Source organism: Typopeltis vanoorti, chromosome 2 (assembly GCF_054136105.1).
Source record: "Typopeltis vanoorti isolate ZY-2024b chromosome 2, IOZ_Tvanoo_1.0, whole genome shotgun sequence".
Taxonomy (NCBI): domain Eukaryota; kingdom Metazoa; phylum Arthropoda; class Arachnida; order Uropygi; family Thelyphonidae; genus Typopeltis; species Typopeltis vanoorti.
In genome coordinates, this window is record NC_143550.1 from 124,626,551 (window position 1) to 125,045,660 (window position 419,110).

General features: G+C 35.7%; 2 protein-coding genes across 3 annotated transcripts; both read left to right on the forward strand.

Annotated features, from left to right (window-relative positions):
- The first annotated feature begins 20,462 nt into the window (after positions 1 to 20,462).
- On the forward strand, positions 20,463 to 58,844 carry LOC150109412 (uncharacterized). Its single transcript, XM_090408003.1, has 2 exons — positions 20,463 to 22,299; positions 57,872 to 58,844. Exons 1-2 carry the CDS (start codon positions 20,788 to 20,790, stop codon positions 58,739 to 58,741), a joined length of 2,382 nt encoding a protein of 793 aa, XP_090264129.1. The 5' UTR covers positions 20,463 to 20,787; the 3' UTR covers positions 58,742 to 58,844.
- Positions 58,845 to 95,744: 36,900 nt separating this feature from the next.
- Gart (trifunctional purine biosynthetic protein adenosine-3 Gart) lies at positions 95,745 to 366,602 on the forward strand. Of its 2 annotated transcripts, none has more exons than XM_090408017.1 (21): positions 95,745 to 95,879; positions 120,169 to 120,315; positions 142,954 to 143,049; positions 151,164 to 151,338; positions 168,130 to 168,241; positions 185,859 to 185,927; positions 201,966 to 202,091; positions 202,191 to 202,278; positions 208,640 to 208,725; positions 224,420 to 224,588; positions 229,584 to 229,800; positions 249,527 to 249,743; positions 278,061 to 278,259; positions 290,896 to 291,144; positions 307,726 to 307,929; positions 308,115 to 308,270; positions 319,135 to 319,227; positions 330,030 to 330,166; positions 331,230 to 331,347; positions 344,878 to 345,017; positions 365,946 to 366,602. In XM_090408017.1, the coding sequence occupies exons 2-21, from the start codon at positions 120,171 to 120,173 to the stop codon at positions 366,129 to 366,131; spliced, it is 2,982 nt and encodes a 993-aa protein (XP_090264143.1). In that variant the 5' UTR covers positions 95,745 to 95,879; positions 120,169 to 120,170; the 3' UTR covers positions 366,132 to 366,602. The 2 variants fall into 2 exon arrangements, with proteins under 2 accessions (XP_090264143.1, XP_090264152.1); XM_090408026.1 differs by lacking the exon at positions 95,745 to 95,879 and adding an exon at positions 112,899 to 112,914.
- Positions 366,603 to 419,110: the final 52,508 nt, after the last annotated feature.

The window sequence follows — 419,110 nt, forward strand, 5'->3', positions numbered from 1 at the left end:
GAATAAAGCTGAGTGGATTATTTTCTGGGAGTCTGTATATTGTGTTTATTGTGTATTTGATACTATTGTGGCAATTTGTGATTTCCAAAATTAGTTTTTCCGCATGTTCGAAATGAGTTTGTTTTTCAGTCACATTGTATTTTCTTTGATAAATGCCACAATGCCACCTCCTCTTTTCTTTGGTCTACATAAGTTGTAGGTTTGGTAATAATTTATTTTGTATGCATAAATTTCTGTGTCGTTTATTGCAACTTCGGTCAGTATTAGCACATCTATGTTTATCATGGTAAAATTGAGCTGTGTTATCAATGTAAGCCAGTGTTTTTTTATACTTCTTATGTTTGTGTGTGAAAGGCCTGTGTAGCTCAGTGGAAGTGGTGCTTGCATCCCCTGCACTTGGCCGCTTCAAGTTAGACCTAGGTTCTAGTCTAGTCGCTGACTGGAGGAACTTTTTCTAAGCCCATCTTCGACCGGTTTTCGAGTTAGTCGATCTCTGGCACAGGCAATCAGGTTTTTCCTCACGGATACTCGGGTTTTTCGTCCCGTAAACTCAAGAAAATCGACCCTAGTACCCACATTATTTCAGACAGTGATATATCTTGTTATGGTTAGGTACCAAGAGATGGCAGCACTTGTTTCCTAGCCTCGTCATCGGTGGCTGCTAGAATTAGTGATAGACATGGGCCAGCTATCTCTGATTGGCTACCGGTGGAGATTGAACTGCCCACTCAGTCTCCAAAAGCTAGATAGGGTATAAAGGCCTCGCCTACTCCATATTAGTGAATAAAAGGCGTTAGTTGATTTTTTTTATGTTTGTGTGTACGATAGTGAAGTTGGTATTGGTGGAAATGTTGTCTGACGATTTCTTCAAAAAGTCAAAAACCTTGAAGTTTATGTTGTCTGACTGGATATGTTCGCCTATGTTTGAGATCTCCATTATATAGTTTTTAAGTGATTTCTAATCTTGTTCTTAAGGATGTGAAAAGTTAGTGTTTTATATTGGTAGACAGTGTAAGTTGGATTCACTTGTAATTATGTATACTCAAGTGTTTTCATTCTTTCTCATAAATATCTGTGAATTAATAAAATAATAATAATCATAATCATACGCATCAAGGATTTAGGCCTAGCATGGCCTGTTCCAGCCTTAGAAGTCATCGTTGAATCGTTTAAGAGGACGTCCTGGTTTTCTCTTTCCTAATGGCTTGTACTTTAAGGCTTGTTTTGGTAATCTTTCTGTTTTCATTCTTTGAACATGTTCCATCCATTTATGTTTATATTTTTTATTTTTTTTAATATTTTTATTTTTTAATAATAATAATAATAATAATAATAATAATAATAATAATAATAATAATAATAATAATAATAATTATTATTATTATTATTATTATTATTATTATTATTATTATTATTATTATTAAGAACAACATTTTTTGTAAATGCATAATATGCAATCATAATTTTAATAATAAAAATCATTGAATTAAAAAAACAAAAATTATTATTATTATTATTATTATTATTATTATTATTATTATTATCATTATCATTATTATTTGTATGAAATTCATTGTTAAAAAAAACTAGAACAATATGTTTTGTAAATGCATAATATGCAATCATAATTTTAATAATAAAAATCATTGAATTAAAAAAACAAAAACAAAGACCATTTCAGGAATAGACAAAATAAGACTCACAGATCTTATAACAAACTTTGAACAAAGAAATCGAATTTGAGACTCGTGACCATAATATTCGACACTGGCATTATTCCACAACTACAAACTGCAATACTTATGCCAATTTATAGACATGGCAAAAGAAACAATACTCAGAACTACAGACCCTACAGTAATTTCAAAAATTCTAGAAAAAATAACACACGCCAAACTACAGAACTATTTACAGTAGTACAATATCATCTCACAAAACCAATACGGCTTTCAGAAAACAAAAAAGCATCATCACTTTATTAAAAGATATCGCCGACTCAGTAAACAAAGTTCTCGACAAAAACAAGTACACCGTCCTTATACGGCTTGACTTAACCAAAGCATTTAATACACTTGAACATGACATACTACTCACCAAACTATACTCAATAAGTATCAGAGGAACACTGCATACATGGTTCAAGAACTACCTCTCAAACAGAACACAAGTAACAAAAATATACATTAATCAATATATACATTAACGATATTCATAAAATGGTCATATATTTCAGAAGGCAGATGACACTGCGCTACTAGCAATCCACACAGACATCAACACGGCTCCCTGCAAAGTACAACAAGACCTAAATGAAATTACAACATACTTCTACCAAAATGCAATTCTAATCAACAGCACCAAAACACGGCTATTGATAATACACAACCAAAGAATAATGCGCCCCGCACCATTATCGATACACTGTCACACATACCGCTGCATTAACAACAAAAATACCAGCCAATGTTCCGAAATCAAACCTGTAACACATGCAAAATGCCTTGGTCTCTACATAGATTGCCACCTTAAATGGACAAAACATATAGAATACCTACATATCAAACTCTGGATCATTGCGGCAAAACTATTCTAAGTAAAGGACATTATTCCATTCAACATAATAAAACTCCTATATCACGGTATCCTTACTCAGATACTGTATAACAGTCTATGCAAACACATCAAACAGCCACCTAACAAAATTAGAAACATTACTCAGGAGAATTGTATCAACAGTGATTTGGACACCTTACACGCAACAACCAATATCCGACCAGCACTTGGTGACACACAGAATCCTGGGCATCAAAAACCTGAAACACTACATAACATTAACAAGGAATTATTTCACCAACACCTATCGAAACAACAGAGACACATATCATATAACACGATCCACGACAACTCTCTACATCCCTACACACTCCAATAACTCATACGGTTCTTTTGTGAGATCACATCTGATACCCACACAACTCAACGACCTACCAAGAAATTTAAAACTCATAGAAAACTGCAGAACATTAAAACACGAATTCTGGAAAATATACCAACAAAGTTAATATACCATTAACACTAATATACACATCACAAATCACCAGCATCCAATGCCTACATCCCATGCATAAACAGTAACAACAACATAAATAGTGAATGCTAAATCCCACTCTCTTCATAAAAGCTAACTCAAGCTTCGAAGTAGGGGGGATTAATACGCCTCACTCATCTACACGTAATCCTTATAACCAAAGAATGCAGATTATGTAACAAAACAGTCAGTAAAATATATAACAATAAAGAAGATGCTGATTATTATGTGCTAATATCATTAATATATTATTATTACTATGTAACATGAAAAAATAATGCAATAAATTATTCTTATTATTAAAAAATTATGAAAATAATGAGTTTATATTGTATGTTTGTGAGAATTAGGAAATATAATAATTTAATTGCATATGTGTAAATACTGTTGTATAATCACATTTTCTCAAACTTTGAAGGGAAAAAAATAGTAAACTACAACATGTAATATTGTGTAAATTGTGTAACTCTGAACTATATAATTGTAAATTATTACTGTGATTGTTATTTTAAGAAATAGTTGAAAAAACTATGTTATCATCATTATTCTTGAAATCTCGTTATATGTAGCACTTAGTACTGAACCTTGTAAAATAATTATTCTGAATGTTACTCAAGATGATCGTTGTATATATGTAAATATTTGAGAGATCAATTATTATTATTATTATTATTATTTTATTGTCACCGGCTCTTCTGTCTTATCAATAATAGATATTTCACACACGCTAGTACTGTATTTGTTGTCGATGAACAACTTCTTATAATATACAAAAGTATTCATTTTTATTCAGGAAAAGATATATTTTACTACGTTTGTTGGTTTCGAAGACTAAAATAAAAATGTCCCTATACCGTTAAAGAAACTTTCCAATGTCAACAGATATACTGCATAAGCAAGAAAAGCAATCAGCTTTGTTTATCACTAAGCACTGTAAACAGACAGTGTTATTAGAGACAACTGCAACGACACATTTAATGGAAAAGTATTCCGCTCTGCAGACTATGCTCCATGCATGCAAAAAGAACAGATTTATTGTAGCAGTAAATATAGCAGCAAACTAAACGCATTTGTCCTAGCATTCGCTTTCAAATTTTCAGTTCAGAAAATATGTGTAACAGCTGTATATAATTCAGTCATCAGACATAGAAAGCGCTCAATTTATGAGAGGTGTTCCTACATGCCATGCAACATTTTGAACCACATCAGATATAGCGCTAATGATATTATTTTGAATGGTAGAAGTTCCTTGAAATATAGTCGAATCCCTATAAATGACTGTGTAAAGTAGGATCATAATCACGAAGCACATTTAAAAATTCTGTGATTTCCTCGAATAGTGGAATCTTCAAACTCATCACGACCTCTCAAGGGAAGCTTTTGCTTAACCAAATAGCACACATCATCAATTAATCGTTTTAGAAAAGTCTTTATTTTTCTTCACCTGTTCATTATGATGAGAAACTTCAATTTTTCTTTGTTTGTCAATGAGAGTGTCAATTCTTTGTTTTCCAAATATGTTAAGATTTAAAAATGACTGAACATGTGATTCGGAGCGCTCATATTTTTGCACTGCTGCTGTTAATTAATAAAGATTGGAATATTCATGCTTATTCCAAATGCCTTTCTCTCTGAACAATAATAAGCAAGGTCAACAAAAATGTCTTCACTACTTTACATCCAATAAACTATCCTACTGCACTGTATTGTGAAATAGAGAAGTGTCTCATGTACTCAGTTTTTGCATCTTTGTGCTTATTCAGTAAATTGGGAAGAGGAGGATGAGGATACTTCCTTCGACTGCAATCATAAAATCCCGTAAATTTCTGGGGATTGTATGACTGTAGTCGAAGGAAAATTGGAAAATTGTGTAAACTTGTCTACCATGTCAATTCACACGTCACGCACGCAAAAGAAATGAAACTCGGAAAACAAAAACAGCAATACATGACAAATCAGAACGTTCAGTTGGATTGATTGACACAATAACTAATCAACAGCTACTGATTTATAGGTGCTATTGTCTCAGCACTCACCCTGCCCCTCCTTCTGGTTCAGTTTAAAACCACTGAAACACTAAGAATTTGACCCGTTGTGCCATCTGTGCATCTAATCAAAGCGCTCAAAGGTGTATGTACTTTGATTTCACACCTAGGTTATTGTCGTGGATGTGATGTAATACTCACACTTCGGAAAGTGTTTTCTTCATGTGTATAGAAGCAATACGCTACTATACCAGGGAGATGATTATGAAGCAAGGTTGTTTCCCGCTAATTTCCTTGCCGTACGTATCTATGACTGTAACCGTGTGTGTGTGTTCATGAGCAGGGCCGGCAGAAGCGGGCATGCGGGCACTCCTACGAAGGGGGCGCCGCCGCCGGGGCACGGTTCATAAGTTCATTTTTAAGAAACAACATTTTATCATAAAAACAAAAAAATCTTAGAATGACCATATTAAAATAAATAATGCCGGATACACCTAATAAAAATTTAAAAAAATTGTATATTGTCGCCTCTTTGATCAACCGACTGTTTACAATTTTGGAGCGAGAACAGGCTAAATGCTTGCCTGCAGAATGTTGTGTCTACTGCAGTCTTATCGAATTTTCGTACAAAACATTTGTTGCTAGTTAACCGGTCATGTGGTATGCATCTCAGTAGGCTACCGACAGTAGCGCAGTGCGGCTATCATTTCGTCTCTGTGTCGTGTTGTGTAATAATCTTTTGTGGGTATAAAATAGAAATGGAATAAAAAATTTAAAAAAAAAAGTTATCCGGTGCACAAAATCGTAAGCGTCGTGCTGCGAAAGAAGCATATATTAAGAAACAAACTGGGGCTCTTAATAAATTTGTTAAAATATTAAAATATTCTGATGCAGATTGTAACCAACTCGATACATCAGAAATCAGAGTTGAAGAACCATGCACATCATCCAGTTTACATGAAAGTACTATTGCAACTATTGAACAAGATAACAAGATGCACGATTTAAGTGAAAAACAGTTAGGAGAAGATTTAGTTGTAGTTGACCACGAAACTAACACATTGTTAGTCTTTGTAAATTTAGAAGAACCAAGTGAATGGAGAAATATTGATGAAAAATTACTAGTTGTTTTAATTGAAATGGTGCCTGTTCAAAAGAAAATATAATATATCCCATAGATACAGTATATATGGTTGTAAATTTGGCGACACGTATTGTAATAGAAAAATGGAAAATGGGGAGCTCCTGCCAAGAACATGGCTCATTTATTCCGAAACTTTAAGTTCTGTTTTTTGCTTTTATTGCAAACTTTTCGCACCTACTGAATCAAGTAGTCTTATAGAAGGTTATAACGTTATTGGAAGAAATGTAAGTACAATTTTGCATAGACATGAGACTAGTTAACTCACATGAAAATTTCTTAAAATGGAAGGAACTTGATAAAAATTTAAAAACAAAACTACCATTGATTGCCAGACTCAAAGCATGCATGAGATGGAAAAGAAACATTGGAAAAGTGTTTTAGAATGCTTGATTGAAATTATAAAATTCCTTGGTAGCCAAAATTTAGCTTTTCGCTGATCATCTGATAAATTATATGAAAGGAATGACGGCTTTTTTAAAAATTAGTCGAACTGTTTGCGAATTTTGATCCCGTTATGGAAAATCATGTTGAGAGGACCCTACAACCAAACAACAGAGTACACTATTTGAATAAAAACATTCAAAATGAAATATTGGAAACTTTAGGTAACGCAGTCGGGGATACAATTTTATTATCAATTCGAATATCTAAATATTATTCCATAATTTTAGACTTCACCCCTGATGCAAGTAAAAGAGAACAAATGACAATTATTATTCGCTTTGTTTCCTGTGACAATGGAATTGTCAAGATCAGGGAAAACGTTTTAAGTTTTGCAGATATATCAGATTCCACAGGACGTGGTTTATGTGCAACAATAATGGAACAACTGGAAAAATGGAACATTCCCATTGAAGGCATGCGAGGTCAAGGGTATCACAATGGGGCAAATATGAAAGGGGAAAAAATGGGCTCCAAAATTTGCTTTTGAACAAAAATCCTCGAGCTTTTTACGTACCATGTGCTGCGCATACTCTAAATTTGATCATTAACGATGCAGCCAAAGTGAATGCAGATACAATTAGTTTCTTTGCAATTCTTCAAGAAATATACAATTTCTTTTCATTCTCTTACAAACGTTGGGCAATCCTTTTAAAGTTCGTAAAAAATTTAACATTAAAACAGATCAGAAACGCGATGGAAAAGTAAAATTAATGCAATCCGCCCTCTATAATATCAGTTAGGAGAAATTTACGATGCATTTTTTGAAATTTTAAATAATGAAAATTTTAATAAAGAATCTCAGCATGAAGCACAACATTATGTGCTAAAATGAAGGACTACAAATTTATTTGCTCTCTTATAACTTGGCATGATTTACTTAACAGAATAAACCCTGTGAGTAAAATGCTTCAAGACAAAAATATGAACATTGCACTTGCTGTAGAATCTATCAAAAACTTAAAAATATTCTTACAAGAGTATCGATCAGATACAAATTTTAAAGAAGTTCTAAAAATGGCAAAAGAACTGAGTGAAGAGGTGGATGGAGAACAAGAATTTAAAAACTGGTACGGAAGTTCGACGATGAAAGAAGACATGACAATTTGACTACGAGCGTCATGACGAAACGACACAATCGCCAGAAGATAAATTTAGAGTGAATGTGTTTCATACACTTCTAGACGTTGCAATGTGTTCGTTAATAGAACGTTTTGAACAACTAAAAACATATTATGATAATTTCAATTTCTTGTATAGATTACTGCAAATTAATAACGAAGATTTACGAAGCAATTGTGACGATTTAGAGATTCTCTTGAAGGACGGAGACAATAAAGACGTAAATGCAATAGAACAGTGGTTCTCAAACTTCGGATATCCGCGGACCTCTTCTTAAATTTTCATTATTACCAAGTACCCCCTAATTAATTAATTAAAAATAAATTAATAATTAAAAATAAATAAATTAATAATTAAAAATAAATAAATTAATTAATTAAAACGAATAAATTAATTTAAAATATTAAAAAATTAAATATCTATTTTATTTGAATTTATATGTTCATGTAAACAAAAAAGATGATTTATTTTTAATAGAACAAACTTTATAACGATACTATAAAGTTTTACTTGAAATAATTTATCATCAATGAGAGGAGTGAAATTGCTTATGGTGAGATAAAATTTCAGCAAAATTTGGCTCTATAGTTGTTAATTTCAATATCAGATGCGGTTCAACATCTATAATGCGATTCCTCTTCTTCGTCTTATATCTACAAGGGCCGAAAATCCAACTTCACACAGACATGAACTTGGAAATAGAAAAATGAACCTTGAGCTTTATCTGTTAATTCAGGAAATTCGTTCTGTATTTGTAGCCAAAATGATGATAACGTATTCTCGCTGTATTTATTTTTTAGGAAACCATCAGAAGCCACTTCTAAAAGTTGTTCTTCTTCTATTAACGATAGACCCTTTGGCATAAAGTTGAAAGGGTATCTCATCCACTCAATATTAATGTCGAATTCATAGAAATACTTTTCTAGATTCATTTGTAAACTTTTTAAATGCTGCATGATAGTAATTTTCACATCATCATCAATTTGTTCATTTGAACTTGCAAGCAATTCATGAAGCAATGGAAACGCGTCAAATTCTTCATTACCAACCCTCTTGTGCCATAACTTCATTTTCGCCAACGTGGCGTTCACTTTATCTTGGACATGAAATATAGAAATTTCCTTGCCTTGTAAAGATAAATTAAGACTATTTAATACAGTAAATATATCTTCCAGGTATACTAATTTACTGAGCCATTTCCAGTTATGTAAATGCTTTTTCAATTCAAACTTTTCATCAAGAAAAACTTGTAGTTCATTCCGAAGTTCAAATAAACGAGTAATGACTTTTCCACGAGAAAACCAACGAACATCGGTATGGAAAATAAGTTGTGTATATGTGCTTTCCATTTCTTTGCAAAGTTGAGAGAAAAGTCTGGCATTTAGAGGATGGCCTTTAATATAATTTATGATTTTTACAGCTTCATGAAGAACTTTTCTTAGGTCTGTAGACATCATACGTGTAGCCAAAGCCTCCCTATGTATGCAGCAGTGTGTCGACTTTGCATTTGGTGCAACAGCTTGAATCCTTGAAACAAGCCCTTTTTTAGATCCGACCATGGATTTCGTTCCGTCCGTACTTATTCCAACACAACTTTTCCAATCAAGCTTGTTTTGATGCATAAAGGTATTTATACTGTTGAATATTTCTTCTCCTGTTGTGTGTTCTGGCAAGGGTTGGCAATATAAAAGATCGTCATGAATTTTTTCATTTTTTTCGTACCTAACGAACACTGGAAGATTTACAAAATTTGTAATGTCGGTGGATTCATATACCTGCAACGCATAATAGCGACTCTTACGTATATCGGATAACAATGTCTGTTTTATATTTCAGCCATTTCAGTGATTCTTCGATGATCAAAAAGATCAAAAGATCTTTTTGCATTATCTCCGATCATAATTTCCGCTATTATTTTTGCTGCAGGCTTGACCAAAGTTTCACCAATTGTTTCCGCTGCACCAATTTTTGCTATTAATAGCTTCACACGATATATGAAGCTTCTAAAGCCGTCATATTTCCACCTCCTGACACGATCGACATCACGTTTTGAGATTCTTTTAAATTTTTAGTTTATTTTGAAACATTCGACATTTGAAAACATTTGTCCTTGCATTCATTATGTTTCGATTCAAAATGGTGATTTAAATTACATGGTTTCATGCTTTCATTTTTTTCAGTTTCACTGCAAATTACACATAATGAAATAGGTTCCTCTTCATTTCCCGTCCATGAAAATCCACATTTGAAGTATGTTATATCGTACTTACGAAGTTTTCTCATCTTCTTTTCAGTTGGTTCTTTAGAGATGTCAGACGACACACACTTGTCAATTTCACATGATCCAGATACAATAGCAACATTTTCTTGTTGCTGACGGCCACTTGACAGCAACAAGAAATTTACGCATTTTAAAAATCCAGTCCTTAACCAGTGATCCATACTTAAGAATTTGAAAGCTAAAAAAAATTACCGCATTTAACGAACAGTCCTTCAACAAATGGCTAATGAAAGCAGAACTCGAACCAGACAGCAATGGTAGGCCAGTAGAGATAAAGCAGCTATGAAGACGTTCATATGATTGGTGCGGTATTAACAAAAGATCGCGCTACTAATTGACAAAGGCAAACCGACGGTTCAGTTGAAATGCTAATTCTCTTCAACCGAATTCCTTATATAATATCTGAAACACATTCACTATATATTTCTTAGTTTTAACACGTTCACTCAAACAAAACCATATGTTGCCGGTGACCATATGGTTTTGATTGTCTACTATACAGCATGTTATGTGCGAGGGGTCATTTGATTCATTAGTTAGTGCCATTGTCTCTCATTGCACTGTTTGTTGAGAAACATATTACACAGCCAGCAGATGTCTCTGTACCTTATTCAGTGATACAATAGGAACGTTTTACGATCTCAAACTTAAATTTTATTCTTGCGTTAATGATGCATAGCCGAAAATTTCCACGGACGCCCTGAAGACCTTTCGCGAACCCCCGGGGTTTCGCGAACCACACTTTGAGAAACACTGCAATAGAACTATATGACGAGTTATGTACTTTCTGGGATATTTTTCGGAAGGATAATTTAAATATTCGAAACGATTTTGATATTCTTAATTTTATTGTGCGCAATAATTTATCTTTCCTTAACTTTTCAATTGCTTTAAGAATACTATTAACCTTACCTGTTAGTGTAACGAGCGGTGAACGTTCATTTTCCAAGTTGAATGGATTAAAACCTACTAAAGAACAAGTATGTCCCAAAAAAAGCTTGTTAGTTTGGCGTTAATAGCTATTTAAAATGATAAAGCGCCTCCGTAGCGCAATTGGAAGAACGACGGTACATTGCGCCTTTCGATTGGAATAGGCCTAAGTTCGATTCTCGTCGCGACGGGAGGAATCTTTATCTGGACAATTTCAATCGAAGGTGAGTTAGCCGATCTCATACGGAGGTAGCAGGGTTTTTTAATCCGGAAACTCGGGTTTTTCATCCCGCATACAGACAAATCGGCCCTTCAGAACACACGCAATTTACAGACAACAAATACCAGTTGTGGTAGTGTTGGAGGTGGGCGGTAGATGGCGTTGATGGATATGATTCGTAGTAGAGCTTCGGTGTTGTAGTTGAGACAGTTGTAGGTGTCCTCCCGCGATGAGTTTTCGGACTCCTTGGAGGTGTCACGAATAATAATAATAATAATATGTGCGGAATTAGACGGCAAGACCCTTATTTCTAATTTTGTAAATATGAAATCAAACACCCTTTAAATTTAAATCAAAATTTTAATTTTAATTTAAAAAATTTCAAGTATATTTATGTAATTTATTTCATTTTCTGTTATTCTGTAAAGATGTTATTTTTTGAATACTTATATTAAATGTTCTAATTATTTCTGAATTATTTTCTTATTTTCTCATCTTTCTTGAGTTTCTCTTATTTTCCTAAAAGATAATTCCACTTATAAAAATTATTAAAAATTTTTTACAAGTTACTAAGAATTTAGTAACTTGTAAAATGCAAGAATTTTTTAAACTTTTGTTCAAATAAATTTTAACTTTAATTAAAATTCATTTTAATTTTGTTAGCGATTCGGGTCGGTGAGAAGGCTACAGTCCCTGTATCAACGATTAAAGTGAAGTGCCTATATCAAAATTTGCTTTACCTTTTGAGAATTTTTTGAATATTCGAGTTTTTAACGATAATCCTGCCTAATCAACACCCCCAGTTCGTTACATTTAGCGAACCAACGGTAAATGTGGCTGTTCTGGCAAAATTTATTTAAGAAATTTCAAATAATTTAAATTTTTATTATCGTAAAAGAATCACACACGCCCGGATCGTTTCAGGGGCGCTTAGATAGAAATTGCACGCGGGCGACAAAAACCCTAGCGCCGATTCTGTTCATGAGACCGGTCTGCCTGTTTTGAAGTGTGAAAAACTCTAGTTACCAGGAGACCAAAGTACCGACTGAGCTACGGATGCTCTCTCTCTCTCTCTCTCTCCCGAGTTGTTCAATAACTTTGATTCCCCCCAAAAAAACTTCACTACTAATAGCTTGCTATTGACCGGAAACCTTACCGATAATATAAACAGTCGATTAACACATATTTCGTATGATGTGTATATTCTTATACTATAATCGTACAATAAAGAAAGCAAGTGAACAAAATATTATTAAAGAAAATCATAAGAAAGTAAAAATATATTTATAGTACTGTACTGTATTTCACGATTCCGTAGGTTTCCATCGTTCTGTTTACAAGTTGAATCGCATCTTTCTCAGTACCTAAATCAATATTATCTTATATGATACAAAACACTGTAAATGTTATACGTATTATAAAAGTTCGCCCACCGTTTGTAGATCTCTCCTTGGCATTTTGCCAAGAATAGTCGATTCATGCTGAAGGGGAGAAAGAAATGAAGGACGTACGAATTGGTCGCCAACATGCGAAATCACGTGCTTTCTTGTCTGTTGCTGTACTACCTTGATTTTTGTTGTCGCTTTATTGCATTATTCTTTTATTATTAATTTGTATGATGGATCCAGTACAGTCAACAAGTTCTGTTGTTGTTTAACAACAGAACTTGTTGACTGTAGTTTCAGTAGCTCTTGCAAAAAAATTTGAATAATGTGCTGACATTCTGCGAAAAAGAATCGTCTCCTTGTTCCCCTTTCTCAAGTCATAAAAAGTGTAAGTGCAATTGTGGGCGTATCGGGGTCGACTGTTAAAAGAATTCTTAGGGAATCAAAAGGTGAAGGCAAGCCAAAATTTAAATCTCCTAAAAATAGCGCCAGAGTAAAGAAAACCATCGAAACCGTAGCTTTGAATGATTTTGATATAGACGTTATAAGAAGGTCTATTCAAGAACTGTTCACTATTCAGAGATAGCTGGCTACCGGTGGAGACTGAACTGTCCACTCAGTTTCCAAAAGCTATATAGGTTATAAAGGCCTCTCCTACTCCCTTAAGGCAATAAAAGATTAGCTGATTTATTTTTTTTTTATCTACATATATTTTATTGAATCATGACGTACCTGACTTTTTCTTGAATCTTTTCAATATTTCTAAGCTATGCTATCCATCTGCGAGTTTTATCAAATTTACGAAATCTCTAAAAAAATTTCGAATATATTTATTCGAGTGCGTATCAGTGGAACAGCGCAGTTCAAACCGGCGTTCTTCATGGGTTAACTGTATATTATATATTAATTTCTTTTTTTCTAAGTTGGTACATCTGTCATAAGCATCCATGTGAAATTGCAAGTCATTCTATCAAGTAGTATCAAGTAGTTTGTTTCATACAGCTGTCTGTTGTCTGTATCCTTTGAAATTGATACATGTGAATATATTTCATGCACAAAACTTTGTGTTTGCTTACTTGAGAAAAGGATAAAAATTAAGTATAAAATTTCTTGGTATCTTTAACACACACACACACACACACACACATATATACGCAGGTGGTCTAAAAACTTCTCCGTCTCGACCATAGATAGCAACACTATCGGCAAGATTTTTTTTTTCTAAATTGATACATCTGTCGTAAGCATCCATGTGAAATTGAAGTTTGTTTAATACAGCTCTTTTTACCCTTGAAATAGATAAAATTGGGTATCGTGCAATTATAAAAAAAAAAAAAAATCTTTGTAAAAGAAGATTTAACTCAAAAAGAAATTCATTTGAAGTTCATAAAAGTTAATCGGCATTCTCCTCCTCGTTTTCGCCAATTAAGAAATGGCCTGCCGTCTTTAAATATGGCCGTACAAGCCTTGAAGATGATCCAAGTAAAGGACGTCCAAAAAGTGTAACAACACCAGAAATAATTGATCAAGTGCATGATATGCTATTGAATGACCGACGAGTCAAAGTGCATGAAATTGCTGAGATTATAGGCATTTCCAAAAAACGCGTAAGATATATTTTGTATGAAGAATTGGAAATAAAAAAGCTTTGCGCAAGATGGGTGCTCGTCTTGCTCACAGCAGATCAAAAAACGTACTCGCATGAAAATCTCTGAACAGTGTTTGGAGAAATTTAACAAGAAAGCTGATTTTGTGCGTCAATTTATTACTATGGACTAGAATCCGAACAGCAGTCAAAACAGTAGACAGAAGCTGGTTGTTCAAGGCCAAAGAAGACAAAGTCTGTTCCATCATCAGGAAAGGTCATGGCATTGGTGTTTTGGGATGCTAAAGGCATTTTGTTTATTAATTATCTTGAAAAGAGTAAAACAATAACTGAGAATTATTATTCCGATCTTTTAAACAGACTAATTCGTGAGAAAAGACACGGTTTGCAGAAGAAAAAAATCATCTTTCATCAGGACAATGCACCTCCCCACAAAAGTGTTTTGGCAATGGGAAAATTAAGGAATCCACTAAAAAATATTTGAACATCCACCCTATTCCCAAGATTTGGCTCCCTCTGACTTCTATCTCTTCCCAAAACTAAGACACTGCCTCGCTGGTCAGCGGTGTTCTTCTAATCAAGAGGTGATTGCAGCTGTAAAGGGATATATATACAGGGTGTTCGGGATAAATTTGACATATTTATAATTAATTATATTTTTCCGTAAGTTACATGTATTAACACACACTTCTCTTCATTTAAAAGTTTGGACCCTTCTTCATTCATATACAAGATGTCAGAAAGGATGGATAGCTGGAACCCACCTGAATCATGGAAGAGAATAACTTGTATCATGATGATTCGTGCCCGCCATCAAAATAAGGATATTACGACTGCTGCCCAATGCTCCCTGAATACAGTAAAAACAATCAGGCATGAACTAGAGACTTGCAATGGTGACTACGAGGATGTAGCAAGAAGAAAGATCCCTAGCAGACGATCTGATTGCGTTCGTACAGCAGAATTCCTCGCAAATCTGCAGGAACAGGTGTTGAAGAACCCTGGCATTGGAATTCGGGCTTTGTTCGTGGAGTTGCTAACTGTAGTCAAGCCCTGGATAACAAGGGTAGCCAATGGTAGGCCGTATGTATGGCAGCAGGATTCGGCCCCTTGCCACACCTCTGGGAAAAGTCAAAAATGGTTGTCTGAAAATTTCTACGACTTCACCAGTCCAAATGTTTGGCCTCCAAACTCCCCAGACCTTAACCCCATGGATTATTTTGTATGGGGTGCAGTTGAAAAAGACACCAATCGCACTTCCAGTAATACAAAAGCCCAGTTAATGGATAAAATTAAAACAGTTTTTGCGGCCCTTCCCAGGGAGACTGTAGCATCAGCTTGTTCGAGGTTCCGAAGCAGAATTGAAGCTGTGATCGATGCTAATGGTGGTTATTTTGAGTAAATCTTGTTGATAGTATTGTAATTAACTCTGCCTGTAATGTTTTTTTGTCAATTCATTAAATTTAATAGATACAAAGAAGATTTTCTTTTTCCTTACGAAACTGTCAAATTTATCCCGAACACCCTGTATATATATGTATATATATATATAAATATAAATATATATATAGGGAGTATGTTGTGATGTGTGATGAGATGCAATGTTGCACGCCTACTAGTTCGGCAAATTAACAAATTGGGCTATCCCAGATGAATAATCAGTGGTACCATAGAGAGATGGTAGTGCATGAAGTCAACTTCAAGTGCTACTCGGTAGACGGCGCTGTGGACGCAAACGTGACGGAAGGGGAAACAAAGAATAACATGCAAAAACTGCCATTCCTTGTCCGTCACGTAAAATTCGGAGTTCCGGGCACGAAAGCAAGACAAATCCGCACAAAAACATTCAGAACTAAGGCTCACAACATGGATTTCCATGGTAAGACCAAAACAGGCAAGCGTCCATGTTATTGAAATTACTCAAACCACAACACAGTGTCGTGTTCAGCGGTGCACTGGGAATCAGCCACACGCACACTCTTCCATCTACTCAGTACAGAACGTGATTCGTAGCTCCAAAATACAGTTTTCCAAGCTTCCATCCAACTATGCAGGCTCTTTGTGCCACTGAACACGACACTGAATTGTGGTGGTTCGAGTAATATGGAGCTTGCTTGTTGTGGTTCTACTATGGAAGTCCATGTTGTGAGCCTTAGTTCTGAATGTTTTTGAGCGGGTTTGTGTTACATTCGATGCCCGGAACTCCCTATTTTATGTGTCGGACAAGGAATCGTAGTTTTTACATATTATTCTTTGTTGCCTCTTCTGTCACGTTCAGTGACGAAAGGGGCAACCTGTATTCTCTATACTTTGTAAGAAGCATAGCGTTTGTTTATTTCAGCAATACAATGCACGTTGTAATTTTGCTGCTGCTGCTGCTGTAACTACGTGGTTTGTAGTCTTGAAAGTCACTTGACAATCCTACACAGATCCCCTGATCTCAACTTATCATAGATCTGTGGGATGAACTAGAGTGTCGGTGAGGGACGATTGTCCCACAAAGTCCAGGACTTTATTACATGCTTACAGGAAGAATCGTCCAAAATTCTAATTGATCACTATCGTACGCTTTTGAAAGTATTCGTCGTAGAATTGCTGGCGAAATAAATTTTATTAAGTTGTGCGCCATGGCTCTTTGTTCATCACGCTATTGTTCACGTTGATTTCTTTCCAAGAAGTGTATATATTATTACATGACACCTCATACTTCAATATCTAAGACGTGTTCTTCAATACGTTGTTCAATTGATATTGAATATCGTAGGAGTGAAGCCTCAGCTTTTTGGTGACGTGACCACCTTCAGCTGACCCAAAAACTTTTCGCAAATGAGACGTCAAGTGTTATGGGATAACGCGAAACATTGCACCGTTGTTGTTATGGCACAACAGAGTGAAAAATCTGGGCGTCTTTGGAAATGGCATTAGATATTAAACATCTAAATATTAATTCAAGTATCAATATTAACTCAAGCATCAATATAAATGACTTTATGCGCATGTTATGCAGACGGTGTTTTGTGGAGTTTGTGGATGTGTGGAGTGCGTTTGATGTGCGAAAGGATTTGTAAAAGATGGATGGCTTACATTTGAATGGATTTGGTGTGCGAAGACTGGAAAAAATGTTGCTGATAGAAGCGAGAGTGGATGTGCAAAATCAGGGAAACTAGACCTATTAAGGTGGGGAAGGAAGTGCATATGCAGACATCAGTGAGGCAGTTGAGTGTAAAAATGTTTATAATGTGCCGCACCTAGTACGAAGGACAAGAAATCAAAATGGAATAGTCAGTATAACGCATCAAGATAGGGGGTGGGACAAATGGACCTCTGCATTTCATGTATACTAATGCTAGGAGTATTAGGAATAAGAAGGAAGAATTTTTGGCCTTGGTTGGCTCTCCCTGGCCACAGGTTATTGACATTCGTGAAACATGGCTGACAGAAGATGATATTGTTAGTGGGATAGAAGGGGGGACAGAGAGAATAAAATGGGGGAGTGTTATTGATGATAGCTGATGAACTGCAACCAAGGAGAATAGAAATTGTATTGCATGATACTGAAAGGAACTTATTTGAGACTATTTGGTGTGAGATTGAGACTAACGGAACAAAATGTGCAGTTGGGTGCTGCTATAGACTAGGTGATCGAATAGATGGTGGAGATAGTATACATAGGCAAATTGATGAAATGAGTGGAAGGAGGGTAATTATTATGTGGATTTCAACTATAGTAACATTGATTGGAAGGAAGAGAGGACACATGTGAGGAAGGAACTGGATTTTATTCAGTTCCTTCAGGGATAACTCTCTGAGACAGCATCTAATGGAAAATATTAGAGGTTCCAGGGTGCTTGACCTAGTAATAGCATCTGAGAATTTGACTGTAGAATATAACCATGTTCCCACCTATTGGTGAGAGTTATCATAGGGTCTTGACCTGGGTGGTGGCTAAATGTCTGAAATTTTTGGTTAAGACAGGGTACATATGGAATTACTGTGCTAGCAAGTATGAGAAGCTTAGGAGATTGTTTGGTTCAGTGCCATGACATGTAAAACTGCAAGGGTTGAATGTTGATAGGGCATGGGAAGTGGTCAAGGAGCATTTGCAGGAGGTTATGGCAGACCTTATACCTAGAGTCCGAGTAGTAAATCAAGTAGTGGTTAAATGGATGAATAACACCATTAAACTTGAGTTGCAAAAAAAAGAAACAACTGTGGAAGGAATTTAAGGAGAAAGGCGACCTGCAAGCAGATGAACGATATAAAACACAGGCCAGAAGGGTAAGGAGTGTTGTGAGAACGGCGAAAACGGATTATGAAAGGAAATTAGCCATGCATGCTAAAGAGAATCCCAAACAGTTCTTTCAATTAAAAGAGGTAAACCGTGAGTAGACAATTCGATAAAAAATAAATAACGGAAAAAACTCACGTAGAAAGGTTATTTAATAGTATAATTTTCGCCTATGTATCACAGGCATCTTCAGTACATTAAGCTCAAAATTAAAAATTTTGAGAATTTGACAATTCTCAAAAATTTTTGGAATTGTCAGTTAGTGTTTAATTTTGCGCTTAATATACTGAAGATGCATGTGATACACAGGCGAAAAGTATACTATTAAATAATCTTTCTACGTGAGTTTTTTCCGTTATTTATTTTGTATCGATAGTTTTTTCAATATGCTGGTAGTAAAAGAAAAACTACTATGACAGAGAATGAGTTCACGGCAAAGTATGATAGATACTGTGCGAATGTCGAATAGTTGTGATGGACATGATGTTTAGGGCCTCCTTTGATGAATCTAAGGACTCCTTGGAGTCGCCCTTAAAAAAAAAAAAATAATAATAATAATAATCAATTTGTCAGAATTCATCCCATCCATCATTAGCCAAACTCGTGCAAGTGAAGGCATAAACACAATTTACTAAGCAATGTAACATACAATTAGAAGTATTTTATGTTATCTTAGAGCCTGTGTAGCTCTAATGTGAATTTGCACTTTACAACGCTTGGCCGCATGAAGAAAGACCTGGGTTCAAATCTAGTCGCGACTATAGAAACATTTTCTAAGCCTTTTCTCGACCGCTTCCTGAGTTAATTGTTCTCTGGCACGGGCAAGTGGTTTTTTTCGTTTTGTAAATTCAAACAAATCGGCAGTCGAATCCACACTATTTTCAGACATTAAAAATATTGTGTTAGGGTTAGGTACCACGAGATGGGGGAACTTGTTAGCCGTCTTCTTCAATCCATACCGATTATTAGGGATAGTCTTGGGAAGGGCTGCGCCAACCCGAGGGTGCAAGGGGTCACTGCACCCGTGCGGCAACATTGATAGGGTGGCATTTTATGTAGCTAATATCTAATTTGGATTATACAATGCAGTATGAGGGGCTGCTGATAAAAGTTTGTAACCAGGCGGCATATACCCTTGGCGGTCCCCTCTGGTCTTGGGCAAGCTATCTCTGATTGGCTACCAGTGGAGATTGAACTGCCTACTCAGTCTCAAAAGTTAGATTGTTCTCTTAGGTTTCTTCCGTGTCTTGCCCTGATGAGGGATTTAAGATTTCGGAGGATTTTGCCTGAGAAAACATTTTGAGTCTCCTGGGAAAGTGTTTTCCGGTGTGGTTCGTGAGGGGCCATTTTGGTGGGTACTTTTTCTGGAATATGAGCGGTTCTGCTCAGTGGTAGGGTGAGTCTGTCATTGGGTGGAACCAACGCCGAGTTGGACGATCTCTCGGTCACTAGTAGTGAGTGGTTCGGTGGATCGCCCAATTTTTAGAGAGACCTTTACTTAAACAGTGTCTCCAAAAGTTAGGGCTAAAACTGGCTCGCCTACTCTCCTTAAAAAAAAAAAAAAAATCTGCTATCGCCTTTTTGTTCCTGTATAGGGAGTAGGCGAATCCGTTTTAGCCCTATCCTATACTGGACAAAAAGGAGTTAGCTGATTTTTGATTTTTTTATAATCTTATTTCGCTGTTCTGCGTTATAATTACATATTCGTGAAGCGTCAAAGTCTGTATGCTTCTGTGTATCGTATTTGGGTTTGATATTATGTTATTTTTTTCACAATAGCTTGCATTTATAGTTTTGTTTTCGCTCATAATATTAAGCAAATCGTTTTCTCTTTAAATTGAATGAAAATTATTTTTTCTTTAAAACGAGTAAATTAAATGGTTCAATATGGCCGAGATTATTTGTACGTGTTAAATGCGATACTTGGTGAAAAGTGGGAGTTAGTGCTCTTTTCTTATATTTATAGTTTAAAAAAAAAAATTAATGTTAAAATTATAATTTATGATTCTAAATATGTTTTTTGTGTAAGTGGGAACCATCAACACTATAATTTGGATTCGTCAGAGCTTTCACTAATGAATAATGATAATAATCTGGGATTTGTTTTCTCAGTGCTACATCGCTGCCTATAGTGGAGATTTGAACGAGATGCGGGAAAGATGGCTGAAAGAAAATAATAGTGTTGTTTGTGTTAAAAATAGATGTAGTTTTATAAATGCTACGTATTTGATATGTGTTTGTTTATGCTCTTTGAGTAAGTTACGAAATACTGCACCTTAAAGTCAAAATGGTTTATCATGTCCCAGCCTAAACATAGTAAAGTATTATTTGTTCATTCGGATGCTAAGCCTATCAGATTTTGTATGCGCCCATGTGATGAAAGAACGAAGTTGAAACCATTGATTGAACATGGAGGAGGCATCTTAACAAGCAAACTTACACCGGATGCTATACGTTTAATACCACCAGGAAGTAAAGTTTTATGCTATGATTCGAATACTGTTTCATCAAAATATATATGGGATTGCATTAAAGAGAATCGATTATTAAAGATGGGAGCTTACAATTTAAAACGTTGTTCTTCTGATGCAGACAGTGACATAACTGATATTGAAAATGAATGTGACAGTTTTATATCTAAAACCTGCTCCAGATCGACCACCCAGAGAAAGGTCTACACTCGTGCAGATGGTAATACCATACTTCGCTATATCATTAAATCACGTAGATATAAAGATATTAGAGGTAATAGTTTGTGGAAGAACATGCAAGACGAAGCTGTTTTACCAGGGCGTTCGTGGCAATCATTGAAAGAGCATTTCTTAAAAAAAGTTCTTGTAAATCTAAATTGCTATTCTGTGACACCAGCCCAAAGAATCCGCATTATGAATAAACGTTATAGTGATGATGGCGATGAGTCTGATACAAATGCAACATTAACTTCAATTACAGGGAGTAAAGTGAAGTACTTGAGAGAAGATGATGTTGCAATAATTAAACATATACTTGAAACAAACAGAATTTCAGAAGTTAAAGGGGTAAGTCTATGGAAGGACATGGAGAGATTAAAAGTTACAGCTCATTCATGGCAGTCAATGAAGGAACGATTTAAGAAAAGGATTTTGCCCAATATTAATAGGTATGGTATTGAAGTGCACTATATTAAAAGACTGTTGAGGCAATTTCCAGGAAGCAAACAACATTTCAGTCCAGTTAGGGAGAAAGATGAACAAGTTTTGGATACAAGTTCTCCAAAAAATATGAATAAAAAAGAAGAATCATTGTGGTTGAAACTCAAAAATACTCAGCGTGATCTCAATGATTACATTACAAGAAATCAGGTTTTAATGAAGGAAAGAAGGCAATTAAGAGAGATCCCTGAAGTTAAACAGAATTGTGGTATGGAAAGAAAAAGGAGGCATATTAAGAAACATTCTGATGATAGCTCATCAGACACATGCAGTGTAAGTAGTGCAGAACAATTTAGAACTGGCAGATCATATTCTAGAATTAGATCTAGAGGTCATACTAAACTTCCCAAACTGAACAGTAATGTTGAGTCTGCATCTAAAACTAAGAAAAGCCATGAACACAAGGCATTTTTGAAGTTAGACGAAGTTATAAATGTTGACAAAATTCATAAAGAAAGTGCAAGAGCAAGACTACTACTAGCATTAAAACAGAATGAATCTATTTTAAAAAAGTATCAGAAAGAAGGTGTTAAACATCACACTGTTAAATCGCCTATTGTGGAAACAGATCTTGATAGTGTTGATTCTAGTATAATTAAAAATCTGGAAAAGAAAAGGGTAAGATATTAGTAGGAATATTTTAAAGGCATTGAAATTATTCAGTGATCAATTGTTGATATTTGAGTTTTAGTTTGGCGGTGTTTTTGTATTTATTCAGATTTCTAAATATTCTCGAGTTTTTAATTTATAAATGAACAGGAAAAATAGTTTAATGACATTTGCTCCTAAAATCCAGTAACTTTAAAGCAATAAAATGTTTTGCACAATTTTTATGAATGCCATGAATAAAATATCAAATCATCTTCTTCTCTCTCTTCCATCATCTATGTGGATGATGATAATGAGGCCGAATGAACGCTTTCCACTTCTGTCTGTCCCGGGAGAGTCTGAACAATTATGTCCAGTTTGGTGTTGCTTGTTGTGATTTGGTTTTCAGGTCCTCTTTTATTTTGTCTATCCATCTAATTCTGGACCGTCCTTTGGATCTTTTACCTTCCATCGTTGTATTCAGGGCTTTAGATGGTAGTTTTTCTCTTCCCATTCTGGTCGCATGGCCAAACCATCACAGTCTTCTTTTTTGGATTTTGTCTATTATTGTTATTTCTTGTTTTAGTCGTTTCCTTATGTCTTCGTTTCTTAGTCAATCCAGCAGAGATACTCCAAGTAATCTTCTTAGCCAACCCATTTCAGTAACTAATAATTTTTTCTCTTCAGCCCTTTTGAGATTCCAGTATTGGGAGGGCCATTGTTTCATAGATTCTTACTTTTGTTACTTGTTTATTGTGTTTTGACTTCCATATTTTATTAAGTCATCCTAAAGCTTGGGATGCTTGACTGATTCGTCTGTTTATATCTTTTGTAATTTCATCATTGTACTCAATAACTCCTGCAAGGTAGGTGAAGTTTTCTACCTGCTCTAGATTCTTACTATCAATTTCAATTTTCAGATTGGTGCTTCTTTTTCCTATTTGCATAATTTTTGTTTTGTCTATGTTGATTTTTAATTCAGATTTTATACACTCCTCCTTTATTTTATCAGAAATTCGCTGTAGATTTTCTATGTTTGCAAGTAATGCAATGTCATCTGCAAATTTTAAATTTGTTACATTTTTTCCATATATTTTGATTCTGGAGTCTTCATTGTTTAAGGCCTTATTGGTTGCTTCTTCCAGTGTAAGATTGAACAGGTCTGGTGACAGATTGCATCCCTGTCTTATTCCGCTCTCTGTGTGGAACCAGTTGGTTAAGGTGTCCTCCATTCGTGCTGCACTTTCAGATTTATCATACAAATTCTTTATTATTCTTATTGTTTTGTTGGGAATTCCAAATTCTTCTGTAGTTTTCCATAGTTCTCTTCTACGGATTGAATCAAATGCCTGATGAAAGTGTATGAAATTTATGTAGCAACTCTTTGGTTGTATTCTAGTGTCTTTTCTATTAGCTGTTAATCAAATGTAAATCCAAGTATAAGGAAACAAAGTTTGTGCCTGAAGTAACTTCAGGACTGGGCAACTCGTATATAGAGTCCAATGACTTCACATCACTTGCCTTAGTATCCCATAATGCAAAGTACATTCCTTATGGACATGTATAATGCTGTGCATTATGGGAAGGGTCACTACCCAGACCAGTAATGCAGAAGTCATATTTCAGTCATGTATGGAAATATGTCTTTTGCATTACTTCAAGGTCTGGTTCCCATTGATGAGACCTCAATAAAGGTCAAAACTGGTCTGGGTAGTGACCCTTTCCGTAATGCATATGTCCATAAGGATATGTGCTTTGCATTATGAGATACTAAGGCAAGTGATGTGAAGTCATTAGCCTCTATATACGAGTTGCCTGGTCCTGAAGTTACTTGGTCAAACTTCATATGCTTACACTTGGATAAATGATTAAACCAAGAATATAATTTCTTGGCATCTTTAATTTATAGTATAACCAAGTGGAAAAACTTCCAATATCTATGTGTTAATCAAATGAATTCATTCTAAATAAATTTGAAATGTGCAGAGTACCAGTTAATGTAGCTTTACATATTTTTTTTTTTAATGTGCTATAATTAATTCATATTATCTAGTCATTAGCTGGGGTATTTGCTAAAAATATATTATCACATATTATTATAACAAAAGTTTAAATAATAGCTTTTATTAATTGGTAATGTGATTCATCACAGAAATTTACAGCCATGAAATCTCCCCCCCCCCCATCCTTAGTTTATTGTCAGGCTTCACTTTTAAGTTAACTTGTCAAGACTTCACTTTGTATAATTGTTAAACTGGTTCATCAGTTTTAATAGCATCAAAATTCACAATCTACCAATTTATACCAAGAAATGTAAATCTGGGATTGCTTTCTGCTGGCTATTAAAAATTGTTATTATTGAATGAGGCATTGTCATTAGCGAATGGACCATGGAGAGGGGGGAAATTCTATTAGGCATTTTCTTATGAATTACAAATAGTGTTGTGTAAAAAAAAAAAAAAAAAAAAAAAAAAAAGTAACTATTAAATTATGCAATATTCTGTTTCAGTTGCAGTGTTTTCTTAAACAGAGAGTTGAAATAAATAAATATCCTGATAATTATTTTCCTAATTTTTCACAAATGTCAAGTAGATTTAGTTCAATAGTTTCAATCTGTGTACCACACTAGATGTGCCAGTTTGGTTTTGTGCAGTCTCCCATTGTCACCTTAGTTGCCAAATGTTATAATGTACCACGAGTAGAGGGGAAAATTTTTTTGTGAAAAAATATAGATGTTACCTCCAGAATATGCAAGATCCAAATGCAGTTCAACAGCTTCAATTCTGCTTCGGAACCTCGAACAAGCTGATGCTACAGTCTCCCTGGGAAGGGCCGCAAAAACTGTTTTAATTTTATCCATTAACTGGGCTTTTGTATTACTGGAAGTGCGATTGGTGTCTTTTTCAACTGCACCCCATACAAAATAATCCATGGGGTTAAGGTCTGGGGAGTTTGGAGGCCAAACATTTGGACTGGTGAAGTCGTAGAAATTTTCAGACAACCATTTTTGACTTTTCCCAGAGGTGTGGCAAGGGGCCGAATCCTGCTGCCATACATACGGCCTACCATTGGCTACCCTTGTTATCCAGGGCTTGACTACAGTTAGCAACTCCACGAACAAAGCCCGAATTCCAATGCCAGGGTTCTTCAACACCTGTTCCTGCAGATTTGCGAGGAATTCTGCTGTACGAACGCAATCAGATCGTCTGCTAAGGATCTTTCTTCTTGCTACATCCTCGTAGTCACCATTGCAAGTCTCTAGTTCATGCCTGATTGTTTTTACTGTATTCAGGGAGCATTGGGCAGCAGTCGTAATATCCTTATTTTGATGGCGGGCACGAATCATCATGATACAAGTTATTCTCTTCCATGATTCAGGTGGGTTCCAGCTATCCATCCTTTCTGACATCTTGTATATGAATGAAGAAGGGTCCAAACTTTTAAATGAAGAGAAGTGTGTGTTAATACATGTAACATACGGAAAAAATATAATTAATTATAAATATGTCAAATTTATCCCGAACACCCTGTATATGTTCCTTGCATACTTAATATTTGAAGCTATGTCTTTCCAAATAAACAGCATCAACAGTAGTGACTGGCTATGGTGAGCAATAAATCTGTGAAAAAGACTTGCATTTGGCACTTTTGCAGTAGGTGAAGTAAAGAAATGATTGTCTTTTAAAATGTTTAGTAAAGAGCAAAGTCTTTAGGATGATTAATACCAAGCTTTCCAAAGATGTTGCTTTTTACCAGACATTTTGTTACTGGAGGGGAATATTTGCTTCAGGCAGCAAAATGCCTAGTTCTTGCTTTTCTAAATGCTAGCATTCTGTTTCAGTGTAACTCAATACATTGTCAACACTTTCAGTGTAATTTATAAATTCACAACTCTCTATATCACTAAAAATGAGCCCTCTTAGGGTTTGTTTTTAGTATCTTGATTGACACCAGCAGCACTATTCAGGCACCACAGAACAAGCTGTTCATATGCTGAATGCCAAGCTTTGGATGATTCTCTTGAATGTCTCCAATGCTTCAGCACGCACGCACACACACACACAAAAAAAAGTGAGGGCCTGCTGTATCCAAAAATTTGATAATTTATCTAGGATAAATAAGCTCTACTTACCTCTGAAATATAATGTAATTAACCAATCATCCTTCCATCTCAAGAAAGAAGTTCTAGTGTTCTCATTCTCTCATAACTATGCCATACTTCCAAAGGAAAGACCCAGTTTGCAAATTATTGCAAAAATAGAACGGAAGTTCCCCTCCCACATACATGCACATTGCCAATAATATCCGGCTAGACATAGTGAACATTTTAAAATCTGTAAAGCTCCAAAAACAAATTTATCTTATGCACAACTCACTGCACTTAAAAAAAAAAAAAAAAAAAAAAAACTGTGCCAAAACCATAATATTATCATCATTAAAGCAGATAAGGGTAATGCTAGTTGTAGTTGATTGCTCTGAATATGATTAAAAAATGTGATCTTACTCAGAGATGGATCCACACACTGCGTAATTGATACTGACCCTACCAAAACAAAAAGCATTCACCAAATTATTGGACAAAGTTTTATCCTGGCCTTCTGAAACTATCCAAAAACTTAAACTATATAATCCTAAATCTCTTGGGATTTCTGGGTTACCAAAAATACACAAACAGAATACATCCCTGAGACCCACAATAGACTGTATTGGTTTCCCTACTTATTAAAGCAAAATACTTAAGGCAATAGCCCTTTCTCATTAAGGTAACACTTTTTCCACCTTAAAAACTGCACTTCAAATCTTGTTTGTCACATATAATTCTCATGGATACTGACATCATTGGCAGCTTTTGATATAGCCTTCCCATTCACTAATGTACCCTAAAAGAAACCACAGAAATCATTCATACCTTCTATCCTTCCCTTCCCCCCCCCTACATATCTGCCTTATTCTTTTTCCTACAAGCAGATTGAAGGCACAGCTATGGGTTGCACACTTGTCAGTCTTTTCGTGGAATATTTTGAAAACAGACCTAAAAACTGTCCCTCTCAAACCCACGATATGGTTATGCTACATTGACCGTGTGTTTTACATTTCATCTTGGATTTCGTGATCTCTTCAGAGAATATTATCGTAAATGAAGTGTCAAATCTTCCAGTTGGTGAAAAGTGACCATAAAGTCACTTGGATGGTGGCCAGCCATATCAGAACTTTTGTGAGAAACAGTTATATGCAGAGCTATAAAGCGGGTGACTATGAAAAACTTGGGAGGCAGCTTGTAACTATATCAGGGAATTGGATAGAAAGGAAATCCTTGGTCCCACACCCCGGAACTATCTGGCAGAAGTAATGACTGAGTTATCCAAAGGTTTAGGAGATAACCTAAGGTATTTGTAAAATGGATGACTGAAGAGATGAAGCAATCTGGAAGAAAAAGGCATTCTGGGGGACAAGATGAGTGGTGATAATCAGTAACACGAGGAGTACAAAGAGCAGTCAAGGAAAGTGACTCACTTGGTAAGGGTGGGAGAATTGCAGTGTGAGCAGCAATTAGTAAATGGGACTAAAAAAAGTCCTAGGAAGTTTTTTTGATATGTGGTCAGTAGAAGGAAGAATGGTTATGGGAGGATGATAAACACTTAGACAGGATTTAATAGAGTTGTTCGATGAGCAGTTCATTACATTTATTTATTTATTTAGCATATGACTCACACATGAAAAGTTACATTAATCCTTAATTTATTACAATCCTTGTGATTATAACATAATGCAGAACTTGCATTGTGGGAATTGGGGAAGAACCACTGATGGTATTGAGTAAACTTGATGTCGACAGGCCATAGGACTTGATGGTGTATCACCGCATGTCTTGAGGAAGTGTTCCAGGGAGTTAACAACAGCTTAAACTTGTTAACATAAGTCTTAACAAGCCTTTTTAATGAGTCTTAGATTGGCCCAAATTCCAAAGGAGTGAAAAGAGAGCAAAATTTTTCTGCTTCATAAATGGGGTGGTAAGACTAAGGCTTCAAATTATAGACTAATCTGCTTCTGTGGAGTTGTGGTCGGGGGTGTTGGAGAAGCTAGTGAGGACAAGGATTCAGAACTTTGACAGCAACAGAATTCTTTTTGATGGATTTGCTAAAGGAAGATCGTGTTTTAGCAGTCTATAACAGGGTGACAAATGCATTGTATAACAGGATGCATGCACAGTAGTATATTTTGATTTTGCAAAGGCCTTTGATAATTGGCACATGACAAGCTTATAAGTAAATTGGAACAGATGGTGTTGGATTGGCGATTGGCTGTTTGATAGGTGTTAGCGGACTGTGTATGGGGGGGGGGCAATATCCCCGATGAGGAAAGTCACATGGTGTGCCCTAGAGGTCTGTTTTGTGAGCATTGTTGTTTAATTTGTATGGACATTGGAAATGGCTTGAATTGTGATATATAGTTTTTGCAGATGATGCAAAGTTTAGGAACCATGATAAGTTGAGCATGTTGTAGCCTTGCAAGAGGACTTGAATAGACTAGGTGAATGGGCAAGTGTGTGTGGGGGGGGGATATCAATTAATGTAACAAAGTGTAAGATTTTAAAATTTGGGGAGCAAACATGAAAAAGATTGGCAGGGTTGAAAGTTATAAATTGAATTAAAGATGCCAAGAAATTATATTCTTGTTTAATCCTTTATCCAAAGTATAGTGGGAAATATCGGACTTGTGCATTACCTCTTTCCTTATCTCTTTTCGGTCTGGCTCCCACTGATGAGACCTCAATAAAAATCGAAACTGGTCTGGGTAGTGGCCCTTCCCATAATGCATAGCAATATACACATCTGAAAGGATATGTGCTTTGCATTATGGTGTACTAAGCAACTAATGTGAAGTCATTAGCCTCTAATATACAAGTAGCTTATTTGTGAAGATAATTCACATGCAAACTTTTGTTTGTTCACAATTAAATAAAGGATCAAACAAGAATAAAATTTCTTGGCATTTTTAAGTCGAGATTGGTGGGGGATATCTTAGAGGAGGTGAAGGAGATGAAAGAAAAGACCTAGAAGTGATGGTGAAATTTCAGGAACAGTTTTACTAAAATTGAGAACTGCACAGCAGATTATGGCAGTCATGTAGAGGACACTGACATGTAAGGATGTTATGATTCCATTGTACAAGGTTTTGATCAAACTGCATGTGGATTATTGTGCACAGCCATGGTCACCTGGTTTTTGAAAAGATGATGAGCTGTTAGAGAGGGGTTCAGAGATGTTGAACTAAGTCGATTTTGGGTTTCTGGAATGTGGAGTATGAGGACAGTTTGAGAGAATGAACCTTGCAGAGTCTAGTGGATAGGAGGAGGAGGGGGCGGGGGGCATGATTGAGACATACAAGTTTGTAAGGGGTAATTACCATGAATGTGGATGAGATTTTTCAGAGTGGTTGGAGATGAGGAGAGTAAATGCAAAAGAGAGATCAGGAGAAGAATAAAAATTATAAAATCTACTTTTAACAGAATGAAGAATATACTGACATTAAGAGAAATAAGAAAAGAAAAAACTAGATTAAGATTAAATGCTTTCTTTGATTAACTTTTTTCTATAGAGCATAAACATGGATCTAGAAAAAGAAATGAAGTTTTAGAGATGATGGGTACTAAATTGGAAATAATAAAGAATATACAAAAAAAAATGTCATATATGGGTCACATTGTGAGGCATGCAAGTCTTCAAAAAATTTATTACAGGAAGAACTGAAGGTAAGCTAAAGAAAGAAACTGACACACATCACTCAAAAATGTAAAAGACTGGCTGGTATACAGTGAATGCTGAAGATAGAAATAGATGGAGATTCATAATAGCCAATCTCCTGGATGGAGATGATACGTAACAAGATGGGACATAATTGTAGTGTTTTGAAAAGATTTTCTCTTGTCACCTTGTCATTTGCTTTTTCTAAATCTACAAAATTTAAAAATCCTGTTATATTCCCATGATTTCTACTATTTATCATAAAGTGAAAATCTGAACTTGACAGGCCTGAACCCTTTCTTCTCCAAGTTTTTTTTTTTAGTATGCTTGCATAAATCTTATCAGAAACACTCAGTGCATAAATTCCTCTGTAGTTTTCACATTCAGTTTTATTTCCCCTCCCCTCCTCTTTTTTTTTTTTTTTTTAAATAGATGGAACTATGAGGGCTCTGATCTAATCATCTGGAACTAGACATTCTGATCAGGCCTTCTGAATTATGTAGTGTGGGTCAATTAAAACTTATACTTCCATATGCATGGGAATCTTTGAAAAACTGCTTTAATGAGAAGATTATGTGAAAGGATTAACATGAGAATACAAGTAAGAGGAGTTATAAAATATATCAAGTGTAGGCTAGAAAAATAACGAGTATTGTGCAAAAAGCTAAATTGGAGTATGAAAAGAAAATGTAAGGATAAGGAAGTCATTTTGTCTCTTTACAAGGCCTTGATAAGACTGCACCTGTACTATTTTGTGCAGATTTGGTTTCTTGTGTTCCAAGGGGATAAAGAAGCTGTTGAAAGGATGGAGAGAAGACTTACAAAGATTATTTTGGCATTATCGTATTCATTTCATGAAGACAGTCGGGTTAACAGGAGAAAGAGGTAATATGATAGAGGTTTACAAACTTTAGAATGAGAGTATCTACTCCAGCCGCCTTTCCCTATTGCAGTTTCTGATGGCCTTTTCTACCTCATACGTACTCCTCTTTTTGCATTCCTCGTCAATATTTTCTACTACTGTTTTGTCACTGCTTGTTTCATTTCTTCCTGATATCCAGAATGTTTTTAATTTTTTTTTTTTTTTTTCATGTCATCTCTTATTGCTTTTTCTGTACTCTTTCCCCAATTTTGACTTTTTTCAATAGCTTCCAGAACATTTTGGTATTTTGTTTATTCTTGCCAAAGTCTTCCTGCATTTTTCTATGTATTTTGATCTGATTTACTTGCAAGGAAATCTCTCTGTCTCTATAGAGAGAGATAAAGTTGTGAGGCTTATATTATGTTTATAAATCACATATATTTTTCTTGCCAATTTGCCTACCTTGCAGGATGAATAATCTGAGTTTTTTCATCTTGCAAAAACAGGCAAACTGCTGAGAAGACCATAACTGCTGCCACTTGTTTATTAGACCGAGCAACTTGCCTTCAGTTGAAAAATCTGTTATGGGTAATTAATTGTTATTTTTAAAAATCTGTTATGGGTAATCAGTTAGGTGTAAGAATTAAATGAAACTTATAGGGAAGAAAAAACAAAAATATATAAAAAAAAATCCAAGAAAACAACAAAACTTCCACATAAATGACCAAGTGACAGGGACTTAATACTGGTATTGACACGTGCACTACCATGACCATGCACAGATATATGAACTTGGTCTGTTATTCATCATTAAATCTCACTTAGCATTCATTCTCTATAACTACTACTTCTCTTGTAATTAACAGGCCCTTTAGTGCCCTTAACCATTCAAGGTAACCTCGGATTTTGTAACCATGCTTCCACAATAAGGTGGCTAGCCTTGTATTGTACCTATAAGTATTATACTTTGTATGTAAATTGTGTGCGTTTTCCAGGTGGTTTGCCTGTATGTTTGATGAAAAACAGTTTCTGGGAAGAAATCCTCTGCTGCCTCCATATATGAGACTATCTAACTCTAATTCAATTGAAAAGCTCTGATAAAGACAGATTCAAGCCCAGATCTTTACATCCGAAGGACATCATTGAAACTGACTGAGCTATGGAGGCGCCTCTATGACTATGCTCACTTACTTTCTACATTTCATCATTTCAAATGCCTGAACAAATCTAACAATATTATTGTGTATCCTTTCTTTTTTATCCAACTCTGCCATGACATTGTTATAAAATATGAGCAAATTGCTAAAACATGACCTTCCTTAAGTAAACCCATGCTTCTCCTTTCAGAGTATAGGCTTGTTTGTCTACCCATTTCTGTATGTGAGTTCTTACAACTTCTCTAAAATCTTCACTACCACACCGATGGGTCGGTAGTTAGATGCATCAGTTTTTGCACCACCTTTGTACAATGGAACCATCATACATTCTGTGTTATCATTCCTGACCTGAGACTCAAGTTATACAAACATGTGAAAGGTGTAGCCAATTTGGTTGAACATTCCTTTAGCAAATGGACTGATATTCTATCTGTCCCTATTGACAAATTCTTATCCAGGTTATTCAACAGCTCTTCAACCTCATTTTCATACACCTCTAATTCTTCATCTAATGTAGCAGTAGCAATCTGCACCATGTTGCATACACCTAGTTGAAATATCTTAGCAAAGTGAGCACTGAGTAATTGAACAGTCTCATTAGCTTCTTACATTCTTGTAGATAAACTTATATGTCGGTTATACATGGCTTTTAATTTTTTTTTTTTTTTTTGAGAAATGACAATGTATACTAGAATATTAACTAAAAACTTTAATCACTACCTTCCTTTATTTTGTCAATGTTATATTTCCATCTTCAGGGATCACAAAACAATGATATGTGCACACAGGCACTAATACTAAGCAAACGAGGCTGAAGAAAGGTAACTGAAGTTGGTCCTAGAGTTCTAAAGGTGCCTCCTAATGGGCTATATTGGGTTGTATTTGGCCATTGGGCTGATGTTCTTAGAATGCATGCTTCGCAACTTTTGGGCAGTCTCAGGCACCCAAATTTGTTGAGGTTTGGTGTTTCAGAGCTGAGGCTCATTCAATGAATAATCTTTCATATTTGTACTTGCTGCAGTGTAATAAAGTGGCCTTCTTCCAGTGTATTCTGTGGTGGGTGTCCAATGCATGGTCAGCAAGTCCTGAGTGGCTGTATTGGTGAAATCAGATGTAGTCCTTGTGTTCGGATATCCTGATATTGGCTGTCCTGCCTCTTTGGCTGTAGTAGGAAATTTCAAACTGCAAGGGACCTGGTATACTCTTGGTTGGTCTTTGGTGGAATGGATAAGAGATGCCAATTTCTTATGTGGTTTGTAACTAGTTGTGAGGTCATATTTTTTGTTAGTTTTTCAGATGTACCCCGGATATGCAATGATGATAGATTTAGAGTAATCTCTGTTATGAAGGGGGCGGGGGGTTGTGGCTAACTGGTTTTAATATTTTTTGGATGGGGGGGGGGCTGTAGCAATTGGCTAAAGTGTTAAGGATGTGGTTAAGTTCAGTAGTTAGTGCACTGTTATCTGAACTAATTAATTTTGCCATGTTATATAGGGTTTTTACAATCCCATATTGAGGGGTAGATGACTGCTGGTGAATGTATCTACCTGTATGTGTAGGTTTTCTGTAAACAGAAAGTCAAGGATCCATTAGACTAGTGTGTAATCAGAGTGCCTTGGAAAGGGAGACTGTTGTTGTTTTCCTCTTCCAAGTTAAACTGGATCCTGGGGTGTTGATTGTTTAAGTAGGTTAAGAAATTGTGGAATGTATCCAGGCCAAAGGGGGGGGGACCCCCTTTTGAGTCATCAGAATTCAAAGAGAACTGGTCCGGAACTCGGGGAGTTGGGCACCGTAGGTGCAGGGGAAACCCCTTTTGAGTCTTCGAAATTCGAGTCATCAAAATTCAAGGAGAACCAGCCTACCTGTCTGGAACGGGGGGGAGAGGGGGGAGCAGATGTGACAACTTGACCCAAGCCGTTAAACATATTCTAACCTATCTGCTCATCTATTAAGGAGTTTAAAAAGTGCCAATTAATAAATCATCTGAATCTCAGTGATGACAAACATATGTTGGCAATCCTGACATAAGCCTACAAAAATCATTAAAGTAAGTTAGAAGGAACTCTAAACTACGAGATTAAGTAGAAAATACTATAGTAGATGTTAAAAAACAATTTACTTTGAAGGCACGAAAACAAACAACGACACATGCTGTCTTCGTGCCACTTCAGAGAGAAATGGGTGATCGCAGGGAGACTGGGGATGTGCCTATGTGTCTCTATGACATATCAGTACATACTTATAGATTACAGTTTCTGTGTTATAGCGTTTGTGACAACCATACCCGTTCTCCCCCACCATTGCATAAAGTGGCTCCAAGACAGAAGTAGTAAACTACAGACCAATTAATATATTGGGAATGGTTGTTGAAGTATTGGAAAAGTTAGTGAAAGGTAAAATACAACAGTGGTGGATAGGGATGCGATACTTTATAGTGGGCTGCTTGGTTTTGTAAAGGGCACGTCCTGTCTTGTCTTATAAGTAACTTATTCACATTTTATAATATGAATTTTATATATAATGTCATTTTATAATATAATATAATGTGAAATATTTTATTATGGTTTACCAAGCACTTGTTACTGTTTACATACTGTTTAGCTTAAAATTGTTGAGAGTTTAGTTGTTGATTGTCAGTGTTTCTGTGATTTCTACATAAGTTATCACAAAAGTAAAAATATCAGGACTTCATTGAAGAAAGGATATATGTGAACTACATAACAGGTGAGCCTTCATTGGTATCGACGATGCCTTTTCGTGGAAAAACATAGGTTTGAATCCTGTCCAAGATGCAAAGAAGAGTTATGACTAAACTCTATATAAGGGCATTTCAACTGAAATTGAGTAACCAGTCTCATACAGAAGTGATGAGGATTTTCCTCCCTGAAACTTTTTTTTTTTTTTTCCTGGAAAACAGGCAAACCAGCCATAAGAATACATACAGTCTATAGGCATAAATTATATGTGTTCAAGACACACGGGCCTCATAGCCTTAATTACTTCAGCCATAAATCTAAAAGCAGCAACCAGGCCAGCCTGTTTTTTTTTTTTTTTTTTTGTGACTTTCATTCACGAAAAGTTTTTTGTAAATCCATAGTACATTTATACTGTGGGCAGGCTAAAGGATTGCTTTTGTCGCATAGTCTGGAAACCCTGATTGAGAGACCAAATATGGAATTTTTTCAATCCACTCCAGCAAGCAGAGTGGTGGTCACACACAAACAGTGAAGTTCATCTCTCACCTGAAGATAATTGCAAACATCCATGTCCATGGTGGGATTCAAACCTGCAATCTGTTTGGCCAACCAGACTATCAAAGGTTGGTTAAAGGTTAGCATATCTACTCTCCAACCAGCTGGCTGTGGGTTTGAATCCCACATGGGCATGGATATTTGTGATTGTTTTAGAAGAATCCAGTGTGAAACAGCCATCTCACTATTGGGGGCCTCTGAAATGACTTGAAAAAGTTCCATGTTTGGTCTCTAGAGCAGAATGTCTAGATTTATATAAAAATAAATACAAAAGAAAAAAAAAACACACATAAAATTAATAAAAATGCAAAGAAATTCTTAGCCTACCCACATCATTGATGTACTGTAGATTTACAAAAACTTTTCTTGGATGGGATTCATACAATAAAAATTAAAAAAAGAAAGTGGCACTGACCATATACTGAGTATATAAAATGAATGAAAATTTAGCAGACAGTTTTGAGGAATATCATGAAAAGAGATTAAATTAGACCGTGATTAGATGCATCAAGAGCTTAAAAGTGCAGGTCAGGAATGTAAAATCACAGTATGAACAGCCTTGCCAAACAGGCAAAGAAAAATTCCATTAATTCTTTTGTGTTTTGTGATTAGAAAAAAAAATAATAATATATATATTATGAGAAGACAAATTTGGTTAATGGAAATGGTAATTGAGTAACCATCGAAGAAATATAATGGAATATTTAATCACAGTTTCATGCAATCAACAATCTTCTAGTTGCTTTAGTAGATGTGAGATAGGAGGAGAGACTCTAAATGAACAAATTAAAGGGATATTAAGTGCTTAGAAAATTTGTTATAAGGAATGGGTTCTGGATGGTACAGGCTACATGTTTAGAGAATATGTTCCAGAGAATTAGTGCCTTTGAATTCTCTGTTTAATGAAACTTGCAAAGCAAAAAAAAAAAAAAAGTCACGGGGGAATGGAAAAAGAGAAAGTAAACTGCGATGGAGATGTAATGTCTTGAATGGTAGTAATTGAGTAACCACTGAAGAAAATATAATGGAATTATTTAATCACAGTTTTATGCACCCAGTTGTTTTAGAGGAGACTAAGGATATGTCTCCTTAGCTTCCTCTAAAACAACTTGCACTTCTAATCTTTGTGACAGCAAAGGTTCATGTTCATGTAGAAGTGCAAGTTGGCATAAGATGAAAAATTGAATTTCTTCTTGATAAGTGTAAGTGAAGTGAGATCTTTCTTATGAGAAGAGAAGATTATGTTTTTTTAGCAATGAAGTCACTGCAGCCTTTAAAGCATTGGGTATAGAAGTTTGAAATGTTTAGCATTGCAAGGTATGTCAAATGAAGAAGAGGAATGAAGTGCATTATCATCATCAAAACTGTGGAAAGGACGGACTTGAAGTTAGTGGTGGAAAAATAAAGAAGGTTATTTTTATATAGAAGGTGTATGCAAAACTACAGAACCCTGGAGTTCTAGTATTAGTGGACAAATCTGGAAATAGCAAATTATCCATCACTATATGTGGTGGATGATTTGCTTTTATCTGTATAATGTTCATGCATGATAATCTGCATGAACATTAGATATAGGAAAATGGGCAACATAATTGCAAAGGATAGATGGCAGATCATAATGTGATCGTTTGGTGAACTTCTATGCCAGATCTTATCAGATGCTCTGGAAATATCATGAACAATCACATAACTTTCTCCTAACATTTTTATGGTTCATGTTCAAAAGTGGGGGTGATATCTACTCTGACCTTAAAGTTGTGGAATCCATTTGATGATCACTAATTAAATGGTGGGCCTCACGTAGAGAAGAAGTTGGCTGTTGATGACGTTTTCTGTTGTTATTAAGGAGGTTTAGGTGAGGATGATAGCTTGATGGCTGACTTATCATTCTTTTTTGGGATGAGTTAAGGTGAAGGCTTGCTTCCTTGTTGGCTAGATGCCAGATGAGTATGAATATTATGAATTGAATATTAATAGGTGAATATAGAAAAGGTCTCAATTCTGGATGAGAGATTTTCAGTACAATTGAAGCGGGGGGGCATTAGGACCAGAAGAATTGTTAGAATGGAATGTTAAAATCTATTTAAAGTTTTTTTTTAAGGGCAGTGAACTATTTTTGCTACAGTTTGAAGTTATTTGCCTTGGTTTTCTGTAAAAAATTTAGAGAAGGAAAATGATGCCAGAAGCTGTAATGAAGACTTGGAATCCTCAATCAACATTTTGAACGTTAGACGGGTTTTCTGCATTTGACTTTTCTGTTTTATTGACTGTTTCATTGCTACTGTTTTGAGCTGCATTTAGACTGAGTATAAATCAAAGTTTTGTTTTAAGCTGCTTGAGATATGCTTTTTTTTCTTCTTAGACTTCTGATATTTAGTATGGTACTGTAGTATTTAGGATGTTCTCTAGACTTTTACCAGTTTACCAACTTTTATTTTTAATCAGGCTATTTTTATTGACAAACTTTGGCAAAACAGTTCAAATTATGGTAATCATTCTATTCAACCTTGATGAAATTTGGTGTTTAGGATTTTCTCTGTCTGTCAAGTCATTTCAATTTTGATTTTACAACTACAATTTTTTAGTGACAAAATTAAGCAAAACAAAACTAGCAACCAAAAATAGTTCTAGATTCAGTTAATGAATTATGTCACTATCCTAGAATGTTATTATCAAACACTTTTTTTATGATTGCCTACAAATCATTTAATACTTGTTTGTGTATTGTCAGGTTCTTTAGACAAGTAACTAAAAGTCCTCTAATTCCACACTAACTGAAGAAGAAGAACCATATCATTTTCATTTACTGATACTTACCTTCAAGCAATATAACAAACAATTCGTACATAGCTTTTTAATATTTTTTATTAATTATCAGTTTTATATCTTTGATTTGATTGGTGCTTAGGTTTTATTAAATTGTCCAGATATATAAATAAATAAATATATTTTTATATTTACAGAGATGTTGACAACAAATACGTTTTTGTAAGCTTTAAAGACAACAGTTTATTTCCTTTCTCTTGCAAAGTTAAGCATAAATAAACCCAAGTCTGCTATTAAAATTATGTTTATAATAGTGCAATTGGAAGACTGGCCTTACATTGCACCTTTCTATTGGAAAAGGTTCCAATCAAATTGGTATGAGTTAGCCAAACTCGTACTGAAGTAGCTAGGGTTATTCTCCAAGAAATTCGGGTTTTTCATCCTGCATACAGACAAATTGGCCTTGAGAACACATGCAATTTACAGAAAATACTGGTCGTGGTGGGCAGTGGATGGAAGTGGCGGTTTGCTGCAGTTGGTGGATTAAGTGGTGGAGACCGAGAGTTATATAGTAGTTGCTCTCCCTCAATGAGTCTTTCAACTCCTTGGGGGTGTCATGTAATAATAATAATAGTAGTGTTTCCATGCCAGTGACTTCCTAAGATATGCTAATGAGGAATTTGTTTATTATACCTTGAAATAGTTTACATTTGTCATTGTACTATCTAAGCATATTTTGTTAAATGAGGATGAAATTGTTTTCTGGACAAATAAGATGTTTTAGCAACATGTAAACTGTTGAAATGTCATGCTGTAAATCTATAAAAATATCTGTTTACAGCATGACATTTCGTGATAATATTGGAATCGTAGTACAAAGACATTATTAACAGTGTTGCAAACCATGTGCAGAATTCAATTTCTAAATATACCAATGAAGTAAAGGACAAATTCTGTTAGTAGTGAGCTTTCTCAAAATTCATAAATCATTCTCTTCGTTTTCAAAAAGCAGTTTATGACATTTTCTTTTACAAAGTTTTTAAACTCTGGGAAAATGTATCAGCTAACTAAATGAAATGTATGGTAATTGTGGAAAATGTGTTAATGCATTCCACACAAAATTTTCTGGAATTAGTTACACATATCTGTTAGCATTTGTCACTATATGAATGAATGCATTAACCTACTTGAATCTGACTAATATCACTAGACCTCTCAGAGGAGCACTGCAGAGGAAATATCACAAAAGAAAAGTTGAAGGAGATGGTCACTGACATAACTTTAGTAGATATTAGGCTACATCTAAGAATATTGAGGAATGTACAATGGAACTAACTCTGCCCTTGACTTGGATGTTAAGCAAATATCCTACAGTGGAAAGAGTGCCAATGAATAATGGAGAGAAGAATTTAAAACTGTGATGTGAAGTCATTAGCCTCTGTATGCAAGTAGCCCAGTCGTGAAGTTACTTCACAGGCAATTTTTTGTTTGCTTACACTTGGATAAAGGATTAAACCAAGAATATAATTTCTTGGCATCTTTAATTTATAGTATAACTAAGTTAAAAAAAACTTTCAATGTCTATCTCTAATCTGGAATATTTTAATAATAAGATGTGACACCTTTTAACTACATATTATTTGTATATGGAAATATTCTACATTACTTCAGAAGGTAATATGATATCTTGATATCACCTCTGGGTCTGGCCCCCACTGATAAGACCTCAATAAAGGGCAAAACCGGTTTTGGTAGTGGCACTTTCCATAACGCACAGCATTATACACGTCTGTAAGGATATGTGTGTTTCATTATGGGGATACTAAGGCAATTGATGTGAAGACATCAGCCTCTATATACAAGTAGCCCAGCTGTGTCCATGAAAAATGTGGATTTTCATCAACATAGTTTCCTTGTGTTCATGAAAATCTACATTTCAAGTAATTCATATCATACTTATGAAGATTTTTCACCTTCTTCCTAGTTGGTTCTCTAGAGATGTCAGAAGACATACCCTTATCAATTTCATTTCATCCAGATGCAATATCGGTGTTTTCTTGTTGCTTACAGCTTTTTGTATTCGCTATATTGCTCTCTTTTGTGAGTTTTATAAATCCAGTCTTTAATCAGTGATCCATACTTAAGAATTTGAAAACTAAACAATTATCGTATTTACTTGAATATAACTCGCACTTTTTTCCCAAAATTAAAGCTAAAAAAAAAAAAATCGTGGTGCGAGATATATGCCGAGATTCTCGGAAACTAAAATTTTCAGAAAAAAACTGAAAATGGTGTGACTTACCAAGAAGCTCCTACTTGCTATTGCTACTTTTGGCATCGAGAACAGTTTCCTTGTGTGCATCATCAAAGTCATCTACTGAAATAGCTTCATCTTCTTTCCCATTATTTCAAGCAAAAATTAATTACAAGACTTGAGATACATAATGAACAATCCTTCACAAATGACTAATGAGAAGTAAAAGCAGAGTGTGAAACAGACAGCAATCATAGGCCAGTAGAGATAGAGCAGCTATGAATAAGTGCATATGATTGGTGCTTTTGTCTTTTGTATTAACAAAAGATTGTGCGAACCAAAGACAAAGGCAAGTTAACAGTTGAGTTGAAATGCTAATTCTCTCCAACCGAATTCCATAATATCTGAAACACATTCGCTATATATATTTCTTAGTTTTATTACGTTCACGATGGGGTGGTGTCAAGCAAAACCATATGTTGCACTGGCAACATATGGTTTTGCTTGAGTCTATATAGAAGTTTCTGTTGGAGGGCAGGTGTGATTTATTAGTTAATACCTTTTTTTATCCCAGTTGTTTCTAATTGCACTGTTTGTCGAGAAATATATTACACAGACTACAAATATCTCTGTATCTTATTCAAAAAAAAAAAATCAGCTAACACCTTTTTATTTTTGTATAGGGAGTAGGCGAGGCCAATTTAGCCCTATCCCACTTTTGGAGACTGAGTGGGCCGTTCAGTCTCCACTGGTAGCCAATCAGATAGCTGGCCCAAGGCGATCACTAATTAAGTAGCACGCAGTGAAGAGAGACGGCTCAACAAGTGCTGCCATCTCGAGTCCCTAACACAATATATTTTAATGTCTGAAAATAATGTGGGTTCTATGGTCGATTTTCTAGAGTTTATGGGACGAAAAACCCGAATTTCCCAGAGAAAAAACACGCTTGCCATTGCCAGAGATTGACTAACTTGGGAACCAGTTGAAAAAAGCTTAGAAAAATTTCCTCTAGTTGCCGACTAGATTTGAAAGCAAGTCTTTGTTTGTGCAGTCAAGCGCTGTGGTGTGCAAATGCCCCATCCACTGATCTACACAGATGATACAATAAAACTACTTGTTTTTATTGTGTCTTCAGTATAGGAGAGAGGGCTTATTGCTTACTGCAGGGAGCGAGTTACTATCGCCAGGACGTGAACGTCATAGTAACTATCAATTTGAGTAGGAGAATTCATACATAATACATAATTTATTGAGAAATATATACATTTAAAATAATTCTTTTTTCTTAATAATGATTCCATGCATTAATGATGCATAGCCAAAAATTGCCAAGTACCACCTGAAGACCTTTAGCATACCCCAGGAAAGGGGGGGGCACCATACTTTGAGAAACATCAGAAGTAAGGTCATTCTAAGTTCAATTCTAGTCATCAACTAGAGGAACTTTTTCTAAGCCTTTCTTTGACTAGTTAAAAAATTGATTGATCTCTAACAGGCAAACAGGTTTTTTTTTTTCTCTTGGTAACTCAAGTTTTTAATCCCATAACTTGAGAAAATCAACTATTGAACTTCCACTGTTCAGTCAATGATATATTGTATTAGGGATCACGAGATAGCAGCAATTGTTTGCTGTACTCTCTTTCCTGGACACCAATTAAAACCATTGATAGTCTTGGGCCAGCTATCTGTGATTGAATAAAGGTGGCATTTGGCTGTTCATTAGTCTCCAAAGGTTAGTTAGGGCCTCACTTACTTGAAATGGGGAATAAAAGATGTTTGCAGATTTTTATTACTTTTAATTAATCACTTTTGGTAATAATTAATTATAATAGTTTGTTTATGCTGTTAACACTATATTGCAGTTGATAATAAGATTACCAGACATTGGGGAGCTGCTCTAATAAGAATTCAGCTCCTAGTCTTGTTTTTATGGGGCACTTTTGTATACAATTGAAAATGTTTCATCTGACAGCAGAATGTGCAGGGAAGTGTTAGAAGTCATATCTGAGAAATGGGGTCAGTGGGACTTGTTATATAAACAGAAATGAGCTAGTGTGTATGTTTGCAAATGCTAGAAGTGTTCGAAACAAGGGGAATGAAATTGTAGTGTTGATAGAGTTCAATCACCCAAAAATCGTTGGTATAAGTACAACATGGTTGAACAAGAATAACATTCTGACAGGAATAGAGAGAGAGAGAGGGGGGGGGAGTAGTGTTTTGTGAAGACAGGCAAAGCAAAAAGGGAGGAGTGTTATTGATGATGGCAGAGGAGTTCGGTCCATCTAGGGTGGAGATGCAAGGAGCAAATACTAACAGTGGTTTTTGAAGTAGTATGGTGTGGAGGAGGATAGAATGAAATGTTTAATAGGGCATTGGTATAGACCTGGTATTGTGGACAATAGTGAGAAGGAAATGTTTAGGCAAATTGGTCTTGCTAGTAAGAAAAGGATGATCATTATGGGCAATTTCAATTATGGTAATATAGACTGGAAAGAAGAGACAGCATCAGGAACCAAAGAGAATGAATTTTTATGGAATAACTACCTTAAGCAGTATGTAACTGAGGCCACATGTGGACACGGGTCTTAGATTTTATTACCAGAAGATGTTGTAAATGAAGTGTCACATCTTCCTCCAGTTGGCGAAAGTGACTATGATGATTACTTGAGTGGTAGCCAGCCATGTCAGGACTTTTGTGAGAAAGGAACTATAGGTCAGGTGATTTTGGCAAACTTAGGAGGTAGCACTGATATCATGCAATGAGGAATTGCATGGGAAGACAATCAGTGCTGCTTGGTCTCTACTCAAGAAGTATATGGCAAAGGCAATGACTGAGTGTATTCCAGAGGTCAGAAGATTAAATAAGGTGAGGGAAAAATGGATGACTGAAGAGCTGAAGCATGCAATCCAGAAGAAAAAGGCATTGTGGGAAAGCCAAGATGAGTGGAGATAATCAGTAAAATGAGAAGTATAAAGAACAAGCAAGGAAGGTGACTCACTTAGTAAGGGTAGCAAAAGTGTGGTATCAGCAGCAGTTAGCAAAATGATGCTAAAAGAAATCCTAGGGAGTTTTTTCGATAAGTGGCCAGTAGAAGGAAGAATGATTATGGGAGGATAATGTTGATCATTGATAACAGGAGAATGATAAACACTGAGGACGATATACTGTTAATGAGTAGTTTGTTAAAGTATTCCATCCTTGTGATTGTAACAGTGCAGAACTTGAGAGCAGTGGGAATGGGGGAGGAACCACTGATGGTGAGTGGGTATCAGGTACATGAGGAATTGAGTAAATTTGATGTCAACATGGCCATTCGACTTGATGGTATATCACCGCATGTCTTGAGGAAATGTCCACGAAGTTAACAAAAGCTTTAACTTACATTTTTAACATGACTTTTAGCTCAGGTTCCAAAGGAGTGGAAGGATGGCAAAATAGTTCCAGTTCATAAAGGGGATGATAAGACTAAGGCTTCGAATCATAGGCCAATTTGCTTCTCTGGAGTTGTGGAGGTGTTGGAGAAGCTAGTGAGGACAAGGAACTGGGTTGGCAGTAGTAAAATTCTCTTTAATGGACAGCATGGGTTTGCTAAAGGATGATTGTGTTTTAGCAATCTGCTTACTTATTATAACAAAGTGATGACTACATTAGACAAGTGGGGGCGGGGAATGCATATACAGTAGTATATTTACATTTTGCAAAGGCTTTCGATAAATTGCCACATGACAAAATAGTAGTTAAATTGGAACAGATGGGATTGGGTAGTAGGTTTATGTTTATGATAGTTGATTTGGATCTCCCGTGATCTCTCCATGAAGATGCCGTAAATAATAACAAAAATCAATAGCTCCCCTCCCTTCACAATACTAATGTACTATAGGCTTATAGGGAGACACATTATAAAAGTTTTTTTTTTTAAACATGACATAGTCATCTGTTACAAAATGTAACGGGGATTGTAACTTTTCCTTAAATGCATTTGCAACCCATTTAATAAATTATTTATTAAAATGAGAACTGGTGCTTTCAAGCTGCTGAAGTAAGAAGAGCCTGTGTAGCTCAATGGAAGTGGTGTTTGCACTCCTCAGCACTAAACTGCCCAAAGATAAGTTCAAGTCTAGTCGCTGACTAGAGGAACTTTTTTCTAAGCCTTTTTTTGACTGGTTCCTGAGTTAGTCGATCTCTGGCACTGGTAAGCGGGTTTTTTGCCCCATAAACTCAAGAAAATCGACCGTAGAACCCACACTATTTCAGACATTAAAAATATTGTGTTAGGGACCATGAGATGGCAGCAGTTGTTGAGCTATCTCTTCATTGAGGGCTGCTTAAATTAGTGATAGCCTTGGGCCAGCTATCTCTGGTTACCAGTGGAGATTGAACTATCCACTAGGTCTCCAAAAGTTAGGACTAAAACAGCCTTGCCTACTTCCTATATGGGAATAAAAGGCATTAACTGATTTTTTTTATATATTATTATTATTATTATTTAATAATTTATAGTATGTTTATTCTCATTTGGTTTTGCTCTGTGTTTGTTCATCTTGCTCTAAGAAATTAATGTGATATACTTTGTTTAAATACCTTCATTTATTACAAACATAAAAAATGTTTGTAATAAATAATAAACATAGCTTGGTATGGGATAGAAGTAAATTGTATACAATATATATAGTAACTGCAATTTTTCACTTATGTCCACACTTCATACCATAATTGTCCCAACATTCATACACCAATTCAAAGAATGAATTCTTGCATTTATTTAATTCACATAAATGTCTTTCTTTTTTAAATTAACAAACTGTTGGTACAGATCTTTAATGGCTAATTAGTCATAACGAACGTTCATTGTAACACTTTACTGAATATGTGTGAAATATGCTGACCAAATCTGTAATCTCAAAGTTTTAGCTTCTTGTCTATGAATCTTATAAATTTATGAAGTAGAAATTATATATATTCTACAAAAAATCTGAATTACCCTTTTAAAATAATATGGTCTTTTTATTGAAAATACTGGAAAAAAAATAATAATAAAAATTGTAAGATAGGAGATGATTTAAAGCTGAAGAAATATATTTACATAGATCAGTCCTAGATTTACCATGACTATGGCCCTTTGGCAGTGTATAAATTGATTAGCTTGACCTGAGCATTGGATTTTCATACCTCATAATGTAAGTGGTTAATTATCTACATCCCTTTCATCCATGTTATTATTTGTCACAAAAAAAAGCACTCACATCATGTCTAGATAAATATAACGTTAAAATTATTTAAATGTTGATTTATGTTGCTATTATAATGATACATTATATAGGCGGTGTTCTAAGAAAGAGTATGTAAAAACATGCTTTGTGACCATTTTCTCTTTCAAAAAATATAAAAAAAAAGCATGTTAAACAACTTTAAATTACACTTTGAGTTTTAAAAAATATGAAACAATTCCAAAAAAAAAAAAAATGAAATATAATTAAAATATGGAGTAAATATATAAAGCTGCAGTTCATTTCCATCGATGTAGTACATTGCTCATGCTCTCTTCATCTCAAAGTGCATTGACCTTACACTTCACCTTGTTAACCTGACAACCATTTACAAAATGATGACTTAAGTAGACTAGTATTTGGCAGCCCAAAGGTTAGTCTGTTTAATCATCTGCAGGATCTTTACATCTTAATTTACTATTGCTCATCCTAGCTTTGCATCATCAACAAATAACTAAATATTTCCCTTTAAATTATTTCCTGCATCATCATTATCATCATCGGTTTCCTGATATGTACCTGCAAGCCGTGTTCAGGCTATTTTTATACATGAGTACTGTGAGCAATTGTCTTGAATTTAACCCTCTGACCGTGCCTTCTGAATTATGCAGTGTAGCCACTGCAAAATTTTTATACCTCCATACTTAAACATTTCTGGGTCAATACTTAAGCATCATCTGCCTAACACATTTCAAGTTTTTGATAGCTTTTTTTTAACTCAATCATTAATATGTACTCCTTTGCATTTCTCATGAAAATGTTCTAGTATGGTTCTGTCACTGCTTGTTTCATATAAAACTTTCAAAGTAATTACTCCAGACATCCAGGATATCCTTACCTTCAGTTTTCATGTCACCTTTATCATCTTTGATTCCTTTTACAGTTCTCTTTCCTCCATTTCTAATATTTTTCAATAGCCTCCAGAACATTTTGCCACCTTCCTGATATTTATTTTCTATATTCTTACCCAAGTCTTCCCATGACTTGTTTAGCTACTTTTACACGTAGTTTAGCTCTTTTACTTTTTTCTCTGTATTCTTTTAGGGTGTCTGTCAACTTATTTACTGGGAGCTTTCAGCATGCTTTCTTCTTTTCCAGGATTATTTCTTTAGCTTCTTGTATCCACCACCACCACCAATGTGTCCTCTTTCTATCTTTGCAGACTTTACTACATACCTTACTAGCCAAATCAATCAACATTTTCTTCAGGGTTTATCACTGAGACTCCCAGTTTTGGTTGTTGTTGTTTTGAAAACTGTTTCATTTTTTGTTTCAATAATGTTTGTATAGTTAAGTCTACAGTTTACCTGCAGAAGCTGCTCAACTTTAATTCTTTTTGAACTTTCTTACATGCTGTTCTTTTCAGTGTGATACTCAGTTTTATCCTACTTAAAACTAAGTGATGGTCACTTCCAATTTTAAATCCTCTATACACTCATGTATCCTGATTCAGTGTGAAGAGATCATTATCGACAATGACATAGTCAATGAGGCTTTTCTTATTTCATGTGTCTTCTTTCCATGTGAACTTGTGCACATTTTTATGTTGGAGCATGGTGTTAGTAATGACTAGTCTGTGTCCCGAGCAGATATTTACCATTATCAATAGTCTTGTGGTGTTCTTCAGATTTTCCGAAAACATTCCTATATGCCTGGTGGTATTAATTTCCTACTCTGGTGTTTAGATCTCCAGCAATTATCACCTTTTTTATTTTCTTTATGTCAGCTTCCTGCTCTATTGACTCGAAAAATTCCTTCACATCTTCCTTAGGAAATCTTCTGTGGGACCAGACCATAGGCACAAATGTTTCATTGTCCATTTCCCCATTTTGTAGTTTTCCTACATAACTACTTGAAACTGCCTTCCAATCAAGAAGTTTATCTTCATGTTTGGTGTTGAATGCTATTGCTACTCCTTCCTTTCCTTGATTGTTATTACTGAATATAACATCCTATACTTATTATTTAGTAAGATTTCACCTGTTTTCGTCGTCTTGTCTCATTAATTCCGATTGTGTCCACATGGTACTTTTCCAGTTTTTCCACAAGTTTGATTTCCTTTGCATTAATACTCCTTATATTGATGGCTCCTATCAATATAAGCTCATATCAATACGTCTTCTGATGTTGTTTTGTTCTTATTCTAGATGTTGAGTTGGAGTTTGTTCCAGTATCTGACTCTTCACTGTTTTCCTGACAAAAACCACAGAAGACCTTGTTTAACTAGACTTGATTATATGCTTTAGAAATATCAAGAGTGCCACTTGATTTTCTCCAAACTTTTCTATATAGCCTGCTTCCAAAGATGGGTGGGGTTGGCTAGTAGATCTGCTGTTGAACAAAAGTGGCAGACTCCATGCTGATTATCACTATGTAATTGATAAATCTCCAAGTAATGAAGTTGATGACTCTTCATTATTTTTGAGAGTATTGAGATCTGAGCAATAGGGCAGTCATTTGATTATTACTTGACACCTCCATGGAATCCAAAGACTCGTTGAGAGAGGGCATCTACTCTACAACTCTCTATCTCTACCCACAATCCACCAATGCCATCTACTACCTACCAATGGTTGATGGTTGACTTATCTCCCTTTTTTGGAACAGCTGGATAAAAGCTTTCTTCCAAGCTCTTGGATAGATGTTGAGTATGACAGTTTGAAGACACGATGCAAGATGGGTGTGAATTCTGAAGTACAGGCTTTTAGTTACAACTGTGGCAACACTTCAGAGCAAGAAAACATTAGTGTCAAAGCTACTGAGTATTTTTTGATGCCTGGTGAAATTGCAGAGGAGGCACTATAGATAATTTGTGGAGTTGTGAGAGGAGATTTGCCTTGGCTTTCTCTGCAACAGTTGGCAAAACAAAGTGGTGTGTGTGTGTGCGTGAGTGAGGGGGCAGTTGAATAAATTTATATGGAATAAGTTTTGGCTAATTTAGTTTTGCCGGCCTGGTTGGCCGAGTGGTTAGCATATCCGCTCTCCAGCCAGAAAGCTGCAGGTTCGAATCCTGCCATGAGCATGGATGTTTGTGATTGTCTGTGGAAATGCTAATGGTTGTGGTGATGGGTGGTAGATGGTGTTGGTGTAGTTACAGTTCACTGTAGTGATCATTGGTGAATTGAGTGATGGAGAGGTAGAGTAGGTGTCTCCCTTGATGAGTCTTTGGACTCCCTGGAGGTGTCTGATAATAATAATAGAAATTGGCTGAAATGCTAAAGCATATATAAGGTTGTTTTTAAGCCAGTTTTATCTTATGGATATGAGAATTTGATAAGAAATAATTAGTTAAGCAATTATTATTACATTTGAACAGATGGCATCAGTAGTAGAATCATATTTAATAAAAAAAAAAAGGGGGCAGATATTAAGAAGGAACTTGATACTGTAACCATTCAAGAATGTACAAGCAGAACTTAACTGAGGTTATATGATCATTAAACAGAATGGAAGAAAGACCTGATATGAATTTCATCAGGCTCATTGATGACAGGATGGCAAGAAAAAAGACCCAGAGTAAGACCAAAAGCTAGTTGAATTGATGCAGTTAGAAATGCTCTTGAAGATCCAAATATAAAATTTGATAATATTGCAGCCTTGACAAAGTTGATTTAGAGCAAAATGGTTGGTTGATAGAAAGCTAGTAATAGTGAAAATTTAATCTTGTAGTACTATCATAAAATTGTGTCCACCCTTTGACAGTATGAGTATATATGGGGAATTTGATTATCATGATGAAAATATAATAGATACTTGCCCTTTGTCAGAGCATTCTCACATTTCTGTTTAAGGAACTAATTTGTAATAATAACGTTTGACATTTTATATTTATTTTAGCGTATGATGATACAATGGCATGAGCCCCTTTTACGGGGAGGTACAGCACCATCTCAATGCCCCCAGTTTTTAATCCAGGCTTGAGACCGACATAGCTGACAAATCTTACATATACCTGACTGTAATCCGTGTGTGTGTTCACTGGACCCGTTTGCCTGTTCTGGGAGAAGAAAAACCTGTTTCTGGGTGAAAAAAAAACCCTACCACCATATGAGACCAGCTAACTCATCAAAAGAGACCAGATAAAGGTTCCTCACATCATGGACAGGAATCGAACCCAGGTCTTTCTGACCAAAGGGCTTTGTCTATACCAACTGAGCTACAGAGGTTCTTAGCATTTTATACAATTGTTTATAATGTAGATTATACAGAATGACTGTGCAATTATAATTACTGTGTCATATCGTGTGCTCGCAATAATTAATTTAATATAATGAATAGTAGTACACTGTGGTTGAGTGGTTTCGTGTTATATCAAATGATGTCCTGGAAAGATACATAGATTCAAATGTCATCTGTGACAGGACTTTTGAGGAAGGCTAAGTTAGCCAGTCTTAAATAGGCTTACCCAGAAACAGTCTACTAGGTAAGCCTATTTAGATATAGTGCCTTAAAATAGTACAGTATAATTTTTTTTTTGTTGTTTGTTTGTTTTTAATTTGTGGTTGAGTGGTTTCATGTTATATCAAATGATGTCCTGGAAAGATACATAGATTCAAATGTCATCTGTGACAGGACACTTTTGAGGAAGGCTAAGTTAGCCAGTCTTAAATAGGCTTACCCAGAAACAGTCTATTAGGTAAGCCTATTTAGATATAGTGCCTTAAAATAGTACAGTATCATTTTTTTGTTGTTGTTGTTGTTGTTTGTTTTAATTTCTTTGGCAAAGTACCCAGTTTTGGCCTGATAAAACCACCTTACATTGGTGTTGTGGTTTAAATGTTAATCTTTTTCTCCCAAATTGTGACTGTTAAATTATGCTATTTATTTGTTGTATAATTTAAATAGTAGAAAGAAACTTAAAATTAATTTTCAGGGACAGCTTTTGGTTTCTCAGCAGATGAGAAGTTCATTTAAATATGAAAGAGTTTTATTTAAAATTCTAGGAATAAAATACAAAATTAATATAAATGTACAAGATTATGATACTCTGCAAATAGTATTGCTCATAAGTATCGAATTTGACCGTGGCATGACAAAAGGAGTGGCAGGCATGTCTTGGCTGCTCTTAAAGTACAGTACAGATAAATTTAGATATTAGCAATTTGCATTTAGATGTGACAAAAAAGTAAAAATAGTAAGGATGTTATATTCATTGCGATAATATCTCCAAGAAATTTGTTTCTCCTTTTACCACTTTCCGAGGAATTACATTGTGTAAAAAAAAATACCCATGGTCCACATCAGTGATGCATTTATTTATTTATCACCAAATAAACATTGTAATTTGAATGGATGGTTGTAAATTTCTTTAGTTGCCTCCACAGCACAATTGGAAGAACAACGGAACATTGCGCCTTTCAATTGGAAAAGATGGGTTCCATTCCTGTCGTTATGAGGGAAATCCTTATAGGGCTTTCTCAATTGAAGGTGAGTTAGCCGATCTCTTATGGAGGTAGCAGGGTTTTTTACTCCCAGAAACTGGTTTTTATCCTGCACACAGACTAATCGGCCTTCAGAACACATGAAATTTACAGACAAAAATTACTGTTCTTGGTGATGATGGGTGGTAGATGGCGTTGATTATTGTAGTATGGTAGTAGGAGAATTAAATAGTAGTGGAGAGGGTGAGATGTATTTAGCGAAGTAGAGTAGAGTGTCCTCCCACGATGAGTCCTTGGACTCCATGGAGATGTCACATAATAAATAATGTCAACACAATTATTACACACATAGAATATGTAAATTTGAGCAATACATGACTAAACAATTTGACAATCTCAACCAAAGACTGCTAACATAGATTCAAGTTTTGGACCCTAATTACTCATAAAATTTATGATCCAGTTATTTTTTTTTAATCATATTTAAAAATTACTGGATGCAGACAATTCTGTTCTGAGTCCTGAGGCTTTTACCTTTGCACATTAAAATTACATCTATCAGAGCTTCCCTCGAAAGTAACTGGTCAAACACAGATAACATATTTCTGTGATGATTGTTCCATTTTGAATAAATAGTCTTAAGTTTTCATCTTTATGAAAATTAGATTTAATTATTTATTAAATTTACATCTGCAATCTCAGATTTTAAGATTTACATTGGTAGTTAGTTTAATCAACACACAATCGTTGAGTTAGGTTTAGCCACAAACCAAAAAACTTGTATTATACACTTTCCTAAACCAAATAGAGATTCATAAACAAGACTTATATAATTACCTTAGCAGTTACATATAACGTACATATACCTACAATACTATATATGCACCTACAGAAAGGACTTTAACACTGGTATGCAAGAAGCAGAAATTAGGCTTATTTGCTTGCACGTATGCTGTTGCAACAATTTTATAAAATATACTAATCAGAAACCAATAAAAGATTTACAGAAACAAAAGTACAATGTTAAACCTAAAACATTGTGACATAAACATACTCCACAAGATTGATTCTCTAAAAACATAATTTGAATCTACCACTTAACTTAAAGTTTAACTGCAGTCTCATCTACACTATATGTGATTATCAAGTTTAGTCTATTCAGAGATTTCTCCTATACCAACAGTTGGATTGATGGATGAAGACATTAATGTTCTTTGAATTGCAATGTAGGATTTTTTTATTATTATTAAAACATAAGCAGACAAAAGTTTGCACATCATGAAGTATTTTTGCGATTAGCTTTTTAGTATATATATCAAACACAGATAAAAACAGAGCATATGGTCTATTTCTTAATATAATATACTACTCTATCAGAAAAAAAAAAAACTTGCTAGAAGATTGATAAGATTCTCCTACTAAGATATGCTATTTAAAAATGCATGCAGGAATAAAATCAAGTATAATCCAAAGGGGGGGGGGGTGCTTAAGGGTCAAAGCTGTATAACTGAGAGGAGACCTCCACATAGCCTTTAAAGGAATGCGGAGAACCGACCAGGGCTTCTGACCTAATGTCCAATCCTCACCTTCTCGTGGTGCACCCTGTTGGGTATCTACTTTGATACTGAACAAACGAGGATGGGCTGGCAATTTGGGATTTAGCCGACCAAATTGTATTCTTATTGGTTAAACCAAAATAAAAAATGATGGTACAACATGACAAAATTTCATGCCCGCTGGGGCGTCGCCCGGTTAAACAAGGCCCCCGTTGTTTTCGCCAGGGAACCAGGGCGAACAGCGAAAAGTCAGCTACTGGAACAAATCTGAAAACAAACCCCAACTCAACATCACCAGAGTTAAAGATTGGTACTATCAACGTAAGAAGCCTGAATGGCAAAAAAATGGAGCTAGCTGAGGAATTAGATAAGTACCAGATCGACATAATAGGGGTGACTGAAATAAAAAAGACCAAAACTGGTGAGATCTTTCTGAGCAATAAATACAAAATGTTATATTCAGGCAATGACAATCAAGGAAAAGAAGGAGTAGCCATAGTATTCAACACAAAATACGAGGCTAATCTTCTTGAATGGCAGTCAGTCTCAAGTAGAGTAATGTGGGCAAATATGAGAATGGGGAACTGGACAATGAGACTTATTTGTGCCTATGGTCCCACAGAAGGTTCTACTAAGGTAGAAGTGGAGGAATTTTTTGAGGCTTTAGAAAAAGCAACTGACACAATGAAAAAGGAAAAGTTGGTCCTTGTTGGGGATCTAAATAGCAGAGTAGGAAATGATTGTGAGACATACAAAAATATTTTGGGAAAATTTGGAGAAAAGAGCAAAGCTAATAATAATGGCAAATATCTGTTGGATTTCTGCTCAGGACATGGACTGGTTATTACTAACACCATGTTCCAACATAAAAATGTGCACAAATTCACATGGAGAGAAGAGGCTAGGAATAAGAAAAGTCTCATTGACTATGTTATTGTTGATAGTGATGTTTTCTCTCTGGTGCAGGACACCAGAGTATACAGAGGATTTGAAATTTGAAGTGATCACTATTTAGTCTTGAGCAGGATAAAATTGAATTTCATATTGAAAAGAATAACATGTAAGAAAGTTTTAAAGCGAATAAAAGTTGAGCAGCTCTCAGATGTGAACTATAGACTAAAATACAGAAATATTATTGAAAAGAAAATGAAAGAGTTTGAGAACAGGAATCAAACCTTGGAGATTCAGTGGCAAACTCTGAAGGAAACATTCATTGATTCTGCCAGAGAGGCATGTGGTGAGGTTGTGTGCAAGGATAAAAAAAATCAGAACTCCCTGGTGGACACAGGAAGTTAAAGAGGCAGTGAAGGAAAAGAAGAAAGCATATCAAAAGTTCCTGGCAAATAAGTCAGCTTTTACTCTTACAGAATACAGAGACAAATGTAAGAAAGCTAAACAGTGTGTAAAACTAGCTAAACAAAAGTCATGGGAGGACTTTGGCAAGAATATTGAAAATAAATATCAAGAAGGTGGCAAAATATTCTGGAGGTTGTTGAAGAAGCTTAGGAATGGAGGAAAGAGTGCTGTAAAAGGAATTAGACATGATAAAGGTGAAATGAAAACAGGAGAAAAAGATATCCTTGAAGTATGGAGTAATTACTTTGAAAAACTGCTAAATGAAACAAGCAGTGATGACAGCACAGTGGTAAAAAACACTGACCAGGCATGCAGTCAAGAATACATATCCATACTTGAAGTAGAAAAAGCCATCAAAGGCTTGAAATGTGGAAAGGCAGCAGGAGTAGATGATATTTGACCAGAAATGCTGAAGTATGGTGGTATAAAAGTCTTACAGTGGCTGCACTGCATAGTTCAGAAAGCCTGGACAGAGGGACGAATTCCCGATGATTGGAGTAGAGCTCTCATAGTACCCATATATAAAAAGGGAAATAAAACTGAATGTGAGAATTACAGAGGTATTTCCCTACTGAGTGTTCCTGGCAAGATCTATGCAAGTATACTTGAGAAACGGTTGAGAAGAATTGTGGAAGAAAAGCTTGGTGAAGAACAAGCTGGATTCAGGCCAAATAGAGGCTGTCAGGATCAGATCTTCACTTTACGACAAATAGTCGAGAAAGCATGGGAATATAACAAAGATCTGTATTTAAGTTTTGTCGATTTGGAAAAGGCATATGACAAGGTGCCAAGAGAGAAGCTATTCAATACGCTGCAGTTATATGGTGTCAATGGGGCATTATATCAAGCAATACTTAGTCTTTATTTGAGTTGTGAGTCAGCAGTTAGAATTGAAGGAAGTACAGGAAGATGGTTTAATGTTAAATCTGGTGTGAGATAAGGATGTACATTATCCCCTCTGTTATTCATTATCTATATGGATCACATTATGAAGGAATGTGGTATTAAACCTGATATCAAAATTGGAGATGTTGATGTCAGCTCTTTGCTTTATGCGGATGATGTTATACTTCTAAATAAATCTGCTACAAGTCTGCAAGATTCTCTGACTAAATTGAATAGCTGTTGTAATAGATATGGTATGAAGGTCAGCAATAAAAAGACAAAGACAATGAAAATAGGCAGAATCATTGAAAATGTCAACTGTGTTGTGAATGGAGAACCTGTGGAACAAGTAAAACATTTCAGCTACTTAGGCACAATTTTTACTGAAGATGGTAAACTAAATATAGAAATAGACAACAGAATCAGCAAAGCTGGTATCGTGGGAAGTCAATTGAATAAATTCATATGAAATAAGAAAAAAATTAGTCGGAACACTAAATTAGCTGTATATAAGAAAGTGTTCAAACCAATTTTAACTTATGGATCTGAGAGCTGGGTCAGAAGTAAAACACTTGACCAAAGACTAGAGACCGCAGATATGAGAGTCCTGAGAAAGATTAGAGGCATGAACAGATGGCATCAATGGCAATATCATATTAAAAATGAGGATATTAGGAAAGAATTTGACATTGTCAGCATCCAGGAATGCGTTAGCTGAGCTAATCTCAGATGGTATGGTCACTTAAATAGAATGGGAGAGGAAAGATTAGCAAAACAAGTGTTCTCTGTCAGGTTGGCAGGAAAACGACCCAGAGGAAGACCAAGATATAGGTGGATTGATACGGTACAAAGAGCCTTAGACGATAGAAATATAAGATCTGATAATGTTGGAGTGTTGACAAGTAACAGACTGATTTGGAGGAAAATTGTAGATAGGAAGTTAGTAATGATGTAATTTTTTCATGTAGTACTGTCATATCCTGTACACCCCTTGAGGGTACATGGCAGGAATTTGATGATGATGATGATTTAAAAATTACATGTCACATAGATTTTACAATAAAATTGTGCAATAAAAAATTTTAAAGATAGAAACGCAAGTTCAGAAAACTAATTGACACTATGCACTTCAAATGCAGTATTGTACCAAAATCTCTACATAGTAAATATTTGTCAATCTTGACATCAGAATGTCATTTTTTTTCTTTTGCTTGAGCACACGATGCAGTTAGTCTGACCATAACATTCTAATATTGATGGAACAAAGTCACTGCTGAAGTATTGAGAAATTTTTTCTGATAAATGGGTTGCAAACTAAATACATGAATATAAATTAAAATTTATTACCAAAATAATAATACTATTGTACCTTATAACTAATGAGATATTTCAATATGTATTAGCATGCATGAGGGGATATACACTGCTTGGAAAGAAGTCATGGACACCATTGTGTGACAAACAAACAGCCATGGCCTTTGTTTGTCACACAATGACTGTGCAAATCACTCACCTTAATAAGATGTAGGACCTTCTTTTGCTGTGATGACTGCAGCAATCCTATGGGGCATGTTTTCCATAATTTTAGGATAGCGACCATTGGGAATTTTGGACCATTCTTCCTGTCTGCATGTAATGAGATCCTGGGTTATTGTGGAGTGGACATCCCTTGAGCTCACCTGATGCTCCTGTTCATCTCACAGATGTTCACTAAGGTTTAGATCAGGGTTGTGTGGAGGCCAGTCAAGTGTGGTGATGTTCGTGTCCACAAAATCATGCATTTACAGCAGCAGCAGCCTTATGACATGTGCATTGCTGAAAGAGAGCAATGGTCAGTTCTGTTAAAACCCCATAAAGTAGGAAGCCTTGCATTGTCCAGAATGTTCAGATACCTCTCAGAGTTCAGTGTTTGTGGCATCACAAACAGAGGTCTGAGGCCAAACCAGAAAAAGCAGGATCATACCATCACACCACCACCATCTCCAATTTTCATAGCTGGGGTTATGTACTCTGGTAAGAGATGTTCACCAGGCATCTGTCATACTCACACCTCTCCATCTGCTCAAGGTAGAGGGTTATAGCATGATTCATTGTTCCATAACACAACTTACCAAGTTTCCATATTCCATTGCACATGCTCTTTGTACCACTGAAGACAATGCTGCATGTTGGTTTGAGTAATGTGAGGCTTGCCTGTTGTGGCCCTACCATGGAAACCCATGTTATGGGCCTCAGTTCTGAATGTTTTTGTACAGATTTGTGTTCCAGTAGATGCACAGAACTTCACATTCAATGTGTTGGCAGATGAATGGCAGTTTTTACATATTATCCTTCCTAGCATCCTACTGTCATGTTCAGTGAGTGTGGTGGGTCATCCACTGTGGGTAGCACTTCCAGTATTGACTCTTTGCACTTTCATCTCAATATGGTATCACTGATTGTTAAGCTGGGATGACCCAATTTCTGAACAGTTTGCCAAACAGATAGGCCTGCAACACGGCATCCTATCACAACACCTCTTTTAAACTCCATCAGTTCCCTTCTCACAGCCACTTCACCCAGATACAGTTGCACTGACTTGGGAGCATCATATTTCTCCAGTTTACACCAGATACAAACATGAGTTGTCACATGGCATGGTGGACCTTAACCATGGGAGTGTCCATTGACTTCTTTCCAAGCAGTGCAATTAATACCATATGTCATGTGGTATACATATAAAATGTGAATAAATATTTAGAAGAGAAAACCTATTTATGATTTTGACAGAATTGCTAATTAGCATACTATTCACAAAGCAAAACCACATTTGCATTCTGACATTTATAAATGTTGTAACTGAGTAGGTAGCTACATGCTGCTGTACGTTTCCTCTTTCTTAAATTAAGCAAAAATTGTGCTTTAACAAAATTGTGCTAAATTGTGCAAAAAAAAAAAAAAATAGTATAGAAAAAAAATTATTGGTGTACACCATTAGAACTTACCCACTTCTTTTAATTCTTAGAACTTTTTTTTTGAATATAAGAGTAATTTGTACCTAATCTGTTACCTCTCATTCTAGCATTCTAGTTTATCTTGAATAAATTCTGAAATATATGTTATCATCTACATATCTTTCCAGGATTGTGGTGAATACAGTAATTCCTCAGTTAGCAGCGGCAATAGTGCCAATAGCTCAGAATGTAGCACATCACTGATGACAGGCAAGAAATTGTTAGAACTTCTTGATTGGCCAGATGATCATGAAGATGACAGCTGCAAAGACTCTGATGCAGAAAATGGTCATGATGCCAAGACATTAGAAAGAACAAAATGTGTAAGAAGTATCACTCAAACTGCTAATAACTTGAAACACATTTGTAACCAAATAAACAGTTTTGAAAAGGAAAAAACTAATAATTTATCAAAACATGCTTGTAGTGAGAAAAATAGTCCCAAAAGTAAATCACATGAACTTTCATTTCTTGAAAATAAAATAGATTCAGCAACTGCTAATTCTCAAAGGCATTGCAATAAAAATAATTTACAGGAAAAGCACACATCAATTCTTACAAATGATATAAAAAGTTCAGTTTCAGAATCATCACATGCACTACATAAAAGAAAGTGTGGTGGCAGAAGTGTATTACAAGACAGTTCATTACATTTGGAAAGTAATTTTGTTTCTTCGGTCATACAGCAGTTGACACATGCTTTAAAGATATTACATAATTTGAGAAAATGTTCTTATGCAATGTCACATTCATCACGCAAAGCTGCACGTATCAAACATTATGAAGACTCAGATGAGCATCTAAATGGCCTTTCTGTGGATATACAGACTTCAGTTTTAAAACTTAGTGTCCCTGTTATTCTTAACAAACAACCAGAAACAGTTACCACGCAAGACACAGCTGATTTATTGAAGTATTTATGCTTTATGGAAAGGAAGGACTCTTCAGAAATTTTTAGAAAATACACACTTAACAGTAACCGAATGGTAAAGCAGTGAAATTAATGTATATTTTAAATGTATTTAAATATATAAGATTTTATTATATTTTGTAATTATGCAAAAACATTTCGAGTGCAATATTTTATGTAAAAGTTGCACATTTACAAATGGGAGAATATTTTCAATTTTTTTTTTTTTGTCTATAATAAAAGCATTATAAAAAGATGCACCTTGTGGTTTTACCTTCCTTAAATAATACTTATAAAATCAGTCATTCTGTAGTATGTTTTTTAGTCATACTTCTTAAATTCATACAAAATTTTATAACCTAATCATTTTTGTCACTCCAATATCCACTCTGCTCTTCCAACTTTTAACTGTTAAATCAGCACTTTTTGCCAGGTATTGCCAGTTTGTCTATTATTTTAACCAACTTTTGTTGGACATTTTCGGATGTCTCTAAATATTCTATTCTTATGTTATTTGCCATTTTTGTGTGAGGGAGAGATAGAGAAGGCTCAAGTTAGGCAACAACACAACAACCATTCTATGGAAGTAATGTTAACTTTCAACTCTTTTTCATGGAATGAATATATCATTAGCTGCCTTGGCAAATAAAAACAGAAAAAAATTTTGGATGAAACGTGATAAAATTCTTTGTTGTTAAATCAATATACAAATAAAAATCACTAGGCGTTACTCTTATGAATAACCACAGCATTCCTAAGCACAGATAAATTCACCCTATTTGTATTAAAAGTAAACTGTAGAATATATGAGAGTGAAAAAAAGTATCCCTGAGGACTGTAAAAGGAGATATCTTTCACATGATAGGAAAGAGTAATACAATAGAAACTACTGTATTTTAGAACATGGGTGTATTGGAATACTTATCTGCACTACTTAGAGATAAATATTAATTCACCATCATATTGCATGTGATGATGATGAACTGATATTTATCTCTAAACTTTATAACTAATACTGGTGCCACAGAGCTCTATGATTTATAATAAATTTAATTTAATCCTTTATCCAAGTGTAAGCAAACAAAGTTTGCGCCTGAAGTATCTTCAGGACTGAGGCAACTTGTAGTAAAGGTTAACTCTAGACCCCCCCCCTCCCTCAAATATATGGACTCCCAAAAATACATAAACAAAATGTGCCATTATGTCTCATAGTGGATGGCACTGATTCCCCCACATAAAAATTAGCCAAAACGCTCACACACTATAATGGCAACACACCATCACACAAAAAAATACTCAGCCCACGTCAAAGCCAGCATAGAAAAATCTTACACTCCAACATACTGACATAATGGTCAGTTTTTAAGTCTCCTCCTTATTCACAAATGTCCCACTCAAGGAAACCTTAGAGCTAATCCAAGCTAAATTTCCTCCCGATGTCTCAGCCCTATTTCGTTTGGCAGGGAAAATTCTACAAATAAATAGAGGGGACAGCCATGGGTTCACCACTCCCCCCACCCTTGGCCAACTTCTTTATGGAGACTTGAAGAGAAAGCCTTAGCCTCTGCCCCACAAAAACTAACCATATGGCTTTGCTATTTGGCCCCATGGCTCTGACACACTCCTCTCCTACTTAAACAACCAACATCCAATCAAGTTCAGCCTTAGAGAAAGAAGAAAACAATAGCTTCCCTTTCCTAGACACTAGTCATCCCCCAGCCTGATAGAAACTTGGTTTTCTCTGTTTATAGAAAACCCACCCATACAGGCAGATATAACCCCCCCCCTTCACAATATGGAGTTATTAAGACACTATACAACAGGGCAAAACTAATCTGTTCAAATGACAATGCCCTAACCACTGAACTAAATCACATCCTCAACACTTTCTCAGCCAATGGCTACCCCCACCGGAAAAAAAATCCAAAAAATATTGAAACCAATAAACCACAACCCCCCCCCCCCTCCCTTCACAACAAGGATTACTCTAAATCCATCACCATCCCCTACATCCAAGGCATCTTGGAAAAATTACTTGACCTCTTGTTACACCATATAGAAAATTGGCATTCCTTATCCACTTCCCCTAGACCTACCTGGTGTATACCAGGTGCCTTGCAGCTGTAAGCTGTCCAACTTTGGAAAAACAGGCAGGACAGGGAATATCAGAATTTCAGAACACAAGGACTACATCAGGTTTCACCAGTGTAGCCACTATGGTCTTGCAAACCATGCCCTGGATACACACCACAGAATACGGTGGAAGAAAGCCACAATAATACGCCGTAACAAGTATAAATTTGAAAGACTTTTTTCATGCAATCAGTCTCAGCCCTAAGAAACATGCCAAACCTCAGCAAATTTGGTTGCATGAGACTGCCCCAAAGGCCAAGAACACCTACATAGCCCACTAGGGGAGGGGGGGGGGCACCATCAGGACTTTTAGGAGAAACGATAGCTTCCTGCTTTGTCCTCATTTACTGTATATGTAGTGCCTGCGTGCACGTGTTTTTATTGTAAGTTCCTTTGAAAATGGCAAAGTGACGCCGAAATATTGGAAATATATATTAAGGATTAATTTAATTATATTCTATTGTACATTGTGAATTCCTTAAGTCAATTAATAACTTGTAGTAGGTATTCTGAACACATGTCCATACCACTGTAACTGTGTTTCTTTTATTATATTATTATTGTTGAGTTTTAATAGCATAATTCTCTTCTGATCTGATTAGTTTTAATTTCAGTCCATGCTGTTTTATTATTATATTCTTCAAACACTTGTTTTCAAAGCCTGCCAATCTTTGTTCTTCTTTCTGTTTGATAACCCTAGTATGCAATAAAGAATTGTGAAGGAATATCATCGAGCTATATACTTTGATATTATATTCTGTGAGAGATGTGTATTTTTACATATATTTGCAAATTTGGTCATAGTAGATCATGCTAGATTTAATGTGTTTGAAACACTTCATAATTTAATTTGTCATCGATGTGCCTGAGTAGTTGAATTTTCTAATCTCTTCAGTTTACTTCCTCCCACTTCTACATTGAGTTTGCCTCCATTTCTATTTTGTATGATGTAAATTTTGTTCATTCTTAGTTATTCCCATGTTTTCTTAGATAGAATTAGTCCTCCAGACAAAGGTTAAACAATTATGCTTAAAGTGGACATCACTGCATGGCACCTTCTCAACTGATATTTCAGAAATTTCAACCACCTCATATTTTGTTGCATTTTTGTACTGTTGGAGAATGATACCATGAGTTATTTTTTTGTTCAAAAATTTCAAACAATTTATTTCTGCTTATTGTATCAGATGCTTGCTTAAAGTCTAAAGCAGCAGTAAAGATTATCGCCTTTTTCCAACATCAATTCAGATAATTGTAAGAGTGTAAATCCCTCCTAAATTCCATTTGCTATTTTCCTAAACGTTCGTAAGTTGCTTTGATTATGTTTTGTATAATTCTTAAAAATTTATATGTATAACTTAAGGTTATTGGTCTATAATTTACACATTCCTGAATACAGCATTTTCTTATGTATTGTTATTCTTAACAGTTTCCAGTCATTAAGAATTTTTCCAGAACACTGTTAGTATTTTTTAAAGCGCCTCCGTAGCGCAATTGGAAGAACAATGGTACATTGCGCCTTTCGATTGGAGTAGTAGGGGAGGTACTAGTGACCAAATGCTTCCGGTGGGCGTGGCTTCATGAGTTAGGAATGTTTGGAATTTCCCTGGGGGCATATGTGTCAATGGCTTCAGTTCTTGTGTTTTGGTTCGCGTATGGAATTATGGGTGATTTTTTTGGTTCGAGTATGGAATTGTAGGTGATGTAGAGATAAGGATTTATGTTGTGATTAGTGGGACACTAAACCAAATGCTTCTGCTGGGTGTGGCTTCATGGGTTTGGAATTTCCCGGTGGGCATATGTGTCAATGGCTTCAGTTCTTGTGTTTTGGTTCGTGTATGGAATTATGGGTGATGGTAGAGATAAGGAATCGTGTTGTGATTGGTGGACATTTTGAACCAGATGAAGATCAAGATAAGATAAGGAATCGTGACGTGAATGTTTGTTGTTATGAGATGTAGATAAGTGACGTCATTTGTTATTTGTAAATAAGTGATGTCATCTGTTAGTTGTAAATAAGTGACGTTGTTTTGAATGGAAAAGAGAGATATATTAGAGAGAAGGAATCGTGTTGTGATTGGTGGACATTTTAAACCAGATCAAGATCAAGATAAGATAAGGAATTGTGACGTGAATGTTTGTTGTTGTCAGATGAATATCAGTGATGTTATTGTTTTGAATGGAAAGGAAGATATATTAGAGAAGGAATCGTGTCGTGATTGGTGGGATACTACTGACCAGATCAAGATAAGATAAGGAATCGTGATGTGAATGGTGGTTGTTATTGATTTTGGAATTTCGCTGGGGCCCTCGTTTGTCGGGGACATCACGTGAATATTTTAATTATATATACTAATGTAACTCAAATACTTTTTTTTTCTTCTATAAATGATTGTACTACTTTTCCAATACATTTTGGGGGTATTTCTTTAATGTTAAAGGGTGGGAATTCTTAGAGTACGTCGTGATGGCCATTGCGATTAGGTTTTCTGAATAATTAATTATACTTGTGTCCCTTAAACATACATACACATTAGACATGAAAAGTCGTTAATGTATCCATTGTTACTTTAATATGTATCCTATGATTATTCTTATGAAAAAAAAACTATTCAGTAATAGAATTACGCTTACCAAAAAACATGCGAACAGTGATTATTGTATTACAATTATCAACAATAAAACATTGTTTTATTGTTGATTACAACAATAAAAAAAAATTAAAAAATGCGTTTTTTAATTTTTTTTCCCAAAAAAGTATCAATTGGAGGTGACATCAACTAAAAGATATCCGCAAACGATGAGCTCACTCATCTCCATTAGGCTGAGCAGACATCTGGAGGAGAGGTGAGGGGAGAGACTAGGGTGATGGGGTTAGGTGGGGGAACATTGCAGGGAAGACATCTGTCACCCTCTGTGATATCACAGAATGAGACATGTTCCCCAGAAATATCCAATCACATAACGACATTGTTGTCATGTTTTGTTTGGCTATGGAATTGTGGGTGATGTTTTTGAGATAAGATATCTTGGAATTTTCCCAGGGTGACACATCCGTCATGGTTTATCCAACAGCATGTAGAAACATGTCCATGAATCATCTGCGCAAAAGTTTCATTATGGAAGGAAGGGTCAGGGAAACAGTACTATAAGGAAAAATAAACGAGTCAAGTGTCTTTGCAGTTACGACAATTCGTTCATCCTGGGAAGTTATCATATTGTGTTGTGGTGATTGGTATCCAGGAAAGTAAAGTAAAATAATGGGTGAGCCACAAAAGTCATTGAAATTTTCTTTCTTCAGGAAGATAGCACGAGACAAAACTCTTCACCTAGCTCTAAAAGGATGGAAACCGATTATTATTTTAGAAGACATGTACATTATGATGTATTTATCCAGGACCACTTGGGAAAAATTACGCAGGAAGTGGTCTGATATCCTCGGCTACTTGCAAAGAAGAGTTGACTACGAAATGGACCTCGGTGAGTGTTATATTCTGAAATGCCAAGGTGGGGAACATACTTGATGATACAGGAGCTGATGGAAGTAAGGTTTTTTCTATTAGTTGTGAAGAAGCTGAGAGGTTTTCACCAAAAATGTACGACATTGATAATCATTTACTATTTTTGGAAACTGAATTACCATCTGTTCGTATAATGGGAAAAATTATCGCTAATCATTTAAATTCAATGGTAAAATTAGACTCAAGATTTTATCCAATTCGATAAAGATTCTTTATTTTGGGACGTTTACGAACATTTTACAAAAACTGTTTGTGTATATTTGCTGACAAAAGAATACACAGAATGTTTAGGGAGGCATGGTGTCATTTCCAGACTGACACAATATTATATGTATGGAAGTGTGGTTACCATGGTATCTGATTTAAAAATTCTTTTGCGTGACCAGCTATTTTGATGTAATGTAACCAAGAAACAGTGAGTAACAAAAAATTTTATTCATTGTACTCTGGAAAATATTAAGAGTCTAAACTAAATATTGTGAAATATTTTTAGGTAATTACATGTTTCAAGTTTTTCTCAGTGAATATACTTGTAAATAGTATTTCAGCAAAATAAAATGTGCATTTGTAAACCTAAATGAACAAAGATGTATGTTTTTGTTGTGTTTTTCCACAGTGAATTTTTACTGAGTTATTCTGATTAGATCTTGATATTTAAATCCACAACTTTATATCTTAATACAATTCTGTTTAATTATTTTAAAAAAATCAACTGTGAAATTAATGCCAGGACAGGAAAAAAAAAGTGTTGAAAACGAATATCCATGTATTGATTATTTTAGAAATTGTCTAATGCTACCTATTGACATTATTTGAGTTATCTGGAAACAAGTCGTTCACATAATCGAAAATCCGAACTGTTAGAATTTGGTTATTTTACAGAGAGAGAGAAAGAGAAGCACCTAATTAAACCAACAAAACGTGACTTTAACTCTTTAAAGTTTGGCATAGAGAAAATGTTTGTACTCTACAGATAACACATACAAATTTTACCTTTCCCTACACAAAGTAAGATAAAAACACACCAACAGTATATCCAACAGCATGTGAAAACATGTTGAGTCATCTGTGCAAAAGGTTCATTTTTGAAGGAACGGTCAGGATAGGGGATGGTAAGTGTAAACAGTACTATAAGAAAATACCATAGAGTCAAGTGACTTTGGACTTAAGGTAATCGTTCATCCACTGCAGCTGCTGATTTGTGTTTGGTAATGTAAAAATAATGGGTGAGCCACAAATTCTTTGAAAGTTTCTTTGTGAAAAGTTCTAATTGTTTAGAATTTTGTAAACGAAAGTTACCATAAAGTATATGATCAGAGCTAATAATCAGTGAAATAATAATAACTATTTATTTGTGGTGCCATATGAAGTAATCGAAGAAGAAGAATGAAGGAAAACGATTATGAAAAAGTGGGTGAAAAATACGAATTTTCAGTTATCATTGGGATAATTGACTGCCAATTTCTTTTGAATAAGAGTTCAAATTTATTTCCTAAAGAAATTTGTATTTCTGATGGAATTAGTGTAAGATATGCAGTGACAATTTCATCTTGTAGTTGGAAAGAATTACCTGAAAGAGTTAAAACAGAATTCTTGGTTAATAAAATATAACCATCAGCTGAAGTGGGAAATTGGTTCACTAGCTTTGGACAAACTAAGAGATTGGATGATAGAATCAACATGCAAATATCATATATTACTTGCCAAAGGAAGAGAAAAATCAAAAACTTTAACGAAGTTAATAGGGAGGCCTGTTCTTGATTTAAATGAAATTGGATGCCCAAAACATGAAAACATAACGTGTACTTTTAAATGCTTTTGGAAACATAATGAAAGATTCTGTGCTTTTAATAATTCTCTGAAGTATACGTATTGGATTCGAAAATATAAATATGCAACCCTTAATTTTACTACAGTAATAAATTCCCAACAATCACCAAATGAAAATTAACTTTCAGATGAGAGTCACATTGTCAAAACCATATGATGGCAATTCCACAAGCATGGAAGAACCTTTGATGTATTTTTCAATTTATTTATTTTCTGTATTGTTAGATTCAGTAAATACAATTTGTAAATAATATTTCGTTCAAATAAAATGTGTAAATTTAAATGAACAAATTGGGTGTTGTAGATGTGTTATACAAATTTAAGGAAGATAACATTTTTTTTCCCTTGTAAAATTTCATGCCACAAAGTAACCAGAGAATTTTTTTTTTGATTCATTGAATTAAAAGTCTTATTTGTTCATGCAAGCCCTCAAATATTTCAAGAAACTCCTGTCAAATCTTGGAAGCAAAAGAAATAATCGGGTATTAAATTAATAGCTAGAATTTTAGTGGTGAAGATTTCACCTGAAAAGTCACAATACTGTTAGAGTTTGGTTATTTTAGAGCCATTAGATATTTAAAACCAACGACACGTTACAAAAACTTAAAAAGATTGCTGTAGAAAAACTGCGGAGTTCAAAACCTTGTTTGTCTCATATCAGTTACTTAAAATTTACTAATGCTAAAGGAAAAATAAATAAATTCCACTTACAGAAATAGGTTAAAAGCACAAGGAATCGAAGGTAAAATTAATAGTTATATTGGTAATTTCCCAACAGAAACCAAGAGTTCGAACCAAAACACGATTTCTCACCTACATATAACAAACAGCGAGCGGATAAGTGAGATATATTTAAGATAAGACTTAATGAGAAATATACAGTGTTGGAAAATAAATTCACATACACTTTATATATATATATTAATTTTGCTCAGTTATTCTGTTAGAATATGACCTTTAAAAGTAAAATACAGAAAATAACCAATCAATTTGAAAAAAAAAATAATAATAATAATTTCACTTGTCAGAATTCCATACTCTAATAGCAATCGGAATTCGAAACCGGAAATAACACTTACCCTAAACAAAACGGCGCCAGACTTTCCTATCAAGCTTGGGCAAGAGTGGGAAAGACTTAATACAAGAGAACCAATCGGATAGTAATGTAAATTAAGCAGTCCACTAGCTTTTCTGGTTATTTACAGAAATATCTTTCAACTCCTATGTTTTGTGGTGTGAATATATGTTAGCCACAGTAACCTATAATGAAACAGTGAACTGCAATTTTCAGACTTGTATTTGTGTTCTGTGAATATATGTTAATAATCAACAATTTAGAATATTCAGAATTAATTTTGCTCAGTTATTCTGTTAGAATATGACCTTTAAATGTAAAACAGAATAACCAAAAAAAAATAATAACTTCACTTGTCAGAATTCCATACTCTAACAGCAATTGGAATTCAAAACTGGAAATAACACTTACCCTAAACAAAACGGTGCATAGACTTTCCCACCAAGCTTGGGCAACTTTAAGATAAGACTTAATGAGAAATATTCAGTGTTGGAAAATAAATTCACATACACTTTATACAGGGTGTTCGGGATAAATTTGACAGTTTCGTAAGGAAAAAGAAAATCTTCTTTGTATCTATTAAATTTAATGAATTGACAAAAAAACATTACAGGCAGAGTTAATTACAATACTATCAACAAGATTTACTCAAAATAACCACCATTAGCATCGATCACAGCTTCAATTCTGCTTCGGAACCTCGAACAAGCTGATGCTACAGTCTCCCTGGGAAGGGCCGCAAAAACTGTTTTAATTTTATCCATTAACTGGGCTTTTGTATTACTGGAAGTGCGATTGGTGTTTTTTTCAACTGCGCCCCATACAAAATAATCCATGGGGTTAAGGTCTGGGGAGTTTGGAGGCCAAACATTTGGACTGGTGAAGTCGTAGAAATTTTCAGACAACCATTTTTGACTTTTCCCAGAGGTGTGGCAAGGGGCCGAATCCTGCTGCCATACATACGGCCTACCATTGGCTACCCTTGTTATCCAGGGCTTGACTACAGTTAGCAACTCCACGAACAAAGCCCGAATTCCAATGCCAGGGTTCTTCAACACCTGTTCCTGCAGATTTGCGAGGAATTCTGCTGTACGAACGCAATCAGATCGTCTGCTAGGGATCTTTCTTCTTGCTACATCCTCGTAGTCACCATTGCAAGTCTCTAGTTCATGCCTGATTGTTTTTACTGTATTCAGGGAGCATTGGGCAGCAGTCGTAATATCCTTATTTTGATGGCGGGCACGAATCATCATGATACAAGTTATTCTCTTCCATGATTCAGGTGGGTTCCAGCTATCCATCCTTTCTGACATCTTGTATATGAATGAAGAAGGGTCCAAACTTTTAAATGAAGAGAAGTGTGTGTTAATACATGTAACTTACGGAAAAATATAATTAATTATAAATATGTCAAATTTATCCCGAACACCCTGTATATTTATTAATTCTGCTCAGTTATTCTGTTAGAATATGACCTTTAAAAGTAAAATACAGAAAATAACCAATCAATTTGAAAAAAAAAATAATAATTTCACTTGTCAGAATTCCATACTCTAACAGCAATCGGAATTCGAAACCGGAAATAACACTTACCCTAAACAAAACGGCGCATACTTTCCCACCAAGATTGGGCAACAGTGGGAAAGAATTAATACAGAGAACCAATCAGATACTAAAGTAAATTAAGTAGTCCACTAGCTTTTCTGGTTATTTACAGAAATATCTTTCAACTCCTATGTTTTGTGTGTTTTGTGGTGGGAATATATGTTAGCCACGGTAACCTATAATGAAAAAGTGAAATGTCTTTTCAGACTTGTTTTTGTGTTCTGTGAATATATGTTAATCAACAATTTGGAATATTCAGAAAACCTGGATAGTACCAAGACGTTCCCATTCTGGAAAGAAATGTAAGTTTTTTTTTAACTTGAACATAACAATTGATAATTGTAATACAATAATCACTGTTCGTATGTTTTTTGGTAAGTGTAATTCTAATACTGAATAGTTTTTTTTTTTTCATAAGAATAATCATAGGATACATATTAAAGTACCAACATGGATACATTAACGACTTTGCATGTCTAATATGTATGTGTGTGTTTAAGGGACACAATTATAATTAATTATTCAGAAAACCTAATCACAATGGCCATCACGACGTACTCTAAGAATTCCCACCCTTTAACATTAAAGAAATACCCCAAAAATGTATTGGAAAAATACAATCATTTATAGAAGAAAAAAAAGTGTATTTGAGTTACATTAGTATATATAATTAAAATATTCACGTGATGTCCCCAACAAACGAGGGCCCCAGCGAAATTCCAAAATCAATAACAACAACCATTCACATCACGATTCCTTATCTTATCTTGATCTGGTCAGTACTATCCCACCAATCACGACACGATTCCTTATCTCTAATATATCTTCCTTTTCATTCAAAATAACGTCACTTATTTACAACTAACAATGACGTCACTGATATTCATCTGACAACAACAAATATTCACGTCACAATTCCTTATCTTATCTTGATCTGGTTTAAAATGTCCACCAATCACGACACGATTCCTTATCTCTAATATATCTCTCTTTTCCATTCAAAACAACGTCACTTATTTACAACTAACAGATGACATCACTTATTTACAAATAACAAATGACGTCACTTATCTACATCTCATAACAACAATCATTCACGTCACGATTCCTTATCTTATCTTGATCTTCATCTGGTTCAAAATGTCCACCAATCACAACACGATTCCTTATCTCTACCATCACCCATAATTCCATACACGAACCAAAACACAAGAACTGAAGCCATTGACACATATGCCCACCGGGAAATTCCAAACCCATGAAGCCACGCCCAGCAGAAGCATTTGGTTTAAAGTGTCCCACTAATCACAACATAAATCCTTATCTCTACCATCACCTACAATTCCATAGCGAACCAAAAAAATCACCCATAATTCCATACGCGAACCAAAACACAAGAACTGAAGCCATTGACACATATGCCCCCAGGGAAATTCCAAACCCATGAAGCCACGCCCACCGGAAGCATTTGGTTTAAAGTGTCCCACCAATCACAACACAAATACTTATCTCTACCACACCCACAATTCCATACGCGAACCAAAAAAATCACCCATAATTCCATACGCGAACTAAAACACAAGAACTGAAGCCATTGACACATATGCCCCCAAGGAAATTCCTGAAATTCCTAACTCATGAAGCCACGCCCACCGGAAACGTTTAGTCACTAGTGCCTCCCCTACTACTGATTGGAATAGGCCTAAGTTCGATTCTCGTCGCGACGGGAGGAATCTTTATCTGGACGATTTCAATCGAAGGTGAGTAAGCCAATCTCATACTGAGGTATCAGGGTTTTTCATCCCGCATACAGACAAATCGGCCCTTAAGAACACACACAATTTACAGACAAAAAGTACTACTTGTGGTGGAGGTGGGCGGTTGATGGAGATGATTCGTAGTAGAGGCTCGGTGTAATAGTTGAGACAGTTGTAGGTGTCCTCCCGCGATGAGTCTTCGGACTCCTTGGAGGTATCAGGAATAATAATAATAATATTTCATATCTACCTGGAGCTTTATCTGTTTTCCTTTTTCTCACTCAAGCATCTGTTTCTATCCTTAATATTTTTGGGTCTCCTCACGTTCATCAAATTTTTTTTCATAATTTTGTTAACTTCTGCAAAAATTTGTTTAAGGTAGTCCATCCAAATTTCATAATTGTTACTTAAATTATTAGCTTTTTATACTTAAGTTCATAATTGTTTTTAACATCACTAGTTAGATTGCCTCTTTTATCTTTCATTTTTAGCGATCTAGTTTTATGCGTCTTTGAAGTTTCTTTTATTATGCTGTATTTTGTTTTATAATAGCTAGCTGCATTTTCACGTATACCTGCTTTTTTTTATTTGTACAATGTACAATTTAATTGTGCCTCTCTACCTTTAGATGTACACTGGTGTACATTTTTTACCTGTATATAAAAATATATTCTGACTACAGCCAAATGTGTACATAAATTTATTGCTAGCTTACTAATAAATTATATCACATAAAACTTGTGTTATAAATTTCATCATCATAACGCTAATTAAGGATATAGACTATATTGGTCTGTTCCGGTCTCATTATCCATCTGTTATAAATTTCGTACAAAATAAATTGCAATACGTTTTTGGAAAAAGTTACAAGTTTCCAAGTGATTCAGCTCCTGAGGCAAACTGGTTCTATCCTTGAGAGCAGGAAAAAGAACTTGTTTGTTTTCTGGAGGGGGGGGGGATTTCGAGCAGCAATGCTTCTCCCTATTATGTTCCAAACGTGTTCTATGGGGTTGAGATCTTAGGAGTGCAGGTTACTCGATTCAATTAATATCCTTGGTCTCCAGAAGTATTTCCACTGCTCATGTACAATGTGGTATGTCACTGTCATCTATAAAGATGAATTATTCGCATACATCATTGAACAGTCGAATGTTATGCTGAAGAAGTTCGTTGCAATAGCGTTCACTATAGTCCCTTTTTTCAGCACTTGTAGGCACCAATTAAGCATAATGCCTCCCCACACCATGACGCCAACACTGCCGTATATATCCCTTTCAAGAACATTCTCAGTGGTGAGCAGTACTAATTTCACACCAGATCAAGTGTCATCTAGGAAAGGAGGAAAGACTAAAACGACGCTCAGCTATAAAGAGCACATTACTTGCAGACATCTCGCCACAGTTGGAATATTTGCATACCTGTGCTTGAATGGAACCGACTTGCAAGCTGACCTGCCATGGTGCGTCGATTACGTTTTGATACTATAACCAAAAATCCTGCTCCGTGTAGAGTGAGCATGGCCTCTTAGCAAATGTCTGGAAGACATTCCATTGTTTGAAACACTGCCTAGAGTGGATAAAACGCTATGTGAGATCTCGCTGGCAATATCGCTAATTTTTTGGCCTTTTTATCTGCGTGAAGTCATCTAGATGTCTTTGAGACATTACAAGACATCCAAGTTTGCAACTTTATTCCTTGATGAAAACAGCTTCCTTCAAAAACAATTTGCTTAGTGCAGCATTTTGCCTTTTATCCTGTTGAGTGTTACCACATGATCCATTGCATGAGATTCGAAAATTTGAATATGTACCTGCTTTCTACTTATCGTCAGTTATACAAATTGCAACAAGCGAATCCGTCTGAACTTCTGGTTGTAATCTTCAGAAATAGTATTCATCCTTAGGTCCAGTATAATTTTATTTTTTCCTTCACAGTTTCCTGCTAAATCAGGTGTGCACTGAATAGAAAGTTTTTCTTTTGATGCAACATCCTATTTCTGTAGTAAGCCAATTCGCAGGGTTTTTTTTTTTTTGGCATCTAGTATAATACAAAGAGAATATTCAGTGTTAATTATATATATGATCAAAAAAAAAAATTAGCTAACGACTTTTATGAAAATTGGAATAGGTAAAACTGCCACTTCCACTGAGTGGGCAGTTTAAGCTCCACCAGGAGCCAATTAGAGATAGCTTTCCCAAGATTCTCACTAATGATAAATGGTAGCCGATGAAGAAACTAGCAAACAAGTTGCTTCTATCTTGTGATCACTAATAGGATATGTTATTGTTTGGAACGGTTCTACAGTCGATTTACTTCACCTTGTGAGACGAAAAATCCGAGTCACTGAGAGAAAAAAATTCACCTGCCTATGCCAAAGATTGAGTAACTCCGGAACCAATTGAAAGACTTAGAAAAAGTTACTCTAGTCGGTGACTACACTTGAACTTGAATATCTTAAATATCAAGTGACGTATCACAAAGGAATGCAAACGCCACTTCCACTGAGCTACACTCAGTATAATACGACGCTAATAAAAATGATAGCAGTTCAAAAATGATACTTAATACAAAATTAACATAAGGTTAGATAATGCAAAGAAAATGCGAAATATGAATGAATTATAAAAAATATAAGCTAGATAACACAGGATAAGCGAAAGTTAATAAAATGGTAAAAAAAAAAAGACTGAAAATAGTTTTTTTTACCTTTATGCCAAAAAAAATTAGGAGCCTGAACAGGTGGCATTAGTGGTAGAATCATATTAAAATTGTCGACATTACATTAGGAAAGAACTTAACATTGTTAGCATTCGAGGGTGAGAGCAGGCTAATCTAAGTTGGTATGGTGACAAACAGAATGGGAGACGAAAGGTTAACAAAAAACTGGTATTTGAGGCCAAAATGGCAGGGATAATACCCAGAGGAAGACCAAGGTAGACTGATTCAGTCAGAAGTGCCCTAGAAGATTGAAATTTTAGGTCCGACAATATTGGTGTGATGACAAGTAAACAGTCTAATTTGGAGGAAAATTGTTGATAGGAGATAAATAATAATGCAAACTTAATCACATACTGCTCTTATAGTAGCATGTACACCCCTTGAGGGGCGTACATATAAATTCTTTATACATATAAAGAAATCGATAATGCCAATAGAAGTTGTGAATTTTTTTATTTCTGAACTAGGATTAAAATCTTCTTCAGTAATGGCTTTTTCTATCAGAAAAAGCCATTACTGAAGAAGATTTTGCTGGCCAATAAGTGATATCTTATGTAGCATATCCCTACATTACATTACATTAGCCAGGCGCTATCAGCTCGGGGGGACTTTTGGCCTCAAGCACCACATGTCGCCACTGGGCATGGTCCTCTGCGACTGTCCGCCACGTTCTGGTCTCCAGCCTATATACACAACCTTAAATACTAGTTTCCAAATTATTTTTCAGTTAAGGATCTGAATCATCTTTAACTTCATTGTTTTCAAAACTCAATCGTGCTATTTCCCATGACAAAAACTATTTGCTTTCACTCTTATCTTCCGTAATGGCTTCTTCTACCCATTCCCGAGTTAGTCGAACGCTGACACGGGAAAGCGGGCTTTTTTTCTTCCGATAACTCGGGTTTTCCGTTTCAGAAAATAAAAAAACTATCCTACAACCTACAATGTTGTAGGGTAGTTTTACACCTACCCTACAACGGGTAGGGTACTTTACAACTACCCTACCCGTTGGTAGGGCAAAAGGCGATAAGATATTTTCTTATGGGTTTAAAAGTTGTTGACACTTGCCTGCCGTACTCTCTTCCTGGATGTGCATTTAAAATTAGTGATAGTCTTATGCTAGCTATCTCTGATTGGCTAAGGTTTGAGTTGGCTTCCCTTCAGACTCCAAAACTTAGATAAGGTTAAATCAGCCTCCTCTGCTCCCTATGTGAATAAAGGCAAAGGCATTAGGAGTTTTTTTTTTTTGAACTGACTCTACCAAAAAATTAGAATGACTAAATAAAGCTGTTTAACTAAAGTCTTTGCAAGCTGTAACATAGAAGATATTTAATAAATATATTTCTCCACCTATAATTTATTTTTATTTTTCTGTCCAAAATGCGAAATGAACGTGTGCATACTAAGCAAAAAATGCGATTTTTTTTCTGTCCAAAAAGTTTCTAGAAGCATTTTATGTTTATATTATATCTTGATTTCTAAATTCATCTGCTGTGCCATTGCTATCATTACTTTAAGCCATTGGTTTCTGCAGATTTTTGTTAGAAACAAAATTTCGTTGCAGATAATACAAAATATATTATTATGTTTTATATATAAAGAGATCAGCAAAGCTTTTATGCTATGGAGCACCCAGGATCAGAATATGTCTTTTGACTGCAACATTGTTTTTTAATTAAAAATTAAAATAATAAATAATTGAGTGGTCTTATTTATTGTACTTCTGGCAATAACGTTTTTTTTTTTTTTTTTTTTTTTTTTTTTTTAATTTGAAGGGGAAGTTGCAGATGGCGATGAATAAGTATGATATTAGTAATGGGTAAAATGTAAAATGAAGCCCCATCGAATTTAAAAATTTAAAACTGAGATATAAATATAGGAGTCTAAAATGTGAAAATAAGAGGATACGACTATTAAAAGATGAGAATAAATCCGGTAAAACATAACATACGGACTTGCGTATTTCTTTATATCAAAGACTAGAAAAGGAGCATCATGAACCAAGTTCAGAAACCAAAGAAAATAAGATTATGATATATTCGTTCAAACATGTATCAAATCATTCAAACTGCCTGAAGGGAGAATTGTGGAAACTGTATTCTTGTTGATCCTGCCAAATAACTTCAAAATATTACATTTGTGAGAGATAAACACTCATTTCCCAAAATTAAATTAAAAAATGAATTGAAAAATCTCTAGCGCCGTTCCATTTAAATAATTCAAGTGTAATTATATGCATTTATTTTTGAAATTAAAATTTTAGAAACTACACGATGTTTCAGAATTACGTGTATGTGCAGAGTGGCCATAATTAAAGTGGGGTGTTCCGAGCCCTGTAGCGAAAAACGTATTGGATCAAATTCAACCAAATTTGTAAATACACTCTGGAACATGCGTTTTAGAATCCAGTGATGTATGCATAATCTCACTGTTTCTACTGATGAGTTGGTGAATATAAGAAAGACCGAAACGGATTCGCGTCATTCTGATAAGACTGAAGTGCTATTGATCTCCCCTTGCCGGAACGAGTGTTGCTGGTCAAGCTTTATAACGCGGTAACGCTAATGCTGCAATTCGAGAATTCTGGCATCTGAAGGATAGGAGAAAAGGTCGAATGACAATAACAAAACTTAGAAAAATGATTTTACGATTCAAAAGTAGCATATCTTTAGCGTGAGGTCAGGAGGAGGAGCAGGGCGCAAACAGATTATTCTTCAACAAATTGATGAAGATGCAACTGCCGTCATGGAACACGGAATGAATTATGTACAAGGGTCTAGCAGCTCTCGACCAATATCAAGGCAACTGGACATGCCATACTCAACTGTATTGAAAATCCTGCATCAAATACTGAAGCTTTTTCCTCTACGCGATCTCCAATAGTCAAGGTTTGCTTCATGGTGATGCGAAAACTCGACTGCAGTTTGCCCTGACGTTCTTATCTCGAATGGAGGTGGATGATGCATCTAATACTATTCGTGGAAGGTCTTGTGGAATGATATTTTTATCTGAACGGTAGTGTTAACTCACACAGTTTCTGCATTTTGGCTGCGAATAACTTGCATATGTTCTATCAAACCCTTTCGCACTCATCAAAATTCACATTGTGGTTGGTTTACATTGTTTATTATCGGTCGTACTTTTTCGAAGAGCTTAGCCCGACAAGACCAGTGACTTGTACCGTCTCTGCTGTTAGGTATCGAAAGATGCCGCAACTGCAGCAGCAGAAATGCCTTCACTCTATCATATTCATGCAGGATGGAGCACTACCTCACCTTGGATTGCCGATAACGGCGAATGCTACGAAAATACTCCACAGATACAGAGTGATTAGTAGTGTATTTCCCACAACATGACCAGATCGTTCGCCTGATGTCAACGTGTGTGAATTTTTGTTGTCGGGCAGAAACGTGTGGCGTATGAAGGACATGTTCTTGATTTAGCAACCTTGAAAGACAGAATCACGCAGCATGTTAGGCAAATCAATGCAGATCTGTTGCGTTCTGCGGTATAAAATATCATTCACAGAATGCTGTTCTTAGAACATCTAAAAGGAGGACACATTGAACTACACAGTAAGTTATACGAACCTGAAAATTGATTTGTTGTGTCTCTTCTAGCCATTACTGTTTAATTAATTCCAGTTACAAAATTCAGTTCTCATGGCAGAATTTTGTACTATTTTAATCTTCTGTAAATAAAACCCTCATATTTCAGAGTGTATTTATACCAAATTTCGTTGAATTTGGTCAATAGATTTTTCACTACAGGGCTGTGAACATCTCCTTAATTATGGCCTACCTATATACATTTTAAAAATTTATATTTCATAGAAAGCACATTTGCTGCACTTGTCAGCCACCGCTGAATATAATTAGTAATAGTCTTGAGCCAGCAGGCTCAATCTGGAAATTAACCTCCCCCCCCCACCTTAGTCTCGAAAGGTTAGGACAAACGGCATTGCCTACTACCTATATGAGGCAGTTATGGCATCAGGGGATTTTTTATTTATATTCTAAAGTTACAAGATAGACGTCTTTTCACAGTAACACATATTTACTTTGCATATTCAAAATACTCATCGTCAGCATGAATACATGAGGTACATCTCTCACCAACTGATCTATGGATTGAAAGACATACGGTAGGAAAATGGTTTTCTGCTTCCTGTTGTATTATCATCTACAGTTCCTCCAGTGTTTGTAGTCTGCTACTGTAAACATGATTTTTCAAGTATCCCTATGCAAAAATATCAGAGGGGTTAGATCGAATGATCTTAGAGGACATACGAAAGATTAGATCGACAAAATTACTTCATTGTGAAACAAAAATTGGCTATCTCTTAGCTTTTAAATGCGGTAATAAAAATTTAAGTTGCATATGTTAAATATGAATTTTAAAATGTGTATACATAATTTTCAAACACTCTCTATTAAGATTGTATCTGTAAATTTGTCAATTAATGCTTCATATATGAGCAAATATTTAACTACTAATATAGCTCATAATTCGGTATATAATTCAGAAGATAAAATAAAATAAAAGCTCGGGAAAAAATATAAAAATAGTCTGATTTTGGGGACTTTCCCTGAAAGTCCAAGAAGGATATTTATTTATATATTTACATGAAGAGTAATCATTTTATTAGGAGCACCTTACTACTTAGGAAAATAGATCGTTCCCGAGGATGTTAAGTCAGGTGGCTGCAGTTTGCTATATAAATCAGGCTGATTAGCATCCAACGGTTCTATTTTTGTGTTTAATGTCAGAATGAGTAAAAGGGGGTTCCTTAAGTGACTTTGAGTTTATGAATGTTGGCTCCAGTATCTAACAAACATCTTCTCCTCTGGCTTTTCATGCACAACAGTGTTTAAATATTACAAGTAGTGGTGTAATAACCATGTTAACAAGGTCATGGCGCACGAGGTCAGAAAAGAATGGCAAGGATTGTGAATCGTAACATGATACTCACAACCAATACATCACAGCTCAGTTCAGTTGTGGTGGTTAGAAATCATCTCAATGTGCGTTGGACAGTTCAACGCACATTGTTACGGATGGCGTACAGGAACGGGCAACCATGCGAGTCTCAGCAGTGTTGTTAGCTAAGAACAGAAAGATGAGGTTTCATTTCACGTCATCATCAACAACAGATAGCTGATAAATGTCGCATGGTATGACGGATCCTGGTTCGTATTGTATCATGCTGATGGCAGCACCAGAATATGACAGCAAAAACATGGAGCCATGTGCTCTTCCTGTCAATTAGAAACAGCTCAGGCTAGTTGCAGGTGGTGTGGGGAAATGTTTTCTTCACACACGTTAGTTCCCGTGATATGCTTGAATTCCTCAGCCCATCTTAACATAGTTGAATCATGTTCCTCCATTTAACCATTGTCAAATGGTTACCTCAAACAAGATAATGGGCCATGCTATAAAACGCATAGCGTGTTGAAGTGGTTGGAGGAACGAGGCAGCGAGTTTTCTTTATTTCATTGGCAAGCTCAGTTCCCAGAACACAGCCAATAGAGCATCTCAGGATATGGTGGAAGGTTGTGAGTGTTTGTACAAATATTGTCCATGCTGAACCAGTGCCACAGAGATTAATGCCTTCTTAAGGCAAAAGGGAGTCCCCACTCGTTATTCGATACTGTTCGAATAACGAGGAGAATACCTAACCCAAGGATTTTAATAGGAAGTTTTTTTTACCTTGGGTTTATTATACATTAAAGATATCAGGAAAGAGCCTATGCAGCTTAGTAGAAGTGGCGTTTGCACTCTGGAACCGCACGAGGAAAAGCCTTCGAATCTAGTCACCGACTAGAGGAACTTTTTCTAAGTCTTTTCTCGACCGGTTCCAGAGTTAGCCGATCTCTAACACGGGCTAGCGGGTTTTTCGTCCCGTAAACTCAAGAAAATTGGCCGTCGAACCCACACAATTTTCAGACATTAAATATACTGTGTTAGGGTTAGGGACCACCAGATGGGGGCACTTACTACCCGCCTTCTTCACTGTGTGCTGATTAATTAGTGATAGCCTTGGGCCAGTTATCTCTGATTGGCTACCAGTGGAGATTGAACTGCCCCACTCAGCCTCCAAAAGTTAGATAGGAACGGGAACAAAAAGGCGTTAGCTGATTTTTTTAGAAATTTTATACTTGGACGTATATTATGCAATGCATAATGGGTAGAGTCACTACCCAGACCGGTTTCGACCTTTACTGAGGTCTCGTCAGTGGGACAGACCCGATAGAGATACCATGGTTGATGCAGAACGCAGGACATATATGGCGCAGAGGGTGACGCTTGATGCTTTTCATATTCTCTATTGTCTGTTTCGGGAGCAGTGATGGGAGAGATTTGTGAGCTATTTTAGCTCGCCCTGAGTGGGCAGAAGTGGTTACTCATCGTTGAGTGTTAGGATGGCTTTCGGTCTTTTATGTTTCCAGTGGTCATTACCGTCATAGTTTCAGGCTTGCTGTATTAGTTGGTTTGGATGCATAGATGTCTTCATAAAGAATTTTTCTGCTAGGGAGCGTAGTAGTGGAGAGATGTAGGGGATATTTATGTCCCGGTGGATCTGAGCGTGCCTGATGAACCACGAGGCGTCCAGTATCATTCGCAGGCACTTGTTCTGTAGTCTTTGTAGCTTGAGGATGTTTGTCTTGGAGGTATGGCTCCAGGCTGGGGAGGCGTATATAACTGTGGGACAGATCACTGTCTTGTACAGTAGAATTTTGTTTCTTGAGCTTATTTTGCTGTGTCGGTTGATCAAGGGGTATAGTGATGTGGCTGTTGAAGCATAATCGCTTATCGAGAATTATTCCGAGGTATTTTGCTTCAGTTTTCCAGGGAATTTTGGAGTTGAACAGGGTGATGTCTCCTTTGGGGGATGCTCGTCTTCTTGTGAAGAATATCGTTTTGCTTTTCTGGTGGTTTAATTGTAGTCGCCAGTTTTTAAACCATTTTTCTAGATTCAGGATGGTATCTTGTAGTTTTTTGGTAACGAGATATGGTTGGCGAGATCTGGCTAGAATAGCTGTGTCATCTGCATAACCAAGGTTGAAGTAGAATGCAGGACACAGGACATATATGGCACAGAGGGTGAAGCTTGACGCTTTTCATATTCCTTGTTGTCTGTTTCGGGAGCAGTGATGGGAGAGATTTGTGAGCTATTTTAGCTCGCCCTGAGTGGGCAGAAGTGGTTATTCGTCGTTGGGTGTTAGGATGGCTTTCGGTCTTTTATGTTTCCTGTAGTCATTACCGTCATAGTTTCCGGCTTGTTGTATCAGTTGGTTTGGATGGATAGATGTCTTCATAAAGAATTTTTCTGCTAGGGAGCGTAGTAGTGGAGAGATGTAGGGGATATTTATATCCCGATGGATCTGGGCGTTCCTGATGAACCACGGGGCGTCCAGAAACATTCGCAGGCATTTGTTCTGTAGTCTTTGTAGCTTGAGGATGTTTGTCTTGGAGGTATGGCTCCAGGCTGGGGAGGTGTATATGACTGTGGGACGGATCACTGTCTTGTACAGTAGTATTTTATTTGTTGAGCTTAGTTTGCTGTGTCTGTTGATCAAGGGATATAGCTGGGCGATAACTTTTGAAGCTTAGGTGCATATGCTCTTGATGTGGCTGTTGAAGCATAATCGTTTGTCGAGAAGTATTCCTAGGTATTTTGCTTCAGTTTTCCAGGGAATTTTAGAGTTGAACAGGGTGATGTCTCCTTTGGGGGATGCTCCTCTTCTTGTGAAGAGTCTCGTTGTACTTTTCTGGGGGTTTAATTGTAGTCGCCAGTCTTTAAACCATTTTTCTAGATTCAGGATGGTGTCTTGTAGTTTTTTGGTGACGAGAAGTTGTTGACGAGATCTGGATAGAATAGCCGTGTCATCAGCATAAAGGGCGATGGTGGATGTGAGAGGATTTTGAGGGATGTCTGCCATATAGATGTTGAACAGGATCGGGGCTAGCAGTGATCCTTGAGGAACTCCAGCGAGGATTTTTCGTTGGGTTGAGACTGTTTCATTGATTTTGATTTGCATCCTCCTGTTGGAGAGGTATGATTTGATCAGGTGTATCATGTTTAGTGGAAGGTTAGCGATGATAAGTTTATAGAGGTGGCCTTGGTGCCAGATCTTATCGAAGGCCTTTGAGATGTCTAGGAAGACAGCTCCAGTGTGTTGATTCCAATTGAATCCTGTGGTGATGTATTCTACCAGTCTATGGATTTGATGGGTGGTGCTGTGATTTGTTCTTCTGGAATGATATTTAATTGGTTGACATGATCTTGGAGTCTGATGAGGATGATTTTCTCAGCTATTTTCCCTAAATTGGATAGCAGGCTGATGGGATGGTAATTTTCAGATAGGTGTAGGTCTTTGCCTGGTTTGTGAATTGGGATGATGTCAACTATTTTCCATGACTGGGGAAAGTAATGCCATTTGAGGATAGAGTTTGTGATGTTTGCCAGATGTGCTATGGCTTTGCGTGGTAGTGCCTTGATGACTTGGTTAGTGATGCCATCCGGACCTGGGGCTTTTTTGATCTTGAGATGGTTGATTATTTCGGTAGGTGAGGTAGGCATTAGTAGGACTTGGATTGACATCGGGACGATTTACTGGGAACCTGACTTTACGATGGATCTTGTATATGTGGCTGATGTTTAGGTTATCATATGCAGGACTGCACTGTTTCTCTAGGTTTCTTGCTATGACTTCGGCTTTGTCAGCATCTGTGTATGCAAGGTGCAGTTCTGCTTGCAGAGGGGGGAGGGATTTGCGCTTGATCCGAGGTGAGCTTGTTGTCCCATTGTTGGTTCCTGTGGTTCTGAAGAGCTTCTCGGACAGATTTGTTTAATCTGTTGAGGGCTGTTTTGTCCTGGGGAGCACGAGTGTTGTGATATCTTTTTCTTTGTCTGTTTTTTTCCTTTATTAAGTCCATGATTTCTTCCGGGAGACGATTTTGTTTGTGGGTAATCGTGGATACTGTGGCTGCTGTTATGGCTTTATTGATTTGATTGGTGAGGTTCTTTATTGCCGTGTCTATTTCTTCCTTGGCTTTTATATGGGGAACCGGACCAATGTGTTCTGGTAGCACTTTCTTGAGTTTCTCCCAGATGATGGAGGTTTGGGGGGGGGAGGTGATTGATCTTTGTTCCCTAAGTGAAGTAGGATTGGGTTGTGGTCTGATGATAATTCGTTCAGTGCTTGAACGCTGTGCTGGTATTTGATGTTGTGTAGAATGGCGATGTCTAGGATATCGGCTGTGTCAGTTGGGCTGTGGTGGGTTGGTTCACTGGGTCCTGTTACGAAGCGTTGTTTAATCCTGTGTAGCTGAAGAGGATACGGCCATTTATATTTGTGGTTCTGATGTTCCAGGAGGGATGTTTGGAGTTTGAGTCCCCAGCGACGATGATGGATTCATTTGTGCCTAGTACAGCATCCAAGTCAGAAATAGCAGGGTCTTAGCAGGGGAGTTGTAGGCGGCATAGATTTTAAGTCTTCCAGTTGAATTTGTGTGGACTTCGACACCGGTGAGTTCTAGGTTGGAGGTTGGGGGGGGGTGAGTATTCCATTGTGCCTGATGCAGTTCCTGATAAATATGGCTGTACCACCACCTCTGTAGTCCAGTCGGACGTTTCTGTATAGTGTGTAGCCTCTCAGTTTTGGATTGTCTGCAGGTCTTAGATGAGTTTCATTAATTAGGATGACGTCAGGGTTGTATCTGTGAGAGAATTCTTGAAGTTCCAGTCTTGTTTTTAGGCCATAGGCGTTCCAAGCGGCGATCTGTAGTGAGTCTGGCATTAATCTAGTTTTATTCATTAACAAGCATTGATAATATGGTTTGAGTTTCTTTTAGAAATCTTTTTTTGTGGAGTTTGGTGAAGGGGTTGACTTACTGAAGTCTTGAAGCATCTTTGCCAATGAGGCTGTGATGACTGTTGTAATCATGTTTGGAAGAATTTGGTCCTGCTGGATATATTTGGATGAGCGGGCTACTTCGGCATATGTCCTGCTTCGACGGTGGCTTTCCAGACTGTTGGTGTTTTCCACTTGTGAGAGCTGGTATTTTGTTGCGTGTCAGGCAACTGGGGAGCAGTCAACTCAGGTGCCTGTGGGTAGGGTTCAGAGATTTGTTTCCTTTTGTTGTCTGTTTTATTCTTAGGGTAGTGACTGCAGCCTCTGTAGTTTGCTGGGTGGGTGCCCCCCGCAGTTCGCGCATTTGGCTGGTGAGGTCCTGGGTTTTGAGCAGGTTGCTGTGGGGTAGTTTTGCCCACATTTGAGGCATTTGCAGAGTTTCTGTGCGTGTCCGTACTTCTGACATCTGTAGCACTGGCCTGACGAGGCTCTTTTTCTTAGTGGTTCTGTTGTGATTTTCAGGCCAAGATCGCTGTTAAGTTGTATATATTCTTGTGTGTGTTAGGTATCTCAACGAGTACCAGGGGCATTGGACTCTTGTCAGCCCATAGCATTCTGCTAACTTTGACAGGTGGGAGATCGTGGAGGCAGAGGTCTTCAGTAATTTCATCTGTGAAGATGTTTTCTGTTACTCCCCTGAGTACAACTTTTAGGTTTTTCTCCGACTTCAGTGAGTAAGTATGATATTTAATATTTGACTCGTCCATGGTTTTTGTGAGGAGTCTGTAATCGCTTACTGTGGTAGGTTGGATTTTAACTCCGTCGTCTACGTTTTTTGCCCAAGAATAGGCAATTTGGTGGTTTTGCATAATAGGCCTAAGGGCCGTCCAACGTTCTTTTTCCCGTAGAACAATTGGGGGAACTTTTTCGTTGTTGGGCGTGGGGCAGTCAATGTTGGGGGCATCTTCTTCCATCCCCTCGTTTATCTGAGTCTCCGCTGTTTTACGTTTTTTCCGTGCATGGGTTTCTGTATCATGTTTTGGAGTGGGAGCAGAGATTATCAGGTTTATCTTCCCCTGATGTTGAGTTGTTCCCTTCTTTGGAGTCGTCTGTCGCTGAATATAGGTTTAGAAACCCTGGCCACTCTACCTCAAATTTGTTCAACAGTTTTTTTAGGAGGTCGAGCGCTAGCTTCTTATCCAACGATTGGATAAAGTCATCGGGACTTAAACTGGTCATGTTTGAAATATTCAAATATATGCTTATATGCTTACCTGAGCTGGATCTCAAGGATTTCCGTATAGCGTATAAACACAAAATATAACACACTAAAGGACTATCGCGAGACCGCAATCACTAATTAACAACACAATCATCAGCTACTTGATTACCTTCGCTTTTCGCTTATATCAAAAATCTGAATCAACACTCCGAATTATTCATAACAACTATTTAAATCACTGATCACATATATAAACACTTGGCAACCGCCATTACGCACCAGCGCCCTCGGATTCCAAGGTTGAAGTGACAATTGACAATTGACATTTATTCTTTAAGGGTGAAGCAAAATGCTTTTCATATTCCCCGCTATCTGTCGTGGTTACAGTGAGGGTAAAATTTACGAGCAGTTTGCTCGCCCTGAATGGGCATGGAGATTATGTATCCCTATAGGAGGCTAATATAGTTTTTGGTCTTCTATATTTGAATATGTCCGTTGGCTCGTATGCTGCAGCTTGTTGAACCAAATCGTTGGGATGTGTGGACGTCTTTAGAAAAAATTTGGAAGCTAAGGATTGTAGATAAGAGAGAATATAGGGAATATTTGTGTCTCTGTGGAGTTGGCTGTTTCTAACATACCACGGGGCTTTCAAAATCATTCTCAAGCACTTGTTCTGCACTCGCTGTATCTTAATAATGTTAGTATTAGAGGTGTGGCTCCAGGCTGGAGAGGCATAGGTGATTATAGGACGAATCGTCATCTGGTATAGCTGCAATTTGATTCTGTTGCTGAGTTTGCTATTTCTGTTAATTAGCGGGTAGATCTGAGCTATGGCTTTAGATGCTTTTGCACATGCAGACTTGATATGTTGGTTGAAAGATAGCTTTTTGTCGAGAATCACACCCAGGTAATTTGTTTCTTTCTGCCAGGGAATTTTAGTATTGAATAGTAACACATTTCCTGCAGGAGACATTGGCCTTTTTGAGAAAAGAACTGCTGAGCTTTTCAGGGGGTTGACTTCCAATCTCCACTTGGAGAACCAACCCTCCAGCTGTAGAAGATTTTCTGGAAGCTTTCTGTTAACGAAGTGGGGTCTGAGAGATCTGGTTAGTATTGCCGTATCGTCCGCATACAGTGCTAAAATAGAAGTCATCGGATTGTGTGGGATGTCTGATGTGTATACAGAAAACAGCAATGGAGCCAGTAGAGATCCCTGCGGCATTCCAGCAAAGATATGGCGCTGGGACGATGTAGAACCGTTAATTTTAACTTGCATTGATCTATTCTGAAGATATGAACGGATTAGATGAACCATTTTTAGTGAGATACCGGCTGAGATAAGTTTGTGCAGGAGTCCAAAATGCCAGATTTTGTCAAATGCTTTAGATAGGTCTAGGAATACAGCTCCTGTGCACTGGCGCCAGTTGTAGCTGGTGGTGATATATTCCACAATTCTGTGGATTTGCTGGGTAGTACTATGGTGTTGTCGAAAACCAAACTGTTCTTTAGGGAGGATGTTTAGGTCATTTACTGAGGTTTGGAGTCGTGAGAGGATGACCTTCTCTGCAACCTTACCCAAATTGGAGATGAGACTGATTGGACGATAATTCTGCGGTAAGTGTGGGTCTTTGCTAGCTTATGTATAGGAATCACATCAGCCATTTTCCAGGTGGAAGGAAAGTAGTGAAGTCTTAAGATTGCATTTATTATACTGGTCAGATGCACTATAGCTTTTCGAGGCAGCAGCTTGATCACCCTGTTTGAGATGCTGTCTGGTCCAGGAGCTTTATTGTTCTTAAGTTTTTTAATAATATCATATAATTCAACAGGTGATACGGGTGCAATATGATCAGCACTGGTATCCGGGAGGTTTAGTGCATGCCTAACCTGTCTGTGGATTTTGTACAGATGATTGAAATCAATGTTGTTATAAGAAAGTTTGCACTGATCCTTAAGATTCTTAAGCATGGCTTCTGCCTTATCTGCATCTGTGTGGACTAGGCCCAGGTTTGAGATTATAGGGGGGAGGGATCTGTTTTTATTTTTGATGTTTCTCAGTAGGCCCCAGATAGAGTGATCAATAGGTGAGATAGAGGCTAACTTTTTATCCCAAACATCGTTTCTATATGTTTTAAGTGCATCTCTTACTGCTCCATTCAATCTGTTAAGCACTGTCTTATCCTGAGGTACGCGAGTGTTATGAAATCTCTTCCTAGCTCTGCTCTTCTCTCTGATCAGGTCCATAATGTCCTCAGGCAAACGATCAGGCTTGGGAACAGGTTTCTGGAAGGTTGCAACCATTATAGCGGACTTAATCTGTTGGGTGAGGCTAGTCACTGCAGATTCCACATCTTCTGGTGTGCATATGTGAGGGACGGGTCCTATTTGATCCCTAAGTGCTTTAGACAATCTCTCCCACGATATGCCTGAATGAGAAGGAGGGGAGGGGCATTCTTGTTCTCCCAATTGCAGTAGAATTGGGTTGTGATCCGACGACAGCTCGTTTAGTGATGTAAGGCTGTACTGTAGTTTAATGTCTTGCAGGATGGCTATATCCAGGATATCAGTAGTGCCAGATGTACTGAGATGAGTTGGTTCGGTAGGCCCGGCCACAACAGCATGGTTAATCCTGTGTAGCTAGAAAGGATGCGACCATTTTTATTGGTAGATTTACTGTTCCAAGCAGGATGCTTTGCATTGAGGTCTCCAGCAATGATGACCGGTCCTTTTACTCCAAGGATGGCATCCAGAGCTGAGGTCAATAATATCTTTAATGGAGGGTTGTATGCAGAAAAAATTTTGAGGTTTCCAATTGAGTTTGTGAGAACATTGATTCCTGTGATTTCGAGGTTAGTGGTAGTAGGGTTGGTTATTGAGTGATGATTGATATAGTTTTTGATAAGAGTGGCTGTACCTCCACGTCTATACCCAAGCCTGTCGTTTCTGTAAATCTGATACCCTCTGATTTTCAGGGTGTCAGCAGGCTTCAGGTGAGTTTCATTAATTAGCAGTATATCTGGGTTGTATCTATTATTGAATTCCTGGATTTCTAACAGTTTGTTTTTTATACTGTTGGCATTCCAACCGATAATCCTAAGAGAGTTTGGGACGATTTTTTTTCTATGCATCAGAGAGTGCAGATAATATGGATTGGGTTTGCTGTAGGAATCTTTTTGTGACACTTAAGGATGGATTTGAGTTGCTAAAATCCTGCAGCATGTTTGCAAGAGAAGAGGTGATAACTGCTGATAGATCTGAATGTGGATTATTCCGGTTCTGGGTTTGTACTATCTGTTTGGAGCGGGCCACATCATCATATGTTCTTACTTGATGTTGAAGATTCGTTTTCTTAAGGGGCTCAGTTAATGATGGGCGAGCACCTGTTGCTATGTATTCACTCTTGGAGAACTGAGTAGCCTGAGCTTCAGGAACTCTCGCACTAGATGACGAGGTAGATTGATGACTTGGGTCATTCCATCTGTTTTTGAGGTGATGTATACACCCTCTATAATTAGCAGGGTGAGTACCCCAAGGTTGAAGTAAAATGCAGAAATCATATATATATATCTCATATACAAGTAGACAGAAGATGCTTGACCTTATTAATAAAAATCTCTGGATGAGTGAAAGATGCAGAAAATTTTTTACCTTTGGTTTATTATATGTTAAAGATACCAAGAAAATTTATACTTGGTTTTAATCTTTTTCCCAAATAAGCAAAACAAATTGTACATGTTTTGGTCATAAAGTATTACAAAATAAAGATTTATTGTTACATAGACCATATTTTTAAGAGCTTAAGTACGTTATAAATGTATGGTCTATGTAACAATAAATCTTTATTTTGTAAGCAAAACAAAGTTATGAGCATGAAATATATTCACGTCTCAGCTACTTGTATATAGAGGCTAATGATTTCATATCACTTGCTTTAGTATGTATCCATTAATGCAAAGCAACCCCCCCCCCCCTTTTGGATGTGTATAATGCAATGCATAATGAGAAGGGTCACTACACAGACCGATTTCGATCTTTATTGCGGTCTTAAAACCCAAAGTAAAAAACTTTCTACATCTTTCTCTCATCCAGAGATTTATTTTTTAATAAGGTCAAGTACCTTCTGTCTATTTGTATATGAGATATATATGACTGCCAGAGCCCGGGTGTGTGCGTTTACATATACGAAGACCTTCGATCCCGTTCTAACAGACGTGCCGTCTCTTAGAACAACTTGAAAAAATACAACGTTTTTTATGTATCAATTATGTGTGGCGATATTTTACCTGTATTTTCAAGTTTTTAGATACTTCAATGTTTATTACTATTCTCTTCCTTTAAGAATACCTGATGAAGGCCGAAACTAGTTGTATTAATCTTATTAAATCTTTATAAGTAACTCGGTTTTTAAGTCATTAAATGTATTTTTAAAAATGTATCACAACAACCGAGTTGAAGCATATATATATATATATATATGTGTGTGTGTGTGTGTGTTAAAAATTATCAAGCAATTTTAAACCTGGTTTTACTCCATCACCCAAGTAAGCAAACAGACAAACAAGTCAAGTTTGCGCCTGCAAGCGATGCAAGTCTAGCTGATCCTATAGGTAGTGCAAGACCAAGGCAAGGTAAAGGTGACATAAGCTCTGATCACTAATCTTAGTTTAAATCACTAATCTTAGTAAAAATACTTTCTATATATATATATATATATATATATATATATATATATATATATATATATCGGGTGATTATAAAATAACGTCAAGTGTTCAGAGCCCTCTAGCGAGTAATGTATTGGACGAAACACACCAATATTCGGTAGACGTACACAGTGGAACATGGGGATTCGATTCAACTGAAAAAAATAGTACCAAAAGTCGCCAATAGGGGAAATTTTGGCCCTGCCAAATTAATTTTAGTAGGTGTGACTAATGAATGACTAAATGGCAAATGAGAGACAGCACACATCAATTTCATGACGTTTATTGTTAATTTCAAATGAGGTTCAATATGACCCATTCTGAGGTTCCAGGAACTGCATACGGTGCACGACATTTTCCACAGTGGCTCGCAACATATCGGAATTGATTTGTCTCACGTGTAACGTTATTCGATCTTTCAAAGTTGGAATATCGGGTACATGTCCTTGATACACAATGCTTTTAAGAAAGCATTATGTATCAAGGACATAATGCTTTCTGAAAAGCATTGTGTATCAAGGACACACACAATGCTTTTAAGAAATCCCCACAGCCAAAAGTCATAAGGATTGAGATCAGGCGATCTCGGTGGCCATGGCGTGGGAAATGCACGACTAATGATTCTTCTGTCAGAGAAATGTTGTCGCAAAATACACTGTACCTGAAGTCCGATGTGGGGTGGTGCACCATCCTGCATGAAGATGGTCAAATCGAGACATCCTCTTTGCTGCAGTTGTGGAACCACAAAGTTCTGTAGCATATTGGCATACCTGTTAGCATTGATGGAACAGGTCACTGGGTCCATTTTGGCGATTTTCATCGTAAAATTATGGACCGATGATAAAAGATGCCGTAAACCGCACCACACTGTGACTGTGGGCGAGTGGCTAGGCACCTGCAGACACACGTGCGGATTAGTTGCAGCCCAAATGCGACAGTTGCGTGTGTTTATATCGCCGTTCAAATAAAAGTGCGCTTCGTCACTCCATAAAATCTGCCACGGCCATGCATCATCCACTTCCATGCGTGCTAAGAATCTCAAACATAAGTCGATTCATGTGGTCGTATCACCAGGGCATAATTCTTGAACATGACTGATTTTATAGGGGTAAAACTTCAACATCTGATGTAGGATTTTCCACACCGTTGTGTATGCGATATTGCCGGAATATTGCTCGTGCACTGCTGGTACGCTGCACATTCGTAACCTCCTGTTCCACAATAGCAGTTGCAACTTGTTCAACTTGTTGGTGATTGATTGGTTTGCGTATGCGATTGATTTGTGTATGCGATATTGCCGGGATATTGCTCGTGCACTGCTAGTACCCTGCACATTCGTAATCTCCTGTTCCACAATAGCAGTTGCAACTTGTTCAACTTGTTGGTGATTGATTGGTTTGCATCCCCTGCCTGCCTGCACTGCTAGAGTACCAGTAGTTTCAAATCGCCGAATCAGTTTTCGTAAGTTTGTTACGCTAATCGGTCCTTTTCGTAAATTTTTCATATGCCGAAAATCACGAAGACAAGCACTTATTGTTCTGCTGATAATAGAGTTTGACTAACAAAGCACGCTCACATAAGGTAAGAGGCATCGTAAAGCAGTTCGTGTACGAATGATAAGAAATCCAGGCTTTCCTTTTATTGCATGATCGCTCACAAGAAATGCGATAATGCAAATTAATGCATTTTACTCGGTAAACAGCGCTAAAATTTCCCCTGTTGGCGATTTTTGGTACTATTTTTTTTTTCTTTCGTTAAATCGAATCCCCAAGTTCCACGGTGTACGTGTACCGAATATTGGTGTGTATCGTCCAATACGTTACTCGCTAGAGGGCTCTGAACACTTGACGATATTTTATAATCACTCGGTATATATATATATATATATATATATATATATATATATATATATATAAGTATACAAGTGAGTAGGTATATTCTCTCTATCTCTACTAATAAGATTTTACAACTGGTCGTCAATTTGTTCTTTAGAAGATTAGCTCGTTATGCCCACTCAGAAATCAAAAGTTAGACAATGATCTACCATGCTCCTTTTAAAGGGAATAAAAGGCGTTAGCTGATTTATTTAGCTAGCCAATCGCACAGTCAAGAAGTATACAAAGTTCTATAATCGATATAAAATACCATGCTTATTTTTTTTAGGAGCACCCGTAAGTTTTGAATGAGATGTGTTGCACCTGTGATTTAGGGATTAAAACTATTATGAGATAGATAATGCATTTTGAAGAACATATACGTCGGTGGTCTGCAAAGTTCTCGGCCTAACGAAGAAAAAAACTAATTTATAATTTCAAAATTATTTTTATTTTTCTACATTCATCCCATAAAGAAAATCGACATTAGCACCCACATTATTTCAGACAGTAATACATCTTGCTAGCGTTAGGTACCAAGAAATGGCAGCACTTGTTTGCTAGCCTCTTTATCGGTGGCTGCTATAACTAGTGATAGACATGGGCCAGCCATCTCTGATTGGCTACCGGTAGAGATTGGACTGCCCTTTGGAGACTCAGTCTCCAAAAGCTAGATAGGGTTAAAAAGTCTCGCCTATTCCCTATAAGGGAATAAAAGGCGTTAGCTGATTTATTTTATTTATTTTTTACATAATCTCCCTTAAGACTAATACATTATTTATTCCAGCGATGCTCTAGCGCCATTATCCAATTCCTGTATTGGTTCTCAGTAAGATCTGCAAATTACCCTTCACAGCTGCAATCACCTCTTGATTCGAAGAAAAACGCTGACGCGATGAAGAATCTTAGTTTTGGGAAGAGACAGAAGTCAGAGGGAGTCAAACGTGGGGAATAGGGTGGATGTTCCAACAATTCATAGTGCAGATCCCTTAATTTTCCCATTGCCAAAACACCTTTGTGATCAGGTGCATGTCCTGATGAAAGATGATTTTTTTTTCATTTGCAAACACGAATTTTTTCATCTAGTCTGGTTAAAAGATCGGAATAATATTCCCCGGTTATTGTTTTACTCTTTTCAAGATAATTAATAAATAAAAGGCCTTTAGAATCCCAAGACACCGATGCCATGAGCTCGGCTTCTTTGGCGCTGAACAACCGGTTTCTATCTACTGTGTTGACTGCTGTTTGGATTCTAGTGTGTACTGGTGAATCCAAGTTTCATCCATAGTAATAAATCGATGCCCCAAATCAGTTTTCTTCTTGTTAGAACGCTTCAAGCACTGCTTAGAGATTTTCATGAGAGTATATTTTTGATCTGCTGTGAACACGCGTGGCACCCATGTTGTGCAAAGCTTTTTGATTTGCAATTCTTCATGCAAAATAAATCCTAAATGTTTTTTTTTTTGTTTTTTTTGTAATGCCTATAGTTCCAACAATTTGGCGCACTTTGACTCCCGGTCATCCAATACCATATCGTGCACTTGATGAATGATTTCTGGTGTTGTTACACTAGTTGGACGTCCTTCACGTGAATCATCTTCAAGGGCTGGTACGGATGCGTTTAAACTCGAGAGTCCATTTCTTAATTGCCAAAAGGAAGGAGAAGAGTGCCCATAAACTTTTGTGAACTTCGAATGAATTTCTTTTTACGTTAAACCTTCTTTTACAAAGAATTTTATAACCGGACGATATTCAATTTTTTCCATTTCAAGGGATACAGATATATATAGAAACTACTTGATAGAACGACTTCAATTTCACATGGATGCTTATGACAGATGTACCAACTTAGAAAAACAAATCTTGCCGATAGTGTTGCCATTTATTGTCGAGGCCGAGAACCTTTTAGACCACCCAAGTATTTCAATAATATTTTTCAAAATGCATTATGTGCAAAAAACATAATTAAAAAAAATAATCTGCTTGTATGTTTTGAAAAATATAAGTATCTATTTCATAATGGTTTTAAATGCTAAATCACAGGTTTAAGCTGGCGCGTTCAAAACTTAGCGGTGTTTCTAAACAAAATAAGCATGCTGTTTCTCTCATAATGTTGAACAATAATACAGCTCCTAGGAGTTAAGTTCACATTATGGGTAAATATCAAGAATAGTGATCGGAGCTTGCTCCACCCTTTGTATGAGTTGCCTCAGCTTGCACTACCTTCAAAGGTTAGTTGCTGCTCTATCCAGGTATTTGCTTACGCTTGGAATCGCAGAACTTTATATAGTTTCTATATTCGGCATGAAACTCTTTGAGTTTCTTATTCGGCTAAGAAACAATATGGGATATAATAAATTTAGTTTAATCATTTATCCAAGTGTGAGCAAACAAAGTTTGCAACTGAAAGTATCTTCAGGACTGCGGTAAGGTGGTACAACACTGAGCAACTTGTTTCAAAGGTGGAGCAAGCTAACATCACTTCTATCTCAGTATCTCCCATAATCCCTTAACTTAAATAAGCATGCTGTGTTATATTGATTTGAAATTAGAGTCGTTTCATGAAAAACTTAAGTAATAATATATCATTCTATAGTAGATTTTTCTGAGTTTCCTGATTAGAAACTGAAGCTAATACGTGAAATAAATATTACTTCAGTATCATAGTTTGGTTAAGACTCTGAGAATCCTGCTCTAGAGAACCAAACATGATTCTTTCTCAAACCACTTCAGGCCTCCAATAAGCAAGTGACTGGCTAACAACAAGATTCGGAACTCTTCTACCATCTAAAGACATTCGCAAACATGGACCTGCTGTGGGATATTATTATTATTATTACATTTCGCACTCAGTCGTTGCAGGTCACTTCCATAATGTTCGAGGACTAATCGCTGAAGCTGCTCAACGCTGCCAATACTAAATCAGGTATAAAAAAAAAAAAAAAAAAAAACAAAGGTTCGACCACAGATGAGAGAATCTTCGACACTTCTGCGCATGGCAGAAGATTAGGAATCCATTCCGATAATAGGGTAATTAATCCGCTTCGTGGAAGGAGTGTTTATTATTACACGGCAGAAATTAGCTGTTCTTTTATGAACATTGTAATTTTTAAAGTGGTAACTAATTTGCTTGTATAATAGTTGGAAAATTTTATGTATAAATCAAGCAGGTGATTTCGCGTGTTGGTGACGAATTCGTACATTGGACCCATTGTTCTTTTCTCCTCTTCAAAATGAATTGACTCTTCTTGGCACTCTGCCAGCTACGGTTCTCTCAACTGTGGGAGACTATACTGTCTTCATTACATCCACTATATAGGTTTATCCGTTAATCGCTTGTGTTCTCTCACCGATTTGCCTCTTCGTTGAACGAAACATCTGAGTTTTTAGGTAGGAAAAACCCTACTGTCTGCTGAAGTGTAGAGTTAGAGGAATGTTTTGAATTCAAGTTTAGCAAATACTGATGAACGTTAAAGAAACTTAAGAGACTTTTCTTTCAGTACTTTCTAGAATAGGCTTTTATTAATTTATTTTTATTCTCCAGGGGCGAATGCTGGCCTTGAAATTCACGCTTGCTCTTGTTATCATTCAGGGAGTGATGATTGAAGTCTGATTAGCGGAATAATGAATTACTGACCTTAAAACTATACATTTAGAAATTTATGTACATTTAATCATACAAATAGAATATCATTTGTAAAATAAATGTTGTATCTTTTTCAATTTAGCTACTCGAATACAAATTCTACCCTACAGTTCTTCTTTATGAACTGGTCAATAACATCATAAAAAGTTGATTGTAACTTAATTTTCCTAAGCAACACGCACACTTGTAAAAACTGGCTGAAGCTCGCTGGCTAGAGCACGTTGACTGCGTATGGCTCGTGTTTAAGCAACAGAGTGTCATGACGTGAAATGGTTATGCGCACGCATGAAATCACGGTGCTGCTGCGAGGACCTGGAAGCTCCTACAACCGAGCAAGCCAAGGTAGCTTTGACTAGACGAGCAAGCATCGGCCTTCGATACACAACGCAAAGTTCAATTATTGCCGCGCAAGCTTAAGACGTCTTCTGTCTAGAACCGGGGTCGGCAACCTTTTGAGTCGGAAGAGTCAAAAATTACAATTTACAAAATTTCAAAGTTTTTAAAGAGCCACAAAATTTTTTAAAGAGCCACAGCCAAAGCACTGGTGAAGACGCCAAATTGTCTTGCGTCGAAAGCGAATTAAAACCTACATAGAAACATCCGACGACGGCGTCATTCGAGAGCTTCCGACGGACTGGCGACAGTGATGATGCGTGTCACGGGGGAGGGGTGCGGTGAAAAGCGAGTACAAGTGGCTGAGAGATAGAATCGGTGCCTAATCCTCGTTAATCGATTCAGAACGATTTTTTAATTTTTTTTTTGATAAAATAAATAATATTTGCGTATGGAACTAAAGAGCCGCAGCTTCACATCCAAAGAGCCGCAGGTTGCCGACCCCTGGTCTAGAACAATAAAAGCCTAAATAGAATGCTTATAAATGCATGCATTTATTAACAAATAAATATTACTTCTTTCTCAATTAATGAGCTTGCGCAGCAAGCATGGAGAATTTGCCCCTGTTATTCCCCCAAGAACTTTTATTCGGTCTGCCAATTTCACTCTAAGAATTTTCATAGTTTGACAGTATAATTAGGTCACTGATACGAACTTTTAAGAATTGAGAATCCAACAGATCCTTTCTAGTTTTCTGATAGAGCAAGAATCATATCATACTTTGTCCTTGACCTAGGTTATCTTTTGCACATGCGTAGTGGCGGGGTGATACGGTGTTAGAGTCGAACCACATGTTGATTTTTCACGTGGTTCATTTTTTTGGAGAGTAATTTTTTAGGTGCGCTATAATAGCTGTGGTTGCATTACTTAATTTTTATCGACTTTCGTTACGGTATGTATTTTTTGGTGATTTCTCCCCCTAATTAGAGATTATGTATGAAGAAAAGAGAAATATATGTTTTTCTTGTGGTTCATTCTTTTAGAAATTAATTTTCTAGGTATATTATACTGTAGTTACATTGCTTTATTTCTTATCAGAAAATGACTATGTATGTATTTTCGGTGTGTCTTTTTCTCCTAAGTCATAATTATATATGAAGAGGAGAGAAATGAAAAACTTGAGAGATTATCTATTTAGATTAATTATTCATCTTCCAGTTTGCAACGGTTTTAGATTTAATTACATTAGTTAATTGATATCAGACGAAGTATTAAAGCGACAACATTGATACTCACGTATGCAAGACGTAATACTAGTTACTGCACACCTGAGCAATTTTTAAGTTACGCCTCTAAAAATTAAACTTATCTGGGTGCCTTTTCTCTAATGCCGATTAAGAATTTTGTGAGGTTCAGTATCATGCTATGAGTTTCAAGTTGGCACATGCGCTGTTCTTTCCACCAACCAGACTTATTTTCATATGTAAATTATCGGTTAAGTAGGGTCCAATGCTGGATCAAGGCTATGGGGCTCTCATTGCTAAAATCGAAGTAAAATACATTTCGAATATTAAGAACCCAATAAATTGATTAAATTTGAGATCTAGTTATAAATAATTCCCAACATAATTTGCAGAACACGTTTCCACTGTTGGTCCTGTATATAGCTTTCCGTGGAACTACCAAATGCGCCAAGGGTCGAAAGTTATTGTTATTATTATTATTATTTTCGGATTTCCAGAGTCCTGGTTACCCTGTAATGCATTAAATCTCTCCTTGTTTTATTGTTTTAAAGTTTCCCCCCTCAGTTGAAAAAAAAAATAAAAGTTTTTTTTATCAGTAAATTTATTAATAAATGTATGCATATTTCTATGTGCGAAAGTTTAATAAAACAGTGTGGAAATTTTGTAAGGTGAGAGTGATTTTTTAATAACTGCCTTGATTCCCTTTTTAGAAACTGTTACTAGAAAACATTTCCAATGCAGAAGAAAACATTCTCAAAACACATCCATGCCACTCATCTGCAGATTCAGTTTTATCAGATGACCAGTATTGCAGATTGAATTTATCTTATCACAGAATAGCAATATCATTATTTCTCTGTATTATAAAAATCAAGAGGATTGAAGAGTGATGCACATGTAGCCACCGCAGATCACAAGTAGTAAAATAATAGTGAACAGAATACTGCTACAGTTAATTGGTGAAGAGGAACCAACTTATTATTATTATTAACATCTGACCTCCATGGAGTATTATTATTATTATTAACATCTGACCTCCATGGAGGCACACTGTGCCTTAAACTGATTCAATGTGTCTGCATTCACAATGCAGTCAGGCAAAGCATTTCACTCGCCAACCACTCTCCATGTAAATAATCTGCTCCTTACTCCTTTGCTCACACCTTCCATATACAGTTTTCTATGATGGTCTGTTGTTCTATCCCCTCCCCTCTCCCAGTCTATGAAAATTCTCTTCTATGTCAATCTGATAGCAATCCTTGGCTAGCTTATATGTCTCAATCATACCCCTCCCCCTCCTCCTCCTATTCACAAGGCTCTGCAATTTCCATTCTCTCAATCTGTCCTCATACTCCACATTCCAAAGACCACTAATCACCTTTGTGAATCTTCTCTGGACCCTTTCTAACATGTCCTGAAAACAATTTGTACACAATAATCCATATGAGGCCTTATACAATCGAATTATAACCTCTTTATTTCTGCATGTCAGGGTCCTCTGCATCATTGCCATTATCCGATGGGATGTCTTCACAAATTGTGCAATGCATTCACAGATTGTCTGCCTCCAAATTGTGGAGGTGGACAAGGACCTGAATTTCAGGTCCTTGTTCACCTCCACCACTCCCAGATCTCTCATTTCCTTTACTGCCTTTAAAGTTTCTCCACCAAGTGTATACTTTGCATCTCATTGTTGCTTACCAAATTTCAAAACCTTACACTTTGCAACATTGAACTGACAGTTCCACTTACCTATCCAATCATGCAATCTATTCAAGTCTTCTTGTAAGGCCATAACATCTGCTTTACTCTGCATTGCTCTCCCCAGTTTTGCATCACCTGCAAACAGTTGTATATCACTAGTTAAAACTCATCCCAGTATCATTAATATGCAAATTGAACAACAGTGTTCCCAAAACTGATCCCTGCAGCACAACACACCACCACTCTTTCGAGATACTGCACTCCCCCATATATAACTTTCTGATACCTATTTGACAGCCAGTCACTGGTCCAACACCTGAAGTTTATTATGGCCTAACAGCCTATCCCCATTTCAATTTATTTAACACCTTGTCATATGGCAATCTATCAAAAGCTTTTGTAAAATCTAAGTATAAAACTGTATATACCTCTCCCTTGTCCAAGGCATTTATAATACATATAGTGAAACATGATCTCCCTTTCATTTTAGAAATTATGGACTTAAAAACCATGTCATAAATAACTATTTTAATTTCCCGACGTTTCAACCTTCATATATTAAGGTCATCATCTGGAGTATATACAAGTACAGGCTGAGTTACATTTCATAAGCTGAAGAAACAATGATTTGATCACCAGTTATTCTACTGGCATGACCTCTAGTGAAAAAAAAAAAAAATATAGATAAAATTACAATTATTTAGAAACTACATCAAAGCTAAATTCTATTTAAGATAACACGAGAGAAACATTCTTTCTTATAGATAGTTTTCTTACAGTAACAATGAAGTCCTATTCTTAACATTACAATTGTTATATTAGATTTAGGATTCTGGATTATCTATAGGCCTGTTTATAGTTAACTCTTAGGGAGAAAGGTTCCGTGGATAGATGTGCCTTCCATATGCTTGGGATTTTTAGATCATCATTATTGTTTAGATTGGGGTGGTTGATAAGAATCTCACAGGCTTACTTAAATTTGCGTTCATACCATGTTTTGGTGTGATGTAAACAACTAGTGCTTTTCCAGTTAATTCTATGTAAAGTGTTCAGGGCATGATATTCCTTTATTTTCTTTTTGTCCAATGGTAGATTACAGGTGCAGTAAATACGGTATACGCACTTGTTGATTGGAGCAGATCTTCGAAGCCTTGTTTTTTAGAGTATTTTTGATACCTAGTTTTTGTGTTGGGTGGTAGTAGGAGTTTATGTGTATATTGTTATTATTGTTCCGGGCAACTCCAAGGAGTCGACAGACTCATCGATGGAGGCCCTAACATCATGTCAAGAACAACTATTCGACATTGACACAGTATCTATCATACCTTGCCTTGAACTCATTCACAGTCATAGCACCCACAACAGACTCTGGAAGCTTATTCCACTCATTCACCACTCTCTGAGTAAAAAACCTAGCTCTAACTCCCTTGTCAACTACGCTCTTGCCCAGCTTCCATGCATGGCCCCTAGTCCTCCCACCACCAGTCATATTTTCAAAAATATCTTCTGGATCAATCTTGTAGAAACCTTTCAGTAATTTGAATGTCTCAATCATATCACCCCTCCTTTGCCTATCGTCCAATCTCTGCAACCCACAAATCTTCAACCTATTCTCATAAGGTTCATTCCACAGACCTTCTATCATCTTGGTCACTCATCTCTGGATCCTCTCCACTTCCTCCCCATCACGAAGAAACCTTGGTGCCCATAACTGGGCACAGTAGTCCAGATGGGGTCTTATCAAGGCTCGATACAGAGGAACAACAACTTGTTTGTCTCTGCATGTTAAAGTATTTTTCAGAAGCCAAGTGATTTGATGAGCTGATTTAGTCACTTTTGCAATGTGTCCCCTAAACTTCAATTCCCTATCCACCAACACTCCCAAATCCCTGGCCTCAGCAATCTCCTGGAGTACGGTTCCACCAATGTGATATACTGCTGCTATTCTTTTCACCCCAAAGTGCATAACCTTACACTTTGCCACATTAAATTGACATCCATTTTTCCTAGCCCAGTCCTCCAAACTATCCAAATCATCCTGTAACATTTTGACATCCTGTGCACTCACAATTGCTCTACCCAACTTTGCATCATCAGCAAACAAGTGAACACTTCCTCTCAAATCCTTTCCTATATCATTGATGAACAAATTGAAAAGCAGTGGTCCAAGAACAGAGCCTTGCGGCACACCACTAGTCACAAGCTGTCTTTTAGACTCCACTCCTGCATAAACCACTCTCTGGTATCTCTCCTTCAACCACCCTCCTATCCATCTCACCAACTCTATATCTATCCCCATCTGCTCCAGTTTACTGATTAGGGTTTCATGTGGTATCCTGTCAAAGGCCTTGGCAAGGTCCAGTAGTATCACTGTAAACCCATTACCCCTATCCAGTTCAGCCGTCACTGTGTTATAGAACGTGAGCAAGTTACTGAGGCATGATCTATCCTTCACAAAACCATGTTGTCCCCCATACAATATCCCATTTTCATCTATCCAATCCTGTATTCTTTTCTTGACTAATTTCTTTAAGACCTTGACAATGATTCCTGATATGCTAATCGGTCGGTAATTTACAACAGCAGTCTTGGAACCACCTTTATGCAGTGGAACTATTTTCCCCTCTTTCCACCCGCTCGGGACTAACCCAGACCCGAGACTCAAATTAAACAAAATGGTCAAGGGTACTGACAATTCTTTAGCTGCTTCTCGTACGACACAAGCTGGTATACCATCCAATCCCACGGATGTATTGATATTGAGGTTATGCAATAGACTACTCACCTCCACTTCATTCACCACAATTCCCGTATAATGTACTGGTTTATTCATTTCTGCAATGTCACTACCTGGATGATATATACTTGCAAAGTGCTCGCAAGTAACTCAACTATATCAACTGATTCAGTTACCTCCCTACCATCGGCATTCTTTAAAATCATTCTGCCATGTACATTTTCCCTTTTACTTGCTGCATATCTAAAAAACTGTTTAGGATTCTCTTTAGCCTGCATGGCCAATGTTCTTTCGTAATCCTTTTTTGCTTTTCTTACCACACTCGTTACCCTTCTGACCTGCGCTTTATACTGTTCATTCATGTGCCTGCCGGTCACCTTTCTCCTTAAATTCCTTCCATAGTTGTTTCTTTTTTTGCAGCTCAAGCTTAATGGTGTTATTCATCCATTTAACTCCTACTTGATTTATTATTCGGACTCTAGGTATACAGTCAGCCATTGCTTCATACAAACACTTCTTAACTGCCTCCCATGCACTATTAACTTCTAGTCCTTGCAGTTGTACATGCCATGGCATTGAACCAATCAAACTCCTAAGCTTGTCATACTTTCCAGCCTGATAATTCCACATGTACCCTGTCTTAATTGGAAATTTCACACCTTTAGCCACCTCCCAAGTTAAGACCCTATGATCACTCTCACCGATTGGTGGCAATGTGGTCATATTTGTTACAGCCAAATCCTCAGATGTAATTACTAGGTCAAGCACTCTCTGACCCCTAGTATTTTCCATTACATGCTGTCGCAGATAGTTATCCCTTAATAACTGCATAAAATCCAGTTCCTTCCTCCCGTGTGTCCTCTCCTCACTCCAATCAATGCGACTATAGTTGAAATCTCCCATAATAATCACCCTCCTTCCACCCATTTCTTCTATTTGCTTGTGCATACTGTCACCACCATCTTTTCCATCACCTGGTCTATAGCAGCACCCAATTGTATATTTAGTTCTGCTAGCCACAATCTCACACCAAATGGCCTCAAATGTGCTCTTTTCTCTATCCTGCAATTCAACTTCTATTCTCCATGGCTGTAGCTCATCAGCTATCATCAGCAATACTCCTCCCCCCATTTTATTCTCCCGGTCATTCCTGAACACACTATACTACCCATCACATTCAATCCCACTAGCTATATCATCTACAGTCAGCCATGATTCACTAATACCAATAACCTGTGGTCTGGAAGTGCCAACCATGGCCAAAAACTCTTCCTTCTTGTTCCTAGCATTAGTGTACATGAATTTAAGACCCCCATTAGCCCCAACCCTACGTTGATGCCTTATATTAACTATCCCACTCTGATTTGTTGTCCTTATTCGCTTGGGCATATTATATTCATTCATACATTCAACTGCCTCCCTAAGGACTATATATCTACCCCCCCCTTAATAAATCTAGTTTCCCTGAATTTGCACATCCACTACATTCAGCAACACTTTCTCAAGTCTCCTTACACCGTAACCATTCAAATGCAAGCCATCCATCTTATATAGATCCTTTCGCCCATCGAACTCACTCCATACATCCACAAATTCCACACCACTCGTCATACATAACCCACGCATAAAGTCATTCGCAATTATGGCTCTCCTTTTAAACATTTCACTGTCATACCGTGGCAAAAGACTAATCATTCTAACTCTCTCACTCTTTTCTTTTGCTACCTCAAACAATTCATTCAGGTCTTCTATCATTTCCATTTTATCTCCTTTCAAATCATTCATACCTGCTGCAACAATCATTTCTTTCACCCTTTCCTTTTGCTCTCTAATAGACTCAGTTACATCCTTTATGGTAGCACCAGGTTGGTACGATTTTGTCAAATCCTCTACTAACACACCTCGTACTAACAAGTCTCCATACAGCACTCTATCCTTCATTTTGTTCATGTTCACACTCATATGCCTATTTTTCCTGTCATATTTTTATTATTGGCTGGTTCATTCAGTCGACTTTTGCTCATACGCTCTAGCTGCTGTTTTGCCCTTTGTATCGCACCATTCAACAACGCGTCTCACTCACTGCATCTATCTCATCTTTTTTATTCTCTGTAAAACCATTAAAACTATCATTCACACTTTCTACATTCACACTCTCACAATTCTCTGGTACAACCTTGCCGTTTCTTGTCATATCCCTATTTTCTTCATTCTGAAGTTTGACAAAAATATCACACTCATGATCCGAAATACACTTCAATTCCTCATTCTCCCTACATTTTCTAAACACATTCACTCCTTTATTATCATCTAACCGCACTCTGCAAAGCATACATTTCGCAGATAGTACACTGAATCATCTCCTTTACATTACCATTCTTGAAAGAAGATGGCGCACCATCATTACTGGCTGCCATTTTCCTTCGTACTGGAGCCATACTAGTAACGTATTTTATCAAATTATAAATTATAAACACCATAAACACACAAACAGACACACTAACAAAGCAAGGCAAACAAAACTACGCAATATTAAAGTAAATTTATCAACGATAACTGAATAACGCTTATCTTACCAGGAGCTTTCACAAACACTACACACTACGAATCCCTCTAGCGGTGACTTCCCGACATAGTTTCAATATAATGGCCATTATGTGTCAGTTTCCGGTAAACAGTGAAGGAAAGACAGCCAGAAGGAAGACTTGTGACAAATGTATCTGGAAATGGAAGTGTTCTGTTTTGCAATCTCAATTGTGAACTATATTTGTTTGTGTTGTTTATTTAATTGGGTAAGGAAAGTGTCTAGTGTCTGGCAGCCATAGGGCCAGATTGCGAAAACATTGTCAACGTATCTAAGCCAGACTTTGGATTTTAAGAAAAATCCAAAACACACAGCACTTCATAAACATTATGAAAGACATTGCATTAGAAAAAGAAGATTTATTAGTCAGTTTTGACGTGTCTGCCCTCTTTATGAATATCCCAATCAATGGCACAATCCTTCTTTTATAGAACAAATTCCCTCCAGATATCACGGTGCTCTTTGCACATGTATTACGGTCTGGTTATTTTGTATGGCAAAATGGTTTCTATCTACAAAAAGAAGGCACAGCCATGGGCTCGCCACTATCCCCCCCTTCCCCCCTATTGCTAACTTTTATATGGAAAAATTTGAACAACATGCTCTAGAGTCCTATCCTTTAAAACCCAAAGTCTGGCTTAGATATGTTGATGATGTTTTCGCGATCTGGCCCCATGGTTACTAGACACTTTCCTTAGCCACCTTAACAAACAACACAAACGCATACAGTTCACAGTTGAGATTGAAAAACAGAACACACTTCCGTTTCTAGATACACTTGTCACATGTCTTCCTTCTGGCTGTCTTTCCTTCGCTGTTTACTGGAAACCGACACATACTGGCCAATATATATACATAAACTACTACTACCACCCAACACAAAAACTAGGTGTCATTAATACTCTAAAAAACAGGGCTTTGAAGATCTGCTCCAATGAACAAGTGCTGAAAGATGAATTTACAGTTATCAGCAATACTTTTCTTAAAAACGGTTTCAGCCAAAACACTATTAACAAAATTCTCTACAAGACCTCAATAAAAAACAAGGATAAACCTGACTACAATAAAACTATAACCATTCCTTACATTAAAGGGACATCAGATAAAATAAACAGAATACTACAGAAATACCACCTCAAAGCCACCTTTAAACCTCCTGCAAAATTAAAAAGCTTACTCAACTCATCTAAAGACCCACTGCCTCCACTGGACCACCCTGGACTATACTGTATTTACTGCACCTGTAATCTAGCATATATATAGGGGAAACAGGATGCATAATTCCTATCAGACAAAAGGAACATAAACGACACATTAAATATAATAACTATGGTGAAGCTGGCCTTTCTGATCGTGGCCTGAACACTTTACATAGAATTGACTGAAAAAGCACCAGTTGTTTACATCATACCAAAACATGGTATGAATGCAAATTTAAGGAAACCTTTGAGATTCTTATCAATCACCCATATCTGAACAATAATGATGGTCAAAAAATCCCAAGCATATGGAAGGCACATATTCTATCCAAGGAACCTTTCTCCCTAAGAGTTAACTATAAACAGAACTGTAGATAATCCAGAATCCTAAATCTAATATAACAGTTGTAATGTTAAAAATAGGACATCATTGTTACTGTAAGAAGACTATCTATAAGAAAGAATGTTTCTCTCATGTTATCTTAAATAGAATTTAGCTTTGATGCAGTTTCTAAATAATTAATTAATTTGTAATTTTATTTGTATTTTTTTATTTTTCAATAGAGGTCATGCTAGTAGAATAACTGGTGATCGAATCATTGTTTCTTTAGCTTACTGCGTGAAATGTAACAGCTTGTCTTTGTATATTTGTATATACTCCAGATGATGACCTTAATATGAAGGTTGAAACGTTAGGAAATTAAAATAGTTATTTATTACACAGTTGTAAAGTCCATAATTTCTAAAATGAATGCTGATCACCGTGCAACACTAAAAGAAAGGATGATCTCCCTTGCTGATAACCACAGAGAATACTGTTGTTATCAACCCATTTCGTATCTTACTACTCACCAACCTCTAGTACATTCACCACAACTCCAGATATACAGATTGGCATATAATTTGTAGCCACAGCCTCTTCACCATCTTTATGCAGTGGAACAATTTTATCTTCTTTTCACTCTCTTGGGACCTGAGCTGTCGTAAGACTATTAAACAGGCATGCCAATTCTCTGGAACATTCCTTTAAGATGTGTGGTGATATGTCATCAAATCCTATTGCCTTATTGGCATCAAGGTTATTCATTTCCTCAGATACCTCCTTCTCACTCACCATTAAGCCACCTTCTCCTGTGTCCTCCACACTTATCAGGGTAGAATCATGTATCTAATGATTCCACCCTGATGAGGATGAAAGACCCTTATAAATCGATTACTGAATACCTCAGCAATGTCTTCTGCAGTGTTACCATTCTACCATTTTCATCCATTAACACCAGTTAGTTGATTGTTCAGAATTATCATTGATGCCACTGAACTCATGAAGCATCAGTGTATATTCATTATTTGGATCTGTTTTCAGGTCTCCATTCATAGGGGGGTGGGTGAAAAACCACCTGTTTAAAGCCTCATTTGCTTATTCGACTAAAGATGGATTGATGCAATGTTTCTATGACAACTGAGTCTTCTAGAACAAAACTATGTCAATAGACAATTTTTCCCCTCCCCAGATGGATGGAACAAGGAATTTTACACTGGGTACTGCAGTTCACCTTACATCTGAAGATACTTAAGTTCCATTCTGATGGTGGAATTTGAACCCAAATTCCACTTTGGGTGAACCCAAACCCATAGCCTGTTGGTTGGAGAGATAAGCTAACTGCTCAGCCAACTAGGCAAACATAAGAAGTTGACAATGGCAGTAATAATCAATAATTTTTGATTATGATTAATTATTGATTAGGCCTCCGCTATTGCTGTATTAAAGGTATTAATATGAATTTATTCTCTGACAATGTTATAAATAGGATATAGCTTTGATATAGTTTTTTCCCCCCTTTTTTTTTTCGATAGAGGTCTGGCCAGTAGAATAACAGTTGAACTATACTGTTTGAAATGTAATATAGTTTGTCGTTGTATATACATGTGTATACTCCAGATGATGACCTTAATATGAAGGTTGAAACGTCGGGAAATTAAAGTGATTATTCTTAACGGTTGCAGTCTTCATAATTTATTGAAATGAATGCTGATCTCCGTGTAACATTAAAGGAAAGGATTCCCATTAGACCAGTAATCTCTGTCAGTGGCATGGACTACAACTCTAAATTATAATATAAATTAAAGATGCCAAGAAATTATATTATTGGTTTCATCCTTTATCCAATTTTAAGCAAAAAAAGTTTGCACATGAAGTAACTTCACAACTGGGCTATTTGTATATAGAGCCTAATGACGCCACATTAGTTGCATTAGGCTCTACAATTCCACTATGACTATAGTGTAAATATTGGACATATTTCTGTGTTCATCCAGTCAGATTTTGGCAGTTCTACCAGTTTAAACAAAAATATTTCAGTCAGCAAGTGACTGAATGATTAGTGGAATCACTCTCCAGTCAACAAGGTGTGGGTTCAAATCCTTCCTTGGACATGAACGTGATTGTCTTTATTTAGGTGGGACATGAATTTCATCTCACATTGTGAGATCACTGCTCTGACTTAAAACAGCTTGGTTAATGGAGCTGCCAATTCCCTAGCACATTCTCTTACTACATGAGTTGATATCCACCCAAGCAAGCACTTCCAATTCATCTATCTGTATTTTCACATTAGTTATTGTTGCATCTGGCACTGCAATATCTCCATCTGGATAGGGCATATTTGCAGAATAATCACACAATAACTCAACTATCTTTTTTTTCCTGTTACTTCTCTATCATTGGTACTTGTTAAAGTTATCCTTCTATAGTTCTTCCTTTTACTTGCCATAGTGAAAGAACTGTAGGATTTTCTTTAGCCTGCTCTGCTTGTCTCCTCTCTTAATTAGTCTTCCTTATCATACTGATCACCCTTCTTACAGCCTTATATTGCTCATGAGCTTGCTGATCACCCTTCTCTTTGTATATCCTCCACAACTTTTTCTTTTCTGCAACTTTTGCTTAATGATTATTGATTCATGTAACTTCTACTTGGTTTATCCTTCTGACTTTGGATATACAGTTAAATACTGCTTCCCTCAAATAACTCTTGGCTATCTCTCATGCATTTCTAACATCTTTATCCATCAGATTCTTCAAATTGGCTCCTCAGTTTGTCATAATCACCTGCTTTATATATATATCTCTTCTTAATTGAAAATTGCACATGACTATGACATACTGATAATTTGTTCTCAGTTTGGCCTCATGGCCTAGACACATCAGATACATTTCTTTTTTACCTCCAATATTCATCAATCCAAGTATCTGTTTTAATATGGAAAAAAGAGTATCAATAGTCTTTCTTGACACTTCAATAACATACCCTTCCATATGGCGGCCTTTCTTTTACAGTATACATAAAGCATACTCACATGGGCAGATATATCTACACACTTTCCTGCAAGTATGGCATTATTAAAACTCTCACTATTAACAGGGCATCAATCTGTTCCAGTGAGGCATCATTCACATCTGAACTGACCATATAACACACCTTCTTGTCTCATGGCTATAATTCCAAACAGAATCAACAAAATACTTACTCCTCTCTCCAGTCCTTGCTGATCTCTACAGACAGGCCATAGTAATGGAGTCACTATTATCTATGTCTGAGGTACATCAGAAGAAGCAGTAAGAACTTAAAAAAAAATCTGTGTGCACTTCCATCAAGCCCACTTAGAACTGGCTGTCCTTATGTTCCTAAGGATCAACTCCTTCCTCTTTCAGTTCCTGGTATATGTTCCTACAATTTCGCTTACTATGGGTAGACTGGAAGATGAGCCAACATTTCCCCTTGCAAGAACATAAATAATACATCGGTAATTGTGATTATAAACAGACAGGCATAGCAGACCATGTCATGGACACCTCACTTACTCATTCACACACGCACGCACGGATGGACGGACTGAGAATAAAATGGAAAGAAACCACTGTGCTTCATTACACCAAGTTCAAATGTGAAAGGCCTTTTTCTTAGAATCTGCAGCTGTCTTTAAAATTCAACCTAATTTAAATAAGTAGAATTATGTTAAACTTTCAAAAGTATCATCATCTTCATCAAATTCCTGATATATATATCCTCAAGGGATATGATATAGGATATGATAGTACTACATGAAAAATTTACATCATTACTAATTTCCTATCTACAATTTTCTGCCAAATCAGCCCGTTACCCATCAAGACTAATATTATCAGATCTTATATTTCTGTCTTCTAAGGCACTTTTTACTGTATCAATTCACCTATATCTTGGTCTTCCTCTGGATCTTTTTTCTGCCAATCAATTTCCTGGCAGAGAACTCTTGTTTTGCTAATCTTTCCTCTCCCATTCAGTTTAAGTGACCATACCACCTGAGATTAGCTCTTCTAATGCATTCCTGGATACTAACAATGTCAGGTCCTTTCCTCCTTTTTAATATGATATTGCCCTTGATGCCATCTGTTCATGTCCCTAATCTTTCTCCAAGCTCTCATATTTGCTGTCTCTAGCCTTTGGTCAAGTGTTTTATTTCTCACCCAGCTCTCAGATCCATAAGTTAAAATTGGTGAACACTTTTGTATACAGCTGATTTAGTGTTTTGACTAATTTCTCTCTTATTCCATATAAATTCATTCAGTTGACTTCCTACACTGACTTTGTTGATTCTGTTGTCTATTTCCATATTTAATTTACCATCTTCATTAAAAATTGTGCCTAAGTAGCTGAAATGTTTCTCCATTCACAATGCAGTTGATATTTTCAATGTTTCTGCCTATTTTTTTTTAATTGTCTTTGTCTTTTTAATGCTGACCTTCATACCATATCTATTACAACAGTTATTCACTTTAGTTAGTCAGGGAATCTTGCAGACTTGTAGTGGATTTATTTAGAAGTATAACATCATCTGCATAAAGTAAAGAGTTGAGATTAACGTCTCCAATTTTGATATCAGGTTAAAGTAAAGAGTTGAGATTAACATCTCCAATTTTGATATCAGGTTTAATTAATACCACTTTCCTTCATAATGCGATCCATATAAATAATGGATAACAGAGGGGATAATGTACATCCTTGTCTCACACCAGATTTAACATTAAACCATCTTCCTGTGCTTCCTTCAATTCTAACTGCCGACTTAAAACTCAAATAAAGACTAAGCATTGCTTGATAAAAACCCCCATTGACACCATACAACTGTAGCATTTTGAATAGTTTTTCTCGTGGCACCTTGTCATATGCCTTTTCCAGATCTACAAAACTTAAATACAGATCTTTATGTTCCCATTTCTCAACTATCTATTTGTCGTAAAGTGAAAATCTGATCTTGACAGCCTCTATTTGGCCTGAACCAGCTTGTTCTTCACCAAGCTTCTCTTCCACAATCCTTCTCAACCGTTTCTCAGGTATACTTGCATAAATTTTACCAGGAACACTCAGTAGAGAAATACCTCTGTAATTCTCACATTCACTTTTATTTCCCTTTTTATATATGGGTACTATGAGCTCTACTCTAATCATCTGGAATTCGTCCCTCTGTCCAGGCCTTCTGAACTATGCAGTGCAGCCACTGTACGACTTTTATACCTCCGTACTTGAGCATTTCTGGTCAAATATCAAATTGCTGTTTCCAAAGTATTGGAAACAGTAATTTTTTAGCATCCATGTTACAAACTAGGCTTCCTACCAGTGTCAATGATGGTGCTCTTTCTACTTAGGGCTTTTCCAGTCTACTAAGCTTCACTTTATTTGTGTTGCATGTGTGTTTGTTACAATTTATATTATAATCATCATTATTATGTGACACCTCCAGGTAGTCCAAATACTCATCAAGGGAGGTGCCTACTCCACAACTCTCCGTCTCTACCACTCAATCCGCTAACTACAACTAACCGCAACTACCTTCATCATCTACACCAACGGCATCTACTGCCAACCATCACCACTAGTATTTTCACAGACAATCACAAACATCCATGCCCACGGTGGGATTTGAACCCACAGCCTTTTGGCTGGAGAGCAGATACTCTAACCACTCGACCAACTAAGCTGGACAAATGCAAAGACATTTGAAAGAATACACATGGAACACTGTTACACAAATTAGAACAAATGGAAATGAATGTGATACTGGATAAGAGGATGGCTGCTGGACAGATATCAAAAAGTGGTATATGGAGGGGGTAGAATCAAGGTGAAAACAGGTGACTAGTGGTGTGCCCCCAAGCTCACACCACTAGTCACCTGTGCTGGGACCATTGCTGTTTAATTTGTACATAAATGATATAAGAAATAACCTGAAAGGAAATATTCAGTTGTTTGCTGATGATGTGAAATTAGACAGAGTAATAGTTAATGAAGGCGATGTGGAGAGCTTTAAATAGGCTGTCAGTATGGGCAAAAATTAATGGGTGTTTAATGCCGAGAAATGTAAAGTTATGCACTTTGGGATAAATAGATTACAAGCTGTTTATCACATTGATGGCACTGTACTCCAGGGAATAGATGAAGCTAAAGATTTAGGGGTGGGGATGGTGGTAGACAGAGAGTTAAAGTTTAGAGGACATATTGCTAAGGTAGTAAGATTACTCGGCTAGTAAAGAACAGATTAACAAGTATAGATAAGGAAGTTGTAATTCCTCTCTATAAGGCCTTGATACACCTACATCTGGATTATTGTGCTCAAGTCTAGTCCCTGGGTTTCTTGGGGGATGTTGAAGTGGTGGCGAGGATTCAGAGGCAAGTGACCAAGATGGTGAGTGTCATGTGCCCTATGAGGATAGATTGAAGGTGTGTGGATTGCAGAAGTTGGTTGATAGGAGAAAAAGCTGGAATATGATAGAAACATTTAAGTTGCTTGAAGGGTTTTAAAGGATAGATGCAGAGGAAATGTTTCTGGATTTGGCTAGAAGGGATTATCCCTGGAAGTTGAATAAAGGTGTGGTCAGTGGGGATGTGAGGACTAGATTTTTTGCGTAGAGAGTGGTGAATGAGTGGAATGGGTTGCCATAGTCAGTTGTGAGTGCTTTTTCTGTTAATGGGTTCAAGGAGAAGTATGATAGATTGGGTCTTCTGCAATGTGTCTTTGGACTCCATGGAGGTACCCATATATTTATATTGCACTCCCTGTGACTGAGACAAAATAATGGAAGCGTTAAGTTGTTTAATTCATTCTCCAGTGCTGTTTTTTCCATTAAACACTCAATGTGAGCTTTCATCATCAATACCTATCACTCCTTCCCCATTGTGTTCTTGCTATCCTTCCTGAAAATAGAAATATCTCTTACATTCTATCCCTGTAACTTTAACCTCCTTTATCAAATAAGTCTTACTAATATCTATCATTTTTAGCTAAGTCTAAAAATTAATGAGTACCAGAAATTACCCTTATCTTATGCTTGATACTTCTGGTATTAGTACATCAAATTGCAATATCTCTTTGTTGCTGTTGGTACACCTACATCCTTTGTTGCCTGTCCCATTTCCCATTCCTATTTAAGAAACCATATTCAATAATCTTTGATCATTTCAATTCTTACACTCATTTGCCTCAAAGTTGCCTGTGCATATTATTACCTGTACCCCCCCCTCTCCCCCAACAGCCTTAGGTTTCCTGATTCTTCACATCAACTCTGGATCCATTTGAATGTGGACCATCATTTATATGCAATCTTTTCATCCATCAGTTTCATTCCATACATCTACAAACTGCACATTATTCCTCCTACATGGCATATATTAGTGTGTACAGGTATCCCTTGCTTAACGGATTTGATTAACGCTGTGAAATTAATTGCGGCAATCCCTTGATATACACAGCAAAAGTTTTGATTAATGCGCCTTTAATCATGCGGAGCTCGCAGCTGGTCTAACAGATACATGCAAAATGTTTAATATAAATATTCTTACACAATTCAGTGTATAGCTTGGAGGTCACGAGTAGCTGTGCATTCATATGTTAGAGTGATATTCCGCACTTTTTTTTGCTGTCAGTTTGGTTTAACACATGTTATGTAAAGGTTTGTGATATTTGACAGTAAATTGTATCTGAGAGGTACCGCGACCTCCGATATCAGTATAGTATGGTTTATTTTTTATTTATTTATTTTTTTTATTCTTTGTTCAGTAATTTTTAGATTGTAACTGAAAATAAATAAACCATCATGTATTACTCAAATAGAAAGCCAAAGGCTTATTTATCATGTCCTCTAGGAGATGTGGTTTACGTTATGGAAAATACTAAGGAAAGTGATGTGAAGCTTACTCCACCTTTACTACGAGTTGCCCATAAGGTTGCTTATGCTTACATCCACTGAAACTTTTAATTTCTATGTATTCGGCTATGAAAAATGTTTGATTCAATATCCACTTAATTTGTACCATCATGTATTATATTTGCAGTGTTTTTTCTTTATGTTTTATTGTTTGTTTGCCGACGTCTAGAGAGTCATTTTACTTGTTATCATAGAATCTATGCCGATAAGAAAAAACTAAAACTGTTCAAACGACTCTTGATAACTTCTTTTGATAAAAAAATTGCCGTAAATAATGTAGGTAAGTATTTATTAAACATTTCCTTTGCATTCATTTTTTATCTTTCCTAAAAGAGTACCATATAAAACGAATTATTAATACAGTAATCGATCATGGATGAATTGTAAATTTTACCATTGATTATTAGATTTGATTACCGCAATTTTGATATACTTGGTAACATCGAGGGATTAATTAACTGCGTTAATCGAGGGATACCTGTATTTATTATTATTGTGTACAATCTGGCCTAATGTTTATAACATCTGAGGTTGGTAAATGTATTATTATTCCTTCTAGATGACTTAAAGCAATGGCCTGGTTGGCCGAGTGGTTAGCGTATCCACTCTCCATCCAAAAGGCTGCAGGTTCGAATCCTGCTGTGGGCGTGGATGTTTGTGATTGTCTATGAAAATACTAGTGGTAGTGGTGGGCGTTAGATGGCGATGGTGTAGTTGGTGGATTGAGGTGGATACAGAAAGTTGTAGAGCGGGTACCCTCCCTCGATGAGTCTTTGGACTCCCTGGAGGTGTCGTAATAATAATGAAAATAACATATTTAACATATTATTATATGTTAAAGATGCCAAGCTATTTTAAATTTGGTTTTACTCCATTTCCCAAGTAAGCAAACAGACAAATAAGTCAAGTTTGTGCTTGCATGTATTGCAAGTCTAGCTGACCCTCAAAGTAGTGCAAGTCAAGGCAACTCATGGTAAAGGTAGAATAAGCTCTGATCACTATTCTTAATATCTGCCCTTAATGCACAGCCCATCTCCTTGAGGAGATGTATGATGCTATGTATTAAAGGCAAGGGGCCACTACCCAGACCGGTTTCGACCTTTATTGGGGTCTCATCAGTTTCAGTCAGGCTAGAAATACCGACTTTTAGTAATACAGAGCTTATAAGTATTTTACCAGAACAAGTTACCATAAGGTGTTTAACCTTATTAAATAAAAATCTCAGGATGAGATGTAAATTATTCTACCTTTTACCATGAGTTGCCTTGCACTACTTTAAGGGTCAGCTAGACGTGCGATATGTGCAGGTACAAACTTGACTTATTTGTCTATTTGCTTATTTGGGAAATGGAGTAAAACCAAGTTTAAAATAGCTTGGCATCTTTAACATTTATTATACCCAAGGTAAAATACTTTCTACTTATTATTATATATATGTATATGTATGCATTGAAGAAAGGCAATGCAAGAGAGTGCGAAAGTTACAGAACTATAGCACTGATTTCTCATGCAAGTAAAGTCTTAAGATTATTCAGAAAAGACTGGAACCATTTATGAAGAGTGAAATGCCAGATGAACAGGCAGGATTTCGAAAAGGCAGAGGAACAAGAGATCAATTCGCAATGTGAGATGGATAATAGAAAGAGCACAGGAATATCAAAAGAATGTCTACCTTTGTTTCCTTGACTATAGCAAGACTTTTGATTCTGTAGATCATATGAAACTGTGGAATGTGTTATGAACAATGGGAGTACCAGAGCATTTCATTATCCTTTGAGGAATCTTAATTATGAACAAGAAGCTATTGTCTGAACAGATTTTGGAGAAACTGAGTATTTCACAGTAGGTAAAGGGGTGTGACAAGGATGTATTTTATCTCCATACCTGAATTTAACTTGTACACAGCGAATACATTTTAAGAATGGCAGGGCTGGAGGAGTCTTCAGTTGAAATTAAAATTGGTGGAAGAAATATTAAGATTTGGAGGAACTTATTATGAAAGTTAAAGAAGAAAGTGCTAAATATGGTCTTAAACTTAACCTCAAAAAGACAAAAGTTATAACATGTGAACTTAATGATTTTGAAGTAGATGGGGAGAAAATGGAAGCAGTTAACAATTTTGTGATCTCGAATCGAAATTCGACCTAGGATCCCGAATTCATCAAGATGGTTATTGTACTAAAGAAGTTAGAAGATTATTACTAGGAAAGAAAGCAATGACAAATTTAAGCAAGATCTTTAAAGATGATGAAGATAATTGCGGTTTGTTGTAGTTGGTGAATTGAGTGGTGGAGACAGAGTTGTAGAGTAGGTACCCTCCCTCGATGAGTCTTTGGACTCCCTGGAGGTGTCATATAATAATAAAGATATTAGCCTTGCAACAAAAATCAGAATCGTGAAAGCAATGGTATTCCCTGTGGTACTGTATGGATGTGAAAGTTGGACCCCGAGAAAGAGTGAAAGAAGGAAGAAAAATCCTGCCATTTATATATGAGATCAGTTAACTTAAGTGACAAAAGAGAGAGAGAGAATGCATTGAATGGATTTGGTATTTTGCATTTGGAACAGCTGCTGTTGGGTAGAAGAGCAAATACAAAGAGAATAAATAAAAGTAAGTATCCATATGGACAAGTATTACCCAACTTGCAATGCTCCTTGCAAGGAGCATTGCAAGTTGGGTAATGGAAGGACAGTGAAAGACAGAGCGAGGGAAATGAAAGGAACAAGGAAATAAAGGGTCAGATGAGAATAAAAGGCATGGCATAGGGAGAGATGTAGTTACAAGTTGTGTTGAAGGAGGTGGTAGTATTTTGATTATTTATGTCTTGGAAAAGAAGAGAAGGGATTATAGTGAAAGAGATTGTTGTTGAAGTCATGGACTAGCAAGACAGCACGAGACAATAATATCCAAAGTATTGCTGCTTACTGGTCTTCAAATTGGCATGTTTATTTACTAGTGTTCTTAGTACCAGAAAGAAGGAATGTGTTTATGACATCATTTTTATTTTGAAGGCTTAATGGAGTGAAATTACACTGAGATAGGATTAAAAATACTATTTCATTCTTCCAGTATTTTGCCTCAGTCTCAGAGAGATTTTCAGGATATACAATATGAGACTTGTAACACATTCACACAAAGCTAAGTGGAACATATCGAAAAAAAACTAGTCCCATCTGGGTGGGTCTACCTCTGTGAGCACTTGTTGATAGCCTAGGATGTAAACTAGGATCTCAAAGTATTAGTGTTTCCATATTTTGGGAAGTTTTATTATTATTATTATGTGCTACTTCAAGGAGTCCTTACTCATCGAGGGAGGCCTTAAACATCATGTCAAGAACTATCTAATGCAACGCAGTATCTATCATACTTTGCTTTAAACTCATTCATAATCGTGTTACTCACAACAGACTCTGGCAACCTATTCCACTCATTCACTGCTCTCCAAGCAAAAAATCTGGTTATAACACCCTTGCTAACTACACTCTTACTTACCATGGATGGCCCTTAGTTCTTCCACCATCAGACCTGTTCTGAAAAATTTCCTCTGAATTACCTCAGTAAGTTGTATATCTCAATATCACCTCTTTTCTACCTGTCAACCAGTTTCTGTAATAACCCACAAATCTTCAACCTGTTCTCCTAAGGTTCATTCCATAGACCTGTTACTATCTTGGTCACTTGCCTCTGGATCCTCTCCACCTCTTCCTCATCATCAAAAAATCCTGGTGCCCAGATCTGCACACAATAGTCAAGTTGGGGTCTTATCAAAGCTAAGTGAAAAAAGACTAGAGCCCTATCTAGGTGGATTAATAGCTTTATGCAACTGTAAAAATAATCATATTAAAAATTCTGAATATTTTTACGTATTAATTATGCTTGTTAGTTTTTGTTTTCATACATGCAGTGTCTGCACTGGAAATATTAGGTTTCAAGGAGAAATAAGTAATGAATAAAAGGAAATCTTGAAACTGTAAGTTTTTATGGTGAAATAAGTTAAGACTGTCAATTTAGTATTGTGAATGAAAGGAGAACTTGTTGCTTACATTCTAAAGTGAATGTTTTTTCTTAGAGAAAATATTGATAAGGAAGTTTTATAAGTATTAAGAATGCCTGAAAACGAAAGTTTAGAAAATATATTGATTAAGAAGATTTTAAGTATTAAAGGTGCCTGATCTGATGAATATTACTACTAAAAGGAAAACAGGATATAGTCAAGAAGACTTTATGTGTGTTATATTGATTGATGAAAAGGATCCTGATAATGAAGTACAGAACCTTGTAACTTCTGGAAAAGAGCCTTAACAGAAAGAGAAAAAGACTATGAACATTTTTTTTTGTGATTGTGAAAGAAAAAGTGTTTAGTATTAAGAGTAAGTTTATATTTTTAAATAAGGCCTTGGATCCATATAATCTGTAGTTATAGTTATGTATTATTACTAGAAGTGTATATATATTGCTTTAGTTTTATTAAATGTGTTTATTTTGTACTTGGTATTGAGTCAATGATTAGTTGGATTCTGAAAGAGTGAGTTAAAGTCATTGCACCAATTGGAGTGAACTCTTTGTGCAAATATAATAACATATAGGGACACTCGGAGTCAAAAATAAAAATAATTGTTAGTAAAAGAAATTTATATAATATTTCATCTCATAAGTATATAGTATAATTATTAACAAAGGCACAGCCGGTAGACTAAAAAGTTAATATACTATAGAGGGAACAAAAATAAAGAAGAATAAAAATAACACAACTATATTTATGCAGTTTCTCATCTAATTTGCTGTGTTGGGGTATGGTGGTCTTTATCCAATTGATGGTATGTGCCATATCCAAAGCATGGTTTTTCAAGGGCTATAATCATGACTATAATCATGACTGCAGATGTATTTTTTATGTTCTTCTGTGTGTATGGTGGCTAATTTTTGGGTATGTCCATATTAGGCCAACGTACAGGAACAGGAGAAAACTGTATACCCCAGGAACTGAGAGGGAAGGAAGTTGGTCCTTACTGGAGAGGTTATATTTCTTTCAATGGCTTTTTCTGACATAGGAGATGGTAATAGCATTACTGAAATCCTTCTGAAGAGAAGGTTATGAATTGCAGGAAGGGTTGATTATTAGATAAGAGGTGTGGTATATGACTGATTTTTTCAACAAGAGAAGCCTCATTAGAACAAATGTTATAGGCTCTATTGGTTAGTGTTTTAATGATACCATATTGTTGAGAAGAGAGATGATGGGAAAGTGTGAATGTATATGCCTGTGTCAGTGGCTGAGTCAAGAGCTTGTTTTTCAAAATCTAGATTTTGACTCTCAAACCTTCTATCTGGCTAAAATTAAGATATGTCATTTGACCTCATGGCTCAGACACATTAGACGCATTCCTCTGCCATCTCAATGGTCTTCACCCTAGAATACAATTGACAATGGAAAATGGAACTAATAATAGTCTAGCCTTCCTAGACATCTTGGTAACATGCCTACCTAATACAGGAAACCTGCTCAGACAGGCAGATACATTCACAAACAAACTTTCCAGTATGGTTAAAACATTAACTAACAGAGCCTATAACTGTTGTTCCAATAAGGTCTGTCTTGCAGCAGAACTCAGTCATATACAGCACACCTTCCTATCTGATGACTGCAGTTCCTATAGTATCAACAAATAATCAGTCCTTCATCTAATTCACAACTATCTCTTTAGAAGGATTTTAGTAATGCTATCACCATCTCCTATGTCAGAAAATAGACAGAATGTTAAAGAAATACAACTTCTGCACAGCTTTCAAGCTCCACTTGAAACCGTCTACACTTATCCACTCCACTAAGTCACCATCATTATCCTAGGTTCCACTCCATCACATACTACTCTATGGTGTCTGTCTGTCACCACCCCCATCCATGCTATAGGCTTTATATCCATTCTAGTTTGCTCCAACTTTTGTAATAGTTTTCCATGTATTCCGTCAAACATCTTTGCAAAGTTCAGTGAAGTTTCTTCAACTTATTCACACATTTATCCAGTTCTGCTGTCGCTTTATTATAAAATGGGAGTAAATTACTAAGGTAGGAGCTAACTTTTACTATGCTGTACTGCCTGCAATCATATCCCTATCCACCTACTTATCTGCAGTCATGACTGGTTAATTGGACCTTGCAGCCCATGCTTTGAATACAGCTCATACATTCGGTTGGAAAAGACTACTGTGCTCTGCAGCAGTTTTAGAAGAAAGACTGTTTTTAGAATCTGCAGCTGCTCTCAAAAATCATTCTAACTTGAATACATATGGTTGCATAAAACTTCCCAAAATATGGGAAACACTAATACTTCGAGATCCCAGGTTACATCTCAGGCAGCCAAAAGGTAGCCTTTTGTCCATATGTTTCACTTAGTTTTGTGTGTGTGTGTGTGTGTGTGTGTGTGTGTGTGTGTGTGTGTGTGTGTGTGTGTGTGTGTGTGTGTGTGTGTGTGTTACAAGTCTTATATTGTAATCTCTGAAGATGTCTCTGTGACTTAGATGAAATATTGAAAGAATTAAATAGTATTTTTAATAATTTATCAGTGCTGTTTCACTCCATTAAGCCTCCGACATGAGTTCCTCTCAGCACTTACACCTTAACATGGATACTGCATATCATCCTGAATTAATAAAGTTTTGCATATGCTAATAATCCTTTGATATATTCAGCTGATAACAGATATGATGGTGGAAGATTTTGTCCTTCCATTAATTGATTAGAATAAAGGTAGAATGCTGTTAATAATAGTATAGGAATTACAGATACTCAAAACAGAGGTATGAAAAAAGCAGATGATTTAAACTATCAGGCAATAGTTTTAATCCATGACTGCATACCTAGAGGGATTTCAATTTAAGCATGCCCTCTACTGTTTTTTAATTCAATTCCTATTATGTATCATCCTATTGATGATACATAAAACATCATCAGTAATTGTACTGATAATGTTTTATGTATCATAAGACAAAATATTTACATAATAAAATTTTAAATTTATTTTACTGTGGCATATGTGTTGTTCTCTAGTTATGATACTCCAGAGGCATCGTTATATAAGAAAGTGATGGAAAAGGAAGGTTGGTGAGGCTTAGGAACCATTGTTGTAAAACAAGTAAGTGCACAGCTTAGGTAAGCTGTGCACTTACTGAACATGTTACCTTGGATCCTGAATATAAGTAAGGTGTGTTTTCATGCTGGATGATAAAAATAAAAATCATCTGTTGTGTAATAACATTTGCAAATTAAAGCTGTGGTGGGATTGATACCCATAAATTGTTGGCAGCCAACTGATAAGAATAATATATGCCATCCATTTACCCTCCCCCCCCCCCCCCCACACACACACAGGATAGCAGTTATTGACACACACACTGAACTGTGAGGCATATATGCTGTTTCTGTGATATATTGTGTGAATATTTTGCTTCTTTTATCTAGACATTTATCATTCTTAGTTTGCTTAATGTAATTATTCTGTTTGAAATCTTATTGAAGATGTTCTTGTGTTGCAGTAATGATTAATAAAGTTTTACTTATTGGAAGTGGCGGTCGGGAACATGCTCTTGCATGGAAGTTGGCACACTCTCCTCATATTGAACACATTTTTGTTGCACCGGGAAATGCAGGAACTCATAATGAAAAAAAAGTTTCTAATATAGGTGAGTAACATTGATATTTGATAATTATTTAGCTTTCTATTTTTTTTTGTCTAAGATATTTATATCTTATTATATGTCGAAAAACAGAGTGATTCTATCCTACAATAGTTTTTGATGTGGTGACATTTATAATAAAATGACATAAGAATGATAATAATTTCTAATTTGAGTTTTATCATCATCATTAAAGCAAAGATTTGAAGTGTGGCTCAGTTCGCGAGATTGATGTAGTAGATGAAAGTCATAATGCGATAAAAACTTGTGATGTAACACCAGATAGCATCGAGAGTGGTGTCAAAAGTGAGAGTAGAAGAGAGAGTGAAAGTAAAAGTATAAAGCGAGAGAATGGTTTGACTGATAAAAATAATGAAGAGTTAGTTGCAATGAGGGAGATTGCACAGAGTGATACACAGGGCAAAGCAGCAGCTGGAGCGATTACAAAATTGTCTACAGACTGCATCAGCTAACAGAAAGAAGCAAATGCGTGATAAGAAAAATGAGAGCATGATCGGGAGTGAAAGAAAAATTAAGGGGCGAGTGTTGTATGGTGATTCAGTAGTAAAAGGTATAATAGATGAGAGTTTGACAAAATCGTGCTTTCCAGGTGCGAAAATTAATGATGTAAGTGAGGCTATTAGAGCATAGGGTGAAAGAAATGATAGTAGTGGCAGGAACAAATGATTTAAAAGGTGAAAAATTTGCTATGAGAGAGGACTTGAAAGAATTACTAGAGGTAGCAAAAGAAAAGAGTGAGAGAGTTAAGAGATAGTGAGTCTGTTGCTGTGGTATGACAGAGTAGAGTTGAGAAGGAGGGCCATAATTGCAAATGACTCTATGCGCAGGTTATGCAGGAGGAGTGGTGTGGAGTTTGTGGATGTGTGGAGTGAGTTTGATGGGGAAAAGACTTATACAAGAAGGATGGTTTGGATCTGAATGGATTTGGTGTGCGGAGACTGGAAAAAGTGTTGCTGAATGAAGTGAAAGTGGATGTGCAGAATCAGGGAAACTAGAGCTATTAGGGGGGGGGGGGATGGATATGCAGACATCGGTGAGGCAGGTGAGTGTAAGAATTTGTATAATATGCCTGAGCTAGTACGTAGGACAACAAACCAGAATGGGATAGTTAGTAGAAGACTAATGGCAGGAGTATTAGGAACAAGAATGAGGAATTTTTGCCCTTGGTAGGTTCTTCCTGGCCACAGGTCATTGGCATTAGTGAGACATGGCTGACAGAAGATGATATAGCTAGTGGAATAGAATGTGTAGGGTATAGTGTGTTCAGGAGGGACACAGAGAAAAGAATGGGGGAGGAGTGTTATTGATGATAGCTGATGAACTGCAGCCAAGGAGAATAGAAGTTGAACTGCAGGATAGTGAAAAGAGCACATATGAGGCTATTTGGTGTGAGATTGAGGCCAGCAGAACAAAATATACAGTTGGGTGCTGCTATAGACCAGGTGATGGAATAAACGATGGAGATATATGCATAGGCAAATAGATTCAATGAGTGGAAGACGGGTAATTATTATGGGGGATTTCAACTATGGTAACATTGATTGGAAGGAGGACAGTACACAATGGGAAGAACGAAATGGATTTTATGCAGTTACTAAGGGATAACTACCTGAGACAGCATGTAATAGAATATACTAGGGGTTTGAGAGCACTTGACCTAGTAATTGCATCTGAGAATTTCACTGTAATGAATATGACCACATTGCCACCAACTGGTGAGAGAGTGATCATAAGATCTTGACCCGGGAGGTGGCTAAATGTGTGGAATTTTCAATTAAGACAGGGTACATGTGGAATTACCTGGCTGGTAAGTATGATAAGCTTAGGAGATTGCTCGGCTAAGTGCCATGTCATGTGAAACTGCAAGAGCTGAATGTTAATATTGCATGAGAAGTAGTTAAGGAGCGTTTGCAGGAGGTAATGGCTGACTGCTTACCTAGAGTCAGCATAGTAAATTAAGTGGGGATTAAATGGATGAATAACACCATTAAGCTTGAGCTGCAAAGAAAGAAACAACTATGGATGGAATTTAAGGAGAAAGGTGAACTGCAGGCACACGAAAAGTATAAAGCTCAGGCCACAAGAGTAACTAGTGTGGTTACTAGGGTAACTAAAGCAAAAGCAGATTATGAAAGGAAATTAGCAATGCAAGCTAAAGAGAATCCCAAACAGTTTTTTCGATATGCTGCAAGTAAAAGAAAAAAAGTATACGACAGAATGATTTTAAGGAATGCCGATGGTTGGGAGGTAACTGAATCAGTGAAATAATGGAATTACTGAGTGAGCACTTTTCAAGCGTATATCATCCAGATGGTGATATTGCAGGAATATCGCCATCTGGATAATCTGAATTGAGGTGAATGAAATGGAGGCGAATAATATATTACAAAACCTTGATGTAAATACATCTGTGGGATTGGATGGTATACCAGCTCGGGTCTTACATGAAGCAGCAAAAGAATTGTCAGTGCCCTTGATCATTTTGTTTAATTTGAGTCTTAGGTCTGGGTTAGTCCTGAGGCAGAGGAAGGAGGGGAAAATAGTTCCATTGCATAAAGGAGGCTCCAAGACTGCTGTTGCAAATTACCGACCAATCAGCATATCAGGAGTCATGAAGGTTTTGGAGAAAGTAGTCAAGAGGAAAATACAGGAATGGATAGATGATAATGGGATACTGTATGGGGGGCAGCATGGTTTTGTGAAGGGTAGATCATACCTCAGTAACTTGCTCACGTTTTATAACACAGTGACAGCTGAACTGAATAAGGGTAATGGGTTTACAGTGATACTGCTAGACCTTTCTAAGGCCTTTTGACAGGATACCACATGGAATTCTAATCAGTAAACTGCAGAAGATGGGGATGGATATAGGGTTGTTGAGATGGATAGGAGGGTGTTTGATGGAGAGATATCAGAGAGTGGTTTATTCAGGAGTAGAGTCCAAAAGAAGGCCTGTGACTAGTGGTGTGCTGCAGGGGTCTGTTCTTGGATCACTACTGTTTAATTTGTTCATTAATGATATAGGAAAGGATCTGAGAGGAACTGTTCATTTGTTTGCTGATGATGCAAAGTTGGTTAGAGCAATAGTGAATCCACATGATGTAAAAATTTTGCAGGATGATTTGGATAGATTGGAAGACTGGGCTAAGGAGAATGGATGCCAGTTTAATGTGGCAAAGTGTAAGGTTATGTATTTTGGGGTGAAAAGAATAGCAGCAGTATACCACATTGGTGGAACTGCAATTGGTGGTACTCCAGGAGATTGACGAGGCCAGGGATTTGGGAATGTTGGTGGACAGGGAGTTGAAGTTTTGGGGGCACATTGCAAAAGTGGCTAAATCAGCTCATCAGACCACTTGGTTACTGAATGAAGAGCAGAGACAAGCAAGTTATTGCGCCTTGATGAGACCCCATCTTGACTACTGTGCCCAGATCTGGGCGCCAGGGTTTCTTCTTGATGGGGAGGTGGTAGAGAGGATCCAGAGGTGAGTGACCAAGATGATAGCTGGTCATAGCTGGTCTACGGAATGAACCTTATGAGAACAGGTTGAAGATCTGTGGGTTGCAGAAATTGGCTGATAGGGGAAGAGGGGCGATATGATTGAGACATTCAAATTACTGAAGGGTTTTTACAAGATTAATTCAAAGGAAATTTTTCAGAACAGGTCTAGTGGTGGGAGAAATAGGGACCATCCATGGAAACTGAGCAAGAGTGTGGTTAGCAAGGTTTTTTGCTTGGAGTGGTGAATGAGTGGAATAAGCTGCCTATGTCTGTTGTGGGTGCCATGACTGCAAATGAGTTCAAGGCAAAGTATGATAGATACTGTGTGGATGCTGAATAATTGTTCTGGACGTGATGTTTAGGGTCTTCCTCGATGAGTCTAAGTACTCCTTGGAGTTGCCCGTAATAATAATTATTGTTATTTTGATTGTCATCATAGCATCATAAGTCTTCATTCCTTCATCATCATATGAAGGCATCTTCATTCCTTCATTATCATCATCATTATGGAAAGTTGAAGATCTCTGTCAGCCAACAGTATATCTATCATATTGCTCCTCAAAACTTGTTCATACTCCTAGCATTCATAACATATTCTAGTAATGGATTCACTCACTCACTCATTCACATGTAAAAAATCTGCTTCTAACTCCCTTCATCATCATACTTTTACACAACTTCCAGGGATAGTGTCTTGTCCTCCTCCTCATATCATCACTGTTATAATCCCTATACCAACCAAAATCTTTATATGTCACTTAAATGCCTTACCATTTATGTTTCTTAAACCACTCTGTAACTATCATATTATAGAGCCCTAATATTGCCTCATCCTTATCTTTGTATTTTCTCCACGGAATAAATTGACAAAATTTGTGCATAATAACTCATGTCTGATCTGCTTTTCTCTGTTTTGTAGAACTATTTCTTTATCTGTACTGTGAATGTGCTCCTAATCATAGCAGCAATGCACTGGATCACTTGCAGTGTGTGTGTGTCCTTTGAACTTCCAATACAGTTGCAAAGGTGTACAGCTGCACTCTAAAATGCATTACCTTTGTACTTCTTAACAATAAAACTCTATCCCCACTCATTTATGGAAGCTGAAAGTATTTAAATCTTTTTGAACAGAGTTTATATTAGCATTATTCCTTAAAACTTTTCCAACTTTGCATTATCAGCATGCATCTTAATATGCCCTGTCAATTCATATGATATATCATTAGCAAATATTAAGTAGTAGAGGGGCCCAAGAATAAGACAGTATGCCACTGTTTAATTTTGTTTACTGGGATGCTTCTCTTCACCACTCCCACACTTTCTGGTATTATTCAGAAGCTAATATCCTGTCTATCTGACAAATCTGTTATCCATTTCCCATATTTCTCAGCTTATGCACCAACTTGTCATGCTGTAAGCTATGAAAAATTATATATGAGTTTCCCCTTTCCATTTCCAAAAAAAGAGAAAGCATTGTGCAAGGAATATAAACAAGATGATCAGCATACCCATGAGCAATATAAAGCAAAACGCAAGAAGGGTAACTAGTATAGTAAGGAAGGCCAAATGAGATTTTGAGAGAAAATTAGCTAAGCAGGCCAAAGTAAATCAAAAAGACTTTTTTTGCTGCGTAGCGAGTAAGAGACAGGATGATTATGGAATGATAACTTCACAATTTGATCACTCAGTTACTAAGTGATCACTTTGCAATGGTATATCATCCAGGTGGTGACTTTTCAGCTTTTGAGGTGACAGATATGATGTTAGCACTGAGGTAGATGAACTGGAGGTACTCAGTATATAAAGTATGTCATCTTGTGTTCTATGAGAATGTGCAAGTGAATTGGCAGTGCCTCTGATGTTGTTTAATCTTAAATCTCAGCTCTGGCAAGGTTCCAAGGGAGTGGAAAGAGGGTAAGATAGTTCCATTACATAAAGGTGTCTCCAAGACTGAAATAGCAAAAGAAAATTATCAATATATGGGGAGTATGGGAAAAACAAAGGGTCACATGTGGAAGTTGTCTAAGAGTGTGGTTAGTAATGTGCAGATTAGGTTTTTTACTTAGAGAGTGGTGAATGAGGAATGGAATGGATTGCCAGAAGTGCCCCAACAGTGAATAGATTTAAGGAGATGTATGATAGGTATTGTGTTAATGGATAGAATGGGTCTCCTGCAGTGAGTCTTTTGACTCCATGGAGTACCCATGTAAATAATAATAATAATTATCTAACACATTTGCTATCTTATAAAATGCAAGTAAATTGCTAAAGCATTATGTACCATTTACAGATCATGGTGACTGTTGTAGAGAATTCTCTGTATATCAACTCAGTCCTGTGTTCAATTCCTAACAAATCTCTCCAGTAGCTTAACCACAGTTGCAGATATCCATACACTCTATAATTAGAAATATCTCTCCTAGTGCCACTTTTCTGCAGCAGAACTGGTTTACCTTCTCTTTCATTCTTTGCAGACTCCCTGTTGCATGACCATCATTAAATAACCAGACAAGGATACAAATGTTTGCATACTCCATAAAATATGTGGTGATATGTCATCCATTCTCACAACCTTAATTTGAGTTACTCAGTACTTCATCCTCTGGTTTTTCCTCCCTTCTAGGTGTTGTACTGCATCATTCATACTGATGAGGCATATACTTGGGTATTGTACTCACCACATCCTCTGCTGTAGTCACTTTGCTATCATCACCTTCTACCAGTATCACCATTCCATAATTATTCTTCCTCTTGCTTGCCATATAGAATAATTTCCTTTGGCCTGACTGGTCAGTCTCCTTTCATGTTATTTCCATTATGGTCACTTTTATACTTTTCATATATCCAGTTACTATTATCTCCATAATAACTTTGTTTCCCAGATCCTTTGCTTAATTCATTGTTCATCTGTTTCACTCTTACTTTATTTATTCACCTGATATATAGTTGTACATTCTTGTGTCAGATGTGTCCTAACCAGTTCCCATTAACAAGCTGTTGTTTTTCTCTGTCAACTTCTTCTTTTTCCCTACAGGGGGTGCTTAAGGGTCAAAGCTGTATAACTGAGAGGAGACCTCCACATAGCCTTTAAAGGAATGCGGAGAACTGACCAGGGCTTCTGACCTAATGTCCAATCCTCACTTTCTCGTGGTGCACCCTGTTGGGTATCTACTTGGATACTGAACGAACGAGGATGGACTGGCAATTTGGGATTTAGCCGACCAAATTGTATTCTTATTGGTTAAACCAAAATAAAAAATTATGGTACAACATGACAAAATTTCATGCCGGCTGGGGCGTCGCCCAGTTAAACAAGGCCCCTGTTGTTTTCGCCAGGGAACAAGAGCGAACAGCGAAAAGTCAGCTACTGGAACAAATCTGAAAACAAACCCCAACTCAACATCACCAGAGTTAAAGATCGGTACTATCAACGTAAGAAGCCTGAATGGCAAAGAAATGGAACTAGCTGAGGAATTAGATAAGTACCAGATCGACATAATAGGAGTGACTGAAACAAAAAAGACCAAAACTGGTGAGATCTTTCTGAGCAATAAATACAAAATGTTATATTCAGGCAATGACAATCATGGAAAAGAAGGAGTAGCCATAGTATTCATCACAAAATACGAGGCTAATCTTTAATGCAGTCAGTCTCAAGTAGAGTAATGTGGACAAATATGAGAATGGGGAACTGGACAATGAGACTTATTTGTGCCTATGGTCCCACAGAAGATTCTACTAAGGTAGAAGTGCAGAAATTTTTTGATGCTTTAGAAAATGCAACTGACACAATGAAAAAGGAAAAGTTGGTCCTTGTTGGGGATCTAAATAGCAGAGTAGGAAATGATTGTGAGACATACAAAAATATTTTAGGAAAATTTGGAGAAAAGAGCAAAGCTAATAATAATGGCAAATATCTGTTGGATTTCTGCTCAGGACATGGACTGGTTATTGCTTACACCATGTTCCAACATAAAAATGTGCACAAATTCACATGGAGAGAAGAGGCTAGGAATAAGAAAAGTCTCATTGACTATGTTATTGTTGATAGTGATGTTTTCTCCCTGGTGCAGGACACCAGAGTGTACAGAGGATTTGAAATTGGAAGTGATCACTATTTAGTCTTGAGCAGGATAAAATTGAATTTCATATTGAAAAGAATAACATGTAAGAAAGTTTTAAAGCAAATAAAAGTTGAGCAGCTCTCAGATGTGAACTGTAGACTGAAATACACAAAGATTATTGAAAAAAAAATGAAAGAGTTTGAGAACAGGAATCAAACCTTGGAGATTCAGTGGTAAACTCTGAAGAAAACATTGATTGATTCTTCCAGAGAGGCATGTGGTGAGGTTGTATGCAAGGATAAAAAAATCAGAACTCCCTGGTGGACACAGGAAGTTAAAGAGGCAGTGAAGGAAAAGAAGAAAGCATATCAAAAATTCCTGTCAAATAAGTCAGCTTGTGCTCTTAGAGAATATAGAGACAAATGCAAGAATGCTAAACACTGTGTAAAACTAGCTAAACAAAAGTCATGGGAGGACTTTGGCAAGAATATAGAAAATAAATATCAAGAAGGTGGCAAAATATTCTGGAGGTTGTTGAAGAAGCTTAGGAATGGAGGAAAGAGTGCTGTAAAAGAAGTTAGAGATGATAAAGGTGACATGAAAACAGGAGAAAAAGATATCCTTGAAGTATGGAGTAATTACTTTGAAAAACTGCTAAATGAAACAAGCAGTGATAGCACAGTGGTAAAAAACACTGACCAGGTATACAGTCAGGAATGCATATCCATACTTGAAGTAGAAAAAGCCATCAAAGGCTTGAAATGTGGAAAGGCAGCAGGAGTAGATGATATTCGATCAGAAATTCTGAAGTATGGTGGTATAAAAGTCTTACAGTGCTGCACTGCATAGTTCAGAAAGCCTGGACAGAGGGACAAATTCCTGATGATTGGAGTAGAGCTCTAATAATACCCATATATAACAAATGAAATAAAACTGAATGTAAGAATTACAGAGCTATTTCCCTACTGAGTATTCCTGGCAAGATCTATGCAAGTATACTTGAAAAACGGTTGAGAAGAATTGTGAAAGAAAAGCTTGGTGAAGAACAAGCTGGATTCATGTCAAATAGAGGCTGTAAGAATCAGATCTTCACTTTACGACAAATAGTTGAGAAAACATGGGAATATAACAAAGATCAGTATTCAAGTTTTGTCAATCTGGAAAATGCATATGACAAGGTGCCAAGAGAGAAGCTATTCAATACGCTACAGTTATATGGTGTCAATTGGGCATTATATCAAGGAATACTTAGTTGCTGAGTTGTAAATCAGCAGTTAGAATTGAAGGAAGTACAGGAAGATGGTTTAATGTTAAATCCGGTGTGAGACAAGGATGTACATTATCCCCCTCTGTTATTCATTATCTATATGAATCACATTATGAAGGAAAGTGGTATTAAACATGATATCAAAATTGGAGATGTTAATGTCAGCTCTTTGCTTTATGCGGATGATGTTATACTTCTAAATAAATCCGCTACAAGTCTGCAAGATTCTCTGACTAAATTGAATAGCTGTTGTAATAGATATGGTATGAAAGTCAGCAATAAAAAGACAAAGACAATGAAAATAGGCAGAATCATTGAAAATGTCAACTGTGTTGTGAATGGAGAACCTGTGGAACAAGTAAAGCATTTCAGCTACTTAGGCACGATTTTTAGTGAAGATGGTAAATTAAATATGGAAATAGACAACAGAATCAGCAAAGCTGGTATGGTGGGAGGTCAATTGAATAAATTCATATGGAATAAGAGAGAAATTAGTCGGATCACTAAATTAGCTGTATACAATACACTGTTCAAACCAGTTTTAACTTATGGATCTTGAGCAGGGTCAGAAGTAAAACACTTGACCAAAAACTAGAGACTGCAGATATGAGAGTCCTGAGAAAGATTAGAGGTGTGAACAGATGGCATCAATGGCAATATCATATTAAAAATGAGGATATTAGGAAAGAACTTGACATTGTCAGCATCCAGGAATGCATTAGCAGAGCTAATCTCAGGTGGTATGGTCACTTAAATAGAATTCCTCTGGGTCGTTTTCCGGCCAACCTGGCAGGAAAACGACCCAGAGGAAGACCAAGATATAGGTGGATTGATACAGCACAAAGTGCCTTAGACGATAGAAATATAAGATCTGATAATGTTGGAGTCTTGACAAGTGACAGACTGATTTGGAGGAAAATTGTAGGTAAGAAGTTAGTAATGATGTAATTTTTTCATTTTATACTATCATATCCTGTATGCCCTTGAGGGTACATGGCAGGAATTTGATGATGATGACGATGGTGTATTCCATTGTATTGATATTAGTTGACTACAGAGATGCCCATAATCATCCGCCTTGCATATAATTCTACATATATCCATAACCTTCCTTCTTGACTATATAGTTCCACATATATTCATAACTTCCTTCTTGACTATAACCTATCCCTGATTTGAAGTCAGTTACCCCTTAGTTAATCTCACAAAGTAGTGAAATACATCATTTACAACCAGATACTGTGACGCTATCTCCAAATACAGCACTCTAAAACTTCATGTTGCTTCTATCACAGGTTACCTAAAGTAGCTCTACCTCAGAAATTCTAGAAGTTTGTTCTCTTTGTTTTCATCCAATGTCTTCTATTTCCACTTCAAATTCCTGCAATTAAAATCCTCCTTTTACTCATCCATCCAATTTGTTTAAACATTTCATAGTTATTGCATTCTACTTTCCTAAGCCTATAACAGCATTCTATTATATTTGCTTTTCTATTTATTTCTACCTCAAACCAAATAGCCTTAAAGCTAGCACATGCACCCACTCCATCTATCCTAGATGACAAACTGGAACATTTGAAGAAAGAGGCCAGTATGGCCAAGAGTAAACAAAAAATGTCTGTAAAGGTCAGTAGTTTTTTTTTAACCGTTTTCTTGAAGGATTGCAGGTTGTAGTTGTTTGGGAATGCTTTATGAAGAAGGTTGTTACAGAGGACAATGTTAGCTGTAATAGAAGAAGTGAAGCAGGTTGGGTGTGTTTGCTATTCCTGCATTCAATTCTTGTCAGCGCCAAGAATCGAATGCAGGACACTCCTTTCCCAGGCATATGGTTGCGGAGCACGTAACCACTCGGCTAACTTCGTGGACAAATATCACACATCTACCCATCCTTAGAATACTGCTCACATGTTGAGTGGTGAACCTAAAACACCCCAAAAATTCTCAGTGCTATCCATTTAGGCTCATTTAGGCTCATAGATGATCTCTCCCTCACATATTCACTTTAACCCTCATTTCACAGACACGGTGTTTCAGCTCTGTGTCTATTCTACAAATGCCACATCTCCTTCTTTTGGCCTAGTGCCGAAGAAGATGTGGCATTTGTACAGAGTTAGTAGCTGGATGGGTAAAAAAATAGTGTCTTGAGCAGAGAATGCCTAGATTTTTAGATGCTGAGGAAGCTACTAATGTGATATGTTTATGCCAGGGAAGTAAATGTTAGTTCAAACAGAAAGATCCAATCCTGTCTGGTGATTTGTATATTACTGAGGGTAAGAGTATGTGAGCTGAGATCATTTTTTTGAGATAAAAGGGAAGACTGCATTTTGGTGGCATTGAAGGTGACCATATTGTCCACACCCCATTGAAGGATAGTATGAAGATTAATATTCAAGGGACTTGTTGAAGATGATCTTGAAGTTTGGAATGTCTGATCACTGCATGGTTTGTGAATGGAGAATATTATCATTGGCAAAGCTGGGAATAGGAGTAGTTATGATTGAGAGTATGTCATTTATCTATAGGAGAAAAAGGGTAGGTGACAGAACTGAGCCCTGAGCCACTCCTTCATTGGTGACAAAACTCAAAGAAAAGGAGCCACCTACAATGATATGCAGTGAATGACCAGAGAGAAAGCTGACTACCAAATTTCAGAGGATGGTAGATAGACAAAGATGGCAATTTGCTTAGCAGACTTTGATACCAGATGTGATCAGAAGCTCTGGAAATGGCGAGTAACAGCACAAGTTTCTCTAAATGTTTTCATGTCACATATCCAGTGATAGGTAATGTAGGCTGAGAGATTAACTGTGGAACCCTCAGTAGCAGAATCCTATAAATCCGTGACCACTAAAGTAGTGGTCACTCATTGAACCGGTAAGCGTTAGAAAGCGAGAAATAAGTTGGTGACTGATTTTCTCCATTATTTTGGAAAGGATTGAGGCAATGGTGATTGGTTAGTAGTTTGGTGGAAATCTCTATCCCTTTTTGAGAATAGGCTAGAGATATATAATTGCTTCCACACATTACATAAGTGCCATCCAAGTATAGAAAATTGTAGAGATGATAGAGGACAGATAGAGCACAGCATTTGAATACATTTGGAGAGATGTCATTAGGACCAGAAGACTTTTTTTTTATGTCTAAGATGCTTAGTTTTCTTTTGATGTCTTTTTGCTGGCTAGGTCATTGCCTGGATAAACAAGCCCCCCCCCCCCCCCCCGTTATTTTCTTCAGGGAACCATGGCAAACAGCAAAAAGTCAGTGACTGGGACAAACCTCAACTGAACATCAGCAGAGATCAAGATGGGCATGATCAACATAAGAAGCATCAATGGAAACAAAATGGACTAGCAAAAAGAATTGGTTAAGTACCAGATGTTATATTCAGGCAATAAACAATCAGGGAAAAGATGGAATAGCTTTTTCGCCAGGGAACCAGGGCGAACAGAAAAAAGTCAGTTACTGGAACAAATCTGAAAACACGCCCCAACTCAACATCACCAGAGTTAAAGATCAGTACTATCAACAAAAGAAGCCTGAATGGCAAAGAAATGGAGCTAGCTGAGGAATTAGATGAGTACCAGATCAACATAATAGGGGTGACTGAAACAAAAAAGACAAAAACTGGTGAGATCTTTCTGAGCAATAAGTACAAAATGTTATATTCAGGCAATGACAATCAAGGAAAAGAAGGAGCAGCCATAGTATTTAACACAAAATACGAGGCTAATCTTCTTGAATGGCAGGCAGTCTCAAATAGAGTGATGTAGGCAAATATGAGAATGGGGAACTGGTCAATGAGACTTATTTGTGCCTATGGTCCCACAGAAGATTCTACTAAGGTAGAAGTGGAGGAATTTTTTGAGGCTTTAAAAAAAGCAACTGACACAATGAAAAAAGGAAAAGTTGGTCCTTGTTGGGGATCTAAATAGCAGAGCAGGAAGTGATTATCAGACATACAAAAATGTTTTGGGAAAATTTGGAGAAAAGAGCAAAGCTATTTAATAATGGCAAATATCTGTTGGATTTCTGCTCAGGACATGGACTGGTTATTGCTTACACCATGTTCCAACATAAAAATGTGCACAAATTCACATGGAGAGAAGAGGCAAGGAATAAAAAAGTCTCATTGACTATGTTATTGTTGATAGTTATGTTTTCTCCCTTGGTGCAGGACACCAGAGTGTAGAGAGGAGTTGAAATTGGAAGTGATCACTATTTAGTCTTGAGCAGGATGGAATTGAATTTCATATTGAAAACAATGACATGTAAGAAAGTTTTAAAGCAAATAAAAGTTGAGCAGCTCTCAGACGTGAACTGTAGACTAACATACACAAAGATTATTGAAGAAAAAGTGAAAGAGTTTGAAAACAGGAACCAAACTTTGGAGATTCAGTGGCAAGCTTTGAAGAAAACCCTGATCGATTCAGCCAGAGAGGCATGTGGTGAGGTTGTCTGCAAGGATAGAATAATCAGGACTCCATGGTGGACAGAGGAAGTTAAAGAGGCAGTGAAGGAAAAGAAGAAATCATATCAAAAGTTCCAGCAAATAAGTCAGCTTTTGCTCTTAGAGAATACAGAGACAAATGTAAGAAAGCGAAACACTGTTAAACTAGCTAAACAAAAGTCATGGAAGACTTTGGCAAGAACATAGAAAATAAATATCAAGAAGGTGGTAAGATGTTCTGGAGGTTTGTTGAAGAAGCATAGAAATGGAGGAAAGAGTGCTGTAAAAGGAGTTAGAGATGATAAAGGTGACATGAAAACAGGAGAAAAAAGATATCCTTGAAGCATGGAGTAATTACTTTGAAAAATTGCTAAATGAAACAAGCAGTGATAGCACAGTGGTAAAAAACACTGACCAGGCATGCACTCAGGAATACATATCACATACTTGAAGTAGAAAAAGCCATCAAAGGCTTGAAATGTGGAAAGGCAGCAGGAGTAGATGATATTCGACCAGAAATGCTGAAGTATGGTGGTATAAAAGTCTTACAGTGGCTGCACTGCAAAATTCAGAAAGCCCACACAGAGGGATGAATTCCCGATGATTGGAGTAGAGCTCTAATAGTGCCCATATATAAAAAGGGAAATAAAACTGAATGTGAGAATTACAGAGGTATTTCCATACTGAGTGTTCCTGGCAAGATCTATGCAAGTATACTTGAGAAACGGTTGAGAACAATTGTGGAAGAAAAGCTTGGTGAAGAACAAGCTGGATTCATGTCAAATAGAGGCTGTCACGATCAGATCTTCACTGTACAACAAATAGTCGAGAAAGCATGGGAATATAACAAATATCTGTATTTAAGTTTTGTTGATCTGGAAAAGGCATATGACAAGGTGCCAAAAGAGAAGCTATTCAGTACGCTGCAGTTATATGGTGTTGGCAATGGGGCATTATATGAAGCAATACTTAGTCTTTATTTGAGTTGTAAGTCGGCAGTTAGAATTGAAGGATGTACAGGAAGATAGTTTAATATTAAATCTGGTGTGAGACAAGGATGTACATTATCACCTCTGTTATTCATTATCTATATGGATCACATTATGAAGGAAAGTGGTATTAAACATGATATTAGAATTGGAGTTATTAATATCAGCTCTTTGCTTTATGCGGACGATGTTATACTACTGAATAAATCCGCTACACGTTTGCAAGATTCTCTTACTAAATTGAATAACTGTTGTAATAGATATGGTATGAAGGTCAGCATTAAAAAGACAAAGACAATGAAAATAGGTAGAATTGTTGAAAATGTCAACTGTGTTGTGAACGGAGAACCTGTGGAACAAGTAAAACATTTCAGCTACTTAGGCACTATTTTTAGTGAAGATGGTAAATTAAATATGGAGAAATAGACAACAGAATCAACAAAGCTGGTATGGTAGGAAGTCAATTGAATAAATTCATATGGAATAAGAGAGAAATTAGTCGGAATACTACATTAGCTGTATACAAGACAGTGTTCAAACCAGTTTTAACTTATGGATCTGAGACCTGGGTTAGAAGTAAAACACTTGACCAAAGACTAGAGACCACAGATATGACAGTTCTGAGAAAGATTATAGGCGTGAACAGATGGCATCAATGGCAATATCCCATTAAAAACAAGGATATTAGGAAAGAACTTGACATTGTCAGCATCCAGTAGTGCATTAGGAGAGCTAATCTCAGGTGGTATGGTCACTTAAACAGAATGGGCTAGGAAAGATTAACAAAACAAGTGTTCTCTGCCAGGTTGGCAGGAAAAGGACTCAGAGGAAGACCAATATATAGGTGGATTGATATGGTACAATGTGCCTTAGATGATAGAAATATATGATCTGATAATGATAATATTGGAGTCTTGAGAAGTAATAGACCGTTTTAGAGGAAAATTGTAGATGGGAAGTTAGTAATGATGTGAATTTTTCATGTAGTACTATCATATCTTGTACACCCCTTGAGGGTACATGTGAGGAATTTGATGATGATGATGAATTATGAGGATAGTATTCTTGAATGGCAGGAAATATCAAGTAGAGTGATGTGGGCTAATATCAGACTGGGGAATTGGACAGTGACACTTATTTATGCATGGTCCCACAGAAGATTCTAATAAGGAAGAAGTGGAGAAATTTTTTGAGGTATTAGAGAATGCAACTACAACACAACGAAAAGGAAAAGTTTGTCCTTGTTGGAGAACTAAAAAGCAGAGTAGGAAATGATTACCAGACATGTAAGAATGTTTTGGGAAAATTTGGAAAAAAGATAAATGGTAATAATAATGGTGAGTATTTGCTAGATTTCTGCTCAGGATATGGACTAGTTATTCCTAATACCATGTTTTAACATAAAAATGTGCACAAATTCACATGGAGAGAAGATACAAGGAATAAGAAAAATCTCATTGACTGTTATTGCTGACAGTGGTCTTTTCTCACTGGTTCAGGACACAAGAGTATACAGAAAATTTCAAATAGGAAGTGATCACCATTTAATGTTGAGCAGGGTAAAATTGAACTTCATATTGAAAAGAAGGATCTGTAAGAAAGCTTTGAAATGAATCAAAGTTGAAAAGCTAACATGTGAACTGTAGACCCATATACACAAACATTCAAGAAAAACTGAAAGAGTTTGAAAACAAGAACTGAACCTTGGAGATTCATTGGCAAGCCCTGAAGAAAACTTTGGTTGATTCAGCTAGAGAGGTATGTGGTGAGGTAATCTGCAAGGATAGAAAACTACGAACTCCATGTTGAACTCAAGAGGTTAAAGAGGCAGTCAAGAAAAATAAAAAAACACATTGAAAGCTCATGGCAAGTAAATCACCTTATGCTCTTGGGGGGGGGGGGCGATACAGAGAAAAATGAAAGAAAGCAAAGCATTGTATAAAATCAGCTAAACAAAAGTCATGGGAAGACTTCTTTGGTAAGAAAATTGAAAATAAATATCAAGAAGGTGGTAAAATATTCTGGAGGGTATTGAAAAGCTCAAAAATGGAGGAAAGAGTACTTTAAAGGGAATTAGAGATGATAAAGGGACATGAAAACTGAGGATAAAGATATTCTTGATGTATGGAGTAATTAGTTTGAAAGATTGCCAAATGAAATGAGCAGTGACAGCATGGTGGTAGAAAACACTAATAGAATGCCATGAAGTAGAAAAAGCTTTACAAATCTGAAATATGGAAAGGCAGCTGGAGTAGATGATATTTGATTAGAAAATTTTGCGCTAAAATATGGAGATATAAATGTTTTACAGTGGCTACACTGCATAATTCAGAAGGCCTGGTCAGAGGATTGAATTTTAGATGATTGAAGTAGAACGCTCATAATACCCATCTATACTGAATGTGAGAATTACAGAGGAACACCTCTATTGAGTGTTCCTGATAAGATTTATGTAAGTATTTTTGGGAAATGGCTAAGAAAAATTGTGGAGGAGAAGTTTGGAGAAGAATAAGTTGGCTTCAGGCCAGAAAGAGGTTGTCAGGATCAGATTTTCACTTCAAGACAAATAGTTGAGAAATCATGAGAATATAACAAGGATCTGTATTTGAGTTTTGTAGATCTGGAGAAGGCATATGACTAGGTGTCAAGAGGAAGGCTGTTCAAAACACTCCAGTTATATGGTGTAAATGGGACATTCTGTCAAGCAGTACATAGTCTGTATTTGAGTTGGAAATCAGCAGTTAGAATTGAAGAAGGTACAGGAAGATGGTTTGATGTTAAGTCAGGTCTAATAAATTTAGCTTAATCCTTTATCCAAGTGTAAGCAAACAAAGTTTGCACCCGAAGTATCTTCAGGACTGAGGCAACTCGTGGTAAAGATGGACCAATCTTTCATCACTCCTTGTCTTAGTATCTCCCATAATACAAAGCACATCTCCTTGCAGACATGTATAATGCTATGCATTAAGGGAAGGGCCACTATCCAGACCAGTTTCGACCTTTGTTGAGGTCTCGTCAGTGGGAGCCAGATCCAGAGGTGGTGATACCAAGGTGGAAGCAATGGAGAAGTTAGTAATGGTGTAACTTTTCATCTAGTACTATCATAAGATTCTGTACCCCCCCCCCCCATGGTATTGTCAGGAATTTGATGATGATGATGTCTTTTTTGCTTCTAAACCACAGGGGGCATACAGTGCTCTGAAAATATGGTAAAATAGGTAAAATAGGCGGTGATTTGCTTGGGTCATGTATGCAGGAGTTGGAGGAAAGAGGAAAGGAGTGATGCCAGGAGGTCAGGGTTTTTTTTTTTTTTTTTTTTTTTGGTCAGTGCTTTGGTACATTTTCTGTTGAACATGGGCTTGCTAAGTGGACAAGAATTTTGGTTAGAATAAGGAATGAATTCCTTTAGTCAGGATAGTTTTTATGATTAACTCAGAGCAGATGTTTGGGTCAGAAGAGTGGAAGCAGCATTTGTTACACTGAAAATCTATGCAGGAATTGGAGGAAAAGAGCGATGCTAGATTGTTAGCTTTATTTTTGGATATTGTAATAGTGGCACCATCTCAATGAGAGTGAGGTAGAAGTGTAGGTGAGCAGAAGTTGTGTCATGGTCTTAGCAAGGGACTAGAAAGCAAGTGTTGTTAGCCTTTACGAAGTGAAAATTAGATTTGCTATTTTTGTGTTGTATTTATTGTGTGCTTTAGCATAGGCTGACCATGAATTAGGTTCTTGATGCAGTCCACCTGCAGGAAGCTTTTTTGGGGGGGGGGGGGGGTCAGTGCTTTGGTACATTTTCTGTTGAACCAGGGCTTGGAAAGCGGACAAAAATTTCAGTAGAATAGGGACTGATGGCCTTCAGTGAGGATAATTTTTGTGATTAACTCAGAGTAGATGTTTGAGAGGGGTGCTTCTCAATGTCCCACTAATTGTTCCCAGTTTAGAGTTTATCTGGGTGTCTATTAGATATTAGTGTGCGCTCTTCTTTCCCAGACAGGGACACAGTATTCTGCCGCAGAGAATGTGAGGGCTAGTACAGATGACCTTAGGATTTCTGCCCCACAATTCCAGGTTGTTCCAGCAAGCCTTGAAACGATATTATTTCTCATTTTAATTTTGTTGGACAAGTTGGTGATGTGCCTTTTATAAGTTAGGCTTCTGTGCAGGCTCACTCCAAGGTATTTCGAGTGAGTCTGTTGTTCTACCTTCTTGCTGCAGAAAGAGAGGTTGAGATATCGATTTGCCTCTGCTTTGTTTAGATGGAATGCTGTGGACACAGTTTTTGTTGGATTTGGCTTCAGGTACCACTGCTTGACGTACTCTTTCAGGATGTTTAGATATTCGAGGTTGTTTCCAGGTTGGCAAAGGAGGTAGACTGGTGTAGGATTGCTAGGTCATGGGTACGTGTATTTTCTTGAGCTGGTATGTGGGACATATAGATGTTGAAGAGTAAAGGGGCTAACACAGAGCCCTGTGGTAGACCATTGTGGAGGAATCTGGGCCGGCCTGCTCCTTTTTCCACCAATATGGACCTGGATCTTTCTGCTGGAGAGAATGGATTCGAAAAGCTAGAAAGTTTTTTTGTGCCTTCTAATATTGCCTAGCTTTAGGAGAAGGGCCCCTGATCCAGACTCTGTCATAAGCTGATGTTAGGTCAGTGAAAGTGACTCTGGATTTAAGTTTCTTTTGGAAACCTGCTTCAATCTCTGTTGTCAGGGCCAGGACCTGGTCATAGCAACTTCTTTCTGGTCTGAAGCCAGCTTGTTCAATCAGGAGTGCTCTTTCGATGAGTGATCCCCTCTCCTTGCATAAACACATGGCATCAGTAGCTTCCTCATCCTTTATAAAACTAGCCATTCTTTTCTGTTGACGATGTTGTTTTACACCCATCTAGCTGCTAACTCTATTCAAATCTTAAGATCTGCCCATTTGTAGAATATGATTTGTACATCAGGGGTGCATCTAAACCTCCCTAAAAATTCCTGACACTGTCCAGAGAAGATCAATTGTTCTCATAGTTGATCCTTTCCTCACAGAGACTCACTTCAGCCTCTATCTCACAAATTCATTATTTCAGCTCTGTTTGTATCTTCTACAAGTACTTCCATGGTCAACTGCTGCAGTGAACTGGCAAATTCCTCTACTTTCTGTTGTGCCTGTTAAAACAAGAACAGCAGTTGCCCAATATTCCTTTTTGGTACAACTGCAAATACATTAAGTGCATTTCTCCTCTTTGTTATTTATTACATCTATCTCTGTCATCTGGAACAGCCTTTCTTATAATATGTTTTCCAACAACTACAACTTGATTCAGCTCTTTTGAGAATAACAGTAGACGCATAGATAGGCTTATGTCTTCATCACACATGTTGAATTGGATTTAAATGGTATTGATGTGAACACAGATTGATAAGAAAATAACTATTTATTAACTTAAAAGCTAATATTTCGCTGGTATTATATCCAGCATCTTCTGAGCACACAAACAAAGTTTGTTACAAACGTGAGACAACAATTTGGTGTAACAGTGGGGCTAGTATAAGTAATTGCAGCGTGCAACATAAGACTGAAGTCCTAATATGGCACTATCTAAGTTAAAACAAAAAAAAAAAAATCCAATTCAACTTGTGTGACGAGCACATAAGCCTATCCATGCGTTTAAATATTCTTCACGGAGATAATATCATACGCAATGCATGACAATACGGTAAGTGGAAAGTAAAATTGGCACGGCAACTGAACAGGTTAGCCTTCTTAAAAAGGCGCCGTGATACCAATTTAATACCAAACTATAAAAATTAAGAACAAGTTTCACTCTGCCAAAGTCCAACATATTTATAAACGAGCGAGTTTAGCACTATTACGGTAACAGATATAGGCTACTCGCCGAGAACTTTCAAAAATAAATTCTTCCATCAGTGCACTACGTGATATACTATCTGACATTTGAACCGGAGCTATGGGATATCCTGGAGAGAATCTCCGACTCTACAGCCAATAAAGAATTTGCTAAAGTTAAAAACCAGCACCAGAAGAAATTTGAATTCCTCCAGCAACGCAGTGCTATGCAGCGGCCACAATTACATCAAGATGGCGTCGTTGTGAACTTATCATCGTTAATCTTAACTAAAGAAGCCACGAGAACGTTAAGTCGTGGACACAATTTTGCTGTTACTCCTAAAGAAGCTCCAAAAACCAAAATAATGGCTTCCGTTGAACGTGGAATATACGACCTGCCTCCAGCAATAGCCAATAATATTAGGTTAGACGTTGCCAATATCCTAATCCATTCTAAACCTCCCAGAAATAATATCCCACATAAAGAAATAATGGCTCTAAAAGAGCTATGTAACAATAACCACATTACAATAACCAAATCAGACAAAGAAAACGCAACTGTAGTAATGGATACAACAGAATATGAAATCAAAATGCATGTGCTTCTCCAAGACCGGTCAACATATCAATTCATAGATCGAGATCTCACCAACTCACAAAAGAATAAGGTGTTCAAGTTATTGAACAAAGTCACTTCCTGGCCAAAAGAAACAGTCAACAAACTCAAACCCTTTCACGTTAAAACACCCAGAATATATGGAGCTCCAAAAATCCATAAACAAGGTACACCTTTACACCCTATTGTAGATAGTATAAACAGTCCTACATATAAACTAGCTAAACATTTAGCCAAACTACTAGCCACTTGCACAAATAATTCTCCCTCTTTTGTTAAAATTCTACCCACCTAAAAAGTATTTTAGAAAACCACACCTTAAATAACTCAGATCTTATGATGAGTTTTGTTATCACTTCATTATTCATTAATGTACCATTGACTGAAACACTTAACTCGCTAAATTCACAATTTCCCCCTGATATATTTCAGCTATTTAAATTCACAGTACAGGCAGGTTATTTTGCATGGAAAGGGAAAATATACAAACAATTAAATGGGACAGCTATGGAATCCCCCTTCCCTCCCCTCCCCAGTCAACTTCTACATTGAACATCTGGAAATGCTAGCAATCAACACAGCCACTCTCAAACCTAGTCTCTGGCTACGCTATGTTGATGATGTGTTTGCTATTTGGCCACATGGCATCTAATTTAGATAATGCATCTAAATAGCCAGCACCCTAAAATCCACTTTAGAATGGAAATAGAAGCCGATGACTGCCTGCCCTTCTTGGACACACTGATCACACATCTTCCAGAAGGTTCCTTATCATTTCTGGTTTATAGAAAATACACACAAGTAGATATTTACACAAACAATCACACCATCACCCTTCTCAACAACATGGTATCTTAAAAACACTAACCCATAGAGCTAGAGCAATCTGTTCCAATGACATTGCTCTCACTGCTGAACTCTCTCACCTGCGCCACACCTTCCTAACAAGTGGCTATAATCTCCATAAGATAGATAAAATACTAAATACCACCCAGAAATCCCCCCCCCTTATCTACTACCACAGAAGACTACAACAAAACTATCACCATCCCGTACATTAAAGGCACATCTGAAAAGATATCTAGGGTGCTTAACAAACATCAACTGCACACTGTATTTAAACTTTATGTGAAATTGGCAACTCTCATCCATTCACCTAAGGACAGATTCACTCCTTTATCACATCCAGGAGGAGTCTATGAAGTGCCCTGTTCTTGTCATCGAGCCTACTACGGACAGACAGGAAGAACTGTGGACATCTGTCTCAGTGAACACAAAAAATATATCCGGCACTTTCATTGTGGCAAGTTGGGTCTGGCAGACTATGCTTTGGATACCCCAGCACACAGGATCAATTGGAAAAAAAACAAAAGTACTACACAGAAGCTTCTACAAGTCAGAGAGGTTGTTCCTGGAATCAACAGAAGCCTTAAAACATACTCCAAACCTTAACAAGTATGGCTGTATAAATCTACCCAAGATTTGGGAGAGTCATCCTAAGACCAAATTAATATTTATTTTTATTTTATATTTTTCAGACTTTGGACTACTATTTTTCAAACCTTTCAAGGACTACTATAGTGTCCCAAAATTCATGCAAGAAGTAATTTTGATAGAAAACACAGATTTTTAATTTAAAATTGTAATTTCTTATTGATTCATAAAGTATACAGTATAGGGTTATGCGTGGAATAGCATATCTGGTAAATGCCTCCACGGCTTTGCTGGCACATACGCACTCTTTTGTTGAAATTTTCCATGACCGTTTTGCATAAATGGGGCTGAAACTTTAAATGGCAGTTTTTCAAAACAATATAAACTTTTAGTTCACTGATTTGACAATCATATTTATAAATAAATATGTTTGCATATATTGTTTAATATCTGCTTTATTTGTTTTCAGATCTGGATATAAAAAATCATGCAGCTGTTAAAGATTGGTGTATATCTAACAACATCAGTCTTGTTGTTGTTGGTCCCGAGGATCCCCTGGCCACTGGTGAATATCATGTTAAAATTCTCAGGTTATTTATTTATATTTTGATAATAATGGTATTACATTTATTATTTGATGAATATTATATTTAGACTGCCGTAATTAAAAACTAGTTCTTTTTTTTATTTTTGTTTGGTTTGTATAATGTGGTATTAGATGATTTTTTATCAGTCCATGTTAAACATTTTTAATTTATAATATATATAGATATTAGGAACTACCCAAAGTTTTTCTGGATTTCCTTTGATGTGGTTCTATGGTATGGATTTGTGAGAAAAATGAAGTACTTATGCTTATGTCTAGTTTCTAAACTATCATAATTTAATAAATTTAAAAATGTATTAATTTTTATCATAATTGAATAAATTATGATAAAGATATATGTCAAAATGAATAGTAATGAATATTATTATGGTATAAGAGTAGATTAATTCTTTAAATTATTATTTAGAGTACAAGAGTAGAGGAAAGCAGTACAAGAGCATGATGATTTGCAACAATTGATAATGATTTAACTATTAGTCTGAAAATTGACTGTATAAAAACCTGAGTTTCTGGGAGAAAAAACCCGCTAGCCTGTGCCAGAGATCGACTAACTTAGGAACCGGTCAAAAAAAGGCTTCGGAATGATGCGGAGGACACTGATGTGTAGAAGTAGGGAGATTCTTGTTCCGTTGTATAAGGCTTTGATTAGGCCACACATGGACTATTGTGTCCAGATTTGGTCACCGGATTTTCAGAAGTATGAAGAGATGTTGGAAAGGGTCCAAAGGTGACTGACTAAGGTAGTTTCTGACCTCTGGAATGTTGAGTATGAGGAAAGATTGAGAAGATGTAATTTGCAGAGTCTGGTGGAGAGAAGGAAGAGGGGAGATATGATAGAGACCTACAAGTTGGTAAGGGGTTGTTATAAGATCAGTGGTGGAGAAGTTCTACAGAGAATAGTGGGAGATCAGGGGAGAACCAGAGGTCATCCCTGGAAACTGTATAAAGAGGGTGTGAGTAGGGGAGTGAGAGGCAGGTTTTTTCGTGCAGAGTTGTGAATGATTGGAATGCCTTGCCTGAGAATGTGGTGTCTGCAAAGAGTTTGAATGTATTTAAAACACGGTATGATGAGCTGTGTGTGTGATAAAAGGACCTCCCAGATGAGTCTTTGACTCCATGAGGTCTTGGGGTGGTAATAATAATAATAAAGAATGTAGAAAAATAAAAAAATTGAAATTAAAAAAAAATATTTTTGAAGAAGGATGTGTTAAAGAGGAAAAATATGGAATTTCTTCAGATATGTATGGAAAAACAAATACAACATTATGTTTAGAAAAGTGATTATTAGCCAAACTACCTGGAATTGTTTATTTTATTTCATCATTAATATTAATAATTTAAAATTTTATTTATTTATTATTATTTTAATAAACAGTTTGCAAGACTTTGGGTTCTTGAAGATTTAATTCATGTTTATCACTTAATTTCTTAAATTTGTTTGTTTATTTTTGCTCCACAAATTTGGAAACAGATTCAGAATTTTCTACATTTTGTTTTTAGAATAAATTCATTTTCATATTTTTTTTTCCTTATTTATTTCCTCAAGAGAAGTGTACTAGATAAGATTTCGTTAACATTTCATGATTCATTTCCTATCAACATTTCCTTTCAAGTTTGTTGGTTATTTGTATCCTGATTTGATCGGCTCTTGCATTTCACTCTAAAGCAAGAATCTTCAGAACTCTTCTGTAAGTAGGTCTTTGATTTTTATCTCTAAACCAACTCTTGGATAAGTATAGTTAAACTGGTTTGAAATTTGTTTTAAATATTGCTAGCTTGGTGTTTTGGCTGATTTCTCTGCTGTTTCATATACACTCGGGTCTCTTTTTATTCACATCTTTTTTATGCTGTTCTGAAGTGATACGGAGCATATTTTATGCAAATTCGGGGTTTCCCTGTTGTACATAATGAACAGCATGTTGCAGCACATTCTGGCATAACATGCGTAACATGTAAGCAGTGAGTGTCTGTGAAGTTTGAAGTTTAATTTTGCATGTGAGTAAGTGTTTGTCTTTTCATTATTGTATGTCTAAAATTTGCTAATTTTTATTTTAAAGATTTAATTTGGCTCAATGGAGAAAAAAAAAAAGAAATGAAAATTGCAATTTTAGATTGCTTAACAAAAGGAGAGGGATTTACAGTGATTGGTGAACGTTTTAATTTAGGCGAATCTACTATAAGAGCAATTAAAAAGAATGAAGTCTTAATAAGAAGATCTGTCATTTCTGGGCACAAATTGTTATCATGCTCAAGAGATGCTTTATTAGAAAAATGGAACACGCATTTGTAATTTGGATTAATGAATTAACTCAAAGAAGAATTCCTAAAAAAATCAGCTAACGCCTATTTGCTCCTGTATAGGGAGTAGGTGGGGCCGTTTATCCTATCTAACTTTTGAGACTGAGTGGGCAGTTCAATCTCCACTGGTAGCCAATCAGAGAGATAGCTGGCTCAAGGCTATCACTGATTCATCAGTACGCAGTGAAGAAGGCGGCAAGCTAGTGCCGCCATCTCGTGGTCCCTAACCCTAACATAATATTTTTAATGTCTGAAAATAGTGGGTTCGATGGTTGATTTTCTTGAGTTTACGGGACGAAAAACCCGAGTTTCCGGGAGAAAAAACCCGCTAGCCTGTGCCAGAGATCGACTAACTCGGGAACCAGTTGAAAAAAGCTTAGAAAGGTTTCCTCTAGTCGGCGACTAGATTTGAACCACCAAATCCTTTCATGCGGTCAAGCGTCGTAGGGTGCAAACGCCACTTCTACTGAGCTACACAGGCTCTCCTATAAGTGAAGAATTCTCCTAGAAGAATTCCTATAAGTGGTTATTTAATTAAACAAAAAGTTCTTCAGTTTTATGAACAAATGAAGCAATTGGAGCCATCTACTTCTGCTTCCCAGGCTGATAAAGAATTTTCTGCTAGCAAAGAATGGCTAACCGGGTTTTTAAAAAAGGAATGCACTTCATAACGTGAAGATTGCAGGCGAGGCTGCAGCAGCAGCAGCTGCCGAAAATTTTCAAGAGAAGTTAGCCAGAATTATTGAAGATGGTGGATGTTGTCCAAATCAAGGGTTTAACGCTTACGAAACAGGATTGTTTTGGAAGAAAATGCCTAGTCGAACTTATATTGCATTATCATTTGAACAGATAATGCTGGCTCTGTGAGTTAGCATTTTTAGGATACCATATTGTTGAGCTCGATGATGGTGTGATTGTTAGTGCAAATATCTCCCAGTATGTGTAGGTTTTAAACAAAAAAAGATGATGAACCATCAGGAATGCATGCAACTAGTATATTTAGGAAGGGAAGACAGTCATTAGCTTCCTGTTCCATTGTGAAGTGGATTTTAGGTTGTTGGCTATTTCTTGTATTGTGTTGAGAATCAATACTGTTAAATAAATTAACATGCCTCATGTACAGAAATAAGGATGTGTTAATACAGAGATAGAACATTCCTGGTTGGTTAGCCAAGTGGATAATATTTCTCTTTGCTTCTTCAGTCCACAGGCCATGGGTTAAAATCTCAGCATGGTATTGATCTTTATGAGTGTCTTTATGTGATACATGATTTTCATTTGATGTGAGACCACTGCTCTTTTTAAGAAACCAGAAGTGGCCTGAAAAAGTTCAGTGTGGGCTCTAGCACAAGCTTTCCAAATGGAAGCTGGCTTAAAAGTCAGTTATCTAACCCGCCCCCAAAAAAATGTATGCTAATGCATGTATGTCTCATATAAAAACAATGTGTTAAAATTGTTCTTATTAAATAATTAAATAATTTTATTTCTTCACATGAAGTATACATCATGTCTTTAAAACTTACCACGAATAATCTAGATTTTATGTAGATTATTCATGATAATCTAAATCATCTTTAATTATAATTCATCATCTTCTGAAAATTAATTTTATTATATTTGAGTAGTTTATGTAGAAAATTAAAAATGCTTACTGACACTGGAAAAATAAATATTTAAAAGATTAATTTTGCAATATAGACTTTTATCAATTTTCAGACAAAATAGAGTTTTAGGAAAAGACTAATTAATACATTTAATTTAATTTCATACATGAAAACAAACCCCAACTCAACATCACCAGAGTTAAAGATCGGTACTATCAACGTAAGAAGCCTGAATGGCAAAGAAATGGAGCTAGCTGAGGAATTAGATAAGTAAGATCGATATAATAGGGGTGACTGAAACAAAAAAGACCAAAACTGGTGAGATCTTTCTCAGCAATAAATACAAAATGTTATATTCAGGGAATGACAATCAAGGAAAAGAAGGGGTAGCCATAGTATTCAACCAAAATACGAGGCTAATCTTCTTGAATGGCAGTCAGTCTCAAGTAGAGTAATGTGGGCAAATACGAGAATGGGGAACTGGACAATCAGGCTTATTTGTGCCTATGGTCCCACAGCAGGTTCTACTAAGGTAGAAGTGGAGGAATTTTTTGAGGCTTTAGAAAAAGCAACTGACACAATGAAAAAGGAAAAGTTGGTCTTTGTTGGGGATCTAAATAGCAGAGTAGGAAGTGATTGTGAGACATACAAAAATATTTTGGGAAAATTTGGAGAAAAGAGCAAAGCTAATAATAATGGCAAATATATGTTGGATTTCTGTTCATGACATGGACTGATTATTACTAACACCATGTTCCAACATAAAAATGTATACAAATTCACATGGAGAGAAGAGGCAAGGAATAAGAAAAGTCTCATTGACTATGTTATTGTTGATATGATGTTTTCTCCCTGGTGCAGGACACCAGAGTGTACAGAGGATTTGAAATTGGAAGTGATCACTATTTAGTCTTGAGCAGGATAAAATTGAATTTCATATTGAAAAGAATAACATGTAAGAAAGTTTTAAAGTGAATAAAAATTGAGCAGCTCTCAGATGTGAACTGTAGACTAAAATACATAACTGGTAATTAATTTACGGAATTAACAATGCATATAAAGTAAATTAATTAAAGATAACTTTAATGAATCACTTCTATATTTCGGCAATGTCACATTGCCATCTTCAGGAACATAAAGATATGGTATGTGCACTAAGGAACTAACAAAGCAAATGAGGAAGAAAATAAGAACTAATTTTGTTCCTAAAGTCCTAATGGTGCCCTCTTGCGGGCTAGTTTGGTAGTCTTGGCAGTTGGGCTGAAGTTCTCAAAATGAAAGTCTCCCAAATTTGGGGCAGTTTCATGCACCCAAATTTGTTGAGGTTAGGAACGTTTTTTAGAGCTGCTGAAGATTCTTTGAATAGTCTTTCTTATTTAAACTTGCTGCTATGGATTATTTTTGTCTGACAAAAGACAAAAATAATCCATCGCAGCAAGTTTAAATACGAAAGACTATTCAAAGAATCTTCAGCAGCTCTAAAAAACGTTCCTAACCTCAACAAATTTGGGTGCATGAAACTGCCCCAAATTTGGGAGACTTTCATTTTGAGAACTTCAGCCCAACTGCCAAGACTACCAAACTAGCCCGCAAGAGGGCACCATTAGGACTTTAGGAACAAAATTAGTTCTTATTTTCTTCCTCATTTGCTTTGTTAGTTCCTTAGTGCACATACCATATCTTTATGTTCCTGAAGATGGCAATGTGACATTGCCGAAATATAGAAGTGATTCATTAAAGTTATCTTTAATTAATTTACTTTATATGCGTTGTTAATTCCATAAATTAATTACCAGTTATGTCTAACCAACGTATAAGTCTTACTACTAGACTAAAATACAGAAAGATTATTGAAGAAAAAAATGAAAGAATTTGAGAACAGGAATCAAACCTTGGAGATTCAGTGGCAAACTCTGAAGAAAACATTGATTGGTTCTGCCAGAGGCATGTGGTGAGGTTGTCAAGGATAAAAAAATCAGAACTCCCTGGTGGACACAGGAAGTTAAAGAGGCAGTGAAGGAAAAGAAGAAAGCATATCAAAAGTTCCTGTCAAATAAGTCAACTTGTGCTCTTAGAGAATACAGAGACAAATGCAAGAATGCTAAACACTGTGTAAAACTTGCTAAACAAAAGTCATTGGAGGACTTTGGCAAGAATATAGAAAATAAATATGAAGAAGGTAACAAAATATTCTGGAGGTTGTTGAAGAAGCTTAGAAATGGAGGAAAGAGTACTGTAAAAAGTTAGAGATGATAAAGGTGACATGAAAACTCAAGAAAAAGATATCCTTGAAGTATGGAGTAATTACTTTGAAAAACTACTAAATGCAACAAGCAGTGATGACAGCACAGTGGTAAAAAACACTGACCAGGCATGCAGTCAGGAATATATCCATACTTGAAGTAGAAAAAGCCATCAAAGGCTTGAAATGTGGAAAGGCAGCAGGAGTAGATGATATTCAACCAGAAATGCTGAAGTATGGGGGGTATAAGAGTCTTACAGTGGCTGCACTGCATAGTTCAGAAAGCCTGGACAGAGGGACAAATTCCTGCTGATTGGAGTAGAGCTCTCATAGTACCCATATATAAAAAGGGAAATAAAATTGAATGTAAGAATTACAGAGGTATTTCCCTACTGAGTGTTCCTGGCAAGATCTATGCAAGTATACTTGAGAAACGGTTGAGAAGAATTGTGGAAGAAAAGCTTGGTGAAGAACAAGCTGGATTCAGGCCAAATAGAGGCTGTCAGGATCAGATCATCACTTTACGACAAATTGTTGAGAAAGCATGGAAATATAACAAAGATCTGTATTTAAGTTTTGTCGATTTGGAAAAGTCATATGACAAGGTGCCAAGAGAGAAGCTATTCAATACGCTACAGTTATATGGTGTCAATGGGGCATTATATCAAGCAATACTTAGTCTTTATTTGAGTTGTAAGTCAGCAGTTAGAATTGAAGGACGTACAGGAAGATGGTTTAATGTTAAATCTGGTGTGAGAAAAGGATGTACATTATCCCATCTGTTATTCATTATCTATATGGATCACATTATGAAGGAAAGTGGTATTAAACATGATATCAGAATTGGAGATGTTAATGTCAGCTCTTTGCTTTATGCGGGTGATGTTATACTTCTAAATAAATCCACTACAAGTCTGCAAGATTCTCTGACTAAATTGAATAGCTGTTGTAATAGATATGGTATGAGGGTCAGCAATAAAAAGACAAAGACAATGAAAATAGGCAGAATCATTGAAAATGTCAACTGTTTCAAAAGATATATTTCGGTGATTACACCACATTTTTTTAGTCAGTTATTATGTTATATAAAACACTGAAATAATAGTTCCCGACAAGTTTCGTAAATCGTAGGATTTACATCTTCAGCGGTTAAATAGTATAACTTAAAGTTTAAACAAGAGAATTAATAAATACAAATCATAACCGTCTGGCTATTCATAAAACTCAAATAACAGAATGCAGATATATAATGTTATTGACGTTGAACAGTACTGGACGATGTCACATGTTTTTGTTCTCCTTCATACAGTCCGAGCTCAGATTGAGGTCGATTTTTTATTAGAGCTGACCACACTTGATGGAGAATTAAACCTTGATTTTTATTGCATTGGGTTGGGTTTTTAGCATATTAGCAGCTTCTTTAAATTTTCTTATATAACTTTTGTTTTCTATGTATGACATCGTCGTTTTTTGCCAGAGTACATCGTGTCCAGTGGAAGTGGTATGGAAAACAAGACTCGTTTTTTGTTCTCTTTTGTATTGTACGTCTTTTTGGTGTTCAGCCATGCATATTTCTCCTGATCTTCTTGTCTGTCCTATGTAGCAAATCCCACAAGAGCAATGGATTTTGTAGACTCCTGGTTTTTTAAGAGGATGATGAGGTGGTTTTTGTCGATGTAGGAATCTTGAGATTTTTTCCATAGGAAGGAAGGCTACTTTTATGTTGTGTTTGTTCATTAATTTGGCTAGCTTATCTGTAACATTTTTGATATAAGGAAGCGAGATTGAGTTTTTGTAATCCTGTTTTATTGTGTTGTTAGCTGGAGGCATTTTAAGGATTCTCTTGATTCTAATTGACAGAATCAGTAATTGAATATACAAATAATTGTCATATCTGTATTAATAATAAAAGTACTTTCTCTTTACAGGAATTGCCGATTATTTAACTGATGCTGGTCTCAAGTGCTTTGGACCAAGTCAAAACGCTGCCCAAATTGAGGCTAGTAAAGCTTTTGCCAAAGCATTTATGGACAGAAATAATATTCCAACAGCTCGATGGAAATCTTTTAATGATCCACAAGCAGCTAAAGACTATGTTCTGAAGTATGATGATAGAGTGATTTTATTAACGTTATATTTTAGTGCACAATATTTTATCTGATATCAATTAAATGATATACTGTATTTAATATTTAATCTAATATAACAATATAATAGTACAGTATTTAATAACATTTAATAAATTTTCCTAATTTAATAAAATGTTATACAGCTACACCACTAATTTTCTGTGCCCTTGGTTCCAAAGACGCTTGATGAACCGTTTTGCCAGACCAACAGAGGTCGCATAATAATAATAATTCATAATTACACCTCTGACCTGCTAATTATAACTCTCCCATGTATCTAAAGTGTCATAGACTTCTAGAAACTTAAATATCGAATGTAAATTAAATGTGAATAAATGAAATACACATTAGTGTGACTCATAAAATAAAAGTTTGTTTGTGTCAATGAAACAGAATTATTAATTTAACAGATATTAAATGCAGAAATATCAATTAAATGATTTAATGTAATGTTTACAATAGTATAGGTAGAAATGATACATTTATCAGTATAGTGCAATATAAATGAAAACATATTTATTAATTGCTGTACTTACAAAGAATGCTACAATAGTACCCTCTCAAAGTGGCAAAATTCTGAATTTTATTTGGGATTATAGAGCTAATCTCAAAGGCTGGAGGTTGAGGGCTCATGGATTATTATCTGTTTCATAGCAACTGTAGCTGATTCATCATGGATATTTGATATTGCAGGGGAAACATCATATATCAAACTTGTTTAATGTCTTGATCTTTTTCTGTAATTTTTTGTACATCAAATCAAAGCTCATTATTAGTTCTTGTTCCTTCATGTGCATTTCTCTAGTCTTTTGATCAATTCACCTGCCAATGGAATTAACTTTGGCAGGTGAATGGATCAAATGTAAATTTGTCAATAGTAAGTTTTCATCTACAGGGTGGCCATAAAATAACTTTCCTCTTTGGAGGCATCTGTAGCTAAAACAATAAACGGAATGGGACCAAATTTTATATTGAGACTTTTGAAAGCATGGGGAGATAAATTCTGTGAAAAAAAGATTTAGTACCAAATTTTGCCTACAGGGAAAATTTTGGCGCTGATGGAGCAGAAAACAAGCAGATAATTACATTAAAGGCAGATAAAATGGAATAATAACATTTCGATGGTGTAAGCGACAGCTGCATCACTCATTCCAGCTGGATATATGCCAGGTTACAATGATGATGATAATAATAATAATTAAACTAAAACAACTAACGCGAATGTGACGCAATGTTTACGCGGCGAAAAGTGAAGCACTAATGTTTTATTACCCTCCTGAAGAGGACAATGAAGCATTAGCGGATAATGATCGGATGTTATGTATACTGAGTCTCGGTAAACAAAATAAAATTCTTGGAAAATGGAGCAAAATATACACATACAGAAATACACGTAACATGTTTAACAAATTTTATGAGATGATTTTCTGCTCCATCAAACATATTTATTCCTGCAATACTCTCTCCCTTCATAAGTTTTTTTTTTTTTTTTAATTCCCATCTAAATGCCATCTAAATTTGCTTATTCATGTTTAGACTTTATAGGATCATGCTATTCGCTCTACCCAGCAACTTAAGGACACACACATATTACAAATGATAATTATTAATAATTCATGATGCAGCCATCGCTTACACCGTCGAAATGTTATTATTCCATTTTATCTGCCTTTAATGTAATTATCCGCTTGTTTTCGGCTAAGCCAAAATTTCCCCTATCGGGGACTTTTGGTACTAAATTTTTTTTTTGCGAAATTCATCTCCCCATGCCTTCTAAAGTCTCAATATAAAATTTGGTCTCATTCCGTTTATTGGTTTTAGCTACAGATGCATCCAAAGAGGGAAAGTTATTTTATGGCCAACCTGTACATTTGTTTTATTCATTATTGTTATCCTCATAACTATTGCTGTTTTTACCAGGATTCAGAACAATATCTATAATTTCAGAGTCAATATAGCGATGAACAATAGACTTTTTTTTTTATCAATGTTCATCTGCTTGGCCAGATTTTCATCATTAAGTCTACATGCTATATCCTTTGATTTTTTTAACGATACTATGACATAATGATTAGAAATATATGCATGTTTACACAAGAATAATGATCATCATCATTATCATCATCAAATTCCTGACATGTACCCTCAAGGGGTATACAGGATATGATAGTACTACATGAAAAATTTACATCATTATTAACTTTCTATCTATAATTTTCCTCTAAATCAGTCTGTTACTTGTCAAGACTCCAATATTGTCATTATCAGATCTTATATTTTTATCGTCTAAGGCACATTGTACCATATCAATCCACCTATATTTTGGTCTTCCTCTGGGTCGTTTTCCTGCCAACCTGGCAGAGAACACTTGTTTTGCTAATCTTTCCTCGCCCATTGGGTTTAAGTGACCATACCACCTCAGATTAGTTCTGCTAACCCATTCCCGGATGCTGACAATGTCAAGTTCTATCCTAATATCCTCGTTTTTAATATGATATTGCCATTGACCATCTGTTCATGCTTCTAATCTTTCTCATGACTCTCATATCTGCAGTCTCTAGTCTTTGGTCAAGTGTTTTACTTCTGACCCAGCTCTCAGATCCATAAGTTAAAATTGGTTTGAACAGTCTTTTATACAGCTAGTTTAATGTTCTGACTAATTTCTCTCTTATTCCATATGAATTTATTCAATTGATTTCCTACCATACCAGCTTTGTTGATCTGTTGTCTATTTACATATTTAATTTACCATCTTCAGTAAAAATCGTGCCTAAGTAGCTGAAATGTTTTACTTGTTCCACAAGTTCCCCGTTCACAACGCAGTTGACATTTTCAACAATTTACCTATTTTCATTGACTTTGTCTTTTTAATGCTGACCTTCATACCATATCTATTACAACAGTTATTCAATTTAGTCAGGGAATCTTGCAAACTTGTAGCGGATTTATTCAGAAATATTACATCATTCGCATAAAGCAAAGAGCTGACATTAACATTTCCAATTCTGATATCATGTTTAATACCACTTTCCTTCATAATGTGATCCATATAGATAATGAATAACAGAGGGGATAATGTACATCCTTTTCTCACACCAGATTTAACATTAAACCATCTTCCTGTACATCCTTCAAATCTAGCTGCCGACTTACAACTCAAATACAGACTAAGTATTGCTTGATATAATGCCCAATTGACACCATATAACTGTAGCGTATTGAATAGCTTCTCTCTTGGCACCTTGTCATATGCATTTTCCAGATTGACAAAACTTGAATACTGATCTTTGTTATATTCCCATGTTTTCTCAACTATTTGTCGTAAAGTGAAGATCTGATCCTTACAGCCTCTATTTGACATGAATCCAGCTTGTTCTTCACCAAGCTTTTCTTTCACAATTCTTCTCAACCGTTTTTCAAGTATACTTGCATAGATCTTGCCAGGAATACTCAGTAGGGAAATACCTCTGTAATTCTTACATTCAGTTTTATTTCATTTCTTATATATGGGTATTATTAGAGCTCTACTCCAATCATCAGGAATTTGTCCCTCTGTCCAGGCTTTCTGAACTATGCAGTGCAGCACTGTAAGACTTTTATACCACCATACTTCAGAATTTCTGATCGAATATCATCTACTCCTGCTGCCTTTCCACATTTCAAGCCTTTGATGGCTTTTTCTACTTCAAGTATGGATATGCATTCCTGACTGTATACCTGGTCAGTGTTTTTTACCACTGTGCTATCACTGCTTGTTTCATTTAGCAGTTTTTCAAAGTAATTACTCCATACTTCAAGGATATCTTTTTCTCCTGTTTTCATGTCACCTTTATCATCTCTAACTTTTTACAGTACTCTTTCCTCCATTTCTAAGCTTCTTCAACAACCTCCAGAATATTTTGCCACCTTCTTGATATTTATTTTCTATGTTCTTGCCGAAGTCCTCCCATGACTTTTGTTTAGCTAGTTTTACACAGTGTTTCGCTTTCTTACATTTGTCTCTGTATTCTCTAAGAGCAAAAGCCGACTTATTTTTCTGGAACTTTTGATATGATTTCTTCTTTTCCTTCACTGCCTCTTTAATTTCCTGTGTCCCCCATGGAGTCCTGATTTTTCTATCCATGCAGAGAACCTCACCACATCCCTCTCTGGCTGAATCAATCAGGGTTTCTTCAAGGCTTGCCACTGAATCTCCAAGGTTTGATTCCTGTTCTCAAACTCTTTCATTTTTTTTTTCAATAATCTTTGTGAATGTTAGTCTTCAGTTAACATCTGAGAGCTGCTCAACTTTTATTCGCTTTAAAACTTTCTTACATGTCACATTCTTTTCAATATGAAATTCAATTTTATCCTGCTCAAGACTAAATAGTGATCACTTCCAATTTCAACTCCTCTCTACACTCTGGTGTCCTGCACCAAGGGAGAAAACGTAACTATCAACAATAACATAGTCAATGAGACTTTTCTTATTTCTTACCTCTTCTCTTCATGTGAATTTGTGCACATTTTTATGTTGGAACATGGTGTTAGTAATAACCAGTCCATGTCCTGAGTAGAAATCCAACAGGTATTTGCCATTTTTATTAGCTTTGCTCTTTTCTCCAAATTTTCCCAAAATATTTTTGTATGTCTGACAATCATTTCCTACTCTGCTATTCAGATCCCCAACAAGAACCAACTTTTCCTTTTTCATTGTGTCAGTTGCTTTTTTCTATAGCATCAAAAAATTCCTCCACTTCTACCTTAGTAGAACCTTCTGTGGGACCATGGGCAGAAATAAGTCTCATTGACCAGTTCCCCATTCTCATATTTGCCCACATCACTCTACTTGAGACTGCCTGCCATTCAAGAAGATTAGCCTCATATTTTGTGTTGAATACTATGGCTTCTTCTTCTTTTCCTTGATTGTCATTGCCTGAATATAACATTTTGTATTTATTGTTCAGAAAGATCTCATCAGTTTTTGTCATTTTTGTTTCAGTCATCCCTATTATGTGGATCTCATACTTATCGAATTCCTCGGCTAGCTCCATTTTTTTGCCATTCAGGCTTCTTATGTTGATAGTACTGATCTTTAACTCTGGTGATGTTGAGTTGGGGTGTGTTTTCAACTTTGTTCCAGTAGCTGACTCTTGGCTGTTCCCCCTGGATCCCTGGCGAAAACAACGGGGGCCTTGTTTAACTGGGCAATGCCCCAGGCGGCATGAAATTTTGTCATGTCGTACCATCATTTTTATTTTGGTTTAACCAATAAGAATACAATTTGGTTGGCTAAATCCCAAATTGGCAGCCCATCCTCGTTCATTCGGTATCCAAATAGATACCCAACAGGATGCACCACGAGAAGGTGAGGATTGGACATTAGATCAGAAGCCCTGGATGGTTCTCTGCATTCCTTTATAGGCTATGTGGACTCCTCTCAGTTATACAGCTTTGACCCTTATGCACCTCTTAAGTTATCCAATTAATATTTGTTAATTCAGAAAACTGACTTATCCATTGTGTACACCCTTCCTCTGGTTCTTTATCTAATAGTTTTACTCTAATTGTCAAATTAAATAATTCCACGTCTTTTACTCAAAGTTCAGTTATTTCATAATCAGACAATAAATTAAATCTTTCACCAGTTTTCTAATGTTTTCCTCTACCATATTCTGGGGCTAGAATAAAAAAAAAAAATATTTTAATAACATCAATGTTTGCAATAATAATTTAATTTACTCAATAATGATATATAATGATGTGCATTGTTTGCAGTAATAATTTAATTTACTCTATAATAATATATAATGACAACTGTTATAGTTAGTTGACATTCTTGTGTATTGCGAGACATTGGCATAATAACTTACCTGCAATAAAATGTTTATCAAATTACCAGCATACACGATTATTACTTCAGTTTTCTATAAACATATGTTGTAAGTGCTGATTCCACATAAAAACATTTACAACTTAACCTCATCTCACAAAAGAAACTACTGAAGCCAGTAGTTAAAAAGAAGCAAAAATAAAAAATATTTTAATAAGCCAATGTTTGCAGTAATGTTGTAAGTGCTGATTCCACATATAAACATATACATATGTACAAAATATTCCTTAATAAATAATGACTTCATGGATTTTTTATAAATTTTGAACCTTAGAATCGTAGTGTTAAAAAGAAACGAAATAAATCTATTGTGTCTGAACTGGTGACGGTTTTGTTACATTATGCGTAACTATAGCACATACAAAAGCGTGAACTACTCAGAGAAACTGATTTCTTTACTGCTCTGAATCTAAAAGTGGCAAATATTGTAAACATTTATGCACCATGGAAGAAAAATATCGGTGTGCATTCCACACGTCACCAGTTTAACAAAAATGGATAAAAGAAATATTGCTAAATTGGCACTTGGAAATAACATCGAAGAAGATTTTTATGATAATATAATTACATCAGATTTAAATATCAATCTCCGCAACACACAACCAAAGCACTCATTTTATATTACTGTTGATGAAACAGAATTTGAATCTCTTCCACGACATATTATATCAATAGAAGATTCAAAACAGCTACACATGGAGGAAATGAAAAAAATGAGAGATGAATGCTTAAGAATATGCTACACTACCTCAACTCATCATTCTCCAGAATTCACGTCTCAAATAGTAAAACTGACAACAATATTGAAAACTTTGAAAACACTCGCACAAATTTCAACATATATTGCTGAGAAGTGATCTTTTAAAAGAAGCAAGAAGGTTCAACCTACATCTGTTAGTCGGAGAGTAAATAGAGGAATTTCAAAAACAGGATGACGAATTCAGTCTAGTAGACCAACGAAGAAAGAGAAAAGAAAACATTGTTTAGCAGAGAATATTGAAAATAATAGACCTAATGCAAAAATTCATTAAGTAGTTTTTTATATTATTTGTGTACAAAATATTCCTTAATTAATATTGACTTCATGGATTTTTTATAAATTTTGAATCTTTGAATCATAGTGTTAAAAAGAAATAAAAATAAATCTATTGTGTCTGAACTGATGATGATTATATTATTTATACATACAAAATATTCCTTAATGAATATTGACTTCATGGATTTTTTATACATTTGGAATCTTTGAATCGTGTTAAAAAGAAACAAAAATAAATCTATTGTGTCTGAACTGATGATAGTTTTGTTACGTTATGCGTAACTATAGAACATACAAAAGTGTGAGCTACTCAGAGCAATTGATTTCTTTACTGCTCTGAATCAGTGATGCCTTTGGCAATATGCAACCTGGTATCACCACACATAGGAAAAACCGAATCATTTGTAAAAAAATAGCTTACATTTTATTGAAAAGGTAAAATTATTGAAAAAAAGAAGGACTTGTCATGGATTCTTCCCTTTCTTCAGCCTTAGTCAACCTGTTTATGGAAAATTTCGAAATGAACGCAATCACAAATGATCAGAAGAAAACCAAAACTTTGCATTACATTGACAATATTTTCATTATTTGGTCAGGAACAATGGATGAATTAATTAATTTCAAATATTATCTGAACAGCTTACATCCCAATATAAAATTTACTCTTGACCTGGAAGATCGCAAAAAAATTACCTTTCCTTGATATCCCTTGTCAAAATAAATGAAGAAGAAAAAAGACTGTCCTTTTCAGTGTAGAGAAAACATATCACAACAGGAAGATTTTTAAATACCACTTCACACCATCATTACACAAAGATAGGCATGATTAAAACATTGCAAGATAGAGTATACAATATATCCAGCACATCAATTAAACTGCACTACTCAAGACAGAACCTTGCACTCAATGGTTATGAACCCAGGACAATCAATAGCATTCTTATACACCTCCTGTAGGCTCCTTTACTTAAACAAGATTTTAAGAATGCAATCAAGCTACCTTATATCAAGAATGTTACAGACAAACTGGCTATGTTGCTCCATGAGTATGACATCAAAGTGGCTTTTTTACCTTTGCATAAAATCTCCAGATTCTTATATCTACCAAAACCTTCACATCATCCCGTGAGAAACCAGGTGTTTATGAGATCCATTGCTCTTGTGGCATTTGCTATATAGGCTAGATAGGAAGGTCAGGGGATATCTGCATTCTGAACAAGTAAAAGGTGTCGAAAAAAAGAAGACAGCATAAATCAGGCTTGGCATCCCACACAACTACTACAAGCCATCAAGTAGTTTGACAACAAACAAAAATGCCATATATTGATCATAATTGTTTTATGAGAATGTTCAGGGAAGCCTCGCAAATGTTTAGGATCCCTATACGGTGTAATAAAAATCAAGGCTTTATCTTACACTAGTTTGGTCTACTTTCATTAAAAATCTAACTGTCATGGACCTCGGATATAACGCACATGATGCCACAGAACATGCATACAGTAATGAATTTAACATTTTTATTTTGGTTACTTATTTGCATGTACTAGTTGTGAAGTTATGATAACATCTAATATGTGCAATTGATGTTTCTAGTCTTTTGTTGTGTATAACTTATTTTTTCTAGTACCACTGATGATGTAAGTCTGAAAAGTTAATGAAACTTGTAGGATTATAATTGCTTGTTTTTATTAAACTCTTTATTTATCTTAAAATGTGGTCTCAATACCGAAAGCTTTCCACAGAAATGCTAAGCAAGAGAAACTTATGTTTTCAAATAATTTATTTATTGAACCTACTAATATTTCACTGGCATTCCAACTAGCATTTTAAAAGCATAAATGTGGTAAACATGCAGCACTTAATTGGATAGTTGTAGAAGAAGTTAAAATTGTAATTGAAAAGGAACTAATGTCTTAACACTGCACCCCTGTGGTCCTGATAACAGTGAATTCAGACAAGTCAGGCTAAATCTGGTCTTAGAATGCCTTATTAGCCAACGATCTGTTTCCCAGATCTGCAAATTAGGCTGCATTCCAGCCTCATCTGTTAAGGTTGGGGAGTTCTTCATAGCTAAAGCTGATTCTGTAGTCTCTTAGACCTATAGCGACTTCTGTGTACACTGTCTTCTTCCATTTAATCCTGCATGGAGTATCCAGAGCATGGCCTGCCAGTCCTGATTTGCCATGCAGCTGATCATGGACGTAATTTTTTGTGTTCTTCAAGGCAGATAATAACCAATTTACCAGTCTGTTTGAAGTAAGCTAAATGCAAGCACAAGCAATTTTATGCATTACAGGATGAGTAAGAAGATAAAGTTGGAGAATGGAGGAAGAATTCTAATTGGATGTGTGGTTTGCCAGTGATATAGATATAATATTTACAGAGATGTTTAGCTATCTTTTCTGAATGAAATACTTGAATATAAGGGATAGAATAGTTTTGCTGTGATTGCGATCTTGTGTGTAAGTTGCAGCAGGGATGGAGAGAGGGCATGCAGTATTTTATCTATTTTATAGGGTTATAACCATTAGCTAAAGTGTTGCAAAGGTGCCTAAGTAGCAGTAGCAAGGGCTGTGCTATTTCAACAAAAACCTCTGGCTTTGTGTGGAAATGTTTTGTAGATGCTTGTAGAAGGTACATACATAAACAATTGCACCATCATTCATCCTTGGGATGAATGATGGTGCAATTGTTTATGTATGTACCTTCCAGTTTGTATGTGTTTGCTATAATCAGAAAAGGATAAGACCCATTTGGTAATCAACTATAGCTGTAGCTATAGTTGAATACCATAGCTCCTTCCTTTTTTTGATCCCTACTGTTTGAATAAATCATCTTCATCATCATCATACGTATCAAGGATTTAGGCCTAGTATATTGCCTGTTCTGGCCTTAGAAGTCATCGTTGAGTCGTTTAAGAGGACGTCCTGGTTTTCTTTTTCCTAATGGCTTGTACTTTAAGGCTTGTTTTGGTAATCTTTCTGTTTTCATTCTTTGAACATGTTCCATCCATCTATGTTTATATTTTTTAATTTTTTCAATTACTGGTTCTTGTTCTTGGTTTAATTCTTTCATAATATCTTCATTTCTTTTGTGATCAAATAGGGTATACTTTGCAGTTTTTTTCATAAAGTTCATTTCTGCTGTTGTTAATCTTTGTCTTTTTGTTTTATTGTCCTGATTTCGCTTCCATACATTAAGACCGGTAGGGCTAATGTATTGTATACTTTTAGCCTGGTTTGTTTTTGAACTAGGTTTGGTTTAAATATAGAGTTAATTACTCCTGTTATTTTTAAATATTTTGCAATTTTTATGTTTATATCTTTTTCATTTTCATAAGTGATCATACATCCTAGGTAGTTAAATGAATTCACCTGTTCTAAGATCTTGTTATCTAATACTATTTTAGTTCTTGCTGGATCTTGTCCTTTAAAGGCCATAGTTTTTGATTTTTCCGTTGATATTATCATACCATAATCTTTGGATATCTCATTTAGATTTAAAATAGCTTTCTGTAAGTTATCTTCAGAATTTGTAATTATTATTTGGTCGTCTGCAAAGAGGAGAGTGTTTAAGTTAACTGTAGGTGAAAGTTTAATTCCTTGATGTAAATTTTTACTCCATTTTATTATTATTTCATTTAAGTAGATATTAAAAAGAGTTGCTGAGAGGGGACATCCCTGTCGGACCCCTTGGTTTATCTCTCTTGTATATGATAGCTCATGATTTAATCTTATTTGTATTTGATTATTTTCATATATGCTTGTGACAGCTTTTAGGATATTATTTGGTATTTGTCTTTCTTTTAATATGTTAAATAATATGTTTCTTTTAACTTTGTCAAATGCTTTTTCAAAGTCAATAAATGCAATATGTGTTTCTAAATTATATTCTCTTCTTTTCTCTATTATTAATTTTAGGCAGAAGGCTGGGTCTATACATGATCGTCCTTTTCTAAATCCATTTTGTACCTCTAGAATAAAGTTTTCGGAATATTTCATTAGTTTGTTATTTAAGATTCTGCTGTATATTTTGTAACATGAATTTAGTATACTGATACCTCTATAGTTTTTAGGGTCATCTCTATTACCTTTCTTAAAGATAGGAATCACAATTGCTTTTTTCCATTCTATTGGGGGGATACCAGTTGAGTAAATTTTATTTAAAAATAATAAGAGTCTTCCTTTGAATCTTGTTCCTGCGTATTTATATAGTTCTGAACCTAGCTTATCTTCTCCAGGTGATTTTCCGTTTCTTGTTTCTTTCAGGCTGATTTCTAATTCTTCTTCAGTTATTTCCTTTTCATTTTCGTTAATTGTTTGCCAGTTGTCTTTTTTAAAATATTTGTCTGTCCATAGTTCTGTGTAGTAATTTAGAAATTCTTCTAATTTCAATTCAGTGTTTAATTTTATGTTTTCTTTGGTGTCTGCATTTAGGTGTTTCAAAATCTTATATACATTGGGTCTTATTTTATATAAATCATGTTCTAAATTAGAAACAAATTTATTCCATGATTCTCTGTCTTTTTCTGACTTCTCTTTTAGCTATGGCTCTTATTCTTTTATATTCTATTTCATCTTCTAATCTTTTACTGCTTAACCATTTGTGATAGGCTTCTTTTTTCTTTTTGATTATTTCTTTGATTGTATCATCCCAGATCTTCAGTTTTTTTCTTTTATTGAATTTTTTGGTCTTTCCTAAGCTTTCATTTGCTGCTGCATTTAGTGTCGTTTTTATATTAAGCCATTCTATTTCTATTTCTTCATTTTGTTTTATTTTATCTAGATACTGGTTAATTCTTTGTTCATATAGCCATTGTACATTTGTGTCATTCAATAGTCTAGTTTTATAAACAAATGTTTCAATTTTTCTTTCTGTTCTTGTTACTTGTAGCCATTTAGGTGGTAATCTTAATTTTATTTTAACAAGGAAGTGGTCACTGCTTATTTCATATCCTCTGTGAACTCTAACATCTAGTGAAAATTTTGATGTCTTTTCATTTAATATGAAGTAATCTAATATTGATTTCCATCCTCTTGCTGCCCAAGTATATTTATGTATGTCTTTATGTTTATAGAAGGAATTCATTATTTTTAGGTTATTATAAACTACAAAGTCAATCAATTTTTTACCATTTCTGTTTAGAGTGTGTTCTCCTTGTATTCCTATATTATTATTAATTTTCGTGTTTCCAATTCTTGCATTTAAGTCTCCTGCTAAAATTATGTAATCATTTTTATTTATTTTATTATATATGTTTTGTAGCTGATTATAAAAATCAGTATTATCCTGTTCTCTTCCTTCTTCTGGGGCATATAAACCAATTATTGTTAAATAGCCTCTATCTATTTTTATTCTAGCTTCTATTATTCTTTCATCCCATAATTTATAATGTTTTAACTGTTTTGAAAGGGAGTTATGAATCCAAATCATGACTCCTGCTTGTGCTCTTTGGTCTCTGTCAACTCCACTGTATATCACATTAAAATTTTCAGTTCTCATAGGTCCTTTTAATTTCTTTTTTGTTTCAGTGATTACTGCTATTTTAAAATTTCTTTCATTTAATAACTGGTCTAATTCTATTTCTTTATATGCTATTCCTCTTACATTCCAGTTTGCTATGTGTATTATATTTTGTCGTTTCCATTTTCGTTTTCCCTTTTCCATTCCAGGGTCGTTTCCCATAGATTCAATCCGATTATCTTTTTCTGTCAGCTTACAAGTATGGTTATGTTCTCCATGTCAGGGGACTAGCCTGACGATGGAATAGTTCAGTGGTAAGGCTGCTACCTTAAGGCTTCTGAACTCGCCTTCTTCCGAATTTAAACCCATAGGAGGAATAGGGTATATAGAAGGGGAAAGGGTAGATTATAGAAGAAATATAGTAAGGTTTATAGAGAGGACATAGTTGTAAGGCCAGAAATGAAAAGACCCCATGGCCCTCGAGTACTCTAATAGCACAAGGGTCATAAAGTAAGAAGAGTTGGCTGATAAGGCCTTATAGGAAAGATTAAAGTAAGTGGGTCTTCCTCAAAGTAGAAGAAGGAGAGGATAGATCCAGCTAGGGGTCCATGAGAGTGCCACTTCCCTTACAATCAAGATGATTGCCCCTTATGGCCCAGGGGACCCTGTAACCCCGCTCTCTAGGGGTTACAGGGTTCCCTGAGAGAATATTATTTGGACCGTCTTCATCTTTTGGACTGACATCATCTTATTCTTACTAAATAGCTTAAGGAAATTACAACGTATAATAGAATATACATTAAAATAAATTTTAATGCACTTCCAATATTTCGGTAACGTCACGTTGCCATTATCACAGGAACTTAAATACAAGACACGTGCACACAAGCACAACACGCAGTAAATGAGGAACGAAGCAGGCAGGTATATAGGTCTGGGGGGGGGGATTGGTCTTTAGTGGAGCTGATAAGGGATGCCAATTTTTTATAAGGTCTGTAACAAGAAGTTAAGTCATGTTTTTTAAGGATTTGTAATTTTTTCCAAGGTGCCTCGGATATAGGGAATGGTGATGGATTTCGAGTAATCCTTGTTGTAAAGGGGGGGGGGGTTGTCGTTTATATGTTTCAATATTTTTTGGATTTTTTTTGGGGGGGGGGTAGCCATTGGCTAAGAAAGTGTTGAGGATGTGGTTTAGTTCTGTGGTTAGGACATTGTCATTTGAACTGATAAGTTTAGCCCTGTTGTGTAGTGTCTTAATGACTCCATATTGTTGTGAGGGGGGGGGGATTGTTGTTGAATGTATCTGCCTGTATGGGTGGGTTTTCTATAGACTGAGAAAACCAAGGTTCCATCAGGCTGGTGGGTGACTAGTGTGTCTAAGAAAGGAAGGCAGTTGTTTTCTTCTTCTTCCAGGGTGAATTTGATTCTGGGGTGTTGGTTGTTTAAGTGTGTAAGGAGAGGAGTGCATCGGAACCATGTGGCCAAATAGCAAACACATCATCAACATAGCGAAGCCATATGGTTGGTTTTTGTGGGGCAGAGGCTAAGGCTTTTTCTTCAAGGGTCTCTATAAAGAAATTGGCCAAGGGTGGGGAGAGTGGTAAACCCATAGCTGTCCCCTCTATTTGTTTGTAGAATTTTCCCTGCCAAACAAAATAGCCTGAGTTCATTGTGAACTGAAATAGGGCTGTGATATCGGGAGGAAATTTAGCTTGGATTAGCTTTAAGGATTCTTTGAGTAGGACATTTGTGAATAGGGAGGAGACATCAAAACTGACCATTACGTCAGTGTGTTTGAGTGTAAGGTTTTCTATGCTGGCTTTGAAGTGGGTTGAGTTTTTTATGTGTGAAGGTGTGTTGCCAGTATAGTGTGTGAGGGCTTTGGCCAAATGTTTAGCTAGTTTGTATGTGGGGGAATCAATGTCATCCACTATGGGATGTAATGGCAAATATCTTCTTTATATATTTTTGGGCGTCTCAGCCCTAAGAAACAATCCAAACCTAAACAGATTTGGGTATATGAGACTGCCCCAAATTTGGGAAACCTACATCAGAAGACCTTCAGCCCAATCAGCCAAGAATACCAACATTACCTGCTGCGGGGGGGGGGGGACACCATCAGGACTTTTAGGAGAAAGAATAGCTTCCTGCTTCGTTCCTCATTTACTGTGTGTTGTGCTTGCGTGCACGCATCTTGTATTTAAGTTCCTGTGATAATGGCAACGTGACGTTGCCAAAATATTGGAAGTGTATTAAAATTTATTTTAATGTATATTCTATTGTATGTTGTAATTTCCTTAAGCTATTTAGTAAGAATGTATAACCAACGTCTAAGCCTTTCTACAAGAAATCATCTTATTGTTCAGATTTTCTTAGTCTCATTAACACTAGTTCTATCTCTTTTGGTCTTCTTAGTTTCATTAGCATCAGTTATGTTAATATATAATATTTCTTTAATTCTTCTGCTAGCTCCACTGCCTTTTCATCAATTTTTTGAGTATGCATTTTTCAGTGTTGAAGTTGAGGCTTTCAGTAACAGAGGTTATCTGACAGAAATATTGGAAACTTTATACTGGATGATATTCAGTTATATAAGCCATAAGATCTGGTTATGTTGTGCTATGCTATTGTACATCGCATTCTATCTGAATATGTGGAAATCATATTTTATATTTGTGAAATTTTGCCTGCCTGGTTTTCTATTGTAATTTGTAAATATTTGTGTAAATAATTTATAAATGTATTAATAAAAGAGGATTGGTAATGCAGATATTTTCCTGTTTCATAGATTTATTTAATATTTAGTATTTAATTTATTATTTACTTTTTTTAAAGTTGGATCAGAAAATTTATGGCGAGATTTATTTTTTCTAAGGTAAAAGTTAGCTAATTATTGTATATATTGAAACTGGCAAATAGGATTTTCTGGTGTTTTCAGTACAAATATTGCAGTGCAAAACAAAAATATTGAATTGTATGAGATATTTCAATATGTTTTAGTGTGTGTGTGTGTGTGTGTGTGGAGATATACACTGTTCAGAAAGAATTCAGTGGACACCATAGTGTGTGGAACAAGCAGCCATGGCATCCACCTTAATACGATGTATTTCTTTACGATGACTACAGCAATCCTATGGGGTATACTTTCCACAAGTATACAATAGCAATCAGTGGGAATTTTGGACGATTCTTCCTTTAGGCATGTAATGAGGTCCTGGGCAGACATCTCTTAACCTCATCTGATTCTCCAATTCATCCCACAGACGTTCAATAGGTTTTATAGATCCGAGCTCTGTGGAGGCCAGTCAAGTGTGGTGGCATTCATGTCCACATACCAAGCGGTACACAGCAGCGGCCTTATGACATGTTGCATTGTCTTGCTGAATTAGACAATGGCCAGTTCTTCAGAAAAGTCACAAAGTAGAAAGCATTGCGTTGTCCAGAATGTTCAGATACCTCTCAGATTCAGTGTTTGTGGCACCACAAACAAAGGTCTGAGGCCAAACCAGCCATGACATTGCTACCTCAGAATTTCATAGTAATATGAAATATTCTTAATAGAGTTTTCCAGGTTTCCATGCCCCACTGTATACACTCTTTGCACTTCTTAAGATGATGCTGCATGTTGGTTCTGGTAATGTGTGGCTTGCATATTGCAGTCCTACCATGGAAACCCAGTTGTGAGTCTTGGTTCTAAATGTTTTTGTGCAGATTCCTTTTCCAGCCAATGCCTGTAACTCCACATTCAACACGTCAGCCAATGAATGGTGATTTTTATGTATTATCCTTTGTAGCAGCCTATGGTCACATTTTGTGAGTGTGGTGGATCATCCACTGTGGGTAGCACTTGCAGTTGAATCCTTGTGCTTCCATCTCAGTATGGTATCACTGATTGTTTGTCTGAGATGGTTCAATTTGTCAACAATTTGCTGAACAGATAGCCCCTGCAACATTGCATCCTATCACGATGCCTCGTTCAAACTTTTTCAGTTCCCTTCTCGCAGCCATTACACCAGGATACAGTTGTACTTACTTCGTAGCATCATATTCCTCCAGTTTATACCCAAACATATTACATGACATGATGCACCTTGCCCATAGTAGTGTCATTTGACTTCTTACCAAGCAGTGCATCTTCCACTGATATATCATATCAAAGCCTAGTTCATGAAATGCTGATCATTTATGTTGAATGAAGCTTTATCAAATGAATTCAAGCTTAAACCACTTGAGTTCATTTGATAAAGCAAGCAGAAGCAGGGAATATATTGATGAAATAATAAATATTTGATAAGCGCTGTTTAAAAGTTAATGCAACTTCCTTTAGGAATTTATTTTACTTTAGTCAAGAAGTTCTTGTACTTTTAATTTCTTCTATTTTCTTTTTTTCTTAGTGCATCCTACAAAGCTCTTGTAGTAAAAGCCAGTGGCCTTGCAGCTGGTAAAGGAGTTATAGTAGCAGATACCAAATTGGAAGCAATTGAAGCAATTGATATGATGATGAAGGTTAGGGATATTTTAATTCAGATTTTGTTATTACTCTTTCTTATCAGAAGTATCTTAAATTGTATGTGCATGCACGCACACACACACACACACACACATGCTTGCCTTTGTATTTATATCTTTGTTATGTGTTTATATCTTACAGAGACCTACTAAGACATTTATTCATTATTGTTTTTTTCCATTAAACATTAAGCTAGTAACTTTTTTTTTTAACCCCAGTATGCTAGCTGTTAAACTTACATTTGGCAATAGTTATAAAAACAGTATCACACGATCATCAGATGCCATTTTTCTGTTATTATACATTTAATACTAGATTTTGTAGTATCATCACATGACTGGAAGGGGAAGAGAGGTGGCAGACATGATGAGGAAGATGGACATTTTATGTGTGCAGGAGACAAGGTGGAAGGGGAGGGGGAAGGCAAAGGAACTGGGAGATGGATATAAATTGTTCTACTCTGGAGCGAATAACGAGGGAAGAAATGGTGTAGGAATTGTGGTGTGTGGCAGAATGAAGGGCGAAGTACTGGAAGTGGGTAGAAGGAACGAAGGATCATGCGAATGAAATTGGGTCTTGGAGAAGAGCAGGTGGTCTTATTATGTGTATATGCCCTGCAAGTTGGTTGTACAGCAGAGGAGAAAGATGAGTTCTGGAACATATTAGATGAAGAAATGAGGGAACTGGAAGAAAATGAGATGGCGATTGTCGGAGGAGACTTGAACAGACAAATAGGGAGACAGAATAGAGACTGTGAAGGGGTGCATGGTGGCCATGGAGTGGGAATGATGAACCAGGAAGGAGAGAGGGTTGTGGACTTTGCAGTAGCATTTGATCTGGCAATTGTGAACACATTTTTCTACAAGAGGGAAGAACATTTGATAACATTTAGGAGTGGTAACAATAGTTCACAAATTGACTATATTTTGACTAGAAGAAAACATCTTAAGGTCGTGACAAATTGTAAAGTAATTCCAACAGATCAAGTAGCACAGCAACACTGACTGCTGTGCTCAGACTTTAAAATAAGATCGAAGATAAGAACCTCTGGATGCCATGGGATGAAGACAATTAAGTGGTTTCACTTAAAAGAGGAGAGCGTGAGGAATCGTTTTAGGGAGAGGGTGTTAGAGATGGACTGGAAAGTGTACAAGATTGGTGGAAACATAATTCAAAAGTAATCCTGAGCTGTGCAATCGAGGTGCTTGGTGAGACATCCGGAAAGATTAGAGAGCAGAAGGAGGGTTGGTGGTGGAATAATAATGTACAAGTGGCAGTGACAGCTAAGAGGAAGGCAAAGCAGAAGTGGGACGAGTCAAGAGTGGAAGAGGACAGAGAGGTGTACAGAGAGAGAATGCAAGAAGCCAAGAGAATTGTGGCACAGGCGAAGGCCATGGCATATCAAGATCTGTATGATCAATTAGAAACAAAGGAAGGACAGAGAAAAATTTACCAACTAGCAAAATGCAGAAATAAAGCAGCAAAGGACATGTGAGGCAGATCAAAGACGCTGAAGGAAGTGTATTATGGAGAGATGTGGACATAAGAAACAGATGGAAAATATACTTTGAGGGACTTTTCAATGAGGAAAATGCAAGGACTCACAGAGAAGATGGGCAGCCTTCTGAGGGGATGGTGCAGAACATCAGTAGATTGGAAGTGACAGAGGCCATGAATAGGATGAGGAATGGAAAATCGGTGGGCCCCGACAGAATTCCAGTGGAGGCATGGAAGGCACTGGGGGAAGAGGGAATTGACCTGCTGTGGGACCTGTTCATGAAAGTTTGCCAACAGGAAAATATACCCGAGGAATGGAGGGAGAGTACTCTTGTCCCCATCTACAAGGGTAAAGGGGATGCACAAGACTGTAATAATTACAGAGGAATAAAGTTGATGTCTCACACAATGAAAATCCTAGAAAGGATTCTTGATGGTAGATTGAGGAAGGAGGTGGAGATTGCAAAGGAACAATTTGGCTTCATGCCTGGTAGATCAACAACAGATGCTATCTTTGGGTTACGGCAGATGATGGAAAAGTATCGAGAGAAACAAAGGGAGCTACATCTGGCATTTATTGATCTGAAGAAAGCATACGATAGAGTGCCAAGGCAAGAAGTCTGGAGATGTCTGAGGGAGAAGAAGGTTCCGGAGAAATATATCAGGTTGGTGCGAGAAATGTACAGAAATGTGAAGACAAGTGTTTGGACCTGTCTGGGATAGACGGAAAGTTTTCAAGTAACAGTTGGCTTGCATTAAGTCTGTTTCCGTTTAATATTGTGATGGAGGTGGTAACAGAGGAGGTGAGAGAAGATGTGCCTTGGACAATGTTGTATGCAGATGACATCTTGCTGTGTGCAGATTCTCAGAGAGAGGTATGAGACTGAGCAGAAGTAAGACAGAGTATATGTGTTGCACAGTGGGTGATGGACAGGAGACAGATCTGGAGCTGGAAGGAAATGTCATCAGGAAGGTGAGAGACTTTAGATAGGTTCAACAGTGGAAGAAGATGGAGGAGCTGAGAAGGATGCAGGATACAAGCCGGTTGGAGGAACTGGAGGGAGATGGCTAGAGTGTTATGCGATAAGAGGGTGCCAATCAATCTGAAAGCCAAATCTATAGGACAGTAGTGAGGCCAGCTATGACATATGCTATAGAAACTGTAGCCCTGAGGAAAAATAACAGCAGCAGGATGGAAGTAGCAGAGATGAGAATGCTTAGGTGGATGTGCAGTGTGATCAGAGAGGATCGTCTGAGAAATGACTATGTCAGGGGAGCAGTGAAAGTTACAAACTTAGGAGCGAAAATACAGGAGGCAAGGTTCAGATGGTTTGGTCATGTGATGAGGAGGGAGGACGAATATGTGGGAAGAAGGGTCATGTAGATGGATGTGCAAGGAAGGCGGAAGCGTGGGTGGCCAAAGAAGAGATGGAGGGAGCTGGTAGAAGAGGACTTGAGGATGAAGAACTTGGATGTGGTGACAGCCCAAGACAGAAAGGTGTGGAGGAGACTCGTTATCAACAGTGATCCCACTTATGTGGGAGAAGCTGCAGAAGAAGAAGATCATAATGACAAATGTTGAGTTGCATGTGAATATATTTTATGTGAAAAATGTTAAACTTAGAAATTACTGGCAATTATGAAATGAAGGTTGATTTAGAGTTGAAGCTAGATAACTAGGAGGGGACTTCCATATCCTTAAAAGAATGTGGAGAGAGAGAGGCAACTAGAGCTTCTGATCAAATGTCCAGTCATCTTCTCATGGTACACTATGTCATTAAGTATCCACCTGGATATGACGTTTGAGACTTGGCCAATTGGCTTGAGATTTCAACATGGTATAACATGTTAGATTCTTAAGCTGGGTGGGGGCATTGTGTAGTTACATAATGTCCCTGTGATGTTTATCAGGAACCCAGAGCAAACTAGTGGGGGGGGGCGAAGAAAGTGATCTTCTGAAACAAACTCAGCTTCAGCAGAATTGAAGATAGCCATCTGAATAAAAATTTCTTTTTTCGGAAAGTAAATTTTCACATATACCTTACCTTGCACACGAAAAAAAGTTTAAACATGTTCATGTCAGGGCGATAATAACTCCCTCCCCATAGTAAACAACACACTCTCCCCAACAGCTACTGTACTGCAGACACAAGAAAAGCAAGTAGTTTTATTGCATAGGTACAGAAACATTTGCAGTCTGTGTAATATATTTCTCAACAAATAGTGCAATTAGAGACAATGGGGATAAAAATGACACTAACTAATTAATGTCTCCCCCCACAGAAACTATGCTGTATAGACTCAAGTAAAACCATATGTTGCATTGGCAAACACATTATCTAACTAAAACTGTTGTCCAATTTTTGATGTCATTAAGACATCACAAAACCTGAAGCGGCACACAAACAACCAGCAGTTAAATTCAACCGGGGGTTGAACCTTTGTGTGAGTTAGCCTGATAATGAGAAGTTCTGTCGGAACAATAAACAGACAAAACACTACCCCTTCATGAATGTTTTAAAACTAAGAAATATATAGTGAATGTTTATATATATAGAAATTTAGATATATATACGTGTGTAGAGGCTTAAGTGGATGCTACCAATGCACCTTGCTATAGACTATCTAAACAGCTGGCCAACTCTCTGATCCCCCTCACCGGAAGGTCCCCTTCCTATATAAAAAACTCGACCCACTTTAAAGCCCTCACAGAAAATTTAACCTTGAAGAAGACAGACATATTGGTAAGCTTTGATATCTCCTCTTTGTTTACCAATATTCCCTTAATTGACACCTTATCTCTCTTAGAAAACGTTTTTCCCTCTGACATCTTAGATCTCTTTTCCTTTTCCATTAACTCTGGGTATTTCTCTTGGAACAACAAAATCTACAAGCAGATAGAGGGAACTGCCATGAGTTCCCCCCTCTCACCCCCCCTTGCCAATTTCTTTATGGAAGATTTCGAAAAACGAGCCATAGACTCAGCCCCACTCAAACCTATCTGGCTAAGATATGTAGATGATGTGTTCTCTATTTGGCCTCATGGCCCAGACACGTTAGACTCCTTCCTCAGTCATCTCAATAGTCTACATCCAAGAATCCAGTTAACTATGGAAAAGGAAAAGAACAATTGTTTACCCTTCCTAGACACCTTAGTCACACGCCTGCCTAATGATACACTTACCTTCACCGTATACAGAAAACCCACACACACAGGCAGATACATTCACAAACTCTCCCACCACCACCCCTCTCAACAATATGGCATTATTAAAACTCTTACCAAGAGAGCCCACAATCTTTGTTCCAGTGGAACTGCCCTCACTACTGAGCTTAACCACATACACAGAACTTTCCTCTCCAATGGCTACAGCGATCACAGTATCAAAAAAATAATCAACTCCTCCCCCATTCCCCGTTCTTCTCGTCAACAAGATTTTAAAAATGCCATCACCATACCCTACATCCATGGCACATCCGAAAAAATAGCCAAGATACTAAAACAGTACAATCTACACACAGCATATAAGCCCCACCGCAAACTGGCTATCCTTATCCGTTCTATGAAAGATCAGCTTCCTCCTCTCTCTCTGCCTGGAGTTTACAAAGTACCCTGTTCCTGTAAGCTGGCGTACTTTGGACAGACAGGCAGATCAGCATCCATCCGTCTAGAGGAACACAAGTCTTACATCTTCAAACACAATTATGGCCATTCAGGCTTGACTGACCATGTTTTGGACACCACCCACAGGGTATCATGGAAGAAAACCACCATGCTCCACCACAGCAAATTCAAGAAAGAGAGACTTTTCTTAGAAGCAGCAGCAGCTCTCAAAAACCAACCAAATCTCAATAAATATGGTTGCATTAAGCTTCCGAAGATTTGGGAAACACTCATCGCCAGAGTTCCCACCTTACATTCCAGGCCACCTACTACTGCCCTTACAGGGCGCTCTACCTAGATAGGACTTTAGTGTCACCCACGTGGTTGGGCTTAGTATTGTTTGTTATTTGTGTATATGTTACAGTAATTGTTTTTGTAATCCCCGTAGATGTCCTAGTGACTAGGACGAAATATAGGAAGTATTAAATTCTATTTTAATTCTTTTTGAGTGTTGTAAAAAATCCATTAAGCCTCCAACATGATTAGATATATATAGAAATATATATAGAAAAGAGGCAGCTCATATAGGAGATGACCTTGCTAATGCTTCTGCCTGGTATCTCCACTTGGGCCTGGCTTCCACTGAAGAGACCTCAATAAGGGTTGAAACTAGTCTGGGTAGTGGCCCTTCCCTTAATGCATAACATTATACATATCCGCAAGGAGATGTGTTTTGCATTATGGGAGATACTGAGATAGGAGTGTTGGTGGCTTGCTCAACCTTTGCAAGGAGTTGCCCGGTGTTGTACCACTTTACCCCAGTCCTGAAGATACTTTCAGGTGCAAACTTCGTTTGCACACACTTGGATAAAGGATTAAACTAAATTTAATATATAGAAATATATATATATCAATCATCTGGAATTCATCTCTCTGTCCAGCCTTTCTGAACTTTGCAGTGCAGCCACTGTAAGACTTTTATTCCTCCATACTTGAGCATTTATGGTTGAATATCATCTACTCCAGCTGCCTTTCCACATGCCTGTTGAGTGTTTTTTACCACTGTGTTGTCAGTAATTGTTTCATTTAGCAATTTTTCGAAGTAATTACTCCATACATCAGGGATATCTATTTCTCCAATTTTTTGCTGTCACCTTTATCATTACTAATTCCTTTTATAGCACTCTTTCCTCCATTTCTGAGCTTTTTCAACAACTTCCAGAATGTTTTGCATCTTCTTAATATTTATTTTCTATATTCTTACCAAAGTCTTCCCATGACTTTTGTTTAGCTAGTTGTATACAGTGTTTAGCTTTCTTACATTTGTGTCTGTATTCTCTAAGAGCACAAGCTGACTTATTTGCCAGGAACTTTTGATATGCTTTCTTCTTTTCCTTCACTGCCTCTTTAACTTCCTATGTCCACAATGGAGTTCTGATTTTTCTATTGTTGCAGACAACCTTATAACACGCCTCTCTGGCTGAATCAGTTAATGTATTCTTCAGGGTTTGCCAATGAATCTCCACGGTTTGGTTCCTGTTATCAAGCTCTTTCATTTTTTCTTGAATAATGTTTGCATATTTTAGTCTACAGTTCACATCTGAGAGCTGATCAAGTTTTATTCGCTTTAAAACTTTCTTCCATGTTCTTCTTTTCAATATGAAATTCAATTTTATCCTGCTCAAGACTAAATGGTGATCACTTCCAATTTCAAATCCTCTGTGCACTCTAGTGTCTTGCACCAGTGAGAAAACATCACTATCAACAATAACAATCACGCTTTCTTTTAAGGTTTTCCTTTCCTATATCCCCTTTTATAACTGGTATGTTTACAGAATCAGTTAAAACTGAAATATTCTGGTTGGTGTTGAATTCCCCGGATAACTGTTCATTAGTTTTTTCTAACTGACATGATTCCGATATCTCCAATAGTTTTCTTCTCTGCTCCAAAAACTTTTGGAAAGATTCACTTGTCTTTTCATAATGCTTTGCAATATATTTGGTAACACGTTGTCTTCCAACACTTTTCTTATTCCTTGACCCTTCTCTCCATTAATGTTATTAATAAATTTAGTTATTTGCTGTGGTTTTTTCATAAACAACAAAACATTATAATAAATTTAGTTTAATCCTTTATCCAAGTGTGAGCAAACAAAGTTTGCGCCTGAAAGTATCTTCAGGACTGGGGTAAGGTGGTACAACACCGGGAAACTCGTTGCAAAAGGTGGAGCAAGCTAACATCACTCCTATCTCAGTATCTCACATAATGCAAAATACATCTCCTTGCGGATATGTATAATGTTATGCATTAAGGGAAAAGCCACTACCCAGACTAGTTTTGACCTTTATTGGGGTCTCTTCAGTGGGAGCCAGGCCCAAGTGGAGATACCAGGCAGAAGCATTAGCAAGGTCATCTCTACCTATGGGAGTTGCCAAACTGTGTGCCATCTTTTTATTAAATTACTCTGGATTTAGAGAAAGATGTTGAAATTTTATTTTTCACTTGGTTAGAGTATAATAAATTTAGTTTAATCCTTTATCCAAGTGTAAACATTAGACATATCCGCAAGGAGATGTGTTTTGCATTATAGGAGATACTAGGATAGGAGTGTTGGTAGCTTGCCCCACCTTTGCAACGAGTTGCCCTGGTGTTGTACCATCTTAACCCAGTCCTGAAGATACTTTCAGGCGCAAACTTTGTTTGCTCACACTTGGATAAAGGATTAAACTAAATTTATTATACTCTAACCAAGTGGAAAATAAACTTTCAACATCTTTCTCTAAATCCAGAGTAACTTATAAAAAAAGGGTGGCACACCAATTGGCAATTTCTATAGGTGGAGATGACCTGCTAATGCTTCTGCCTGATATCTCGACTTGGGCCTGGCTCCCACTGAAGAGACCTCAATAAAGGTCGAAACCGGTCTGGGTAGTGGCCCTTCCCTTAATGCATAACATTAGACATATCCGCAAGGAGATGTGTTTTGCATTATAGGAGATACTAGGATAGGAGTGTTGGTAGCTTGCCCCACCTTTGCAACGAGTTGCCCTGGTGTTGTACCATCTTAACCCAGTCCTGAAGATACTTTCAGGCGCAAACTTTGTTTGCTCACACTTGGATAAAGGATTAAACTAAATTTATTATACTCTAACCAAGTGGAAAATAAACTTTCAACATCTTTCTCTAAATCCAGAGTAACTTATAAAAAAAGGGTGGCACACCAATTGGCAATTTCTATAGGTGGAGATGACCTGCTAATGCTTCTGCCTGATATCTCGACTTGGGCCTGGCTCCCACTGAAGAGACCTCAATAAAGGTCGAAACCGGTCTGGGTAGTGGCCCTTCCCTTAATGCATAACATTAGACATATCCGCAAGGAGATGTGTTTTGCATTATAGGAGATACTAGGATAGGAGTGTTGGTAGCTTGCCCCACCTTTGCAACGAGTTGCCCTGGTGTTGTACCATCTTAACCCAGTCCTGAAGATACTTTCAGGCGCAAACTTTGTTTGCTCACACTTGGATAAAGGATTAAACTAAATTTATTATTTATCCAAGTGTGCGCAAACAAAGTTTGCACCTGAAAGTATCTTCAGGACTGGGGTAAGGTGGTACAACAATGCCGTTCAGTGGGAGCCAGGCCCAAGTGGAAATACCAGGCAGAAGCATTAGCATGGTCATCTCTACTTATGGTAGTTGCCAAACGGCGTGCCAACTTTTTATTAAATTATGAAGAGAAGAAATAATGAAGCGATCTCAATAAAGGTCAAAACTAGTCTGGCCTTTCCCTTAATGCATAACATTATACATATCTGCAAGGAGATGCGTTTTGCGTTATGGGAGATACTGAGGTAGGAGTGATGTTAGGTGTCCGGTGGTACAACACCGGGCACCTTTGCAACAAGTTGCCCTGTGTTGTACCACTTTACCCCAGTCCTGAAGATACTTTCAGGCGCAAACTTTGTTTGCTCACACTTGGATAAAGGATTAAACTAAATTTATTATACTCTAACCAAGTGAAAAATAAACTTTCAACAACAAAGCATTGAATTAAAGTAAGTATTGCATTATTAGTAGTATTTAATTAGTTACCATTTCCAGTTTGTTGCTCTCAGGAGAACATTTGGAATGAATGATATATATCCCTTAAAAGATAATTTAACATTGATATTACAAGAGGCTTTGAAAAACCATGAAGTAGGTCTTGAAACCTCATAAAAATAACACTGTCTTCAGTAACCAGTGGAATTGTTGAATGGGTGAAGTTAATGAGATTACAATAATTGTAACAATTTCTGCAAACACACAAACTTGAGTTCATACAATTTGAGTGTTCTAAGTGGAACTTGGGACTGTAACTGAAAATTTACATTTTCAGTTACAGTCTCAAGTTCCACTTAGTTTTGTATTTTCTTTTGTGTCCAATGAGTTTTTTGCTTACTGCTTCTGTCAGATGAAAATGCTTAGATATTTGAACTCATTTTTTGTATCACCTCACAGTATCAATAGTCCATTGAACAAAAGGAGTACAATTTTCAGTAAAGTCTTCTACATCAGAAAAATAGTGTCACTGTCAGTGTTATGAAGGTTTAACTAAAAGAATAGCATAGGCCATAGTGACATTCCATTTTTTTTTGAATATATATTTCAGACTTGTGAACAAAATGTTGGAGTATCTGTAGCATATCAAGTATCATGTGTGAGCAAGAGAATAATAAGAGCAGAAAAGGAATCTGTTCACATCTCTTAAAAAGCTGATGGTTGTGAGTTTTGGGAAAGACAGTGAAAGTGGCTGTTCAAAATACCAGAGATAGATCTATTTAAAGAGAAGAAAGCAAAGTTGTTCTGTAAATTTGAACAACTTTGCTTTCTCTTCTTTCATTTGGTCCACCTCTGCTATTTTCGAACAGCCACTCTCACCTTTTTTTTTTTTTTTCTTTTTTCACAAATCCCACAACCATCAGTTGACAGTAAATTGATATTGACCAGCAGCTACTCATCTTCTTAGTTTTGCAGATGAATGATGGTGGCCAGTTCAGCAAAATACTGTTCAGGGAAATACTTGTACAACAGAAAACAAGTCAGGAACATCTATGACAGTGTGAGTGGAGGAATCTGTGAGAGATAGGGATCATCACATAAATGGACTGTCCCCTTCTGGATGTGAATAAATTATAAGATCTAGGTGCACCACCACAAATGAGTGAACAACATTTCAAGGCTAGATAAAATATTTATACAGTATTAGCAATTGTACAGTGACAAGCAGTGTCTTGAAAGGAAAAGTATACCAAGTTTCTTGGTAAATTCTTCTGAGAGTAGAGAAGGAATCAATTCACGAGAGATGAGACAGAATTGTGTTTTGATATTAAAGAATTAACAAATGAAGAAGAAGAAGAATGAAATATACTGTCATCAGCATAGCTAATGGATATGATTTGAAGACAGTGAGATAAGGTCATTTATGTACAGGAGATAGAGAGTGCATGACAGTGGAGCTCTGGAGGCCAGCATGTATGGAAACAGACAACAGAATTAGCAAAGTTGGTATACACCCTCTGTCCAAAAAGAAACCAAACTTTTGATAGAAAATAAAACACAGGCCAATTATAATTATTCAAATAACTTATTTCAGTCAATATACTCTCCCTCAGCTTCGATACAGCATTTGGCATGGTCAATTAATTCGTTAAATGAGTTTTTCATATCGGTTTTTGGGTTATTGTTGAGGGTCTTGGTTATTACCGCTTGAATGTTTTCAATGGTGTCGAATCGCTTTCCTTTTATCGGCAAATGAAGTCAGGGGAAGGCGAGTGATCCAACACACAAACTTGGTTTTTGCTCAAAATGTGTGAACAATGAGATGGTGCATTATCGTGCAAAAGTGATCAGCTGCCTGCATCGCGATATTCATGCCCTACGCACTGAATTCTCGCTGTCAATCGCTTCAAAACTTCGAGATAAAACTTATTGACCGTTTGGCCAGGGAACGAATTCTTTGTGGATAATGCCTTGGAATCGTAGAAACAAATCAGCATTGTCTTTACTTTTGACTTCCCCAAGCAACTTTTTTTTGGATGCCCCTCTTCTGGTGGTCTCCATTCAGCACTCTGGCGCTTTGTTTTGGGCTCATACTCAAAACACAACATTTCTTCACCAGTAATGATCGTTTCAAGGAAGTTTGAGTCCTTATGAGTGGTTTTAATGAGGTCCTTGCAGTGTTCAGTTGATACAATTTTTGGTTGTCGGTCAACTTGTGGGAAACAAATCATGCATTGAATTTACGAAGGCCCAAACTCTCGGTCAAAATGTTCAGTCCTCCATTTCTGGGCTTTTTCAACAACTTCCAGAGTATCTTGCCACTTTCTTGATATTTATTTTGTATGTTCTCACCAAAGTCTTCCCATGACTTTTGTTTAGTTGTTTTAGACAGTGTTTAGCTTTCTTACTTTTGTCTCTGTATTCTCTAAGAGCACATACTGAATTGTATTTAAACGGTATTTATGCGAACAGACTGATAAGAAAATAACTATTTATTAACTTAAAAGCTAATATTTTGCTGGTATTATATCCAGCATCTTCAGAGCACATAAACAAAGTTTGTTACAAATGCGAAACAACCACAATCCGGTGTAACAGTGGGACTAGTATAAGTAATCGCAGCGTGCAACACAAGACTAAAGTCCTAATAAGGCAGCATCTAAGTTTTAAAAAAAAGCAGTAGTCCAAAGTTTTGAAAAAAATAAGATAAAAATAAATATTAATTTGGTCTTAGGATGACCTTCCCAAATCTTTGGTAGATTTATACAGCCATACTTATTAAGGTTTGGAGTTTATGTTTTAAGGCTTCTGTTGATTCCAGGAACAACCTTTCTGACTTGTAGAAGCTTCTGTGCAGTACTTTTGTTTTTTTTTTCGATTGATCCTGCATGTCAGGGTATCCAAAGCATAGTCTGCCAGACCCGACTTGCCATAGGGAAAGTGCCGGATATATTTTTTGTGTTCACTGAGGTAGATGTCCACAGTTCTTCCTGTCTTTCCATAATAGGCTCGATGACATGAACAGGGCACTTTGTAGACTCCTGGATGTGATAAAGGAGTGAATCTGTCATTAAGTGAACAGATGAGAGTTGCCAATTTCACATAAGATTTAAATACGGTGCGCAGTTGGTGTTTGTTAAGCACCCTAGATATCTTTTCAGATGTGCCTTTAATGTATGGGATAGTGATGGTTTGTTATAGTCTTCTGTGGTAGATAGTGAAGGGATTTCTGGATAGCATTTAATATTTTATCAATCTTATGGGGATTATAGCCATTAGTTAGAAAGGTGTGACGTAGGTGAGAAAGTCAGCAGTGAGAGCAATGTCATTGGAACAGATTGCTCTAGCTCTGTGGGTTAGTGTTTTTAAGATACCATATTGTTGAGAAGGGTGATGGTGTGATTGTTTGTGTAAATATCTCCCTGTATGTTTGGGTTTTCTATAAACCGAAATGATAAAGAACCTTCTGGAAGACGTGTGATCAGTGTGTCCAGCTGGGCAGGCAGTCATTGGCTTCTATTTCCATTGTAAAGTGGATTTTAGGGTGCTGGCTATTTAGATGCATTAAAAATATATTCAATGTGTCTGGGCCATGTGGCCAAATAGCAAACACAACATCAACATAGTGTAGCCAGAGACTAGGTTTGAGAGTGGCTGTGTTGATAGCTAGCTTTTCCAGTTGTTCGATGTAGAAGTTGACTGGGGGGGGGGGAATCCCATAGCTGTCTCATCTAATTGTTTGTATATTTTCCCTTTCCATGTAAAATAACCTGCCTGTACTGTGAATTTAAATAGCTGAAATATATCAAGGGGAAATTGTGAATTTAGTAAGTTAAGTGTTTCAGTCAATTGTACATTAGTGAATAATGAGGTGATATCAAAACTCACCATTAGATCTGAACTATTTAAGGTGTGGTTTTCTAAAATACTTTTTAGGTGGGTAGAATTTTTAACAAAAGAGGAAGAATTATTTGTGCAAGTGGCTAGTAGTTTGGCTAAATGTTTAGCTAGTTTATATGTAGGACTGTTTATACTATCTACAATAGGGCGTAAAGGTGTACTTTGTGAATTTTTGGAGCTCCATATATTCTCGGTGTTTTAATGTGAAAAGGGTTTGAGTTTGTTGACTGTTTATTTTGGCCAGGAAGTGACTTTGTTCAATAACTTGCACACCTTATTCTTTAGTGAGTTGGTGGGCATCTCGATCTATAATTTGATATGTTGACTGGTCTTGGAGAAGTGTGTGCATTTTGCTTTTTTATTCTGTTGTATCCATTACTACAGTTGCATTTCCTTGGTCTAATTTGGTTATTGTAATGTGGTTATTATTGCATAGTTCTTTTAGAGCATTATTTCTTTATGCGGGATATTATTTTTGGGAGGCTTAGAATGGATATTTGCCACGTCTAACCTAATATTATTGGCTATTGCTGGAGGCAGGTCGTATATTCCATGTTCAACGTAAGCCATTATTTTGGTTTTTGGAACTTTTTTAGGAGTAACGGCAAAATTGTGTGCACTCGTGGCTTCTTTAGTTAAGGTTACCGATGATAAGTTCACAACGACGCCATCTTGATGTAATTGCAGCTGCTGCATAGCACTGCATTGCTGGAGGATTTCGAATTTCTTCTGGTGCCGGTTTTTAACTTTAGCGAATTCTTTGTTCGTGGTAGAGTCGAAGATTGTATTCAGGATATCCCATAGCTCCGGGATATCCTGAATGATAGTATATCACGTCGTGCACTGATGGAAGAATTTATTTTTGAAATTTCTTGGCAAGTAGCATATACCTGTTTTCCCATAATAGTGCTAAACTTGCTCGTTTATAAATATGTTGGGCTTTGGCAGAGTGAAACTTGTTCTTAATTTTTATACAGTTAAGTATCAAATTGGTATCTCAGCACCTTTTAAAGAAGGCTTACCTGTTCATTTGCCACTCCAATTTTACTTTTCACTTTTAAGTTGATAAATAGTTATTTTCTTATCAATCTGTGTTAGCATCAATACTTTTTTCTAAAATCCAATTCGACATGTGTGACGAACACAAAATCATATCCACATGGTTAAATATTCTAAGAGCACAAGCTGACTTATTTGTCAGGAACTTTTTATAGCTTTCTTATTTTCCTTCACTGCCTTTTTAACTTCCTTTGTCCACAATGAATTTCTGATTTTTCTATCGTTGCAGACAACCTCACTACATGCCTCTCTGGCTGAATCATTCAATGTTTTCTTCAGGATTTCCACTGAACCTCCAAGGTTTGGTTCCTGTTTTCAAACTTTTTCATTTTTCTGGAATAATGTTTATGTATTTTAATCTGTAGGTCGCACCTTAGAGCTGCTCAACTTTTATTCACTTTAAACCTTTCTCCCATGTTCTTTTCAATATGAAATTCAATTTCTATCCTTCTCAAAACTAAAAGTGATCACTTCCAATTTCAAATCCTCTGTACATTCTAGTGTCTCTTGCACCCAGTGAGAAAACATCACTATCAACAATAACAGAGTCAATGAGACTTTTTTTATTCCTTGCCTCTTCTCTCCATGTGAATTTGTGCACATTTTTATGTTCGAACATTGTGTTAATAATAAGCAGTCCATGTCTTTGTCAGAAATCCAACAGGTATTTGCCATTATTATTAGCTTTGCTCTTTTCTCCAAATTTTCCCAAAATATTTTTGTATGTCTGACAATCATTTCCTACTCTGCTATTTAGTTCCATAGCAAGGACCAACTTTTCCTTTTTCATTGTGTTAGTTGCTTTCTATAAAGCCTCAAGAAATTCCTCCATTTCTACCTTAGTAAAACCTTCTGTGGGACCATAGGCACAAATAAGTCTCCTTATCCAGTTCTTCATTCTCATATTTGCTCACATCACTCTCCTTGAGACTGCCTGCCATTCAAGAAGATTAGCCTTGTATTTAAGTTGAACTCCTTCATTTTTCTGATTGTTATTGCCTGAAAACAATATCTTGGATTTGTTGCTTAGAAAGATCTCGCCTGTTTTTGTGTTCTTTGTTCTGGTAACACCGATTATGTCAGTTTGGTCTTATCCAATTCTTCTAGTTCCATTTCTTTACCATTCAGGTTTCTTATGTTGATAGTACCAGTCTTGAACTGTGGTGTTGGGGTGTGTTTCAGGATTTGTTTCAGTAGCTGACTTTTCGTTGTTCACACTGGTTCCCTGGCAAAAACAATGGGGGGATTTGTTTAACCAGGTGACGCTCCAGCTGGCATGAAATTCTGTCATGTTGTATCATCATTTTATATTGTGGTTTAAACCAATAAGAATACAATTTGGTCCACTAAATCCCAAATAGCCAGCCCATCCTTGTTCGTTCTGTATCCTTTGTAGATACCTAACAGGGTGCACCAGAGGAAGGTGAGGATTGGACATTTTGTCAGAAGCCCTGGTTCGTTCTCCACATTCCTTTAAAGGCTATGTGGAGGTCTCCTCTCAGTTATACACATTTTACTCTTAAGCACCTGATATAAAAGAGGTCACAAAAAAATATATAACTGTCCCATATATGGAAAATTGAATATAAAGAAAGAAAGAATCTGTTAATTTAACTCTCAGTTGCATTCAAATGAGTAAATTTGGGAAAGACCATTCTAAAGAACTGTAATAAATGGAATGAAAGATGTGTTAAGTTTGGAGAAAATGTAACCCATAAGCACTCCTCTTTTGCACTTAAGCACCCATAATAATAATAATAATAATTTGTATTTTCTAAAAGAGTTCCACATTATTACATAGAAGTATTTATATTGAATGTTCTATTAAAGAATGTTCTGAAGGCCTACTACATCTACTGAACTTAAGAACCATCTTTTGATTTTGATAGTAGGGGAAATTGTGATCCTTAACTGCTTGAATTTTTTTTTTTCCCCTAATGTTGTTATTCTAGTAATTTCTGACTTTATATGCTAAATAGATTTTCATTGTTACTATTATTGTTCTACTGCATCGAGGATATTTTTTGCTATAAAAAACGAAATGTTTCTTTATGTGTTATTAATAAATTTAGTTCTTCACTGTGGTTTTCCTATTTACAAATAACTGGAAGTCAGAGGTTTTGTTACTTAAATAGTATACAGTGATTTCAGTAGCTTTCTTCAACCACATTTGCTTAGTTTTAGTGCCTGCATGCACAATCATTATTTTATGATCCCTGAAGATGGTAATGTAACATTACTGAAATATAGGAATTATTAATTAAAGTTTTTAATTAATATTCTAGTATACATTGGCTTTCCCTAAAATCTCACAGTTATCTACAAGAATGTACAATGATTTATTTCTTCTTAGTGCACATTTCATCACAAAACAATATGTATAGAAAACATTTTCATGATGTAGTATAGTAGCTTACTCTATACTTTTTAATTAGTATTTTTCAACATTTGCCAGATAAAGTGTTAAATATTTGATAAAAGGTTCTGAGAACATATAAAAATATAAAGCTTTATTATTTAGGGGATTTAATTAAAGGCAATTAAATACAGGTATACATAATTTTTCACTGCACATTTTCCTATTATAGATATTGCTTTTGGAATTATCATTGTTTCATCATAATGGGAAAATGTGCACTGTGCCCAAAACACTTCACCCTTGTTTCTGATGTTTTTGGCATTAGTTTAAATAAATTACAGTGTTCTCTTACAATCTCCAGCTTGCGAGTTGCCTTGATATTGCACTTAAAAAATGGTGAACTCTGGTTAGAAATTATACTTGCCTTTTATTGGTACTTTTGATTAAGAGATTTACTAGTTTTATAGTGGATTTAAATTTTCAGTTCTCATCAGCTGGAAACCTTCTGAAGGCAAAAACCATCAATACCATGGAATCTTATTCTTGATATTTTATCTTTGAAAATTGTATTTTTTATGAATCTCCCTGAAAATATATTATCCCTTACTTTCTGTACTATAAGCTCCTCAGCCAATCAGCTCTTCTTGCTGACATGATTCTTGGTTTATTTGAATTAACCAATACAAAAAACTCCTTCCTTTATTCCTGATGCTTCCAGCATTAGCAATACACAAATTGTAATAGCCCACTGAATCCCCAACTACTTTTGTATATTTTAATGACAGTCCCATTCAGATTTGAGACCTGAGAAACTATTTTTCAGCATTCTTTGATCATTCCATTTTCACACTCAGCTATCCCAAAGGTTCCTACATACATCATGCTCACCCAATTCACCCTGCCTAATAGTTTTAGTCCTCCCCCCCCCTTTTTTTTTTGTACTTCCATTTTCTCGCTGAAAGGAGAAAGTGATGTTCATCATGCATGTCATTCCATACCCTTGAATTAATGTAAGCTTACTTACACCCAATTTTTAATTTAATTTTTTTAAAAATACAATTTAAAATGTTTTTTAAAAAAATATTTTATAACTTTTTTGTGTTTAGAAATATGCCTTGTGTTTTTATTAAATTATTTGAAAAAATTTGTTTAGAATAAAGCTCTAGGAAAAGCTGGAGACACTATTGTTATTGAAGAATTATTACAGGGTGAAGAGGTTTCTGTAAGTAGATTATTAATCCATTGAGTGATTTTTTTATTTGAAGTACATTTTTTTTTTTCACTTGCTTTCCATTTCTAATTTTCAGGAAGTTTTTAATTTTTTTTTAAGAATGCATTCTAAACTGTTTGTATGGAATCCAAGTATGGAAAACTAGATATGAATTTCTTGAGTAAATTTGAACTTTCTAATTAAAAAAAAAAATACTAATATTAAATATAGAAAAACATATCTTTCAATGCCGATTTAGATATTCATTGCATTTAAGGAACTTAGTGAACTGCATGTCTAAAATAACATGTATTTATCAGCAAGAGCCAAAGTCTTCATATTAATGATGTTATAAATAGTTAGAAATAGAGGATATTAAGGATCCATATTTCAGAGCCAAAGAAAATATAGAAACTGCAAGTTTCTGAAAATTGACCAGAACGCTTATGAGAATACAGTCCTTCATGCCAGAGTACCACCTTAAAAACATGAGTGCTGCCCAGGTGTCTGTATAGATGTCTTTTATTAGTGCTTTTGATAAAGGTTTCACTGGCTTGACAGCTGTTACTGGAGGTCATCAGTCTCTGATGAGAACTGGTTGATTCTCATCAGAGACTAGGATGAAACCTTAAGAGGATAAGAACCCTTGTTCAATACTGAAGCAATCCAATATCAGAGAGTTTTATTTTTCATAAATGAACTCTCAGCTGCAGTGTAAATTTTAATCATCAGCAGTAGCCAAAGGCTTCATTTCAGTGATTAAAATAGATAGGAATATGGGATATTAAAGATCCATCTCTATTTTATAGCTGAAGGGGGGGGGGAAATGGTAACTTTGAAAGTTTCCAAAAATTGACCAGAGAGCTTTTGAGAATACAGTCCCTGGCATTGGACTTTTCCTAAGCTTGGACTACTTAAAAGGTGCGAGCACTGCCCAGGCATCTATATAGTCATCTTTTATTAGTGCTGTCAGGCCAATGAAACCTTTTTCACACTAATAAAGATGGCTATATGGACTATATTTGAAAACTTTTGCACTGGACGATGAGTATTATCTCCTGACTAAATACAGTCACAACCATCCATATCTGTAGTGAGATTCAAACCTGTACCTGTTTGTTGGAGTGGAGATATTCTAACCATTCAGCTAACTAAGCTTGTGGGTATATTAAAAGTTTATAATTTAGCATCAGATTTTTTTTTTTTTATGTTAAAAATAAAATCACTCAGAAATAATAATAATTCTAATAACATCACTTTACTTGAAATTAGCTCTGATTCAAAAAGTTTATTTTCATGGTTAGTATTGAATACTATAGCTAATCCATTCTTTCCCTTATTCCTAAATCATCTTATATTCTATTCTTTTGAAGGATGAAACCTGTTTTACAGGTTTCATCCTTAGCCTTCTTAGCCTCATTATGTGGCACCAATTATGTTGAGATGGTACTTCTCTAATTCCTCTGCAGCTCTTCTTTCTTTTCTGTTGCATTGATGCTTCTTATATGCTTTTCTTCCTGCTGAAAAACAGTGGGAGAGAGTTGTATAACAAGGTAATGTTTCAGCTACCATGATATCAGAAAGTGTTTTACCATCATAATGTATGTGTAGTTTCACTACTATAGAATACCTATAATTTGATCCTTAAATTATAAACTTGCAACTCCATCCTCATCTGCTCAACATCCAAATGGATATCCAGTATAGAGTGCACTCATTATCTCCTCTGTCTGAAGATTTAAAGCAATATAGCTGTTCCACAGATTGCCTGATAGATAATGCATAGGTCTGAAACTAATTGTTATGTGTCAAAAGGCTTCCCAGCTAGCTAGTGAATAATCCTGCTGCTACTTACTTTTTCCAGATTGTGTCTGGATGGCATCTGAATATAGCAGATTCCCAGCAAGCATAGCATGCAGAGGGCACTATCAAAGCCACACATGGATAATAGACTGAACATTCCCTGTATGTGAACCATCTTCTTTTACCTCACCACAAAAGGCACTAACATAAATAACAGCATGCAGATTATGAAGAATCTTCCACAAAAAATACAAAGAAACGTATAAAACAACAAAAGTAAAACAAAAATCCCATAAACTTTAGATAAAAAAAAATGACTAACATTTATAATCTCATTTCAAGTTTAATTGATATGCTCCATCACATACCACTATAAACCCTCAGCAACTACAGTTGAGGGTCTATAGTTGCTTAAATTTCTTAAATGAGATTCTTCTTAGCTTTCTAGCATTGCATACTAGAGATTATTCAACTTGGAATCTTCTCTTTAGTTTACTCTGGCTCAAAATTTCCTTTTCTTTCTGTTTGTTGCTTTTGTTTGCTGTCTGTCTTTATCACTCTCCCAATTTCAGTAATCGTCCTGATATTTTTGATTATTTATTCCTGAAGGTTGATTTTACACTGAATACTCAAATTGTGAGATCATCTTCTTTAGGGACATCTGCATTCATAACTGAAACTAGCTTCCCTTCTCTGACTTTGCAGATCAAGCCAAAAGAAATGAAAAGATAATCCTCATCATTTCTCCCACCCCCTTGACCTTCTCTTTCTTTCTGTGTGTGTGTGTGTGTGTGTGTATGTGTGTGTGTGTGACTATAGATGGTAGGTCTCTTTTGGTAATTCCTACCATAATTTTGACCACATTTCCTTTTCTTTTGATCAGCCTTCACCTAGACAAGCTTAGCTATGCGTCTCTGGAACTTCAGAAGTACCAAATGAGATGATTTTCATAATTTCTGTTCCTCTTTTCTGAGATCTGATTACTCTCCTGATCCAGACACCTCTTTTGACTGAATACAAGGACTAAGTAGCACTTAGTCCTTGTATTCTGTTGCTAAGGCTGTTGAGCACAACTGCTTCCCTCTCTATGCTTCTGCCTCTTTCACATCCAACTGGCACAATGAGAACATCACCCAGAATTAAAGCTAACCTCCTTGTGTCAGTCTTCTCTTCTAGCACTTGTACAGACAATCAAGGGAAATCACTTTTCCACTAGTACAAACTGTATACCTCCTTTGAGTTTTTACTGGAAAAACATCAGACAGATCCTCATTAGTATAGATAATAAGTCTTCTGGTCCAAATGGCATTCCCTCAATTGTGCACCAGAATTAACATATATTGTTTATTGAGGCTATCACACTTACCTGCAGTATGGAAACAAGCCTATATCTTACTTATCTCGAAGAAGAGAGACAAAAGTCAGCCATCAAACTATTCCCATTGCCCTCACCTCAGGTTCTTGAAAATAACAGAGAAGTTTGCCAACAACTAAATACGTCACTGTCATAATCCATTCTAATTAATTAGTGATTAATTAGAATGGATTATGCTGTTTTCATTCCACAACAAATCTGGCTAACCTTACCAACCTTTGGATACAAGCCATGGAAAGCTTTGGAGAAATTTTCACATCCTTTGTGTTCTTGAGATAGTGCCCCCTGCATGTATACTATGCTTTCTGGGAATCTGCTATATTGAGATGCCCTCCAGACACAATCTGGAAAAAGTAAGCAGCAGCAGGATTATTTACTAGCTGGCTGGGAAGCCTTTTGACACATAACCATTAGTTTCAGACCTATGTATTAACTAAAGAAACGCTTATCCTACTATACATAAATAACTTTCTCTCACCATCCACAAATCCTATTCATAGTTTTGCTGAAGACTGCACACTCCATTCCTTTTCATCATTCAACAAAACATGTGGTACTCAAATGATTCAAGCTTCCTAATCTTTCAAAACCAATGTCTCAAACACTAATAATAATCTGGTTATCTTTGATACCACAGAAATACAGATGTCCAGTCAAGCCTAGACTCTTCTTGGGCTGACTTATGGATGCTGTTCTTCTAAACTCGCTACCATCTCCACTATATTTAATCTTGTAAATATACAAGCAACAACTGCTGGTGAACATCTATTCACTGGTCAGTTCCAAATTTATTGAACCAACATTTTGTCTGCCTCATTTATTCCATTTTCTCCTGGTCTTTGGAACATTCTTCTATGCTGTTTTCTTCAAGGACCACAATCTCCACCTACTCACGAAGCACATCCATCCGCATGCCTCTTCTTTTCCTTAACTACTTACCCACAAATGGCAATGGCATGCCATATGTTTTGCAACGTTTTTGTTTGTGAAGTTAATATTAAAAAAAAAAATATATATATATATATATACTTGGATTGCTTGTATTGTAAACTATCACAAGTATATATGAAAATAATAAAATACAAATAAGATTAAATCACAAGCTATCATATACGAGAGAGATAAACCAAGGGAGTCCAACAGGGATGTCCCCTCGCAGCAACTCTTTTTGATATTTACTTAAATGAAATAATAATAAAATGGAATAAAAATTTACATCAAGGTATTAAACTTTCTCCTACAGTGAACTTAGACATTCTCCTTTTTGCCGATGACCAAATAATAATTACAAATTCTGAAGATAACTTACAGAAAGCTATTTTAGATCTCAATGAGATAGCCAAAGATTATGGTATGATAATATCAACAGAAAAATAAAAAACTATGGCCTTTAAAGGACAAGATCCAGCAAGAACTAAAATAGTAATAGATAGCAAGATCTTAGAACAGGTGAATTAATTTAACTATCTAGGATGTATGATCACATATGAAAATTAAAAAGATATAAACATAAAAATTGCGAAATATTTAAAAATAACAGGTGTAATTAACTCTATATTTAAACCAAACCTAGTTCAAAAACAAACCAGATTGAAAGTATATAATACATTAGCCCTACCAGTCTTAATGTATTGAAGTGAAATCTGGACAATAAAACAAAAAGACAAACATAAGATTGATAACAGCAGAAATGAAATTTATGAGAAAAACTGCAAATTATACCCTATTTAATCATAAAAGAAATAAAGAAATTATGAAAGAATTAAACCAAGAACCAGTAATAGAAAAAATTAAAAAATATAAACATAAATGGATGGAACACGTTCAAAGAATGAAAACAGAAAGATTACCAACACAAGCCTTAAAGTACAAGTTATTAGGAAAAAGAAAACCAGGATGTCCTCTTAAACAATTCAACGATGATTTCTAAGGCTGGAATAGGCCATGCTAGGCCTAAATCCTTGATACGCATGATGATGATGATGACGACTTGTATTGCTTAGCAATATAACACTTTTAATGTATAGGAAGAAATCTTGACAATATAACAAGCTAAAAGAAAAGCAAAAAACCACAATAAAAGCAAAACTAAAATTTTAATGTGGAATGTATACAGAATAAATTCATTAAAACTCATCTGAGGGGACTCTGCAGAATATAATTTTATTTTCTAAAAATAGATTCAAAGATTCATTTCCTATTATCCTCCAGTGTTGACCTCCAATGTTACTAAACCATAATGAAGACAATCCAAATTGAAGTCCTCATTTTTTTTTTTTTTTTTTTTTTTTTTTTTACAGGGGTGCTTAAGGGTCAAACCTGTATAACTGAGAGAAGACTTCCTTTAAAGGAAGTCTCTAGCCTTTACAGGAATGCAGACAACCAACCAGGGCTTCTGACCTAATGTCCAATCCTCACCTTCTCTTGGTGCACCCTGTTGGGTATCTACTTGGATACTGAATGAACGAGGATGGGCTGGCAATTTGGGATTTAGCCGACCAAATTGTATTCTTATTGGTTAAACCAAAATAAAAATGGTGGTACGATATGACAAAATTTCATGCTGGCTTGGCCGTTGCCCAGTTAAACAAGGCCCCCGTTGTTTTCTCCAGGGAACCAGGGCGAACAGCGAAAAGTCAGCTACTGGAACAAATCTTAAAAAAACACCTCAACTCAACATCACCAGAGTTGAAAATCAGTACTATCAACATAAGAAGCCTGAATGGCAAAGAAATGGAGCTAGCTGAGGAATTCGATAAGTACCAGATCGACATAATAGGGGTGACTGAAACAAAAAAGACAAAAACTGGTGAGATCTTTCTGAGCAATAAATACAAAATGTTATATTTAGGCAATGACAATCAAGGAAAAGAAGGAGTAGCCATAGTATTCAACACAAAATACGAGGCTCATCTTCTTGAATGGCAGGCAGTGTCAAGTAAAGTGATTTGGGCAAATATGAGAATGGGGCACTTGACAATGAGAATTATTTGTGCCTATGGTCCCACAGAAGGTTCTACTAAGGTAGAAGTGGAGGAATTTTTTGAGGCTCTAGAGAAAGCTACTGACAATGAAAAAGGAAAAGTTGGTCCTTGTTGGGGATCTAAATAGCAGAGTAGGAAGTGATTGTCAGACATACAAAAATGTTTTGGGAAAATTTGGAGAAAAGAGCAAAGTTATTTAATAATGGCAAATACCTGTTGGAGTTGAGCAGCTCTCAGATGTCAACTGTAGACTAAAATACACAAAGATTATTGAAGAAAAAATTAAAGAGTTTGAGAACAGGAATCAAACCTTGGAGATTCAGTGGCAAACTCTGAAGAAAACATTGATTAATTCTGCCAGAGAGGCACGTAGTGAGGTTGTCTACAAGGATAAAAAAATCAGAACTCCCTGGTGAACACAGGAAGTTCTAGAGTCAGTGAAGGAAAAGAAGAAAGCATATCAAACGTTCCTGTCAAATAAGTCAGCTTGTGCTCTTACAGAATACAGAGACAAATGCAAGAATGCTAAAGAGTGTGTAAAACTAGCTGAACAAAAGTCATGGGGGGGACGATGGCAAGAATATAGAAAATAAATATCAAGAAGGTGGTAAGATATTCTGGAGGTTGTTGAAGAAGCTTAGGAATGGAGGCAAGAGTGCTGTAAAAGGAGTTAGAGATGATAAAGGTGACATGAAAACGGGAGAAAAAGATATCCTTGAAGTATGGATTAATTACTTCGAAAAACTGCTAAATGAAACAAGCAGTGATTACAACACAGTGATTAAAAAACACTGACCAGGCATGCAGTCAGGAATACATATCCATACTTGAAGTAGAAAAAGCCATCAAAGGCTTGAAATGTGGAAAGGCAGCAGGAGTAGATGATATTCGAACCAGAAATGCTGAAGTCTGGTGGTATAAGCGTCTTACAGTGGCTGCACTGCATAGTTCAGAAAGCCGGGACAGAGGGACGAATTCCCGATGATTGGAGTAGAGCTCTCATAGTACCCATATATAAAAAGGGAAATAAAATTGAATGTGAGAATTACAGAGGTATTTCCCTACTGAGTGTTCCTGGCAACATCTATGCAAGTATACTTGAGAAACAGTTGAGAATAATTGTGGAAGAAAAGCTTGGGAAGAACATGCTGGATTCAGGCCAAATAGAGGCTGTCAGGATCAGATCTTCACATTATGACAAATAGTCGAGAAAGCATGGGAATATAACAGAGATCTGTATTTAAGTTTTGTCGATTTGGAAAAGGCATATGACAAGGTGCCAAGAGAGAAGCTATTCAATACGTCATATAACTGTAGCGTATTGAATGGCTTCTCTCTTGGGGCATTATATCACGCAATACTTAGTCTTTATTTGAGTTGTAAGTCAGCAGTTAGAATTGAAGGAAGTACAGAAAGATGGTTTAATGTTAATTCTGGTGTTAGACAAGGATTTACATTATCCCCTCTGTTATTCATTATCTATATGGATCACATTATGAAGGAAAGTGGTATTAAACATGATATCAGAATTGGAGATGTACAGGATATGATAGTACTACATGAAAAAATTACATCATTATTAATTTCCTATCTACAATTTTCCTCCAAATCAGTCTGTTACTTGTCAAGACTCCAACATTATCAGATCTTATATTTCTATTGTCTAAGGCACTTTGTTCCTTATCAATCCACCTATGTCTTGGTCTTCCTCTGGGTCGTTTTCCTGCCAACCTGGTAGAGAACACTTGTTTTGCTAATCTTTCCTCTCCCATTCTATTTAAGTGACCACACCACCTGAGATTAGCTCTGCTAACGCATTACTGGATGCTGACAATGTCAAGTTCTTTCCTAATATCCTCGTTTTTAATATGATATTGCCATTGATGCCATCTGTTCACGCCTATAATCTTTCTCAGGACTCTCATATCTGCGGTCTCTAGTCTTTGGTCAAGTGTTTTACTTCTGACCCAGCTCTCAGATCCATAAGTTAAAACTGGTTTGAACACTGTCTTGTATACAGCTAATTTAGTGTTCCGACTAATTTCTCTCCTATTCCATATGAATTTATTCATTTGACTTCCCACCATACCAGCTTTGCTGATTCTGTTGTCTATTTCTTTATTTAATTTACCATCTTCAATAAAAATATAATATAAAAATATATTATATTATATTATATTATTTATTATATATTATATATTATATTATATTATATATATATATATATATATAATTGTTTGAAACAGACAGAAACATCCTTAGCTCACCGAAAGGTACTAATGTACTATAAATTTACAACCCTTTGTGGGTGGGAGTCACTTGAAACTTTTCTGAACTGAATATAAGATCCAGTTAAAATAGAAAAGAAGACTTATTCAAAAAAGAAAACTTTTGCTTGAAGATAAAACTCTAAACTGACTATCCATAATTAAATATGGAAAGAGAAGCTTGGTTTTAAGCTTGCTGTATACACTTATTATTACATAACACCTCCAGAGAATTCAAAGACTCATCGTGGGAGGGCACTTACTCTGCAGCTTTGTCTCCACCTCTCAATCCACCAACTTCTCAATCAGCATCTTCTAGTATAATCCCACTAATATAATACGACATTGGATATCAAATCATGCCAAAGTGACTGACTTTACATTTACTCACATTGAACTGACACCAATTTTCCCATGCCCACGATTCCAGCCCATTCAAGTCATTCTGCAAGTAATGCATATCAGCAGCATTCCTGATTACCCTACCTATCTTTGTATCATCAGCAAATAGCTGTATGTTGCTTGTCAAATCCTTCCCAATATCATTAATGTACAGATTGAATAACAGTGGACCAACCACTAATTGTTGTGGGTACACCACTAGTTTTTTAATTTTTTTATTTTTTTTTAAATCTTTGTACTGGTTATGGGCAATACTACACTTACATCACGTCCAGACTTGATATAGGCCTAAGCCTTTACAAGTGTTTTACCCTATGCCTGTTCTAGTTATCATTGTAGTCATTCTCTGGTGGCAACGCCAAGCCACCAGTGTGTGCCCTGTAGGGCCCTCAAGGAAAGAACTTTGTGTGCCCTGTAGGGCCCTCAAGGAAAGAACTTTTATATCCTTCTGCGTAAACCCAAGCTGTTTTAAGTCCTTATAACTATCTGCACTGAATACGCAATGTAATACGCAGTGAATACGCAGTGAATACGCATATGCACTGAATACGCAGTGTTTTACCCTATGCCTGTTCTAGTTATCATTGTAGTCATTCTCTGGTGGCAACGCCAAGCCACCAGTGTGTGCCCTGTAGGGCCCTCAAGGAAAGAACTTTGTGTGCCCTGTAGGGCCCTCAAGGAAAGAACTTTTATATCCTTCTGCGTAAACCCAAGCTGTTTTAAGTCCTTATAACTATCTGCACTGAATACGCAATGTAAAGAGATGGTGGTGCTTGTAAACCTCGGAGTTGCCCCATGCTCCTCCCATATCTTACTAACTAGATCTTGGTTATTTTTATAATAATTTACTTTATTATTATGGCTATAGGCTAGTGGGCACCCTGTTCCCACCACCTGGGCATCAACTAACCAAACGTCACCGTCTCATTTAATCACTAAGTCTGGCTTAAGCAAACCCACAGAGGTCCTATAATGTGGTTCCACTGCAGTCTCCAAACCTTTGTTCTTAAAGTGGTTGTTCAGAATGGAGACTACCGCATCATGCCTCATCACTCGGATCCCGTGGGTGCAGAAGCAACACTGAGCTGTATGAGACAATGTCTCACTGTAGTGGCAGCCAGCTCTACAGTTGGAGTCGTCACTACCCCATCTAGCTGTGCTGGCTCAAGTAGGCAGGACATTGATCCTCATCCTCATAAGGTCAATATACTTGAACCCAGGGAGGAGTCTGGTGCCATCACTTACCCAGTCATGTTTGGGAGGCACCAGATATGACTTTTTAAAGAAGCACTATCTACAGAACAGTGTAACAGAGATGCCCATCTCTTGTGTTCTGCAGGTGCTGACTCGATTAAAGTACCTTGATAATGGGACCAGCCTTTAGCCTGCTTAAAGTCTTGTATTAATGGGCTATAGAAAGCCTCCCTGCAGATGGGGGAAGAAGATAGTTCTAACTGTGCGATTCTTGACAGCCACAGGCGTGGGATCAGCCATCTAAGTGATGGAATCCTAAGCTCACCATCCTTCACCCACGCATGGAAATATGCAGTAGGAGTGTCAGGCGGCAGTCGGAGCCATGATCTCATGGCTGAACGGATAGCCCTGTCCATTCGGGACAGTACCGAGATATATGTCCTACCAAGCACCAACTTGTGGTAAAAGCGAGATAGGAGATAGTAGGAAAGGAGAAACAAACAGGCTTTGCTGGGGCTTGAGAGGAGCTTTCCTCAAAGAAGCGATCCCAGCTTCTAGGATAGAAGGGACAGAAGATCTTCCCTTTGGGGTGAACATGATACCGAGCTATCTCCACTCTTCTGGGATGGTCAAAGCATGCAATGGCCTCCCGTGCAGGGAAAACTCTATAATCTGTACCTTAAGTTTCTTGTCACGACCAGAGGGGGACAAGAGCTAAAGAGAAGGACTTCTCTACATTAATAGAAAGGCCTCGATTAGAGAAGAAATCAACTGCCCCAAGGAGTTCCTGCAAGCCTATCTTAGTAGATGTTATGAAAATAAGATCATCCGCAAAGGCAATAGCATTAAAGGAAGAAGCGGCTAGAGAGTAGCCTATATGGCCAGGAAGAGAATGAAGAAACTCATCTATGATGCGGTTTCTTCATAAGAAAAGGGGAGATAGAGGATCACCCTGGCGACCACCCTGCACTGTAGGAATAGAAGTTGCACAGAACCCTGTAGTGATAGTGATGGAGCTACCCAAGTATAGCTCCATAACATAGGAAATAAAAGGTTCTGGACATCCAGCAGTAGACAGCGCTTGAAGGAGAGCAGGAAGGGAGATGCTATCAAAGGCCTTTTGGAGGTCCAGTGACACCATATATAGACGCTTAAGGTGGCATCGGGAATCAGAAAGAAGAGAAGAAAGAAGATATATATTCTCGGCACAGCCGTCCAAAGGAACAAAAACTCTCTGTCTATAATCATGCTGTATATGTTGCTGAAGTCGTTTAACTAATATTTTATGATAGAGTCTAAGTAACACAGGGGAGATGGTAATAGGTCTAAAGTCTGATGCACAACTTGAAGTTTCTTTCTTCGGAATGAAGATAGTTCTTGAAGCACGTAAGTATGGTGGTATTACTTTACTGGAAAGGAGAATGTCCACTAAGTCTTGAAGAATCTTCAACGGCACTTTCTGAAGCCTAGACGCAGGAAAGCCATCAGGTCCAGAGGCAGAGAAATTGGATGGAAGAGCTGCTTTAATCTCCTGGATTGAGACAGGCTGGTATATTTGAAGGGCAGGAATGGATCTCAATATCGTAGGTTGGTCATCATGATCAGGGAAGTGTGGAGTGGAGCAGAAAAGACTGTACTCCAGAATTTGACAAAATCATCATGTAAGTCTGCTAGAGGTGGAAGGGAAGCACCGTCAAGGATGGATTTGGCACATTGCTCTCTATTCTTTTTATGGAGGGAGGGCCTGCATAACTGCATAGGCCCTCTTCCTCTGCTTCCTATTTGACAAAGTTATTGTAGAATGAGATGTAGGCTGATGTTGACGAGGACTTTAAATCTTGTAGACTCACATCCCGCCGTATACCACTTTTTGATAACTGTCAGTGAGCCATCCTCTTATCCATGCTAATATTCTATAATCCAAACCAATATCTCCAATTTATGCAACAGTCTGCCATACTGTATTCTGTCAAAAGCCTTAGCAAAATCCCCGAGTATTATGGTGTAGCCATTCCCCTTGTCTAGTTCAATGGTAACATTGTTATAGAATGGGTGAAAGTTGCTAAAACTTGCTCCATAATGACTTTCCCTTAGTAAACCCATGTTGTTCATTGCGAAGTAGAGATTCACTGTCAACCCATTTCTGAATGCGAGTCCTAAACAACTTTTGCAAAATCTTCACCACCACTCCTTAGATACTGATTGGTCAATAGTTAGATACATTGGTCTTTGCGCCACACTTATGCAATGAGATTACCATACATTCTTTTCACTCCTATATGATCTTCTGTGTTCTAAGACTTCAAATATATAGCCTAGTTAAAGGAATAGCCAGTTCAGCTGAACAATCTTTTAGTACCCATGCTGATATCCCACCAGTTCCTATTGCCGAATTCTTATTCATTTTGTGCAACAGCATTAATAACTCGTTCTCATACATCTCCATTTCTTCATGTAGTGAAGTGGAACAGTTAATTCAATGTTGCGTACCCCAGGTTGATAGCTTTTAACAAAATGGGCATTCATTAACTTAACGACCTCTTCTGCATCTGTAACCCTCACAACATTTCAATTTAGAAGAGTTATTCTTTCATATTCATTCTTTCTTTCTTTTACTTGCATCATATTGATAGAATTCTTGTGGGTTGTCTTTAGCATGCAGAGCCAGTTTCTTTTCATACTCAGACTTTGCTTTCCGTACAACAGTTGTGACTATTCTATCCTGCCTTTTAACGTTTATAACAGACATCATCCTTATGCACACGGTATTCCTTCCAAATCATCCTTTTCTTATGAATCTCTTGCTTAATAAGATTACACATCCATTGACTCCTACTCTATTTATTCTTCGAACTCTCGGGACACATTCTGATATTGCATCATTCAAGTGTTGTTTAAATGTTTCCCATGCACTGTTGGTATTCTTTCCATCCAGCAATCGATACCATTCTGCTGAACTCAGTATACGCCTCAGTCATTTAGTCATTATTTCCTGCTTTATAGTTCAGCGTGTAACCTCTTCTGAATGGAACATTCATAAACTTAGTCACCTCCCAGGTGAGTACCGCATGGTCACTGTCACCAACCAGAGTCAGAATAATTGTCTTTAACTGAAACGCCTTCTGACATTATAATCAAATCTAATGCTCTTTTTCCTCGAGTTCCTTCTGTCACATGCTGTTTGAGGAAGTTGATCCTCAATAGCTCAATAAATTCATTTTCATTCTTCTCATGAGATTCTACTGCTACCCAATCAATATTTGGTTAATTAAAGTCTTCTATTATGATTACTCTTTTCGTGCCCTTCTTTTCTATTTGGTGATGCATTTCTTCATCACTAGCAACCGATTGTAACACCAGGTCTGTAACAACACCTCACTATGCAATTGATCATGTTAGATTCCACCTCACGCCATATGGCTTTAAATTCACTGCCACATGAAATATTGTTAGTAGTTGTACTACAATCATAGGTCTCAAATCTAACTGAATTGAAGTCATCCGATATCATTAGCAGCACCCCCCCCTCCTCCTCTCCTATCCTCTCTTCTTTTTCTTCTCTTCTGCTCATTGCAGGTTGAGCTCTTCAAAGATGAATTTTTGACATTTCTTTCTATTTGCTGTCTTTTTATGAAGTTCTATTATGGAGTTTAAGTGGGTGCTTTCTTTAATGTTGTCAATCCATTTCTTTCTTGGTTTTCCTATGTTGGGCTCTCCTTCAATTCTACCATTTAATAATATGCTTGGTAGTCTTTCTGGGTTTATTCTAGAAACATCTCCAAACCAGCTTAGTTGACTCTTTTTTAGTGCTGTAATTATTGTGTCTTTAAAGTTAAGTTCTTCTCTGACTTCTTCGTTTGTTTTTCTTTTTGTCCAGCTTGTTCTATTGATTTTTCTTAGGCATTTCATTTCAAAGGCATTGAGTTTATCTGTTTCTTTTTTCCTTAAGATTGAGCATTCTGAGCCATAGAGTACTGTCTTTGAGTTCTTTGCTTAATATTTTATTGTTCCATATTTTTTGTAGTCTGCCCATTGTTATCCATCCATTATTGATTCTGAGTTGATGGTTTCAAAATAGTCTAGATTGTCAGTGGTCATTGGTCCTAGGTAATTGAACTGCTTTACTTGTTCTATATTATTGTTTCCTATTTTCATTTGGATCGCTTCACTTTTTCTTCCTATTACATTAGTTTTGTTTTACTAAAATTGATTTTCATATCATATTTGTTACTTGTTTGATGCAACTTGGTCAGGATATTTTCTAATTTTTCTTGGCTGTCTGTAGTGATAACTATGTCATCAGCATACTTTAAATGTGTTATATTTCTTCCATTTACAGTTATGCCTTCACACATCTGTAGTACTTTGTATACTACTTCTTTTAGGTACAGGTTGAATATGGTGACAATGGACTGCCTTGCATAACTCCTTTTTTAATTACTATTTGATCTGTTTCTATGTTTTTGTAATTCACTATTGCTTGTGTTTCTGAATAATAATTCTTGATACAATTTAATAGGTATTTGTTGAACCCTCTATTTTCTTGAATTTTAATGAGTTTGCTTCTGTTTATTGAGTCAAAAGCTTGTTTGAAGTTGATAAAACAGCAGTAGAGTTTTTTATTTTTGTCTCTCATAAGACCTGCTAATCTGTTTAATGTGAAAATTGCATCTGTTGTGCTTCTGTTATTTCTAAATCCCATTTGCTCTTCTTCCATCTGGTCTTCCTAGCTATCCTTCCTAAAAATACTGTACCCTTGACATCTGATTCTGATAGCCAGGTCTCACTAATACCTACAATCTGAGGTCACAACATATTGACTAAGGCAACAAACTCAATCCCTTTGTTTCTGATACTCCTGGCATTCGTGTACAGACATAATAATCTACTTGTTTTGTTCTTTTGTATTTGTCTTGTCTGCAGTCTGCCTGACACAGTTGGACAACTTGTAGATCTCTATTTTTCTCTGATGCCTTACACATGTATACATCTTTGCACACATTTGATAGGTCCAAACTGGACGAACACAAACCCAAAATCATTCTCTCCTCGTCAACATTTCCATGACAAGGCCCATTGCAGTCATTAACACAGTTATATGACATTGTCGCAATCTTACACTCACATTTACACCATTCTTCCCTTTATAATTTAGTTTTCCTGACTCTCTGTGTTAGGTCTCATACCAGTTATTAGTTTTTCTAGACTCCTGATACCAAATGCATTCAGGTGTAGGCCATCCCTTTTATACAAATCCAATCTTCTCTCAAACTCACTCCACACATCCAAAAACTCACATCCATTCCTTCTACATAGCCTACTCATTGAACAGCCCTTCTTAATTCATTTTTATCATAGCGAGGTAAAATATTGACGATTTTCACTTTCTCACTCTTCACTCTTGTCTCTTCCAACAACCCTTTCATGCCCTCTCTCATACTGAACTTATCACCAGTTAAATCATTATGCAAATTCATAATCAGATCTTAGTGCCAATAGTTACATAACTGCCAAAGCACATAGATCCAATTAAACAATCAGTGTGTGGTTGTGGGAGAGACAAGCAAGTTCTTGAGAGGCCTACTTATTCCAAAGCACTAAGACAGGAAGGGAGAAATACTTTCACTGCAGTTCACTATAATCAACCTTATGCTATAACAAACTGTTTCTTTGAGTTTTTTGTGAGCTCATTATAGGGAGCATTACTTTGTTTCATAATAAATAATTAAATGTATTAATCATAAATAAAATATATAAATATTATAAAATTATAAATTATAACAAAAACTATATATTTATTGTCTGATAAATTACTGAAGTATAGCAGAGAAAATAACAAAAACCTTAACTGATTTAGGATTATATTGGAAATAGAGATAGTATTGGAATCAGTAGGTACTGATAATGCTGTTCCATGATTCTTTACTTGTAACATAACTAATCTTAAGTTCTTTAATGGAAAACAGTTAAAAATACCTTACATTTTTTAAAAGCAATTTAAAATTTTAATACATTTGTGATTCAGGTTCTTTGTTTTACTGATGGAAAAAAAATATCTGTCATGCCAGCAGCACAAGATCATAAGAGACTATTGGATGCTGACAAAGGACCTAACACAGGTGGAATGGGAGCATATTGTCCTTGCCCTCAGGTTTGTATTAGAAACTAAAAGTTTTCTTATGTAACTGTGTTCATTATTGATCTATATATACTATTATGTGTGACTTACTTTCTCTGTATTTATTAATAGGTGTCATCTGCTGTGCTGAAAGAAATTTCTCAAGATATTCTTCAGAAAACTGTTGATGCAATGAAAGCAGAAGGAATCACTTATGTTGGCAAGTAGAGATATTTATTTGAACGTTTTTCTTGAATTTTTTTTTAAATTAAAAATTTTAAAATCTTAAAATTGCAGATTGGCATTATCTCTATCCTGGTTGACTGAGTGGATAGCATACCTGTTCTCTAAAACCAACAGGCTTTGTGTTTGAATTTCTCTGCAGACATGAATGTTTGTGAATTTGTTTAGGTGAAAGATGAATTTCATTAACTGATGTGTAACCATAGTCCCATTTACTAGAGGCCTGAAGGGGCTTGAAAAATTGAAAAATTTTGTTTGGTCTGTAGAGCATGGTTTTTGGTTGATATAAAAAATAGTAAACCGTGGGCTGATAATGAACATTGATAAAACAATGATATATGGAGAGAAGAGGATGGAAAAATCAATTAAAGGTGAATTCAGACAAGAGCTGAAGAGGGAGCGACATCTAGGGAAGCAACATGACACATGATTTAGATTGTATGAGAAAGAAATACTACCTTAAAAAATAACTTGAATACCTTAAAATAGTGTAAAAGTCGGCTTTGAAATGTGGGATTTGTAATATCCACTTTTTGGTGGTTATTACAAATCCAACATCGCTGAAATGAAGCTGTGTGGCACTTTAGTAATTATTTTTATGCACTGACCTTATTAGAGAGTTCACTTACAAAAATACATTTCTCTGACATTGCATTTCTTTAGTACTGAATGAGAGTTTTTGCTCTCTTAAGGTTTCTGCCTTAGGAGAGTTGTTGAGCTTCCGAGGATTGGTATTTTCTAGGTTGGCTTTTTTCAGGGCTGCTTTGGTGAATGCTTTTTCCTTGGAATATGGAGGATTCTGCTCTGTGGTAGGTGTGAGCCTGTCACTGAGTAGTGAATTAGATCCTTTGGGTCACTTGTTGAATTAAAGGGATCTGGGGAATCAGCTAATTTTTGGAGAAGACCTTTACTTATATAGTAGTCTCTGAAGAGAACCAACCAATTTGAAACAGCTATCAGGTCAGTGAAATCTTGATAAAATGCACTAATAAAAGATGAACATATGGACGGAACCTTGGGCAGCAGTTGTTTTCTTTTAAGTAGTGCAAGCTAAGGCAACTCTGATATCAAGGGTTGTATTCTCATAAGCTCTCATGTCAAATTTATGCAACTTTTGTAGTTTCTACAAACAATCAGCTTTGAAATAATATTGGATTTTTCATATCTACTTTTTTCTCTGTAATTATTAGGCTGGCCTGGTTGGCCGAGTGGTTAGCGTATCCACTCTCCAGTCAAAAGGCTGTGGGTTCCAATCCCTCCATGGGCATGGATGTTTGCGATTATCTGTGGAAATGCCAGCAGTGGTGGGCGGTAGATGGTATTGGTTAGTTGGTGGATTGAGTGGTGGAGACAGAGAGATGTAGAGTAGGTGTCCTCCCTCGATGAGTCTTCAGACTCCCTGGAGGTGTCATATAATAATAATTATAGTAGTAATAATTTACATCACTGAAATGAAGCTCTATGACTTTTTCTTTAGTAACCAATATTACAGGTTTCTTATGTGTCTTTATTAGATTATTCAAGATTTACAAGATTATTCACTGGAAGAACACCCAAGTTTTTACATGGATGAAGTCATAAAAATTTGATTAAGAAAGAAAGCTGTGAGGTTTTTCATTCCTGAGTTTAATGAAAATAATTGTATTCGTTTATCAAAAATTTTGGAAAATTGTCTTAAATTGTCTTATTTTTTGGCATATGGAAATAGATATATTAATTTTTTTCATTTGACTTCTACCCATCATTTGCATAGACTTGGAATTGTAATTGGTTTTATACGAGTTAATTCTATGCTTGTGAATCTGTTATGCATTTTCATTCTTGCGGCAAGATGGATCTCACCCATCAATGAACTTGATTTCCTCACATCTAGTCAGAGAAGCTGATCACTTCTGAGAAAAGTAGGTGGAGCAAAGCCAACGACACACAAAACAACAGAGATAACTCCTGATCAAATGGCTAACCATTTATTGAAAACCTCCAAGATTCATCCCAGCTCTACCAGGAAAATTGCTGTACAAGCTTCCATCAGACAAATCCTGAAGACTGAACTCGAGCTTCCTGAACTCATACACCCAATATTCGGGAAGAGGTACAATTAGCCTTAAAACTTACCAAGAATAGCAAAAAGCTGCAGGAATGGATCGCCTCATGGTAGAAGATGACGATGATACAATGCGAAATGGGCCTCCTCTAATGGATCAAATTTTCTCACACAAGACACAACTGCTCTCTACTTAAACCTCGGCAGCCTTGTCATACTTGTTGCAGCAGGACAATAATTGTCCCTGGCTTGATTATGACAAGTTACTTTTGCTTTATTTTTTTTAAAAAAAAGAAAGACTTAGAAAGCATGTTGTGCCTTTTATGTAATGAACTTTTTTTATGTTAAGATTTTCATCATTTGTTTCTGGAAATTGTGATTGTACTTTTCACTTACCAGTTTCATGTAGCCATAAGCATAAATAAATAAATAAAAATTTTTGTGGCATTTAAAATTAGTTGTTAGCCTCCACTGATTAAGCTCTCTGAGAACAGGAGTGAAATATTCATATTAATTTTTTTTAGTTAAGTAAAACTAGTTTGCATTCTCTCACTATGGTTATATATATTTATTTATCCTGGCATGTTACATTCACAAATCTCCTTCAAATTACATACTCTTCATACTATGGAAAGTATATAATTTGAACAGTGTCTCGTAATGTCAAACGGCAGAGACCACAAATATTTATTTGAATCTGTTTAGTTTCTCATTTGTTTCTGCTGTAGTCTGTTAAATTGCAATGAACAAATAAGACTGCCTAGAATGACTGAACTGACACAGTGAGCAAAATTTTTTTGCATAGACAGCCATATGCCAAATTTATTCATGAATGTTTTGATGAAAATTTCCATTTCCCTTTTGTTTTCATCCATCAGTTGTTTGGCAAACCATATGTAATGCATTGTGTTATCATAGCAGTGATATCAGTGCGATGATAATAATAAAAAAAAAAATATTCAGAATTAGAACTACCTGATTCTACTAGTATCTTGAATAGTGAATTTGGCATATTCTGATTTGATGATTCCACTAGCACAGTGGTTGTGCTAGTAAGACTTGTTATGCCCTTAATATAAAGGCATCTTAGGTTTTGTGTTATGCAGACAGTAGTAAAACATAATGAAATATTATAATAAATAATTAAATTTAAAAAGTTTTATGAGCACTTTTCTGAATTTAAATATCTTCTTCCCTTATATGGAAAATATGCTTAACAAATTGTTCGTAGTTTACACAAAGTAGTTTTTTCAGTTTATAGGTTTAATATAGTACTATGAGATTATTGTTAATTGAATTGAAAATGTCAGTATTTTTCATTTCTGTTTGTTTGTTTATGCAACTAAACCAGATGCACACTATTTGTAAGGAGAGTTATACATTAAATTAATAAATAAAATTATGTCTGTGTGCCTTCTGTGCCATGAAGATAGCTCATTTGATCTTGCATCTACAATTCTGCCACTCTCTAGACAATTTGTTAACATTTCTGTCACTGCATCTATACTTACATATCTAGTGATCCAGCATGTTACTTTCTAGCAGCCTATCTGTTCTAGCATACTTTTCGCTTGAACGAGGTACTGGATGTTTCACATTTAGGAGGCCCTGACTTATTGTTTATTAAAGACATAACATACAAACAAGACGGTTGCAACTATGGAAGTACTGACATGGACAGAGACATGTTTAAATGCAACATGGATCTGGCATGTCTTGCTTGTGTGCCGCTGCATTGCAGCTGCCATAGGAATTGTCTCCAACTTTCGATGTTGAGTTCCCCACACCCTGATAAGCTCAGTTCATGGCCATTTTCGGTCCAGTGAACATGTACATGATTGAGTGTACATGACTAAGAACACAGAAAGCGTTCTTGGTCAAATCATATTGGACTACGTGTTCATTCAAGGTTACGTCAAATTTCTGAAAACAGTTTAATGTTACATTGCCATCGAAAAGTGTGATACAGAAGATGGTGAAAAAAACTGGAGACAACAGGCATAATGAATGTCCACAGAGGTGGTTGTCCCACAATGACCAAGGAAACAGTGTACGATGTTTAACAGGTTAACTCATCAAGCAAGTCCTTATGGCAACAGTCCCAAGAAATTGGCTTGTCACCTTCAACTTGCCATAGCAAAAAAAAAAAAAAAAGAAAGAAAGAGGATTTGCTCGTATCGAGTGTCCATGGTGCAGGAACTGCAGGCTCCGATTTTGCAAAAAAAACTGCCATACTGTAACTGATTTCAGACTTTCGTGGCTAAAAATGATGACATCCTGGACATAACATTTTTCTCAGATGAAGTGTGGTTCCACCTGTCTGGGTATGTCAATTCGCAAAATATGTGCTTGTGGGCTGAAGAGAATCCACTGCATGACCTCAAGATTGGAGTGCAGTGCACCATGTAGTGCATGTGCATCATAGGGCCAATATTCTTTGAAACAACGATGAATGTAGATGTGTAGTATGAAATTATCAATATATTTGTGAATCAATTGGACGACATTGATTTACAAGGTGGCTACTGAGGTCTCCAGATCTCAGTCCCCCAGACTTCTTGTGGAGGCATGTTGAAGGGAAAGGTCTATGCAAATAAGCCACACACATACTCCAGCAACTTAAGGCAAACATCACCACTGCAATTGATGACATCAGCCATGCTCAGCTAATTGAGACATTTGCAAACATGGAACACCTGGTTGCCAGGTGTCTGCAAGAAGGAAGCAGCCACTTCCAGCATTTGTTGTGATGTGATATGATATGTTAGACATCTCTCATGGTATGTATTATCACAATCAATTATGTTTGCCTATGTTGTATATTATGTCTGTAATAAATAATAATTTGGGGCCTCCTGCGAGTGAAACACTCTATAATCAGGATGATTACTTTGGTTGCAGTGATGTCCTTGAGTCCCATATCTAACATGATTATTTATAAATGTTGATGGATAAGATCATTGCATTGCATTTCATTATGCACTGTCTTTTTTTAATTCTAATTCTGGCAGATAAAAAATGAATTTTTTGTGCATTCTTCTCATCATCATCATCAAAAAATTCCTAATACAGTCAATTCTCACTATAGATAGTCATGTTGAACTTGATAGTTCTACATGATTAAGTTGCATTATTACTAGCTTCCTATTAATAATTTTTTTCTTCCAATTAATATGTTATTTGTCAGATTTTCAATATGGTTATCTCTAACATTTTGTCTTCTAAAACTCTTTTAACTACATCAATCCACTTAGATGTTGGTCATCCTCTGGATCTTTTACTTGCCATTCTGTCACAAACACATGCTTTGCTAGTCTCTCATTTTAAGTGACCATACCACCTTAGATTAGCTCTGCCAGCAGTATCAAGTTCCTTTCTGATATCTTCATTTTTAATATGATTCTTCCATCGATGTTATCTGCTCATACTCTAGTTTGTCTCTTCTATCCATGGTCTCTAGATTTTGCTCAACTGTTTTTTTTTTCTAACCTGATTCTTGGATTGGTTCGAAAGCACTGAGAATCAGTACTTTCAAGTAAATTTTAACTTATTCCCATAAGTTAAAATTGGTTTGAAAGCACTATCCTGTATGCTTTAATAAGTTCTCCATTAAGAATGCAATTGATGACATCAGCCATCAATTGCATTCTTTTTTTTTTTTTTTTTTTTTTTTTTTTACAGTAGTTATTACTGATTACTCAATTTAGTTAGCCCAAACGTACCTGATTTACTTAGGAGTATGATATTATCATCTGAGAATTGAATATTTCTAATTTTGATATCAGGGTTTAATGCATATCGCATATTCTTTCATAATGTGATCATATACTTGATTAATAATAGTGGAGGTAGCATTCATCCCTGTCTAACATAATTTTGCATCACAATGTTCCTGTGAATCCTTCATTTAAAACTGCTGATTTACTAAACTATAAACATATACCTGTTGTTTATATATCACTTTATTTTATTTTAAATTCATAAATTAACAATTTGTAATAAAGCATTGGTTTCAATTAGCAGAAAAAAAAATAGAAATAAAAGTATCTTGTTGCATTGTATATTATCTAATGAAAAGTAGCATTTCTCAGTATGGCAAGGTATCTCTCAGTAAAACACATATTATTATACAAACTCACTATAACAAACTACAAAAAAAAAAAAAAAAAAAAAAAAAAAAAACTATTACTTTGATCTTTAAGTTTGCAACAGTAAGTGCCGAGAAGTGTGTTGAGTCATATGAATCTTGTTCAGAATACATGGATAATTATTTTTCATTTACATATCTTATTAGGTGTTCTGTATGCTGGCCTCATGTTAACAGAAGATGGGCCTAAAGTACTGGAATTTAACTGCAGATTTGGTGATCCAGAAACACAGGTAAGTATTTTATAATGCTTTGCATTTATTATTATTTCATGACACCTCCAAGGAGTCCAAAGACTCATTGAGGGCACCTATGAGGGTTGTTTGATAAGCCCGTGCAAAAATGAAGAAAACGTAATTTTTTTTGACACCTACGAGGGTTGTTCGATAAGTCCGTGCAAAAATGAAGAAAACGTAATTTTTTTTGACAAACATTTTTTATTTTTCAACATGGTCTCCTTTGAGGTCTATACACTTAGTCCAATGATGCTTGAGTTTTTTGATCCTGTCCATATAGTATGATTTGTCCAACTCTTCAAAATAAGCAATTGTTTTGGCAATCACCTCATCATTTGAAAATCTCTTTCCTGCTAGCCATTTTTTCATGTTTGGAAACAGATAGTAGTCCAAGGGAACATCTGGAGAGTGTGTGTGGGGGGGGATGTGAAAGGACTTCGTAGCGTAAATCGAACAATTTTGCGGTCACAATTGCAGAAGAGTGAGCAGGTGCATTGTTGTGGTGAAAAAGAATCTTCTTTTTCACCAAGTGCGATCATTTTTCCTTTATTTCATTATTTAAATCCAGCAAAGACTCATAATACACTCTTGTAATTGTTTTGCCCTTTTCCAAGAAGTCTATGAAGATTATGCCACAAGCATCCCAGAAGATGGTGGCCATAACTTTTCCTGCTGAAGGAACGGTTTTCACTTTCTTTAGTGCAGATTCACCGCTTGCAATTCATTATTTTGACTGTTCCTTGATCTCAGGCTGGTAGTGATGAATCCATGTTTCGTCCACTGTTACGAAACAATGCAAAAATTCCTCTGGATTCCGTTGAAACAGCTTCGAGCTGTCCTTGCAACAGTTCACACATTGATGCGTTGATCCAGGGTGAGCACATGCGGCCCCAATCTTGCAGATAGTTTTCTCATATGTAAATGTTCATGTAAAATATTATGTATATGGTCATTTGCGATGTCCACAGCCTTAGCAATTTCTAGCACCTTCACTATTCTATCATCCATCACCATATCATGGATTTTTTCAATAATTTCTGGAGTAGTGACCTCAACAGGGCGTCCAGAACATTCATCGTCACTTGTGTTCATATGGCCACTTCAAAAGTTAAAATCACTTATAAACTGTTCTAATTGAAGGTGCAAACTTGCTAATGTGCATCAAGCATAGCTTTGGTTTCCTGAGCCATTTTGCCTTTAAAAATGTTTAATCACTACGCGAAAATCTTTCTCATCCATTTTAGATCTATCAGTCAGATAGATCTATTATTCACAGAGTAATAGATCTATCTGACTGAAACTTAGTGTGTGATCCTCCAACAGTTGCCAGCAACTAAAAATAACCTCAATACTTACTGGTGCTGCCATCTCTTAGATTTTGCATGGACTTATCGAACAGCCCTTGTATTCTACAACTCTCCCTGTCTACCACTTAACCCACCAACTATACCAAACTGCCACTCTTATCATCTATACCAATGACGTCTACTGTCCACCGCCACCACTAGTATTTTTTGTCTGTAAATTGCATGTGTTCTCAAGGCCGATTTGTCTGTATGTGGGATGAAAAATCTGAGTTTCTGGGAGAAAAAATCCCTGCTACCTTTGTATGAGATTGGATAACTCACCTTCAGTTAAAAGAACCCATATTAAGATTCCTCCCATCATGACAAGAATCGAACTTAGGCCTTTTCCAATTCGAAGGGCACAACATACCATTGTTCTTCTAATTACGCTACAGCAGCACTATGACAGCTTTTCAGTTGAAGGTGCATTAGCCAGTCTCATGTGGATATAGTCAGGATTTTTTTTTTTCCCCTCTCAAAAACTGCTTTTTCTCCTTCATTCCATATAGGAGATGTTTTAAACCTGTACTGCACTAGTAGTCTATGCAGAGTGGAAGTAGCTATCACTGTTTGGCAACAGTAGTTACATAGGATATTACACCCAGATATTAGTTATCTGGTATTAGGGATTCAAATATGTTCCAAGACTATTGCCTCTGTTGGTCTGCATTATTCTCACTATACTTAATGGGTTCATTGATTGTTTGTGGTATTCATATTAGGTTCTTCTAGTATGCATTAAATGGAATCTGAATTCAATTAAAGCGTGATTTTTTTCCCCTGACCATCTGCTGTTCCTTTGAAATACCTAGAGCAGATATGGTTAGTGAGGTCATTTACTGTTACAACCCAAATGATTAGGAATTCAATATACAGTCCTGTCCCTTATATTATGTTGTTAACTGCATTTTATCAAGTTATTATTTGGGCTACTGTGACATCTATTTGATTATGCTGTTTTTGGCGTCATTTGCCTCAGACTTTAATCAGTGTTTTTGAGCCATATGTGTTTTGCTAGCTGAAAAACAGTGGTAAGTTTTGTTGCCTGTGGACAATTCTAAATAAACATCATTTATGGTTGGTGTCCAACCAAGGTCACTGTTTTGCATAATTTTAATTTTGGTACCTGCTTTTTCCTAAATCAAACCACAGAATGTAACTATGACTCAATGTTCGGTATAGCTATTTATATGTTGTGATAATCACATGATAATAAAACATTGCAGAGCATTCTATAATGTTCAGACCAGGAGGTGTTCAAAACAGTAGCTGCTGTGGAGCCATTGAAAGTTGTTAAAGTGGTAATTAGCTATAAGTTTTAAAACCAATAGAATTAAGTAACCTGAAAAAGCAGCCTTTGTAGATATTTTTATTTTGTTTTGATGTATGTGAAGTATGAAAATTATACATCAGAGTGTCCTTTTTTTTTTCCCTGGCCAGTAATTGTAATTCAGTGAGTGTAAATCTTTTTAACTGTAATGCTTATACATTAGAGTTAAAAAAAAATTGACATTACAATACTTGCTTTGTTCGTTATGTGGACATTTTGTATAAAAAACAAAACACACACAACACAATTAAAATTGAAGCATAAAACATACATTTATATGCATTAAGCTTCATATAGTTCTTATGTTTATGTTGTATATGTAAATATAAGGTGACTTAGAAAGGTCATGTGGTTTTTGTACAGTTAATATTTTGACAATTAATATCTTCTCATTGGCAATCATAGCCCTTCTTCTCAGTTCTATCCTGTCATACCAAGGCAGCAAACTCACAATCTTTACTTTCTTACTTTTCATTTTTGTTTCCACTAAAAACTCTTTCATATCTTCTCTCATTGCATATTTCTCACATTTCAAATCATTTGTGCAAGCCAACACAATTAACTCGTCTGCTTCATTCTTCTGCATACTTACAGTGTCACTAACATCCTTTTACTTTGCACCTGGAAAACATGCTTTCATCACTTTCTCATTAAATATATATCTCTTATCATTAAATTCCCCATACAATACTATCTCTTTTCTCCCAGTTTCTTGCATTTTTAGGCCTTTTTCCATTCACTCTTTCTTTCATTCTCTGTCTTTCTGTACCACACATAGTTGTTTCTCCAGTTGCACAAGCTCACATTTTGTCCTGTGAAGCAGTCTGTGTAAGTGTCTTTCTGCATTAGTATCTCGTCATCCACATTACTTTCAACTACGGTGTTCAAGCTCTCATTCATAATTCGCTTCTGCCACATTCTCCACAACACTTGACAGTCATGCCTTATATCCTTATTATCAGTCACTTCATTCTTTTGCGACTCGCATTTCTTATACTTGCTTACGAAACATTTCTGACAAATATTTTCTCCATTATTGTTCTCATACCACAAACTGTTCACTCTTGGCAATGAATACATTAAACACATGCTATATTGCACTAACTCCTGCACGTTGATATCAGTCAGCATCAATGTCTTGATCCACATTTTTCTCATACGCATCGGTGCCATAACGAAAAACTATTCTGAAAAGTATATCACTTAATAATAGTTGAATAAACAGCATGGCTTAACTACACAGTCAAAAATAAAGAAAATACCACCAAATATCATCATCATCATCATCAAATTCCTGCCATGTACCCTCAAGGGGAGGTGTACAGGAAATATGATAGTACTACATGAAAAAAATTACATCATTACTAACTTCCTATCTACAATTTTCCTCCAATTCAGTCTGTTACGTGTCAAGACTCCAACATTATCAGATCTTATATTTCTATCGTCTAAGGCACTTTGTACCGTATCAAACCACCTATATCTTGGTCTTCCTCTGGGTCGTTTTGCTGCCAACCTGGCAGAGAACACTTGTTTTGCTAATCTTTTTTCGCCCATTCTGTTTAAGTGACCATACCACCTGCGATTAGCTCTGCTAATGCATTCCTGGATGTTCACAATGTCAAGTTCTTTCCTAATATCCTCATTTTTAATATGATATTGCCATTGATGCCATCTGTTCACACCTATAATCTTTCTCAGGACTATCATATCTGCAGTCTCTAGTCTTTGGTCAAGTGTTTTACTTCTGACCGAGCTCTCAGATCCATAAGTTAAAACTGGTTTGAACACTGTCATGTATACAGTTAATTTAGTGTTCCGACTAATTTCTCTCTTATTCCATATGAATTTATTCAATTGACTTCCTACCATACCAGCTTTGCTGATTCTGTTGTCTATTTCTATATTTAATTTACCATCTTCAGTAAAAATTGTGCCTAAGTAGCTGAAATGTTTCACTTGTTCCACAGGTTCTCCATTCATAACACAGTTGACATTTTCAATGATTCTGCCTATTTTCATTGTCTTTGTCTTTTTATTGCTGACCTTCATACCATATCTATTACAACAGCTATTCAATTTAGTCAGAGAATCTTGTAGACTTGTAGCGGATTTATTTAGAAGTATAACATCATCCGCATAATGCAAATTGCTGACATTAACATCTCCAATTCTGATATCATGTTTAATACCACTTTCCTTCATAATGTGATCCATATAGATAATGAATAACAGAGGAGATAATGTACATCCTTGTCTCACACCAGATTTAACATTAAACCATCTTCCTGCACTTCCTTCAATTCTAACTACCGACATTCAACTCAAATAAAGACTAAGTATTGCTTGATATAATGCCCTATTGACACCTATTGACACTGTAGCGTATTGAATAGCTTCTCTCTTGGCATCTTGTCATATGCCTTTTCTAAATCAACAAAACTTAAATACAAATCTCTGTTATATTCCCATGCTTTCTCGACTATTTGTCGCAAAGTGAAGTTCTAATCCTGACAGCCTCTATTTGGCCTGAATCCAACTTGTTCTTAACCAAGCTTTTCTTCCACAATTCTTCTCAACCGTTTCTCAAGTATACTTGCATAGATCTTGCCAGGAACACTCAGTAGGGAAATACCTGTGTAATTCTCACATTCAGTTTTATTTCCCTTTTTATATATGGGTACAATGAGAGCTCTACTCCAATCATTGGGAATTCGTCCCTCAGTCCAGGCTTTCTGAACTATGCAGTGCAGCCACTGTAAGACTCTTATACCACCATACTTCAGCATTTCTGGTTGAATATCATCTACTCCTGCTGCCTTTCCCCATTTCAAGCCTTTGATGGCTTTTTCTACTTCAAGTATGGATATGTATTCCTGACTGCATGCCTGGTCAGTGTTTTTTACCACTGTGCTGTCATCACTGCTTGTTTCATTTAGCAGTTTTTCAAAGTAATTACTCCATACTGCAAGAATATCTTTTTCTCGTGTTTTCATGTCACCTTTATCATCTCTAACTCCTTTTACTGCACTCTTGCCTCCATTCCTAAGCTTCTTCAACAACCTCCAGAATATTTTGCCACCTTCTTGATATTTATTTTCTATATTCTTGCCAAAGTCCTCCCATGACTTTTGTTTAGCTAGTTTTACACAGTGTTTAGCATTCTTGCATTTGTCTCTGTATTCTCTAAGAACACAAGCTGACTTATTTGACATTAACTTTTGATATGCTTTCTTCTTTTCCTTCACTTTTTCTTCAGAGTTTGCCACTGAATCTCCAGGATTTGATTCCTGTTCTCAAAAGCTTTTATTTTTTCTTCAATAATATTTGTGTATTTTAGTCTACAATTCACATCTGAGAGCTGCTCAACTTTTATTCGCTTTAAAACTTTCTTACATGTTATTCTTTTCAATATGAAATTCAATTTTATCCTGCTCAAGACTAAATAGTGATCACTTCCAATTTCAAATCCTCTGTACACTGTGGTGTCCTGCACCAGGGAGAAAACATCACTATATTTTCTCCTTTTCTTATTCCTTGCCTCTTCTCTCCATGTGAATTTGTCCACATTTTTATGTTGGAACATGGTGTTAGTAATAACCAGTCCCTGTGCTGAGCAGAAATCCAACAGATATTTGCCATTATTATTAGCTTTGCTCTTTTCTCCAAATTTTCCCAAAATATTTTTGTATGTCTCACAATCATTTCCTACTCTGCTATTTAGATCCCCAACAAGGACCAACTTTTTATTTTTCACTGTGTGAGTTGCTTTTTCTAAAGCCTCAAAAAATTTCTCCTCTTCTACCTTAGTAGAACCTTCTGTGGGACCATAGGCACAAATAAGTCTCATTGTCCAGTTCCCTGTTCATATATTTGCCCACATTACTCTACTTGAGACTGACTGCCATTCAAGAAGATTAGCCTCATATTTTGTGTTGAATACTATGGCTACTCCTTCTTTTCCTTGATTGTCATTGCCTGAATATAACATTTTGTATTTATTGCTCAGAAAGATATCACCAGTTTTTGTCTTTTTTGTTTCAGTCACCCCTATTATGTCGATCTGGTACTTATCTAATTCGTCAGCTAGCTCCATTTCTTTGCCATTCAGACTTTTTATGTTGATTGTACTGATCTTTAACTCTGGTGAAGTTGGTGATGTTGAGTTGGGGTTTGTTTTCAGATTTGTTACAGTAGCTGACTTTTCGCTGTTCGCCCTGGTTCCCTGGCGAAAACAATGGGGCCTTGTTTAACCGGGCGACGCCCCAGCCGGCATGAAATTTTGTCATGTTGTACCATCATTTTTTATTTTGGTTTAACCAATAAGAATATAATTTGGTTGGCTAAATCTCAAATTATCAGCCCATCCTCATTCGTTCAGTATCCAAGTAGATACCCAACAGGGTGCACCATGAGAAGTTGAGGATTGGACATTAAGTCTGAAGCCCTGGTCGGTTCTCCGCATTCCTTTAAAGGCTACGTGGAGGTTTCCTCTCAGTTATACAGCTTTGACCCTTAAGCACACCACCAAATATATATATATATATATATAACAGTATCGCTAATATCTACTGAAAAAATAATGACTTTGCTGAGCAACATGTGTATGGCATCTGCTACTAAGGACAATGCCAGCGCCCTCCAACTTTGTGAGTTATGAATCTGCATCTCGTTGGGAAAAGGTTGCTGCTTGTAAAGGTGCTTGTTTTCTTGAATAAAATGTTTTGTGTATTTTTTATGAATCATTTAATTTCATCCTAAAAACTGCTTTTGGTTTTACTTTGGTCTTCACTTTCATGTTATATATATTTGAAAATCCTTTCTTACACAATAAAAATTATGATGCATATATGTAATACAAAAAATATTTGAAATCCTGTCTTACACAATAAATCATGATGCATATATGTAATACAAAAAATTATATTTTCAAGTCAAATACTTGATCATGTGAAACAAAATTGACTAACCTCTGAAGAAATATCTTAACACTCATAGTATTAAGTTCACCATTTGGTAGTAATTTACATTCTGCAAGTACTTGATACCCTGAGTAAGTATTGGATAGTAAACTGCACCACTGGATAGTAAACTTTTGTGTCTGTATGAAATTTCAAAAATGGATGTTTTTCTAGATGTGTATTCAGTATGTTTAGCAAACATGGTTGAATCCAAAGAAGGTACAAATGACAAGTGCTGCTATGCTGAAAGACTTATGAATTTTGTGAGTTAAAAAAACATGCAAAAAAAATGACTACTATAGTTATTGATGGCTATCTTGTTTGGGATCACACATTTATTATGGATGTTTCATGAAAATCATTTAAGCAGCAATGAATTTTGTTGATATTTTTGACTCTAGTTGCAAATTATTTTATGTATTTTAATTGCTAACTGCATCTGTAAGGAACAGTTAGAGTAATCACATATGCAGATATGCATATATACATACAGCACACAATGATTATTATAGAAATTTATTTCCTACAGATTCATTGAAATATTCTTTACAGAGAAATAAAAGCTAACATACTATTGAAAACAACAGAGTCATGTTTATAAGAGCTTTTTAGCTGAAGGTGAGTTTGCCAGTTTTTTTTCTATGGAGGTGGTAATGTTCCTCTTCTGGAAACCCATGGTTCATCCTGCAACAATTATTGTCTCTATAGCATTGTAGAATTTTTTTTCACTTGGTTATGAAGTAAACAAAATTAAACTTGTCAAGAAATTGTATTCTTATTTAAGCCTTTATCCAAGTGTAAATAAACAAAGTTTGCACATAATTATCTTCACATTTCGGCTACTTGTATATAGAGGCTGATGACTTCACATCAATTACATTGATATCCCATAATGCAAAGCACATTTCTTTTTGGAATTGCATAATGCTATGCATTAAGAGATGGTCACTACCCAGACTGGTTTGGGCCTATATTGAGTTCTCATCAGTAGAAGCCAGGCCCAGGAAATGTACAAAGGTTGAATTAACACAGAAGTCATATATTTCTCCTATACAAGTAGCAAAAAGGTGTGTTACCTTGTTATTAAAATACTCTAGATCAGAGATAGTTGTAGAAATAGTGTTATAGTTGTAGATAGTTGTTCCTGGGTCTGGCTCCCCTCTGGTGGGACCTAAATAAAGGCTGAAACTGGTCTGTGTAGTGATTTATGCACTTCTGAAAGGAAGTGTGTTTTGCATTATGGGATACTAAGGCAACTGACGTGACGTCATCAGCCTCTGTATACAAGTAGCCTAGTTGTGAAGATACTTCACATGTAAACTTTGTTTGCTTACACTGGATAAAGGATTAACAAGAATATAATTTCTTGGCAAGTTTAATTTACAGCCCGAGTTGTTTTGGTCACAATTTCAATTTGTAATTCATTCGTGTCTATAACTTGCTATCCCTTATTGCTCTATCTTAAAAAAGAGGGATGTCATAGATGGATAATATGGACCATCAGTAAAAATCGGCATATCCGTGAAGAATGAAATTAGGAATTAATATAGTTTAGAATCTGATGGAAAATATCTTGATGAGGCTCAATACTCGATTCACACATGGGAACAGTCCTAAAATTTACAGTTTTTTCTATAATGGTAAATGAACACAAAGTTAACCAGCCAAGTTGGCCATGTAGAGAGCATACCTACTCTTCAACCAACAGGCTATGGATTTAAATTACATCATGGCATGAGTGTTTGTGAAACTCCTTAGTTTATGATTTTCATTGCTTCATTGGAAACCACTGACCTGTTTATTCCTGGCATGGCTTGAAAAATTTTCATGTTTGGGTGCTAGATTATGGTTTCAGAATTATCCAACCTTTAGCTCGCCCATTTATTTGTATTTATTAATGTGGGATTTCCCCTCCATTCCTCGACAATCCCTTAGGACTAGTTGAGCCCTCCTATTGAGGGATTAAGTATGTATTTTATGACTGTAGATCCGTGTGTGTGTGTGTGTGTGTATTCATGGGCTGGTTTGCCTGTTCTGAGGGGCGAAAAATGCAAGTTTCCAGGTGAAAAATCCCTCTACCTCCATATGAAATTGGCTAACTCATCTTTAGTTGAAAGAGACCAGATAAAAGTTCCTCATGTCATGGATGGGAATCGAACCCAGGTCTTTCCAACCAAAAGGCTTCATATACTGACTGAACTATGGAGGCTCTAGCTCACCCATCGTACTGTACTATTTGATATCCAGAAAATTCACTGGAAACAATTTATCAAATGATAATTTACTGAAAGGCAATTTATCAAAAAAAAAAAAAACAATTATAGAATAAACCATACATCAAAATACAGTTCATTGAACAACAGTTAATTAGAAAAGCAATTAATTGAAAAGCAGTTCCTCAAAAAAGCAATTCATCGAATGGCAATTAATTGAAAACCCAATTTTCTGAAAGGCAGTTTGTTGAAAAACCAACAATTCATTGAAAATTCATAATTTATCAAAACTACAAATCATTGAATGAACAGTTCATTGAAAAATGCATTATAAGATATGCAGTGAGGTGTATTTATCAAAAAGAACTAGTTTTTATTTGATTAACCTGTGATGCAGTTGAAGCTTAGCATGATATCCTCTGTATATTAGATGTGTGTGATAATTTTTTTTTTTTTTTGAAGAGATATTCATTTCAGTCAGTATATGCATTTTGTGTGTTTTACACAATCTGGAAAAGATTATGTAAAAAAATCTTTATATCGACATAGATATTTTATCCCATGGAATTTTACATTCTAATGAAAGGCACCTATTACTACTATTATTATTAACAGTAGGTGCATCATCATTATTATTGTTAGTAGTAGTAATAATAATGGTTATTATTATTCCCCCTCATCAACTTAATGGTTGGTGGGATAGCAGTGCTACATTACTATGGAATAGTTATAGATCAACATGGTTTCTTATTGTCTTTTTTGTCCAATAAGTGTTTCCTGACTGTAAATATGTGTGTTCATGGGACTGGTTTGCTTGTTTCCTGAGGAAAAATGCTGCCATCTCTGTATGAGGCCTTCAGTTGCTCACCTTCAGTTGAAGAGAACTGATAATAATTATTCATGTCACAGACAGGATTCAAACTCAAGTTTTTCAATAAAGGGCTTCATTTATACCAACTGAACTATGCTGGCTCCATTATTATTACTATTATTAGTATGTGACTTCCGCTTGCATACGCACACGGTCTCTCTCTCTCTCTCTCACACACACACACCAGTTATATGGGATGAATATTACTCAGCTATGTTATTTGAAATTTTTACAAAAATTGTCGAATCATTCCATTTTTCAGTTCAACTATATTCAGAGCTATAAAGGGACGATGTGTCAAAATTATACATTACAGTAACTCTCTGATTTTGTGGAATTCAAAGAAGCCTGCATGGTTTAGTTTTACTTTCAACTGGATCTTTTATTATAACATTTTTGTAGAGAAGTTTTGAAATGATATTAGTATTTCTGCTCTGGCTGGATGAAATTTAGTGACATTTTATAGTTAAGATCTGTATTAAAATTTGTCAGTTTTGATTTAAATTTGACCATTGTTGTTATGAAAAAATTAGGTGGAATGAAATTTGTTGTTTAGAGATAATTTACTATGAACACAAGGAAACAGTATGTATACTTACAAAAAATTTGTTCTAAAATACAACAAAATAATTATGTCTCATTGACTACTTACATGTGTGTCTATATTTTGAATAATGTTAGGTATTGTTACCGAACATTTTTAAACAATAGTTCACAAGAAAATTACTTTTTTAATGAATTCTTTCATAACCCATTAAAGAATTATCAGTGAATGGTTTTTACGATTAGCTGTATGTGCGACAAACTGTAGTTCGATGAATTGTTTATTCAATCAATTGCTTTTTCGATGAATTGCTATTTGTTAAATTATTGTTTGATGAATTGCTTTTTCGATGAATTGTTGTTTGATGAATTGTCATTTGGTAAACTGTCTTTTGATTAACTGTGCTCAGTGAAATTTCATGAAACCATACTATTTATATGGAATAAGAAAGAAATGAGTCAAAACACTAAATTAGCTGCATACAAGACAGTGTTCAAGCCAATTTTAACCTTTGGATCTGAGAACTGGGTTAGAAATAAAACACTTGATCAAAAACTGGAGATCTCTGATATGAGAGTTCTGTGAAAGATTAGTGGAGTGAACAGATGGCATCAATGGCAGTATCACATGAAAGAACTTGCCATTGTTAGCATTCAGGAATATGTTAGTAGAGCTAATCTCAGGTAGTATGGTCACTTGAACAGAATGGGGAGGTGAAAGATTAGCAAAACAAGTGTTCTTTGCCAAGTTGTCAGGAAAAAAGACCCAGAGAAAGACCAAGATCTAGATGGATTGATACAGTAAAAAGTGCCTTAAAAGGCAGAAACATAAGATTTGATAATGTTGGAGTCTTGACAGATAACAGATTAATTTGGAGAAAATTGTTGATTGGAAGTTAGTAATGGTGTAACTTTTTCATGCAGTACTATTATAGCTATCCTGTATGCCCCCTGAGGCTACATATCAGGAATTTAATGATGATGCACTGTACTATATTGAATAGTACATGAAAATAAAAAAAAATAAAAATGTGCATTCATTATGAATGGTGGACAACCGATGGACTGGTGATGTGTAACATACAACCTCTACCAGTCAACCTGGTTGTTGAATGGATAGCCATACCCATTCTTCAACCAACAAGCCAAAGGTTCAAATCTCTTGGTGGGCATTTCTGTCTATAAACATCTTTGGGTGGTAGATGAATTTCATCATCAGTGAGAATTTCCAAGTACATACACACTTTTCAGACATGATAATACTGACCTCATAGCCCTAGTTGCTTCGGTCATCTTTCCAAATAATCATCATCCGTGAGATCAACGTGCTTACTGGAGGCTTGAAGTGTCTTGACCAAGTTCTAGTTGGTGTCTAGAGTAGGGTTTCAGGATTATATAACCTTTAAAGCCTTCATAGCTCAGTTAATATCAACCATGTCCTTTGTTAGGGAAAAAAAACCTGGGTTCAAATATCATTAAGGATGCAGAGAACCTTTATAAGGACTTTACACCAAGAGTGAGTTAGTTGAGGATGGTTAAGTTTTACCTTTCAGAAACACAGGGTTTTCATTCCACAAAGCAGGTATGCCAGATAGAAGAACACATGTAATTAACAGACATTGTACATTGCCTTATAGCTTTAATTGCATGTGTTCTTCTGTCACCACTTTGCTTTGTAGGGAGCCTGAAGTGGCCCCCACTTCAGATTGTGATCCCATTGATCTCACCTCAACACACTCAAAAGTAATGGGATCATAAATGGCCAGCTTTTGATGGCTAGCAAAGTCTGTGACAGATTTTGCTAGCCACACTAATTTAGTGTGGTTAGCAAAGGCTATGGAATAGTTTTGGAGAAACGTGTGGTTACTGAATATTTCCAATATTGTGTCTGACATTTGATCGTGCTTCTATAGAGGGGGACTTCTTACTAAGTTACCATCTTATGGTCATCCTCCTGGCATTTGTGATTGGATTGAAAGCTTTCTTTCATGAAGAATGGTTTCCTCTCATTAGATTTTTCCATCAATGTTGGAGTATTGAATGGCTCTGTGCTTGCATCTACTTTCTTACTTCTACACATCAGTGCTTTTCATCTTTAACTTCAAATCCAGTCCATGGTTTTGATGATGATAGTATCTTCATTCTTCTTCATAATTTGAGAAGCCTTGTCATATTCAAATGATTCAACCTTCAAGATCTCCTCCAATAAAACTGTTGTCTTAAACAATGATCTCCTCACCATTCTCAAGTGGAGGTGAAGATAATCTAGTGCAGGGGTCGCCAAACTTCTTTGACCGTCGACCCCTTCAAGAGTTTCTTGATGTTTTATCGACCCCCTCTATTTTACTATTACGTAATTATAATATGACAAGCGAAAAAGACGCTTATGTGAGTTTTTAGATTGTTTATTTTATAGTTACGGTGTTTATTGTATGTATAATATAGTATATATTATTATATTACTATTACTGTCACTAGTAATATCACTGGTATTACTAGTGATATTAATATACTGGTATTAATAAACTACTGGTATTAATATCACTGGTATTACTACCAGCCCTTCTCAATTCTTCAGTATAGAGAAGTTTAGTTTGTGAATGAATAATGATTGAATTATAATATGTATGTTGATGAATTTTAGAACATTAAGGCTCACTTGTATGTCAATGGCAAAAATGAGACTGAAATTGAATACATGTAAGTATAAGTAAATAAGCGACCGTGCACATGTTGCCATCTCGCTCCTGCCACGCCGGCCGAGCCAGAACCACACACACACACACACATCCATTTATTGGTAAATACGTCATTTTGGCCTACTTGATTGGCCTTCGTAACTATTTTCATGACCTTGCTCCATCTTACAGGTCCCATTCATGTCACTGTTCCCACGATTCACTCTTAATTGCGTTGTCATTCAGGATGGAGGTAATCCAAGTTAACCGAATTAAATATTACCCGTACAATGATGTCTTATATTTTTCTATTGCCCCCCCCCCAATCGACCCCAACAATGTTATATTGACCCCCAGGGGTCGATATCGACCACTTTGGCGACCACTGATCTAGTGAATAACAGTGTTAGAAAAAAAACACCGTTCTGTCTTATTTCCCAGAAAAAAGATCTTATTTTACCCTCTCTTACTTTTGATAATGTTCCAATTTCCAGTCAAAATCAGTTTTCTCTTCTTGGATTGACTTTCACATCTAACTTATTCTGGCACAGCCTACTCATTATATCATATCCAAAGCTTCTTCAGTTTCCCAAAAACTTGGTATTTTTTTGTTCAAAATACTGTTTCTTTCCTGCTCAACTACTAACATTTTATAAATCCCAAATCCACCTGATCTTAAAATATTGTTCTCACATTTTGGGATGTTGTACCCAGAATCTCCCTAAAAATTCCTCATTGTATGCAGGTCCTAGTTTGTTTAATAAATGAAGAATGAAGGCAGTCTGTTTAATAAATGAAGTCCCTCCCCACATACACATGCACACACTTCTTGTAGTCACTTTTTCATAGATGCACAGTTTCTGCATTGTCTTTTTTTTTAATACTTACATGGTGGGGTGCTCTTTCCTTCCTTGCCTAACCAAACTAGTTGCTGCCATTCCTTCACTTTCTTCAATCATGTAAGAACATAAGCAGCCACTGTTCAACATCTGCATGGTTTTACTCTTAATGCATCAAATGATATTATCTTCATTCATTCCATCTATCTGTTTTCATTGGATCAGGCTTTCCCATTTAATGTTAACAATGGATGCAACCAACTTACAAGAAACTTGCTAACAGATTTTTCCTTCTTTCTCTCTAACCGCTTCTCCACACATAGAGAAATGGCTAGTATACAAAATATATATATCTTACTTTATATATATAATACTTCAATATACAAAATGCATAACACCATATACACAATGCGTTATGCATTTTTTATATTGTCTCAATGGATGGTCTTTCTGCCGTGGTATGTACAGTTTTATTGAGGATGCATTAATATAGCTGCTACATTCACAGGTATTTTATTTCTCTAAGAGTTCACTTTGTAGAGAATCAGGTTTTGTAGATGCACTTATCTTGATCTTGGTGGTTAATTGGCTGTTCTAAATGTTTTGAATATTTTACATGTTTGTGCAGGATAGTTGGAATCAGTACGGAGACAATAATTTACATACATAGTTTTTATATATGGCATTTAATAGGGAGTCATGATTAAGTCAATGTTTTTTTTACACTCATGTGCATTTATTTAACTGTGTCTAGTAATGCATAAATAATGTAAGAGAAAAGAATCAGGGAATCTCAAGCTTTATTAGGTATTTGTTATATTTCATTATACTATAGTTTTTAAATCTTTATATTTTATTCTTTTAAGTTGTAATATTTTAAATCTCATAAAACTTATTTTGTTTAAAACAGGCAATTTTGCCTTTGCTGTCATCTGATCTCTATGAAATTATGTTGGCTTGTGTGGATGGTGACTTAGAACAAAAGGTGCTTGTTTGGAAAGAAAGAAAGTTTTCTTTAGGAGTGGTTTTAGTTAGTGGTGGATATCCAGGAAGTTATCCAAAGGGGATGAAAATATCAGGTTAGTTTTTATATTTAAATATGCATTTTTATGGAAATAAATTAGATGGTAGGGGTATTTAATTCTATTATTATCTAATAGAATTAAATGGTATGGGTGTGTTATGTCTTAATGAACAGTCAATTTTTTTTCTAATTAGTCATTCCTTTGTTGATGCAGTCAGCATGGGTAGATGCTATATTTGAATAGCATCTACCCATATTCAAATACGTGAATATACTTAGTTAATGATATTACTGTCTCATGAAATAGATATATCAGCTCACATACTTGTTAAGGCTTGATAACATATGCAAATTCCTCATGTCTTACAGCCTTGTGCATGTATATACAGATTTATCAGTTATCCAGCCTTTGAATGAATGAATCTCTAGTTAAGTGACTCTTGAATGGGTTAGTGTGTCAACTGACTTCTGATATAGCTGTGTATTTGTACCTTCAGTTATCCAGCTGGCATACTTCTCTCCTACTCTGGGTGGATAATTGAGAGATTACTGTATTATAAATAAGTAACAACAGATCACAGGAATATCTGCTGTTTGTTATTTTTATTTCATGTGGCCTCTATTTCATGGTGTTTTTCCCTCTCCATGATTCCGACAAACTTTTCCAGATTTTGCGAGTGTAAAAAACACCTGGAAAAGTAAAAGAAGTTAAAGAGGGGGGGGGAACACTTTGCACATTTTCCATAGTATTGCTTAGCTTCAAAGGCTAGAAAACTGTTCTAATTAAAACTGAATACTTAGCTACCATACAGTGGCCAAAATCTTATTTCTATCAACAAGAGTGTTAAGACGAATCCTTAACCAATGCAGTGGAAGGATTTTCACCTAACCTCATTTCCACTAACTTAGAAATAGATAGCAAAGTATCAGTTCAAATGAGCAGGTGATATTTCCCTTGACAAAGATTGATTCAATGGCTTCATAAAGGAGGTACTTAATATCAACCATATTTAAACAGTGAACATGTACATAGGAGATGCTCAATGAACATGTATTTTGCAATACTGTTGATTTTCTTAGATAATTGTTGAATGGACATGATAATCTGCTAAATAGATGCGTTTGTTCTAAACATTAAATTATGATAGTATTTCAGTTCCTTGCGCAGGTATTTCTCAACAGATTACAGAAGTGTTCATCAATTTTATTATTTTATTATTATTATTCCATGGTGTTATTACACCAGATCATAGAGGTCAAATCCATGTATTTTATACAGCACCTTTTCTGGGTTGTTATAAAGTTCACATTGAGAAATATTCATACAAGTTAGTAAATGTAGTGGTGATGCTTGCTTGATGTTACAGATTTTGCAGATGGGGGAAGACTTATGCCATTGCTAAACTTGATTGGTCTTGTGTGACCAGTCTTGAGGCAAGAGATCATGGTAATGGCACAGTGATTAAACTTGGAGTTGATGGTAGCTCCTGGTTTTTCTGCTGAATACCAGTGGTGAGTCATGTCCTGGAGAATCATTATTTTTACGTTTTCTTTTTGAGTAGTTTTAAAAAAGATCAAAATCTGTGGTATCACTTGATGTTGTAGCCATTTTTGCTATGTCTGCAATTTCATTTCCCTTTAAACCCACATGGGATGGAATCCATTGGAAAATTATTTCGGAATCCTTATGTAGTTTGTTTATGTTTTTTGATATATCTCTAAGTGTTTCTTGGTGGCTTTTGTAGCAGTTCTTAATAACATTAAGGGCTGCTAATGAATCTGAAAAATATAAATTCCTTTGGGTTTTGTTTATCAAAATGTTGCAGCACTGTGTTAATGGCTATTAATTCTACATGGTATGAGTTGCACCCTATACTGTTGGTTGTTTTTAGTTCTATATTTTGAGAGCCATAGATGAGTACACCACTCCCAGAATTGCCATTTGGGTTTTTGCAGCCATCTGTGTAGAACTTTATTGAGTCAGGTTTATTTTTCATTATTTTTGAAAGAGCTAATGATCTCAAGATTTCAGGGTTTTCTAGGATTTTTTTCTCATGTTTCCCTATTTCAAAATTAACTATTTTTCCTGTCTTGATTTGGAAGAAATTCTAGGTAGTTGACTGTTTTATTTGGATAATCCAAGAAAATTTTATTTTCCATAATTTCATGCATTGTTGATTTTTCTTTATTGTTTGTTGGTTGCCGCTTTTTAAAAAGTTCACTTGTTCTAAGATGTGCAGGGGTGGCTCTTTTTCCTACAAATTTCTTGCCATCTAATTTTTAAAGGAACAAGGTTGGATTCCAATTCTGCTATTTTTCCAGGAGTTGTGTTCCTTAGTCCACATATGATTCTAGCTGCATTTTTCTGAATTTTTAAGCTTGTCTAAACTGGTTTGTGATGTCTGCATCCAGATGGGTGAAACATATTCCATTATGATCGGATAATAGAGGTGTATGTGACTTTTAAGGTTTTAGCATCGACTACCCACTCTGTACTAGAGATACTTTTCATGATATTTAGTATTCTTTTTGCTCTGACTGCAACATTGTTGATATGTTTATTGAAGTTTTGTGAAGTTTAGATCCAGAGTAACTCCAAGGTATTTGGGGTTTTCATTAAATGTAATTAGTTGATTGTTTAGCTTAATCTTTGGTCTCCACTTTCTGAGATGGTTACTAATGGTAAATACACAAATTTTTGTGATTTTTTGGTTTTCCTAATATGTAAATAAACTTTCAATGGCTTTGTTTTAAGTGACCTGCTGTTTTTGAGTATTTGTGAGGTGAGAATAGGACCAAATCACCAGCAAACATAACTATCTTTGTTTATTTATATTTTTGTCTAAGTCATTTAAGTAGATGAAAAAAAGGAGTAGGCTCAAAATGCTGCTTTGAGGGAGTCCATGTCTCATTTTCACTTTCTTGGAAAAGGTATTATTTATTCTAACCTGAATTGTTCTATTTCTTAGAAAGAGTCATAAATCCAGTTTAGAACCTTCCCTTCTATTCCAATATGGCAATGTTTGGAAAAGAGTTTCTGTCTCCACACTTTGTCAATTGGCATTGCTAAAATCTATAAAAGCTGCAATGGGGGATTTGGTAGGTTTGATCTGGAAGTTATCTTGAATTATTGACTGGGTTAAGTAGAAAAGTTGATCAGTTGTTGAGTGATTTCTTCTAAAGGCAGCCTGAAAATGTGGTAATATATTATTTTTGTTTACATAGTAATTCAAACTTTGGAGTATCATTTTTTCCATCAATTTGCCTGGAATTGAAGTCAGTGAAATTGGTTGATAACTTCCTGGTTGGTCTTGAGGTTTGTTAGGCTTTAAGATTGGTATGCTGTGGCTGTTTTCCAGTTTTTTGGAGCTTTTCCTTGTTTTAGGCTATTGTATAGGCGAAATAACCAATCTAGGGCTAGGGGAGGAAGTTGCTTGATCATAATTCCTTCTATGTTATCTGGTCCACATGATTTATTTATATCTAGTCTCTCCAAGGCATCTCTCAATTCAGAGATTGTAAATGGATCCCAGAATAATTTGTTTTTATATTTTGGGGAATTTGCAGTGTTTTTCTGCTGTCAAGCCTGTTTTAATATTTGATGGTCTTGTCTTTGTTAGTATTCAGCTCTAGTTTGCTTATATTTTGAAAATGATAGGCCAAGGTATTTGCGATCTCCCTGTCTCCAATTTTGATATTTCTGATATTTCCATCTGGGTCTTTTAGCGTGTTAGTCTCACTTGCCTCTGGTAGGTCTCTTTGTAAATTAGCAGTCATTTTGGTAAATTATGGAAAAATTCTTGCCACCTAGTTCTTGGTAATATATTATATTTTTATTTAATTTCTGCATTTGTGTTATTGTATTCGATCCTGGTTTCTGGAGAGCTTCCAATTTTTAAGATCTTATGTAATTCATTTCTTTTAGTTATTTTACTGGCAAGTTCTTGGTGAACCTTTGTGTAGTTTTAAATAACTTTTCTCCTGTAGCCCTTTGGGATACTTTTCTTTGCTGCATTTAGGATAGTATTCTTCCAAGTTATGTAGTCTTTGTTTAGGTCATCATGGTGTGATCTTTCAGCATTTTGTTTACTTCTTTTGTTTTAATAATAATTTTAGTGGATTTCAACTAATATGAGACTCATATTCAGTCTAAAGAGGTATTAACAGTGTACAAAATCATTTCGTATATTGTTTTCATATATTTTTATATATGAAAACAATATTTTATAAAAACATATTTTCATATAAGTTTTAAAAGAGGTATACCGTGAGTAGACATATCGATAACTAATAACGGAAAACTCACGTACAAAGATTATTTAATAGTATAATTTTCACCTGTGTGTCACAGGCATATTCAGTACATTTCAAGCTCAAATTAAACAATAACTTACAATTCCAAAAAGTGCCACCTAAGTAGCTGGAACCACCAGCTACTTAGCAAAATTTATACTATTAAATAATCTTTGTATGTGAGTTTTCTGTTATTAGTTTTGTATCGATATTTTCATGTTTTTATAAAATTTCCAAGTTGCTCAAAAACTCGTATATGGGAACTGTGTATCATTGTAAATGTAAAAGTTATGTTTACAAGAGTTAAATGAACATAAAGTTTCAACAATAAAATCAGAACTTGCATGCACTGTCATCCATAAAAGATGAGAAACATTTTAAAGAAGCATCCAAAGCTTTATAAGTAATTTTAATTTTAATTACTTCATTTCATTTCATAAAATTTGGGCAATTAATAATTAATATTTTATCTCATCACTTAGTTTCATTGACATTATGGCTTCAATCCTATTTCACAAGTATATTGCGTACCATTTAGAAAATTTCATGTGGTGTTATTATAATTAATTTCTTGAAAATGTTAGCAAAGTGGATGATATATTGGAAATAAGTTATTTTCTATTCAGTGCATACTTCAGTGTCTGCAAAATAATCCCTTTTCTTAATGGTTTGCATTGCTTTACGTCTGAGATGTTAAAGGTATACTATTTTTGACATTGTCATTTTTTAATTTTTTTTATTTATTTATTTATTTTAGGCCTGGATCAAGTACAGGATTTGGGTGTGTTATTGTTTCATGCAGGCACTAGTATGAAAGGTTCTGATGTTGTAACTTCTGGTGGAAGAGTTGTAGCAGTAGTGGCAGTTGAAGATGATCTCCATTTGACAGCAAATAAAGCACAAAAAGGGGCTGCTCTTGTAAAGTTTGAAGGAGCATTTTACCGTCAAGATATAGCTCACAAAGGAATCAAAAGGTTAACTTCTATTTAATTTGTGCATATTATGGATTAACTTTATCATTATTTTTTTTACATGTGATATTATTTCGTTTATTAAGTAATTTCTAGGCAAATTGACATCTTTCTATATTCTATTTAAATTTAAAAAAAAAAATAAAAATTCCCGTCATATTTTTGGCTAGTTGGGTTACTGTGTTTTGTATGGGTTCAGTTTTAAGCAACAAATTGTAATATTTTAATTTTGATTTATTTTAATTTAATATATTTTAATTTAATTTTAATAAACATGTGGTCACAAAACTGGAATAATTTGATTGAACTTCTTTACCACAGAAACCTCTGCATGATTAAATTGTAATATTGTTTTTTCACAGTAATGTGATGTCTGTAGAATTTTCTTGATATAAATGAAAAAAATTGCTGTTTGTTAAATATTTTCTGTTTTGTGTAACATTTCTTTGGGTCTTGCAACTAATCATTAACAACATGCAAAAAAATGCAGCTTGGGACATTTCCCAGTTATACAAGGTCCTTTTGTTTTTGTCAGGGTACCAGAGTGAAAAGTGAAAAGTCAGCTATTGGAACAAATCCTGGAATGTATCTGAACTCGACATCAAAAGAGTTCAAGGTTGGCATCGTCAACGTATGAATCAATGGAAAAGAAATGGTACTAGCAAAAGTATTTGATAAGTACCAGATTGACATAATAGGAGTTACCAAAACAAATAAGGCAAAAACAGATGAGATCTTGCTAAGCAACAAATCCAAGCTGTTATATTCAGGTAATAACATTCAGAGAAAAGGAGAAGCTGTAGTATTCAACACTAAATAAGAGGATAATCTTCTTGAATGACAGGCAATATCAACTAGAATGATGTTGGCAAATATCAGAATAGGGAACTGGACAATGTGACTTATTTGTACCTATGGTCCCACAGAAGGTTCTGCTGAAGAGGAAGTAGAGGAAAAATTCCAGGCACTAGAGAAGACACCTGACATAACAACAACAAAAAAAAACTGTTTTCCTTTTTTCTATATCTCCAACTGTTTACATATCTCCAACAAGGTGGTCCTTGTTGGAGATCTGAACAGCAGAGTAGCAAATAATTACCAGACATATATAAATGTTTTGGGAAAATGTGGAGAAAAGAGCAAAGCTAATAATAATAGTAAGCAACTGTTGATTTCTGTTCAGGACATAGACTTGTTATTACTAACCCCATGTTCCAACCAAAACAAATTCACATGGAGAGAAAATGCAAGAAATAAGAAAAGTCTCGTTGACTATCTTATTGTTGATAGCAATGTTTTCCTACTGGTTCAGGATACAAGAGTATACAGAGGATTGGAAACTGGAAGTTATCACCATTTAGTTTTGAGCAGGATAAAATTGGATTTTCTTATTGAAAAAATATGTGTAAGAAAGTAAAACTTGTGCAGCTTTCAGAGGTGAACTTCAGACTTAAATATACAAATATTCTTCAAGAAAATATGAAAAATTTGAAAACAGAAACCAAATCTTGGAGATTAGTGATGAATCCTGAAGAAAACATTAACTGATTCAGCCAAAGGGGGCATGTGGTGAGGTTGTTTGCAAGGATAGAAAAATCCATGGTGGAATCAGGAAGTTAAAGCAGTAGTGAAGGAATAGTAAAATGTGTATTGAATGCTCCATGTAAGTCAGTTTGTTTGTGCTCTTAGAGAATACACCTAAACCTCTTTTTTACGTGATAGATGCGTTCCTAAAAATTACGTGTAAACAGAATTCGCGTAAAAAAAAACTACTGACTCCATAGAAAAAGTGAAGATTGGTTCCAAACCTGAAATATAAGCAAAATAATGAACAAAACAAACATTAAATTCGTTAGGATCATAAGATTTTTATTTACATTTCATGGAGAACACACATACACATAATGAAATTTTAAAAAAAAAAACATATCCATTTCAGTTGTTTCCTAAGGATTCTATAAAAAAATTATGTTATTCGCTATCAGTTTCTGACAAATGCGAAAGTTTTCGTGAGACTAATATCATTAGAACTACTAGATATGGTATTATCGTCATCGACTTCCATCTCACCTTGTGGAATTCTTCTTGTCATGTGTCTTGAACAAAAGTACCACTGGTTACTTAAATATAAAGAGCTAATAAGCTTCATTTCGGCGATATAAACAATATTTTAAATTAAGGGGATATAAAATCCACATTGTTTTAAAACCGAATAAGAAACTCAAAGAGTGGAATCAGAGAGTTTCATGCCGAATATCGGCGATCACTAGCGTGAGCTAATGCAAGTGACCGTAGTACATAGTACAATACCGGAAAACTCGTTGCAAAGGTGGGGAAAGTTCAGATCACTATTCTTAGGTATTTTCCATAATGTAAAAACACATTTCCTAGGAAATGTATGCTGTTATTACATTATGGAGGGAGGTCACTACCCAGACCGGTTTCAGCCATTTTTGAGGCTTCATCAGTGAGTAGCTAGACCATAATACCAAAGTGCATAGCGAAAAGAACTTATATACTCTGCTATACGAGTTTCCAAAGATGTGCAACCATTAAGTTACTTAAATATAAAGAGCTAATAAGCTTCATTTCGGCGATATAAACAATATTTTAAATTAAGGGGATATAAAATCCACAGAGGTTCTTAAAGGTCAAAGCTGTATAACTGAGAGGAGACCTCCACATAGCCTTTAAAGGAATGCGGAGAACCGACCAGGGCTTCTGACCTATTGTCCAATCCTCGCCTTCTCGTGGTGCACCATGTTGGGTATCTACTTTGATACTAAACGAACGAGGATGGGCTGGCAATTTGGGATTTAGCCGACCAAATTGTATTCTTATTGGTTAAACCAAAATAAAATATTATGGTACAACATGACAAAATTTCATGCTGGCTGGGGCGTCGCCCGGTTAAACAAGGCCCTCGTTGTTTTCGCCAGGGAACCAGGGCGAACAGCGAAAAGTCAGCTACTGGAACAAATCTGAAAACAAACCCCAACTCAACATCACCAGAGTTAAAGATCAGTACTATCAACGTAAGAAGCCTGAATGGCAAAGAAATGGAGCTAGCTGAGGAATTAGATAAGTACCAGATCGACATAATAGGGGTGACTGAAACAAAAAAGACCAAAACTGGTGAGATCTTTCTGAGCAATAAATACAAAATGTTATATTCAGGCAATGACAATCAAGGAAAAGAAGGAGTAGCCATAGTATTCAACACAAAATACGAGGCTAATCTTCTAGAATGGCAGTCAGTCTCAAGTAGAGTAATGTGGGCAAATATGAGAATGGGGAACTGAACAATGAAACTTATTTGTGCCTATGGTCCCACAGAAGGTTCTACTAAGATAGAAGTGGAGGAATTTTTTGACGCTTTAGAAAAAGCAACTGACACAATGAAAAAGGAAAAGTTGGTCCTTGTTGGGGATCTAAATAGCAGAGTAGGAAATGATTGTGAGACATACAAAAATATTTTGGGAAAATTTGGTGAAAAGAGCAAAGCTAATAATAATGGCAAATATCTGTTGGATTTCTGCTCAGGACATGGACTGGTTATTACTAACACCATGTTCCAACATAAAAATGTGCACAAATTCACATGGAGAGAAGAGGCTAGGAATAAGAAAAGTCTCATTGATTATGTTATTGTTGATAGTGATGTTTTCTCCCTGGTGCAGGACACCAGAGTGTACAGAGGATTTGAAATTGGAAGTGATCACTATTTAGTCTTGAGCAAGATAAAATTGAATTTCATATTGAAAAGAATAACATGTAAGAAAGTTTTAAAGCAAATAAAGTTGAGCAGCTCTCAGATGTGAACTGTAGACTAAAATACAGAAATATTATTGAAAAGAAAATGAAAGAGTTTGAGAACAGGAATCAAGCCTTGGAGATTCAGTGGCAAACTCTGAAGAAAACATTGATTGATTCTGCCAGAGAGGCATGTGGTGAGGTTGTGTGCAAGGATAAAAAAATCAGAACTCCCTGGTGGACACAGGAAGTTAAAGAGGCAGTGAAGGAAAAGAAGAAAGCATATCAAAAGTTCCTGGCAAATAAGTCATCTTTTACTCTTACAGAATACACAGACAAATGTAAGAAAGCTAAACAGTGTGCAAAACTAGCTAAACAAAAGTCATGGGAGGATTTTGGCAAGAATATAGAAAATAAATATCAAGAAGGTGGCAAAATATTCTGGAGGTTGTTGAAGAAGCTTAGGAATGGAGGCAAGAGTGCTGTAAAAGGAATTAGAGATGATAAAGGTGACATGAAAACGGGAGAAAAAGATATCGTTGAAGTATGGAGTAATTACTTTGAAAAACTGCTAAATGAAACAAGCAGTGATGACAGCACAGTGGTAAAAAAACACTGACCAGGCATGCAGTCAGGAATACATATCCATACTTGAAGTAGAAAAAGCCATCAAAGGCTTGAAATGTGGAAAGGCAGCAGGAGTAGATGATATTCGACCAGAAATGCTGAAGTATGGTGGTATAAAAGCCTTACAGTGGCTGCACTGCATAGTTCAGAAAGCCTGGACAGAGGGATGAATTCCCGATGATTGGAGTAGAGCTCTCATTGTACCCATATATAAAAAGGGAAATAAAACTAAATGTGAGAATTACACAGGTATTTCTCTACTGAGTGTTCCTGGCAAGATCTATGCAAGTATACTTGAGAAACGGTTGAGAAGAATTGTGGAAGAAAAGCTTGGTGAAGAACAAACTGGATTCAGGCCAAATAGAGGCTGTCAGGATCAGATCTTCACTTTGCGACAAATAGTTGAGAAAACATGGGAATATAACAAAGATCTGTATTTAAGTTTTGTCGATTTGGAAAAGGCATATGACAAGGTGCCAAAAGAGAAGCTATTCAATACGCTGCAGTTATATGGTGTCCATGGGGCATTGTATCAAGCAATACTTAGTCTTTATTTGAGTTGTAAGTCAGCAGTTAGAATTGAAGGAAGTACACGAAGATGGTTTAATGTTAAATCTGGTGTGAGACAAGGATGTACATTATCCCCTCTGTTATTCATTATCTATATGGATCACATTATGAAGGAAAGTGGTATTAAAATGATATCAAAATTGGTGATGTTAATGTCAGCTATTTGCTTTATGCGGATGATGTTATACTTCTAAATAAATCCGCTACAAGTCTACAAGATTCTCTGACTAAATTGAATAGCTGTTGTAATAGATATGGTATGAAGGTCAGCAATAAAAAGACAAAGACAATGAAAATAGGCAGAATCATTGAAAATGTCAACTGTGTTGTGAATGGAGAACCTGTGGAACAAGTAAAACATTTCAGTTACTTAGGTACAATTTTTACTGAAGATCTTAAATTAAATATAGAAATAGACAACAGAATCAGCAAAGTTGGTATGGTGGGAAGTCAATTGAATAAATTCATATGGAATAAGAGAGAAATTAGTCAGAACACTAAATTAGCTGTATACAAGACAGTGTTCAAACCAGTTTTAACTTATGGATCTGAGAAGCTGGGTTAGAAGTAAAACACTTGACCAAAGACTAGAGACCGCAGATATGAGAGTCCTGAGAAAGATTCGAGGCGTGAACAGATGGCATCAATGGCAATATCATATTAAAAACGAGGATATTAGGAAAGAACTTGACATTGTCAGCATCCAGGAATGCGTTAGCAGAGCTAATCTCAGGTGGTATGGTCACTTAAATAGAATGGGAGAGGAAAGATTAGCAAAACAAGTGTTCTCTGCCAGGTTGGCAGGAAAACGACCCAGAGGAAGACCAAGATATAGGTGGATTGATACGGTACAAAGTGCCTTTGACGATAGAAATATAAGATCTGATAATGTTGGAGTCTTGACAAGTAACAGACTGATTTGGAGGAAAATTGTAGATAGGAAGTTAGTAATGATGTAAATTTTTCATGTAGTACTGTCATATCCTGTACACCCTTTGAGGGTACATGGCAGAAATTTGATGATGGTCAGTAGTTAGAATTGAAGGAAGTACAAGAAGATGGTTTGATGTTAAATTAGGTGTGAGAAATGGGTGCACATTATGATCACCATATTCATCACCTGTATGGATTTAAATCTGATAACAAAATTGGAGGTGTTAATATCAGCTTTTTACTTTATGCAGATATTGTTATTATTCTAAATCAATCTAGTGCAAGTCTGCAGGATTCCCTGACTAAACTGAATAACTGCTATGATAAATTTGGTGTGGGGAAAAAAAAAAAAAAAAAAAGACCAACACGGAAAAAATAGGCAGAATCATTGAAAATAACAACATGCTGAATGGCAAACCTATAGTAGAACAATTAAAATATTTGAGTTCTTTAGGCACAATTTTCAGTGAGATAGAAAATTAAATATGGAAATGGGCAACAGAATTAGTAAAGCTGTAATGGTAGGAAATCAACTGAATAAATTTATATGGAATAGAATAGAAATTAGTCAAAACACTAAACTAGCTGTATACAAGAAAGCGTGCAAACCAATATTAACTTATCGATCTGAGATCTGGATTAGAAATAATCCACTTAGATCAGAGACTGGACTACAGTTTTGAGAGTTCTGAGAAAGATTTGGGAAGCGAACAGATGGATCGGTGGTAATATCATATTAAAAATGAGGATATTAGAAAAAAGAGAACATGACATTGCTAACATTCAGAAATGTGTTACCAGAGTTAATCTCAGGTGGTATGGTCATTAAACAGAATAAGGAAGGGAATGTTAGCAAAGCTTAACTGTATCAATCTAGGTAGATTGATACAGTCTAATTATCTATAAGATTGATACCTTAGAAGACAGAAATATAAAACTGGATAATATTGAAGTTCTGACAGATAACAGATTAATTTTGAGGGGAATTATTGATAGGAAGTAAGTAATGTTGTAACTTTTTCACAAAGTACTATCATGATATCCTGTACACCCTCTGAAGTACATGTCAGGAATTTCATGACAATTGATGAAAATTGAAGATAAGGATATTCTAAATGTCTGTAGTAAGTACTCTGAAAAATATGTAAACAAACAAGCAGTGACAGAACAGTAGTAGAAAACTGTTTTGTACAGAAAACATTCAAGAGGAATGCAAACAGGAATATATATATATATATATATATATATATATTGATACAGAAAAAGCTATGAAAAGCTTGAAATGTGGAAAGGCATCTGGATTAGATGATATTTAACCAGAAATGCTCAAATAAGGAGGTATACAACTTTTCAAGTGGTTATGGTTACACTTCGATGGTCTAGTCAGAAAATTGGATTCCAGATAATTGGAGTAGAGCTGTCATAGTTCCCCATCTATAAAAAGGGGAATAAACCTGACTGTGAGATTAACAGAGGAATATTTTTAATAAATATTCCAGGTAAGACTGCAAGCATACACGAGAATGGGCTACAAAAAATTCTGGAAAAGGAAGACATGATTTTCACTTCTGTACTTAAGTTTTGTAGATCTGAAGAAGGCCTAAGACAAGGTACCTGTCGAAAAGTCTTTCAAAATGCTACAGTTATATGGAGTAAATGAAACATTGTACAAAGCAATACATAGTCTATATTTAAATTGTAAATCACAGTTAGAATTGAAGGAAATACAAGTAGACAGTTTGATATAAAATCTGTACACTATCTACACTCATATTCATTATTTATGTGAATCATCTTATGAAAGAAAGTGGTTTGAAACCTGATATTAGAATCAGATATCAAACTTACTTAGCTCTTTGCTTTATGTAGATGATGTTATACATCTTAAACATATCCACTGCAAGTCAGTGGGAATCTCTAATTAAATGGAATTATAGATGTAACAAATTTCACATGAAATCAGCAATAAAAAGACCAAAACTATGAACATAGGCAAGAACATAGAAAACCTCAGATTCATTTTCAATGGAGAATGTAGAGAACAAGTAAAATATTTTAGCTATTTAGGAACAGTTTGTAATGAAGATGGCAAGTTAAATATGGAAATAGATAACAGAATAAGAAAAAGTGGTACAGTGGGGAGCCAGCTTGATAAATTTTTATGGAATAAGAGATAACTTATCAAAAACACTAAACTAGAGAGTTCTAAGAAAAATTAGGGGCTTAACAAATGGCATCAATGGCAGAATCATATGAAAAAAGAAGATATTAGGAAAGAACGTGGTATTAGTATAATTCAAGAATGTGTGAGCAGGGCTTGTATAACATAGTATGGTTACTTAAGGAGATTGGGGGAAGAAAGGTTAACAAAACTGATTAAATCAAAGATGGCAATGCATATTTTATGTCATCTCTATAAAGAGAGATTTATTTATACTCCAATGTTTATTAATCATACAAGGGTTCAATTCCGATTAGTGCAATGATTTTAGCGATTTCTTTTAGAATCTGGAAAATTATCGACTTGAGACCAAATAAAAAATGATGTACATTTAATGAAACTCATCATCATCATCAAATTCCTGCCATGTACATTCAAGGGATGTACAGGATATGATAGTACTATATGAAAAAATTACATCATTACTAACTTCCTATCTACAATTTTCCTCCAACTCAGTCTGTTACTTGTCAAGACTCTCCAACATTATCTGATCTTATATTTCTGTCGTCTAAGGCACTTTGTACCGTATCAATCCACCTATATCTTGGTCTTCCTCTGGATCGTTTTGCTGCCAACCTGGCAGAGAACACTTGTTTTGCTAATCTTTCCTCTCCCATTCTATTTAAGTGACCATACCACCTGAGATTAGCTCTGCTAATGCATTCCTGGATGCTGACAATGTCAAGTTCTTTCCTAATATCCTCGTTTTTAATATGATATTGCCATTGATGCCATCTGTTCACACCTCTAATCTTTCTCATATCTGCGGTCTTGAATCTTTGGTCAAGTGTTTTACTTCTGAACCAGCTCTCAGATCCATAAGTTAAAACTGGTTTGGACACTGTCTTGTATACAGCTCATTTAGTTTTTTTTCTAATTTCTCTCTTATTCCATATGAATTTATTCAATTGACTTCCCACCATATCAGCTTTGCTGATTCTGTTGTCTATTTCTATATTGAATTTACCATCTTCACTAAAAATCGTGCCTAAGTAGCTGAAATGTTTTACTTGTTCCACAGGTTCTCCATTCACAACACAGCTGACATTTTCAGTGATTCTGCCTATTTTCATTGTCTTTGTCTTTTTATTGCTGACCTTCATACCATATCTATTACAACAGTTATTCAATTTAGTCAGAGAATCTTGCAGACTTGTAGCGGATTTATTTAGAAATATAACATCATCCGCATAAAGCAAATAGCTGACATTAACATCTCCAATTTTGATATCATTTTAATACCACTTTCCTTCATAATGTGATCCATATAGATAATGAATAACAGAGGGGATAATGTACATCCTTGTCTCACACCAGATTTAACATTAAACCATCTTTCTGTACTTCCTTCAATTCTAACTGCTGACTTACAACTCAAATAAAGACTAAGTATTGCTTGATATAATGCCATATTGACACCTATTGACACTGTAGCATATTGAATAGCTTCTCTCTTGGCACCTTGTCATATGCCTTTTCCAAATCGACAAAACTTAAATACATATCTTTGTTATATTCCCATGCTTTCTCGACTATTTGTCGTAAAGTGAAGATCTGATCCTGACAGCTTCTATTTTGCCTGAATTCAGCTTGTTCTTCACCCAGCTTTTCTTCCACAATTCTTCTCAACCGTTTCTCAAGTATACTTAATAGATCTTGCCAGGAACACTTAGTAGGTAAATACCTCTGTAATTCTCACATTCAGTTTTATTTCCCTTTTTATTTATGGGTACTATGAGAGCTCTACTCCAATCATCGGGAATTCATCCCTCTATCCAGGCTTTCTGAACTATGCAGTGCAGCCACTGTAAGACTTTTATATCACCCTACTTCAGCATTTCTGGTCAAATATCATCTACTCCTGCTGCCTTTCCACATTTTAAGCATTCTTTGATGGCTTTTTCTACTTCAAGTATGGATACGTATTCCTGATTGCATGCCTGGTCAGTGTTTTTTTATCACAGTGCTGTCATCACTGCTTGTTTCATTTAGCAGTTTTTCAAAGTAATTACTCCATACTTCAAGGATATCTTTTTCTTCCGGTTTCATGTCACTTTTATCATCTCTAACTCCTTTTACAGCACTCTTTCCTCCATTCCTAAGCTTCTTCAACAACCTCCAGAATATTTTGCCACCTTCTTGATATTTATTTTCTATATTCTTGCCATGACTCCCATGACTTTTGTTTAGCTAGTTTTACACAGTGTTTAGCATTCTTGCATTTGTCTCTGTATTCTCTAAGAGCACAAGCTGACTTATTTGCCAGGAACTTTTGATATGTATGCTTTCTTCTTTTCCTTCACTGCCTGTTTAACGTCCTCTGTCCACCATGGAGTTCTAATTTTTCTATCTTTGCAGACAACTTCACCACATGCCTCTTTGGCTGAATCAATCAGGGGTTTCTTCAAGGCTTGCCACTGAATCTCCAAGGTTTGATTCCTGTTCTCAGACTCGTTCATTTTTTCTTCAATAATCTTTGTGTATTTTAGTCTGCAGTTCACATCTGAGAGCTGCTCAACTTTTATTCTTTAAACTTTAAAACTTTCTTACATCTTATTCTTTTCAATATGAAATTCAATTTTATCCTGCTCAAGACTAAATAGTGATCACTTCCAATTTCAAATCCTTTGTATACTCTGGTGTCCTGTACCAGGGAAAAAACATCACTATCAACAATAACATAGTCAAAGAGACTTTTCTTATTCCTTGGCTCTTCTCTCCATGTGAATTTGTGCACATTTTTATGTTGGAACATGGTGTTAGTAATAACCAGTCCATGTCCTGAGCAGAAATCCAACAGATATTTGCCATTATTATTAGCTTTGCTCTTTTCACCAAATTTTCCCAAAATATTTTTGTATGTCTCACAATCATTTCCTACTCTGCTATTTAAATCCCCAACAAGGACCAACTTTTCCTTTTTCATTGTGTCAGTTGCTTTTTCTAAAGCATCAAAAAATTCCTCCACTTCTATCTTAGTAGAACCTTCTGTGGGACCATAGGCCCAAATAAGTTTCATTGTCCAGTTCCCCATTCTCATATTTGCCCACATTACTCTACTTGAGACTGACTGCCATTCAAGAAGATTAGCCTCGTATTTTGTGTTGAATACTATGGCTACTCCTTCTTTTCCTTGATTGTCATTGCCTGAATATAACATTTTGTATTTATTGCTCAGAAAGATCTCATCAGTTTTGGTCTTTTTTCTTTCAGTCACCCCTATTATGTCGATCTGGTACTTATCTAATTCGTCAGCTAGCTCCATTTCTTTGCCATTCAGGCTTCTTATGTTGATAGTACCAATCTTTAACGCTGGTGATGTTGAGTTGGGGTTTGTTTTCAGATTTGTTCCAGTAGCTGACTTTTCGCCCTGGTTCCCTGGCGAAAACAACGGGGGCCTTGTTTAACTGGGCGACGCTCCAGCCGGCATGAAATTTTGTCATGTCGTACCATCATTTTTTATTTTGGTTTAATCAATAAGAATACAATTTGGTCGGCTAAATCCCAAATTGCCAGCACATCCTTGTTTGTTCAATATCCAAGTAGTTAACCAACAGGGTGCACAACGAGAAGGTGAGGATTGGACATTAGGTCAGAAGCCCTGGTCGGTTCTCCGCATTCTTTTAAAGGCTATGTGGAGGTCTCCTCTCGGTTATACAGCTTTGACCCTTAAGCATCCTGAAAGTAAAATGTAATATACATTTAAATAAAATTAAATAAATAACTACAAAAATAACTGGATCCAACGTCTTCTAAAATAAATCTGCAGTTTAGAGATTTTCTTATCCAAAAATATTCAAATCCTTTATTCTTTGACTCATTCTACTATTGGATTGTTTGACATATACTTAATCACATCTACCAGACATTGTTTTCACAACAATAAAATGTTCATCAGAGTCAGTTTCTTTGTTAGGCCCTTTCTTAAAATATAAAATTTCCTTCTTTTCCATGGGATCCTTTTTTTTTATCTACCTTATGTAGCGTACAGCATTATTCCTCCTGTCTCACTGAAGTATAAATATTCTTACCTCTTGCAGTTCTTTTTGATGCAAGTTTACTAATTTTTGTACCAGAAAAATAAGTTTCTTCTATTGCTTCATAAGCAATATATCAAAAAATCGTATCTAAGTTTGAGCTCTTCATGTAAAGCTACTTTAGAGTTTTAAGTTTCACCAATTGCTTTTTCCACAATAATCCAATATCCTTAAGACAGAAGATGAACCTTTCTTTTCAGCATTTCCTCGAACATTTAATTAGAACATCAACTGCAATGTCTTCTTCTTTTATTTACTAAATACTTGTTGACAGTCTCAACATCTCCAGTTTAAAGACACAGTTCTACGATTCCTTTTCGGAATCTTCTATTACTATTCTTCTGTTACGTAACACTTCCTAAGAACAAATTTTCTGGTTATTGTTCGCAGATTTTCATTAGCTCTCTCTGCTTGTTTTCTTTGTTACTCCAATACTGAATGCTCTCTCTCTCTGTCAGCTGTCAATCATATCAAACTCCTTGGTGAGCATGCACACTTCATGTAAATGGCAAGCAAGAAGTTACGTGTAATGGCTGACACGTCTCCTTAGTGCAAATGGAATGTCTTCACAAAACACAACAAATATCTCAACACTTAGTTTCTCTGACTCTTTGTGTTTGGTCTCATACCAGTTATTAGGTTTTCACGACTCCTGATACCAAACTCTTCCCTCAAACTCACTCCACACATCCCAAAATTCACATCTATTTCTTTTATATAGCCTAGCATTGAATTGTTTGTATTTATAGCCCTTCTTCTTAATTCATTTTTATCATATCAATGTAATATGCTTACTATTTTTGCTTTCTCACTCTTGGCCCTTCCAACGACCTTTTCATGTCCTCTCTGATATTGAATTTATCACTAGTTAAGTCATTGGTATCTACTACAATTACGATCTCATTTACTTTTCTTTTCTATTTTTGAATTGCTTGCATTATATTTTTAATTTTTGGCCTTGGAATACTTGAAGTTATAACCTGCTGATCAACAGCATGTTTTATGATAGAGTTGCCTTACTAAATAACATCCTTCTTTTTACAAACAATGTTACTTACCCACTTTTTGTTACTTACTGACTTACCCAATTCTGTGCTTTGTTGTTTCGTATTTGCTGCTTAATTTTTTTTCCTCCCTATGTTCATTTAAATACCTCTCAACTTTCTGTAATTCCCGAGTCATCTCTCTGATAATCTGCTTTAATTTAGCTATTTCGGAGGTTAATTCATTTTCAAGAATGTCCTCAATATCTTCAGTAACCTCCTTAATGGTGCAAGCCTTTCTTGTTCTTGATTACGCTGCTCTTCTTAGTGTGACGTTTCTTGTGTGTTTTGCACCATTTTAAACTATATATCGAATACTGCAATATCTTAATAAAAATATGTTATGAAACACTAATTTCTGGTAAGTTTTCCTCACTAGTCTCCAAACAAATCATCCAACTGAATTGATGTTTCTTCTGTGAACTCACTAGGAATTACTCTGACATCCAGTCTAGTGGGACGTGCCTGACCTGGAAGGTTTCAGAGTCTTAGGCTTACTTTGGCTCTTACTAGCTGATGTCTGTACTGCAGTCTGCTTCAGGACAAGCATGCACATCAAAGATGCTTGCCTTCCACTGTTGGAGAGCCAGGATGTAATCAGTCTGGTGCCTTGACCTATCAATGTTAGATGTCCAAGAATAGGTCCATCATGGATGTTTCTAGAAGCAGATATTGGTAATAACTCATTTGTTATCATGGGCAAATTTCAACATCTTTCCCCATGGGTGTTGCATTTACTCAGACCAAACATACCACACTCAGGCCTAACTCTCATTCTCTTTCCCACTTTTGCATTTAAGTCCCCTAAGATGTAAAGCATGTCTCTCCTTGGTAGGCAGTCCAAAACAGTTTTTAAGTTTTTATAGAATTCCTCACCCTCTTCATCAGGCCTATCTGTGTGGAGTGCATAAACTACCACAATTGATACACTTGGTAGAATGAAACAAAGTTCATTCTACCACAATTGGTAGAATGAACTTTGTTTAATACAAAGTACCCTGTCATTAATGGGATAATAGCCAAGAACGGTCCTTGCTTGAACTGTCTTCAGTATCACAATTATGTGATACTGAAGTATCAAGTATCACATAATGCTTGGAATCACCTCCTGAATAAACAACTAGCTTACCATTCTGTCTTTTGAAATTACCTTCTCCATTCCATCTGGTCTCTATAATTCCCATGATTTCAATTTCATACTTCTCCATTTCTTTATAGACAATATCAAGAGTACCCATCTATAAATCCAGCACATTCCATCTGCCTATGTAAAATTCCCCTCTGAGATTAATCCTATGCCTTCCATATTCTTTATGCAGAATATCACTGACTCTTGTTGGAGACTGTAACATACTTCTCAAACAGGACCCTCTGCCTAAGCCCTGAATGTGGCTCTAATTATTCTGTGCAACAACCAATTCAGCATGAGATGTATTATAAGACACAACTATATTATCATTTTGGAGTGAAGTCACTGCAAGAAAAAATGTTGTAGGGCTACAGAGGCCCTTTCTATATATCCAGGAAGTTTTGTTCAATAATTCATCCCACGTTGGCCAGGTGGTTTGGGACTACTGTCTACTAGGTGAGGCAGACTCCCACTGCATAAGACGAAATGAAATAGCAAATTAGGAAAGATTTACCCCTAGTCTCAAATACTCTAATAGCATTGGGGGAAAGGAGCACGAAGGAAAGAAGGGGAGGGACCAGTCTACAGATAATATAACAGATGTATATTACATGAAGGAAGGTATAGTCCAGCATCAGATACCTCAGATTTGCCACTCCATACTCACTAAAGTGAGCCCCTGAGGGAACTTTTCTTATTGTAGAACTAATTGGGTTGAAGATTTTCAATGTTTGAGCCTCTAGAGGATTCTCAGAATAGTCCTTTGTACAGTTGGTTTATAACTTTAGTGCGGGATGCATGTAAAAAATAATAAAATAAAATATTTATCTTTAAGCAACTTGTGACTTGCTATTTCTGTTACACCCCTAATAATCAGATCACCAGTTCTGTGCAGAAAATAAAAAAATATAATGCTGTTATCTTTGACTTCCCCGAAACCGATGCAACAGTAAACGACAGTAAAAGAAAGAGTAAAGGACAGTGGTAATAACTTTGCTGAAACGTAACTTGAACTCCAAAAATTTTGTCAAGTGCTGCTATTTTGATTCTATGTGCATACTTAGATATGGAATGAACTTCTCTTGCCTGATAAAAGTGGCATGTGATATAGTGTGAGCAGATCTGAGTGCACAATGGCTGTAAATAGTAAATTCAAAGGCACTCCATTCCCATGCTATGTACAAGACTGTCTGAATCTTACCTTTTCCCATTAGGAACAAGGTCATCAACTGCATCGTCAACTAGAGGAAAGCATTAAAATAATGATAAAGCATGACCATTAACAATAAACAAAGAATATGGTGCGAAAATCATAGTGCTGTTAATAAGCCACCGTGATAACAAAATTTTAACTCAACATAGGGAACATGCTTGGTCCATCTAGTCAATGGCAAACTTCAGAGAGCTTCCCAAATCCACCTCACATGGTCTCAGTTTCAACATCAGGTGATGTTCATTTCCATCTTCAGTCTGTAAAACCTCATCTGTTTTTCCTGACAGACACCCAAAATTGCAATTTCTTCAAGCACTATTCATACGAACCTTCCCATTTGCACACTCTTCGACACTTATTTTGACTCAAAGGTGGTATCTGTGCATATGTTTGCTCTGATGTACCATGCCAAAGCGTATCCAGCTTAAAATCTGATTTTGACCACCTTAGGCCGAAAATCTCTCTATACCATTTTCTCTCAACTTTATTTGCTGTCTCAGTTACTCTCAGACCTAACAACTTCCAAGCATTTTGATTTCCTTTCTTTAAGTATTGCTTTTCTTCATTTGAACTTTTATGACAATGAGATCATCCTCCTTTGGGATTATAATGTTCACAACACCAGCTGGTTTCCTCTTTCAACTGCACAGATCAGGTATGTAGAGATGCTGAGACATTTGCTGTCACCAATGGCATTAATACACTGTGAATATTGTTTGTTTTGTAGGTAATTTGGGCCATAACTTAGTGTTGATCTCTTCTCCCATGGAGAAGAGAAGAGATGGTATAGCTTTGTATGGCATTCTAAAAATGCAGTGGGATATCTTTGCAACTTCTATGCCCATTTCCTTGGTTGGGATATTGTTTCAACCTTCCAACTCAAACATATGTATTGAATGTGGCACTAATCTTCTCACTGATATGAAAATATTTGTTCTCCAAACTACACTACATTCCTGGTCCCTAACTAAACCTTGTCTCTCTAAAAGGGCACCAAGGCTGTACAAGCAAAGAATCGAGCATAGTAAGTGGCTTTCATCCATAACTCCATCTTCTTTTGCTGATTATACCGAAGTGCAGAACAGTTACAAGAAAACTATCAAACTGTTCTGCACTTCGGTATAATCAGCAAAAGAAGATGGAGTTATGGATGAAAGCCACTTACTATGCTCGATTCTTTGCTTAAAAAGTGAAATGGGAGTATCTCCAGAGGAGATACTCCCATTTCACTTTTTAAGCTTTCATGTTCCATTAGCTCACATACAACCCATTTTCAAGAAGAGTAACAGATCCTTACCATTAAACTGCTCAGTTTCTATCATCTTAGCTCTCTCTAAAATAATGGAGAGAGCCATTAACTTTCAATTCCAATGCTTCCTAGAAAGTACTCAACTAATAAATGATTGCCAGTATAGATTTTACCACTGTCAATTAATAGTGGGATCTGCTTACCTACGTCACCCATCTCTAGATAAATACCATGGAAAATGTTGGTGAATCTCAAGGTGGTTCTTTTGATATCTCCAAGTCTTTCAACAGGGTCTACCACAAGGGTCTATTGAGTAAAGTACCATCATTCTGTCTGTCCCGTAACTTCTGGAACTGGGTTGTGTTTCTGACTTGATGCACACTGGGTGTGATGGTTGAAGGTTCTTTATTTGCTCATTGTACAACCAATAATGGGATTCCACAGGGCTCTCATCCACCCTCTTCCTTCTATCACGTCATTTCTTCTAAACTAAACTCTTTCTACTAAACACTATCTATAGAATCCATTTGACCTATGGTAGAGGGAAAAAATGTCGAAAAAATATCAATATAGGTTTTATAACTGCACAGGAATGGGGAGCTCTGAACTGGCTGACCTGACAGTTTCTGTTGGAGCAGTTATTAATAAAGACAAAGAACACTGATTATTTTTCTCTGTTTAATGATTTATATAGCTATCTATATTCTGTGGCATTCTATAAATTGATGTAATGATCTTCATAAGTTATCTATCTAGTATCAGTAACAAAAGCTGCTAAAGCACATTACTTTATACCTTAATATTATGGGAATGGCAAAAGAAATAATTATGCTGATATTGTATCTTCCTTTATGCATGAGACACTGATAGCCTGCTATTGCCAAGTAAACATATTTTTGGTAATGATAAGGCAGTTAATTCTATCTTCATAGTCTGCTATGCTTGCCATTGTGAATGTGCATGTTCTTTAGCTGGCATGTCTACCCTGGAGAGAAAAAAAAATCTGTTTCCAGGGGTAAAAATCTTGTCACTGGCATAATATTTCAGCTAATTCATCTTCAGTGAAAGTCCTTATAAATTCCTTATGTCCTAGAAAGGTTTTAAATCCACATCTTTCTAACCAAACATTATCACCTCTATCAGTTGCACTAATGAGGCTCTTCATGCCAATATTTGTGGGTAAAAATATGAATTAGTAAACATGTAATGTTCAGATGTTTGCTGTTATTATGCACAGATATGCAAACGAAATACTCAGTAGGTCAACTGCATATCTTGTTAAGGGAAAGAAAGATGCTTAATCAATTTCAAGATTAATGGTATATCGCTTGCAGTTAATTCATCAGTAGCATTTCTAAACCAAAAAGAAGATATGTTGATCAGTCTTATCTTCTTGTTTGGTGTAGGTAAAGAAATTCTACAAGAAACTGAGAAAAAAATCAGTGAAATAGTCATTTCAAAAACCTCATGACTATGTTTCTATAGTGGCAAAAAAAGACCTACCTAAAGTGTATAATTGGTACATTGATGTTATTGAGTGATTCTTTTATTTCAGCAGGTGCAACTTTATCTGCTTATGTGCAACAGCAGGGGTTTTGAGTTATTTTTTTTACATACTTTAATATGTTAAATATCTGTGAAATTTCCCTTAAAAAAGTACAATATTTCAAGAAATGATGTACCACAATTGCCTTCTGATATAATTTTGGTTATGTCAAGATAATCAGTTGGGTGCATTTATTATGGTAATAGTAGCTAACATGATATAAAACATATTTTCTAAGTGATCAGATGTAACTTGGCATGAATTTCAACAATTTACACAGGTAAAAGCTTTTAAACTTTGTTCTGTCATCTCATTCATTATTATAAAATAATTATATTCAGGAGCTATTTTATTTCACATTTTTCTCATAATCTCTGTGTCTGATGCACAGTATTTGCAGACCTTACTACATTAAAAAAATTTTTTTCATAATAATAAATTATGAGTATTTTCAGGTGTATCACCCTTGAAATTCAGATTGGGGCTTAATCCCTAAAAAAAAATATATATATATAAAAATAAAAAAAAAAACATGAAGTCTCAGTTTTGTCATCACACATGCCCTCTTCAGTTGATCCACAAGATGCTTTGCAAATGAGACATAAAGTTTCATGGGATAAATTTGAACTATTACACCATTGTTATGATACAACAGAGAGAAAAATCTGGGAGTCTTTGGAAATAGCATTAAATCCTAAACATCTAAATATTAACCCAAGTATTAACTTGTCTGAGTACATCCTAGCCTTCATTAGTCAAACACATTCACAGGAATGCATAAACATGCAGAACATTTAGAAATATTTAAAAAAAACATCATTCTCTTCTATAACTACATAGTGATTGTCACCTTTGTTAGTCTTTACTGTTTTACCTACTAGTCTGTATATTTACACCTAAAGAAATCCTGTGAAATTAGGATGAATCATCGTGCTGCCAGTTAAAATAAATGTTAGCAACTTATTCTGGTGTTCTGCTTATAAATTTTAGTCAAATATTCATGGTCCAGTAAAGTTTACATACTCACACTTATGTGCATTGTACTTCATTATCATTCTTTCAGATTTTAGTGGTATTGTTTTGCAAATGTTTCATTCCCAGTATTGGTTGCACACAATTATGAAAATAACTTATTGTATGGAACTGAGTAAGAAATTTATCAGTATAATAGTGAGAATGATAGGCTTGAGTATGGCATAAGTCAAAAAAAGTCATTATATATCACCTGACCAATGGAAACTGTTATTATGATTTGGGTTAATTTTTTTTTCTTCTTTGAGTTAGTCAGACTATAATAAGAGACAGAGAGGGGACACTAAATGAATGAAGGATATAATTTAGTAAAGAACAATATAAATTTTTTTTCTCTGTTTGTTTAGCTTTGTTTCATTCTATTTTCATTTAGACTCCAAGCTGGAGGCATTACTTACCAAAGTTGTGGAGTAGATATATTCGCTGGGGATCAGCTAGTACAGAAGATTAAAACATTAGCTGATAGCACCAGCCGTTTAGGGGTCATGGGTTCACTTGGTGGTTTTGGTGGATTCTTTGATCCAAAGGCAGCTGGATATACAGATCCACTTTTTGTATCTGGAACTGATGGAGTAGGCACAAAACTAAAGGTAAATCATTTGTATTAAAGATACAAATTTTTAATATTGTAAATACCATATATGTCGGGGTATAAGACAAATCTAATATACTACAGAAAATCTCTCGAAATCATGGGTCATCTTATACGGCAAGTATAAAAAGGGAAGCTTACTTTCTTGGATGAACATCTAGGTAGTTACAATACATCGTTATATAAGAAAATAGGCAGTGTTTATAAACAAATCAGATTAATTTTTTTGTTACATAAATTTATTTAAAATATTACAATAGATGTAAGTCTTAACAAAAACAAATAATAATTGTTAACCTCAATTTTCATGTTAATTTTCTTCATCATCTGTTGAAAATAGTTCTTCAGATTCATTGTTTAAATTATCATCATATGGATCCCAGTTCGAATCCAGCGAATTGATTTCGTTTTTATCGTCATCAGTGTCCCACAACAGATCATCTTCTGCACTATCTTACCTTCCTTCCATTCTCTGGGTACCTTATAAGTTTCAAGAAAAAGAAAAAATTGAATCCAGTGATTTGAATATTGTAATGAGACATATAAAACTAGTCACGAGTTGTTATCAGGTTGACATGGAAAAGATTTTTCATAGAATGAGAGGAGGGGGGGGCACAACAAGAGGCCATCAGTGGAAGCTGTATAAGAAGAGTTGTGCAGAGGAGTGAGTATCTGGTTCTTTGCATTGAGAATGGTTGGCGAGTATTGGCTAAGCGTGTTGTGAATGTAGACACATTGAATCACGTTAAGGCATGGTTGATAGAGCATTGTGTGCAATAGTGTGTACCTCCCACTATGACTCTCTGACTCCATGATAATTATAATAATAATAATAATATCAAACTTTATTAGAATGATTGAAGAAATTCAAGATTAATTGATTGGAAAGAATTAGGAAAATTTCAGACATATATCTGAAGACTATTACTAAATTTAAGAATAAACTGATTGGTGTGGTATTATTCTAAATCACACCTTTTCAGATAAATTCATCAAAAACATTTAGCGAAGACATCTAAATGGGCTAATATAAATCAAAATGGCTTTACATATTGTTTCTGATTCCTATATTAGATATTAACATACATAATTTACAAGCAAAAATAACAGTGTATAAGACGACTCTCAAATACAGGTAACCCTCGTATAAAGGGGATGTTAGGTTCCATAGAAATGCCGCGTTATATAAATTGCATTATATGAGACATAGATCACATAGAAAAAGTAGGGTTAGGTTCCGAAATCGTTTTTTTTTTTTTAAATTATATAAACAACAATGAGATCCAACAAAAACAATATTTTTATTTAATTCAGGTAAGTCATGTAAGTTAAGAAAACATAAACTATGACAAATACGTAGTATAAAATTATAAAAATTACATATTGTACATAAATTTCATTGCACATAATGCATAAATGTTTTAGACACAATAAAATAAAGCGCATATTTTAATCATCATCACTGTCTTCAGAAATAACATTTCGTAGATGTTCTTTAAGGGGCCAGAGGTCGTCACCACTTGAAATCTCTTGGACATCATTTGTATAATTCTCATTGCATACTTCGGTTGGTTTAGTCATCAAGAAGTCAGTAATAAGACTTTGGTTTCAACTATGTTGCAGTTTTTTTATTAAGTTCATAATATGGCGCTAAACAAATATCCAATTGTCTCGTGAATTTTCCCGAGCACTCCGTTGAAAGATCATTATCCTTAAAATAACTTCCTGACTTTCTTGCCAAGTCCAATCCTTCTGCTAATTTCTTTAAACGGAATTCTTTAACGGATTCATCACAATCAGAATCTTCGGCAGAACTTTCCCCGCAATTTGTTTCGACGCCATCTATTAATTGTACCAGTTCCTCCTCATTTAAATCTGTTTCTCCATCAATTAATTCACTAATTTCGTTTTCAACCATATCGTAAAAGCCCTCTCCATCAAAAACGTGTGCGACGTTTATTATATGACGTAGCTCGGCATCCACTGGAGGTACGAAATTTTGTTCTATTACGGCTTCAAGCCATATTTTTTTCCAGCAAGCATTCAGCGTAGAGGGTTGTAATTCCTTAATGGAGAGAGAAATAATTTTTGAAAACTCTTTCCACGCTTGAGGCAGTGTCATGTTTGGATTAGATTCCATTTTTTCCAAAATTAATTGAAATGTTCGCTGAATATAATATGACTTAAATGTTGATATTATTCCTTCGTCGAGTGGTTGAATAAGTGAAGTAGTATTAGGTGGCAAAAAAGTTATTTTAATATTCTGATGGCTTAAATTTGTTTGGTGGTCTGGTGCGTTATCTAAAATTAGTAGAATTTTGAAGTCTATATTCTTTTTCTTTGTGTAACTTTCTACATCGGGTACAAAACACTTGAAAAACCAATTTTCAAACATGCTAGCTGTAACCCATGTTTTTTTGTTGGCCTGCCAATAAACAAGTAGGATGGACTTGTCGAGCCCTTTCATCACACAAGGATTTGCAGATTGGTTAATAAACATTAGTTTTGTCATGTAATCACCTGATGCATTACTACAAAACTCTATCTTTGGAAACTCTGAATCCAGGAGCTGATCTTTCATTTTTCGAAATATAGGTGCGTTTTGGTATTTTTTTCCAATATAACCCGATTCATCTGCATTGAACACCTGGTCTGCACTGTAACCACCTTTTTTAATGATTTTTAAAAGTTCTCCTGGGTATTTCTGGGCAGCTTCAACATCTGCTGATGCTGATTCTCCCTGGATTTTAAGATTATACAAAGAAAACCGCTTTTTAATGTTTTCGAACCAACCCTTACTAAAAGAAAATCCATGCTGAGAGGTTTCTTCTGAAAAATCTTGATCAAGTTCTTTTAAATGTTTATAAACTTTGAGAGCTTTTTGCTTATTAAGGTGTTCATCCAAAGGAATTTTCTTTTGAGTGCAATCTTCTATCCAAATCATTAGAGATTTCTCCATTATTTCTATTAGAATATTGTGAACATGAGTAATGCGTTTTGCATTTACCATTGACCCAGCATTAACACTTTCTCAGATTTTATGTTCATTTTGTTTGATTGTTTGAATTGTTGATTCATTTAAATTCAGAGTCCTTGAAACAACTCCTGGTTTTTCCCCAATTTTCAACCGATCCAAGATTTTAATTTTTTTTCTTCGAGAGAAACGAATTTCCTCTTCAATGTTGGTTTTTTCCCTTTCGTTGCAGTTTTAGTGGCCATTACAATAAAAATAAACGTTTACATTAAAAAAAAAGCATTACATATCTATGTAACTCACCAGAAAATAAACTGCTCTGCTTGAGAATAACACACTTATGATTTTTAATGTGCTTTCCTGGCAGAAAACGAAGACAATTTTCAACAATAATCACTTTATACAGTAAACCCTAGATGGCGAACCTATGGCACTCGTGCCAGAGGTGGCACGTCTGAGAATTTTGCTGGCACATCAATGATTTACAGGAGATATCCTTTTATATGCTTATAAATTATTCGAGTTTTTTTTTAATCATTACAATACGTACAAGCTGAATTTTGTTTTACACAAGACAGCAGCTATGAAGATGTGCATATGACTGGTGTGGTATTAACAAACGATCGCGTGACCCAAAGACAAAAGCAACGGACAAGTGTTGAGTTGAAATGCTAATTTTCTTCAATCGAATTCCATAACATCTGAAACTGTCATAACAACATTCACTATTAGTTTTAATACATTCACAACAGATTTCATTTATCGTTCCGATGGAACTTCTCATTACTGACTGGCTCAACTCACACATTCATTATATGGCATGTTTCAATTCCTGGTAGTCTTTTATTTTAAGTTAGCCTTTGTGATCTGTCATAATGACATCAAGAATTTCAAATTCAATAAAAAAACACTTATTTCATAATTGAAAAATTGGACAGTAGTTTTTAGTTAGATACTATGTTTCAGTGCAACATATGGTTTTGCTAGAGTCTATGCAGCATGGTATGAGAGGGGACATTTGATTCATTAGTTAGCGCCATTTTTATTCCAGCTTTCTCTAATTGCACTACTTGCTATTTGTTGAGAATGACACAGACTGCAAAAGCCTTTGTACAGTACCTCATTCAGTGATACAATAAAACTAAATTCAATATACTTATAACTACTTGCGCAATATGGGCAGACACAAATTTAACGAAGATAAAATTTGATTTTTAAATCCCGCGGTGAAAAATATGAAAAAAATAAAAATAAAATAGAGGGTTACTAGAAATTGTAGACCACGTTGTATCGAAACCGTATTGAACAAGGGATACAACAATTTGTAGGCCGCGTTGTATAAGTACTGCATTATACGACAGTTACCTGTACTACAGAAAACCCCTCGAAATCATGGGTCGTCTTATGTAGCGAGTTTAAAAAGGGATGCTTAATTTCTTGGATGAATATTTAGGTAGTTACAATACATCATTATATAAGAAAATAGGCAGTGTTTATAAACAAAAATTATTTTTTTGTTACATAAATTTATTTAAAATATTACAATAGATGTAAATCTTAAAAAACAAATAATAATTATTAACCTCAATTTTCATGTTAATTTTCTTCATCATCTGTTGAAAATAGTTCTTCGGATTCATTGTTTAAATGATCGTCATATGGATCCCAGTTCAAATCCAGTGAATTGATTTTGTTTTCATCATCTCAGTGTCCCACAACAGATCATCTTCCATACCATAAGATTAGAGATACCACACTTTTTAAATGATTTTATTACAGTCTCTACTTTTACTTTATTCCATGCTTTGATCACAAAATTGCACAACATATCAAGTGATGCAGCACACATAGATCCACTGTTTGTAAATGATTTTTCACCAGTCAACATCCAATTATTCCACTCTTCTTGCATGTGATCTTTAAATGGTTTGTTCAAGCAGATGTCTAGTGGTTGCAATATAGAAGTTAAACCACCTGGTATAACAGCAATTTTTGTGTTTTTTTTTTCAGAACGACGTTTAGTATTCTCAGTTAAATTTCTACGAAACATATCCCATATTAATAAACTGTGTTTCTTCATGCACCCAAATTTGTTGAGATTTGGGAAGTTTTTAAGAGCTGAGGCTGATTCCAGGAACAATCTTTCATATTTATATTTGCTGTGGTGTAGTAAAGTGGCTTATTTGCCGTATTGGCAGGCCTTGCGTGTGATAGAATCTCCGTGGATGATCATTCTTGTAGATAAACTTATATGTTGGTTACACATGACTTTAAATTTTTCAGGAAATGACAGTGTATACTAAAATATTAATTAAAAAACTTTAATCAATACCTTTCAATACATCCAGTTTCACCAATACAGCCACTCAGGACTTGTGGACCATGCACTAGATACCCACCACAGAATACACTGGAAGAAAGCCACTTTACTACACCATAGCAAATATAAATATGAAAGATTGTTTCTGGAATAAGCCTCAGTTCTAAAAAACTTCCCAAATCCCAACAAATTTGGTTGCATGACACTGTCCCAAATTTGGGAAGCTTGCATCCTTAGAACATCAGCCCAACAGCCAAGATAACCCAATTTAGCCTGCTAGGGGACACCTTTAAGACTCTAGAACCAATGCTAGTTGCCTTCTTCAGCCTCATTTGCTCGTCCTTAGTGCCTGCGTGCACATATCATGGTTTTATGTTCCCAGAAGATGGCAATGTAACACTGCCAAAATATTGGAAGGTATTGATTAAAGTTTTTTAATTAATATTTTAGTATACAAATGCTGTCATTTCCTGAAAAATTTAAAGTCGTGTAACCAACGTATAACTGCTCGTCACAGCAGGATTTGAACCTGCTTCCTGTTGGTTGAAGAGTGGATATGCTAACCATATGCTAACGTGATTGAACATCTCCTACCTAAACACATTTTCATACATCCATGCCCATATCAGAGAGAAAAAGAACAGAGGTTGCAATAGATGACTCCTAAGATATCATACACTGATCACATGATAAATTTTGAAGTAAGACAAAGAATCAGCCAAGGCTGAGTGGTTAGCATATAGTGGTTAATTTCTTTTACTTTATATTTTTTTTCCAGTATCTGGAAACATTGCATTTGAGACTAAACATAGAACTATATTTTTCAAGCCACTTCAGACCTCTAATAAACAGGCTAGTTGTCTTGCACTACGTGATTGAACATCTCCTACCTAAACACATTTTCATACATCCATGCCCATATCAGAGAGAAAAAGAACAGAGGTTGTAATAGATGACTCCTAAGATATCATACACTGATCACATGATAAATTTTGAAGTAAGACAAAGAATCAGCTTTTTGCCAGTCAAAGAGATAATTTTGTCATAACTCATAATAATGTCATAACTAAAATTCAAAGGAAACAACTTATGTGTCTTGGTCACATCAGCATAACTATTTTTCAGGAAATTACAATACATACTAAATATTGATTATAATAACTTTAATTAATACTTCTTATATTTTGGCAGTTACATTTCCATCATCAGGGATCACAAAGCAATATGTTCGCACACTTCAGCCTCATTCACCCAATGTGAATGAGGCTTAAGAAAGGCAACCAAAGTTGGACCTAGAGTCCTAAATGGATACTCTTGGCTGTTGGGCTGAAGATCTGAGGATGAGTGCTTCCCAGATTTTGGGAAATTTCATGCACCCAAATTTGTTGAGATTTAGAAAGTTTTCCAGGGCTAAGGCAGATTCCAGGAATAGCCTCTCATATTTGTATTTGCTGCAGTTCAAAAGACGAGATAATTTTGTCATAACTCTTAAGTAATAACTTTTTCATAATAATGTCATAACTAAGATTCAAGAAACAACTAATGTGGCTTTGTTATATCAGCATAACTTTTTTTCAAGAAATTACAATGCATATTAAGTGGCCTTCTTTCAGCATATTCTGTAATGAGTGTCCAAAGCATGGTCAGCAAGTTCAGAATGGCTATAATGGTGAAAACAAATGTGGTCCATGAGTTCAAAAATTCTGATATTGACTATTGAACCTGCCTGTTTGGCCATAGTAGGACAGTTTGCATCTACAAGGAATCTGGTAGACACCTGGTAGGCCTAGGGAATGTGGCTGGAAGGTTAAATTTCTTTAGGATTTTTTATATTTTTTTGGATGTGCCCCAGATATATGGAATGGTGATAGATTGTGTAAGAGGAGGAGCTCACTGCCATGCTGAACATTGACCTTTGGACATTCCTGTCTGATATCTTGAATGCTTCAGCAGTCAGAGTTTGAAAAAATAAGATGTCAACGTATCAAGAGGTTCAACAGTCTATTAAAAACCTCAGATTCCAAACCTCAACAACCCCCAAAACACTGTCATAAACTTATCATCTGTCACCCTGAAGCTGGAAGCAATCAGCACACTTGCTCAAGGCACAATTATGCACTAGCACCTAAAAAATTCTTCCAGAAGAAATAATACGAATAGAACTAGGTATCCTCAGCAACCTCTGAAGGAAGGAATATGAAGCTCTACAAGAAATTAAAAACAACATTAGAATAGTAATTACCAAAGCAGATATGGGTAATGCCACTGTGGTTTTAAAACCAAAAAGACTACACAGGTAAGCTAGCCTCCTTACTTCAAGATTGCTCTACCTACTTTACTTTAGAATATGATATCACCAATACACAGATCAGAATACTTCACAGGCTCCTTAAAAAGTTGTCACCTTTTGGCCTGTGGAAGTCTTGGCCAATAAACTTAAAACCATTTAACTCTAGACCCCCTTCCCCCAGATATATAGATATATGGCCTTAGTAAAATATTCCATTATGTCCCATTGTGGATGGCATTGATTCTCCCATGAATTAGCCAAACTGTTCTCACAATATACTGGCAACACTCCTTCACACAAAAAACTCAGCCACTTTAAAGCCAGTATAGAAAACCTCGCACTCCGACACATTGACATAATGGTCAGTTTCGATGTCTCCTCCTTATATGGAAGCTTTGTGATTAGTGTATCCAGAAAGGGCAGACTGTCATTAGCTTCCTGTTCCATTGTGAAGTGGATTTTAGGGTGTTGGCTATTTAAATGCATTTGCTAAAAATTAGCAAATGCTTCCACTTCACAGTGGAACTTCACTTGACTTCAAATCCACTTCACAATAGAACAGGAAGCTAATGACAGTCTGTCCTTCCTGGATACACTAATCACATAGCTCCCAGATATTTCCTTATCTTTTTCAGTTTATAGAAAACCCACACATACAGGGAGATATTTGCAGAAACAGTCACACCATCATCCAGCTCAACAGATTATTTTACATGGAAAGGGAAGATATAAAAACAACTAAATGGGACAGCAATGGGCTCCCCTCTTTCCTCTCCTTTAGCCAATTTCTACATAGAATATTTGGAAAAGCTAGCTATGAATACAGCCACTCTCAAACAAGTGGTTTAGCTGGCTACACTATGTTGATGATGTGTTTGCTATTTGGTCCATACACATTGGATATATTTTTAGCACATTTAAATAGCCTACACCCTAAAATCCATTTCACAGTGGAAGAGGAAGCTAATGACTGTCTGCCCTTCCTGGATACACCAATTACACAGCTTCCAGATGTTGCTTATCTTTTTTGGTTTATAGAAAACCCACATATACAGGGAGATATTTGCACAGACAGTTACACCATCATCCAGCTCAACAGTATGGTATCCTAAAAACACTAACTCACAGAGCTAGAGCTATTTGTTCCAATGCTAAACTCACTCACTTACGTCGCACCTTCTTAATCAATGGCTATAATCCCCATAGGATAGAAAAAATACTAAATGCTCACTAGAAATCCCCTCCATTGCCTACCACACAAGACTACAGTAAAACTGTGACTATCCCATACCCTCAAGGCACATCTGAAAAGATACCTAGAGTGCTTAATAAATATCAGCTATGCACCATATTTAAACCTTATGTCAAATTGGCAACTCTCATCTGTTCGCCTAAGGACAAATTTTCTTCTTTATCACACCCAGAAGTTTATGAAGTGCCCTGTTCTTGTGACCAGGCTTACTATGGATGGAACAGGAAGAACTGTTGACATCCACCTTTGTGAACATAAAAAATACACCTGGCACTATCATCATGACCAGTCGAGTCTAGCAGACCATGCCTTAGATACCCCTTCACACAGGATCAATCATAGAATAATGAAAGTGCTACAGAGGTCAATATAAGTCAGAGAGAGAGAGAGAGAGAGAGAGATTGTTTTTAGAATCAACAGAAGCTTTAAAACATACTCCAAACCTCGACACCTATGGGCCGCATAAATTTACCAAAAATCTGGGATACAGTCATTTTAAGATCTAATCGACACTTGTTTTCTCTCTTTTTCCAACATAGATAGTGCCTCATTAGGACCTTAGTTCCTTGTGTTGTCCAGTACAATTTTTTAATTGGTCCCACGGTTATACCAAATTGTTGTTGTTTCGTGTACTGTGACAAACTGTTTTTGTGCTCTGAAGATGCTGGATATAATACCAGTGAAATACCAGCAAATAAGTTAATAAATACTAGTTATTTTCTTGTCGTTCTGCACTGTCATCAATACCATGAAAATGAATTAACAGAATTGCTGTAAATCACTATTCCTTTGGTCACTCAGCATTTTTATAGAACTGACAGTAACATAAAGTTATGATGTGTTACATAAATAATTACTGATAATTATTAAATAACATGATATTGGAGACCTAATGTCAATCTAGAGGATATTAAATAATTTCTATACATTCTAAATGATGTCATTCTCTTGAATAAACCTGCTGTATGTCTTCAAGATTCATTGATGAGTCTGAAGAACTAGTGTAACAAATTTAATATGAGGATCAACAATAAAATGGCCATAGCTAGCTGTGAAAATAGGCAGGAAATATTATTATTATTATAATTATTCAGGCCTTCATGGAGTCAGGAGACTCATCGTGGGAGGTCCTTCCTAGGAAACACAAAGTCTGTCATACCACTCCTTGAACTCATTGACTGTTCTTGCTCTCACCACTCTATCAGGCAACGCATTCCACGGTTCAACCATCCTCCATGCAAAGAAACCACTCTGCATCCTCTTACTCACAGCTTCCTTTCATAACTTCCAGGGATGACCCCTTGTCATCGCTCCTTCCTACTGTTCCACCAAGCAAAAAAACTTCCCAGTGTCATCCCTGTAACTACCTCTCAACAGTTTAAAAGTCTCGATCATATCACCTCTCCTTCTTCTATCTACCAAACTCTGCCGTCCACATTCCCTCAACCGATCCTCATAACTAACATTGTACAGTCCTGAAACCATCTTTGTTATCTGCCTCTGTACCTTTTCCACAGTTAATTTATTCTCTTCAAATCCTGGGGACCAAATTTGAGAACAATAATCTAAGTATGGTCTGATCAGGGTCTTATACAATGGAATGATAACTCTTTTATCTCTGCAGGTCAGTGTCCTTCTCAGTATTGAAACCATCCTCTGGGTTACCTTCAGCACCTTTGCAATATGCTCCCTGAATTTCAGTTTTCTATCAATCATCATCCCCAGATCTCTTGTCTCCCCCTACTTCCTCCAGTACAGCTCCTCCAATCAAGTATGCAGCCTCCCATCGATGTATCCCAAACTTCAATATTTTACATTTTGCTGCATTAAGCCGACACCTCCACTCATTTGCCCATCTGTCTAGTTTATTCAAATGAAAGATAGAATACTTTAATAGAATACTTTCACAACCCATTTTATCTATAAATTTCTTATGATAAGGCTAGATTAATTATAAAATAAGTAGTAGAATAAGTAAAGTTGGTATTGTTGTTGAGCCATTTGAATAAATTTATTTTGAACAATAGAGAAATGAACCTAAACACCAACCTTGTAATATACATTGTTCCAAAGTAGTTTTAAGTTATGAATACAAAAGTGATCAGAAGTAAAATTGTTGATGAAAGACTGGAGGCTATTGATATGAAAATTTGTAAGAAAAGATTGAAGTGAACATATGGAATCAATGGTAGAACCATGCTAAAAATGAAATGAATAGAAAGTAATCAACATTATCAGTATTGAAGCTTGTAATAGTAGAACCAATCTAAAGAGAATAGTAGATGAAAGATTAGCAGAATATGATTGAAATAAAAATAGCAGGGGAAGATCCAAAGACTGAGATATAGATGAATTGATTTAGGAGTACTTTTAAAAACAGAATAGTAATGGATGATCTAATCCAAAACATAAAATCATAGATTAAAAATTTGCATTGAATTGTCGTAACATTTTGCACTCTCCTTGAGAGTACACACTCAGAAAATAATGACAACGATAATCTTCATCTTTGAAATTTCTTTCTAGCATCTCATCATGGGAAGATAGTTAATATATTAACTACCATTATTATTGCACTTTATACTATACTTCAAACATTTGCTGTTTTAAACTACATAACGAATATTTAAAAAAAAAGAAAATGTTCAATAATGGTTAATGAACAAATGAGTGTTAAATTTGGAGATGTGGGAAATGTAATGATACAGAATTCAAACAGGACGTGATTTCTGGGACTGAAGGTCATTAACCTCCATTTGGATACATTATACTCTGTTGGTTGCTCATAATCCATAGTGGTTAAAGTGTGCTCAGAACTGTACTAAACAGGTGAAAGTACCTGCTGATTGAACTGTCAAGGAACATGGTAAATGCTCTTGATGAATGAAGAGTGAAGAGTAATAAACTTGCACAGGATAATCGAGAGGTGATATTATTTTCTACAGTTGACATTGTAGTATACATAGAAAGCATAGAAAAAATATCCCAGATGATGACGACAGACAACACTGAAGATCATTGTCAAAAGTGGCTTCTCTGATGCTTGCAGCATACCAGTTGAGAAGTGGAAAAACTATATTGATCCAGTAAGTTGCAGTTCCTCTTACATCACACAAATGGATGGCTACATGTATGGCACAAAGAGCAAGTTGACCCTTGTATATAGTTTCTACAGTCCTGGTTTGGTTTGGGTTTTGCTAGTCAGAATTAGGATCTCCCTCTTGCACATTGACCAACATGTGATGCTAGTAAGTCACACCAGTTATAAGCTGGTCAGTACACTTAACAGTGCATTATTGTCTTGCAGGATGATAATGCACCATGCCATCAAGCCTTATCTCAAAGAAATTGGTGTGAGGAATACATGGAGGAAATCATCAATTTGAATAATAAGTAAATTCCCAGCTCTCAACTTAATTAAGCATCTCTGGAATGATCTAGAATATGGTGTGAGACACACAGACCCTGTACTCTCCTCCATTCAGTGACTGTGGCTGCCAATCCACACAAACATGATTAGACATGTAATAGAATTCATGTATGTTAGTTCCAGGCCATTATATATATATATATATATATACAGGGTGTTCGGGATAAATTTGACATATTTATAATTAATTATATTTTTCCGTAAGTTACATGTATTAACACACACTTCTCTTCATTTAAAAGTTTGGACCCTTCTTCATTCATATACAAGATGTCAGAAAGGATGGATAGCTGGAACCCACCTGAATCATGGAAGAGAATAACTTGTATCATGATGATTCGTGCCCGCCATCAAAATAAGGATATTACGACTGCTGCCCAATGCTCCCTGAATACAGTAAAAACAATCAGGCATGAACTAGAGACTTGCAATGGTGACTACGAGGATGTAGCAAGAAGAAAGATCCCTAGCAGACGATCTGATTGCGTTCGTACAGCAGAATTCCTCGCAAATCTGCAGGAACAGGTGTTGAAGAACCCTGGCATTGGAATTCGGGCTTTGTTCGTGGAGTTGCTAACTGTAGTCAAGCCCTGGATAACAAGGGTAGCCAATGGTAGGCCGTATGTATGGCAGCAGGATTCGGCCCCTTGCCACACCTCTGGGAAAAGTCAAAAATGGTTGTCTGAAAATTTCTACGACTTCACCAGTCCAAATGTTTGGCCTCCAAACTCCCCAGACCTTAACCCCATGGATTATTTTGTATGGGGCGCAGTTGAAAAAGACACCAATCGCACTTCCAGTAATACAAAAGCCCAGTTAATGGATAAAATTAAAACAGTTTTTGCGGCCCTTCCCAGGGAGACTGTAGCATCAGCTTGTTCGAGGTTCCGAAGCAGAATTGAAGCTGTGATCGATGCTAATGGTGGTTATTTTGAGTAAATCTTGTTGATAGTATTGTAATTAACTCTGCCTGTAATGTTTTTTTGTCAATTCATTAAATTTAATAGATACAAAGAAGATTTTCTTTTTCCTTACGAAACTGTCAAATTTATCCCGAACACCCTGTATATATATTTTTTATTTTTTTTTATGAAGAATTGAATGACTAGAACCGAGGTTTAAGTAAAAAGGTTTTGATATAAAAACACGACTAGTTGCGGCCTGTAACAGCCTTCATCAGGTGACATTATAAAAGAAAGAAAAAAGAAAAAACACTAAACACTGAAGGTTAAAAGACTATGAACAACATAGAGAGTCTCTATACATAATTAGCATGAAAACGTTGTAGTTGTATTTAAAGCTGTTCTTTCGTTTGTTGCATTGTTGGGAGAGTGCATGCTTGCAGCATCATGTGAACGTCAGTACATATGGGAGGTTGTAGCTCAAGTTATTATTTAGATGCAAGCATGCACTCTCCCAACAATGCAACAAACAAAAGAACAGCTTTAAATACAACTACAATGTTTTCATGCTAATTATGTATAGAGACTCTCTATGTTGTTCATAGTCTTTTAACCTTCAGTGTTTAGTGTTTTTTCTTTTTTCTTTCTGTTATAGTGTCATCTGTTACAGGCTGAAACTAGTCGTGTTTTTATGTTAAAACCTTTTTACCTACTTTTTTTTTTTTTTTATAAAAAAATATGTATGTTAACCAAGTTAATGATCAGTCTTTTATTTATATATATATATATATATATATACACACACATACACACACACACACACACACAGGTAACCCTCGTATAACGCGGGTGTTAGGTTCCATAGAAATGCTGCATTATGTGAGACTCAGATTACATAGAAAAAGTAGGGTTAGGTTCCGAAATCGTTTTTTTTTTAATTATATAAACAACAGTGACATACCCAACAAAAATATATTTTTATATAATTCTTGTAATTCATTTAAATTAAGAAAACATATAAACTATGAAACAAATTTTATAGTATAAACCAGTGGCGCACTCAGGATTTAATCTTGGGGGGGGATCGAGTTGAGTATACGATTTGAGAATACACACTACGTATTGTATATGAGCTATGACTGAGCATCTGCAGCAATCGCCAATACATGATACCCGTGATCTCCTGTGGCCCGACTCGGGCAAACGAAGTAGCTCCCGAGCACTACTTCGTTCACAGAGCCCAGGATTCTCGAGCGCTATAAGGTATTCCCACCTTATGTGACCGCTAATTCATAAGGAACATATAACAAACATAGAAATAGAAGACACGACCCAACATAAATATAAAGAAGAATTTTAATTAGGAAAAGATTTTTGGAAATTTTTCTTTTGGGGGGGGAGGTGTCAAGGCCCCTTGACCCCCTCCCTGGGTGCGCCAATGGTATAAACTTATAAAATTACAAATTGTATGTAAACTTCATTGCACATAATAAAGTGCATATTTTAATCGTCATCACTATCTTCAAAACGAACATTTCTTAGATGTTCTTTATTTACGAGTGGCTGGAAGTCGTCATCACTTGAAATCTCTGGGACATCATTTGTATAATTCTCTTTGCATACTTCAGCTGGTTTAGTTATCAAGAAGTCGGTAATAAGACCTTGCTTACCACTATGCTGCAATTTTTTAATAAGTTCATAATATGGAGCTAAACAAATATCCAATTGTCTCGTGAATTTTCCGGAGCCCATTATTTTAGGGATCATTATCCGTAAAATAGCTTCCTAACTTTCTTGCCAAGTCCAATCCTTCTGCTAATTTCTTTAAACTGAATTTTTTAACGGATTCATCACAATCAGAATCTTCGACAGAACTTTCCCTGCCATTTGGTTCGATGTCATCTATTAATTGTACTAGTTCCTTCTAATTTAAATTCATTTCCTCATCAATTAATTCACTAATTTCGTTTTCCACCATATCGCAAAAGCCCTCTAAGCGGTCATTACTATAGAAATAATTTTTTTACATAAAAAAAAAGCATTACATATTGTATGTAACTCACCAGGAAATAAAGTGCTCAGCTTGAGATGAACACACTTATGATTTTTAATGCGCTTTCCTGGCAGAAAACGAAGACAACTTTCAACAATAATTAACACTTTACATGGTAAACAATTGATGTGTATGCATACTAAAGAGTATTTCCCATAAAATTCACAACTTATAACTGCATGTGTGATACGAGCAGACACAAAATTAACGAAGATAAAATTTGATTTTTAAGTTGCGCGGTGAAAAACACATGAAAAGATAAAGGGTTACTACAGTTTGTAGACCACGTTATATTGAAACTGCGTTGTATAAATACTGTGTTGAACAAGGGTTGTTGCTATAATTTGTAGACCGCGTTATAGCAAAATCGCGTTGTATAAGTGCCACGTTATATGAGGGTTACCTGTATATATATATATGCAAACGGTAAACCCAATACAATATTAGATAGTTAGTCATAATTTAATAGATGTTATTATATGTTATCTTTTATGAATTGCATTCATTTATGAAGCAATACTTCGAAGGAAATGGAAGAATAAAAACTATACTTCTTTCTTTTTAATGCTCAGTCAACATTTATTTTTATTTTTCCTTTTTTCCTTCTTTTTCTGTTTTCTTCAAAGGGAAACAATGAAGAAATTTTCCCTTTGAAGAAATTTTGAAGAAATTTTACATTTTGAGCAATGGTAAGAAGACTTTCTGTGAGTATTTATCTGGCAAATACAACAGGAAAACTCTCGTAATATGCTGTTGTGTGACATAAGTCTGTTGCATATTTAGGCTGTTTTACACTCATAATACAATTTGGCAGCTTCATTCTAAGGAATTCCACCTTGCAAGAACAGCATACATGAGTTACTGTTTAAATAACCCTTTATTACTATGGAGGTCACTGAAGAGCACATGAGGCACATCATGGTTTATGAGTTCAAAAAAGGGCAACAGTGCTGTTAACACCCTAAAAAAATGTGCCAAAAGGTGTAGAACGATAATGTTTTGAATGTGCGAAAGTGCCAGCTATGGTTCTAAACATTTCGACAAGAGGACTTTAGCTTGAAAGACTCTCCTTGCTCTGCGCACCCTGTCTCTCTCGATAATGATGTGCTGGAAGCTGCTATTGCAAGAAATGCCAATGTAATTGTTGAAGATTTAGCAAAAGATCTTAATTCATCGTAATCGGCCATCCATTGCCAATTGCAAGAACTTGGAATAGTGTCTAAGTTTGGTAAGTGGGTTCCTTAAGAAATGTGACCTGTGATATCCCAACAAGTGATCAGCATTCATATCAACTGTGAACAGCAAGTTGGAAGGTACCAGCTCATCATCGCCAGATCTCACCTAATCACAGCATGAAAAAAGGTGGCAATTAAGAAAAGAACTGGAAGAGAAACATCAAAGTGGAGAAGAAACATGGACAGTCAATTACAAAGAAGGGATACTAATCAGGAAATTAAACTCTGTAAACAACCAATGTGAAAACCTGATTCTAAACACTGCATAGGAAACATGATGTCAATGATGACAATGTGTTCAAAAACTAATTTCATAGACCCTTCCAGATCCATTTCACAAATATATGCGACTTCTATTCTAACCTTAATGATGTTCACTTCCACCTTCTGAAAAACCTCACCTACTCTTCCTGACAGAAACTCAAATCTCAACCTCCTCAAACACTACCCATCTCTGCTTTCCCAACTATACACTGTTTAACTCCTTTCACCTCAGAAGTGGGATCCTCTGCTTATGTTCGCTCTGATATACCATGCCAGAGAGTATTCAACCTGGAATCATCCAATTTTGACTTACTTTGGCTAAAAATCACCCTGTCACATTCTACCAAATTCATATGCTGTCTCTATTGCTCTCCTAATGTCAACAACCACCCTGACTGAACTTTTCAATCACCTTTCCTTCAATGTTGATTTTCTCCAATCCAGCTAGTCATCTTTCTTGGGGACTCCACTGTCCACAACACTAGCTGGCTGCCTGCTTCCAACTGCACAGATCAAGCAGGTAGAGCTGAGACTTTTGCAATCACAAATGATCTTACACAAATTGTCCACATGCCCGCCAGAATACCAGACCATCCTAACCACTTCCTAAACACTTTGCACCTCTTCCTCACCAGTGACTCTTCTAAGTACACTGCGAATGTTGTCTGCCCTCTGGGCAACTCAAATCACAATGTGGTGCTGCTCTCTTCCTCCATGGAGCAACACATATACAAACACTTACATCGACACATTGTATGGCATTACCATAAAGTCAAGGGGGTGATGATCTATGCAATTTCTACTCCTCATTTCCTTGGTCAGATTACTGTTTCTTTTGGCACAAATCTGTGTGCCAAAAGAATCACCAAAATAATACTCATCAACGTGGAAATATTTATTCCCTGCTCTACTCTAAATTCTTGTCTCCTATCTAAGCCTTGGTTCTCCCAAAAGTGTGCAAAGGCTGTACAAAAGAAGTCAGGCATACTACAACTGGCTTGCATCCAAAACTCCATTATCCTGTACAGCCTACACCAGAGCCTGAAATAGCTACAAGAAAATTATCACTACATTGAAAACTGATTTTGAAAAAGCTAAAACAAGATGCCTTCTTGGCTCTAGCTAAAGCTATTGGCTGTAACTTCTGCCCAACACTACTCTCACCGCTGTTACACCCAGATGGAACTATTGCATCATCCCCCCCCCATAGAAAAAGCCAACCTCCTGGCTTCCTACTTCTCCTCTAACTCTTGCAGAGCTGACCATGATAAATGTCCCCTAATCATGCCATACACTCAACAGTCAATGCTGCATTTGATCTTTTGCCAGAAAGAGATCAGAAATATTTTGCTCAAATTAGATTCCAAAAACTCTCCTGTCTCTGATGGTCTTCCTCCAATTGTTCTAAAAGTCTGTTCTCCAGAGTTGACTCCCACTCTATGCTGCCTATTTACACTTTCTTATTCCTGTTATCTATCCTGTAGCCTGAAAACCAGCCCACATATACAGCCTATTCCCAAAAGGGGTAACAAATCCTTACCTTCAAATTACTGTCCATCTCTCACCTCAGTTCTTGCTAAAGTAATGGAAAGATCCATCACTACCTTGAAGACTCTCATCCAATATATGGCTGACAGTATGGATTTCATCACTGTAGATCAATAGGGGATCTACTAACCTATGTCACCCATCTCTGGACAAACACATTGGAAAGGTTTGGCAAATCTCAAGTGGTTGCTCTTAATATCTAAAGCTATTGACTAAGTTTGGCACAAAGGCCTATTAAGAAACTCCCATGATTTGGTCTTCCCCCACCCCCCCACCCCCGACTTCTGCAATTGGATAGCCAGCTTTCTGGTCAGATGCACTTCAAGTGGTAGTGGATGGGCCCTTATCTTTTTATCTATACAACTAATGCTGGAGTCCCACAAGGCTCTGCTCTCTCACCCACTCTCTTCCTTCTACATAAACGATCTACTTCAGCTGACTTCCTGCCAATCTGGTACACAGTTTTGCTGATGTAATGGAAACAACCATCAATGGTCAATTCCTACACTATCTTGAAGACTCTTAATCTACAGTATGGATTTTGTCACTGTAGATCAACAGGGGATCTACTAACCTACGTCATCCAACTCTGGACAAATACCTTGGAAATGTTTGGCAAATCTCAAGTGGTTGTTCTTGATATCTTCAATGTTATTAACTGAGTTTGGCACAAAGGCCTAATAAGAAACTCTCATCATTTGGTGTGCCCCCCCCCCCAGTTTTTGTAATTGGATAGCCAGCTTTCTGGCTGGATGCACTTCTCCTTTTCATTTGACAATCCCTGGAAAGCACCACAGCCTCCAGAAACCTAACCTCTACTACTTTAAATTCTGATCTTCAAAGCAGTCATTGATGATAAGTTTTAAAAGAGGTATGCCATGAGTAGACACATCGATGCAAAATTAATAACGGAAAAAACTCGCGTACAAAGATTATTTAATAGTATAATTTTTTTTGTGTGTCACAGGCATCTTCAATACATATTAAGCTCAAATTAAACAATAACTGACAATTCCAAAAAGCGCCACCTAAGTAGCTGGTGTAAGATAACTAAAAAGGTTAATAAATTTCCTTAAAAAAAAATAAATAAATAAAAAGTCAATACAATAGAAAGTTAGGAAAGATTAGCTGATTTGTAAAGTACTATCTCCCATAAAGGGGATAGACGTAAGCCGTCGGATCTGTTTAAGTTAGGAGAATGAAGTAGAGTTTTACATGTTTCTTTATAAAAGTGTTCCATGAGGAACTGACTTTTGTGAAGAACTCTTGTCTTTCTGAAATGAACTGTATGTCTAGTGAAGATGGCATGTTCTGCAAGTCCAGACTTTTCAGGTTTAAAGTATTCAATATAAGATTGGTGTTCTTCTAGCAGAATAGAGGCAGATCTTTCCGTTTGTCCGAAATAAGATAATCCACAAGAGCACGGAATCTGGTAGACACCTAGATGATTAAGATGTGGAAGCTTGTCCTTAGGAGAAGTGAGAAAGGTGGAGATTTTTTCTAAACGGTCGAAAGGCAATAAAAATATTCAGTGGTTTTAAAACTTTTGCTATACGTTCACTGATGCCTTGTACATAATTGATAGGAATGCGCATTATTTCTTCTGTGTTTGAAGAGGAAAATATATTAAAACTACTCAAAGAAACATGTGAAACTCTACTTCATTCTCCTAACTTAAACAGATCTGATGGCTTACGTCTATCCCCGTTATGGGACATAGTACTTTACAAATCAGCTAATCTTTCCTAACTTTTTATTGTATTGATTTTTTTAAAAAATTTTTTAAATTTTTTATTTTTAGGAAATTTATTGACCTTTTTAGTTATCTTACACCAGCTACTTAGGTGGCACTTTTTGGAATTGTCAGTTATTGTTTAATTTGAGCTTAATATGTACTGAAGATGGCTGTGACACACAGCCGAAAATTCTACTATTAAATAATCTTTGTACGTGAATTTTTTCCGTTATTAATTTTGTATCGATATGTCTACTCATGGTATACTTCTTTTAAAACTTATTGCTAGACTTCACGGAGAGTCTATTTCCAAACAATCTGCTGGATATGGTAAAGTATTGGTAAAGGAGGCCAAATGCATTAACAGATTAATATTCCTTAAATGATGTAAGATGGCCCAGGTTATTCCAACCTGTTGTAAAATAAAAGAAGTTCTTAGGTCCCCAAAAGCTCATAGGATCTACTTAAAAGCTAGTAAGCCTCTTTTAAATAATCAGCTACATGAAGCTAAAAAATCTCTTGCCCTCTTAAATAGAGAAATTATGGACATAAAAAACGCTCTAGAATCTGTTTTAACAGTTGAAACTTTTAATACTATAATGCGCATATCTTCGAGTTCTTACCTAAAGGTCTTTAATGATTCTTGTAACAAGCTAAAATGCAAATTTGAATCACTGGTCAGCCTACTTAGATCCAGTAATAATACTATTGATATAGATAAAGTAGTTATAAATGTTTCTGGACGTCCACTAACAGACTGTGAATGTTTTGTTTTATCAAAAGGACATGATTTCGCCGTTAGCCGAATAAGGTGCCACTTATGGATTTTTTTTCATAACATAGACAGGGGTATTCGATCCTTATCCCAAAAAATAGCCAACAGATTATGTTTTGAATGTGCAAAAATTCTTTTTAATGCCAAGCCTCCTCGTCCTAATCTTTCTTACTCTTAGTTTAAAGCATTGAAATCACTGAAGAATAACAATAATTTAATTATTGCGAAAGCTGATAAGGGGAAGGCTGTTGTGATCCAAGATAGGAAGGAATATGAGAGAAAAATGTCTCTTTTACTTCGCGACTGTTCAACTTATAGGGCTCTTACATTGGATCCTACCCAGAGTCAATTGAAGAGACTTAATTCTCTTATAGATAATGTATCTATATGGAATGAAGATCAAAAGAAAAAACTTAAAACCTTCTTCGGTCGTCCACCAAGATTGTATGGTCTTCCAAAAGTTCATAAACCAGGCATTCCGTTAAGACCAGTCGTAGATTGTATAGGTTGCCCCACTTACAAAATCTCAAAATTTTTATCAAATTTACTCTCCTCTTCAACTAGAAGAACTGATACTTATATAAAAAATACTTTGGATTTCAAAAATAAAATTTCAGATCTTCATTTGGACGTTTCTGATATCATGATCAGTTTAAATGTTGTTTCTTTATTTACAAATGTGCCTCTTTCTGAAAGCATTGAATTACTACAACAGCAATTTCCTTCAGACATTGTAAATGTATTTGATTTTGTAATACATTCTGGTTATTTTTCCTTTAAAAATAAGTTTTATCAACAAATTGAAGGAACAGCAATGGGCAACCTCTTTCTCCTGCTGTCTCCAATGTCTTTATGGAACATTTTGAACAACATATCTTTGACAACATTTCTCCCAGACCTATTCATTGGTTCAGATATGTCGATGACGTTTTTGCTGTATGGAATGGCTCTTCAGATGAACTGCAACAATTTCTCATTAAGTTAAACATACTTCATCCTAGGATCAAGTTTACCCTAGAAGTAGGATCAAATAAGCAGTTAGCCTTTTTAGATCTTCTAATTCTTCACCAACCAGATGGTAACCTACATTTCTCAGCTTGTAGAAAGAAGACTCGTACAGGCCATTATATCCATGCGGAATCTCATCACCATCCCAGTCAAAAGGCAGGAACTATTAAAATGCTGGTTCATTGGGCCCACTCCTTTTGTTCTTCAGACGATCTTTTACAGAAAGAACTACAATATATAACTTCTTCCTTTCTATCTAATGGTTATAAGGATTGCTTCATTAAAAGAACTTTGAGTAGGTTTAATATGTCGTCCTCTTCAAACACAGAAGAAATAACACGCATTCCTATCCTTATGTACAAGGAATCAGTGAACATATAGCAAAGGTTTTAAAGCCACTGAATATTTTTGTTGCCTTTCGACCATTTAGAAAAATCTCCACCTTTCTCACTTCTCCTAAGGACAAGCTTCCACATCTTAATCATCCAGGTGTCTACCAGATTCCGTGCTCTTGTGGATTATCTTATTTCGGACAAACGGGAAGATCTGCCTCTATTCTGCTAGAACACCAATCTTATATTGAATACTCTAAACCTGAAAAGTCTGGACTTGCAGAACATGCCATCTTCACTAGACATAGAGTTTATTGGAGAAAGACAAGAGTTCTTCACAAAAGTCAGTTTCTCATGGAACGCCTTTATAAAGAAACGTGTGAAACTCTACTTCATTCTCCTAACTTAAACAGATCCGACGGCTTACGTCTAGGAAATTTATTGACCTTTTTAGTTATCTTACACCAGCTACTTAGGTGGCACTTTTTGGAATTGTCAGTTATTGTTTAATTTGAGCTTAATATGTACTGAAGATGCCTGTGACACACAGGTGAAAATTATACTATTAAATAATCTTTGTACGTGAGTTTTTTCTGTTATTAATTTTGTATAGTTATTGATAGTGTTTGGATAACATTATCAACTTCAATGCCAGCAAAACACAGCTGTGCATTATTTCCCAGAAAAAGAACCCTGTTCTTCCAATCTTACCCTCAACAATACTCAAATCTCCATTCAAGATGAAATTTGCCTTCTCAGAATAACACTAACCTCTAATCTCTCTTTCTCAGCACATACGTATCACAACTACTGTCTCCCCTGCATCCAAGAAATTAGGCTTTCTCTTTTGCTCGAAGTGTTACTGTAACTCTGAACAGCTTTTAGCCTGATGCAAATCGCAAATCTGTCTCCCCATTGAATACTACTCTCGTATCTAGGGGTGGTACTCCTAAGAGCACCATGAAAATACTGGATTCTATATAGCAAAGAGTAGTTAGATTGATTGATGATCTCTCTCTCTCTCTCTCTCACAAATACACTCTAATCACTTTCTCACAGGCATTCAGTTTCTGCAGTGTGCAATTTCTACAAATAATTCTATGGCTGCTGTTCATCAGTCGGCATCAATAATTCTCCCACTCTTGCAAATCTGTCTAAATATGTGCATCAGCAGCTAACCAGCACTCTCTCACAGTTCAACTCCAAACCCATAGAACCAATTTCTGTGGGTTCTTCCATTTATCCATTCCCTTTATCCCTGCCATTTGGAACAGTTTTCCACCACATGTGTTTCCCAAGGAATATAACCCACAGCTTTTCAAATCAAATGTGAATAAGTTCCTTATTTCCCATCCATGGTACTAATATACTATAGTTTGACCAACCTCTCGTGAATGGGCTTCATAAAAAAAATTATAAAAATGAAAAAAAAGTTGCATGTCAGAAAGTTAAATTCATTATCAGTGAACTTAAGTGCATAATCAAATTACTGAAGCATAGAACCAAAAAAGGTGGCATACATAAGATACTGAAATGGTGGATATTATGGATCTCTTATTTTATAGCCAAATGGTGAAAGGAAAACTTAAATTTTTCAAATTTACAAGAGAGAGCTTAGAAAATATTACCTTTGACATTGGTATGCACAAGTTAAAAGACACAAGTTCTGCCATAAATTAGAACAAGCCTGTAAATTAGAACAGTTTTCTGAATAGGTATCCATAATCATCATCATCAGCAGCAGCAGCCATTGTCAATCCACTGCTGGATGAAGGCCTTTCCAAAATTACTCCAAAGCTGTCTGTCCAGTTCTCCTTTCCCATGTCACTCCTGCAAATCTGATGATATAACCAATACACTGATTTAGGTTGGCATCATGGTCATTTTTTCTCTCATGGAATTCAATCCAGTACTGCTTTTGTCCATCATTGATCTTGTCTTTGAGCAGTATGCCTAGCCCATTGCCAATTCAGATGTTTCACTCTTCCTTTGATGTCAGAGACTTTAGTTTGGTTTCTTATCTGCATATTTCTTTTGTGATCTAGTCTTGTGATACCAAGCATATTTCTTTCCTTACTAAATTGTGTTGTTCTTAATTTTTGAATTTCTTGAATCCATAATAATAGATATCCATTGCCACTGAAGATCTAAAATCACATGTTATAGAGCTGAGTAGATGTTCATAGATGTTCTCAAATTTTTTAGAACATCTACTGAAATCAAGGCGAGTGGAGATTTGAGCATTTGACTGTTTATTATAATTACTGCTTCTGAAACCACTCGGTCATGCCCTGATTCCCTTTACCCAGCTTTAATACAAATTCTGTATCTTTAATATGATGTCAATATTAATAAAGTGACAGCAATAGGAGTTGATGACATATTACCACACGTCTCAAGGGAATGTTCCAGGGAGTTGACAGTAGCATTGGCATGCTTGTTTTATAAGAGTCTTACAACAGCACAGGTTAAAAAAAAAAAAAAAACACCTAAATCAACTAAAGTGACAGCAATCTCATAATTATCCAATCATGTTAGAATAATGTATTGATCACCTAATTGAGGACATCATCAAATTCCTTATACTCTCAATATGTGTGTGTGGGGGGGGGGGGAGAAGGAATAGGATATTTTTACACGACATGAAAAAAGTTACATCATTGCTGAATTATTAACAAATTTCCTCTAAATTAATCTGTTATCTGTCAAAACTCCAATATTACCAGATCTTATATTTTGGTATTCTAAGTCACCTCTTACTTTATCAGTTCACTTAGATCTTGATCTTCTTCTGTGTCCTTTTCTTGCCTTCTGATTTTTCTATCCTTGAAGACAATCTCACCACTTTTCTATCCTTGAAGACAGTTCACCTCTAGAGGTGTTCAACTTTGAGTTATTATAAAACTTTCTTACACACTTGCTTTTCAATGTGATATTTAATTTTATGGCCTGTGTAGCTCAGTGGAAGTGATGCTTGCACCCTCTGCGCTAGGCCGCCTGAAGGTAGTTCAAGTCTAGTTGCCGACTGGAGGAACTTTTTCTAAGCCTATCTTCAGGCACCTGAATTAGTCAATCTCTGGCACAGGTGAACGGGTTTTTTCTACTGGAAACTCGGGTTTTTCATCCCATAAACTTAAGAAAATCTACCGTAGAACCCACATTATTCTAGACAGTATCATATCCTGTTAGGGTTAGGTACAAGAGATGGCAGCACTTGTTTGCCCATCTTTCATTGGTGCCACCTACGAGGGTGGTCTAAACGTTTTCGGCCTAATAATGAAAAAACGAATTTATAATTTCAAAATTATTTTTAAACATAATCTCCCCTAAGACTAATACATTTATTTTCCAGTGATGCTTCAGCACCATTATCCTTTCCTTGTAGAGGTTCTCAGTAAGATCTGCAAAATACCCCTCTACAACTGCAATCACCTCTTGATTCGAAGAAAAATGCTGACCAGCAGGAAGAGGTTTAGTTTTGGGAAGAGATAGAAGTCAGAGAGAGTCAAATCTGGGGAATAGGGTGGATGTTCCAACAATTCATAGTGCAGATCCCTTAATTTTTCCATTGCCAAAACACCTTTGTGGGCAGGTGCATTGTCCTGATGAAAAATGATTTTTTTCTTCTGCAAACTGGGTCTTTTCTCACGAATTTTTTTGTCTAGTCTGGTTAAAAGATCAGAATAATGTTCCACGGTATTGTTTTACCCTTTTCGAGATAATTAATAAACAAAATGCATTTAGCATCCCAAAACACTGATGCCATGACCTTTCCTGCTGATGGAACCGACTTTGTCTTCTTTGGCACTGAACAACCTGCTTCTGTCCACTCTTTTGACTGCTGTTTGGATTCTGGTATGTAATAGTGAATCCATAGTAATAAATCAATGCACAAAATCAGTTTTATTCTTGTTAAAACGCTCCAAGTACTGTTCAGATATTTTCACAGGAGTGCATTTTTGTTCTACTGTGAGCAAGCGTGGCACCCATCTTATGCAAAGCTTTTTCATTTGCAATTCTTCATGCAAAATATATCCTGCACATTCTTTTGAAATGCTTATAGTCTCAGCAATTTCATGCACTTTAACTTGCTATCCAATACCATATCTTGCACTCGATCAATGATTTCTGGTGTTGTTGCACTTTTTGAACGCCCTTCACGAGGTTCATCTTCAAGACTGGTATGGCCACGTTTAAACTCGGCAGCCCATTTCTTAATTGTCGAAAATGAAGGAGAAGAGGTCCCATAAATGTTTATGAACTTCGAATGAATTTCTTTTCTCGTTAAACCTTGTTTTGCAAAAAATTTTATAACCACACGATACTCAATTTTATCCATTTGACGGGATACAGACAACACTTTTGCTTCAAACAAACTGCTTGATAGAATGACTTGCAATTTCACATGGATGCTTATGACAGATCTACCAACTTAGAAAAAAAAAAATCTTGCCAGTGGCATTGCCTGCTGGTTATCTATGGTCGAGGCAGAGAATTTCTCAGACCACCCTCGTATAATTAGTAGTAAACATGGGTCAGCTATCTTTGATTGGCTACTGTTGTAGATGGAACTTCCCACTCAGTCTGTCCAAAAGCTAGATAGGGTTAAAAGCCTTCACCTATTCCCAATAAGGGAATAAAAGCCATTAGCTGATTTATTTGTTATATTTTATTTAAGTTTATTTTGCTGTGAACTAAATTTGATCACTTACTATTTCTGATTCTCTGTATATTGTGTTCTGAACCAGCATGAAGATATTCACTATTAATAATAACATAGTCAATGAGACTTTTCTTATTTCTTGCATTTTTCTCCATGTGAATTTGTGCATCTCTTTTTTTTTTGTTGGAACATGGGATTAGTAATAATTAGTCCATGTCCTGAACAGAATTCCAGCAGTTGCTTACCATTATTATTAGCTTTGCTCTTTTCTCCAAATTTTTCCAAAACATTTATTTATATCTGGTAATCATTTTCTACTCTGTCATTTAAATCTCCACAAGGACCAACTTTTTCTTTGTTTGTTGTATCAGCTGTCTTTTTCTAGTGCCTGGAATAGTTTCTTTACTTCTTCCTTACTAGAAACTTATGTGGGACTATAGGCACAAATAAGTCTCATTGTCCAGTTCCCCCCATCCTAATATTTGTCCATACCACTCTACTTGATATTGCCTGCCATTCAAGAAAATTATTTTTGTATTTAGTGTTTAGTACTATACCCCCCCCCCAACCTTATTTTCCCTTATCATTATTGCCTGAATATAATATCCTGTATATTTTGTTGCTCATTAAAATCTCTCCTGTTTTTGTCTTATTTGTTTTGATTCTCTGCAAGTTTCATCTTTTCCATTGATGCTTCTTATGTTTATGTTGTTAGTCTTGAGCTCTGCTGATGTTGAGTTGGAATTTGTTCCAGTAGCTGACTTTTTGTTGTTCGCACTGTTTCCCCAATGAAAACAATGGAGCCTTGTTTAACTGTTTAACATTCCAGCTGACATGAAGTTCTATCATGGTGTACCATCATGTTATTTTGATTTAAATCAATAACAATTCAGTTTGGTTGGCTAAATCCCAACCAAATCCCAAACTGCCAGCCTGTCCTCATTTGTTCAATATCCAGGTAGATACCTACTTGCAGGGTGCACCATGAGAAGGTAAGGATTAGATCAGAAGGCATGGTCTGTTCTCCATGTTCCTTAAAAGGCTATGTTGAGGGACAAGGCCAAATAACTTGGCCTTGTCCCACAAGCACCCCAAATGAAGATACAATTCAGTAAATATATGGATACATAGGTATACCGTGACTCAGATAATATGATGATCTATTCAAGGAGCTTTGAATTGAGGATTTGTTATTTAAAAGTTAAATAATCAAGAGATCACTCTATTTATTTGAATCTCCAATTCATAATATAGCAAACATCATTACAGTGAATTCACTCGCTACAACAAACTACTGATTGGTTCTATCCCATCTACCTTGGCATCAGTATTGTGCTAAAGGAAATTCACTGTAGCAAACCACTTCTTGGATTACTCTGAGTTTGCTGTAGTGAGAGTTAAGTCTTTTACTCTTTCAGAGTATTGAATTTTCTGTGGATGAGAAATTTCATTAATTGTAATATAGATTATTAATTTCTAATTGGGTTTTATATTACTTAGAGGTTACATACTCTGTATTATTAATATATTTTAGGTAGCCAAGATGTGTAACAAACATGATACTGTTGGAATTGACCTAGTTGCTATGTGTGTCAATGATATTTTGACACAAGGAGCAGAACCACTCTTTTTCTTAGATTATTTTGCAACTGGGAAATTAGATGTTAATGTTGCTGAACAGGTGATATCTGGCATATCAGAAGGATGCAGACAAGCAGGATGTGCCTTAATAGGCTATTTAAAAATAGGATTTTGTTTGTTCATTAAAATGTTTGTAAGTTATTGTCTTTTGCATGATTTTATTTTTCTGGTAAGTAATAAGTTTTGAAAGTATTAAATAACAATTTTAAAGGAACATGTCTCCTAGACATACTTTAAACACTTGTATAGCTAACATAGGTATAGAAAGCAGAATTTATTAAGAACTCCATGAAAACTGCTGAAATTTTGTGTCTGGGATTTTTAAGTGGCAAATGTGACTTTTGGTGTGAAGGCAACTATGAAGTTGTACTGCTGTTGAAAGTTTTTCACTTGGTTATATTATATAAATTAAAGATACCAAGCAATTATATTTTTGATTTAATCCTTTATTAAAGTATAAGCAAAAAAGTTTGCACGTGAAGTCACTTCACGACTGGGCTACTTGTATATATATATATATAGAGGCTAATGACTTTATATCATTGCCTTAATATCCCATAAATGCAATGCACATATCCTTACGGACATGTATAATGCTATGCATTATGGGAAGGGCCACTATCCAGACTGGTTTTGACCTTAATTGAATCTCAACTGTTATCGACGAATTTTGACCTTTATCGCAAAAGGTCAAAACCGATTTGGGAGGTGGCCCCTCCCATAATGCATAACATTATGCATGTCTGCAAGGATATGTGCATTGCATTATGGGATACTAGGGCAGCCGTTGTGAAGCCATTAGCCTCTATGTACAAGTAGCCCAGTCGTGAAATGATTTCACGTACAAACATTGTTTGCTTACACTTTGATAAAGGATTAAATCAAAATATAATTTCTTGGCATCTTTAATTTGAAGTTGTACTGCTTTAGTTAACAGTCTTATTAGTGATGCTTTTTTGTGTATGGTGAAGAAATAGCACTCTGTAGGCTGTGTGTTTTTGTATATGTGCTGAAACATCTGATGGCTTTTGTAAAATACTATCAATAACATTTTATAAAGATAAGTAATCAATGAAGTTTATCATTTTTTTTAATATAATGTGTTTTGAAAAACTAAGAATTTTATTTTCAAATTTTTAGGTTTTTCCAGCCAGTGAAGGCTTCCCACTCTTGATAGTTAGCCATTAGATTTACTATATCCTGATTGTATAACAAATTCGAAAATCTTTGCAATATCAGGAGGATAATCGTCATATAGTAAATTAACAGTGTCAGATAATGGAATGTTGGTAAAGAAGAAACAATGTCAAAGCTGACTAACAAATCCGACTCTTGTCTTTGAATATCCTTGATTTTTTCAAGAAAATGTGTGGAATTCTTAATGAATGATCTGGATTGTCCAGTGTGAGCAGTTAATAAACGTGACAGAAATTTAGCAATTCTATAGGTGGGAGAGTCAATACAGTTCACGATGGGTCTTATTGGATAACCTTCTTTATGAATTTTTGGGAGGCCATATAAACGAGAAGTTCTTCCAAAACGAGTGTGCAACTTGTCCACAGTATTTTGATCCCAGCTAACAACTTCATCAAGCAACTTATTTAATTGTTTGATTTGATTTTGAATTATATCTATTTCAAAAGCAGATAAAGGAAAAGTGGTAGTTGTAATGGATAAGGCTGACTATGAGAGAAAAATAGACTACCTTTTACAGGATACCTCCGCCTATCAAGAAATTAATTATAGCCCTACAAAAATGCAAATCAAACAATTAAATATTAAATAAGCTACTTGTTCATTGATGAAGTTGTTAGCTGGGATTAAAATACTGTGGACAAGTTGCGCACTCATTTTGAAAGAACTCCTTGTTTATATGGCCCCCCCAAAAAATTCATAAAGAAGGTTATCCAGTAAGACCCATCGCGAACTGTATTGACTCTCCCACCTATAGAATTGCTAAATTTCTGTCACATTTATTAACTGCTCACACTGGACAATCCAGATCATTCATCAAGAATTCCACACATTTTTTCGAAAAAATCAAGGATATTCAAATACAAGAGTCAGATTTGTTAGTCAGCTTTGACATTGCTTCTCTCTTTACCCAGCATTCCATTATCTGACACTGTTAATTTACTATATGATGATTATCCTCCTGATATTGCAAAGATTTTTTAATTTGTTATACAATCAGTATATTTCAGCAGGAAAAACAAGATCTATAGACAAGTTGAAGGTACTGCCATGGGTAGTACCTTCCCATGGCAGTACCTTCAACTATAAAAAATAGTTTGCCACCTTTGGCAAATTATTTTTTAAACCATATAGAAGATACCTTGTTTTTATCCATTCATCCCCAACCCTCTCATTGGTTTTGTTATGTTGATGATGTCGTTGCTATTTGGCCTCATTCTGAAAATGAACTTACCACTTTCCTACAGCAGATCAATAGCCTTTACCCACGCATTCAGTTCACCATGGAAAAAGAAAAGGCTGGTAGTTTACCATTCTTGGACATCCACCTAACACGCACAGCCTCCGGTAATTTATTATCCCATGCCTATCGAAACCCTACTTCACTGGCATTCATGAAAAGTCTGCTCATCACACCTCTCAAAAAATTGAAGAAATATTATCAAGTCCTTAATTAATAGAGCACATAAAGTGTGCTGTTCTCCCTCAAGCTTACAACAAGACCTTCTCACTATCAAAAAAGTTAATGGAATTTAATGCTTACAACCCTAATCAAATTCAGCAGATAATGGACTCCTATGTTCCAACACCTCAGTATTCTTCAACAGACCACAGGGTTCCAATCCCTTATGTTTCTGGCATCTCAAAACAGATTGGTAGAATTTTGAAGAAGTATCATATTTTCCAATCATATTATAATTCCCACATATTATTTTCCAATCAACAAAATTTCTCACCTGTTGCCATCTACAAAAGACAAACTGGCACCTCTATCATTAGCTGGCATTTACCGTGTGAATGTAATCTACTTTGGACAAACAGGCCGTTCTGTAGAAAAAATAATTAAAAAACATGAATATTATATCAAATACATGAAACCTCAAAAGTCTGGTCTGGCACAACATAGTATTGATTGACACTAAAAAACATAATATCCAGTAGGATAAAGCTTGTCTTCTCCATAGATGCAGGTTTAAATACGAATGCCTTTTTAAAGAAAGTTGTGAAGCTCTTTTACACTGGCCAAATCTGAATTGAAATGATTGTCTCTCTCTCTCTCTCTCTCTCTCTCTTTCCCCCCCCCCCCCAAAATTTTTTTTTTGGAGCTTCTTATCTTATGTAAACCATCAAAAATAGTTGTTTAATAATATTTTTAATAATATTATTTATTAATACTAATTTCTAGCATGTGGCAACAATTTTTAACTGGTTAAACCACTGACTGCTGTATGTACTTTGTAATCCAGTTCCTTTAATTGCTTGTTTCTACTCACTGATGATGTACTGTTATTTTCAGTATGAAATATCTGTACTTTCATTTCATTAAAGTTAATTACTGTGGTTATCGTGTAATTTATTATTTCTAATCATGCCATAGGCACCCTTAAATATTATTTACTTTCTATTTAATTTAATGTTGAATGAATTAAAATACCAATAATCAAAAGCAAATTCACAAAAAAAAAAATCCTAAAGGACAAAAAAATTACCTTTCTCTTGCAGCAGCATACACATTAACATGCAAACCTTTTTTTGCATTTTTTACTAATAAATAAATAACATAAGGAACAACCAACAAAAGGCAATATGGGTATGGAATTCCATTCATTGCGTGTAAATAAATGGAAATAACAGTGTGAGTGAGTGATTACTTTAACTAGAAGCGAGGGAATGATTTTAGTTGCACCCAGTTATCATGTCATATGATAGGCAACTTTCATTAGGTATTCCATTACTGAATGTACATCAAAGTAATTTATATTATATCATATGGCTGATAATAATGTCTGAGAATGCATTCCTTTTTTATATGTATCTTAAAGATAGTAGACATTAATCAAGTAATATATTATTTTTCTCTTTTCATCATTTTACTGAATATAATAATAATTTGGAAATCATCCCATGATAAGTGATTGTTTTGAGCTATGCTATCGTGTGATAAAAAATGATATTCTTTCATAACTTGCTTATTTGTTTATTTTTATTTTTTAAGTTTGTCTCAAGTATTTGTTTTATAATGGCATAATCACTTAATGCATTCATGCTGGGCTGCATCCCATGTTTTATTTCACACTATTCAACATAAGACACATCCTGGCATGAATATGATAAATTAAATGAATGAATGAATCACACTGATCAGTAAAATAATAACAATAAAAAACGAAATGGCAAAAAAAAAGTAACTTTTTTATTTTTCATAATTAGTGTTTTGTATCCCCTAGTGTAAAAATTTTTTATAATAATAAGATTTATTATTATATTTAATTAAATAAATGCATGTGAGTGTGAAAATAAGAGAAACAAATACATTAAGCTCCATAATTTTGATTAATTTCATATCATATTACAGGGTCAGTTGCATGTGGTGAGTAAATTTTGCCACTTGGAGAGCAGCTTCTGACTGGAAACAAATGAATATTTTTTATCATCATCATCATCATCAAATTCCTGCCATGCACCCTCAAGGGGTGTACAGGATATGATAGTACTACATGAAAAAAATTTTTCATGAATATTTTTTATTTAATAAAAAATAACTTTCTAAATAAAATATTTTTTAACTTTAAGAAAACACAAATGCACTACCATTAATCACTTTATGTGGCTCCTTGACTTATTGAGACATATCTTTAAAAAAATTCTTGGGGGGGGGGGGGGGGGATTGTCTCGGGGTGAGGACATTTTTTGCATGGTAGGTAGGATTTTACAAAATTTGTCAAGCCCTATCATATTATACAGATTGTTCAGTTGTTCAGCTCTGCTGAATTGTGTAGTAATTCAACAAAATTTGTTCACTAGGTTGTAATGGAATCTACTGTGTTTACCTTTGATTTGTAACATCCTTAGTTTTGTATATTTCTCCTGAAGAAGAATATTTACAGGGTACACAAACTTTTATTTTATTTTATTGTTTCCTGTGTTGCTAATGCCAGCAGTCCATTGACATAGAGGAACTATATCACCAGAATGGAAAACAGGCATAAAGAAAGAAAGAAAAAAAAAAAAATATATATATATATATATATATATAAACTTAAGTGGTCTGAAAGGTTCTTGGCCTCAACCATAAATGGCAACACTATTGGCAATTTTTTTTTTCTAGGTTGGCACATCTGTCATAAGCATTGATGTGAAACTGCAACTCATTCTATCAAGTAGTTTTTTTTATACAGCTGTCGGAAGCCAAAGTGTTGTCTATATCCCTTGAAATGGATAAAATTGAGTATCGTGCAGTTATAAAATTCTTTGCAAAAGAAGGTTTAACGGCAAAAGAAATTCATTCGAAGTTCATAAAAGTTAATGGGCCCTCTTCTCCTTCGTTTTTCACAATTAAGAAATGGGCTGCTGAGTTTAAACATGGCTGTACCAGCCTTGAAGATGATTCACGTGAAAGACGTCCAAAACGTATAACAACACCAGAAATCATTGATCAATGCACGATATGGTATTGGATGACCGGTGAGCCAAAGTGCGTGAAATTTCTGAGACTTTAGGCATTTCAAAAGAACATGTAGGATATATTTTGCATGAAGAATTGCAAATGAAAAAGCTTTGTGCAAGATATGTGCCATGAAGATCAAAAATGCACTTGCATGAAAATCTCTGAACAGTACTTGGAGCGTTTTAACAAGAATAAAACTGATTTTGTGTCAATTTATTACTATGGATGAGACTTGGATTCACCAATACACACCCGAATCCAAACAGCAGTCAAAACAGTGGACAGAACCTGATTGTTCAGCTCTAAAGAAGACAAGGTCACAGCTCTGGTGTTTTGGGATGCTAAAGACATTTTGTTTATTAATTATCTTGAAAAGGGTAAAACAATAGCCAGGGAATATTATTCCAATCTTTTAACCAGACTAGACGAAAAAATTTGTGAGAAAAGATTCGGTTTGCAGAAGAAAACAATCATCTTTCATCAGGATAATGCACCTGCCCGCAAAGGTGTTTGGGCAATGGGAAAATTAAGGAATCTGCATGAATTGTTGGAACATCCACTCTATTCCCCAGATTTGATTCCCTCTGACTTCTATCTCTTCCCAAAACTAAAACTCTTCCTTCTGGTCAGCGTTTTTCTTCGAATCAAGAGGTGATTGCAGCTAGAGAGATATTTTGCAGATCTTACCGAGAACCACTACAGTGACTGGATAATGGCACTGGAGCATCACTGGAATAAATGTATTAGTCTTAGGGAAAATTATACTGAAAAATAAAAATAATTTTTTGAAATTATAAATTCGTTTTTTCATTGTTAGGCCGAGAACATTTCAGACTACCCATGTGTGTGTGTGTGGTTTAAGTAAACCTGGACAATAAATTGACATGCAAGTTTAGAGAATATAGAGAAAAATGTAAGAAATGTATATATATATATATTTATATATATATATATACATACACATATATATATATATATATATATATATACATACACATATATATACATGGGTAGTCTGAATATATACATACATATCTATATATAATAAAATAAACTGGTTATTTTGGAAACCTTAACAACAGAGCAGGAAATTAAAATTGCAGATCTACAGAAATATGTTGGAAAATTTTGTAGAAAAGCAGAGGTAATCACCATATGTAACATGTACTTAAATTAGAAATTCATATCAGAAGAACAAACAAGAACTTAGAAAAGCGAATTGATTTTATTTTTAATTGTATGTGAATCCCATCCATGAAAGGGTGTAAACTTGTTTATTTGTAAGCATTATGCCCTTAGTCTATCCACTGTGGGCTGAAACCTTACTCTGAAAATCAGAGTACTTTTTTTGAAGCCAGTTTAGTCTATGAATAGGTAGAGTGGTGATTTAACACTGAAAGTGACATTCATCTACCATTGAAAACATTCACAAAACATCCATGTTACAGTGGGACTTATAGCATGTTATGTCAACCATGTGAGGTATGACTTGTAACAACAGCTTTGGTTTAAGTAAACCTGGACAATAAATTGACATGCAAGTTTAGAGAATATAGAGAAAAATGTAAGAAAGTTATGTTTAAGAGTAGCTAGATTAAAATCTTGAGTATATTTTGTAAAGAATATAGATGATAAAATATCATCTATGCAGGTGGAAAAATGTTTTGTAGGTACTAAAGAAGCTTAGAAATCGAGGAAAGAAAAATAATAGAAAAGGAATAGATGATGAAGTGACATAAATCCTGAAGATATAAATATTCCAGATATCCGAATTAGTAATATATCATCTTCTGCTTCTCTGTCTTAGCCAGTTTGGCTTTTTATAAATCTAATTACCACATGCAACATCATATGTAGTGGTCCTATGAACTACTCAAGTAACTGTGGAAATTTCAGGAGCGATTTGGTAATTTTCTCTGGACTAAAGGAGGTGCCAGAAAATCGATGTTGTACCTGTATTAATATAACAATCACTCGCAATACTAAGTTTATGACCTGTTCATGGTACGTCATAAACCTAGTATAGTTGGTAAATTGTGAGTAAAATCAGCAAGATTAGAAAGGTTGGAGTGTTTTTTTAATTTTTGCAGGAATCAAAAATATTTTCTTCTCTGGTTTCCACAAATTTTTTTGAGAAGCATTTCATCATGAAGAATTACAACTTGGATGGAAAGGTCTGACTGCAAAATAGTGATTATCATGTGCAGAGTTATTTATTTATTTTTTCTGTGTGAATCTCACCCACACTGTTAACCTAAATTATGTTATGCCAACCATGTGAGGTGTGAAGAAAGTGTATAAGGTAATATAGTAAGTTTATTTGTAAGCATTATATACAAATAGCCAAATTAAAGCAAACACTGCAGATCATAACAAATAATTATTGGATAGCACAGTTTAAACTTGGGAGAAGATCACGAAAGGCTAATGATAGCAGCTTAGCTGAGCAGATCATATAATATCGAACTTTTTTTTTTTTTTTTTCACTAAAGAGACCTACTTGGGAACAGAAAGTACAATGAGTTGCTGACCAACTGCAGCCACCGAAATTGGTCAGACAATTGAATAGGTTAGCCTTCTTCAAACAATGCTGTGATAGTGAGTGGCTGAATTAAATAGCACATTAATAGATTCGAAGATGATTTAGTGGAGGGTGAGTGACTGTAATTGAAAGTAAGTATTATTTGTGGAGCAAATAATTCTAATGGGGAGGATTCTAATTAGCAGGATTCCTTACTTATGTATTAGAAACAGATTCTGTTACAACCTATGGTGAATGAATGGCAAAGTCGAGTATGTTTGTCATCCCATTCTTGACATATTCCTTGAGTTCTCTGTGTACAGGAAACCTACCAACACTGGCAGAAATCGTAATGCTATATCTGTAACATCTCAAGCAACAAGAAAAGAATTAAAGCACATCATTTCCTCATCCATACTCTTACTTTTTAATTCAGTATGGCCAACAAGGTTTTATAACCCCTCCCTTCCAAGATATTAACATATAAACAAGCCTGTAAAGGTGCAAATCACATTTCCTAACATTTGCAATGTAATGCACAAAATTTCTCAGATATTTTAATATTATGACATAAAAGTAGCTTTCATTCCACTATACAAAATCTCATGATTCTTACATACTTTCCTTAAGAAGCCATGCATACAAAATACTCTGTTCACATGGCATATGCTATGCAGGTTGAACAGGACTTCTAGAGAGAGATTCACATGTCAAAACATTTTTAAAGATGTGGAGAAAAAAATGAAACATAAATTCACTTTAGCATTTCACATGAAAGCTGCTATCCTCTACTAAGTGTGAGTGTGTGTATGTGTTTGTTTATATACTTCTACATAGTAATTCTGTGTTGTTTCAGTTGATCCCATGTGTAGTGTCAATTCCACTTAGGGCCATTCCAGATTTGTCAGCTTAATCCATTGAATATAACTTAGATGTACTGAAATATGTGTTTGAATTAACCTGCCTGTTTGACTGAAGTAAGATGAGGTGTGGGGAAATGGGACTTGATGTATACCAGGTTGCAGTAAAGGTACCTGGCAGATGGGGGTTGGTTGGTTTGAAGATTGCTGTAAAGTGAAATTTCTTGAGAATTTTCACAAGCACATACACATTCAGAAATGCCTTTTTTTTAATTTTTTTTTTATTTGGAGGATGTTGAACCAAGAAAAATAAAACATTAAAAAACTCAGAAGTTCTTACACAAGTTCACACAGGATTTATAGTGTACCAAAGTTGCATGAAACTAACTCTAAGACAGATAGTTGATTCCATCAGGAGTCCAACCTACAAAATCCAAACCCTTGTCAACTTATTCCATCCTCTTACCAATCATTCAATCCCATCTCATAATTTCTAATTTTCATAATGAGTATAATTTCTAATGTTCCCCCCAATTTTTTAAAAATTCTATTCATTTCATATTTCTTGTAAAAAAAAAAAAAAAAAAAAAAAAAAAAAAAAAAAAAAAAAACATATCCTTCAAAATGTAGACTCAACTTAGTTTTAATATCCTTATTTACTGATTTACCACTAACAGAGACTCTTGATTTAATGAAGTGTAACTTCTTGTCTGATATTTTTGAATTATTCAAATTTACTACAGTAATCTACCATTTATCCACATTCAAAACAATCACCCTTCAATTAACCGATCCTTGCATGTCAACCTACTTCTCTGTAGAGCACTTCGTAATAGTACTTCGATTGTCTGTCCCTTTAGTTATCCAAATTACCATTCTGATAGTTAAAGGGTCAGATAAACAGTAGATTATTGTATTTATGTGATTTACGTGCAAGGAAAAATCTACAAACAAGTTTAATGGTACTGCCCCCCCCTTTTTTTTTTTTTTTTTTGACCAATTTTAACATGGAACATTTTGAGAACAAAGCACTTAGCACAGCTACTTTCAAACTTTTAGTCTGGCTGTGCTACACAGATCATGTATTTGCTATTTGACAACATGGACAAGATATTTTACATTCTTTTGTAACTCATCTAAACAGCCAACATTCTAAAATAAACTTCACATTAGAAAAAGTATCAAATAATTTGTCTGCCATTCTTGCCATCAGTCTTTTGGATGGTTCATTATCTTTTTTATTTATAGAAAGCCAACATACACACTGGAAGATATGCACATAAACAATCACATTATCCAGCCCAACAGTCTGAAATCCTTAAAGTAGTAACTCATTGAGCCAAGACTATTTGTTATAGTGATGCAGCCTCGCCATAGAACTCAACTACCTTTTTTTGGCCAGTGGCCATTGCTTTTACAAAAGAGATAAAATACTAGAATATTATTACTAATAGTATTAATAATACTAATAAAGAAATACCTGCCAAGATGGCAGGAAAGAGACCCAGAAGAAAGACCAAGGTCTAGGTGGATTGATTTGGTCAGAAGTGCCTTAGAAGCACAAAATTAGAATGATTTGGAGCAAAATTGTTGATAGGAGATTAATAATAATGTAAACTTAATCATGTAGTGTTGTTATAGTAACCTGAACACCCCTTGGGGGTATATATATCAAGAAATTGATCATGACAATGATGATGAAAAAATACTAATAAAATACTACATGCTCCTCATCTCCCCCTTCTCAAACACACAAGACCAAAGCACTACTGTTCTTATCCCATACATCTGGAATGCATGTAAAAAAGTAGCTAAAGGACACAAGTAGTATAACCATCACACCACACTTTACGACAGGGGACAGACTCTATTGTATCCTGGAGTGTATGGAGTGCTCTGTGATTGTAACATGGCCTGCTATAAACAGACAGGAAAATCTGTTAACATCTGCCTTGGAGAACATAAGAAATACATTTGCTATTGCCGTTATGGTAAGTCAGGACTGGCAGACCGTGCTCTGGACATCTCACCCAGAATTAAATGGAAGAAAACCAGTGTGCTTCATGGAATTAGCTACAAATCATAGAAACCATTTTTAATTGACAATGGCTATGTAACAATCTTCCCTAACCTCAACAAGTATTGCTGCATTAATCTGCCAGAAATTCAGGAGACAATCAACATTACAGGATGCCAAATTAGAACATTAGGTCTTTTGTCTATTACAATTTGAATTGTTTCCTGTACTCTTTGTCACATGTATACTGTAACAAGTAGTTGTATTCCGAAGATGTTTGTTTGAAATCCGTTGAAATCTATAAGCTTATTAATAAATACTTTTTTAATGATTTATTGTTTTGGTGTTGTAATACCATGAAAAATAAAAGATAATGTTCAATATCTAATCCTGCCTACAAGAGTAATTTTACTGCTACACTTTGGCCTTAATGTTTAATTAAAGTGCTAATTCTATTGCTTTTATCATAGTTCTGCCTATGGGAATTTCTAACCTACATTTCTTAGTGAATTACTCAAAAAAAAAAAAAAAAAAAATTGCAATTTCTGATTCAACTGTAAGCATTATTACAAATTTTGTTTCCTCTAGGTATATTTTTCTTTAGATATATTTCATTGTTCTTCACTATCATATCATTCATCACTATCATTCATTATTATACAAAGATATTGAAGAGATTAAAATCTAATTCCTAATTTCACTCATTAACATTTGCACAAATCACTTGACTTGACTAAAATCACAAAGGCATGCTTTCTGATTTCAAACCTGGTTGCTAAGTCAGTCCTTTATGTATTTTCTTTAGAGATGCAAGGTTCTTAAAATGCTTTTATAACAACAAACCTAAGAGACATAGGATATTCCAAAATTTATGGTGGCTGAATTACAACTTATTATTCATATGCAATGTCCATTTTCATTTCACATATTCCATGAAGAAAAGAAGTTCTAGTGTAAATATACTGTAATTTATTGAATATATCTGGGCCCAGATATGATTAACTGGGAGCTACAGAACACATTATTTGATATAAGTTTTAATTGTTAGTAACCACTTTTTAAATTCATGCCATATAGCTGAGATTTGTAAGTTACTGTGTTATTGTTTGTAAGTTACTGTGTACAGTTACTGTGTTATTTATACTGTGTTTTATCCATAACATGGGTATTATTATGTGTAATATGCACATACCCATGTTACATAAAAAAAGATTTTTTCATTTGTAATGAGAACACTGTTTCATTATAGTTTTTTGTATCTTCTCTCTCACACACTAGTGTCACCATTCAACTATGCTTGTGTCATTTCAGTCATATCAGAAATTAAGCATATTTATTTATGCAGTTGGAGAGAAACAACCAAAAAACTATAATGAAACAGTGTTCTCATTACAAATGAAAATATCTCTTTTATGTAATATGGATATGTTTACTGTACATACTTATTAATAATGGACTTATCATATTATTATATAATGTGCTGTTATATTCGGTTTTCACTGTATATGGCATCTAGACCTGAATAATTGATTTATAGCACACTGCAAATTTGCCATCTTACCAAAATATAATTTACCAAAATATACAGTCTTATATATTTTTAGAATTGTATTATAGATTATTGTATTAGAAAGCTAATTATTTGAATCATTACTGTTAAAAGAAAACTATGAACTGTTTCTTACACAGGTGGTGAAACTGCTGAAATGCCAGGAATGTATGCTTTGGGAGACTATGACCTGGCTGGATTTTCTGTAGGTGCAGTTGAAAGAGATAAAGTTCTGCCCCATCTTGAGGATATCAGAGAAGGAGATGTTGTCATTGGCCTGCCATCTTCTGGGATCCATAGTAATGGATATAGTCTAGTGAGAAAACTTTTGGAAGCTAAAGAAATAAAATGTACCTCTCCATTTCCCTATGATATCACCAAAACAGTAGGTAAGACCTGTGTAAATTATATAATTTATAATTGTTGTCATAAGAATGAAAATGGAATTCAGTTTATCTTGGGCATGTGCATATATATATATATATATATATGCACAAGATAAATTGAATTGCTATATGCAGACATTGAGAAATAAGTTCACATGACTAAAGCCAGAATTATTTTAATATATACATGACTGGGTTTCATCCTAATTATAAGTGCTGTCAGGTATAAGAGAAACATAAAATAAAGAGGCAGATTTGCTGTAAACAATTCTGATTATTTGATATTAAAACAGTTGTGTTAAAGCAGTTCCAGCTTAGGTCATGCGAACTTCTTACTTGATATATATATCTGTGTGTATGCATATATATGTACAATATTATGTACGCATATTTCTTTATTTGACATATGTAGTGTTATATGGATATTTCAGAATTTGAAATGAAAGATGAATTCATAATTTTTCCACAGTGGTGCAGATGCACTGACTGTTGTGTCATCCCAAACATGAAATTTAAGCAGGAATAAACAGGAATAGTTGAGTGTTTTTTTTTTTTTTTTTTTTTTTTTTTTTGTAGTTATAGAATGTTATAAACCAAGAACATTTATCGAAGCATGGTTTCTTATGCTTTACCCCATTTTAGGTATCTATCTGGATATTAATACCAATAAGGATGAATTGGCAATTTGGGACTCAGCTGACTCAAACTGTATTCTGTATTGGTTTAAACCATAAATAAAAAGGAGAACATTATGAAATGCTGTGCTTATTTGGGCATCACCCAGTTAAGCCCTCCTTTATTATTATTATTTTTTTAAATCAGACTGAATAATGTTTGAAAAGTCAGCTACCAGAACAGATTTAACTTCAGACCAGAATCGAAGACAGGCACCATCACTGTAAGATATATCAATGGAAAAGGAATGTGACTAGCAGAAGAATTAAAGAAGTATTATGTTGACATAATTGGATGAGACTGAGATGGAGAAGACATGAGATATTGCTAAATCACAAATTTAAGATGGTATATTTGGAAAGTAGTGATCAGGAAGGGAAGAAGTTATAGTATTCATCACAAAACATGAAGATAAACTACACTACTTGAATGGCAAATGGTTTCAAGTGGAGTGATGTAGGCAGATTTCAAACTGGGAAATTTGGACAGTGAGATTTATTTGTGCTTATATGAAAGTTTTAAAGGAATCAAAATCAAATTGTTTTGAAAGATAAGCCATAGATTCAACTATATAAATATTATGGGAAAAAAATGAAACAGTTTGAAAACAGGAACCAAATCTTTGAGACCCAGTGGAAAATCTGAGAAAAACATTGATTCATCCAGCAAAGTATGTAGTGAAATTCTTTGCAAAGTTGAAAAATCAGAACACCGTGGTGGATTGATGAAGTTAAACAGGCAGTCCTGGAGAAAAGAAATCATATTGAAAATTTCTGCATATAAATCAACAGATGAGTGCATACCAAGAAAATATGTACAAGGTATGCAGTATATAAAAGTAGCTAATCAGAAGTTTATTGGAAGAGCGGTAAAACAGCAAAGGTAGCACAAGGTTCTTACTTACTTGTTTATCCTCTTTGTGCTTCATGGCACATACGGCTGAGATCCGTTTCCTCCACATACCTCTGTCCTGAGCCATCAGTTCAGCTTCTCTCCAGCTCTCCCAGCCAGCCAGTCTTCTTTCCTTTTCTGTCATTCTCTGTCAAGTTAATTTAGGCCTTCCCCTTTTTCCTTGTGGGATCCACATCAAAGCCACTCTAGGAATCTCTCTGCTGTCCATTCTCAGTATGTGTTCAATCCATTTCCATCTGCATTTTTTTATTCCATCGATGATGTTTTTTTTTTTTTTTTTTTTTTGCACAGTCAGCTTATATAAATCATCATTTGTTATACATTGGGATCAAAATATTTTTAATATTTTATTCAGACATTTTGTTTGAAAACTTTTGGATGTGTGGAGTAATGAAATTAGCAAATTTGCCTGCCCTCTATACTAATGCACTGAATGTTTATAACCTTGCATTGGTAAGAGTTGCATAAAAAAAAATTACTTTGAAAGACTGTTGAATTAGCAAAAACTGTTTGACTGTTGAATTAGCAAAAAAGACTGTTTGATTAGCAAAACAAGTGTTCTCTGCCAGGTGGGCAGGAAAACGACCCAGAGGAAGACCAAGATATAAGTGGATTGATACGGTACAAAGTGCCTTAGACGATAGAAATATAAGATCTGATAATGTTGGAGTCTTGACAAGTAACAGACTGATTTGGAGGAAAATTGTAGATAGGAAGTTAGTAATGATTTAATTTTTTCATGTAGTACTGTCATATCCTGTACACCCCTTGAGGGTACATGGCAGGAATTTGATGATGATGATGATGATGATGATGAAGACTGTTGAATAAGTAAATTTAGTTTAATCCTTTATACAAGTGTAAGCAAACAAAGTTTGCACCTGAAGTATCTTCAGGACTGAGGCAACTTGTGGTAAAGGTGGACCAAGCTCTCATCACTCCTTGTCTTAGTATCTCCCAAAGCACTTCTCCTTGCAGGCATGTATAATGCTATGCATTAAGGGAAGGGCCACTACCCAGACCAGTTTCAACTTTTATTTAGGTCTCATCAGTGGGAGCCAGAGGTGGTGATACTAAGGTGGAAGTAATGGAGAAGTCATATTTACCTATACGAGTTGCCAAAAGGTGTCTCACCTTATTAAATTACTCTGGATTTACAGAAAGATGTTGGAAGTTTTTTCCCACTTGGTTAGACTATTAAAAAAAAAAAAAAAACTTCTAACTGTTAAATAAGAAGTGACAGAACAAGGATAGAAAATATTCAAGAGAAAAGCAATGAGATATGCATATTATTTGAGGTAGAATAAGTGATCAGAAACCAGAAACATGGAAAAACAGCTAGAGTAGATGATATTCAACCTGAAAATTCTGGAATGCGGGCAATAAATAGTACAGTTCTTGCTATACGGTCATATTCTGGATGATTGGAGGAAGTAGAATACACATAGTATGTCTCCATAAAAAGTGAAATAAAACTGAATGATGAATTACAGAAACAGAGGAATTTTCCTACTATGTTCCAATAAGATTCATTCAAGAATACTTGAAAAGAGACTAAAAAAATTGTGGAATGGAAATTTTGAGATGTTTCTCTTCCAGTTTATTCCAAATAGGAATTGTCAGGATTAGGCTGCTACTTTAAGAAAAATAGTTGAAAAATCATAAGAATATAACAGAGATCTTTATTTTAGTTTTGTAGAAAACTAAAATAAAGATCTTTGTTATATTCTTATGATTTTTCAGAAAAAGGTATATGATAAATTGCTAGGAGAAAAGCTACTGAAAACTTTACAATTGTATGGATTGAGTTGTTTAAAATTATAGCTGAAACGACTAAGGCTATTGAGCTGGCGTATTATGTCTGTTAATTGTGTATGTATGTATGTATGTGTTCTTCTGACCAGTTTGCTTGTTTTGCAGGATGAGAAACCTGAATTCATGAGAGGGGAAAAAAGTCTTTCTTACCTTCAATTGACAAGTTCTTATAAAGGTTTTTTTGTATCTTAAATGGGATATGAACATAGGTTTTTTAATCCAAGGACATCAAATTATATGATATAAATGGGACATTATACTGAGCAGCATATAACTTGTACTTAACCTGTGATGCAGAGAACCTTAAAAAGGGCTTTACAACTGTAGGTGAGTTATCCAGTCTCATAGAAAGGTTGCAGGGTTTTCCTCCTGGAAACTCAGGTTCTTCATCCTGCAAAAGAGGGAAACTGGCCAGAATATATGTAATTAATTTGCAGACTTGATTCATTTTTACAGTAGCCTTACTTGCTTTGGCCATAAATTTAAAACAACTAAACAACTTAAGCTGTAAATCAGCAGCTCTGTCTCCACTGGCATTTATCATCTATACATATCACATTAAAAAAAAGAAAGTGGCATTAAACCCAATACAAAATCAGTGAACCTCAGCTCTTTACTTAATGCAGATTGTTATACTCTAAATAAATCCAGTACAAACTTCAGGACTTTTCGGTTGCATTAAATTCAGTATGGAAATCGGCAGTAAAAAAAAAAACAATAACAACAAACAAACTGTGAAAATATTCAGGAACATGGAAGCATCAATTGCATTCTCAGTGTGGAATGCAGAACAAGTAAGATACTTCAGATATTTAGGTGTAGTTTTTAGTTAAGATTCAAATTCAATTTGAAAATGGATAATAGAATAAGCAAAGCAGGTAATGGTGTGGAGCCAGCTGAATAAATTTATATGAAATAAAAGAGCAGTATACAGGATCATCCTTTCTTTCATTTCATTTCATTGTTACCTGGTGATCAACATTGATTATTGTAAAATTATGGAGACTACTTGTTAGAGTAATAACTTTTTCCCAATGTTTCAACCTTAATGTTAAGTTATCTGAAGTATATATACTGAGCCACTTAAGTAGGAACACTTTCCATTTTCTTACATGGGGAGGTGTTCCTAATAAAGTGCCACTCAGTGTATATACACATAAAGAAACAAGTTACATCACAGGTCACATAGTATCACTGATGAGACTGTGTCTTCAGAGGAAAAGGAATACCAAATTTTTGGAGATATTAGAAAGGGCTAGCTAGATATGTAAGCCATTCAAAGAAGAAAAATCTATCTTCTCTGGAGATATTAGTGAATCACATGTAAAGAAAAGGAGTATGAGATCTTTCTTGTAAGAAATAAGATAGAACTACATTTTGGTAACATTGGAGGTTCACAAGTTGTTCTTACCCCACTGAAGAGCAGCACAGAGGTCATTTTTAAGACATCAGCTGTGAAAGATCTTAAAGCTTGAATCATTGAAGCACTGCAAATAAAGATGAATGAAGTGTGTTTGTCATCAGCAGAAGTATGGATAGGATTTAAGGTAAGTGAGAAAAGGTCATTGATGCATGTAATGAAGGATGATTTAAAAAGGCTGTCAGTATAGGAAAAAGTTGTCAGTTTAATGTTGAGAAATGTAAAGTTATGCATTTTGGGATAGATTACAAGCTGTGTATCACATTGATGGCATTGTACTCTTAGATATAGATGAAGCTAGAGATATAAGGGTGGTGGTAGACAGAGAGTTAAAGTTTAGAGGATATATTGCTAAGGTAGCCAATAAGATTACTTGACTATTGAAAAACACATTAACAAGTAGAGATAAGGAAGTTGTTATTCCTCATTATAAGGCCTTGATATGCCCACACCTGGATTACTGTTCTCAAGTCTGGTCCCATGGGTTTCTTGGGGGTGAAGAAGCAGTGGAGAGGATTCAGAGGTGAGTGGCCTGTGGAATGTTTCCTATGAGGATAGATTGATGGTGTGTGGATTACTGAAGTTAGTTGATAGGAGAAAAAGAGGGGATATGATAGAAACATTCAAGTTGCTTAAAGGATTTTATAGGATATATGCAGGGGAAACGTTTCAGCATTTGGCTAGAGGGATCAGAACAAGGGAGTCAATTGAATAAAGATGTGGTTAGTAGGGGTGTGAGGACTAGATTTTTTGCTTGGAGAGTTGTGAATGAGTGGAATGGGCTGCCACTGTCAGTTGTGAGTGCTTTGTCTGTTAATGGGTTCAAGGAGAGGGTATGATAGATTGTGTGGATAGATTGGGTCTCCTGCAATGAGTCTTCAGACTCCATGGAGGTGCCCATATAATAATAATATAAGAAAGAGTGACATTGTTAGCATCCAGGAATGTGTTAGCAGAGCTAATCTCAGGTGGTATGATCATGTAAACAGAATGGGAGAGGAAAGATTATCAAAACAAGTGTTTTTTGCAAGGTTGGCAGGAAAAAAAGAGCAGAGGACAACCAAGATATAGGTGAATTGATACAGTAAAAAGTGCCTAGAAGATATAAATAGAATATCTGGTAATGTTGGAGTCTTGACAGGTAACAGATTGATTTGGAAGAAAATTGTAGATAGGAAATTAGTAATGATATAAGTTTTTCATGTATAATAGTACTATCATATCCTGTACATCCCTTGAGAGTACATGTCAGGAATTTGATGATGATGATAAGAAAGAGCATACTTGAAATTAACAAGTCTTCAGGCAGTACTCTGGTATTGGTGGGAAAATTGTAAGTGAATAATTCATCTACTATGATTCATAGTGAAAACACACACGCACACAATTTCCTAATGTTTAGACCATCATTGGGAGTGAGCGTGCCCGCACACAGAGAGAGAGAGAAAAAAAATTACTGCTTCATCTGTAAGTAGTTGTTTGGTAAATAAGTCATTGTACTAGACCTAATCAAATGTTGTGGAAATGTCAAAGTGTCTGGAAGGTTACCTAAACATTACTAACATCTGAACATAAGCCATGCTTTTCATGAATTATGTCTGGATGTAAGTAACGCTAGCTAGGAAGTGGATCAAGAATGGCAGAATCCATATGGGTGAACACTTATTATTTGGTTGGCCTCTGAGTTGGCCTTGATTTTCCCTCAGAAAACATAAGAAATGCATCTGCTACCATTTTATGTCAGGTCAGGACTGGCAGATCATGCTTTAGACACCCTTTCACTCAGGATTAGATGGAAGAAAACCATACTGCTTAAAGGTTGTAGAAACTGTTTCTGGAATCAGCAGCAGCTATGAACACATTCCCTAAACTTCAACACATGGCTGTATTAATTTACTAAAAAATATAGGAGACAATCATTTTATGATCAACTTACTTCTTGTAAACTTCTCTTTATCCAATAATAGATGGCACCAAATTAGAACTTTAGTTTTTTGGGTTGTCCATTTACAAGTATTAAAAACTGTTTTTACTAATTAACTGATTGTTAATGTTTGTGTAGTGCAACAAGCTGTTTTTTCTCTGATGATTTTCTCTGATGATGCAAGGTATAAAATCAGTGAAATATTGGCAGCTAAATAAATAAATATTGTATTTATTTTGTTCCTTGGATGTTATAAATTAAACCACAAAATTACAAATGAACAACTTCCATCATTTAAACTTATCTTAAGAATTGCCATCCAGACCAGAAGACTCAAGCTATTCAGGATTCCAGAGTAAGTCTTTGGTTGATGTTAGTACCACCTGGACACGAGATATGAAAGGGCAAAAGTTGTGCTTAAATAGCCTTGGTGAGAAATATGAAAGAATGATTGCTGTTTGAGCAGGCAACAGGTTTTTTTATACTTAGACGTTTGATTTGTGGTAATATTTGAATTTGCTGATGGCAGTTTTTTTCTTCTTCTTTTTTTTCCTTTCACTTAGAACACTTTTTGGAGAACCAAAACTTGAACAGTGATTGAAGTTTTTTGAGGAGAAAGATGATGAAAGCCACCATTTGCACAAGAATTATTCAGCTATGTTTGGGTGAGAAAGAGAGATGGAGAGGAATTGTAATGATGAGAAATAAAAACCATGAAAAAGAAGGAAGCACGGAAAAATAAAAATCATGAAGATCATCCCATCAGTGTAGTGGCCAAAGACAGGATATTTTGTAGAAAAAGAAGTTTGAACAAGGTTCAAATCAGCTTTAATATATGGATCTGGGAGTTGGGTTAGAAATTAAACAGTTGATTAAAGGCTGGAGACTACAGATATGAGCATCCTAAAGGAATGAATAGATAGTATCATTTGCAGAACCATATTACAAATGAAGATATTAGAAAATATCTGTTTGGAATAGAATGATGGAGTGTTTTAGAACATTGAAAAATAATAGTCCATTAATTGAAGATATGACAGATAACAGATGATCTGGAAGAAATTGTTGATAACAAACTAGTCACGAAATATTATGTTGTGTTATCATAATATTTGATGTGGCCTTTTTAGGTTTATACCAGAAAACGATAATGATAGTGATTAAGAAATAAAGCAGTAACTATAATATTCCACCAACACAAATAAAAACTTCTTGAATGGAAGTCTATTTAAAGTAGAACAATATGGACAAATTTTAAAATGAGAAATTGAATAATGTAATATCTTAGTTTGGGCACCAGGAATTGAGAAAATGGAGGACATCTCTTAGGCTTCTGTGGTTTGTATTCATGTGAATGAAATGTTGGCATTAGCCACATGGAAACAACAACAACAACAAAAAAAAAAAAAACTACTTCATGGTATGGTTCTTCAGGAGAAATATAACTAAGAATGCTACAAATTGCTACAATAGAATGCTACAGAGGCAAATATGACATTCAAGCAACTATAAAGAAATAAATGGTTAATTAGTTCAGCAATTCATATGTTAAGGCTCATCAAAAACAAAAATCAAATTTCAGTTGAAAAAAGCCCTCCATATATACAAACATACCAGCCTTGCATGTGAGAACAGATTGGCACAATGCCCACAAGCCTTTCTGCGATGAATGGCTCCATTGGCTCATTACATCTGAACTCTAAGCAATCCTCAACTCTGAACTTTGGTCCATTCTCTTGGACATCTCAGAAGCATCCTCACTAAAAGAATTCTTAAAAAATAAGCACATCAAAAAGTATAACATTCTGTGTAAATCCAGATCACAACTGCAAATTCAACCACTCCATATGATAGTGAATTTATCTTCAAAAAGTCTCAATGAAGACACCATCAACATCCTAATCCTCGACCATAATTTTGCCATCTCACCAAAAGAAGTGCTATTGTCAGACCTAATATACAACATAGAAAGTGGAATTAGTCACTTAGCTCCGGAAATAGCCAACAACAGACTTGACATCGCTAATATTCTCTCTCCGTCATCGCCTCCAAAAAAGTAATCTATCTTCTCATCAGCTCGCAGCTCTCAGAAAGTTACAGAAAGATAAAAGTATTGTCATCACCAAAGCAGATTAGGGTAATACCACTTAATATAATTGAAAAATGGATATTATTCTCTGAGAGCATGCTACCTACATCCCAATAGATCATGATCCCACAAAAAATGTAAGTTAAAAAATTAAAAAACTTACTTTAAAAAGTAACTTCCTGGCTGTTGGACATTACAAAAAGACTCAAACACTTTGGTTTCTCCCCCCACCCAGATATATGGTTTACCTAAAATTCATAAACCTAATTCTCCACAAAGACCTATAGTAGGTGCCACTATAGTAGATGCTCCATGCTACAAATTGTCAAAACAGCTGGCTTCTCTCTTACCCCCCCCCCCCTCACTGGACTTACCACTTCCTATATAAAAAAACTACCCATTTTAAAACCTTGATTGAAATAACTTTAAATAATACATGTATATTGGTAAGCTTTGACATCACTTCAGTATTTAGCAATATTCCCTTAAATGGCACCTTAACACTCTTAAAAATTCGTTTTTCCTTCTGATATCTTAGATATCTTTTCCTTTACCATCAATTCTGGTTATTTTTCTTGGAAGAACAAAATTTACAAACAGATAGAGGAACTGCTAATGGTTCCCCCGTCTCACCTCTCTTGCAATTTTTACATGAAAAAATTTGAAAACACGAGCCATAGACTCAGCTCCTCTCAAACCTTCTATCTGGTTAAGATATATAGACGATGTGTTCTCTATTTGGCCTCATGGCCCAGACACATTAGACTCCTTCCTTAGTCACCACAATAATCTACATCCAAGAATCCAATTTACAAAGGAAAATAACAATAGTTTATCCTTCCTAGACATCTTAGTAACAAGCCTGCTGAACGATAACCTCTCCTTCACTGTATAGAGAAAACTCACTCGTACAGGCAGATACATTCACAAACTTTCCCACCACCCCCTTTCAACAATATGGCATCATTAAAACTCTAACCAATAGAGCCTATAATCTTTGTTCCAGTGGAACCTCTCTTACAACTGAACTCAACCATATATACAACACCTTCCTATCCAATGGCTACAGTGATTACAGAATTTAAATATTAATCAGATTCTCCTCCATTCCTCAGCCATCCCTTCAGAAGGATTCCTACAGAAAATGCCATCACCATCCCTTACCTCTGTCGCACATCACAAAAGGGGAATGCTGGGAGGAGAGGAACCCCCTTTTGAGTCTTCGAAATTCGAGTCATCAGAATTCAAGGAGAATCGGCCTACCAGTCCGGAACACAGACGGGGGGGGGGGACCTAGGTGCCAGGGGGGCAGAGTTATCAATAGAATCTTATCAAATAGTTCATTAGCACCAGCTAAATTGCACAGACATTTTAAAACAAACCATTCCAAATATAAACATAAAGATGTAAAATTTTTTGAAAAAAACATTTTTGATATTCATCATAATCATCATCAAATTCCTGCCATGTACCGTCAAGGGGTGTACAGGATATGACAGTACTACATGAAAAATTTACATCATTACTAACTTCCTATCTACAATTTTCCTCCAAATCAGTCTGTTACTTGTCAAGACTCCAACATTATCAGATCTTATATTTCTATCGTCTAAGGCACTTTGTACTATATCAATCCATCTATATCTTGGTCTTCTTCTTCTTCTTCTGGGTCGTTTTCCTGCCAACTTGGCAGAGAACAATTTTTTTGCTAATCTTTCCTCGCCCATTTTGTTTAAGTGACCATACCACCTGAGATTAGCTCTGCTAATGCATTCTTGGATGCTGACAATGTCAAGTTCTTTCCTCATTTTTAATATGATATTGCCATTGATGCCATCTGTTCACGCCTCTAATCTTTCTCAGGACTCTCATATTTGTGGTCTCTAGTCTTTGGTCAAGTGTTTTACTTCTGACCCAGTTCTCAGATCCATAAGTTAAAACTGGTTTGAACACTGTCTTCTATACAGCTAATTTAGTGTTCCAACTAATTTCTTTCTTATTCCATATGAATTTATTCAATTGACTTCCTACCATACCAGCTTTGTTGATTCTGTTGTCTATTTCCATATTTAATTTACCATCTTCACTAAAAATCATGCCTAAGTACCTGAAATGTTTTACTTGTTCCACAGGTTCTCCATTCACAACACATAATAAAATTAGTTTAATCCTTTATCCAAGTGTGAGCAAACAAAGTTTGCACCTGAAAGTATCTTCAGGACTGGGGTAAGGTGGTACAACACCAGGACAACCCATTGCAAAGGTGGAGCAAGATACCAACACTCCTATCTCAGTATCTCCTATAATGCAAAACACATCTCCTTGCGGATATGTCTAATGTTATGCATTAAGGGAAGGGCCACTACCCAGACTAGTTTCAACCTCTCTTCAGTGGGAGCCAGGCCCAAGTGGAGATACCAGGCAGAAGCATTAGCAGGTCATCTCTACCTATAGGAGTTACCAAATGGTATGCCACCCTTTTTTAATAAATTACTCTGGACTTAGAGAAAGATGTTGAAAGTTTATTTTTCACTTGGTTAGAGGATAATAAAATTAGTTTAATCCTTTATCCAAGTGTGAGCAAACAGAGTTTGCACCTGAAAGTATCTTCAGGACTGGGGTAGGGTAGTACATTTCCACTTGGGCCTGGCTCCCACTGAAGAGACCTCAATAAAGGTCGAAACTAGTCTGGGTAGTGGCCCTTCCCTTAATGCATAACATTAGACATATCTGCAAGGAGATGTGTTTTGCATTATAGGAGATACTGAGATATGATTGTTGGTAGCTTGCTCCACCTTTGCAAGGAGTGCCGTGGTGTTGTACCACCTTACTCCAGTCCTAAAGATACTTTCAGGCGCAAACTTTGTTTGCTCACACTTGGATAAGGGATTAAACTAATTTTATTATACTCTAACCAAGTGAAAAATAAACTTTCAACATTCACAACACAGTTGACATTTCAACGATTCTGCCTATTTTTATTGTCTTTGTCTTTTTATTGCTGACCTTCGTACCATATCTATTACAACAGTCATTCAATTTAGTCAGGGAATCTTGCAAACTTGTAACAGATTTATTTAGAAGTATAACATCGTCCGCATAAAGCAAAGAGCTGACATTAACATCTCCAATTTTGATATCATGTTTAATACCACTTTCCTTCATAATGTGATCCATATTGTTGATCCAAATGAATAACAGAGGGGATAATGTACATCCTTGTCTCACACCAGATTTAACATTAAACCATCTTCCTGCACTTCTTTCAATTCTAACTGCTGACTTACAACTCAAATAAAGACTAAGTATTGTTTAATATAATGCTCCATTAACACCATATAACTGTAGCATTTGGAATAGCTTCTCTCTTGGCACATTGTCATATGCCTTTTCCAACTCGACAAAACTTAAATACAGATCTTCTCATGATTTCTCCACTATTTGTCGTAAAGTGAAGATCTGATTCTAACAGCCTCTATTTGACCTGAATCCAGCCAAGCTTTTCTTCCACAATTCTTCTCAACTGTTTCTCAAGTATACTTGCATATATCTTACCAGGAACACTCAGTAAAGATATACCTCTGTAATTCTCACATTCAGTATTATTTCCCTTTTTATGTATAGGTACTATGAGAGCTCTACTCCAATCATTGGGAATTCTTCACTTTGTCCTGGCATTCTGAACTATGCAGTACAGCCACTGTAAGACTCTTATACCATCATATTCGACCATCATATTCTCATATTCGACTTTCAGCATTTCTGGTCGAATATCATCTATTCCTGCTGCCTTTCCACATTTCAAGCCTTTGATGGCTTTTTCTACTTCAAGTATGGATATGTATTCTTGACTGCATGCCTGGTCAGTGTTTTTTTATCACTGTGCTGTCATCACTGCTTGTTTCATTTAGCAAATTTTCAAAGTAATTACTCCATATTTCAAGGATATCTTTTTCTCCCATTTTCATGTCACCTTTATCACCTCTAACTCCTTTTACAGCACTCTTTCCTCCATTCCTAAGCTTCTTCAACCTCCAGAATATTTTGCTACCTTCTTGATATTTATTTTCTATGTTCTTGCCAAAGTCCTCCCATGACTTTTGTTTAGCTAGTTTTACACACTGTTTAGCTCTCTTACATTTGTCTCTGTATTCTCTAAGAGCACAAGCTGACTTATTTGACAATAACTTTTGATATGCTTTCTTCTTTTCCTTCACTGCCTCTTTAACTTCCTAATCCACCATGGAGTTCTAATTTTTCTATCCTTGCAGAAAACTTCACCACATGCCTCTCTAGCTGAATCAATCAGGGTTTTCTTCAAGGCTTGCCACTGAATCTCCAAGGTTTGATTCCTGTTCTCCAACTCTTTCCTTTTTCCTTCAATAATCTTTGTGTATTTTAGTCTACAGGTCACATCTGAGAGCTGCTCAACTTTTATTCGCTTTAAAACTTTCTTACATATCATTCTTTTCAATATGAAATTCAATTTTATCCTGCTCAAGACTAAATAGTGATCACTTCCAATTTCAAATCCTCTGTACACTCTGGTGTCCTGCACCAGGGAGAAAACATCACTATCAACAATAACATAGTCAATGAGACTTTTCTTATTCCTTGCCTCTTCTCTCCATGTGAATTTGTGCACATTTTTATGTTGGAACATGGTGTTAGTAATAACCAGTCCATGTCCCCTGAGAGAAATCCAACAGGTATTTGCCATTTTATTAAATAGCTTTGCTCTTTTCTCCAAATTTTCCCAAAACATTGTTGTATGTCTGACAATCACTTCCTAGTCTGCTATTTAGATTCCCAACAAGGACCAACTTTTCCTTCTTCATTGTGTCAGTTGCTTTTTCTAAAGCATCAAAAAATTCCTCCACTTCTATCTTATTAGAACCTTCTGTGGGACTATAGGCACAAATGAGTCTCATTGTCCAGTTCTGCATTCTCATATTGGCCCACATCACTCTACTTGAGACCCTGCCATTCAAGAAGATTAGCCTCATATTTTGTGTTGAATACTATGGCTACTCCTTCTTTTCCTTAATTGTCATTGCCTGAATATATCATTTTGTATTTATTGCTCAGAAAGATCTCATCAGTTTTTATCTTTTTTGTTTCAGTCACCCCTATTATGTCGATCTGGTACTTATCTAATTCATCAGCTAGCTCCATTTCTTTGCCATTCAGGCTTCTTATGTTGATAGTACCGATCTTTAACTCTGGTGATGTTGAGTTGGGGTGTGTTTTCAGATTTAGATTTGTTCCAGTAGCTGGCTTTTCGCTGTTCGCCCTGGTTCCATGGCGAAAACAACGGGGGCCTTGTTTAACCGGGCGACGCCTCAGCCGGCATGAAATTTTGTCATGTTGTACCATCGTTTTGTATTTTGGTTTAACAAATAAGAATACAATTTGTTCGGCTAAATCCCAAATTGCCAGCCCATCCTGATTCGTTCAGTATCCAGGTAGATACCCAACAGGGTGCAGCACGAGATGGTGAGGATTAGGTCAGAAGCCCTGGTCAGTTCTCTGCATTCCTTTAAAGGCTATGTGGAGGTCTCCTCTCAGTTATACAGCTTTGACCCTTATGTCGAAAATGTTGTTAAATTAATATAAGGGCAACAGTGGCTTCCTACAAACTAAGCTACTTTACAGCTCTCGCAGGTGAAGCACATACAATTTCTGAAACTCTCATGAAACCATTAATCAAAGATGTTTTTTAGTGTATGTTCAATGAGAAATCCTGTCAACAAATTGATAAAATTTCTTTCTCAAATAATACAGTTTCATGCAGAATTCATGATATGGCTGAAGATATTGAGCATGAACTTATTTTAAAACTTCAGTCTGATGAGTACTCTTTACAATTAGATGAGACAACAAACATTGCAAGCCTATCAATTTTATTAGTTTTTGTTTATTATTATTACAATCATTCTAATAAAGAAGATCAAGTTTCTCTGTGAAAATTTACAAACCAATACAACAGGAGAAATTATATTTAAATGTATCAACAATTTTATGAAGACTCATGGAATAAGTTGGGAGAAAGGTATTGATGTATGTAGCAATGGTGCGGAGTCAATGGTATGACTTGTGAAAGGGACAGCAACATGAATTAAAAATGTTGCTGAAATGTGTTTGAGTAGTTACTGTGTTACTCATAGACATGCACTGGTTGCTCGAAATATCCCTTCATCTTTAAAATGTATTTTAGATGAAGCAGTAAAAATTATTAACTTTGCAAAAACACGAAAAACATTAAAAACAAGCTTATTCAAAATTATATGTGATGATATGGGCAGCCAACAGACATCTTTGCTGGTACTGCAGTTAGATGGCTGTTATGTGGCAGAGTTCTTGTCAGATTGTTTGAATTACGAGAATAGCGTGCCATAGTGTTACACAATGATAAATGAAAAAAATTTTCAGCACAAAAGATAAATTATGATCATTATTATGAAAATCACAATACTGGACCATGGCTATTAAAAAAAAATAATATGAATCCATTTCCAACTTTAAATGATTTTTTCAGGAATTGAATTGTGAAATTGTCAAGGAAATTCAAAAAGAAATTATTTCTCATCTAATATCAATAAATGTAGCATTAAACGAATACTTTCCTCTACTAAAAGATAATGACAACGATTGGATTTTCAGTCCTTTCAATATTAAAGGAAAATCAGAGGAACTATCTACTTCAGAATATGAAAATCTCATTGACCTGACATCAAACAGCCAACTAAAAGTTAAATTTAATGAAGTTTCTTTAAATGGATTTTATGGATTTTGGTGTGACTTAAAGGAAGAATATCCAGATTTATTCAAAAGGGCAATTTGTTGTTTGTTACCATTTAGTACTACATATTTGTGTGAAAGCAGATTTTCGGTCTACACTGTAACAAAAATAAAACACAGAATTAACCTGGATGTCACTCCTGATATCAGAATTCAGCTGTCCACAATTAAACCAAATTTTGAAAGAACATTGAAAGAAAAGAAGTTTAATCCTTCACATTAATTACCAGTTTGAATTAATAATATTTGCTTTTCCATCATTAATCTTTTTTTTTTTTTTTTTTCAATAAATTATTTTTGATTTTCTGATTTGTTATTTTACTGATTATTTATAATCAGTAAAAACTGGAAACAAACCGCTGATCCAATGGATCCGTTTTCGTTATACTCGAAGGAAGGAGTTATCATTTGCTGTGTAACAAGTAATATACATATACGTCACTTCTGTTTGCAGACAGAAGAGATGTATATGTCATCTCTGAAATAGTGTAAACATCTGGTGTAATGTCACCACCTGCAAGAAAAAAAAAATGTAAAACACATTCAGGATTAATCTTTCATATATATATTTTTAAATGCTGTGATACATCAAATAAAAGATTTTGACAAAAACTTATTGATTAACCTTTATAGAATAAGTCTACATATTGTACCATTATTTTTGTTTTGGTACACATGGCACAGTAATGAAAAGTTGGTATAAAAAGTTTTGGTATTCTAATATTATATAACTGGTAGAAGAGAATCACTTTTCAGTTACTAGTTAACATATATTGTATAATTAAAATCAATTCTTATAGGAAACATTCCTCTTTAGCATGGATAATAGGTTTTAGCACCTAGGTTCAAATTTTTTTAATTCATGAAAGTATATATAAACTACACACACACACACACACACACACACACACATATATATATATTTTTTTTTTTTTTTTCTGTGCATAGGTGAAGTTCTTCTTTCTCCTACTAAGATATATGTGCAAGCTCTTTTACCTGTGATCCACAAGGGTTATATAAAAGCAGCAGCACACATCACTGGCGGGGGACTTCTAGATAATATACCAAGAATTTTGCCTTCATCATATAGTGTAGAGTTGGAAGGAAACAAATGGATGATGCCACCAGTGTTTTCTTGGATTTGTAGTGAAGGTGAGAGTGCTTTTTGTTTTAATTTAAAAAAAAAATATATTTATAAATCCTAAAATTGTTTTCTCAGTAATTTCATAATTTTTTTTCTTATTTATGATATAACTTCATCAGTTTCCCTTTATGATTCTGGTGAATCCTCATTTTTCGAATTCATTCTAATTATACATTTATTTGAAATATGTTAGGTGGAGTGTCAGAGGATGAAATGCTTCGTACATTTAATTGTGGCTTAGGAATGATTCTGATTGTTGGATCAGATAAATGTCAACCAACACTTGATATTTTGAAAGAATATGGTGAAGAACCACTAATTGTTGGTAATGTCATACCTTTCTCAGAAGGTGAGTATATGTGTATTCACATATAAATTATATATTTTAACCCAGTGTTCTCTATAAACAGTAAACACTATTTGCAGAAAAGCACTTTTTTTGTTTAATGGAAATCACTCAAATATTCTGACGATTACACCCTTTAAATCTTAAGGCTCAGTGCAGTAAATTAATTTGAACTTTTTAGATGATGTACCTTGATGGACTACCTGTTGTTTAATTTCGGGTATCTCAATGAATGCAGGTTGCAGAGTTTTTTTCAGTGATGGCGATTTTGGGCCATTCTTCTCCATTTGTTTCCTATCACTCTGGTTAGAGGATCTTCCCATCTAGTTGGAGGTCTACTGGGTTTTCTCTTGTTGATCTTGACTACCAGTTTGTGAGCTGGTAGGTCCACCTGTTGCCGTTGAGTCTCGCAATGTTTAGACAATGTATTGGGATTAAACTGGCAAGTCATTTATCAGCAAAAACATACATATAATTTTATTACAGTTTGAATGATTAATAAAAATGAGCTATTTCATGAAACAAGATTTGCACAGCCCTGAGGATGTTAGATTTGCACCTATAGCACTAAGTTGCCCGAAGAAAGCATTCTCAGTTCGAATCTGGTCACCAACTAGAACTTTTCTTCTTCAACTGATTCCTGAGTAAGTCAATCTCTGCCATAGGCAGTCGGGTTTTTTTCTCCTGGAAACTCAGGTTTTTCATCCCATAAACTCAAGAAAATTGACCATGGAACCCATACTATTTCAGACAATATATATATATTGTGTTAATGTTAAGTACCAGTATATGACAGCCCTTTCTGCTATCTCTTTCTCTTCACTGGATGCCATTTATAATTAGTGACTGACTTGGACAGCTATCTCTAATTGGCTGCTGGTGGAGATTGAACCACCCCCTCAGTCTCAAAAAAAAAAAAAACGTTTAGATAGCGCTAAATGGCCTTGCCTACTACCTGTAGGAGATTAAAAGGTGTTAATGGATTTTATAAAACATCTCTTATGATGCACATACAGAAAAGTTGTGATTTAGAGATATATCCAGTACTTTTTAAAAAAAACTGACACTTCTTCTCTTTACTGTATTTTATCGCAATTTTAAATATCAATGATACACTTTTATGGATCAGTTTTAAATCTTTATTTGAGTTTAATTAATTATCATGTGAAATTAATAATTTTTTGTGACATCCATTCACATTATATATGTGTACTGTAATTAAATAAAAAAAATGAGATAACATGACCTCTTGCCTTTTGTTTCCTGATGGAGCATTCTGCAATTCATCTTAGACTTAGTGCTATGATAATATATTTTACAGCTCATGCCAGGTGATGAAAGAACTCAGAGTTATCTCTGAATATTGACTAAGGCTGCGGTAAGGAAGCATGTGAGATCCAGCATGTATATGTTATGAAACACCTGAATGTTTTAAAATGTATTTGAATGTTTTCAAAGGTAAGTATTTAGGCATTGCTTGATCTGGAAGAAGTCCTACCTTGAGTTTCCAACTTCCAGGAAGTGCCGGTATAATAATAATAAACCCTAAAGTGCAGTTATTATTATTATTTTATTTTATTTTATTTTATTTTGTTTAAAGAAATTAGTATCAGCATATGCAATGGCTGATAGTGGCTTCATGCCTGGTAGATCAACAACAGATGCTATCTTTGGGTTACGACAGATGATGGAAAAATATTGAGAGAAACAAAGGGAGCTACATCTGGTATTTATTGATCTGGAGAAAGCATATGATAGAGTGCCAAGGCAAGAAGTCTGGAGGTGTCTGAGGGAGAAGAAGGTGCCGGAGAAATATGTCAGTTTGGTGCAGGAAATGTACAGAAATGTGAAGACAAGTGTTCGGACCTGTTTGGGACAGACAGAAAGTTTTCAAGTAACAGTTGGCTTGCATCAAGGGTCAGCATTAAGTCCGTTTCTGTTTAATATTGTGATGGAGGTGGTAACAGAGGAGGTGAGAGAAGATGCACCTTGGACAATGTTGTATGCAGATGACATCTTGCTGTGTGTAGATTCAAGAGAAGAAGCGGAAACTAAACTGGAAAGATGGAGAAAAGTACTGGAAGAGAGAGGTATGAGACTGAGCAGAAGTAAGACAGAGTATATGTGTTGCGCAGTGGGCGGTGGCCAGGAGACAGACCTGGAGCTGGAAGGAAATGTCATCAGGAAGGTGAGAGACTTTAGATACTTAGGTTCGACAGTGGAAGAATATGGAGGAGGTGAGAAGGAAGTGGGATGCAGGATACAAGCAGGTTGGAGGAACTGGAGGGAGATGGCTGGAGTGTTATGTGATAAGAGGGTGCCGATCAATCTGAAAGGCAAAATTTATAGGACAGTAGTGAGGCCAGCTATGACATATGCTATAGAAACTGTGGCCCTGAGGAAAAATAACATTAGCAGGATGGAAGTAGCAGAGATGAGAATGCTTAGGTGGATGTGCGGTGTGACCAGAAAGGATCATCTGAGAAATGACTATGTCAGGGGAACAGTGAAAGTTACGAACTTAGGAGCGAAAATACAGGAGGCAAGGTTGAGATGGTTTGGTCATGTGATGAGGAGGGAGGATGAATATGTGGGAAGAAGGGTCATGCAGATGGATGTGCAAGGAAGGCGGAAGCGTGGGCAGCCAAAGAAGAGATGGAGGGAGCTGGTAGAAGAGGACTTGAAGATGAAGAACTTGGATGTGGTGACAGCCCAAGACAGGAAGGTGTGGAGGAGACTCATAAGAAACAGTGACCCCACTTAAGTGGGAGAAGCTGCAGAAGAAGAAGAAGAAGAAGAAGTATCAGCATATGCAATAAAGACTTAGGATGGCAAACTTGTAGGGACCAAAAAAACAGTATAAATATTTTGCCTGTAGCCCAAAGTTTGCTATGGAAGTATGGGAGAAAAACATCTCCTCCATGCTGATTTTTGGGAATAAATACTCAAGTGATGGTTTTCTAAAGTAAATGGAACAATAAACACAACATCAAGACTATAATAGTCACCAATAAAAGCAGAACTAAGAATTATAATATTTTATCAAAGCTAACATTATTATTATGGAAGTGAACTATGGACAAGTAAGAAAAAGAGATAAAAAAAAAAAAGAATTATTGCAGAAGAAATGAAATATATGATAAGAACAGCAGATTATACAAGACTAGATAAAAAGCGAAATGAAGACATATTTAAAGAACCAAACCAAGCACCAATCATGCAAACAATAGAAAAATACAGAACTAAATGGAAATAACATTTATAGAACAAAATAACATTTGAAAGAATACCAAGATGAATTACAAACCAACAGAACAAACAAAAGAAAACAGACTGAAATGCTAGGCCAAGATCAAGATTGAAACAGGCCCCCCACCCCACCCTAAATGAAAGGAGGAGGAAACAGAAGAAAAGACAGTATTGACATTCGTTAGAATAACTTAAGTGAATCTCTTGGAATCCCCTACCCCTTAAGCACTTGAATTGTTTTGAGCTTTTAGAAGAGGTTCTCCCAGTTGTCAGATATCATATACTTGCAGTTATGTGGCCATTGATAGTTATAAATGTAGTGTTTTAAGTTTTGAATATGTAAGGAAATTATTTATCAGTTTGTAATTTCATGTTTAGTATTATTTCAGTAGGGAAAAAAAAAACTGAGAGGCATTACCAAACTTTGTTTTGGACTCTTATTTTGATTTGATATGCATTATGAGACAGCTACTATGTTTGAATAATCATTTTAATTAAAAATAAATTTAATTACATGATGTTTAGACATTCATAATCAAGGTCTTGTTGTTGATGTTTAGTGAAGAAAATGCATGTCTAAAGATAATTAACTAACTTTATAATTTAATCAACTAATTATGTTACTAAGCCAATAATTTACCATGATCACCAATTTACCATGATCACCATCTTCATGGGCTCAAAAATATATACTAACTTAAAAATATAAGCATATTAAAAAAATAAAACCATACTATACTAAAATTTATACTAAAAATGCATACTGAAATCCTCCATTATTTCATAGATTTATCATAGACTGCTGAGTGGATTGCATGGAAAAACATAATCTATTCTGTACATTTTAGGAAAGGGTTCTGTAAAAGGAGTTAGAGATGATAAAGGTGACATGAAAACGGGAGAAAAAGATATCCTTGAAATATGGAGTAATTACTCTGAAAATTTGCTAAATGAAACAAGCAGTGATGACAGCACAGTGATAAAAAACATTGACCAGGCATGCAGTCAGGAATACATATCCATACTTGAAGTAGAAAAAGCCATCAAAGGCTTGAAATGTGGAAAGGCAGCAGGAGTAGATGATATTCGACCAGAAATGCTGAAGTATGGTGGTATAAAAGTCTTACAGTGGCTGCACTGCATAGTTCAGAATGCCTGGACAGAGGGACGAATTCCAGACGATTGGAGTAGAGCTCTCATAATACCTATATATAAAAAGGGAAATAAAACTGAATCTGAGAATTACAGAGGTATATCTTTATTGAGTGTTCCTGGTAAGATATATGCAAGTATACTTGAGAAACGGTTGAGAAGAATTGTGGAAGAAAAGCTTGGTGAAGAACAAGTTGGATTCAGGCCAAATAGAGGCTGTCAGGATCAGATCTTCACTTTACGACGAATAGTGGAGAAATCATGGGAATATAACAAAGATCTGTATTTACGTTTTGTCGATCTGGAAAAGGCATATGATAAGGTGCCAAGAGAGAAGCTATTCAATACACTACAGTTATATAGTGTCAATGGGTCATTATATCAAGCAATACTTAGTCTTTATTTGAGTTGTAAGTCAGCAGTTAGAATTGAAGGAAGTACAGGAAGATGGTTAATGTTAAATCTGGTGTGAGACAAGGATGTACATTATCCCCACTGTTATTCATTATCTATATGGATCACATTATGAAGGAAAGTGGTATTAAACATGATATCAAAATTGGAGATGTTAACGTCAGCTCTTTGCTTTATGCAGACGATGTTATACTTCTAAATAAATCTGCTACAAGTCTGGAAGATTCTCTGACCAAATTGAATAACTGTTGTAATAGATATGGTATGAAGGTCAGCAATAAAAAGACAAAGACAATGAAAATAGGCAGAATCATTGAAAATGTCAACTGTGTTGTGAATGGAGAACCTGTGGAACAAGTAAAACATTTTAGCTACTTAGGCACGATTTTTAGTGAAGATGATAAATTAAATATGGAAATAGACAACAGAATCAACAAAGATGGTATGGTAGGAAGTCAATTGAATAAATTCATATAGAATAAGAGAGAAATTAGTCAGAACACTAAATTAGCTGTATAGAAGACAGTGTTCAAACCAGTTTTAACTTATGGATCTGAGAGCTGGGTCAGAAGTAAAACACTTGACCATTGGCTAGAGACCGCAGATATGAGACTCCTGAGAAAGATTAGAGGCGTGAACAGATGGCATCAATGGCAATATCATATTAAAAACAAGGATATTAGGAAAGAACTTGACATTGTAATCATCCAGGAATGCATTAGCAGAGCTAATCTCAGGTGGTATGGTCACTTAAACAGAATGGGAGAGGAAGGATTAGCAAAATAAGTGTTCTCTACCAGGTTGGCAGGAAAACAACCCAGAGGAAGAGCAAGGTATAGGTGGATTGATACAGTACAAAGTGCCTTAGACGATAGAAATATAAGATCTGATAATGTTGGAGTCTTGACAAGTAACAGACTGATTTGGAGGAAAATTGTAGATAGGAAGTTAGTAATGATGTAAATTTTTTTTCATGTAGTACTATCATATCCTGTACACCCCTTGAGGGTACATGGCAGGAATTTGATGATGATGATGATGATGATACATTTTAGCACCATAGGCAATTCTAGAGTGTATTAAACTATTTTTACCTTTTTTTTTGTATTACTTTTGCATTATTATTAATAATTTTTATAATGTTTTTTAAGTGAAGGTGAGTTAGATATCATTAGACAATAATTAAACAATAAATATCATTATTGTTTTATAGCCGAATTGGCATAAACTTGCTTCTGAGTTTTAAAAAGTTTCAAAAGTGACTTAAGTGCTTTTGAGAATATAAGCTTCAGTTGTATTCACATAGCACCACTTAAAAGACAACTAATTCTGTCAGAAGTGTGCACATGTTCACTCTTTGCTAAGATTAAAGGTTTCACTAGCTTGACAACTGTTTTGAATTGGCTATTCTCATCAAAAACTTTGAGAGCAGAAGCTCTTTCAACACCAGGAATCTCATGTTTGAATGTTTTATTTTATATATTAACCCACATTTAATCTCTGATAAGAACCGGTACAGTTACACCCTGAGTTACGTAACACGTGACTTATGTAAATTCACAGTTACGTAATAAATCTACTAGCGCGTATAAACACGTTTGAGGCTTTGTGCAGGTGCATCTCTGACATCCTTATTGCAGTACAGTAGTAGATGCTTTGCACGGTTAGCTCAGTCGCTTGTTATCACTGCTAGTTTCGTTGTTTTTTACTCTTAAAATGGAATGCAAACGCAAAACGAATGTGCTGGTAATAAGTCTAAAAAACAAAGGTCTGCAATTACTTTAGAAGAAAAGTTGAAAAAATGGTACGTATGAAGGCCCAGGAAGTAAATGGACCTATTTGGACAGTGAATACAGTAGTGAAGAATAAAGTTTGCATTGTTGAAGGCACGAAAGCTGTGGTAGCATTGAAGGGCACAATTATTACCAAGAAGAGGCTGGGCCCAATATCAGAGATGGAGATATTGTTCTCTCACTGGATCGATGATTTGACACAGAAGCAGAGACCGTTAAGTTTACTGATTATCCAGGCGATGGCTATGTATTTATATAAGGAATTAAAAGAGCAGGCTGGTATCACGGATGCAGAGAGTACATTTAAAGTTAGTGCTGGATGGTTTGAACGATTCAAGAAACGTACAGATCTGCACAGCATCAAAATTACGGGTGAGGCATGGCGGTGACATTAACGAGCTTCTTTTGAGTCAATGAAGAGCTAACTAATGATGACCGAAGAAAAATACTAAGCCGATTGAACTGCCAGAAAAGAAATTTACTACAAAGGGACTAGCTGAGGTTTTTAACTTGATAGACATGGCTTTAGCAAAATTAGAATTGATTGATCTGAACACAGAGGTTCGAAAATGTTAGCCGCCGCATCTATTCCGATATGTCTAGCTACAAGGCCCTCTATGAGGACAAGAAGCGTGACACACAATCTACTCTAGACATGTTTGTGAGATGCCATTCACAACAAAGTCAAAATGACAATTCAGACCATCTGAACTACCCTCAGTCTTCAACATCAAAAGGAGTAAAACTTCCCACAGAACAGCCAACTTAGTTGCCACAAGACATTTTGTTATTTGAAAAGTGAATATTTCAGTTTTATATTATGTATTTTTCATATTTACAGTATGAATATTATTCAAATACAATTGATACGTTTTTTTATTTATTGAATTTTTTTAATCACCCCAAAAATGAAAAAATATTAAAAATGAAAAATATCTGATTAATAGCAAAAAAAATTTTACAAATTCGAGTTACTCAAAGGTTTACGGAACGCATTACTTACGTAACTTGGGGTGTAACTGTAGTTCAAAGCAGTTGTCAAACTAGTTAAATTCTTTGACAAAAGCACTTTGACAGTTAGACTGGCTCCTTAGCGGAGTTCATCTTTTATGTAGTGTAATAATTAGCCAGCTATCATACCCAAATTATATTCTCTTTGGTCACTTTCAAAACTTTTTTAAGTTTAAAATGCAAACTTATTTTGTCACTTGGCTTCAAAACAATATTGGATATCTCTTATTATTTCTTTAAAATAATGCATTAATATATTAGGTTATATGTAGGACCTTCCAGACATTACCTTTGTCTTAAATTATAGTGATAATATATTTTATTTCACTTATGGAACATCATATCAAAATTCTTTTTATATGATGTCACAGTATTTTTCTATTTCTCATTCTATCATTTATTAATGGCAGGATCATAACAAATATGACAAAAGCTTGCTCAAAGCTCACTCAGCTTGGGTTTGGAGGAAGAAAAAAGAAAACTTATTCTTAGATTAGTTTCAATCACTATTTTTTTCTGTCATGTATGAATGACATTGCTCTCATTTGATCATTGTTGAATGACAACAGAAATAAAATTAGATAAAATTAAAAAAAAAAAAAAAAAAGAAAAAAAAAAGAGAAATTGACCATGGAGATAAAAGTATTCACTTTTTTCCCATACACAGAACATGGCACTTTTTTTTTTAGATATAATTTTTTTTCATAATCAATTATAAAAATACATCTGTTGGAAAGTACTGGTTTAGTAATGTATAAAACACACATATGTAAATTAAGTTATCTCTACACTGCTGAGTTGGAGATTAACATCACTGAAAATTTCTGTCTCAAATACAGTGGAGCTACCTCACAACACAGCTAGTCATGATGATTTCAGTAAGTAGTGATGATGATATGCAGGCCAGAAGGGTAACGAGTGTGGTAAGAAAATCAAAAGATTATGAAAGAAAATTAGCCATGCAGGCTAAAGAGAATCCCAAACAGTTTTTTCGATATGTTGTAAGTAAAAGAAAAATTGTATATAACAGAATGATTTTAAAGAATGCCAATGGTAGGGAGGTAACCGAATCAGTTGATATAGTGGAATTACTGAGTGAGCACTTTGCAAGTATATATCATCCAGGTAGTGCAGAAATGAATAAACCAGTAGATTATACAGGAATTGTGGTGAATGAAGTGGAGGTGAGTAGTCTATTGCATAACATCTATACCAGCTTGTGTCGTATGTGAAGCGGCTAAAGAATTGTCAGTGCCCTTGACCATTTTGTTTAATTTGAGTCTCGGGTCTGGGTTAGCCCCGAGGGGGTGGAAAGAGGGGAAAATAGTTCCGCTGCATAAAGGAGATTCCAAGACTATTGTTGCAAATTATTGACCGATCAGCATATCACAAGTGGTTGTCAAGGTTTTGAAGAAAGTAGTCAAGAGAAAAATACAGGAATGGATAGATGAAAATGGGATACTGCATGGGGGAACAGCATGGTTTTGTGAAGGGTAGATCATGCCTCAGTAACTTGCTCAAGTTTTATAAACAGTCATGGCTGAACTGGATAAGGGTAATGGGTTTTACAGTGATACTGCTGGACCTTGCTAAGGCCTTTAACAAGATACCACATGGAATTCTAATCAGTAAACTGCAGCATATGGGGGATGGATATAGAGTTGGTGAGATGAATAGGAGGGTGGTTGATGGAGAGATATCAGAGAGTAGTTTATTTAGGAGTAGAGTCCAAAAGATGGCCTGTGACCAGTGGTGTGCCACAGGGTTCTGTTCTCGGACCACTACTGTTTAATTTCTTCATTAACGATATAGGAAAGAATCTGAGAGGAACAGTTCATTTGTTTGCTGATGATGCAAAGTTGGCTAGAGAAATAATGAATGCACAGGATATCAAAATTTTGCAGGATGATTTGGATAGTTTGGAGGACTGGGCTAAGGAGAATGGAATGTCAATTTAATGTGGCAAAACATAAGGGTATGCATTTTGGGGTGAAAAAATTAGCAGCAGTATGCCATATTGGTGGAACTGTACTCAGTAGATTGACGAGGCCAGGAATTTGGGAGTGTTGGTGAATTGGGAGTTGAAGTTTAGGGGGCACATCGCAAAAGTGGCTAAATCAGCCCATCAAATCACTTGGTTACTGAAGAATACTTTGACTAGCAGAGACAAGCAAGTTATTGTTCCTCTGTATCGAGCCTTGATAAGATCCCATCTTGACTACTGTGCCCAGATCTGGGCACCAGGGTTTCTTCTTTATGGGGAGGAGGTGGAGAGGATCCAGAGGCGAGTGACTAAGATGATAGTAGGTCTATGGAATGAACCTTATGAGAACAGGTTGAAGATTTGTGGGTTGCAGAAATTGGTTGGTAGGCGGAAGAGGAGGGGGGGGGTATGATTGAGACATTCAAATTGCTGAAGGGATTCTCTAAGATTAATTTAGAAGATATTTTTGAGAACAGGACTTATGGTGGAAGGACTAGGGGCCATCCATGGAAACTTGGGAAGAGTGTGGTTAGCAAGGGTGTTAGAGCTAGATTTTTTCCTTGGAAAGTGGTGAATGAGTGGAATAAGCTGCCAGAGTCTGTTGTGGGTGCCACTGTGAATAAGTTTAAGGCAAATTGCGATAGATACTATGTGAATGTTGAATAGTTGTTCTTGACTTGATGTTAGGGCCTACCTTGATGGAACTAAGTACTCCTTGTTGCCCGTAATAATAATAATACCCTTTAGTTGAAAAGAAATAGATTTGAATCCACTCTTGGAGGTAAAAAAACATTTATAACAGTTTTTCAACTGACCGTAAGCATGCTGGCTTCATAGAGATGTTGCAAGTTTCTTCATTTAGAAACTAGCTTTTTTTCCCTGCCTTTTTGCAAAAAAAAAGACAAATTAACACTTGAACAAGTGTAAGAATGCTAACTGGGATTAAATGCCATATTTAGCAAGTTAGGTTTATGAAATTCAAGTTTACATGGTAACAGATCTTTGAGCTTAATCAGTAAAGGAAGATGGGATGAAAAAATACTGTATTCTCAATTTTTTAAGTAAATGTTAATTTTCGTGGATTTTTGTTTTTAACGATGTTTTTATTTTAGCTGTTATGTGCTTCTGATATTAATCAGAAAAAAATGATCTGAAGTTTTTGCATTTTTCTATATAAATGAATGTTTAGCATCACCACACATTAGATACCATTGGAATAATGTAAATTGTTCATCATTTTACATTTTATTTTTTTGTATTATAGGTAAACCCCGTGTTGCAGTAAAGAATTTTCATCTCCCCCCACCTTCTTGTTCAAAACGAAAGAAGAAAGTAGGAGTGTTAATTTCAGGATCAGGTGAAAATTTTAACTTTTGTTTCACTATTATCACTATTGGGAGTGGGGATTCATTAAACTTGAACAGATTGTGTTTTAAAAGCTTGTTCCTAAGTCCTTTGTTTTGAACTTGGAATCCAGTTTTTCTCACATACAAATATAAACATGGTTATTTTTCTGAACTGCTCCATAAAATACACACTCTACATTTGCAATAAATTATAGTAGAAAATAATGCTGCTATAATATTGGCCTTACTGCATGAGTAGGTACAATCTTTGATTTTCCAAAAATCAGCTTTGAGTATGGATTCATATTGATGTTAACTTTGTAAAGTATAGTCTTTTAAAGTTATTAAACTTAAATGCAAATATAGTAGACTCACGGTAGAGAACTCCTAGGGATTAAAGTGTTATAGTGCAGGGTGTGCTGAATTTGGGACAAATATATTCCCATTCAGACACACACACACACCACTGTTGCTCAGGAATGAATATCCTCAAAGGCATTGGTTTTGAATAGAGATCATTATGATCCCCCCCCGGGGTGCTTAAGGGTCAAAGCTGTATAACTGAGAGGAGACCTCCACATAGCCTTTAAAGGAATGCGGAGAACCGACCAGGGCTTCTGACCTAATGTCCAATCCTCACCTTCTCGTGGTGCACCCTGTTGGGTATCTACTTTGATACTGAACGAACGAGGATGGGCTGGCAATTTGGGATTTAGCCGACCAAATTGTATTCTTATTGGTTAAACCAAAATAAAAAATGATGGTACAACATGACAAAATTTCATGCCGGCTGGGGCGTCGCCCGGTTAAACAAGGCACCTGTTGTTTTCGCCAGGGAACCAGGGCGAACAGCGAAAAGTCAGCTACTGGAACAAATCTGAAAACAAACCCCAACTCAACATCACCAGAGTTAAAGATCGGTACTATCAACGTAAGAAGCCTGAATGGCAAAGAAATGGAGCTAGCTGAGGAATTAGATAAGTACCAGATCGACATAATAGGGGTGACTGAAACAAAAAAGACCAAAACTGGTGAGATCTTTCTGAGCAATAAATACAAAATGTTATATTCAGGCAATGACAATCAAGGAAAAGAAGGAGTAGCCATAGTATTCAACACAAAATACGAGGCTAATCTTCTTGAATGGCAGTCAGTCTCAAGTAGAGTAATGTGGGCAAATATGAGAATGGGGAACTGGACAATGAGACTTATTTGTGCCTATGGTCCCACAGAAGGTTCTACTAAGGTAGAAGTGGAGGAATTTTTTGAGGCTTTAGAAAAAGCAACTGACACAATGAAAAAGGAAAAGTTGGTCCTTGTTGGGGATCTAAATAGTAGAGTAGGAAATGATTGTGAGACATACAAATATATTTTGGGAAAATTTGGAGAAAAGAGCAAAGCTAATAATAATGGCAAATATCTGTTGGATTTCTGCTCAGGACATGGACTGGTTATTACTAACACCATGTTCCAACATAAAAATGTGCACAAATTCACATGGAGAGAAGAGGCTAGGAATAAGAAAAGTCTCATTGACTATGTTATTGTTGATAGTGATGTTTTCTCCCTGGTGCAGGACACCAGAGTGTACAGAGGATTTGAAATTGGAAGTGATCACTATTTAGTCTTGAGCAGGATAAAATTGAATTTCATATTGAAGAGAATAACATGTAAGAAGGTTTTAAAGCGAATAAAAGTTGAGCAGCTCTCAGATGTAAACTGTGGACTAAAATACAGAAATATTATTGAAAAGAAAATGAAAGAGTTTGAGAACAGGAATCAAACTTTGGAGATTCAGTGGCAAACTCTGAAGGAAACATTGATTGATTCTGCCAGAGAGGCATGTGGTGAGGTTGTGTGCAAAGATAAAAAAATCAGAACTCCCTGGTGGACACAGGAAGTTAAAGAGGCAGTGAAGGAAAAGAAGAAAGCATATCAAAAGTTCCTGGCAAATAAGTCAGCTTTTACTCTTACAGAATACAGAGACAAATGTAAGAAAGCTAAACAGTGTGTAAAACTAGCTAAACAAAAGTCATGGGAGGACTTTGGCAAGAATATAGAAAATAAATATCAAGAAGGTGGCAAAATATTCTGGAGGTTGTTGAAGAAGCTTAGGAATGGAGGAAAGAGTGCTGTAAAAGGAATTAGAGATGATAAAGGTGACATGAAAACGGTAGAAAAAGATATCGTTGAAGTATGGAGTAATTACTTTGAAAAACTGCTAAATGAAACAAGCAGTGATGACAGCACAGTGATAAAAAACACTGACCAGGCATGCAGTCAGGAATACATATCCATACTTGAAGTAGAAAAAGCCATCAAAGGCTTGAAATGTGGAAAGGCAGCAGGAGTAGATGATATTCGACCAGAAATGCTGAAGTATGGTGGTATAAGAGTCTTACAGTGGCTGCACTGCATAGTTCAGAAAGCCTGGACAGAGGGACGAATTCCCGATGATTGGAGTAGAGCTCTCATAGTACCCATATATAAAAAGGGAAATAAAACTGAATGTGAGAATTACAGAGGTATTTCCCTACTGAGTGTTCCTGGCAAGATCTATGCAAGTATACTTGAGAAACGGTTGAGAAGAATTGTGGAAGAAAAGCTTGGTGAAGAACAAGCTGGATTCAGGCCAAATAGAGGCTGTCAGGATCAGATCTTCACTTTACGACAAATAGTCAAGAAAGCATGGGAATATAACAAAGATCTGTATTTAAGTTTTGTCGATTTGGAAAAGGCATATGACAAGGTGCCAAGAGAGAAGCTATTCAATACGCTGCAGTTATATGGTGTCAATGGGGCATTATATCAAGCAATACTTAGTCTTTATTTGAGTTGTGAGTCAGCAGTTAGAATTGAAGGAAGTACAGGAAGATGGTTTAATGTTAAATCTGGTGTGAGACAAGGATGTACATTATCCCCTCTGTTATTCATTATCTATATGGATCACATTATGAAGGAATGTGGTATTAAACCTGATATCAAAATTGGAGATGTTAATGTCAGCTCTTTGCTTTATGCGGATGATGTTATACTTCTAAATAAATCCGCTACAAGTCTGCAAGATTCTCTGACTAAATTGAATAGCTGTTGTAATAGATATGGTATGAAGGTCAGCAATAAAAAGACAAAGACAATGAAAATAGGCAGAATCATTGAAAATGTCAACTGTGTTGTGAATGGAGAACCTGTGGAACAAGTAAAACATTTCAGCTACTTAGGCACAATTTTTACTGAAGATGGTAAACTAAATATAGAAATAGACAACAGAATCAGCAAAGCTGGTATCGTGGGAAGTCAATTGAATAAATTCATATGGAATAAGAAAGAAATTAGTCGGAACACTAAATTAGCTGTATACAAGACTGTGTTCAAACCAATTTTAACTTATGGATCTGAGAGCTGGGTCAGAAGTAAAACACTTGACCAAAGACTAGAGACCGCAGATATGAGAGTCCTGAGAAAGATTAGAGGCGTGAACAGATGGCATCAATGGCAATATCATATTAAAAATGAGGATATTAGGAAAGAACTTGACATTGTCAGCATCCAGGAATGCGTTAGCAGAGCTAATCTCAGATGGTATGGTCACTTAAATAGAATGGGAGAGGAAAGATTAGCAAAACAAGTGTTCTCTGCCAGGTTGGCAGGAAAACGACCCAGAGGAAGACCAAGATATAGGTGGATTGATACGGTACAAAGTGCCTTAGACGATAGAAATATAAGATCTGATAATGTTGGAGTCTTGACAAGTAACAGACTGATTTGGAGGAAAATTGTAGATAGGAAGTTAGTAATGATGTAATTTTTTCATGTAGTACTGTCATATGCTGTACACCCCTTGAGGGTACATGGCAGGAATTTGATGATGATGATGATGATGATCCCCCCCCCACCTTGCAATAAGCATTAATTGGCCTTTTGAGAAAATGTTTATCCATCATACAATAACAGTCCTAAAATATATCCCTGTAGTGCACTACTAGTGATTTTTCTCTTCAGGATACAACTCTCCATACACACACAACAGCCAATCTCCTGTCCAACTCAACAATCCATTACCTGAAAGAGTGCTGAAAAGCACTCTTTCAGGTAATGGATTGTTGAGTTGCACTGTTTCCTTCCTTTCTGAGCTTTTTCAACAATCTCTGGAATATCTTGCAACCTTCTTGATATTTATTTTCTATATTCTTATCCAAGTCTTCCCATGACCTCTGTTTAGCTAGTTTTACAGTGTTTAGCTTTCGTACATGTGTCTCTGTATTCTCTAAGAGCACAAGCTGACTTATTTCCCAGGAACTTTCGACATGCTTTCTTCTTTTCCTTCACTGCCTCTTTAACTTCCTGTGTCCATAATGGAGTTCTTAATTTTCTATCCTTGCAGACAACCTCACCACATGCCTTCTCTGGCTGAATCAGGCAATGTTTTCTTCAGGGCTTGCCACTGAATCTCCAAGGTTTAGTTCCTGTTCTCAAACTCCTTTAATTTTTTCTTGAATAATATTTGTGTATTTTAGTCTACAGTTCACATCTGAGAGCTGCTAAACTTTTATTTGCTTTAAAACTTTCTTATATGTTCTTCTTTTCAATATGAAATTCATTTTATGCCCAAAACTAAATGGTGGTCACTTCCAATTTGAAATCCTCTGTACACTACTGTCCTGCACCTGTGAGAAAACATTAGCATCAACAATAACATAGTCAGTTAGACTTTTCTTATTCCTTGTCTCTTCTCTCCATGTGAATTTGTGCACATTTTTATGTTGAAGCATTGTATTAATAATAACCAGTCCATGTACTGAGCAGAAATCCAACAGGTATTTGCCATTATTAATAGCTTTGCTCTTTTCTCCAAATTTTTCCCAAAATATTTTTATATGTCTGACAATCATTTTCTACTCTGCTATTTAGATCCCGAACAAGGACCAACTTTTCCTTTTTCATTGTGTCAGCTGCTTTCTCTAAAGCCTCAAAAAAGTCCTCTACTTCTATCTTAGTAGAACCTTCTGTTTGACCATATGCACAAATAAGTCTCATTGTCCAGTTCCCCATTCTGATATTTGCCCACATGACTACTTGATATTGCTTGCCATTCAAGATTAGTTTCGTATACATCATCATCATCATCATCATCAAATTCCTGCCATGTACCGTCAAGGGGTGTACAGGATATGATAGTACTACATGAAAAAAAATTTACATTGTTACTAACTTCCTATCTACAATTTTCCTCCAAATCAGTCTGTTACTTGTCAAGACTCCAACATTATCAGACCTTATATTTCTATCGTCTAAGGCACTTTGTACTGTCTCAATACACCTACATCTTGGTCTTCCTCTGGTTGTTTTCCTGCCAACCTGGCAGAGAACAGTTGTTTTGCTAATCTTTCTTCGCCCATTCTGTTTAAGTGACATACCACCTGAGATTAGCTCTGCTTACGCATTCCTGGATGCTGACAATGTCAAGTTCTTTTCTAATATCCTCGTTTTTAATATGATATTGCCATTGATGCCATCTGTTCACTCCTTTAATCTTTCTCAGGACTTTCATATCTGCGGTCTCTAGTCTTTGGTCAAGTGTTTTACTTCTGACCTAGCTCTCAGATCCATAAGTTAAAACTGGTTTGAACACTGTCTTGTATACAGCTAATTTAGTGTTCTGACTAATTTCTCTCTTATTCTATATGAATTTATTCAATTGACTTCACACCATACCAGCTTTGCTGATTCTGTTATCTATTTCTATATTTAATTTACCATCTTCACTAAAAATCGTGCCTAAGTAGCTGAAATGTTTTACATGTTCAACAGGTTTTCCATTCTCAACACAGTTGACATTTTCAAATGATTCTGCCTATTTTCATTGTCTTTGTCTTTATATTGCTGACTTCATACCATATCTATTACAACAACTATTCAATTTAGTCAGAGAATCTTGCAGACTTGTAGCGGATTTATTTATAAGTATAACATCATCCAGATAAAGCAAAGAGCTGGCATTAACATCTCCAATTTTGATATCATGTTTAATACCACTTTTCTTGCTAATGTGATCCATATAGATAATGAATAACAGTGGGGATAATGTACATCTTTGTCTCACACCAGATTTAACATTAAACCATCTTCCTGTACTTCCTTCAATTCTAACTGCTGGCTTACAACTCAAATAAAGACTAAGTATTGCTTGATATAATGACCCATTGACACTATATAACTGTAGTGTATTGAATAGCTTCTCTCTTGGCACCTTATCATATGACTTTTCCAGATCGACAAAACGTAAATACAGATCTTTGTTATATTCCCATTCTTTCTCGACTATTTGTCGTAAAGTGAAGATCTGATCCTGACAGCCTCCATTTGGCCTGAATCCAACTTGTTCTTCACCAAGCTTTTCTTCCACAATTCTTCTCAACCATTTCTCAAGTATACTTGCATAGATCTTGCCAGGAACACTCAGTAGGGAAATACCTCTGTAATTCTCACATTCAGTTTTATTTCCCTTTTTATATATGGGTACTATGAGAGCTGTATTCCAATCATCGGGAATTCGTCCCTCTGTCCAGGCTTTCTGAACTATGCAGTGCAGCCACTGTAAGACTCTTATACCATACCTCAGCATTTCTGGTCGAATATCATCTACTCCTGCTACCTTTCCACATTTCAAGCCTTTGATGGCTTTTTCTACTACAAGTATGGATATGTATTCCTGACTGCATGCCTGGTCAGTGGTTTTTTACCACTGTGCTGTCATCACTGCTTGTTTCATTTAGTAGTTTTTCAAAGTAATTACTCCATACTTCAAGGATATCTTTTTCTTGAGTTTTCATGTCACCTTTATCATCTCTAACTCCTTTTACATCACTCTTTCCTCCATTCCTAAGCTTCTTCCACAACCTCCAGAATATTTTGAAACCTTCTTGATATTTATTTTCTATATTCTTGCCAAAGTCCTCCCATGACTTTTGCTTAGCTAGTTTTACACAGTGTTTAGCATTCTTGCATTTGTCTCTGTATTCTCTAAGAGCACAAGCTAACTTATTTGCCATGAACTTCGGTATGCTTTCTTCTTTTCCTTCACTGCCTGTTTAACGTCCTGTGTCCACCATGGAGATCTAATTTTTCTATCTTTGCAGACAACTTCACCACATTCCTCTCTAGCTGAATCAATCAATATTTTCTTCAGAGTTTGCCACTGAATCTCCAAGGCTTGATTCCTATTCTCAAACGCTTTCATTTTTTCTTCAATAATCTTTGTGTATTTTAGTCTACAGTTCACATCTGAGAGCTGCTCAACTTTTATTCGCTTTAAAACTTTCTTATATGTTCTACTTTTCAATATGAAATTCAATTTTATCCTGCTCAAGACTAAATAGTGATCACTTCCAATTTCAGATCATCTGTACACTCTGGTGTCCTGCACCAGGGAGAAAACATCACTATCAACAATAACATAGTCAATGAGACTTTTCTTATTCCTTGCCTCTTCTCCACATGTGAATTTGTGCACATTTTTATTGTGGAACATGGTGTTAGTAATAACCAGTTCATGTGCTGAGCAGAAATCAAACAGATATTTGCCATTATTATTAGCTTTGCTCTTTTCTCCAAATTTTCCCAAAATATTTTTGTATGTCTCGCAATCATTTCCTACTCTGCTGTTTAGATCTCCAACAAGGATCAACTTTTCCTTCTTCATTGTGTCAGTTGCTTTTTCTAAAGCATCAAAAAATTCCTCCACTTCTATCTTATTAGAACCTTCTGTGGGATCATAAGCACAAATAAGTCTCATTGTCCAGTTCCCCATTCTCATATTTGCCCACATCACTCTACTTGAGACTGCCTGCCATTCAAGAAGATTAGCCTCGTATTTTGTGTTGAATACTATGGCTACTCCTTCTTTTCCTTGATTGTCATTGCCTGAATATAACATTTTGTATTTATTGCTCAGAAAGATCTCATCAGTTTTTATCTTTTTTGTTTCAGTCACCCCTATTATGTCGATCTGGTACTTATCTAATTCCTCAGCTAGCTCCATTTCTTTGCCATTCAGGCTTCTTATGTTGATAGTACTGATCTTTAACTCTGGTGATGTTGAGTTGGGGTGTGTTTTCAGATTTAGATTTGTTCCAGTAGCTGACATTTTGCTGTTCGCCCTGGTTCCCTGGCGAAAACAACGGGGCCTTGTTTAACCGAGCGACGCCCCAGGCAGCATGAAATTTTGTCATGTTGTACCATCATTTTTTATTTTGGTTTAACCAATAAGAATACAATTTGGTCGGCTATATCCCAAATTGCCAGCCCATTCTTGTTCGTTCGGTATCTATCCAAGTAGATACCCAACAGGGTGCACCACAAGAAGGTGAGGATTGGACATTAGGTCAGAAGCTCTGGTCAGTTCTCCACATTCCTTGAAAGGCTATGTGGAGGTCTCCTCTCAGTTATACAGCTTTGACCCTTAAGCACCCCCTAAATAGTGTCGTATTTAGATTTGAAAACTATAGCTACTTCTTCTTTTCCTTGATTGTCATTGCCTGAATATAACATTTTGTATTTATTACTCAGAAAGATCTCACCAGTTTTTGTCTTTTTTGTTTTAGTCAACACCACTATTATGTCGATCTAGTACTAATGCAATTCCTCAGCTAACTCCATTTCTTTGCCATTCAGGCTTCTTATGTTGATGGTACTGATCTTGAACTCTGGTGATGTTGAGTTCAGATATGTTTCAGGATTTGTTCTAGTAGCTGACTTTACATTGTTTGCCCTGGTTCCCTTCCGAAAACAACTAGGGCCTTGTTTAACTGTGTGTAAATTCTTACTAATGATGTATGTTGCAGACTGACAGTCGTTCAGTAGTATCAAGGGACCTGATGCATTTGAAAGCATGCCTTGACCTATGATGCATCAGTGATTGTCTGCCAGATCAATAAATACATTGGTTTGACAAATAGCAAATAGGAATTGCTGCACTATCATAATATTTGTTAAGTTTATATTACACCTTTTCAGTTAGCTGTATCATGCTATTTAGCCTGACACATTAAAGAGAAAATGGAATATATCTGCCAGATATGGGTTTACTAAAGGAAGGGCATGCTTCAGCAACTTGCTCACATTCTATAATAATGTTTCCCTTGAGTTAGACAAGGGAAGTAGATACACTATGATACTTATGGATTTTGCTAAGGTTTTTTTTTTTGACAATACAGCATGGAAGACCGTTGCATAAATTGGGAAATATGGGATTAGAATATAAACTATTAGCATAGATAAGAGGATGAATGACTGACAGATATGAAAAAGTCATATATGAGGGATGTGAATCTGTGAGATTCAAGGTAACCATTGGTGTGCCTCAAGGATTAGACCTTGTTCCACTGTTATTCAATCTCTACTTTAATGACAATGGAAAGGGTTTGTCAGGCAACATACAGCTATTTCTGATGATGCAAAGATAAGTAGGATAATCAGGCGTGCTGCTAATGTGTAGTACTTGCAGAATGATTTCAATAGACTGAAATTGTAGGCATGTGAAAATGGCTGTCATTTCAATTGTTAATCAATGTGAGGTTATGCACTTTGGTGTGATTAGATGTCCAATGTCCTATTATATTGGTGTTATTATGCTTGAAGAAACTGATGAGGCTAGGATTTTGGAGTTTTGATAGACAGGAAGTTGAGGTTCAAGGATCATATGTTAAAAATTGTAATTACAACTCATAGAATAATGGCAATGCTGAAACGAACCTTGGTGTATAAAAATAAGGAAGTCATTTTGCCTCTTTACAAGGCCTTGATAAGACCTCACTTGGACTATTGCACGCAGGTCTGGTCTCCTGGTTTCTGTGGTGATTATGATACAGCAGAGAGAATGCAAAGAAGAGTGTCAAAAATGATATCAGGATGGTGGAATACTGATTTTTAAGATAGATTGAGAATTTGTTTGCAGATACTAGCAAACAGTAGAAAGAGGGATGATATGATCGAGACTTACAAACTTCTGAAAGGGTTATACAGAATTTCAGTAGATAGAATTTTTCATTTTATGAAGGGTGGGGAAAGGATGTTAGGGCATCCATAGAAGATGAGAATTAATACTGTCATGAAGGGGGTGGGGGGGGGGGGGTTAGGGCTAGTTTTTCTCTCATAGAATAGCGCATGATTGGAATGGATATTGTGGGTTCAAGAAAGTAGCATGAATGAATTCAAGAACAGTATGGTCTCCCTCAGTGAGTTCCTGACTCCCAGGAAGGGAGTCATGAACTCATTTAATAATAATAATAATGTTATTGACTCATTATTGAACTTCTGAGTCTTTATAGTACAGTCACAAGGATTGCATTGCATTTGTCTTTGGTTGAAAGACTTAGATTCAAATCTTGTCAAGGATGTGAGAAACTTTTATAAGGGATTTCATAAGGTGAGTTAGCCCTTCCACACAGTACACATTTTAACAAGCCTAATGAACTTATGTAAATGGGATTTAGTGTCTTATCATCACTCTTGTTAGGTTTACATGAAGTCAAGTTACTTGGTCATTAAGTTACTTACCCCCCCCCCCCCCCGCACACACACCTTAATGTCATTAAAACCTCATAACAGTGTGGTTGCAATGAAATAATAAAGTTAAAAGAGTGTCATGCAATAAATTTTCTACCCCATTATCAAAATCTTATTTCGGAAATGATTTGTAAATTACATTGGTAGATCACCAATGTAGAAGTTTTAACCAAAAATTTGAAAGGACTAGGAACTTTATGATTTTTCTTATATATATATTCTCATGTTTAATTTCTTTCTATTTTAGGCACCAATCTCCAAGCTTTAATTGATCACACACTTGATCCAAGTAAGCAAAGTGCAGCAGAAATTGTTCTTGTAATATCAAATATTCCTAATGTACAAGGCTTAGCACGTGCTGAGAAAGTTAATATTCCAACTAAGGTTTGTTTTTGTTTCCTTGAATCTGTAAAATTCATTTTGTATTAAGACATATTGTAGAATATCTGTAGAAGATACACAAAATTATACAATTTTGCCAAATTTTTTTTGAAGTAAAGTAATTGTTTCTTTGTATTAAAACAGTTGAAATTTATAATTCATAAATACTTTATTTTTTAAATTTGTTTATTTATCTTTATTTGTGCTTGGTCATCAAAATACATAATGTCAACAATAAAAAAATTAAATGAATTAAAAAAAATTTAAAACTTCCTGTTTATTTCTCTCTCCTTTTTTATTTCTAATAAACAATTCTAATGAAGCCTAGTTGGCTGAATAGATAGTATCTGTACTCAACGCGTTGTGAGTTTAAATCCCACTATGTCACGAATGTTTGTGAATGTCTTGAGGTCTGTTGAAGAATCCTGAATCCTGTTGAAGATTCCAATCCCGTATATTTCTGCCATCTTGGAACTGATTGGTAGAATTTTGAAAAAGCATCATCTCATTCAAATATATTTTCCGATCAACAAAATTTCTCACCTGTTGACATTACAAAAGACAAACTGGCACCTCTATCATTAGCTTGCATTTACCAGATACCATGTGAATGTAATCTGACATACTTTGGACAAACAGGCCATTCTGTAGAAAATCAAATCAAAGAACATCAATATTATATCGAATACATGAAACCTCTAAAGTCTGGTCTGGTCTGGCCTGGCACAACATAGTATTGACACTAAACACAATATCCAGTGGGACAAAGCTCGTCTTCTCCATAGATGTAGGTTTAAATATGAACACCTTTTCAAATATTTAAGTTTTTGTTTATCTCATTAAATAATACTACTGTAGAACATCTGTACACATATACTGATAGTTGATATGGTTATAGTATCAAAAATGTCCATCAGAATATATTACTGAGAATTTTACTTTTCCAAATAAATTGAACTAGCTTCTCTCTTTGATCAAGTTTCATGATGTTTCTCTGATTGAGCATATAAATAATTTTTTTTTTTTAAATATAAAATAATTTATTAAATTAAAATTTTTGTCTTAGGTACTAAGTCACAAGGGATTTAAATCTCGAGTTGATTTTGATATGGCAGTCAACAAGCTTCTTGTGGATGCTGGTGTGGAAATTGTTTGCCTTGCTGGTTTTATGAGGATTATTTCAGGTAAATGATAATTATATTCTTACTGATAGAAATTTAGCTAGATGTTTATTGTATAACTTGATATGTACGTAAATATATATTTTATATATCTATGTACTTGATAATTATTCAAGCCATGTCCTGTTTTCAGTAAACACAAATAATGAAGGCTGCCAACATGAGATAAACTGGACAACAACTTCAAACCTTCATATATGCCACGACAAGGTAGAATGCCGCATAGGTGAGTCTAAGGAAATTGTTATGGACCCTCATCATATAAACAGTAACCTTAGTTACAATTTACTGGACTCATTCAACTCTGCTATCAGATTCTGGTGCACTCGTGAAGTCACACGGTCACAGATGCCTAACAATAGAACTTTAACACGGACTGTAGCTCCAGTTCAAAGTTAACTGAAGTTTATAATAGTCGAATTTCAGTGACACAATGTTTCTTTATAGTGTTTTTTATTTGCTCTCTGTGTTCCTTAATGCTTGAAGAAGTCGGCCTTCCAACGAAACATGTTGCGTTATGAATAAACTTAATTGTTTGTTCTAACTCTCGGATCTAAGTCAGTTTATAAAAATATGAATATATATATATATATACACACACACATACTAAACTGTAATAATACTTATTTAAGAGCTGTAACAGAAAAGTTAAAACATTATAACTTAGTTGCACAATGTAATAAAAAGAAAAATCTTCCTTTATGTCTCCTAGTATATGAAACACTATGCTAATACATGGTGGGCAAGGAACTAAATAATGCTTACAAATCTTAATTAGGGCTTATATTCAGAAATAGGTTGACAGAGAATCTCTACTTTGCAATGAGCAGTATGGGTTTACTAGGAGAAGGTCATGTTTTAGCAACTTGCTCACATTCTATAATAATATTACCATAGAGCTAGACAAGGGGGAATGGATACAACATGATACTTTTGCTTTTGGATTTTTCTAAGGCTTTGATAGAATGACATGGAAGAAGTCTGCATAAATTTGAGAATATGGGATTGGATTATAAACTATTGGCATGGATAAGAGGATGACTGACTGACAGATATTAAAAAGTGGTATACGAGGGATGTGAGTCTGTAAGATTTCAGGTAACAGTGGTGTACTACAAGGATCAGTCCTTGTAGTACACCACATTAAAGTACAGATTGAATAACATTGGAAAGGGTTTGACAGGCAACATGCAGTATTTGCTGATGATGCAAAGATAGGTAGGGTAATCAGAATGTGGCTGAATGTGCAGTACTTACAGAATAATTTGAATAGGCTGGAATTGTGGGCATGGGAAAATGGATATCAGTAAATGTAAAGTCGTGCACTTTGGCATGATTAGATATTTAATGTTGTATTGGTGGGATTATGCTAGAAGAAACTGATCAGGCTAGAGATCTTGAAATATTAGTAGATAGGAAGTTGAAGTTAGGAGCCACATAGCAAAGACTACAAATAAAACTCAAAAGATAACCAATGCTGAAATGAACTTTGACATGTAAAGATAAGGATGTCATTTTGCCTCTTTACAAGGCCTTGATAAAACCTCACTTGGACTGTTGTGCTCAGGTCTGGTTTCCTGGTGTCTGATGTGATTCTGATACAGTGGAGAGAGAGAGAGAGAGTGCAAAGAAGAGTGCTAAAAATGACATCATGATTATGGAATACTGATTATGAAGACAGACTGAGAATTTGTAGGCTGCAGACAGTAGCAAACAGGAGAAAGAAGGATGATAGGATTGAGACTTACAAACTTGTGAAAGGGTCATACAGGATTTTGGATGATGGAATTTCTTATTTTATGGAGGGTGGGGAAAGGACAAGAGGACATCCTTGGAAGATGAGAATGAATGCCACCAAGTAGGGGGGTGGGATGGGAAATGAGATCTAGATATTTCTCTCATAGAGTGGTGTGTGATTGGAATGGACTGCCAATGGATGTTGTGTGTGCAAGCAGTGCGAATGAATTCAAGAACAAGTATGACAGCTGGTGTACATAGTATGTGGCCTCCTTCAATGAGTGCCTGACTCCCTGGAAGTCTCTTTTAATAGTAATAATACATTTGATTACAATACTAGAATTTTTTAGAGTTCACTCTACAGTTGTCTATAATGAATAATGAAAATACAATTACAACAGATGTCTTTTGTTTAGTTCATGTTATTCTCATTTTTCAAACTCAATATCATGCTAATTATTATTGTTATCACTTGCATTTGTTTGGTAGCAGCTTTAGCTTCCCCTAATGGGTACTTACAGGGTGCAGGAATGAGACCTAGCTGCTGCACACCCCCCTCAATTTGTAATATATTCTAATTTGTTGTAAATAATGTTGTACCAGTTACTTACTACTATACCACTTGTGTTTGGATATGAAATAAATTATTATTATTTTTATTATTAAGAGAGTGGCTACACTGCATAATTCAGAAAGCCTGGTCAGAGGGTCTAGTTTCAGTTAATTAAAGTAGAATGCTCATTGTATTAATCTATAAAAAAAAAAATAAATAAATAAATAAAAAAGAGTAAAATTTCTTTACTGAGTGTTCCAGGTATGCATATATTCTTGAGAAATAGCTAAGAAAAATTGTGGAAGAGAAGCTTGGAGAAGAACAAATGTATCAATTATTTTTAAAATGTTACCTGTAGGCCCAAAGAAATTGCCAAAAAAAAAAAAAAGTGGCAGTACGGATGAAGCCATCACTTGTCTTTCATCAGTAGTGAAGGTCAAATGATGGCTAAGGATGGAGAATGGCTGCACAGATTTCCAGCTGCCTTTCTCTCTTTTGAGAATGAAAATGTGTTAGGGGAATTAGTTATTGATAAGAATGTTATCAATACAAACTGTTGTTAACAGAAAATAACCATTTCCATATCTTGTGCTAATATTTACAGGCTTTGTTGAATTTGACCCAAAGTCCTGAAAAAGAAGAATGAAATAATGAAGCAAAAATTGAAGTCATTAAACTAATTAAGAACCATGGATTTTGACATTATTTAATTAAGAATTTAAGAAATAACACAAATCTCTTAAGATTGTCAAACAGCATACTGATTAAACATAGAACTACATTTTATTTTCAAGCTGAAGTTCTTTGTTAAGCTAGTTACTGTGAGTTAAAAAGTTTAGCACATTCATGCTGAGCTGTGTTTATGCAGTGTCTGCTAGGAGATTGCTTGATTTTGCAACATGTCATTTCCACATCTGATGGATATATTTTTTCATATTTATCAGTATATATTGGCATGCCAGTTTCAAGTTTTTTCAATAAAATGTTTGCTTTAAAATATTTATGAGCTGTCTTCATGGGGGAAATACATCAAAATGAATGTTTTTTTTTCTTATTTTGGGTTTTTGAGTTTATAAATATATTTATATAACATTTCTTTTTAAATATATCATTTATTTCATAAATGATTTAGTTTCTATGCCAGATATATACAAATAGCTAACAGTATTTCTGTTTTATGATTATAAAACAGAAATAATAATTTGTAGATAACACACCATTAACATGGTGTGTTATCTACAAAAACATCAAAAGAAAACAAAGGCAGTTATTGTTGTTTATTATTTTAACGGTATAATAGAACACAGAAACTAAGTAAATAATTAATTATTAACTTGATGCTGATATTTCGCTGGTGTTATAACCAGCATCTTCAGAGCACAAAAACACTGTTTGTCACAATACACAAGACTAAAACAACATGGTGTACTTAAACAAAATTGTAGCAGCAACACAAAGACTAGAGTCCTGATTTTGGCACCCTCTATCTGAAAAAAAAAAAAAAAAAAAAAAAAAAAAAAAAGCTATTATATATTACTAGAGTCCTAGAAAAGTGCTAGTTTTTTCTTAATATGACTGTCTCCCAGATCTTCGGCAAGTTAATACAGCCATATTTGCTGAGATTTGGAGTGTGTTTTAGGGCTTCTGTCGCCTCTAAGAACAATCTCTCAGATTTATACGGGTTTCTGTGTAGTACTTTTGTGTTTTTCCAGTTGATCCTGTGTGCAGGGGTATCCAGAGCATGGTCTGCTAGGTCCGACTTCCCATAATGATAATTCCGGACGTATCTTTTATGTTCGCTGATGCGGATGTTCACAGTTCTTCCTGTTTGACTGTAGTAGGCTTGATTGCATGAGCAGGGTACTTGGTAGACTCCTGGATGTGATAAAGGAGGAATGCTGTCCTTGGGTGAGCGGATGTGGGTGGCTAATTTGCTACATGGTCTGAATGTAGTGCGTAGTTTATGTTTATTGAGAATTCTTGAGATCTTTTCGGATGTGCCTTTAATGTAAGGGATGGTGACTGTTTTGTTGTAGTTCTCTGTGGTGGATGGTGGGAGGGGTTTCTTAGGAGTGTTTAGTATTTAGTTTATTTTATGTGGATTGTAGCCGTTGGCCAAGAAGGTGTGGCGTAAGTGAGTCAGTTCAGCAGTAAGAGCCTTTTCATTGGAACAGATTGCTCTCGCTCTATGGGTTAGTGTTTTTAATATGCCATATTGTTGAGAAGTTGTCCATATTGTGACAAACAGTGTTTTTGTGCTCTGAAGATGCTGGTTATAACACCAGCGAAATATCAGCATCAAGTTAATAAATTAATTATTTACTTAGTTTCTGTGTTCTATTATACTGTTAAAATAATAAACAACATGTTCGACGAACACATAAGCCTGTCCACACGTTAAAGGCAGTTATTGTACATCAGTGTTTCTCTTCCTTAACTCTAGTAATATAGAATTGCACTATCTTAAACTGCTGTGAGCTATATTTTATACAACTGTTACATTAATGAAATATTGCTTTGAGAATGTGTAAGTAATTATCAATCAATTCTTTGAACTTGCAATTAGTTTTTATATCCTGGTACTGAATATCCTTTTTATGTAATGGCTGGTATGTGTTCTTAATTTCTTCTAGTTTAGTTATCAAACATTATAGAGAAAACCACAGTCATTGTTCCTATAATAAAAATAATTAGATACCTTTTTATATTATTTACGGAAATTCAAAATCCTGTAATATAGTGTGGACTGTGGAATGTAGAATATGAGGAGATATTCTCAATCTCTCAAAAAACTAAAATCTTTTGAGAGATCGAGAATTTGTGGAGGGCAGACAAGAGAAAATGGGATGATATGATTTAGATCAACAAACTTTGAAAGGATTACACAGGACACCAATAAATGGAATTTTTCCATTTCATGGAGGATGGTGAGAGGACAAGAGGGCATCCATTGTAAGTTGATAATCAATACAGTCAAAAAAGGAATGAGAGCTAGATTTGTCTCTTGTACAGTCGTATGGATATGTGTGACTGGAATGGCTTTCCTTTAGTGCTTTAAGTGCAGATAACATGAATGAATTCAAGAGAAGGTATGGCATAGTGTGTGAGATATGTGGTCTCCTGTGATGAGTTCCTGACTTCCTGTAATAATAATAATAATAATATTTCTCATATTTTTTCGGTCTCAGATAAAGTCTCTGGATACATCACCAAGTTTAAAAATGCATTTTGCATAAAACTTAATAACTTCCTATTTCACCTTTTTACTTTAAGTGATTTCCAAAAACAAGATATGCCTTGCTGATCTTGTTTTTGAAACTGAAAACTAAAGTCTTTTCTTTCTCAGGATTATAAGAGAGAAGAAACAGATGTAATGACATCAAAATTTTTAGAAAAAAAATTTTCTTATCCATTATTTTGAAATACGTTTTTAGGGTATTTTATTGTATTTTCTGCTACAGTAAAACTTTTACTTTATATTGTGTGTGCAGTGGTGGAGTAATGGTGTGTGTGGGGGGGGGATTATTCCCTATATTTTTTTATTCACAAATCCTCCCCTTCTTTTAACCAAATCTCTTCATAAATGCATACAATACATAACTGGTTTATAGGATGACATGAAATTCATTGCACTACCTATAATACCACAACAACTGTAAACACTGGATATTTATTTATCTGTAGCTAATCTATTTATGTACGTGCCTATTCTTTTCCTTAGCGTCAGTCATATACAAAAAAAACTTCCGCACACCCTTGCTCTGCCCACAGAATTGTGCAAACCTGGTTTCATTAGTAGCACTGTGCACAGCAACATTTGCGTTTTTATCAGTAGAGAAAGAGTTGCCTACCGTAGTGGTTAACATGCAGTGGGGGAGATTATGAGAACTATATAGCTGTAATAGCATTTCACAAGGTTTGAATGCAGCCAACTGTTATTTTCAGCATGCTAAAAACACACAAGATCAGTAGGATGTTTGTATATCGGACTATTAACTATTATAATGATATAGAAGACGTATCTGACCACCAAAAAAAACAGGTCGCCCATGCTGCATTAGGATCCAACAGCTTGTGAGGGCTGTGAAGACATGCCTTTGCCCTAATCTGTGAGAACACAGAAAGTGATGTCGTGAGAGATCAATGTTTTGCAAAAAATGATGTCACATGTACTGACTGATGACCTGGGAGCAAGATCCTATTGTTGTTCTACCAGACACTTCCTAACACCACAACTCATGCGGCAGAAGGTGATAAAATCAAAGGCATTTCTCTGGTAGTACATGAACAACAGGCATAGAGATATCCTCTTCACAGATGAGAATAATTTCACCAGTGAAGAGCTGTTTAACCTCCAAAATGATTGGGTATATATGCCCTGGATGATCGAACAGCACACACCATAGCACCCAGGATTCAGAGAGGTCATCACCTCCACATCAGTGATGACTTGGTGGGGGGGATGATGTGTGAGGGGATAACCAAGTTGCATTTCTGCAAGAAAGGGGTCAAAACCTTTGCCAAAGTCTATCAAGACACTATGCTGAAACCTATGGTATGGAAAAGATGGATCTTAGCCTTATATTCCACAGGACACAAAGAGGATGGATAGGTAGGTAAGTAGGTATCTGGAAAATTAATATTTATTATATTTTTAGTTAGAAAATTGAAATTTTTGTATTATATTAATTAATTGATAAGAGTTTATAAGGCAGAAAACCCGAATAAGATATTAACAGTTATCTTAATTAAAAAATGCAATGTTTCATCCTAATTCTAATTAGGATTAATTCAGATTAGTTTGAAGAAAACTGTCTATAGGAAGTTCATAATGATATAACTTTTTCATGTAGTACTGACATACAGGGTGTTCGGGATAAATTTGACATATTTATAATTAATTATATTTTTCCGTAAGTTACATGTATTAACACACACTTCTCTTCATTTAAAAGTTTGGACCCTTCTTCATTCATATACAAGATGTCAGAAAGGATGGATAGCTGGAACCCACCTGAATCATGGAAGAGAATAACTTGTATCATGATGATTCGTGCCCGCCATCAAAATAAGGATATTACGACTGCTGCCCAATGCTCCCTGAATACAGTAAAAACAATCAGGCATGAACTAGAGACTTGCAATGGTGACTACGAGGATGTAGCAAGAAGAAAGATCCCTAGCAGACGATCTGATTGCGTTCGTACAGCAGAATTCCTCGCAAATCTGCAGGAACAGGTGTTGAAGAACCCTAGCATTGGAATTCGGGCTTTGTTCGTGGAGTTGCTAACTGTAGTCAAGCCCTGGATAACAAGGGTAGCCAATGGTAGGCCATATGTATGGCAGCAGGATTCGGCCCCTTGCCACACCTCTGGGAAAAGTCAAAAATGGTTGTCTGAAAATTTCTACGACTTCACCAGTCCAAATGTTTGGCCTCCAAACTCCCCAGACCTTAACCCCATGGATTATTTTGTATGGGGCGCAGTTGAAAAAGACACCAATCGCACTTCCAGTAATACAAAAGCCCAGTTAATGGATAAAATTAAAACAGTTTTTGCGGCCCTTCCCAGGGAGACTGTAGCATCAGCTTGTTCGAGGTTCCGAAGCAGAATTGAAGCTGTGATCGATGCTAATGGTGGTTATTTTGAGTAAATCTTGTTGATAGTATTGTAATTAACTCTGCCTGTAATGTTTTTTTGTCAATTCATTAAATTTAATAGATACAAAGAAGATTTTCTTTTTCCTTACAAAACTGTCAAATTTATCCCGAACACCCTGTATACTCCCTGAGAGTACATGTCAGAAATTTCATGATCATATACAGTATATATATATAGAAAGTATTTTACCTTGGGTATAATAAATGTTAAAGATACCAAGCTATTTTAAACCTGGAAAATGGGAAATGGAGTAAAACCAGGTTTAAAATAGCTTGGTATCTTTAACATTTATTATGCCCAAGGTAAAATACTTTCTATATTTATATCTCCTCCTGAGATTTTTATTTAATAAGGTTAAAACACCTTATGGTAACTTATTATGGTAAAATACTTATAAGCTCTGTATTACTAAAATCTTGGTATTTCTAGAATAAGCTCTGATCACTAACCTAACCTGGCTCCCACTGATGAGACCTCAATAAAGGTCGAAACTAGTCTGGGTAGTGACCCCTTGCCTTTAATACAAAGCATCATACATCTTCTCCAGAGATGTGCTTTGCATTAAGGGTAAATATTAAGATTAGTGATCAGAGCTTATTCTACTTTTACCATGAGTTGCCTTGGTCTTGCACTACGTGCAGGATCAGCTAGACTTGCAACACTTGCAGGCACAAACTTGACTTGTTTGTCTGTTTGCTTACTTGGGAAATGGAGTAAAACCAGGTTTAAAATAGCTTGGTATCTTTAACATATATATATATATATATATATAGCAATTTGTAGTATTAACTTGGTACTTGGATATGTTCATATTTCTTATTAAAACACTTAAAGAATAGAACAACGTAGTTAAGGATATAAATTAAATTAAACTTTAATAAATATTTTCCGATATTTCGGCAATGTCACGTTGCCATCTTCTAAAGGAACTTACAAAAAAGTTATGTGCACGTAGGCACTACAACACAGAAACTGGGAATGAAGAGATGAAGCTATTGTTCTCCTAAGTCTAGTGCCTTAGTGCCTACGTGCACGTAACTTTTTTGTAAGTTCCTTTAGAAGATGGCAATGCGACGTTGCCGAAATATCGGAAAATATTTATTAAAGTTTAATTTAATTTATATCCTTAACTATGTTGTTCTATTCCTTAGGTGTTTTAATAATGCATAAACAACGTATAAGCCTGTCTATGAGAATCAACATCATCCACGGAGATACAATCGCACGGAAGGCCCGCCAATACGGTAAATTGAAATTGAAGCTGTCTAGACAATTAAATCATAAGTCTAGCGTTCCTGAAACGCTGCCGGGATAATAAAGTAATCCCGAACTGTGTAAAATTTAAGCACTGGTTTGTGTCACAAAAAGCTCTCCGAATATATAACCGCGCTAGCTACGCGTTGCTACGCGAACAAATCACCGCCATGCGGTCGCTTTTAGCGGACATTAACGAAGCTATTCGTGCCGTCGAAGACGAGCTTTCGCGCACTTTGAACCACGAACTTTAGTCGATTTTACATGACGTCTCATGTACCGCTGCCGAAAAAGAATTTAAAAAAATACGAGACCGACAGATGAAAAAGTTCGAAAAATTAAAAAAGAACTCTACCGTCTTTCCAAAACCTGCTACCAACACGGTAATCAACCTTTCTTCAGTCACCCTGAAGCCCTCAATGCGCTGTCATGTGGACACAACTTCGCCATTGCTCCCAATAAAATACCTAGTGAGGATATTATGATCCAGATCGAGCGTGGAATCCGCCACCTTCCACATCAAGTCGCCAACAGTGTAAGACTGGATGTAGCCTGTGTCCTTTCCAAAGCAAGACCACCAAAAACCAACATATCAAACAAGGAATATAAAGCTCTACAGGAAATGAAGAATAATAAAGAATTAGTTATCACCAAAGCGGATAAGGGAAATGCAACTGCAGTACTTAACCAAAAGGACTACACAGGTAAGCTGAATGCTCTTCTATTAGACTGGGCCACTTACCTCCCTATCAATTACAATCCCACCAACTCTCAAATTAGAAAACTTCACAGGCTCCTTAAGCGAGTCACTTCTTGGCCTGTAGAAGTTACCAACAGATTAAAGCTGTTTAACTCTATACCCCCCTGTATTTACGGACTCCCAAAAATACACAAAGAAAATGTGCCATTACGTCCCATAGTGGATGGCATTGATTCCCCCACATACAAATTAGCTAAACATTTGGCCAAAGAGCTCACACACTATACTGGCAACACACCATCACACATAAAAAACTCACCCCATTTCAAAGCCAGCATAGAAAATCTTACACTCCAACATACTGACATAATGGTCAGCTTTGATGTGTCCTCTTTATTTACAAATGTCCCACTCAAGGAAACTTTAGAGCTAATCCAAGCTAAATTTTCTCCCGATATCTGAGCCTTATTTCGGTTCACAATGAACTCAGGCTATTTCGTTTGGCAGGGAAAATTCTACAAACAAATAGAGGGGACAGCCATGGGTTCACCACTCTCCCCACCCTTGGCCAATTTCTTTATGGAGACCTTTGAAGAAAAAGCCTTAGCCTCTGCCCCACAAAAACCAACCATATGGCTTCGTTACGTTGATGATGTGTTCGCTATTTGGCCACATGGCTCTGAAACACTTCTCTCCTTCTTAACACAAACAACCAACACCCCAGAATCAAATTCACTCTGGAAAAAGAGGAAAACAACAGCCTCCCTCTCCTAGACACACTAGTCACCAACCAGCCTAATGGATCCTTGGTTTTCTCAGTTTACAGAAAACCCACCCATACAGGCAGATACATTCACCAACAATTCCCCCCCCCCCCCCCCCTCACAACAATATGGAGTGGTGAAAACACTATACAACAGGGCTAAACTAATCTGTTCAAACGACTTGGCCCTAAACACTGAACTAAATTACATCCTCAACACTTTCTCAGCCAATGGCTACCCCCCCAAAAAAATCCAAAAAAAAAAAAATATTAGAACCTACAAACCACAGAACCCCCCCCACACACACACACAACAAGGATTACTCTAAATCCATCACCATTCCCTACATCCGAGGCACCTCGGAAAAGATTACCAAAATCTTAAAAAAACTTGACCTGACCTCCTGTTACAAACCTTACAGAAAATTGGCATCCCTTATCCGCTCCACTAAAGACCAACCACTTCCCCTAGACCTACCTGGTGTTTACCAGATCCCTTGCAGTTGTAAACTGTCTTACTTTGGCCAAACAGGCAGGACAGCGAATATCAGAATTTCGGAACACAAGGACTACATCCGCTTTCACAAATACAGTCACTCTGGGCTTGTGGACCATGCTCTGGATACACGCCACAGAATACGGTGGAAGAAAGCTACATTGATACACCGTAGCAAATACAAATTTGAAAGACTCTTTATGGAATCAGCCTCAGCCCTAAGAAATTCTCCAAACCTCAACAAATTCGGTTGTATGCGACTGCCCCAAATTTGGGAGGCCTACATCAGCAGACCTTCAGCCCAACGGCCAAGAACACCTACTTAGCCCGCTAGAGGGCACCCTCAGGACTGTTAGGAGAACAATAGCTTCATCTCTTCATTCCCAGTTTCTGTGTTGTAGTGCCTACGTGCACGTAACTTTTTTGTAAGTTCCTTTAGAAGATGGCAACGTGACGTTGCCGAAATATCGGAAAATATTTATTAAAGTTTAATTTAATTTATATCCTTAACTACGTTGTTCTATTCCTTAAGTGTTTTAATAATGCATAACCAACATATAAGCCTGTCTACGAGTTCATATTTATATATACTGACTGACTATAACCGAGACTAGAATAACAATTAAATTTATTCAAAACGCAACATGTTTCATCGGATTGTCCGACTTCTTCAGGCGTGGGAACATAGAAAGCAAGTGAACACTATAAGAAACATTGTATCACTATAAAACGACTATTATAAAATTCAATTAGCTTTGAATTGTAGCTACAGTCCGTGTTGAAGTTCTATTGTTAAGTAGCTGCGTGCATCTGATTTCACGCATGTGCCAATATTGGATAGCAGAGCTGAAAGAGTCCAGTAGATTATAGCTAAGGTTATTATTTATGTGATGAGGGTCCATAACAATTTCCTTAGACTCGACTATGCATTGCTCTACCTTGCCACGGCATATATGAAGGTTTGAGGTTGTTGTCCATTTATCTCATGTTGACGGCCTTCATCATTTGTGTTTACTGAAAACAGTACATGGCTTGACAGGGCACTTGCTCTAGTTCTTTTGTAGGCAATGTCTCTTTTGTGTTCTTCCAGATGTAGGAGGATGGATTTTTCAGTTTGGCCATAGTATTGCTTCCTGCAGTTGCACGTGATTTTGTACACTACTGGGAATTGTAGATGGTTATGAGCTTGCTTGTATTTGATTATAATTTGATTATCATCCTTTGCTTTCAGGTGCACCTATTAACATGAGAGCAGCAGCTGCCCAGCATCCCTTTACTATGTAGTTGGAGTCTGCCATTAAATCTCTAAGATTTGGTTCTGCTTTTCAAACTATTTAATTTTTTCCTGAATAATGTTTGTTTATTTGAGTCTATAGTTCATCTCTGAAAGCTACTCAATATTTATTCATTTTAAAGCTTTATTATACACACTTCTTTTCAATATGATATTCAATTTTATTCTACTCAAAAATAAATGATCATTTCCAATTTCAAACCTCTGTATACTCTTATATCTTGAGCCAGCATGAAAATAGTGCTATCACCAATAACATATAATGAGACTTTGTTTATTTCTTGCATTTTTTTTCCATGTGAATTTGTGCATTTCTTTTTGTTGGAACATGGAGTTAGTAATAACAAGTCCATGTCCTGAACAGAAATCCAGCAGTTGTTTATCATTATTATTAGTTTTACTCTTTTCTTCAAATTTTCCCAAAACATATCTATATGTCTGGTAATCATTTCCTCCTCTAGTGTTTAGATCTCCAACAAGGACCAACTTTTTTCGTTGGGTGGGCTGCCTTTTCTAATGCCTCGAAAAATTAATCCATTTCTTTCTTAGTAGAATCTTGTGTGGGACCAAAAGCAGAAATGTCTCACTATGCACTTCCCTGTTCTGATATTTGCCCACATCACTACTTGGTATTGCTTGCCATTCAAGAAGATTATCTTCATATTTAGATGTTGAATACTATAGCTACTCCTTCTATTATTTATTTATTTTATTCATTTATTTTATTTTGAAAGAGAGAGAGAGGAAGAGAGATCACTTTACATTCCTAGCATAATTATATACTTGACTTAATTATTCTTTGATTGTGTTATCTCTAATGATGCTACTGTTAAAGTGATAAATAATAGCTTGAAAAAATTTAAAGTGTTGTAAAAAATTCATGTTTTGGTTTATTAAGTTTATTGCAATAATGTTACAGAAATAACTAAAATTAGCCTAAAATGTAAATACTGATATTTAAATGCAGTACATTTAGCGTATTTTAAATTTGCTGTATGATTTTCATTTTGACATATACGTTTCAGTTTTTATGGTTATGAAAGCTATTTGCAATAATAGATTATTCAAAATTACAGCTGAATTTGTAAAGATGTGGGCAGGACGCCTTCTTAACATCCACCCAGCTCTTCTTCCAGCATTTAAAGGAATGCATGCTCATCGACAAGTTTTAGAAATGGGAGCTAGGATTACAGGCTGCACTGTACACTTTGTAGAGGTAAGAAAGTGTCTTGAACATTCAGCATTAAATGTTTCTGAAATAATAAGTTTCATGACTTTTTTTAATAAAATATCCAGTAAGAAATAGCCATCAAGGATTATAATTGCATCTGAAGTGTATTTTTAAATAGTAGCAATACTGAAAGTGTTATTCAGAGTAGAGGAATATTCTACAGTAGCTGTTTTCCATGTAATATCAACTTAAGAGATAGCAGCGTTTTCAAGTGAATTGCTGTTATTATATAAAGAATTCTTTGGTTCCATTCAACATGGTATTTAGTTAAGTTTGATGCATTCTGAACCATTTAATTTTGATGATATGGAAGATACTTTGTAACTACCATGCTGAAAATGGCACTTAGACTTTGAGAAATCTCAAAGAACTAGTGTCTCAGTAACTGCTTAACAACCATGCCACTATCTAGAAACATTGCCATATAACACCCATCCCATTTTGTCAATTTCTGTTTTTTTGTTCTTTCCCCTACTTCTTCATGTGTTTCCTTTCTTGCTGTTTTCCAAGTGCTTTTCTAGTTTCAAGTCTCAAGCAGCATATCATTTCTTTCTAGTGGTGTTTACTATAGTTGTTCATATTTATACTTTTTTCTCCGCCCCCAGTACTTGGAAAATAATATCATACTGTCTGATTTTTAGTAGAACCTGTGGCATAGTAATTAAATAATAAAGTAACATGTAAAACCCACAGTGATGTCTTTAATTAGTAAAAGGACAGATATTTCATACTAAAAGTAATAGTACATCTTCAGTGTCTGTAACAGTAATAGGAATGGAATACAAGCAAAACGTTCGGTGGATCGCCTATTAAAATGCAATTGTTACCGCGTGCTAGGAAATAATAGAAATAACAAATTTAATCTATTAAGATAAATGGTTTTTTACATAAGATAAAAGTCTCCCAGATCTTTGAGAGAGATACAGTCATTTCTATTTAAATTCGGTCGGTGTAAGATAGTTTCACAACTTTCTTTGAATAAGCATTCATATTTGAATCTGCATCTATGGAGGAGAACTGATTTATCCCACTGGACACTATGCGTAGAGTCAATACTGTGCTGCGCCAGACCAGACTTCAGAGGTTTGTTATAATCAATATAATATTGATGTTCTTTTATTCTTTTTTCCAAAGAACGGCAAGTTTGTTCAAAATAAGAGACATCGCATTCGCAAGGTATTTGGTAAATGCCAAATACCTTGCGAATAGGAATATATGCTGGAATCAATTGATGATATTTTTCGGAATTCTACCTATAGGTTCTGAAATTCCTGGAATGTATGGAATAGAAACTCTGCGGACTGTTGAAGAAACTGTAGGTGTTGGAACATAAGAGTCAAGAGTATCTGTAGGATTTGATTGGAGTTGTAATCATTTGATTCCATCATCATCATCATCATCATCAAATTCCTGCCATGTACCCTCAAGGGGTGTACAGGATATGACAGTACTACATGAAAAATTACATCATTACCAACTTCCTATCTACAATTTTCCTCCAAATCAGTCTGTTACTTGTCAAGACTCCAACATTATCAGATCTTATATTTCTATCGTCTAAGGCACTTTGTACCGTATCAATCCATCTATATCTTGGTCTTCCTCTGGGTCGTTTTCCTGCCAACCTGGCAGAGAACACTTGTTTTGCTAATCTTTCCTCTCCCATTCTATTTAAGTGACCATACCATCTGAGATTACCTCTGCTAACGCATTCCTGGATGCTGACAATGTCAAGTTCTTTCCTAATATCCTCATTTTTAATATGATATTGCCATTGATGCCATCTGTTCACGCCTCTAATCTTTCTCAGGACTCTCATATCTGCGGTCTCTAGTCTTTGGTCAAGTGTTTTACTTCTGACCCAGCTCTCAGATCCATAAGTTAAAATTGGCTTGAACACAGTCTTGTATACAGCTAATTTAGTGTTCCGACTAATTTCTTTCTTATTCCATATGAATTTATTCCATTGACTTCCCACCATACCAGCTTTGCTGATTCTGTTGTCTATTTCTATATTTAGTTTACCATCTTCAGTAAAAATTGTGCCTAAGTAGCTGAAATGTTTTACTTGTTCCACAGGTTCTCCATTCACAACACAGTTGACATTTTCAATGATTCTGCCTATTTTCATTGTCTTTGTCTTTTTATTGCTGACCTTCATACCATATCTATTACAACAGCTATTCAATTTAATCAGAGAATCTTTGCAGACTTGTAGCGGATTTATTTAGAAGTATAACATCATCCGCATAAAGCAAAGAGCTGACATTAACATCTCCAATTTTGATATCAGGTTTAATACCACATTCCTTCATAATGTGATCCATATAGATAATGAATAACAGAGGGGATAATGTACATCCTTGTCTCACACCAGATTTAACATTAAACCATCTTCCTGTACTTCCTTCAATTCTAACTGCTGACTCACAACTCAAATAAAGACTAAGTATTGCTTGATATAATGCCCCATTGACACCATATAACTGCAGCGTATTGAATAGCTTCTCTCTTGGCACCTTGTCATATGCCTTTTCCAAATCGACAAAACTTAAATACAGATCTTTGTTATATTCCCATGCTTTCTCGACTATTTGTCGTAAAGTGAAGATCTGATCCTGACAGCCTCTATTTGGCCTGAATCCAGCTTGTTCTTCACCAAGCTTTTCTTCCACAATTCTTCTCAACCATTTCTCAAGTATACTTGCATAGATCTTGCCAGGAACACTCAGTAGGGAAATACCTCTGTAATTCTCACATTCAGTTTTATTTCCCTTTTTATATATGGGTACTATGAGAGCTCTACTCCAATCATCGGGAATTCGTCCCTCTGTCCAGGCTTTCTGAACTATGCAGTGCAGCCACTGTAAGACTCTTATACCACCATACTTCAGCATTTCTGGTCGAATATCATCTACTCCTGCTGCCTTTCCACATTTCAAGCCTTTGATGGCTTTTTCTACTTCAAGTATGGATATGTATTCCTGACTGCATGCCTGGTCAGTGTTTTTTATCACTGTGCTGTCATCACTGCTTGTTTCATTTAGCAGTTTTTCAAAGTAATTACTCCATACTTCAAGGATATCTTTTTCTCCTGTTTTCATTTCACCTTTATCATCTCTAATTCCTTTTACAGCACTCTTTCCTACATTCCTAAGCTTCTTCAACAACCTCCAGAATATTTTGCCACCTTCTTCATATTTATTTTCTATATTCTTGCCAAAGTCCTCCCATGACTTTTGTTTAGCTAGTTTTACACACTGTTTAGCTTTCTTACATTTGTCTCTGTATTCTGTAAGAGTAAAAGCTGACTTATTTGCCAGGAACTTTTGATATGCTTTCTTCTTTTCCTTCACTGCCTCTTTAACTTCCTGTGTCCACCAGGGAGTTCTGATTTTTTTATCCTTGCACACAACTTCACCACATGCCTCTCTGTCAGAATCAATCAATGTTTCCTTCAGAGTTTGCCACTGAATCTCCAAGGTTTGATTCCTGTTCTCAAACTCTTTCATTTTCTTTTCAATAATATTTCTGTATTTTAGTCTACAGTTCACATCTGAGAGCTGCTCAACTTTTATTCGCTTTAAAACTTTCGTACAAGTTATTCTTTTCAATATGAAATTCAATTTTATTCTGCTCAAGACTAAATAGTGATCACTTCCAATTTCAAATCCTCTGTACACTCTGGTGTCCTGCACCAGGGAGAAAACATCACTATCAACAATAACATAGTCAATGAGACTTTTCTTATTCCTAGCCTCTTCTCTCCATGTGAATTTGTGCACATTTTTATGTTGGAACATGGTGTTGGTAATAACCAGTCCATGTCCTGAGCAGAAATCCAACAGATATTTGCCATTATTATTAGCTTTGCTCTTTTCTCCAAATTTTCCCAAAATATTTTTGTATGTCTCACAATCATTTCCTACTCTACTATTTAGATCCCCAACAAGGACCAACTTTTCCTTTTTCATTGTGTCAGTTGCTTTTTCTAAAGCCTCAAAAAATTCCTCCACTTCTACCTTAGTAGAACCTTCTGTGGGACCATAGGCACAAATAAGTCTCATTCTCCAGTTCCCCATTCTCATATTTGCCCACATTACTCTACTTGAGACTGACTGCCATTCAAGAAGATTAGCCTCGTATTTTGTGTTGAATACTATGGCTACTCCTTCTTTTCCTTGATTGTCATTGCCTGAATATAACATTTTGTATTTATTGCTCAGAAAGATCTCACCAGTTTTGATCTTTTTTGTTTCAGTCACCCCTATTATGTCGATCTGGTACTTATCTAATTCCTCAGCTAGCTCCATTTCTTTGCCATTCAGGCTTCTTACGTTGATAGTACCGATCTTTAACTCTGGTGATGTTGAGTTGGGGTTTGTTTTCAGATTTGTTCCAGTAGCTGACTTTTCGCTGTTCGCCCTGGTTCCCTGGCGAAAACAACGGGGGCCTTGTTTAACCGGGCGACGCCCCAGCCGGCATGAAATTTTGTCATGTTGTACCATCATTTTTTATTTTGGTTTAACCAATAAGAATACAATTTGGTCGGCTAAATCCCAAATTGCCAGCCCATCCTCGTTCGTTCAGTATCAAAGTAGATACCCAACAGGGTGCACCACGAGAAGGTGAGGATTGGACATTAGGTCAGAAGCCCTGGTCGGTTCTCCGCATTCCTTTAAAGGCTATGTGGAGGTCTCCTCTCAGTTATACAGCTTTGACCCTTAAGCACCCCTCATTTGATTCCATTAACTTTTTAATGATGGAAAGTTCTTGTTGTAAGATTATTGGGGAAGAGCAAACTTTATGTGCTCTATGAATTAGAGATTTAAGAATGCCAAATTTTTGAGACATGAGGTGCACAGACTTTTTGTGAATGTATCTGCCAGTGAATGTGGGTTTTCGAAAGATGCTTGTAGATAAGGTACCAGAAGAAGACGTTCTAGTAAGGAGGATGTCCAAAAATGGTAAAGTACCAGAGTTTTCTTTTTCCATAGTGAATTCTGTGCATGGGTGACAGTTATTTATCCATTGTAAAAAAGTGAAAAGTTCATCTTCAGTGTGTGGCCAAATAGCAAAAACATCATCGACATAACGGCACCAAAGAGATGGTTGAGGATGAATGGATGAGAACATAGTATCTTCGAATTGTTTCAAATGGTAGTTTACCAAAGGTGGAGACAGAGGGGTATCCATTGCAGTACCTTCAATTTGTTTGTAGATTTTGTTTTTCCAACTGAAATAACCTGAGTGGATGACATATTCGAATATCCTTGCAATATCTGGAGGGTAATCTTCATATAAAGAATTGACTGTGTCGGTTAATGGGATATTGGTGAACAGAGAAATGATGTCAAACTGACTAATATTTCAGAATCTGTCATTTTTATATCCTTGATTTTTTCAAGAAAATCTGTTGAGTTTTTTATATAGGATCTGGAATGACTGGAATGATAATACTTTTGCAATCCGATAAGTTGGAGAGTCAATGCAATTTATGATAGGTCATACAGGACAGCCTTCCGTATGGATTTTTGGGAGTCCATAAAGATGAGGAGTTCTTCCAAAGTAGGTATTGGGATCCATGTAGTTAGGATCCCAACTTATAACCTCATCAAATAATTTATTTAGTTGTTTAATTTGTGAATTAGTAGGATTATGTGTGATTTCTTGGTGGGTCGCAGTGTCTTCTAATAGGCTGGATACTTTTGTCTCATAGTCAGTCTTATTCATAATTACAATAGCTTTTCCTTTATCGGCCTTAGAAATGGATATTGTATTATCTTTTCTTAAAGAAGTTAGACCTTTAATTTCAGCATTTCAGTTCTCGAAGAAGACATTTCAGCTATTCTTGATGAAGAATTATTGTATATTGTTCTTCACTTATCACAACAATCCTTATTCCGGTCTTATGAGAGAAATTTTCAAAATCTTATGCAAAAATACAACTCTTTATATAACAAGCAAAAGAAAAACCTTATCTCTGACAGTACATCTACAAATAAATGGATTGTAAATAAAAGCAAATTACCTCCATGCAATTTATTAAATGCTGAAATTAAAGGTCGAACTTCTTCAATATCCATTTCTAAGGCCGAAAAAGGAAAGGCTATTGTAATTATGAATAAGACTGACTATGAGACAAAAAGTATCCAGCCTATTAAAAGACACATGACCTACCAAGAGATCACACATAATCCTACTAATTCACAAATTAATTAAACAACTAAATAAATTACTTGATGAGGTTATAAGTTGGGATCATAACTACATGGATCCCAATACCTACTTTGGAAGAACTCCTCATCTTTATGGACCCCCAAAAATCCATAAAGAAGGCTGTCCTGTACGACCTATCATAAATTGCATTGACTCTCCAACTTATCGGATTGCAAAAGTATTATCACGTTCCTTAGTGCTCTCACTGGTCATTCCAGATCCTATTAAAAAAACTTAATTTTATATAGGAGATGTCCAAAAATGGTAAAGTACCATTTTTGGACATCCTCCTTACTAGAATGTCTTCTGGTACCTTATCTACAAGCGTCTTTCAAAAACCCACATTCACAAAAAGTCTGTGCACTGCATGTCTCAAAAATTTGGCATTCTTAAATCTCTAATTCATAGAGCACATAAAGTTTGCTCTTCCCCAATAATCTTACAACAAGAACTTTCCATTATTAAAAAGTTAATGGAATCAAATGATTACAACTCCAATCAAATCCAACAGATACTCTTGACTCTCATGTTCCAACACCTACAGTTTCTTCAACAGTCCGCAGAGTTTCTATTCCGTACGCTCCAGGAATCTCAGAACCTATAGATAGAATTCTGGAAAAGTATCAATTGATTCCAACATATATTCCTATCGACAAAATTTCTTCTTTATTTGTATCCTACAAAGGATAAACTGTCTTCTCTATCTTTGGCTGGCGTTTACCAAATACCTTGCGAATCCGATGTCTCTTATTTTGAACAAACCTCTGAAGTCTGGTCTGGCGCAGCACAGTATTGACTCTACTCATAGTGTCCAGTGGGATAAATCAGTTCTCCTCCATAGATGCAGATTCAAATATGAATGCTTATTCAAAGAAAGTTGTGAAACTATCTTACACCGACCGAATTTAAATAGAAATGACTGTATCTCTCTCAAAGATCTGGGAGACTTTTATCTTATGTAAAAAACCATTTATCTTAATAGATTAAATTTGTTATTTCTATTATTTCCTAGCACGCGGTAACAATTGTATTTTAATAGGCGATCCACCGAACGTTTTGCTTGTATTCCATTCCTATTACTGTTACAGACACTGAAGATGTACTATTACTTTTAGTATGAAATATCTGTCCTTTTACTAATTAAAGACATCACTGTGGTTTTTTTATGTGTTACTTTATTATTTAACACGTTCATTTGCCAAGCTGAAAATTGGAATTTCGTGTAGTGGCCAAATTTTTTTTATTTTTTTATTTAGTTTTTATTGTGCTCAAAATAAGTTAAATATATTATTTATATGCTTTTATTATTATATACATAGGATTTATGTACTCTAAATATCTATTACGCGATATCGCGTGATATGTAATTTGGTGAAATAAGTTATATATTTTACAAATAAAAAACATTTAAATATAATAATTATAACTTTAATTATCAGTCTTTTATAATCACATAGAATTTTTAAAGATAACGTACAAATAGAAAAAAATAATTTTCAAAAATCAACATTTATAATGAACTTACTAAAAAAAAAAAAAAAAAACAATGCTCAAAATAAATAAAAACCAAACTTCAAGGCATGCTAAATCAACGAATAACTAAACAAAATCGTTGCGTCGTCGCCTTGTCCGAACGCCGCCACTGTGCGCACTGGCTAACATAAACAATAGACAATGGCTGGCAGCCATCCCCACTCCATGAAAGTCGATTCCTTCCCTAGTGGCCAATATAAATATTACGCATCGTTTCGCTGTGGCCACTATACTATTCCGCTTAGAAACTTGATAGCGACGTCCACGCGATAACGCGTGATCGGCTGTTTGGTGAGAACTCGCATCATGCGATATCGCGTGATTGGCAATGAACGTGTTAATCATACTGTCTATACACTCCTATCTTGCAAGCCAAATGCTATGTTTCTTTAATGAATGAATTTGGCTTATCTGGCACTGCTAGAAGAGGGAATGTGGCAAGCTTAGTCACATGTAACAGGTGTGATTGTTGCCATCATTATATGGGTATTCTGCAATAAAATCTCTCAGGTTACTAATGATAAAGTTATTAGTTTTGGTAGAGGTTATAGTTTATAGGTATTGCTCTTGGTTTAGAGTAACTGATGAAAATTAAATTGCATTCTTGGCAGTAGAATCAAAATAAACAATATCTGAACAGAAAGGTTAGAGGCTATTGAAAGCCTGGAGAATAACATTAGAGAGGTAGTCTTCATTGTGATTTTCAGGGGAAGGAAAAGTTCTCCCCTGAAATCATAGGGAGAGAAAAAATATGTATTTGCTTCATGTTATTACAGAACTGACTACTCAATTTATGAGTGAATATCATTTTTAAAGCTAGGTAGGGAAATGAGGATGGTCCCTCCAAACAATTTTAAATTAGTTACGAAAATAATGCTGGATCTGATATCCACTTGATTTTTATAAATTTTAAATTATTTTTATGTATCTGTTGCTTCCAAAGAAAGAAAATCATTATTTGCTCATGCAATGATTTTCAGTTATGACTGATGCCCATTCATACAACACTGCAAATTTGAACCCATATTCACCAATTTATGCAACAGTCTGCCATGCTGTATTCTGTCAAAAGCAAAAGTCTTTGCAAAATCCAAAAGTATCATGGTGTATCCATTCCCCTTGTCTAGTTCAATGGTCACATTATTAAAGAATGTGAGCAAGTTGCTAAAACATGGCTTCCCTTAGTAAACCCATGCTGTTCATTGCAAAGTAGAGATTTACTGTCAACCCATTTCTGAATGCGAGCCATAACCAATTTTTTCCAAAATCTTTGCCACCACTCCTGAGATATTAACTGGTTGATTGTTGAATACATTGGTCTTTGCACCACCCTTGCGCAATGGAATTATCATACAGTCTTTCTATTCCTGCAGAATCTTTCTTATTCTGAGACTCATATTATATAGCCTGGTCAAAGGAATAACTAGTTCAGCTGAACACTCTTTTAGCACCCGTGCTGATATCCCATCAGTCTCTATTGTTGAATTCTTATTCAGTTTGTGCAAAAGCTCTAATACACCTCATCGTCATCTGCCTGAGTTTCTTCATCCAGTGAAGAGGTATACACAATTTAAAAAAAACACACAAAAAAACAGTGATTTGCTATACAATGATAGCATGGCTAGGTTATGCCTATATAACAGTTTCGAAAAATAACAATGTAACATCAGTTATTTGAATTCATGTTATTCTATTAAATTCGCATCACATAATGTAAATGCATGAAAGACTGTATTAAACTATCACATCTGATATACACTTTGAGGGTATGCATCATAAAGTTAAGGCAGTATTCTGACTCTCATTATTATGAAATAGCTTTATCATTTATCCCCCTTTCCGCACACTTTCTATCTCATCAACACGAAGCATGATAGGAAAGACATCACAAATTCTAAATCTAGGTTTTTGTGATCTCTGGAGCAGCATTTTTCTGCTGCCAGATAACACTAACTGGGTCACAGTATGAAAGTGATCTGAAAAGTTCTCAGCCTCGACCATGGATGACAGCACTTTTGGCAAGATTTTTTTCTTAAGTTGGTAGTATATCTGTCATAAGCATCTGTGTGAAATTGCAAGTCATTCTGTCAAGTAGTTTGTTTTATGCAACTGTCTGAAGCAAAAGTGTTTTCTGTTTCCCTTGAAATGGATAAAAGTGAGTATCGTGCAGTATAAAATTCTTTGTAAAAGAAGGTTTAATGGCAAAAGAAATTCATTCGAAGTTCATAAAAATTTATGGGCACTCTTCTCCTTCATTTCTGACAATTACGAAATGGGCTGCCGAGTTTAAACGTAGCTGTACCAGCCTTGATGATGATCCATGTGAATGATGTCCAAAAAAGTGTAAAAACACTTTTTTGGTTAAGTGCATGATATGGTATTGGATGACCGACGAGTCATAGTGCATGAAATTGCTGAGGCTATAGGCATTTCAAAAGAAAGTGCAAGATATATTTTGCATGAAGAATTGCAAATGAAAAAGCTTTGCGCAAGATGGGTGGTGCCTTGCTTGCTCACAGCAGATCAAAAATGCACCTTCATGAAAATCTCTGAACCATGCTTGGAGTGTTTTAACAAGAATAAAACTGATTTTCTGCGTCAGTTTATTACTCTGAATTCACCATTATACACCAGAATCCAAACAGCAGTCAAGACAGTGGACAGAAGCCAGTTGTTTAGCGGCAAAGAAGACAAAGTCAGTTCCATCAGCAGGAAAGGTCATGGCATCGGTGTTTTGGGATTAAAGGCATTTTGTTTATTAATTATCTTGTAAAGGGTAAAACAGTAACCAGGGAATATTATTCCGATCTTTTAACCAGACTAGAAGAAAAAAATCATCTTTCATCAGGACAATGCACCTGCCTACAAAGGTGTTTTGGCAATGGGATAATTAAGGTATATGCACTATGAATTGTTGGAACATCTTCCCTATTCCCCAGATTTGGCTCTCTCTGCCTTCTATCTCTTCCCAAAACTAAAACTTCATCACTGGTCAGCGTTTTTCATCGAATCAAGAGGTGATTGCAGCTGTAGAGGGATATTTTGCAGATCTTACTGAGAACCACTACAGGGGTGGGATAATGGTGCTAGAGCATCACTGGAATAAATGTATTAGTCTTAAGTGAGATTATGTTGAAAAATAAAAATAATTTAGAAATTATAAATTCGTTTTTTCATTGTTAGGCCAAGAACCTTTCAGACCACCCTCGTATAATGTTTATTTCTATATTTCTTCTCTGTCACAGTTTTGTGTGTTAATACAAAAACAATAAGTGGAAGAATTTAGAAACCCAAAGTCTTATGAGTGGGTGCTCTCTACAGCTGGCCAGCCTAAAAGAAATCTCTCCAACAGCAAGTTCTGCATTCTCCATAAATTATGCAATGATGAAACATAATAATTACTAACCAGAAAATGAATGATGAATGTGTTGCTGAGAGTCTGCACCACTTAGACCACTAGATTATGATTCTACTAGTTCTTTTTTTTAAAAAAAACATTAAATAGATTTCTAAAAATGTCATATCTTGGCCTCCTGATGTAGTTAAAAAATTCAAAAGTAAAATTCCTAAATTCAATAACCCTCTCCATCCCGTAATAGATAATATTACTCCCCCCCCCCCCCCAACTTCCTTTAAGTTAACCAGACAGTTAGCTAAATCTTTATCATACTTACTGGCTATGCTTCGTCTTATATAAAAAAATTCCACTTGTTTCAAATCTTGAATTCAAAATTTAGTTTTAAATAATATCATAGTATGCTTCAATGTTGCCTCTTTATTTACCAATATCCCTCTTTCTGACGCTGTACCGAAATGTTTTGCTCCATGGCATCATTGATCTTTTTAGTTTTGCCAGTCCGCCCAGTTATTTTATTTGGAGGGACACCATATATGCTGCTTGGGAAGAAGTCAACGCATATCCCTAATAGGCAAGGTGCACTGTGTCATGTAATAAGTCACTTGTTTGTAGCTAGTATAAATTGAAGGAATATGATGTTACTAAGTCAGTGCAACTGTGTCTGAGTGAAATGGGAACTGACAGAGTTTGAAAGAGTCATTGTGATAGGATGCCATGATGAAGTCATATTTGTTTGGCAAATTGTTGACAAATTAGGTCATCCCAGGTCAACAATCAGGGATACCATACTGAGATGGAGGTGCAGGGAGTGAAGTGCAAGTGCTACCTGCAGTGAACAACTCACCACTGTCGGGTGCTATGAAGGATAATATGTAAAAACCGCCATTTGTTGGCCAACAAATGGCGGTTTTTACATATTATCCTTCACATATTATCTTTCTATAGAATTTTTTCTGCTTTTGTGAAAAAATTTGGCAAAAAAAAAAAAAAGATAATAATAATAACTGCACTCTAAGCTGGTTGGAATTTAGTGAAGTATGTTTAGGATCTGTACTATTAACAAGAAGCTAGTAATATTAAATTTAAATATATAGTGCTGATATGGTATCTGTACATCATATAGGTATAAGGAAACATATATATATGTGCACACTTATATTCACAGAAACTGCATCACCCGGGGAGCGCCAAATGTATTGGCTGCCCCTTAAAAAAATAACTAAAAGAAATTGTATGTAGCATTTACTACTATAAATAAAATAACAATTTATGCAAACCAAAAGTTACATGTCTTATTTATTAAAAACACAGAATACATAGTTTCGTATAGTTATTTTTAACATTTTTTCAAAAACAAACAAAAAAAGAACAACAATTATTTCTTAATATAAACAAAGATTAATTGCACATGCCTTTATGTAAAATTTACTTCACGTGATTCTTTTGTAGCAAAATCGTTTATTATATCCTCCATATCTAAATTAGTAGTAATTTGATGTTCTATGCTAATAAGACTTAAATTGTTGAGTCTATCCTGTGTCATTGTACTGCCAAGATGATTTTTCATAATTTTCAGCTGCTTTGAAAAGGATCTTTCGCCAGTTGCAACAGTCACGGGTATTGTTGAATAAATTCTTAGTGTTATTGACAAATTGGGGAAAACACTAAGAAGATCATTCGAAAATATATGCTCAAGTACCGAAAATGTGTTCATATTCGGATTAAGATAGATTAAAATATTTCATATTTCCTCGCATAATTCCAAAGAGTTTATATCAAAATCTTTACCATCTGTCAATTTTATTTCCAAATCTTTACAATATTTTAATTTTTCTTTTTTCTCTATTGGTTTTAATAAATAAATGTCGTTTAAAAATTCAAAAACATCATTATGTTCTTTCAATAATGTAAAACTTTCATCAACATATTTTTGAATGCCTCATCTGTTCTGCAATCCTTTAAATAATTTTTTAGGTCTATCAACATTTTCAATATTGTAGACATAATTACGTCCAGTTTTTGCATCAAATTACTTATGACATTAATTTTCAATAAGATTTGGTGCCATATAACAAGAGAACATATGAATTTGAAAGATTTAATTTTTAATAATAATGATTCAGTTTCGTTCCTTGTGTTCACTATCTCTTGATTTATCTTGATATAAAATGTATAAAGCATCATATATTTTTTCTAAATTATACCTAAAGCTTTTAAAGCATCTATGCAGCTTGACCATCTCGTATCACAAACTTTTTTACAGTAAACTTGTGCAGTAAAACTCTTTTAAAATTTGCTATTTCACGCAGAACACTTGCAGCATCATTTATAACTAGATTAAGTGTATGAGCGGCACATGGTACATAAAATGCTCTCTGGTTCATATCTAATATTCTCTTTTGGAGACCCTGATTTTTGCCCTTCATGTTTGCCCAATTATCATATGCTTGAGCACGTAAATCATAAAGATTTATATTTTCTGATTGCAAAAAATCTACAACAAAATTTGTTAAACCTTTGCCTGTTGAGTTAGTAATTGAATAAAATCCTGAAAAGTGTTTCTGATTTCTATTTTCTTGTTATCATTATCAAGGTAAACAAATCTTACAACAATACTTAATTGATTTTTGTGAGATGCGCCTGGAGTGGTGTCTAAAACGATAGCATAATATTTATTTAATTTTAGTATTTTAACAATATTAGATTTTATTTTTTCTCCTGTTATTGAAATTATTTCATTTTGCATTTTTTCACCTAAATAATGTGGCATTTTGTTCTTATTGGTTTGTATTCGACTTATATGATCTGCCATTACATTATTGAATTTTGCTACAGTTTCTATTAATTTTAAAAAATTACCATTGCTATCTTCAAAAAGTTTATTACTGTTACCTCTGAAAGCTAAATTTTGTCCTGCTAAAAATTGAACTGTATAAATAATCCTTTCTATTACCAATTTCCAATGATTTTTTCCTTGTTTTATTAATTGTTCATTTACTGCATCTATTGTATTATTATTTATAAATGACTTTTTTAAATTGATCCATAACTTGTAACATTTGATATGTGCTTCACTTTTTTCATGGTGCTCTAATGTTCTCGATAAATGTTGTCAATCGCAATAACCAATTGCATCATTGAACGCGTTAATTTTTATCGTTAAAAAGTTTACAAGGAAAACAATATACTGAATTTTTGCATTTAGAATACAATAACCAATTTCTGTGTATCTTTTCGTTATTACTTAATCATTTATATCTGCTGAAAATGATCTGTATTTTTCGTCTTTTGGAAAATCAATATCATATATTTGTTTTGGTCCAACATCTATTAGAATCATTTTGAGATTATCTGTTATTTTTAAAGGCCACTTTCCTGGATCATCAAAATCATGCTCAAGGATAGAATTCTTAAGAGAGTTTTCAGTTGTTATACTTGTATTGCACATGCTTTTGTCACCTGTTTCTTCCGGTGAGCTGTTAAGAGTTTCAGAAATGAAAGATGAATTTTCTAAGCATAGTTTTAGCAGCTATAGAATCGGCAGTTAAATGTATGGCAGAAGAAGAAGAATCTTCAAAATTTTGTCGAGCAACATGAAGATGTAGATGCAAAATAATTGGAAATAGGAGTCATAAATTATTTTACATTTTCTTCTTTGTGTGCTCTTCGTTTTCTATATTCTGCTCCAGAATATCTTTTTCTTCCGTATGACATCTAAAAGTAAAAGTTATTAATATTATATTAGTTAAATTTTACGATGTAGGATATACCAATAAATGAATATTATTACTATTAATGATTATACTGCATTGTATAATCCAAATTAGATATTAGCTACATAAAATAAATATTTGATATTTGTTTCTTGCCACCCAGGTGCGGTGCACCGTCGGGTTGGCGCAGCCATGTGCATCACCTACTGTAACCATGTTTTTTTGGTAATTAAATGAATGCCTATAATATAACATTTTTTATAACAATACAACATTTGAATGCCTATAATATAATATAACATATCACTCTTTTTAGTACAAATTGTGGCATAATTAGGAAATGCCAACAAACTTGACAAATTTCGAATATTTCAAAATTGAGTGAACAGTGATATTTTCACTGGAAAAACAAACAAGCTGGTATCAAAATTTAGTTCAGCTATACAGTTTTAGTAACAAAAAGCTAAAAATTCACTTTTTGCTGTTTAGTATTCCGTGGGTCCTCCTCTTATCTTTATTGCAGCTTGGCATCGATAGGGCATTGACAAAATCAATTTCCTCATGGATGCAACTGTCAATTCATGGTTCTATACTCCCTTGTAATGGCTGTTTGGAGTTCCTGAAGTGTTTCTGGCTTTCTTGTATATTTCAGTCTCCAATTCTCAGTCGGGTTGAGATCTGTACTGTTTCCTGGCCATGGCAGTCGGTTAATCGAGTGTTCATTGAGCCACTTATTAACCTGTAAGAAAATTAAAGCTTTTCTAAGTACTAAACTCAATTTGTATGATACATTTTGGGTTTACTTACAGTTTTTGTCTTATGACAAGCGGGGGGGCAGAGTCATCCTGAAAGATGTAGTTCGTCATTATGGTAAAGTGGTCTCTGATAGTAGATAGCAATTCTTCTTCTAAAATTTCCTGGTGCACTTGTGCATTCACTGAACCTTTTGTAATATTTTGCAAGCAACCAACACCATGACATGACATACAGGTTTAGATAATCTGACTGGATGAGAATTTGATGGTTGACATCAGACAGTCAGGGTTAAATTTTCTCCTGATCGTTTTGAACTGTTTGTCTGCCATTGGTGCCCTGCAGGTTAAACTTTTTCTCATCAGAAATAATTACTCTTTTCCACTGATCAGGGGTCCATTGCAATGTAACCGAACCAGTCTCATTTTTGGTTAAGAAGGGTTCTTTTTAGGGTGCCTGGTTATCAGTCCTCCCTGTTGAATGAATCTTCTCCTAACAGTTAGAGTTTGTCACAACTCCCATTTCAGTTCTCTGGATGATGCACAGCAATTTTTGAGGGGGGCCACTTTAGAACCCATTCTTGGCATGGTGTAGATCATAGCTTTCTTCCCATCTCCTTCTTCCTTTCAGAAGATCTGGTTTCCTTCACTTTGGACAGCAGCTGTAACACAGTAGATTGACTACAGGACACCCTTTTAGCTATTTCATGAGAGTAATAGCCTTCTCTATTCAAAGCATGAATCACACTTTTTCTGCAAAGTGTTAACTGCATGAAACTAGCCATAGTTATTTCAGCACAGAAATTCGAAAACTAACTCTTGCTGTCTATTTATAGCATAAAAAATTCGAATGCATTAGCAGCAACTATTACATTATACAGAAACCCATGAAAATGATAGATGATGCAGTACAATGAAATATCAAATGACAAACCAATAAAAATGACCATTTAATTATTAAAAATTATATTTATGTAAGGTGATGCAGTTTCTATGAAACGTGAGTGAGTGAGTGTGTGTGCGTGTCATCATCATCATCAAATTCCTGATATATAGCTTCAAGGGGTGTACAGGATATGATAGTACTACATGAAAAATTTACATCATTACTAACTTCCTATCTAGAATTTTCCTCCAAATCAGTCTGTTAAATGTCAAGACTCCAATATTATCAGGTCTTATATTTCTGTCTTCTAAGGCACTTTTTACTGTATCAATCCACCTATATCTTCCTCTGGGTCTTTTTCCTGCCAACCCGACAGAGAACACTTGTTTTGCTAATCTTTCCTCTCCCATTCTGCTTAAGTGACCATACCACCTGAGATTAGCTCTGCTAATGCATTCCTGGATGCTGACAATGTCAAGTTCTTTCCTCATATCCTCGTTTTTAATATGATATTGCCATTGATGCCATTTGTTCATGCCCCAAATTTTTCTCAGGACTCTCATATCTGCAGTCTCTAGTCTTTGGTCAAGTGTTTTACTTCTAACCCAGCTCTCAGACCCATAAGTTAAAACTGGTTTGAACACTGTCTTTTATACAGCTAATTTAGTGTTTTGGCTAATTTCTCTCTTATTCCATATAAATTTATTCATTTGACTTCCTACCATACCAGCTTTGTTGATTCTGTTGTCTATTTTCATATTTAACTTACCATCTTCACTCAAAATCATACCTAAGTAGCTGAAATGTTTTACTTGTTCTATAAGTTCTCCATTCACATTGCAGTTGATATTTTCAATGTTTCTGCCTATTTTCACTGTCTTTGTCATTTTAATAGCTGACCTTCATACCATATCTATTACAATGGTTATTCAATTTAGTCAGGGAATCTTGCAGACTTGTAGCAGATTTACTTAGAAGTATAACATCATCCGCATAAAGCAAAGAGCTGACATTAACATCTCCAATTTTGATAACATGTTTAATACCACTTTCCTTCATAATGTGATCCATATAGATAATGAATAAGAGAGATGATAATGTACATCCTTGTCTGACACCAGATTTAATATTAAACCATCTTCCTGTACTTCCTTCAATTCTCACTGCTGACTTACAACTCAAATAAAGACTAAGTATTGTTTAATATAATGCTCCATTAACACCATATAACTGTAGCATTTGGAATACCTTCTCTCTTGGCACCTTGTCATATGCCCCTTTTCCAAATCTACAAAACTTAAATACAGATTGTTGTTATATTCCTATGATTTCTCAACTATTTGTCTTAAGTGAAAATCTGATCTTGACAGCCTTTATTCTTCCTGAATCCAGAATTCACCAAGCTTCTCTTCCACAATCCTTCTCGACCATTTCTCAAGTATACTTGCATATATCTTACCAGGAACGCTCAGTAATGAAATGCCTCTGTAATTCTCACATTCAGTTTTATTTCCCTTTTTATATATGGATACTATGAGAGCTCTACTCCAATCCTCTGGAATTCGTCCCTCTGTCGAAGTGTTCTGAACTATGCAGTGCAGCCACTGTACGACTTTTATACCTCCATACTTGAGCATTTCTGGTCGAAAATAATCCACTATTGCTGCCTTTCTTATACTTCAAGTATGGATATGTATTCCTGACTGCATGCTGGTCAGTGTTTTTTTACCACTATGCTGTCATCACTGCTTGTTTCATTTAGCAGTTTTTCAAATTAATTACTCCATACTTCAAGGATATCTTTTTCTCCTGTTTTCATGACTTTTGTTTAGCCAGTTTTACACAGTGTTTAGCTTTCTTACATTTGTCTCTGTATTCTCTAAGAGGAGCACAAGCTGACTTATTTGCCAGGAACTTTTGATATGCTTTCTTCTTTTCCTTCACTGCCTCTTTAACTTCCGTGTCCACCATGGAGTTCTGATTATTCTACCTGCACACAGCCTCACCACATTCCTCTCTGGCTGAATCAATCAATGTTTTCTTCAGGACTTGCCACTGAATCTCCACTTGGTTCTTGCTCTCAAACTCTTTCATTTTTCTTCAATAATCTTTGTGTATTTTAGTCTACAGTTCACATCTGAGAGCTGCTCAACTTTTATTCACTTTAAAACTTTCTTATGTGTTCTTCTTTTCAATGTGAAATTCAATTTTATCCTGCTGAAGACTTAAATGGTGATCACTTCCAATTTCAAATCCTCTGTACACTTGGTGTCCTGCACCAGGGAGAAAATATCACTATCAACAATAACATAGTCAGTGAGAGATTTCTTATTTCTTGCATCTTTTCTCCATGTGAATTTGTGCACATTTTTATGTTGGAACATGGTGTTAGTAATAACCAGTCGATGTCCTGAGCAGAAATCCAACAGGTATTTGCCATTATTATTAGCTTTGCTCTTTTCTCCAAATTTCCCACTCTGCTATTTAGATCCCCAACAAGGACCAACTTTTCCTTTTTCATTGTGTCAGTTGCTTTTTCTAAAGCATCAAAAAATTCCTCCACTTCTACCTTAGTAGAACCTTCTGTGGGACCATAGGCACAAATAAGTCTCATTGTCCAGTTCCCCATTCTGATATTTGTCCATATCACTCTACTTGAGACTGCTTGCCATCAAGAAGATTAGCCTCATATTTAGTGTTGAATACTATGTTGTCATTGTCTGAATATAACATTTTGTATTTATTGCTCAGAAAGATCTCACCAGTTTTTGTCTTTTTTTGTTTCAGTCACCCTAGTTATGTCGATCTGGTACTTATCCAATTCCTCAGCTATTTCTTTACCATTCAGGCTTATGTTGATAGTATCAATTTTGAACTCTGATGATGTTGAGTTGGGGTAAGTTTTAGGATTTGTACCAGTAACTGACTTTTCGCTGTTTGCCCTGGTCCCCTGGCAAAGACAACAGGGGCCTTGTTTAACCGGGCGACACCCCAGCTGGCATGAAATTCTGTCATGTTGTACTTTCATTCTATGTTTTGGTTTAAGCCAATAAGAATACAATTTGGTCAGCTAAATCCCAAATTGCCAGCCCATCCTCATACGTTCAATATCGGTGCACCACGAGAAAGTGAGGATTGGACATTAGGTCTGAAGCCCTGGTCTGTTCTCCGCATTCCTTTGAAGGCTATGTGAAGGTCTCCAACTTTTCGTTTTTCACTGTGTCAGTTGCTTTCTCCAAGGAGGCCTCAAAATATTTCTTCACTTCTACCTTAAGCACTCCATAAATATATATATATTGTTTTTTTTTGGCTCCCACTCATGAAAAGTTTTTGCAGACCCATAAAGTACATCAGTGGTGGGATTTTTTTAAATATTTTTATTAATTTTGTATATTTTTTTGTTTTTTAAACTTAATTTTTTACCTTGTCCAGAAGCCCTGCTCTAGGCCTCCAAAAAGTGAGGCGGTGGTCTCCACTGGGCAATGAAATATATCTCTCACTTAAAGACAATCACAAACAGCCATGTGGGATTTGAACCCATGACTTCTTGGTTGGAGAATAGATAAGCTAACCAGGCTGGCTGATGATAATAATAACTAAAATTTATGTCATAACCAGCTGTTTAATAAGTATATGAGTGGTAGATGATACCATTTTTTTAGATAAATTGTATTTAATACATTCTAATTTCCATTACATATGTGAAAACATTATTTTAAAAACAGTATTATAAGTAATTTTTTATCAGGTCATTTTTTTTTTTTTGTTACAACATTATATGTAGAGCTGTTTTTGACTTGTGTATACTGTAAATAAACTTTTTACAGTACACAAATTAAAAACAGCTGTAGGTTCAGTTGGTGGTGGTAATTAGTGATATCACGACATAAGAATATTTTTTAAAAAAATAATACACATATAAAGAATGTTTTATGATGGTCTCCTATCTTTTCCATATTTGTCATATATTTAACTGTATAAATCTTTGTGTGATACATGATTGCTTTTTATCTTTAAGGAAGTTTTAAGATTAAAAACCTTTAAGGGTGAGAGTTTTATATATTACTGAAAGTTACATTCCTAAAATCCCCATCAGTGCCTTAAAATGCTTTTTTGCATTGTTTGCCTGAAGTTATTTGGAATACACTAATGTTAGCAGATAGGTTATTATGTATTTTCTTAATTGTATTTTAGAACTGTGCTGCTAATGTCAGTTTGATTACATTCGAAATTGGATCAAAAATAACACTTTTACTGTAAATTATATCCTTGATTAGTTTCATACAGATTTAGTAATATCCAATTATTCTTTATTGGAAATAAAAAAAAAAATCACACTGATTTACTTAACAACAGTTTTTTAATAGCTTTCTGAACCCAACTAAATTTTCTTTTTTGGGCTAAATCTAGCCTGAATCAACCAAATTTTTTAAAATATATATTTTCATTTAGCCTGAAGTGGATGCTGGTGCAATAATTCTACAAGAAGCAGTAAAGGTAGAGATTAATGATACAGAAAAAACATTACAAGAGCGAGTAAAACATTTAGAGCATAAGATTTATCCCGAGGCTTTGGAATTATTGGCTCGTGAAAAATTATCAAGAAGAGATGATGGAAAACTGGAATGGCATGTGTGATTTGTGACATTCAATTTATAAAAATACTTCTGGGATTGTGATATGACATTAAAGAGTGCCTTGATTTACCTTAAACATTTTATTTTATTTTTTTTTTATATTCCAAGAAAAAAAAAAGTATTTAAATGGTTTCCATATATATTCAGCAAGTATATGATTGATTGTGCCAAATTTAAAATCTGTTGCTTTGTGTTCATGATTCTATCAGACCTGTAATGAAGGAACAGTTTTAAAAAAATCTTTGTAAGATACAATTTTTTTTATAAAATAATATTTCAATATATATTTTAGAAAACATGAAATAACAGCTGATTTTTATATAATCATATAAATCATTTAGGAAATTTTTTATGAATAAAGATGTTTTATTAACATATTTATTTTAATAATGTGCACAATTAAGTAACTGTTGATTTTTTATTTTTATGTTTTGTGAATATTTTGCTTCAAAGCATCATGTATATTATATAGGATTCTGTACAGTTTTATTGATTAAAATATACAATATTTTTGTAAAGAATTCAGCCTGGTTGTTTTATGATTTGTATCAAAAACTTTTTCTGTTCTTTTCTTTTCTACCAAATTTAGAAGATAAATCAAGCATTTGGAGTAGAGTTCTAGTTGTATACCAGTTTATTAAAAAAATAAATAAAATTGAATATGAAACATAAGGCAAAGCATTAAATAATCCAGTTTCCTAGCTTTAAAGACCAAGCATGTTACTTTTCCATGCCACAGTGTAATTACATCCCATAATCTGCTGGTTGGAGAGTAAAAATTTTATTCACTCGACCAATCAATCTGGGTAAGAAAAGAGAAAACTGGTAAGAATAATTTTGGTTTAGGCAAAATAGGGATTGCCATGGCACAAAAGTCTACTTATCAAACTACCATTTATTGCCTAACTTATACTCTTTGCAATTAGATTGACAATTATCTCTCTGTTTATTTACTGTGTCATGTTGAATGGTTTCCTCTCCTCAGATTTCCCATATTATTAATGAAAGTGATACTACATATACCAATCCATTGTCAGAATAGGGAACTACTATGCTCAATTCTTTACCGTACGTAAAAGATATATCTGATCAACAGGAGAAACTAGTATATGTAAGTTCGAAAGAAAATTAGGGATGTGCAATACTGATAATTTCAGAGGGCATTATGTTATTTCATGCAGCAGAATCACATTGATAAGATGCTAGTAAAGAATTTGACATTAATATGCACTTTCACCTCTATCAAAAACCAGTGTTTAATCCTCTTGTCCTTGACCAGAATGCTTATTTCATTTTAACCTTATCCTAAAAGTATTTAAACTGTAAAAATGTTAATTCCAGTTCATAACATTTCTTCAATTCATTCAAATAATATCTTTTATTAGTCAAGTCCAGTCTCCTGCAAACTATAACAAGTAATTTTTAATTATTTTAATTTCTTTCTAAACATACATTGATTAATGCTTTACTTTTATTATTGATTAGTGCTATTCCATTTGGGCCCTCTGAAATTATCAATATTGCAACAGTCAGACTAATTAGCTTTGTTTAACATATAATATTATCTGCAACAATAAAGTGTTTCTAATGTATTTTAAAGAAACAGCAGATATTATCTAAAGGTATAGTCTCTACAGAAAAGTCCTGGATGATCTTTACTATTACATGATCTCCATGGAATCCAAAGACTGATCATTAGAGGCCCATACAAAAAAAAAAAAAAATACTCAACCAACAAAGAACCACTTTATCATTCTTTCTTTTCTGCCTATCAACTAAACTTTGTAATCCACAAACTTTCAATCTATTCTCATAGGGACCATTTCATATATCTGTTACCGCTAAAGCTCGAAAGCCGTTAATGTGCACATTACCTAGCTAATATGCAGATTAACTGATTTGCTCTGTTAACGTGTGGAATCAAGAGTTTTCCGCATTTTACCTAGGTAATGGGCACATTAACGGCTTCCGTATCATTAAAGTTCAAAAGTTTGTATCTCTCATTTCCTTTCCCTACTCCTTCCCCCCTCTTCCTCCACTTTTAGTTTGGTTTTGCCAGTGTCTTGTCGTCGAAAGAGGATGTCCCTGCTGTAGAAATATCTTTACATCAAACAGCAATAAAACAATTCCTTGGTACTGGGCAGGGTTTCAGAAAATGTGACTGTAAATCTAAATGTACCACAAATAGGCGTGCTTGTCGCAAAAACCAATTGCTATGTAATTCAAAATGTCACCAATCTTTAGATTGCACTAATAAGTAAACATAATTTTATCATATGTTTTGCAAATTCATTTCCTTAATTGTAATAATATTTTAAACTGTTTGATTCTTTGTATTATAGTTTTTTAATTGCTGTTGTTCCAGCAAAGATCTTATTTTCACTTTAACAAGTGCCTAGTAGGTAATGTGCAGATTACCTAGGTAATTTGAGAAATGAAACAATTTTCTGCACATTAACGGATCACCCTAGTTAATCTGCAGAATAACTGATTTCTGCACTTTAGCGGTAACATATCTACCACTATCTTGGTCACTTAACTCTGTATCTTCTACCATTCCTTATCTGTCACAAAATCAGGCAATCAGATCTGTATATGGTAGTCCCAGATGTGGCTATGCCTTACAAAGTTTCTGTTCTCTTCTTCTTTTTGCACAGGCAGATGACATCTTTCACAGTCATGCTTCTCCTGATTGGCTAGCACATAATTCTGCTGCCAGATCATGATTGGAGAGAATCCCAGCAACATCACTTCAGGAAATCTATTGAGTTAGCTCTTAATTTAATATCTTTGTTTTATATACAAACTCTAAGGAATGGGTATGTAAAATAGGCTTGTAACATGCATGAGAGACAAGAAAGGTAACTAATGGGGGTACCACAAGGTTCTGAACTCGAGCCACTGCTGTTTAACTTGTACATTAATGCTACTGGAGTTGTCAGGACAGTAATATTCACTTTTTTGCTGATGATGCAAAGTTAGGGAGGATAATAAGGGATATACCTGATACAGAATCCTTGTGGGCTGTACACACTGATTCAATGGACAAATAATAATGAATGTCAGTTCAATGTTACTGAGTGCGAGGATGTATATTGTAGACTGAAGACACTGCAGGTAGAGCATTATGTTAATAGTAATTTGCTGATAATTGGTCAGTGAAGCTAGCCTGGGTGATTGTTTGGAATTATAGTAGAAACAACAAAGGCTATGAAGCCAGCCAGTGTACTATCTCTGTAAATTGCACATAATTCTTTTGGCTAGTTCTTCAGTTTTGTGGTGGAGAAAAAAAAAAAGTTAATAATGGAAAATCCTGCCGTCTTCATATGAGAGTAGCTAACTTGCTTTCAGCTAGAGACCTGGAGATGATGGTGACATAGTTAAAGTTCAGAAGCTGCATTATTAAGCTGGTTAAGTTATCACACTGGATAATAAATGCAATGCTGAAGAGAACACTAACTTGTAGGAATAAGGAAGTTATTTTCACACTTTACGAGTCTTTGATAAAACCAGATCTGGACTATTTTACTCAGATCATTCATAACTCACTTTTGGGTTCTGATGAGATGAGAAGACAACTGAAAAGATCCAGTGGCAGGCAACCAAGATGATATCTGGCTTATGGAATTCTGCATATGAGGATAGGCTGAAGGAATGTGATCAAAGTTTGAGAAGTAAATGGAAGAGAGGAGATATGATAGAAACATACGGATTCTTACAGTATACACACAAATGAGATTTTACAGTTCATGAAGGATGAACCCTGGCCATCCCTGGAATCTGATAAGGGTGTAGTTAAGTTCTGATGGTGTGTGTGTGTAGAATGGACTACCAGTGGTTGTTAAGAGTGCATCTTTGACACTGTTTCTGCATTCAAGGAAATATATAATAAGTAATTAGGCATAGAATAATTGATAAGAGGCACACTTGACTATTTGGAAGGGCTTGCATAATAACAACATAGACTATAGCTTTGTCCACATTTACTTTTCTGTGGAACAACTATAACTAGACCGATCTGTCTTGCTTCCTTTGGCACTACAATGGTACTAACAAATGGAATTATCTCCATGATTTCTTCTTATCCTTTCCATGGTGATACTGTTTCTGCTCTGCTGATAAAAACATCTGCTAAGAATGAATAACTAAAATAACCAGTAACAAAATGAGGTTCTCTTCATCCCTACTCCACGCAAAAATCCTTATTGGAAAAACCAGATAAGTTTGCCATGGCAAAAAAACTAAGCAAAATTGCCATGTTTCCATAAATACAAAATGCCTACTTTGTATTTGACACTGCAGCCGGCAGCTTGCAAAAAAAACATCTAAATTGGATTTTGAAAGTGCCAAATGTAAAAAACTTTGCCTCCTGTTCGGTGGCAGTTGAGCCTTCTGGTCTTTCACCAAGGCCTTTCCATGCTTTCTCATATCCAGATGATACCACAGTAGTATCACTCAAAGATAAGACTAAAAAACATAAAGACTCTTTGCATCAGTCTCTCCTCTGTTTCTTGTGTGGAGGACGAAAACAAATCAGGTGTACCAAGAACAGCATAATGCATGTTTTGACTTTTAGCCAAAAAGACGCTGGAAAATTTAGTTTGAAAATCATTAAGTCGAGAGGATGCCATCTTCTGGTTGTGCTCAAATTTGCACTCCAGAATTAATACCCACCCTGTATTTCCTTTACAAGTTGCTACATACTTGTCTGGCATCTATCCAACTGCATGGAAACAAGTCTACATCTAGCCCTCCTAAAAAGGAGAAAGTCAGCTATATCAAACTATTGTCTCATTGATCTCACTTCAGCCATTTTGAAAACAATGTAAAAGTCCATCAGTTAGTTGGTGATCACAATATGAATTTTGTCACCCTTGCTGTTTGCACAAGCAGACCGAGCTAACTATTCACAAGCTATAGAAGAGTTTAGAGAAACTGCAGTATCATTCTTGGCATTTCTACTGCATTAGATTGAATGCATTACTGAGACCTTTTTTACCAAGCCACCATTGTATGACCTGCACTTTGTAACTGAGTTACAGTTTTCTTCTCTGGTCAATCATTACAGATCATGATGGACAGTTTCTTCTCTTATTAATGCTAGAGTAATCCAGGACTCTATGTATCTATTCACACACTCCTTCCTACAATTTAATAACTTTACTCACTGCCCTCAAATCCCATCCATAGTTTTGCTGATAATAAATGGTACATGCCATTCCACTTCTTTGACAAATCCTACTATGCCCAAAATAATTCAAACTAAATGCTGATCTCTGTTCTCTTCTCTAATGGGAAGAACCCAAGAAAAACCAGCTTTGGCTTAATAGAAAATCCACCCCCTCTCTCTTTCTTTTGTGTGTGTGTGTGTGTGTGTGTGTATACGCTCATGTACATGTGCATAATAATTATTGATAATTGATGATAATAAAAAAGTAAGCCTATTTATGTGCAAAGTATTACCCAAAAAATGATTTGTAGAAAAAATGCTAAAACTTTTAGCATTTATTTTTATTATTTTTAACAATTTTATTGTTTCGTGTACATTCTCTTGTTTGATTCTGAAGCGTGTTAGCAACAGCGGTGCATGGCAGGTTTTTGTCATTCAGTTTACAATTGATACTTGTGTGCTTTGTTTCTTTGTAACTATTTGCAGTTTTGCACTTTTTCGAAAATTAAGCCTCTTGTTTTCACATTCAGTTATCACAGTGCAAAAGGAAAACAGAAGGTGATAGTAAGCGTGAATTCAATGAATATTGAATATGTCTATATTAACATATTTTACAGGGAGTTTTTAAGGATACAAGAATTGTATGGCACATCTGAAGTCGTATGTGAAAAAATTGGCACATGGAACATAAAAGGTTGGCCACCCCCTGGTCTAAGCAAAAACAAGAGCAGCTGCTGGTCAGCATTCCTACACAGTTTATCTTAAACTTATTGAATCAATGCCTTCTATTTTGTCCATCTCTGTTATTTGGAACACAGGGATATATATAGGGTGTCCCAAAATTCACGCAAGATTTAAATTTAGCGTCATTTGTGCGGTAAAGTGTTGCCAACGAGAAAAAAAAGACAGCGCGACAGCTGACAGTTCAGGGTTATTAAAAATGGAGCGCTACACGAAAGAACAACACATTTTCATTGTTGAGCAATATTTTAAAAATAATGAAGGTTTGGCAGCTACAGTTCGCAATTTTCATACAAAATATGGTCAGAATAGTGATTTAACCTCAACTGTGAAAAGATTAATTAAAAAATTCAAGGAAACTGGATCAATTAGTGATCTTATACACTCTGGCCATCCTTCAACAAGTCGTTCAACAGAAAACATCGAAGCAGTTCGTGAAGAGTGTTGCTGAGAGTCCAGGAACATCAATTCGGCACCATGGTCTTGAATTGGGCATTTCGAGAAGCTCTCTACAGCGTATTCTCAGGAAAGATTTGCATCTTTATGCTTACAAAGTTCAATTGACTCAAGAACTGAAGCCTACTGACCACACACAGCGAAGAGAGTTCGTTGAATGGATTATGGAACAACAACAAGTGGATGCTTATTTTTCGAACAAAATCATCTTCAGCGATGAGATTCATTTTCATCTTGATGGCTTCGTTAATCGACAAAATTGTCGCATTTGGGGTTCAGAAAATCCACGAGTGATTGTTGAGAAACAAATGCATCCACAACGTGTCACTGTTTGGTGCGGATTTTGGGCTGGAGGCATCATCGGTCCATTCTTCTTCGAAAATGCAGCTGGTAAGGCAATAACAGTTAATGGTGCTTGCTATCGCGGCATGATAATCCAGTTTTTTGTGCCTAAATTGCAAGGTATGGATGTGGACGACGTGGTTTCAACAAGATGGTGCCGCATGCCATACAGCCTGAAAAACAATTCAATTACTGCATGAGTCATTTCCCGTTTTGGTGATCAGAATTGGCTGCCCAGATCATGTGACTTAACGGGTTGGACTTTTTTCTTTGGGGTTTTTTAAAGTCTAAGGTTTATGCCAACAAGCCCATGGCCACCCACGCCTTGAAGGAGGAAATTGAGCGCTGTATCAATGAAATTCAGCCACATTTATGCAAAACGGTCATGGAAAATTTCGACAAAAGGGTGTGTATGTGCCAGCAAAGCCGTGGAGGCCATTTACCAGATATGCTATTCCATGCATAACCCTATACTGTACACTTTATGAATCAATAAGAAATTACAATTTTTAATTAAAAAACTGTGTTTTCTATCAAAATTACTTCTTGTGTGAATTTTGGGGCACCCTGTATATATCCAATGTGTTTTAAAAAAAAAAAGAGTAACACACACATATATATATATCCAAAGTATTCCAAAAAAAAAAAAAAGAGTAAGAAATCATACCATCTAAAAACTTTTGACCTTTATTCTCACCTGAGTTCTCCATTTTCAAAATATAATACACAAGAAATCAATTAACTGCTACTCTACAGGCAGTCTAGTTAGGTCATTTATCTCTGGACATTTTTAGGAATAATATTTGGAAATCTAGGTTGCTAGACTTAATATTTAATAGTTATCTGTCTGTATCTGGCAAATTTTCATCACATGGTTCTGCCCTATGTATTTTGCAATTAGGTGTCTAGTTTTCTCTGATTGTTCACCACACAGGCTAGATAGCTTTTTATTCACAAAATCCCTCAAGATGTTCTTTGACCCACTCTCCTACTTCTGTACATCAGTGATTTTTTTTTTTTTTGTATTAACTTCCAAACTGATTCATAGTGTTAGATCCTAAATGGAGGATTTTCTAAAAAGTTATTCATTCAGAATCTAACATGAAAATTTTAACTAATTTAAGATAATACCTGCACACCAGCAGAAAGTAAGAAAGACCTTGTTTGTTGTATATGAGAATGTGCATTAATATGTGTAATGTATTAGAAATATTTTCTGTCAAACGGAAGACTAAATTTGAGAATTTTGTCAAATTAGTGATTTTATGTAAAATAAATATTAGCTTAAATTTGTGTCCTACTAAGCTATCTAAAATAACATAAGTCGCCAGACAGGTAATGAGTAACAGTTCAAAGGTCGCGTCAGAAATGCACGTATGAATTGTAACGCTGGAGGCTACAGCTTACGTGGAAAGTGACGTATGCGCACTTTCCACGAAGACAGCACATAACAGCAAAAGGGAGAGTAAAGGATCATCTTAAGGGCATTAAAAGTAAAGGGTTGTGCGAAAAAGGATACAGCAAAAAGAGGGTGCTAGCGGCAAAATGGCATTGCTATTTCAACAAAAATGATTCATACACATGCAGTCAAAGTAGCCTGTGAGCGTAACATTGAAGATTTTAAAAGTGGTGCATCATGATGTTACCGTTTCCTGAATATGCGTACAAAAACAAAAATCAGTCAAAAAATGCCAAAAGAATATGAAGACAAAATTATTTCTATATTATAAGAAATTAATGATGATAGAGAAGAGTCAGATGACAGTGACATGGGTTTTGCAGGTTTCTGAAAGGTCAGTTTACTATTAAAAATTACCTAGTATTTTATCCATTTTTTTTTTTAATCATACTTTAAAGTTTAGGTTTTTTCCAGAAAATTGTATTTAAATTTCTTGGGTGCATCTTATACACCGGAAAATACGGTATATTTAGGAATAGATTATAGGTCACGACTGCAAAGTACCGAAATCTATATAGCTGTATGTGAAGTGTATATTAGAGTGTACGCCAATGAATCTAAGAATATTTCCCTGAGCTTGAATTACTTCCTGTTATAGGATACTGGCTGGCGCAGCATAATACAAATTTTGCCAGTATATGAAAAGGAAATATCCCTAGGTAGAATCAAGTTAGGCTATAGAGTAGAGAAGATAATAGAGATTGATGAGGTATATAAGATTTAAAATTTATAGGGAAAACAACAACGTAACAATAGCTTTGAGATTTGTGCTTCTCTTTCTGAAAGCCTTACAATATACAAATCAATTTTAATTATTCTTATTATTATTACAGGGGAACTCCAAGGAGTCCTTAGACTGATTGAGAGAAACCCTAAACATCATGTCAAGAACAACTATTCAACATCCACACAGTATCTAACATACTTTGCCTTGAAGTCATTCACATGCACCCATAACAAACTCTGGCAGCTTATTCCACTCATTCACCCAGTAAAAAATCTAGTTCTAACACCCTTGCCCAGTTTCCACAGATGGCCCCTAGTCCTGTTCTGAAAAATATCTTCTGAATTAATCTTATAGAAACCCTTCAGTAATTTGAATGCCTCAATCATATCACCCTTTTCCGCCTATCAACCAATTTCTGCAACCCACAAATCTCCAACCTGTTCTCATAAGGTTCATTCCATAGACTGCTATCATCTTGGTCACTCGCCTCTGGATCCTCTCCACCTCCTCTCCATAAAGAAGAAACCCTGGTGCCCAGATCTGGGCACAGTAGTCAAGATGGGGTCTTATCAAGGCTCGATACAGAGGAACAATAACTTGCTTGTCTCTGCATGTTAAAGTATTTTTCAGAAGCCAAGTGATTTGATGAGCTGATTTAGCCACTTTTGCAATGTGTCCCCTAAACTTCAATTCCCTATCCACCAACACTCCCAAATTCCTGGCCTCATCAATCTCCTTGAGTACAGTTCCACTGCTGCTAATCTTTTCACCCCATAACCTTACACCTTGCAACATTAAATTGACATCCATTCTCCTTAGCCCAGTCCTCCAATCTATCCAAATCATCCTGCAAAATTTTGACATCATGTGCATTCACTATTGCTCTACCCAACTTTGCATCATCAGCAAACAAATGAACAGTTCCTCTCAGATCCTTTCCTATATTGTTAATGAACAAAATAAATAGTAGTGGTCCAAGAACAGAACCCTGCAGCACACCACTAGTCACAGGCCATCTTTTGGACTCTACTCCTGAATAAACTACTCTCTGATATCTTTCCATCTCAACCACCCTCCTATCCATCTCACCAACTCTATATCCATCCCCCATATGCTGCAGTTTACTGATTAGAATTCCATGTGGTATCTTGTTAAAGGCCTTAGCAAGGTCCAGCAGTATCACTGTAAACATTACCCTTATCCAGTTCACCCGTCACTGTGTTATAAAACATGACCAAGTTACTGAGGCATGATCTACCCTTCACAAAACCATGCTGTTCCCCCATGCAGGATCCCATTTTCATCTATCCATTCCTGTATTTTTCTTTTGACTACTTTCTTCAAAACCTTGACAACCACTTGTGATATGCTGATCGGTCGATAATTTGCAACAATAGTCTTGGAATCTCCTTTATGCAGTGGAACTATTTTCCCCTCTTTCCACCCCCTCGGGGCTAACCCAGACCTGAGACTCAAATTAAACAAAATGGTCAAGGGCACTGACAATTCTTTAGTCGCTTCATGTAAGACCCGAGCTGGTATACCATCCAATCCCACAGATGTATTCACATTAAGGTTTTGAAATATACTATTCACCTCAATTCCCGTATAAGATATTAGTTACTTCATTCCTGCAATATCACCACTTTGATGATATACTCTTGCAAAGTGCTCGCTCAGCAATTCCACTATATCAACTGATTCAGTTACCTCCTACCATTGGCATTCCTTCAAATCATTCTGCTGTATACATTTTTTCTTTTACTTGCAGCATATCGAAAAAACTGTTTGGGATTCTCTTTTGCTTGCGTGGCTAATTTCCTTTCATAATCCGCTTTTGCTTTTCTCGTTACCCTTCTGGCCTGTGCTTTATACTGTTCGTGTGTCTGCAGGTCACCTTTCTCCTTAAATTCCCTCCACAGTTGTTTCTTTTTTTGCAGCTCAAGCTTAATGGTGTTATTCATCCATTTAACCTCTGCTTGATTTACTATCCAGACTCTAAGTATACAGTCAGCCATTACCTCCTTCAAATGCTCCTTTACTGCTTCCCATGCACTATCAAACTCCAGCTCTTGCAGTTTTACATGCCATAGTACTGAACCAAGCAATCTCCTAAGCTTGTCATACCAGCCCAGTAATTCCACATGTACCTGTCTTAATTGAAAATTCCATGCATTTAGCCACCTCCCAGGTCAAGACCTTATGATCACTCTCATCAATTGGTGGCAATGTGGTCATATTCAATACAGTCAAATTCTCAGATGCAATTACTAGGTCAAGCACTCTCAAACCCCTAGTATATTCTATTACATGCTGTCTCAGGTAGTTATCCTTTAATAACCGAATAAAATTCAATTCCTTCCTCCTATGTGTCCTCTCCTCCTTCCAATCAATGTTACCATAGTTGAAACTTCCATAATAATTACTCTCCTTCCACTCATTGCATCTACTTGCTTATGCATACTATCTCCACCATCTATTCCATCACCTGGTCTATAGCGGCACCCAACTGTATATTTTGTTCTGCTAGTCTCAATCTCGCACCAAATAGCTTCAAATGTGCTCTTTTCACTATTCTGCAGTTCAACTTCTATTCTTCTGGGCTGTAGTTTATCATCAATAACACTCCTCCTCCCCCCCCATTCTTTTCTTTGCGCCCCTCTTGAACACACTATACCCTTCACATTCTATCCCACTAGCTATATCATCTTCTGTCAGCCATGTCTCATTAATGCCAATAACCTGTGGCCAGGAAGAGCCAACCAAGGCCAAAAATTCTTCCTTCTTGTTCCTAATACTCCTGGCATTAGTATACACGAAGTGCAGAAGCCTGTTAGTTCCACCCTATCTTGATGCCTTATACTAACTATCCCATTCTGATTTGTTGTCTTTCATACTAGCTCGGGCATATTATACACATTCTTACACTCAACTGTCTCACTGATGTCTGCATATCCACTCCCTCCCCCCAATAGCTCTAGTTTCCCTGATTCTGCACGTCCACTTTCACTTCATTCAGCAACACTTTTTTCGGTCTCCATACACCAAATCCATTCAGATGCCTATCCATCTTGTATAAGTCCTTTTGTCAATCAAACTCACTCCACACGTCCACAAACTCCACACCACTCCTGTATAACCTGCGCATAGAGTCATTTGCAATTATGGTCCTTCTTCTCTGTCATACTCTAGCTTCATAAGATAGTGAATACTAGACTCACAATCTTATGAAATTCACTTCTGTGTTATTTAAGACAAAAAAGAATCCTCATGATCTTAAGTTTAATTCTATCTCAATCCCAAAACATAGGTGAATGAATGGAATACATTACCAGAGTGGAAAGTGATAGAATTCAAAATGAGATGATATAACTATTGTGGTGTATGGAATGGGAACAAGAACCTCTGGTAATGAGTCTATTAACTCTATGGAGGAGAAAAAACAAAACAAAAAACAGCAAAAAAAAAACATCCCTGTAGTGGCCTTAGCATCCAAAAAATAAAGAGAAAAAAAGCTGGACAGCTTCTTTCCCACTCTGTATATTTCTTCTCTGAACAGCTGCTTACACTGCACGAATCTGGATCTGTCTAGCAATGAAGCATTGTTCCCAAGTTTGAGGAAGTGCACTAAAAACTTTCTTTTTTCTACTCTGCTTCATCCACTCACCTAGGACACAAATGGGCAGTCTCTGTGTGGTAAGAGAGCAGATGAAACTCGTTTTAAAACAAACTTGCCAAGAATTTATAATATTTAATCCTTTATCCAAGTGTAAGAACATAAAGTTTGCATATGAAGTATTTTCACAACTAGGTTACTTATATATAGAAGCTAATGACTTCACATTAATTGCCTTAGTATGCCACAATGCAAAGCATTCATCCTTTCAGGTGTGTATAATGCTATGCATTATGGGATGGGCCACTACCGAGACTATACTGAAGTCAGTGGGAGCCAGACCACAAGAGATACCAAATCTGAAGTAATGCAGAAGTCTAGGATAAAGGATTAAACCAAAATATAATTTCCTGGCAAGTTTATTTTAATTTCTACAACTAGTTCTAATCCAGAGGATTTTAATAATAAGGTTTTAACACCTTTTCTACTTGTATATGAGATATATTATTTCTGCATTACTTCAACTTTGGTGTCCTTTCTGGATCTGGCTCCCACTGATGTTCATCTTCGCATACTTGCTTCTTTGGGAGTAGAGCTGCTCTGCTCGGTGGTATTAATTGGTATTACCAAAACAAAGACGAAAACAGGTAAGATTCTTCTAAATAACAAATACAAGATTATGAAATAATGATCACGGGAAAGGAAGGAGCAGCTACAGTATTCTATGCTAAATATCAAGTGATGCAAGCAAGCACCAGTCACATCATCCAATAGGGAATTGGATTTTTTTTTGTCTGGTGTACCACAGAACATCCTGCTAAAGGAAAAAAAAGTGAAGGAATTTGAGTCATTAAAGAAAGCAGTGATGTAAAGAAAAACAAAATGGTTCCTGTTGCAGATTTAGACAGCAATGTAGGAAACGAATACTAGACATATAGAAATGTTTTGAGAAAATTTGGAGAAAAGAGCAAAGCTAATAATGATAGTGAATTTGTGCATATCTTTATGCTATGTTCTAACATAAGGATATGCACAAATTCATGTGGAGAGAATTAAAGAAATATCTTATTGACTAGGTTATTGTTGATAGTGATAAGAGTATAGAGGAGGATTTGAAATAAGAAGTGATCACCATTTAGTTTTGAGTAGGATAAAACTGAATATCGTATTGAAAAGAAAAGTGTTAAAAATAATCATATTCACAATTATAATTCAAGAAAAAATGAGAGTTTACAAACAAGAAAAACATTGGATATGCAATGAGAGACTGAAGAAAACATTGATTTATTCTGAATTAGAGGTATGCAGTGAAGTTGTCTGCAAGGATAGAAAAATCACAATTCTATGTTGGACTCAAAAAGTTAGACAGAGTCTCCATAGCTTAGTTGGTATAGACCAGTGATGGTGAACCTTTTTACTCAGCTGTGTCAAACTTTTTTTTTTTTAAATATTGACATTGTTGATGTGCCACTTGCATACATGCATTAAAAATGTAAGTACATAATCATAGATGGTGACTTATATATATCATATTAGGCTATTTATTTAATAGGGCAGTGATATAAAATCTATGAATTCATATTATACAATTAATTTAATAAACTGAAATTACAAACTTACATTACATTTAATGACTTTTCTGTTGCTGACTACTGATAGAAAGTTCTTTCAATGAACAAACCTACCTTCGCCTTAACTGAGAGCGATCTTACACGATTTATCGCAGTTTTTTCATCAGAATACCAATATTTTTCAACATCCAAGGTGTGTCAGTGCTGACACGCGTGTCATAGGTTTGCCATCACTGGTATAGACAAAGAAGGACCTGGGTTCAATTCCCATCCAAGACATGAAGAACTTTTATCTGGTCTCTTTCTACCAAAGGTGAGTTAGTTAGTCTCATATGGAGGTAGAGGATTTTTTTATCCCCAGAACAGACAAACCGGCCCCATGAACACACGCATTTACAGTCAAATATTGTTCTCTTCCCAATGCCTAATGTTGGAGGTTTAATGGATTTTTTACAACACTAAGAAAAGATTAAAAAGAATTTAATACTTCCTATATTTCCTTCATTATATTATGTTACATTAGTTATTTTTGTAATCCCCGTAATGTCCTAGTGACTAGGACGAAATATAGGAAGTATTAAATTCTTTTTAATCCTTTCTTAGTGTTGTAAAAAATCCATTAAACCTCCAACATTATGTCTTCACAGCACTTAAGCCTCTATACACGGAATCTTCCCGATGCCAGGCTCTGCAACAAGTTGGGGTTTCCCACTGTTTCATAATCATAGTGGACCCGGCACTAAGTGGGATAAAAACGCTATAAAGAGGAAGACTAAAGAAGTTAGGTGCTCTGCCAGAAAAAAGGAAGAATATTGAAAGTTCAGAGCAAGTAAATAAACATGCACTCTGAGAGAATGCAGAGAAAAATGTAAGAAATCAAATATCAGCAAGGTGATAAAATGTTCTGTAGGCTATTGAAAAAGATTAGAAATGGAGGAACGAGTATGTAAAAGGAATCAGAGATGATAACGGTGATATGCAAAATAAAAAAATATATATAGGTAAATATAAAATATTTGCTGGCATGGTTGGCCAAGTGTTTAGTATATCCACTTGCAACACACAGGCTGCAGGTTCGAATCTCACCATATGTCATGGAGTCATGGATGTTTGTGATTGTCTTTAGGTGGGAGACAAATGTCATTAACCAGTGTAAGACTATGGTCCTGCTTATTGGGGCCTGCAGTGGCTTGAAAAAGTTCCATGTTTGGTCTCTAGAGCAGGTGTTTTGGATTGCATAAAAATAAATGAAAAATACAAAAATATATATAAACGATAAAATAGAAAAAAAAATTCTAGCCTTCCCATTATACAAAATGTACCATAGGTTTACAAATAACCTTTTGTGGGTGCAAGCAACATAAAAAAAAATATTCTAGACATCTGGAATAATTGCTTTTGAAAGATTGCTAAGGTTACAAGAGGTTAAAGACCAGTGATAGAAAATATTCAAGAGAAATGCAAATCAGGAATATATCAATATTTGTTTTAATAAGGAATCACCCACCGTGAGTAGACATATGAATTCAAAAATATAATAATGGAAAAACTCACATTAAATATTATTCAATAGTATAATTTTTGCCTGTGTATCACAGGCATCTTCAAATACATTCATAAAGCTAATTGAACAATAACTTGAACAAAGGGCACCACCCTAATTAGCTAATGTAAGATAACTGAAAAGTCAATAAATTTCCTAACTAAACACACACACACACACACACACACACACATATATATATATACACAAGTTAGGAAAGATTAGCTGATTTATAAAATACTATCTACCGGAAAGGGAATAAATGTAAACCATCAGATCTGTTTAAGTTAGGAGAGTGAAGTAAAGTTTCACATATTTCTTTATCCATAGTATTCAACACAAAATACGAGGCTAATCTTCTTGAATGGCAGGCAGTCTCAAGCAGAGTGATGTGGGCTAATATCAGAATCAGGGAATTGGACAATGAGACTTATTTCTGCCCATGGTCCCACAGAAGGTTCTACTAAGGTAGAAGTGGAGGAATTTTTTGATGCTTTAGAAAAAGCAACGGACACAATGAAAAAGGAAAAGTTGGTCCTTGTTGGGAATCTAAATAGCAGAATGGGAAATGATTGTCAGACATATAAAAATATTTTGGGAAAATTTGGAGAAAAGAGCAAAGCTAATAATAATGACAAATACCTGTTGGATTTCTGCTCAGGACATGGGACTGGTTATTACTAACACCATGTTCCAATATAAAAATGTGCACAAATTCACATGGAGAGAAGAAGCAAGGAATAAGAAAAGTCTCATTGACTATGTTATTGTTGATAGTGATGTTTTCTCCCTGGTGCAGGACACCAGGTGTACAGAGGATTTGAAATTGGAAGTGATCACTATTTAGGTCTTGAGCAGGATAAAACTGAATTTCATATTGAAAAGAATAACATGTAAGAAAGTTTTAAAGCGAATAAAAGTTGAGCAGCTCTCAGATGTGAACTGTAGACTAAAATACACAAAGATTATGGAAGAAAAAATTAAAGAGTTTGAGAACAGGAACCAAACCTTGAAGATTCAGTGGCAAGCCTTGAAGAAAATAACTGATTGATTCAGCCAGAGAGGCATGTGGTGAGGTAGTCTGCAAGGATAGAAAAATCAGAACTCCTTGGTGGACACAGGACGTTAAACAGGCAGTGAAGGAAAAGAAGAAAGTATATCAAAAGTTTCTGGCAAATAAGTCAGCTTTTGCTCTTAGAGAACAGAGACAAATGTAAGAAAGCGAAAGACTGTAAAACTAGCTAAACAAAAGTCATGGGAGGACTTTGGAAAGAACATAGAAAATAAATATCAAGAAGGTGGTAAGATATTCTGGAGGTTGTTGAAGAAGCTTAGAAATGGAGGAAAGAGTGTTGTAAAAGAAGTTAGAGATGATAAAGGTGACGTGAAAACGGGAGAAAAAGATAACCTTGAATTATGGAGTAATTATTTCGAAAAATTGCTAAATGAAACAAGCTGTGATAGCACAGTGGTAAAAAACACTCAACAGGCATACAGTCAGGTATACATATCCATACTTGAAGTAGAAATCAAAGGCTTGAAATGTGGAAAGGCAGCAGGAGTAGATGATATTCGACCAGAAATGGTGAAGTATGGCGGTATAAAAGTCTTACAGTGGCTGCACTGCATAGTTCAGAAAGTCTGGACAGAGAGACGAATTCCCGATGATTGGAGTAGAGCTCTAATAGTACCCATATATAAAAAAGGGAAATAAAACAATGTGAGAATTACAGAGGTATTTCCCTACTGAGTGTTCCTGGCAAGATTTATACAAGAATACTTGAGAAATGGTTGAGAAGAATTGTGGAAGAAAAGCTTGGTGAAGAACAAGCTGGATTCAGGCCAAATAGAGGCTGTCACGATCAGATCTTCACTGTACAACAAATAGTCGAGAAAGCATGGGAATATAACAAATATCTGTATTTAAGTTTTGTTGATCTGGAAAAGGCATATGACAAGGTGCCAAAAGAGAAGCTATTCAGTACGCTGCAGTTATATGGTGTTGGCAATGGGGCATTATATCAAGCAATACTTAGTCTTTATTTGAGTTGTGAGTCAGCAGTTAGAATTGAAGGAAGTACAGGAAGATGGTTTAATGTTAAATCTGGTGTGAGACAAGGATGTACATTATCCCCTCTGTTATTCATTATTTATATGGATCACATTATGAAGGAAAGTGGTATATTATTATTATTATTATTAAACAAGACCTCATGGAGTCAAAGACTCATCTAGGAGGTCCTTTTATCTCACACACATCTCATCATACCGGGTCTTAAACACATTCAAACTCCCTGCAGACACCACACTCTCAGGCAAGGCATTCCAATCATTCACAACTCTGCACGAAAAAAACCTGCCTCTCACTCCCCTACTCACACCCTCTTTATACAGTTTCCAGGGATGACCTCTGGTTCTCTCCTGATCTCCCACTATTCTCTGTAGAACTTCTCCACCATTGATCCTATAACAACCCCTTACCAACTTGTAGGTCTCTATCATATCTCCCCTCTTCCTTCTCTCCACTAGACTCTGCAAATTACATCTTTTCAATCTTTCCTCATACTCGACATTCCAGAGGTCAGAAACTACCTTAGTCAGTCACCTTTGGACCCTTTCCAACATCTCTTCATCCTTTTGAAAAACAGGTGACCAAATCTGGGCACAATAGTCCATGTGTGGCCTAATCAAAGCCTTATACAATGGAACAAGAATCTCCCTACTTCTACACGTCAATGTCCTCCTCATCATTCCCAGAAGTCTTTGTGTTGTCTTCACAATTTTGGCGATGTGTCCCCTAAATTTTAGATCCTTATCCACTATCACTCCCAGATCTCTTATTTCCTCTACTTCCAACAATATATTCTCACCAAGCATAAATTCTGCATCCCATCTTTGTTTTCCAAATTTTAAAACCTTACATTTTGCAACATTGAACTCACATCCCCATTTGCTTGCCCAATCACTCAATTTATTCAAGTCTTCTTGCAAAGCCACAACATCTTCACTACTCTTTATGGTTCGTCCCAACTTTACATGATATCAGAATTGGATATGTTAATGTCAGCTCTTTGCTTTATGCGGACGATGTTATACTTCTAAATAAATCCGCAATAAGTTTGCAAGATTTCCTGACTAAATTGAATAACTCTTGTAATAGATATGGTATGAAGGTCAGCATTAAAAAGACAAAGACAATGAAAATAGGCAGAATGGTTGAAAATGTCAACTGTGTTTTGAATGGGGAACCTGTGGAACAAGTAAAACATTTCAGCTACTTAGGCATGATTTTTAGTGAAGATGGTAAATTAAATATGGAAATAGACAAAAGAATCAATAAAGCTGGTATGGTAGGAAGTCAACTGAATAAATTCATATGGAATAAGAGAGAAATTAGTCAGAACACTAAATTAGCTGTATACAAGACACTGTTCAAACCAGCTTTAACTTATGGATCTGAGAGCTGGGTCAGAAGTAAAACACTTGACCAAAGACTAGATACTGCAGATATGAGAGTCTTGAGAAAGATTAGGGACAAAATCAGATTTCACCAATGGCAGTATCATATTAAAAATGAGGATATTAGGAAAGAACTTGACATTGTCAGCATCCAGGAATGCGTTAGTAGAGCTAATCTCAAGTGGTATGGTCACTTAAACAGAATGGGCGGGGAAAGATTAGCAAAACAACTGTTCTCTGCCAGGTTGGCAGGAAAACAACCCAGAGGAAGACCAAGATATAGGTGGATTGAGACAGTACAAAGTGCCTTAGACGATAGAAATATAAGATCTGGTAATATTGGAGTCTTGACAAGTAACAGACTGATTTGGAGGAAAATTGTAGATAGGAAGTTAGTAATGATGTAAATTTTTCATGTAATACTATCATATCCTGTACACCCCTTGAGGGTACATATTAGGAATTTGATGATGATGATGTTTCTTTATAAAGCCATTCCATAAGGATCTGACTTTTGAGAAGGACTCTTATCTTGTTCCAATGAACACTATGTCTAGTGATGGTGGCATGTTCTGCAAGTCCAGACTGCCAGACTGTTCAGGTTCAAGGTGTTGAATATAAGACTGGTATTCTTCTAGCCAAATAGAGGCAGATCTTCCTGTTTGTCCAAAATAAGATAATCCACAAGAGCAAGGAATCTGGTAGACATCTCGATGACTAAGATGTGGAAGCTTGTCCTTTGGAGAAGTGAGAAAGGTGGAGATTTTTCTGAAAGGTCGAAAGGCATCAAAAATATTCAGTGGTTTTAAAACTTTTTGCGATACGTTCACTAATGCCTTGCACATGAGGGATAGGAATACGGGCTATTTCTTCTGTATTTGAAGAGTAAGACATATTAAAACTACTCAAAACTCTTTTGATGAAGGAATTCTTATATCCATTGGATAAAAAGGAGGAAATAATATATTGCAGTTCTTTTTGTAACAGATTGTCTGAAGAACAAAAGGAGTGGGCCCAGTGAACCAGTAGTTTATAAATCAGCTAATCTTTCCTAACTTTTTATTGTATATATATATATATATATATATATATATATATATATTTTCAAAATTCATTTTTACTCGGTTGGAATATTATAAAAAAGGTTTAATGACTATTACCGAGAGAAAAGATGACAAGATATATTTAAAAAAAGATACTACTAGTTTACTAGTTTCGTTACATGAACATCCTCAGGTATCACATTCAAAGATATATAAAAAATTACAGAGACTTAAAATTGTACTAACAGAACAAGTATAAAAACAGTAGCGTGTTTGAAAAAAATGCAAGTATGAGTTCCAAACAAACGAATACTACGTGCTGTTTTTTATACTTGTTCTGTTAGTACAATTTTAAGTCTCTGTAATTTTTTATATACTTCTTTGAATGTGATACCTGAGGATGTTCATGTAACGAAACTAGTAAACTAGTAGTATCTTTTTTTTAAATATATCTTTTCATCTTTTCTCTCGGTAATAGTCATTAATATATATATATATATATATATATATATTCTTGTAGAATGGCTTATATGCTGTTAAACATGATAATTAATACTTAAGGAATTGACAGTGTACACTAGAAATATAAATTAAATTAACTTTAATATATACTTTCCGATATTTCAGCGACGTCATGTTGCCATCTTCATGGGAACTTAAGATAAAGCAGGACAGCAAATATCAGAATCTCAGAACACAAGGACTACATACGATTTCACCAGTACAGCCACTCTGGGCTTGCAGACCATGCTCTGGATACTCGCCACAGAATAAGTTGGAAGAAAGTCACAGTAATACACCACAGCAAGTTCAAATATGAAAGACTATTCATGGAATCAGCCTCAGCCCTTAGGAACATGCCAAACCTCAACAAATTTGGATGCATGAGACTGCCCTAAATTTGGGAAACATATATCAGAAGAACTTCAGCCCAAAGGCCAAGAACACCTAATATAGCCTGCCAGGGGGCACCATCAGGACTTTAGGAAAAGGGTAGCTTCCTCACTTCATTTCTCATTTGCTGTTATGTAGTACTTGCGTGCACGTGTCTTTATCTTAAGTTCCCATGAAGATGGCAATGTGATGTTGCCGAAATATCGGAAAGTATATATTAAAGTTGATTTAATTTATATTTCTAGTGTACGCTGTCAATTCCTTAAGTATTAATTATCATATATATATGTGTGTGTGTGTGTGTGTGTTTTAGTTAGGAAATTTATCGACCTTTTCGGTTATCTTACTTAGGTGGTGCCCTTTGGAATTGTCAGTTATTATTCAATTAGCTTTATAAATGTAATGAAGATGCCTGCGATACACAAGCGAAAATTATACTATTAAATAATATTTAACATGAGTTTTTCCGTTATTATATTTTTGAATTAATACATCAATATATGAAGTGAAAAAAAGCCATCAAAAAATTGAAAATGTGGAAAAGCAGCTGAGGTGGATAATATTTAACCAGAACCTGCACTGAATAATTCAAAAGGCCAGATCAAAGGTTTCAATTTTGCATGATAGGTACAGAGCTCTCATAATATCCATGTATAAAAATGGAACTAAATGTGAATGTGAGAATTAGAGGAATTTCTACTGAAAATTTCAGGTAAGATTTATGCAAGCATACTTGAGAAAAACTAAACTTGGAAGAGAACAAGCTGAGTTCAAGCCAAACAGGGATTGTCAGGATCAGATTTTCACTTTAAGAAAAACAGTTGAGAAATCATGGGAATATGTGGCATGAGATTTTATCATGTTGCACCATATTTTTCTTTTGTGTTAAGCCAATAAGAATACAATTTTATTGACTAAATCCCACATTGCCAGTCCATCCTTGTTTTTTCAGTATTATGTTATTATGTCAGTATTAGTAACAGTCATGGTCATGATTATGATCATGACAATCACTGCTCTAACCTGTTTGGTTATCATCACAACCTACCTGTTACAAAATCAGATTATAAGAGAAAATTCACTTATTGGACTAAAAGAATTCCTGGAAAGCATTTTGCTATGTGTTGAGCACAAGGAAGAATGATTAGAGAAGAATAACTTCAAGTAATGCAGATGATAAGAGAAAACTGTTGAAATTATATTATTTCTACCCTGATGAAATTAATTTCATCAGGGTAGAAATATGGTATCTAATGCAACAGTATCTAATGGTATCTAATGCAAACTTCAAGTAATGCAGATGATAAGAGAAAACTGTTGAAATTATATTATTTCTACCCTGATGAAATTAATTTCATCAGGGTAGAAATATGGTATCTAATGCAACAACAGCAGTGAAATTAGACAAAATATCAGAGCATGAATAAAAGTAATAGTGCAAAAGAATTGGTAATAGCTTTGATGTGATTATTTTAATCTCAGTTTGAACCCTATCATGGACTCCTGGTTTGAAAATAAGCAAACCAGTTCCATTTTGCTTATTTCTATGAGAAGCTTGGTACTAAAACATAGGGGTAATTAATTTTATGAATAGTAGTATAAAGAACAGTGGTGGCTCGTGGCTTGAAATCGTGGGGGTGCTGCAACTTTCGAAATATACATACACACTGTAAGTACGGTGTATACTTGTTTGGATAAAATATTAAAATTATGATAAAAATTAAAAAAAAAATTAAACATGAAAAATTATTATTTATTATTGATAAAATTATACAGTTTAGTACAAATCAAAATTACTTAAAAATAAAACCATTATCATAACTCAATAATGTTCTAAAATAAAAACTATAACAAATGTTATGTCTTTAATTGTAATGTCCAAATATTTATAGAGACAGAGTAAACACGATAAGCACTACGAGCACTCTACTACTGGCGCAAACTGTATATAAACAACAGTGGAACTGCACGACGGACAGTGCTGCATTATGCTAATAGCTCGCATCTCACTATGATATGCTTGCATATCATAGTGAGATGCGACAAGTAACATGCATATGCTTGCGCATGTAGCAAATACTAGCAATATGACACTGGTAAACACAGCGCTGCTAGCATCCTTCGCCCTCCTAAGTGCTACAAGATGGATTTTTATTATTTTTTATACAAAATAAGAGAATTGTATAGGATTACTGATGATAAAATTAAATATTACAAGCAAATATAAATAAATTAATAAATATATTTATATATTGAGAAAAATTAGGGATGCTGCAGTTCCACAGTACCTATGCATGAGCTGTCCCTGATAAAGAAGCTGGTTTGTTATGGATGGAATTGACGTGACATCTATAGCTTTGATATATAGCTTTGCACAGTAAAGATCATACAGTAATCTACTCACCTCTTACAAAAGTGATAGCTGAGTGGGATAAGGGAAATGAATACACAATAATATAACAGAACATCACAACGGAAAGTAGCAGAAAAGAATTCATAGCTATCAGAGTAATCCATGGAAGGGCATGGGAATGAATCAGTCTATTAGAGTCCCTGTCTTTGAATAGACTGTCATTATGAGCAAATTGATAATGGATGCCAGTAGTACAATGCTTCTAAATATAACTGGAAGTTTGGATTGAAAAGATCATGTAGCAGGTCATACTAGTGAGATTTCATTGACAGAAAGTGATAAGGCCCAAGATTCAGAAATAACAGTGAGTTGGTTTCTGAGCAACATTGTTAAAGTGATAAAGACAATGCAGAAGATTATTATTATTATAAAACAGGCACCTCCATGGAGTCTTAAGACTCATCGTGGGAGACCCAAACTATCAACATAATATCTATTATACCTTTCCTTGAAACTATTGACAGATAAAGCACTCATAACTGACTCAGGCAACCGATTCCATTCATTCACTTCACCACTCTCCAAGTAAAAAATCTAGTCTTCATGTCCTTGCTAACCACACTCTTACCCAACTTCCAGGGATGGCTTATTGTTCTGACTCCTCTAGCCAAGTGCTGTAACATTTCCCCTGAATCAATTCATTAAAATCATTGCATGACTTAAATATTTCTATCATATCATATCATCCCTTTTTTTTATTTTTTTGCCTACTCCTTGAACTCACTGACCGTTCTCGCTCTCACCACTCCATCAGGCAATGCATTCCATGGTTCAACCACCCTCCATGCAAAGAAACCACTCCTTATCCTCTTGCTCACAGTTTCCTTTCGTAACTTCCAGGAATGGCCTCTTGTCATCACTCCTTCCCACTGTTCAATCGAACTAAAGAACTCCCCAGTGTCAACCCTGTAACCACCTCTCAACAGTTTAAAAGTCTCAATCATATCACCTCTACTTCTTCTATCCACCAAACCCTGCAGTCCACATTCCCTCAGCTGATCCTCATAACTATCATTGTACAGTCCTGAAACCATCTTTGTTATCTGCCTTTGTACCCTTTCCACAGTTAATTTATCCCCTTCAAATCCTGGGGACCAAATCTGAGAACAATAGTTCAAGTGTGGTCTGATCAGGGTCTTATACAACGGAATGATAACTGTTTTATCTCTGCAGGTCAGTGTCCTTCTCATTATTGCAGCAATCCTCTGTGTTACCGTTACCACCTTTGCAATATGTTCCCTAAATTTCATGTTTCTATCAATCATCAATCCCAGATCTCTTGTCTGGGATTGATGATTGACCCTACTTCCTCCAGTATAACTCCCCCGGTAGAGTATGCAGTGTCCCATCGATGTTTCCCACCTCAAGACCTTAATTTTGCTGCATTAAACCGACATCCCCATTCATTTTCCCATCTATCTAGCTTATTCAAATCCTCATGCAGGGCTGCCGCATCTGTGCTATTACTAATAATCCTTCCAAGCTTTGCATCATCTGCAAACAACTGAACATCTCCCTGCAATCCACTGACAATGTCATTGATATAAAGGTTAAACAATATAGGTCCCAGCACTGAGCCCTGTGGGACCCCACTTGTAACCCTCTGCTTCCTTGAGACTGTCCCACCATACACAACTCTCTGATATCTATCGGCCAGCCAATCCTGAATCCAGTTGACCCAATCTGACATCCAGACCCATGTGCTGCAACTTAAATATCAGCTTACATGTGGCACCCTGTCAAATGCCTGGGTCAAATATCATCTACTCCAGCAGCTTTTCCATATTTCAGATTTTTGATGGATTTTTCTGTTTCGAGTATTGGATATATGTATTCCTGATTGCAATTCTGATGGGTTTTTTTTTTATATATTTTTTTAATCAGCATGCTGTCGCTGCTTGTTACATAATGACTTCTGATATCTAGAATATCTTTAACTTCAGTTTTCATATCACCTTAACTTTGATTCCTTTCAGAGTACTTTTCCTCTATCTCTGAGCTACCAACCTACTGATATTTATTTTCTATATTCTTACCATGACTTGTCTTCCTGCAACTTGTATTTAGCTAGTTTTACACAGTGCATTTCTTTCTTACATTTTTCTCTGTATTCTCTCAGAACACAAAGCTGACTTACTTGCCAGCAACTTTCAATACACTTTCTTCTTTTCTATGACTACCTCTTTAACTTCCTGCATCCACCATGGAGTTGTGATTTTTCTATCCTTGCAGATAGCCTCACCATATCTCTCTAGCTGAATCAATCAAAGTTTTCTTCAGGGTTTGCCACTGAATCTCCAAGGTTTGGTTCTTGTTTTCAAACTCTCAGTTTTTCTTGAATAATGTTTGTGTGTTTGAATGTACAGTTCACATCTGATAGCTGTTCAACTTTGATTCATTTCAAAACTTTCTTAAACACTTCTTTTCAATACGATATTCAATTTTATCCAACTCAAAACTGAATGGTGATCACTTCCAATTTCAAATCCAATGACTATTCTTATTCTCTGAACAGCATGAAGATAGTGCTATCACCAATAACATATGATGAGACTGATTTTTTGTATCTTCTCTCAATGTGAATTTTTGCACATCTTTATTATTATTATTATTATTATTAAACAAGACCTCATGGAGTCAAGGACTCATCTAGGAGGTCCTTTTATCTCACACACATCTCATCATACCGGGTCTTAAACACATTCAAACTCCCTGCAGACACCACACTCTCAGGCAAGGCATTCCAATCATTCACAACTCTGCACGAAAAAAACTTGCCTCTCACTCCCCTACTCACACCCTCTTTATACAGTTTCCAGGGATGACCTCTGGTTCTCCCCTGATCTCCCACTATTCTCTGTAGAACTTCTCCACCATTGATCCTATAACAACCCCTTACCAACTTGTAGGTCTCTATCATATCTCCCCTCTTCCTTCTCTCCACTAGACTCTGCAAATTACATCTTTTCAATCTTTCCTCATACTCGACATTCCAGAGGTCAGAAACTACCTTAGTCAGTCACCTTTGGACCCTTTCCAACATCTCTTCATCCTTTTGAAAACCAGGTGACCAAATCTGGGCACAATAGTCCATGTGTGGCCTAATCAAAGCCTTATACAATGGAACAAGAATCTCCCTACTTCTACACGTCAATGTCCTCCTCATCATTCCCAGAAGTCTTTGTGTTGTCTTCACAATTTTGGCGATGTGTCCCCTAAATTTTAGATCCTTATCCGCTATCACTCCCAGATCTCTTATTTCCTCTACTTCCAACAATATATTCTCACCAAGCATAAATTCTGCATCCCATCTTTGTTTTCCAAATTTTAAAACCTTACATTTTGCAACATTGAACTCACATCCCCATTTGCTTGCCCAATCACTCAATTTATTCAAGTCTTCTTGCAAGGCCACAACATCTTCTCTACTCTTCATGGTTCGTCCTCCCAACTTTGCATCATCTGCAAACAACTGAATATCTCCATCCAAATCTTCACCAATATCATTAATATACAAGTTAAACAGCAATGGCCCTAAAACAGATCCCTGAGGCACACCACTAGTAACTTTCCTTTTCCTGGATATTGCACCCCCATACACAACTTGTTGATACCTATCAGATAGCCAGTCTCCAATCCAATGCACTAATCTAATATCCAACCCCATCTGCTCCAGTTTGACTGTCAACTTATCATGAGGTACTCTATCAAAAGCTTTTGCGAAATCCAAGTATATTACTGTGTATCCTTCTCCTCTGTCCAAGGAAGTAGTCACTTTATTGTAATAAGTAAGTAGATTACTAAAACACGACCTCCCTTTAGCAAATCCATGCTGTCCATCAAAGATTATACCATTGTTGTCAACCCAACTCTGGGATCCTAGTTCTCACAAGCTTCTCCAACAACTTAACCACAACACCTGACACACAGATAGGCCTATAGTTTGATGCTTGAGTTCGATCACCTCCTTTATGAAGTGGCACAATCTTGCCCTCCTTCCACTCTTTAGGGACTTGACCAAGTGCAAGACTCGTATTAAAAAAATATGTCAAGGTAGGTTATGTTGGAGTACTTGCAGAATAATTTGAATAGGCTGGAATTGTGGGCATGCAAAAATGGCAATCAGTTCAATGTTAATAAATGTAAGGTCATGCACTTTGGTGCGATTAGATATCCAATGTTGTATTATATTGGTGGGATTACACTAGAAGAAATTATCATGCTAGGGATCTTGGAATTTTAGTAGAGAGGAAGTTGAAGTTCAAGAGTCATATGCAAAAGTTTTAAATGCAGCCCAAAGAATAACTGCAATGATGAAATGAACCTTGACATGTAAAGATAAGGAAGTCATTCTGCCTCTTTACAAGACCTTGATAAGACCTCAATTGGACTATTACACACAGATCTAGTCTACTGTTTACCATGGAGATTCTGATACAGTGAAGTGAGTAGAAAGGAGAATATCAAAAATGATATGAGGATTGTGGAATACTGATTATGAAGACAGGTTGAGAATTAGTAGTCTAGCAGACACTACCAAACAGATGAAAGTGGGATAATATGATTGAGAATTACAAACTCTGAATGGGTTATACAGAATTTCTGTAAATGGAATTTTTCATTTTATGGAAGGTGAGGAAAGGACATGAGGGCATCCTTGGAAGTTGAGAATGAATGCAGTCAAGGAGGTGAGGGCTAGATTTTTCTCTCATAGAGTTGGTGCGTGATCGGAACGGATTGCCATTGGACGTTGCGTGTTCAAGTAGTGTGAATGAATTCAAGAACAGGTATGACAGCTGGTGCATATAGTATGGCCTCCCTTGATGAGTTCCTGACTCTCTTGAGACTGCTCTTAATAATAATAGTATGGTGTCAGTAATAACTAGTCCATGTCCTGAACAGAAATCCAGCAGTTTCTTACCATTACACTGTCCAACACAATTTTTGCTGACTTTTATATGAGACTTGTTTTTTACTAATTTGGGTGCGCTGATTTCAAATATCAAACCCATTTTTTTCTATCACGTCAGGTTTTTCTTCTATGGCATTTTCTTTTTGCTAATTTGTAAGTTTTTGATAGATTTAAGGAGGCAGTACTATTTAGAGGATCAAAAAAATCGATTTTTTAATATTATTTTCTGAAAGTATGTACTTTTAAAAATCTGTTCCTAACTTTTTATCAAGAAATTCGAAAAATTCCCGAAGATATAGCTGATCTGTGCACCGCTTTGAATAATTATTCAAAGCGGTGCGCAGATCAGAATCAGAATCAGAATCACTCTAAATTCCCGAGAATTTAGGTGCTGTAAGCGATGAACAAGGCGAAAGATTTCATCAAGACTTAAAAACTATGGAAGATCGGTACCAAGGAAGATGGGATTCTCACATGATGGCCGACTACTGTTGGGGTATTCAAAGGGATTGCCAAAACAGAACACACAGCAGAAATTGCTACAAACAAAAATTTATTCCCTGAAACTCATCTGTAAGTAAAATTGTTATTTTTTTATAAATATTCTCATAATTTTTAATGAATATTGTTAAGTAGTTATGTATCTAATTATTGGCCTCTCTTGCGTTCAAAGCGCCAGTACGTGCCATTGCAGGTTCTTACACATTTATTCGTTTACTAACAAGCGAGAGCGGTGAGCGCTCTGATTCTGATCTGCGCACCGCTTTGAATAATAGGCTATACCTTCAGGAATTTTTTAAATGTCTTGATAAAAAGTTAGGAACAGAATTTTAAAAGTACATACTTTTAGAAAATAATGTTAAAAAATCGATTTTTTTGATCCTCTAAATAGTACTGCCTCCTTAAAACTATCAAAAACTTACAAATTAGCAAAAAGAAAATGCCATAGAGGAAAAACCTGACGTGATAGAGAAAAATGGGTTTGATATTTGAAATCAGCGCACCCAAATTAGTAAAAAGCAAGTGTCAGATCATAATCAGCAGGAAAAAAAATTTTTTTTTGTTGGCCAGTGTTATTATTAGCTTTGCTTTTTTTCTCCAAATTTTCTCGAAACATTTCTGTAGGGCTGACAATCATTTCCTACTTTGCTGTTTATTTTTCCAATAAGGACCAACTTTTCCTTTTTCATTATGTCAACTGCCATTTCTAATGCCTTGAAAAATTCCTCAAATTTTTCCTTATTAGAACCACAGGCACAAATAAGGATCATTGTCCAGTTCCCTATTCCAATTTGTCCACATCACTGTACTTCATACTCCCTGACATTCAAGATTATCTTGTATTTGTTGGTAGAAAAATCTTGTCCAGGCTTGTCTTTTTTTTTTTTTTTTTGTTTAGGTAATGCATATCATGTCAATATACTACTAATCCAATTCTTCTGCTTTGTTTCATTTCTCTTCTATTGATGCTTACTCTTATGATGCTGATGTTTAGTTCTGCTTATACAAGTTGGGATTTGTTCCTGTAGCTATTTTTTCACTATTCACTCTGTTTCCATGATGAAAGCAATAGGGGCTTTCTTTAACTAGGTAACCACAGTCTGCAGGAAATTGTGTCATGTTGTACTTATTTTAGATTATGAGCAAATAATGGAGTGCACCAAAAGGTAAGGATTGGACATTAGGTCAGGTTTGGTCAGTTCTCTACATTCGATAGTTCTGATTGTTATCCAGCTCTGATCCATAAGCATTATTATTATTATCAACACCTGACCTCCATGGAGTCAGAGACTCATCATGGGAGGTATTCATTATTGCATACAATGCTCATCCAACCATGTCTTAAACTGATTCAATGTGTCCACATCCACAACACATTCAGGCAATGCATTCCACTCACCAACCACCCTCCATGAAAAGAACCTGCTTATACAGTTATACAGTTTCCAGCAATAGCCTCTTGTTCTACTCCCCATCTCCAATTCTATGAAAAATCTCTTCCATGTCTACCTGATAACAACCCCTGACCAGTTTATGTCTCAATCATATCCCCCCCCCTCTTCCTCCTATTCATGAGGCTCTGCAACTTATATTCTCTCAATCTGTCCTTGTACTCCACATTCCAAAGACCACTGACTACCTTTGTGAATCTTCTCTGTACCCTTTCCAACATATCCTTGTCGCCATGAAAACACGGCGACCAAATCTGTGCACAATAATCCACATGAGGCCTGATCAAGGCCTTATATAGAATCATAACCTCTCTATTTCTGCATTTCAGGGTTCTCTGCATCATTGCCATTATTCAGTGTGATGTCTTCACAACTTGTGCAGTGTGGTCCCTGAATTTCAGGTCCTTGTCCACATCACTCTTAGATCTCTCATCTCCTCTATTTCTGTTAAAGTTTCCCCACCAAGTGTATACTTTGCATCCCATCGTTGCTTACCAAATCTCAAAACCTTACACTTGGCAACATTAAATTGACAGTTCCACTTACTTGCCCATTCATGCAATTTATTCAAGTCCTCTTGTAAGGCATTAACATCAGCCTGACTGCACTGCTCTCCCCAGTTTGCATCATCTGCAAACAGCTGGATATCACTAGTTAATCCCAACCCAATATCATTAACATACAAATTGAACAACAATAGCCCCAAAACTGATCCCCCCCCCATGACACACCACTGGTGACCTTTCTCTTTCAAGATACTGCACCCCCATATACAACTTTCTAATACCTATCTGACAGCCAGTCACTGATCCAACACAGAAGTCTGTTATCCAATCCCATCTGTTTCAATTTATTTAAGAGCTTGTCATGTGGCAGTCTAAAAGCCTTTGCAAAATCCAAGTACGTCACTGATATGCATCTCCTCTATCCAAGGTATTTGTCACCTTGTTATAGTATATAAGTAAGTTAGTGAAACATGATCTCTCCTTAACAAACCCATGCTGATAACCACAGAGAATACTGCTGTTATCAACCCATTTCTGTATCCTACTTCTCGCCAATCTCTCCAGGACCTTCACCACAACTCCAGATATACAGACCAGTCTATAATTTGAAGCTACAGCCTTATCACTGCCATTATACAGTGGAACAATTTTACCCTCCTTCCACTCCCTTGGAACCTGTGCTGTTGCAAAACTCTTGTTAAACAGGCATGCCAATGCTACTACAGGTTCCCTGTAACATTCTCTTAAGATGCATGCTGATATTTCATCAAATCCTATCTCCTTATTAACATCAAGGTTATTTATTTCCTCAAATACCTCCTGTTCACTCACAATTAAGCTATCCTCTCCTATGTCCTCTACACTTAAGTTCCACATGATTCCACCCTGATCAGGATGAAACACACTTATAAATTGATCACTGAATACCTCAACAATGTCTTCTGCAGCAGTTATCATTCTACCACTTTCATCCCTTAACTTCATCTTTCATTCTTCCTTCTACTTGCCACACATCTAAAAAACGCTAGGGTTTTTCTTAGCTTGATTTGACAATTTTTGCTCATACTCTACTTTTGTTTTCCTTACTAACTGATTCACTCTCCTGGCTTGTTCTTTATATTCTTCATTTGACTGATTACAATTATTCATCTTGTACTTCCTTTTTCCAGATTTCATTTCAGCTCCACATTCATCCATTTTACACCAACCTTATTCAGCCTTTTGGCCTTTGGGATAGATTCATACATTGATGCTGTTATGTATTTCTTTGTAAGTTCTCATGCAGCATTTATTTCCTTACTGCTCAACTCCTCATTCCATGTTATAGCTCGAAGTTGTCTCCTAAGCTTGTCATAATCACCAGCCTTATAATTCCACATTGCTTTCATCACAAAAGCCTGCATATGACTACCCACAACACAGGTGATTACTTCATGATCACTTTCACCAACTGGAGGAAAATGTGAACCCCCCCCCTAACAATTACATCTTCTGATGAAATGATGAGATCTAGCATTCTTGATCCTCGCATGCCTTTCTTTATGTGCTGCCTGAGATGGTTATCTCTCAAGGTTATTTCTCGAGTTATTTAACTCGAGAAATTCACTTTCCTTATCCCCAAATGCTATCTCTTCATTCCAATCACTCATAATAATTACCCTTCCTTTGTTCACTAATCCAAGTTGTTTATATAGTTCTTCATCACCACCTTCAACATTCCCAGGCCTATAGCAACATCCAACTAAATATGTCTTCCTCTCAACCTCCATGTTACACCACACTGCCTCATAACCATTGCCACTATTTTCCCCTTTCATTTCTACCTTATGTGGACTTAATTCTCCTGCTATCATCAGCAGCACTCCCCCTCCCTTCCTGCCCTTTCTATCCTCACAAAAAATACTGTACCCTTCCATTTCTATTCCCGTTATGATATCATCTTCATTCAACACAACTTCATACAACTTAAGCATGTCATGTAAACAGACAAAAAAGTTATTTGTTCATCTTTATATCTAATATAACTACATGTGGATTGTTATGCTCAGATGGTGAGTGGATAGAAATGGGTTACCAAAGTTGGTTGTGAGAGCATGATTTAAGAAGTATGATAGGCATTGTGTAATCAATGCCTGTATGGAAACTTTTTGTATGTGTAACCAACCTCTTGTAGACAGGTGTTGGACATTATTCATCTTTTTTTTTTTGTTTGCCCATAGTATCAAAACAGAAAAAAAAGCAATTCATACAATGATATTTATTAACTAGCTTATATTCTGCTGGATTTCGAACCAGAATCTTCAGAGCCCAACTATTGTTACAAAAGACAAAGATTATAAATTTATAATCACAAGCACAATTTATCCACTTATAAATTTGATAAGCGGATACTTATCAAAATTGTTGTGCTTTGTGTATGCTATCATCCCCATAGATCAACCTTGTAGGTTTATGTTGGATGTTATGCATTTCTTTTTTTTTAAAGTATTACAACATAAAAAAAAAAAAAAACTATAAATTGTTGCGTCGGAAAAAGTGCTAATTCACTTTTGATGAGTCATCCTCTTTCCGACCCAACATAAGGTAACGTTTTAACCCAGTGGATGTGGATGTGCTTATGCCTCCAGAAGAAAATGTGCAACTTGATAACTCAGAACATGTGTATAATCAGCCTTAGTAGATATTAAGTGAATTTTGAGAGGCCCATAGCTTGAAATGATAATGTTTGTAAATTATTTAACAAAAAGAAAAAATATGTATAAATGCTGGAAAATGTATGTAAAGTGATACAGGTATTACGCCATGTCAAAAACAGTTCGGAACTGCGGTAACCAATCAGCTGCCACTATGTGCATGACGACACCACCAAGAGAGGGCGCTCACATTAGCTTTATAGGTTTCGGCGCAGAATTCAATCGTCCTCTTATTTGTCTGTTCCTGGTTCCTGATCGGAGTGCTGGATAGTTGTGAAGCTTGCCGCCGTGCCAGCAGCATTTTCCCGTTGCTGCAATGCCACGTAGGCCGAAGCCACAACTAGAAATGCGGCCAGAGTTCCAGAAAAGAGCCGCTGGTGAACCAACGCCAACATACAAGTCAGCGAAGAAGTATTTCTTTTGAGAAGAATGAAAGTGTGGTGCAGACGCCATGAGAAATATATAGTGAGGAAACCTGGAGGTCTAGTTAAGGAAGTCCCAGTAACTACCAGAAAAGCAAGAACGGTAAGACACAAGCTTTCGTAATAAGATTGATTTAATAACCAAAGGGGGTATAAGAAACAGAACGTTAAGGAGTTCCATATAGTCAACTTCCATGTTGTATCTAAAGAACTGTTTTCCTTTGGACATTTTGTCTACGCCTAGAGAGCAGGTGGCACCCTAAGCTTAAGCCGAGCTGGCAACCAAGGCTTCGGACTGTTTATAATGGAGGAAAATTTTATGTCATTGTGTTGAGTTTAAAATTGAATGTTAACTAAATTTTTTTTTGGGGGTGGGGGGGGTGGATAAAGCCTGAAACTAAGATAGAATATTGTCTCATGTGAATTTTGCCAGACACAGTACATCTGATATAATCCTTACTAGAATTGTAGAGTGCATTTAAGTATGTGTTATTCCTATATGTGTGAATTGAGCAACTCAGTAGAAATTAACCAAACCTGAAAGTAGTTATACAAAGAAGAGTATTATATTGATAGTGTAAAATTTTAGAGTAAACCTTTTGGATATGCTAACTTAAAAAGGGGAGGGGAGTGCAGACTTTTAGAATTGGAAATTTAACTAAAATGTATATTTTAGTTAAATTATACTTCTAGATTATACTATTATACTTCTGGATTTTGCTAAAGCTTTTGACAGGATACCCCATAGAACACTGTTACGCAAATTGGAGCAGATGGGAATGGATATTAAATTGGTGATATGGATAGGAGAATGGCTCAGGGAGAGATACCATAAGGTGGTGTATGGAGGAGCCGAGTCCAGAATGAGGCAGGTGACCAGTGGTGTGCCTCAGGGCTCTGTGCTTGGGCCAATGTTGTTTAATTTGTATATAAATGATATAGGAAACGGCTTAAAGGGAGATATTCAGTTGTTTGCTGATGATGCAAAGTTGTGTAGTGCAATAAAAAATCAAGCTGATGTTGAAAGTTTGCAGGAGGATTTAAATAAGCTGGTAAAATGGGCAAAAGAAAATGGATGTCAGTTCAATGTGGAAAAGTGTAAAGTCTTGCATTTTGGGATTAAAAGATTACCAGCTGTGTACTACATAGATGGAAAGGTACTCCAAGAGATTGATGAGGCTAGGGACTTAGGGGTTTTGGTAGATAAGGAGATGAAGTTCAGAGGACACATTGCTAAGGTGTCCAAGATTGCACATAGGATTACTTGGTTGTTGAGGAACACACTGACATCCAGAGATAAAGAGGTTATTATTCCCCTTTATAAAGCATTGATACATCCACATTTGGATTACTGTGCTCAGGTCTGGTCACCTGGATTCCTTGGAGATGAGGAGGCTGTGGAGAGGGTTCAGAGAAGAGTGACCAAGTTGGTGAGTGATATAAAAAATGCTCCCTACATTGATAGATTGAGAGCTTGTGGATTGCAGAGATTGGTTGATAGGCGAAGAAGAGGGGATATGATAGAAACATTCAAATTACTAAAAGGTTTTTATAGGATTGATGCAGGGGAAATGTTTCAGCTGTGTGATAGTGATGGAAGAACAAGAGGTCATCTCTGGAAATTAAAGAAGAGTGTGGTTAACAAAGGTGTCAGAACAAGGTTTTTTGCCTTGAGGGTGGTGAATGAGTGGAATTCATTGCCTGACTTTGTTGTGAGCTCTTCATCTGTAAATGAATTCAAGAAGAGATATGACAGATATTGTTTTGCTAGTTTGGGTCTCCCGCGATGAGTCTACTGACTCCATGGAGATACCCGTAATAATAATAATAATAATGTATATATGTGTATTTGTCTAAATAAATGTGTTTCTTTAATTCAAACCCCATGAGTCTGTCATTGTTCTGAGAATTGAGTTACCACTTGTCAAATTACAAACTGTGCATAAATAAGAGGGGAATCCATTAGCAGCTAAGAAAGAGGGACCATGACTGCAAACCACTTGATCCTTTTTTTAATAGTTTAAGATTGCCTGTCAGAATTCTGTTGCCGGCTGGTGCAGTCGACTTAAGAATATAAATTTGTCGGCAACGGAATAACTGATTATAAATAAGATAAGAAAATAAAATAAATGACCGAGGAGAAGACATAACAAAATCATACAAAGCTATTTATTAACTGGCTTGTACTTCACTGGGTTTCAAACCAGCATTATCAGAGCACAGCTACTTGCTACAATGGACATGCAATAATGAGTATGTGAAACAATTCAAATTATAACAGACAAAAGGCCTAAAGAAATTCTTTTCTTTTAGTGTTACACAGTGATCAGCATTCATTTAAAAATTTTATGGAATTTACAACCGTGTAAAAAAATTTTTTTATTATCCCAACGTTTCGATCTTCATATCAAGATCATCATCTGGAGCATACATAAATATATAAGACAAGCTCAGTTACATTATTAACTATAAGCTAGAGAAACAATGATTTGATCACGTTATTCTACTGGCATGATCGCTAGTGAAAAAAAATAAAAAATTATTTATAAATTACATCAGGCTAAATTCTATTTATGACGACAGGATTAAACATTCTTTCTTAGAGATGGTTTTCTTTCAGAAACAATGATGTCCTATTTTTAGTATTACAATTGTTATTTAAGATACTGGATTTTTCACAGTCCTATTTATAGTTGTTCTTAGTGAGGAAGGTTCTGTGGGTCGAATATATGCCTTCCATATGTTTGGGATTTTAAGACTATCATTATTGTTCAGATTGGGGTGGTTGATAATGATCTCACAGGCTTCCTTAAATTTCCATTCATACCATGTTTTAGTGCAATGTAGACAGCTAGTGCTTTTCCAGTAAATTCTGTGTAAGGTATTCACAGGACATGATCCGAAAGGCCAGCCTCACCATAATTATTATATTTAATGTGCCGTCTATGTTCTTTTTGTCTGATAGGAATTGTGCGTCTTGTTTGTCCTATATATGGTATGTTGCAAGTACAATAAATACGATATACTCCAGGGGAGGGAGTGGGTCTTTGGATGAGTTGAGTAAGCTTTTTAATTTTGCAGGAGGTTTAAAGGTGGCTTGGAGGTTGTATTTTTGTAGCACTCTGTTTATTTTGTCTGATGTTCCTTTAATGTAGGGAATGGTTATAGTTTTACTGTAGTCTGGTTTGTCTTTGTTTTTCATTGAGGTTTTGTAGAGAATTTTGCTAACAGTGTTTTGGCTGTATCCATTTTTTTTTGGAAAGTATTGCTGATAATTTTAAATTCATCTCTCAGTGCCTGTTCACTGGATACAGTCAAAACACTATTAACAAAATTCTCTACAAAACCTCAATGAAAAACAAAGACAAACCAGACTACAGTAAAACTATAACCATTCCCTACATTAAAGGAATATCAGACAAAATAAACAGAGTACTACAAAAATACAACCTCAAAGCCACCTTTAAACCTCCTGCAAAATTAAAAAGCTTACTTAACTCATCCAAAGACCCATTCCCTCCATTAGCCCACCCTGGAGTACACCATATTTATTGTACTTGCAACATACCATGTATATATATGAGAAACAGGACGCACAATTCCTATCAGACAAAAAGAATATAGATGACATATTAAATATAATAATTATGGTGAAGCTGGCCTTTCAGATCATGCCCTGAATACCTTACACAGAATTTACTGGAAAAGCACTAGCTGTCTACATCGCACTAAAACATGGTATGAATGGAAATTTAAGGAAGCCTGTGAGATCATTATCAACCACCCCAATCTGAACAATGATGGTCTTAAAATCCCAAACATATGGAAGGCATATATTCGACTCACGGAACCTTCCTCACTAAGAACAACTATAAACAGGACTGTAAAAAATTCAGTATCTTAAATAACAATTGTAATACTAAAAATAGGACATTATTGTTTCTGAAAGAAAACCATCTGTAACAAAGAATATTTAATCCTGTCGTCATAAATAGAATTTAGCTTGATGTAATTTATAAATAATTTTTTTTTTCACTAGAGATCATGCCAGTAGAATAACATGTGATCAATTCATTGTTTCTCTAGCTTACAGTTAATAATGTAATAAATAATAATAATAATAATAAAACTCAGGTGCTGTATATTTATGTATGCTCCAGATCAGTGGTCTCCAAACTTTTCGCCGTGAGAGCCACATTGAATACTTCAGCACTGTTCAGCGGGCTGTAGTAATAAAAAACTCAAGAATTAGATATATGAGTTTTATTGAATTATTACATGCACCACTGCAGGTGGTGCAATATAATAATTTAGATATTTCGGTTAATAACTCACCCGAAATATCCAAAAAAGAAGAAAAAAAATTTTTTTTTTAATTTAAAAATTTTATTTTTTTATTTATTTAAAAAAAATTGTAAAAATTTCCAAAAAAAAATTTTTCCGTTCGGGAAACAATTTGTTTAAATTTTCTAGTCAGTTAGTTTTTCAACCGAATATACACCGACAATTTACATGTAACTTTTGTTAATTTTGTATAACTTCGAGTTTTTTGTCAGTGAATACAGATCGGGAAATTTTGTTTTTATTTCGTTTTTTGCTTGTTAGTTCATTTTAACCGTGTTTTTACAGACTTTTATAAGTGTTCTTATTTCGTGTGACAAATATTTAAAAAAAAAAAAAAATCATCTAACGCCTTTTATTCCCGTATACGGGGAGTAGGCGAGGCCAATTTAGCCCTATCTAACTTTTTGGAGACTGAGTGGGCAGTTCAATCTCCACCGGTACCAATCAGAGATAGATGGCCCAAGGCTATCACTAATTAAGCGGTACGCAGTGAAGAGAGACGGCTCAAATGTGCCGCTATCTCGTGGTCCCTAACCCTAACACAATATATTTAATGTCTGAAATACTGTGGGTTCTACGGTCGATTTTCTTGAGTTTACGGGACGAAAAACCCGAGTTTCCGGGAGGAAAAACCCGCTTGCCCGTGCCAGAGATCGACTAACTCGGGAACCGGTCGAAAAAAGGCTTAGAAAAATTTCCTCTAGTCGCCGACTAGACTCGAAACCAAGTCTTCCTTCGTGCGGCCAAGCGCCGTGGTGTGTAAACGCCACATCCACTGAGCTACACAGGCTCTTAAATATTTTTTTTGTTGATAAAAAAGTTTATTCGGATGTAACTTTTTTATTTCGTTTTGAACTTTTCAATTTTTTTTTCTTCGTTAGTCCATTTTAACCGACCTTTTACAGTCAGAAAGACCGTAACTTGGATTACGGCTACTTTTTGCTACTCGAGAATATATTTTGAACACAATTTTAATTAATGCATTTGAAATCTATCAATACCCTGTGTTTTTTTTTGCAGATTCTTATTGGAAAAATTAGTCCGATTGGCAGGCAGGATAAAATCATATTGCGGGCCGCATGTGACCAGTGGGCCATAGTTTGGAGACTACTGCTCCAGATGATGATCTTGATATGAAGATCAAAATGTCGGGAGCCTAAAGAAATTATTAACAATATTAAATGGATAAGAATCCTATATTGTTATATAGCCAGTAAATGAAACTCAAGATCGATAACTACGATCTATGAGTTTCAATGCCGAAAAACTATCGGCGAAGGCAATTCGAAGCAAAGGTGGAGCAAGCTCCCTCACTATTCTTGATATTCTCTCATAATGTAAAACACAGCTCCTAGGAGATGTAATACTGTCATTACATTATGAGGGGAGGTCACTACCCAGACCGGTTTCAACCTTTTTTGAGGTCTCATCAGTGAGTGGGTAGACCTGGAGGTATCCGGAGAGTTCATCGAAAAACAGTTTACCGAAAGACAATTCATCGAGGGCAATTCATCGAACAACAATTCATCGAAAAAGCAATTCACCGAATAAACAATTCATCGAAAATCAGTTTATCGAACAACAATTAATCGAAAAAGCAATTCATCGAAAGACAATTCCCCGAAAAAGCAATTCATCGAAAGACAATTCCCCGAAAAAGCAATTCACCGATGAGCAGTTAATCAAAAGACAATTCATCGAAATGCAATTGATCGAAAAACAACAATTCATCGAAAATACAGTTCACCGAAAAATGAATTATAAGGCGTGTGGGGGCGAAGATGTGTGTGCAATTTTTTTTTTTTTTTTTTTTTGTTTTGGATTATTTTGAGAGGTATATATCTTTTTATTATCCTACTATTTATAACTACTATTTATCCTACTTCGTTCGGAAAGCGATTTTTTGGCGGGGCATACTGGTTGCAGTGAATGATATCCACTGAGGCGGGTATAGTTGAGATGTTAAAAGAACATTTCATAAAGGGATTTCATCCTCGTGAAATTTTTTAGCTCATATTCTAACCGTTGATGAAACATGGCTTCGTCACTATGACCCAGAGAACAAACAACAGTCAATGGAGTGGAGACACAAAGGTTCTCCATGGCCAAAGAAGTTTCGAACCAAACAGTCAGCAGGGAAAGTTCTTGCCATTGTCTTTTAGGATATGGATGGTGTAATTCTTACCTTACCTCAAGAAGGGTGAAACTGTTACAACAGCTCTGAAGGAATGAAGGAGGTACTGAAGGAAAATCGGTTCGAGAAACTAAGCAGAGGCGTGTTGCTTTTGCAGGACAATGCACCTGCTTATGAAATCCTACAGACAATATACGACTTGGGATTTCAATATCTACCTCAAACACCATATTCACCAGGACTGGCCACAGGGCCAACCCTAGAAATTTTGTCGCCACGTGCAGAAGCATATTTTTCCGCCCCTTCCCCTTAAAAAAAAACTCTTTTAATGACGTCTTAAAAGCCATGATATTAATCTAGGCTTCAAAATCTCTGATCATAAATTCTAAATAGCAGCATTAGCTAATAAAAATTCATACATTAATGAAAAAGGATCATAAACTATATTTTTTACAGAGAGAGAGAGGGGGAGATTTCCTGTTAATGTGCAGTATAATAAAATGATTCGAAACGTGTTATTGTACTTCGAGATCTTTTAATTTTTAAAGGGGGGGGGCACAAAAATTTTGCACTCAGGCGGCGCAAACCCACGGAAGGGGCCTGAAGATCAGTCACTAAGAGTTGTGTAGATTCTAGTTAATTGTTAAAAAAAGTTAATTGCTCTCCACATGTTTACTTGTGGCACCAAATAATGAATGAATGATTCCAGGAAAAAAAAAGTTTCTTTTCCAGGCATTAAAAAATACACACATATATATATATATATATGAACTTAATTTTATATTAACTTGGTTTTAATCCTATTTCCCAAGTAAGCAAACAGACAAGAAATTCAAGTTTGCGCCTCTAAGTAGTGCAAGTCCAAGGCAACTCTTGGTAGTGCCAGTCGAGACAACTCGTGGTAAAGGTGGATAAAGCTGTGGTCACTTTTCTTAGTATACTTTATTAGTATATTACATTTTATTAGTTATTATTTAGTTATATATTATTATATATATTATATTATACACACACACACACACACACACACACACATATATATATATTATATTAGTTAGTTAGTTATTAGTATTATACACACTAAGAAAAGTGAGCAGAACTTTATCCACCTTTACCAAGAGTTGCCTCGACTGGCACTACCAAGAGTTGTCTTGGACTTGCACTACTTGCAGGCGCAAACTTGACTTTCTTGTCCGTTTGCTTACTTTGGAAATAGGATTAAAACCAAGTTTACATAAAATTATTTGGTATCTTGAATACATAATATACCCAAGTTAAATACGTTATATATATATATATATATAGTTCTGTAGTACGCAAGTTTACACTGAAATACATGAACTTAATTAAGAAAGGAATATTAGCCACATTTTTTTACATAGAGAAAGCAAAGCATTCACTATGAAATTTCTTCACGTACCATGATGCACGGATGTCAAAAATAGACTGGAAGTATAAATGCTTGTAATCTTTTTTTTTTATATATACTAAATTTAAAAAATTAAAATAAACATCGATATTTCTTAGGCAACCAAAACGAAACGAGAGAGAGGGTTCGCTATGAAATAGTAAATTGACGGAAAGAAGAATAAACATCGATATCGCCCTACCTAAGTAAACTCAAAGAGACCACACATAAAAATCAGAATTACATTAGTTGGGATGTCTTTCTAAATATAAAAATTGAATTCATTTACGGCGCCATACCATTTTTTCAGAAAATGTTGTGATATTTTCAGCTATTTTGCCTAGTTAAAGTTATGTTTGCAGCTTAGCATCATTCTATATGTCTAGAAATAGTGATATCTAATGTTAAGGGAAAAAACAATAAATTGATAATTTCGACTGACTGCACAGGAGCCCTAAACTATCGCGAGAAAGTGCAGTTTCTGTGGACATCTGACCTACGGTTCAACTCTTTGAACGATAGTTGTTCAGATGTCGAATAACTGTAGATTACTAAGTGTATGTGTGTGTGGTGTTTTCGTTTTCTTCCCAACAGTAACCCTACCAGGAGGTTATTTATTGTTTATCGTATGGCAATCTACATAAAGTTATAAAAGTACATTTACAAAAATGGGTACAGCTATGTAAAAAGTAAAATAAAAAAAAAGTGTAAATGATAAATAATTACAGTAAAACAGGTTTTAATTACAGTAAAATAATTACAGTAAAACATGGTTGACGGACAAAGCACTTATAAGTTAAGATTATGTTCTCTGATCCAGTCTATAGAAGGCGGTGTCGCCTCTAGGAAGTCGCTCCTTTGACTCGTATATGCGCGAAGACTGCACTCAATGCAAATATGATGGATTGATTGGTTCGGGTGTCCACGGTCACACTCCGGTGGGGGAATTTTCCTCCACTTGTACAGAAAGCTTGCACATCTTCTATTGCGTACGAATCCTGTTCAGTGTTATCCATGTCTTTCCAATTCCACACCCGGGATACAGGGGCACGCCGGCCATATGTGCAATGTGTGCGATGCACACAGGCGCCAGGATAGTAAAGGCGCCAAAGAGGAGGAAATATTTTTAAAAAAAAACGTTTTTTTAAAGTGATTTTTTTATTGGAGGGGAGGATAGGGGCGCCAACTAAAGTTTTGCACACAGGCGCCAGACACTACTGCTCTCCCCTGCCGGGATGTTGAGGCAGCAACTATCAAACTAAATTTTGAGTTGGGCATTAGTATTTATGCTCCACACTCGTTTCTATTAATTTTTAGTATTTTAATTAATCATTCTCAGATGTTTATCTTCACGAAGAGGGGGGGCTTTCTTGATTTCAATCTGTAAAGCTATAGTTCTGATATGTCATTATGTATAGGCAATACAGTATTTCTGAGTACTTTGTCATATTCTGTGACAGAGCATCACTTCTTAGATTTGGTGGTATTATGTTGCTTAGCATTGTAAGCCAATAAATAGGAGTTGTTTTAATGGTTCCAGATATAAGTCGCATGGTGCTGTTAAGCTGACCGTCAATTATCAATGGTAGTATAGCTCCTGTATATATTGTTTTCAGGGCTCATCGGCTTAATCCCTCAATCTCAATTTTCCATCTCTTGTTACTCCTAGGTATTTTAGCTGCCAGGCTACCTCGAGAACTTCGACCTTTGGAAAGACCGTTATGGGTTGTTTTGATTATTTGAGACAGATGTGAAGTATTTTAGTCCAGCGCTTCCCAAACTGTGGGCGCGGCCCCCTTGGGAGCCGTTAGTTTTGTTGAGAAGTCTCAGATATAAGTTGTATTGTGCTGTTAAGCTGACCGTCAATTATAATTGACGGTCAGCTTAATTGTTTATTTATGAATAATTGTTTACATATGAATAATTATTCACTTAAAAGTGAATAATTATTCATGTTGCGGAAAAGGTAGATAATAGATAATATATTATTCATAAGCTGTTATTTGTGTTTCTTTCTGGTTTATCGTTTAAAAGTTCATATATTACATTTTTGAAATCAATGGCTGAAATCAACAGTTTCATCATTGAATATAAAGTTGCATCGTACACGAAGAATTTAAAGAATTTTTGTAGAACGCACTTACAACTTTTACTAGATAGCTACAAGCATCACAGTTTTCCATAGTGTCAATAGTAATGGGAAACCTAGAGCATGCTGCCTTTCCACAATTAAGAAAGAAATGTAATCAAAAATTATGAAATTAGCTCAGATTGAGATTTTAATGAGATACAACTACATATCCTATTCTCTGAATAGGATATGTAGTTGAATAGGATATGTAAAAGAAATCGTAAGGAGAACGCTGAAGTTATCACAAAGATATTTAATTTTAATATATTTAACATTGAATTTCATTTCCATCTCCTAATGGGGTATTAAGGTTGAAGTTATTTCCATTGTCGAAGTTCCTTCAGAATTCAGAATTTTTGTAGAATACACTTAGAGCTTTCACTAGAAAGCTACAAGCATCACAGATTTCATAGTGTGGCCCATATATTTATTTTTTTATTTATTTATTCTATCAAAAGCAAGCAGGCCAGAAGAACATATTTAATATTCACTTAGACATTACACAGTCATCGAAGCCTTAGTCCATTCGGCCGAAGCATATTTATGCCGCAGATATTTGCATATGGAAAGTTATTAGTGTGAAACCCATAAAATTCAAATGAACAAACTACACATGTGGCATCCTCGAAAACATTTAGTTGTTTAGGAATATACCCTAAGATAGCAGTTTGAGAGCGATCAACCACAAACAAAACAAGAAACCAAAAAAAGTCACATCACGAAGCTGCAGACAAAAACTCAAAATAATTAACACAAACAGAAATCTTGAATGTTTTATTTGCGACGGATTTCACGCCCGTTTGTATCTTATAGCTTGATTTGATTTTTAATAATTTGAAAAATTATTAAAACTACACTTTCAACTTGTGAACTACACTTTCCAGTTGACATGGCGGATAATCAACAGCTTATAATATAATATATATAATATAGTATAATTATATGTAATATAATATAATAATATATATGTGAAAAGATTTTTAACTTGGGTATATACTATGTTAAAGATACCAAGCAATTTTCTAAACTCGGTTTTAATCCTTTTTCGCAAGTAAGCATATAGACAGATAAGTGAAGTTTGTGCCTGAGGTATTTTCAGATATGAGGCAACTCGTCGTATAGGTGAAGTAAGCCCTGATCACTTTCCCTTAGTATCTCCCCTAATGATAATAATCCTCTACTGACCACATGCAATAATCCAAAACAGGAAAGAGAATTGGTATACAAATGCAGTGTTTAAAATGGGTAAATTACAATGAATAAATAAATAAGGATGCACTAATAAAGATTATTGGAAACGAGAAGACTAGATTTCAGAAAAATAGGTAATAAAAAGAAGTATAGAAAACAACAAAAACGACTGTCTTCAGTTTACAATGTAGAGTAATAATGCTTAAGAAACTTGTAGTATTATGTTTTGAATAGTATTCTAAAATAAATGCACATTATTGCAAAAATTGAAATGTAACATAATGTATAATATAATACGCATAATAATATATATATAATATGTCACTGAATAATTGTATTTCCTTACTAATTCTCATATGATTAATTTATTATCAGTATACGAAAGTTGCTGGTAATTGCAATTACATAAGGAAAATAACGGGAATATAAAAGTAGGGCAAGTTTATTACATTAAACATACATATTATAAAAGCAAGAGAAAATGCATCACTACCAGCCTAAGTGTAAATAAGTCAGTTAAATTGAATGAAAATGGAAAAGTTATTTGGAAAAAAAAAGTTCAGCAAAATCAGATAACATACATATAAACTATATGATCCATTTACAGTGTAATATCACCGAAAACCAGTCCGCGCGGTTAGCCTCGTGGCTATGAGCTTCGCCACCGTACTCCTACGGAAGGAGTGTCCTAGGTTCGATTCCCGTCAATGACGTGAGAAGCTTAAGGATCTGCCATAGCCAAGTTAGCCGGTCTTGGGCGTGAACAAACAGTAGGGTGTTTTCCACCAGTTTATCTGGAGTTTTTCATCCCGCAAGCAGGCAAACCTGTCCAGTGAACATACACGGATTACAGTCAGGAATACTGACCCAGCCATAGGTCTGATTCGTCAGCTGTTCCGGAGCCCGGGTAAAATTTTTGAGGAAATGAGATGGTACCGTTCCTCCCCATAAAGGGGACTCACGACCGTGTATCATCATACGATTATTATTATTACTGAAAATCAATTAGTTTCAATTCTTGGTAAATAAATTTGTTGGTAATAGGAATTTTTATCTACAATATTGGTCTTAGCATAAAGATGATAACTAAAATATTTAAGATGCACATGCAAAAATCTTGTCTAATTTTAGTTCTTGGCTAATTCTCTACAAATGACATGTGTATGTATACTTGTAAATTAATAGTAAACAGTTATGTAAATTGCATAAAAATGAAAAAAAAAAATAGAAAAATTTCGGCTTACAGTAGAGGTCAATTTTTTTTTTTTTTTTTTTTTTTTTTTGCATATTCTTAAATAGTTTAAACACTTCCGCATTGGGCAGGAATGAAGTCTGCTGACTTGGAAGGTAAGATACAAATTGAAGTACATGTAACTCTCGTATAACGCGGATGTTAGGTTCCACAAAAATACCGCGTTATATAAATCGCGTTATGCGAGACTCAAATCACATAGAAAAAGTAGGTTTAGGTTCCCAAATCGTTTTTTCTTTTTTTTAAGATTATATAAACAATGACATATTCAGGTAATTCATGTAAGTTAAGAAAACATAAACTATGCAACAAATACATAGTAAAAAATTATAAAAATTATAAATTGTATGTATACTTCATAGATGTTCTTTATTTATATATGCAATAGTTCTTATTGCATACTTCGGTTGGTTTAGTTATGAATTCAAGAAGTCAGTAATAAGACCTTGCTTACCACTATGCTACAATTTTTTATTAAGTTCATCATATGGAACTAAACAAATATCCAATTGTCTCGTAAATTTTCTGGAAAGCTCCATTGAGAGATCATTATCCATAAAATAACTTTCTTGTCAAGTCTAATCCTATTGCTAATTTCTTTAAACTGAATTCTTTAACGGACTCATCACAATCATAATCTTCGGCAGAACTTCCCCGCCATTTGGTTCAACGTCATCTATTAATTGTACCAGTTCCTCCTCGTTTACCCCCCCCCCCCCCTCAACCGGGCAGGACGTCTATAGACGTCCAGATAAATCTGGATACGATGAATGCTATCTGTTGAAGTTATAAGAAGTGCAATTCGGCCAGCATGTCCATTAGAAGGTGTGATAAACCCTCCCGCTGAAGAGAACAGTTAATCGGATTATCTCACGCTCATAGCTGCATCTCAGTTGTCTATAACAAGGAATGCAGTTCCTCGTTCTATTTTAATGCCTGGACAAAATAAAGGTTCTTGCATAGTTTCTTCATTTAAATATCGCCTTACCTTGGAACACTAATTTCATTTTTATTTATTTTTATTTTTTTGCTAATTTTTTCTAATCGCTTACTCCACAAAACATTTTCTTTGTTCTCGAAAAAAATTAATTCACGATAATTATTTGAAATATTTTTGAAAAAAAAAAAAAAAACAGGCTGCGGAGGTTCAAGATTATGTTATATTTTTGTTCAAAATCATGTTTCGAAGAAATACTTCACAGATTTCCTGAAGGACCTGCTTGAGTGACTCTGTTTTATAGAGAATAAAATGAAATTCTTTAATCATATCACTAATTTTTTTTCTTTATTTTCTTTATATTGTAATCTTCTTGGTTTTCCTGTATAATTGGTCATTACAAAATGAAATTAACGGTTATGATTTAAATTGATATGTATATATTTTCTGCTAGTTCAGATATACTAATTGTATCAGATGTGTCATAATGGCAAAAATAGTAAGAAAATAATCATTTACACTTTCCTTCCAAAACACAAAGAAAGGTCATTGTAAATTCACCCAATGAAAAAGAAAATATTACATATTTTTCTTGTGTTATCTGCTTTTTTTTTCTTGTAGTACAAAGAAGAAATCGCTGCCCATAAGATGGTAGAATAAAAGAGGACAAAAATCTGTAGATTGATTACATTATAACTAATAGAGATATGTCAGAAAAAAATTATTTATGTAAGAGTTCTAACATCAACAGATTTATATTTATATAATAATAAATGTTATTACAAGAGTAATAACATTTATTATTACAAGAGTAATAATAAATGTTATTACTCTTGTATAAATATTTTTTTCTTCCAGTTTAGATACATGGCATTGTTGAAGTAGCTAAGCATTTGCTACTATTTACACTAAAATGAAAGGACATCTTTCCCCAAGTGATTTACGTTTATAACAGTTGTCTTGCGAAATTTATAAAATAAATTCTCTGAAATATCTGCAGATTGAATAAGTCTATAACCCCCCACCGCCCCACCAAAAAATAAGATTATGCATATGTTCCTTTTCTTTCAAAAACAATTCAAATCTTCTTTTTCAAGATAATTGAAAGAAATAATTTATAATTTTTCGATAATAAAAATGAAACTGATCATTACAAATTAAGAACTTATTTTAGGATAAATACTGTATCAGCCTGTGAATGAAATGTCTATATTTATTTCTATGTTAGGATGTCTACTAATCAACAATTGAAAACAAAACACGACATTCTTGATCTAATTCGCACTACAGCTTGAGGCACTTTAGTGTCCCTTCTGGCTAAGTGTCCTCTCTCTTCTTTCTCAATAGCACCCAGAATAATCTAAGCCTTTACCCTTTTCCTCCAGCTAAGAGGATTACTATCAAATATTTCGAAGATGTATTTCTAGGACGTAGATTACTTCAGAAATAGCAACCAGCATCAGAAGTAGAAGTAAAAATATTTAGATTATTTTAAGAAAAAGAAACAAAATTCTGAAATTTCTACTGAACTTTCTTTTGTGTGGTAGGCATATAAGCAGTTTTACACGTTGAAAATATAGCATAGTGTTTCTAAAATTTCAAATAATTTCAGCAGACAGTAGAACAGCTGATTTAAGATGGCAAAGAAAGATTACAGAATTAGAATCTTCACGGTACAACAATATTATTCTCTTATTTCTTTTGTCAAAATGGTAAAATGGAGTAATAGATTATGAATACTCTCTGGAAACTTTTTCAAACCTGTAGAAATTAGAGTGGTTATGTAATTGAATTGCAGGAGAAAATAAGGAGGGGGGCGTAAGCATTAGAAATTCTTCTAAATAAGCATAAATTTTGAATCATTCTCTATATGATATTCTTCATATTATATTTTCAACATATCTACGGTGGTTACGCACTGGATATTATCATAATGTACATCCTACAAGAAAAAAAAAAAATATATATATATATATATACTCTCATATAAATCCAGTATAAGTCTGCTTCCCTAAATAAACTGAATAAATGTTGTATTAAATTTGGTATGAAAATCAACAATAAAAAGACGAAATGTGAACTGCATCCTGAATGGAGAACTTATAGAAGCATAATATTTCAGCTATTTAGGCACAATTTTTAGTAAAGTTGGCAAATTTAAAATTTTAAATATGGAAATAGACAACAGAATTAGCAAAGCTGGTATGGTAGGAAGGAAAAAGAACAAAGTTTCATGGAATTAGAGAAATTATTCAAAACACTATAACTAGCTGTATACAAGACAGTGTTCGAACCAGTTTTAAAAAATTATGGATCTGAAAGCTGGTTTAGAAAGAAAAAAAAAACACTATCAAAGTCTAGAGACCGCAGATATTAGAGAGAAAGATTAGGAGCGTGAATAGAGGGCATCAATGGCAATATCATATTAAAAACAACGATATGAGGTCAGAACTGAACATTGCTAGCATTGAACAATTTGTTAATTTCAATACATTAGGTTTTTTTTATTTTATTTATTTATTTTTTACTGTCAGCAGCTCTTATGTCTTATCAATAATAGAAGATATTTCAAAAATGCTAATATTTTGTTGTAAATCAACTTCTTATAACACACAGTATTCATTTTTACTCAGGAATTGATAAATTTTTACTACTTCTGTTTTGTCCGAAGACTACAATGAAAATGTCCATGTACCATTAAAGAAACTTTCACTTCAACAGATGCTATAATGCAGAAGCCAGAAAACAGGTGGCTTTGTTTAACACTGAATACAGTAAAAAGACATTTATGTATTGCGATGGCAAATAAGTTTGTTCAGTTTATGCGTTAGTAAAAGTTTACGCCTTTACGAAATTTGTCTTCACTGCATTTACTTTTCATATCGGTATCAATGCAATATTATTTCAATTTTCTAGCGAATAACATTTTCAGCGAATTTTTTCTGCAATCAATAGTTCGCGAGATGAATTTTTCTGATTTTTCCTCGCGATGAATTGTTCGGTCACGAACATAGCCATATGTAAAAATCGGAAAAAGTAATCATTTGGGAAAATAACTCTTTTACTTAATTATTTATACACGAATATAAATATACGCAAAAGAAGAAATCCATCGGAATCAAATCGGGATTGCGCGGTGGCCACAAGCAGTGGGATACGCGCAGTCGCCATAATGTGGAGTTGCTCCATCATGCTGGAAAATGAGGCCCTACACATTCTCAATCTGAGAAACACAAATTTCTCTAGCATATTTAGGTATGCCACTCTCGTAGTCGTCTCCTCATGGAAAAATGGCTCAACAATGGGATCATGCACGATCGCATTGTTGAGCCATTTTTTCGAACCAACTCGAAAATTCTAAAACAGAAAAATCAACTTTAAGAAACATCGCATCTCTGGAAAATGGAAGACTACAAAAAAACTTGGCGTGAATGTATAAAAAAAAAGTCCTCCATCCTAAACTTATTTTCTACAAAACTGCAGAAACCGAGAAGAGAAAAATTCTACAGCTCATTTAATGAAACTGCTGAAAAGGACGTCAGCATCCTACGTTTATCAAGGATGTCATGCGCCTTTATCATGGGGTTTTAACTTTAAGGTGAGATAGCCGGTCTCATACGAGGATGGAAGGTTTTTCCTCTCTGAAATTTTTACTTTGTTTTTTTACTTGCCGAAAAACAAGCGAACCGAATAGGAAAAACAAACAGTGATTTAAGGCGAGTTGCTTCTTCCTTAATTCAAAACAGCTCAACCCAATTCCAATTTCCTTTAGCACTGTGTTTTCTAACTGTGATCTGCCGACCACTGGCATCCTTCAAAAGTCGAATAAGACTTCCAACCGCTGCTCATCTAAATATAACACTAGATGAGTATGCTTCTAAAAGGTTTTCAGGTTTGTTTTTTAAGACTCTTTATTCATCATTCCTTATTTTATTATTTTCCTTTCCTTTCCTAGAGAATATTTTAACCTATTATTATTTTTTTTTTAAACAAACTGCATCGATCACCTCCTCAAAACCCAGAAATATACCCACACATATACTCATTGGTATTCTTAGCCTATTCCTTCCCTTATTAACTGCAATTACTTGCTTTCGAGGTTATTCGGGAGATAAGTGCATGTGGCACTCCTGTCGTTGAGGGATAACAGAAACAGGAGTAAATAAGTGAAACATGCTTGAAAAATCTTCAGGAATGAATTTTTTCAAGTTTTCCAATATTTTTACTCTGAATTCCTGTATATTTTATTATTATATTGTGAAAAATATTTACATCAAAGAATCAATTTATTATTATTATTAGTAGTAGTAGTAATATTAATGATTAATACTATTTTCCCTCATCCTCCTCAATATAATGATTGTTGGTATAGCAATGCTGCTTTACTAAGGAATAATTACAGAACAATATCGATTCTTATTGTTCTTCTTGTCCGACTTGCCTATTTCCAGCAGGAAAAGCCTAGTCATCTCAGTATTAGGCCTACTAACTTACTAGTTCAGTAAATTTATTTATTTATTACATTTATTAATGAAAAAAATTTATTTGGATTCCGTATTTGAAACTTTTACAAAAAAATGTCGAACCATTCCAGTTTTCAGTTCAGCTATATTCGGGGCGACAAAGCAAAATGTCGAAATTATGTATTACAATAACTCGCTGACTTAGCAGAAGTTTTCAGTACAAGAAACTGAATGCACGGTTCAGTTTTAGTTCGTAATGGATCACTTTTATCATGATATTTCCGTAAAGAAGTTCCTAAATGCTATTAGCAATTTCGCTCTGGCTGGATGAAATTAATGAAATTTTTAATTTCAATCGACTAGACTTATTGTGACAAAATTTGGTAGAACGAATTTCTTAGCCTATTCCTCCCCTTATTAACTGCAATTACATGTTTTCGAGGTTATTCGGAAGATAAGTGCATGTGGTACTCCTGTCTTCCCTACAGATAAATCGCTAACTGTACAATGAAGCAGGATGTACACTTATATTAAATGCTCTAAAATGCAAGAAAATAATTATTACGTTTCAATGACCGCTTCCATATGTTGTCTGTATCATGAGTAACGTTCCGCATTGTTACTGAACATTTTCTAAACAATAATTTGCAAGAAAAATGACTTTTCGATGAATTATGAAAGAATTCATCGAAAAATTTTCGGTGAATTGTTTTTTCGATGAATTGCATTTTCGACGAATTGTAATTCGAGGAATTGGTCATTCGATGAATTGCATTTTCGACGAATTGCCATTCGTTAAATTGTCGTTCGGCAAATTGTTTATTCGGCGAATTGTCTTTCGATTAACTGTTTTTCGATGAATTTGCCTGTAACCGACCTGGAAAATATCAAAGCTTAGTGAAAAGAACTTACATACCTTCACTATACGAATGCCATAAAGGTGTGCTTGTATTTTGTAATTAAAATAAAAAGCCAAAAGGCTAGTTTTCTGGCAATAGCACACCTTTATGGCATTCGTATAGTGAAGGTATGTAAGTCCTTTTCACTAAGCTTTGATATTTTCCAGGTCTACCTACTCACTGATGAGACCTCAAAAAAGGTTGAAACCGGTCTGGGTAGTGACCTCCCCTCATAATGTAATGACAGTATTACATCTCCTAGGAGCTGTGTTTTACATTATGAGAGAATATCAAGAATAGTG

Coding starts and splice junctions, on each gene's coding strand:
- Gart (XM_090408017.1), top strand. CDS start 120,171: ATGATTAATAAAGTTTTACTTATTGGAAGTGGCGGTCGGGAACATGCT. Junction 202,279..208,639: donor AGAAGGAATCACTTATGTTG/GCAAGTAGAGAT, acceptor ATATCTTATTAG/GTGTTCTGTATGCTGGCCTC. Junction 229,801..249,526: donor GCTCACAAAGGAATCAAAAG/GTTAACTTCTAT, acceptor ATTTTCATTTAG/ACTCCAAGCTGGAGGCATTA.
- LOC150109412 (XM_090408003.1), top strand. CDS start 20,788: ATGTCCCAGCCTAAACATAGTAAAGTATTATTTGTTCATTCGGATGCT. Junction 22,300..57,871: donor AAAATCTGGAAAAGAAAAGG/GTAAGATATTAG, acceptor ATATCTTTCCAG/GATTGTGGTGAATACAGTAA.